The sequence below is a fragment of the Homo sapiens genome, chromosome 14 (assembly GCF_000001405.40).
Source record: "Homo sapiens chromosome 14, GRCh38.p14 Primary Assembly".
NCBI lineage: Eukaryota > Metazoa > Chordata > Mammalia > Primates > Hominidae > Homo > Homo sapiens.
The window spans coordinates 87,272,663-87,849,378 of record NC_000014.9 but is presented as its reverse complement, the minus strand read 5'-3'; the positions used below and the strand labels follow the sequence as shown (position 1 = coordinate 87,849,378).

Genomic DNA, 576,716 nt, shown 5'->3' with positions numbered 1-576,716 from the left:
TTTAAGTGTATGGAGGAAAATAGCCCGGAACATCTAAGAAGTAATGGAATCATCAGTGAATAAGCCGCTTGGTGTTGCCACGAATAAATCATCCAGGAGCAACCTGAAAGCTATTTAAAATTCATAGTGAAAGGGAACAAAGTCCCTGCAATACATCTTGATTTTGGTAATGCATTTGATACCACATCACAAAATTTTACTTATGAAATTAACTGACACTGGCTTGGATGTGAACAATGTCATAGGGATTGATAATTTTCAGGGGGTCTGTAAACAAGGCATGGTGATGAATAGCATGACATCCAGCAAGGGGTAGTTGATTAGTAGGGGTGCCAAAGAGATTGGTGTTAAGCCTGATCATATGCAACAATGTTATTAATGGTTTCCAGGACAAAGCAAAGAGAATGTTAATGAAATTTGCAAATTATACAAACTGGGGTGGTGCTGGAATAAATCCAATAAGAATGATGGATAGAATTTATTCCAAGAGATATAGACAGGCTCAATATATGGGTAATAAACAGCAAAATGAGATTCATTTTCAAAAAAAATGCAAACTGGGAGAGATCAGGTGACAAAATAAAAGAAAAAAATGATTCCTATAAGGGCACTAACAACTCACTTAATTTGCAAGATGCTCCAGGGTCCTTTTTAGTTGGTACCAGTGTAGCTCTTTATCTCTTTTTTTCCATCATCCTTTCCTCTTTGTTGCCATACACCTCACATCCTTTTCTGTAACCTCCTTTACTGGTCCATGCCCTTTCTCAACTCTATGCTTTTGCAAATACCGTTCCTTTTCCTTTCATTTCCATGTGTAAAACCTGGTGCATTCTCTAATACCCTGCACATTGTTCATCTTCCTTGATATATGGTTCTCTCCTCCCCTAGAAAGCCACTTTCTCCACTGTAAGGCTATCTTGCTTGGTAAATGCTTTTATTGGGGCTCTGTAATTGCGTTATGACCTTGGAGAGGAAGTAAGGGCAGTGGCTATGTACATGGTCTTCAGGGTCAAACAGAGTCAGGAACCAGGATAAGTCTCACATCAACCACTTACAGGTTGCTTGACCTTAGGTGACTTTTTAGATGCTGCCAAGACTCAGTCGTTCCGACTATAATATGGGTACTGTTTCAGGGATTCAATGACATACTGTAAAAAGCTTGGCCAGTTGATGAGCCAATTTTCACTGCCAATCATTGTTCTCAGTAGTAGCCTTTGCTTAAGACTTTTTGTTTTTGTAATCCATTAACTCTTCAAGGGCAGGGAATTTGGTGGTTTTAAAAAATATTCCTCCTAGTCCCAGGCACAGTGTCTGATGCATAGTAGGCTTTTCAGGGAGCTCGTGAGTAGTACATTAGCATGGTTTTTTTTCTGAAGCTATTAGAGCCATTTCTTTGGCTATATGGATTTTGGGCTCAGTGGAAACATGGAGAAGCTAGATAATTTACATGTATTTTCAATTTCTTTTACAGGTGTTTCCAAGGGAAAGCATGTGGCATTTCACCTGAGTTATGTATTGTTTCAAACATCCAGTGGAGGGTTTCTGGTATCTCTCTTGAACTCTGGTGAGCTCATGTCTGAAGCAGTTTGGTGAAGTGTGAGCCAGATGTAGCCAGATGGGTTGGGAGCTACAGAGGGGGCAGGCAAAAGTGATGTGAAGAATGCTCAAAGGGCCAGCCCGTCTGATTTATAAAGAGAAGCATTGAGGGTGTAAAGGCATGTATACAAATAACTGCAGTTATCCAACACATGGGGACCCTGAGGAGGAAGCAGGATCTTGGCAGTTTATAACACTTGGAATTAACAATTTGGACAACAACTAAAAAGAAAAACATGAATCCAATATTTCTGATGCCAGTAAAATCTCCTTGGCTCTGGAATAGTCATTTTCCGTGAAGTGCAGCCCTCTCACATGCACAAACTTGCTGAAAACAAAACGATGAAGCACCAGGAAGCTGACAGCCAGTCATTTTCTGACACAATGGTATGTGTTGTCTGATATGCTGGAAATCACTCCAGCCTGCCTGTATTTGTTCACCAGCCCCAGCCTCTGTCTCCCACACATCTGCCAGAAACTTAGTATTAGTCAGTTTTTGCTGAGAAACAAACATCTCAGCTGATGCTGTGTGACAAACATGGGCCAGCAGGTCAGCCGCAGTTTGGCTGATCTAGGCTGAATATGGCAGGGCCAAGCTGGACTCCAGTTGGGTTCAGGTTGACTCGTGCATCCTTGGGACATGCTGTCCTCATGGGAGATCATAGGACTGTAGGCCATCAAGCCAAATCACACAAACCCATTTGAAGCCTCTGCTTGTATCACATCTGCTAATAGTCCACTGGCCAAAGCAAATCACATGGCCAAGCTCAACAACAAAGAGGCAGGGAGGTATAGGCAGCCTACATTATATTTATTGGGAAATAATGTAAATGGCAATGCTTAAGATACCCCTCATTCTCTCCAATATGGTGACTTCAAGGAAAGGTGATTTTCAAGCTTTATCTTGAAAATATCAAGCATGGCAGTGCTTAAAATACTCCTCTCCAATATGTCAATACCTGGCAATGCTTAAGACACCTGGCAATGCTTAAGATAACCCTCCTTCTCTCCAATATACTGATTTCAAGGAACTGTGATAGTCAAGCTTTATCTTGGCATTAGCACTGGGTGTAGGCTGCAGAAGAATCAGTATCTCAGACAAATGGAATGGTATATGGAAACACACAGAAGTTTCAGGAGGTTTCCTAGGTTTTAACTTACATTAAATCCATGTGTTTAGCCTATACTAGTCGAGGGGAGGGGTCGAAAAACAGGGGCCAGCACTCAGTTGGTGGGAAGAAAAATGTCCCTGTTTGATTTAGGACCTGGGTAGATCAATGGCCCCTGAGAACACCTCGAAACTCATTTTGCTCTTCCACAGCCTCATCCACTGTGTTCCTGCCCTGCTGACCTCCTTTCTGTCTCTTGTCACACTGAACTCTTTCTTTCCTCAGGACCTTTGCACGTGCAGTCACCACTGTCTCAAATGCCCTTCCCTGACTTCTCTCGGTTGGCTCCTTCCCCAGTGTTTGTCCTTCACTTACAGATCTGCCTCCCAGAAAAACCTTTCTTGATTGCCTGTGTTGGATATTTTCTAAATGCACTTGAAATCCACTTTTCACCCTGTCCTGTGTTCAGAGAGGCATTGACAGTTCTTCATGACTCCAGTTTCTTCTTGGGGGCAGAAGGTCAGAGGCTGGAGAGAAGTCAGGGGGTTTATCCCCTGGACTCCCTCTCTGAAGAGTCATGTTGGTGGCCTCTGTACCTCTACTGAAAGCTTCTGTCAAGAGGATGCTCTCTGCCACCTCAGCTTCCTCCTCTCATCCTTTGAGGTTGGAAAAGACTCTCAGCAATTGCTAGCTTTTCTTTTGCTTCCCTCCAAGGACCCTCGCTATTTCTTGCTGGTTTCCCTCAATCCTCTACACACTTTTTCACTGAACAGTCTTTCTCTAAGTTACAACATTTGAGATTGCCATCTCTTCCTGCCAGGGCCCTAATTAACACACGACCCTATCTAAATATGTCTCTCCATTACTCTCCTTCACTGACCCTTATTTTTTTCTCCATGCACATAGAGTTATATAATTGCAAACTTTATTTATTTACTTGTTTCCTGCATGTATACCTTGGTGACTGTGAGTTCCATGAAGATAGGGACAAGGCTTGTTTTATTTACTGCTACGTGCTCTTCATATGGTACTTGTATGTGGCTCAAAAATATTTGTTATATGAGCATAAAAACAAATGAATGGATAACAAGATACCAATCAGGTTCCCAGATAAGAAATTTCTTTAGTTGAGCAATTGCTATTTTTCCAGGTATTATGTCCATGCATTACTTCATTTACAATACCCTAGAGGTAGATGTAATTAATGTCTCTGTCATATAAACAGACTTTGAGGAGACTGAAACTTTGAGAGCTTAAATAGCTTTCTAGAAGACATACAGCTAGCAGGTAGTTGCTCAAGGATTTAAACCAAGTTCTGTCTGACTCCAGTTGCCCTGCGTTTAATCACTGCACTGACCTAAATGGCTGGGCATTGGAAGGTAATATAGGGCCTGGTAGCCGTTTCCAATCTCTCATTTAGCTGCAATGGAGAATGTAACTAATAGTTGGATCAAGACTCCTGGTCCCTCCAGGACTACCAGGTGGATGGATCAATCAGATTCAGACTGTGCGGCTAATAGAATACCCCCATCATTTATTTTTCTGTTATTAATGAATGATGGAACTTAAGACTGAGGCAGGGTAGTTCTCACCTAGTGGATTCTGCCTCTTTGTTGTCTGTGTGTACTAAGGATATATTTAATAATTTGCTCTTATGTATGTATACGATGTAAAAAGAGGTTAATTCCATACCAAGCAGAACATCTGTCAAAAAATTAGGGCCTTAGTTTTACAAATCCCCAGCCTCCTTTGATTATTGCTGTAACTCATGCAGACAGAAGATAATCTTTAAATTATACAGAACTTCGTGATTAAAATATTTTGCCCCTTTTTATAGTTTGGGAAGAAAGAAGATGTGGCTTTAGAGGCTTGGTGTCAAATTAAGCGATAACAAAGTCATAGAGGAACATAATAAATATGCATAAAGGGGCTAAAAAAAGCATTTCTAATAGGTCCATACCATAGGAATTTGCTATGTGTGAAATTGAAAGACTTCCTAGGGAAAAACCTTGGCCCATTTGCTTTTAAATTCACTTTTTATGCTCTTTTACTTAAAAAAAAATATTTTAAGCTCCATTATCCCCTTGCAAAGGAATCTGATCAAAGGAATAATCTCAGAGCTCTGGAGCTCCCAAAATGCTTGCCTGGAGAATGCCTTTACTGAGGACAGGTGCCTTCTGAAACCCCTGCCAGCCCAGGGTTAGGGAGGGAAGCAGCCTTGTTCTGATATTTTTCTCCAAAGACCAAGGCTATAGCTGCCCCTAGACATAATCAATCAATGAAAAGAACTCAGAAATATTTATTAAGACTATCTAGGCTAGGCTTAGCAGGTGAGAGAATGAAAGCAACAGGTCTGAGAAAGCTTATGATTCGGCTGGAGAGACTGGGCACACCTGTGTTGTAATGGGCAGTACTGCAGATTTGTTCAAAGTGTAAAATCTGGGGAGTTCTGAACACAAAAGTAGATTGCACAATGGGGGTGACTTTTAGGGTACATGGGGATTACATCCAGTTGTAATCTGTGATCCAGAGTGGCAGAAAGGAAGTCAAAGGCTCTTCAAGTGGAAGAATGTCACTAGCAAAGGTTTGGAATTTGGTCTGCAGCGACTAAAACTTCTAGCTGGAGTGAAGGCAGTAGAGAGGCTAGAAAGTGTTCTCAGAGTAGATATAAATTCTGCTGCTGTCTTTGCTGCTTATAAGACTCATGTCCTTGGTTTTTCCTTCAACTCTCAATTTTCATCTTCCCAAAATACTAAGAGGAGGAAGGAATGCTTAGAAGAAACAATAGAGAATGAAAAACAAACCTTTTATTTTTCAGAACAGTCTGTCTAAATCTGTGCAAGAAAGCTTGCAAATTTGCGTATGGTTCAACCTGTTTGCCCAAGATTTATAAGAATAGTGGAACTACTCCCTTGGAGAAGCAAAGCTTCCAGAATTTTTCTGCATATTATATAGGTATTTTGGTAACTTTGTGTCATTTCGTTAGCTTTAAAAACTTAGGAGGTGTTGTGGATTTATTTAATGTTTCTTCCATCTTAATCCAAACATTAAAGTTTTGGGAAAGTGCTTTAGTTTATTCAGATAGCTCCAAAAAGTACATATAGACACTAAGAAGGGAACAAAAGACACTGGAGCCTACTTGAGGGGAGAAGGAGGGAGGAAGGGGAGGACAGGAAAACTACCCATCAGATACTATGCTTATTACCTGGGTAGTGAAATAATCTTACACCAAAACCCTATGAGACGCTATTTACCTATGAAACAAACCTTCACTTGTTCACCTGAACCTAAAATAAAAGTTAAGAAAATTTTCAAAAAGACATTTAAAGGGTCATCTGAGTTTTGCTGAAGTCTGAGAATCTGAGTGATGTAAAGGACAACTCAGTAAACAGACTTGACTCTCAAGATAAATACCTCTTCATTTTGTTTGAGATCTTTCATGAAACAGGTTGATTTTTGACTCTTGTGAATCAGATCACATTTATATAGCAACAAAGAAAACAAATGAGCTCATATAACCCCTATATTTTTCATCTCACAGACCATGAGCTGAATTTTTACCGCTAATATGTTGCTGAAGTTTGCCTATTTTATTTTTTTCTAGAGGCAAGGGAGTGAGAAAATAATGATTTATTGAGCTCCCTCTCCATGCTCTGTACTCGGGGCTTTGCAAGTGTTTTCTCATTTAGTTCTCAGTATGACAATCAAGGCAGACATCACTTTTATCATCTATAAAATGGGATAATAATAATGCCTCTGTCTCTGAGATGCTATTAGGATACAACAAGATAATGTGTATATAGTACTTAATGTCTTTCTCATAGCTATAACCATTATCATTATTATGACCATTTTAATTCTATTTACCTCACTAAGGTTATTCAATCAGTAGAAGCTAGGATTAAAGCATTCTTATAAAAAGGCCCCAAATGACCCATGTCTGTAAATAAGATGGGAAATTAGTTGGCCTATTTATTACCACTTATGTGTAAGAAGTAAGCATATATTCAAACACTCCTTAAAAATTTGGTTGGATTTGGATAAATTGGAATTTATTTGGAGAATACCTAGTGCCTAAATCTTGGTTTCTAGTACTATTCTCCAATAAAAGGAACCAAGGCTCTCTGGATAAATGGCTTATTCTAGGACTGGAGAGGAGACACAGAGAATGAGCATGGGTCACCTTGTAGCATTAGAAAGCCAGGGAGTGATTAGAAAACAAAGCAAAAGAAAAAAACCCACACCATTATGATGAGAATGTGTCAAAGGGACACAGCCAACTGAAAGAACTCCCAATGGCCAAAGCTGGAACAATATGAAAAAAAAATAACTAAAGTACTATTGGATCATAATGCAAAGCTTAAAATAAATATTTATGGGCCCATACTGACATATATAAATGATTGATTAAATAAATGGGGAAGAAGAGACAAATTGCCCACAGAGAAGAATTCAAAAAATTTATATAGATTCTCTGTCCTGAAGGAGGTAGGTGGAATATATAGCTTCTCATTCCCTAAGTGTGGGCCATGCACGGTGACTTCCTTCCAAAGACAACAGTATGGAAATGTGGGGAAAAGGAGGATTTTACAGTGGAGAAACTTGACAAACATTACTCCAGCCAGGTGATCAGGGCCAACATCAACAGTGATAAGTCATGCTAAGAGCAACGATGTGAGATAAATGGCACTTGACTTTTGTGGTCTTCCTTCAAAAACCTGTAACACCACCCTAACCATCAGCCAAACATCGAACAAATCCCAGTTGAGTGACATTCTATAAAATACCTGACCAGGACTACACAGAATCATTAAGGTCATAAAAAACAAGGGGAGTCTGAAAATTTATCACAGCCAAGAGGAACCTAAGGAGACATGGTCCAGTGTGGTGTCCCGGATGGGATCCCAGAACAGAAAAAGCACATAAGATAAGAACTAAGGGAATCTGAATAAAGTATGGGCCTTAGTTAGTCATAGTTTACCAATATTGTCCCTTAATTTTAACAAATGCACCATATAAGATGTTAGTTTTCGAGGAAACTGCATGTGGAGTATAGGGAAACTCCATATCATTTTCATAATTTTTCTGTAAATCTAAAACTGTTCTAAAAATATGAATTATTTACACATAAACTCTCTTCAGTCCATTGTGAGTTTTTCTGAATTCTGCTTTGAAGGTGAAGCAGCAAGAGAAAAATGTGGCATGGAAGCAATAGTAATTATTTTTCTTTTTAGGTCATGCTTTGTAAATAAAGAGTATCATATATAGTTAAAGCTAAGTAACTTGTAAAAGAAAAGTTTTTATTCCCCACATATTGTTGATGGGGGCTATGCTGAGAAGAACAAGAGCCTTTGTGAGGCCTGGGTTTGAGGCCCTGCTTGAATCCCTTATTCTCTCAGGGCTGTTATTTGAGTAAATGGAGTCATGGCTGTGAGAGTGATTTGCAGTCTGCCCCTCGCTTAACACAAGTCATAGCATTCCCGTATGCAAGAAAGGAGTTTAGGAATTCCAGAGAGGAGCTGGGCCAGATTGTTATAGCTATCAGCTCCCTGAGTAAGAACCCTGAACTTTGTTTCATGGACAGATGGAATTTGTGGTTGAGCTTTTTGAGCAGGTGGATGTCATGGTCAAGATATGCTTAAGTACAAGTTTGCTTGGGAATGTGAAGAGGGCAGAGGCAGTGGAGGAAGGGGAGCTCTGGGCCAGTGATATAGTTTGGGTATTTGTCCCCTCCAAATCTCATGTAAAAATGCAATCCCATGTTGGAGGTGGGATCTGATGGGAGGTATTTTGGTCATGGGGATGGATCATTCAGGAACAGCTTGGTGCCATCTCCACACTAATGAGTGAGTTCTCTATTAGTTACTGTGAGGTCTGATTGTTACAAACAGCCTGGCACCTCCTCTTCTCTCTCTTGCTCCCTCTGATACCATAAGACATGCCTGCTCCCATTTTGCCTTCTGCCATGAGTAGATGCTGGTGCCATGCTTCTTGTACAGCCTGTAGAACTGTGAGACAAATAAACCTCTTTTCTTTATGAATGACCCAGCTGCAGGTATTCCTTTATAGTAATGCGAAATGGACTAATACAGCCAGTGTGCTAACCTTGAAGAGAAAGAAAGGAAGGATACCTGTGCGGGAAACCTCACTAAAGAAAAGTCATAAGGGGTTATCTGGGGACCATAGATAAAAGAGGAGGAAAAATCATAGATAACCTTAAGGAGGATAAATGGAAACACATTAAAAAGAGAGGAGAGTGTATTGTGGGAGAGGGTGAGTTCAGTTGTAGGCAAGTTGAAAATTAAGGTGCTGTTGGGACATTCAAGTAGGAAAGTCCTGTGGACATTTGGCTGCAGGGCTGTAACTGCAGAGGGAGACTGGAAATGTTGCTAAGGGGTGGTGATACAGAGAGATGCACAGAAGTAATGACTCTGGTTGTATAAACAGGGAGTGCTCTCAGAAAGAGAGAGAGGACAGCAAAAGTCAAGGCAGTACCCACTGAGGGAGCCTCACACTGGGAAGACAGAGGAAGTGGAGCTTCATGAAACAGTTTGTTTCATGGCTCTATAGTTCTCTCCACGTCAGAAACCTAGCAGGGTCACCACATATTTCTTGCCACTGCCTTACTGAGACTGGTTAAATCTGGCCCATGAATAGCTGGAAAGTGTAGCCATCCAGGGGGTCTTGTCCAAAGTGAGCCCCCAATTCCCATCAGGATGGTCATTGTTTTGCTTCGGAGCCTAATTTCCATAAGGGTTCCATTAGAGGGTGACAAATCATAGGGCCACCATATATTTTATCCAAACCAGGACGCCTTGAGAGGGAAATGCAACTCTATCTTATCCAAATCAGGAAACCTTGAGAGTAAAATGCAGCTCTATTAAGAATTATAAAGGGAGCAAGCGAGTAAACCAGGGCTGTCCAGACAACCCAGTATGCAGACGCCATCTACATATCAAGACCTTCATAGCGCCAAGGAAAGTTTTGCCCAAACCATCTCATTTCTTTCAGGATCTTTTGGATGAGCTAATGGCCTGTTTAACCATACTTTCTCTTTTTGTATACTTTGATCCCTGCCTATATTTGCCTGACAATTATTTTTAATAATCTTTCATTTACCCAGGTATCTCAGAGTTGAATATACTTGTGTAGAATCTGAAAACAAAATGAGCATCTCTAACAATTGATTATTTTTCTGTTTCATAAAGAAGTTTCAAAGTGTAAATACTTGGAGGATGGAGAAAGTAGTTTAATGTGTGGGGATGGAAGACATACATCTAGAATATTTAACGGGAAGAAGGTAATGAGTGCAGGAAAGGATGTTGGTTTTCTCTTTTCCCATTTTGTCAAAGTCTCAGACACTTTCAACTTGTAAAGCACGGGTATAATTATTTTCTGATAATTCACAAAGTTCCCACCCAAAGCTTCCTTTATGCAGCCCCATATGTTACACTCAGCCATGTTTCATGGACTACAGTTGGTATAGCCATTACCATAACACATGCCAACCCTGAAGGGAGCTGACTGCCAAAAATACATGGAATAAGCAGAGCTGACAGTGTGCTGACAAACCACAGGGACATGTGGAATGGATAACAGCTTTGCGGATTGCCCTTTTCTGCAGTGAGGCATACCTCCAGTTGCTGAATGATGACTTTAATGTAGAATCTCCTTTCATTCCTCATAAATTGCACTATATTAGAGGAAAGAGAGTGAAGCAGGACCTTAAAAAGTGAAGTGCCTCCAAGCACTGCCCTTGCATGAGAGCTCGCCCCACAGGTTGGGTACCTTTGATGCGTCCCGATGGGGTCAGAATCAGAAATTTACAGTTACTGGCAGGCAGGACGGTTGCACTTGGAACTTTGTGTAATTTGGTAGCATAATCTATGGATCTTTCCGGGGTCAGAGGTGACTCTATTTCCTATGCCGCGTTTAATACACATGTAGACAGCCTGGATGGGACTTGGTTTCAATAATTTGGGCTATTAGGTGGTTAATAGCTCTCATTTTGTAAGATGGTATGATGGTCAATTTTATGCATCAACTTGACTGAGCCACAGGGTGTCCAGACATTTGGTCAAATGTTATTCCAGTGTGTCTGTGAAGGTGCATCTGAATGAGATAGCATTTGAATATATGGTAAAGCAGATTACCCTCCCTAATGTGGGTGGGCCTCACTCGATCAGATGAAGGCCTGCACAGAACCCATAGGGTAAGAGGAAGCCCCTCTTGCCTGTCTTTCCGCTGGGACATGGGGTTTGTTTCTGCCTTCAGACTCTAAGTGAAACATCAACTCTTCCTCTGGGTCTTAAACTTGCTGACTACAGCTCATCTTATTATTTCAGTTTTTCTGGAGAACCTTGACTAATGCAGATGGTTTTAGTTTGCTAGGCCTGCCAGAAAAAAGCTTAAATGACAGGAACTTATCTTTTTTTTGCAGTTCTGGCGGCTAGAAGTTCAAGATCAAGATGTTGGCAGGACTGGTTCTTCCAGGCTTCTCTCCTTTGCTTATAGATGACCACTGTCTTCTTGCATCCCCACATCATCTTCAATTCTGTATATGTCTATGCCCTAATTTTCTCTTCTTATAAGGATACCAGTCACACTGGATTAGGGCCCACCCCAGTGACCTATTTTAACTTAATTATACCTCTTTAAAGACCCTAGCTCCACATATAGTCACATTCTGAGGTACTGAGGGTTGACTTCAACATAGGAATTTAAAGGTAGGGGTAGGGACACAATTCAGCTCGTAGCTAAGACACTTTGCATGGAGTCCGGAGTCTTTCAAAATCAGGCCTTGATAGTTCAAAAGTAAATGCTGGAAATGACCTACATAGGAAAAAAAAAAGATTTTAATCAGGGTGATTATGAGGTCAAACACCCTTTTCTTTAAAAGTTATCTGCTATTTCCCCTGATGGAAACAGTTGAGAGGATGAGGGTGGTTGAATGACTCTAGGGATACATAGAATGTGAGGAGGGGATATAAAAAGATTGCCTTTAGATTCCTAAATTGTAAGAGGGAAATGGCAGCAGATTGCTCAAGGGCATCTCAACTGTAAAGTAAAGGCTTTTAACTATGTAGTTTTTCTGTGAACTTCCTGTCATAAGATTCTTCTTAAATGGGACACATACATTAACCTCTTGTAATAGGACTCCTTGATCAAAGGTGACAGAAAGCAAAATCTTTCCACTTAAGGACAAAGTGGGAATTTATAGGCAGGAATCTGGGTGTTTTGTGGCAGACATAAATGGTCAAGTGACAGGAAAGAGAGGGAGGCAGCTAGGCTCAGAAATGAGAAGCAGCAGGAATTCGAAGGTCACCAGGGCTTTCTCTTCATCTCCAGTCTTTGCTTCTTGCTGCCTTTGGCTTCATTCATTACTGTTTCCCTCTCCTTTTCTCTCCTTCCTCTCTCTGTCTTCCTCCATTAGGTCAGAACACAACCACCAACAATTCCAAAGCTTTATACCTTAGAGCTTTCACTTACCCAGAGAATCAAGGACTCTCTTTGAGACTCAATCAGTAAATTTTTGGGCAGGACTTTAGTTTGCTCTGATTGGCCCAGGCTGTGTCAAGCATCTGCCTCTAGACCAATCAGTTATGGCCATTGGACAGGCCTTCATTTAACAAAAGGGCTGCTTTCACAGTGGGAATAAGGGGCAGGAGATTGTTATAAAAGAGGGAAGAGGCAGACAAACCTATTGGTGTCCTCTAAACCTTGTGTTAGCAGTTTCTGTATCTTTTAGAAAAATGACTAAATTATCTATGGCTAGAGATACGACTAGATTGTCTATCTAGCTTCATTTGGGGCTGATAGACCTTTAGATAAAGAGTTCAAACAATAAACAATTTGATTTCCACAAATTAGGGAATGTTCTGGGATAGTTTTGATGGGCAATCAGGACACCTGGAAAGTTCCACATTGGAAAAAAGAAAACGAACTAAAAGAACCCAAATCAGCTGCAGTAGAGGTACGATGGGCATGTAACTTTATCACCTAGTACTCGCCATTGAGATGGACAGATGCAGATGGAGAATGAGTTGCCCTTCACACCATACAGACGGCAAAGGTCCTTTTAGTAACAAAGACTGAGGGGTTTTGTACTTTCTTCTCTAAGTCTAAGTGTCCAGAATCACAAGTATAATTCAACGTGTGTTCAGAAAGCAAAACTGCATTAAATGTTTTCAGAAATATACATCTGATGTCTGTTAGGGTGACCTACCACTAGGGTGACCATATGTTTTATTACCCAATCCAGGATAGGTTTTGAAGTGAAAGGGGATGGTATTAACTATTTATGGAGATCAGTTGACCATGTATAGTCACACTGCATTTCAAGACATTCACAGGGCCAAGAGAAAGTTTTTGCCCAAACCATTCCATTTCATTCAGCTTTCAGTCAGGAACGATTCTGCAATAGGACTTTAGGGGTTACCCCAGTATGAAGACCCCAGTTTGAGCATCCAAGGCAACTAGGAGGCCTGGCATAACATGGAGAAAACACACCGGTCTCATTTGGAGAATCACAGGACATTTTATTGTTGCTTGCCATATCATAGAAGCAACTATATGGATGTCTCTAGGCTTGATTGCAGGGCATATACATACAATAAGGCTCCCGATCCCCTTCATTGCAGTTTTCCAAGTTTAGTCCCTTGTTCCCCAATCACCCTAATAGCTTATGGTTCCTGATAAACTTGACACTGGCAAGAGGTGATGGAGGAATGACCTCCTTCTCCCAAATTTGGCCTCGTAAGTCCCATTGTATCATCTTTCTATGAGCCCTAATCAACTTGTGTTCTACCCATAAACACTGAAATGTGCAGGCTATATTTGCTATCATGAGACGGCTTTTGACTTTCCCACGTCCAACATCAAGTCAGACAAATATCAAAATTATGTGTTTTACATCTGGGGAAAGATGATGATGAATGAAAAAAAAGGCCACAGAGAAGTAGTCTATTACACCATTTAATAAACTGGTGCAGAATCATAAAGACTTGTATTAGTCTTGAATGCCAGAGAATAAAAGACTATGACTATCAGCCAGTCTGGCCTTGGTTTCATATCACTATCACTAAAGTACTTGCAGCCTTTCTGTTCTGTTCTTGCTCCTTCCATTGGATTGACCTCATCAGGTTCACTCCACATTGTCTGCAAGTCCCTCACTGCTTTTGGTGAACTGTCTTCCAGGACAGCCAGCTGGGTCAGACACTACCTGGAACTGACATACGGGAATCTACGTGTACATGGGGGGTGCATTTTTTTTAATGTAAAAAGTTGAAAGAAAAAATATCTTCATAAGAATTAATACTAATTATCTAGATTGGATTCCACCATCTAAACATTCTCTACTCATTAACACTTCAAAATACCTTAAACAATATTGAAATAATATTGTATAAGCCATAAAGAAATAATGATGGACTTGTGGAATCATGCTCCCTTTAAAAATGTCAAGTCTAGGCTTTGTAGGAAAATTAAGGGGACATAATAGGGCCAAAAGTCAATGGCCTTAATGGGGAGGGAGTTGGGCATAGGGTTGGCTGTGTATAAAGGTGTCATGGGCATCTAACTCCACCACCTGGTACCCAGCATTGATGTGAACACAAATTGATGGAGGGTGAGGAGTTGCACCTTACATCATATAAAAGGCAAAAGTGAAAAAAGACTAAGGACTTCTCCACTTTCTGCTGTGTCTAAGTGTCCAGAATCATGTGATTGTTTTCTTGGTGCCCACTTTGTAAACTATTGTTTTGTAAACTATTGCTGACATAAGTGGGAGACACAGTTTATAGAAAAGTGCTACCTGTTCAAATTAAGTGGGAAACAGTGTGTAAAGGGTTGGTGAGTCCTATGAAACCCCTGTGTCTGCATTATATGACGTCAGCCACTCACAGAAGCCCCATTGCTGAGTTATGTCAGTGTCACAGCCCCATGACTTTTGAAGAGGTAACTGGGTCTAGGAACTGAGAGCACAGTCTTTGAAGATTGACAGATGCAGTTTCAAATATTCCTTTAGCAATATACTAGACCTGTGGTCTTGGCAACTTAAGAGTTTCTGGCTGTCTCTTTCCTCAGCTACACAATGGAGATATGTGATTTTTATCCATGTAGGGTGTATGGCATGATGCCTGGCACATAGTAAATGCTCAAAAAATGGTAATCATCACTATTATTGTTGCTATTATTATCTTTCCTGTTGCTTATTTTCTTCCACCTTAAGTCTGATATGAGAAATTGCTTTTATTATTATTTTTTAATTTTTGAGACAGGGTCTCACTTTGTCACCCAGGATCATTACAACCTCCGCCTCCCGGGTTCAAGCATTTCTCCTGCCTCAGCCTCCCAAGTAGCTGGGATTACAGGTGCCTGCAACCAAGCCTGGCTAATTTTTGTATTTTTTAGTAGAGATGGGATTTCACCATGTTGGCCAGGCCTCCTGGCCTCCTGACCTCAAGTGATCCACCTGCTTCGACCTCTTAAAGTGCTGAGATTACAGGTGTGAGCCACCACATCAGAAATTGCTTTTAAAACTCAGTTTTACAAAATGCTTTGTCCCCCACTTAGAACTGGTCCACAGAATTATGTAACTGGCCTGGTCTCCTATTTTCCTTGGCATCTAAGAAATTAAGTTAAATTGGAAATTGCGGCCATTAGGCTGATCTACATGCCTCACTTGTTATGCTCTATTGTTCCATGACTTCTACTTTATATTTTCCTGAGTAAAAATTTACTACTTATAGATTATCATTTTTTTATTATATAAAGTTTGAAATCTCACCTTCTATGCTGTCTCCTGTTACCAATGATTTAGGTCTCTTAACACTAAAAGATACAACAAAGCAAGTTGAAGTTCAACAACAACAACATAGGAGGGAAGTGAGTAGCTACTCCTGTATAGTGTTTACTCATGTATCAGAAGGTTCTAGTCCCCCTTTTCTTCTAAAGACTTCCTTGGTAATCTAGTTGGCAAAAAGAGGGTTGCTGTATATTGACCTCTCACAGGTCCACCGCATGGCTTGTTCCTCAGTTCCTCCTAATTCTTAACTGGCTTGTTTTGCTTGGACTTTGATTCTGCTCATTCTGTTGCCATTCACTTCCCAGGACTCTAAGACCATCTGTGTCTCTACAGCCACACTGGTCTTGGAGAAAGGGACAATGTAAGAAACACCACACTCTCCTGTTTGACCTGGACCAAAGCATGGGCATTACCTTGTCATTTCCCAACAAAAAGTTGACACCAGGATGCAATGGTGAAAGTTAAAAGACTGTTTACACAAATAGATTTGCATAAGGCAGAGGAACATTTTGTGAGCCACCTATTTCAACAACCTACTTTTTCATTTATCAATTTAAAAGTGGATAAATAAGGACAACCTAAGATTTAAGAAAAAGAAAGATCCCCCCAAAAGAAGACAGAAATGAACAAACAAAATAGCTGACTCAGAGGAAACAAAGTAATTTAGGAAACAGAAACCAACTTTAAAAATGTTCTAAGATGTTGAATCCATAAAACATGAACAAGCTGTCTAAAAGAGGAACAATCAGAAAATAAAATGATTTGTTGAAAATTAAAATTGTGAGTGCAAAGTATAGAAGATCAGTCTGGAATTCCAACACTCAGTGAATCGAAAGGACTTATAAGAAGGAGCAAATGGAGAAAATGAAGAGGAAGAGATGATGATGATGACAATCATGATGAAAATGATGTTAATAATAGTAGCAGTAGTAATATTAGTAGTAGTAATTGCAGTAGCAGCAATAATAATGAATTAATATTTTCCTGAACTAAAGAAGAATACATGTTTTCAGATTGAATGTTCTCAGCACTGAACAGGGTACATGAACAAATGTCCACTAATACATACATACTGTTAAAATGTTAAAGCTTCAAGAATAATGAGAAAAATGTGAAGTCATCTATAAAGACTTAATACATTACCTACAAAGGAACACAATTTTGATTGACATAAGACTATCTACCTGCACCATTTGTGGCTAGAATAAAATGGAACAACAATTCAATGGGAAAATTATTTTGAATCTAGAATTCTTACAACACCAAACATTTCATTCCATTCTCTTCTTGCTTGCATGGTTTCTTATGAGAAGCCTGCTATTAATTTTTGTCCTTGTTTGTCTATAGTCAGCATGTTTTTTAAATCTGGTTTCTTTCAAGATTTTCCCTTTGTCTTTGGTTTTCTGCAGTTCGAATATGATACGTCTATCTGTAGATTTTGGGGGTTTTTATCTTGATTTATGTCTTCTGAGCTTCCCAGAAATGTGGTTTGATATCTGTTATTAATTTTAGAAAGTGACCAGCTATTATTTCTTCAAATATATCTTCTGCTCTTTTTTTCTCTTCTTCTGCTATTCAAGTTACATATATATTATACTTTTTGGAATTTTCATACAGTTCTTGGATGTTCTGTTCTTTTTTATTCTTTTTTTCTCTCTGTATTTTAATTTGGGAACTTTCTATTGACCTTTCATTAAGCTTACTGGTTCTTTTCTTGACTGTGTACAGTCTACTGATAAGTACGTAAAGGATATTATCCACTTATTTTACAATGTGTAGTGAGTTAAACAGTGTTCCTCCCACAATATATATCCAAGTTTTAACCCCCAGTACCTATTTGGAAATAACAGTTGGCCCTCCATATTATGGTTTCTGCATGCACTGGTGGATTCAACCAACTGTGGGTCAAAAATATTTGGAAAAAAACAATTTCACAAAGCTCCAGAAAGCAAAACTTGTACTGCGCACTGAGTACTCCATTGAATCCACATGAATGAAGTGATGTGTAGGCATTGTGTTAGGTAATAAGTAATCTAGAGATGATTTAAATTACACTGGAGGATGTGCACAGTTTATATGCGAATATTATGACATTTTATAGAAGAGACTTGAGCATCTGTGAATTTTAGTATCCGTGGGGGTCCTGGAACCAATTCCCCATGGATAACCAGGAACATCTATGGCAGATGTCTTTGCAGATGTAATTAAATCTTAAGATAAATGCAGTGACTTGTAGTTTTAGAAGAAGAGAAAATACAAAGAGCCACAGAGGAGAACACCATATTGAAGATGGAGGCAAAAACTGGAGAGACACATCTAAAGCCAAGGATTATTGGCAACTACCAGAAGGAGGTAGGTAAGAAAGAGATTCCCAGAACCTCCAGAAAAACACAAACCTGAAAAGACCTTGATGTCAGACTTCTGGCCTCTGGATTGTGAGGAATAAATTTCTGTTCTTTAATTCCACACAATTTTTGATAATTTGTTATGGTAGCCCTAGAAAATGAGCACACAATGTTTTTGATTTCTAGTATTTAAAAAATTCTTTCTTAGCATTTCCATCTCTTTGCTTACATTACTCGTTTCTTCTTGCGAGTTGTCTATTTTTTCCCATTAGAGCTCTTAATATATTAATTGCAATGATTTAAAAAATACGTGTTTGATAATTCCAACACCCATGTCATGTCTGAGTCTGGTTCTGATGTTTGCTTTATCTCTTCAAACTGTGTTTCTTCTTGCCTTTTGGACTTGTAATTTTTTGTTGAAAACTCTGCATGTTGGATATAGGAAATGAGGTAAATAGGCCTTTCATGGGAAATTTTATGCTAATTTGGCAAGGAGTTGGATTGTGTTTAATATTGGCTGTAGCTGCAGGTGCCAGACTTTGAATTCCTTTAGCGACCTTGTTTTATCTCCTCTGTTGGCTTTGGGCTTACCTAAGTACTCCTCCTCAGGAGGAGTCTGCACTTTGCTGCTCTTTCAGCTGTAATCCATTCTTTGTACAGGAGCCCTTTTGTTCTGTTGGCAAAATGTTGGGGAGGGGAAGCATTTCTAATCTTACGATTAAATCTCTTTCTTTTAATAGAACTGTGTCTCAGGGCTGTGACCTTCATAGGTGTTTCTTAGTTTTTCTAACCTCCTTGACTTAGGTGAGATAGGATAGCTAGAGGGGACTGGAGTGAGAAAAAATGCCCTTGCCCCAAGTGGAATAACACTCTGATAAAATCCTCTGGCCTTTGTTATGAAGAATGCTGACAATGGTTCCTTTTTCCTTTTCCCTGCCAGAGTAACTACAGGATCTTTCTTGCCTTTTCATTATGAAAACTTGGTCAAACCCCAGGAAATAAAACTTAGGAATGTGGCCCTTAGGAGGCTCTCATTCTCCTGCTAGTATACTCAGCACTGAACAATTTGCCAAAATTACCATTTAAGTGTTCCTACGTGTTTATGACTCCAGTGACTTGTCTTCCAAGCAAACAGATCTCTGTTGGGATTTGGATTTATTCATCTCTCCAGGTTTCAAGGTGATAATTTGCCCTGAGATCTCAGTTCTCTGGTGGATCCAAGACAAGTCACTGATTTCAGTTTTTTTTTCAGCCTTTTCTTATTGTAAAGATGGGAGTGATAATTTCCAAGTTCTTTACACGTTAAAGCTGAAACTAGAGGTGATTCCACCCCAAAGTCTTTTTATCCTCACTACAAACTATGTATCTAGTGAGGGCAAAGGTAGAGACCTTTTTTGGACATGCAAGGACTCAGATATTTTACCTCTAAGACCTACTGTCTGAAAATAATATATATACTCCAGAAAAATTAAAAAGAATTTCAGACTTCATTTCTCAGAAGATGGAGTGGCATACTTTTTCCTGTTTCCTCCACCAAGTACAACAAAAAAACCTTGGACATTATATATCAAACAAACATAAGAAGACTCTGGAAGCTGGAGAAAAGAAGGTAGACCAGCTAAGGACCTCAATAATTTTTTTGTCTCATATATCTCAGTCTTGGAATTGAAGAAGCTGGCAACCCAGTAACATAAATGGAACAGACAAAAAAGGCCCTGACCAAAGCCTGCTCTGTCTAGCCAAAGGACTGGAAAGTCAGCCAACTGAGACAGGAAACTTTTAGACAATAACTGCTCTACCTAAGCCAAATACCACAGGAAAAAACAAAAAAACAAAAAAAACTGAGGCTCCACCTCCACCCATGCCAGCAAAGAGCATCATGGGGAGCCCAGATTTTCACCTTTGTCAAGCTGTAATGAGGTAACCCAATACTCTACCAGGATGGGGTCAGAGAAGGGTAAGTAGAGAGCAGGACTTTCACACCATTCTATGGTAATGAGACTACATTTTTCCCCCCACCCTACCCACGTGTTAAGGAAGCCATGTGGTGAACAGCAATAAGGCACTCCTATTCTTCCTGAACAGGACAATATCTGTGGAAACCTAGTGGGGTGAAGGGGTTCCCACTCAGCCCAGCAATAATGAGGAACACCCTTTCTTGGGTGTCACTGGAGGCCACGTAGGAAATTTGGACTTTACCCCGACTTGGCAGTAATAACATTTGGTGCTCCTCCATCCCATGCCAGAGTGATGTTGGAAGAAGCCAATTAAAATGGAATGTCTAAATAAGAACCAGAGTCTTATAATATTATAACCAAAATATCCAAATTTTAAGTGAAAATCATCTATACCAAGAGCCAAGACATTCTCAAACTGAATGAAAAAAGACTACCAATAGATGCCAGCAAAATGACAGATATCAGACTTACCTAAATTTGAAAGGGGCCACTATAAAAGTACTTCAATGAGCATTAACAAACATGCTTAAAACAAATGAAAAGATAAAAAGTCTCAGCAAGGAAATAGAACATGTAAAGAAGAGGCAAATGGATATTTTACAAGTAAAATATATAATAATCAAAATAAAAAGCTCAGTTGGCAGACTCAGTGGCAGAATAGAAGGGACAGGGAAAAATGAATGAAAATATTTCTATCTCCTCTATGAAGTCGGCAATTTCTATTGTTAAGATAGGATGATAGGCTGGGCGTGGTGGCTCACGCCTGTAATCCTAGCACTTTGGGAGGCCAAGGCAGGTGGATCACGAGGCCAGGAGATCGAGACCATCCTGGCTAACATGGTGAAACCCCGTCTCTACTAAAAATACAAAAATTAGCTGGGCATGGTGGTGTGTGCCTGTAACCCCAGCTACTCAGAAAGCTGAGGCAGGAGAATTGCTTGAACCCAGGAGTTGGGGGTTGCAGCGAGCCGAGATCATGCCACTGCACTCCAGCCTGGAGAAAGAGTGAGACTCTGTCTCAAAAAAAAAAAAAAAAAAAAAAAAAAAAAAGGATAGAAATGACCTTGTCTGGAAAACAGACTAAAAATAAAAATGAATAAAACTTTAGGGACCTGTGAGACTCTAACAAAAGATCTAATTTTTGTGTCATTGGATATCTAAAAGGAGAAAAAAAGAGAGCAGGGCAGGGCTGAAAAAGTATTCAAAGAAATAATGGTTGAAATTTTTCCACATTTGGCAGAAGACATAAATCTACAGCTTCAAATAGCTAAGCAAACTCAAATAGAATAAACATAATTAAATCCACATAAAGAAGAATTAACATCACTAATACACAATCTCTTCCAGGAAATACAAGAAGAGTTCACACTTCTCAATTCGTTTTATGAAGTTATTTTTCAATGATACTAAAATCAGACAAAGACAATACAAAAAAAGAAAATTAAAGACCAATATTTGTAATAAATATATATGCAGAAATTCTTAACAAATTATTAGCAAATAAATTCAGCAATACATATAAAAATGACCACATAGGCTAAATTCCAGGGATGCAAGGATAATTCAATATTTAAAAGTCAATCAGTATCATCCATCATTATTAGCAAGCTAATGAAGAAAAAAATCACAGTCTTATCAATTGATACAGAAAAAAGCACTTGATAAAATTCAGCACGTCTTCATGATAAAACTTTCAGAAAAGGCTGGGTGCGGTGGCTCATGCCTGTAATCCCAGCACTTTGGGAGGCTGAGGCGGGTGGATCCTGAGGTCAGGAGATCAAGATCATCCTGGCCAATTTGGTGAAACCCCATCCATCTCTACTAAAAATACAAAAATTAGCTGGGCATGGTGGTGTGCGCCTGTACTCCCAGCTACTCGGGAGGCTGAGGCAGGAGAATCACTTGAACCCGGGAGTCGGAGGTTGCAGTGAGCCGAGATAGTGCCACTGCACTCCAACCTGGCAACAGAGCAAGACTCCCTCTCAAAAAAGAAAAAAGAAAAAAACAAACTCTCAGAAAATATGGATAGAAGGGAACTTAACCTGATAAAGAGCATCTACACAGAACCTACAGCTAATGTTATAAATAATGACACAAGACTGGTACATAGATACCATGAAACACTATTCACCAACAAAAATGATCAAACTGTGGATATATACAATTAATTGGGTAAACCTTAGAGAAGTATGCTGACTGTAAAAAAATCAAACTCCCAAAGGTTACATACTGTATAACTCCATGTGTATAACATGCTTAAAATGACAACATTATAGAAATGGAGAACACATTACTGGTTGCCACTGGTTAAGGTGGGAGAGAAGAGTGTGGCCATAAAAGGGAGACATGAAGGATCTTTGTGATGCTGGGAAATGTTGTGAATCTTAACTGTGTTAATGTCAATATTCTGGTTTTGATACTGCATTCTAGTTTTGTAACATGTTACCGTTGGGTTAAACTTGGTAAAAGGTACCTGGGAATCTCTCTGTATTATTTCTTATAACTACATATACATCTATAATTATCTTGAAACACACCAACATGGCACATGTATACATATGTAACAAGCCTGCCCGTTGTGCACATGTACCCTAGAACTTCAAGTATAATAAAAAAATTAAAATCAAACATTCAATTAAAAAAAGAAATCCAAGAAAATTACAGACATGGATATAAGAAAATGTGGACACAACCTAGGAATATGATAAAAAGAAATACCAGGATGAAAAAAATGCAGCAGGTATGGAAATAAGTTAGTCCACACTAAAACATGGAGTAGAAAGATCCCTGGAAAATATGTCCAAGAAAAAAATGATATCCTTCAACCAACAGAGGGTTGAAGACACTGAGTGATCTTAGTAATACAGTGAAAGTATACGGTTTAATTATTATGTATATATATATATTTAAAATATGCTGCTCTATTTCTACTCCTCCAAAGTTTTGATAATTACTTTCTCCTTTGAGCAGAACATGTTTAGTGATTTAGTATTACAGTGTTTTCTCTGCTGGTCCAATTATATACTTCATGGCTTGCAGTGAGTAGTATATACATAATCGTGTTGTTAAAGCTAGCTTTTGGCTTTCAGTTTAGAATCAACTTATAAGCAAAGCATGAAGCCTTAGTATGCTTTTGTCATTAATATAAATGTTACAAACCTTGACATTGACCATATAAAGTTAATGACATGTTGGAATGAGGGGCAGATGGGAGGCAGGAGTTAGAAGGCTATGAGGAGATATTAAGTCAAATGTATCCTAACTTCCTCATCCTAACATATTGTCTAAAGTTAATGGGTCAAAACCTTGTGTAAAGTCAATGGTTTCGGGACTAAAAATTCATAATTTAGACATGTGAATATAACTCATAGAATTTAAAAAAAAGTGGCTGGCAGAAATATCAAAGAGTATGAGAGGTGGTGTAAATGAATTAATTCCTCATTTTTCAAAGCATGCAGTTAGTACCTAATGCTTCAAGTTATCAAATAAGAAGAATAAAGTATGCAAACATTTTAATATTAAGGAGTAAGTCAGTAAGAGCTACACAAAAGAAGCATTTATGTGTGGTTACTTCTAAATAGTGGGACTCTTGGTTGCAGAGAGGGAAAGAAGACTTATTTTTCATTTTGGGCCATTTAGTACTACTTGAATTTGTGCTACTATATGAATAATTTCTTTTTTACACTTATAATTATTGTTATTAAAATAGAAGTGAAAACATTTCCATAAAGATTTCCAAGATCTTGAAAAAAATTTATGTATAAGGGCCCAAAGTCAAAGTATTTGACATGTAGATTTTTGGAAGAAAGTTTATCATAAATTCATAGTTATTTTAGCCCTCAAACAATGGCAGTAGGATGGATATTCTGACTTCAGAGTTAACCTGAGGATTTGAAAATTCTTCCCTTCCTCACCATGATATACATCAGTATATGGAGAAGCTAATCAGATATTCATGTAGACCTTCAAATAAGTCAATCCTTTGAAGATTCATACCTTAAAGCCGAAAAATCCAAATGAATTTGATGCTAAAAATTGAGACAGGTAGGAGGAAGATCTCTGGCAGGGCTCATTCCTAATTCCAGAGAAAGGAAAGGCCTGTCTTCTCTAGTGTGGTCAGATTTAGAAGGCTAAGGTATTGCATAAGCATCACTGCATGAAGGGGAGAATCTATATACAGTCAAGGTTCCAGCAGGCGCCAGGGAATGAGAGAGATGGAGAGAGACTGCTGAAGACTCTGCCAAGTGGGCGTAAGTGATTGGTCCTAACCTGCCCAAGCAGATAAGTGACTCCTTCTCTATGGGGCAGGCTGGGTGAAAGGATAGTAAAAAGGACAATCACTTTTCTCCCAAGTTCTTTCAAGAGGAAAGACATTTCTGTTTTAAAACCCTAGGCAGGAACCTAGGGAAAGAGATCGGTTCTCTCTCTGTATGCTGTGTCTTAAAGCTCACCTGGGCCATTGTCCATAGTCACTGTACATAAATCAGCTAAATTAATTGGCAGAAAACATTCATTTCTTCCCCCAGAAAAAAAATCTTAATAAAGAAGAGCTGAATATTTTTTAAAAAATGAGAATAGCTAAACTAGAATTGGAATTTAATATGCCATTTTTTTTTATCTCAGGCTTGAATCAACCAAACTTGAGTCAGTTAAAGATACTCCCCCAACCTTTTTATTTTTGAGGTGGCATTGACACCACCACCAAGGAAGAAATCTAGATGTTTATTTTTATATTTTAATCTAGTAAAGGAAATGTAATTAGATAATAGTTATTTACTTAACACCACTAGATTTGGAAGGTCAACTCCCAAAATGCATAATTCAAGACCATTACCTAAATGGAGAGGTGATGAAAAAAAGATTTCTATTGGGTTGTGGATAATATTAAAGCCTTTTATATACTTTTAAATATTAATTACTTGGGTTGATGTGATAAATATAAAATATGTTAACATTTAGGACAGGAAAACATTAATTTTCAAATAGGAATGGTAAATAAGTGTGTCTTACATGTCAACTTCAATCAAGTGTTAGCAGTTTACTGGAACAGTATGTTGAGAAGGATTCTGAAGCCACATCTGGGATTAATTACTTATGCCTACCAAGACTGGGAATGGATAGCATAAATGTCATGTTATTTATCATCTATGCTTTGGGAGAACCACATGACATGATTGCATAAACTGTTTTCTGACATTAGATTCCAGATCAATTTCCTCATTTGTAAGATGAGAGTTAGACTAGATAAGGGGTTTTCAAACTGTGGTATGAGGGGCTTCAGTGTGATGAGGGGGATTGGGGAAGCCCAGGGAGCAGGTTCTTGGCTTCCTATTCCTTCTTCAGCCACAGAAGTTTCACTTTGTATGTTTTACCGACTGGCTTTCATATCAGCTTTTGGTTGAACAAGAGTTTTTTTAGCTAAAAAGAGTTTGTAAAAAGTTGTTCTTTAAGATTCCGTTAATTATTCTGTGGTCTCCTTTATTCACCCCACCCTCCCACAAGGTACTGGCTAAGCAGAAAACATTCTCAGAGGTGTAGCATTTAAGTTGGGCCTTGAAGGATGAGTAGGAGTTCTCTCTGTGTGTGTGTGTGGGGTGTGTGTGTGTGTGTGTGTGTGTGTGTGTGTGTGTGGTTAGCGCTGTGTATCAGTATTTCTAAATGAATTATAAACAAGAGATCAATCAAGATAAATTCAGAGAGACCTGTTACTGGCTGCCCATCCACTGAGGGTGGCCCTCAATGCATCACCACAGTTTGGTGGATTTGCAAACGCCTAGAGTTATTCTTAGAGAAAGGCTGTTCTAACATCAGATGTATAAACCAAAATCCAAGTCTATTCACTTGCAAAGAATATTATACCTACCAATTTCTGGATTATTTAAAACTCTTCCCCAAATCCATGAAGCTAAATTGGTAATCAAAAGACTATTTGGTGAGCATAGAATGGATGCTTTTGATAAAGCATTGGAAGGTCATTGGCAGGTATGTGAATCTTCCTGGACCAGGAGAGCATACACCTCTCTCATCTGCTAGGTACTGTCTCTGCCCTGGCCAGGCCAATTTAAACCTTCACAGCTTATCAGCTTGGACTCTCTTCCTAGATGCACAAAGGCTGTCTACTTTAGTATCATCCTGTTTTTGGCAGTTGCCTAGATTTCAGCTTTCCTTAGGTGCATCTGAGGCCTGAGGAACCTCCCTGTCTCTCTGATTACTTTTGAGTGTTTCCAGAGCCCCTGCAGCTGGATCGTAGGCTTGGGTGGGGCTGCTGCTATCCATCCTGTGCTGACTTCACCCAGTCCCCTCTGAGAAGGTGGCTTTATCTCTGTGTTCAAGAGGCACCTTATTGTTTCTTTATATTTGGCTCTCAATCTTTCATGTTGCCCTCTTCTCCTTTTCCTGTAAAAAATCAAAAGTCCGCTGTGATCAGCCGACACGTTCGCTTTCCTCTTTCAGAAGCCCACACACACTTGGGCCCCACCTTTGGTTCCAGCTGAGCTGAGATTGAATATGACGGTGGCTGGAGGGCACTGCTGCCCTGATTGTTCTTGGAATTCCTGAACACTCTCCTCTCTCCCAGGAATAGAAAACCTACTCTAATTCGAGCAGTTAAGCCCATTTAAAATCAGAGATGCAAACTCTGCCTTATAAATTTTGATGGGGATGCCTTCTCGTGGAGCTTTGTGTGCCATATGTTATAAGGTATAATTATACAATTCTGGAGTTCAGGGTGAAAACATTGACTACAATTTAAAAGGGAATTAGAGACGGCCTGTGTTTGGCAAAAGTTTCCCCTGACTGGGAGACAGCAGATCTGGTTGTCCGCTTTGAATGAGGGCTGCTTCCATTTGGAATCATACTCGGCCTCCAGTTCCTGTGGGATGTTGACACGTGCATCCATTGAACATTAATTTATTAAATATTCATGGTATTTCAGGCACTGGGCTGGTGCTATGGATATACAGATGAACAAGATGGGATTTCTGCCCTCCTGTTGTTCAAAGTCTAATGAAGAAGGTAATTAGAGTAGAATAATAATAACAATTATAATCAGCACATTGAACTAACATACACTGTGGGATGTAATCAGAAAACAACTCTCTTCCTTCCCTCCAACACCCATTTATACCTACTCTGTAGGGCTAGATGAATCCAGGAAACAAATTTTGAATGAAATCCAGGAAAAAAATCTTATGTCTTTTGTGATCATGAAAAGACCTTCTAAGACCTTCCTTGTATCAGTGTGACATGAACATATACCTTGATTAGTGATTCCCTACCTGATTCTCCCTTGATGTGTGTGAATGCGTTTTGGTTCTAACTGGCCACTTACAGCTCCTTCCTCAGCTCTTAGGCATTTCCAACTTATTTTCCTGAAGTCATCATTGACAGTGACATTCGTGGGTCCTCTTGCTGGCTCCTTCTTGCATTTGGCCTAGATGTGGCCAACAGAAAACACTCAGGCCTTTTTTTTAATGCCAGTAAACCCTCAGAACCCAGGCCAATGAGGAGCTGCATCCCCTCTCCACTAGCAGAGGGGAAGAGTCTGTGGTTTTAGTATTTCTCAGGGCTGAATCAGACACCAGGCCCATCCAAGTAGTCCTTATGAAGCCCCTTTCCCCAGCTTGAGGTGAGGTGCACCCTTACCCTTGGGAGGGTAGACCAAAAGCACACCCACAGCCTCTTAAAACGAACTTTTTCCCCCAGGAATGGTGTACTTATGATCCTTTTCTTCCCTCAGGATGAGTGAGGGCTAGGAGTTGCAAAGTGTCCATTTACACCTTCTTGGCCAGTCCTGCTTGGTGGCCTCCATGTTCACTTTGGAATGTGGAGATAGTTGTCCTTTTAATGTTCTAGCACACAATAATAACAAAACAAAAAAATACTGGTTATACTTACAGGATGCTTTATATGACCCAAGCACTGTGGTAAGAACATCATAAGAATTACATTAGTACAGCCTTACAGACAGGTACCAATATGATCTTGCTGCAGTTAGGGAAAAGAAGGTTGACAGAGGTTAAGTAATTTGCCAAAGGCCACGCAGCTAGTAAGTGATGAAGCCTGACCAGTGTGCAGAGAAATCACATTCAAGCTGCTCCCCTCGTGGGCCGGAAATGCTTGTTCTTCCCCCTCACTTCCCCAGCCTTCTCTGTCCTTCAAAGTCTCATCCAAGTACACGCTTTTTAGAAACTTCCCTGGTGACTCTGACCACTGCTGCGTTTTCTCTTCTGAACTTCTGTCTCTGCTTGTCATGGACAGTTTGCTAATTGCTTTATGCGGATTAGTCTGCTTCCTGACTTAGAATCAAAGTGTGAGTAAGAATAGAGTAGTCCCCCCTTAGCCAGGGTTTCATTTTCTGTTGTTTTAGTTACCTGCCATCAACTGCAGTCTGAAAATATTAAATGGAAAATTCCAGAAATAAACAATTCTGGAGTTTTAAATGGCGCATCATTCTGAGTAGGCCAATGAGATATCAAGCTTTCCCAAGGGGAAGTGAATCTTTCCTTTGTCCAGTGTCTCCATGCTGTTTACACTCCCTGCCTGTTAGACACTTAGCCATCTCAGTGATCAGATCAACTGCAGCAGTATAGCAGTGTTTGTGTTCAAATCACCCTGTTTTACTTAATAATAGTTCCAAAATGCAAGAGTAGGAATGGTACCAGCTTGAATGTGCCAATAAGTGCTTCCTTTAAGTGAAGAGGTGAAAGTTCTCGACTTAAGGAAAGAAAAAGTCATATGCTGAAGTTGCTAAGATCTATGCTAAGAATGAATCTTCTATCTGTGAAATTGTAAAGGAGAAAATAGAAATTCATGCATAGTATATATAGGGTTTGGTAGTATCCAGGGTTTCCACCATCCACTGGGGGTCTTGGAATATATCCCCTGTGGATAGGGGGGACCATTGTACAGACATCTCCTGAAGAACAAGTGACAGCTCAGCCCCCATGACATCTGAATCCAACCAGACCAAACCGATGTTTCTCCGCAGCCAAAGCCGCAGACCCAGTGAGGCATTGTTCTGGCTCAAATGCACACAACAGTTTACATCACCAGGCAGAAGAGTTAGCTAGGCCTCTAAAATGTCTGTTCCAATTTGTGTGGCTTTATTGGTTTCTTTAAGTATTTTTATTATTTAAGTTTACAGATAACATTGTATGTTTCTATCACATATATAATATGATCCAGTGTGTGTGTGTGTGTGTGTGTGTGTGTGTTTGTGTATACACACACACATCTTGGAGAATATATAGTACATATATACATAGTATATATACACATTGTGTGCATATATGTACATTGTGATATATACACATTGTGGAATAGTTGAACATAGCTGATTAGCAAATACATTACCTCACATAGTTATTTTGTGGCAAGAGTACATAACATCCTCTCTCTTTACATTTTCCAAGAATAAATTATATATGTATTAACTATAGTCACGTTGCTGTACAATAAATCCCTTGAAATATATTCCTCGTATCTAACTGTAATTATGTATCCTTAGACCAACAAGTCCCCATTTCTCCCTCTACAATGACTTTACAATTTTCCTAAAAAAAGAAAACAAAAAAAAAAAAAAACTCATGGTTTTCTTGGAAGAGAGAAATGGTTTGCCTCAAAGAGGTATTCAAATCTTCAAATCTGCTAAGGCAGACAACTGCCTGGAGACTGGAAATGAACTCCTTTTGCCTGGACCTCTGTTCACACCAAGGGCCTCCTGTGATGCTGGTACAACTCCTTTCATACAAGCCAAGAGCACTTTGGGAAGGAATGAGGCCCAGGGATCTGTGCCACGACTGGGTAATTTATAAAGAAAAAGAGGTTTAATAGACTTACAGTTCCATGTGGCTGAGGAGGCCTCACAATCATGGCAGAAGGCAGAAGGCAAAAGGCAAAAGGCACATCCTTACATGGTGGCAGACAAGAGAGAATGAGAGCCAAGTGAAAGCAGAAAACCCCTTATAAAACTATCAGATCTTGTGAGACTTATTCACTGCTACGAGAACAGTATGGCGGAAACCACCCCCATGATTCAATTATCTTCCACCAGGTCCCTCCCACAACACATGGGAATTATGGGCGCTACAATTCAGGAAGACATTTGAGTGAGGACACAGCCAAACCATATCACCTGGTGTCTGCAGAACTAACTTCTTGCTGAAATCTTTCAGATCCCTTCTTTCACTCTCTGCAAACCGCTGCCCCCTTTTCCTGCTGCCCCCTCACTCTCAGCAGGAAACAAAGCCAGCAGAAGACACCTTCTTCCCATGCAACTCACTGCCTCCATCTCTCCCACCTCTGTTCCTGTTACAACAGAGGAATGTCTCTTCTCTTGCCTTGGGCCGATTCCACCACTTGCAAACTGAATTCCATCCCCTCCTCCCTTCTCTCAGACCTGCTGCCAATGATGATCCCCTTCCCTCTCATCTAATCAAATTGCTCCCTCAAATACATTCTCCCATTGGCTTATGAAAACAACTGTTTTGTTTGTTTGTTTTGGCATTAGAAATAAAAAAACAGTCAAAGCAACAACATAACCAGAAACAAACACACCCAACAATCTCTCCTCAACCCGACATCCTTGCAGCACCGCACTCTATCTTCCCTCCTCACGGAGCCCACTCCAGTCTGGCTCCTGCCCTCATTAACCACTTCCCCTGAGGAGCTTGGCTGCAGCACCTTCAGGCCACTAAACCCAATGATGTCCAGACCCCACCTTCCTTGCCTTCTCAGCTCCGTTCACTGACCACATGCTTCCTGTCAACACACTTCTCCTTTGGACTGTTCTAACCCCACATTCTCATGGTTGTCCTCTCGCTGCTGCTCCTTCTCTCCCTCCTTTGTACTTAGATCCTTCTTTTCCCAGCCAGATGATGCTTCTCTAGGCTTGGTTTGGGGCCCATCTCTTTTCTTCCACTGTCTTCTTTCCCTACATGGTTTCATCCACACCCGAGACTTCAGTTACCATTTATTCAGTCCCAGATTGATGTCTTCATTTCAGAATCCTCTCGTCCATCCTCTCTCTTGACATCTTCATTTGGATGCTTCAAGGTCATTGTGAATTCAGTAAGTCCCAGAAGAGACTGAAACTCATTAACCTTCCCCTGCCAATCCAAACAAATGGGTTTTCTTCCAGAGTTCTCCATCCCAGTTAACATATCACTATTCATTGGTGCAACCCAAATGATCCAGTAGTTTTCTGTGTTAGTCCATTTGGGCTGCTATAACAGAATACCACAGGCTAGGTAGCTTTTAAACAACAGAAATTTGTTTCTCATAGTTCTTGAGGCTGGGAAGTCCAAGATCAGGGTGCTGGCAGGTCTGGTGTTTTGTGAGGCCTGCTTACTGGTTCATAGACAGGTTTCTTCTTGCTGTATTCTCACATGATGGATGGGGCAAGGCAGTTCACTAGGGCCTCTTTTATAAGGGCACCAATCTTATTCCAGAGGGATGCATCCTCATGACCTAATGACCCTCCAAAGATCCCACCCCACATTTTTTTTCTTTTCTTTTCTTTTTTGAGACAGGGTCTCACTCTATTGCCCAGGCTGGAGTACAGTGGCACAATCACGGCTCATGGCAACTTCCATCTTTCGGGCTCAAGTGATCCTTCCACCTTAGCCTCTTGAGTAGCTGGGGCTACAGGCATGCATTATCCCGGCAGGCTAATTTATATATATATATATATTTTGGTAGAGACAGGGTTTTGTCGTGTTGCCCAGGCTGGCCTCAAACTCCCGGGCTCAAAAGATCCACCTGCTTTGGCCTCCCAAAGTGCTGGAATTAACAGGCATGTGCCACCACACTGTGTTGGCCCCACCTCTTAATACCATCATCCTAGGGGTTAGGATTTTAATATATGAATTTGGGGAGACATAATTATTCAGTCCCTAACATTATCCTTGACAACTCTTTCACCATTACTCCCCATGACCAATCCTGCAACAAGTATGAGGATTTTACTCTTGATGTCTCTCCATCTCTGCAATGCTTTTCATTTCTTTCCTACTGCTCCCACCACCCACCACACCACAGTCACCTCTTTCCTGGTCTTCCCCGATAGCCTGCTACTTGCATCTTCTTACACACCCCTGCCTTGCCCCTGCTGATTTCCGTAGTGCGGCCAGAGCATGTCATAAGTAGACATCCTATCATGTCATTACTCTTATCTGTGCTCCCCACCCTGCCCCAACACCCAGACTAACTTGCTGCTGTTCTTATAATAAAGGCTGAACATCTTCACAGGGCTCTTGGGGCCCTGCATGGTTGGTTTGCCTTCCCAGGCTCATTTTATACCAAGATCCTCCTCACTGTCTGTGCAGCAGCTAATTTACCTTCTCTCAGTTCCTTGGACATACGATGTTCTTTCTCTCTCTATCACTTCTATCCTCTCAGCCTGGAACATTCTCTTCTTACTTCTCTCCCCTCTAATTAATTCTCATTCTCTTTAGATCACGACTCCACTATTGCTTCCTCAGAAACCTCTCTGCCTACGTCAGATCTCCCGCATGTCCCATCTTAAACCTATGTAGCTTCATAGTATTTAAATGAGTCATGACATCACATTTAGTGATTATTTTATTAATATATCTGTTCTCCACTGTACTTTGGACTTCTTGAAGGCAAAGACTGTGCCTATATCTAGTGTTGGTGCAGGATAGGTGTTATATTGGTTTGACTAATATATATTGAGCCCCTATTATGTACCCTGTAAATTATTACTGCCATTGGATATACTATGAAAGATGGGGTGGATCCAAGATTTTCAGGCCTGAAACATCTAGAATTTTGGGAGCCTCTTTAAGAAAAATAATAACAGATTATGGATATGAATGCCTGCAGCCCCCTTGAGAGAGTCCCTGCTATTCAGGGCCGTGAAGCTTAAGCTCATTAGCTTTATGACGCATATGCTTCTGCACAGAAATAAACCACTTTTGCAAAAGTAACTCTTGGCTGGGTTGGGCTGGGTTCAGCTGCTGAGAAAAGAGGGTTTGGCTTTAGAGCCAGAAAACGTCTGGAGAAAGCAGAATTGGGACAAAATGCAGATTGGTTATTTCAAAGTTACTTTCCTTTGAAGGAGAAAACAGAGAGGACTTTTAAATTAAACTGACTCAGGTTGACTGGGATCTCCTGGGTTTTTTTTTTTTTTTTTTTTTTTTTTTTTTGGAAAGCTGACCCATTTCAAAGTTCAGTTTAATTATGTGGCACTTAGCACAAGTGACTCCATTCTCCTTGGGTCTGATGCCGGGGGGGCCTCAGGCAGGTGGTTAATCCAAACTAATGACCTCCCATAAAATTTGTTGAACACAGGTGTTTTTACAAGAGGCACACAAAAGAGAGACACAGAGAGAAGATGAGAAGACTGAGGCAGACATTGGAATGACGCAACCAGGAGCCAAGGAATGCCTGGATCCATGGGAAGCAGAAGAGGTAGGGTCCAGATGCCCCCCTAGGGCCTTCAGAAGGAGCTTGGCCCTGCCACACTTTGATTTTGAATATCTCACCTCCAGAATTGCAAGAAAATCAATTTCTGTTGTTTTAAGCTACCAAATTGTGATAATTTGTTACAGCACCCCTAAGAAACAAATACAGAAAGTATTGAAATTGGAGAGTTCCCTGATCTCCCTTGCAGGACATGAGACAGGGGTGTGGCTAACCTGGTTGGTTGCTGCTGCTGCTCAAACCTCTGAGAAGAGGGAGAGCACAAAGATGGGAAGGTACAGGAGCCGGGGTGAGGGCTTTGGGCTCCGGCCCCACAGTAGTGTCTAAGGGTGGATGTCTGCTGCCCCAGTGTTATAATGCTGTTGTAGCTTTGCCATCTGCAGATTGCTCAAGTGTTAACCACCTTAAGGGACCTTCTTCCTTTTTGCAAGTGCAGTGGGTCAGTGTAACAGCTTTCTGTATCCTGAGCTCTTTCCTAGCATCCTGGAAGACACCCAGGGGCCTGAAGGATGAATGTGGAGGTTTTTATTGAGTGGTGGAGGTGACTCTCAGTGGGAGGGATGAAGAGCCGGAAGGGAGGAAAGAGTGGGAAGATGATCTTCCCCTGGAGCCTGGCCGTCCAGTGGCTGAACCCCTCTCCAGCTGCCCCCAGCTGAACTCCTCTTGGTGTTCAGATGTTTCTCTTCCTCTCTTTCTCTGCCGCTTTGTTCCGTTCTGTTCGTCTGTTTTTCTCCTTGTCTTCTCACCTGCTCATCTGCTTCTGCAGCCTGGGGTTTGGAGTTTATATGGGTACAGGATAGGGGGGCGTGGTGGGCCAAAAGGCAACTTTTTGGGTGTGAAAACAGAAATGCCTATTTCCACGTAGGCCCGCGGGTCTCCAGGCTTGAGTGTAGGGCCTTTGCTAGGGAACCGCCCTCTTCTACCCAGTATTTCCCTCTCCTGTCTTTATCAGTGTCTCAAACTCCAACTTATGCATAATATTTTCAACTCCCTTTTTCAGTCGTTATTTTTGCCAGCTTACAGAGTGAATGTGTGTGTCTGAACTCATACAAAGAATATCAACAATATATACTTCATAATTTTCATTTGCCTCCATCTCTACTCACAGAGTTATTTTCTCAGCATTCCTGAATCTGAGGGAGAGACATTACAGTATGCTGAGTAGAAAGCAGACATTCCCAGGAACTGGGAGTTCTGTTTGCTGAATCTCTGTAATAAATATGCTGCTATTCAGGAAACACACTAATACATATTAGTTATTACTATTTGGTAACTATTTGATAAATTTATTTTCATGTAGCGTACCTGGCAATTACTTACATAAACAGTAGTTTAATCATTATCTTGTTGTACCTGAGCGAGTTAGAGAAAACGCCACACTTTGAGACAAATTAAGAGTCCGTTTATTTAGCCGGCGGCCCAGAGACGGCTAACGCTCAAAATTCTCTCGGCCCGGAAGAAGGGGCTAGATTTTCTTTTATAATTTGGTTTAGAAAGGGGAGGGGGCTCTAGTTAAAACAATTTTACAGATATAAAGTAGGCAAAAAGTTAAAAGGATAAATGGTTACAGGAAGGTAAACAGTTCCAGGTGCAGGGGCTTTAAGACTATTACAAGGTCATAGACTGGAGGCTTTGGGTGTTATCAATCAGACGAATTCCTGGGAATTGCGGATATAGCTTGCCACAGTATCTTATCAGTTAATTGCATTCTTGGATGTGCTGGGAGTCAGCTTGCACAAGTTAAGTCCTTGAGGAAGGGGCTGCCAGTGAAAGAGCCAAGATGGATTCTGTCTAGCTCTCTTAGCTAAGGGAGAGTCAATTCAGGTGGCAACAAGTCTACGTGATTAAAGGAAAAGGGAGAGTTAAAAACAGGGTTAGTAAAAACAAGGTTGGGCATTACAATCTGATGCATCTTGGGGAGATTTTGGTTTAGCTGGACCAGGGATTATAGCTCTTACGATGTGAGATTGGAAGATACAAGCTGCTTTTTCTGGGGAATGGGTATCGAAGTCAGGGTGTAAGATGGCAAACCCCTTCCTTTGCCTGTCACCATCCGCATGGAAAGAGTAGTGATAAATCATTGTAATAACAGTGGCAGTGGACTGTCAGCTTGGTGAGGGAATCCAGATGAATTTCCCTTTTCAAGCCATCAGTTTTAAGCAAATCAGAGGCCTAAAGCAAAGAGTAAAAATAACCAAGAGAATGACTCTAGATACAGGAGATATTAACTGACAGAATCTCCTTTTTTCTGCTTGCTCTTCAAGGATGACTGGACACTGTAAAACCTCATTAAATCAAAGGTTTTACATCTGCAATTTCTTTTCAGTTCCAACAAGGGCTACGCTTGAAGCTTCTGATTTACCTCTGCATCCCCAGTGCCTGGCACGTGGTAATAATAACGATAATGACAACCTTCATAAATATTTGTTGCACATTTACCTTTTAGTCTGGCCGTATTCTAAGTGCATTGCATATAATTTATCCTTAGAACAACCTAAGAGGCAGGTGATGTTCTTTCCATTTGCACATTGAAGAAACAGGTGCAGAGAGGTAAAGTCGGTTGCCCAAGCCACACTGTTAACATGAGTGAAGGTGGCATTTGAACCCAGGTGGTCAAGCTCCAGAGCCCTTGACATTTCCAGCTTAAGAAAGATCAGAAATACTCAGTGAATAATAACAATGAACTCACTCTTACTGAGCACTTACAACATGTCTGGCCCTGTTCTGTCTTTTGCATGTGTCTACATATTTAATATCTATAAGTACTTATTTATAGGTACTCTTTTATATCTGATTTACATATAAGAAAACTGAAGCACAGGGCAGTTTAGAAAATTGTCCAGATTTTATATTAATAGCTATTATGTGGCAGTAGCAGGTTTCCAGGCCAGAATATCTCACCTAGTCTCTACGCTCCTAATTACTAAGCACTACCACCTCTCCTGTGAACACATTATGAACTGAATCTTCATCATAGCTGTGGGGGAAAGAGCCCTCCTGAAAATAATAATTGCAGTATTGCAAAGGCACTTTAGAGGCAACTAGAACGTTTTTTAGAAATGCGGAATCTCGGGCCCATTCAAGACTCATTGAGCCAGAATCTGCATTTTAACAAGTTCTCCAGCTGATTTAGTTCAAGCTGAAATCTGAAAAGTGCTTCTCTAGACCAGAGTTCTCCAGTTTTGGTGCATCTCAGAATCATGTGAGGAGTAGAGATGTTAATTTATTTGGCCTGGGGGTGTCACCTGAAAACTGGGATTTTAAAAACCCTCCCAGGTGATGTGAATGCACAGCCAAGGTTGAGAACAACGGGTATAGAAACCACAGCTTTGGAGTCCTTTGTCCCTGTAATTATTCAACAAATAACACCCTTCAATATAGCACTCTTCAATAATACAGGCAGTGCTGTGAGTACTACGACTAGGTAACAGCAACCAGACACAGTCCCTGAACTTGGGGAGGGAGCTGGGCAAGTTACTTATCCTCTCTGAGCCTCAGTTTCCTTATCTGTGAAATGCAACATATAGCTTTCTGCTGCATGATGATGTTTCTGTCACTGATGGGCCACATATGTGAGAGTGGCCCATAAGATCATAGCAGAGCTGAAACATTCCCATCCTCTAGTGATGCAGCCATCATAAAGTCCTAGTGCAACCCATTACTCAAGTGTTTGTAGTGATGCTGGTGTAAACAAACCTACTACACTGCCAGTTGTGTAAAAGCGTAGCACATACAATTATGTACAGTTCATAATACTTGATAATGATAATAAACTGTGTTACTGGTTTATGTATTTACTCAATTTTTAATAGTTATTTTAGAGTATATGCCTTCCACTTATTAAACAAAATGTTAACTGTAAAACAGTCTCAGGCAGGTCCTTCAGGAGGTATTCAGAGGAAGGCATTGTTATCATAGATGACATCTCCATGTGTGTTACTGCCCCTGAAGACCTTCCAGTGGGACCAGATGTGGTGATGGAAGACAGTGATATTGATCCTGACCCCTTGTCAGCCTAGGCTAATGTGTGTGTTTGTGTCTTAGGTTTTCATAAAAATTTTAAAAAGTAAAAAACAAAGCAATAAACAAAAATTCTTAAAAAGAGAAAAAACTTAATAAGGATATAAAGTAAGAAAATATTTTTGTACAGCTCTGCAATGTGTTTGTGTGGCTTTTTTTTTTTTTTTTTTTTGAGATGGAGTTTTGCTCTTGCCACCCAGGCTGGAGTGCAGTGGTGCAATCTTAGCTCACTGCAACCTCTGCCTCCCAGCTTCAAGCGATTCTCCTGCCTCAGCCTTCCCAGTAGCTGGGATTACAGGCATGCACCAACAAGCCCAGCTAATTTTGTATTTTTAGTAGAGATGGGGTTTTGCCATGTTGGCCAGGGTGGTTTTGAACTCTTGACCTCGAGTGATCTGCCCACTTCGGCCTCCCAAAGTGCTGGGATTTCAGGAGTGCGCCACCATGTCCAGCTGTGTTTGTGTTTTAAGTTGTGTTGTGATAAGAGTTGAAAAGCTGTAAAACATTTAAAAGTTTACAAAGTAAAAAAGTTACTGTAAGCTAAGAATTTATTATTGAAGAAAGCACAATGTTTTTAAAATTTTAGTGTAGCCTAAGTGTATGGTGTTTAGTCTACAATAGTGTACAGTAATGTCCCCGGTCTTCACATTCAGTCACTGCTAGTCACTCACTGACTCACCCAGAGCAACTTCCAGTCCTGCAAGCTCTATTCATGGTAACTGCCTTATACAGGTGTACTATTTTTAAATTTTTTATACTGTATTTTACTGTACCTTTTCTATGTTTCAATATATTTGCACAAAAATACCACTGTGTTATAATTGCCTGCAGTATTCACTACAGTAACATGCCATACAGCTTTGTGACTCAGGAGCAATAAGCTATAACATATAGCCTAGGTGTGTTGCAGACGATGCCATCTAGGCTTGTGTAAGTACACTCCATGATGTTTGAAAGATGACAAAATCACCTAATGACACATTGCACAGAATGTATCCCTGTCATTAAATGACCCATAACTGTACTAACCATAGATCGGAGGACTGTCTGTCCACGTCACTTTCGGGATGAATTTCTGCCCACACATCTTGCTAAGCAGGTAGCTGACTTCAGAATGCCACCTTCAGCAAGGCCACAGCTGATTGGATGAGGGGTAGACACCCGACTAAGGCCACAGCTGATTGGATGAAGGGTGGACACGTGACTAAGAAGTAGTCAATCCATGGACTGCATTGCTATCACTTGTGTCATTAGCAAACTAATGATTTGTTGGCTGTGTTCTGCTGATAGGAGCATAGCCCTGGGTGGTGACAGAAGGACGGAAAAATCCAAACAACAGCTAAAATAAGAACTAGGCAAATAAACTACAGGATAACAGAAAACTCAAAATAAGAGAGAAAAACAGCCAAAATACTGGTCAGAGTGACATGTTCATGACTCTTCTAGGCAAACCGAAATAATAAGAGAGATAAGAGAGAAATAAATAAGAGAGAACGTTTGGGTTAGTAACCACGGGTCCCTGAAATGCCCTCCTTTTCCAGAATATCTAATGATTATTTCACCCCCTAATTTAAGAAAACGCCCATAAAATAGGAATGCTGGATGCTTACAGGAGAAGCAGGAAAATATCAAGCAACAATATCACCAGCAGCAAGAAAGGAGGTGTTAAAATTAGCTACAAGGACAAAGATAAGCCTGGGCTGATAAGACCCTTGCTAACAGGATGGGGGCTAAGCTGACTAAAACCAGCTAAGTCCGACGTGACATTGGATTTGACCCACGTCCTACCCCAGACATAATTATACACTCATTACTCTCCTAAGTCACTCACCCACTAGTGCCATGACAGATCCGATCATGCCCATATTTAGTAGAAAAATGGGTGGCACTCCAATTCTAAGAGATCTCCACCTTTTTCCTAGAAGCCCTCATCATTCCATCTTTTAATTAGAAGAGCTCATTAAATTAGAAACCCATACTCCACTGTGTGCAACTCACTCTCCCAAGTTCACTCACACTCCTACTCGAGTACTTTGGAATAAAAGCTTCTTGCCCTTCCCTTTACTCTGACTCATCTCTGAATTCTTTCTTGTGATTATGGCAAGAACCTGGAACACTGGCTGGGGCTGGGGTCTCACTGGCATCTCACCTAAGCCCTCCAGCGATATTGTAACTGGTAAATACTGTTTCCTAGAACTGGGTTTATGACTGAGAGGATACCCATAGTTCATGAGAGCTTGTTTGCTCCCGAGTGAGCTGACCTTTCTGAAGCTGACTTTCCCAGGATGTCTTGCAGGAAGATGTGTGCCTGCAATGTATAGCAACTGGCTGGGCAGGTACCTGGAGGACAGCATTTTGGCTTTAATGGGCAGACAATGCAATATGGCTTACTTGTCTCATTCTTAAGGTTTTCACAGACCAATTCAGCAGCATTTATATCAGAAAGATTATTGACGTTCACTCAAATAATATGGAGGTAAATACGTATTGTCTACTCAGGGTCCCATATGGTATCAGGCGTATTTAAATCCCTGTAACGTTGCAAGGGAAATGGCATTCCCCACAATTCCCTCCAATTCCCCTTGGAATCTGGTACCAAGGAGGCATCTGCCCAAGTTCACAGCATAAATCTATGCCCATCTGATTCCAGAATCTGTGCTCTTTTCACAACCATATGATATCTTCGTATGACTCACACTGTGAATTCAGGTCTGTCTGATTCTGGAATCCATGCTCTTTTCACAACCATATGACACCTTCCATACTTTTCAGTTTGACTTCTTTAATTTATGCTTTTAACAGCTGATTACCATTTTGCTCTGGAGAATTTCCTAAGGATTTTTTTTTTCCTGCTAAGATAAGTTTTCAGAAAAGTGAGAATGTACATCATTGTTATGACCCAGAAAGGTTGTCCTCTTTTTTTCTCAGGGATGTATTTACCTATTACTCTAAAAATTCTCCTAGAAATGGAAATTACCTCAACTTTATGCCAAATTAGGATCAGTTCTGTGCTCTGTAATTTTTTTTCCTCAGGCTTTTTATTTTTACCTTCACAATGATATCATCTGAAGGCATAGGAGGCCGTCTGTGTGATTTGAAGAACGCTAGAGGCATTTGATGGATTGCCATAATCCTGAACATTTTTATCAAGGCATTCTATACCCCTGTTAATACCAATGTATTGCATTGAAGGTGAATCTATTTCATTGTTGGATTAATTCATTGGACAGAGTAACTAGCTAATCATTCAAAAAATGGAAGACTAGATAGAGAAGTAACAATTAAGTAGAGAGGTTCTGTCCAAAATGGTAGTCATGGTTACGTATGGCAACTGAAGACTTGGCATGTGTCATAGTTTGAATTGAGATGTGCTGTACGTGGTTGTAAAACACACGTTGGATTTCTATAACAACAACCCAAAACGTGAAATATTTTATTAAATGTTTTACATTGATTAGATGTTGAAGTGATAAAATTTTGGACATAGTTATATAAACAGTATTTGCATTAGTCTGTTTCCACACTGCTGATAAAGACATACCCTAGACTGGGCAAATTACAAAAGAAAGAGGTTTAATGGACTTACAGTTCCATATGGCTGGGGAGGCCTCACAATCATGGTGGAAGGTGAAAGGCATGTCTCACATGGTGGCAGACAAGAGAAGAGGGCTTGTGCAGGGGAAGTCTCATTTTTAAAACCATCAGACCTCATGAGATCCATTCACTTTCATGAGAACAGCACGGGGAAGACCTGCCCCCTGATTCAATCATCTCCCACTGGGTCCCTCCCACAACATGTGGAAATTATGGGAGCTACAAGATGAGATTTGGGTGGGGACACAGAGCCAAACCATATCAGTGTTCAAATGAATTATATCTGTTGTTTTTAGTTTAATTTGGCTACTAGAAGATCTAAAATTCCATATGCAGCTTGCATTATTTTTCTACTGGACTAGGCTAAACTACAGCATGTAGGCAAAGCCTTCGCTGTCTCTCTCTCTCTCTCGCCACCATGGGAGCAAGCCCTTGTAGAGCTAATGCTATGACAGAGTTGGTGCTAGAGCCCAGAAAGGATGAAGGGAAGCAAAGAAATGGCAAAAAAAAAAAGTGTTAGAAATGTGTCCTATTTCACATTTTTGCTATTGTATAACTTAGTTTGTCCAAAGGGCAAAAGCTCCTGTCATAAATAAAACATAGTATTGAGAAATATACTGGTGTTTTTTTCCATTATTTCTGCTGCAACAGAACTCAGCTATCCCCAGAATTTAACCAACACTCCAGCTGATGGTTTACTGGAGACCCCATGGTTCTCTGTTGGCTGCTATGGTGGGCTGGTGCTGAAATTAAAGACTATTGAGAATGCATTCTCTCCTGAGGCCCTAGGAAGGGCTTCTCAAGTAGGATGGGGTGGCTGTTCTGATGTGATCAATGTGCTCTGACCTGAGTCAAGCCCACTGGACACTGACACTTCCAGGTCAGAGCTGGAGGTCAGGCTCAGCTCTGGGGATGGCCCAATCCTAACAGGCCTGCTTGGAATGGGTCTAAATATTGGCTCCAATTTCTTGCATGTTCTCTAGAAGTCTTCAGAACTTCCTCCTCGGGCTGGTCTGGACTGAATCAGAGAACCCCACAGCAACCCTGGAGATAACCTAGGCTTGACAGTTTGGGATGTGTGGGTGATTTCACACAGGTTGCTAGGAGGCTTTTTGGCTTGGCTTTATATACATCTTCAGAGGTATAAAGTTAGGTTATTAATATAAGGATATACTCTTCCCCAGACATATAATATACTGACATTTGCTCTTATGGTATAAAGAGGAGGGGATGATTATTTGCATTAACCTGTGATGAATCTTTTCATAATTTTAAATGATGATTGCAGTGTCCAACACTTTAGTTTTGAATTAAGCAAGGCCTATCTTACCAGCTGTGATGGTTAATTTTATGTGTCAACTTGACTGGATCACAAGGTGCTGAGATAAAAATTATTTCTGGGCTTTTGAGAATGTTTCTAGAAGAGATTAGCATCTGACTTGGTGGATCCAGTAAAGCAGATTACCTTCCCCAAGGAGGGCTGGTGTCATCCAATCTGTTGAGGCCCTGAATAGAACAAAAGGCAGAGGAAGGAGGAATCTGCCTCCCTCCCTTTTTTTCCCGTTTCACTTCTTGAGCTGGTGCATCTCATCTTATATCCTGCCCTTAGACTTGGGTTTATACAATTGGCTCCCTGGTTCTCAGGCCTGTGGGCACAGATGAATTACACCAACTTTCCTAAGTCTTCAGCTTAGGGAGGGCAGATTGTGGGACTTCTGAGCCTTCATAATCGGTGAGCCAATTCTTTACAATAAATCCTTTCACTATATGTTTGTGTGTGTGTTTGTGTGTGTCCTATTGGTTTTGTTTCTCTGAAGATTCTTGAGTAATACACCAGCATGATGGAAATGATTTGGCTTTATGTCCCCACCCAAATCTCATCTCGAATTATAATCCCCAGGTGTCAAGGGAGGGACCTGGTGGGAGGTGGTTGGATCATGGGGGCGGTTTTCCCCATGCTGTTCTCATGATAGTGAGTTCTCATGAGATCTAATAGTTTTTTACGTGTTTGGCAGTTCCTCCTTCATGCTCTCTCTTGCCACTGTGGGGAGACATGCCTTGCTTACCCATTGCCTTCTGCCATGATTGTAAGTTTCCTGAGGCCTCCCCAGCCATCTGGAACTGTGAGTCAATTAAACCTCTTTCATTCATAAATTACCCAGTCTCAGGTATTCCTTATAGCAGTGTAAAAACAGGCTAATACAATGATATAAACTTACTTGCTACTTGTTTCAGCTATCTATCGCTGTAGAATAATTTACCCCAGAGTATAGCGGCCATAAACAATAGCCATTTTATTTCTCAGGATTCTGTGGACCAGGAATTTCATTAAGCCATATCAAGGAGAGCTTGTTTCTCTCTGCTCTGTGATAGCTAAAGTGTCAGCTGAGATAGCTCAAAAGGGGGTTGCTGGGATGGCTTGACAACAGCCATTTGATTGGCAACTTAGTTTTTGTTTTCAGCTGGGATTCATGGTTTTCTTTGGCATGATTTATCCATATAGCTAGTGTGAGCTTCTTCCTAGCATGGTGGTCTCAAAATAGTTGGACTTTTTACACTGTGGCTGGCTTATCCCAAGTGAAATTGGAGGTTGTCAGTCCTGTTAAAGTTTATGCTCTTACAAAAGAGAAACAATCTTGACATGGAATGCTGGCTGGGTACTATCAGCTAAACGGTGGTGTTACTTGGAGCTGTCCTTGTACTCACTACTAGATCATGTTTTTGTTTGTTTGTTTTTTCTAGTAAACACAAACATTTCTACTGAAGAATGACATCAGACAAAGTTATTCTGTGACCAAGCTGGAACAAAGATCACTCCATAATCATGTCCAAATACAGATAAAAACAAGAACATTATGACTCATATGAATGACTACTGCCTCTTTACCAATTATAATGTGTCTCATTCCATTCTTTCTGCCTTCTAGATAAAAATTAAGATACTCAATCACAGAATTGCTCCCACTGCCTGACAGCATCCATTCCAGAAAAAAGGACACACTTCCTTGAACTCTCCAAATCGCCTACCACAAGCCCAAGCTCTCCACGTAACACCCTCTCACCGAGACACTGCACAGCGCCCCCTGGTGCACATTCCCCCTCACTACAGCTAGTCAATAACCCAATGTTGTCTGACTACAGGTGATGCTCCTGGTAGTCTTTGTCTAGGGGTAGTAGGTACCCAAATTGCCACAGTGTCGCTTCCACTGCATTCTATTGGTCAAGGCAAGTCACAAAGCCACTCAGGTTTAAGGGGAGAGGAAAAAGACTCTACCTTCTGATCCATGACACAGCATGAGCTTACAGGGAGGGAAAGGATTGATGGTGGCTGTCTTTGTAAACAGTGTACCACAGTACTATAGAACAGCCACTTAAATTTTCAGAAAGCAGTTGAATTTTAAGTTAAAAATGTATGTGAAACGCTGGTGCTGGCCACCTAGTTAGGCCATAGTCTGTGGCTATGCTTTATTCAGACAATAAGAGGATTTAGCTTCTCTTTACATCTTCACAATATGACTTCCCTTCTGTGTTTTTCTTTTCAAAAAACGAGAATGTTTTCTCACATCTTTGCCTTCATCCAACATGCTGCACACAGCACCTCTGCTCTTTCCTGACCACTGATCGCTGCTTTCTGCTCTGCCGTGGAGTCTCTTTGCTGGTGAGCTTTTGGAGCTCTGGGAAAAACACCTTTGCTAGTTGTGCTACTGTTACTACCATTGTTCCTTGGAGGAGAATTGGTGGAACCAAAGCTTTTCTCCTTTCATGGCTCTCATCATTCCTCCAAGGCACCACTTACTGTGTAGCAGGACGAGCCGCAGACAAGAACTCCTTAGACACCGAACTGTAGAAGGAAAGGGCTTTATTCAGCTGGGAGCATTGACAGACTCACGTCTCCAAAAACTGAGCTCCCCGAGTGAGCAATTCCTGTCCCTTTTAAGGGCTTACAACTCTAAGGGGGTCCGTGTGAGAGGGTCATGATTGATTGAGCAAGCAGGGGGTACATGACTGGGGGCTGCATGCACCTGCACCGGTAATTAGAATGGAACAGAACAGGACAGGGATTTTTCCATACAATGTCTGTAATCTATAGATAGCATAACCGATTAGGTCAGGGGTTGATCTTTAACTACTAGCCCCAGGGTGTGGCGCCGGGCTGTCTGCCTGTGGGTTTCATTTCTGCCTTTTAGTTTTTACTTCTTTTTTTCTTCGGAGGCAGAAATTGGGCATAAGACAATATCGGGGTGGTCTCCTCCCTTAACTGCAAGGCTGTTATATACAGTAGACTGTAACCATTGTGAGTTGTCACACAGAGACTGCAGTGCAGACAGGAAATCTGCAAAAGCAGAGCCTGATAGCTCAAGTCCTCTACATCCATCCAACCTAGGGAAAGGTACTTGTTCATCTCTTTCTTGACCTTCTCCCCAAATGGGAAAATGGCCACACTTGGATAGTACTCGTTAATGCCCCTTTTATCTTGATATATACAGTACTCCTAAAGACACACATATGCACACATGATTGCTGCCTCACTTCTTGAGCTGGTACATCTCATGTCATCTCCAGCTCTTAGACTTGGATTTACACCACTGGCTCCCCAGTTCTCAGGCGTTTGGGCACAGATGAATTATACCACCAACTTTCCTAGGTCTCCAGCTTGGAGAGGGCAAATCGTGGGACTTCTCAGTCTTCATAATCCTGTGAGCCAGTTCTTTATAATAAATCCCCCTGCTATAGCTATATGTGTGTGTGCATGCATATGTGTGTGTATCCTATTGGTTCAGTTCCTCAGTAGATTCTTGACTAAAACACCAACATAATAGAAACTTGCTTGCTACTTGTTCCAGCTGTCTATTGCTACAGAACAACTTACCCCAAAGCAGAGTGGCCATAAATTTATATATATATGATGTACATAAATCACCCCTAAGGTTAATCATGGATTCCCAACTTGTGTGTAAAATTATTGGTGTTTTTACCTTCTTTTGTCTTATCTGCATTTAGTTTTCTACAGTGAACATGTATTGTTTCTGTAACGTGACAAAAAAAGGTCTAATTTTTATTATGAACAAAAGATGGGGCTTTAAACAGAGTACCCTAATGATTCAGGTCTTTTGAAAGCCTTTTCCCCTGAGTTTTAGATTTCTCATTAGTTTCTCTTTAACCTTGACAGCAAATGTTTAGAATGTAGTATGGAACAAGACAGTGTGGTTTCCAATGTCAACCCCTTATGACTTTTTCAATACTTTTAAGACATGCGATGGAGAGCAGGTCCTAATAAAGACACAGGGTGGTGCCCAAATTAGTAGAATCATCAATTTAGTTATTGAGCAACTTGAGGGAGGAAAGAGCTGAATTTCTTGGCAGGCAGAAAATGCATAGATTATACTCTGGAGCCTCAGAAAACAGCATTGTAGGAGTTGTCTGTGGAAGCAAGATAAAGATGATGTCATCTTATAATAAGATCCTCAAGAGCTCTATAAAGGCCCAACACACACAGAATTCTACTTGAAGCAAGAGATGCCCTGATTCCAATGTCAAATGCATTTTCCTAACACTAAGTTTTTAAACTTTGAGATGACAATAAAATGGGCATCCTGGCTGCATCCTCTCAAACACCTTGTTTTTTAAATTCACTTCATTACTCATTAGCTTTTTCACCTGTATGTTAAAAGGCTGCATGAAGCATGTGAAGGCAAAGGGCAAAGATTTCATAGTTTAGGAAAATACGTAGGCACTATCTACCTCATACTGTACTATGCACCTTCTCACATGTTAGAAAAGACTTATGGTAATGATAATGACATAACCACTGATTGAGTACCCACTGTGTCCCAGATATAGTGTTATATCCATGTGTCAGTCAATCCTTAAAATAATAGGCCAATCCTATTGCCTCTTATTTTACAGATGAAGTAACTGACACTCAGAAATTTTAAGTAATTTGCCTAAGGCCACGTAGCGAATACAAAGCCATTGTAGGATACTGAACACAGTATGAAAGTCTTTTTACCTTCAGTCCTGAGATATTGCCATTGACTTTATTGTGAAACCTCCTTGATGTTTATTATTAAATGTGTCTTTTGCTCTGAGCAAGTGATGTTTGCTGTTTTTCATTTTGATTTTATACTTGAGAACCAATCTTGGTGCAAATGTGGTAAAAAGATTACAGTGGAATCTACCTATAATATTCTTGAGTTTTTCTTCATCTGACATTTATCTATTAAACATCTGGCTTAATGCAAACATACGTAGTGATTTCCACTTATAGTGTTTTACTACTTATTGAATTTTCTCTTCTTGACCTTTGGGGCAAAATTGTAAAAGATCATTCACGACAATCCATTAATAAGAGCAAGGCCACTTGAAGATGTGAAGGATCAAGTGAGCCTTCAGTGTTGACCTGACATTTTTTTCCCTAGAATTGTCTTCCGTGAGTGATGCAATTTGAAATAAATTCCCCCATGGTAAGATACTCAGGGAAGCACAGTGGAAAGCAACAAAATGATGAAATGTTTCAAAAACAAGACCCTTGAGGAAGAGGGAAGTGAATTTCACATGTTCAGTCTTGGGTTAAGAGGACTTAGGGGATAAATAACTCTATAAATATGTGTGTGGATGTAGGGGACAAGGTAAAAGGCAGTTATTCTCATTATAAAGGAAGTGATGAAATAAAATAGGGGTTATAGTAAGGAAAATTTAAAATATGATATTAATACATACAGAGGTACCTTACTAAAAATTCGATTTCTACTCATTATCCCTAAGGCGGCTGCCTGAGCAAAGTATTTACCCAATTTGAATCTCAATTTTCTTATTTTTAAAATGAGTAATAAAACTACCTTATTAACCGATTATAGTTTTAAAAAATGAGATGATTACACAGGAATAGAAAACCAAACACTGCATGTTGTCACTCATAAGTGGGAGTTGAACAATGAGAACAGGTGGACAGCGAGGGGAACATCACACACCGAGGCCTGTCGGGGTGGGGGACTAGGGGAGGGAGAGCAAGAAAAAAATGGATAAAATAAAAAGATACCAAAAAAATGAGATGATAAGTGGATTCCTTCCCAGGAGCCAGACAATGGGAACGCTCTGGCTACATTCTTGTTACCTTTACAAGAATGTTATGAAGCTGGTTGTCTTATCACCTCGTTACAGAGGTGAAAACTGAAGCTCAAAATACTGAAGGGCTTGTCATAGTTGTAATCGATGTGTGTAGTCTTCAATAATTCAGTGTTGGTTCTTATTAATACATAGTCTCCTTCCTACCCCCACCCACTGCTTTGGGGGATCTTCTCCTCCTGCACTCCTTTCCCTTTGTGAGTGATGTCAAATCAGAAAAGCTCTCTGAGCCTCCTATTTTTGTATCTTTAGGTTCAGGACAATGAAGATAATGGCTAAAGCACTTGTTCCAGGGGAGGCAAAAATATAAGTTGTTTGACTCCAACCCTAAGAATAATTTGAGAGGGGTTTGGCTGTTTGTTTGGGATAGTTGGTTATGGGTGTTAGTATTCCTAGAGATGAGTAGGTTATATTGAGAGTAGCTTGATTGTAAGATACCCATTCCTGCCTAGACACCGGTGAACAGAATGGGTGGCCATTCAGACCGAGCATGTAGATTTGTCTGGAGGCCCTACAGATTTCTAAATTAAGGGGAACTAAGAGAAAAGCAAAAGCTAAATAACTTTCTAGGTAATATGAACAATATGAAGTGGTAACATGTGTAGGACAAAAAACATCTTAAAAGGGAGAAAATGGGTTTATTCTTCTCAATGGACTGACTCTAGCAGGTCTCTTTGCAACACACACACACACACACACACACACGATTTCAGAATTTTTACCTATTTGAAAATTGATTGTGTTTCTGGACTAATAACAACAATAGTAATAATAGTTAACATTTATTGAATATTTCTTAGTGCCAGGCATTATGGTAATAAGTGCCTTACATGCATTTGTTCATTTAAGTCTCACAATAAAGAATAATTATTATATTATATTATAATAATTATGAATAATAATTTTAATTAATATTGATTGATAACATTATAAGTTAATTAAAATAATTATAAAACACTATAAATTAATTATAATTATAATTAATTATAAATAATTACAAGTAATAATTATTTATTTTATTTTTAATAAATGATATCCTCCTTAGATCCTATAAGTAGGAATTATTTATTATTATTCATTCTCTCACAGTGAGCTGGGCATCAGTTTCCTCATATGAGAAGTCTGTCTGGATAGCCACAGTGAATCTGGGAATATTACAAATATTTAGCAAATAGAGGCCAGGGATGCTCTATGCCCTGCAATGCATGAGGCAGTTTCCTAAAAGGTAAAGCTGGCCAGCTGGAAATGCCAACAGAATCCCTCCTGATAAATGTTTTAGCTCCAAATAAACTCTTAAGTTTCTGAGAGGCACCTCAGCCACCTCCCATGTGACATATTGTTTCCTATAAGATAGACCATTTGGATCCTTCTGACATGTGTTAGTTGCTATAAATACAAGTGTGTAACAGGATCCTTAACGATGGCAGTAACTAGAATGTAAATTTAATGGAAGGTGATTATTGAAGCTGAGGTGGCCTGGGTTTTATCTATAGAGTCCAGTGGTTCTCAGACCTGACCGATCTTAAGAATCTCCTGGAAAGCTTTGAAAAAACAGATGCACTGGCCCTGGAAATTCTGATTCAATAGGCCTGAGGCAGATATAGATGGCCCAGGAAACTTTGTTGTTATTCTATAAGTAATTCTGATGGTTAGCCAGGGTAGAAACCAATACTCACCACAATCTATTCATTTACAAATGGAGGGCATGAGTGCCAAGATGGTACCATTCTCTTCTTCTGCTTCTTCATTTCCCAACACGACACTCCGGTGCTCATTGCGAAAAGAAAGAGGAAGAGACAGAGAAAGGAAATGAAGAATATCCTGAATTTCTAAGATGAGTTAATGATCTCATGCCATTTTCCCCAGGGACCTTTGCTGGGCATTTGCTGTGCATTTAGAATACAGGCTGTTAGGTTTTATGATGCTAATGCAGGCCCAGGATTGATCATGGCACAGGTGGAGTTTGCAACCACCCAGATAATTAGGAAAGCTCAGTAAATAAAAGCTATAGCTTTAGTACTTGATTTCTAGTTGGGCTTGTGACTGTCCAGGAGTAAAAAGAGTTTATTCTTCTTTAAGAGGATGAGTTGATGTTGGAAAGAAGGAAGAGAGTCAAAGGAACCACTTTTGGCTGGGGAGCCAAACCCGTCTCACTGGGGGAGCCTAGAGGAAGTTGTTTTAATTTTACCCAGCATTTGCGGAGCTCCTGAGTCGCTGAAGAGAAAGCCCTGGTTGAATAGGTGACTGATTCATGTGTATTGTGTGTGTGTGTGCGCATGTGCATGTGTGCGAGTGGAGGCGTGTGACAACTTTAAAAACTTGGAGCTGGGAGAAAGTTTACCACATTTGATAAATAAGAAAACAGATGCACAGCAAGAGGTTAAGTAATTTGTTAGGGTTAAGAGCAGACCAGGGATTTAACCCATAGTTGTCTGACCTCAGAAGGACAGCTCCTTCTGTCCACACAAGGAAGCCTGGGTCAAGCCAGGGTGGCACAAAGAGAGAGCTCATTCAGGGTCAGCAGCCACATGTGAATCTGAAGGTCATCTTTCCAGCCTCAGGCTCAGAACTCCAATATCCTGTTCCCATTTTTCTGGCTTACACGCTGGCCCCAGGGTCTGCGCTATTGGAGTCGGTCTCTGTCTCACCATCTTCCCCATCCCCCTGCCCCCAGCTTAGCATGGGATCTGGAGGCTGCCCCCAGCCTGCAGCGTGGGAAGCATAACCTTATCTGTAGCTTCCAGCCTGGCTTCAGCCTTATTGTCAGAATTGCTAAATAGTCCCCATCCTATATTAACCTCCAGCTTTCCAGTCGTTCTTCAGCTCCACAATTTCTGAAATGCCCCATCTTGTGGGGAAAACAAAATTAGGCCTAAGCCAGAGGAGACTCAGTGGGAGGTTTTTTGGGACCGACTTGTGCCCCCACCAGGGCCGGTTGGAGCTGCTAGGGAGAGTTTCTACACGGATCTCCGTGCAGACTTGCCCTGCATTTTCCCGTACTCTCGCAGGTGCAGGCCACTCCCCTGCAGAGCATCACTCATGGCTCTGAAGAGAGTGGCATGACAGAAGACATAACGAAGTAGCCAAATTTTTGGCTTCTGAGTCTCAAAGACTGTGGGCCTGAGGGAACTCAGCAGCAAAACAGAGATTACCAGCTTCATGGTACCAGAGTGCTGGGCTGAGTGGAAAAGTGGAAGAGAAGGAAAAGACTCACACTGGGGCCTGAGCCTTGCAGTGGTGGAGCAGGTGGGGAGCTTTACATAAACCCCAATTAGGTTTGGAGGATCTGAGAATGGAGAAAAAGCCTGTAGTGTAATGTTTCAATCTTAGGTAAAGACTTGGAAGATTTTAGACCCCTGTAACAGAGATGGTCTCACCAATGTCCAGTAAGTGATCCTGAGACAGCCTCACTCACCCAGCCCACCAAGCCCCTGCAGGACTCAGCACCAATAGTCATTCTTTTGCACCAGAGACTGGGTGTCAGAGTCAGTGGGTCCTAGCCTCATGGTTTCCCCCGCCCCCAGCATGATGTGAGAGCAGTGAGATGTCCCACTACTGGAGAGGAAGGCAGGGAAGATGAGAGACAGCAGGACCTAAAGAGGAGTCTTGCTCTGTTGCCTGGGTTGGGGTGGAGCAGTGGCGTGATCTCGGCTCACTGCAGCCTCTGCCTCCCAGGTTCAAGCGATTCTCCTGCCTCAGCCTCCCGAGTAGCTGGGGCTACAGGCGCATGCCACCACGCTAATTTTTGTATTTTTAGTAGAGTGGGCTTTTGCCATGTTGGCCAGGCTGTTCTCAAACTCTTGACCTCAAGTTATCTGCCTGCCTTGTCCTCCCAAAGTGTTGGGATCACAGGGGTGAGCCACTGAGCCCAGCGAAGCTGATTTTTTTTTTGAAAGTTACTTTATTTTCGCTTTTTGCAAACACAAAATTCCAAATAGAGAAGCCTTGTTCTCTTGCTGTTGCAGGACTTTCTTCACCACAGGTCTTATCCTCATGGACCTTCCTCTGACTTCTGGGCCAGGGAAACAAGACAGGTTCTCCTAGAGCCTGGATCTGCATCCAGCATCCTCCTTTCCTCCCACTTCTCCTCTGAGTGCTTCGGTAGTAGGTGGCTGCCTCTGACATCGCAACATCTTCCTTTTGTGAGCTGCTATGACTTAATCTCTGCAAGATTAGCCTTATTGTTATGGCTCTAGTTTATCTGGTGTGATCACAGCATGCGGCAGTTTGCTGAAAGGTACGGTCTATTAGGAGATGCTTGTTATAACAGTGGGAGGAGAGCAATAACAAGTACAGCTGAGCAGCTTAGCATTTGACTGATAGGTACGTAAACAAGAAAACACCACGGCTGGATTCTCATGCTTCCGAGGAGTCCAGTAACAAAAAATGCTATGCTGTCAGTGTCACAAACTCAGTTAAATTAACTGATATCCATTTAATTAATTAATTTATTGTTCGGGACTTGTGGAGGACTCACGATGTGCCGGATTCTGGATCAGATGCAAGGGATACGGAAATGAACTCGAACATCCGTGCATGCTAGGTGCTCATGTTCTGATGGGAATACAGGCCAATAGGGCCAGAAAAATTTAATTAAAAATGGATTAAAAATTACTGAGAAGTTACTCTGTGCCAGGCTCTGTGATAAGCACACAAGGAGAAAACATATATTTTCTGGACTTAAGAATCTCTCACTTTTTCATTCAAGGTGATAGGTGCTTTACCAGAAGAATTGACAAGGTCCACCTAATTCAGTTTGTTAAAGCAAACTAAATATGGCCTGAGAAGGACTCTGTACTTCTATATTTGAGTCCTTGTGGATGAACTGCAACCTAACTTATTAGGTAGACAAGATTGAAAACCTAACTTAAGAGTATGCACCTGTAACAATAGCTGAGTCTTGGCCAATCCCAGAAGATGTACTTCAACCACTCATACATTGCCAAGTGTTCAAGCAGTGTTCCAATAAGGCAAATGCCAACCTGTAACCAATCCATCCATTCCTGTGTCTCACTTCTGATTTCTGTACATCACTTTACTTTTTTGTCCATAAATTTGTTCTGACCATGAGGCACCCCTGGAGCCTCTCTGACTCTGCTGTGATTCTGGCTGTTCTATTTGCAAATCATTCATTGCTCAATTAAATTCCTTTAAATTTAATTCAGCTGAAGTTTTTATTTTAGCAAATTCAACAATTATTCTAGGACACTATGTCTTGTCTTCTTCTTCTTTTTTTTTTTTTTTTTTGAGACAGAGTCTCATTCTGTCACCCAGGCTGGAGTGCCCCGGTGCAATTATAGCTCATTGCAGCCTCAAACTCCTGGGCTCAATTGATCCTCCCACCTCAGCCACCTGAGAAGCTGGGACTACAGGCATTCACCACCAAGCTTGGCTAATTTTCTGTATTTTTTGTAGAGATGGCGTCTCGCCATGTTGCCCAGGCTGGCCTCGAAATGCAGGGCTGAAGCTATCCACCTGCCTCGGCCTCTCGAAGTACTGGGATTGCAGGCGTGAGCCACTGAGCCTGGTCCTTATCTTGTCTTAATGTGTGTGTGTGTGTGTATTTTATATATATTGCTATTTCTTGGGGTGGGGGGAAAGGAAGGGGAGGGAGGGAGAGAGAGAGAAGAATCCATCAGAAGTTTTCTGAAACGGCTCTCCAGTTTACCTCCATATTATTATTTTTGGATTCTGAGTGTTACCTATTTCTCTGCAATTTAACCATATACATCTGTAATAGAAGATCTAATAATGTTCTTCCCCTGGCAGCTTTCAATTTCTTCTTTAAAGGTATTAATTATTGTTATTGTTTATTAACACTTAATATGTGCCAGACTCTAAATGTGACACTTTCCTTACATTGCTTTATATAAACCTCATGAAAAAATGGATAAAGTAGAAATTATTAATTTAAGAATACAAGAAAATGATTCTTGGAGAGGTTCATTTGCCCGAGTTAACATAGCTGGGAAGTGACAGAGTCAGGATATGAAACGTGAACTACTTTGCTCCATGTATTCAGCTATTTTTAAATTTATTGATTTCTTACTGTGTGTCAGGCCCTATTCCAAGGCATCCCACATTTAGTCCTCATCACAACACTTTGAGTAGTTAACTATTTTGCAGATGTAGAAACTGAGGCTCAGAGACAGTGAGTAACTTGTCCAAGGAGGGCAAAGCAAGTAGCAGAATTTAAACCTTGGTCTTTCTGGTTTCAGAAGTCCTCATGCCATACTTTCTACTGTACATTTAGCTAATTGTACCCAAGTGGGAAGAAAGAAACTAACATTTATTGAATTTCTTCTTAGTATCAGGACCTAATTTTTTTCCCCCAGAAACAGCACTGTAAGTTAGGCATTATTTCTCTTTACTATGAGACCAGGCTCTCTGGGAAGATTACCTTTTTTTTCCCACTGTCATAGAGAAAGTTGAGTGTGAACTTGATATTTTAACTGGTGTATTTCTTCCCATGACTTCCCAAAGAAATACAAATTCATGTACAAAAATTATTTTATGGATTAAATAGTTTTTAATTCCTGGAGCACTAGCAAGGAAAAACACTCATGACCAGTGTGCATTTAACCACTGATTCATTCTTCCCCTTGTGTTTCTAAGCCTGTTTTAATTCACACGCATGAATGAGTTTTCATACTTCTGATCCTCGTTGGGTTTACTTAAAATAAAAAAGTGGTTTTTATGGTGTGAGGGAGGCATGGAGTGATCTCCTGTGTCCAAGACATAGCCAAATGCCCATGACTTGAAAATGTCATATATGAGTTGATCATGTGCCTACACAGAGGGTGAGAGTGACTTTACAACAGGAACATTGTTTTAACCTATCAAGAAAGAAAAAGAAGGGACTGCACCATGTGAGTAAAAAAAAATGTCATAGATAAAAGTGAAAGAGAATTCAGACAATGTGACGAGAAAGGATTAAAAGTGCTGAAAATGTGCGGTGGGACTGATAGCTATAGGAAATAACACAAGTGTTGGCAGCCCCAGAACCCACATGCATGAGTAGGGCCAGCAACTTTCCATGATCCTTCCACAGGAGTCATTCCTCCAACTAAAAAATACTATGCAAATTCCACTAATATAGTATTCAGAGTTACAATGCCTACTTAGAATGTAGGGACCATGAATAAACCCCCGAGATTTTAAGAGACCAGAGAAAGTTAGGAAACTTAACAACTGTTTTCTGAACCTTCCAAGACCTATTAAAAACAATGCCTGTGATTCAGAGAAATCAAAGCCTAATCAAAGTAGGCTGTTTTATTCATTTTCCTTTTTTTGTTGTTTTGAAGGAAAAGCCTGTATTTAGTGACTTTAGTTAAACGTATTCTATTTGTTGCTTCCTTTTATTGGATTCTGGAGCAAACTGATACAACCTGTGTGTGTGTGCGTTGGTGAGGAGACTATGATATTGCTATGATAAATATTACAGTGCAAAACCCTGCCAGACCATTTCCCCTAGTCATAGCTGTTTGAGAGTGTACTGAGGCTTGGTTACTGTGAATTCATGCCTTGTGTATGTTATTGTAAAATGAACATTGTGGTAATCCATTGTCTTAACGGGTCTGGAATTGGCAGTAAGTGAGAGAAGCAGGCTAAGTGAGGGGGGCAGGCACAGTAGTCGTTGAGGGACTAAGAGCTACAGCCAATTTGTCAGGAGGCTGTTTTGAGTCTTCATACTGCTCTTTGCCTGAGCCAAAGGCATCCCTGTCCTGGGTCTCCATGCTTTACAGTGTCCTTTTCTGCAACTTTTCCAGCTGTGTCAGAACCCAGAGGGCAAGGGGAGGTGTTCAGGCACAGTCCATTCCCATTTTTTCTCCAGAACCCTCTAGCAACCTGGTAACCAGACTTCCTTGCCAAAGTAGCCTGATCCCACTTCCAGGGTCTCTTGTTGGAGTCCATTCTTCTGAGGGGAAGTTACTCTGCAGGTGGGAATCCTCAGGCCCCTGAGGCAGCCAAGGGGAGGCTGTTAGTAGAGGTGTGGACAAAGCGTAGATGCCGGATGGAGTGGGCACACGTGAGCCTCCTTATGGTGCAACAGGCACCTGGGGATAGAAATAGAAGTGGGGTGGGCTCTAGGCTGAGGACCCAGCCAACTTCCTCCACACTGCCACCACGTTCCTGCATGAAACGCTGAAGAGTCTGAGACTGGTAAATTTGAACTGGCCTTCCAGATTAGTATGAAGGCATACTTGTCAAGGTAGAAAGATACAACATGTTTTATACAGAATTTGCGAGCTCAGTTGATAACATCAGTATATGGGTCTTCATTTGTATTCATGCCACAGGTCCTGTGAATATTAGATCTAAGACTGACAGGGACTGGCTGCCGTTGGGGAGGGGGGATGTATGAGACTTCCAGAGAGAATTTGGTCTACTCTTAGTTTTGAGACGTTGGATGCCACCAAAGATGACTTACCTGTTCTCTGAGAAGGACAGAATAATAGTTGTCCATGTGGGCAGAAGTGAAACAGAGTCCAGTTCATTTCTGTTTCCCTAAGTATGTGGGCTCTCTGTATTTCTTGGAGATATATTCTGTTTGGGCAGGAACTAGATGTAGTGGAAATGGTATTTGGAGTCAGACCGATAAAGAAACTTTCAGTGGTACCAATTATTAACCTCAATTTCCCTATTTAAAATGGGGATAATAATAGTGGCTCTTGGGATTGTTTTGAGGATAAGATGAATTAATGTAAATGACTTACTTATTCTTAAAGTTCAATAAATTTTCAACCAGGAGCCCCTCTCTCCCCTTTCTGTTTTGATGAAAAAAATACACCTCTGTGTTTTATTTCCTTGGATACTTGCAAAAAGTCTTGTTGACTATTTAATATAATTCTTGCTAATAATATGAACAGTCTCAGAAATCATTTTGAAAAGAAATGACTGGAAACAGTGTGCCTTAAGGCAATGGAACTACTTCGGGGTAGGAGGGTCCCTTCATTGCTATCCACTGAGGGACCAACACCCATACCCAAAGGCTTAACTATCTTGAGATGCCGGTCTCATTGCTCTAGTGTTGCCTTTGACAGGTCAACATTGGCTTCATCTCAGTTATTGGATTTTGATTTAATTCCAGAATTACCTGGACTGAGTTCAATGGCAGAGCAATACTTGGAATGATGGACTATCATATGGAATTCATTTTCTTGAAATGTCACGTGTTCTAATGTCCCAATTTTTCTGAGCAGACAATAGCATGATGTTTAGTTGCATAGGTCAACTTGGTTAGGTTATAGTACTCACTTATTCAATTAAACACTCATATAAGTGTTGCTGTGAATATATTTTGCAAATGTGATTAACACCTACAATCAGGTGACATTCAATAAAGGATAATATCCTTAATAATCTGGGTGGGCCTTATCCACTCAGTTGGAAGGATTTAAGAGCAAAACGGTTTTCTCTGAACCAAAAAAAAGAAGAAATTATGCCTTTGGAGAGAAGCATCAGCTCCTGGCTGATAATTTCTAGCCTGCTGGCCTGCTCTATGGATTTCAGACTTGCCACCCCCTACAACAACAATCATATAACTGGTTTTACTTCTCTAGTAGAACTCTGAGTGACAGAGAATTTGATACCAAGAGTGGTTCTAGAGACACTGAAGAGTATAAATTGGTTCTCCAATCTGATTAGATTTAAAGGCACTAATGACTCTATTTCCAGTGAAAAAGTAGACACTGGTAGTCCATGGCATGGTGTAGCAATAGAAATACATATAATACTGTCATCAGATACTCCTGATCAAATGCAGATAAAAGGCAAAATCCTGGTTGATTGTGTATTTGATATCTTAGAACGTTTTAGTCGAAGTAAGGAGCATGATGAGATTGACTGGTTTGCTGCTAACTGCTGGGGAAAGAGGAAAAACAGGATGAACTAGGAGCTTGAAATTCCTAGTTCCAGCTTGAAATAAATGAGCTAAAAACGTTTATATCTTCCCTAAAAGAAACTGTCTTAATTCATATAGGCTGCTATTACAAAATGCCATAAACTGGTATTTTATAAGCAATAGAAATTTATTTCTCACAGTTATGGAGGCTGAGAAGCCAAGATCAAGGCAACGGTATATTTAGTGTCCAGGGAAGGCTCACTTCCTGGTTCATAGATGGTGATCTTCTCCTGTATCCTTACATGGTGGAAAACGTGAGAGTGGTCTCTGGGGCTTCTTTTATAAGAGCACTAATCTCATTCAGGAGGGCTCTGACCATGACCTGTCACCTCCCAAAGATCCTACCTCCTAATACCTGATACCATCACCTTGAGGGTTCGCATTTAAACATATGCCTTTTGGTGGGGGTTACATAAACATTCATCTACAGCAGAAACTCTTACCTCCTACAGTCCCAGGGCTGAAATTTCTGAAAGCCAAACCCTGAATCTTATCCTGGGAACAGCTTTAATACAAGAACAATTGTATTATCAACCTCACAAAGTTTCTTCTGTTAAAGTGAGAGCATTGACTGGGGAGAAATGGGATTCAGAAAACTATAATGGAGATGTATAGAAAGATCCCAATAAACTTGAGAATACTGAACGCTTGAATTCACTAGGACTTCTTTGCCAGTAAGAAAGTCCTGGTGAATGGAAGCAGCCCTTCCATCCCTGTTGAAGGACGTTAACTCTGCTTTGTCTGAAGAATCTGTAAAGACCTCTCCTAGTGTAGTTGCCTGGCAAGACAACCACTGATTCTCCTTAGGACACACCCTCCACCCACTTTGCTTTTAAAAGTATAACTAGACTCAAGTCTAATGGGTAAAGTACAAAGTATGACCCAGAAGGAAGGGTACTACACAGCAAACAACTACATAATTTTAAAATTTATACAGACAGTAATCTGTGAGGGAATGGATATCAAAAGTGTGGGATAATATTTATTGACATGGGCCCACTAAGCAGAGATTCTAGATTCAATTTTTCAGCTTGAGAATTTAGAAAGGGCTCTTACAGTATGTTGTTAGCTGAAACATGGACTGAAAGGTCTTGCCTAAATTAAATGCAGTCGACATGTCAGAACTGCTGGTTATACTGCAGAGGAAGGTATCTCAAGGCATAGGGAGATTGGAATGTTAGTGTAGACTTATCATGTAAGATCTACCCATCCTCCCTGGGAGAGTCTAGAGGACTCTCCTTCCACCTCCTACCACAACAATGAAAAATAAGTTTGTGAAGACAGTCCCATGCCCTTGAAGAGCTCTGTGGTTACTCTTCTTTGGAGGTCAGTAATTACAGTGGGAACTGCAGCTACCAAAGCAATAATCAGAATACTCTGATTTGTAGTGATCTCTGGTGTTGGCTAGTTGATCATGCTGTCTCTAGAAAAGAAATAGAAGGGCTTTCTACCAAATTCTTACTTGATCTGTAAAAGTGGAGGAGCTCTAGGTCAAGGGAACTGAAATCGACTTTGAATTACCAAAATAGAGTGTTATGGAGCAAATTGTGTTCCCCCCAAAAACTTATATGTTGAAGCCTTATATGACTAGGCTTTGTGTCCCCACCCAAATCTCATCTTAAATTGTAAACCCTAGGTGTTGAGGGAGAGACCTGGTGGGAGGTGACTGGATCATGGGGGAAGATCCCCCCATGCTGTTCTCATGATAGTGAGTCTTCAGGAGCTCTGATAGTTTTATAAGTGTTTAGTAGTTCCTCTCTTACTCACTTTGTCTCTCTCCTGCCACCTTGTGAAGAAGGTGACTGCTTCCCCTCCTGCCATGATTATAAGTTTCCTGAGGCCTCCCAGCCATGTGGCACTGTGAGTCAATTAAATCTCCTTTTTAAATAAACTACCCAGTCTCGGGTAGCATCTTTATAGTAGTGTGAAAATAAATTAATACAAAACCCTAACCACCACCCCCTGCCCCCGCAACGTGACTGTATTTGGAGACAGGCCCCTTAATGAGGTAATTAAAATTAAATGAGCTCTTACACATTGAGGCCTAATCCAATATGACTGGTGTCCTTATAAGAAGAGGAAGCAACACCAGGGATGGGTGAGCACATAAAAAAGGCTGTGCGGAGACACAGGGAAATGGCTATCTACAAACCATGGAAAGACGCCTCAGGAGAAACCAGATGTCTCAACACTTTGATCTTGAACTTCCAGCATTTAGAACTGTGAGAAAATAAATTTATGTTGTTTAAGTAATCAGTCTGTGGTATTTTATTATGGCAGCTCTAGTGAACTAAGACAGAGTCATGGGTCCTCAGTTAATTCCCAGACTTAAACAAGTTTACAAGCCCAGAATCCCTTGAATGAAGGGGCGGGGGGTGGGGGGTCAGGTGCCCTTGAGAAAGGATCATGCTTTACTGCCAAAGATTTATATTGTTAATCTTGATTCCAGCCTTCCTCAAAGGGACCTATGACCTTTTACCAGGGTGACTGTGCACTGAGGAACAAGAAGTAACTTTTTGAGGATTACCGTACACTGGTTTTGGACTTACACTAATTCTAAAAGACCCAAAACATTACTGTGGTCTACAAGTCAGAGCAGGGTGTTATGGAGGTCAGGTGATCAATGGGGTTTCAGCTCAGATTCTTATCACCATGAATACCACTGAACCCATCCTGTAGTTATTTCCTCAGTTCTGGTAGAATAGGCAAACTCAGTAAACGGCAGAATCCATACATTTGTTCCTTGACCTGTGGAGTGAGGGTATTACGGTAGGAAAATTTAAGTAGGAACTGCTAGAACTGCCTGTACCTAGGAAAATAGTGAACCCAAAACAACAATGCATTCTTAGAGGGATTTCAGAGATTAGTGCCACCCTCCAGGACTCGAAAGAGGCAGGGGTGGTGATTCCCTTCATATCCTCATTTACCTCGCTTATTTGGCCATGCAAAAGACAGATGAATCTTGGAGAATGACAATGGACTATTGTAAACTTAACCATGTGGTGACTCCAATTACAGCTGCTGTTCCAGATGTGCTTTCATTGCTTGAGTAAATCAACATATCTCCTGGTACCTGATATGCATCTATTGAACTGGTGAATACTTTTAAAAAATGCTTGTTAGTAAAGACTCTCAGAAGCCTTTTAATTTCAGCTGGTAGGGTCAGCAATACACTTTCACTCTCAAGAGTATATCAAATCTCTGTTCCTAAGTCATAATTTAGTCCACAGAGACCTTGATTGTCTTTCGCTTCCATAAGACTTCACATTGGTCCATTACCTTGATAATATTATGCTGATTAGACAGTACAGATCCCTAGGACTTTGAAGCAAAAAAGCTGCCATCCTTTGTAGATAACCACTCTCCTTTTGATAAACAGCTTTTGGCTTGCTATTGGGCCTTAGTAGAGAAAACTTAACCAAAGGCCACCAATTTCCATGTGACCTGAGCTATGCATCATGAACTTGCTGTTGACTGACCCACCTAGCCAAGCTGATGTGTACACTGTCATTCCATTATGAAATGGAAGTGGTATATGTAATGTTGAACTTGAACAGGCCCTGAACATAAAATAAATTACTTGAGAAAGTGACCAAAATACACATGGTCCCTTCTCTTGCTGTATTATTTTCTCTCTCCAAACCTATACCTCTGGCTTCATGGGGGAGTTTCCTATGACCAGCTGGGCTAAAGAAGAGAAAACTCAGTATTGGTTTACAGATGGCTCTACATGATAAAGTGGACAGTTGCACTGCTACAGTCATTTTCTGGGACACCCCAAAGGACAGTGGTAAAGGAAAATCCTCTCAGTGGTTGCTCCTTTTGCTTGGAAAGAGGAATCGCCAGAGGTGTGAGTCTATACTGATTCATGGGCTGTGGCCAATGGCTTGACTGGATGGTGAGAGGCTTGGAAATAACATCATTGGAAAACTGGTAACAAGGAAGTCTGGGGAAGAGGTATGTGGATGAACTCCAAATGGGCAAAATCATGAAGGTGTTTGTGTCCTATGTGAATGGTCACTAAGAGTAATCACAGCAGAGGGGGATATTAATAATTAAGTGAACAGAACTGTTCTGTGGATACCAGTACATTTCTCCCCCCAGGCACCCCTGTCATTACCCAGTGGGCTCATGAACACAGCGGCCATAGTGGCAGGGATGGAGGTTATGTGTGGGCTCAGCAACATTGACTTTTACTCACCAAGGCTATGGCTACTGCTCAGTACCCAACATGCTAAGAGCTAACACTAAGTTCCGATACAGCACTATTCCAAGTTGATAAGCCACCTACTTGGTGGCAGATTGATTATGCTGGACCACTTTCGTCATGGAAGGGGCAGTGCTTTGTTCTTAGTGGAACAGACATTTATTTCAGTTATGAATTTTCCTTCCCTGCATGCAATGTTTCTGCCAAAACTATCATCTATGGACTTACAGGATGCCTATCTCCCATAAAAATATTCCACATAGCATTTTTTCTGATCAAGGGGCTCACTTCATAATAGATAAGCATGGCAATGGGCCCATGCTCATGGAATTCATAAGCCTTACCATGTTCCCCATCCTCCTGAAGCAGCTGGCTTGATGAAACATGCAATAGCCCTTTGAAGACTCGCTTACAATGCCAGCCAGGGAGTAATAACTTGTAGTGCTGGAGTGAAGTCATTCAGCAGACTGTATGTGCTTTAAATAAGCATTTAATATATGGTTCTGTTTCTTCCATAGCCAGAATTCATAAGCCCAGCAAACAAGGAGTGGAAATGGATGTAATTGTAGGGTAGCAAGTCTGAAACTCTTACAGGCTAGCAGGCTGGAAACTCTCATAACCGGATGTTTCTATATGGAGGTGGAGTTTCTTCTTCTTCCTCAGGGAAAACTCTGTTTTGTTCTTAAATTTTGTTCTTAAATATTCTTTTGTTCTTAAGGCCTTTCAACTGATTGGCTAAACCCACCCAGATTATTAAGGATAATGTCATTTATTTAGAGTCAACTAATTGTAGATGTTGGCCACAATGAAAAATACCCTCTTATATATACAAATACTATGGATGTCTCATATATTATATATATATGTATATCAAATATGCATGTGTGTGTGTATGTGTTTGTGTATTTGCTAGAATGACTCACAGAACTCAGGAAAATGCTATACTTTACTATTGTTAGGTTTAGCCTAAAGCTGCTCCCTTACGTATTTTAAATTTGGCCTAAAGGTTTCTCCATACATAGTGAACTGTAATATAACTGGATGTGTAAACAGACTGTAACCTACTCTTGTGCCAAGCACCAAGTTTCAGCCAGTCAAGAATGGCCAACTGTTCAGTTTTCAAATTAAACACCAAACTGTAACCAATCTGGCTGTTTCTATACCTCACTTTCATTTTCTGTACATCACTTTCCTTTTTCTGTCCATAAATCTTCTTCGACCACACACTAGTGCTGAAGTCTCTCTGAACCTTTTCTAGTTCAAAGCTGCTCAATTCTGCATGAATCGTTCTTTGTTCAGTGAAACTCTGTGAAGTTTCATTTGTGTCAAGTTTCCTTTTTAACACTATTTAGTTTATTATAAAGGATACAAATGGATGGCCAGATGAAGAGGTACATAGGGTGGGGTCTGAAAAGGTTGTAAGCCCAAGAGCCTCTTTCCTTTGGAGTCCGGGTGCGCCATCCTTCTGGCGTGTTTATGTGTTCACCAACTTGAAAGCCCTCCAAGCCTCCCATTCAAGAGTTTTTATAATCCAACCTCCAGCACTCCTCCCTTCCCTAGGGCTGGGGGGTGGGGTGGGACTGAGGGTGCCTGCCTCTAATCTTGTGTTTGGTCTTTCCAAGGACCAGTCCCAATTCTGAAGTCGTCTAGGAACCCCACCAGGAGTCACCTCATCAGCATTAGCATAGACTCAGGTGTGTTCCAAAGTGGTTCATTATGAACAACAGAGACACTCCTATTACTCAGGAAATCCCAAGGGTTTTAGGAACCCTGTGCCAGGAACCTGAGATCAAGACCAAATATATATTTTTATTCTAGCACTGAGAGCTGTTGCTGTGTTTTGTGCTGCTAGCCTTAGGTCCCTTTGTAGCTCCCTGGTTTCCTACTCACTCCCAAGCCTGATTCTTTGCCTCCTCCCTGATTGTTAACAGCAGCACCTTCCCTTCAACATCTTTCCAAAAAAATCCTCCTTTGATTAAATCAGTTGGAGATGGATTTTATTGCTTGCCATTAAGACCCTGGCTGACATGCGTGTCAAGAGCTGATGCGAAAGAATCAGTAGAATGGGGTGCATAGTCTTGTTTGCATATTTCATTAGGTTTGGTGAGTTTGCAATAGTTGATGTGGGTGTAAAATTCCAATTTACTTCTCTAATGAACTCTTCAACAATGAAACTGCTCCATTTAGCTGTACATGATTATAGCTAAATGTTGGTTGTTACAAAAAGACCTTGTTTTGACTCCATATGAAAACAACATTCAAAATCAACCAGAGGAAAGCAGAACATGTGGCCTAAAGTCAGGAAGAAAAATCAGCATGTAGGTTTTGGAGCTGGCTGTGTCCTTGCTATCATTTCTTTTCCACTGCCCTAACATTTCTCATATATTTGGCCACTGTTTAACATGATCAGAAAAATATTATTTTAAAAGGACACATTTTGAGTTAAAAATGACTCTCCTTCTTGGGTGTGTTTTGTGGTTTCTGCAGCTGGAGGTTACAATAGGCTATTTGATTAATGAGCTGTTTTATTGGGATGCAAATAATGCATAATATCATAAGATCCATATGTTGTACATTACAGAGGCATAAAACTTACCTTGGCACAAAATGAAAAATTTAAAGCATCTCTCTTGAAAACATATATCATGCTGAACAAAAAGCATGTGGGTGTTTTGGTATTTATGAAGCTGATGAATGCTGTGCCAGATTTGTTTAGTTTTAATGCTACCTCTGATTGTGTGTGTGTTTGTGTGTGTGCGTGTTCTATGTTCATCAGAAATACCTCTATGCTTCTATTCCTATTCAGTGTGTTCAGAACAGTTGAAAAGAGCCAAACAGCTGGTTCTGATAACACACAGTAGCTATAACCTGGATGATTTAAAACTAAAATGCTGGATACTGGAAAGAAAATGTGCTTATATAAAAACAGTACTGGGAGATTAAAGAGTGGTTGTTCATGTATCACTGGAAAGGAGGGGCATGAGCATGCTATGTAAATACTGTTAATTGGACAAAAATCTCACAGCAACATAGCCCTTTGGGGTATAGAAGACAAACAATGCAGTGGGTGTGAGTTGTGATGGAGCACCAAAGCTTTGGTCAGTGCGGGAGATTTTATATCCAATGAAAACAGTAGTGAGACCAAGCCAGGCTGACCAACCATCTTCCCACAACCTACACACGAGTAACTGCTCAAATACCAGCTCCTGCTCCTATCATTTCTCAAAGAACTCTTCTCTTGTCCCCAATCTCTACCCGCAATGAGGTAATGTGAAAGAGAATAGTCACTATCGTTAACATTACCTCATTGTATTTTCTTCATGGAATTTTTCACCACCTGAAATGATCTTGTTTACCTATTGGTTTGCTTATTTATTTTGTATTTCACATGACAAAACAGGCTTCATATCAGACTTGTTTACAGCTGTACACTCAGATCCGCACCTGGAACACATTAAGAACTTAATAAATATATACTGAATGTTGAATTTGAAAAGTGGGGTTGATAGTAGTCCCTGTATCCTTCAAGGGAGTCTGTAAGGCTTAACTGAGCATCAGACTTGTAAGCTTGACATGAAAGTGGCTGGCACAGAGTTAAGTATTTGGGAGCTCTTAGCTGGTGTTATTTTTTGTTATTCATATTACTTATATTAGTCATGATGATGATGATATTACATTTGCCACAAAGGAAGTGTAATTGACGGCCATAGAAAGTGATTTGAATTGGCTATGTTAATGCATAACTTCATTTAAAAAGTTTTGAAAATATAGTTTCTTGGAGCTAGCTCAAGCATTAATTGCACAGATTGTTAAAATAGTCTGTATGCTATGGAAGTAGTAATATGCACACTGTATGAAAATTATGACTTCATCAAGAACGGGGATGTCATAACCCAGACTTAGCAATAAAATTCTATGGGAAACAACATAGCCTTAGTTGAGCCAGAAAGCTCCTGGGATTATGGGGTGTCTCTTGGTCATCATCAGGCACATTATCTCTGACTTTATGTAAGAGCTTTCTTAGGCATTTCTGGCTCAACAGAATTGTGCATATCCTTGCTCATTTGACAGCATTTTACTCTGCATCTCTAATAAAGCTGGTCTTTAGGAAAAAGATATAACACATTTCTCTTATTTACAAAGCACGTATGTAGGCTTTATTCTTAAGCTTCCTGCAGACAGTGATGAGATATACAGTCCTTCCTGATTTAAGTCCCACTCTCTACACAAAGTTGTGAATTTATAGCTACTTATTTTCTCCTTGATAGGATTGGGATGCAAATAATGCATACTTCTCTGAAAACAATGAACACTTTCCAACCAGGTCTGTCTCATCTACTAAAAGGTTGGAGCATGGGGCAGTCCCAGCTGGTAAGGGGTTATTACTGTTGTGAAACATTCCCTTACTGGTTGACTGCATGCCAGAACTCCCATTCACAGATATTGATTTTTGCACAGTAAAATTCTGATGGCTTCCTTAAAAGGGCCACTTTTTTTCAGATTAACAGCTATTCTGTTCATGTCAAAAGACCTGTGTAGTTTAAAAAGGTCTTCATTTATAGACATCAAAAAGCATGTCTTGGCTGGGCACAGTGGCTCATGTCTGTAATCCCAGCACCTTGGGAGGTCGAGGTGGGTAGATCATGATGTCAGGAGTTTGAGACCAGCCTGGTCAATATGGTGAAACCCCATCTCTACTAAAAATACAAAAATTAGCTGGGCATGGTGCCGCATGCCTGTAGTCCCAGCTATTTGGGAGGCTGAGGCAGGAGAATCGCTTGAACCCAGAAGGCAGAGGTTACAGTGAGCCGAGATCGTGCCATTGCACTCCAGCCTGGATGACAGAGTGAGACTCCATCTCAAAAAAAAAAAAAAAAAAAAAGTCTGAAACAGGCCCCTCAAATTCAAAATAAAATGAGCGTAACAAAAGAAAAATTATATTTTAAATTAACTATCCAGTTTCACTATAACACACTTTAGGTAATAAAACCCCAGGGATATGAAAACAGGTGATGTTCTTGTTATTGATGTAGTATGTTTGTTTTGTGCCATTTTTACATGAGCAGTAAAAATCCAATGTTTAGTGTTCTTATAAGTTTTATTTATTTAATTTTGTTAGTGAACCAAGCTATGATTTTTTTTCCGTTGCGGTAGCAAAGAGACAGGTACTGATCATCATTTGCACATCATTAGGCTGTGTCCAGCAAGAGTCACGATGGAGAATGAATCTGAACAGAGCCAGATATCAGAGCTGGACAGAGACTACCTATTTATCAAAGAACTATTTACTTCTCCTCAAGCAAACAGTGGAGGGGGCTTTTGGGCCTGTGGGCTTCATTAAGCTTATCAATTTCAAGTGAAGACAAGAGGTAAAAACTACCCCAAGCAAGAAGACAAAGGACCCACCTGGATTAGGGAAGAGCTGGACAACATGGGCCACCAACCTGGGCTACCTGTGGTTCTGGGCTGATGGGCTTGTGTGTAATGTGTGATGCAGTGTCGGTCCCCACAAAACTGATTAGACTCCAGCAGTTTCAAGATCCCAAGTGTAATATTTCAGTTCCCAGGTAGCTAGCTACCTGTCGCCTCCCTCTCCAATGGCCTCCCTGTAGCCCATTCTTAATTTCTAAAATTTAATTTTTATCAAAGTAATACAATAGTTTAAGAGTTGAATATTGGACAACCGGTTGGTTCCAAGATGGCCGAATAGACTGGGGGCTCCAGTCTACAGCTCCCAGTGTGAGCGACACAAAAGACAGGTGATTTCTGCATTTCCAACTGAGGTACCGGGTTCATCTCACTGGGGCTTGTCGGACAGTGGGTGCAGCGCAGCAAGCGTGAGCCAAAGCAGGGTGAAGCATCGCCTCACCTGGGAAGCACAAGGGGTCAGGGAATTCCTTCATAGCCAAGCAAAGCTGTGACAGATGGCACCTGGAAAATTGGGTCACTCCCACCGTAATACTGCGCTTTTCCAATGGTCTTAGCAAATGGCACGCCAGGAGATTATATCCCGTGCCTGGCTCAGAGGGTCCCACTCCCATGGAGCCTCACTCATTGCTAGCACAGCAGTCTGAGATCAAACTGCAAGGCGGCAGCGAGGCTGGGGGAGGGGCGCCCGCCAATGCTGAGGCTTGAGTAGGTAAACAAAGCAGCCAGGAAGCACGAACTGGGTGGAGCCCACGGCAGCTCAAGGAGGCCTGCCTGCCTCTGTAGACTCCACCTCTGGGGGCAGGTCATAGCCAAACAAAAGGCAGCAGAAACCTCTGCAGACTTAAATGTCCCTCTCTGACAGCTTTGAAGAGAGTAGTGGTTCTCCCAGCATGGAGTTTCAGATCTGAGAATGGGCAGACTGCCTCCTCAAGTGGGTCCCTGACCCCTGGGTGGCCTATCTGGGAGGCACCCCCCAGTAGGGGCAGACTGACACCTCACAGGGCCGAGTACCCCTCTGAGAAGGAACCTCCAGAGGAACGATCAGGCAGCAACATTTGCTGTTCAGCAATATTCACTGTTCTGCAGCCTCTGCTGCTGATACCCAGGCAAACAGGGTCTGGAGTGGACCTCTGGCAAACTCCAACAGACCTGCAGCTGAGGGTCCTGACTGCTAAAAGGAAAACTAACAAACACAAAGGACATCCACACCAAAACCCCATCTGTATGTCACCATCATCAAAGACCAAAGGTAGATAAAACCACAAAGATGGGGAAAAAACAGAACAGAAAAACTGAAAATTCTAAAAATCAGAGCGCCTCTCCTCCTCCAAAGGAACACAGCTACTCACCAGCAACGGAACAAAGCTGGACGGAGAATGACTTTGACAAGCTGAGAGAAGAAGGCTTCAGACAATCAAACTTCTCCGAGCTAAAGGAAGAAGTTCAAACCCTTCACAAAGAAGTTAAAAACCTTGAAAAAAAATTAGACGAATGGCTAACTAGAATAACGAATGCAGAGAAGTCTTTAAAGGACTGATAGAGTTGAAAACCATGGCACGAGAACTACGTAACGAATGCACAAGCTTCAGTAGCCGATTCAATCAACTGGAAGAAAGGGTATCAGTGATTGAAGATCAAATGAATGAAATGGTGCAAGAAGAGAAGTTCAGAGAAAAAAGAATAAAAAGAAATGAACAAAGCCTCCAAGAAATACGGGACTATGTGAAAAGACCAAATCTATGTCTGATTGGTGTACCTGAAAGTGATGGGGAGAATGGAACCAAGTTGGAAAACACTCTGCAGGATATTATCCAGGAGAACTTCCCCAATCTAGCAAGGCAGGCCAACATTCAAATTCAGGAAATACAGAGAATGCCACAAAGATACTCCTCGAGACGAGCAAATCCAAGACACATAATTGTCAGATTCACCAAAGTTGAAATGAAGGAAAAAATGTTAAGGGCAGCCAGAGAGAAAGGTTGGGTTACCCATAAAGGGAAGCCCATCAGACTAACAGTGGATCTCTTGGCAGAAACTCTACAAGCCAGAAGAGAGTTGGGGCCAATATTCAACATTTTTAAAGAAAAGAATTTTCAACCCAGAATTTCATATCCAGCCAAACTATGCTTCATAAGTGAAGGAGAAATAAAATACTTTACAGACAAGCAAATGCTGAGAGATTTTGTCACACCAGGCCTGCCCTACAAGAGCTCCTGAAGGAAGCACTAAACATGGAAAGGAACAACCGGTACCAGCCACTGCAAAAACATGCCAAATTGTAAAGACTATCAATGCTAGGAAGAAATTGCATCAACTAATGAGCAAAATAACCAGCTAACATCATAATGACAGGATCAAATTCACACATAACAATATTAACCTTAAATGTTAATGGGCTATATACTCCAATTAAAAGACACAGACTGGCACATTGGATAAAGAGTCAATACCCATCAGTATGCTGTATTCAGGAAACCCACATCACATGCAGAGACACACATAGGCTCAAAATAAAGGGATGGAGGAAGATCTACCAAGCAAATGGAAAACAAAAAGAGGCAGGGGTTGCAATTCTAGTCTCTGATAAAACAGACTTTAAACCAACAAAGATCCAAAGAGACAAAGAAGGCCATTACATAATGGTAAAGGGATCAATTCAAAAGAAGAGGTAACTATCCTAAATATATATGCACCCAATACAGGAGCACCCAAATTCATAAAGCAAGTCCTTAGAGATCTACAAAGAGACATAGACTCCCACACAATAATAGTGGGAGACTTTAACACCCCACTGTCAACATTAGACAGACCAATGAGACAGAAAGTTAACAAGGATATCCAGGAATTGAATTCAGCTCTGCACCAAGCAGACCTAATAGACATCTACAGAACTCACCACCCCAAATCAACAGAATATACATTCTTCTCAGCACCACACCACACCTATTCCAAAATTGACCACATAATTGGAAGTAAAGCACTCCTCAGCAAACGTAAAAGAACAGAAATTATAACAAACTGTCTCTCAAACCACAGTGCAATCAAAGTAGAACTCAGGATTAAGAAACTCACTCAAAACCACTCAAATACATGGAAACTGAACAACCTGCTCCTGAATGACTACTGGGTACATAACGAAGGCAGAAATAAAGATGTTCTTTGAAACCAGTGAGAACAAAGACACAACATACCAGAATCTCTGGGACACATTTAAAGCAGTGTGTAGAGGGAAACTTATAGCCCTAAATGCCCACAAGAGAAAGCAGGAAAGATCAAAAATTGACACCCTAACATCACAATTAAAAGAACTAGAGAAGCAAGAGCAAACACATTCAAAAGCTAGCAGAAGGCAAGAAATAACTAAGATCAGGGCAGAACTGCAAGAGATAGAGACACAAAAAACCCTTCCCAAAATCAATGAATCCAGGAGCTGGTTTTTTGAAAAGATCAACAAAATTGATAGACCGCTAGCAAGACTAATAAAGAAGAAAAGAGAGAAGAATCAAATAGATGCAATAAAAAATGATAAAGGGGATATCACCACTGATCCCACAGAAATACAAACTACCATCAGAGAATAGTATAAACACCTCTACGCAAATAAACTAGAAAATCTGGAAGAAATGGATAAATTCCTCGACACATACACCCTCCCAAGACTAAACCAGGAAGAAGTTGAATCTCTGAATAAACCAATAACAGGCTCTGAAATTGAGGCAATAATTAATAGCTTACCAACCAAAAAAAGTCCAGGACCAGGCGGATTCACAGCCGAATTCTACCAGAGGTACAAGGAGGAGCTGGTATCATTCCTTCTGAAACTATTCCAATCAATAGAAAAAGAGGGAGTCCTCCCTAACTCATTTTATGAGGCCAGCATCATTCTGATACCAAAGCCTGGCAGAGACACAACAAAAAAAGAGAATTTTAGACCAATATCCCTGATGAACATCGATGAAAAATCCTCAGTAAAATACTGGCAAACCAAATCCAGCAGCACATCAAAAAGCTTATCCACCATGATCAAGTGGGCTTCATCCCTGGGATGCAAGGCTGTTTCAACACACACAAATCAATAAATGTAATTCAGCATATACACAGAACCAAAGACAAAAACCACATGATTATCTCAATAGATGCAGAAAAGGCCTTTGACAAAATTCAACAGCCTTCATGCTAAAAACTCTCAGTAAATTAGGTATTGATGGGACGTATCTCAAAATAATAAGAGCTATCTATGACAAACCCACAGCCAATATCATACTGAATGGGCAAAAACTGGAAGCATTCCCTTTGAAAACTGGCACAAGACAGGGATGCCCTCTCTCAACACTCCTATTCAACATAGTTTTGGAAACTCTGGCCAGGGCAATCAGGCAGGAGAAAGAAATAAAGGGTATTCAACTAGGAAAAGAGGAAGTCAAATTGTACCTGTTTGCAGATGACATGATTGTTTATCTAGAAAACCCCATCGTCTCAGCCCAAAATCTCCTTCAGCTGATAAGCAACTTCAGCAAAGTCTCAGGATACAAAATCAATGTGCAAAAATCACAAGCATTCTTATACACCAATAACAGACAAACAGAGAGCCAAATCATGACTGAACTCCCATTCACAATTGCTTCCAAGAGAATAAAATACCTAGGAATCCAACTTACAAGGGATGTGAAGGACCTCTTCAAGGAGAACTACAAACCACTGCTCAATGAAATAAAAGAGGATACAAAGAAATGGAAGAACATTCCATGCTCATGGGTAGGAAGAATCAATATTGTGAAAATGGCCATACTGCCCAGGGTAATTTATAGATTCAATACCATCCCCATCAAGTTGCCAATGACTTTCTTCACGGAATTGGAAAAAACTACTTTAAAGTTCATATGGAACCAAAAAAGAGCCTGCATTGCCAAGTCAATCCTAAGTCAAAAGAACAAAGCTGGAGGCATCATGCTATCTGACTTCAAACTATACTACAAGGCTACAGTAAACAAAACAGCATGGTACTGGTACCAAAACAGAGATATAGACCAACGGAACAGAACAGAGCCCTCAGAAATAATACCACACATCTACAGCTATCTGATTTTTGACAAACCTGACAAAAACAAGCAATGCGGAAAGGATTTCCTATTTAACAAATGGTGCTGGGAAAACTGGCTAGCCATACGTAGAAAGCTGAAACTGGATCCCTTCCTTACACCTAATACAAAAATTAATTCAAGATGGATTAAAGACTTAAATGTTAGACCTAAAACCATAAAAACCCTAGAAGAAAACCTAGACAATACCATTCAGGACATAGGCATGGGCAAGGACTTCATGTCTAAAACACCAAAAGCAATGGCAGCAAAAGTCAAAATTGACAAATGGGATCTAATTAAACTAAAGAGCTTCTGTACAGCAAAAGAAACTACCATCAGAGTGAACAGGCAACATACAGAATGGGAGAAAAATTTTGCAATCTACTCATCTGACAAAGGGCTAATATCCAGAATCTACAAAGAACTCAAACAAATTTACAAGAAAAAAACAACCCCATCAAAAAGTGGGCAAAGGATATGAACAGACACTTCTCAAAAGAAGACATTTATGCAGCCAAAAGACACATGAAAAAATGCTCATCATCACTGGCCATCAGAGAAATGCAAATCAAAACCACAATGAGGTATCATCTCATACCAGTTAGAATGGCGATCATTAAAAAGTCAGGAAACAACAGGTGCTGGAGAGGATGTGGAGAAATAGGAACACTTTTACACTGTTGGTGGGATGGTAAACTAGTTCCACCATCGTGGAAGACAGTGTGGCGATTCCTCAGGGATCTAGAACTAGAAATACCATTTGACCCAGCCATCCCATTACTGGGTATATACCCAAAAGAATATGAATCATGCTGCTATAAAGACAGGTGCACACGTATGTTTATTGCAGCACTACTCACAATAGCAAAGACTTGGAACCAAGCCAAATGTCCAACAATGATAGACTGGATTAAGAAAATGTGGCACATATACACCATGGAATACTATGCAGCCATCAAAAAGGATGAGTTCCTGTCCTTTGTAGGGACATGGATGAAGCTGGAAACCATCATTCTCAGCATACTATCGCAAGAACAAAAAAACCAAACACCGCATGTTCTCACTCACAGGTGGAAATTGAACAATGAGAACACTTGGACACAGGAAGGGGAACATCACACACCGGGGCCTGTTGTGGGGTGGGGGGACGGGGGAGGGATAGCATTAGGACATATACCTAATGTAAATGATGAGTTAATGGGTGCAGCACACCAACATGGCACATGTATACATATGTAACAAACCTGCACGTTGTGCACATGTACCCTAGAACTTAAAGTATAATAAAAAGATATATATATATAAATAAAAAATAAAAAGAAATAAAAAATTTAGAAGAAAATTTAAAAAAAGTTGAATATTAAAGGCTTGTAATGAAAAGCAGCTGCGGACACAAATGCAGCTTGAAAACATGGAGGGACTAGGGAAGAAATCCCGATCTCTCTCTTCTCTTACCTTGTGATCTTATACCATTGCCTCCCATTGGCTGATCCCTACCAGAAACAGGGGCCTTTGGATTCCACAGGGCAGCAAATGAATGCTTAGGATAAAGAAAGCTGGGAAATGGAGAAACACCATTTCAGGAGCTAATACCTATTTATAAGGGCTATTGTGAGAATTAAATGAGATAAATGTAAAAAGAACTCAGGCAAAATAATTGGCTTATAAGGGGTCTTCAGAATATGTTTTCTCCCCCTTCTCACCTCTTTCCCCTTCCTCATTTATCAAAATCTGCTCTCCAAAAGTTGTGATTCCTTTATTGCATTAGCTGTAAATATCTAAAACAGAATTTTAGCAAAAGATAAGACTCTTTCAAAGCCTTTTGGATATTTTAGATGTCAGTAACTCAGTGAACGGTGTTTTGGTGGTGGGTGGTTTAAAAACCTTTCACCAATTTATGCTCAGTGGAGCATATCTGAGCAATTAAAAACAAAACAAAGCGAAGAAAACCAAAGCAAAAATAAAACAAAAACAATTCACAAATCAGGTAGCTGTCAGAACCAAAACAGGTTTTGAGAACTCCAGTTAACAGCACGATCTGACAATATTTATAGAAAACCAAAGTGAGGTATAGAGACAACTTAGTTATAGCTTAATTGGTTCATTGGTTACAAAGCCTCCTGAAATCCACTAAATCTCAGCTACTGTGAGTAAGCTCTATACTGGTTTGGTCTGTTGGGCCCAGTGCAAGAGCCCATTCCAAGACATTGGCCTTCTATAAATTGTATTCAACAGTAGGTAGGAAAGGGCCCTTCTCCATTTCTTAGAGTTCATGCCAAGGGGCAGTTGCCAATTTTGATTGCTTTGCTTTTGGGGTAAGGTCCTTCCTGCACTGCTCTGGGGCTCCATTCACTTTGCAGGAGGACTTAGTGTGGCTGTTCCCACAGGAAGGTACTGAGATCAGCAAACACAGTGCATAAATTTCTCTGGAAGCTGGGAAGTCTGTTCGCCCCAAACTGCTGTCCCGCTGGAATGCAAATGGTCCCACTGCAAAGTACAAGCCTTTGCCCTCACCGGTGTGTTTGCAGCAGCCTCATGCCACTCTGTCAGTGCCAAAGACATGACTCCGTTTCAAATGTTCTTGTTTCCCACCACTACTTCCCCTGATGCTGTGGGTTCTGATGGGCCTCCAGGCTCTCTTCCCTTGCTTGTTAACCCTTCAGTGTATAAAAGCAAAGTCCCAGGGATTCTTTGGAGCAATTGCCTGAACCAAGGAGTCATGATGTTTCTCTAGCAGAGGGAGAAGCTTTCCTCTAGTGCAGCACCTGCCTTCATGTCTGGAGGCTGAGGTCAGGGATTTCCACCCCTCTGAGACTTTCCTGGCCTCTCTGAGTGGCTGGCCAGCAGATAGTGCACCTGAGATCCGGGGCTGGGCTTACTATTGGGATCTGGGCCAGAGGGAGAGAAGGTGGGGAGGTGTTTGCAGCCCTCAGACAGCCCCTTGCCACATGAGTTCCACGGAATATAGTTTTCTCTCAGGGGCTCCCCTCCACCCATTCATAATTCACTCCTCTCAGGTTCCTCGTTAAAGTAAAAATCATCAGCATTCTTTTAATGTGGCTTTTTGTGTTTCATTTCCTTTGTTGGTTAAAAAAAAGGTTCCACTGAAACATTTTATAAGATTTCTATACAGTGCATACATTTTAAACATTTTGTTCCTATTAACATAAAATATTATTCTCATTTCCTCTTATGATGGGAAGAAAGCAGGAAAAAAAGCATTATAAAAATTAAAAAATAATTCTTTATTATAAAGGAGGTATGAATGATTTACGAGCATAATAAAAGCAAGTCTCTTTGGTCAACATTATGAATTTAAAAATAAAATTTCCTTTCAGATTTTTGAAATGACTTGGATGACAGTAGGCACTAAAATAACAAAGAAGGCCAGGTTATAATGGGACATTTTTCCCCCTTTATTTTTCTTCCCAAGGAGAGATGGTTTTCACACTTACCCTTGGGAAACAAAGTAGAGTCATCCCAGGTCAGGATCCGGGGAGCTCACAACAAATAGCTTGTTTCAAAATATGTCTGTGGGCCATCCGCACCCCTGACAAAGATGCATTTTAAAATTCCCTTTGTCATTTTGATGCGTCTTTAAAGATCGTATCTCGTTGAATCTTACCAGGGAGAGGAAACAGGAGTTCTCATCCCCACCCCACTCACCCCTACTAGGATCTTCCTCCCAGTGATACAGGAGCCCGGGCTCCTCCTGCACGCCCACTGCTCAGCAGGACTGTGATCCTGCTCTTGGGCTGTGTGTTCTCCTGGTAAATCCCCTCCAACTCCACCAGGTCCTGCCTATTAAATCCTACACTCTGATTTGTTTTTCAGTTCTGGGTCTCGTGGTTCCTATCCCAGGGCTCTAGTTCTACCCACACTAGGTCATATAGTCATCCCTTATCCTCAAGGGATATGTTTCAAGACCCCAGTGGATACCTGAAACCTCGGATAGTACCGAACGCAATTGCCGTCAATAGGAACACATTTCTTTTCATGTCTTGCCCTGACAAACTTTGTGCCTTTTCCATCTGAGCTAAGCAATTATTGTGCATTGTGGCTGTAACTTTTGCAGTTTGAGGTGAAACTGCAAAACTAGTACAGATTTCTTTTTCCTTCTTTACAATTTCACCAATAGAAGATTCGTTCTTTCTGTAGATCTTAGCAACCTCAACACTGATTTTTTTTCTTACTAAGTTGAGAATGTTCACTTTTTACTTAAAGGAAGCATTTCATGGTCTGTCTTTGGTGTATTCGAATGGCCAACATCACTACTTTTGTGTTTTGGGGACATTATAAAGTAAAATAAGGGTGACTTGAACACCAGCACTGCCATACCTCAACAGTTGATCTGATAGCAGAGATGGCTACTGAATGACTAAGGGGCAAGGAAGCATAGACAGTGTAGACACACTGAACAAAGGAAGGACTCACATCCTGGACAGGACAGTGCCAGGTTTCATCATGCTACTCAGAAAGGCATGCAATTCAAAACTGATGAATTGTTTGTTTCTAGAAATTTCCATCTAATATTTTAGGACTACAGTTAACCACAGGTAACTGAAACTGAGGAAGGTGAAACTGCAGATAAGGGGGGCTACTGTGTTATGATTGAGGTTTGCATGAAGGGCATATTAAACTGGGGGTATCACCAGAGGAGGCTGGCAGGCTGCAAGGGGCCTCTGGAATGACATTTCCTAGGTAAATTCACCCTGGTTTGAGGTCAGACATCCACAGCAGTGTAGGTTCAGAAACCTGATTCTGTTAGCATGCTGAGAACAGGCTAGTCAATGTCAATGTCAACCAGCTCCTGAGCCTGAGGCAGACTCTATTGGTCTGATTTTTTTCAATTCACAAGAGAAACACCACCCTCAAAACACTTAGGATGATCGGGTGCGGTGGCTCATGCCTGTAATACCAGCACCTTGGGTGGCTGAGGCAGGAGGATCACTTGAGGCCAGGAGTTCGAGACTGGTCTGGGCAACAAAGTGACACCACTGTTTCTACAAAAAAATAAAATATTAGCCAGGCATGATGCCACATGCCTGTGGTCCTAGCTGCAAGGGAGTCTGAGATGGGATGATTACTTGAGCCCAGGAGTTCGAGGCTGCGGTGAGCTATGATTGTGCCACTGCACTCTATCCTTGGAAAAAAAAGGAGAGCTGTGGGGCAAAAAAGAAACTTGGGTTGTGAGGTAGCTCATTGCTTGCTTGGCTGGTGTATGACACTCACTAGAAGGCTAGCTGACAGAAGTTCAAGTTTGCAACAATTTATAGGCTGTGTCCCCCCAGGGGCCCTGGTCGATTAGTTGTGGGGATCTCCTGGGAGGGCGCGGTGACCCACTGTGCTGTGGGGGCCTCCATCCTTCCCCCCACCCCACCCCTGGGGATCCCAATTCATTCCGGGCTGACACTCTCATTGGCAGACGTCGGGCATCACCTAGCGGCCACTGTTACTCTGAAAACGGAGGCCTCACAGAGGAAGGAAGCACCAGGCCACCTGTGCACAGCCTGGGGCAACTGTGTCTTCTCCACTTGAGCACCTACTTCAGGGCAGGCTCTGTTCTAGGCAATGGGGACACAGCAGTGAACAAAGCAGACAAAAATCCCGGCCCTCAAGAAGCTTATGCTCCATTAACTTTTTGAGCCCAGAGGTTGGGTCTTTCACCCCTGGGTAGAGCCAATGTTTGGCTTTCCATTTTCTCTGCTCAGAGCTCCGGAAAGTTACCCCAGAAGTGAAAGCATACTGCTGTAATTCTTGGAGGAGTAATATAAAGAAAGAGCAACATGGCGATTCAACCCAGATTTTAAGCTCAAAAATCTCATGCATTGGAATAAAGACAGGACTTAGGATCTTATTATGGTTTCTGCTCTTCCTTAATTCTGCTAACTTAGTGAATATAACTGCAGCACTTAGTGGATATAAGATTGAAGGAATACGTGGAGAGGGACAGGCTTCAGAAGTGGAAAAAAAGGGAGGGCACTGGAGAGCAAGAGCCAGGTGGGTGGTGCAGAGAGTGGAAGGTTTGACTTTTGAGATCCATTGTGAGAAGCAAGAGAAGTGAAGACAAGAGGAAGGGTTTGAAAAATGGTTGTGATGGCTTATGAACTGAGTTTCCTTTCATGCTTTTTGAATGGAGTTATTTTTGAATTACTTCTGATTATTAGTCTGCAAAGATTAAGCCATAAAGGACTCTAGGATATATTAAAGTTCATGTCTTTTGGCTTAGGCTTCCACCTCAATATTTTTGAGCTTTCAGTCTTCTCTCCTCATTTTTCTCCGTGTAATTTACAGTTAAATAACATGAGCCCCATTTCCACAGAGCTTCAGGAAGTTCACTACTTGCTCCAATATTTATAAGATTCCAAAGGTGCTTCGGTTCCCAGGTAGCTGCCTATCACCTCTCACTTCAATCTCCTTCTAGCCCAATTCTATGCTTTTTAAATTCAATTTTTAATAAAGTAATGTATGCAGTAGTTTAAAACTCAAATATTAAATAACTTATAATAAAAAACAAATGTCCACTAAGCATCCCCTGTTCTACAGTCCAACTCCCCATAGGCAATGACTTTCAGCTCTTTTAGCCCTTGCTTTCTTGTACCTTCCTCTATATTTCTAAATAAATGGCCACATTGCTATTTGTTAATGTATCAATTTTAGACATTATGTATTGACATTCTGTTATGACAGATGAGGATTTAGCTCTTTCATTCTTCTCCCACCTTCATGCCACTTACCTTCTCTTTCTAAACTCTTGTTAAAATTACACAAAAATGGTTGGTTCAATCAACAGTTAGGATTGACATTACTATGGCTATGAAGTAGAATTTCTAGCCAAGAACTATATCATTATTGTTTTGTCTCTTGTATATCATTTTGCTTTTTTTTCTAGAGTTAATATTTTCCTCATTTTTTTCATTTGCTTACTTTTCTTATGTGCTTATATATATTTTTTCTGTACTAAATTCATCAATACTATTTTCCAAATGGTCAAATACATAATCTATACATTGATTATTTTTTCATGGGTTCTTTTCTCCCTTCTTATGCTTCCTTCTGCACAGTTGTTCTCATCTGTCATCTTATCTGTAAATTTTCTTTTTATGTTCTTGTGTTGGATCCACTGGAAACCTGGTGATGTGGTTTGGCTCTGTGTCCCCACCCAGATCTCACTTTGAATTGTAATAATCCCCACGTGTGAAGGGCAGGACTAAGTGGAGGTAACTGGATTATTAGGGCTGTTTCACCCATGCTGTTCTTGTGATAATGAGTGGAGTCTCACAAGACCTGAATTTTTTTTTTTTTTTTTTTTTTTTACGGAGTCTTGCTCTGTCGCCCAGGCTGGAGTGCAGTGGCGCAATCTCGGCTCACTGCAAGCTCCACCTCCCGGGTTCACGCCATTCTCCTGCCTCAGCCTCCCGAGTAGCTGGGACTACAGGCGCCCGCCACCATGCCCGGCTAATTTTTTGTATTTTTGGTAGAGACAGGGTTTCACCGTGTTAGCCAGGATGGTCTCAATCTCCTGACCTCGTGATCTGCCCACCTCGGCCTCCCAAAGTGCTGGAATTACAGGCTTGAGCCACCGCGCTGGGCCAATCTGATGGTTTTATAAGCAGCTTCCCCCTTCTCTGGGCACTCTTTCTCTCTCCTGCCACCTTGTGAAGAGATGCCTTCCACCATGACTGTAAGTTTCCTGAGGCCTCCCCAGCATGCTGAACTGTGGGTCAATTGAAACTATTTTCTTTATAAATTACCCAGTATTGGGTATTTTTTCATAGCAGTGTGAGAATGGAATAATATACCTGGGAAATTCTTTCTTTAGTCCCTCACTTTGCTGGAGCACATGTTCTTAGAGTCCTAAAAAGTTGTTCATGGTGATAATTGTTTGTTTGAAATCTTACTTTTTGAAAAGTGGCTTTAATCTATCTTTATACTTGTTGGATAATATGGCTCAGTATATAATGCTGGGCTGCAAATCACTTTGCCTCTGAATATTGAAGTTATTTTGCCATTGCTTTCTAACATTCAGGGTTGTTGAGAAGTCTGATTTTATTTCATTTCATATCCTTTGTGAGGGATGTTTCCTCCCACCCCTAAGAAAATGAGAGGATTTTTTAATTTTACTTCCTACTGCTCCAAAGTTTTATAATGAAGACCCCTCACATTTGCCTTTTATCATTCTGGACACAGTGGACTATTCTTTTACTTTGAGGATTCTAATATCCTTTTGGTTGTAGAAATATTCTATTATAAATTTTAAAATTACTTCTTTTCCATTTTTTTTTCTATTCCATTAATCTATTTTGAGGCTTTCTAGTTCAACACCCTAAGTTTTTAACATATATTTTCCTCAAAATTTTATCTTTTTGTTTTATTTCTTCTACTTTCTGAGACGTCTTTTTCATTTTTGTCATCCAACCTGTTTTACAATTTAAATTTTTGACTAATAGGTCGTGCACTGTGGCTCATGCCTATAATCTCAGCACTTTGGGAGGCTGAGGTGGGCAGATCACCTGAGGTCAGGAGTTTGAGACCTGCCTGGCCAACATGGTGAAACCCTATCTCTACTAAAAATATAAAAATTAGCTGGGTGTGGTGGCGGGCACCTGTAATCCCAGCTATGCAGGAGGCTGAGGCAGGAGAATTGCTTGAACCTGGGAGGTGGAGGTTGCAGTGAGCTGAGATTGTGCCACTGCACTCCAGCCTGGGCAACAGAGCAAGACTCCATCTCAAAAATAAATAAATAAAAATAAATAAATAAATAAATGTTGACTAATAATATCCCAGTTTTCTTCTAATTGTTTCTTCTCCAATCTTAGCTATGAAGCATCCTGTCTTTTAAAAATATATATCCACAATGGTTTTTTAAATCTCTCCAGTTTTATTATTCTCTCTTATTCACAAAAGCTTATGGCTTTCTTTTCTTCTTTTTATTTTTTTCAGTTGCTTTATTGTGGTATCTTCCCAAATGTTGAGAGCTTTTGCTGTGTTTTGGGTTCTTCTCATGGTGGAGTGTGATGAGACTCAATGGAAAGCCCCATTTCTCATATCTGGCTGTCCATTAACAGACAGCAGCAAGGGTTACAAAGCTGATGAGAAGCACTGAAGGCGTGGATGGAACACAAGGATAGGTAATATTCAAGCTACTGGGATTCGCAGCTATCTCCATATCTAATATCAGTGTCTGGAGGCCTTTAATTTGGGCTTCTTAGGTTTCTCAAAAGAGGACTTATCTAATCTCCTGGCTGGAAGGGCTATTTCTAGAGATAGAAATTTCACATAAACTCCTGTTTTCAACTTCTGACCTCTCTGTTGATAAATGTCTTGAGCCTTCTTCATATGACTTCTTCTGAGAATACACCACTGGGTCTTGTGTGTGTGTGTGTGTGTGTGTGTGTGTGTGTGTGTGTGTGTGTTTGCATGTAGGCAGGTGGGTGGGGAGGGTTTTTCCTTAGGTTGCTCTCCTTTGGGTGCTCTGTCTCTGCCCTAGAGGAAGTCATTGTTTCCTATTTGCTATTATTGCTATTATTCCTATCTGCTATCCTGTATTCTTTAGAGCAAGGGTCAACAATATTTTTCTATAAAGTGTCACAGAGTAGCTATTTTAGGCTTTGCAGGTCATTCTGCCTCTGTCACAATCATTCAACTGCATACTGCAGTGTAAAAGCAGCCATGGGCAACATACAAACGAATGGGCAAGGCCAGATTCGGCCTGCATGCTGACCCCTGCTTTAACCTGCTCTTTACCTCTTAGTTGGCAATTCCCTGTTGCTAGTTAATAGTTATTTATATTCAGTTTTTCCTGTCCAAATTACCAGTGTGATTTCTGTCTCCTGATTGGACTCTCACTGATAAATGATACACCATACTGACATTCTAGGCAAGGGCTTGGCTTGGATGCCTTGTGCCATTGGAGAGGATCTGGATCTGACAATTCTGGCCAGCAATTATGAGAGAGAGAGGAAGAGGGAAAGAGAGAGAGAGAGGGAGAGAGAGAGAGAGGGAGAGAGGAGAGAGAGAGAGAGGGAGAGAGAAAGAGAAAGAGAAAGAGAGAAAGAGAGAGAGACAATGAGAATGAACAAATTAATGACAGCCCTAAATAATCAAACTAACATTTTAAGCAAGACTTTCTTTTCTGTAGAAAGAAATTGTGACAGCAGTAAAAAAAATTCTTTTTCTTGTCAATTATAAACCAAAAGTTTCACAGAATTTTTCTCTAGTTATCCGCTCTATAATATATTCACATTTATTTTAATTTCCCCAAGACCTTCAGGTAAAATCAAGAAAGATGTGGGGTATTTTTCCTGGGGCTCTCTCTTCTCCTCAGCTCAGAATGGTAATAGCCCTGGGGATCCTGTGTTGAATGCTCCCTGGAATGGCCGTCTCACCCCCTCCCTAAGCTTTCCTTAGGCAGAGTACAATGCAATTGATTAGTTTTCCACTTCCTAAATTGCTGTCAAGTTCCAGACTCATCTCCCTGAGATTATTCCCATCATCTTTATTGGAGGTTTGGGTGTCTGCAAATTCTTCGGTGACACACATACAGGCTGTCTTTTGCTTTATGATCACAGATGGCTAATCACAATCATACTGTATATTTTACTAGTTTAATTCTCAGAGGGTAACCTCTTTTCCAGGATTTTTGTCTCTCCATATATTGCAAATACCAAGAACATGCTCTCTGATTAAAAAAAAAAAAAGTGACAGAGAATGCTTAGCCCAAGGCTATCCCAAAGACATGGCTCTGAGATCTGAAATTCAGAACCTTGCTTGAGATGTTTAGGCAGGCTCCCTATGGCTTTTAATTCATGTGATGAGTTAGGGAGAGACGCGAAAGAAAGAAACATGCTCACAGGCAAGCCTGATGTAAAAGCAATAGCAGTTGGCAAAGCCTTTGCCCTAACTGCCCATCAATTTTTCTCTTCATTATGATACAAGCAGGGAAGGTTGTAAGATCAAGTGTTTTTAAGTGATGAATTAAGACAGAGTGATAAGCAGAAGGTGCCTTATTGCTGGTGTCAGATTTAAACCTCTGAAGAGAAAAAGGGTTTAGGGGGAACATTATTTTTCCCTTGCTTAGTTAAGTTGTGGAGTTGAGAGTTGGAAGCGACCTGGGTCACCAGCTGAGTGCTTTCTACTGCTCCCCCTTCCAGTCTAGACCAACAAATCCTCTTTTGTAGATAGAATGGAGGGACCAAAAAATGCCCCACAAGAATTTGAAATAGGTAAGATTGTTCTCTGAGAGTGACGCTATAAAACTGACTTAGATCAGTGTGAAAAAGTACAAAGTCATCTTAGAAATAAAATGTTTTCTAGTCTAAGACACAAAGATGAATTGACTGTAGATTTTGAAACAGGCAAAGAAAGAAAATACTTACCAGAAAGAAGTTGAAGGGGTGTAATGCCTGGCTAGGTTCCTTTATTCTGTGGGAGGGACCTCCACCTGTGAAGCCCTCCCTCTGTCCCTCTCCCCACCAAAATGGGGCTGCGAGCATCAATCTTTAGCATCTTTGCGTTCATCTTGTACTTTTATTCCATGCTTACCAAGTAAATGTCTTCTCATAACTTTGTTTCCTGTGTGGATTTGCCTACAGAGAGTGGCTTGATTCTCAAACATCCCTATCATATCTGCTTGATGGCTATTTAATCACTGGAAATAAACAAATTAGCAAAGTGGTATTTGTGAACTTGGTTGATTTGTATCTGAAACTGGAGGTGCTAACAAGTCAGTTGTCTGCCTTGTTAGATTAAGGAATCCCCGTGGGGACCAGCTGGGCTCTTATGACACTTTTACATAATCCTTACACATTTCTGAATCTTTTTCAGATTATGGCATACGTTCATTACTTTTATTGCCTAGAAACTTAATTTTAGGGGAAGAAGTTGATTAAACTAGAACCATTAGGAGAAGAAGAATACTATAATAATTAAGAGCTTAAACTTTGTGTTTAGACAACATGGATTGAAGCCCTTGTTCTCTCACCTTTCTTCATAATGCCCAGAGATACCTTCCCTTCCTCTTGCTCCTGCTCTGGCCATGTGATGTGCTTTCTCCTTCACTTTAACCTTCAGCAATGATTGTAAGCTTCCTGAGGACTCCACAGAAGCCACAGGTCTCTTTGTATTCAAGTTGTTTCATCTATAAAGTGAGGATAATGCAAGTATTTATGTAATAGGGTTGTTGTGAGGATTAAATGAGATGTGCTCATACAATACTTATCACAATGGCTGGCACCTGGTAAGGGCTCAAAAAATTTTAGCTGTCTTCATAATACTTACCATTATCAACCAGTTTTTCTCCTTTTTAAACATCATAGGCATGTGTTACTGTCATCAGAGTTTAGATCAGTCCAAGAGAATCAGTGTTAATAACTGAGTTGAAAACACCTCTGACCAAAAACAATAAAATTCTACAAATTTGTATTGAGTACCTACTATATGCCATGCATTGTTCTAGTATGAATTAAAAGTAAACAAAACAGTAAAAAGGAAATAATCTAATTAAAATATAAAATTTAATTTTGAATAGTAAAAAGTGAAATGAAAAGAGGATAATAATTGTGAGATAAAGACTATGGTGGTCAATGTTAAGTAATAGAGTCCCTCTATCAGTTTAGATAGAGCAGTATCAGATAGACGAGAGTGAAATACTTTTAAAGAAAGTGACTTCTGGGCTGAAACCCAAAAGGTAAAGAGTCAGCCATTAAATATCTGGATGAAGGATTCCCATAAGTATAGCCTAGAGGAGATGGTTTAAATGTTTCCCCCAAAGGTCATGTGTTAGAAACCTAATCCCTAATGCCACAGTGTTGAGAGGTAAGATGATTCGTGTCCTTATGAATGAATGCTGATATTAAGGGATGAATTAGTTATCTTGGGAGTGGGTTCCTAACACAAGGATTAGTTTGGTTCCCTTCTTCAATCTCTCTCTCTCTCTTTCTCTCTCAGGCTTTCTCACCATGTGATGCATTCTGCTATGTTATGATACAGCAAGAAGGGCCTCACAAGATGTGACCTCTTGTTCTTGGACTTCTCAGCCTCCAGAATCATGAGGTAATTAAACTGCTATTGTTCATAAATTATCCAGTCTGTGGTATTCTGTTATAGCAACACAAAATGGACTAAGACAGGAGAGAAGGAGCTTGACTTTTTTCTTGGACTAGAAAGAAGGACAGTGAGAATGGAAAACTATAAATAAGTTGGAAGATGATATATATTAGATATGATATACATTGGAAAACCACCCAAGTCTCATGTTGAGTTGCAATCCCCAGTGTTGAAGGTGGGGCCTGGTAAAAGGTGACTGGATCATGTGGGCGGTTTTCTCATGAATGGTTTAGCACCATCCCCTTGGTGCTGTTCTTGTGATAGTGAGTTCTTATGGGATCTGGTTGTTTAAAAGAGTGTGGCACCTCCCCCACCTCTTTCTCCTGCTCTGGTCATGTGATTTGCTTGCTCCTCCTTCAACTTCTGGCATGATTGTAAGCTTCCTGAGGCCTCCACAGAAGCCAAGCAGATGCCAGTATTATGCTTTCTGTGCAGCCTGCAGGACTGTAAGCCAATTAAATTTCTTTTCAAATTATCCAGTCTCAGATTTTTTTTATAGCAGTGCAAGAATGGCCTAGTACAGAAAATTGGTACTGAGGAGTGGGATATTGGTATAAAGATGCCTGAAAATGTGGGAGCAACTTTGGAATTGGGTAATGGCAAAGGTTAGAAGAGTGTGGAGGGCTCAGAAGAAAGCAGGAAGATGAAGGAACATTTGGAATGTTTTAGAGACTGGTTGAATGGTTGTGACCAAAATTGCTGATAGTGATATGGACAATGAAGTCCAGGATGCTGAGGTCTCAGATGGAAATGATGAACTTATTAGGAACTGGAGTAAAGATAACTTTTGTTACACCTTAGCAAAACACTTGGCTACATTATGTCCATGAGCTAGGGGTCTGTGAAAGTTTGAACTTGAAAATGATGACTTAGGTTATCTAGTGGAAGAAGTTTCTAAGCAGCAAAGTGTTCAAGGTGTGGCCTAACTGCTTCTAATAGCCCATGTTCAGATGTGAGAATGAAGGAATGACTTAAAATTGAAACTTAAAAGGGAAGCAGAGCAAAGAGTTTGGAAAATTTGCTGTCTGGCCGTGTGACAGAGAAAGAAAAAGCTTTTTTGGGAGAGGAATCTAAGCAGGAGGCTGCAGAACAACTACTTACTAGAAAGATTTGCATAACTAAAAAGAAGACAACTGCTGATAGCCAAGACAATGGGAAAAAGGACTTGAAGGCATTTCAGAGACCTTTGCAGCAGCCCTTCACATCACAGGTTGGAGGTCTAGGAGAGAATAATGTTTTGTGGGTTTATTAATCCATGCTCACACTGCTATAAAGAACTGCCCAAAACTGGGTAATTTATAAAGAAAAGGTATTTAATTGACTTACAGTTCCACATGGCTGGGGAGGCCTCAGGAAACCTACAATGCCAGAAGGGAAAGCAGGAATGTCTTACATGGCAGCAGGCAAGAGGGAGAGTATGTGACTGTGAAGGAGGAATGGTCAAACACTTATAAAACTATCAGATCTTGTGAGAACTCACTCACTACCACAAGGACAGCATGGGGGAAACTACCCCCATGATCCAATCACCTCCCTCCCTTGACACATGGGGATTACAGGTCCCTCCCTTGACATGTGGACACATGGGGATTACAATTTGAAATGAGATTTGGGTGGGGACCCAGAGCCAAACCGTATCACTCTGCCCCTGGCTTCTCCCAAATCTGTCTTTTCTCAAATCTCTTCACATTTCAAAACTGATACAATTTTACATTTCAAAACCATGCCTTCCCAACGGTCCCCCAAAACCTTAACTCGTTTCAGCATTGACTCAAAAGTCCACAGTTCAAAGTCTTATCTGAGACAAGGCAAGACCCTTCTGCCTATGAGCCTGTAAAATCAAAAGCAAGTTAGTTACTTCCTAGATACAGTGGAGGCATAGGCATGGGTAAATATTTCCACTCCAAATGGGAGAAATTGGCTGAAACAAAGGAGCTACAGGACCCGTGAAAGTCTGTAACCCAGTGGAGCACTCATTAAATCTTAAAGCTTGGAAATTATCTCCTTTGACTCCATGTCTCACATCTGGGTCATGCTGATGCAAAGGGTGGGCTCTGATGGCCTTCAGCAGCTTCTTCATGAGCTGTCCTTGAGTGCCTGTGGATTTTCCAGGTGCATGATGCAAGCTGTTGGTGGATCTGCCATTCTGGGGTCTAGAGGACAGTGACCTTCTTCTCACAGGTCCACTAGCCAGTGCCCCAGTGGGGACACTGTTTGGGGGCTCCAACTCCACATTTCCCTTCTGCATTGCCCTAGCACAGGTTCTCCATGAGGGCTCACCTTGCAGCAGACTTCTGCCTAGACATCCAGGCATTAACAAACATCCTCTGAAATCTAGGTGAAGGTTCTCAAACTTCACTTCTTGATTTCTGTGCACCCACAGGCCCAACACCACATGGAAGTCACCAAGGCTTGTGGCTTGCACCCTTTGAAGTAATGGCCCAAGCTATACTTTGATCCCTTTTAGCCATGGCTGGACCTAGAGTGTCTGGGATGCAGGGCACCAAGTCCCAAGGCTGCACAAGGACTGCATCCTGCAAAGCCACAGGGTGGAGCTGCCTAAGGCTTTGGTAACTTACTCCTTGCACCAGTGTGGTCTGGATGTGGGGCATGGAGTAAAAGGAGATTATATTGGAGCTTTAAGACTTAGTAATGGCCCTGCTGGGTTTTGGACTTGCATCGGGCATGTAGCCCCTTTCATTTGGCAATTTTCTCTCTTTTGGAATAGGATTATTTACTAAATGCTTGTATCTCCATTGTAACATGGAAGTAACTAAATTGTTTTGGATTTTATAGGCTCATAGGTGAAGGGATTTGCCTTGTCTCAAATGAGACATTGGACTTTGGGTTTTTGAGTTAATGCTGGAATGAGTTAAGAATTTGGGGGATTATTGGGAAGACATGATTATATTTTGAAATGTGAGAAGAACATGAGATTTGGGAGGTATCAGGGTTAGAATGATGTAATTTTGATGTGTGTTTCGTCCAAATCTCATATTGGAATATAATTCCCAATGTTGGAGGTGGGGCCTGGTGGGAGGTGATTGAATCATGGGGGCAGATTTCTCACAAATGGTCTAGCACCATCTCCCTTGGTACTGTTCTCATGACAGTGAGTGAGCTCTCATGAGATCTGGTCATTTAAAAGCATGTGGCACCTCTCCCCTCTCTCTTGCTCCTGCCCTGGCCATGATCATAAGTTTCTCGAGGCCTCCACAGAAGCTGAGCAGATGCCAGCATCATGCTTCTTGTGCAGCCTGCAGCACTGTGAGCCAATTAAACTGCTTTTCTTTATAAATTATCCAGTCTCAGGTATTTCCTTATAGCAATTAGAGAATGAGATAATACACAAGGAAATGAAAGGAGGTGGAGTTGGGACAGAATTGTGGGCAGTAAACAAGATTTTAGAAAACAAGACTTTATGCTAAGGGCAAAGGAAACTATTGCAAGGTTTGAGATAATGGAGTCACAGGTTGAGGAGTATGGAGAATGGATTGCCATGGGTTAAACCATTGCTGTGGAAATAGGGAGACTGTGTGGAGGTTAATGAATTAGGCCAGGTGAGAGAGCATAGTGGTTTAGATGGGGTTAGAAACAATGGGAATGGAGAAAAATAGTTGAATCTGGGATGTATTTGGAAGTAAAGCCAATAGGACTTCCTGATGGATTGGAAGTGAAGTATAAGGGTCAGACAGAAACCCAAGATGTGTGCTAAATTTTTGGCTTGAAAAACTACTTGAGTGATCGATCATTCCATTGAATAAGGGTGGGTGGACCGGGATAAAGTAGATTTGGGGGGAAAATTAGGAATTTTATTTGAAATATGCTTAGAATATTTTATGTCAATTGAAAATATTATGGTTTAGGTATTTGGGTAGATTTGCAGGCAAATTGTGTTTTCTATAGAGTTTTAAAAACCAAAAGAATATTTTGAGGAGTTCTACCATTCTGGAATTCTTATGCTGGAAACTGCAACTTTTGTTCAATCCTTTCTTATTTACAAATATGAGCTCCTCAACGAGTTGGTGATGGAACTGGCCCTAGAGCTTGAGCCTATTTACTTGTATCTGAAGAGTTATAATCCTCATTCGACCTTCTGTCCATTCCCAAGATTTTCTCCATAATTAAAAAACTTAGGAAACCTGAAGCCTAAGAATGCCTTTTGGATAACAGGAAGATCATGTTTTCATGCAAATGAAATAAAGAATGCAAAAATGAATGAGGGGTGAAAATGGATAAAGTGCCAAGCTGTGGAAGAATAGATTTTCCTAAATTCCAACAGCTTAAGGGATTGTTTGCCCATCTGTGTTTATTGGGATTGCCAGAGAAAAACAGATCATGTGATCATGTCCAAAGAGCAGACCTTGTCAGATATGAAATAATTATTTAAGCATGTATTATTGAGACCCTGTCTGAATTCATATTTTGCAGCCTGAGGGGTGAGGAGTGACCAGGGAAGCCGTTAGTGATTGCTCAGAAACCAATACTACAAATCCTGAACAAAACTGTTCCATAAAAATCTCATTACTTACCCATGTTTTCTCTGAATCAGCATTCTGGGCACTGCCGTAGATATCCTGTAAATTACACACTTGTAAATTACCCATTTATAACATCTGTCAGTGGCAACTACAGAAGCAGATAATTTTTTTTCCCTTTTGCCTCAGCTCTGTAGCAGCTAGCTTTTAGATTTTGTTTTGATTTTTTCTGAGCACCCTTGAAGACCTAAGACATATTATTGACTGGCTTGAAAGTATCTGGGACTCTGTTGCAATTAATCCAGACTGCCTGTTTGAACCAATTGTGGGAGACATTGGAAAACAACCGTGTGCCAAGAATTGTGCTAGGCTTTGGGAATGGAGAAGTGAAAGAGACAGTCCTTGACAAGGGTGCCAGCAGAGAGCTAGGAACATCAGTGAAGACAGTACGGCAATATAAGAACTAAGGCTATGCAAAGGGTGTTGGTGAGAATGGAGGAAGTACTGAACTCAGCTTGGGTAATATGTAAGGAAGGAGAGGTCAGGAAATGATTTAGGCTGGGCACGGTGGCTCATGTCTGTAATCCCAGCACTTTTGGGAGGCCAAAGCGGGCGGATCACTTGAGGTCAGGAGTTTGAGACCAGCCTGGCCAACATGGCAAGACCCTGTCTCTATTAAAAATATAAAAATCAGCCGGACGTGGTGGCAGGCACCTGTAATCCCAGCTACTTTGGAGGCTGAGGCACAAGAATCTCTTGAACCTGGGACGTGGAGGTTGCAGTGAGCCGAGATTGTGCCACGCATTCCAGCCTGGGAGACAGAGTGAAACCCTGTCTCAAAAAAAAAAAAAAAAAAAAAAAAAAGCTTCAAAGGTGACACCTGAGCACCCTTCTATGCCTCTGGTTGGAACAAAATGATGCAGCCACTTTGGAAAATACTCTGTCAGTTCCCTAAATGATTAAACATAGAGTTACCATATGACCCAGCAATTCCACTCCTTGGTGTATACTGAGAGACATGAAAACATAGGTCCACACAAAAACTTGTATACAAATATTTATAAGAACATGATTCATAGTTGCCCCAAAGTAGAAACAACTCCAATGTCCATCAAGTGATGCATGAATAAATAAAATGTGGTATCCATATAATGAAATATTATTTGAACCTAAAAAGAAATGAAGTACTGATCCATGCTACAATGTAGATTAATTTTGAAAACATTATGCTAAGTGAGAAAAGCCAGACACAATAGGTCACCTATTATATGATTCCATTATTATAAAATGTCTAGAATAGGCAAATCTATAAAGACAGAAAGTAAATTATTGTTTGCCTCGTGCTGAGGAAGTGGGAGGACTGAGGAAATGCAGCTAAGTGTGCAGGGCTTCTTTTTTAGATTGTGTTCTAAAATGGATTGTGCTGATGGATGCACAACTCTGAATATACTAAAAGCTCTTGAATTATACAGTTAACTGGGTGAATTGCACAGTATGTGAATTAAATCTCAATGAAATTTTTTTTTTTTTTAAAACAATTACTTCTTAGAATGAGTAGGAGAGAGGACATTACTACAAGTGACAATAATGAGTGAATTTACCCCATCAGCAAGTCCTTTTGGTTTTATTTCCAAAATGTATCTTGGGGCCAAGTATGGCGGCTTGTGCCCATGGTCCCACCTACTTGGGAGGCTGAGGCAGGAGGATGGTTTGAGCTCATGAGTTCAAGGCTGCAGTGAGCTATGATTGCATGATTGCACCCCAGCTTGGGCGACAGAGCGATACCCTATCTCTAAACAAACAAAAAAACCAAAATGCATCTCACCTCTCTCTAACCCTCACTATTTCCACTGCCACTCTCCTCTTCCAAGCCACCGTTTCTCATCTTGACCACTGTGGTAGCCTCCTAGTTATTGCCACTCCTGTCCCCTGTGCTGGACAGTCTAGTGGCAACACAGGACTGCTTCTCCGTCTCTGAAGGGGCTGAGAGTGTGGGAACCTGATTGTTCAGAATTCATGCTGGGGCGCTCTGGTTGGCTTTGTGGGAGGCTGCAGAGAGGTGGTGTCGAACCTGCTCCTGTGTCCCTGGCAGATGACATCAGGGAGGTTCTACCAGGGGCTGCCCATTGTCCTTCTGTGAATCAAACTTCTAGGTGGCATCCCAGGCCACTGGGACCCCTGGGGATGGTCTTCAGGGTTTCCTGCACTTACTGGTTTCCTGAAAACTGATGACCCTTCTCTGACTTCAAACCCCTAGACCTTCTAACAGTCCTTTCATTTCTCATTTCACTTCCATTTCTGCTTGAGGTACACAGTGTGGTTCCAGTCTTGCTGATTCATGCTGCTACTCTCTATTCTCCGTACAGTAACCAGTGTCATATTTTGAAAATGTCAGTCAAGACATTTTACTCCCTTGCTCAAAACTCTCTAACAGTTCCCGTGACTTAGACTCAAATCCACATTCCATGCAAGACTCTTTGTGATCTGAACTCTGCCTCCTCTTCCTCCTCATCTACTAGCTCATACCTGACCGTATCGGCCCTTATCCTTTACCTCCCGTGTGTCCAGCCCGTCCCCATTTGAGAGGCTTTTCACATGGTGTCCCTTCTGCCTGGATCCCTCTGCTCAGTTTTTTGCAGGGCAGTTCCTTCTGTTACCAGGTCTCAGCTCAGGTGTCTGTCCTCAGAGAACCTTTTCCAGACCACCATGCTCAGTACCACTGCTCTTCTCCATCCCATCCTCTCATGACTCTGAGTTATTTTGTTTATGAATTTCCTTTCTTGTTTATTTCCTGTTCCTTTCCTAGAGTGTAAGCTCTATACAAGGGAGGCCTTTGATTCATCACGGCATGCCAGGTCCAAGCACAGTCCCTAGCACCCAGAAACCGCACACTCTCATGCAGAGACAAGGAAGCATGACAGAAAGGAGAGCATTGAGAGCACATCATATTTCGTGGTTGGAATTCCACAGGGTGGATGTGGTGGTGGTGGCAGAAGGTGAACGGTGAGGTTACAGAAGAAGACAGGTCACATGGGGCCTTGTTATTTCTTAGCTGTGTAATCTTAGAAAAGCCATTTAATCTCTCCAAACCTCCAGTTCTCCATTTTTAAAGTGGAATTTCTAAAACCTAACTTACGGGGTTTATATGGGTGGATTAAATGTACTCATAGACATGAAAACCTTATGAAAACTACAAAGTGACTTATTCATATATTTAGTATTTAATATTACCATGAATCTAGAGTCTAGGTCCAGGAAAGTCAGAGATTAAAAAAGATGTGGTCTCTGCCCTTGAGGAGCCTCCTGTCTGGTAAGAAAGAGAGACCCACAGAAAGTCACAAAACATGTCTTATATGATGATGACCTGAAGTCCTCTCAGCCCTGGGGTGTGACTGCTAGGTGTTTCTTATTACACAGTGGCAGTTTGCTTTGTGTCTTTATCAGTGCTGGAACCTCCTCCAGGAGAGCGAGCGGTCTTCATGTCTTTTCCGCAGGGTCCATGGGGTCTCCTCTGGATCCACATCCCCAGGAGGCCCCTCAGGCTCAACTTCAAAACTGTGGGATTCAAAAACCCTGGGCCTCCAGACCTTGTGACTTGAATTTCTTTCTATAATGGATGGGTTCCTTATTCTCACATCATCTCCCCTGATGCTTACTCAATCAATGGCCATTTGGATATGACTCAGCCTTTTTTTCTGTATTTTTAAAATTGCTATATTATAATTGTAAATATTTGGGGGGTACATGTGATATTCTGATATGTGTATAGAATGTTTGTAAAAACAATACGGGCAGAGCAAAATTTGACAAGTAGAAGAGAGTTTGGAAGAGGAGACATAAATGCATTGGTGAAAGAACATAGAATTAAACCTGTATATAAAAAGTTAACCAATTACCCCGATTTGATGAGTACAAACTACTGTGACCCTCCACGACTGGGGACTCTGTTTTAGACCCCTTTAGGTTTCCAGAGCCTACTCATGTCCACAGATGTCTCCTCTAGAGCCCCTCCAGAATTTTATCCCTACCCTGTAATTGTTTTGGGCCCAGTGTATGGCAGCGTGCCTGTTTCTAAGCTTGTTTTGCCACTGGACCCAGAACTCTTTTAGGGCTTGGACTTTGTCTTGGTCACCTTTTACCCTTTGTCACTGTGCATGTGCCTGGCGCAGAGTGAGAAATCATCGTTTACGGGATGGCTGCTGTGTGGATGGACTGTGGGGATGAGAGTAACATCAGACCCATCCTCTGCACTGCATTGGATTGAAGTAAAAAGGTCAAGCAACCAGGCTCTTTCTCTGTCTCTCTAAAACCAGCCAGGATAATACAGCTGCCTGCAGGACCTATGGGTAAAGAGGAGGAGATGCTATGCTTCACTGTCTGGTTTATAGTTTCACGATTGCTCAATGGCTTTGGTTCTCTCTTTTAATTGGGGGGTTGAGGGTCTAAGCAGGGTTGATTATTTTCCCTGCTTCTGACTCAGCCCAGGATTGGAACAGCAGCTGTGTCTGAATGAGAGAAGCGATGACGCGGGTGGGGATGAAAGGAGAACAAGGGGATGGGTTTTGATTAGAAATAAAGAAAAAAAAATACCAGGGAAGTGTTTTCTTCAAAGATTTATAACATGTTCACTCAATAAGCCTTTATTTACTGCCCAAAGCTGATTTCTTTTGAAAAATTACTTTGGCATATAGTCTATAAGTAAAAGCAACTTAACAGATTGGAAAATTGTAAATAAAGAAGAACTTAGAGAGTAGTTGTCTCTTATCCAGCCTGTGTGATTTTTTTTTTTTTTTTTTTTTTTTTTTTTTTAGTGAGGGTTGGGGTGATGCCTGGGAGAATCAATCCTTTTGAAAGCCAGTAGGAATGTGTTTGTGCTGACTTGGATCTGAGGCTGCTGTTGTAAAATCTTCATCTTTTACCTAATGATGCCTCCTTCTGATTGGCTCTTCTTTGGAAATAATTTTTTACCCCCTTCTAAGTACACATCTGACTGTGCATTTGTCAAAGTGTTGATCAAGGGCTCTTTTTTCTTTTAATAAATGTGTCATATCCATTCCAAAACATTCCTCCTATAATTAATAACAATAAAACCTGGTTACCTGTGGAGAGCTGACACATTAAAAAAGACCCAGGGAAAATACAAGATGGTACCAGCAGGCTAACCACAGGGCTCTCTGCCTTCTCCTCCCCCCGCCCAGACTACACTTGCTACCCAGAGACCCTGTTTGCCTTTGGGGACTGCTTTTCCCCTCAGGGCTCCTCTTGATGATGTATTTAAATAGGAAAAAAAGTTGGATTGCAGTAAGATGATGTGTCTCGTTTAGGAGGGGAAGAAGTCATTTTGTTCGGGTTTTCTATTTTGAACGAAAAATGATTCCCTGTTTGGTGTAGTCAGATTGTTGTTGTTTTCACTATTTGTCCAATATGTTAACAGAGGCCACTCTCCTATGGGTGCTGTGTCCAGAGGCTGGTTCAAAGGGACTCTTCTTTCTAGATGTGAGCTGGAAAGTGCACAGCTCATGGCTGGTACATAATAGGTGTTTAATAAACAGCGAACAAACAGATGAATCCATTCATCTTTGTCTGGACGAGAATTCCTTGTGTGTTCATTGTGATGGGTGTGGAGGAAGTTTTTTTGGCAAATAGTGTCGGTAGAATCATCATTTGAATGTGGCAAGTTAGTCTAGCTTCCTTGATATCTCAAGTCTCCTCCTCTTCCTCCTCCTCCTCCTCCTTCTTCTTCTGTCACTCTGTTCCCCAAGGCTGGAGTGCAATGGCACTATCTTGACTCACTGCAACCTCTGCCTCCCAGATTCAAGGGATTCTCCTTCCTCAGCCTTCCAAGTTGCTGGGATTACACGCACCCACCACCACGCCTGGCTAATTTTTTGTATTTTTTTTTTTTTTTTTTTTTTTTGAGACGGAGTCTCGCTCTGTCGCCCAGGCTGGAGTGCAGTGGCGCGATCTCGGCTCACTGCAAGCTCCGCCTCCCGGGTTCACGCCATTCTCCTGCCTCAGCCTCCCGAGTAGCTGGGACTACAGGCGCCCGCCACCACGCCCGGCTAATTTTTTGTATTTTTAGTGGAGACGGGGTTTCACCGTGTTAGCCAGGATGGTCTCGATCTCCTGACCTCGTGATCCGCCCGCCTCGGCCTCCCAAAGTGCTGGGATTACAGGCGTGAGCCACCGCGCCCGGCCAATTTTTTGTATTTTTTAGTAGAGATGGGGTTCGCCATGTTGGCTAGGCTGCTCATGAACTCCTGACTTCAGGTGATCTGCCCGCCTCGGCCCTCCCAAAGTTCTGGGATTACAGGCATAAGCCACTGCACCCAGCCTCAGGTTTTCTTAAATGTCATATGTGTCATTCATTATGGATTGATGTTTAGAAAGACTCTGATAATTGGTTTATGTTTATGCAGACAAAATGTGTCTGGAAGAATACCTGAGGCATTGGTAACAAATGGTAGTTGTTGCTGGGGAAATAAATTGGGAAATTGTACAGATGGGAAGCAGACCACGTTTCACTGTATAATCATCTTGCATTATTGGGATATTTTTCCATGTGACTATGATGCCTACACTGGAAAAACAAAATACTTAACATAGAGATGTATAAAAGAAAGACTCTAATGGAAATCTCTATACACAGACATTCATATTCATTCTTTCTTTCCCCTCTTCTTTGGACTTTCCTATATTCTTCCCCACATGAAGTAGAAAGTGGTACTCAATGGGTTTACCTGAAAACTTGAGACATGAGGAAGGCTCAGAGAAGGTAGCCCAGGATATGGACTTGCTTTTGGACTGCCCCACAAAATGAGGAAGAAACCTGGAAGTCACAGTCTGCCTGGCTCCAGACAGCCTGAGAGGATAGAGGGTCCAGTATAAAGGCTTATGAAGATTATCAGTAGAACTACACCATCAGCTCTCCCTGTTCTCAGGCTGTCAGACTCCTACTGGAACTACATCATGCACCATTGGTTCTCCTGGTTGTCTAGCCTACTGATTGCAGGTCTTGGGACTTGTCAGTCTTTATAAACATGTGAGCCAATTCTTTAGAATGAATCTGTTTTATATGACCCTCTGTGAGACCAGAACTTGAAGAACAAAGGCTTATTGGTATTGTCTCCAAGAAAATGGGAAACAAATTTGTTCGTTTGTTTGTTGCGTCGTTTGCTTTTTGTCTCAAATAAGAAAAGAAATTGCCTTTTTCTAGAAAGAACCTAGTTTTCAAGAAGCAAGACCCTTAGGCCAAGAAGGGAAAATGGTTTCTTTCACTATCCTTAGAAAAATCCATGAGAGTAGGAAAAATAATCCTACTTGTTCAATGCTTACCCAGACACTCACATGGTTTATCTTTAATTTTCACAATAGCTCTGGAGAAGGGATTAATGTTGCAATCATTTTCTTTTTCAGATGAGGAAACTGAGGCCATAGGGAAGTTAGGTAACTTCCCCAAACTAGGTCCTAGAGTTAGCACCCAGTAAGATTAGGATTTAAACCCAGGCAGGTTGACTCCAAACCCATGGGCTGGACTTCTGGGGATGTTGTTTTGTGTTTTGTGCAAGGTTGGACCACCCAGGAGCTTCTGTGACAGTTTTGGGTGACACATCTGTCTTTGCCACTTTCTAATTGCATCGCTTTTAATGAGTTGTGTAACCTCACCTGGCCCCCTTCCCACTGCCTCCTAAGCGTGCTGGCTTGCTTTCTGCATCTTCTTCTGCTTTCATCTCAGGCCCTTTGCACTTTCTCTTCCTTCTGCGTGAAAAGTCCTTCTTCACCTTCCTTTCATGGCTGGCCTCTCATTATTGAGCACTCTCCTTAAATGTCACCACCTCTGTCCCACAGCATCCTGGCTGAAGTGGTAATAAATCACACTACTTCATCCCCTTCATAGTGCTTATCAGTACTTAAAATCACCTTCTTTATTTGTTTAAATGCTTATTTTTGATTTCTCCTACTAGAATGTCAATTTCTTGTGGTGATGGACTATGTCATTCATATTCACCACTGTTTACTTGGCATATAGAACCATGCCTGGTCCATAACTGTTGCTCAGTAAACATCTATAAACTGCCTGACTTCCTGGCCCTCAATTTATTTACAGTTATAACATTGAGATGATATTACTAACTTCTAACATCATTGTTAGGAATTGTGGGAATCCAGGCATCTAGCTCAAAGCTCTGTACTCGATAAACAGTAGCTGCTCTGCTGGTCACTGGCTGCTTTTGTTCCCACTACCCAAGATCTTGAAAAACTTTTTCACCAAATGCAATCTTAGCAGCAAATGGGGTCCCCAAAGCATTACCTTACCTGTCCTCAGTCTTGGGGAAAATAAATCACATTTTCTGTTTAAGGGTGATGTAACATCACCAGAAAAGAAACTTTATGTGTGTAGACCTATCCATCACTTCTCTCTTCACCCCTTCTTGCATCTCCCTCCCTGGGAAGGTGCTCAGGTTTACCATGTGTGTTATAATCTCCGCTGTATTTCTGTCTGCCATGATGATTGATCTTTGGCTAACAAATCAGCTTGGATGGCAGCACTGCTGCTGTCCTACTCTGCCTTTGATCCAAGGTGTGGCTTCTCTGTAAATCAACACAGGGAGATGATGCAGGCTCAGCGCTGCTTGGGCACAGCTTCAGGAGACTTCTGTTTCCACAAAGCGGTGCTCTGTGGAAGAGGTTGCAGCTGCCCCTCTACCGCTGTCTTCTCCAGGGGAGGTGGCAGCATTTTCCTTTGCCCTAGTATTAGGGCCAGAGTGGATTTGTGCTTTAATGTCTGGTTCCTCTGCCTCCTTGAACTCTTATAAATCAGAACCCAGCACAGCACATAGGTCAGGAAGGGAGGGCTTCCTGGGGTTTCAGTTTGGCCTTACTATGACTAATTATAATAATAAAAGGCTTGAAAAGGGTCTTTGAACTTATTTTTGGTGGTTAAAATAGTGACACTTTGTTATGGACTTCCTCCTTCCTCCCCGCCCACCGTTCATGCCATAATAACGAATCTGTGGGGTCAGGGTCATTTGTATGATCTCTGGTAGCACCATAGATAGAACCAGCCACCTCTCATAATAATGATGATGGTGATGAGCCCTAACAGTTATGAAACCCTACAGGTGCCCTGCACCATTAATCACTTTACATATTGATGTATTTAATCTTCTAGGAATTGTGAGGAAAGGAAATAGGTCAAAGACCCATTTGGTGGGCAAATATGAGACTGTAAAACAGAATTCTGATTTTAAAATTCAGACAGGGCAGGGACCAGCATTTATCTAGTACCTACACAAGATTCAGCATTTTTTTCTAGAAGATATTCTGCCCACCAACCCTGCAACTTAGGACACCTCTTATCTAAATGTTCACAGGTAAAAATGGAATCTCAAGAAGATTTAGTAGCATGTCCAAGGTTTTACACTGTTGCTAAGTGGTAGAGCTGGGATTTAAATCAGGTTTGTCTGACTCTGAACTTCAGTTATGGATAGAAATGGTCTGAACAGGGTCAACCTTGCATTTAGACGATAGGGTAAGAAGTCCACCTACCAGACAATTTTCTCCTCTGAGCCTTAAAGTTTTCTTCTCTTATTAACAAAAAGGCAAACCAATCTCCACACACCCAAGTCTAACAGTAAAATTAGACAAGCTTTGGCAAAGCCCCATGAGGCTGAAAAGATTGAACTATTCAAAGCTTTCACTTTGTCATTATTTCAGCTTCTAAACTTGTCATCTTTATAGTCTATTGAATTAATAAAAGAAGTGAATACTCGTTGACACTGACAGAGCAGTATACTGCATATTATATAAACTGCTATGTGCAACTCCATCTGCTTGCTATAGAGACACAAATTCATACTTTTTTGCCATTCTAACCCATAATCGTAACCTAACATCCATTCAAATTAAAGCACTGTAACTCTTTTTAGGAGTAGGGGGAAAAAAACCCTGCTGCTTTTTACTGGCTGATTTATTGTTACATGACAATATTGGGTATATTAAACGTTAATATTGGTGCTGTCTTTTACACCATAAGTCTTGTGCTGAGGAGCTGAGAAATTATTTCATTTTAAAATGGACATTTATTGCACTCTATAGGCAGGTATGTAATTCCTTCCTCTAAGAGATCTGTGGAATATTTTCCTTCTGAGGTGTGAGAACTTTTGATTTGCACTTGTTGTGTCATTTGGGTGCAAAAGAAGGGTGATTTACTGTTTCCATTGGCATAAATAATATTCTGTTTGTTTCTGCATCATTTTCTAACACCCAGTATTGACAGTGCCTCACAGTTTACTAGGCAGAGAATTCAACCTTTTACTGTAAATGTCAGGGAGAAGGAATGGAAAAAGAACTTTGAATTTCAGCCTAATGTTCAAATGGGTCCCCAGTCACACTGGAAAGAGATAATCCAGCTATGGTCAGATAGTGCTACAATGCAGCTGTTCTTTCTAGCTCATTTCTTGGAACCACTAAAACTCTTTGGAGAAACCTGGCAACCTTCTGATCCTTACAATGGGGTAATTCCCAGGATGATGTATGCTTTCATCAAACACCAGGCATCTTCTGCCATTGCTACTTCCCACCCACCTATTCTTTCCTTTCTTCTCTACTCTGATCTTTGATCATCAATTTTAAAAAGTGTAGTCAGTGTTTGAAAATATAATGTGGAGGTTTAGACACATACTTTCTGGAGAACTCTATGACACAGACATGAAAGAGACTATTGGTTGCTGATCTAATGCTAATTTTATTTTTCTTCTTCCTTAGTTACAAAAGTTGATTTTACTTGGATTGGCAATATGCTTGCCTGAGATATATATTTCCCAGACTCCATTACAACTTGATTTGGCCATTCTGGCTAATGAGATGGTGTAAGGGAAATGGCTGTGCTTTAGTCAGGAGTAGGCCAGGCTGGCCTTCTGGCACAGCTTGATTCAGTGGGTTTGGAGGGCAGGCGCAAAAAACTGCACATTATTTAATCATGTCATGTGAGGTGCATTAGGTGATCACCCACATCAGCTCATGCTTGGCTCAGAGCTACTATTGTCTGTAAAAGGTAGAATTACTCTGCTTACCCTGTACATACAGTTTGCTCATGCCCAGAGAGAGAGTAAAGCATGTTGAAACCATCAACGATTCCTCGAGTGTTTTTCCAGCCGCCTGCCACTCGCCCACCGACTCCCCTCGGACCTCAGTTAGAGCCTGACAGGTGGAAATAGAAATTATTAGATAGAGCCTCTGGAAAACAAAACTGTGAGGCAGACCATTGGTGAGGGCCATATTTGCCTTTCCCTTCTCACTTCTACTTTCTGCCGGATTGTGGACAGATGGCTGGGTCTCTAATAGCCATGTTGAACAAGGAGGCAACCTTTAGATATTTTAATAAGGGTAGTAGAACAGAATTACAGAAGAAATCTGAGTGCCTGATGAGTTAGTGAAGCTACTATTCCAGTCATGAACCACCTACCTTAGGACTTTTATTAAATAAAAGTACACTCTTCTAATTTATCTAAGCAAGTATAGTCATGTGCTATTACTGGCATCTGGGGGAAGCTGGTCACCATGTTCTGAAGACATTCATGTAGCCCTGAATGAGGTCTACATGGTGAGGAAATGCGATTCCTTACTAACAGCTAGCATTGACTCGCCATTTTGGAAGTAAAGTCTATCATCTCAGTTATGACTTCGGTGACTGAAACCCTGTCTGGTAGCTTGTCTACAGCCTCATGAGAGACCCAAGCCAGCTAAGCTGCTCCTGAATTTCTGACCCTTAGAAACTGTGTGAGAGAAGAGGTTTTTATTCTTATTTTAAGCTGCTATAGCAATATATAAACAATATAGACTTGAATATTAGGTTTGCATTCTTATGTATGTATTTAAAAACTGATAAATCACATAATGCAAAAACCTTGACATTCAGAAACCTTATACATGAAAATATTCACCATGGCATTTAAAGTCTCCCCTTTAAAAGGCATCATAGGTGAATATGATTATGGTCTTAACAGCTTTTTAGCTATTCTTACAAATATAGCTGATATTAATCCTCAGGTATTTCACATTCTACTAAATAGGCATTTTTCTTAACTACCATATGGCATTTCAGAATCAGATTATGAAACCCATATTCTCTTCTCTCCATTACTATTATGCACAATTCCCAGCTCTGGAAGGCTGGTGGCTCATTGGACACCAGCTCATAGGGGACTAAAGAGCGTTTCCCTCTCCATAATGACACTTGGTGCTTTGCAGGGAAAACCAGCCTTTGGAAAGGAGCAGGCCTTCCTAATATCAAATTCAATTTAATTTGAGGGAATGAACCTGCCTTCCCAATTTAAAGTGAAGCCTGCGTGGTTAGCCGCCTGAGTTCCTGCAAGGTGCAAACAATCATTACTTCTCCAGACCCCCTAGCCCTTTTCCTGTTTTTTATAAACACTTATTTAAGTTTCCAGACACCTGACTTAGCTTCACGATGGCCAGCAACTTCCTCATAGATCATGAAACTCAACTTCAGCTCACTGCCTTCTGAAGCTTCTGTAATCTTCCATTCATTACATTCCATGTTGACCCCTGTGCATTGTAAAAGTTGCCAGCCCAGCTGGAGAACATGACATGTAGATCTCTAGGTTCCTTGAGTTGCAGCATCTTTTAGTTTGGGTGTTAAGTTTTGAGATCTGGGTTTTATTCGTCATTTGATTGATTAACTGCCTATTGTTTGCCCTACCCACAGTCCGTCTGTCTGATGCATAAAGTGAAGCTGCAGGAAAAGAGCTATTCAGTTTTCACTGAGTTAGGAAAGCCATGCTAGTGGCAGGTGAAGGGGACAGCAGAACATTTCTGGGACAGTCCCACCTTTGTCGTAAGACCTGACACAGGCCAAGACTGTTATATCCACAGGGAGGTTCATTAACACGCATTTAAAACCTGTCTATTTACTCCGAGAATCCAATTCTGACTACATTCAGTTGGTAAATATCAGAGCTTTCAGCAGAGTAATGGCAAATCATCCAGCTGAATTTACTCAAATTCCCCTGATTAATCCATCTGACTGCCCAACCAAAGCTATCATTATCACTTACACAGTGCCTTTTAATTTGGATTTTGTCATCCTCCTCCTTCTCTTTCCATTTGTAAGCACATGCTTGCAGGTTGAAAAGTTGAGGATTCTGACCCAATTCTCGTTTGATTGGATTTGCCTTTTTCTTTCTTCTTCTTTTTTTTTTTTTTTTAATTAAAAAGGGGATGTTTAATTATGCAATATGCAAACTTCTGAAGACAGAGAGGGAATCATCATTAGTTTAACTCTGGGCTAGAAACATTCAGAGGCTGTGTAGATATTCCTGTTCTTACCTCTTTCAAAGCTACCTAGTCATGTGCCTTCATAATAGTACTTAATAGCTATGTTATGGGGCAGACACAGTTGGATGAGAAATTAGGAGTTGGGGTTGAGCAATCAGAGCTCCATCTGCTGGATGGAGGGAGCAGGGCACTTGTGGCCAGGTTTATCGGCTGTCATCCTCAAAGTTAAGCAATCTGGCGGCAAGTCTGATTGGAAAGGCTTTTTTCTTCCCCCTCCCCCCTCTTTTGGGAGTAGGATAGGTGTAGCAGACTAAGGAAAGCCTTGCTTTGTTAAGATGCTGTTCTGCTCTTAGTAAACAGATAACATAAAGAGAATCATGTACAAGCTATTCTGTTCATTGACATTAAAGGACAACTGGTCATTTTTCTTGTATAAACGGGAATCTTATTTTCTGTTCTCATCCTATATCCAAGGTAGCAATCTCAAAGCAAAATGAAGTAAATGAGTGAGCAATTCAGATGCAATTTATTCCCAAACTCAGTTTTTGTACCTGTATCAACTTCACCAAAGCCACTATCAAAATAATATATAAATACACGTATACACACGCTGACACCCACAAATCAACATATAAATGCATTTGTTTTTTTATTCTTCTATCTCATCTCCCCTGCACCTTTCTTTCACTGTTAAGGGAAATGAACTCTAACGCACTGATGGTTTTTGATTGAGATGATGTTGAGTTAAAAAACTGATGGTTTTTGACTGAGATGATGTTGAGTTAGGACTAGTACCTAACTCACAACTCGTGAAAGGTTTAAATCCAATCATTTATCAATTAAATGAAAAAAGAAAGTTACTGATTGGATGCCAAGCTCTTGGCACTGGGAACAGAGAGGTTGATGAAGAAGTTCTGCCACCAATTATGGAGATGACTGACTAGAGTTGGATGGAGATGACATATGAAGGAATCAGACAATAAGTTAATTATAAGAGTATAAGAAGTGCTATGCAGAAAATGAAACTCATGGATATATAGAGAATAATGGGGAGGAAGTGGAGAGGGGGAATGCTATGGAAGGATTCTCCAAGGAGGTGATATTTGAGCTAAAAAATATAAAGTGTGTAGCCCAGTGCCTGGTAGTTGTAAGAGATCCAGTAATCCAGTTATACTTAGAATTATAAATATAATCATCATTTCTTCTACAGTCAGTAGAGTTCACAACCTGAAGGTGATCGTAATTACCCCCCTGGCCACTTTTCTGTGGCCTCCAAGCAAACAGTAAAGCAAAGTGCCCAGAGAAATTGCCTTTGTCATCCTTCACCTACAAATAAGACATTGGTGTTGCTAGAAAGCAGAGAACAGGACAGTCCATGAATTCAGTGTAAACACTAAATTATCCTTGACAGGAGGCTTCAGATGAAGATAATTCCTCCCAAGATCCTGTGATATGCTGAAATTCCCTGGATATTAATAGAGTTGAAATTGACTCATTTTTGGGTAATAGCAAAATGGGTCCTTCATTGTAGCTACAAATGCACTTAAGGTATCATCCCCAGTTGTGAGCAGGGATCATTCTGGAGAGCTCAGAAAAAGAAATGTCCAGGGAGTCATGTAGATTGACTCTGCCTGTGGCCTTGTTTTGGTGAAGGACCCCAACATTTAGATAACAACAGAGCCTGGGACATCTCATTGAGGCCCTCGCTCTACCTCACACCCACAGCTGGGGCAGTCACCAACTCCTACAATTGTTCTTCCTTATCATCTCTCCCATTCTGTTGGCTTTCTCTCCACCCCCTCTGCCATGGCTTCCACTAGTCTTCCATCAGCTCGCTCTCTTTAGTCTTCCCTGACTGCAGTCATTTTAGAAATAAGGTCTGTAAAGGCACAAACCAAAACAAAAGGGAGTATTCGTTTTTGTATACTCTATAGTAATGATTCCTAAATTACAGACTGAGGACTCCTGGAGCAATGGCTAAGGAAATATTGCAAGAGAACCCTGGATCTGTGGTCTGTGGAATAGATAAATAATTTTATTAAGGCATATATATATATTCAAATATATGTAAATGTTGTTTGGATTATAAGATGCAAATTTAAAGTGTTGTTAAACTCATAATTGATTCTTTCAATGTATATTTATTAAATCAATAAATGCTAAAAATAGATCGTGTTTTAATCCCACAGGGATCCATAATATTTCCATGTATAAGTGGGTCTTCAAACTTAAAAAAGGAGCTTGGAACACCATCATGAGGCACAAGAGCCATGATTCCATTAGCACCTGGCACAGACACCACAGGGCTCAATAAATGCACAAGCCAATTGAGACCAGGGCCTTGTTTCCAGATTTTTAGTGGGACCAGCGATTCTGCCCTTACTAAACAGTACTATGATCCTCGAACTAGGTCAAGCAATGTAAAAGCAAGCTACCCGGGCTTCCACTAGCCTCAGGTGCTGAGGGAAAATCTAATCTGTGCCCCATTTAGGTACCGTTTTAGTCTTGGATGTTTGGTGGAGCAAAGTATGCTCAGTTAATGGAACAAACACAAGGGGATTTTAAATGGCAGTTTTACAAATTTGTATTCCTGTGAAAGTTTGTGTCAGAGCTGTTACCATCTCTGCTTGTTCTGTTTATTCAGCATGAATGTCTGGAACATGCAGTTGTTCTGCTGGTTTTTATCAGATACGCCATCCCAAGGTACCACGGGGAATATCTTCATTATTAACATAATAAGAGGGAAGCCGGCTGCTTGCAGAAACTGCATATTTCTAGAACTTATGTTATGTTACATCCTGGCTGCTAATTAGGACCCAGCTTACAGTGGCAGGATATCAAAGAAAGAAATGATCCACATGGACACCGTAGAATGTTCTGACAGCATCCAGGGTGCCTGCTCAGTTCAGAGTTTGCCTGCAGAAGAAAAAAGTTCAGAGGAATGGGACTTAACAAGGGGCCTCCTACCTGTGGATTACAGCAGTTTTTTTTGTAGCCCAATAGCTGAGCAAACATGTGCTCACCTCTGGTGAGAGACCACTCACCTGTGCTTGTCCTTCCTCTTCCATTTCGTCCCAGCATGATACGATCATTTCTTTGCTCACTAATGCACTTAGCTTCTTAGAGGGGCCAGAAAAGGACTGTTGTAAGAGGAAGGGAAGGGATTTTTGCCCCTTCTGGTTTGTCCTTAACATTTTCATTACTGTGATTAAAAAACAATTATATGCAATGTAAAATACAATATTATAAACATTCAAAATAATTCCCAAGTACATAAATACAAAGTGAAAGTTCCCCTTCATGCCCCTGCTTGATCCCACATTCCCCTCCAGAGATAACCACACATCATAGCAGTTTGTGGTACGCCTTGAATCCATTTAGCCACAAATTCTAATGTATAATATTCTTTTTTCAATGTACACAAGTGGAGTGACACTGTTTATATTGCTTTTGTTATTTACAGTATCTTAAAAATTTTTCTCTGCCATGAAATGTATTGTCAATATGCAATACAAACCGTTTGTTATAACTGTCTTAATATTTCAGTTATAGATATATATTATAATTTGTTTGATAATTCCTTTATTTACAACTTAAAAAAAGCCTTAGATGAAGAGCCCTACAAAATTTTTTTGTATTTTCTCAGCCTTTTAATTTTCTAGTTCCTGCTTTTTCTTAATATGCTAGCCTTAAAAATGGGCTCCCAAATATGTCCATGGCCCTAGAACCTGTGAATGTTACCTTACATGGCAGAAAGTACTGTGTAGATGTGATTTAGTTAAGATTCTTGAAATGGGGAGATTATCCTAGGTTATTTGGGTGAGCTCTATGTAATCACAACAGTCATTGTAAAAGGCAGGCAGGAGGAGTCAGAGTGAGAGGTGAAAACACTGTGATGATGAAAGCAGAGACTGGAGTGATGAGGCCCCAAGCCAAGGAATATTGGCTCTCCTGGAGCTTCCAGAAGGCCTCAGCTGTGCAGACACCTTGATTCCAGCCCCATGAGACTCATGTTGGTCTTCTGCTGTGTTAAGCCACTAAGTTTGTGGTGATTTGTTATGGCTGCATAGAACACTAGCACACTTGGCTTAAATGGTTCTATCTTTGAATACATGGTCATACCTTCTTACCAATGCTAAAAGATACTTTTGGAAAAATAATCTTGACTGTCATACAGATGTAGAAATGAACACATACTAGAGATTTGATTCATGAAGGATCAGGCAGAGATAATTACCAGTTCAAATAAAGAAGGCCAAGCAGCACAAATTTACATGGAGTAAGAAATGTTGAAACAAAACTGTTTTTTTTTTTTTTTCTTCACAGAGGGAGTGAGAGAAGTCAAACCTCTACCAGACTAGACAGAATTTGCATGTCTATCTCTTACCTGTAAGTTACAGAGTTATCAAATATCTCAAAAATAATAAAAGTTGAGAATCAGATAATTGCATGGGTTATCTAGACAATAAATGATTTTCCATTGAAACACAATTTTTTCCGTACCATTATCATTTTAAACCAGGGATTGGTAAACTACAGCCTATCGACCTGTGGGCCAAGTCTGGCCTGCTGCTTGTTTTGCACAGCAAATAAGCTAAAAATAGTCCTTATTGATGAACATTTGCAATTGATCTGATCATAAGGAACACAAACTTTGAGTCCCAAGTCAAGTGAAAGGTTATCCCCAAAACAAAGAATCCCGTTTTTCTCATTAGTAGACCTGTATTACAAAAATTTATACTTATCAGTTGTTATTATACTTTGAATTTTGTTAATAAAAATCTAATTAAAATGTGTTCTTTCTTGTTATGTATGTATGTATTTTGGATTTTGCTTCATCACCTGAAGAGCCCAAGCTATTTATTATCTGGTAATTTATAAAAAAAGCTTGCCGACCTCTGTTCTACTTTTTTTTTTTTTTTTTTTTTTTGAGACTGAGTCTTGCTCTGTTGCCAGGCTGGAGTGCAGTGGCGCGATCTCGACTCACTGCAACCTCTGCCTCCCAGGTTCAAGTGTTTCCTCTGCCTCAGCCGCCCAAGTAGCTGGGACTACAGGCACGTGCCATCACACCTGGCTATTTTTTTGTATTTTTTTAGTAGAGACGGGGTTTCACCATGTTGGTCAGGATGGTCTCGATCTCCTGACTTTGTGATCTGCCCACCTCAGCCTCCCAAAGTGCTGGGATTACAGTAGGCGGGAGCCACCGCACCGGGCCTACATCTTTATTTTGTTAGTTTTTCCTATTTATTTTATATTCACATCTCAGTATATTGGTTTGCTGCTTAATTACGAAGCATACTTATTTACCCAAACTGTTGGATAATTTCTATCTATTGTCTCTTGTTGTCCCATGAGTCTCCAACAGGCTGTCTGATGACAGGTGCCATCATCTGGGGTGTGGGGGACGAGGGGACGGTTACAGTGAACCCACAGAACAAAAGGGTCAGATTTTTAGCTTTTCAAATATGAGGAAAACTGAAGGATTTGGAAAAGTACATCATGAAGAATGATTGGTTCTCATCCCCTGGGTTAAAGTTTTGGGCTTGGAGAGGGAGAAGGGTAAAGAGATGATACAGAGAATATGATAAAGATGGGGGGCTGGTGGCTCCTGCGATGAGGGAATGAATCCCATGTGCAGGGACTGTGTGGACAGGAGTAAAGCCCCTGGCCAGGAACCCCCTAGTCTCCCTTCCCAGCCTGTTTCTAGTGCTGGGGAACCCAGGGGAGAAAAGTCACCGCTTGTGGATCACCTGATTTTCACTGTATTTCATTTCTTGCCCCACCAAGTTGAGAACTGCCTCAGTTGATCTTCTAGCCCACCTCCTCATCCTGTCATCAGCACTCACTCATGAGCCATTAACCATTAAATCTGACTATTCTGTGTGGCTATCCCAGCCCCTTTTGTTGTTTTTCCTCACAAAGTCATTCCCCAAAACTAGGACAGGACTCTCCATATTTTCAGGAGGTTGTGGGAAAGAAAATGTCCATCATACCCATGAGCTTATCTGAATCAACTCGAGCTCCTTCCTGACTTCTCAACAGATACAAATCCCATGGGGCTGGCCCTCCACCAAGCCTTTCCTATTTTTACTCTCTCTATTAGTCAGGGCTCTCCAGAGAGACAGTGTCAATGGGATATGGATCGATATAGATAGGTAGATAGATAGATAGATAGATAGATAGATAGATAGATAGATAGATGGATAATAGATAGATAAGAGGCTTACTAGGGGAATTGGCTCATGCAATTATGGAGGCTGAGAAGCCCTACTGTATTCATCTGCTTTTACACTGCTGATAAAGACATACCCGAGACTTGAAAATTTACAAAAGAAAGAGGCTTAATTGGACTCCGAGTTCCATGTGGCTGGAAAGGCCTCACAATCATGGTGGAAGGCAAGGAGGGGCAAGTCCCATCTTATGTGTATGGCAGCAGGCAAAGAGAGAGCTTGTGCAGAGAAACTTCTATTTTTAAAATCATCAGATCTTGTGAGATTCACTCACTATTATGAGAACAGCTCAGGAACCACCCGCCCCCATAATTCAATCACCTCCCACCAGGTTCTTCCCATGACAGGTGAGAATTGTGGGAGTTACAGTTCAAGATGAGATTTGGGTGGGGACACAGCCAAATCATATCACCTATGATAAGCCATTTGCAAGCTGGAGAGTCCGGCATGCCTGCAGCATGGCTCAGTCTAAGTCTGAAAGCCTCAGAACCAGGGAAGCTGATGATGTAACCCTCAGTCTGAGGCTGAAGGCCTGAGAACATGGGGAGGCCCTTGGTGCAAGTTCTACAGGCAAAAGGCCAGAGAGCCTGGAGTTCTGATGTCCAAGGGCAAGAGAAGAAGGATGTTCTAGCTCCAGGAGAGAGAAAGAAGGAACTCACCATTCCTCTGCCTGTTTGTTCTAACTGGGCCCCCAGATGATTGGATGCCTGTCCACACTGAGAGCAGATCTTTCCCACTCAGTCTACCAGCTCACATGCCAATCTCCTCTAGAAACATCCTCACAGGCACACTCAGAAATAATGCTTTGCCAGCTCTCTAGGTTTTGCATAATCCAGTCAAGTTGACACCTAAAATCACACTACCTCTATTCATAAGTCTGAGAGGGATCCATTTTACCTGTGGCCCATTGATTTAAACAGAAGGTGAGGGGCAGCTTAATGGATGCTTGAGTTGTAAAGGCCAAGACTTGCCTTTTAACTCTTGTCTCCAAACTGCCAAACAATTTTCTAGTCATAATTTTCCCAAAGACTCATCTTCGTACTACATGAAGTGAATGCTTGGTGTTTTGGAATTTCTTCTTCTGTTTACTTATATTGAGCATATCTGTCAGGGTATAGTGAGAAGGCAGAAACCACACCAGTAATTTGAACAGGGAAAAGTTAATGTAAAAATTATTAACTACTAACACGTGGTTAACTACTAACACGTGGTTAACTACTAGAAGAGGTAAAGAAAAGGCACTGTGGAATTAGGAATACCAAATTCAGCAAGAGAAGCCACTATTTCTAGAGCTGAGGGAGAGAACACACACAAAAAACTTAGGAGATCCAGTCTCCACCCCCACATATATTCATGAAGTTAAGCTTCAGAACTTGATGAAGAGGTATTTGTTACCACGAGACCATGCAACCTGGTGGCAGTGAAGAAATCTTCCAGAGGGCTCAGGCTAGGGCTAGTTTGTAGGAACAGCTCACTAAAGGGTGGGGTTGTCTGGAGCTAGTCCACAGGGCCAGTATAATGGTAACCAAGAACTTCACAGTAGAGTGCCAGTGGGTCAGAGCTTGTTTCCATGAAGCAGCCTATGGAGTGAGTGGCAGAAAAACTCAGAGAGTGAGCGCTTTTGGCCTCTGGCATACTGGTCCTCTGGAAGCTGTTCTGCTAGGAACAAAAGCACAACAGAATTGGAAATAGAAGCTCCTTCCCTTGCCATGGCCAGGCAGCAGGCATAGGAGAAATGTTTACAGGGTCCAGTTCCAGTATCACAAAGCAGGGCAAAGACAGCTGGATTGGTAGCTAAAAGACAATACGTGATAACTGTTGCATTCACCCAAAACAAATAATGAAAAATGAGGTATCATGATTAATGAGATAAGAAGAATGTGCAGTGGGCTGAAGGCACAGGCAAATGTTTAAGATTTGGAATGCAATTTATTGTTCTACAACTTGCTTTTCTCATTTAAAAATATACCGTGGACATCCTTCATTGTCAGTGCATATAGATCTCTTGCTTTCTTTTAGTAGCTGCAAGGTATTCCACTGTATGGATGTCCTAGAATTTAATTTACTATTTTCTTACTGATGGACATTGAGGTGTTTTTGAAGTTTTCATTAAAATAAAGAAATGCAGCAAACACATTCTTGCTGTTTTACTTAAAACTAATATATATGCATAAAAACATTCTCAAGGGATATACACGTAAACATTTACAGTGGTTGTCTTCGGAGATGGGAGAGCTTAAAGACTGTATCTTTCTACTTTATTCATAGCTGTACTGATTAAATTTTTTATAAGAATATATCACTTTTTGTAATTAGTACATTTAAAAAAGATGTTTCAGTGTTGAAAGGAAGTGCAATTTAATTAAAAGTTGTAAACTGCCACTGACATTCTGTTTAAAGGCTCAGATATTCATATGACAAACATTATTTTGGCTCTTTTGGAAGGAGCAACAGTTGTTAGCTGTTGTTTCAGGGTCTGATCAAAGCAGTACAGATGTGTTTTCAGTGGCTCATTATCAGATATTGTGTCTAGATAGCAGGGAAAATCTTTCCTCTTTTTGAGACATCTTTCCAGGTGTTCAGGATGATGGAATCTGAGGAGAAAGGCTGACTTTCTTCACATTTTCTCAATTGCAATTTCCCTGTTTCTTTTAGAAAAAAAGGCTCAGCACTGTGAAGACTGATTGCCACCTCCCCCTTCCCCAGCAATCTCGTGGAGATCTGGTCAGAGAAGCTGTTCCATCTCCCACAAACCTCGTGGCTCAGAAGCAGAGGTGGAGGCTGCAGACCTCATGTCAGGACTGGGTCGACTAAAATAAAAACAGTCCCCCTAGTCTGGATGCCCTGTGTACCTTGCAACTGAGAAAATGTGAATGAAACCATGAAATACTATGCAGCCATAAAAAGGAATGAAATTATGTCTTTTGTAGGAACATGAATGGAGCTAGAAGCCATTATTCTCAGCAAACTAACACAGGAACAGAAAACCAAACACCACATGTTCTCACTTATAAGTGGGAGCTGAAGAATGAGAACCCATGGACACAGGGAGGGGAAAAACACACAGGGGCCTATCAGGGGGTGTGGTGGGGGGAAGGAGAGCATTGGAAAAATAGCTAATGCATGCTTGGCTTAAGTTCTACGTGATAGGTTGATAGGTGCAGCAAACCACCATGGCACACGTTTACCTATGTAACAAACTTGCACATCCTGCACATGTACCCCAGAACTTAAAAATAAAAATGAAAATAAAAAATATTAGATTTGAAAGGGTTTCATCATCTAACAAGAGCTCTTTGAATCTTACAGATAAACTCCTTTTCCTGACATCTGCCAGTGAAAATTCTGCATCAGGGTATAGTCTGTGTGACTAGCTTTGTCTTGATGAAGGGTTTACTCCCTGCCCCAAAGGGCGATTGGAAGCAAGGCTGGACCTGTGTGTGTGTGTGCATGTGTGTATGTGTGAAGTCCTAAAGGAACCTGGATAAGTGCAAATGGAGACTGCACAGGAGTTGAGGCCTCGTGCTGGGACACTCACCTTTGTTGGGTGTGCACTGAAGCTGCAACACCTTTGGGATTTGGGGATTGCAGATGAGGTCACACTTTATTTCCTCCTTTAACAGACTTCTAGTGACATTCAGGGAAGGGGCAGATGTCCCTCCTCCAGCTGGCAGGGCAACAGACATTAGGAAGGAGGACCACAGTGGGAAGACAATAAATACCACGATGACAGGGTTTTCTTGGGATAAAAAAAATATCAGCTGTAGCTAACACAGGCAAATAATAACCATCATTTTGAGATAGCAAGATTTGGCCTTCAGGCCCTTTGCTTTCTCCTTGGCACTGAAAATAGTCCTTTCTGTGGGGCTTGTCAGATGTTTTCGAGCATCCTGCAGCTACAAATAGCGGGGCAGTCTGCCTGGTGGGATGGACCTTTAGCCTGACCATCACCTTGTTTTGTAAGCATTAAAAAAATAAAGAAAAAGGATGTGAAGCACTTGAAGAGACAACCACTTTCCTTTCTGGCATTTATTTTGCCCAAAGTTTCTTTTCAGTGGAATCATACTAAAAACTTCTTAATGTCAGAAGCATGAGGAAAGCACAACAATGAATACAAATTAAATGTTTATTTGGGAGCAAAACCTTGGGGAGTCAGATGATTTCAGAGATTTTTCTGTCTTTTTTACTCCTCTACCATTCTCAAAAGGGACGCCGTCAATCCTCTTTACAGAAACACTGGGGAATACAGTGTAATTAATGTTTGTGCACTAGCTAGACCTGGCATTTGCAGCAGAACGTAAGGACAGCATTATTCAAGAAGTAGAACTGAGAGGTGACAGCCTGCTGGCAGCCCTCGCTCACTCTCGGTGCCTCCTTGGCCTGGGCGCCCATTCTGGCCACGCTTAAGGAGCCCTTCAGCCCCCCCGCTGCACCGTGGGAGCCCTTCTCTGGGCTGGCCGAGGCCGGAGCCAGCTCCCTCGGCTTGCGGGGAGGTGTGGAGGGAGAGGCACGGGCGGGAACCAGGGCTGCGCGCAGCGCTTGTGGGCCAGCTAGAATTCCGGGTGGGCATGGGCTTGGCAGGCCCCGCACTCGGGGCGGCGGGGCGGCCGGCCGGCCCTGCCGGCCCCGGGTGGTGAGAGTCTTAGCACCCAGGCCAGCAGCTGCGGAGGGTGCGCCGGGTCCCCCAGCAGTGCTGGCCCACTGGCGCTGCGCTCGATTTCTCGCCAGGCCTTACTTAGCTGCCTCCCCGAGGGGCAGGGCTGGGGACCTGCAGCCCGCCATGCCTGAGTCTCCCCCCGTCCCCCCCATCCCCCTGCCATGGGCTCCTGCATGGCGGCCTGAGCCTCCCCTACGAGTGCCGCCCCCTGCTCCACGGCGCCCGGTCCCACTGACCGCCCAAGGGCTGAGAAGTGCGGGGTGCACGGCGCAGGACTGGCAGGCAGCTCCACCTGCGGCCCTGGTGCGAGATCCACTGGGTGAGGCCAGTTGGGCTCCTGAGTCTAGTGGGGACTTGGAGAACCTTTGTGTCTAGCTAAGGGATTGCGAGTGCACCAATTAGCACTCTGTGTCTAGCTCAAGGTTTGTGAACACACCAATCAGCACCCTGTGTCTAGCTCAGGGTTTGTGGATACACCAATCGACACTGTATCTAGCTAATCTAGTGGGGACGTGGAGAACTTTTGTGTCTAGCTCAGGTATTGTAAACGCACCAATCAGCACCCTGTCAAAACGGACCAATCAGCTCTCTGTAAAACAGACCAATCAGCTCTCCGTAAAATGGACCAATCAACAGGATGTGGGTGGGGCCAGATAAGAGAATAAAAGCAGGCTTCCTGAGCCAGCTGTGTGCAACCTGCTCGGGTTCCCTTCCACGCTGTGGAAGGTTTGTTCTTTTTGTTCTTTGCCTTAAATGCTGCTGCTGCTGCTCAGTCTTTGGGTCCACACTGCTTTTATGAGCTGTAACACCACGAAGGTCTGCAGCTTCACTCCTGAAGCCAGTGAGACCACAAACCCACTGGGAGGAACAAACAACTCCAGACGCGCCCGCTTAAGAGCTGTAACATTCACCAGGAAGGTCTGCAGCTTAGAGCGAGACCACAAACCCCCCAGAAGGAAGAAACTCCGAATACATCCGAACATCAGAAGGAACAAACTCCGGACACGCCACCTTTAAGAACTGTAACTCATTGCGAGGGTCCGCGGCTTCATTCTTGAAGTCAGTGAGACCGAGAACCAACCAATTCCGGACACAGAACGAATCAACCAAGGATGGAAAGGTGTGTGAGGCTAATGAAATAGCCATGGATGTTTATTTGGGAGCGAGTGCAGATCAACACTCTCCAACTGTGCCTCTGGCCGCAGGGTCCCCTCCTTGCCAAGCAGGCTGGGTGCTGATATTTAGGCATTTGAAGGAGGCCACAGAGAACTCACCTGTTGGAGCTTGAGAAAACAGGGCTGCTGGGTCAGGGGAAGTACTCAGAATCTCTGCTCTGTTGAATTCCTGTCAGCAGCCTCAGGTTATGGGTGAGCTTCCCACCACGAACAGGTAGACTCCGTAGCCACCTCTCTGGTTCCAAATTCTGGAACCAGAAGTTGAAAAATGACTTCTGCTGTTTTGGCATTTCCCCTGCTTTTTCTGGCTTAATTGGCTTTACTTTTCTGTTCTACCTTGTTGGGTTATGGGCTACACAGCTGCCCAAAGAAATGCTCTAATTGTGTTGAATCACAGCCCCAAATAACAACCACACAGCTTTTGTTTTAAAGTTTAAAGCTCTTTGGTATTTTTTTTTTTTTTTGGGACGGAGTCTTGCTCTGTAGCCCAGGCGGGGGCGCAGTGGCGTGATCTCGGCTCACTGCAACTTCTGTCTCCCAGGTTCAAGTGATTCTCCTGGCTCAGCCTCCCAAGTAGCTGAGATTAGTCTTGAGCCATCATACCTGGCTAATTTTTTGTATTTTTAGTAGAGACAGGGTTTTACCGTGTTAGCCAGGATGGTCTTGATCTCCTGACCTCATGGTCCACCCGCTTCAGCCTCCCAAAGTGCTGGGATTACAGGCGTGAGCCACCGTGCCCGGCTGATACTCGTCTTTTTTTCACAGCCAGTGAGTGTCAAACCAGGAAAGCAAACCTGAGTCTGTCTGATTTCAAGACCACTGTCTTTCTGTGTCATCCAAACAATAATACCACCCTAAATTTCATTTGTACCGAGTTCTTTACAGACCCCTTCATCTTACAGACCTTAGAACAGTGGTCAGTAAGAAAAGGCATTCAGAAAAAAACTGTGATGGTCAAGGTACAGAGCTGGCTGGCACCAGAATCCGAACTCCAACCCACCTCTTCTGGCTAAGCCCAATGCTCCTTCCTTTGTACTCAGCTTCCCATTAAGGAAAGCGAAAGTATCTGCACGTCTGTGTGTGCAATAATTACATTTCCTCGAGTCAAATGTGTGAGTGTCCTAACCCTGAATCCTCCCGTTTGAGTCCGATGTCGTTAGACAAGTGAGGTGTCCTGATTGCAGAAGGGTCAGGATTTTTTGCTGAAGATGATATTCGATGTGATAGTCAGGGTATGCCTCCCCATGCAATTTATGAGTGCCTGAAAGAAGGAAGTGGGTGTTCTGCAAAAAATGCATAAAAGCTGGGAAGAGGGGCCCTTCTGTACGACTTGATAATAATGATAACTAACATTTATGGAGTTATTATGTGACAGGTAGTGGGATATGTGTGTGTGTGTGTGTGTGTGTGTAATTCCTCATTCTATCTTCAGCATGAACCTGTGCAATGGGTACTATAATTATTTCCATTTTATAGGTGAGGACCTGATGATACTGAGGCTCAGGGAAGTTAAGTAACTGCTCAAATACACACAATACTAGAGACAATATTTGACTGCAGGTTTGTCTACCTGTGTGTTTTACTTATTAATACAAAGGCCATTTTTATGTCTTTCTCTAGGCCCGAGGTGAAACTATTCTATGCTTGATGTGATGTATTTGTGGCTGATCATTCTTGACAATGTTCCCTGGTTATCTGACTACAGCCTGTGTTACCCTTATCAGAACTTTCTAACAGCTCCTCTTCTCCGCTCAGGAGATGAGGGGTAGAAAGGACTTAGGCTAAGTGGCAGGTGCACAACTTACACAATCACAGATAATCCTTCAACAACCATGTTGGGTCCAAGATTTGAAACTGTGTCATCCCAATCCTCAAGAAGGTCATTAGCATGACCCAGACTCCTGAATCCAACCATTAGATCAGTGCCTGAAACACACAGTAGGCACTCAATTGATATTTGTCACATGAATACAACAAACTCATTGTAATTTTTGACTTCTAATGAAGGGTTTGGGAGAGTAGGCATGGATGAGGGTCCCAGATATTTCCCACGTCTCTGATCACATCTTCATATGTTCCACCCTCTAGAGACACAGCTAGCCCCACCCCCACCTCCACCCCTTGTCTCTGTGGACAAGTTCTGCCCAGATCCCTGATCGGTGAGGTCTTCCAAGAACAATCTCTCTTCACACACAGACCTATTCCTTCTGTAAGGAAATCTGCAGCAGCTGCAAAGAGGGAGCATGTTTCTTCATATTGTCACCTATCTGTTGGTGTTATCTGCAGTATAGGGGCAGAGTTTCCTGAAATTGAGGAGAGAAGAGGACACCGAACTCAACTTTTCCCGCAGGTTTGCCAGGGAATATTTTCAGAGCAAACAGGAAGGAAGAGTAATGATAAATATTTCAAAGCTGGGATACAAGTTTTACAGTACCACGGCCTTAAAATGTACTAACACTGTTGCAAATCTGCTGCAGGAATGCATTAAGGTGATTCATAAGAATAGAAAGTTCATCCTTGTCAGTCAGGCTTGAGCAGGACAAATGACCAGTGGACACACTATTACACCTGTTCTTAGTACTTTCAAAATTACAGCTGGCATTTATTTCTTAAAAAGTCATGGTGAAATAGATTAGATAGTTTACCTGTGCTATAAGATAGAAAAGTCCTTTGATTTTTTTAAATTACATAATTTTCTGTGGGTTTATAATATAGATAAAGCATCCAGGAAAGGGAATGTTCTATTAAAGGGCATAAGAAGGCATTTGTTCTGGAGAATCAGCGCGATTTACTAACAGGCCATTGCTAGGGAGGCTTTTTCTATTAGGCTGCTTGTAGCTAGTACCCAAGGGATGAAAACAGATAATGCTATTTGCAACTCTCAATGCCAGGACCAATTAATTTCATAGTTTCTAAAATAAGTGAGAGAAGGCTGCTGGTCATGTAACTACCTAATGTTCATGAATGTTTTATGTGTGTGTGTGCATGTGTGTGTATGTGTGTGTGTTTCCTCTTTCCTTCTTGACCTTCCTTCACAGATTTTTTTTTTTTTGAGGGTTTCGCTCTTGTTGCCCAGGCTGGAGTGCAGTGGTGCGATAGCGGCTCACCGCAACCTCCACCTCCTGGGTTCAAGTGATTCTCCTGCTTCAGCCTCCCAAGTAGCTGAGATTACAGGCATGTGCCACCATGCCCTGCTAATTTTGTATTTTTAGTAGAGACAGTGTTTCTCCATGTTGATCAGGCTGGTCTCAAACTCCTGAACTCAGGTGATCCACCTGCTTCGGCCTCCCAAAGTGCTGGGATTACAGGTGTGAGCCACTGCGCCCAGCCGCACAGATTCTTTTTACAATCTGTTCCTTTTTTCTTTTTTTTTGAGACAGAGTCTTGCATTGTCACCCAAGCTGGAGTGCAGTGGCATCATCTCAGCTCACTGCAACCTCTGCCTCCCAGGTTCAAGCGATTCTCATGCCTCAGCCTCTGGAGTAGCTGGGATTACAGGCATGAGCCACCATATCTGGCTAATTTTTGTATTTTTAGTAGAGATGGGGTTTCACCATGTTGGCCAGGCTAGTCTCGAACTCCTGACCTCAAGTGATCCACCTGCCTCGGCCTCCCAAAGTGCTGGGATTACAGGCATGAGCCACCGTGCCCGGCCTCCTTTCTTGAATCTTGTTGGAACTTGGCTCAGAATCATACCTGCCTAGCTGGGTTAATGTATACTGTCCTACACCCTATACTGGCTTGCTAGGAAGGTCAAATGAAAGGAAGGTACAAACCCAAAGATTGATAGTACACAGGGGCAGTGAAGGTGAGGGAAAGAGATCCACTCCTGCCCTGCCAGGGGGATGTCTTTATAGAATGTAGCTGTTTACCTAGTTTATTCTCCAGGTTTACTTGTACATATGGGTAAAGACTGAGGTATAATATTGCTTTTCCTAAAAACTGAGAATAAACTGAATAGCCAACAAGACTTGACTGGTTAAATAATTTATAGTTTATTCATACAATAGAAAGCTGTACAATGTGGCTGGGCATGGTGGCTCATGCCTGTAATTCCCAGCACTTTGGGAGGCCAAGGCAGGTGGATCACTTCAGATCAGGAGTTCGAGACCAGCCTGGCCAACATGGCAAAACCCCATCTCTACTAAAAAAAAAAAATACAAAAATTAGACAGGCATGGTGGTGCACATATGTAATCCCAGCTACTTGGGAGGCTGAGGCAGGAGAATTGCTTGAACCCAGAAGGTGGAGGATGCAGTGAGCCGAGATGACGCCACTGCACTCCAGCCTGGGCAACAGAGCAAGACTCTGTCTGAAAAAAAAACAAAAAAAACAAAAAACTGTACAATGGTCAAACAGAATGACATACATCTGTATATGCTGATTTGAAACAATTTTCAAGATATACTGTAAAGTAAAAATAGCAAGCTGTAGAACACTGTATATTGTTGGTTAACTTTTTGTGTTAGAAAAAAGTAAACATGAATCTCTTTCTCTACCTCTTTCTGTCTCCATCTATCCACCATCTCTGTATATTGAACACAGGTAGAAGAGTTCTTGAAGGAAAGCTGTATTAATTTGCTAGGGGTGCCATTAAGAAAATACCACTGACTGGGTAGTTTAGAAAACAGAAATGTCTTACAGTTCTGGAGACTGGAAGTCCAAGGTCAAGACATCAGCCAGGTTGATTTCATTCTGAGGCCCCTCTCTGTGGCTTGCAGATGTGGCTACTTTCTCTCTGCGTCCCCACGTGTTTTCTCCTGTGGGAGCATGCATCAGATGTCTCTTTATATGTCTTAATCCCCTCTTTTATAAGGATGCCATTCATGTTAGATTAGGGCTCATCTCAATGTCTCCATTTTTACTTAATCATCCCTTTAAAGGCCCTGTCTTCAAATACAGTCATATTCTGAGGAACTGGGGGCTAGGGTATTAGCATATAAATTTTGAGGGGAGCACAATTTAGCTCGCAACAGAGGCTTAAATACCATTTGCAGCAGTTATCTTTGAGGAGGGTGATTGTGAGCCCTAGATAGGAGGGAAATACATTTTTCATTGAGCATCTTTCTTTTTTTTTTTTTTTTTCCTTTTTCTTTTTGGAGATGGAGTCTCGCTCTGTCTCCCAGGCTGGAGTGCAGCAGTGTGATCTTGGCTCACTTCAACCTCCACTTCCCAAGTTCAAGCATTTCTCCTGCCTCAGCCTCCCGAGTAACTGGGATTACAGGCACCCGCTACCACACCTGGCTAATTTTGTATTTTTATTAGAGATGGGGTTTCACCATGTTGGCCTGGCTGGTCTCGAACTCCTGACCTCAAGTGATCGGCTGCCTTGGCTTCCCAAACTGCTGGGGTTACAGGTGTGAGTCACCATGCCTGGCCTCATTGTGCATCTTTTTAAAGGGTCTGACTAGGTCTCATTACTAATTTCACATTAATAATGAGTGATTTCAACACAATATATTTCCAAATAGTTCTCAGATTTCTTTGAACTTACCAATCCTGAGTGAACCCTCTTCATTACCGGGACTGTTGCACTATAATTAGTGGTATCTTCCCATTTTACAGAGGCATATGGCAAGTGATATACTCAGTGCTTAAATTTCTGGCAAATCATATTTGTCCTATTAAGAAAGTGAGTGCCCAAATCATATATGGGCCATTTTTCCCTTCTTAAATTCTTTCTTTTCTTATTACATTTATTTCTATTTATAAAATAGCTATTTCAATACATGCATCTTTGTATATACTTAATAATATTAGTTTAAATTCACTAGCTCCAGGTAGCATTCTCATTGTTACCTGGTGGCAATATACTTGTTTTCAAGTAAAATTGGGATGCTGTCAGAATATAGATGATGTAAGTGCATGAAAAATTACTCCTTTTGTTTTCCTAAAAAATAACATAGAAATGCAAAAATTGTACTACAATCTTCTTGACTCCCACCTGCTGCCTTATAGTTGACAATTTGCTCATTTTATTAGTTTATTATTATTTCAGACACCTTGATCTTTTTTAATTTGGTGTATGGGTTACTGAGTAATACACATTTCATCATCATGACCATTTGCCATAATGTGTATTTATGTGTGTGTGCATGCGTATAATGTGTATTACATGTGCTTCCATAGTTGTCTGGTAGAATTTTATAATGTCAAATAAATAAGGTCAACCGGGGGCAAAAATATCTATATGTGCCAAAAATCTACATGGGTGACCGGTCCACTTTTAGTGGTAGTGTTCATGCCCCTCTTATTCCTTAGCACTCATGCCATGTGCTGAAGCTGGCTGGCTACCAGCCCCTGCCAACCTTCAGCTGTGGGCTTTGATCTGGGCACTGGGGTACACCCAGCCAGCAGGCAGAGGAAGCTGAAAGAATGGCGTCTTCATGCTCTAGAGGCAGTTCTTGAGCAAAGATAGGCAGGAAGTATTCATACCTCGGCTTCTTAGCTCTTCAACTGCAAAAATTCTGAAGTGCACCATGTACACCAGCCCCCAGGGTTTTCTGGTAGGATGAGCTTCAGCTGCTTATGGTGGTAACTTGCTCAGTGACACCCACTTTATTGATTTCCTTTCCTTCCCTGTCTGACTTCGTTACCCCTTCCCTTAACAGTATCCTGGGATCACCTTTCAAATAAACTACAGTTAACCTTTGCTCAATACAGATTTGAACTGCATGGGTCCACTTTTTTATATGCAGATGTTTTTCAATAACAGTTACAATGAATGTGCCTGTCTCTCCTGCCTCTCCTACCTCCTTCTCCTCTTCTGCCTCTGCCACTCTGAGACAGCAAGACCAACCCCTCCTCTTCCTCTTCTTCCTCAGTCTACTCAACATAAGGACCGTGAGGATAAAGATCTTTATGATGATCCACTTCCGCTTAATGACTAGTAAACGTATTTTCTCTTCCTTACGATTTTCTAATAACCTTTTCTCTAGCTTACTTTACTATAAGAATATAGTATATAATACACATAACATAGAAAGTATGTATTCATCAATTGTTTAGCTTATCAGTAAGGCTTCTGGTCAATAGTAAGCTATCAGTAGTTAAGTTTTTGGAGAGTCAGAAGTTATTTGCAGATTTTCCAGTGTGTGGGTGGTTGGTACCCCCACAAGCATCATTCAAAAGTCAACTATATTTCCATTCACATCCTTGTTATAGAATCTTTTTCTGGGGTACAAAAACCAAACCCCTACTATCTGCACTTTAAAATGCACTCCCTACCACCAGCAAACAAATAACAGTGATAACAAATACAGTCCATTCCACTCTCTTGGCTTCTGCTTCATGCAAATCTTCATTTTTTTTTTCCTGAAACAAAAATCTGTCATATCCAAAAAGAAAAATTTTTAAAGAAGTATCCTCAGTGATTTATGCTAGAAACCAAAGCAGGGGCATTTTTCATTCGTAAACCTTAATACCATAGTAGGTCCATGGGCCACCTTGGAAGATACTGAGCCATCTGCTAGGAGTCCCAGCTTGAGTGGTGTCACATGCTGTTGTATTAAGAACTAACCTGGACCTTTGCAGAGAAGATCCTACCCAAAGCCAGGTTCTTATTCCAGCTCTTAGTGGCTTAATCCTTAACTGTAAATTTTTTCTTCTCTTCGAATCTGGCCTCCGAGTTAATGCTTTCTAAATGCAGCTTTTGTGATGTGAACTTTCTTCTATACCTCTGAAGGGATATTCAAGTAAAAGAGAAAAAAGGCCAAATCGGGTTTCCAAGTATATCTTTTCACAGTGATTTATTTCCCTGGGAAAGGCTTAAGCTCAAATGTCATTTCTGGTTCTCATTGCAGCCCCTCTTTGAGCCGAAGGACTAGAGGAACAAAAGACTCAGCCCCAAGGTTATCCGGTGAGTCCAGGTCTTGTGCCAGATTCAACTTCTGTTGCATGCCACATTCTGCAAATGCTAGAGGCTGGTATTTTGTGCAAAAATTAAGCCATGGGACAGGCTAACAAAGGACACTTCCTCAGGGATTGTTGACTTGGGGGAGAGTGGGCAGGGGACAGCACCTGGGTTCCCACAGGATGCTGCCTAGGTGACCTGAGAAAGCTCCTGGCTACCTGACTACCAGCTGTGAGGAAGCAGCTAAAGGCTCCTGTGAGTTTTTAAAATCTCCTTTCAATTATTGGATATTCTCCTTTACTAGTGGATTCAGTGGCCACACATTTGTCTGCCAAGCTTCTTATGTGATTATTAGAGGCACGTTTCTCCAGAGAGCCTCACTCAATGGAGAGGTTTTGTTGGGAAAGACGACATTTAACGTGGAACCGGGGGGGTGGGGTCAGGAGGGGCTCTTTAGATAACATCCTGCCAGGAGCTGGCTAATGTGACTCAGAAGCTTCCTAACCTTGGGACTACACCTGGGGAAGAGTCCTCTTTTCTCTTTGCCTTTATCTTCAGATATTAGAATCTTTATGCCCCAAGGGTTCTTTTTGGCTGAAAATGAACTGGACCTAAAATGCTTGCTGCATTGTAATGGCTGAAACACACACAAATGTAGCTATTGCCTCATGAGGTGGGGGTGTGAGGGTGTGGTGGGTTTTGAGAAAGAATCAGAAATGCTTTGCTGTTTGAGGATTCTAAATCCAGAGGCCTCACCTGCTCCTTCTACCCTGACTCTTGAGAATGTCTAAGTGTGAGTGAGTCTTACTGTGAAAGAAGGAAGGATGGGAGGGGAACTCTCATGCTGGCAAGGATGAATGGCCTCCTTCACCCCTTACGTCCTCTTGGTCTCTCTCCTGTTGTTTAGAAGCGTGGGAAGGAGAGCACGGTGTTCTTCCTCAGGAGTCCTGGGCCTGTTTGTTAATTTGCATCTAAGAGATGAGAGACACGGTCTCACAGGAGACACCTGGGTGGTTTTCCAGGACCCTACAGATTTGTGTCTTCATGGTGGTGGCCTGTACTCTCCCACTTCTGTGTTTTTACACTCTCTGCTGTTCTCTGTTTCTTGCTTTTCTATTTCTTTAATATGTATGTTTTGCTATAAAAATGAACCAGCAGAAGCTGGATGCTATGGTTTGAATGTGTCTCCTAAAGTTCATGCATTCGAAACTTAACCCCCAATGTAACAGTGTTGGAGCCTATTGAGAGGTGATCGATTGGGTTATGAGGCCTCTGCTTTCATGAATGGAATAATGTCATTATTGCAGGAGTGTGTTCGTTATCTTGAAAGTGGGCTTGTTATAAAAGCAAGCTCAGCCTTCTCTTGCTGTCTTGCACAATATCTTGCCCTTCCACCTTCCACCATGGAATGATGTATAAGAAGGCCCTTGACAGATGTGGCCCCTCTACCTTGGATTTATCTGTATAAAGAACTGTAAGAAATAGGTCTCAGTTCTTTATAAATGACCCAGTCTCAGGTATTCTATTGTAGCAACACAAAATGGACTAAGACAGCACATTAGCTCCAGTTTTGCCTGTGCAGATGGGTGGAGACCATACTGGGCTTCCTGTTCCATGAAAATACAGATGCCACAAAGGACAGCATGAACCGTCAGTTAAAAGGACCTGAGTTAGAGAATTAACCTGCAGATAGCACAGGTTTTCTGTTTTGACATTTTACCACGATGACCTTGGCATATTTCATGTTATCCAGGAAAAACAGGAGAGTCTAGTGTCAAGGGCATGGGCCTTGTCAGATTCCTGATGGCTTTGGGCAAATAGTTAACTTCAGTTTTCTTATCAATAAGATAGGGCCAAAAATAATATTTCTCACTGGATTGTTGGGAGGAGTAAATGAGATGGCACAGATAAAGTACTTAGAGCAGTACTTGATACAGCTAACAGTCAATAAGTGTTAGCTAACGTTAGTATCTCTTGATTCAATTAATTCCTTTTTTATTTTTATTTTTTGAAATGGAGTCTTGCTCTGTCGCCCAGGGTGGAGTGCAGCAGCGTGATTTTGGCTCACTGCAACCTCCTTCTCCTGAGTTCAAGCAATTCTCCCTGCCTCACCCTCCTGAGTAGCTAGGACTTACAGGCACCTGACACCATGCCCGGCTAGTTTTTGTATTTTTTAGCAGAGATGGGGTTTCGCCTTGTTGGCCAGGCTGGTCTTGAACTCCTGACCTCAAGTGATCTGCCCGCCTCAGCCTCCCAAAGTACTGGCGTAACAGGCGTGAGCCACCGCACCCAGCCTGACTTAATTAATTCTTATAACAACTACACAAAGGGGATGTTTTGTCTCCTCCACTTCTCCACTGGGATGTCTAATGGGGCACCTCAGATTACCTTTTCCTTATCCTCTCTCTATTCTTCCCTATCTCAGAAAAAATGACTCCATTTTCCCCCATTTTTTCCTTCACTTTTCTCCTTGTGTCCTATTTGGTCTTTGTCTCTCATACTCTCACCCCCAATCCATCAGCAAAATCTTGTTGGCTTTACCTTCAAAATACATCCAGAACCAACCACCTCCACCTCCACTCTCTAGTCCTAGACTGTCAGAATGGCTTCCTGACTGTTCTCCCCACCTCTACCTTGTCACACCCTCTCCCAAGTTTATTCTCAATAAAGTCAGTTAAAACCCTTCCATCCCATTTCAGAGTTAAATGCATAGTTCTTATCATGAGCTAAGAGTCCTGTACATATGCTCCCCACTTCATAAAACATACCCGTGATTTGCCTTTCTGATGTCATGTCCTGCTACTCTGCCTTGCCCACTCTTCTCCAGCCACTGCACTGGCTTCTAGCTCCTCCTCAAACACACCAAGGACTCAGTTGCAATTGTCCCCTTGCCTCCATGACTTACCATGTGATACTCTCTCATCTCTAAGAAGACTTTGCTCTAATGCCTTCTTTCCAGTGAGACCCCCTTTGACCACCTTATTTACAATTTACCCCTTTCTGCTCTTCAGCTCCTTTAGTTCACTTCTCTACATAGCATTTAGCACCATCTGACATACTTTGTCTGTTTATTTCTGTCTCCCCAGCTGGGACAAAAGCTCAAGGAGGTGCTGTGGGGTGGAAAGGGAGCATAGAGAGGGAAGAATTTCTGTGTGTTTTGTTCACTGCTATATCCCCAGCACCTGGAATAGTGCCTGCAAAATAGTAGGTGCTCAGTAAAGAGATATTGAATAAATGACTTAATTGATTTCCCTTTTTATAAGTGAGAAAACTGGATCTCAGTGAACTAATGCAACCTGTACTGCTGAGCATCACTGGACATCACTAGGCAGTATAAGGAATTAAGGCATGGCTGGGCAAGTGAGGGGCATATCTGAAGGCTCCTTTGTTTAACTTTAAATTCTGGTCTTTTCACAGGATTTTATGCCATTTGTCACTGTGAGATGTGTGTGTGTGTGTGTGTGTGTGTGTGTATTTATATATCTTATATGCATATATCTATGTGTGTGTATACTATGTATATATCTTATATACATATGTTTATAATAATGATATATATATATATCAGTATTTTTTCCACTGTATTATGTACATATATATGATCTATATGTGTATATAATACTGATATATATATCTCAGTATTCTTATTTTTTCCACTGCCTCTATAGTGAAAGAAAGGAGTATGAGGGACAGAATTGTATCCCTGCCAAATTCATATGTTGAAGCGATAACCCTCAATGTGATTGTATTTGGAGACAGAGCCTTTAAGGAGGTGATTAAGGTTAAATGAGGTCATAAGTTGGGGCCCCAATCCAATAGGGCTGGTGTCCTTAAGAGGGAGATATACCAGGAAGGTGCTTGCACAGGGGGAAGGTCATGTGGGAACACAAGGAAGAGGCTGCCATCTTCAAGACAAAGAAAGAAGCCCCAGGAGAAACAAATTCTGCAAGTACCTTGATTTTGGACTTCCAGCCTCCAGAACTGTGAGAAAATAATTTTTTGTTGTTTAAGCCACCCAGTCTGTGGTACTTTGTTATGGCAGTCTGGGCTAAGACAGAGAAGCAGTGAATTTGAGTGTCCAGTATGTGCTTAAAAGAAAAGGGTGAACCTGGAAAAAACAGCATTGGAATTCAATGATCAAGGAGAACCACGTGCTAGTAGCTCTAGTCAATAGGAAGAGTGTTGGGCTAATGCATCAAAAATGCATATTTGTGGAATCTATATACAAGTGAGATAGAAAGGGTGGGAAGGTAACCTGCAAGCTGTCACTCCCTAGTTGTCACATATATCTTCTTTAAAGCATGATTTGGGAAATGGGCAACATCTGACGAAAATCCAGTTGGCTTTCTATCATGTCCATGTGTCCTGTATCTGTGATTCATGACCCCTGTCCTTTCAAATGCAAGGTGGCAGACTGTGGGCTCTTTTCCAGGGCACCTATAATGCAGTCAATGTGGTCTTTTCTGAAAGAGAATATTTATTGTTTTAACAGCTGTACTTCTACTTTCTTGGAAAAAAAAAAAAAAAAACAAACCTGCATCCATGAATGACTTGCAGAGATTGGAAAATGTAGCTTTGAAATTCCCAATTTAAAAAAATCCTATAGGTTTTACAAAACTGCCCTCAAACCACAGGATTTTTCCATTATTCTAACTTCCTCTTTTTTTTTCCTGGAAGGATTGAGAAACCAATAGTAGTTTTCAGCAGCCAGAGTGTGGCTGGGATTTTAGTCCAAATTGTGCTTGTTTATGGCAATTCCAGCAAGAACCGGCCTTCTTTGGATACCTGCTTATCTAGAGAGAGCCAGTACCTGTGGGATTCAGGACTCTTTGCAAATTCTCATTTAATTTTCTCTAAGGTATTTGTCTTCAAAGAAAGATTTGCTTTCGACGGGCTGCTGATATTGCGGTGCTAAGCTCCATGGGTTATTTGTTTTTGAGACTGTGCATAAAGTACTAACATTATTATGACACAATTACCAGTAAGTAATCATCCCATTGCCATAAACATGTCCCTTTGAAAATATTAGAAATTAATATTCATGCTTTCCTTGAATCCACCATTCTGAGCTAATGTGTGCCTACATAGTTTATCAAAATGCACATTTTTGTCCAATGAAAGGAAGAACTATTGTTCACATCTCCATCGTGAAGTATGGAAAGTCTCTTTTGACTGTAGCATTCGTTGATTTGAAAGAGAATTTCTCTGTTACGATGTAGCCACCAGCAATGAACTGTGTGATACCAGGTAAAGCATCTCTGTTTTCTTTGAGTAGTTTTGTTCAGAAAGCCATTTAATCATTCCATCTTGGCAGTAGTTGAGAAATCATGCCAACCACTTGATCACATGTAATAGTAATATATAATGGTAATTGTATATATACTTCTATGAGCTGATGGTTTAGTCAATGTTAAGGGGAGATCTTGAAATCTCACTGTGAAAAAGTAACTGCAGACTCCTCTCCCCAAACTTCGTGAATCTACTAAAAGAAAAGTAGCTCCCAACATGCTATGATTCAGAAACTTGAAATTTACAAAAGTGATTGTATAGAGAAATATGGACTAAAAATAATTATGGGATAAATCAATAGATTTTAAAATTGAATGTAAGTGGGTTTAATTGTATTGTGTATAAAGCATCTGATGATGACAACACTGTTTTCTGTTCACCCAACAGGTTATATCAAAGGTGATAAAAATATTTTATATTAAGCCAAACCTCAATTCACTCACATTAAGGAAGTGATTTTGAAGTCCTCAACTGACTTTTATGTAACAAATGCATATCTAAAAATATTTAAACATCACTGGTATTCTGGTAAATGTTTAACAACCCGCTTTTCCAAGACGAACTCATAGAAGCCCTAATTTATAGCTTATTTAAATTTCTGTGGTGTAGATATTCACACCATGGCTGATTTCAAGCTACCAGCTCCCAGCCCTGAATGCAGAGTTGGGAATGAAGTGTACTCAATTGGCTCTTGTGAGCAAGTACTAGGTGCAGAGCACTGGTTATACAACAAAATTTTGGGGAGGGAAATATTTTCAATGGATCGCATGCCTTTAAAATTAATAGAACTAAACTAAAACATAACACAGGTTATTATGATGTTATATTAAGGGCCAGCTAAAAAAGGGAGTTGAAATGAAGTTCTAGTTCAAACACTGTTACTTATTATGTAACCTTGAGGTGCCAACTGATTGTCTTTGGAGGCAGTAAGACTTTGTGAGAACTTTGTGAGAAGTGCATGGTATTTGGCATCACGCAGGTCTGGGTTTGAATCTGAGCTCTGCCACTTAATAGCATGAGTCTGTGGATAAGACATTTAATCCCTCTCAGCTCCAGTTTTTTCATTTGTGAATGGGGATGCTGAAAGTCACTGTCCTGAGGATTAGTTATATGCTTTGTAACTAATCCTCAGTAAAGCATATAGTCTTGGCACATGGTGGTTGTTCAATGTTATAATTATTTGAACCTACTTTTTCATAATTTATTTGGAATGGTTGGATTACATTTTGTCTTATGTTCCTTTTCAATATCTAAATCTCTGAAAGATGTTCATTTCAATTATTTAGATTCAATTAGACAAAATATGCTAAAATCATCTTTTAAGAAGACATTTAAGAAGTGCTTAATCAATGTTTGTCAAGTGAATGGATTCCTGAGATTTATATTATCACTTGTTTTCTTCAAGCTAGAAATCTGTGAAAGATACCTTTTACTCTTTTTATAAAATCATCTTCCGTATCCAATATATTACCAAGTATTGACGATTATCATCTCCTAAGTATATATTTTAAAATCTCTCCCTCCCTCTTTATCTGTCTGTACTCTGTTGGTTTACTCTATCATCAGATCCTAATCAGTTCTCTGCTTCCTGTCTTGAACAGCTCAAAACCATCATCAGCAAAATTGTTAGTCACCACTCCAACATTCTAAGTTTCTTAAGGACAAAGATTTTCTTTTGCTTATTTTCATACTCTTAAAGTTCCATATAACTCCTGGCACAAAATAGATGCTCCATAAATGTTTGTTTTGAATGTATAAATGAATGAACCAACTTTTTGGAAAGTAATTGACATAGTTTTCTGTGTTGGAAATCACTTTCCAAAGTGATATCACCCATATTTCCTTATGTGTTTCCTCACATGCCATCATCCTTGGTGACTTCAAAATCCATGCTGCAGACTGTCCTATGCTGAAGGCCTCCCATTTCAGGGCTACATACCGGTCTAGACATTTCGTGGCACTACTCTTCCTATGTGAGGCAGAGCATGGTATGGCCCAGCCTGTTCTCGCCCTATCTGTTTCTTTCCTGCATTAACTTACCTGAGATGCCCTTTCTCTCCCTTGGGCCTTCTTCCACCAAGGTTAGACTCTTTCCAATCTGAGGTTACCAATAGAGTAATTAGAATTGAGTTCCCTGAGTTACTGGATGTTTGGCTAAGCTTCACAGAATCAAGGTTGAACACACTGAGACTTTATGTGACCCCAACTGTCAGGAGTGGATTTGCATGGGCCTGAATGAAAGCCATCATGCAAAGATAGCATTGAAATAGGTGCTTCCATTGCTTATCCTTAGATGGTACCTTCCAGCATGTTGAAATCATGCTGTAAGAAGGTGAACATCCCAGTAGAATCGGAGTAAGAAATAAGCCTAAGTGAGAAATTGACAGCACATTTAACAATTGTTCATTTCTTCCAAATTCTGACCATCCAGAATTGTTACAATTGAGGTTTTTTTTTTTTTTGGTTGATTTTCTTCACACACAGTCACATACATTAACATTCTTCCTTCAATTTTTAAAATTTCATCTAGTACAAGAATTTGGACATTTTTAATATCAAACTTATCAGGGTGTTGTATCAGACTTACGAACTTGAACTTCAGGGTCAGACACCCATGGTTTGAGTTTGGGCTCTGCCACTTAGTTGAGTCATCTGGAGTAAATCAGGTAACTTCTCTCAGCCTCAGTTACCTTACTTAATGTCTACCTTGTGGATTCTTGAAGGTCTTTCTTGGTGACATAACATGTATATCTTCCATCACAGCCTCTGTATCCAATTGATGCTCAATAAATATTAGCTTGTTCGATCTTCTCAGTGAAATGTGGGCACTCCATTTTTATTGCCTGAGACTTGTCTTCATTTTTCCCCACTTTCAGCCCTCAGTAAAATTTTCCTTCCTGTCATTCTGTAGCCCTTATGTGATTCATAACCTTAAGACTATTATAGGCACCACGGGATATATTTCTTTGTTTTGGACTGTGCATGTGTGTCTGTGTCAGTGTGTTTGTGCTTATATACCTTCTCTTCTCAATCAGACTTTGGAAATCCTGTTTTATTTATTTCAGTATTGCCCTTACAATGATTCATCAAAAAACCCAGTGATTTTCTTATACAAAGTACATGCTAAAGTGATTTTTGATTGACTTTAAACTTCAGAGTGAACTGGGAGGTGAGGGATTAACATTTTAACTCTAGCATATCTTTAAATATAACTATCTACACTAGATCACGCTCACCTGATAGGAAAAAAGGACTAGATCAACTACTCGTAAGAGTCTTTTCCAACTCTTATTCTGTTTCTAGAAATTATACTGTATCAAACTGAGAATATTCTATTTTAATTCTTCATTTCACATCCCTGTGCCAAGCATCATCCAATTATAGTACAAGTTCTATGTGGCAAAAAAATATAAGCACAATGACCAAGGCAAATGGCACACCCCTCATATCTTTTGCCACCCCTTTATACCCTATATATGCCTTTTGTATTTGGAAACAAATTACTGCTACCAGGAAAATAACTAAAAAGACCCACAATAACATGATGCTGTAATCAGCTGATGTACCTATATTTCAGAATAAATATTTGCTAATACAGGACACCATAATCTTCAGGAGCTGTGGAGAAAGATACAGTCACCTTCCTTTCCTTCAATTTGACATTTTCTTGATCAGATCTGACATTGCAGGATCTCAGATCCAACATATTATAGGAAGGGTTTGGCACCCTCAACTAGAATAGGCAGAAGAAGGGAGCTGGCATCTGAAATATCTTTCTATGATTATACAAGGTATGGCAGGATCTGAGCTTCTGTATGCAAGCCAAATGAAATTATTAAGGCTAACCTTCTCACTCAGCACTTAATAGGTAATCAATTTTCACTAACAACAGTGGAGGGTAGAAATCAAGAAGGGAATGATAATGCTCTTCCTTACATTTGCAAAGGGCTTTAGAGTGTGTAAAATGATTTTACATGAAATAATTCGTTTAGTTTTCATAGCAACATAAAATTGGCCAGAACACACATGCATGCATATTATATATCAACCTGTGTGATAAGCACCGGGGGCAGAGTGGTGGAAAAGGCAGAAAAGGTTTTGCTGACTTATTTTTAGCAGTGAGGAAACAGATGCATTAGGAGGTCCTGGGTGATACACAAGGTCACAAGAGAAAATATGAGTTTGGAACCTAGTACAGTGGGCTGAATCATGGTTCATAAGCGTGGATGCCTGGTAAATGGAGATTACTTTCTACTACTACTCAACTTTGAGATGAAGCTTCCATCTCAGTGGGCTGGGAGGAGATACTTAATATCAGGCAGTTTGCTCTGTTTCTCTTTCTGATTCATGCAAAAGTTTTGGAGATCTTAGGTAGTTCCACGGTATTGTGGATGGACCTCTACCTCTGTTCATTTGTCATCTTTTCACAGAGGTTTCTGTGTGGTAATACCACCAGTGCTGTTGTCTGCATAGAGACATCAGGAAGGCAATGTTATTCTGGGACCTCTAGCCTTTATCCTTTGATGTCAGCAACCAGCATGCAAAGTTTTTCATCCCCACTCAACATCCTGCTTTCAGGGAAAGCATTATCTCATGTTTCTTCAACATGCCTTTTCTATGTTTTCACTCATATTTTCACTCTCAGCCTTGAGGATTTGTACACAAAAGTCAGGGTGTCCATGGTGTGCCTTGCTTCATTCTTCTGCTGGGACCAAGAACATAGAGCCAAGCACCTCTCTGAATGAGAGGAAGGGAAAGGAACAAATGATTGGAGAAATAGCCATACGTTATTATATCAAAGTAATTTAATGACACAAGATAGAAAGAGTGGAAATAGATGAGGTGGAAATAGTACCTGGTGGAAATAGATCAACCTGCGATTACCCTATCTGCCTACAATTACGACTACAAATGCAAAGAAGCCTGAAAATGGCCCTGAAAGGCCATTGACCCTCTTCATGCAGTGGCAAAGAGAGAACACCTAAAACTCCAAACTCAGCTCCCCTACAAGACAACTCAATATTAGGAAAAGGTTAGCATTAGAGAAAGAATGCAAAGTGATTAATGGGATGGAAGCCCTGCCTTATGGTTTGAAATTGAAATAATAAAAATGTGCATAGGTTCTCCAACCAATTATTAACTGGGAAAGATGAGAAGTATCAGCAATTCAGAGCAAAGGGTGAAATGAAATAAGTAAAGGGAAAATTTATATGGGAACACAACTGGAAACCTTTCTCACAAGTGAAAACTTCTAGCTTTTGGAATTATTTTCTTTTAGAGGGAAGGAAGGTCAGTTGGGCAAAAGTTTTATTAACAGCGATAATTAACATTATGTGCACATCCCCAGATTTCACCAGCCTGCAGGGACACTTGGGGACATATTAATAGTAATGTACTCATCGTATCATCGTAGTGTCTCTTAACCCCCAGCTCTTCGACTGGAAGGGCTCAGCCTCTTTCTATGACTTTCTCTTAATTGGTTATGAGAATTTATAGGGAGAGAATTTTTATGTAAATTCCTGAAAGGTTGACTATGCACTTGGCTTCAGTTCCTTTTGTTCCATTTTCTCCTTAATCTACTTCACTCAAGAGTTGTCCTGACAACTTGTGGATGGTCACCAACTACATTCACGTGGCTCCATTAAGGGGTTAATTCTCAGAGCTCAAGATTCCTTGGCATGTCAGCAGCACTTGTTACAGTATATCTTCCCTCCCATTGAAAGCTCTTCGTGGGGCCTCCAGGATATGGCACCTCTTGGTTTTCCTCCTATCCCACTGGTTGCTCCTTCTCAGTCTTTGCTGGTTTCTCTTCATCTTGAGCTCCTCACAGGGCAGTGTTTTATCCTTCTGCCCAAAGACCAATTCTCTATTTATTCTCACTCCCATGTCCATTGCATTAAAATCTCATGGCTTTGAATACCATCTGTAAGCTGGTGATTCTCCAGATTTAGAGCTTCGGCTGAGACTTGTCTCTGAACACTCCGGACATGCATATCTGTCTCTTTCAAATCACAACCTGGGTATCTAATAGGCACCAGAAGCTTTACATGTTAAAAAATGAATTTCTGAGCTCTGCACACCATGCCTCCTGCTTGCCTGCGAGACACACACATGCACACACACACAGCCCCATGCTCCTCCTGGGACATTTCCTAACGCCTTAAACAGCTACTCCACCTTTTTAGTTGTTCAGATGAAATTCCATGGAGTCATCCAGTCATCCTTTATTCTTTTTTTTTTTTAATACTCCATATCCAATATGACCAGCAAATCTTCTTGGCTGTACCCTCAAAATACATCTGAAACTTGACCATTACTTGTTCTTTGGGAGTGTCTCAACCACCTTCCTCTCCTGACTGGGATATTGCTACAGCCTCCTCACTGTGTCCTTACTTCAACATTTCTCTGTATATTGTCTACTCTCAACCCAACAACTAAAATGTCTCTTTAAAACGTAAGTCAGAACATCCTTTTGCTTCAGATTTACTAATACTTTCCCATCTCACTCAGCGTCGAAGCCAATGTTCTATAGGACTCAGTGGGATCTGACCCCAACTTCCTCTTCTGATTCTTTCCCCTCACTCTCTCTGTTACCATCATGATGCCTGCTTTATTTTTCCAAGAATCAACAGGCATGCTCCACTTTCCAGGCCTCTGTATCTGCTATTCTCTCTACTTGGATGGCTCTCCCTGAGACATTGGCATGGCTTCCTCCTTCATATCTTTCAGAGTTCTGATCCAACCTCACTATCTCAGTGAATCCTTCCAATAATTACCTGTTTAAATTCCATTCAGCTTCCGCCACTACCCATTTTCCTCCCTTCCTTTATTTTTCTTCACATACATATCATGATATGGCATATGATCTATTTGTGTAGTTGTTTGATGCTTCTGTTAGACTAGAAGCTCTATGAGGGCAAGTGGGATGTGTGTGTGTGTGTGTCTGTGTGTGTGTACATGTGTCCTTTGCTCACTGCTTGGCTCATAGTAGGGTTTCAATGAATATTTGCTAAAGAATGAAATGGTGAATATGTCTTGGAACATGTCTCGTTGTATTCCTCTGCTCCTGACTCCTCATTGACACTGTGCACCCCCAGCTTCCCCATCAAGTTCAGTCGGATAGAGCAGTCTTTCTGACTGTTCACATTGGGATGCTGAGAGAACAACTCTGCTGGCAGCTCTGTGGTAGAATGGGCTAGATTGTGGGGTTGGTGGGGAGAAGTTCTCTGAGACAAACTATTCCACCCATAGCCCTTCTTATCCTCTGTTCTTCAAATGCTTTTGTGAAGAGTTCCTCCAATGGCAGGCTTCAACTTCTTCCTCTTTTCAATGGATTCAAAACCAGCCCAGAGCCAAGTTTATCCCTTTCACCGTTTGGAGCACCTGAGCCCAAAATGCCTTTTTCTCTACCAATAAGAAGAAAGTGAAGCTTTCATGCCTACCGAGTCAAGTTACAAACCTCCTGGAGAGGTTGACATGCCTCAATGGCACAGGGTCTAAATCTGAATTCTGTTGGGTCACTTGTAAGAGTTGTGTCTGGACCAGCCAGATGGAATGGAAAGTGATGGGATGGGATGGCACAGGTGAGGTGGGGGCTGAGCTAGAAATTCATCTCTATTACTTCCAAGGAGGCAGTGCCTCCAGTGCAAGCTTTTCCCTCAGGGCATCTGAGTTTATTGGAGAAAAAGGGGCTTGTGCATCTGCTTTCCTTTCACTCCCTCTGTCTGTTTCTTGCTCCTATCATCAGAAGATGGCAGCAGAGATTGCTCTTACCACCGCTGCTCCTGTCTCCCTATCTGCCCAGCAGGACACAAATGCTCACCAGTGAATGCAGGGCAAAGTCCTTTCCAAAAACATATTGATTTCATTCCAGGAAGATAAATTCATAAACGGTACAACTGTATTCATCAGTTCATTTTGGGGGAATGTGATATAGGAGTTGCGCAAAAATAAAATTGCCAGTAGCGGGCATCATCCATATCTCTTCCATATGCATGGGCTGTGATGCTCACAAGATGGGGAATTGCTACTGAATCTGACAGCTGCCTTCCAAGTATCCTTGCTTAACCCATAACCACTGTATGGAACCAGTCCAGGGCTCTTACTGAGCCTTTTTTTATGTAAACCACGTAGTCTAAGCCTCTGACTGGCCTGAAAAGCCCACATCTCTCAGTTCATTTTTTTTCATTCTGGACCTCAGCCTTGTCATGTATCTTGGTCATGAAGCTGAAGGAACCCATTCTTGCTAGATTCTACCTCGAGACATAAAGGTGAATGTGCATGTCTGTGTGTGTGTATACTTGCGTGTGTGTGTGTGTGTGTGTGTGTGTATTTGGGAATATGAAGTGGTGACCTCCTATTCTTTTTAATCCCTGGAAAAAAAGAAATACTCTGAATTTTTGTCTGTTTCATTTTCCCTCTATCATTCCCATACTTATTATCCAAAAGGCATTCAAATTTTGCAAAGCTGCTACTCATACGTTTACAAAACATCCTCATGACAAGGTAATAGGAGATGTAAAATACTGTTTTTAAACTGGTATAAATTCAAGTGCAACCTGGCTAAATTTACTTAAAATTTGGATGTTATTATGCCATATATAAAGAAGGAAGGCAGTTGTAGGTTTGGTAATGCAGCAGCTTCCTGATATCTGGGCTCTGGCTAGCTTTCTCCTATATACTTTTGTCTTTCCCCTCCTGGCTATAAGATGGCTGCCATAATTCCAAGTATTGCCACTTTACACTCTAATGTCCAAAAAGAAATATAAAGTCTCACAATGTTATTGTGTTTTTCTATTTATCAGGAAATGAGGATCTTTTCTAAACGTCCTAGATTTCCTTCCAGGTCCCATGGCCAGAACTGGGTCATCAGACCATCCCTAAATCAATCACTAGAATATAGGAATAACTTACATGGGTAGAATTATATCAATTATGGTCCTTACACTTGTATTGGATCCCTTGAACATTCTGGTGTTCATATCTAAACAATATTAGGTTTCTTTTTAGCAAGAAAAGAGTATAAAATAGCTGTTGGATAAGCAAATAGCATGATATATGAAACTAGCACTAACTCAAAAGGACATGGCTGCAGCATGGGGGCCCTATTCAACAGAGTCTCTAAAGAATAGTACAAAAAGAAATCCCCTCCATGGGCAGGACTTTGAGCCATGCATGTCTTTTATTCACTTTGCCTCTAAGCAGAGATGACCGATGGTATTATACAATGATAGAGATTCCTGAGCAGTGGGTGATGGTTTGGCTAGAGGTCAAGAACTTGGAAGGAACAAGGTTGGAACTTCAGTAACAAGGAGGTCTGGGGAAGAGATATCTGAATGGACCTCTCAGAATAGGCACAGAGTGTGATTGTTTCTTTACCCAAGTGAATACTAAAGCAAAGGATAATTGTTGAATAGGAGGCTTTCCACAATCACAACATGAGTGCTGAAGCTGCCAGCCGGAGAGACTAACACTGAGCTCCTGATGTGTCTCTGTTTCTTGGAAGACTATCATTGAAGAGGCAGCAATTTATCTGCCTTACAATGCTTCTGCCAGCATGACCATGTGTGGATTCTTGAAATGCCTCATTTAACATAATGATATTCCATATAACATCTCTTCTGACTAGGAACTCACATTAGAATGAAAGAAGTATGGCAATGGGTTCATAGTCATGGAATTCATTAGTTATATACATACTTCATCACTCGAAAGAATTTGACCTAATATAGCGATAGAATGGGCAGTTGAACACTTGCTTATAACGTTGTTGGATAAAAGCACATTTCAGGACTGGGGTAACACCCTCCAAGATGCAGAATATGCTCTGAGCCAATATGTAATACATGATAGCCTTTTTTTTTTTTTTTTTTTTTTTACAGGCAGACTAATGAGTCTGGGAGCCAAAAGGAATATGTGATAGTGACTTTTATCACTGTTCCCCCGCCAACCAGGATCCAATAACAAAGCTTTGCCTTCATTCGTGCAACTTGGGGTCTGCTACTTTGGAGGTCTTAGTTCCCAAAAGAAGATCCCCTTCTCCAGAGATAGAATAATAATTTCATTAAGTTGGAACCGGAGACTGCCTCTTGGCCCTTTGGGCTACTCATACCAGTGAACAAGAGGCAAAGAGGAGATTACTACCCTGCACTTGCTGAAATGACGATCCTGATTATGAGGTGGAATCAGGATTGCCACAATATGATTACTCAGGAATTAGGATTGCCACTGTATGATAGAAACAGGAAGGAGTGTGCCTGAGGATGCTCTGGAGTACATCTTAATGCTCTCATTCCCAGTGTTAAAAGTTAATGGAAAACTGTGGCAACCTAGTGCAGGTATAGATCCTGAGGGAATAGGAGCTCAAGTCACCTTGACAGGTAGAGCAGCATGACTTACTGAGGTGCCGAGTAAGGGCAAAGGGAATATGGAATGGGCGGTGAAAGAAGTGACTTACAAAACCTATCTAAGGCCATGTGACCAACTGCATAAATAAACACTGTGGTAATTGTACTTATTTTCTTAGTAGCTTGATACCTGCTTTGATATATTTGAATTTATTAAATACTTCCTTTTTCCATTGTCATATTGTCAAATATAAAGTGACTTATTTGTAATTAACCCATGATTTGGTATTTAAGTTATAAAACATCAGAAAGGTATTGTGGCTGAAGTAGAAAAGGAATAAATATTATTCAGAGATGGATTAATTGGCTTAAGAATGTAGTGTCTCCTCTTTGGGGAACAGGATGTAAGCATCTTCAGTTTTACCATGAGTAGTTGTAAAGCAGAAGTTATCACTTTTATCCAGATATTAAATATGGATAAAAGTGGTTTGTATGGATGCTGAGAAAACAAAGGGGAGAACTGTGCTTGACTATCTGTTGTCAGCTCAGCCACAACCCGCATCCCAGCTATTCTGTCTCTTCTGTGCCAGAGAAAGGAAGCTTGAAACTAGGTTTCTCTTCAGTGTAGTTCTAGGTCAGAGTTTTCCAATGAGAAAGTCATACAAGCTTTGCTAGGCAGAATGTGAGGAGAGGCCATTACACTTCTGTGACAGTTGCTGTCCATATACATAGCAATTTATAGGAACTTTGCAGCAAGCTCTTGGAAACAACTCTGTTTGTTGCTGTAGACTGAAAAGTTGGTGGGAGCTTCCAGATGATCTTGAGAACCCTAGAGGTTTCTCAGTGAGCACCTTAGAACTTTGGTGCTTCAGGCTGAGTTTGCCTGTGGTGGCTTCCACGACCTTAAGTCCCTAATTCCCTCTATTAAAAGTTTTAGTTTCTGGAATATACAACACAATTGTTTGTTTTCCTGATCTAATTTTAGCTCACTTAAAGGTTTAGAAATCTGTAACTCCTATATCTATGAATATGGCTACCTTGTATTGTGTGTGCATGCAAACATGTGCAAATTGGAGAGAGGGATGCCATACTAAATTATAAAATGAATATATCGTCACTGAAAAATGAACAAGATAGAAATAGAGAAAACAAACTCCCCAGTGACCTCCATCTTTCCCCAAATCTCTTCCCAATTTTAGCTACTGTTAACATTTTATAGTGTTTGTTTTGTAGCCTTCTAGCATTTTTTTCCAGAGACACACTTCCCTCTACACTTTCTTTAAAAACAAAAATGCGATTATACTTTATATTTTGTTCTAAAGTTTGTTTTTCTGGATGCAACAATATTTTATAGCTGTCTTTTTAACTATGAGTGTCCAGATGGAGCTACCTCATTCTTTTTTAGTTTAGTGTTCATTGAATAGTTGGGCCATCATTTACTTAACCTTATTTACCACTAAGAGGTGTTCAAGTTATCTCCAATTTTCCCTTGTTACAAATAATGTCACCATGAATATTCAAATGGGTATATACTTGCATACCTACATGAGTATTTCAGAAGAAAGATACTTAGAGGTAGACTTGTTGGATCCAAGGCTTGCACATATCACATTGTGCGTATATTGCCAAACTGTCTGAAAGAAATCTTAATGTGATTTGCAAAAGTGATTGGACTTTCTACAAATAGCTCTGAAATCATACATCAGTACATATTTCTACTAAAACAGGGAAGATGCTTTTGAATGTGATACCTATTGCTAATTTGCAATAGCAAATTCCCTCTTCAACTGTGAGTATATTTGGAAGGACACTAATTTTAGAGGGGATGGGGGTACATTTCAGAGGGGTGTTCCTAGTTCCCTGAAGGCTGAAGGACCTCCAGGAGGAATAAGAATGAGCTTGGCTGTCACCTAAACTTACCAACATTGGCTCAGTGGTTTCTGCCTTGGGCAACATTGTCAATCATTTTCCAGAAGGTATCATAGATGGTTACCCTGTTAGAATATATTTGCTTCCAGCATCTGTTTTCAGACTTACATTTAACCATTTTTGAGACCTCTGCTCCTCTAAAGGCCATTGGACCTATCAGCTGGTTAATGTGAAAGTGATCTGAATATATAAGCATAGAAACTTAGTAACAAGTGGGCAGAGTTTAGTTCAGATGCTCCTGTAAACCCCATCTGAACTAGCCAGATCTCTTGGGAATGAAAAATATGAGCCAGGAATCTCATTAACCAATTTTTTTTTCTCATTAGGTACTTGTTGGCTCTTAGTAGAGTCTGGCTTGTCCTAAAGAATTAAAGTATAAGATCCAGGTTGGAAATTAAGCAGAGTTTCCATATGAATGAGTGGGAAATGGCAATTACTTAACACTTAGGCTGGGCCAGAGAGTTTATATAGACTGTCTAAATTAATCCTTCCAACAATCCTGTGAGGTAGTTGGCCATATTCCCATTTTTTTTCCAGAGGAGAAACTATAGCAGAGGGTGAATAAGTAAATTTGACAAATGCCATTCAACTAGTCATTGGCCAACTGGGATTCAATGTCAGAGCTGTCTATCGCCAAGACCTGTATGTCCCCCTCACTCACTCTACATCCTTCTGCCCTTTTGTGACTATGATGTGACTCGAAGGGAAGATTATAACTAGATAGAGGAATGACGAAATATGGAACCAACATTTCCAGTTCAGGTTGGCCGCCATCTGTATTGTTTCAGTAAAGCATTATCTTCACAGGGCAGATGATCTTAACCTTTAAAAAGATCTTCTGTATTCAGTTTGGTAGATGCCTGCAACCCATGCACTGATATCTTATTTATTGAAAGCAGGGCTTCTTAAACTCAGCACTGTTGACACTTTGGACTGGATAACCCTTTGCTGTGGTGGGTGGGGGGCATCCTGTGTACTATAAGATGTTTAGTGGCATGCCTGCCCTCTAGTCACTAGGACTAGATGCCATAGCATTTCCCCCACATGTGACAATGAAAAATATCTCCAGACATTGCTCCCATTTGAGTACTACTGATTTAGAGTAGAGATCCGTCAGGAGAGAGAAAAAAAAGAGAGAACCCCCTGTCTCACAAAACAGAAGTAAAATCTATAAAGAATTGTCGTCAGGTTCCTAGTATCCAGTGCATATGTCTAAACAGATTGGGGAGTAAGGGAGCATTTTCAGCATGAAATGCAGAAAAAATAGGCTTACATTGATTTGTTGAGCATAAATAGAAAAGATGTATGTGCAGTTAGTGAAAATGTAAAAGTGTTATCCTTATGGGACCTCTGGGTAGGTGTAATAACTTCAGCTTTTTCAAGCCTGAATCACAATCTCTCAGAGAAGTAAAATTAGGTAAGCAATTTTAATTTCTAATTATTGGGCTATTTCAAATACTCTGACAACGTGGTGGCCCAAACTTAAAGTTTGATGTGTGTTTCTCTCTCCTTGCAATTATGCTACGTGATCCCTTGGCTCAATCACAGGAGTTTTAAATTATTTCATGCCAGGCCTACGGGGGTGGGGAGGCACAGATAAATATGGTCCTTTGTGATTGGTGGCTTTCAGGGAGGTAGCATAGTGGAGTGGAAAGAGCATTGGATTGGAAGTCCAGAGATCTGACTTCTGGCCTGCAGCTGTTCCTACCAAATTCTATGCCCTGGGGCAAGTCACTTAAACTATTTGGGGTCAAATTATGTAGGAAATTAAAAAATAAAAGCAAAAACTGACCATGACCTCTTCTGCCTAAGCTAAGGCATGGTAGATTGATTGAGTTAATGGGCCCAATCTCCTTGCTCCCACCGACACATTTTTCTATGTTATTTTGTAGTCCCCTCTCTCTGATTCTTTGCTCAGAGCTCTGGCTTGCTTTGACTGGTGGAATGTTACCAGTCTTGTTGCAAACAGAGACTTGAGAAAGTGCTTATGTGCTTCTGCTTATACTTGCTCCCTGCCATCACTGTGAAAAGGATATATCTGCTCATCCACATGAGAGATGTGGGGAGCCAAGTGGCCTTGCAGGAGAGGCCACTCTAGAAACTCCCCAGATATGAGAGCAGGTTCAGCTGAGATGGGCAGAGGTGCCTAGCTCGACACCCCAGATGTGTGAGCAATGGACATTTGTTATTTGCCACTAGATTTTGAGCTTGGTTGCTCCGCAGCATCAGAGTGACTGAGGATAACTTTGATGAGGCTTGCAAGATGGTCATCTCAGGAGAAATGGGTCTTTATTTAGAAAAATACCTTGGTGGGCTCTCCTGAGTGTGGAAATTGAGTCTACCTCCATCCCAAGGCAGGGTCTAAAAGGAGCAAGGGAGAGGTTTGAATCCCTTTGCATTAAAGTAAAAATTAAAAATAAAAAACTCTGAGGTTCAGAGGCAAGCCTGAGAGAAAGGAGATGGAAGATAAAGAAGAGGGAGGGGAGGATTTGAGAGAAGGAAAGAAGACAAACAGATTGGAGGCTGACCTGGGGAATGCTTAGCTGGAAATGGGAGTGGTGTGTTCCTCAGGGAGATCAAGGAACTTTTCAACTTTGTGGCATAAGAATCCACTTTCAATAGTTTGTTGTTCCTTGGAGTGATGTCATCATCCTATGAGAAGCCAAACCTCATGTAAAAGTCAGTGACACACACGGTTTTCACTGCACCCCACCCACTCCAATTCATGATCTTCTAAGTCACCAGATGGATCTTAAAAATAAGATCAGCTCAAGTCCTGCCCAGCTTGCAGTCCTTCCTGACCACATCCTCCACCCTCTTTCTCATCATGCTTCAGTCACTTGGGCCATTCTCCAATTCTCACACTCTTCCCATCCCAGTATCCTCCTCCCACATCCCCCAGACACCCTCCCACTCTTCTCCCCCTCCACACACTTTGCTGGGGTGGTTCCTGCTTAGTCTTCACATCTCAACCTAAATGTCAGATCTCCAGGGAGGCTCTCCTTTAGCTACACGGCTTAAGAGAAGTCTCTGGTGTTACACTGTCTTGCCTTTTCTTCCTTAGCTCCCACCATCATTTGTAATGACATGATTGTCTTATTGTGCATGCTTGCTTCATGGCTACCTCCTGCCATTCCACTGTGCTCTTTGTGAGAGTATAGACTATGGCTATGCCGCTTGACCTTGTATCCTCATGCCTAGCACAGAGTCAGGAACCTGCTAGGTAACCTGATTTGTATTCAGCGCACGAATGAATACATGAGCAGTTTTGCGTTAGTGGTTCTTTGGCAATTGGGACAGAAGCCACGATCCACAATGAGCTTGATATAAGGAAGACAAGACATCTTTAGGAGGAGAACCCAAATAAGACTGATTTCTCTGAGGACCGAAACTCAGAGTGAGCATTTCCAGGGAACCAGCAGAATTAATAAGAGGACATAGAGCAGATTGCCTGGTGACATCGGAGCTTGTCATTTTTAACTAAACGTTCCAGGATCAGGTAACCCTAGAAGGCTGGAAGAAGCAGAGTTGGCCTGGAGGCAGACACAAGGATCCCATCAGGGTTTGCATTGGAAAAGCAGAGGCCTTGGGACTTACCAGGGGATTGCCAACATCTCTTCTAAGAAGCCCCAGGTTCTTTGGGGCCACCTAAACAGCAGGTGGGGGAAGGCAGAGGGGTAATCATAGAGGAGAGAGATTTGCATCGATTGAGGGAAAGCACGCAGGGGGAAGAGTGGTGAAATCATTCCTCCATTTCTCGTGATGGCAAACGCTCCCTGGGGCATATGTTTGGTGGCCCCACAAGGATCTGTCCTTCCACAGGGCTCTTCCTCATGGAAGAGGATAAACTGGCTCCTTTATTTGTCTGATGTTTGGTGATTTCTTTTGTAAATTAAAGGAAATTCAATGCATGCTAAATGGTGGGAATGCATTTGTAACTTAAATGATATTTAACTATGATGAATTGCCCAGGCTAATGAAAGGTTGACAAACCTTAGCCGTGCGTCACACGCTCCGAAATGAAATAGGAGTCAATGAAGCAGCTAAATGCCCCCTTAAATGCCAATCCACCCCTTTCAGTCTAAACCCCCTTCTAATTCTTTCATGAAAATAAATGGAAGGATTCTTCATTATATATTCATTTTCTGAATCCATTTTTCTCATTAGGCTGAAATAAGGGGTAGGTAAGGGTTTATTAGGGAGTAAGCATATCTGATAAGCATTAAATTACTTCTGATGGCTTTATGTATTTAATAGTGTTAGCAAATTAGCTTGGTCTTTTATCTAATGGAGCTGATGTTGATGAGGAGTGTGGATTTAACCCTGCATTAAACAGAACACTGACCCAGGTATCAAGGCGGGTGACTGAAGAGTTGATCCCCGCTCTTCACTCCTGTCCTTGGAAACATTTCCCTGGTGCATGTCTTCAACTAACTGCCTCCATCTGGGTGACTCCCAAGTCATTACCTCTAGTCCTGTCCCACTGAATGTCAGTCTGTAGGTTCTGGATTCCTCCTGCACAGTTATACCTCCCCGACGTTATTCACAATCGACTGAACACACATCCCCTTGCTTATTATCTGCTGCCTTCCAGACATCCTAATTTCTATTACCTGTTCCACCATTCTTCTCATGGCTCAGATTCCAAATCTTATTGTTGTTCAATTCAGCAAACATTCTTAAAAATGGCTTTTTCAGGCCGGGCGCGGGGGCTCATGCCTGTAATCCCAGCACTTTGGGAGGCCGAGGCGGGCTGATCACAAGGTCAGAAGATTGAGACCATCCTGGCTAACACGGTGAAACCCCATCTCTACTAAAAATACAAAAACAAAATTAGCCAGGCATGGTGGTGGGTGCCTGTAGTCCCAGCTACTCGGGAGGCTGAGGTGGGAGAATGGCGTGAACCTAGGGGGTTGAGCTTGCAGCGAGCTGAGATTGTGCCACTGTGCTCCAACCTGGGCACAGAGTGAGACTCCGTCTCAAAAAAAAAAAAAAAAAAAAAAAAAAAAAAACTCTTTTAGGGTGGCGGTGGTTTTTTTAGTTAACTTTTCCAACTCACTGTGATACTGCTTCTTCATGTTCCCAGAGAGGAGTGTGTTAGAGTGTGGGTTAGCACTGTGGACAGAGGACTGAAGGGTAGGGTTCCTGCCTGTCAGAATCACATAGAGGCAGGAACTAAATATGTCAATAGATAATTATAATGTAATATGCATAAATTATTTTAAGGCACAGAAAAGGCCACCTAAGGGTGGGAATGGATAGTGAGCAAGGCTTCAGAGATGAGGTGATGTTGGACTTGGCCTGGAAGAATGAGTAAAGCATGCCAGGTGTTAGTGTTGCAGGGAGCAGGATGGCCATAGGCTCGTATTGATTCACTGTGCATACAGGAGTCTTACTTCCATTTCCAGTGATCTCTAAAGTTTCCAGCATTCCTTGAGCATGTTGAATGAATCTCAAGTTTTGTTATCTTCTGGCCTAATGGGGAGGATGGATTCACAAGTCAGTTGCAAGATGTATCAGAGTCAATGTTCTGGCAGAAAATGGACAGTTCTGAAGAGACTTGCTAATAAAGATAATGTTTATAGTGGGGAGGGCAGGGTTTAGGAATCTTCAAGGGATATTGAGGCATCCAGTGCCCAGAAATAGCGGGAAGCTCTCATCACCCCAGGTCTAAAGGGGCATCAGAAGACATGAGGTCTAAGGAAGCTGGCTGCTCACAGAAGCTGATGTCATAGATATAGCTACCACTAGAACCTCACTTGAGTAGGGAAGGTGCGGACAAGCAGTATCTATGTATGACTTCTCTTGTCTGTTGGTCTCCAATCTTCTGCTTATGTATCCCCTTGGTCAAACCCAGTCAGAATCCATTGAACAAAGGCTAGATTATGCAATGCGTGAAAGTCGCTTTTCATGGCATAGAGCAGACAGACAGGTCAAAGAATGAATCTCAGAAGGGAAGTGTGGGGAATGGGGAATGAAGACTCAAAGAAGACTTTTCTCGAAAGTAAATGAGCTCTACCTTCAACTCCAGCTTGTTCACATCCTCTGGGCGGGAGTTTTCACTTGTAATTTGTAAGAGAGAAAAAGAGTATGAAAAGTCAGAAATAGAGTTGTGTGTAACAATGCTAAGTAGAAAGAGGAGTTTCATATTACTCAATTGACTTTAGCTTCTGAGAATAAGTAGAACGAGAACAAAGAAGAAGATAAGAAGTAATCTTCCTTTGAAACTTAGGTGGCAGAGATGGCTGGTTGCCTCTCCCCAGACTATGCTCTATCTTCTGTTAGAATATTCTTTTAATTTTATTTGACAATGTAGTGTGCACATCTCAAGGATAGCATTTCCCAGTATCATTCACTTAAAGGGAGACTATGAATTGTAAGTAGAAGTCATTGTGTGAACTTCAAGTCATTGTGTGGACCTTCAGCTCAATTAGCTAAGAGTGAATCTCTTGTCACTCCTTGCTTTTCCTTTTGTTTCTGCCTGGAATCATGGCTTGCGTTCATCTTGTGTTCTTGATGAGGAAATCCATGCCCAATAGGCAGTGGCACTCAATTTACTCAATTGGTTCTCTTCCTATTAGCCAAAAACAAATTCTAATGGATATGTCATGTTTATGTAAGTTCAATACTCTTATAACCTCTTGGCAGGATATGGGACTTGGCAGCAAACTAACCAAGTAGGATCTTTGGTAGCCATTGCACATAGCAGAGGCTCTTTTTGGGATAGAGTGCATGTTCCAGCAACAATTTCTTCTGTGTCATATCACTTACTGATGGTGTGAAAAATTCACTTTCTGAACTATAAAACGGGATTCTTTTTCTGACAGTCATGAACACAAAGAAAAAAAAGGAAATAATATTGAAAGTTAGGACTGTACCAGAAAAAAATAAAGGAACATCCTAATGCCATTCATAAGCTAATTCCCCAAATTAAAGATTGTATGATATTTGTGCCTTTACAGAACTCTAGTGAATCTCTTGTTCAGCCGTCTACAGACTACTGGCCTAGGGGCCAAATCTGATCTGATATCTATTTTTTATAGATAAGTTTTATGAGGATATGGTTATGCCCAATCATTTTATGGTTTTGTATGCTACTTTCGTGCTACAATGGCAGAGTTGAGTGCTTGCTACTGAGACGGCATGGCCTGAGAGGCCTAAAATATATGCCCTCTGGCTTTTACTCAAAAAATTTGCTGACTCCTGCTCTTGTCTATAATGACTCCTGCTCTTGTCTATTATGATTACATCTTTTGTCTGCAAATTTGTGTTCATTTGAGGTTTGGATATGATTCAGTAATTTAGATTTTAGAAAACAACAGTATGACTATTTGTGGAATTTATTTAGTACTTGGTTTCCTCAACTTCTCCCCCATAAGAGGTGTATTAGAACATTTCAAGTCAATCAATTACAGTGGAAGTCTTAGGGAATTATAGTAGTCATAACTGATAATCATTGATGACTGTATTGAGGGGTTTTTGAGATGTGGATTATTTGTATAAGATTAGAGTTTGTAGGTGCCTTGAGGCAATATATTTAAAGATTATCATTTTGTACAGGGGTGCAGTTTTAGGAAAGATGTACTTGAACTACCGAGGAAGGGTGAATACAGGGGACTCACCAAGGCTAGGAGATTCTTTGCAGTAACTAGCACATAGAAGGCCTCAAAATGCCTAATTACCCTTAATCATTCTAATTTACTACCAGTAGAAATAACTAAGCATAAAATTCTGAAAAAAAAATCCGGATTCTAGTTGGTGGGTTGTAAAGCATTCAAGATCTCTTGATTAATGGGTTAGATCTGAAGCCTGGGCTCATCGCTTAATAGATGTATTACCTTGGGCAAGTTTCTTACCCTCTCTGAGGCTCTTTTTTTTTTTTTTTAATTTGTATATGGGAAAAACAATGGCATCTCACTATTAAGATTATTGGGAGAATCAACTGAGTTGTAAAACATGTGTGTGTATACAGATATATACACACACATACACGTACATACATATATACACACACATATATACATACACACACATATATGTATGAACACACATATATGTATGTGTGTGTGTGTATATATATGTATGAACAGAAATGGGCAGCTTTTAAGTGCTGGTTAACCTATTAACACTTAATAATCCTACTGGTATAGCTTGGCTGTGTTCCCACTCAAATCTCATCTTGAATTGTAGTTTCCTTAATTCCCGCATGTTGTGGGAGGGACCAGGTGGAGATAATCGAATCATGGGGGTGGTTTCTCCCATCCTGTTCTCCTGATAATGAGTTAGTTCTCATGAGGTTGGATGGTTTTATAAGGAGCTATCCCCTTTGCTGGGCACTGATTCTTCTCTCCCCTGCTGCCATGTGAAGAAGGACTTTGCTTCCCCTTCTGCCATGATTGTAAGTTTCATGAGGCCTCCCCAGCCATGCTGAACTGTGAGTGAATTAAACCCCTTCCCTTTATAAATTACCCAGTCTCAGGTATGTCTTTATTAGCTGCGTGAGAACAGACTAATACACCTATTAACACTTAATAAATGTTAACTATTATCATTTGATTCAATTTCTTTTTAATCTCCTCAGATTCCAGTTTTCATGCTAGCTGATAAAGCCAGCCTACTAACAGACAATATAAGATATTTCATTAGGCAATGTGAAATATGTTATTTATTTCATTATTAGAAACTCAAGAAAGAGCATCCTACAAAGCAAAGTTCTGTTTTGGGTAACCCTCCCCATTTTTTTTGTATTATGGCTGTGTGTTTATAAAGTTGCATGTATATCTATTCATTAAATGAATGTGCAGTTTCAGTTAACTTGGGGAATAGAATATTGATTTAAACCATACTTTAGGAGGCTTATCTATCACTCTGAACAAATAAAAACTTCTGTGAGATTGGATTTCATTGCATGAGACAGGAAAAAACATACTCCGCTGAATACAGCTTGTGGTTGTAAGGCCAACTTCTAGAGGTGTCATCAATATATCGGGTTCCTGCTTTCACTTTTTAATGATCTCTGTCAACTCTAATAAAGATACGCTCACTTTCATTGAAGCAGAATTTACCCTGTCTCTCAGGGATTTTTTTTTTAAACATACTGACTATACCTTCAGCCTGTCATTATCCCAGAATTGACATTTCTACCTTCAAGATTTGTTAGCGTTAGAGAATCAATGTGTTGATAAGAAATTTTGTCCTACCTTGACTGTGGATTTTGAGCTTTCTCTTTGTGGAGTTTGACTTATTTCCAAACTGCTTCCATAGAGGAAAAAGACCGTAAATTACAAATACTGAATTTACCAACTCCATCTTGTTCTGCCCTCTTTTCTCAGCTCTCATGCTTATAGCTGGAGAGTTGAATGAAAAGCTTTTTAAAACTTTCTCCAGTCCAGTTTTGGAGTCAATTAATCCTCTGAAGACCACAGATTGTCCCTAGTATTCCTTTTCCCATTTGTTTTTTTGTAATAGAATTCCAGAGTCTATGCTTATCTAGCTGAAGACTCCTTATTTTCTAGAATTCCTCAAACCTGTGGGTGGCTATATGGCTTACTTCTGGCTTAATGGGGTGTGATAGAAGTGAGGCATGCCAACTGCATGTTATACACCCAAATTAAGGTCATGTGCCCTGCATGACCTTCCCCCTTTCTGGTGATTAGAATGCATCAGCAAATAAAGCAGGAACATTACACCACAGTGTGGGAGTGACTCATTGAGGAGGCGCAGCAGCTGGGCAGAAGGAGCCTGGGTGCCTGATTGGCAGAGGGCTGCTATAACAGCCCTAGTCTACGTAAGCCCAGAACGTCCCAGAAAGAGAATTAATGATTTTGTTTAACCCACTATTATTTTAGCTTTTTCTAGAGCAGCTAATAGAGAATTTGGGATTTAGACAGGGGGTGCTACCACACTAAGACATAAAATTGAGCATATTTACCTCACAGTTGACAACGTGGTAGGTGGGCATGGCAGGGCAAAACGTTTAGTAAAACCGTCACCTGCAGCATCTCAGAAGACCACATTATGCCACCAGAGTATGTGACTGTAGCAGAACTGGTTGGAAAAACAGGGTGGTAGTTGGTGTTGGATGATTGTTCCTGTTATTTGCAGGACTACCAAAGAGATGAACTCAAGTGATAAGGAAGTAGCAACAGCAGCAGCTGTTTCAGTGGCCCCAAGCCTTTCTCAGGTACCTTCTTCAGTGCTTCTGGCTAGATAATGGGAGCCATTCCTACTGCAAAATCAGATTATAAACATTGTGCTCCCATCCAGGGCTTTTGTTTCAGATGTCCTCAAAATCACCATAAAGAGGATGGTAGAGGGAGTTGGGTAGAGCATGAAGGCCAATAAATAAAGTACATAAACACAAGAAATTTCATTTACTATGATAGGTCTAAAGGAGAATTTTGGTTGTGGTTGCTTAAACTGGGAAGTGTTTGGAAGCAAATACATCTTTATGTTTTTGAGAAAATAGTTTTTCCAAAGAAATTGCAAGCCCAGCCAGCAAAAGTCTGATTTTTCAACCCCTAAAGTAACCCCAGACGTTCCTATATGCACCACTAGGAAACAGACAGCAAACCTGTGCAACCCTGAAAAAGAAACACTGTTCAGTTTTCATTGTATGTGAGTCCATGAAAGATAACAGACAAGGGCGTTTCTCCTAGAAAATCCAGAGAGCTGCCAGACAGGTTACCCAAAGAATTTGTTTCACTGCCCAGCATGATGTGCAAATGGCCATGGGCAAGGAACTGCCATCCTTTCCATTCACCTGTTTCCTGAACGGGGGTTTTCACTGCAGTTGCCCTGACTCTACTCAACCATGTTGCTCTAGAGCAATGGCTTGTAGATAGCTCAGACTCTGGGCATCCATATCAGACCTAATGGAGAGAACCGTGCAACTCCCAGAGTTACTAAATTTGAGCTGCCTGCAGAAATTGGGCAGAACTTTAAGTTATCTCTCTTGGGGATGATGGGAGGGTATTCCATGCCTAAGAGGAAGGGTATGTATCAATATTTTGTCAGTAAAAATGGGAAGCACATGCTCTAATATCCATTTTTCCTTCTTTTGGTCATATGATTTACCCAACTGTTTGGCTTCCCAGCTAGAGACTACATTTTCTAGCCTCCCATGACACTTGTTTGCTTGACTAAATTCTGCCCAATGGTGTGTGAGTGGGAGGTCTGAGTGCTAATTGTTTGCTGAAGTCTTAAAAGGAAGAAACATGTCCTCCTCTTCAACTTCCCTTCCTCTCCGTTTCTGCTGGCTGGAATATAAACATGATGGAAGGCACTGGAGCAGCCACTATGGACCACAAGTTAGAATCTGCATGCTGGAGGTATCAAAGTACCAGATGGAGATGCCTAGTTTCTTGACACTGTGGGGCAGTCTGCAGTCCTGACTGCTCTGTATGAACTCTTACCTTGGAGAAAAATAAGCTCTCTTATTCAAGTCATTCTTCCCTTAGCTTCTGTTTCAGCAGCTGAAATGGTCCCCTAACTAGTACAACAGAATACTATTTCTTCTGAAATGGAGATCTGAATTGCTGACAGCTCCTTCTTCAGATGGGAACTGTGGGGGCATTAATCATGGTCAGAGATTCTCTTGTCTGCCTCTGAGTGCTATGCAGTGAGGACTGCAGTGACTGTACAGGGACTTGTTCTCGGCCCTGCTGAGGTGACAGGATGCCTAGGGGTGGTTATTCTCTGGCCTTACCATGGAGAAGTTGATAGGAGTGCCTGGTGTGTGTGGCTTCCCTAAGCCTCATGTCTGCAAACAGTCACAGTCTGTCTAAAGTGCAGTGGTACACAGAGCTGGCAGGCCTGGGATAACCTAACTGAAGAGGGCTGTGACATCTGACTCCTCCTCAGGAATCACTGCAGCTGCCACTGTGTACCTGCCCACTGAAGAGATTGTCTGCTCACATGCTCTGCCTGGGAACCATCCCAGTCCTAAGGTTTTCAATACAGCTTGAAAACAAGCCCTCAGCTGTTTTATAGGCACTTTCTATGTCCACTCACTTTGTGAAGAGACAAAATGCCTTTGGTTTCAGAGCCAGGGAAATCGTACTAAATTCTGCAGTCTCAACCCATGGATTTAGAGCATAACATATTTTTCAAGGGGAGGTCTTGGAAAGAACAAAGGATTTGGTATAAAAGATTTACATTCTCATTGTGATTGTGTCAAGCTCTGTAGTTTAATTGTCAAAATTGAGTCTAAAATCAATTCGCTTTAGGTATAATTCCTTACTCTTTTCTGTGTGACCCCAGACAAGTTATTTATGCGCTCTCATTGTAAGCCTGAATTATATCATCTGTAAAATGGGGATTTTTTGTGGTGAGCATTACCTATTTAGCTATTTACACAATGCCTGGTTTAACATAAGCTGTCAGTAAGTTTTGGATATTATGGATATTTTTATAATTATAACCATGCGTTTCACAGGATATGTGACTAATCATGAAAGTCTTTCTGTTATGAAAACTCTGAAAACCCCAGAAACTCTTGATGGGGATCATAATAATGATGGTGTATGATTGACGGTGGGATGGGCGCAATGCAGAGCAGGGAAACAAAAGCATTTGACATAATTACCTTAAGAGAAAAGTGGCAGAAAAGAAGTCTGCATTCAGACAGTGTATACTTATTAAATACCAACTCTGGGCTACGCTTTGCTCTGGACAGGAAAAAACAACAAAGTGCCTATTTAATAGGCATTTTTATTCTGGTGGGGAGAGCCATTCAATAAATAAACAGTTGCTTTTGGGTGACCAACCTCCCCAAACCCACATGGCTCACCCATAGGTGGCACAAATCCCAGATTTGATTGCTAGATGTCTGAGCCCTGAGGATTTATGCTTCACTCTGACCTTTGACTCCTGTCCCTAGGAAACATATTTGAATGGAAAGATAATGGGAATCTCTTTGTTACAGCTCAGACTTGTACTGAGTCTCTTCTTTGCTCCAAGTTCTTTTCTTAAAAACATTTTGTGGTTTCTATATTTAATAGGTTTATATAGTTATGGGGTAGACAGGTATACAATGTGTAATAGTCACACCAGTGTAAATGAAGTGTGCATCACCTCAAAGATGTATCCTTGTGTTGTAAACAATCCAATTATACTCTTAGAATTATTTTTAAATGTTTATTTAAAAATAACATGTTATTTAAAATAATAAATTATTATTCACTATAGGCACCCTGTTTTGCTACCAAGTACTAAGTAGGTCTTATTCATTCTTTCTACCTATTTTTTTTTTTGTACTCATTAACTATCCCTAGCTCCCTCCTACCTCACCACTACCCTTCCCAGACTCTGGTAACCATCATTCTACTATCTCCATGAGTTCAATTATTTTAATTTTTAGCTCCCACAAATAAGTAAGAGCATGCCAAGTTTGTCTTTCTGTGACTGGCTTATTTCACTAAACATAACGACTTCCAGTTTTATCCATGTTGTTGCAAATGAGAGGATCTCATTCATCTTTATGGCTAAATCATACTCCATTGTGTATAAGTACCACATTTTCTTTATCTAGTCATCTGCTGATGAATACCTAGGTTGTTTCCAAATCTTGGCCATTGTGAGAGTGTTGCAATCACTCCAAGTGATTGACAGACATTGTTTCCCTGCTCACTGAACACAGCACAGTCAGAAGACCTTGGCTATCAAGTCATACAGATCCTAGTTTAGTCCCCAGTTCAGACTCTATGAGCTGCTGTGTGACATTGGACAAGCTAATGCAGCCTCTCAAATACCCGTTTTCTCATCAATGCAAAATGGTGGTAATGGTACTGACTTAAAAGGTGTTGGGTGCGTTTTTCTGCTGGCTCCATACGGTAAACAATAGCACAAATGCACTTTAAAAAGTGGGGAAGAATTTGATTCGAAATAGAGGCACTTAGCTAGTGGAGAAGTTCTGCCAGAAAATGTTTGCTGGGCTTTGGAGCAGGGGAAGGGCACGAGTTGTAATGTTTGTGGAGCAAGCAGCATCTGGAGATAGCTAAGAGGCTGAAAGGAGCGAATTCAGAGGAAAGCAGGATAGCATGCAAGTAAAAAGGCTCTTGAAGGGGCTAGGGATTAAAAAGCTATTAAATAGATGGAAGGTTAATAAAAATAGTCTTTTGAAACAAATGGAAGATTATTCAGACAGTGAAGGAGATAATTAGAATAGGATGTGATATAATAGCATGTAGAGTTGGGGAAGAGCAAACTAATGGAAGTACATTCAGATTCCGAGTCTCCACCTGCCCTCAATCTCACCCATGGATAAGCAGGGCTGGGAAAGGAGACCTGATGATTAGAACCAGAGCCTGAGAGTTAGGCCTACACTTTTTTTTTTTTTTTTTGAGACAGAGTCTCGCTGTGTCATTAGGCTGGAGTGCAGTGGTGCAATCTCGGCTCACTGCAGCCTCCACCTTCCAGGTTCAAGCAATTCTCCTGCCCCAGCCTCCCAAGTAGCTGTGACCACAGGCGTGCGCCACCATGCCTAGATAATTTTTGTATTTTCAGTAGAGACGGGGTTTCACCATGTTGGCCAGGATGGTCTTGATCTCCTGACCTCGTGATCTGCCTGCCTTGGCCTCCCAAAGTGCTGGGAATACAGGTGTGAGCCACTGCGCCTGGCCAGGCCTACACATTCTTATCCAGATTTGCAAGTATGTGGTTTGAATCTGCAGCTTAATTTCTCTGGGTTCAGATGTAAGCATCCAAGTGCATTTGGTCATGCTAGCCTGTGAGCTTGAGTGAAGGTTTGCTAAGATCTCTCTTCATCTAACATTGTAGTGTTTTGTTTTGCATTAGGTATGGGCCTGCATGCTATTAAAATTCTACTCCAGTTCTGTAAAATGCCTTGAATGATTGTTCCTTAAGGTACAGAAAGGTAGCAGAAACAGAGAGAGAGGGAATGGATTCAGGGTATGATAGACCTGGATTTAAAGCTTGGCTATGTCACTGAGCAGCTATGTTGCTTTGAGAAAGTCATGCAACCTCTCTGAGTTTCTCTAGCTCATAGGAAACATACTACCTACTTTGTAGGGTTATGTGAGGATTTGAGATTATAAGTAAATGCCTAGCACAGTCCCAGCTTATAATAGGCACTCAATAAATAGCAAGTATCCTTAATTTTAATTGATTATATAATACAAGGCAAAATGAGTAGTATTCTTTTTAGGATCTTTCTATTTTATTCTTTTCAGCTTTAAATACCTCTAATTTAATACATTAAAAATGAAAATATCAGTAGTCATTCTGTGAGTCCAGCTGAGGGCATAATTTGTTCAGTTTCTCCATTACCCCTCCGCTTTTATTTTTAAATGTCAACCTAAATAACTAACAGAGAGGCTCTCTAGAAGAACAAGGTATTTATTTGGGAGTAGAGCATTGCAATGGGAATACATGTGCTGTAGTAAATTATGTTCATATTCAGGGAGATAAAGGAAGACAGAGGTTTTTAAAGGAAAAAATGAGAATTACATAATTGTTTTGCACTAATTATCTGTGGCTGCAAAGATCAATAACAAAGGTGATACCAGTCTGAGTCTGGACAGGCAGTTGCTGGGCAGGTGTCCTTGCGGAAGTATTGTATGTGTAAGGTTGTGATGGCCTTTGTGCAAAGTTGTGATTTTTGCAGACTCTATTGTGATAGTTTTGCTATCTAGCATATAAGTATGAGACCTTTCTCTTGATGGCTTTCTCCATCACTATTTGTCATTTTTTAAATAGTGACCCCGTTTTGATTTTGCCAACATTCACATAAGCAAATATTGATTTCTTAGAAATAAAAAAAATCATAGCCATAAGAAAAAGTGTACAATTAGGCTCAAAAATATTTTTCCATGCAATCTCAGATAAAAAGTTATCTCAACATTTGTGGCAACCTCGAAGCTTTGGTCATCCATAGTATGACCAACTTAAGTCTGCAATAATTTACTCAGCCTTCACTTCCCCATTTGTCCCTTTCACTCTTATCCAAAGATATCATAAAAGCAAGTTTCAGCATCTAAAATATGAGGTTCTCAGAGACAGGAACAAATTGGCACCAAGTGACCCCAATGTTTTAAATGTTTGGTGGTTGGAAATAGTTTCCATAAGCAACTCTAAGGATTGTCATATTCCATCTCTTTCCTCCTCTAATACTTATTACGCCATGTTCTAAGCGCTGGGGTAAGTGCTGACATGTAAAATTCATTTAATCCAAACAGCAATGCTGAATGATCTCAGAGGCTGAAGAGACTCTGAGATTTCCCCAAGGTCACAGAGCTAGTAAGTGGAAGAGCAGGTTTGCCCCTGGACATCCTGGCTTGTAGCCCTGTTGAATAAGGCATTGGGGAGGACACACAAAAATTCAAAGATTCCCCTGTCCACGAGATGACTAAGAACCATGGATTGTCCAGGTGACTGTCCTCCATATTTTAATAGGTTTCGAAAGTATCTTTTCTGGCAATACCCTTGTTCTCCATAGAGCAAGAAGCCATGAGCATCACAATCAAAATGAGGTAATATGGGGAGGAGAGAATAACACAAACTCCCATTCCTATTCTGAACTGTGGAAAAGAGGATGCCTCTTCTTCCCACGGTGCTGATTGCCATGCACACTATCTGTGCAGGATAATGGACCCATCCTGGCTATCCATTTCTGTGACAGCCAGCCAATCATTTCAGGCTAATCACGCCCCGCCGCCCGTCTGTCCACATATCTCGGCCTCCCTTCCCTTCCGCTGTGGGAGAGAGGAGACCAGGAGAGAAAGCCTCTGGCCTTTAAGTGTTTGCACAGGACGCCTGAGTGGAGTGAGGCGGTGAGATAAGGGGTATTTCAGGCTATTTCTTCTGCTTGTGTGAATAGCACATGATTGATTTCAGAAAAAGAAATTTATTTCCCTACAGACATATTTTTATCATTTGCTTGAATTCCTTGATGCCTTGCTCACTATGTGTATAGAGGAGCCCGGTCTCCTTGAGAGGGGGAGGGAAGGGAAAATGGATAACACTTTAAACCTGAAAAAAAAATATATGTGTATATATATAAAAGTCACTGCCAGATAAAATGTTCTGTGACCTATAAGCTTTGGAATGGGTCAGAAGGATTATACTAAGGCTGACATTTAGAAATGAGATCCGTTGGCTGCTGCGTTTGCATGTAGCACGCCAAAATACCTTCCAGAACTCCCCTTCCGGGGGAAGCCTCCACTGAAGCCCAGATTGAATAGCAGGCACTTTAACCCTAGGGGTGAGAGCCGGGCTTAGAGGGTCCCAGCTAGACTTAGAGGGTCACTTTGTGCTGACTTTTACAGGGTGAGATGACTTTATTGAAAGGGACATATTCAATTTAGTTAAGCTTCCAAATTTATGTACTCCTAAAAAAGAAGGCTTAGGGGAGGCTAATATAAATGGAAATTATTTCAGAGGGAAAGATGGGGAGGAGGGAGGTTGGTGATGGTGGTCAGGGTAGGAGGAGTGGGTAGGAAGTAGGAATTTTGAATGCAACGAATTTCTGGGACACAAGCTTTTTGGTTTTCGGGTTTTTTTTTTTTTTTTTTTTTTTTTGTAGCCCAGTGTTTAACATTTAGGTGGGTGTAAAAATACCCAGGCAGGATGGGTTAGTTTTGAGCTTTGAAAATTTGGGCAATTTTCAGGACTGCTTTGTTCCCTGGTGTAATGTTAGCGCTTTGGTAAAACATCCACTGGGATGTAAGCACCTTGGCCTCAGCCCTTTGAACAGAGGAATGAGATAAGGCAGCTTTCAGACGACAGCCGTCTCATAATGATTTGCACACGTGGAGGCTGAGCAGCGGGGCAAAAAATCCAAACATCAAGGCTAGTTTGGGAAGGTGTTTTTGCACTTATGTCTGAATACCAGGGAGTCTGACATTTTGGGAATGCCAGTTACTCAAAGCAAATACTCTAGAGGGGCAGATGTGTCTCTGGAATGGCGGGAGGCTACATCATTTTCCCAGCTGGCTCCTTCCTCTGCACTTGCCTGCTTCTCGGGTCCTGCTGGGAATTAACCATTTAGGACTGATCCCTGGCTCCTCCCCTTTCAGACTGTATCAGGAAGGCAACTAGGAAGTTGTTACAAGAGCTTATCTGCCCATGAGGTAAATAGAGAGAGCTAGGGTAGAAACTGCAACCTAAGCAGATTAATTGAATAATTGAGAAGTCAATGCTCAATAAAGGTGAATGCAATATTATACATCTAAGATTGTGCTTGCAGAGCAAGTTGTGATTTAAAAATCTTTGAAAGTAAAATGTACACAGTCCAGTTCAGCTGTCTGAAGTGCTATTTAACCTGTCCTCTGACTTTTTAAAAATTCCAAAGTAATTAATTTTTGGTCTTTGACTTCATTCAAAATTCATGTCCATATGATTCAGTTCTTTCTTTATTACTTCTACTCCCTCTTTATCTTTTCAATCATTTTAAGCATATTTGCTTTGTTTTGTCTTCAGATTGCTCTGTTTTCTCAAGTTTTAGAGAATCGACTCTTCATTCTCTTCATCTGATGACCTCTCCTCCATTTCTATTTACCTTTTCCCTTTGTGATTTTAGTCTATATTCCTCCACTGTAGTAAACTGTAACTGTAAGTATAACAGCTATACAGAGTTTTGTTTTTATAGCCAGGCATCGACATGATGGTGGTCTTGGGCACCCCTGTTACGTGAGGGTACTCAGTTCTAACTTGACGGTGTACACAGGTCTCCCAGTGGGTGTTACAACCTCAGCATTTAATTGAAGGAGTCAATTATCCCCAGTTCATTTGTTGGCCAGTCTGTTTCTTCCTCATTGACTTGTGATGCTTGTATCTTTGATTCCTATGTATATTGTGATCTCTTTCAAGGACCACTTACTTCTCCAGGGCATTTACAGTGTCATGCTTATGTTGGTTTCGAGGAAGCAAGCAATGAGCCCAGGAATTACTTGGCTTTAGTGCAAATATATTTTATATATATATTTATAATATTTTAAAATATATTCAGCCTGAGGCAGAAACATGCTGTTGCCAGATGCATATGTACCCCTATTGACCTGTTTGTGGGCCCTCTGATTTCTTGCTTTGCAGCTCCTGTGTCTACTTCAGGTTAATCTAAATTTCTTAGAAATTATCCTTTTTGGTCAATGTTTACAATTTTTTTTTGACAACTCTGAGCCTGGCACATAGGAAGCTTCCAGTAGATTCTTGTTTTTTCATTATGTAAAAGTTATTCATCTCTTCAGTCTTTCTTTAAAATTATCTTTTTGTCTTTCTTCATCATGAATATAATTTTCTGATTAATTTTATGGCTCCAAGCTTCAAGGCCCTAGGCTTTGGAAGCCCAAGGGCAGGAACAATGTTCATCTCTGTGTGTACCAGTACCTAGCACAGGATCTGGCATGGAGCTTAGATGGTCACTCAACTCAGATGATGACTGAACGATCTGAAGACATGCTTTAGACCACCCTGCTCCCTGTAGGTTTATCTATAAAAATAGAAGAATATTTAGCTCTTAAAATCTTGCTCCCTCTAAACATTTATAATGAAGAAAGCAGTATTTCGGCATCTTTGAAGTCATATGAAAATAACCTATATCTTTCAGTTCTCTGTTTTACAAATCGAAGGATGTCATAGCCTTACAGCCTGACTGTCCATCTGCATGTTCCTATTCACTATCCCTTTCTGAGCCCTCTCCATTGTTCCCTATTTTATAATAGATGCAACGCTGACATTCAGACACTTCAACAAAGGGCTCACTAGAGTTGAATGTAGCAAGAGTATTATTTTCAGGGTCAGCTCTCTTTTGGAAGCACATGACAAAATCAGCTTTAGACTAACTTAGACAAAACAGATCATTAGAAGATTTGTTAGAAAGATATTAAAGAAATTCATAGAATCAAAGGAAGACTGTGGCAAATTGCTGCTAAGTTTTGCCCACATGAAAAATACTTTTGTTAATGACTCCGGGTCTCCTTGTTTCTAGCTCTAATGAGTTGAGGAGCCTTTCTCATTAGATTTAGTTTAAATAACTTGCAGGAAGAACTCTCATTGGCTGAGCTTGAGTCAAGTGTTCACACTTGAACCAATCACTTTAGCTAAGGATATGGCCAGGGTTGTATCACAGGGTCTTCCATTTGGAAAGTGTCTCTTATCAGAAAAGGAGGGAGAAGAATGTGATAGGTAGTAAGGATAGCTTGTTATTGCATTTGTAACACAGTAGTGGATAATTATATTCCTAATTATTTAGAAGAAGATCATAGTAGATGTTTTTCTTCTTCACAGTGCTATGTTGCTGACTTAGTGATCTGTGTTTCACAATAAATCTCATCTCCTTTTAGGTTATAATTTGTTCTAGCCAGTTCTTCTCTATATTATATTGACCAAGCTTGCTTTGAGTCACTATTGAATTGTGTCCCATTTTATAAATGGGTTTCTTTTAGCCCACTAAGTACTCTTCCAAGAATGAAAAAGAAAAAAAAAATCTAAAATTCCTCCAGGATGAGAATTTGATGGTCATTTAGCATTCTCAAATTCTATGTGTTGGTGGTAAATCCATTCTTACTGCACTCACCCTATTGTCTAAATTGGAGAAACCTGCCTGCCATTTTTCATAAGGACATTTGTGGGCTGGAGACTAGGTTAACACTCCGTTTGCTTATCACATCATTTGATTTATCTAGGGGTAAAGGGAGTGAGGTAGGAGGTTTGACAGGCGGTGATAGCTCAGCCAGGCAGGCTCAAATACCACTGCATGAGGATAAAACCGTTAGCCAAACAGACCTTCTAAATACCACTGAAAAGCAGGAATAAACCATGCAGACAGGAACAAGGCTCCCGTCCAAGCATTACAGAACCTCTGTCACACTTCAGCAAACTCAAAACATGCACACGTATATGCATGTATCCTTTCCCGTTATTACTGGTAACCAGAGAGCTAACGGTGTAAGTTTAGCATCACACAAACTCAAGTGCTGACAAGTTATTTTTATAGGGCAGTCTTGACAAATCTAACAAGGTAAACCAAAGGCAAGGAAAAAAAATCATAAAGGAGGTGACAACACATAATTTAATCCTTGCTATTGACATTCATTGTCTTAAAAGTCAAGTTTTTTTCCCCCCAACAATAAGCTTTTTTGATAAAATGAGAAGTCAAAACAGAGTTGGATATGAGGACTAAAAGGGATACTGCAATCTGTGTATGGAGGGGTGGGGATGGAAGGAAAGATTTCCATTAAAGTATGAGGCTATGATCTCTCGGAGTAGTGGGGAAAGCAGTCCTTCCCTTAAGGTCACCTCTTTTTGATCTGGTCACCTTTTTCCAATGAGGGAAGTAATCAGACTGCATTGCTAGTGTCCTAGAGCATGAACTTCCTGGCTTTCGGTCAAGACCAATTCAGTAAACTGGCTTAGGGTTTTCTTTGCCTACTACAAAAAAAATCCACATTGGGCTCTCATGACAGCTCAGCATTGTGGAAAGTGCACTGAACTTGGAGTCAAAGATCTGAATCAAGTGCTTGTTTTGTTTCTTGTTTGCCACATGATTTAAAATTGGGGGTAGACTTACTCTCTTCCACAGTAAAAGAGGGGAGATAATAGCCTCTTTCATAAGATTACAGTTGACTCTTGAACAATGGTGGGGTTAGAGATGCCAAGCCCAGCTCAGTCAAAAATCTGCTTATAACTTTTAAGTCCCCCAAAACTTAACCACTAATAGCCTACTGTTGACAGGAAACCTTACTGATAACATCAATTAACACATATTTTGTATGTTATGTGTACTACTTACATACATTACCTTATTTTTACGATAAAGTAAGCTAGAGAAAAAATATTATTAAGAACATCATAGGGAAGAGAAAATATATTTACTATTCATTAAGTGAGAGTGGACCATGATAAAGTTCTTCATTCTTGTCATCTTCATGTTGAGTAGGCAAGGGAGGAGGTGTAAGAGGAGGGGTTGGTCTTTCAGTCTTGGGGTGGAAGAGGTGAAAGAAAATCCACGTATCAGTGACGCAGTTCAGACCCGTGTTTTCAAGAGTCAATGATACTAAGATGATTCAAGGCAGCAGTGTAGAAGAAACCACTTTTAAAGATGTCTAATGCTTTGCAAACACAGGTAGGTATTATTATTTATGGCATTTTTGTTATCTCACAGTTTGACCTCTGATGAAAAGTCACTATTAGCAGTAACTTCAACTGAAACTCTGCCAGAATCTCCTACTTTTTCTTTCTCTGTGTTAAATGTTTTTTCTACGTTACATCCAAAATATTCTAGCAACACATGACAGAGCATTTCAGAATGTGAGAATGCACAAACCACCTAAGGGAGGGTGAGGTGGGGAGTGGGTTACTTCCCACACATTGGACAAAAATGTGCTGGTTTATTCCAGTGGTTCTTACCCCAGGATGGTTTTGACCTCTCCAAATCCTAAACATTTGCAATGTGTAGAGGTATTTTTGATGGTCATTACTGAATGGATGCTACTGGCATGTAATGGGTAAAGGCTGGGGATGCTGCCACACATTCTACAATGCATGAGACAGGAACCCACAACAAAGGATTTTCCAGTCCAAAATGTCAGCAGTGCTGAGGCTGAGAAACCTTTGCTTTATTTGGAGGAGATATCTTCCTTCCTAGGGTTCCCAAATGGATTTTGTCCATTGGCAAGCTCTGGAAAGGAGAGGCTAAAAAATTGTCACACTTAAAAATATTTTGGATGACTAGAAAGAAATGACCATTTTAATACACTAACATCTCTTGCATTGTCTTTTAGAATATTTTTTCTAACACACGTCTTTAAATAAAGAAACCTTAAAAGGAAATATGTTGTTTGCCTTTCTTTTTATTTTATGTTATTATAATAATGTATTTGCTTGAGATATTCTAAACCTTTTATATAATTCAGATGGAAATGTGATGCCTGTAGTAAGAATCATGAAGTCTTTCATTGAGTAACCTTATCTCAGAAAAAATATCTCAGAAAAGCCACCATCTTAAATTTAGTACTAACTTCAAAGTTTCAAAAATTTGAAATAGGCTGGGCATGGTGGCTCATGCCTGTAATTCCTGTGCTTTGGGAGGCTAGGGTGGGCAGATCACTGGGGCCCAGGAGTTCCAGATGAGCCTGGGCAACATGTCGAAACCCTGTCTCTACAAAAAATGCAAAAATTAGCCTGGTGTGGTGATGCATGCCTGTGGTCCCAGCTACCTGGGAGGCTGAGGTGGGAGGATCACTTGAGCCTGGAAGTTTGAGGCTGCAGTGAGCCGTGATTGCACCACTGCATTTCAGCCTGAGCAACAGAGTGAGACCCTGTCTCAAATGAGTGAATGAATGAATGAATGAATGAATGATTTGAAATAGTTAAAACTTTATAAAAGGTTTGCAATATTAATCTTATAAAAATGTATTCAGATTGCCTGATTATCATTAACCTTTCATAACACTTGCTTTGTCAATCTCTCTCTCATTTTCTCTAAACACACAACTTCTTTTTTTCTGAACCAGTGGAGAATAAGTTACATGCATGATTCCTCATTAATCCTAAACACTTCCATGCATATTTCCTAAAAATTAAGACACCAATTCCCAGCCATAGTACAGACAACAAATTCCAAAAATTAATACATATACATTACAATCCTCTTATTCAAATTTTACTTATTGTTCTGTTACTATCCTTTATAACAAATTTTACTTTGGATACTTTGGTCTCCTTTAGGCTGGAGTTTCTTAGTCTTATTGTCTTCCTGACCTCTTTTTTTCAGAGTATACACTTGATACTTTGTAGAAAGACCCTCAACTTGGGATTATCTGATATTTCCTCATGCTTAAATTCATGTTGACATTTTTGGCAAAAATACTGTAGAAGTGATACTGTGTTTTTCTCAGAGCACGTAATCAGGTAACACCCAATATTGTTTTGTTCCTTTACTGGTGATGTTAACTATGATTAACGTGGTGAAGGTGGCTTCTGCAAGGTCTCCCCACTGTAATATTCCTGTTTTTCCCTTTATGTTTAATAAGGATTTTGTGGGGCTATTCTTTGAGACAGTGTAGCTATCCTGTGATGGTTAATTTTATGTGTCACCTTGGCTGGGCTAAGGATGCTCTGACAGCTGGTAAAACATTGTTTCTGGGAGGGTCTGTCAAAAAGATATTAGCATTTGAATCAGTAGACTGAGTAAAGAAGATCCACCTTCCCCAATGTGGGCAGGTGTCTTGCAATCCACAGGAGGCTAGAATAGGACAAAAAGGCAAAGGAAGGGTGATTCTTTCTCTTCTTGAGCTGAGACATCCATTCCCTACTGCCCTTGCTCTTGCTTCTTAGGCCTTTGGCACTCTGGGACAGCTTGTAGATGTGTATTGTGGGATTTCTTGGTTTCCATGATCTCGATATATATATCTATATGTATATGTATATCTGCATCCTCTTGGTTCTGCTTCTCTTGATAACCCTGGCTAATACATATTCTTTTTCTTATTAGTTTATTTGCTAGTTTTAACATCTATTGAATGATTCTTGCCTGAATCAATGATTGTTATAATGGCTGTCAAAAGGTGTTTTGTGTCTTTTGTTTATATTTATTAGTTGGCTGTAAGAAAGGGCTTTGTCTTCTACTTATTTATTTACTCATGTGTTTATATCCTTGGGGACTCATGGTGTCCTATTTAATTCAATGAGTGGTATACAGTTACTTCAATGTTTAATTTTTAATCTAAAATGTCTCAGATTAGCAATGGGAGACTTTTCAAGATAACTTCTGTGTTCCTTTGACATTATTTGAGCCCCTCCTTACTTTCTGGTACAGATAGCTACTCCAGGCTCTTCTTGTACTTTCCCAGGTCCAGCCCTGGAATCAGTTATTTCTCTGGGAAGTCCTTAGTCCTTTTAGTGGAGAATGGTATTTAGAGACCATAATCTGGGAACATGGTGTGTTCACTGCCATGAAGAGGTAATTGTTTCTAGATCTAGCAGCAGTCACAGTGGAAAATACATACATACATACATACATACATACATACATACATACATACACACACACACACCAAAATTTTGACATTTATCTATTATATCTGTCTATCTATCTAGAGCCATGAGAGGTTCACATCAATACCTTCAATTTGAAACTAATTCCCAAGATCCTAAATAATTCATTCTGTTTTTCTTCCTTTCCATATTTGTACACCTTTCTCTGACAGTAAAAACCTAGTTCCATTGTTCTCAGTATTTACTAGTCTGTTTAATCCCCCTGAATGTCCTCAGTCTCCCAGCTATCCTAGCTGTTATCTCAGTAGGCTGCCTCATCACTTGGCCACCTCCTCACTCAGTGGAAGAAACAATTAAGAAGCAGAGAGCCCCTGAATTTAAGGGAAGCTATAGATTTTCCCTCACTTTAGAAAAGGAAAGATAGGAGCATGTTGAGAGTGTGAGGTCTTTGGCTACAGCCAGAGATTAGCTGACATCATGTTAGTTAGCCCTAGGGTCTAAGACATGTACCCACTTTAAAGCATTCCCTTTCCAAAGGAGACTAAAAACACATCACAATTAAATGTAATGTTTGAGCTTGCATTGGATTCTGGATTTTAAAAATCTATAAAAGATATTATTAGTACAGCTGGTAAAATTTGAATAAAAACTATGTATTAGATAATGGCATTGTATCAATGTTAAATATTATACTGTAGTTGTGTAAGAGAATGTCTCTGTTCTTGGGAAATAAACACTAAAGTATTTAGGAGAAAACAAGGATGATATATGCATCTTATCTGAAAGGGTTTAATAGCAATAATAATATGCAAGTACAAATGTGAGTTTGAATCTCTATCACTTAGCAGCTCGATGAACACAGACAGATTAATCAACTTTTCTGTTTTCAATTTCTTCATTTGTAAAGTAGAGATGTTAATAATACTTTACTCTGCGTTTATCTTCGGAGTTAATGAAAATGTGTATAAAGGTCAGGCACGGTGGCTCACACGTGTAATCCCAGCACTTTGGGAGGCTGAGGCATGTGGATCACCTGAGGTCAGGAGTTCAAGACCAGCCTGACCAACATGGTGAATCCCTGTCTGTACTAAATACAAAAAAAAATCTGGGTGTGGTGGCATATGCCTGTAATCCCAGCTACTTGGGAGGCTGAGGCGGGAGAATTGCTTGAACCCAGGAGGCAGAGATTGCAGTAAGCCGAGATTGTGCCACTGCGCTCTAGCTTGGGCAACAAGATCAGAACTCCATCTAAAAAAAAAAGAAAATGTGTATAAAATACATGACAGTGCTACAGTGCCAGGCAATGAGTTGGTGCTCAAGGAATATTTGCTAAGTGCATAAATGTGTGAATGCTATTGTTTTATATTCCATGAGCCGTTCTAATAATAATGTCCATTTTTTGTAGCCCTTGATAATAGTGCTGAGAAATGTCCTGACAGCTACAAAACGTGCACTTTTTCTTCTGGTTTGAAAGTCCTGGGGCCAGGCTTGGGTTATATTTTCATCTCTGGTCTAAAGATAATGGCCACTAAGCCTGGTAAAGAGACACAAGAGTGAGAACTTCCACTTTTACATGGAAGGAAATTTGTACATGGAAGGGAGGAGTCATTCTCCAAAAGAAACAAGGAACTGAGCACACAAAACAATAAATGGCAACCGTAATTCTCAGAGCAATCTTTAAGGAAGGTATAATTACTCCCATTGACATGCAAGGAGAGAACATCCTAGAGGGGATAGATAACATGTCCACAGTCAGTCACACACTTACTAAGTAGGCATGCAGAGTGAGGTTCAAATCTTGCTCAGAATTATTTCGCATCTGATGCTCCAATGGCTGTGCTATTCTTAAACTGATTAATATAGTTTTAGCCTTTATTACCTTTTATGGGTAGGAAATACTGTCAGTTTACTACATGCTCAACTAATTGCCTCTCTTGTGCTTCTAGAAGAATCCCTCATCCTAGAGTCCTTATCCTGTGGTTGAGGTATATCCATTTGTTTTCAGTTCAACACAATTGTATTAATTACTTTCTACATGCGGAATTAAATGTTACTGGGCATCACGTAAAATATAAGGACAGAGTGTATCCACTTTTAATGGTATCCACTAGCTTGTGATTTTGTAGATTAAAATGATATCTGGGCTGCAGACAAACTGCACGGGATTATGCAGCCAAAGTTAAGCATGCATGCTCCCTCCCTCTTACCCACTTTTGCCTACCCCCTTCTCTAGTATTTAAATGGATCTCCTGGACAACTTTCTTGATGTTTAATTAAAATAAAATATTTATTAGGTATCAGTTTGTGTTTAGGTGCCAAAGATTAATGCCATACGGTATCTACTCTGATGAAAACACAGTCTAATTAGACTATCGTCACCCTGTGTCATCACAGTTAGACTTGGCTTTTGGTTCCCTGAGCATGTCTCTTTCTCCCACTGCGTTTTACTTCTTTCTTGGAAAGAAGTAGTAATGACACTAGTTTTTCTTATCATCTAGCAAGGAGTGTCTGATGATGTCCTAACTTCACTTTCAGTTGATTTAGGTATATATGTCTCCCAGCCTTCTAAATTATTTGCTTATTCATTTATTCTTCAGTACATTTACTTTCTATTTATTGAGAATTTACAAAATGTCTTGCATTACCATTTACATTGAAAGCTAGAAGAGGGACTGAGTAATATATATTTCACTCTATAGTAATATAGATTAGTGGCTCTCAACTGGGTACAATTTTGTCCCTAGGGGACATCTGGATATGTCTGGAGACATTTGATGGTCATGACCAAGGAGGGGCACCAGGCCAGTGAGTATAGGACAGGGTTGATGCTGAAAATCTTACAATGCACAGGAAATCCCCTTCCTCCAACAAAGAATTATCCAGCCTAAAATGTCAATAGTGGTGAGATAGAGAAACCCTAATATGGATTCTTATAACTCATAGATTTGCACCAAGTTCCACACTTTAATCTCAAAAATCATCTCAACTCCCTAGAAACTGATAATATAGAATCAGGGATTCTCCACACCTGGAATCTGTGAAGCTTTGATTATTTTAGTTTCTCCTCACAATACCTCTGAGAGACAGAGGACATTCCTGTTTTACTGATGAGGCAACTCTGTCTTGAAGAGGTTAAGTAACTGTCAGAAAAAGTGTTCACTTTTCCTCTTTCATAAAGTATAGAAAAGAGGTTATTGAGTTTTTACTGAAAGGCTTACTCTGGGCAGCTGGATGTCAGCGCTAGCGTTTTTGGAGGAAATTCAAGTCTTCTCTCTATAGAGCTGTCAAGTCATGACTCGTCCTTAAAGGTGGGCCAGAAGTTCCCCTATAGTTTTTCAATTATGTGAGAACAACAGTTAAGGAGTTATTGATCTCCAGGGTGACTGCTGGCACAAGGATGTAAGCATTAGCCAAGAAACAAGACAACTGTGGTCATTGGTAATTTTTCCCACTTCCATGAGGCTTTGTACAAATCTGGCTGCTTCTAAATCTCTCCTGCATGTGGCTTTTTCAGACTGTCTTTTATAGGCTCCAAGCTCTCCTCCCTTCCTGGTCTTCTGGGCACTTTGATAACTTGTTCATCCCTTGTGATTTAAGCTTATTTCTATATTGCTTTATAAGAGTTTTTGCAGTTCTATTTGTGCATATTTCATATTTACAAACTGATTGTAAGCTTCTTTCTGAGTCGAAGACTGCTAAATGCTATCGACCAACAAATATTCTATCACAAAAGAGACATCCTCCACTCCATTATTTTACTTATCCTAATCCAAAGTTATTTATAAAGTAGCATATACCAGATAAAAAAGAAAATATAAATAAGACTATTAAACACTAAAAAGCAAAAGATACCAAAATAATTTGTGTGGATTAAAACAAATAATGCAAATAAATCACATGGCACAGTTGTTGGCACCCAGAAGCATGTGCTCAGTAAATACTAGAGGTTATCATTACAATTCCTCCCAACACATAGAAGTGTGCTACGAAAGTAGAAGTTGTTTTATACAAGTTTGTTGTGTGATTGAAGGAGTCTATCCTGAGATGCTGAATGTGCAGTAAGATGCCGACAAGTGTATTTGTGGCCCTCAGCAAAGGGTTTGGGTGGGCAAACATTTATCCGGATGCATCATCTACCAGCTGAGTTGTTTCTGGGTTTATCTGACAGGGAATGACGTTTTTACAAGTGAAGTAAACCACTAGGTTGACTTGTTGAGGAGGAGTCAGCCTCAAACATACTTCTCAGCTCACAGTATAAATGGCATTTGATTTTGTTGGGAGTCTGTCAGTTGCTCTTTAGCAGGCTGAGATTCCATTGCAGGAATCTGGAGAGCAAGATGTACATTGTATTTTATCAGAGAATGCCCTTGTAATAGTAATAGCTCTAGACATATAGAGAAGGGCCAGGGAAGCCCAGTAAACAAGTCTAAAATGTCAAAACCTGTAGTACAAGCAATAAATGGTTAAATTTGGAAGAAAAAGTGGTTTTACGTGTACATCCATTTGAAATATGTTTACTTCTGGCCTTATCAACGTGGAGGGTAAAAGGAGGATAAAACATGACATTCTAGCTCTCCCTGATGGGAGGATCCCTGTAGGAACATCACCCCGTGCTGAACAATGTGGATCCTGCCTTTGCAAGAAGCAGGTCAATTGCCAAGATGGCACATTGCCATGAAAGGTTTGCATGCCCTGAAAAATGGAGATAACAAGTTACAGCCTAATCCAAATTACTGAATGTATGTTGAAGTCAAACGATATACTCTGTGAAAATTATTTGACTCTTGAATTCACATTGTTTTATTTAAGCTATTTTCCCAGTTTTAGACTCATATTCCCAGTCTTGACTCAACCCGATATGTCAAATGTGTTTCAAAACAAGATCTTCCATTCCAAGCTTTGCTTCCCTTTACTTTTACATTCTCAGTTAAAGGCTTGTGTGAGTCTCACTTGCCGGAAGCCTGGATTCTTTTCTCCATCACCCAGCACATTCAACATTGGTTTCTATTCTGTTCCTTGGTCAACCTAGAGTAGCTAGCACTTAAAAGGTTCTCATCTATGATTGTTGGGTAAAAGAACAGATGTGTCCAATTTGTTAGCAGCTACTGCCAATTCTACCTTGACAAGGTCTGCTGACTTCATTGCTTCTTTCAAATCCACAGGCTTGTTTCATCCATTGAAAACATTATCACATTCCACTTTGGTTGTTGCAATAATCTCCTAACCGGTCTTCCTGTCACTACTAGTGTCTCATCTCTACCCGTCGTTCCCCTTCTTATTAATTATCCATCTAATGCCCATGTATTTATGTCCCTCCTTTGCTCAAAGACTCCAGGGGCCATTCATTGCCTGCAGGATGATGACAGGACTCTTACTGTGTGAGACTCTCATCTAGTTTGTGTATGTAAAATAAGACTGACTGGGGCTCAAACCCTTGTTCGCTATAGTTCTTCCTCCCTACACCAATCTCTGTAACTCAGCCTTGTCGGCCTTCTTTCTTCCCATGTGCATCTCCATTTCAGGCTAATTTGCAACTCTCAGCCTCTGTAAATGTTCCTGTCTCTATTTAAAATGTTCTTTCTCTTCATTTCCATTTAGCAAACCCTACTCATTCCTATTCCAAGACCTGGCTGGAATGTTATGTCTCTCCTAAATCAGCTAATATATTAGTAACCCTTTACTTTGGTTTAACTACAAAATTTCGTTGCATCTCTATGAAAGAACTTACTATTCATTCAATTTTTTTGCACTACATTAAATCTTTAATATATATGGTTCTATAATTTACCAAACTGTTTGACCTTTGACAAATTACCTGCCAAACTCTTTGTCCCTCAGTTTCCTCATCTGTAGAATGAGGCTAATAGTAATAAATATATCTTAGGATATCATGAGATTTATATGCATTAAAGGTATGTATCATGCATAGAAAAGTGCCTAGTAAACACTCAATAAATGTTAGTTATTTTTGTTATTTTATTAAATCCTCATGACAATTCTATAAAGTAAGTATTGTAGTATTGTTATCCTTATTTCACAGTGCAGATGCTGAGGTCCAAAAAGTTTAAAAGACTTGATCAAAGATCCAGAACGGGTAAGTGGAAGAGCAGAGGTTTGAAGCTGAGTCACGAGGCTCTGGAAACCTAAGCTCCCACCAGCATATGGTGTTGCTACTGCAGTTTGATTTGTTTGCATATCTGCCTTCCCTGGACACTTAGGGAGCACTTGCTTGTGTAACATCAGTATCTAGCAGAGCATCCAGCACACAGGAGGTAGATAATGAGTGAATATGTGAATAAACATGATTAGTATGTATTTTAGCATTGGGATTGGCCATCAAAAGTTGGTTCTGAAAGCACATTCCCAGCAGGAGTGCAGTTAAGTTTTTCAGCTCTGCCATGCACATCCTAAGAGGTGGGTCACAGGGGAGCAATACAGGAGGGTGGAGCTATGAATGAGTCTTGACTCCTCTTCCCCTTCTGTTTCCCTGGAAGCTGCCTCCAGTGTGAGTGATGAGTAATTACATAAGTCACCTATGTGATTTTTAGTCTATATCTCTAGAGTCCAAGAAATGTCACATTGTCTTATTTCTCTAAATCAGTTTTATTCTGCTTTTGGTCCTTTATTACCTGGCTGGTGAGAAATTCAATCTCATTCATTATTGGGATTTTCTTTCCTTCTCTGTGCGGTCTAAAATAATCTCTGGAATACCAGATGTTGAGAATGGGGAAGCTCAGATCCTTTGTCTAGGTTGTTCATCTTTGCTATTGCTCCTTATATTTCTGGCTATTATTGTTGAGAGTTAAGCCTATTCAGAGACACCCTGCTTTAGTGGCCAACTCTTGTCTACACACTTGCATGAGGAGACATCTAATTTTACCCATCTGGAACAGCCTCTGCAAGCGTTTCAATACGTCTTCCATGAGAAAAGGTAATGTCATGGAAATCCTCATTCCCATCCCTACTGTTAAATCCTTAAACCTTCTCTCTGGTCTGGAAACTTCTTCCCTTTTTTCCTTGCCTTCTATCAGAGCACCTCCTTTATCCATCCCCTCCTATCTGGTCCAAGATCACTCAGCACAACCCCCCGCTGATGGATTTTAAAAACTCACTAGTAGACTCTCTTTTCTTTGGAATATGGTGGCAGAAAGAGATGTTAATTCTTGTTAGTATTTACTTTATACCACACCTACTTATATAGATGCATGTGTTGCAATGGGCAGAGCAGGTAGTATACAATAGTAGAAATAGGGGTGGAAATGTGGGGAAGGAAACAATCCTAAAATATCTCTTTGTATCTTCCTGTCTCTCTATGTCTTCACTGCCTTCTCAGTTTATCCATTCTTACATGATTATTTTTCTCATTTTGCAGACCTAAAGTGGGAGTTTTCATAGATTGTGTAACAAAGCAGGACTGAATCCTATTTTCTCATCTCCAAGAGGCTTATTGAAAAGAATAAATCATTTTTGGTCTACATGTTACCTTTGAGTTTTCTTTTGAAACCCCATGTGTAAATTTGCAGACTTCACCTGAGCAAAGGAAGCCTCTGGCATTTCTTATTTGGCAGCCTTCTTGCAGTTACTTCTGTGTTGAAGTACAGCAAATAATTTAATTTTATCTCTTCCTGTATGTTGCATTTAAGTTTTCTGCTAAAGGCACATGCCGCTTTAGGTGAATTAAAATTCAACAGCCCTGTTCATTTTTCATTTTATTTACCTTAGAGACTAGGTGGTATATACACACTCGTTAATATTTGGTACTTAACTAATGAGGCTGTGGTTGCACCTATGAAGCCTCAGTCTTCTAATTTTATCCCTTATAAAGGTGATGGATGATATTAATGAGGAGGTTTGCTCTAGATCAGTGGAAACACCTTCACTATTCAACAAAATTTTCACGGTGGGAGGAAGGTTTCTGTCTCATAGTATTTCTGGATGTTGAGCATCTAATACAAAACATTTTCTTCAAAAAGCCTCAAGGAAAATGTCCTTTAAAAATAAAAGTCTTGAAGAAGATGAAGAAGCCACCTAACTGAGTCTAGCCTACTTCTCAGACATTCTATTGCCAAATGCTTGTGGGCTCCGGGATGAGCTTGCGGTCAAACATAAAATCCTTATTAAGGACCAAGGCTTCAAGGTTACGAAGGTTAGTTGCTCTGGTACTTGGAGGATGCTGACTACACTAGTAATGACATCTAACCTAATGAAACTGTCAATGAGAGGGCAGAACCTCTGAGTACAGGTTTAATAATCAGAAAGAGTGAGGGACCTGGATTTCTATATTCTCTGTCATTTACAGTTTGCCATTGGGAATGAGCCACCAGTGAGCATACCCCTATGTACTAGGTCAGAAATTACCTGGATGAAATTCTGGGTCACCCCTGATGAAAAATTACATTTTTTGAACATGTGTAAACTGTCAGACACTGTGTTCGGCACTTTATAGACACTGAATCTTTCATATGAGTGAATATTGTTAAGTACTTAGAATAGTGCCTGGCACATCATAAGTACACATGGAATGGAGTTATTATTATTGCTGATTATTGTTTTTGTTATTCTTCATGACAATATTATAAGATTAGCTTTACTGTTTCTCTTCTGCTGATGAGAAACCTGAGATCCAGAGAGGTTAAAACCTTGCAGCACTCAAAACAAAAGGTGGGAGCATGTCAAAGGGAGGCAGGGACCAACCTGAAAGAACTCCCAGTGGCCAAAGCTGGGACGATTTGAGTAATAAAACACGTGATACAGTATTGAATTTAATCCAAAGTGCAAAATAAATATCCATGAGTCCATGCCGATATAAATAAATGACCAAATAAGTAAATAAATGGGGGAAAGGAAACAAATCTTCTGTACCAAAGAATTCCAAATAATTTATGAGCTGCTGTTCCCTGTATGGAGTGCAGCTCAATCTTTCCTCTACCACCTGAAGCAGACTGTGTTTAATGACTAGCTCCCAAAGATAAGTCACGTTGATAGCATGCACTGTTGATATGATATGATATGAATAAAATTTAACTTCTGTGGTCTTATACCTAAAGACCTATAACTCTAGTATAACCATGATAAAAACATCAAACAAACTCGAATGAAGAGGCATTCTGCAAAATACTTCACTGGTACTCCTCAAAACTGCTCAAGTTGTCAAAAACAAGGAAAGTTAGGAAGTGATTAATACACAAAAGATTTTTAGGGTAGGAAAAGACTCTCTGTGATACGATAATGGTGGATACATGTCATTATACATTTGTCTAAACCCATAGAAGTTACAACATTAAGAGTAGACCCTGATGTAAACTACGGGCTTTGGGTGATGATGATGTGTCAGTGTAGGTTCATCAATTACAACAAAAGTAGGACTCTTGTGGGGGATGTTGACACAGTGGGTGGTTGTGAGTGTGGGACCAGGGGGCACATGGGAACTCTTTGCATCTTCCTCTGAATTTTGCTGTGAACATAAAACTGCTTTTTAAAAAAAGTCTTAAAAAAAAAAAACCAGCCAACAATCCAACCAACCAACCAACCAACAAACAACAAAACCAAGGAAATTATGAGAAAGTGTCATAGACCAGTTGAGCCTAAGGAGACATAAGAATAAATCGAATATAGTGTCCTGAATGGGATCCTGGTACAGAAAAAGGCCAACACACACACACACACACACACACACACACACACACACACACACACACACACCCAAAAAGCAAAAACAAAAAACTAGTGACATTTAAATAAAGTGTGGAGTTCTGTTTATGGTAATGTACCAGTGTTGGTTCTCAAGTTGTAACAAATGCTCTGTGGTTATATAAGGAACTAACTACAGGAGGAAATTGAGTGTGGAATATATGAGAAATCTCTGGACTATCTTTGCCACTTTTCTATAAATCTAAAACTCTTCTAAAATAAAAAGGATTAAAAAAATAAAAGTTCTGCAGATTACCAGGATTCAAGTCTAAGTCTTCATATTTATAGCCCAGATTCTTTCTATAGTTTACAGACTTATATTTAATGAAATTCAACTTTTTAAATGTATTAGGTTTGAAATACAATTTTCAAAAAGACAAAAGCATGTCTCTCATACAAATACAAAATGAACATGTGCCAAAAATTTTATTCTTCATTTTGTTAATGAGAGAAACAAGTAACATTTGTGAAGCTAGGCATATATAAGTATCTTTTTTAAAAAAGATAAGATTACTGGGTTAGAGAGAAAACTAATTAATATCTCACACAGCAATAAACAGAACCATTGAAGTTTTTGTTTCACTGACCAGAAATTATTTGCATCTTTTTCTGAAAAAATCTACAAATTAATCTCTGCCCCTAAAAAGATGTAAAATAACCCAGTCAATAGGAAGTTAAGCCCAGGATTGCACAGAAATAAAACTCAGTAATCCCTTTTGTTTATTTTTACAGTTTAGGGTATTTTTTGTCATAAGTCTCTTTCCCATTGCCAGTGATTATGATCTTCAAATATTTTTCTTGTTTTCTTTTTAATGTAGACTTTAAAAAATTATTAATTTTTTTTTTTTTTGAGACGGAGTCTCGCTCTGTCACCCAGGCTGGAATGCAGTGGCACGATCTTGGCTCACTGCAAGCTCTGCCTCCTGGGTTCTTGCCATTCTTCTGCCTCAGCCTCCCGAGCAGCCGGGACTACAGGTGCCTGCCACTATGCCTGGCTAATTTTTTGTATTTTTAGTAGAGACAGGGTTTCACCATGTTAGCAGGATGGTCTCGATCTCCTGACCTCGTGGTCCGCCTGCCTTGGCCTCTCAAAGTGCTGGGACTACAGGCATAAGCCACCGTGCCTGGCCAAAATTATTAATTTTTAATTTTTGTGGAGACATAGTAGGTGTATATATTTATGGGGTACATGAGTCATTTTGATATGGGCATGCAATGCATAATAATCACATCGTGGAAGGTAGGGTATCCATTCCTTCAAGCATTTATCCTTTGTGTTACAAACAATCCAGTTACGCTCTTATAGTTAATTTAAAATGTAGAATTGAATTATTGACTACAGTCACCCTATTGTGCTACCAAATACTACATCTTATTCATTCATTCTATTTTTTGTACCCATTAACCACCCCCACCTCCCCCTCACCCACCCCCTCCACTACCAGTACCCTTCCTAGTGCCTGGTGACTATCCTTCTACTCTATCTCCATAGGTTCAATTGTCTTGATTTTTAGCTGCCACAAATACGTGAGAACATACGAAGTTTGTCTCTCTGTGCCTCACTTATTTCACTTAACATAATGACCTTCAGTTTCATCCATGTTGTTGCAAATGACTGGAACTTGTTCTTTTTTATTGCTGACTAGTACTCCATTGTGTGTACATACCAAATTTTCTTTATCCATTCATCTGTTGATGGACACTTAAGTTGCTTCTAAATCTTGGCTATTGTGAACAGAGCTGGAACTACCATGTGAGTGAAGTTATGTCTTTGATATACTGATTTCCTTTCTTTTGTGTATATTCCCAGTAGTGGAATTGCTGGATCCTATGGTAGCTCTCCTTTTAGAATTTTGAGGAACTTCCAAACTGTTTTCCATAGTGGTTGTACTAATTTTCATTCCTACCAACAGTGTTTGAGAGTCCTATTTTCTCCACATCCTTGTAAGCATTTCTTACTATCTAACTTTTGGATAACAGCTATTTTAACTGGGTGAGAAGACATAGTTTTGATTTGCATTTCTCTGATGATCAATGATGTTGAGCAACTTTTCATATGTCAAAGATTTTTCCTGGTCACACACAGAGTCTTGTTTCCTTATGTTTGGCCTGATTATTTGCAAAGGCACAGCAAGAGTGTTAATTAACCATACAGTCCTCCTTCAATTGGCTTTGCAGATCCAGAGTTATCCAGAGCATTGACATCTACTAATGCCTGAGAATTAGCTCTGAATGAAAATTTTCATAAGGAATCTTACATTGGACTTTCAAAGATCCATGCTATTTAGTCTTGTTTCTAAAGGCTAGAAAATCAAGGCTAAGATACTCCATCATATTTGATCCATGGTTACTGTAAAGTTGGATACATTTTTCTCTTTGAGGCCTTTCAAGTTTGCTAAGGTTCCTGGTTTGCCTGGGAATGACCTTCCTCTCCGCCTTTGGGGTTGGGCCTCTCTAAGCAGGTTCTGAGCCAGTGTTTTTGGAGGGACTGTATAGGCATTGGCTCCACATGTGAAGTCAATCCTTATTTTTAATAGAAATTTATTATATGTGATTTTTTTCCTCTTTTTGTTTAATGTTTATTTCAGGTTCAGGTGGTACATGCGCAGATAATTGAGGCACAGAAATGAATAAATTGAATGTTGCTGGGGTTTGGTATACAGATGATTTCATCATCCAGGTAGGGGGTGTAGTATCCAGTAGGTAGTTTTTTGACTCTCACCTTCCTCCCATCCTTTTCCCTCAAATAGGCTCTGGTTTCCGTCATTCCCTTCTTTATGTCCATGTGTATTAAACATTCAGCTCCCTCTTATAAGTGAGAATATGCAGTATTTGGTTTTCTGTCCCTGCATTAATTCGCCTAAGATAATGACCTCCAGCCACATTCATGTTTTTGCAAAGGACATAATTTTATCTTTTTAATGGCTGCATAGTATTCCATGTAGTATATGTAACACAGTTTCTTTATCCAGTCCGCCGTTGATGGACATTAAGGTTGATTCCATGTCTTTGCTATTGTGAATAGAACTGCAATGAACCTGAAGATGCATGTGTCTTTTTGGTAGAACAATTTCTATTCCTTTGAGTATAGAATGAAGTGAAGATATATACCCAGTAATGGAATTGTTGGGTTAAATGGTAGTTCTGTTTTAAGTTCTTTGAGAAATCTCCAAATTACTTTCCACAGTGGTTGATCTAATTTACATTCCCACCAGCAGGGTATAAGTGTTCTTTTTTCTCTTCAACCTACCAACATCTGTTATTTTTTGACTTTTTAATAATAGCCATTCAGACTGGTGTGAGATGGAATCTCATTGTGGTTTTCGTTGGCAATTCTCTAATGATTACTGATGTTGAACATTTTTTATATGCTTGTTGGCCATGTGTATGACTGCTTTTGAGAAATGTCTGTTCATGTTCTTTGCCCCTCCTTTTTTTATGAGGTCATTTGTTTTTTGCTTATTTAAGTTCCTTATATAATCTGGATATTAGACCTTTATCAGATGTATAGTTTGTGAATATTTTCTCCTATTCTCTAGGTTGTCTGTTTTTAATTTTTAAATATGACACTCTAGGTAAGGCCTAGTTACACAACTGCCTTGTCCAATTATATTCTGGTAAGAATGAGATGGATTCTTATTCAACTTGTTTAAATAATTATATTTCTACAAAAAGCCTGGAGACTTGGCAAAGGTCTTGCTTTTTGAATTTTGAGGGGCCAATATGAATAAACCACTGCTTTAAAATTTTTCCTTTTAGTTCACAAAAGTAGAGTCTGTTAAATTGAAGGTCAGAGATAGTTTCAGAAAAAAGAGAAAGAGCTTACTCAATATGTCTACAGAAATCCAAACTAGGCAAAATAAGGCTAACCAGCACTGCTATATTGTCACTTGGGTTTTCCAAAAGCCCTTTGATGTCCAGTGGTAGCTCCCTGCCACACCACTCTAGGGACATCATTCACACAGATGCCACCTGGAGCTGTGCTCTGTGACAGCCAATGCTAAACAGATTCACAAATTAACAAGAGTTCTTTGGGACCTTTGCAGAAAAATTAGAGAAATGGGGAGAGGGAGAGATAAAGCACATTTCTCAAAACTATTAAGTATGTTGCAGGATATAGAGCATGGGGCATTATATACTTCATATTTGTGCCTGTGTCATAAAGAGATAGACAATAAGAAATTTGTGCCTGTGTGATAAAGAGACAATAAGAAGCGTTCCTCTTTTTTTTTTGGTTTTTCTCTAATAACTTCATGTCCTGCTGTTGGCAAGGCTGTTATAGAATCTTATGGAAAATTAGCCCAGAAAAATCCACTCCGCTTACTCCAAATGACTCAGTGTCAACGTTGAATCCCCTGTTAACTCTGAGGTTCGAGTCTGTATGAAATTGTTAGAGACCAAGTCATGTTTTTGTATTTGTCTGCATTGAAAGGATTTCTCCTCCCTCAGAGTACATGGGAAAACAATGATGGCAGATGGAAGGCTGAGTGCTGGAGGACAACAGTGTACTGCTAAGAGGTCAGCGGTAACCTTCAGGGACAGCAACCCAATGTGCTCCAGAACTGTGCAAAAATAATGTTACTAATAATACAGAACACTGAAAGAGACAATGATCACATACCTAACGGAAGAAGGATATTTGTGTCCTTTCATTTCATTTCCATGGAATTTCCAGGAATCAAAATTCACACCAGATTTATTTCCAAAGTTATTTAAATACTCTTCTCATTCTAAAACACATTTAGATTTTATCTAAATTCAAAAGGGCATTCGGAGAAAACAAATAAGGACACGCTAGGGGAAAATCAGGTGACAAGTGGAATTTACTACACCGGAGGACAGTATTGATGGCATATTCTCAGGTGGCAAAGTGTGGTCACCTCAATGTCACATCCACAACTGGCATTTTGTGAGTACTGTGGCTGCCTGTGCAGGAATTCACTCAAATTTACTGGGTTTTGCGATTTCCTTTGTAACTGTGTGTGTGTGTGTGTGTGTGTGTGTGTGTGTGTGTGTGTGCGCGCGCGCGTGATCTATTTACGTTTGCTGCATTTACTATATGGAATTAGTTCAACCTACTTTCTATCGTAGGCTGCTTTTTAGTTCATGGTATTCACTGAAATACAGGGCTGACATTAGGTTTTACAGAACCACTATACAGTCTAGGGCTTCATTTATTAATACATTTGTTGTTTTTGTGGCCTATTCCATATCGGCGATCACAAATACCAATGTATTTCTTTTTAGCTATGTAATTTTATACCTTTTATTTTAAAGTAGGTAAGAAATCCTTTTGGATTCTAACGCTTGGTATTCTTCATTTAAATAAACAAAACTCTGTGTGCCCATAAAAAACCACATTGCCATCACTTTCAATACAACTGCAATGAAAAGTTCAGTGCTTCTATTCCCCCCGCCCCCGAAAAGAGTCTTATAAACTTGGAATAAATCTGATATACCTGTGTCTTATACAATGTTGATATATAAAATATTTAAAGATTAGGTTTCCTACTTGTTTGCCACCACAAAAGAAAGCAAAAGAAACACTAATTACTCTTACCCTGTCTTAAGTGCCTCTTGGCATGGTGAATAGCAAGAACAGACTTCTCTGAACCATAGTCTACTCCTGGTGAAAATATGTCTCCATCCCCAAAGCTGTACCATTAGCCTTTCCTTGGAAACCTCTCTGTACACGGTTTTCACCTCTTGCATCTGAGAAGGACAGATGATAAAGCCTTCCACCCCACTGCCAAGCTGGCGAGGCATTCAATTTCTCTCCTGGTTCCACTCTAATTAAATGTGGATTTTATGTAAACCGCAACCCAGACTTTTTATGAATTCAGAATATGCAGGCTTCATTATTCTTGTCAGGCAGCAAAACTAGACCATGACAGATGAGTTTCTGAGCATTTGCTGATCATTCATCTACAAAACATAATAGTTTGATTCTTTCACTTAGGGCTATTTACAGAAACAGAAGTTGATTAATTGAAGCGCCGGCACTGGGTAAATTCTCATTCTCTTTCTTTTGAATCCACTCTTGATGTATCTCAAGGAAATCATCATTAATAATACATTACCAAAGGAGGAATACCATGACTCATTTCCTCTAGAGAAATTATATGATTTCATTAGCCTGAAATAAATATGTATTTCTTTAACTCTATTTTATCTTTGTTAAACATATACTTTCATATTATTAGAGTTCCAAATATATGGATATGTCCATACTTAAAAGTATCATAAAACATGGTAGCAATATTAATAATAATGCTCAACATTTATTTAAGACTGAGTATAGAATAGGTCCTTTATATTTGTGATTTCAAATCCTAAACAATAACTTTGATAAATGAGCCATTTACTACCCATTTCACAGAAGAGAAAATAGAGACACAGAGATTAAGTAATTTGTCCATGGCAAAAGCAGTAGTAAGGACCAGAATCAGGATTTAAAACTAAGTATAATTGACCCTGAAGCTTGTGCCTTTTAATCACGATGCTATATTATACTGTGGATGAATAAAATTAAATGTCAAATGTATGGCCTGATTAACTGATGGTGCATAGGTAGACCTATTACGTTAAATGTGTTCAGATTCCTTACTATTTTCAAAGATATTTTTCGGAGTCAACCTAATTCCCCATGACAACATTTATAGGAAATGAAAAATGTCGCCATTCTTGAGCCACATTCACTTCACCCCGGTGAGCTCCAGGTTCCAGAATATGAAAGTGCCAACTTGGGAGTCATAAGCATGGGAACTTCAGCCACTGTCCCAGATTGCTGCTCTGTAAAATGAGAGAGGGGACTTTCCTCATTCTCGCTTATTCTTCTACCTGTGATCATTGGCTCTTATTAACCAATGTAAACTCCTAATTCAGCACAGGTTGTTTAGGGGGGCCTACCAGTGGCCCCTGTGGCTCACAAAACACCACATTTACGTAGAGCCAGGCCTTCAGTAAAATCCTCTGAAAAGTTCTACTTATGGCAATACAGTCCTCCAGACTTTTAAAAGGTTACTCACAGGACTGGGGACCATAAGGTGGCTGCAGATTTTCTTTTCCGTTCTTAATTCATTAACAATACATGGCAAGGGGTAGTGGCCCCTTCAGAGCAAGGCAGAAATAAAACAAGAGAGTTCTTTAGGAATTTATTGTTCAAGGTTCAATATTTCTTTCTATGGGGCTGCTAGGGTCTACTGCAGACCTTGTCCTGACATCTCTTCCGGGGGGACAACATGATAGGAAAGAAAACACCAGAGTAAGGCAGAAAATCAGATGCTGCCTCTTACTAGCCTTGTGACCTTGGGTTCATCACCTTAGCCTCTGAGCTTCACTTTCCTCATTTACCAAGTGGGGTTTCTACCTCATCACCCAGCTGTGGCCCACTTACGTCATGTGTGATATGTGTTCTGCTGTGTGATAATGGTGGTGTTCTGCTGTGTGATGATGGTAGTATTCTGCTAGTGGCCAGCCCATAGCCAGAGGTCTTTTACTTAGGAAACTGTAAAGTTACCTGGCATGTTTTTCAGAACTTTTGACATTTCAAACTCTGAGCTTTCTCATATTTATGTATAAGTTCTATGAACCCTCCATTGCAGCATCTGCCTGTTCTGCCTATCTTCTGGTGAAGAGATCGGGCCAAATTTTTATCCTCTGCAGCTCACTGTTGTATTTAACAATGAGAGAAGTGTGGCTTTATCAAGCTTTCAGGAACAAAGCAATGCAAACCATTTAATTTAGCATTTAATTACAATATCCTGGCTCACTGACAAGTTGCTGGGCTCTGGCTAAGTAACCTGAGTGGAAATGTCTGTTCCTATTTTGCTTTGAGTTTCAAAGTTTATGTCCTTCTGAGTTGTTCCATTTGGCTTCGGTGTCACCACTTGAGTTTGGAGGGGGATGCAGTATGAGAAATAGCGGCGTGGTGAGATAATACAGGTCTTGATATGCACAAAAGTCAACTCCTGGGCCTCATGCTTCCCTGGCTAAAATCTATGCCACTGACTCTTCTGCTGAGCCAACCCCTTAGGTTTCCACCTGTATTAGTTTCCTATTACTGCTGTAACAAACTTATAAACTTAGTAGCTTAAAACATCACAAATGTATTCTCTCATGGTTCTGGAGGTTAGACATTTAAAATGAATCTTCTGAGGCGAAAATCAAGGTATCAGCCAGGTTCCACTCCCTCTGGTGACTTCAGAGGAGAATTTTCTTGTGTCTTTCAGCTTCATGAAGCCACCTGTATTCCTAGACTCATGCCCCCTTTCTCCATCTTCAAGGAGCGTCGCTGCAATTTCTGCTTCTTACGTCACGTCTCCTCTGCCTCTGTCCCACCTGGCTCCCTCTTATAAAAACCCTTGTGATTACATTGTGTCCACTCAGATAATCCAGGATAATCTCTCTGCATCTAGTTTCTTAGTTTAATCACATCTACAATGTCCCTTTTGCTATTAAGGTAACATATTTACAGGTTCTGAAAATTAGGTTGTGGATATCTTGCCAGGGTTAGGGGGAACGTGATTCTGTCTACCACATCATCTTCCCAGGGGCACTAAGATGCATTTAGGACTCACTGCTGTGTCTCTCTAGTTAACCACTCTCATTTGGGATTGCCTGACCTCTGCCTTCCAGCAGACCCTTATCTCTCTGCAACTCTGTCCCCCACCTTAACAACGTGCCTATTTTCTTCTTTGACTTGTTTATCTTGGAAATTCAGTTTATCTTGGCAGAGGAAAGAGTAGTTGCCACGTCATTTGCCATGACAACCCATATGATCCAGCAATCCCACTCCTGGGTATATACCCAAAAGAAAGAAAATCAGGGCCGGGCGCGCGGTGGTTTATGCCTGTAATCCCAGCACTTTGGGAGGCCGAGGGCCGACGGATCACGAGGTCAGGAGATGGAGACCATCCTGGCTAATTCGGTGAAACCCCGCCTCTACTAAAAAATACAAAAAATTAGCCAGGCGTGGTGGTGGGCGCCTGTAGTCCCAGCTACTCGGGAGACTGAGGCAGGAGAATGGCGTGAACCTGGGAGGCGGAGCTTGCAGTGAGCCGAGATCACGCCACCGCACTCCAGCCTGGGCGACAGAGCGAGACTCTGTCTCAAAAAAAAAAAAAAAAAGAAAAAGAAAATCAATACATTGAAAGGATATGTGCACTTCCATGTTTGTTGCAACACAATTCTAAATAGCCAAGATTTGGAAGCAACCTAATGAGGTTATATGATAAAAGCTACACACAAAGACATATACGTGTATATGATGAAAGTTATATACAAAGATGCTTACTCAGAACCTGACAGCTGGTAGGTGGTAGAACTAGCATTTGAAGACGAGTGTGTTTAAGTGCTGAGCGTACTGCTTCTCAATCAAGTAGACTTACTTTCTTCCATCTCAAAAAATTTTGTAGCCACTGTTCAGAATAAGAGCTATCCCAACTCTTTCCAACATTAACCCTGATAGCTGGATTTCATCTCTTTCTACCTCCTCTGGAAGATTGGACCATTAATTGTTTCTTCTTCCTTCTTGATCTCTCCATCATCTTACTTTTTAAATTTTTTTAATTGTTGTGGGTACCTAGTATGTATATATATTTATGGGGTACATGAGATATTTTGATACAGGCATGCAATGTCTAATTGCTCCAGCTAGGACTTCCAGTAGTGTGTTGAATGACAGTGGTGAAAGTGGGTATCCTTATTGTGTTCCAGATCTTAGAGGAAAGGCTTTCAGTTTTTCCCCATCCAGTATGATACTAGTTGTGGGCCTGTCATATACGGCTTTTACTATGTTGAGGTATGTTCTTATACCTGGTTTCTTTGAGGGTTTTTATCTTGAAGGGATGTTGAATTTTATCAAACGTTTTTTCAGCATCAATCGAAATGATCATATGGCTTTTGTTCTTCATTCTGTTGATATGATGTATCAGATTGATTGATTTATGAATGCTGAAACATCCTGCATCCCTGGATTAAATCCCACTTGGTCATGATAAATGATCTTTCTAATGTATTGTTGGATTTGGTTTGCTGGTATTTTATTGAGGGTTTTTGCATCAATATTCTTCAGATATATTGACCTGTAGTTTTCTTTTTTTTGATGTGTCTTTGGCTGGTTTTGGTATCAGGATAATACTGGCCTTGTAGAATAAGTTTGGAAGTAGTCCCCTGTCCTCTATTTTTCAGAATAGTTTTAGTAGGATTGGTATTAGTTCTTCTTTGTATTTGTGGTAGAATTTGGCAGTGAAGATGTTGGGTTCTATGCTTTTCTTTACTGGAAGACTTTTGATTATGGCTTTAATCCCATTACATTTTATTGGTCTGTTCAGATTTTGAGTTTCTTTATGATATAATCTTTTTATGTTGTATGTGTCTAGGAATTTATCCATCTTCTCCCAATTTTCCAGCTTTGGGCATATAGTTGCTCATAGTAGCCACAATGATCCTTTGAATTTCTGTGGTATCAGAGGTAATGTCTCCTTTTTCATCTCTGATTTTATTTGGGTCTTCTCTTTTTTTTCTTAGTCTGGCTAAAGTTTGTCAATTTTATTTACCTTTTCAAGAAACCAAATTTTCATTTCATTGGTCTTTTGTATTGTTTTCCTCATTTCAATTTCCTTTATTTCTACTCTGATTTTTATTACTTATTTTCTTTTACTAATTTTGGGTTTGGTTTGCACTTGCTTTTCTAGTTCTTTAAGATATATCACTAGGTTATTTACTTGAAATTTTTCTTTTCTTTTTTTGATATAGGCACTTATACCTCTATATTTTCTTCTTAGTACTAGTTTCACTGTATCTCATAAGTTTTGATATATTGTGCTTCCATTATCGTTTGTTTCAAGAAATCTTTCAATTTCCTTCTTAATTTCTTCATTTAACCACTGATCTTTCAGGCATATATCATTTAGTTTCCATGTGTTTGTAAAGTTTCCAAAATTCCTCATCATTAATTTCTAGTTTTATTCCCTTGCAGTCAGAGGGATGCTTGATATTATTTTTTGAATGTTTTAAGACTTGTTTTATGACCTTGCATGGTTTATCTTTGAGAATTAACCAGGTCCTGAGGAGGAAAAAAATGTGTATTCTGCAGCTGTTGGATGAAATGTTCTGTAAATATCTGTTAGGTCCATTTGGTCTGTAGTGCAGAATAAGTCCTATTTTTTTTTTGTTGATTTTCAGTGTTGAAGATCTGTCCAGTGCCAAAAGTGGGTTGTTGAAGTCTGAAGCTATTATTTTATTAGGATATATCTCTCTATAGCTCTAATAACATTTGCTTTGTATATCTGGGTGCTTTCATATTGGGTACAAATGTATTTATAATTGTTATGTCCTCTTGGTGACTTGACCCCTTTATTATTATATAATGACCTTCTTTGTCTCTTTTCATAGTTTTTGTCTTGAAATCTGTTTTGTCTGATACAAGTATAGCTACTCCTGCTTTTATTTGTTTCCACTGGCATAAAATGTCTTTTTCCATACCTTAATTTTCAGTCTATATGCATCTTCACAGGTGAAGTGTGTTTCTTGTGGGCAACAGATCATTGGGTCTTTTTAAAAAAATCCATTCAGGCACTCTGTCTTTCAACTGGAGAATTTAGTTCATTTACATTCAATGTTGTTATTAATAGGTAAGGACTTAACTCCTGCCATTTTTAAATTTGTTTCCTGGTTATTTTGTAGTCTTCCCTTCTTTTTTTCTTTCTTGTCTTCATTTAGTGAAGGTCATTTTCTCTGGTGATACAATTTAATTTCTTGCTTTTTATTTTTTCTGTATGCATTGTATTTTTTTTATTTGAAGTTACCATGAGGCTTGCAAATGCTATCTTACAACCAAATCTTTTAAACTAATGACAACTTAACACTGATTTCAAAAACACAAAACCAAGGAAAAAGAATACTAATAAAAACTCTACCCTTTAACTTAATCCCCCTGCTTTTTAACTTTTTGTTATTTCTTTTTATGTCTTATTATATTGCCTTGGTCTTGAAAAGTTATTGTAGTTACTGGGAATGTACAAGACTTACTGATAAGTACAAAACTCAGATAAGTTCTTCTTGCTTATTGACATCCTTTTCTTTCAGATTGAGAAACTCCCTTTAGAATTTTTATTTTTTTTTTTTAGGACAGTTCTGGTGTTGATGAAATCCCTCAGCTTTTGTTTGTCTGGGGAAGTTTTTATTTCTACTTCATGCTTGAAGGATATGTTCACTGGATATTTTGTTCTAAGGTAAAAGATTTTTTTCCTTTAGCACTTTAAATATGTCATGCTATTCTCTCCTGGGCTGTAAGGTTTCCACTGAAAAATCTGCTGCCAGACATATTGGAGCTCCAGTGTACATTATTTTCTTTTCTATTTGTTTTAGGATTCTTTCCTTATCCTTGACCTTTGGGAATTTGATTATTAAATGTCTTCAGGTAGTCTTCTTTGGGTAAAATCTGCTTGATATTCTATAACCTTCTTGTACTTGAATGTTGATATCTTTCTATAGGTTTGGGAAATTCTCTGATATTATCCCTTTGAATAAACTTTCTACCACAGTCTCTTTCTCTGTCTCTCTTTAAGACAAATAACTCTTAGATTCGCCCATTTTAGGCTATTTTCTAGATTTTGTAGGTGTGCTTCATTTTTAAAAAATTCTTTTTCCTTTTGTCTCCTCTCACTGTGTATTTGCAAATAGCTTATCGTCAAGTCACTAATTCTTTGTTTTGCTTGATCAATTCTGCTATTAAGAGACTCTGATGCATTCTTCAGTATGTCAGTTGCATTCTTCAACTCCAGAATTTCTGCTTGACTCTTTTTAATTTTTTAAATCTCTTTGCTAACTTACCTGGTAGAATTCTGAATTCCTTATCTGTGTTATATTGAATTTCTATGAGTTTCTTTAAAACAGCTATTTTGAATTCTCTGTTTGAAAAGTCACATATCTTTGTTTCTCCAGGATTGGTCCCTGTTGCATTACTTATTTCATTTGGTGAGGTAATGTTTTCCTGCATGGTCTTGATGCTTATGGTTGTTCATTGATGTCTGGGCATTGAAGAGTTAGGTATTTGTTGTAATCTTCTCAGTCTGGGCTTTTTTTTGTACCCATCTTTCTTGGGAAGGCTTTCTAGGTATTTGAAGGGACTTGATCCATAAGCCCATTAATGCTGTGGTTCTTGCAAACTCGTAGAGGTACCACCTTGGCAGTCTTGGATAAGATTTGGAAGAATTCTCCAGATTATCAGGCAGAGACTCTTTTTCTCTTCCCTTACTTTCTCATAAACAAACAGTCTCTCTCTCTCTCTGTGCTGAGCCACCTGGAGCAACAAGTAGGATGATGTCAGCACTTCTGTGGCCACCACCACTGGGACTGCATTGGGTCAGAACTGAAGCCAGCAGAGCACTGGGTCTCATCAAGGGACCTCTGTAACCACTACCTGGCTATTGCCTATGTTCACTCTAGGGCTTTTGACTGTACAATCAACAAGTGGGAAAGCCAGCCAGGTCTGTGTCCTTCCCTTAAAGGCAGTGAGTTCCCCTCGGGCCTGGGTGGGTCCAGAGATGCTGTCTGGGAGTCAGGGACTGGCCGTTCTGTTCTTCTGTGGCTAAGCTGGTCCTCAAACCCCAGGACAAAGTCCTTCCTGCTCTGCTTTCCCCTTTCCACAGGCAGAGAGCAGTTGTCCCTTGTGACCACCACCACCACAGGCCCATGGGGAGTACTGCCAGGCCACCACTGATGTTCACTTAAAGCCCAGGGGCTCTTCAGTCAGCTTATGGTGAATGCTGCCAGGCCTGGGACTCACCCTTCAAGGCAGTGGGCTCCCTCTGGCCCAGGGCAGGTCCAGAAATGCTGTCCAAGATCCTAGGCCTGGACTCAGGGACCCCAGTAGTCTGCTTGGTACTGTATCCCCACTGGCCTAGCTGGTAGCTAGGGTGCAAAACTTTTCCTTCTGCTTTTCTCAATCAGGAGTCTCTCACTGTAGCCCCCACAGCTGGGAATCTCACTTGAAGCCAGCACGTCTCAGAGTCTCACCCAAGGCTTATGGTGTACTACCTAGATATCACTGTGGGTTATCCGGGGCCCAAGGGCTCTTTCGTCAGTAGGCAGTGAATCCTGCCAGGACTGGGTCCTTCCCTTCAAGGCAGTGGGTTCCCTTCTAGCCCAGGGTCAGTCTAGAAATGTCCAGGAGCTGGTGCCTGGAAAGATGGCCTCACCACTCTGCCCAGTTCCCTGTCTTATTATGGCAGAACTGGTATCCTAGATGCATGACAAAGTCCTCCTTACTGTTCACTGTCCTTGCTTCAAGCAGAAGGAAGGAGACACTCTTGTTGCTGTGAGCTGTACTAACTGGGGCTGGGGAAGGGGTAATGCAAGCACATCCTTATTCGCCTTGTCTGGTACCTCATGACATCATATGCTGCACTAGTCCACTGGTTTTAAGCCCAGCCCAGCACTAGGAGTTGCCTAGGGGTGACCCTTGTGTCCTAGACTGCCTTTCAAGTTTACCTTGGAATCCAGAGCTTTTTAGCCTATGGTGGTGAGGCTTGCCAAGAAACTCAATTCTGACAACTGGGATTGGTGATTCTTCTTTGGCTAAGGCTGGTCTAAATGCTCCCTCCATGGGCAGCCATTGGCTGAACCCAACAGTGTTTTGCTCTTTGTGGTGACAAGGTAGCATTGAGTTTAATGCCAAGTCCCTCCAGTGACCGTGCTCTCCCTCCCTCAAGCACACACTTTCCCTCTCCACATCATATGGCTACTGCCAGGAGATGAAGGAGAGGTGGTGATGGCAATTCAAGACTATCTTTCCTACCCTCTTCAGTGTTTCTTTCAGCAATATGAAGTTAAAGCCAGGTACTGTGGTTGCTCACCTGATTTTTAGTTCTTATGATGGTGCTTTTAATGTGTAGTTAGTTGTTAAAATTTGGTGTTCCTGCAAGGGGGACAATTGATGGAGACTTCCATTCAGCCATCTTGCCTCTTCGTCATCTTTATCTCATCCTCTTCAATTTACCAATGTGTGTGTCTAAAAGTTATCCAAAATTGTCCCTACTTTTTCATTGTTTCACCTAATATCTATCCTTCACTTTACCACATTCTTTGAAAGAATAGTGCACTACCACCATTTCTCTATTTTGTTTCTCGGGTCCCTATAGTCTTACTTAGTGTAAAAAAAAAGTTTCTACCTTAACCAACCTGTTTGCAAAATGTCACCGTGTCAGCCACACATTTCATCTTCAAAGCTCTTCCTCCTTGTCTTTCCAAAACACTTCAATCTTTTGATTCTTTTTCTTCTGGTTAGTTGATTTTGTGGTTGTCTTCCTCTCCTCTAATGGATCTTTTCTATCTTCCTTCATAATTGCACCATCCCCCATGAGTACACCTCAATATTCAACTACTCAAACTAAATTTCTAGTCCCATATTTGAGTTCTGCATACCACCTGCTGATTGCACATTTTCCCCTGAATTTCTGCCAACTCTTCAAATGTAGTGGGCAAATGTGAGCTCATTTATTCAGTAGGATTGCTTATATGTTTACCATGCACCAAGTTCTTTGCTGTGAATGAGATGCAGCCTTCAGGGATTCTAATAGGAGAGAGAGATGTTGCTATATCATTGTAATGCAGTTCAGAGGATCTATGGTAGAGAGATGTGCTTAGGGGTACAATGAAAGCATAGAGGAAGGTCCTCACGCAACCTGAACAGAGCATTAGAACAGAGGTATTATTAACAGGACAACAAAGGAGAATGGGTGATGGAGGAGCAGGAAAGAATGGCCCATTCAGAGGGGATTGTATAGAGCAGAGCATACAACTGAGTGAAGGAAAGATCTGGTTTCTATCCAGTGATAAGGTCTTCATAATTTCCCACTTTGGGTCAGTGAGACCTCCTTCTTCTTCAAGCAGTGGCTTAATGCATGTGAAAACATTTGGAGTAGTTCCTGGCTTAACTGAACTGTCTAATGAGTATTTGTTGAAGAGCAGGAGGGGTAAAATTTAGATGTTACCATTTCACAGATCATGTTTGCCACTCAGGTCATAGACTGAGGGTTTCTTGTCTGTGTTAGCTGAGGTCTCTACATGGTTCTCTGGCAGGGGTACCTCTCCTGAAGCCCCTTCCTCCTGGCTTTAGATGGTTGTGACCTCATCTACGTGCCTTGTGCTTATGTCTGGCTTCATTTCGTACCTAGAACCCTCTTTGCTAACGTCTTTACTATTCAAACAGTCTCCAAGAAAGGATCTGAGCATATTTGTTGGCACTGTGTATCCTCACCTACTGGCTTTGACCCCTAAAAGTCTCCTGGCAATATTCAATGGAAACATTATGACTTACTAGAAGGATTTCAGACTTTTGAAGGTGAAGAAAGTGGTATTTTTTTTTAAAGAGGCAGTGGCCCTTCACCCCTTCATGAAGTCAGACCTGCCTATCTTAGGGCTTACTCAGACTGCCCAGATGCCATCTGCCTTTTCTCAAATTCCTGGATTTAGAGAAAGACTGCAGGGGATGCTGAGTGTTTTGGTAAACTGGAACTTGCACACATTGTCTAAAGTGTGCTCTTTCTAAGGCTCTGGCTGGTGAAAGCATGTGAGAATGCTTTAATGCAAACCCAGTATCGCCAAATCCACTAGTGATTCCAGAAATCAGATATCTACATGAAATATTCCCAATTTAAAAACATTGGAATCTAAGTTACATTTTTTTTTAGATGGAATCTCACTGTGTCACCCAGGCTGGAGTGCAGTGGCATGATCTCGGCTCATTGCAACCTCTGCCTCCTGGGTTCAAGCGATTCTCCTGCCTCAGCCTCCTGAGTAGCTGGGACTACGGGCGTGCGCCACCACGCCCCTCTAATTTTTGTATTTTTAGTAGAGATGGGGTTTCACCATATTGGTCAGGCTGGTTTTGAACTCCTGACATTGTGATCCAACCGCCTCAGCCTCCCCAAGTGCCGGGATCACAGGTGTGAACCACTGCGTCCGGCCTCTAAGTTAATTTTTAAGAAAACATTGCATAGAACAAGTGAAGCACCTCTCTAGACTACCTCCTACCTGCAGGCCTCCAGCTAATAATCCCTGACATTTAGCAAATGAGAGTGAGTGCAAAGGCTAGTAGCCCCACTAGAAGAGAAATGTGCTAAAAATCTCTTACATTAAAAGCACCAAGAAATGACTCAGTAGAGCTAAATATGGGACAACAACATGAACACAGCTCTTGAGAAATCTCTTTACTCAGATATGAAAATCAGCCAATGTGCCTTTGCTATCATCCAAGTCCTGTAAGACTCACCCGTGTGTGCTTCTAGAATCCAGATGATCATTTTTTGCTGGGTTTTCCACCCACTGAACTGGAGATCCAGAGAAAGATGTTGGTCAGCACCAGATTGTGGAGCAGAGAAAGAAAGAAATAACCTAGAACTTTGGACTTTGTCTGAAAGCAGCATTATTTTCAGAGAGGTCTGAGGAGTGCTAAAATAGGGCAGAGAGCCCAGTCAATGTGCTCCTCTACACAGAGTGGGGCTATAGATGGCAAATTGAGCATGAGATAAAATAAAACAAAACATCACTGGGGTTCACCAGGGCTGCTGACATAATACGGTGGCTGAGTCTCCCCTCGTTCTGGAAAACTTTCTTCTTGTTAAGCCACTGCCCCTTTATACTCCAGGTTACCATTACCATTCTGGGAGAATTTACATTAAAATATTATATATATAGATATAATATATATATCGATATATAGAATATATATCTATATATATTCTATATATCGATATATATAGATATATATATCTATATATATCTGATTTGAGGCTTTTTTTTTTGGTTAGACCATGAAAGTCCCTCTGGTAAAGAATGTCGCTAAGCATAAATTATGCAAAAACCTTGATTTGGATAAAATGATTTGCCTTTCAGACATTCTGTCCTATTTGTGCATGTCAAAGCAACTTACACCTTTTAGCATAATCAATGCAATTGATTTGTTCAGTGAGATGCATGAGTGATTGAGGTACTGTAGAACTCATCGTCTTAAGGTAAAGAATCGTCCATGACCTATAGAACTGACTTTGTTCAAATGGCAGTTCTGAATCAAAGTAAGTGGGTCATAATATGTTTATTTAAAGAATCTTCCTAGCTAGATGCCATTCTCTCCATCCTCTCTCCCTTTTTCTTTCTCCCTACTTACCTCCCACTTCTCCTGTATTAGCTTTGGGATTTTTAAAAATTCCTAACAAAGAACTTAATCCTGGCTAACTTAAGCAGAAGGGTGTTTATTGGAAGGTTTTCGAGCGCTCGAAATTAAGAAAATAGAGAAGGTGAGTTAGGAATGAGACAGGAATCAGTCCTGATTTAAAGTCTCTGTTGGGGCAGCTCCATCAAGAACACTCAAAGTGGTAAGATTCCGGCTAGGAAGTCATAGAACTATCACTCATTTTCATGCCTGCATTATTTGGTCAACAGAAACCGGTAGCAAATGCAGCAATAGGTTTAGTGAGGATGGATGACTGCCAACTTCTTTCCATTTTCTTACTGGACATTCAATCAGATTATGCCCCAGTCTCCCATGCAAATAGATGCAACCATGTAACAGAGTTGTGGCCAACGGAATGGGCAGAAGTAACATGGGCCCTGCCAGGTGGGTAATAGAAAACCTTCTCATGGGCAGCTTACCGTTCTCTTTCTCCAATCTGCCAGTGACATCATGAGGATTCTGAGGATATAGAATGTAGCTTTTTCTAGCTGTCAATCTTTTATTTGTGTTTTCTTAAATTTCCAATCCACTAGGAAGCCACATGTGCTGGGTGAGTTTGACCACAACCAAAATGGTCTATACTCTGTTGAGTGAGAAAAATCCACTCACCATGAACTTTGAATATTGTAGCAATGGCCAGTTTCTAAAGTTTCCATATGCTCTCCCTCAATTTCCGTATTTCCCTCATTGAGACCATTCATAAGCGGCTCCTGGGCTAATCCAAGCCATGGACTGGCACTGGCCTGTGAATGAAAGTTTGCATGGCACTAATCTGGAGAAGAAGTGGTGCCATGTTGGAAGGAACCTTGTCCTTGAGCCACCCCTTGGAGTGGAGCTGCTCAGGAAAACCAACAAACCAGAGACACCTGAGTTGTCACTTTCATAAACAACAACAACAAAAAATCTATATTTTATTTAACTTCTGGAATTAGGGGGTCAGTTGACAGAACCTAATAATGCAGATTACAGGTACAGTGCTTACCCTCTTCTTGCCAGAAAGCAGTCAGTCTCCTGCGTGGGCATTAACGGGAAGCAGGAACACACTGGATAAAAATAAGAGGAAAACCCCAAATCAGAGCTTGAAAATAGAGGTAAAAATGACATACTATTTTTTCATAGCACATTTTTTTCCTAATTACCAAAATGATGTACATAGTCACCCTCACTTTTGGCAATGTCTCTAATGCCTCCAGAATGGATGGCTTAAGATGTAAAGTGGCCTTTGACTCTAGTGATGCCTCTGTGTCGTACATTATAGTCAATTGCACATCTCTCTCTCTCTCTCACACACACACACACACATACACACACACACACACACAGGTAGAAAACTATTTGAGGGTAGGAATAAAAAGGTGCTTTTGTCTTCTCTCCAGTGCGAAGGGCACGAGCATACAGCTGAAGCTCCAGATGGTTTTACTGAATCACTTGATAAATATGAACATCCTTATTTTGGTAGCCATGCGGCTACATTATCTCAATTTTGCCATCCCTTTAGCCCCCACCTGCACAGCTGCAGGACCTCAAGGACCCCCTCCTCAGCTTCCCTCTTCCACCCACCCACCAGCTGCCAAAATTCCCAGGAGTTCCTTGTCACGCAGTTCTCTGGATGGCCTTGGACTGGTCCTGTTCCCTCTTCAATCTTGCTTGTAGTTCTCAGGAATAACTATAGATTGTGCTGAGAATGCAACAGCCTGAGATAGGCAGGAACTAACCAGAACAGCTCAGGGTCTGCTCCATTTCTCCCTAGAAATAGGATGCTCTTTGGTGCTTTAGCCCAGCCTGTCATGTTGTCCCTGGGATGTATAACCCAGTGCAGGCTACATTCTGAGGTCCTTCAGCTGCAGTGTAAGTGAAGTACATGCAGATGAGGAGATTCCCTTCACCCCAGGCCAATTTCCTGAGCCTTGGGGGGCCAACTTGCAATGAGTTCTAGGCTTCTGTTGTCCTTTGTCTATTGTTCCCATATGTAAATCATATATCCATTTCATGTAACTTGTGCTTAAGTGGGGCCTGTCTCAGCAGACTGACACAAGCTGGTAACCAGTGCACAGTGAACCTGCTTCACACTTCTCATCTATGCTCAGGAAATATTCACTTAATCTTTTCATCCCTAATCTGATTTTGAGGTTTACATGGGCATTTGAGCCAGCCATGTCTCTCATATAATCCTACTCCCTGGGATGCCAGCATATCGCCACTGTCCAGAAGGTATTGCATTTACCCTCTGGTCACCAGCCTGGGCATCAGGGAGGCTCCACTGGAAGATAATGGCCTTCTCTCCACCACTTTGTGACAAACCCATAGGCATTGGAGTCAAGCACAATTAGGTCCAAAACTCAAATCTGCCACTTTGTGATTTTGGATAAGTCACCATATCTCTAAACCTATATTTAACCAGCTATTAAAAAAATGGGTGAATGGGAGCCCTGAAGTGATAGTATATGTTTCAGAATTCAATGAGAAAATATACATAAAGCCTCCAGAAGGATAATTAGTCCATTTAGTAAGCATTCAATAAATATTAGCCACCAGAATTATTATCAGAACAACTATTGATGTCAGTGGAGTTATTGTAAACAATTATTGATGTCATCCCAGATGACTATTTCCTCTTCTGTTCTATACTACTGAGTTCTCAGTCCTAGACCCAGGTTTCTCTTAATCCTGTGATAGCAAGATTTTAAATAAGCACTTCAGTCCCTTTCTATAGTCACTGACTCTTTATGGTGGCATTTGTACCACTTGCACATGGGACTCTGTGTTGACTGAGGTATGGGCGTAGAAGAGGAAACTTGTTACTCCTTTTTTTTGTATATTTATTTGTCTGACTACCTAAACACTGGCATTTATTTTGTTTTTTTTATGTAAAGGTACAAACCATGCTCCTGCTACTACTTAAGACATGTGCATGAAGAAAATATTTATTTTTTCTGAACATCTAAGCCAGCCAAACACGCTTTCTGGTGATAAATTGTGCCCCAGTGGCTTTTTCTGATGAAAAGGCTCATGGCTTATAGTGAAAGGCTGTAGCTGCCCATATTGCAGTTATTACCATATAAATGCTTATCTCTGTCATGGATGTGCATAATCATGAAATATGCTACCTTCCAAGTAGAAATGTGCAACAGATTGTTTTGCAGAACGTTATAGCATCTTATAGTATTGCAATATTTATGGTTGAATTTTCTTTTTCAGTATAAGCAGGTATAATAATTTCCTCCTAATATGTCAGTATGAACTTTCTTAGACTTGACTAAAGACCAGAAATAGATGATTTTGCTGGCACATGTGGACAACCTTAGCAATCCCCCCAGTATTGATATAATTTATGTATTACACTTTAAATATCCTATCTATTCTGAGACATAAAATAGTTTGAATATTTTTGACTGAATTAACTAATCAACTGATTAACAATTTGAGGACTTACTTTTGAAATCCAGATTTTTGAAATCTAAAGAGGTACTAACATGCATCTTGCTTTCAAATTCAATAACCTAAATGGCATCAGCCTGGAAATTGTGGGTGGCGTGGTGTCTCATCTCTGATATAGGCAACATTATCGTGGGTCTTTATTGTTTACCATTGTATCTTCAGGGCCTGCGACTTATCGATTAATCATTTATTGAAAGGATTCACAGCTTAGTAAACATTTGTGAATTGCACTCTATTTATATTTGGAGACTCTCCTTTCCCCTTTGTGATCACCAACATGAGCCTGTGAGCTTGAATGTCCTTGCCAAGGACCACTGTGCCTTTTCCCCCATCTTTTACTCATCTATTCCCACCTACTTGTTTGTAGCAAGCACACTCACAGTAGTACCTGTGCCATGGATATTTGCAATTAACAAGGAGCAGAAACCTTAAAATGAAAGGATAGCAATCTGACTGGTAAACTTTCAGGCAGAATGATGATTTTGGACATCTGCTTCTTCCCTTAGAGCCCCGGTACCACACTCATTTGTGGTCACCAAGTCTCATCTGCCTAATATTGCTCTGTTGTACTTAAAAAAGAGCTGGACTCAATTGTGCAAATGCACTACTGTTTTTAAATAACTATTTCCAGTTACAAACAAAATAGGGTGTTTTAATATTTTGAATACAAGGGCCAACTTGTGTACCTTCATGTACAACTTCTTTTACATATTTGACTCTTGATTGCTTCTTAATGTGGTATCTCATTTCCACCAGCAGTATTAGTCAGTGTTAATATTTGGACCAGCATGCTGCATAATCTAGTTCTCTGAAAGATGCTGCTAATAGTTGAACCCAAACAAACAAACCACATCATTTTATTTAATACTTACATTAATTTATTTCAAATATAGGTATATATTTTTAAGTAAAATATACCGGATTTAGATTCTGCCAAGAGTAACACAGATTCCAAGAACAATGGCTTAAACAGAAATTTGTTTCTCTATTACATAAAAGAAGCCTATAGGTGGAATTCCAGTGCTGCTATAGTAACTCTATGAAATCACCTATGATCCAGCTTACTTTTCCACCTAGCATGGAGATTCAATACTCATGGTCCCAGATGGCCGCTGAATATCCAGCCATCAAAATCTTATTTCATACTGCAGAATGAAGGGAAGAAGAAGGGTATTGTATTAGTCCATTTTCACACTGCTGTAAAGAACTACCGGAGAATGGGTAATTTATAAAGAAAAGAGATTTAATTGACTCACAGTTATGCATGGCTGGAGAGGCCTCAGGAAATTTACAATCACAGCAGAAGGCAAAGGGGAAGCAAGGCACGTCTTACATGGTGGCAGGAGAGAGAGAGGGGGGAGAAGTGCCACACTTTTAAATCATCACATCTCGTGAGAACTCACTCACTATCGTGAGAACAGCAAGAGGGAAGTCTGCCCCCATGGTCTAATCACCTCCCATCAGGTCCCTCCCCTGACAGATGAGGATTACAATCCCACATGAGATTTGGGTGGAGACACGGATCCAAACCATATCATTTCACCCCCGGTCTCTCCCAAAACTCATGGTCTTCCCACTTTTCAAAACTTGATCATACCTTCCCAACAGTCCCCCAAAGTCTTAACTCATTCCAGCATTAACCCCAAAGTCCAAGTGCAAAGTCGCATCTGAGACAAGGCAGATCCCTACCACCCATGAGCCTGTAAAATCAAAAGCAAGTAAATTACTTTCAAGATACAATGGGGCTACAGGCATTGGGTAAATGCTTCCATTCCAAATGGGAGAAATTGGACGAAACGAAGGGGATATAGGCCCCATGCAAGTCAGAAAGCCAGCAGGGCAGTTATTAAATCTTAAGACTCCAAAATAATCTCCTTTGACTTCATGTCTCAAATCCAGGACACGCTGAAGCAAGAGTTAGGCTCCCAAGGCCTTGGAAATCTCCACTCCTGTGGCTCTGCAGGGTTCAGGCCCTGTGGCTGCTTTCACAGTCTGGAGTTGAACGACTGTGGCTTTTGCAGGCACACAATGCAATCTGTCAGCAGATCTATCATTCTGGGGTCTGGAGGACAATGGCTGTCTTCTCACAGCTCCAATAGGCAGTGCCCCAGTGTGAACTCTGTGCGGCAGCTCCAACCCCACATTTCCCCTCTACACTGACTTCGTAGAGGTTCTCCATGAGGGCTCCGCTCATGCAACAGACTTCTGCCTGGACATCCAGGTGTTCCCGTACATCCTCTGAAATCTAGGCAAAGGCTCCAAACTCTTGCCTTCTGTGCACCTGCAGGCCTAACACCACGTAGAAGCCACAAAGGCTTGGGGCTTGTACCCTTTGAAGCAGTGGCCTGAACTGTACCTTGGCCCCTTTTAGCCAGAGCAGGAACTGGAGCTTCTGGGACACAGGGCACCACTTCAGGAGGCTGTACAGAGCAGAGGGCCCTGGGCCTGGCCCAGGAAACCAATTTTTCCCTCCTAGGCCTCTGGGCCTGTTACAAGAGGGGCTGGTGCCAAGTTCTCTGACGTGCCCTAGAGACATTTTTCCATTGTTACATCTGTTAACATTTGGCTCCTCTTTACTTGTGCAAATTTATGCAGCCTTGAATTTCTCCCCAGAAAATGGATTTTTCTTTTCTACCACATGTTCAGGCTGTAAATTTTCCAAACTTTTATGCTCTGCTACCCTTTTAAACATAAGTTCTAATTTTGGACCATCTCTTTGTGAACTTACATGACTGTACACTTTTGGAAACAGCCAGGTCACATCTTCAATGCTTTGCTGCTTAGAAATTTCTTCTGCTAGATACCCTAAATCATCTCTTTCATGTTCAAAGCTCCACAGATCTCTAGGGCAGGGGCAAAATGGCACTAGTCTCTTTGCTAAAGCATAGCAAGAGTGACTTGCTATTGGAACTATTCCCATTAAGTTCCTCATCTCTATCTGAGACCACCTCAGCCTGGACTTCATTGTCCACATGACTATCAGCATTCTGGTTACAACCATTCAACAGGTCTCTAAGAAGTTCTAAACATTCCCTCATCTTCCTCTCTTATTCTGAGGCCTCTAAACTGTTCCAACCTCTGCCCATTACCCAGTTCCAAATTTGCTTCCACATTTTCAGGTATAGCAGTTCCCCACTCTCCTGGTACCAATTTTATGTATTAGTTCATTTTCACATCGCTATAAATAACTACATGAGACTGGGTAATTTATAAAAAAGAGGTTTAATGGATTTACAGTTCTTCAGGGCTGGGAAAGCCTTAGGAAACTTACAATCATGGCAGAAGGCAATGGGGAAACAAGGCATGTCTTACAGGGTAGCAGGAGAGAGAGAAGGGGGAAGTGCCACATTTTAAACCATTGAATCTCGTGAGAACTCACTCACTGTCATGAGAACAGGACGGGGGAAATCTCCCTGTGATCCAGTCACCTCCCACCAGGTTGCTCCCCTGACACATGGGGATTAAAATTCCACATGAGATTTAGATGGGGAGACAGAGCCAAACCATATCAAGTATATACTCTCACTAAAAAGTGCTTCTAGAATATCTCAACATTATTTACACTTAAGTTTCACTGGTCAGAACTTAGTCACATAGCCACATTTCACTTCAGATAAGTCTGGTAAAAGCAGTTTTTAGCTGTGCAGCAATGTTCTCAACTACAAATACAGATTGCACCACAAAAAGGGAATCACTATCCGATAATGTGTTCATTTTCTCTTGCTCTACAACATATCATCACCAACTTAGTGGCCTAAACCAATTATCCATTTATTATCTCATGGCTTCTATGAGTCAGAAGTCTGGGAATACTTGAGTTCGGTTTTCTGCCCAGTTTCTCACAAGGCTGAAATGAAGGTGTCAACTGGGTTTCAAACTCATCTGAAGTCTCAACTAGGAAAGGACCTACTTCCAAGATCTTTCAGGTTGCTGGCAAAATGTATTTGCCTGGGGTTATAGAGTTCATAACCTCTTGCTTCTTCAAGCTAGCGACAGAGAAAGTGTCTGTCTCTGCTACTTTGAATCTTTAACTTCAGGGAAGGTGTGGACCCGCTTTTAAAGGGATCACCTAATTATGTCAGGCCCATTCAGAATAATCTCCTTTTTTATTAACTCAAAATTGACTGATTGTGCACCTAATGGCTTCTTCAAAGTCCCTTCACTCTTGTCAGATTGGTTAGAAGCAAGTCACAGGTTCCATCAACACTCAAGGGCATGGGATTATACATAGAGTGACTCATTGGGGACCACCCTGGGGTGTTTACTTTAGGGATATGATTGGCAATATTTACCCCACACAATATATGATAGTTCTTTTTAAGCTACAATCATCCATTAAAGAATGATGTGTCAGATCCAAAAAAAGAGTTGCCTGAGAAATTATCTGATGGATTTATGCAAGATATTTAAGCTACTCAATGCTGCCTAAGCAAAATTTAGCTGCTACTGGTTAAGCTGATGGATGCCATCTATTCAAGGTAGTTGTTTGTCTTATAATTTCAACATATGCTTGTGATATGGCTTGGCTATGTCCCCACCCAAATCTCATCTTGAATTGTAGCTCCCATAATTCCCACGTCATGGGAGGGACCCGGTGCGAGGTAATTGAATCATGGGGGCAGATTTTTCCTGTGCTGTTCTCATGATAATGAGTAAGTCTCATGAACTTTGATGGATTTATAAAGGCGAGTTCCCCTACACATACTCTTCTGCCTGCTGCCACATAAGACATGACTTTGCTTCTCCTTTGCTTTCTTCCATGATTGTGAGGCCTCCTCAGCCATGTGGAACTGTGAGTCAATTAAACCTCTTTCCTAATCCCAGCACTTTGGGAGGCCGAGGCAGACAGATGATGAGGTCAGCAGTTTGAGACCAGCCTGGCCAACATGGTGAAACCCTGTCTCTACTAAAATACAAAAATTAGCCGGGCAAGGTGGTGCATGCCTATGATCCCAGTTACTCAGGAGGCTGAGGCAGGAGAATCACTTGAACCTAGGAGGCAGAGGTTGCAGTGAGCCGAGATTGCACCACTGCACTCCAACCTGGGCAATAGAGTGAGACTCCATCTCAAAACAAAACAAAACAAAACAAAACAAAACATCTTTCCTTTATAAATTACCCAGTTTTGGGTATGTCTTTATTAGCAGTGTGAGAACAGAATAATACAGTTTGTATTATCTTATAAAGTAATTTAATTTCTATTTTTAAATTTCACACTATCAGAAATTAAAAATAATTTCTGCTATTCACTGTAAGTGCACATTGTACTTGATAAGCACCAGTTCATCATTGTGTCAAAAATTGTAACTAAAAATTCTCAATGTCAAAAGAATTTGAGAAATGCTAACCTTGAAAAATACCAATGGGTTTTTTGAATAGCGGTGAGAGTGGCTAGGAGTTTAACTCTTTGCATCAAATGCAGTATCTCAATAGCGCTTTCACTTGAAGATGATTATTTAATAAGATTGCCAAGTCTGCAGCAATAAGACTGTCATCAAAAGGAAGCAGTGATATACTGCAGAAAATACTTAACACTTAGGTATCCACAGGTCTCCTGGCTCGTGTCTATATCCAATAAGAAGAGTAATAAGAAGAAAAAAGTACCTGGTCTGTGAACAGATATTAAAAAGTTCGGATATTAACGTTCATGCATTTACTTGATTTAGGGACTGTCTTGGAAGCCTTCCCATTTGCTTTGTAATTCTATTAGTCTTAGTTATCTGGCTCCTTAGTCTTTATATGAGAAGAGAAATAAATGAACAAGCAGAGATTGAGACCCCAGGAGTGCCAAGAAGTGGCCTTCTTAGGGAAAGACAGAACAAACACAAAACAGAACTAGTTCAAAATTTTGTGTGTGGAATGGTGAGACCATTTATTTCAGGGGCATGACACCATGTGTCACTACATCATCTTTATAAACTGAACCATTCACAGGTAATCATAATCATAAGCTCAGGTTATAAAGTGTATTGAATGCCTTTTACAAAGTTTCCAAAGATGAATGATTCTTATTTAAAAAAATTTTTTTTCTCACAACATTACAATGAACTGATGGCTCTAAATGTATGAAAAAGGAGCTGAAATGTAGTAAGTCCTCAGTGATGTTAGTTGTTATTATCTATAACTGTTTATCACCTATAATTAGTTATTATTTGTAACTATAACACATGTTGTGATTGTCATTTGTCTTAGTCTGTTTTGTGCGGTTATCACAGAATACCATAGCCTGGGTCATTTATAAAAGAACAGAAATTTATTTCTCACAGCTCTGGAGGCTGGAAAGTCCAAGATCAAGGCACTGTCATCTGGAGTCCTCACTTCTGGGTATATGTGCACAAAAAATAACATAAACATTTTGAAGAGATATCTGCACCCTCATCTTCCTTGCAGTATTATTCACAGTAGTGAAGATACAGAAACAAACTGTTCATTGACAGATGAGTGGACTAAAAAATGTGGTATATGTATGTGTGTGTGTAAAGATATATATATGAATATTATTCTTATAAGAAGAAGGAGATCTTACCATTTGTGACAACATGGATGAGCCTGCAGGACATTATACAAGTGAAATAAGCTAGACACAGAGAGAAAAATACAGTATGATATCACTTATATGTGGAATCTAAAAACGTCAAACTTTAGAAGCAGAGAGGAGAGTGGTGTCTGCCAGGGACTGGGATGTGGGGAAAAATAGGGAGATACTGGAAGATAAATAAGTTCTGGGTATCTAAAGTACATCATGATGACTCTAGTTGATAATACTGCATTGTTTACTTGAAATTCTATAGCAGATTTTAAGTGTCCTCACTATACACACATACACACATACAGAGTATACCTATGGATGGTGGTGGATATTAATTAATTTGACTGTGATAATCAGGATACAATGCATATGTAATCAAATCATCACATTGTTCACCTGGGATATGTTCGATTTTATTTGTTAATTAAACTTTTTTAAAAAAAGAAATACATTAAAAATGTCTTATAGATGTCTGTACATGGTATAAAACCACTCTAACTTTAAGAGCCTTATGCGATCTGATCACTAAAGTTGCTTGGTGACTGAACACTTACTTTTCTAGTTATGGCACAGTTCCATGCGCCAACAAACAATTCAACAAATAAATGTGCAAGGACAATAGGTTGCCATGGAACCAGTATTACAATGCCCAAAGTCATCTAGCTCTATGACAGTGATGCATTAATGAGATGTTTCAGCAGTTAGTGTGCTCTGGAAAAGTGTGTGCCTGCAAGGCTATGTATGTTCCCCTCTTAACACTTAACATAAGAATCTCATTTTGAGGTAGTTAGTTTGTACATCATCATGCGAGATAAAATATAGATGGATATTTTCATAAAGCATCTTTTTTTTAAAAAAAAAGCAGATACTGCAAATGCATCACTTTATTGTTCTTGTTATATATCCTGTGGGTGTAAGAATAATGGTTCCATTAGAATTTTATGTATCTCCTGAACCAGGGAATGGTCAATTATTGGCAACAATCACATTCCCCACACCTCCCTAATGGCTAGTGGCCCACACTGTAAATTAAGTACAAGACATAGAGCAAGCAGAAAACATGGACCCCTGCTTTGGCTAATTTAAAAGGTGTTTCATAACATTAACCCTGCATGAAGAAATTTCTGTCAGTTGCCACGGTACCATAGGAATATGTGTAGAGTATGGATGTCAGATTTGGGTGCTGCATTTTGAGACTGTCATTAACTATCTGGATGGTTACCAGGATAATGAAGGATGTGGAAACCACACTTGAATGGTTGAGTGATTGGTTGGAGGATATGGGATGATTTCGCTCAGGTAAAGGAAAATTTGGGGAAGACATCACAGCTGCCTTCATATATTTGAAAGCCTGTGAAGGAAAGCTGACAAATTCTGCTTTAAGTGGTCATAATTTGAACCACAGTTAGAAATTACAGGTTAGAAATCAGGCTCCATATAAGAAGGAGCTTTAAAATAATTAGAGCTATCCACCAAAGCAATGGTCTACTCTGTGAAGAAGTAAATGTGTACTCTTTAACGTTATCATTTCTTTGGAAATGTTCAAACAAACCCTGATGAATGTGATTGTGGATAGGTTTATTATATAGCAGGGGGAGTTAGACTAGATGATATTTTGGGTTCCTTTTATCTTACGATTTACCTGACTTTCCCTCTTTCCCTCATGCCTCTGCTGTTTTGCTTTTGCACGTTATCCTCAAATAGAAAGAATCTTCAGCAAAGAAGCAGAGAGACTGACAATAATATTTCATTCGTTCCACAGCCATACCTGTGTACCTTACATGTGCAAGCCACCCCTATGTGGGAGAAATTCATGGAGACTGTGGGTGCTTGTTTTTATAGGTTGGTTCTTCACCATTATCCTGTAATATCAATGAAAGAATAAATTAAGATCATACTAAATGGTCTCTTGGAGTTGATCAGACCAAGGAGGCTTTTGCTTCCTGTCATGTACTTCAGACCGACTGCTAGATGTGGCCTCATGCCACCTGTTCTGTCTTTTGACCCTCACTTAGCTTCAGCTCAGTGCACCTGGTCGATAGCATAGTCTACACAATCTTAAAAAAAATTGCTGTTGCAAAGCATTTCAGAATGCATCCTTTTAGTTCGGTAGCCTAGTTTCAAACTTTTTGGAGTTTTAAGTTAAGATATATTTCCCCTAGAAAAGTTGATTGCAGAGTGCTGGTGAGCTCCCATAATTGAAAGTGTCAGGGGTCACTTGTGAAAGGAGGTAGAGCCGGCAGCTCTGCTCTGACAACTGAGTAGATTTGCTGTTTAGTAACTGCATCTTCACATTTGGTGAAATCTCCATCTCTGGCCTTGGGCCAAGTACTCTGTGAGTACTCACTGAATGTGAGTTGGCAGAAATGATTTGTTCAGAGGCTATCTCCACGTAGCCCGTTCAGATTCACTCACACTTAATTGGCTTGGCAATTTTTCTATTTAGGCTTAATAGAGGCTTTCTCCAGGACGGCATGGCAATGAGGGGTTGGGATTGTACTATGTCAAACTGTGTGTTCCAGCTTTTGACTAGCTATTGGAAATTGCAAGAATTTCTGGGAACATCATAAATGTGTTCTACAAAGTTTCTTAAATTCATTTCAACTTTGAAAAGACAATGTAAGTTACGTAGAACATTTTTGGAGTTTCAGGAACTACAAAATATTAGGAGAATTAGACAATATCTGCTTAGGTTTGGGGAAAAATGGATATTTGAGAAGTTATGAAGACTAACATATTAGACAAAATAATGCTTTGATAAAAACAGTAGTAGTGCCATACTTTCACTACTCCTTTTGAATTGAAGGAAAAAAATAGAAGAAACAGGCTGATGTATCCTGTGTTTGGTGATTCTGCTGGCAGAAGTAGTGAGGAAAAAGACTGAATTTGCTTTTAACCAACTACATATCCCAGGAATGTGTAGTTATGGCATAGAGATAACATGCTGAAAGTGTTCTTAATATTTGTCAAAAAGAAGGGAGTGTGGAAGAGGAAAAGCTCTCCAGCCCTGGGTTATTGGGACTTAGGTTGCATTTCTGACCCCAGTAGGGTGTTCTTTGTCCCTTAGACCTGCCAGACTCTGTCTTTGTGGGTTGACTACAGGCAGCACTTTGCTCTTGTTCTCCAAACCAAAGTCAGCTATGTCAATCTCATTTCATTTTCAGCTTTGTGTGAAGCCATTCTCTTCAATATTTTTGACACACAGTCTTAGATCAGATCCATATGCTTATTAATTCCAAGAGAAATCCAGTGGAAATCCGACCTGGGCAATTTATGACTCCTCAAACCCTGGAAAGATTATGAAAATCTTTTAATAATAAAATACAATATGCAGTTATTCCAGAAATTTTTGCTCACTTATCTTCATAACCATAAATTATTTCATACCTAATTACAAACAGGCAGACTGAATAATTGTCTTCATTGAGGGATGTTTGACACTGAGAAAATATAGCCTTATTTTGTAAACCTTTTAATGTTCAGACTATAAATATGTCACAGCTAAGGAGTACTGCATCTTTAAGTGTATTAAAGCCACTCTTGTGTAACCAAATATAATGGGATTTTTAAATGAATTATAACTAAAGTGCTTAACAAACAACTTTTTAAACTTTCAACATGTGTAAAGCTATTTGAAACTGTCCATTTTGTATTAAATGTCCAAAGTATATTCTTAGCCATTTGGCAAAAAGTTTGTATTGGTGGAGGCTTTGTCAAGATATAGATTTAATAGAAATTAAATTATTTGATGGAAAATTTAATAGTTGTTCTCCCCTCATATGCATAAGCTATCACATCAGTGAGGTGTCAGAGCTCTGTTTGTGTTTGTGTTTGGGAGAGTTTTGGAACAAAAGCCATGCATATGCATTTAATGTAATAAGAGGATTGTCCATCTGTATTCTGGTGCCTTGGAATGAAGTAATGAAGTTGTTAAAAACACAAGCCCTTTCCTTTTCAATTCACACCACAGAATGGCTGTCTGGACCTTGGAAAGTAAGAGTCTGAATCTTTATCTAGTCAGTCAGTCATTCATTGCCCTGTGTATGTTATTTCAGAATTCTTATGACAGATTGTAATAGCCAGTTTATATAAATCTTCAGTTGACATCAAGATTGGTTCTTAAACTCTAGAAGAGCAAGGACTCTGTTTTGATCACCACTGTATTCTGGAAAATAGTAATTAAATGAACATGTTTTGAATGAATGAATGAATGAATGAATGCATACACATTTATTGAAGTGTTGCTTGTTGGAATTTGGAAATATAAGGACAAGCAAAAAGCCCCTGCCGTCAAGGACCCTACTCTTCAAAATAGAGAATGATTCCATCAGCTTGTGAATCTGGAGAGCTTCAAAGAGAAATGTAGTGAATCCAAGCACCATCTGCTGTTTTGCTTTGGTGTTTAACCGGCAGCGACTTTGTGCAAGATGTACTGCCAGAGCATCTGGATACAGCATTCTAGGCCTGACGGTTATAAAGGTGTGTTGACCTGCCTTGGGCCCAATTTAATCATGGGCAGAAGGACCCTACACTCCTAAATTTATGAGAAACTGCTGCATTGTAAAGTCCTTTTGATAGCAGAAAAAGGGGTGCCACCTTCATCTGAAAGAGATGTGTTGGCCATGTCCATCAAAACCCATTGAGGTGACACAGTCTGTGCAGTGGCATGAGGAATAATGTGAATGACCCTACTAGGGAATCACTTTGCAGTATTTGAGCCCTGCTCTCAGAATAGAATGTTTTCTATTGAATTCATTGCAACACCAGTAGCCCAAAGTCCAAGGTGTGTATATTCAAGGCCTAGACTGGGGCCTTTGTTACAATCTCCATGGATTCTGGGTCAGGGAGGAACAAGTTATTGAGCTTGGGCAGTGCACAAATCTCAGCTGTGATTCCAGTGAGCTAAGAAAAAGTCAAGCCTAAAATAAATTATTGAATCTTATATCCTTAAGCACAATTCTATTCCAACAATAAGAAATAACCTACTACATGAAGCAAAACCTTCTTTACCACTAGGAACTGATTACAACAATTTGAAAAGACAAAAAAATCTTCCTTTCTTTCTGCACCTTCTCTGATGATATATTCTAAATTCAGAGTATAAGCGTGGGGACCTAGTTAATATTTTTATTTGATAAATAACAAACATCTCAGGCAATGGGGGAAATTCTAGCCAAAGGAAGAGCAAAGGATTTAAGTGGTCTTCCCTTGTTCCCCCACTGCTTGTTGTTAAAAAAAAAAAAAAAAGAAAAAAAGATCTTTCTCCTTGTCCAATGGTGTTTTCTTCTTATCAGAACATCAGGAAATATAAAACTGAGGTTGACTGGGGTTCATGCTTTTCACTTCATCTTTCTGGTATCACTTCTATGAATGTAGTTATTCTGGGAATAAAATTCATCCTTTGGCCTAGATGATGGTGAGAGAGAATGCCCCCCTCCAGCTATTTGAGATTGTGGGTTGTTATCATGGATTAAAGAAAGATTACAAAACAGAACAGAGCAAAACAAGCAGGGCAGGTGGTACTGGATGGGATGGTCATCTGCTGGGTTATTTCAAAGGAGGGCTCCATAGGGATATTTCATAATACAGGGGAGTTTTGCTTAAAAATATGTACTCTCCTTTTTCTCCCATCATCTTTGCCCTCTTGTCTCATCAACTCATTTCCAATAAAGTTGATCGTCTGATACTGCTATGCTTCAAAAAAGAGACCTCTGTGGACTTCTCTTTTTGCTTTATTTATGATAGCAAGAGCCAAAGCACACAGGGCCTGTTGAGTGTATCAATGAGAGAAGTCAAAGAGAGTTTGTTTTATGCCAGGAAGAATCTGAAAGTCTTTATTGATTTTACTTTTTAAATTTAAGAACTAAATATTTTCCTCTTTCTAAAACTCAATGGATAAAGAGTGATGTGACTAAAGTCCCATGGGTCATCAAAGGAGGTCACACCTAAAGAATGTTTCACATCAGCTGTTATCATTTCTGTATGCGTGTACACACATACCACTCAGAGGATGGGGCACACATATCATAATAGCAAAAGTCCCATAATAATTCTGAAGCCTTGGGGAGGCCACAGAAAGTTCCTATTGGGTTGCATATTGGACTTGATCTCTCATAATTTAATGTCTGGCCTGGCAAGGTTAGGTGGAGATGACCTTGTGGAGCTGAACTCCTCAGATGGCCTCCATTGCTCTCTCAGAGCCCTGGGACGAAAGTCCCTTTTCTATGTGTGTGGTGTGGACGGCAAGTTACATGATCTTCTCTTTAAAATCCTCATCCCTATGAAATGGGAATCTCCTGCTTCTGTCTCTGGACCATAGAGCTGAACACTGAGTCAGCCAAGCAAACTTCCTTGATGTTACACAGGATAGTATAGGGTTTAGAGCATGGAGTCTAGATCCAGAGTGCTAGCTGCAAATACTGGCTTTGCCATTGACCAGCATCCAGCTGGGAGTAAGTTCTACTAACCTAGGAGCAGGGAAGGTTCTTCACCTGTAAGATGGGGGGATAATGGCAGGCTGTGCCTGAAACAAAGTAGTGCTGCAGGACTTATTGTTATTATTGACACTATTATTATTCACTCATTCATCCATTTCTGAATCCAGTACATATTCACTCAGTGCCAACTCTATACAAGACACTGTGTGCTAGGATCTAGGCTGTAGTGGTAAAAATCAATAAGCTTTTCCTTTCTTAGAGATTCTAATTTGGCATGCAGAGACAACGTGTAAAAAACATAGATATGTTATTAAGATAATTTTAGATTTAATAAGTGCTAGCGATAAGTGTGATAAGGAGATAAAGCAGGGTAACTAGAGAATACATGGTGGGGACTTCTTTGGATCAAGGTACTCAAAGATGCCCCCTCCCAGGATCAGAAGCAATTTTACCACAAAGAGAATGAACCATGGGCTTCAGGGACCTTCTTGTGCCCGCGCCCCTTCCAAGGCTGCAGATGTGTTTTTATGTGTAGCTGTGTGCTCTTTTTCATAAAAGATTCCCAAAGGTGCATAAGTTTCAGACCCCATAAAACCTGGACATGCCTCTGCTGATGCAGTAATAAGTGAGGAACCACTTAATGGTAAGTGGGGGCAGCACGTCCCAGAGGAAGTGCCTTCCAGGTAGCGGCAGCCAAGAGCTTCAAGCTGGAGGAATGTCAAGAGGCCAGTGTGGTGAGGGCCAAGTGAGCTTAGAGAGACAGACAGGTAGGGCCTTGCTAACTGAGTAAGCGAGCTCTTCAGGTTTGCTCTAGGTTGATGTTGTGGGTTGCATGTGTCTCCCCTCAAAAAGATGTGTTGAAGTCCTGAGGCTCAGAATCAGAATGTAATCTTATTTGGAAATAGCATCTTTATTGATATAATAGAGTTAAAATGACATCATTAGGGCGGGCCTAATAAAAAGGCGTGGTGTCCTTATGAAAAGGGGAGATTTGGCCACAGAGACAGACAACCATAGATAGAAGATGAACGAAGACACAGACACAATGCCATTTGAAGCTAGAGAAGTAGAAAGATTCCTCTATGAGCCGAGGAATGCCAAAAATTGCTAGCACACCACAGAAGCTAGAGGAGGCAGAGAGGGATTGCCCTGTGGGTTTCAGAGGGGCTGTGGCCCTGCCAACACCTTGATTCCAGACTTCTAGCCTCCAGAATTGTAAGACAATAAATTTTTGTCCTTTAAAACCACCCAGTTTGTGGAACTTTATGATAGTCCCTAGAAAACAAATACAGATGAAAAAGACATTGGAGGATTTTAAGTCTATGAGTGACAGGATTTACATTTACATAAGATGACATCTGCTTTGTAAAGAGTACATTGAAAGGAAGTGGAAGAAAATAAACCAGTCTAGGACTTGCAGGGATCCAGGTCTTAGGTGGTGATGGCAGGGACTCTGTGGTCATGGCTGTGGAAACAGAAAAAAGTAGATGGGCCTTATAAAGGTAGGGGTGAGAAAAAAAAGAAAAAGAAAAATGTCGATGATTCCCAGATGAATTTTTGACAATTGACTTGATGAGATTTGCCAGTGGGTTGGACATGGGAATAAGGATGACTGAATCCTTGAGATTTTCCATCCATCTTACCTAGTATGTGGTCTGTCTTCTAGCTGAGAAACATTCAAAGTGCCTCTGAAATCCTTACTCACCAATTTCATGGCACCATTTCACTTAATAATCTCTCTTGTTTATTAACTTTAATGGCATTGTATCATTTAGTTCCCATGCTACGAGGAAATCTGTTATGCCAGATGGTTCCACAAATAATGATCGTCATACTTACATGAGTTGTACATGAGTGCACTATTTATTTTTGCTGATTACTGGTGCAGTTTTGAACCCATTAAAGCCCTAAAGCTCTGCCAATAGACACCTAAATAAGGCCCTATAATCTTGAAGAAGAATTTAGTATGTGGTTGTTGAGCTACTAAACTCTCCCCAGCTACACTGCTGTTTCAGTCATTGAGAGTTTAACAGAGGAGAAAATCAGAATGTATTGATTTTCTCTTCTGCCCCTTGGAAGAGGCAATCCAAGTTGTTTTTATGATGTTTTGAAGCACACGTGACAGTGCCTTTTAAGGATTAGAGAAAATCCGAATCTGCTACATGAACGTAGAGCCAGCTTTCACTTGGGGTTTGGCTTGGAGCTAATGTAAAGCCATGTGTCAGGAACATGAGGCAGAGGGAAATTGGGACAGACTTTCTCTCTTTAGAAGCACGTGTGTGTGTGTGTGTGTGTGTGTGTGTGTGTGTGTTTTCATGTGCCAAGCATTCTGACCACAGGTCAGATTCAAGCACTGAATTTTCCATGCTGATTTCAAGGATTGTACTTCAGCTCTGTGAAACTTTTGGACATTTGCTCACAGCTCCTTTTTACAATTTTGTATGTAAAAAATATCACTAGAAATAACCCCTTATAGTTTTAAATTCCCCTAAAGCTACTGCCAGACATCTCTTCCTTTGTCCCTTTCCTTTTTTCCACTACCTTTTTTTTCTCTCTCTTCCTATTAATTTAGATCAGGAGGTCATATATTTTTGGGGTCATGGATATGAAAGATTACAGAAACTTGCCCAAGCAAAAATGTTTTAATGACGAACATATGTCAAGGGGCCATAAGGCACATTTAGTAAGAGTTTGTGGGCACAGACACGTTGTTGAAATAGAGCACTGGGGTGGGAGTGGCTGAATCTGGGATTTATTTCTGACTTTTACTACCTCTCTGACCCTCAGATTTTTTTATCTATGAAAGATGTGGATAATGATCATTGTAGTGAAGGTCTGATGAAACAATATATGTGAAAGGGCTTAACTGTTAAGTGCTAGATGCAAGTGAGGTATTGCTACTAGGGATGTCTAAAATAAAATACTATGCTGACTTGGGACAAATCTCAGGATTTATTGTGAAGTAAAACTAAGCAAAACAAAAAGCAATGTGTATGGTGTGATTTGCATTTATGTGAATTTTTATTTAAAAGAAAACCAGAAGTAACATGTGCATTTGTGTCCAGTGTATAGAAAAATGATGGGAAGAGCCAGGCACTGTGGCTCACACCTGTAATCCCAGTACTTTGAGAGGCTGAGGTGGGTGGATCACCTGAGGTCAGGAGTTCCACACTAGCCTGGCCAACATGGCGAAACCTTGTCTACTAAAAATACAAAAACTAGCTGGGTGTGGTGGCATGTGCCTGTAATTCCAGCTACTCGGGGGGCTGAGGCAGGAGAATCACTTGAACCAAGGAGGAGGAGGTTGCAATGAGCTGAGATTGAGCCACTGCACTCCAGCCTGGGTGACAGTGTGACTCTATCTCAAAAAGAAGAAAAAGGGATGGATGTGCTGCACAGATCTGTGGTGAGATCTCAGACAGGAGACACTGGTTATCTCTGTGGAAGGAACAAGCTGGAGCCAGCTAAGGGGATACTTTGCATATTGAACTCCCATATTGCATGACAGGGACGTTTTATGTCTTGTTGACCCTTGAACAGCATGGATTTGAACTGCATGGTTTCACTTATGTGTGGATTTTCTTCAGCTGCTGCTGCCCCCGAGACAGTAAGACCGACTCCTCCTCTTTCTCCTCCTCTTCATCCTACTCTATGTGAAGACAAGAATGAAGATCTTTGTGACGATCCACTTCCAGTGAATGATTAGTAAATATATTTTCTCTTTCTGATGATATTCTTAATAATATTTTCTTTTCTCTAGCTTACTTCATTGTAAGAATCAGTTTATCATACATATAATACACAAATATGTGTTAATTGACTGTTTATGTTATCACTGAGGCGCCTGGTCAACAGTAGGCTTTTAGTAAAGTTTTTGGGGATTGAAAAGTTATAATTGGATTTTCAACTGTGCAGGGGTTTGGCATCCTTAACTCCCGTGTTGTTCAAGCGTCAGCTGTATTACTGAATAAAATACAGATAAAATAAAACCAAATTAAGCCTTTTAAATTAAGAATGTAATCACTAAGAGACTGTGGTCAACAATGGAGGTCATGACAATAAAATTCTGCTTTTGTTATTTATCCAAGTTACATTTTTTCATTCATCTCCTCAGTCAGCAACAAATACTTCTTCAGTACTTTGTGTCAGTTCTGCAGTCTACTAGGCACTGATCCTCTCCCAAAAATACAATGGAATGGTTTCTTTGTAGCTGGCATCCTTTACAATGTTTAAATTCTTGGGACATCCTGGACTGTAAGGGAAACAAATATTTCCAATAGGATGAAGATAAAACTATATTTAAAGATAAAGAATTGTGGCATGTTTGGTTACCTACTCAATATTCATTTCACCTTCTTTCCTATAAAGAGGATCTTGATTGTGTTCAGACAGTAACACACCCAGAACCTCAGGTCATGATCATGAGATCCTGTTGTCTCTTTTGTTATTTCCCTTGTAGCTAAGAGTATCCACGTGACCTGGACCTGGGTGAGTGGGTCCTAGAAAAATTTTTGCTTTCTTGCTACTCTTCCTTCTTCTCACTGGAATGTAAATGTAAAGGGTGGAGCTGCAGCAGCCATCTTGCTATCACAAAAGAAAGACTGAGAGAACAGCAGAAGAGTTGACCTTAATGTTGTTGAACCACTGAATCAACGCTGTAAACAATCTATCTCCAAAATTCTTGGTATGTGAGAAACTAAACTACTGTTTATTTAAGTTGGGTTGTCTGTTAAGTGCAGCTGAATGTCTTCCTAATTGATACAGAAATGCATTTAAAAAATAGCATGCACACTTTTTAGTATGAGCTAAGAAAATGAGTAAGAACACAGCACATTGAACCCAATTTTGCATTTGCAATCCCCAAAGAACCCTGGTACACTTTTGTAGAATATTAATGTGAAACCTAAGTTTGGGGAATGTCTCTGATGAGAAGTTGGGAAACAGAAATAGATGAGACCTATCTATGGTGCAAAGATAAATTTTGGTTAGAAAGAAAAGAGCAAGAACATGCACAAAAATGTGTGGCAGAACCAGGCTGTGGGCAGGAACCAGAGGAGCTGTCTACTATGGTTGTATTTAATATGACTGCTGAGGACAAAGCTCTGATTTTTTTATCTGGCCCAAATTCCTATCTAAGGTGTCTGGAGAGTCATGCCTTACAAACCATACATTCTCATCAGATGGGTTTTATTTAACCCCATATATTGTGACTTTCCAATCTGACTCTGGCATAATATTATGTGACAAAAAAGAAAGTCAAAATATTTTACTCCAAAACATCTTTCTTTGTCTTATTTTGAAATGGCCCTGCAAATGTGTCCTTTGTGGGGGGAAATTTATACCTGTAAAGAATCTCTATTAACATAGCTATATCTTTTTCTTCCTGGCCCTCCCAATCCTAAAGAGATTGAGTAAGAGTCTAGCACCTTTTAAAGGTCTGAATAGGAAACATTTGTCATCTATTCCCCCGAAGAACAGCCACTGTAAGACTTCAAAAGAACTGTGGTCTGCACAATCTTTTATCTTAACCTGAACATTTCTTTTCTATGGAACCCAGGTCTTTAGACAAACTCAACCAATTGTCAACCAGAAAATGTTTAAATGTTTCTATAGCCTGGAAGCCGCCTCCTCCCCACCACCATCCCATTCCACTTTGAGTTGTCTGGTTTTTCTAGACCAAACCAATGTATTTCTTAAATGTATTTGTTTGATGTCTCATGCCTCCCTAAAATGTACAAAACCAAGCTGTGTCCAACCACCTTGGGCACATGTCCTCAGGACCTTCTGAGGGCTGTGTCACCAGATGTGGTCATTCATATTTGGCTCAGAATAAATCTCTTCAAATATTTTACAGAGTTTGACTCTTTTTTTTTGACACATAACTGCCCAAGGGGTTCGTTCACCTTGCCTGCTGCCCAGACAGAGCCGATGCATCAAGATGGGGGAATTGTAATAGAGAAAGAGTAGTTCATGCAAAGCCGGCTGTGCAGGAGACTGGAGTTTTTTTTATTACTCAAATCAGTCTCCCTGAGCATTCAGGGAGCAGAGTTTTAAGGATAACTTGGTGGGTGGGAGAAGCCAGTGAGCGAGGAATGCTGACTGGTCAGGGATGAAATCAGAGGGTGTCGAAACAGTCTTCTTGTCCTGAGTCAGTTCCTGAGTGGGGACCACAAGATCAGATGGGGCAGTTAATTGATCTGGGTGGTGCCAACTGATCCATCAAGTGCAGGGTCTACAAAATATCTCAAGCACTGATCTTAGGAGCAGTTTATGGAGGGTCAGAATCTTGTAACCTCCAGCTGCATGACTCCTAAACCATAATTTCTAATATTGTAGCTAATGTTAGTCTAATCCCCAGGCAAGAAGGAAGTCTGCTTTGGGAAAGGGCTGTTACTGTCTTTGTTTAAACTGTAAACTACAAACTAAGTTTCTCCTTAAGTTAGTTCAGCTTACACCCAGGAATGAACAAGGACAGCTTGGAGGATGGAAGCAAGATGGAGTCCGTGAAATGAGATGTCTTCCACTGTCTCCGTCATATTTTGCAGAAGCAATTTCAGACACGGCCAAATATTTCCCATTTTCCTTCTTAACAGATAGGGTTGCCAGATTTAAAAATACAGATGCCCAGTTAAATCTGAATTTTAGATAAACAATGAATGACTTTTGAGTATAAAGCATGTCCCATGTAATATCTAGGATTATTGAACTCAAAAGTTATTTGTCATTTTATCTGAAATTCAAATTTAACTGGACATCCTGTATTTAATCTGGCAACCCAATTTTTAGGCCTGTGCTAGAACTCTATTTCTTGATCTCCTTCTAGTTCAGATATTAACTAACTAATGGCTTCCTCAGTGTCCAGTCTTACAGAAGAGTTCTTGTTAACCTTGTACCCTGGACTGGAGGAGCTCAGGTTCCATCTGCTACTCTCTTTCATCCAACGATGAGACTGGAAGTTGCACTGTTTTATGCCTTAGGTTTTCTCACCTGGGTTTAGGCTAGTTACTTCTTGACATCATAATTAGATCCTAAAATTGAATTGTTCAATAATAGATAAATGCAAAATCTGGAGTCCAGCAGTGAAACAAAATGTAAAACAATTGACAGGGCCTGACATTTGGCTTTGAAGCAAATGTTAGGAAATGGTCTCCCCCTGAGTGTTCAAGAAATGGGAGTGGATTCACCTTTCAGAAGATACCAGTTCAGTAATCGGAAGTGTTCTAGAAACAGCAGGGTATTGTTATGACAGAGGCACATAAATTGGTGAAATTAAGTGAGCAAATGCGCTTAACACAGAACAAAGGTTCCAAAAGTAGGTTATCACTGCTTGTCAATGAGTTTTGTGAAAAGAGTTCCTTCCCTTTTCTCAGTGTGTGTGCTGTTGATTTCTTTTTATTGTCTGTGCTTTCTCCATATATATTTAGAGATTTAAAAAAAGTGAGTCATGGCATGTTAGGTTGACTTAGACCCACTGCGGATTCTCTGGTGTGGTTTCTTTCATCCTTTCTGTGAATTTGGGTGGAGGCTGGAATCAGAGGAAAGGTACAGTGGGAGGGGCAGGCAGAGATGAGGCTGGCTTGGGCCATGGTACTTCAAATCAGACCCCTGGCCGAGTGTCACAATCTGCTGCAGGGCACCACGTCGGGCAGCACGCATTCAAAGTTGAATGCCACTGGCATTATCAGATGAGCTGCCCATCAGCACTATGCCCATGCCTGATGCAGTTTGGCTCTGCAGACCTTCTCACGTACATTTTCATCTAAATTAGAAGGAGAAGAGATATTCAGCTTCAGATTTCTGCCAGGCTTTAATTAATCCTCTAGACACAGGCAGGATATGTCTCACTTGTTCCTTTTCTTTGCCAGCAAAATGACACTTAAGGAAGAAGTTACCTCTGAACACGCTGCTACATCCCTGACAAACTTTCATAAATATGCCCAGCTGTTTCCCCAATCTCCACTCTGTGTCGCCTGCAAATCACTGATTAATTTGCACACAGCTGCTACAGATTCTAGAAAGACAAGCTCCTGAGAAACATTCAGTGTTGCTGGTATTAAGCCTCTAATTTCCCTAAGTGAAAAGTTTCTAAAGCTGTTTAAATTGTCTGAGGAAGCTGCAAAGGCTGGGCGTCTGGGCTTCCTCTCTGCTTGTCTGACAGATTCACTGTCTTACTGAAAAATCCACTCAACCATCCTGTGTCTGTTCTCTGAAATCTAGGAGCTATCAAGCCACCGTTTGGCACTTTTTCTTGAAGCCTGTTTTGAAAACCTATTTGTGAAAGGCACAAAAAAGGAGACAGTGTATTGTCATGGATAGGACCTTGAATTGTAGTCAAAGAGACTGAAGTTACAATCCCTTCTTTTCTGCCTAGCTTGGCCTCAGGCCCTGTACTTACTGTAATAATTGAGTCTACCTCAAAAGGCTCTTGGGTTGTTTAATGAGTTAGTATATTCAACAGGAAAATCTTAAAGTGTTTTCATTGCCTTTTCCTCATTCACTGCCTAAGGGAAATTTGGGATCCTCTTGCCTGCTCCCGTTGTGCAAATCAGGATAAGGGGATGAGAAGGCAGTTTGGAAAAATCGGAAGACCATCTGGAATTCCCTTGGGAAGGGCAGAGCTCTACTTCTGGAAGAGAATTGTAACTGCAGAGAGATGAGAGGATGAGGGAGGATAGGAGAATGGACTGAATATTTGAGAAAGCACTTGGGAACCTGTGAAAAGAGGAAGGGGGTGAGGGATCACATCTCCTGTGCTCTGCCACTTGGGACAGAGCAAAAAGAGGCAAGATAAAGGAAGGAATACATGTGGCTGTGAGTTATTAATAAACTTACTGGAGTTTTTCAATTCTTTTTGGATGTTGGAGCCACTGAAGCATTTTGGACATGGAAATGATGTGGCCATAGTTTGTTTTATGGTGATTACAAGGCAGGATGCAATATTCCCTGGGGAAGGAGAGCCTAGGAGAAGATAGACCATCATAAAAATAGACTAGAGAGGAGATAAAGACTTAGTGACTGGGTATTCGGTGGCACAGTCGGCAATCACTGAGATGAGCAGATGGCGTTAGAATTGGGTCCTTCTTCTAATGATTCTACTAATTACAGATACTTTTCCCATTCCTCCCTGCTGACTACATTCTTCTCATTCCTGAAAGTCCAATTCAGATTCTTCCCCTCCTTGAAGTCTCTCCACCATTCTGAACAGCATCATTTCTGAAATTCAGATTTCTGAATCAAAGCCTGTTCCTCTATCTTCATATCCATCCACCATTATTGAATTATTTCCTGGCCCAGATCCATTTTTCAGTTAGATTGCAAACTCCTCGAAGACGGTTAATCTATAGCTCTGTCTCTCTTTTATCCTTGGTGCCAAGCACACTGCTAAAAACAAACAAATAACTATTAGATTGAACTGAGTTGAGTTTCAGGGTGCACCTTGCAGGATGACTGGTAAAAAAACTACTAGGGAAGGATAAGAAGGAAAGAAGTATTAGAAACATGGGCGATTGATATAGATGATCCTTGAATATTCCATGACAATGAAACTTGCCTTGTAGTATCTTTGAAGAATCTAGAAAAATCAGCTTAATATAACATAAATATATACAGTGAATCACAGTCTCTGCTAAACTAAGAACTGACCATTCCTGGAAGCATATAAAGAAATGAACGAGTCACTGTTTTGATACACCCATGTGTGAGTTGCTCCTTCTTTAATGGAAGCCTGTCCAAAGAGACTTTAATTTATTAATACAGATGGTTTAGGTGGTTATACATTTATTGAATTTCTCTAATCTCGTTTCTTCGAAAATCCTGAAATGATTCCTTGAGAAGCCATTATCTTAGTTTAAATAAGATATTTTGTTGTTGCTTAATTTCATGAATTGAATCAAGGAAACAGAGTCCCTAAATACAGAAATCAAAACCTCTCCACCTTCTGAGAGCACAAAAGGTGAAGTCTATGCTTGACAGTGATCAGGGAGAAATGTAGGGGAGGGGAAATGTGTACGAGAAAATAAAGAGCAAGTTTGGCAACTTTCAGGGTATTTGGTTTGTGTGTATTTTTACAGAGAACTTTAAGAAGCAGAGAAGTTGAAAGGTGAGGTCGGTGGCTGGAAAATCTTAATTTTCCGTTTCACATGAATAAACTGAGATCCAGGAAGATGACATCATTTGAAAATAACCAGTTAAATAATGCTGGTTTGGTCATTGGGGGAATCTGGCTTTAAAATATTTATCATATAAAATCTTATAAGATCTATGCATGAAGGAGTGTCTACTCCTATAAAAAAGGAATTATTTACTTAACAGAAGTTAAGTTTCTTTCCCAAAGTTTCTTTATAAACCATGCCAGCCAGTGCACTGAAATTCAGATTTGATTTTTAAATATTTGATTTACCCATTATTTTTTTCAAGAATTCTTCAATCGTATAAAAACATATTGAAACTCAGGCAAAGGTAGGCCAGTTCAGTTTCAACTTGAATTAGAAATGACCAAAGTGTCTAAAAAGGCACTATTTCCTCCAGATCAGCTTGTATTTAACTTCGTTTCTTTACAGAGTGGAACTTTTTTTTTTTTTTCACTTTGTGTGACTTTCCAGTAAAGATAGATATTTTTAGGTGTGATTCAGCTTTAGCTTCTATTTTCTTATCTGCCTAAGATGCAGTTGTTCAAAACCAATTTACTTGGCTAATTCTTTCCTCTGTCATCATTGTAATTATTTCCCACAGGCTTTGGCCAAACAATTCTTTCTCCATCATGTGGTTTCAGCTCAGCTGAAAGTTTGTGTCCACAAAGTCAGTTGCCATGGTAACAGCTGGGCTGTTACCAGCTCTATATTAAGTCTTTGCTGCAAGGAAAGGAAAAGGGAAATGAGTGGGGATGGAGGGAAATAAGTGGCCATTTCTACATATCTGTTTTTAAGTAAGTTATCTCATCCCTGTTGTAGTTAATTCTTTTGCATGATTCTCTTTTAGGGACCTTGAGTTCCACTATATTCATCATCTTATGCACATTTATAATTTAATTGATATTTATTGAGAAGGAACCATAAGGTGTGGTCTAGCAGAAGCTCACTAATTCTTTCATTTGTATGTGCACTTTATAAATACAGATTGAGCACCTGCCCTGTGCTAGGCCAGGTTTTAGGATCTGGACTCAGCAGTGAGAAAGTCAGATGAGTTGGTGGCTCTCCCAGAGCATACATTCTAATGGAAGAGTCAGGCAGTGAAAAGTGAATGCATCAATAAGATGGATTCAGATAATGACATGTTGTATAAAGAAGATAAAGTAGGGCGCTATGTTAGAGCAAAGGGAAGTGTTTGAAAGAGCACTTGGGGAAAGCTTGAAGAGTGGACATTGGATCTGCTTCCTCACGATGAGAAGCAGAGGAGCATGTGAACACCACAGGGACAGGTTTTCCAGGTGGAGGGAACAGCACGTGTGAAGGAGCTGAGGCATGAAATTGCTTGAAAATATTTAACAACTAAAAATGGCCGAGTCTGGAGAGTAGGAAGCAGGGGAACGAAGAGCCAGAGAGGAGGTCTCAGATGCAAGCAGGAGTCCAATGATTGGTGGCAACAACCAGAGCCAACTTCATATGTGTATGACCTGTGAAGTCACACAGGGCCTCCAAATCAGAAGGGTACTGCCTCTGGTTTAATACTCTGCTGTGGCTGTCTTGAAATTCTTAATAATTTTATTTTTGAACTTGTGTTTTGCCAAATGATATCTGATGGGACAACGGAGCATGCATGTGGGCAGAGGAGATACGTACAGTGTGTCTGTCTGTTGTTGTCACCCCATTCGTATATAGAGCTCTTGATGCCTCATCAATGCAGATTTCTGGTGGCCCAGAAATCTGGAGTTTAGCAAGACTTAAAGAAGTACGAAGTAATTGTGCTATATTAATGACTCTATAATCAGAGGCACTGTTGCCCTAGATTCTCCATGCACTTCTTTGGAACCAGAACTTGTCTTGAATAGAGAAAAAAGGCAGTGGCATTCTAGAAAACACTAACGACAAAGGCACTCTATCATATTCTTTCTCACTCATGTTTCTTCCCTCTATTAGTCAACCACTTGTTATGAAAGTGATGACATCAAATGAAAGGAATAACTTCTAGTTCATTTTCCTTTCAGTCCTTCCTTATTTGTCAGTAAGCCAAAGGTAGAGAGTGTGGCATCTACAAGTGAAATAAAAATAGTTAAGTTGTGCACTTATTCTGTTTAAATGAAATGTATATACATGTATGAATTCTCAAATACAGAGATCTTGTGATTTCACATAGAAATTAAATGTACTTATATTTGCATTTAAAGCTGGCATTGTATAATATAAAGATACATGGTAAAATTCATGTTAATAATTTAAATTTTTAATTTTTCTTTAATGAGAATAACATTAAGTAGCAAGTAAAAATGACCATAAAATATAGAGGGAGAGAGGGTGGAAGAAAAGAAAAGGCATTATATTTTAGTGTACTTAAGAATACTGTTTCCTGTTTTGTTTGAACAAAGTGCTCTGAATTTTAATTTTTCAGTGGATTTCACAAATTTTGTGGCCATCCCTGGTAATAAGTCACAGGACAACAGATATTTCATAAAAGAACAGGGTAAGTTACTTGGCATTTCTGAGCCTTGATTTCCTCAGGGAGAGAAGAATACTTGATGAGTAAGGTTGTAATGAAGATCATTTCACAAGATATGGTACATTCCTCACTGAACAGAGTCCTTTATGTTTAAAGGCAGATATTCAATAAATAGTAGATGTGGTACTTGCAAATGCACCCTACAAAACAGGAGGTTCTGTGTGGACATAATTTATCTTGAGGTTATAGAGATGGGAAAGGCTCTTCAGGTGTAACAATCTTTATATCTGTATAGAGAAACTCTTGCTTTAAACAACTTGAAAAATAGCATGCAACAATAAATCTGTAATGGCTAATTTTATATGTCAACTTGTTTTATGTGTCAACTTGATTGGGCTAAAGGACGCCAAGATAGCTGGTAAAACATTATTTCTGGGTGAGTTTGTGAGAGTGTTTCCAGAAGAGATTAGCATTTGAATTGGTAGATTGAGTAAAAAGATCACCCTCTCCAATGTGGATGGGTATCATCCAAACTACTGAGGAACCCAATAGAGCAAAGCAAACAAACAAGCAAAACAAATGAGGAAGGGAAAATTTGCTCTTTGTTCTTGAGCTGGGACATCCATCTTCTCCTGCCCTCAGACACTGGGGCTCCTGGTTCTTGGGTGGTTGGACTCTGAGACTTATACTGGTAAGCACTCCTCTCACTGTGTCACCTCCACCCTGATTTTCAGGTCTTTGGACTCCATAATACATCTCTCTTCCCCTCTCTCTCTCGCTATATATTACACACACACACACACACACACACATATGTATATAGATGATACATATATCTATATGCGTATAGATGATAGCTAGATAGATATAAACAGAACCAATGGTGTGTGTGTGTGTGTGTGTGTGTGTGTGTGTGTGTGTGTTTATGTATATATAGTGGAAGGGCCTTTCCCATCTCTGTAACCTTAAGATAAGTTATGTTGGGCCAGGTATGGTGGCTCACGCCTGTAATCCCAGCACTTTGGGAGGCCTAGGTAGGCAGATCACGAGGTCAGGAGATGGAGACCATCCTGGCTAACACGGTGAAACCCCGTCTCTACTAAAAATACAAAAAATTAGCCAGGCGTGGTGGCAGGCACCTGTAGTCCCAGCTACTTGGGAGGCTGAGGCAGGAGAATGGCATGAACCAAGGAGGCAGGGCTTGCAGTGAGCCGAGATTGCGCCACTGCACCCCAGCCTGGGTGACAGAGTGATACTCTGTCTCAAAATAAATAAATAAATAAAAAGAAGATAAATTATATATACACATAACCTCCTGTTTTGTAGGGTACATTTACAAGTGCCACATCCACTATACACACACACACACCATTGGTTCTGTTTCTCTGGTGAACCCTGATTAATATAGTATCCTATCATACCTTAACTTCAGGAAGTGTTTGATAAATTATCTCATGCTCGTTTGTGGAAAAGGGAGAAAGCAGGCTAATTCTGCTTTCAGTAATTCTGAAAGATTTGTGTTAGTTTACTGACTTTACTAGGAGAGTTTGATGTATGGATTATGGTAGCTTGGAGAGTGAGTTCTAGTGACACAACAAAGAACTCTGTGGTTGACTCTGGCTTATATAATATTTTAATTCAGCAGCTTCCTTCAACATATGTCAGGCATTATTACCAAATATGTGACTGAAGCAATGTTAGATGGAAGAGCTAAAAGTTTAGGAATGGATGATTAAAGTTATTTTGATAGGCTAGAATAATGAAACAAATCTGTTGAGCTGAAATTTAATGTGGTTAAAAGTTAGTTAAAAGTAAAATCATAGGATGGCATCATAAGATTATAAGAGGTTCTTATGTCAAAGAACTAAGGGTCAGAATTGGCTATAAGCCATTCATTCAGCATGGTTTCCTTAACATATAAGTGCCAGTCACCAAGGCTGGTTGCTATCTGGAATATGGAAGTGCTAGAAACTGGAAATAAAGTGTGTACATGGCAGAGACAACATGGCCCAGCCATGTGAAGTGTTGATGTCAGCCCAGCGTGTGAACTTTGTTCATGGAATATTTTGTTTGAATCCAGAGATTACAGACTTACACATAGTCCTATTGAATAGTGTGATTTATGTCTAGTTCTAGGAAATACTATCACAACATCCATCCAGAGGAGAGTGATATGGATAAAACATTAAAAATTCTGCCACGTGAGGAATGAATGGACTAATTGAGCATTTCTCATTGTTATTGCTATTATAATTGATAAAAGATTATTATATAAAAACCAAGCAAAAAAGAATCTCTGAGTCAGCCAATTTTCTCTGTTTAGCCTGGAAAAAGCACTTGGGAAATACTCAGTTGCTATCTTTAAATATTTAAGAGACTTTTATGTGAAATACAAAATTAGGCTTTCTTTTTGTTGAATCTTATTTAGAATTAAATGAGCAGATGTTAGAGAAAAAAGGGTTTTAGGTCAATGTACAAAAAGTCTTTCTGCTAAGAGTTGATCTTCCCATCAGTGGAATTGTCCTTTTTGGGCCTGGATGACCACTTTCCAGGTGTGATACCAAATTAAAATTGAACCATACAGCTTCTACGGTTCTTTCTTACACTAAGAATGTTATGGAATTTAATTCAACAATCATGATGGCCCCTTGGCCAATATGTGTGACAGCCACATTGCAATGCAAGTCAGAATTTATGCAAGCACTCAGAAAATATTTTGCTTTCAATGAACATATGTTTTACATTACTGACCAAAAATATTTAACCAAGAAAAGTTATCCCAAAGACATTCAGTTTGAGTTAAATGTTGAATGAGGCAAGGACTTTAGTTCCAGAAATATATGAAGAAAATGATAGAACAGAAAAATGTTGTATATGAGATTCTTACAAAAATCAGCAGAAATTTAACTTTACTAGTATCTTGGAGGTATATCCTTAGTTGTCTGCTGCAAAGTGAGCTTTAGGTAAAGTTAAAATAGAAGCCCATTTTAAGCAGTTGTTTCCATATACCGTGTTGGGTATATTGAGACACAGAAAGGTCAGGAGTTGTGGAAATGGCTTTGTGGAACTTGTCCTCCAGAGCAACCATGTGTTTACCTCATGCCCACCCCTTTCTGAGTGGTTCTTTATATATGGGTCACACTTCTTGGCACCATATGAACCTGGCATCTGTGCCATAGCTAATCAGAATGAGGACAAGTACACTGGGTGACCAGAGTAGGCAAGGGTCACATTTTTGCAAGTGTGAATATGAAACATGGAAAGGAATCAGCCAACAGTAGGACATGGTAGAAGCCAAGACACACAGAGGGATGGCAGACAACAGAATACATGAGGTAGCAGAGTAATGGCATGCAAATAGTGAGAGTAAAGAGAAAACCAACAGAGCAAAGCAGGCACAGCTGAGGCAGAGAAGGACAGTAAGTAGGTCATGACCACAATATCAAAGTTTCAGACACTGAAGCAATTGGATGCTAGGGAGACAAGATAACAACATAGGCATTGAAGGTCCACCCAAGTGTCAACTTTTCTGCTAAACAGTGAAACTCTTGTAAAAAATAAGAGCGGGACAAGATCACATGGGCTTGGCAGGGAGAGAGGGCTCCCTGGAAAAGGTAATATGGTTTGGCTCTGTGTCCCTACCCAAATCTGATGTTGAATTGTAATCCCCAAAGTTGGGGGAGGGATCTGGCAGGAGGTAATTAGATTATGGGGGCAGATATCCCCCTTGCTGTTCTCATGATAGTGAGTGAGTTCTCATGAGATCTGGTTACTTAAAAGTGTGTATCATTTCTCCCTTCACTCTCTCCCTGTCTCCAGCTGCCATGTGAAGCTGTGCTTGCTTTCCCTTTGCCCTTTTGCCATGATTTTAAGTTTCCTGAGGCTTCCTCAGCCTGCCTCCTGTACAGCCTGTGGAACCATGTCAATTACATTTCTTTTATTTATGCATTACCCAGTCTCAGCCAGTCCTTTATAGTAGTGTGAAAACAGACTAATACAGACAATTGGTACCATCAGAGTAGGGCACTGCTATGAAGATAACCTGAAAATGTGGACGTGACTTTGGAACTGGATAACAGGTACAAGTTGGAAAAGTTTGGAGAACTTAGAAGAAGACAGGAAGATATGGGAAAGTTTGGAACTTCCTAGAGACTTGTTGAATGATTTTGACCAAAATGCTGATAGTGATATGGACAATAAAGTCCAGGCTGTGGTCATCTTAGATGGAGATGAGAAACTTATTGGGAACTGAAGTAAAAGTCACTCTTGTTATGCCTTAGCAAAGAGACTGGTGAGATTTTGCCCCTGGCCTGGGGATCTGTGGAACTTTGAACTTGAGAGAAATGATTTGGGATATCTGGTGGAAGAAATTTATAAGCAGCAAAACATTCAAGAAATGACATGACTGATTTTGAAGATGTTCAGTCATACGCATTCACAAAGAGATTATATGAAACTGGGACTTTTATTTAAAAGGGGAGCAGAACATAAAAGTTTGGAAAATTTACAGCTTGACCATGTGATATAAAAGAAAACCGTATTTTCTAGGGAGGAATTCAGGCTGGCTGCAGACATTTGCATAAGTAATGAGGACCTGAATATTAGCAGCCAAGACAATGGGGAACATGTCTCAGGGTATGTCAGAGATCTTCATGGTAGCCCCTCTCATCAGAGTCCTGGAGGCCTGGGAGAAAAAAATTGTTTCCTGGGCCAGGCTCGGGGTCCTGGTACTCTGTGCAGCCCCAGGACATGGTGCCCTGCATCCCAGCCACTCTAGCTCCTGCCGTGGCTGAAAGGGGCCAAGATACAGCTCAGGCCATTGCTTCAGAGGGTGAAAGTCCCAAGCCTTAGAGGCTTCCATGTGATGTTGGCCCTGTGGGTGCACAGAATAGAAGAGTTGAGCTTTGGGAGCCTCCACATATATTTCAGAGGATGTACAGAAATGCCCAGATGTCCAGGCAGAAGTCTGCGGCAGGGTGGGGCCCTCATAGAGAATCTCTGCTAGGCCAGTGCAAAAGGAAAATGTGGGATTGGAGCCCCCACACAGGGTCTCCACCAGGGCACTGCCTAGTGGAGCTGTGAGAAGAGGGCCATTGCCCTCCAGATGCCAGAATGTTATATCCACTGACAGCTTGAATCATGTGCTTGGAAAAGCTACAGCTCATGAAAGCAGCTGTGGGAGCTGTACCCTGCAGAGTCACAGTGATGGAGCTGTGTGGGAGCCCATTCCTTGCATCACTGTACCCTGCATTTGAGATATGGAGTCAAAGGAGATTTTGGAGCTTTAAGATTTAATAACTGCCTGGCTAGGTTTTGGACTTGCATGCAGCCTGTATCCCCTTCGTTTTGGCCAATTTCTCCCATTCAGAATGGGAAAATTTACCCAATGCCTGTATCTCTATTGTATCTAGGAAGTAACTAACTTGCTTTTGATTTTACACGCTCATAGGCAGGAGGGACTTGCCTTGTCTCAGGTGAGACTTTGGACTTGGACTTTTGAGTTAATGCTGGAATGAGTTAAGACTTCAGGGGACTGTTGGGGAGACATAATTCTGTTTTGAAATGTGAGAAGGACCAGAGATTTCAAGGTGCCAGGAGCAGAATAATATAGTTTGGTTCTGTGTCTTCACTGAAATCTAATGTTGAATTGTAATCTCCAATGTTGGGTGAGCGACCTGCTGGGAGGTTATTGGATCACAGGGGTGGATTTCCCTCTTGTTCTCATGGTAGTGAGTTCTCACAAGATCTGGTTGTTTAAAAGTTTGTAGCACTTCCCCCTTTGCTCTCTCTCTCTTTCTGTCATGTGAAGATGTTCTTGCTTCCCTTTCACCATTTTAACGTAATTGTAAGTTTCCTGAGGCTCCCCCAGCCATGTCTCCTGTATTGCCTGTGTAACTGTATGCCAATTAAGTATCTTTTCTTTATAAATTACACAGTCTCAGGAAGTTCTTTATAGCAGTATGAAAATGGGCTAATACAAGAGGCAAAGTTTAAGGCGATATGGATAGAATTTGAATTGCCAAGGATGCTGTCAGTGGAAAATGAGAATGGGAAGGCTTATTTGTGGGGACACAAAGACCAACGTTTTTAAGAGATTATACTTGGGAAGAATGGAAGTGTTTCCTGCCAAGCGAGGGCAGAGAAGACTCATTTCGCAGAACCCATTGCTTGCTTTAAAAATGTCAAAATGTCCTTCTTGGGACACTTTCTTGTATAACAGCTTATTCTACAGAAGATAAAGTTCCTGCTGGAGAGGGAGCATCAATGTTGAACCCCTCTTGCTTGCTCTCTCATCCTCAAGATCTTTTCCACAGACACACTGAACTCCAAGCTTTTACATTCACCTTTACTGTGACAGGGTATTGGGCTTGTTCTGATGGTTTAATAATCTCTGCCGACGAAATGTAAATTGTGGGAGTGATTTGGGGACTGTGGACAACTGACCATAGGAGCAGGGTAGAGGGCTTCTAATACTTTTCTTTTCTTTTTTTTTTTTATTTTGAGATGGAGTCTTGCTCTGTCAACCAGGCTAGAGGGCAGTGGCACAATCTTGGTTCACTGCAACCTCCGTCTCCCAGGTTCAGGCAATTCTCCTGCCTCAGCCTTCCGAGTAGCTGGGTGCACACCACCATGCCCAGCTAATTTTTGTATTTTTAGTAGAGATGGGCTTTCACCATGTTGGCCAGGCTGGTCTTGAACTCCTGACCTTGTGATCCGCCCACCTCAGCCTCCCAAAGTGCTGGGATTACAGACATGAGCCACCGTGCCCGGCCTCTAATCATTTCCTATAAATAATTGAACTTTTTTTTTCAGCTGGTAGTGATTTTCTGTCTTGCTTCGCAAAGCCTGAACTTGAACCAAGAAGCAAATTGTTCTTTGTCCACAGGTTGTCTGACTAAAAACAATGGGGTAAATAATGGACACAGGTGGTTAAAGGAAGAAAGCATGGTTTTTCTTTTGCCACTGATGAGTTTTAAATAAATCTGTTTTCTAGGGCTTAAATTAAGAATCCATCACCGTACAGTGAGAGGCATAAACAGAGCTCCTTCTCTACTTCCTGCTGAGGGTCAGAGAAAGCTGTTTCTGTGTTTGTTCTGAATAGAAAAATTTAGCTGAGGGTCAAAATGATAGGGCAAAACTTCAGCAAATGCACGTAACACAAAGCAAGGCCTAGTCTATTAAGATCCTATTAACTGGCTCGCAAATTTTCACAAAAATACTGCCAAATTTGCCTGTTGGTTTATTACTTATACACCAAGAGAAGTCTCTTGGAGGAGATCAGGAAGACAATTTTGACCAGCCAATCTGACTGAGGGTTTCTGATGAAATGACAAACACAATAGAATTCAGAAGGGTTAAGAAATGAGGTAGAATATGAAAGCTAAGTTGTATTACTGTGATTTGCCTTGTGTGAAGCAGCTGGAGAGATAAGTGGGTTAAAATTTTTTTTTTTTTTTTGAGACGGAGTCTCACTCTGTTGCCCAGGCTGGAGTACAGTGACATGATCTCTGCTCACTGCAACCTCCGCCTTCTAGGTTCAAGCAATTCTACTGCCTCAGCCTCCCGAGTGGCTGGGACTACAGGTGCCTGCCACCACACCCGGCTAATTTTTTGTATTTTTAGTAGAGATGGAGTTTCACCATGTTAGCGAGGATGGTCTTGAAATCTTCTGACCTCGTGATCCGCCTACCTCAGCCTCCCAAAATGTTGGGATTACAGGCGTGAGCCACTACACCTGGCCTAAAGAATTTGAAAATCTGCATACATCCACTAATAATAGAACCTGGGATCCCTGTCCCTCTGCTTCATGAGCAGAGGACAAGCCTGGTTGCACAAGCTAGGAGAGTAACCTATGAGAGCTACCACCACTTTGCTATATCTATAGGATATTGGCACCGTGCCCTAGGAGAAGAGCCTAGTCTCCAGAGTTGCCTGTTTTTGCAGTGAATCTTCTGTAACACTTAAGACTTACCGCTACATAATGGGTGAATCTGCATTCGTACTAAAATTACTCTGAGTTCTAGGACATTGGGCCCAGGGAAGAATTATGTTGGAGGAGTGGTCACAGAAGATAAAGCGGCTGTCAGTGACTGCAAACGACAAGTTCCTTGAAAATACTTTCTCTGTGTTACGAGATCAATGGGCATTCATTGGGATTTATTGATAGGCCAGGGTGATCTACTAAGAAGGTCTGGGTTTTAATGTACTGTTTAGAGAACTGGAAGAGGATTTGATGACCTGCCCTGGAAGCCTATGTGACTTTGGTTAGAAAATCCACCTTTGTGCCTTGATACTTCAGCTGATAGAATGGCAACAATGACAATTGCAGGCCATTAATCGAGGACTGGTACCAGGGCTCCTATTACCTTCTGCTGCAAGGAGGAGGATACTAAACTGATGGTTGAGCCTAGTAGATGCTCCCTTTAGGAGAAGACACTTATCACCTCATCTACTGAGAGTGTTAACTATTGACAGGTCATCGCTGTGTTCCTTTCAGGACAGGGCTACATTGCTCAAGGTCATGCCCTTCCCCTGGTATAACCTTTATCCAGTGACTTTTCATGACAGGATACAAAGGCCCAGCCTTCATGCCTCAACTCAAGACAACTTGAAGTGCCATCTCAGATCCAGAGCTTCATGTATGATTGACTGAGGCCTTTGTCACACCTGCGTCACAGTTCATCTTCTCTTTCTGCCCAGCCTTGCTCTTCTGCTCCCCGCTTCCCTACCAAACCCAAAGGTTGATCCTGAGATGTCCTTCAATAACCTTTCTGCATGTGAATCTTTGCTTTACAGTCTGGTTTCTAGGAAGACCAGTCTCCAAGAAAGAGAGTCTAAGATACTGATTATGACTTAGATATTCTAGAACCAGGATTTTAGCTAAGTTCTTTAGTTTGAGTTTTTAAATACCATTGAAGAAGGGCTTAAGAGATGTTTATCATAAAGGGTCACAAGTTACAAAAGGCTTAGCCATGCTATCATATACTTTCAGGGACCTGCAAGTAGCCAGGAGATGGATTTTGTGTGGACCTGGGAACATTCTAGAACATTAAATATAAAACCTGTCATCTAGGTGTCAGGTTTCTTGGATGGGTACATCTGCTTGCTTAGTGTTATATTGTGTTTACAATGCAGTTTTTATTCAGCCAGCTTGGCTGTTAAAGGGCAACAATCCTCTCGTTCACACCCTGAACGTTGGCGGATTCTAATCCTCCCTCTCTGTTCTGCTGCACTTCCTCTCACTGCAGATAATTTGGGGAAGTTCATTTCCTTTGTTGTCTTTCTCTTGTTCTACACTGAGGCAACATTGTTGTTTCCAGGGAGACAGTGAAAAGAAAAAGTTAATTCAAAGAGCTCTAAAGAGAAATATTAATAAAGTACACGAGAGGCCAGTAATTCAGAGGAAAGCAGAAACATCTTTGAGGAGTCTGCAGATAAACAGAGAGCTTTTCACAAGGACATATGAATATTCAAAGGTCTTCATAAAAGCTGAAATATATTTAGTGATTATAGCAATGGATTAATATTTACCATTAGGGAGCCTATTACTCAATAGTTGGAAAAGCCACAAAACATCTAGGTGCAAAAAGTAAATTATAGATGATACATTTTCTTAACATCTGTCGTTGAATAAGGTTGAGAGCAACCTATCTTTTTCAGTACCCATCCATCAACATAATACCTCTTGTCATTTTCTGTAGTTCACTGTTCTATTCTCCCTAGTACCTTTTATTTCCTTTCATGTTATAGAATTTTGGGACTTTTTGGAAGCGGTCAAAGATAGTCATTATTATCAACCACTGCTGTGCTTCTTTTTATTTAAATCAGAATAGGGAGGTTATGTGGTACTACTGGACAAAGTCTATTACCACTATTAAAAAAGCAACTTGAGAAATCTTAGGTGTGCAAATTAGTGTGGGAGTGGTCAAAGAGAGACAGAGAGTGAAGTGATAGGCCAAGGTGAAATTTGAAGTCTACACCAACGGGCAGTGAAGACGGCAGAGCAAGAGGTATTTAGTCATCTGGATGTGTCATCTTAAGTCGAATGGGGAAGAGGCAAATTCAGCTTTTCAAATAACTGCTTTTTCTAAAACAACAAAACTATCAAAAAATGACTTAATAGTGAGAAGGTAGGCAGAATAAATGATCTGTGGCCTTTTATGTATTGGTCTGTGCTTACCTAAGTAATAGCTGTTTTGATGTAGTCAATGGCCCCTGGCCATGCACTGGGGGCTTTCTTCAATCCAAGAAAAAGTGTGGCCACTGGCCACTAGAGAGCAGCAGAGAGCTAAGAACAGATCTGAGGCTCCTGATGGAGGGACTTCGACACGCCAAGGTTACCACCTCCATCAACCCGCTACCTGAGATAGATGTTCTCCCCACCCCAACCCACTTTGTTGTTGTTGTAGTTTTTGTTTGTTTGGGGAAGATATTCCAATCAAGACGCTGCTTCTGAGGTTGAATGATGCCGGGTTATCATTCAGGAAGTTGTAGCTGTAAAACCTCTCTGTGCCTCAAGGTTGTCATCAGTAAAATGGGGCTACTAATAGCACATAACACACGGAGCTTCTGTGAGCACTAAGCACAAAGACACGGGCATTCAGTGGCTACTCAGTGAACAGTGCCATCGTAAACATCATAATCATTCTGTGGGACTGGGCTTGTTCAGAGCGTTTGGGGTTAAGGTTTCTTTAGACTACTTGGTGCAGGACAGATTTCCTAATTAATTATAGTAGTGTTTCCTTCTGAGCTCAGAAGTGGTTTACAGTCTGCGTCCCCACATGCTGCAGCTGCAATCACTCTCAAATAGCCTCTCACAGATGAGGAGACCTGGCTCACTAAAGATGATAGAACTGACGGGAGATGGAATTAAAGTCTTAAAGAATCCCCTGCCTAGATACCACTCAGGACATAGGCAGTGGCAAAGATTTTATGATGAACATGGGAAAAGTAATTGAAACAAAAACAAAAATTGACAAACGGGGTCCAGTTAAACTACAGAGATTCTGTACAGCAAACAAACAAAAAACCACCCCCCTCCAAAAAAAAAAGCTGTCAACAGAGTAAACAGACAGAATGGCAGACAATTTTTGCAAACTATGCGTTCAGCAAAGGTCTAATATCCATCATCTATGAGAAACTTAAAAAAAATTTACAAGAAAAAAACCACAACCCCATAAGGAAGTGAGCAAAAAAATAGACACTTTACAAAAGAAGATATGCATGCAGCCAACAATCATATGAAAAAAGCCGAACATCACTGATCATTAGAGAAATGCAAATTAAAACCACAATGAGATAGCATCTAACACTAGTCAGATGGCTATTATTACAAAGTCAAAAAATAACAGATGCTGGTGAGGTTGTGGTGAGAAAAGGATGCTTATTAGTTCAGCCATTGTGGAAGACAGTGTGGCGATTCCTAAAAAACCTAAAGAAGACAGAAATACCATTAACCCAGCAATCCCATTACTGGATATATACCCAGAGGAATATAAATCATTCTGTTATAAAGACACATGCATGCGTATGTTCATTGCCAAACTATTCACAATAGCAAAGACATGGAATCTATCTAAATGCCTGCCAATGACAGACCAGATAAAGAAAATGTGGACCATGGAATATTATGCAGCCGTAAGAAATGAATGAGATCGTGTCCTTTGTGGGTACATGGGTGGAGCTGGTAGCCATTATCCTTAGGAAATTAACACAGAACAGAAAACCAAATACCGCATGTTCTCATAAGTGGGAGCTAACTGATGAGAACACATAGACACAAAGACGGGAACAACAGACATTGGGGCCTTTCAGAGGGTGAAGGGTGAGAGGAGGGACAAGATCAGGAAAAGTAACTACTGGGTACTAGGCTTGATACCTGGGTGATGAAATAATCTTTACAACAAACCCCCATGACACAAGCTTACCTATGTAACAAACCTGCATTTGTACCCCTGAACTTAAAATAAAAGTTGAAAGGAAGAACCCCCCTGCCTAAAAGTGATGTTCCTTCTGAAAGTAGGAGAGGCTGGTTTGGAACAATGAAATTAGAAAATATGGTTTCATTACCTTTCAGCCAAAGGTCACTTTAATTGGGCAACTTTATTTTAATTAGAAGTTTTTAGGGTCTTGCTGTTCCCAAAATGTTGGTCTTCAAGAAGGTTAATATTTCTGTAATATAGGTAAATTCCAAACTGGCCCTTGGTTGGATATTCCAGTAAAATAAGAGCTTACTGAGCCCCTGCTCTGGACACAGTATTGTGCTGGATTCTATGGGAGATCCAGGCAGTGTGGAAGAAATGGTCTACAATTCAGGATCATAACAGCCGACACAGTAGGGGGCTGGATGAATCCAAGATGCTTTCCTGTATTTATTACTTCCTGAGGGATTTTTCTGCACAGAAAGGTAACTGGAAGATGTAACTCACTAGTTTTCCAAATAATGACTCATAGGGTTAAGACTGGAGTCACAATGCCAGAACCATATTTCTTTTGTTCACACTCTGAGGGGTGTCGTAAATATCACAAACTATTGACTTTTCACTACCTGTTTTCTCTTTTTTCTGGTTAATGATGCATCCAAGTTGGCTTAATGGACAAAGTTACTCACTAATCACCAGGATAGACAAGTAAACAAAAAAGATCTACAGTAAAAGTATAGTGTGGGGAAAATAAATTGGGGCTTTGGTTGAAGTACGCTAAATATAAGTCAATGGTGGGATGTGGCAGGCAAAAGAGATAACGCAATCTGGAATTACTAATGCCCACTGTCTGAAGGAGGGAAGTGTTAGACCAGTGGCTCTCAATATCTTTAGTCACTGATGTATTTGAAAATATGTAAGCTACGAAACTCTCCTAAGAAATAGTCATATACATATACAAATTTGAACAGACTCTTACAGATTAAATGTTCTTACCTCACCACAATGTCCTGTCAATATTGAATTAATTTCATATTAATCATGTCCTATATATAGATGTACAGGCACTGTCCATGCCTATGAAAAAATAACCAGTCTCCTGTTCTCTCCACCCACCTTAGAGTATGTAGGTGAGTGGGTTCTTGCATCATAGTGATTCTAAATGACTAGAAGTGAAGGGTCTGTCTGGCACAGCAGTTGGGGACCAGTACTGAGATTTCAGGACTTCCGATATGACCGTCTTTGTGGATCAGGCTGCCTTTACATTCAAGGTCGGAAGCAGAGGTGAGGATAAAATTCAATAGCTGCTAACTGCATTGCAGTCAATAGACCCATAAAGTAGGGGGGTTATGTTGGAATTTACTAGATAATGAGATGCATCCTAGAATGTTTAGGGGAAAGTATATGGATGTATAGAGTTAACTTTGAAATGCATCAGAAATAAGATGGATGGATGTATAGACAGTAGAGTAAATGGTTAGATAATTGATAAGCTAAAAATGTTAATGGTGAAATCTAAGTCATGTACACTGTAAAATTCTTTCATTTTTCTGTTCCATATTAAAAGTATAGAGAAATATAATTTGGAATTCACTCAGCCAAGTCAATCCCAATGGCAGTAACTAATTCAATGGAAATATTCCATCACTGTGATTATTTCCAGGAAATGAAACTTAACTCACAATAATTAATGCTGATTGTGCTTGTCATTAATCTTTTTGGAATCTGTCTCACTCCATTTTCTCAGTTTCGTATGACAGCCATTCATAGAGAATTGGGTTTTATAGAGCAACACTTTCTCCTCATGCTTGAAGAAGGTGGCTGTAGTGGTGGGAAATGTTCTGTGTGGAGGGCATTTGCTGTTCTAATTTTCTCAAGGGGCAAAATGTAATGGAAACATAATAGAGTAAATGCTCATGGATGTAAAGCGTTTTTAAAAAGTTGCAGTTTTATGTGTTTCTATCTTTCTTGTATTTTTTTTAAGATGGAGTCTTGCTCTGTTGTCTAGGCTGGAATGCAGTGGCCCATTCTCGGCTCACTGCAACCTCCGCCTCCCATGTTCAAGGGATTCTCCTGCTTCAGTCTCCCAAGTAGCTGGGATTACAGGAGCGTGCCACCACACCTGGATAATTTTTGCATTTTTAGTAGCGACGGGGTTTCACCATGTTGGCCAGGCTGGTCTCGAACTCCTAACCTCAGGTGATCCACCTATCTCAGCCTTCCAACGTGCTGGGATTACAGGCGTGAGCCACTGTGCCTGGCCAGCATTTTTTGGTGTTTATTTATAGCATAATTCATTTGCTTTAGATCAAGATAAATAATACCAGCCATTTCTATATGTAAGTCATTCTGTCTCTTCTGGACCCAAAGTATATTAGTTATACCGTCCCTGTGCTTAGGCTTACTCAGTGCTTAGGTCAACAACCTGTTGGCTGTTTTATTGCTTTGTGTTTCTTAGCAGAAGTGTGTGTGTGTGTGTGTGTGTGTGTGTGTGTGAGAGAGAGAGAGAGAGAGATTCTGTCCTCCTTGCCCTGGAGCCCATCACCTGTACATTTAATTTTCATTGCATGTAATGATAAAAGACAGTCCTTTGTTATTTAATTGAAAATAAACCTACTTTTGCTTTATTCCATGACACAATTTTTAGAATTCCGTATGACCTTTTTTTTTTGGAGTGGGGGATAAATTTATACTTAGAGGAAAGTCACAAAAATAGTACAGAGTTCCCAAACATGCTTCACCTGCCTTCTCTAATGCTGACAAATGACATAACCATTGTATAATCACTAGCATCAGGATATTGATGTGGTTACAATAGTGTTAATGAATCCATGGACTTTATTTGTATTTCACTGATCTCCCCACAAATATGGTTCCCTTTTTCTGGTCTGCGATTTAGCCTAGTATCTCACGTTACATTTCGCTGTTGGGTCTTTTCTATACAGTAGTGTCTCTCGTTTCACTTTGCGCTATTTCAGCTACCTGCGGTCAACCATGGTCCAGAAATATTAAATGGAAAATTCCAGAAACACACAATTCATAAGTTTTAAACTCAGTGCCCTTCCGAGAAGCATGATGAAGTCTTGCATCGTCCGACTCCATCCTGCCCAGGATGTGAATCCCCCCTTTGTCTGCCATCTCCACATGGCTTATTCCACCACCTGTGAGTCACACAGTAGCTGTCTCAGTGATCAGATCAACTGTCGCTGTACTGTAGTGCTTCTGTTCAAATCACTTTTTTTTTTTTTTTTGAGATGGAGTCTCACTCTGTCGCCCAGGCTGGAGCGCAGTGGTGTGCTCTCAGCTCACTGCAACATCCGCTTCCCGGGTTCAAGTGATTCCCCTGCCTCAGCCTCCCCAGTGTGTGCCACCACACCCAGCTAATTTTTTGTATTTTAGTAGAGACGGGGTTTCACCATGTTGGCCAGGATGATCTCGATCTCCTGACCTCGTGATCTACCTGCCTCGGCCTCCCAAAGTGCTGGGATTACAGGCATGAGCCACTGCGTCCGGCCTCAAGTCACCTTTATATTTAATAAGGGGCCTCAAAGTGCAAGACGAGTGATGTCGGTAATTCAGAATTGCCAAAGAGAAGCCAGGAAGTGCTTCCATCAAGAGAAAGGATGAAAGTTTGCAACTTTATAAGAAAATTTTAAAAATCATATGCTGAGGTTGCTAAAATCTTCACTAAGAACAAGTGTTTCTTTTGTGAAATTATGAAGGGTATTCTGTTACAATTATTCTATTTTGTTATTAGTTATTGCTGTTAATCTCTTACAGTGCCTAATTTATAAATTAAACTTTATCATACATATGTGTTTTCAGGTAAAAACATAATATCGATAGGGTTTGTACTATCCATGGTTTCAGGCATCCAAAGGCAGTGTTGGAATATATTCCCTGTGTATAATGGGGTCTACTGTAAATTCCTAGAAGTGAAATTGCTGAGTTAAAATGTAATTCTATGTAGTTTTATTAGACAATGCCAGAAGTCTCCCGGAGGTTTATACCAGTTTGCATTCCCACCAGCAATGTATGAGTGTGCCTATTTCCTAAAAACATAACCAACAGAATGTGTTCTCATACATTTTGTTCTGTCAGTCTAATAGGTGAGAAATGGTATCTCACTGTTTATTAAAATTGTCATTTCTCTAATTATGAGTGAGCTTTAACATTATTTATTATTTGAGGGCTATTTTTATTTAATTTTTGTGAATGGTCTGTTGATACCTTTTCTCCACTTTTCTATTGGGATTTTGGTTCTTTACTTTTCAATTTTTAAGAGTTTTTTTTTTTTTTTTTTAAGTTTCTCTTTGGTATTTTTTCCATATACTTTCTTCCAGGGAGTCAATTATCTTTTTACTTTGATTTGACATTTTTTCCTCTATAAAAAGATTTTTAAAAGTTTATGCAATCACATTTATCAATCTTTTATTGCTATACTAAGTTAGAAAGCTTACTGTATACTGAGGTTAAAAGGGAATTCTCTTGTGTTTTTCTCTGAGACCTGTATGCTTCCTTCTCTTCTTCCTTCTTTGCATTTAGATTCCTGATCCATCTGGAGTTCATTCTAGTGTATGGTGTGAGGTATTGATCTTTTCCTAAGTGACTTTATAGTTGTCCCAGAACTCTTTATTTGAAAAGTTTATCATTGTTCCAATGATTTAAGATAACATTTTTATCTTATATTAAGCTTTCACTGGTATTTGGCTTGACTTCTAGACTTTGTATTTTGTTCTACTGATCTGTTTGTATATTCGTGTACCAGTATCACCTTGTCTGAAATACAGAGGCAGTGTAATATGTCCTAACTTCTAGAAGGCCTGGTTGCCCTTGTTTTCTTGCTCACAGGACTGACAAAGGCTTCAACATTTTTTCCCTCTTGTTCATTTTAAAAATCATATTTTTCTTTGTCTCGTTTAGTGTTCCTTATATTTAATTCAATTTTGTTAGATGTGACCACTACAATACTTTCTTTTACAAGTTTGAATTTATCTGCATATTTTCATTTTTCCCCTTTAAGGAAGAAAAAATCCAAGTAATATATTCACAAAAACAAATTGTGCTAAAAAGCTTATTTTAAAAAAGGAAAAAACAACAATAAAAATCGGTTTCCTGGTCTCTCTGCACCCTACCTGCATTGTTACTTATCACATGCAACCAACTCCTTATACTCCTTTTCATGTTTTTAGTATTTACTTCTATATCATTAATATTATGCTTATATTATTATTGCTTTATTTGTTACTTAAAACATAGTTTTCTGACTTTCAAGGTAGTGGAGATGTTGCTTTCCACTCTCCCCTCCTTGAACCCCAATCATCTTTAACCAGGAAAATCCCAAGACAACACCACACATTTTCTTCCTTAATGATTGTATTATTTTTAACATTGAACTTGATTTTATTTTTTAGTAGTTTATTTCCCTCCAGTAATTTGGAATACATAGTCAAATTTTTTGTTCTTCTTGTAATTGATTTGAGTATTTAGCTAAAATGCATAATATTTATCAGTTTTTGAAATTAAAACTGATTTGGTGAGTATTGATTACTCCCATGAGAGATGAGGAAACTAGTTCACTTTCTGTGACTCACAGAATACCTACAACCCCTTTCTACTTTCTGTCTTGTATTGGTAGACTCAAGAGATTTCATTACACTTCATTATAATTAAAATAATAAATAGTTACATGAAGTATAATGAAACTATTATAAACTATAATACTATAATAAAATGAAATACTATAATAAACTATAACATAATACTGTAAGACTGTAATAAAATTTTTTTTGTTCAAGAATTAAAATATTCACATTCAGTTTTATAAACATAGCCAAAATAGCCACCTAGACTAAATTATCTACTGAGATAGTTCTAAGGTCTTCCTAATTCCTTCATAGAAAGATTCGCCTTTTGTGATTTATTTTGATTTTTACCTTGATTAGCAGGGTTATGTCCTTGTGATATTTTAAAGAATAGTAGATATTAATATGCTTCCTGAATCCCTGCATATTTGAGAATTTCTCTGTGTTTTTGTCATAAAGAGTGAAAACTAAGTTGGGGAAAATTCTTGGATTATACATGCCAGCACAATAATCATGCTTCCTGTACAGCCTGTGGAAGCATAAGCCAATAAAACCTCTTTTCTCTATTAAAAAAAAGAATTTAGTAGACTTTCTCCATTGTTTTTTGGCATCTACATTTGTTTGAAGAACTCTGGGGCTGGTTTTCAAATTCAATAACTTATTCAAGAATAAACATACAATCCTCAATGTTTATAGATGTTAAGTGGTGAATGTTGATTCTTTTAAATCTGCATCCCAAATGTATTTCAATTCAGGAACTTAGTTAAATTTGTGCTGCTGTAACAGAATACCTAAGACTAGGTATTTATAATGAACAGAATGTATCTCTCACAGTTCTGAGGCTGGCAAGTCCAAGATCAAGGTGCCAGCAAATTCAGTTGTCTTGTGAGGGCTGCACTCTGCTTCCAAGATGGTGCCTGGTTGCTGCATCCCCTGGAGTGGAGGAACGTTGTGTCCTCCCATGGAATGACAGGGCCAAAAGCTGCATGAAGCCTTTTTAATAAGGGCCTAATCCCATTCTTAAAGGAGGACCCTTCATGGTCTACTCATTTCATAAAGGCCTTGCCTGTCAATCCTATCACATTGGCCACTAAGTTTCAACACCTGACATTTTTCCAATTTTTTATTATAGATAATGTTTTACAAATCCAGTATCATTTTTTTTCTGCAGTGCTTATTCAGCATTTTGCTGCTGCAATTGTTTTAATTCCATTTCCCTTTATAATGAAAACTGTTTTGTTATTTCCTCTTTAATATGAAATATGGGATATACATGTTATCTGCAATTTCCTTGAGAATATGAAACATTGTTGAAATATTACTTTTCTTTCCTGAGATAATTTTTAACACAATTGTCTTCTTTATTTATAGGCTGTTTTTCTTTCTTTCTATTTGGTGTTGTCATTGCAGACTACTTTTGCATATGTCTCCTCTCTCCCATTTAAAAACTATTATCAATCTCTTGAGTGTTGACAATTCTATCCAAGTCTTCGTTTTGATCCTTCAGTCTGCACAAAGATTCATCTGGTTCCCTTCTTTGTTTTCATGGTGATAGGGTTTGGCTGTGGCCCCACTCAAATCTCATCTTGAATTCCCATGTGTTGTGGGAGGGACCTGGTGGGAGATAACTGAATCATGGGAACAGGTCTTTCCCGTGCTGTTCTCATGATAGTGAATAAGTCTCATGAGACCTGATGGCTTTATAAGGCAGAGTTTCGCTGCACAACCTTTCTCTTTGCCTGCTGCCATCCATGTAAGACGTGACTTGCTCCTCCTTGCCTTCCACCATGATTGTGAGGCTTCCCCAGCTATATGGAACTGTAAGTCTATTAAACTTCTTTCTTTTGTAAATTGCCTAGTCTCAAGTATCTTTATCAGCAGTGAGAAAAGGGACTAATACAGTAAATTGGTACCAGTAGAGTGGGACACTGATGAAAAGATACCTGAAAATGTGGAAGCAACTTTGGAACTGGGCAACAGGTAGAGGTTGGAACAGTTTGGATTGCTCAAAAGAAGACAGGAAAGTGTGGGAAAATTTGGAACTCCCTAGAGACTTGTTGAATGGCTTTGACCAAAATGCTGATAGTGATATGGACAATAAGGTCCAGGCTGAGGTGGTCTCATGGAGATGAGGAACTTTTTGGGAACTGGAGCAAAAGTGACTCTTGTTATGTTTTAGCAAAGAAACTGGCAACATTTTGCCCCTGCTGTAGAGATTTGTGGAACTTTGAACTTGAGAGAGATGATTTAGAGTATCTGGCGGAAGAAATTTCTAAGCAGCAAAGCATTGAAGAGGTGACTTGGGTGCTGTTAAAGGCATTCAGTTTTAAATGGGAAACAGCATAAAAGTTTGGAAAATTTGCAGCCTGACAATGTGATAGAAAATAAAATTCCATTTTCTGAGGAGAAATTCAGGCCGGCTGCAGAAATTTGCGTAAGTCATGAGGAGCTGAATGTTAATCACCCAGACAATAGGGAAAATGTCTCCAGGGTATGTCAGAGACATTTGCGGCAGCCCCTTCTAACACAAACATGGAGATTTAGGAGGAAAAAATGGTTTTGTGGGCTGAGCCCAGAGTCCCTTTGTTGTGTGCAGTCTAGGAATTTGGTGCCCTGCATGTCACCTGCTCCAGCCGTGACTAAAAGGGTCCAGGGTACAGCTCAGTCTGTTGCTTTAGAGGGTACAAGCCTCAAGCCTTGGCAGGTTCCATGTGGTGTTGAGCCTGCCAGTAAGCAGAAGTCAAGAATTGGGGTTTGGGCACCTCCACCTAGATTTCACAGGATGTATGGAAAAGCCTAGATGTCCAGGCAGAAGTTTGCTGCAGGGGTGGGGCCCTCATAGAGAACCTCTGCTAGGGCAGTACCTAAGAGAAATGTGGGGTCAGAGCCCCCACACAGAGTCCCTACTGGGGCACTGCCTAGTGGAGCTGTGAGAAGACAGCCACCAACTTCCAGACCCCAGAATGATAGATACACTGACAGCCTGCACTGTGCACCTGGAAAAGCCACAGACACTCAACACCAGCCCATAAAATCAGCTGGGAGGAAGCAGTACCCTGCAGAGTCATAAGGATGGAGCTACTCAAGACCATGGAATCCACTTCTTGCATCAGTGTGACCTGTATGTGAGACATGGAGTTAAAGGAGATAATTTTGGAGCTTTAAGATTTGCCGTCCCCACTGGATTTTGGAGTTGCATGGGGCCAGCCTGTAGCACCTTTCTTTTGGCCAATGTCTCTAATTTGGAATGGCTGTATTTACCCAATGTCTGTACCCCCATTGTATCTAGGAAGTAACTAACTTGCTTTTGATTTTACAGGCTCATAGGCAGAAGGGACATGCCTTGTCACAAGTGAGGCTTTGGACTGTGGACTTTTGAGTTAATGCTAAAATGAGTTAAGACTTTGGAAGGCTGTTGGGAAGGCGTGATTGGTTTTGAAATGTGAAGACATGAGATTTGGAAGGGGCCAGAAGTGTAATGATATGGTTTTGCTGTGTCCCTACTCAAATCTCATCTTGAATTCCCATGTATTGTGGAAGGGACCTGGCTGGAAGTGACTGAATCATGGGGGCAGGTCTTTCCGATGCTGTTCTTGTGATAGTGAATAAGTCTCACAAGATCTGATGGCTTTATAATGTGGAGTTTCACTGAACAACCTCTTTCTTTGCCTGCTGCCATCCATATAAGATGTGACTTGCTCCTCCTTGCCTTCTGCCATGATTGTAAGGCTTCTCCAGCCACGTGGAACTGTAAGTCCATTAAACTTCTTTCTCTTATAAATTGCCCAGTCTTGGATATGTCTTTATCAGAAGCATGAAGATGGACTAATACACATGGGTAGCATTCTAAGATTTCCTTGGGGAACAAGCACAGAGGTGGGGAGCAATATTTGATAAGTTTCTCCCCAGTTCTCTTATTTGACTCCCTGTTGCTGACATGAGGAAAAGCTGGGAGTAGAGACTGGCCATACATGGCCAGAAAAATCTTACTATTTTCTTACCCTTTTTAATGAATTATTTATTCTGCTTTTTGGAGGAAAATTTACAAACCTCCACTTATGAGACTGTCTTTTTTATCCAGGGTTTTTTTCTGTCTGCCTCTCTGTCAGTTTGAAATGTTATTTACCTTCTGTTTTTCAACATACATGCATATGTGTGTGTGTGTGTGTATACATGCATGTGCATATGTAGTATTTGTGTGTGTTTAGAGACAGAGAGAGAGAGAAAAAGAGATAGAGAAGAGAAAGGAGCGAGAAAAATCAAAGAGAAGAGAAGATAGTAAGAGATAATCCAGCTAGATAATGATATACTATAGGTTGAAAGCTCTCTTAACCCTTTTCATATAATCCATGTGCCCAACTCAGTGCCTTTCTTAAAATAAATTTGCATCCCAAATTTATTTCAGTCCAGGGACTTTGTTTTGTGCTGCTGTAACAGAATACCTGAGACTCAGTATTTATAAAGAAGAAAATTTGTTTTTCACAGTTCTGAGACTGGGAAGTCCAAGATTAATGTGCCAGCAAGTTAAATTATCTGGTGAGGGCTTCTCTCTGCTTCCAAATGGTGCCTGGTTTCAAGTGGCAGTAACAGTATTTGTGTGTGGACCACTGACTCAGCCAGGCATGCTACTAAGCACTTTCACATAAAATATTTTATTTCACATACTCAACAGTATTAATGTGATATTTACCTTATTGTTCCATTTTATATAATAAATTTATCAGAGGCTACATTGTCAGTAAATGGAGAAGCCATGACTCCAACCCTGGACTGTCTGACTCCAAGGCAAATCCTCTTGACCAGCACATGTCCCTCTTAAACAACTTCTAATATTCTCCTTTAGCTGTGGGCCTGACTGCCTCAGATCTCAGGGGGCCGGGACCATGAACACCTGAGCAGTATCTACTGTTGTTTTGTGTTTGTTTGTTTTTATACAGAGTGACCAGATTTCAATCCCCCTCATGAAAAAGTTGAAGATACCTCATAATTTCTTAGAATTTAACATGACATTATAAATCCAAACTTTAGTGGCTGAGAGCCAGCCATGGGAGCTGCCTTAGGAGGAGTTGGTACTTTCCGTTGATGGCACATACTCATGAACTATAGGCTGCAGCATTATCCTAGGACAATTGGAGGGAGCTCTTTCAGTCCTTCCTGGTAGTTTGGCATATTAAACTTTGTCTGGTCTGTGTCATCCTAAATAACAAACAGAGAGAGGTTCTGTAAAAGAAAACATGCTTATTTGACAATAGAGTGCTGTAATGGTTACATAGTTATATGTAAACTATGTAATGACATAGCTTACATGTCAGTAAACTATGTGTTTTCCGGGAGGTAAAAGATAAGTGTTTGGATGGAAAAATAAGGAGGATTATATAACTGTTTTGAAATAATGATCTTGGCTACAGAGAGCAATAATAAAGGTCACTCTAGTCTGAGACTGCACAGGCAGTTGCTGGGCAGATGTTCTCATAGGAGTATTGTTGTGTACGGCTGCAATGACCTTTGCATAAGGTTATACTTTTCATAGGGTAGGGTCTTCTGTTGTTATAATGTATAACAACAAAACCCTTTCTTCATGAGGGCCCTCTCTTCAGGGTCTTCCCTGGCTGTGTTTGTCAGGGCTTTTTTGTGCTTTTTACATTAGCGACTCTATTTTCACTTTGACAACTTTCATGCCTGATTGGATCCTGCCTTCCTCAGCCTTTTGTGGATCTCAGGCAATTGATCTTAGGAACTTGGAATATGCCTGTACTCTTGATTTGGTGGCATCTCACTGACCACATAAGCCACGTTCTCAAACCTTGGCTTTCTTGCTTTGACCTTCATTGCATTGGATTTCAACATGACCTGTAAGGACAGTGGTGCCCTGGTTCCTTCTAAGCATTAGATCTTGCCCAGGATGTTGACACTGAAAGGGTAGACAGGACAGTTCCTATGTGTGGATGACATTTTAAATGAATTGAAGCATTGAAGAAATGGGAAGTCATTTCACCTAAATCTATTAAGAAGAAGAGAAATAAAAGAAGAAAAGGGAAGAAGGGAGAGAGAGAGAGAGACTAAGACTTTATTTGTCTCAAACTTTCTTTAGGCACTTCACAAGCTTAGGGATGAAAGCTCTGTTTGGGGCAGCACAGAACAGCTATATTGATAATTGAGGGCAGATAATAACAAATAATTGCTAACACTTTTACAGCACTTACTAGTGGCCACATTTAATATTTAATCCTCACAGCAAGCCTATATGGTAGGTATTATCATTATATTTCTGCTTTAGAGATGAAGAAATTCCAGCTCATAAAGAGGGAGAGTGGCACTTCCCATGTTCTGAGTGGGTGAGCATGACCCAGCCCTTCCTTGTTGTAGACTGAAATGGAGAGAAGATTTTCACTGGAACTAACTGAATAGTCTTCAAGCCTTGAGCTTTTATATTTTCAGGACTGAGTGCCCTGCTGTCTGCTGCCAATATGGCCTGAGATTCCAGCCACAGTGGGCTTGATGGCACCGTGTCACTCAGAAATGGGGGACAAAATGCCTGTCACATGCCAGGAAACTCTGAATGTTGCCCTGAAGTAACAATTGCACTTAACAATCAATAATCAATTTTTACCAATTCACAGATATTTCTTTTCCCCTTTCTGCCCTTTCAGATTCTTTGCTCCATTCCTTGTTTTCTTTTTCCAAAAATAATTCACATATTCTTATCCAAGAAACCTTAATTCTCTTGAATTTTTTTTTCAGAATTCAATGTCTGAAGATCATGCTTTGATTTCAAAATGGCCACTTACTCCATTACTAGATAGATTCTGAAGTGGGCTGAACTGGACACTGGAGGTGGTGGATAATTAAGGTTTCTTGGATAAAGGATATGTTATTTCTGCCCTTGTGGACACTTCCTTGAGTGTGTAGAGAGAGGTGGAGGGAGGTAGGACTGTGGTTAGTTTCAGTCTCCTTTTATTGGAGGTCCTAATATTGCAAGATATTGAATACTTGGAAACCAATTCAAGTGAGGTGTCCTCTATAAAGTGATTATAGCATCATTACCTCATAAGCCCTCAAGGAATCAAGATACTCATGGAAAGGATATGTGATTAATTGCCTTTTCTAGTTTACAGAAATTTATGCGGGAAACTGTTTCTTTCAATTAATGTTGAGACCCTTTTTAAAAACAAGGGCATTATAGGAAGCACAAATGAATCCTTTCTTTTTGTCCTGGAAAATTTATAGTACCTGAGGACTGTCATTCTGAACTTCATTTTCATTATGTAGTAATATAGTTGTAGAAGGTATACGTAAACAGCAGAATGTGTACAAATCCCAGGTTATCCCTGAGAACACAGATTACAAATAATTCTTGACACAAACCTGTTTTGTTGCCATTTTTTTTTCTTTAGGGTAATAAGGTGTAATGGAATGAGAATGGAACAAGCACAGGATCTGGAGACACAAGCCAGGTCTCCAGTCACTGCTTAGCCGGAGATGAATGGCTGGAGACCTTGGACACAATGCTGCCTTGGGTCTCAGGAGGAGTTGCACCAGAAGATTTGTAAGGAATATTCCAGCAGTAATATTTGATGATTTATGAGTTTGGGGAGGGAAAGAAAAAAAAATAAAAGAAGGAAGGAAGGGAGAGGGAAGGAGACAAGGAGGGAGGGAAGACATTGAAAGAAATCAGGACTGGTTCAAATTAGTTGGGTTTCTCATCTGCTTGTAACAAGGACAACACTAGTGATGCATAAATATTCAAACCTCCCATCCCTCTGCTTTTTAACAGAGATGGGGTGGGGTTGTGGGGGAAATGAGTTACTTGGTGTCCAGCCAATTGTCTGGCCATGGTTCTTTTTGGATGATCAGAGTAGATGTCTAAAGCTGCAGAATTGGGAGTAGCTGAGAAAGACTAGATTTATCCACATTTAAAAAGGCAGACAAACCAAATCTGGAAAAGTAAGTTTCTGGGGTAGAGATTGTTGAGCAGCTGCTGGGAAGATTTGGGGGAAATAGATGAGCAGAGAGGATATTTAGGAAATTTTGCTATGTGTGTCATGAAAATGTAAACTATGCTTTCCACTCTTCAAGACTTCAGTCAATGCTTAAATTGTTTCTTAATGCTCTTTATTTGTTTGACTTGTGTCTTCCTTGAGTATCACACCATGCCAAGAATGGCCCCATTTTATCAGTGTTAGAAGGGATTTTGTTCGATTGAGAATGGGGAAATGTAGGCAGATTCAAACTCTCATGGAGCATCCAGACAATACTTGTGTTAGGCTTTTTTCGAAGTGGACTTCAAAGACTATAGAGCTGAAGGAAAATGGAGAATCACAAAGGCAGGATGAAACTTTGACAATAATATGCAGGTCTTTGGTTGGTAGTAGAACAATAAAGTTTGTTGTTGCTTTGTTCTTAAATGAGAAATGTTCTTTGGATTGCCCATCTGCCTTTTTTGATTCTGAAAAGTCTTTCTCCAGCAGTCACATGCCCTCTTGGGAGTGGTCAGCAGGGAACTGATGACAGAATGGGGCAGAGTCTCAGTGAAGGCAGAGCTGATGCAAGAGCCTTGTGGTTGAAACGGTCCCTGAACAGTGCTCAGTGAAGCTCCTGAGTGTGGCTGCTATGGGCACTGCAGGAGGAGCCCCCTCTGACAGCAGCTTCTGCTCCAGGCAGCTGCTTCTCCCCACAATATGTTGGAGATCAGCAGGGGAGGAATGCATGGCAGGGATTTTTCTAACTTGCCCTTTATTTTGGGTTCTCTGGTGATTTGAGGGTCCTCTCCAGCTTGTGAGGATGTCTAACCTGGCTAAAAGCTAACAGATTGCTGTGAATGCATGATAATTAGAATTAGATAAAATCATTTATAAACATTATTCTAAATATGAAGGCTCCAGCTGCTGATGGCTTTTTTGAAGGCATTCTGTTTGCAGTTTAGAGTGTAGGGATTTATTGCTCTGCATCAAGTATTCTCTTGGCTATCTCATTTTTTTTGGGGGGGGATTTCCTTTGGGCATTTTCACTTCTAAAAATCTGCTCCTGGAAGGATTATTTGAGTTGGGAGATGGTCTGAGGAATGGAAATCAGTTGGCTAAAATTCATTCTAATATAGAAATTATTGGGGAGAAAGCAAAAATCTTCCTCACACATGTTCTTGGACCAGGGAAGGCCATCGATATGTCTATTTGGTGATGGGGTCTCTCTGCCAAAATATGTCTTTGAGGTTAAAAACAAGAACAATACTTTCTGAGTTTGTATGTGTTGAAGAAAGTGGTTTCTTTTAATGCTGCTAAATATTTCATTTTTTTCTTTAGGTTGTAATTTAAAACACAAATACAAAGGCAAGACCATGTCTTTAAAATAGAAATAAAACTAGACCATCAGTACTCATGTGAAAATGCAAAATAAAAATGTATGTTAGTAACCATATACTCCATTAAAACAAATTTTAGAAAGCTTGAAATAGCATTTTTAACTCACCTTAGTGGCACAGGAGATACAAATAAGTTTCTCAAGTTTTTTTAAAAAATAATTTATTCTTTTTACTGTCTATTGACTGCAAGGTAACTCTACACTGTGGGAAAATCTCCTAGGATAGATGATATATGAAATTTCCTGTTTTCTTCCCTGGCATTGGGACTTTTGCTCTTCAGTTAGTTCTGCTACATATTATAACCTCTGCTTTGTAACTAAATTGAATGTGCTCTCTACAGAGAGTTTACCAGATAGAATTTTGCAATTTAATATAGTAGGTAAAAGAGAATCCCCGTTGTTCATCTTTAGGTAAATGCTGAGAAGATGTGTGGGAAAGCAAACTCACTTTGTACATATAAATGTGCTCTCCAGTGCTTTACCAAACCCTGAGACAGGGCCTCTTCACTATTTGGGCTGCTGGAACCTGAGAGAGAGAAGGCCTTTTTGGGGTTGGAGTGCCCGTAGGGGGCTGCTTGCTCCACAGCAGGTTCTGGAGACTGGGCACACCAGCAGGCACGTTGACCTAGGCCAATAAAGACAGCAAGGCCAGAAAAGTCAGAATAAAGACCTGGAGAAGTTCTATACTAGCACCTCAGGGGTGAAATGCAGCAATAAATGCAGAATGAAATATAAGGGAGAGAAGCACGTAGGGGTAGAGAGGCATTAAATGGGCTTACAGAAGGTGTCCAAGGTGAGCAAAGTGGGTGATATGGGTTGATTTGTGTCCCCATCCAAATCTCATGTCAAATTGTAATCCCCAGTGTTGGAGGAGGGGCCTGGTGGGAGGTGATTGGATCATGGGGGCAGATTTCCTCCTTGCTGTTCTTGTGATAATGAGTGAGTTCTCATGAGATCTGGTTGTTTAAAAGTGTGTAGCACCTCTTCCTGCTCTCTTTTCCTCCTTCTCTGGCCATGTAAGATGTGCCTGCTTCCCCTTCACCTTCCTCCATGATTGTAAGTTTCCTGAGACCTCCACGGCCATGCCTCCTGTGCAGGCTGTGGAACTGTGAGTCAATTAAACCTCTTTTCTTTATAAATTACGCAGGCTCAGGTAGTTCTTTACAGCAGTGTGAGAAAGGACTAGTACAATGGAGATTTTGTGTTTCAAATTATATTTTTTTTTTATAAAAATGAAAACTGTTTACTGCAGAAAAATTGGAAATGGAAGAAAACTTTTTAAAAGAAAAAAAAAATTATGTGTGCTTTCTATATTTTCCTTCATTATAGCTAACCATTTACAATGTTTTACTGAGTGTCCTTACTTTAGTTCATTTTCCCAAGCCTAAATACCTAATTAAGATTACATTATCAATTTTGTATGTGACTAGAGTTCTACATTCCTTTTATGTCACTGTAAAGGAATACCTGAGGCTGGGTAATTTATGAAGAAGAGAGGTTTATTTTGGCTCATGGTTCTGTAGGCTGTACAGGAAGCATGGCACTGGTATCTGCTCCTGGTGAGGCCTCAGGAAGCTCTTACTCATGGCAGGAGGTGAAGGGGAGCCAACATATCACATGGAGAGAGAGAGGAAGCCAGAGAGAAAGGAGGAGGAGATAGTCTTTTTTAAACAACCACTTCTCCTGTGAACTCATTGCTACAGGAAGGGCATCAAGCCATTCATGAGGGATCTATTGCCCTGGCCCAAACACTTCCCACCAGGCCCCACCTCCAACATTGGAAATAACATTTCAACATGAGATTTGCATGGGATACACATCCAAGCCATGCCAATAATTATATGTCATTCTTTTTTTCTCTTAATGCTAGTCATTTATTCAACATTGAAGAAGCATTTGCTTTATGCTTGCTTTTGGTCTTGGGGTTTAATAATGAGCAATACAGAGGTTCGTCTCTCACACTGCTTCTGTTTTTGGGAGAATAAAGTATACCATCAGGCAGTGACAATGCGGCATTATTTACTTGATGCCTTTGTGAAGAGAATCCTCCAGAGGAATGCATGGTGAAGACTACTTTGGAAACATATGCAACTCCATGGTCAATAAGCATGCCCTTAGTACCAGACTGGGAGCCTTAGGAAAGCTTTTCTGCAGTGGAAGCTGTGCTCAGGGAAGGACCTATCCGGGGTGATGAAGAACATTCTAGGTAGAGGTCATAATGCACGTAAAGGTTGGAAAATTAGAGAACATACGACCCTAAAATGACTCCCCTGGGGATATGGAACAGGAGGCAGGTCTCAGGTCTTTAAGGAAGCATGTTGGAGTTTTCAGCTGTAAATAGGCTAACATTAGCCCTTATGAAGGCTGTGTTAGGTTCTGGTTGAAGATAAGTAGGGTAAAGGAGAAGTGTGCAAATTAGAACTACCTCCTCTTGTGAAGCTTATACATAGTTGGCTGGTCAAGTTGTAAACACTTGAAAATAAAGATGATGAGGCAAGACTACTGCTATGGCTTTAAGTGTCCCCAGAAATTTAAGTGTTAAAAACTTAATTGCTGTTACAACAGCATTAAGAGGTGGTACCTTTAAGAGGTGATTAGGCTATGAGGGATCTTCTCTCATGAAGGGATTAGTGCCCTTATTGTTACAGTGAGTTAGCTACCCTGAAAATGGGCTCCTGATTAACAAAAAAGTTTGGCCCCATTGCTCTCTCTGTTTCACATGCTTACTTGCCCTCCTGCTATGGAACTGTGCAGCAACAAGGCCCTCACCAGAGGTCAATGCCATGCTCTTAGAATTCCCAGCCTCTGGAACTGTAAGACAAATGCACTTCTGTTCCTTATAAATATCTCATTCTTTGGCATTGTGTTACAGCAGCAGAAAACGGACTAAGACAACTGTTGTCATATTCCCACCACCCAATTTATCAACCTTACCTCCACAGATACTTAAATGCATTCTCCTGTTACAGGGAGTTTGACACTGCTTCTAAGACCAATCTGTTATCTGTGTTCAGGATCCTGTCTTCTATCATCTCCTCAACGGCTTTGCTTTTTCTCTTTTCCTATTGTCTACTCCTATTTCCTGTGCATCACCATATACACACACTCTCAAGTCCTCCATATTAAGAAAATATATATTGACTTCATATTCTTCTCCAGGGATGAACTTATTTCTCTACCTCTTTCACAGAGTAATGTCTTCAAGGTGATTCAACTGTTGTCTCCCCTTTCTTCTCATTTCCCCTTTTCTTCCCCAAACTCCAGTAAGACTTCTGTCATGTCTACTCTTCTGCCATCAATTACATCCAGGTTGCCAAATCTGTGGTGATTTATCTGTGCTCTTCTTATTAGTACTCACTGGAACTTTTAACATAGTTGAACACTCCTGTTATGAAGCACTTTATATCCAAAACATCCATGGCAGGACACTCACCTGCTATTCACCCTAACCTTTGGCTCTGTCTCTTCTGTTCAATCTATTAAGGTTGTAGTGCCATGGGGCTCAGTCCTGGACCATCCTGTTTTTTGTTTTGTTTTTCTCTAGCCTACTTCTAATTTCCTCTTCCTCATTTGGTAACTAACGTCTCCATTACCCCAGTGTCTTCACCAAAATAGCCTATTCCTCTCACTGGTGATATCTAATTTATGAGCAAGTTGCTTTTAGCTCTAAAATATGACCACCTTTCTCCAATTTTAATTCTATCTTGAAGTCAAATAGCAGCCTCTCATCTGGACTGCTGTAAAGGCTTCCTAACTGGTTTCTCAGCTTCCACTTACCTCAATTCCGCTATGCCTTCCTAAAACATAAAGGGTTGTTGAGCTAAAAACAATTAAGAAGAAACAGATGCAGAAAAGCTCTCTTCTTTCTCCCTATTTTCCTAAATGTAGTGCATAAATTTGAAAGGTATTCCTCTCCCCTCTCTACCAGGAAGGACAGAAGTCAATTACTGGAGACAATTCTTATCAGTTCACATATGACACCAGAGGAATCTGCAAACAAGCCTGACTCCATTAATTTTCTCCCATATATTTACCTTTCCACAGTTTCCTGCCTCTGGAAGCCTAGAACTCCTTTCCTTTGTCTTACTACTTCTCTAAAATTTATTGTTTGTTATTAGAGATCATATATAAGCCAGAGTTCTAAGCCACTGCTTTGAGTTACCTTTCATTGAGATGCACACTGCACACATTAATAAACTAACTTGTTTTATTCTTGTTAATCTATCTTTCATGACAGGAGTCTGTCCCAGCTGCTAACTTATGATGTCTGGTAATTCCCTCGCTTAAAGCACTTTAGTAAGAAGCTCTTGCCCTTAGAATAAAATCCAAACCCTACCCTATGGTTTGCAGTGTGTTTTCTTCTTCCCCTCTGACACCATGTTTAACATTCTGCTAATTTACTACCCATTGGTACTTTGTTTATTTCCTGTTCCAGATCAGTTAAGTCAATATGGCTTCTTCCTCGGGGAATTCACACTTCTGTCATCCTTCACATGGAGTGTCTGCGTGATTTCACATTGACTTTCTTTTTCATTTAAGTGGTTTTATTTTTTTGATATTATGTTTGGGTCTTGTCATCATGGTTTTTCCACGCAAGTGTAATTTATGTGATCTGCTAGGCACTAATCTAACTCCTTTATCTAAATAGGCTCATGTAATCCTTATTACAATCTCATGAGGTAGGTTATAATATTGATACAGATGAGGACACTGAGAATGAGAGAAACTAAGCAATTTCCTCAAGTCAAACATCTATTAAATTAAGTTGAGATATTTCAGTCTGGCAGGTTGAACTTAGAGTCTACATTCTCATGTTTCAGAATGATGTGGTTAGTATGGTGCCATTTATGTTAAGAAAAAAACCCTTAAAACAACACCAATATGATGTCTGAGTAGGTGTATGTGACGTAGCTATTCAAGTGCTGAAAAAGGGGTCTACAATCATGGACACTGAGCTTAAGAGTGGTGCCTGTAGAAGGGTTGGGAGGAAGGTCAAGATGGAGGATGGGTTTCAAAAGATTTAGCCTTATCTCTAAGGTTTAAACATTTGTTTTTCAAGATGACTATATCTATCTTTATTATATGATAAAAAGTTAAAGATATTTTTATTTTCCACTTTATTGTGAATGCAGGAGAGATCATTCTTTCACCATTCATGGGTGACCACCTGTCTTAGTCCATTTTCAGTGCTATAAAGAAATGCCAGAGGCTAGGAAATTTATAAATAAAAGAGGTTTGTTTGGCTCATGATTCTGCTCGCTGTACAAAGAAGCATGGAACCAGCATCTGCTTCTGGTGAGGGCTTCCAGTTGCTTCCACTTATGGTAAAAGGGGATGGGGAACTGGTATTGACAGAGATCACATAGCAAGAAAGACGGTAAGTGAGAGGGGAGGATGGTTCCAGGCTCCTCTTAGTTCCAGGCTCCTCTTAGTTCCAGGCTCCTCTGTTAGTTCTTGAAGGTACTAACAGAGTGAGAATTCATTCATTATCATGAGGACAGCACCAAGACAGTCATTAGAGATCTGCCCCCATGACCCAAACACCTTCCACTGGGTCCCACCTCCAACGTTGAGGCTCAAATTTCAACATGAGCTTTGGAGGGTCAAATATCCAAACTATAGCAGCACCTGATGGCTGGCTGTTTCTGGCCTTCATTCAGCTTTTATATTCTCTAGAATACTTCTGTTTTCTCTCATTCACTCTATAAATCTTGTAAGTCGTAAGGAACATACAAGATTCATTAGCAATTGTAAAGAAATGTTTCTTCACATTTCTGTGCATGTATTTTTATTTATGATATTTAATATCTGATGGGCAAGATTTCAGTTAATGAAACAAGTAGCACAATCTTTTTCTCTCCCCAGAGCTGAATGAAGCAGTATGATAACATTTTGTGAACTGTTGGAGCACTGGTGATGCACTCGTAATGGTGTTAGCATGGAATAGAAGCTCTCGCCTCCCTGTCTTGAGGAGCATTACACCAGAATATTTTACAAACTGGATAGCAACTCGAATGAGTGGTTACCAGGAGTAACCATTTAATATGCATTTGCATTTAATATGCATTTTCATTTTGTGCACTTTCACAGCATGATATCCTCTGAGGCTCAAGACTCTATAAAGGAAGAAGGGCATGACGTATATTGAATCCATTCTCCAGATGATAAAACTGAGATTAAGAAAAGTGATGTGACCTCCCCATTGTTGCAGCCACTAAGAAGCTGAGATTCAAAGCCAGATTGTCTAAATTCAAATGCTCCAGCATTTTCACTGCACTGTGTTGCCTCCTAAATTCTTTCAGGGTTGACCAGATGCTTTTTTACATTTACAGACACTGTAAATTACATTTTAGACATTTTATAATTTTCAGTAAGACTGAAGAGTAACTGGGACACCTAATTTAAAAGGAGAAAAAGCTAGTCTCCAGTGAATCAACTGTGTGGCACGTTAGTGTTTTCTGGCACTTTCAGTTAAAGAAATCTTTATTACCATTTGACTTCTGGTGTTTACATTAGATGTGAAACTTAAAGACAAATACCACTTTGGGTAAACATTAAAATGGCACAAGTGAGTTTCACTTTATTTAACTAACTGGCACCATTCTTGAAATCTTATAAAAGTATTCTGTTTGCCTTTTAGAAATGCTTGAATGTTTTCTCTTTCTTCATGGTATATGACAGGTGGGGCTCCACAAAGCATCTTAGGCTTGTCTCACGCATTAAAAAAACTCTAATCTTTCCATATCAATATTGGAAGAAACCACCAGAGATGAACTTTCTTCAACTTCCTTTTTTATTTTTAAAATTATTGTTCTTATTATTCATAGAGTCAGGGTCTTGCTTTGTTGCCCAGGCTGATCCCAAACGCTTGGGTTCAAGCAGCCCTCCTGCCTTGGACTTCCAAAGTTCTGGGATTACAGACATGAACCAACATGGCTGATTACTTTCTTCAATTTCTTGAAGGAAGAAATTGAAGAGGACGTTACGTCCTCCTTTAACCCCCTCAACTAGATATCAACTGTCCTTGAATGTGTAACATAGTCCTTCAAAAAATAGCTCCCTTATTTGGGGGAAAAGCTAACTATTAGTTCATACATATATATATATGTATATACATATATATATGTGTATATATATATGTATATACATATATATATGTGTATATATATATGTATATACATATATATATGTGTATATATATATGTATATATATATGTATATACATATATATATGTGTATATATATATGTATATACATATATATATGTGTATATATATGTATATACATATATATATGTATATATATATGTATATACATATATATATGTATATACATATATATATGTAGGAACTAATATATAGCTTTTATATAGCATATATATATATATATAGCTCTCTCATTCAGCTTTTGTATTCTCTAGAATACTTCTCTTTTCTCTCATTCACTCTACAAATCTTGCAAGTTGTAAGGAGCATAAAAAATTGCATTCACTAGCAAAAGGGGATTCATTAGCAAAAGATCCATCAATCTATCTATCTGTAATCTGCAACCTTATAACTTTCACCTTCTCATCCTAATTCTGTCCTTCTGAGTCACATAGTGGAGAGAATATTCTGTGAACTACAAAGCACCACTCATGTGAGCTCTTAGAGTAACACATGGTCATTCTATTTCTCCTTCCACTTAGGAAAGCAGTAAAATAATTGGGAGACATTAAGGTGTAGCTTGGAGAAGGGCTGTAGTTTTCTCATGATTACCATCAAAACACTCCATATCTCAAATAAACGTGCATTCTTGGTTTAAATGTAAGTGTTTATGCTGTGCGAAAGTGGTTTCGAGGTATCCCATATGATCACAGTCTCTGTGAGAACAGTGAGTTTGCACACTCTAGTTCTAGAGAAATTTCCTTCATTAGACCACAGGCCCTTAACCCCACATCTGTAAAAATTCTAAAGCATCCATTGCTGCAAATATTTGTAGCTATTCATTCTACTTCCAATAGCCTTTGATTTCTTCCATAACAATTTACCACAGACAGTGGTTTAAACCACACACATTTATTACCTTATGGTTCTATGGATCAGAAATCCAATCTGAGACTTCCTGGGATAAAATCCCTTCTGCAAGCAGCAGGGCTACATTCTTTTTTGAAGGTTCTAGGGAAGAATCTATGTCTTTGTCTCTCATAGCTTCTAGAGGCCACTCATATTTCTTGGCTCATGGTGCCATTTCATCATCTTTAAAGCCAGCAATGAAGCAAGTGTCTGATCCTGTTTCTATTATTATTTCTTTCTCTGCCTCTGTCCTTCTGCCTCTCTCCTACATTCAAGGGCCTTTGTGATAACACTGAGCCAACTCTGATAATCTAGTATAATCTCCTTACCTTAAACTCAGCTGATTAGTCAACTTAATTCTATCTGCAACCTTAATTCCTCTTTGCCATGTAACCTAACATATTTACAGATTGTGAAGATTAGGACACAGACATTTATTTGTGTCAGCGTGTGTGTGTGTGTGGTGGGGCTTATTCTGCCTACCATGCTGATCTTTTTAAGTCTTTCTGTTTCCTGTTTACCCATCCTCATTTTCCTTCCTCATATGGTATCCTGTTGAATACATCACTTTCTAGTTTCTTTTCCCTGGGATTTTGTTTACTCGTAATACATTGCGAACTACTACGAAGTCGATGCTGTGTTAGATGCTGGGGAGCTCACATCTAGTAACAGATGATTGTTCCAAAAAATTACAAGGATGTGATAGAGATGTGTAAGAGGTACTGTTCCAGGCTCAGTTTGCCAGAAGACTAATTCTGAGATAGGAATTAGAGTGCAAGAGGTTTAGGGAGGGATTTGGGGATCAATGCCTGTGCAAGGGAAGGGATGGGAGTAGGAGTAGGCAGAGAGGGAAGACAAGTTGTGATAGACTCTCACTGAAAACCTCAAGTAAGCCGATGGCATGGTCCAATGACAAGATAACCCTGCAGAGCTGTTTTAAGTTGGGGCAAGTGTGCAGGGCCTTTGTACACCCACAGTCACCAGTCATTTGATGACAGTCTCCTCAGGAAATGGCCATGACTTTGGGTGAGGCTGTCTTAGCTGAGGCAATCCTTGAATGGGGCCAACAGCTGAGGGCTGGCAGCACCCGAAGCACCTGTGGTTATGCCTTTGATCCCACTTATATCTGAAGGGGGATATAAGTGTAGATCACAGTTTACATTTCAGGTGCTATGAAAGCTTCTAGCAAAGGCATCTTTCCCAGTCTGGCATCAAATGCCAAGGAAATAGCCTGGCACTGTCAGTGGGGTCCTGGTGTTGATAACAGCTGACTTGGCAGCTTGGTCCTGATTTCATTCAATAGAAAAAAATCAGTATATTTTGTTGGTCTGAGGAACATCAACATCAGACATGCCCCTATAACTGTGATAGACAGATTTTTAAAAGGCCACTCTGTAATCATGAATGTCTACGGCTAGAGAAAAATAAGAATATTATCCAAACTATAAAATGACCAAATACCACTGTAACTTGGATAGTGTGAGTGACTGCTTTTTTTGCGGGGGGTGGACAGGGTCTCACTCTGTTGCCCAGACTGGAGTGCAGTGGCATGATCTTGGCTCACTGCAACCTCTGCCTCCCGGATTCAAGCGATTCTCCTGCCTCAGCCTCCCAAGTAGCTGGGACTACAGGTACATGCCACCATGCCCAGCTAATTTTCATATTTTTAGTAGATATGGGGTTTCACCATGTTGGCCAGGCTGGTCGTGAACTTCTGGCCTCAAATGATCCATCCGCCTTGGCCAAGTGACTGCCTTTTTTTTTTTTTATTGATACCAAGTACCAGCTCCAGCTGTGATTTGTTCCTCCTGTTTTATAGATAAGAATGATTAAAATATCAAATATAAGATTATCCCCACTTTCTGACAACATACAACCCAGAGCAAAACCCCACTTCCTTGAACTCTCCCCCTAAAACACAAGCCCAAATCCAATGACAAGTTTCCCCCAGCTCTACTTAACTGAACACCGTGGTTTCCCATAAATATGCTTTTTCTTGTTGTAACAAGTAGGTAAACCCAATTTTTGATTATCTTCCTGGTGGTCTTTGGCTGAGGGCATTGGCAGATTTAAGTTCTTTTGGTGCAGAGACTGTGCCTGGCACATAGTACTACAACACATATTTGCTAATAGAAGATCTTATTTGGCTTTGAATCCCCAGCACTTTGAATATTCAGTAATGAGTAATTTATCGGGTATTAAGATGTTTAATATATGTTTGTAGAATATATTTATTGATTGATGAATGAGAAAATAGGTCTATTCTCAAAAAGTTAAAGACATTTTTAAAAAGGGGTATAGTAGGAGACATGAGGGAATAGAGCCAGTTTAGGAAAATCAAAGTATTTCAGTATTGCCACAGTACAGGACACCAGAGAATGGGAAGAAGAGTCGTATGTGCCATGGTAAGTAATTTTTGTCTAAGAATGTTGATTTTTCTAAAAACAGAGGAGCCATTTAAAAGTATTTTAGGTGGTGGGTAGCAAAAAAATCTTCCAGGTAAGGTGTAATTGGGTAATAGAATGGTTTAATAACTACTAACTTCTGTGTTATGCTGTGCTTTGGATTACAGGATTATTTTAGTAACCAAACAGTGATTAGAATTGAGCATAGTTCACCTTTGGGTGTAATCTAGGGAATTTAGGTAACCTGCGTTGTCCCTGGCTTGACTCATTGGGATGTCAAAACTTCGGAGAGCACAGAGCTCTCTATTACTGTGGCTGAACCTAGTGAATAGTCACTGACTTTTCTCTTTGGTAGTTCCCCCCCGGGGAGAGTTTTTCTTTGAAAGACTAAAATGAGAAGAAGCATGCCAGGTGCTCCTGGTGGCCACAGCTAATAGCAGGAACATCTGGGAAATCACAAGGGAACACACCTTAGTCTATTTTCTGTTGCTTATAACAGAAAACCTAAAATTGGGTAATTTATAAAGAAAAGGAATTTGTTTCTTACAGTTGTGGAGACTGAGAAATCCAAGTTGAGGGGCCACATCTGGCAAGGGCCTTCTTGCTGGTGAGGACTCTCTCCAGCGGTCTGAGGTAGCTCAGGGCATCACCTGGAGAGTTGAAGAGAGAGATGAGCACACTAGCTCAGGTCTTTTCCTCTTGTTACAAAATCACCAGTCCCACTTCCATAATAACCCATTCATAAGGACAAAGCCTTCATAACCCAATCATCTCTTAAAGACCTCACCTCTCAATGCTGTCACATTGGGGATTAAGCTTCAACATGAGTTTCAGAGGGGAAAAACATCTGTACCATAGCAGAACATGAGAGTGCTTTTGGGTCACAGTCATGAGGACATTTATGAGCTATGTGGATACAGAGATACAGCAATAGAGAACCTCCACCTTATCTGCCTGTGTTGCCACCTTGGAAATGAGGTGCCATCATTCTCAGGGATTCCTGAAGCTGATTGTACAGTTTTAAGGTTATGCTGTCCATGGTGACCTTGTGAGAAATGACAGGTTTACCAAGTCCATGTCTCCCTACTTCCTCCTCATCATTCCTACCTTTAGGATATAGATCCCATGAGGGAAGACCTAGATGAAATTGAGCTGTGGGTCCCATAGCCTCAGATATTCCCTCTTCTGTTGCTTTGTGCCTCCTCTCTTCTGCATCCATGTTCCAGAATTTCAGTGTTCACATAACTTTTGCTTGACCAATGCCAGCTCTGAAAAATGATCCATTAAACTCACTGATATGGTGGAAATTACTCTTTGGGACAAATTTCCAAAGGAGGCTCATAATTCCTGAGAAAGTCAGGAGTAAAGATGTGCAGAGTTTAGGCATTCCAAGTAGGATATGGAAATGTGCAGAGATTTTTAAAGTCTCAGTCTTTTCTTTGCCTTCAAAATGATAACGTACTTTGAGGGGCAAAAGCCCCTTTTTGAACAGATAATTTCAGGGAAAAAAGCCATACTTAATCTGTGCTTATGTAGATGAGAATGACAAGAACATTCTTTCTCATTTTCATGAATCAGAACTCATAAGAACTCAAGACTGAAAAGTCTAGAATCTACTCTGTACAAATTGACTCTGCTATTTTAACCCACTTCCTGGGGTCATTTTAATTATATCTGAAAAATGAGTTATGAGAAGAAAATGAATTAAATTTCTCTTTATACGTAATTACAATGCAAATTTAAAACTGCTGTACCCAGTTCCTAGAAATGACTTGGGTGGAGATTTTCTTGCTCTCTCTTTTCATTTTTACCTTTTTCTCCTACTCATTTAGGAAAAGATGTAATGATTAAGTAGAAATGGAAAAGCAATAATAAAAAGTTAAGTGTAAAAGGCAACTTAATTTCCTTGTTACTCTGAATGTTAATAGTCGTGTGTGGGTCTCACCCAGTCTTTCGTCAAAGTAGCTTTATAATATAAAACACTCCAAAGCCTACTTAAACTTTATTTCCTTTAAGATGAACTAATTTCACAAGTTTTGCTTTCCTTTAGGTATCTATATTTAGATACGTATTATTTTGTTACAGTGCTGCAGAATTGAAGCTCCTTAAATGTTCTGTTAGTATAAACAAAAAGAAAAGTGGCAATTATTTCTGATCATGAGTGTTATCATTTAATATTTAATTTAATTTAATTATTTTAGAGACAGGGTCTCACTCTGTCACCCAGGGTAAAGCGCAGTGGTGCAATCATAGCTCCTAAGTAGCTAGGACTATAGGTGTGTGCCACAACTCCCAGCTAATTTTTATTTTTATTTTTATTTTTTAGAGATGGGGTCTTGCTATGTTGCCCAGGCTGGTCTTGAACTCCTGGCCTCAAGTGATTCTCCTGCCTCTACCTCCCACAGTGCTGGTATTACAGATGTGAGCCTCTGTGGACCAGAAGCATCTACATCCCCTGCCCCTGGAAGCTTGGTAGTACAGAACCTCTGTCTTACCCCAAACCCGCTAAATCGGAACCTGCATTTTACAAAACTCTATGCATATTCACATGCAAGACTATGATTACTCATAGTTTTGAGACTATGAGAAAACAAGTATTGAGCATTCTAGGCTTCTGTTATTGCTCTGTTTTTATTTTTGCCCTACTTCACAAAATATATTATTCAAGGTAGGCATCTTCACAAAAAACAACCCTATGTCTCAGGGGCTTCATGAAATAAGCTATTTCTCATGTCAGTCTATGGTGGACTGAGCTGGCTGGGCTGGGAGGGGGCAATCTTTCCCATTCAGTCATTTTGCAGTCAGAGGTATTCCATCTAGTGGCTTTCTCATCCCCAGGGGCCACATAATTCTTCACCAGACCCCTGATTCTGAGCTTCCAATGAAGAAAAAGCCAAGACATGGAGTAATGGGTAGCATCTTTTATGACCAGGCATGGATCGGGGCACATCACTTCTACCTGCGTAATATTTATCTCAGCTCAGTCACACGACAACATCTAGCTGCAAGAAAGGCTGAGAAATGCCATCTTTTTGCATAGGAAGAGGAGAAAATAGTTAGAGCAAATGTTCAGTCGGTCTCTGCCTCACTTATCCACCCTCCAGAATCCAGCTAAATCCCTACCTTCTTCAGGCTGGGAGATGTCTTCTTCTAAGTTCCCATAGTGCATATTATTCAGTTTTTTAAAATCTACATGTTCCATTAATAATATTTTAATTTTAAACTATTATCTATTGAGATGTGTGTGACTTACTTTCCACTAGAATTTTTAAAATTTCTTCTTCTTTTTTTTCCACTAGAATTTATAAGCACTTGTAAAGTAGTGGTCATGCCATATTTTTTTTTGTAAACTGCAGAGACAAGATTAATTTTATGTGTGTAATAAGCATCTTACTAACATTTATTGATCAAGTTAATGAATACATACGGCAGTATAATGCTTCTTTTTAAATCAGCACTTAGTAGAGTATCTTGTGGATCCTTTCAATATCTGGATTCCATGATTAACCCTGCTAGGGTCAGAATGTTTGTGTCCCACCAAAATTCACATTGAAATTTTAACTTCCAAGATGATAGGTCAGGAGGTGGCTCCTTTGGGAGGTGCTTAGGTCATGAGGCAGAGCCTTCATAAATGGGATTTGTGCCCTTATAAAAAAAAGGCCCCAGAGAGATCTCTCACCACTAGCTTGCTGTAAGAATATCACAAGAAGTTGTGACCTGTGAACCAGAGCAATGAGAAGATGTCTGTCTGTGAACCAGCAAGCAGGTCCTCAACAGGCACTGAATCTGCTGGAACCCTAATCTTAGACTTCCCACCCTCCAGAGCTGTGAGAAATAAATGTCTGTTGTGTGTAAGCCACCTAGTCTATGATACTGTGTTACAGCAGCCTAAACAGACTGAGAATACCCTCCAAGTTTAATTAGAAAATAGCCTTCTAATCCCTTGTCACTTTCTTGGATCTGTTAGCAGTTTTGTTCTCTTAATGCATCCTAATAGAAGTGCATTGCTAGTGGCATCACATGGACCACTGGACACAATCATAATGCCCACATCATAGTGGAGGAAATCAAAGTCCCCAGACAAAAAGTAATTTGCTAGAAGTCACGTAACTGGTAGGCAGAGAAGGCACGTTTGGACTTGTTGGTAGTCTTTTGACTCCAAATCCAGGATTTTGTAAAGTGCCCCATACCATTTCTTCTATAGACAGCTGCATTATTTTTGTTGTTGTTGCTGTTGTTGTGTTTGTTTGTTTGTTTTAGAGTCTTGCTCTGTCGCCCAGACTGGAGTGCAATGGTGCGATCTCAGCTAACTGCAACCTCTGCCTCCGGGCTTCAAGCGATTCTCCTGCCTCAACCTCCCAAGTACTGAAATTACAGGCATGTGCCACCACACCTGGCTAATTTTTGTGTTTTTGGTAGAGGTGAAGTTTTCCCATGTTGGCCAGGCTGGTCTCAAACTCCTGAACTCCGGTGATCTGCCCTCCTTGGCCTCCCAAAATGCTGGGATTACAAGTGTGAGCCATTGCGCCCAGCCCACCTGCATTGTCTTTGGAGACTTCAAAACTACCTATTGGGTGCTATGCTTATTATCTGGGTGACAAAATCATTTGTACACCAAACCCCTGTAGCACACAGTTTACCTACGTAACAAACCTGCACAAGTACCCCTGAACCTAAAAGTTGATAAATAAATGAAATACAAAATAAAACCCCACGTAATTGACTAATGACAAAATTTTGAAGAGGGATAAATATAATTTCTAGATGGCTCTTTTCATTTTTCAGCCCCTGCTTTGCCAGTGTCATCACAGGGAATGTAAGCTTGCTTTAGAACTTTTCATTTTTCAAAGAGCTTGGAATTTTTGCACAAAATAAATTTGCTGACTGAATCTCATCTATGAAAGCTATCTAGTAAACTCAAATATAAGGCCATTTAGTGTTACTGCAGTTTTGGTGTCAAAACAAGTTTCATTTTGTGTGTGTGTGTGAGTAATTGTTTTCTTTCAGTTTTTTTTCTTCTTCTTTGTATCTGTCTTCTTGACTGCTTATAAAATATTTTCTTTTTCTTAGAAACTAGGAAATTAACACATATACCTACTTGTGCATGTTTTATTTTGTTTTGCTTAGTTGTCAGTGGACCCTGTGAGTCTGAAATTTTCTTCCTCCTAAGCAATGTTCTTATATGATCTATTGCTTATTCTCTCTCTGCTTTGTTCCCTTCTTTCCAGAAGATTACCTGTTTTAGATCTCATGAATCAATCCTTCATCATACTCTTAGCTTCTTTTCAGTAGTACTTTTTTGTATGTCTTTATGTTCTGGGAAGATTTCTTGAGTTAATATTTTAAGTAATACATTTTGTTTTCTGCCTCATAGAGTCTACTGTTCATTGCACCAAAAACATTTTAAATTCTGCTATTCATGTCTTTCAAGATTTAAATTTTGTTATGCTTCATATATGTAAACCTCTCTTGAAATCGATTTATGGAATTGATCAGAAATTTTTCTCTGATAATTTTTTTTTCTTGGAAGAAATATTTCTCAAAAGGAAACATTTGCCTTGAAAACTCAGAATAGTTACCTTCTGTGGTCTGTTTATTCTTTCACTATTACTTGTGATTTTCTCCCCTTTTCTGTAAAGCCAAGGGGGCCACAACTTTATTCCAAGGAAAAGGGTGAATTTTACATTTAATAATTTTCTTGTTAGCTTAGGCATGAACAGAAATAGAAGTACTGGAAAATGGCTTCATGTCAGGAACATTCTCTGATTAACTCAGTGGTGTTTGCCCTTCAGTGTTTCTTCATTGTGCAGCTTTTCACCTCTTAATTAGCTGTGTGCTTTCCTGCCACATTGTTGAAGCCACTGAAAATATGAAGAGTCTTGACTATTGGTGTTGCATCCTCCAGAATCAGTAAAACCCAGGGCCGTTCTTTGATGATTCAAGCGAGGTGTCTGGCTGTCAATCTGTTTCTTCTGACCAGCAAGGCGGGACAGTCTCATCGAAGCCGACATTGCCCTGTGCTCAGTATTTTCCTGCCTCTGTATGTGTGCCTAAGTGCAGGGAGAAGGGAACTTTCATGGGTCTCTGAAGAAGACTGGAGCTGTTATCTTAATCTGGACTTTAAAAAATATTAATAGACTATCTTATCAGAGAAGTTTTAGATTAACAGAAAAATGAGCAGAAAGTACAGAGAGTTCCTATACACTTCCTGCTCCTTTTCTTCCCTCTCCCATTATTAACATTTTGGATTACTGCGGTTGTATTTCTTACTATGGGTCAGCCAATTGTAATACATTATTACAAACTAAAATCCATAGTTGACATTAGGGTTTACTCATTGTGTTGTATATGCTCTGGATTTTGACAACTGCATAATGTCATGTAGCCACCATTACAGTATTATACAGAACATTGTTTTCAAATAATTAAGTTCAGCATATTGTGTAAAACCAGTCACCAGTTAGCTTGGAAATAGCACCAGCTACATTTCTGAGTGGCCGGGATCTTTGTGGCACTGAATTGTGTGCACTTCAAAAACCGTGACATTGATTTTGTTGGGAAAAAATCCTAGGCAGCATGGTAGCAGTAGTTTGTGTTGGCTCTACCTAGATTCAACACAACTGGAAGGAAATTTTACCTTTATCAACGCTTGAATAAGAGTTTCAACATCATTTATGGAGTAGCTATTTCTTTTCTATTAAAAAGTTCATGGTAAAAAAGTTAAATCCAAACACTCTGTCGATGAAGAAAGTCAAACTGTGTAAAATATTTGAAGAGATTTATTCTGAGCCAAATATGAGTGACCAGGGCCCATGACACAGCCCTCAGGAGGTCCTGAGAACATGTGCCCAAGGTGGTCGGGGTACAGCTTGATTTTATACATTTTAGAGAGGCGTGAGACATCAATCAAATATACATTTAGGAAATACATTGATTTGGTTCAGAAAGGTGGGACAACTCAGGACGTGGGGAGTGGGTGCTTCCTGGGTATAGGTAAATTAAAATATTTTCTTTCTTTCCTTTTTTTTTGAGATGGACTCTTGCTCTGTTGCCCTGGCTGGAGTGCAGTGTTGCAATCTCGGCTCACTGCAAGCTCTACCTCCTAGGTTCATGCCATTCTCCTGCCTCAGCCTCCCGAGTAGCTGGGACTACAGGTGCCCGCCACCATGCCTGGCTAATTTTTTTTTTTTTGTATTTTTAGTAAAGACGGGGTTTCACTGTGTTAGCCAGGATGGTCTCGATCTCCTGACCTCGTGATCTGCCCACCTCGGCCTCCCAAAGTGCTGAGATTACAGGTGTGAGCCACTGTGCCTGGCCTTAAAACATTTTCTGATTGACAATTGGTTGAGTTTGTCTAAAGACCTTGGATTGATTAGAAAGGAAATGTTCAGGTTAAGATAAAATATTGTGGAGACCAAGGTTCTTTTGAAGTCTTATAGTGGCTGCCCTTAGAGATAATAGATGACAAATGTTTCCTATTCAGACCTTTAAAAGGTGCTAAACTCTTACTTAATCTTTTCAGGATTGGGAGGGCCTGGAAGAAAAAGATCTGGCTACGTTAATAGAGATTCTTTACAAATGCACCTGTCCCTCCACCAAGGACAGCTTTGCAGGACCATTTCAAAATATGGCAAAGAAACATGTTTTGGGGTAAAATAATTTCAACTTTCTTCTTTGTCACGTGATGTTATGCTAGAGTCAGACTGGAAAGTAAGTCACAATATAAAGGGTTAAATAAAGCCCATCTGATGAGAATTTATGGTTTGTAAGGCATGACTCCCTAGACCCCTTAGATAGGAATTTGGGCAAGTTAAAAAATCAGAGCTCAGTTCTCAACTGAGGTTTCCTTTTCAACCTGGCCTTATTCTTTTGAGTGTGGGAACACCTTTCTTACAACAGAGACTCTATTGAGTATTGGAAATAGGAAGGAAGCCACACGTGGATGTGCAAGTGGATTATTCTTGCCTATTGATTGCGGTAGAAAGAAATGAGCAGGGACACTGCTCCTTGGCTAACACGCATGCCCTTCCTTATTGCTACTCCCAGCTTGCCACAGCAACATCCCCTATGGCTCAAAAAACTTTCTTTTTCCTTAGATGATTTTTTTGGGAAACTTCTCCATTTACTTCTTAACCTTGTTTCTTCTTTGTCTGCATTGATTGGCCATGCCTTAGTTTTCTGTTTCTCTGTAAAGCATTGCCACAAGCATAGCAGCATAAAACTACACCTGTTTATTATCTTACTGTTCTGTAAATCAGAAATCTGGATGGGCTTGCCTGGGTTCTCTGCTAATGGTCACACACCTGAAGTCTTGCCTGAGCTGAACTTCTATCTGGTGGCTCCAGGGAGGGATCTTCTTACAGGCTCATTCAGGCTGTTAGTAGAATCCAGTTCCCTCTGGCTGTGGATCTGAAGCCCTTGTTTCCATGCTGGCTGTCATCTGGGGCTGTCTTCAACTCCTCAAGACCACTAGCTTTCCTTCTCATGCATCCTTTCCATCTTCAAAGGAGCAATGGCACATCGGGTCCTTCTCACACTTTAAATGCCTCTAACTTCCTTCCCAGTCTGAGTATGTTCTCAGCTTTTAAGGGCTTATGTGATTAGATAAGCTACACCTGAATAATGAGCAGAAGCTGGTGAAGGTCAACTGTTCATATAAGGTAACAGTCATGGAAGCAACATCTCATTATATTCACATGTTCTGAGGATTGAGGCGTGAGGCATTGGGTGGAGGCATCGGTGCATGTTTAGAATGATACCTACCTCCCATCCTCCCGATGTCCATCCTTTGTGCTACTGTTGCCATATACTTTCCTTTTACATAAACAGCCAGAATATTGTTACCATTTTTGCCTTAAACTATTTTCTTTTTAAAACAAAACCTTGGTGCCTGTTTTTTTCCCTGCAGTTCAAGTCTCTCCTTAGATATCACCTTGTCTATATTTACTACCATCTAAACGTTTCTGATGGGCTTAAGAGGAGTTGGTAATTTGCAGCTTTTCTAGTGTTTAAGTTTGGATGCTCTTTCTAGCTCCGCATGTGTCCAAGCTGAAACTGGTATGTTGTGTTTTTGTTTGTTTGTTTTGTGAGACAGAGTCTCACTTTATCACCCAGGCTGGAGTGCAGTGGTGTGATCTTGGCTCACCACAACCTCTGCCTCCCAAGTTCAAGCAATTATCCTGCCTCAGCCTCCTGAGAAGCTGGGATTACAGGTGCCTGCCACCACGCCCAGCTAATTTTTGTATATTTTAGTACAGACAGGGTTTCACCCTGTTGGCCAGGCTGGTCTCGAACTCCTGACCTCAGGTGATCTGGCCCCCCCTCCCCCCTTGGCCTCCCAAAGTGCTGGGATGACAGGCATGAGCCACCACGCCTGGCTTACTGTTTTTTTTTTTTAATTAACTCATTATTAGGGAAATATTTAGCAGCATCTAAAAAGCATATCCGATGTGGCAGCAGCACAGCCTACACACAACAATCAGACTATGCCGCCCTTCATTGAATGTAGATCTCTAATTGTTTGGCATCATGTAGTCAAAAATCCCCTCTGTTTTATTTGAAGGTGGTCATTTTAATTTGGCTTACAAATTTTGCAAAGAAGGAGAAGTAAGCTATAGACATTGGTGTTTCCTATAGTGTCTTTTTGGACCTTGTATTATTTCTGCAGCACAGTGTTTGTCTGTTTATAACCCCTCCAAACAGAGTCTTTAAGGGCAGGCATAATGTCTCATCTACTTTTGTTTGTCTAATGCTGAGCATATGACAGCATAATATGTGGTACAGAAAACCACATTTAATGTTGTTAAACGCTTGTTTAATGTTGCTGAATGTTTCTGGGTCATTCAGTGAGATGTTGCATTTTCCTGAAAATTCCTTGAACTCCCAGAGAGATACACATCAAGAGGTGACCAAAGTCTTCTTCCAAGAAGATTTTTATTGGTTTGTATTATACAACAAAAAGTGGACAATTCAGACGTGCTCTGAGAAAGGCTGGGGCATGTGCCAAAGTGATGTGTGTGTTCTCTGTGGAGCTTGATTTCTTTAGCTGGGGAACCAGAAGCCACTCAATGATCTCCAGATTAAACTACTATTTCTCATAGTATGAGAGTATTTTTAATGCTTAATAACAAATAGCATTTTAGTTTGAACTCTATAAGGCAAGAGGCTTACATGAAATGAACAAGTACAAGCAGACATGAAGGAGAAGAGTGACTACCTGCATTATGTGTGTGCAGTTCAGCAGAAATGATGCTCTGAGTGAATCTTAAATAGTCTAACAAAGTGAAATCCCCTCGGCTCATCAGTGAAGCCTGTGAATATGATAATCTATGTGTGACAGAAGCCTTCACAGCTACTCCTTTGCAGTGCAATCTGACTTGGGGATTTTTTGTTGTTGTTGCTATAGGGCTCACCGGACTCTCCATAAGGCATGAAAGAGAAAAGTTTGAAACTGATTTGCCACAAATAACTCTTTAGATGCTGGTTTCTGTTGCATTTAGGTCTTGATGTAGGTATAAGGAGTGGGCAGTGGGTTTTCATTTGGAGAACAAACTTGATTTTAAGCTCATCCTATGGGCCATTCCTGTCTCATGCACAATACTGTACACTCACACCAAACTGAAGATTCTGATGTGAACATCTTTGCAAAAGATTTCAGGCCACTGATTTGACAGGTCCGATCACATGTGGCTTGTGGTTGGCCCTGACTGCAGTTGTGCAAGACAGGTGGAATGGTATTGTGGAAGGAGCAGAAAGACCATGGGCTTTGGAAGTCACCAGAGTGGGCTCAAATCCTGGCTCTGCCACTTTCTAGGACTTTGACCTAGGTCAGGTGATATAATCTTTCTGACCCCTGGTAGAATTCTTGTGAAGATAAAATGATCCTCATACGATGAGGATTAAAATCGTGCATAAAAAGAGTCTGGCTCGAAAACAGAGGAGAGTCAATAGATGGCAGCTTCTATTACTATTATTCAATTTTGACTTCATGAATTGTTTTCACCTGTTTTCTGTGGCCCTAACACTGTAGATGCAATCACATGTCTGGCCCCTTCACACACTGGAATCATTGACATGACAAGATGCTCAGCACCTTAGCTTTTATGTGTCTGGGGTCTTTCCTCTAGGCTGGATCACGTAATAGGCTTTTGTTCTTCACTCATGTTAGAACCCCCCTCTGTCGAAGGATTATACAGCCCTACCTTGTTTAATGCGTGTATGGCCATGTGACTTACTTTGGCCTGTGCAACAGAAGCAAAAGTGGTGTGTCATAGCTAGGCAGAGCCTCTAACATGTTGGGTACCATTTTCTCTCTGCTTCTGCAACCACAGAGCTATGGCAGGATGGATCTTCCCAAGACCTGAGTCCCTGAGTGACTGTGATGAACAGAGATTTATTGTCTACTACAATAGACATAGTGTGAGTGAGAGGTAAACCTTACCATTGTAAGCCAAGAGATTTTTGAGTTATTTGTCATGACAGTATAACCGAGCTCTTCCTGATTGCTACAGGGCTTCTCTCTCAATTCCAGCTCTGAGTTAGAGTTCTCTTCGTCTGCCAACAACTCCATCAACCCGTGTGGACCTTCACTTCCTGTGAAGTGGCTCTGTCTATCCAGTGGGTCATCAGATGCATACAGGATGACCACAAGCTGGTGCTTATGTCAGATCCAAGCTTACTCCGTCTGTTCTCTCCTGCCACTTAATGCTCTTGGACTCTAAGCTGCTCAAACTTGTACCTGGAATTATAATACATAGACATAAAATAAAGCCCACGCTGGGAAAGGTGGTTCTGAGATACTTCAGTTCTCTACTTACCCTTCCTTTCCTCCCTCTCGTTCTGTTTCACTTGCTGCTCAAACTCATCATGCACACATAGCTCCACAGGGAGGGAATTGGGCTGAAGCAAACAAGGACTTGGGCTATGTCCATCCCTGTCTGCCTCTAGAGCTGTCTGTCTGTCTTCCTGATGCTCTCAGGATCACTTCCTCTCCACATGTAGCTTCAGCGCTGCTCCCCAGTGGCAGGACTTAGGTCTGGGAGATCTGAGCAGCTGCTGCCTTATGTTTTGGATTTGGCATTGTCTGCCTGCCTCTCCTAGAGCCGCTGTGGGCTTCTGTTCTGTTCCTCAGCTCCCTTCTGGCTTGGAACCAGTATCCTGGACCCTTCTGGGATGGAGCCTGCTTTACTCTCGCAGCCCCAAAGATTATAACCAATATCCAGAGCTGAGCTTACTTACCTGAACTCTGTCACTTCCTCACGTTGCTTAATTAGTAAAAAAAAAAAAACAGAAGCCATCTTGAGCCAAAAAGGACTTACTGGTGTCTTAGCCCATGTGAGCTGTTACAAAAATGTACCACAGACTGGATGACTTATAAACAACAGAAATCTATTTCTCATGGTTCTGGAGGCTGGGAAGTCTGAGCTCAGGCTGCCAGCATGGTTGGGTTCTGGTGAGGGCCCTCTTCCAGGTTGCAGATGGTCAAATTCTTGTTGTTCCCTCACATGATGGAAAGAGAAAAATAAATCTTATCTCTCAGCTTTTTTTTTTTTTTTTAGATGGAGTCTTGCTCAGTCACCCGGGCTGGAGTGTAGTAGCGTGATCTCAGTTCACTGCAATCTCTGCTTCCCAGGTTCAAGTGATTCTCCTGCCTCTGCCTCCCAAGTAGCTGGGATTTATAGGCGTCTGCCACCATGCCTAGCAAATTTTCATATTTCAGTATTTCATATTTCAAATTTCATATTTCAGTAGAGACAGGGTTTCACCATGTTGGCCATGTCTGGTCTCGAACTCCTGACTTCAAGTAATCCTCCTGTCTCAGCCTCCCAAAGTACTGGGATTACAGATGTGAACCAAGTGCGCCTGGCCTCCTCCTGTTTTTATAATTTAAGGGCACTAAATCCACCATGAGGGCTCCATCTTGAGAACTTAATCTAGCTCTAATTACCATCTAAAGGCCCAACCTCCAAATATCATCGTACTGATGATTGGGGTTTTAACATACAAATTTTTGGGGCATACACACATTTTGTCCTCACAGTGTGAGACTAAAATCCTGGAAATAGAAAAGGAAGGTCTTTAGAATATGAGCAAGAGAGGCAGCTTCTAGGACCAGTGGCTCTCTCTGTATCAGCCTCAGGCCCCTTACAGTTTCTCTCATAGGATCTCTGTGTTTCAGCTACCTGTTGTTCTATAACTAACTACCCCAAAAAATATTGGTTTCAAGAAACACAAATGTTTGATTTCTCATGATTCTTAACCAGGCACTTCCTCCATCTCATGTAGTGTCAGTTGATGCCCTAGGATGGCTGGGAAATTCAAAATGTCCTCCACTGGATGAATGGCTGCCAGCCTGGTGCTCCGATGGGTCTGTTGGCAGTGGCTTTGGTTCTTGTCTGTGTGCCATTCCTTTTCCTCTTTACTGGTTATCCATAGACTGTTTCATGGGGATGCCTTTACAGTTGGCACTCGAGTTAGGGAGGCTTCTAGGGTTCTAGTTGCATCCGCCACTATACAAGCGCTCTGAGAGGGGAAAGGAGCCATGATTCCTGTTTTCGATAGCGCCTGTTTTGTCATGATTGCATGATTGCCTTCACTGTGAGCAGACAGGTGCCGTTTCCCATTTTGCCTCTGCTGGGTCAATTACAGTGATTTCAAAGGACACTAATGGATCTGACAAGTCTCATTGGAAAGAAAATTCCTCCAGATTAACAATAAATTGATCTGATTACCTAATTCTAGTATCATTCAGAAGAAAAATGCAAGGCTGAGGTGAAGTGGCAATCTTTATTCATATCAATCTGGGATAAAATGGAGAGTGTGGGGGAAGCTGGAGGCAAGGAATGAAAAACCTCCGCACTCTGAAAGCCAAAAAAAACCCCCCAAAACTGTATTTCAAGATGTTTCCATTTAGAGATGGGCAGGACAGGTATTTAAGGAATATTAAGCATATTCCAGGCTTATTGATTTACCTTTTTGTAACATGCAAAGGTCATAAGACCTTACTGTTTGGAACACAGGTAGGCTGTGACTTTGCTTTCCTGTTGTTAAAATTATTTTAGAGCAAGAGATACGTTCAAATTTTGTAAGCCTAGTGAAGATCAACAGAAGAATAGTAAATTCTTGCTGTGACTTTGCAGTACACTTGACATGTGTGTTAATAATGCCACCTGGCAATAATAGTGGAAGGATAATAGATTCATTTAGCAACAGATACCACTCTGGATAACTGTTGGTTTTGGTGCATTACCTCCACCATAAAGACTTCCCTGACCCAGACAGACAGTTACTGCTTTCTTCCCTTTTTCTCTTATAGTGCCCTGGATATACTTCTATTTAGAGAATTCTGAAATCTGTTTAATCTAATATTTACTTAATCTTTATTGGATGTTGCATTATGTGCTGAAGTGCACTGGCAGTGAATTAATTCATTGTCACCATCCTACTGCTTTACTTTAAGATCTTACCACTCTTTCTTGAACTATTGTACTCACAACCATAATCTTTATTCCCAAGAAATTTATAGTCTGGTAAGAGATTGTCACAGAAACTGTTGGTTAAATTCCATGCAGGCGTTACTTTACTTCTCTGCTGGAAGATGCCAATTTTGTTCTGATGGCTCCTCCTTTATCGCATGACTTAGACGAGCCTAAACTCGTACTGGTAAATGAGTGATTGGTTTGCTGAGGTTTTGTGATTCAGTGCCAGCCAAGGAAATATTGGTCAAGTTGGCTGCAGAGGCTTCTGGGAAATGTTTTCTCATTGAGCTAAAGAAACCCACAGAAATGCAAGATATTTTTATTTTTGAATTGTGTGCCTGGAAATGCAATATTCACTTGCTCTCCAGAGGAGAGCTTGCCTTCAGATAAGCCAACAGGGTAGCAAAAATGTGGAAATAATCTGGGTTCTTGATGCTACCTTTAAGTTGTTCAAATGATCCAGACTGGAGGTACCCTACCATGGAATATCTGTTATGGTGCATGATAAATATCCTGATATTCAAGCCAGCTATTGATTGATTGCTTTCTTACTAATGCAGAGGCATACAGATAAAAAGTACATTTACCGCAACAGTAAGGCAGAGTATGGGAAGCAAAAAAAAGGGAGGTATAAAGTACTATGAGAATTCAGGAGAGGGAGGGAATACGGTCTACTGGGGTGAGGAGAGGTAATCAGAAAATCAGACTGACAGCATAAGCCACACACAGACAACACATTTAGACCATAGGAACTTTTTGGTATGTGTATGGATTACAGAATGTTTAAAATTTAAGCCAGGTATCAAAAACTCATGATCCTTCCTGTAAAAGTTAATATTTATTTTTTCATGCTTTATTTCAGTGCTCACCTAGCAACACTGGCTGTGGCTGAGGAGTGGTGTTCCTCTACACAGAGCCTGGGCTTTCCTCCAGACTTGCTGCCCTCTTGCAAGCCCCCTGCCTGATGTCACCTGCCTGATGCTGGTGCTTTTCGACTGCTGTATCTATGAAGGGAGAAGCATTTGCTGCTGAAACACTTGAGAGTAAAGTTTAGCAGAGTAAGAGAGACATAAATCTAGAGGTTTGGGATAGTTTTTTTTTTAAAGGATGTATCATTCGTTTATTTTAAAAAGTCTAAGAAGAAAAGAGGAGAGCAGTGGGTACATTCGAGAGCATTTGAGGGTTAGAAAAGATTTACATCTTAGGAATGAGGATCCTTGAGCTTGTTTCCAAGTTCATGGTGTTTTGAGTGTGGCAAGACTTTTTAATAATATGAATGATGCCCATGGAATCTTCTGTAACATTCAATCGACGGGAATCCCGAAGTACTATATATCCCAGATCTTTATTTTCCCAAACACATTGGAGTATGAAGGACATGTTGTGAATGACAGAATTCTGTCATTATATTTAATTTACTATCAAATTTACCTACTAAAGTGGAGGACTGATTAAGATAAATACAGACAATGATCTCATCCTGGAAGGAATTACTATGGAAAAATAATTTGACAAGAAGATCCACTTTTTATCTGAACAATAAAACATATCAATTTCTCAAAACCTCTTATGTTTGGCCAGTTCATCTGGTGAGAGAATGGAAAAAGGGAGACATTCATCAATTTTACAACCTGCAGTCCATCCTCAGACCAAATCAGGAAGAAGAGTGCATGGAGAAAACATTTGGGAAGAAAAGGTATTTTCAAAACATCTGGAGCAAGAGACAAATCCCATCAGCTCAGTTCCAACAATATATGCAGGTAAGATTTTGTTCTTGAAAAATCTTCAATTGCCCCCATTACCTCTAAACCTTTTACCTCTGGCCAGCAGTAGCAAATTAGAATTAATAATGTGGCTTTTGAAAAAGCAACAGTGATGTAATTATTGTATCAGCATAAGGTTAATGATTTTTAAAATGGAAAGGCTAGTGATGTGCTTAGAATTTTTTAAAAATCGAAGAAATTATCTCAATTGAATTTGCCTCCTTCTGCTTGTTCTTCAGGTAATAAGGTTGAGTGAAGAGTTAACATTGCTGCAAGTAGGATTATCTGCAAAAACATTAAGCCAGTCTTGACTTGCTTAACAGATAAAATTCAGCCAGAAAATGAAAATAGGGGGTGAATGTTTGTGTGGGAAACACAGGAGCCTAGTTTAGCACTCTACCCAAATGCGTTGAAGATGCTGCTGAATGTTTCATTTGGGATACCAATCTAGCTACAAGTATCTGGAAGAATCAAAAAATGTTTTCCAAAGTTAATACATAGGCGTGAAAACCAAAGAGCAGACCCAATGCACAACTCAGTCCCGCTAAAGGCCTGTGAGACCTCTCATGGTTGAATACTCAGAAATTTTTAAGTAACTGGTATTCTCCATAAACAAAAATAAAGATGGTAATATAATACACCATTTTTCTAACAAGATTCTACTGGTTAGAAAAATGGTGTAAATGTATAGGCTAGTCTAGGCATTGATGGACTGCAGCAGGTATTCAGAACACTGGTGATGTTTGAGAGGCATATTGGGGAACATGGCAGCAGATTTCTGGACATGTCTCCCATTTTTATCTCTTATTAAATGTATGACCATGAGTACTTTACTTAACGTTTTGGTGGCTCAGTGTTCTCATTGGTAAAATATGGCTATAAATAGTACTTTGTGGGTTATTTGGAGGGACAAAGGTGATAACATATTTAAAATGCTTAGTCCTGTGCATCACCCGTTCATATATTCAGCAGACAATATGCTGAAAGTGCTCATTAAATATTAGATATTGGCTGGGCGCGATGGCTCACACCTGTAATCCCAGTGCTTTGGGAGGCCAAGGCGAGTAGATCACGTGAAGTCAGGAGTTCGAAACCAGCCTGGCAAACATGGTGAAACCCCTGTCTCTACTAAAAAAAAAAAAAGAAATGCAAAAATTAGCCGGGCATGGTGGCATGTGCCTGTACTCCCAGCTACTCAGGAGGCTGAGGCACGAGAATCACTTGAAACCAGGAGGTGGAGGTTGCAGTGAGCTGAGATCGCACCACTGCACTCCAGCCTGGGTGACAGAGCGAGACTCTGTCTCAAAAAAAAAAAAAAAAAAAAAAGAAAAAAATAGATATTACTGTAAAGATATTTTGTATTTGCATGTTTTACTGACATGTACTTTGAGACTATCAAAAAATCTACAAAATTAGGGGGAAGAGGAAATTCAAAATTTACAAAAATATCTATTTCTTAAAGAAAATTTTGCATAGGAGAGGATTAATAATTTTCTGTTAAAGAAATATATAAATATATTAATTAGTGAATCTCAGTTATCTGGCTCTGTGTATAGGTAAGGAAAAATAGATAAATTGATCTGACAGTTATTTGAATATAATAATGCCATGTTAATGTAAAAATAAAACAGCGTTTAAATGCTATTTTACAACCAGGAGTATCATTAAATATCTTTATATTTTATGCATCACAATGCAATCTATGCACATTTGAGAAATATTAGTATCTTTATGCACAAGGCATTTTTTTACTCAGTGAGGGATATTTATTAAGAGTGTGTGCTCAAGTGTCAGGTGGCTGGTTGGTGACACAAGACAAGTTTCTACCTCTGAGAATTTCCTCATCTGTAAAATAGGTAATAAGACCCACCACCTAGGTTTGTGCTTAGGGTTAAACGAAATAATCAAGGCACACCATTAATACACTTCTAGATACATAGCAAGAGTGTGATACCTATGATTAATATTGCCATTGTCAATATTATTATAGACAATGCATGGTGTACATGTGTATTACAGAGCTGTGCACATGAATTCTGCCACCTTTTAAGAGCTCTCAGTCCCCCAGGTTGGGACTGAAATGTTTTGGGTTTGAATTCTGGGTCTTTTTACACTTGTCAGCAACAAGACCTCACTTGCCAGGGGGGTTGACCAGTAAGCAGTTTTTGAATAACAAACTATCCCAACATTTAGTGTCTTAATGGGACAAACATTTATCATTCCTTATGCTTCTATGGGTTGCTTATTGGTTCTTCTGGTTTGGACAAGCTTGGCTGGGGCTCAGTAGTCTAGGATCACCTCACTTGTATGTCTGCACCCTCAGATGGAACAACTGGACACCTGGAATGGCCATTAATTCTCTTGACATGGTTTTCCAGCTACCTCTAGGAGGACAGCCCATGCTTGTTCACCTCGTTGTGGAAGGGGTCCCACAGCAAGAAAGAAACAGGCCCAATGTTCAAGAGCTTTTAAAGCTAATTGCTTTACGTTTGCTAATGTCCCAGGGCTAAGGCAAATCACACGGCCATACCCAGATTTTAGAGGTGGAAAAAAAGGCTCAATTTTTCTGATTGGAGGAGCTGCAAAGTCATATTGCAAAGGAGCATGCAAATAAGGGTGGGATAATTTTGTGGCCACTTTGCAATTTACTACAGAAAGTAATTTAATATTTTGAGTCAGAATTTTCCAAGCTTATTCTCTTCCATTCAAACAAAACTTCAGATATTTCGTATGATTATTATTTGTTGGTTTTAAGAATATTTGGGATCTCTTATGAAAACAAGTATTAAATTCAATTTCAATTTAAGACCACTAAATTCCTTGTTATATTCCCCATTTTTTTAATATGAACATGGTGAAATGTTTTTCCATATATGTGCAAGACAGAGCAGATACATTTTAGATATAAGCAAAAGAACAGGCAATATGATAATACTTTTTTAGTTTATACTTCCTAGTACATCAGTACTTTCACCCTCTATTATACAAGTCACATTTGTTGTCTCATATTTATTAGTTATCTCTGCAACTGGACCAGCATCCCTGGTAGAATGCATTATGACTCCAGATCCTCACCTCTCTCTGCATCCATGTTCTTGACATGTTCTTATGGGTGTCATTATGAGCAGAGTATATTTCTCTGCCCTTTGATTTTGGACTTGGCCATGTGACAATATTTGGCCAAAGGCATGTGGTTGGAAGTGACAGTACTTCAGTCTAAGATTTGACTTTAAGAGGTATATAGGCTTGTTCTCTTGAGTCTCTGTCATTATGATAAGAACACGTCTGGCAGCTAGCTGGTCCTAGATTAAGGATATGTGTGGAGCAAAGCCACCTCAGCTAACTCACAGACCTGTAAGGAGAAGTAGAGCCTCACCAGCCCCCAAAACTACCTTCCCTTGAGCAGTCTAATCCCAGCTCACTAAGACATTTGACCCAAAATAAATGAGTGATATTTTCAGCCACTGTGTTTTGGGGTGTTTTTTATGGAACAAGTGGAAATGGACACTAGCCTTTTGAGGTAGATTACTGCCCATAATAATAGATGGATACAGAGTAGGGTCTCAAGATGTATTTATTTGGTCCTTAAGTTTTGACATTCCATTAGCTTTCTGTTACTAACATGACAAAAAAATCTCAAATTTAGTGGCTTAAAACAACATAAATTGATTTTCTAATAGTTCTGTAGGTTAGAAATTTGACATGGTTTTCACTGGGTTAAAACTAAGGCATCATCAGAGCTGCTTTCCCTTCTGGAGGCTCTAGGGAAAAATCCATTTCCTTGCCTTCTCCAGCTTCTTCGGGCCACCTACATTCCTTGGCTCATGACACTCTTCTTTCATCTATGTTATGTGCTGAACATGTTCCCCAAAATTCATGTTGAAGTCACTAATCTCAGGACCTAAAAATGAAACCATATTTGGAGATAAAGTCTTTAAGAAGGTAGTTAATGAGGCTGTTAATGGTGGGGTCTTAAACCAGTGTGACTGGTGTCCTTATAAGAAGAGAAAGAGACGCTAGGGATGCATGTGCTCAGAGGAAAGGCCATGTGAAGACACAGCAAGAAGGTGGCCATCTGCAGGCCAAGGAGAGAGGCCTCAGGAGAAATCAAACCCACCAACATCTTGATCTTGGACATCTATCCTCTAGAACTGTGAAAAAATAAATCTCTGTTGTTTAAGACAGATATATTGTCATGGCAGCCCTAGCGAACTAAAACAATCCTCAAAGACTGCAATGGCATTTCTCTGGTTATTCTTATCTTAGCACCTCTCTTCAGCTGGGAAAGATTCACTGCTTTTAAAGTCTCCTATGATTATACTGGGCCCACCCAAATAATCCAGGATATCTTTGCATCTCAAAATATTTACCTCTAATGACATCCTCAAAGTCCCTTTGCCATGTAAAGCAACGTATTCATAGGTTCTTGTGATTAGGAGATAGGACACGGACATCTTTGGAGATGAGGGACATTATTCTACTGACCAGAGACATAGAAGGTAACATTGAGATTATATAATTCATAGTTCAATCGATAAAATTTTTAAAGAAATGAAGTAGTAATTTAGTTATTTTGAGAAAAAGAATATTGCAGTGAGAACAATTATTCAGTAAAGACAGTTTTTTTCCTTTCATTTTCTTATTTCCTAATTCTGAAGCCCAGGTTTAGTTAAAACTTGCCTTGCTCCTTATACACATTTTTTTTTGCCATTAAAGAGCTTTCCATACCAGCCCACTTTTTAGCATCTTGCCTGCTTTTGCAAGATTCCCTCTAGCTGTTTCTATCTGGTGACCCTGCCTCTCTACTGAGGAAAGTTATTAACAAAAGCTGTCAGCTGCACGAGGCTTTCATCCAATCTGTAAGTGAACACCACAGAAAAACCTCTGTGAATCTTTTTTTTTTTTTTTTTTTTTTTTGGAAAGCCTCACACTGCCAATGGAAAGTTAGAGAATGAATGGCATGGCATGCTTACTTTTTCATGATCTGGGTCTCAGAAGCTCTATTAAAAGTCTATTAAGTATTTTATCAGCTTCTGTTGGAGCCACAAATGATAACTTTGTGTGGGAATTCATTTTCTATACATGCCAATTATAATATCAGAAGTGTGCTGAGCTGAAGTCATATTTGCATTTGATGGCTAGGGCCAGCTGGAAAGCATTTTCCACTGTGAGTTAAGTGCCATGCGCATCTTTAAATTTAGATATTAAAACACACACCAAACACCCAGTGCTGGAAAGATGCAAACAAATAGCAAGCAAGAGACCCATTTTTGGCCAACTCACAATTGAACATCCAGTCACCAATTAAACAACTCTATTCGTGGTGAGGCACGAGGGCTGTCTTAGTTGGTCACAGCTTCTTTGTGCTCTGGTCAGAAAATCACTTGCCTATTCATATGACAACCTCTCACAGTTCAACACCTTAACATTCAGTTTTCGTATTCTGGAACAATTCCCCAAACACAAAGTGACAGTTGTTGTCCAGGTTATAAACACAGCCCCGAATCCATTATGACCTATTTTGCTGTTTCTTCTATGACTTCAGCTGATGTGCTGCCGAAAAGCCAGTGAAAGTTCTTCCACTTCTCAAGAATGTAATACTTCATGGCTCATTTGAAATTGAGTCAGCACAAAGTGAAGTTTTATGGCAGGATCCTAATGCAGTATCCTGGGTGGCATCTGGCAGTTTTCAAACTAAGCCAAATAAGTCAGGAACCGATGTTCCCCAGGGGCTTTTCCTAGTAGAGCTCAGTTTAAGCAGAAGGAGAGAAATGAGGACTTAAAAGTGTCATGAGTTTCATGCTAGAAGAATTTGGATTTACATTCTGTTATTTCAGCTGTCAAGTTCCTAACATAGATAAAGATCTTTTCAGTCACTCCATGAGACTTCTCTACGTGGGATAGGAATTTTTGCAAATTTAGAGAAAGCAACATTGACAGAATTTCCAGCAAATATTTCTAACACCCCAAATGGATGTAAACAATGAGTAAGAGGTGGGGGAGGTGTCTCTGAATACAAGTTTTGTCTGTTTCCAAATGCCCTGTTGTGTGATGTTCTGCAGAATTCATGGGTAAGCAAGAAAGGGAACAAATTCCTTTCTCTCCCAATGTTGTGCATTAAGAGAATACGTATTTTTACCCATAAACACATGAGGACTTATCAGCTGTGTTGGATCAGGAAATATGTCTTGAGAACTGGATATTGAAACAGAAATTTAAACGTGTTGTTCACCCCAGATTATCATTATACTTCTTTTGGCTACTGCTAAGGACTTCCACATCTAAGGGGAGTACTGGGATATGTGGCAGATTGCAGCTGTGCCTCCTTTATCTGTCTCTGTATCCACTCCTCTTGCTATGTGATTTTGAAGTTCCCCTCCTGAGAGAGGTGGAATCTAATTCCCTACCCCATATGTATTAAGCGGTTCTTGCATTGCTATAAAGAAATACCTGAGGCTGGGTAATTTATAAAGAAAAGAGGTTTAACTGGCTCATGACCCTGTGGGCTGTACAGGAAGCTGGCTCATGACTCTGTGGGCTGTACAGGAAGCAGAGCAGCATCTATTTCTGAGGAGGCGTCAGGAAGCTCCCAATCATAGCAGAAGGCAAAAAAGGAGCAGGCATATCATGTGATGAGAATGGGAGCAAAAGAGAGTGCAGGGAGGTGCCACACACTTTTGAAAGAACAGATATCATTTGAACTCAGAGCAGGGGCTCACTTACCACCAAGTGCTTGGCCCAAGCCCTTCACGAGGGATCCGCCCCACGATCAAAATACCTCTTACTAGTCCCCACCTCCAACACTGAGGATTTCAATTCAACATGAGATTTGGGTGGGGACAAATATCCCAATTATATCACCATGTGACTTGCTTCTGCCAATAAAATAAGGCATAGTCATGGCATGCTAGTTCTGAGCACAGGCCTCAGAAAGTCTTTGCATAATGTTGCTTTCCATTTTGTACTTTCGCTGTAGTCATGAGCCTTTGATTTACCTATACATGTGGGAGTGAGCTAACCAGCTCACAAACAGGATCAAGACAACTGAGGGCTGCTGAGCCCAGCCTAGATGAGTAGATCCCTCAGTGACCTCCAGACACATGAGCTATAATAGTAAAATATTATGTTTTAAACCACTCTGTTTTGTGCATTTTATTGAGCAGCACTTTTGTGGCAATAGCTCAATGATACTAAAATTTAACACTTATCATTCAATAGACATTCACTAAATGAATGGATGAATAAACATATATCCTGAATATTTTTGTATGTGTATGTACACAAATTTGTATAGACATAAACAAGTAAAATACATAGAACACACACACACAGATAAATACAAATGCATCTTTCCACTTGCATACAGAGGTAGACATTTTCCTGTTTAAATTTTAACATTTCCCTTTGAAAATTGGTTTGGGATTAATTGATTAGTTACAAAGTTCTCAGAGAATGAGAGACAAATCTACCTTGATCCAGGGCCCTACAGTTTGGTTGTGCAGCTGAATATGACTTCAGAAACCATGTAATTAATTTTCAAGTATTTTGTTGTTGACTGGCTCTCCACGTTATTAGTAGAATAAATAAAGTTTGCAAACAAGAAGACAGCAATATTAACCCGCCCCATGCAAAAAAGGAACACACAAAGTCTTCTAATTTCCTAGGTACTACTGTGACTTTAAAAAATAGAATGTCTATTGTAGGCAATTTGAAAACTGTGCTGTGAAAATGTTCAGAAAAAAATTTCTTCCGCATTAGTGCTATAATTGCACTTGAGGAGAATATAGAAGGATTAATTACTTTTGCTGTTCAATAGGAGTTTGATTCTGGTTTTCTAAGCTAACATTGGAAGTGAAACCTTGACTTGATAATGGTATTTAAGTTTTCTAATCAATTCCTGTCCCTAAACATATTCAGCATGGTGGTTCCTCAGATTGAAGAGAAGACACATCTTCCAGAAATTAAAAGAAATGATGATAAATAACTGATCAGATATCTTATTCATTAAGTATTTTTGAGTTTTAAAAATTTTCTTCTAGACTGCTGAATATTTAAAAAATATATATAGGTATACGAACATAGGATCTTTTTGTGTACCATATTTTGATCATCAGACACAATATAACTCTAACGTGGTACAAGGTACAATTTCTAGTGGGTGTTTAGAAAGCCACAGGGCTATGATTTTGAGATTAGCTGTGAAGGGACCTAGCAAACTAGCCAAAGCCTTGACCCCCCATCCTTAAGACGATAGATGTATTCATTTGTTTTCACACTGCTGATAAAGACATACCCGAGACTGGGAAGAAAAAGAGGTTTAATTGGACTTACAGTTTCACATGGCTGGGGAGGCCTCAGAAATATGGCAGGAGGTGAAAGGCACTTCTTACATGGTGGCGGCAAGAGAAAATGAGAGAGAAGCAAAAGCAGAAACCCCTGAGAAACCCATCAGATTTCCTGAGACTTATTCACTATCATGAGAGTAGCACAGGAAAGACCAGTCCCCATGATTCAATTACCTCTCCAAGGGTCCCTCCCACATCACGTGGGGATTCTGGAAGATACAATTCAAGTTGAGATTTGGGTGGGGACACAGCCAAACCATATCATTCTGCCTCTGGCCCCTCCAAATCTCATGTCCTCACATTTCAAAACCAATCATGCCTTCCCAGCAGTCCCCTAAAGTCTTAATTCATTTCAGCACTAACCCAAAAGTCCACAGTCCAAAGTCTCATCTGAGACAAGGCAAGTTCCTTTTGCCTATAAGCCTGTAAAATCAAAAGCAAGCTATTACTTCCTAGAGATAATGGGGATACAGGTATTGGGTAAATACAGCAGTTCCAAATGTGAGAAATTGGCCAAAATGAAGGGGATACAAGGCTCATGCAAGTTTTAAATCCAGTGGTTCAGTCACATTTTAAAGTTCCAAAATGATCTCCTTTGACTCTAGGTCTCATGTCCAGGTCATGCCAATACAAGAGGTGGGTTCCCATGGTCTTGGAGCAGCTCCATCTCTGTGCCTTTGCAGGGTACAACCTCCCTCCTGGTTGCTTTCATGGGCTGGTGTTGAGTTCCTGTGGCTTTTTCAGGTGCATGGTGCAAGCTTTCTGTGGATCTACCATTCTGGGGTCTGGAGGATAGTGGCCCTTTTCTCACAGCTCCACTAGACTGTGCCCCATTAGAGACTCTGTTGTGGGGGCTCTGACCCCACATTTCCCTTTCATGCTGCCCTAGCAGAGGTTCTCCATGAGGGCCCCACACCTGCTGCAAACTTTTGCCTGGGCATCCAGACATTTGCATACATCTTCTGAAATCTAGGTGGAGGTTCCCAAAGCTCAATTCTTGACTTCTGTGCACCTGCAGGCTCAATACCACGTGGAAGCTGCCAAGTCTTGGGGATTCCACCCTCTGAAGCCACAGCCCGAGCTGTATGTTGCCCCTTTTCAGCCATGGCTGGAGTGGCTGGGACACAGGGCATCAAGTCCCTAGGCTGTACAAAGCACTGGGACTCTGGGCCCGGCCCATGAAACCACTTTTTCATCCTTGGCTTCTGGGCCTATGATGGGAGGGGCTACCGTGAAAGTCTCTGACATGGCCTGGAGACATTTTCCCCATGGTCTTGGGGATTAACATTGGGCTCCTTGCTACTTATGTAAATTTGTGCAGCCAGATTAAATTTTTCCCCAGAAAATGGGTTTTTCTTTTCTATTTCATAGTCAGGCTGCAAATTTTCCAGGCTGTTATGCTCTGCTTCCCTTATAAAACTGAATGCCTTTAACATTACCCAAGTCATCTTGTGAATGCCTTGCTGCTTAGAAATTTCTTTCACCAGATACCCTAAATCATCTTTCTCAAGTTTAAAGTTGCACAAATCTCTAGGGCAGGGGCAAAATGTCACCAGTCTCTCTTTGCTAAAACATAACAAGACTCACCTTTACTCCAGTTCCCAACAAGTTCCTAATCTCCATCCGAGACCACCTCAGCTTGGACCTTATTGTCCATATCGCTATCAGCATTTTGGGCAAGGCCATTCAGCAAGTCTCTAGGAAGTTCCAAACTTTCCCACATTTTCCTGTCTTCTGAGCCCTCCAGACTTTTCCAGCCTCTGCCTGTTACCCAGTTCCAAAGTTGCTTCCATATTTGGGTAATTTTTCTGCAGTGCCCCACTCTACTGGTACTAATTTATAGTATTAGTTTGTTTTCATACTGCCAATAAAGACATACCCAAGACCAGGAAGGAAAAGAGGTTTAATTGGACTTACAGTTCCACATGGCTGGGGAGGTCTCAGAATCATGGTGGGGGTGAGAGGCACTTCTTACATGGTGGTGGCAAGAAAAAATGAGAGAGAAGCAAAAGCAGAAACCTCTGATAAACCCATCAGATCTCCTGAGACTTATTCACTATCATGAGAATAGCATGGGAAAGACCAGTCCCCATGATTCAATTACCTTCCCCTGGATCCCTCACACTACACATGGGAATTCTGGGAGATACAATTTAAGTTGAGATTTGGGTGGGGACACAGCCAAACTATATCAGTATACCATTAGTACTTTTCTTCATATGCATATTTTTAATAGAAGGAGAAGGTGTCACGTGAGCTAGAATTTGAGGAGACTATGCCATTGAATAATTGGCTATTGTGAGCTTCTAGGATTTGTCAAAAAAAAGTTGGATTATTGTTCATTTCAATAAGGTATCAAACTTCCCCCCCTGAGTTCTTATAAGATTCTAGGTTCCTCATTTTATGAGATTAAAAATAATTTGAATTTTCTATTAATGGCATATTTATTTTTTATTTTACCTATTTTATATATAAAATAATATCAGAAAAGTATGGGGCTATATGTTAGAGGAACATCAGGAATAGGAAAACATTCTCTATATTTTGATCTTATATCTGTACTACAATTGCTTTGTTCAACTGGATGATTGGAGGGTGAGAAATATTTAGGTCAATTATTGATGGGATGACCCAATAGATTGTATAACTGATTTGACTAATAACAGCATGATTTGAACAACAAAAAAGTCTGTTAATCATTTTATTTTTAGGGAAGTTTTGAATGCTAGGAATTATTCTGAAGACTGACTATGAGTGTAGGTTGCTTACTTGGTGAATTCAGAACTATTTCACCAAATCACAAATTTGATAGTGGTAGTGCACATTTTGGAGGATTTAAAAATGAATTTCCTTATATGATTATTTATGTTATCTTTCCCTTTATAGGATTTTTTTGTGTACATATGTATGTGTGCATGTACATGTGCTGAGAGATACATGTAGGAGTTTAATACACAGAATTTTCAGAAAGCATTGAAGAGACAGTCATCTAAAGTTTTAGATTCCAAACATAAACACATTTTATAGACAATGTATTGCTTTCAAGAAGTAGAATGGATATTCTTCTCTTGGGATTGCTTATTGATTTTCTTTAGTCTATAACAATATACAGTACCTTATTGCTTACTTTTAAGCAAATGCCAAATCAATAGTAGGTTATAGAAGTATACATTGAATGTGTGTATAAAGGTATAATCCAGAATACATGACATGGTCATAATGGGAACTTGTAGAAATGCTCAATTTAGATGATGTTTTTAATGGGTAAGAGCAAAGACATGAACAGAATGATCTTACGTTTCATCCTCAATGCCCAATACTTAAGTCATTTCTGTAATTTAACTTTCAAATAGAGAAGACTGGAGGCAATTGTGTTTTTTCAAGTTTTGTTATGGATAGTGGCCATGGTCAAATTTTGAGAGAGGAAGTTATTAATATTAATCACTAGTCCTGACCTTGATATCGACTTGTTTCTTTATGAAGGTTATTTAATCTTTCTAACTTTTAAGATGTAAAATAGAAAGGTATATATTTCTACCCACTTAATGACATATAATCTAAATCAAATAAGACAAATGCTTGGAAAATGTAAGATGTATAGGAACAAAAATATTTATTATCTTTTTCAGTGTTTTAACTTATTTGGAGAGGAAAACAACAGTTCCTAATGAAGAGAAATATTTAACCTTATTTATTGGCTTTGTGTGTGTGTATGTGTGTGTGTGTGTGTGTGTGTTTATGTGCATTTCATTTCTTTGAAAATCCCAAGTGGTTCTGATCCTCATTTTCCTGTATGACTTTTACACACTGTAAAGTATATTCTTTGTGAAGTGTGAAATTAATGGCTTATTTGTATAATGAGTGGCAATAAATGACTGTTATATAGACTTAATGTTGGTTTATTTTTTAAATGATGAAATATTGATTATAGCTACATAGTGGTACCTCTCTTTGTACATTTCACATTTATTATCTTATGTAATACAGCAACCACAAAAGTTGCATACAATAAGTATAATATTTTTTCAATAAAAGAAGAAACAAGCTCAGTGATGGCAAGCTGAAGTTGTATGATTACTAGGTATCTCGTAAGGATTAAAGATGAAACTAGGATTCCTAATTCTGTCTTCTACTGTCACACATTTATTTGGCATATGATGAGTCTGTGTCAGGACTGATCAATCATACAAAAGTGAATAAGCGGAGGCAGTGATACACTGATGGAGGAAGCAGGCATGAGAAAGATTTTAAAGAGTACAAACATTGCAATAGCTTTCTGAAGCCCATGTTAATAAAGTCCAGAAGATCTTTACTGAGAGAGTGATGCCTGAGGGGGTTCTTGAAGAATTCCAGGAATAAGAGGACAAACTTTGATTCTTCCTCCCTCACCCACACATCCAGTCCTGTCAACAAGTCCAATCAAGTCTGCTCCCCAAATATGTATGAGATCTAGGCACTTCTTGCCACCTCTACCCCATTGTTCTAGTCCAGGCCACTGTACATTCTGCCCTGGAGACTTTCCAACTGCTCTTTCAGACGCACTTTTATCATCCTCCATAGATGAGTCTTAACAACTATAGTGACGACAAAATGCATCAGGTCTTCACCCTCCATGTGATCCTTCAGTGGCTTTCTATCTGTCACTCGTAGAGTGTGGCTCTCATCTCTGTTATGCCTACAAAGCCCTGCACAATCTTATCCCTGCTGTCTGTACATCCTCAGGCAGATCTGTGTTCCTTCTTGCTCATTTCCCAACCAAGTTGTTTTCTTTCTATCCTTCCAAAATGCAAGACTAAATGTGATGGTTAATTTTTCTGTCAACTTGGATGGGCCACAGTGCTCAGATGTTTGATGAAGCATTATGCTGGCTGTTTCTGTCAAGGTGTTTTTTTGTATGAGATTAACATTTAAATTAGTAGAATTAGAGTAAAGCAGATTGCTCTCCATAATGTGGGAGAGCATCATCCAATCAGTGGAAGGCCTGAGTAGAGTGAAGGCTGACCTCTCCTGAGCAAGAAGCAATAGTGCCTGTAGACTGACTTTGGACTCGACGTGCAACTCTTCCCTGGGTCTCCAGCCTGTTGACCGACTCTGCAGATTGTAGACTTACTAAGTCTGCAATCATATGAACCAATTCCTTAAATAAATCTCTCTCTATGCACATCCTATTGGTTCTGTTTCTCTTGACAACCTTGACTTGACCCACAAGGCCTTTCACACCTGCTGTTCCCACTCTAGGAATCTCTTCTAGCTAACTCCTTCTCACCTCTAAGATTTCAGCTGGAACATCAGTTTTCAGAAACACTTTTTCTGACCTTCCAAATACAATGAGATTTCTTTCGTTTAAATTCCTTTTTATATCACTCTCTATTTTGCTTCACAGTACATGTGACAGTTTAAAGTCAAAGTCAAATATTTATGTCTGCAATTATTTAAATGTATGTCTCATGTTACAGCAGTTCCTTCTCCTCTGAACACTCAGAGCCTAACTTGATTCTGCAACACAGTGTCTCAACAAATACGCATTGATTGAATTAAATCGATGCAGGCTGAGGTGGGAGAATTACTTGAACCCAGGAGGGGGAGATTGCAGTGAGCCAAGATAACACCACTGCACTCCAAACCTGGTTGACAGAGCGAGACTCCTCTCCACAAAAAAAAAAAAAAAAAAAAAAAAAAAATTCAGTGCAAAAGTAGGCATGGCTGCCTAGGAAACAGCATTCTGGAGACAGCGTGATGAAATGCAGATTCTGGATTTATTACTTATTTTCATTGTGATCTCAGAGAAACCTCTTAAGCCTCATTTCCTCATATTTAAAGTGGTAATAATAGCAGTTCCTAAATCACAGTGTGTTATTATGACTAAAGAGGATATTATATGTAAAGGGCTTAGTAGAATGCCTAACATAGTGAGTGCTAAATAATATGCAAAGAAAAAGATCTGCCTTTTGCTAGGTGGTATGTGTGGGTTGGGCGTCAGGTAGCGGATATCACTCAAAAGTGAGTAACAGGAAGGACATTACAATCCACACCATTTCCACAATATTTCCCTTGATCTGGAGTTGTCAAGCATATAGTTCCTCAATTGATAGCACTGAATAAATACCTGGATTTCCCAAAATGAGATGATTAGGACCCATAGCTCTTCTAAATATTCCTAATTATCTTGGGAAGCCATCAATGCGCTGGGGGAATAAAAGAGCAGACCAGTAAGATGTGGGAGGAATGCTGATCACTAAATGGTCCCTGGCAACTCGTTCAATGTAACTCTCATTCTTCTGTAAAATAGTGATGATCATAGTATCTTCCTTCCTGATTTATTTCAAGGTTTCAATAAGAAGAAAATTAAAGTCTCTTTGCAAAAGTAAAATATGTTTGCTTTTGTGTTACCAAGATTACCCAATATCTGTTTGCTTAATATGTGCCTGCATTGTTCTAAATTGATGTCGGACATTCAGTTTAATGAATCCTCACCACAACCCAGTAAAGTAGGTTTATTATTGTACTTTGCATTCAAGAAAACTGAGACTGAGCCATATTTAGTGACTTGATCAAAATCACACAGCCAGCAAAGAACAGAACAAAGATTTTTTTTCTGGGGATAGGGGTGTGAGAGTCTGATGTCAGGGCTCACTTTGAAAACCACTGCTCTTGGCTGTGACTCTAGCTAACAGTTATTGGAATCTCACCATGATTTGGGCATTTTGCTAACTGCTTTACATTCATTTTTAAATTTAACCCACACAGCAATTTTATGATGTATTCTCACTAATTTCTAATTAAAAATTTATACCCCCGCATAGTGATATTTAGGAATATGATGATTAATTTTATGTGTCCATTTGACTGAACCACAGGTTGCCCAGATATTTGGAAAAATATTACTCTGGTGTGTCTGTGAGGATGTATGTGGATTAGAGGAACATTTGGATTGGTAGACTGAGTAAAAAAGATTGCCCTCCCTAATGCGGGCATACAGTCAGCTGAAGGTCTGAATAGAACAAGACTGACTCTTCCATATGTAAGACGGAATCCTTCCTGCCTGACTGCCTTCAAGCTGGACACCAACTTTTTTCTGCCTTTGTATTTGAACTAAACCATCAGGTCTCCTGTATCTCCAGCTTGCCTACTCACTCACCCTGCAGGTCGTGGGACTTAGCCTCCATAACCATCCAAGCTAATATTTTATAATAATTCTATTTCTACATATGTGGACATCCTAGTGGTTCTGTCTCCCTGGAGAACCCTGACTAATACCAGGAGTTTAAAAATCAAATAAGATGAGAAAGAGGACAATAATCTTGACTCTTTGAAAGATATATATAAATATATTTTACTTTAGAAAATACTCCAAATAATTTGGGCCATGTTTCTAGTATAATGTATATATTGATATAGATATATAAATATACATACATATGTACATATATAGCGACATACTTATATAAACATTATATATAAATATGTGTCTATATAGAACCATATAAGTAGAAACATATTCATTTATTTATATATAAATTGTGTCTAATAAAACTTCAGTGTTCTTCAAAATTTCTATGCCCCGTTCATATACATTAAAGTGAAAAATTTATACTTGGAAATCAAAGATGGCAAGTCCAGTTATGTGGTATTTATGTTTTATTTCATGTCATTTTCTATAAGGAGAAAGTCTAGTTGTTAATGCCAGTTTTCTTTTACTTTTATTTTTATACTTTTAAAAATTCTTTTTTTTTTTTTTGAAACAGTCTTGCTCTGTTGCCCAGAATAAAGTGCAGTGGCATGATGTCGGATCACTGCAACCTCCGCCTCCCAGGTTTAAGTGATTCTCATGCCTCAGCCACCTGGGTAGCTGGGATTACAGATGTGCACCACCACATCTGGCTAATTGTTGTATCTTTAGTATAGACGGTGTTTCCCCATGTGGGCCAGGCTGGTCTCGAACTCCTAGCTTCAAATGATTTGCCTGCCTTAGCCTCCCAAAGTGCTGGGATTACAGGTGTGAGCCTCTATGCCTGGCCAATGCCAATTTTTAATGTATAGTGTCAGTCATTATTATTTATTTAAATAATTGTAGAAGTCTTTAATTATTTTATTTTTAAATGTGTAAATATATTTATGGGGTAGAATGTGATGTGTGAATACCTGTATGCATTGTGGAAAGATCAAATTAGGGTACTTAGCATAGCCATCACCTCAAATACTTGCCATTTCTTTGTGGCAACGATGTTTAAAACCCTCTTTTCAGCAATTTGAAATATATGATATATTATTATTAACTATAATCATCTTACTGTGCAATAGAACACAGAAATTATTTCTCCGAAGTATAAATTTGTGCCACATCTCCCTTTTCCCTCTCCACTCCCTCAACCCCCTACCTCTGGTAACCATCATTCTATTCTCTACTTCCATGAGTTCCACATTTTTAGATCCCACATATAAGTGAGATTATACCGTATTTGTCTCTCTGTGCCTGCCTTATTTCACCTAATATACAATGCCCTCTAGGTTTACCCATGTTGCTGAAAATTACAGAATTTTCTGTTTGTTTTTTTTAAGGCTGAATAATATTCCACTGCAAGTATATGCCACATTTTTAAAATCCATTCATTCATTGATGTACATAGATTGTTTTTATACATTGGCTGTCATAAATAATGCTGCAATGAAAATGAGAATGCAGGCATTTCTTCATCATACTGATTTCAATTCCTTTTGGTATATTACCAGGAGTGGGATTGCTGATCAGATGGTAATTCTGTTTTTGTCTTTTTGTGCGGAACCTCCATACTGTTTTGCAAAATGGCTATAGTAATTTACAATACTGCCAAAAGTGTATAAGGCTTTCTTTTTCTTCACCTCCTTGCCAATACCTGTTATCTTTCATCTTTTTGATAATAGCAAATCTAACAAGTATGAGGTGATATCTTATTATGGTTTTAATTGCATTTCTCTGATAACTAGAAACATTGAGCATTTTAAAAATAAGTCTGTTCGCTATTTATATTTCTTTTGAGAAATGGCTTTTCAAATTCTTTGCTTTTTTTAATAGGTTTTTTTTCTTGTTACCGAGTAGTTTGTGTTCTTGTATATTTTGGATGGTATTCCCCTATCTGATATATGATTTGTAAATATTTTCTCCCACTCCATGAGTTGTCACTTCACTCTGTTAATTGTTTCCTTTGCTGTGCAGAAGCTTTTTAGTTTGCCGCAATCCAATTTGTCTTTGTTTCTATTGCCTGTGCTTTGAGGGTCATACCCAAGAAACCTCTGCCCAGGCTAATGTTGTGGAGATTTTCCCCTACGTTTTCTTCCAGTAGTTTTACAATTTTAGGTTTTATGTTTATGTTGTTATGCATTTTGAGTTGATTCTTGTGTAGAGGGGGTGAGAAAACGGTCAATTTTTTTTTCTTTCTTTCTTTTTTTTTTTTTTGAGACGGAGTCTGACTCTCGCCCAGGCTGGAGTGCAGTGGCGCTCTCTCGGTTTACTGCAAGCTCCGCCTCCCGGGTTTACGCCATTCTCCTGCCTCAGCCTCCGGAGTAGCTGGGACTACAGGCTCCCGCCACCATGCCCGGCTAATTTTTTGTATTTTAGTAGAGATGGGGTTACACCATGTTAGCCAGGATGGTCTCTATCTCCTGACCTCGTGATCCGCCCGCCTCGGCCTCCCAAAGTGCTGGGATTACAGGTGTGAGCCACCACGCCTGGCCAGAAAAGGGTCAATTTTTATTGTTTTTTTATCTGGATATCCAGTTTTTGCAACGCCAAAAGACTATCTTCCCATTGTGTGTTGTTGGCACCTGTATTAGTCAGGGTTCTCTAGAGAGACAGAACTAATAGGATATATGTATATATGAAAAGCAGTTTACTAAGTAGAATCGGCTCACATGATCACAAGGTGAATTCCCTCTATAGGCCATCTGCAAGCTGAGGAAGAAGGCAGTGGTGGCTTATACTGAGTCCAAAAGCCTCAAATGAAGGGAAGTTGACAGTGTAGCCTTTAGTTGTGGCTGAATGCTCGAGAGCCCCTGTCAAATCATTGGTGTAAGTCCAAGAGTCCAAAAATTGAAGAACCTGGAGTCTGATGTCCAAGAGCAAGAGGAACGGATGGAAGCATCCAGCATGGGAGAAAGATGAAAGCCGAAGACTCAAAACAAGCCAGCTTATCCTACCTTCTTCCACCTGCTTTGTAATAGCCACGCTGGCAGCAGATTGGATGTGTCCACCCACGTTGAGGGTGGGTCTTCCTCTCTCAGTCCACTGAGTCAAATGTTAATCTCCTCTGGAAACACCCTCACAGATACACCCAGAAACAATACTTTACCAACCATCTAGGCATCCTTCAATCCAGTCAAGTTGATACCTAATATTAACCATCACAGAACTTTTGTCAAAAATTAATTGATTGATTTTCTTTCTTTTGGATATGTGCCCAGCAGTGAAATTCTGAATCAGATGGTAGTTCTACTTTTAGTTTTCTGAGGAACCTCCATATTGTTTTCCATAGTGGCTGTACTAATTTACATTCCCACCAACAGCGTAGGAGAGTTCCCCGTTCTCCACGTCCTTGCAAGTATCTGTTATTACCTATCATTTTCATAAAAGCCACTTCAACTGGGGCAAAATGATATCTCATGGTAGTTTTGATTTGTATTTCTCTGATAATTAGTGATGCTGAACATTTTTGCAAATACCTGATATATGTACTCCCATATTTATTGCAGCACCATTCACAAAGCTAAGACATGGAATCAACCTAAGTGTCCATCAACAGATAAATAAACACATGTGGTGTATATACACAATGGAATATTATACAGCCATATAAAGAATAAAATTTTGTGATTTTCAACAGAATGAATGGAACTGGAGGACATTGTGTTAAGTGAAATAAGCTAGGCACAGAAAGACAAATATTGCGTGTTCTCACTCCTATGTAGAAGCTACATGAGATTATGCCTGTAATCCCAGCACTTTGGGAGGCTGAGGTGGGTGGATCACCTGAGGTCAGGAGTTTGAGACCAGCCTGGCCAATATGATAAAACCCTGTCTCTACTAAAAATACAAAAATTTGCTGGACGTGGTGGCACATGCCTGTAATCCCAGCTACTTGGGATGCTGAGGCAGGAGAATCGCTTGAACCTGGGAGACAGAGTTTGCAGTGAGCTGAGATCGTGCCATTGCACTCCAGCCTGAGCAACAAGAGTGAAACTCCATCTCAAAAAAAAAAAAAAAGGTTCTATAGAAAAAATAAGATCAGTAGCACAATAAGGTGATTATGGTTGCAATAATGTATTGTTCATTTCAAAATATCTAAGAGTAGAATTGAAATGTTCCTAATACAAATAAATGATAAATGCTTGAGGTGGCAGCATTCCCAATTACCCTCATCTGATCATTACACATTGTATTCTTATATCAAAAAAATGTACCCCAGAAATATGTATAACTAATATTTGTTGCCATAATAACAACAACAAAACAAAACAAAAAATCAATTGACTGTAGATGCATGGGTTCATTTCTGGGTTTTCTAATCTGTTCCATTGGTCTGTGTGTCTATTTTATGCCATCATGCTGCTTTGTTAACTATAGCTTTGTAATATATTTTGAAATCTGGTGGTGTGACGCTGGCAGCTTTGTTCTTTTTATTCAATATTGCTTTGGCTATTTGGGGTATTTTGTAGTTCCACACAGATTTTGGGATTTTTTTTTTCTATTTCTGTGAAAAAATAAATAGGAATTTTGGTCAGGATTGTGTTGAATCTGTAGATCACTTTGGGTAATATGGACATCTTAACAATATTAATTCTTCCAATCCATGAACAAATGGTATATTTCCATTTATTTATGCCAATCTCAATTTCTCTCATCAATGTTTTATTGTTTTTAGTATATATAGATCTTCCACGTCCTTGGTTACATTTACTATTATGTGTTTTATTTTAATTTTTTTGATGCTTGAGATATTTTCAGACAGTTCATTTGTATTACATGGAAATGTTACTCATTTTTTAGGCTGAATTTGTATCCTGCAAATTTACTAAATGTTTACATCAGTTCTAACAGTTTTTTGATGGAGTCTTCAAAATTTTCTGTATGTAAGATTATGCCACCAGTAATCAGAGACAATTTCAGTTCATCCTTTCCTAGTCAAATATCTTTTGTTTCTTTTTCTTGTCTAATTGCTCTGGCTAGAACTGTCAGTATGGCTAGAACTGTCAGTACTGTTGTAAAAAGAAATGGTGAGAGTGGCTTTCTTGTCTTATTTCTGACCTTAGAGGAAAAGCCTTCAAGTTTTCATTGTTGAATATGATGTTAGCTGTGGGCTTGCTACATATGGCCTTTATTATGTTGAGGAACATTCTTTTTATAGTCTATTTATTGAGAGTTTTTAATATGAAAGGATGTTTAATTTTGACAAATATTTTTCTGTATCTATTGTGATGATCATATAGTTTTTCTTTTTTATTCTGTTAATATAGTGAATCACATGTACTAATTTATGTATGTTAAACCAACCTTGCATCCCAGAGATAACTCCCACATGATCATGGTGAATAATCTTTTTAATATACTGTTGAATATTATTTGCTAATTTTTGTTGAGGATTTTATATCTCTATTCACCTGTGGTATTTGCCTATACTTCCGTTATGGTGTCTTTGTCTGGCTTTGGTTTCAGGATGATGCTGGCCTTATAAAATGAGTTTGGAAGGATTCCCTCCACTTCAGTTTTTTTGGAAGAATTTGAGAAGCACTGGTATTAGTTTTTTTAAGTGTATGATAGAATTTAGCTGTGAAGCCATTTCGTCCTGGGTTTTTTGAAATGGAATATTTTAAATTACTTATTCAATATCTTTACCTTATATTGGTCTGTCCTTTTATTGGTCTGTTCATATTTTTCATTTCTTTGTGATTTAGGCTTGGTAGCTTGTACATTTCTAAAAATTTATACCTTTCTTCTAGAAAATTGTCCAATTTGCGATAAACTTCCTTCTTAGCACTGCTTTTGCTTCATCCCATAGGTTTTGATATGTTGTGTCTCCATTTTCATTTGTCTAGGAATATTTTTAATTTTCCCTTTAATTTCTTCTTTGACTCAATAGTTGCTCAGGAGCTTTAATTTTCATATATTTGTAATCCTCTTTGATTTCTTCTGTTATTAATTTATAGTTGTATACTATTGTAGATGGAAAATACATTGATATAATTTTGAGCTTAAATTTGCCAAGACTTGTTTTGTGATATATTATCTATCCTGGAGAATGTTCTGTGTGCTTGAGAAGAATGTGTGTTCCATTGCTGCTGGGTAGAATTTTCTGTATATGTTGTTAGGTCCATTTGGTCTAAAAGTGTAGTTCAAATTCACTATTTTCTTATTGATTTTCGGTCTGGATAATCTGCCTAATATTAAGAGTGGGGTATTGACGTACCATGCTATTATTGTGTTGGAGTCTGTCTCCTTTCAGATCTCTTAAGGTTGGCCTTATATATTTATGTTATTTGATGTTGGGTGCATATATATTTACAATTCTTATATCTTCTTGATGTATTGACCCCTTTATCACTATATGACTTTTTTTTTTTTTTTTACAGTTTTTGACCCAGTCTGTTTTCTCTAAAATAATTATAAGTACCCTTGGTCTTTTATAATTTTCATTTGTATGGAATTTTATTAACCCTTCACTTTTGATCTATGAATATCCTTTAATGTGAAATGAATCTCTTGTAGACAGCATATAGTTGGGTCTTATTTTTTTATATCCATTCAGCTACCCTGCCTTTTGGTTGGAGAATTTAATACATTTATATTTAAAGTAATTATTGATAGGTAATAACTTTTCAGTGACATTTTGTTCATTGTTTTATAGTTGTTTCATAGATTCTTTGTTCCTTTATTCACTTGCTTTCTTCCTTTGCAGTTTAATTGCATTCTGTAGTAGTATGCTTTAGATTTTTTGTTTGTATCTTTTGTGTATCTATTATAGGCTTTTTGCTTTATGGTTACCCTGTGACTTTCATAAAACATCTTGCAATTATAACAGGCTATTTTAAATTGATAACAACTTAGTTTTCATTGCATATACAAACTGTATAGTTTTACTCCTCTTCCTCCCACATTTTGTTTTTGATCTCAGGTTAATCACATATTTCCCCTTCCCTTTGGTCAGTTTCTGGAGATTGATCTTTTTTTTGTTTTTCTTTATGGGATATAATCCCTGTTTCTTCATTTTTCTTGACTCTCTTTGTTGGTTTCTGTGCATTAGATAATACAACTACCTCTCTTAGTCTTGTCATACCTGCCTCATATCTCACGAATCTATTAGGCCAGAGATTTTTAGGTGCTTCTCAACTTTTTGTGTCTGTCAAGATTGTTGCCTCTGTTTTTGGTAGCCAGCTGGACCTTAGGATGTGCCACATCTGGTCAGTACCCCAAGACTGGTAAGGTAGGAACGAGACTCTCTAGATGTAGCTTGAAAGGTTGGGGTTTGAATGTGCATTCTAATTTCTTCTATCTTCTTAATAAAGTTAATAGGGGCAGCAAACCACCATGGCACTTGTATACCTATGTAACAAAACTGCACGTTCTGCACATGTATCCCAGAACTTAAAGTAAAATTTAAAAACAAAGAAATAAATAAAGCTGGCCGGGCATGGTGGCTCACGCCTGTAATCCCAGCATTTTAGGAGGTCGTGGCGGGCAGATCATGAGGTCAGGAGATCGAGACCATCCTGGCTAATGCGGTGAAACCCCGTCTCTACTAAAAGTACAAAAAATTAGCCGGGCATGGTGGCGGGCGCCTGTGGTCCCAGCTGCTCGGGAGACTGAGGCAGGAGAATGGCATGAACCTAGGAGGCGGAGCTTGCAGTGAGCCGAGATAGCGCCACTGCACTCCAACGTGGGCGACAGAGTGAGACACCGTCTCAAAAAAATGAATAAATAAATAAATAAAACAAATAAAGTTGTGTGTGTACATTCTTCTCCCACTCTCTTTGCACTGAGCTGGGGAGATGGTCCGTAGCAAATGCTTGCACTCATGTTCAGGCTATATCCTCTGATCCTTGGGAAATTATTGCTGCGAGTGGGCCCACTGTATGCATACTCTTTGTTTTCTGGAATCTAGACTACTCAGGAATGTAAAGTCCCATCGACTCCCAGAGCTATGTTGCTAAGGAGACAATCCTTTTGGTGGGAGCTATAGAAGATATGGTGGCACTTGATGCATGGCCAGATTGCTTCCAGGAAGCATGAATAGGTCACTGGGGTGAGCTGAAGGGAAGGCTTGTAAAGTACCAAGCTCTAATCTGGCTGCCAGAGGGCTATGGCTTGTTTTCCTCATTAGCTGTCTGTTGCAGGTTCGTTAGAAGCCAGGCCATCAAGTAGCCACTGGAAGTGTACGCCATAAGCCCCTTTCAGAGCAAAAAGTGTAGCTGTACATTTCTACCTTTTTTCTGCACTGCTCCAGGGTGTATACCTGTTTGCTTGCCTGTTTAAGGATGCCTTTGTGTTCTGTGGTCTAGGGAGACTCATGTATACTTAGTTCCTTATGTTTCCAGATCTTAGTTTTTGGATGGAGTCCTTGGAGGTAGCTGTAAAAGTTGGGACACTCAGTGCATGGCATATATCCCTTCACTGAATATGGGCATTTTTAAAGCCCCTTCTTTGTATTGCTCCTGGGAGATGAAGCCCCTGGAAGTGCTTATGTGCCCATATAAAACTGCCATTTTTTTCTGTAGTCTAAAGAGACTCACGTATACTTAGTCCCCTCTGCTCTGAGAGCTAGGAGGGTTAGGATGCAGTCCCTCAGGTTGAAGCTGTAAAAGTTTGGGTGCTTTTGATGTATGAACAAACTCCTCTGGTAGGGATTAAGAGACCTGGAGTTATTGCTGGGGGGAACTGTGGAGAAAGCTTCAGAAGTACAGATCTTCTTCTTAGACTGCCAGAGGACTAACACTTATCTGCCACTTTAACTTCGTTTTATTTATTTATTCTTTTTATTTATTTATTTATTTTTGAGACAGAGTCTTCCTCTCTCGCCAGGCTGGAGTGCAATGGTGCGATCTCAGCTCATTACAACTTCTGCCTCCTGGGTTCAAGTGATTCTCCTGCCTCAGCCTCCCGAGTAGTTGGCATTACAGGCACCTGCCACCATGCCCGGCTAATTTTTGTGTTTTTAGTAGAGACGAGCTTTCACCATGTTGGTCAGGCTGGTCTCGAACTCCTGACCTCGTGATTTGCCTGCCTCAGCCTCCCAAAGTGCTGGGATTACAGGCGTGAGCCACCGCACCTGGCCGCCTTTAACTTCTTGACGCAAGTTCGTTAGAAGCCAGTCCGCCAAGTAGCACTGGAATACTGTGCATTAAACTTCTTTCAGGAAGACACAAGGGCCTGCATTTTTAAAGCCCCTTCTCTGCATCACTCCTGGGGAATGAAGCCCCTGGCAGTGCCTGCATGCCCATATAAAAGAGCCCACTTTTTCCTGTGGTCTAGAGAGACTCGCATGTGTCTAATTCTCCTCACTCCAAAAGTTAGTGAATTAAGAGTCAAACCATGGGGAACCTTAGAGGCGCTATATTCTCTCCCTAAGGGGAAACTGCCCAGATTCTCTCCCTAAGGCGAAGCTGAGTACTGGGGATTTTTTTCCTAATGTTAGGGTGTAGCGCCTAGGCTGGGGTCTAAGCCTGAATGGGCGTCAGCTTTCCCAACCTGTTCAATGTGGTTGTTTTCTCAGTGGCCTAGTGGGTAGAAATCTCCCTACTGGTCTCTGACACTCTCTCAGAGGGAACTGATCCATAAATAGATGTTTATTTGGTGCATTCGTGGGTGGCGGAAGAGTCAGGAGCTTTCTAGTTAGCCATGTTGCTGACGTCACTCCACTTGTCAGTCACTTTTAAAGAATGTTCTTGGGGTGAGCTCATCCTTTCAAAAAAGTGGGGAAAAAAACCCCACAATGAAACAAGCTTGATATTAATAACAGAGAGATAGTGCTCTTTCCATGCATTACTTTATATGCAGAAGCTCTAGAAATAGATGTGATCTGCCAAAAAAGCAAAACAGCAAAGGGAAAAAACGGTTTGCCCTCAAACTGACAAGCTCAAATCAGTGATGCCATATTATGGAATAACTAGCCCTTAAATGTATTGTCAGAAAGATGCTTTAAATTGTTAATACTGCCAACTTCCCTTACAAAGGTCACCTTTCTTAACATTTAAATAAAGTAGAAGGTCATTTACTTACTTCCATAGTTTCTCCAACTATTTTTAACTAACAAAATTTTATGTTCCCACATAATAATTCAAAGTAGAGTGGCTTTCAGGATTTCAATGGTGAACACTTGCAAAAGTAAACAATAATAATATAATAATACTTTCTCTTTTCCTTTTTTTCTTTGCCTCCTTTTCCTATCCTTCTCCTTCTCTTTCTTTTTTTCTTTTTCTTCTTCTTCCTCCTATTTTTCTGTGACATCTGTTTCTCCTGTCTTTTTCCTCCCCACGTTCCTCCTTTTCCTTATTTTTTTTGACTTGATGTTTTTCTAAGAATGCGATTTCTATTGGGGGTATGAGAGATTGAGATTGATATGACAGCGTCCCTTAAAATGAGTTGTTAATAGTCTAGTTTTTATTTATGTGACAAATTTGGTTTTACTCCATCTCATAATAGACTTGTAGTTTTCATGACTGTGCTCAATGTATTCAGGATTAAGTACCCTATTATAAATAATTTATATTTCCAACAATCATGGTAAAGATCTGAGAAAGTTTTCTTTGTAGTTTCTACTCAGAAATTGTTGTATGAACAAAGATGAAATGTTATTAAGAGATGGTTGTTTCCTTGCACACTAATGATGCCTCAGATCCCCCGAAAGTTGTTATGGTTGGGCTCTTAGATAGTAATGTTTTATGTAAAATCTAATAGGAAATGGAACGATGAATGGAGAGAAAAGAATCAATTCCCAAGGTGTAAAGTGGCACATTGGCATGAAGTTGGTGCAAGTAATGAATGCAGGCAAAGAAGCTGGGGTCTTCTTCAGCAGGCACAGCCAAATCACAGGTTTCCTCCCACCCCATGGGGCAAGATGTGGGGTTTCTCTACCTCTCTGGCTAACCTAGCACCTGCTCCTCTTTGAATGTAGTCCCCTTAATACAAAAGAACTTTTATAAAAACGATAAATACTGGTTTATGTTTTGTGTTATACATTTTTGCTCTACCTTACTGTTGTCTTTTAAAAAATATAGCACTGGCCTTCAATATCTCCACTAACCACCAATTTGTCAACTTCTGGAGTTGGGATAAGAGGTAACAGGTTCTTCCAAGACAACCAGGGAATTCCTGAGTCCTACCCTTACCATTTTCACTATCTCATTCTGAGAGAGACTCTCACGTTATTCTCTTCTTCCACCAGCACTGGAATTAAAGATTCAGGTTTGAATTGAAAATATCAGGTTCTTAAAATGAATGTGGTCACCTACAGACAATTGTACTGAGTTTAATATTATATACTAAGGTATGTATGTATTGTGTGTTTGTACACATACATACACACATTTATTATGTGTTCAGTTGAGGACTCTATGTAACAGTCACTGTACCATTAGCTTGGTACTTACTCAATAAATTTCAAAAGGGGATTAAATGGATTAATACCTGAAAAGCGCTTAGTATGGTGCCTAGCCATAGTTGTGCTTATTATTGTTATTATAGAAGAGGAAGCAGAAACCCAGAGAGGTTAAATAACTGGCCACAGCTAGTGGCTGCGTCATACAGACATTAACTGCTAGAGCTGATTTTTGAATCCAGACGTTCTGACTCAAGACATTTTCTACTCAGCCACTGTTTCATAGTAAAATATTTGTAATACTTAGAGAGGAAAAACCCTATGTACACTCTGGTAAGCAAAGGCCAATAGCGGGTACATGGGCTCTATTATGTATTCTTGGATATAATATTTTATGTATTATTATACTGATATATTTATACTAAACCTCCATTTGCACATTTTTAGTGCAATTATTGGATGCCTTGTATCTCAGGTTTAGAAGGAGTGGGATGATTCTCCCCAGTGGATCTCTCAATGGCAGGTGATGTGGTCATTGCAAAATGAGACATGAGATTTTAGTAATTTGAACAGAAGCTTGATGCCAAGATGAGGTAATACCCAGGGTGAAGAACAAACTGGAAAGAGAACAACATGCTGAGGTTAAGAGTATGTGTGGGCCATGTCGAATCAGTCTGTTTGAATTCAAACTCTACCTCTGGCATTTTCTAGCACTGCAATTTTTGTCATCTTACTTAACTGTTCTGTGCTTTGATTTCCTTACTGGTAACATGAAGGATAGTATTTATTTCATAGATTTATTGGGATGATTAAAGGAGTTAATAGACATAACACACTTAAGTTACCTGGTCCATAGTAAACACTCAATTTAATAATAATCATAAAATATTCTGTCATGTTTCCATTACATGTCTTTACATAGTTTTGGATTACATGTAGGAAACATAGATGGAAAAAGTTTGGCATCAAATCACCGTGTAAAGTGTGTATGATGGTAAAGTAGCTTGTGAGTTTAAGAGGATACCATAAATTGGACTGGACAATGAAAGTGAAGAGGCCAGCTGAATGTGAAACATCATTGACTACTATATATCCAGGAAGCGGGTGTCTAGGAGTGGTCATGAACTCCAGGAGCTGCTCAAGGTGAAAAACTGCAACTAAACAGGTCTTGTCCAAGGCACAAGAGCTGTGCATTACCACAGGGCTTGGCAAGGAAGGAAATCATACTTGCTAACATTCTGCCTCCTAAAATAGTCTTACCAGGAGCATTATTGCTTATGTGGGGAGGATCACATATCCAGAGGCTACTCTCAAGACTCCTGTTGATCTCTTGGTAGTTAGAGATGAAATCTTGCATTATAGTTCCCGTCTTTAACAATCTCCATGATAAATAAGGTAAATTTCATTAAAAATCTTTTAAACCAAGCTTTTATTAAATTGGATGGCTTTTCCTGTCATTATTTTTATTAATAAAGTAGAGCTCAACTGTGTTGCTTATGTGAGAATCACAATGATGTGTACATAACATCCCTTGTGAAACCTTTTAGAAATGCATTTTTTCTGGTCTGGCCAAAGCCTAATGAATTCAAATTTCCAGAAGGGGAGGTCTGGAATTGAGTATTCTGAAAAAGTTCTGTGGATGATTTGAAGCCACACCATTGCCATGGCTATAAATGCTTTACCTTGCCTTGACATTTCATTCCTTATAGAAAGAACCGGGTGAAGACAATCTGGTAAGTCTCAATTGAGTTTGAGCACTTTCTTCAATGTTTTAGTGCCAGAAGATAGAATCTTCTTGAGTTGGCTGGAAGCAGGACGATTTATGAGTGAGCCTGATCCTATTGTTTTGATTTATGGCACCTTTATGGAGACTTGGTCATTTCAGTTGATTGTCCAACCTCCAGTGACTGCTAAGGGCCTTGGAAAGTGGGTAAGCATTTCCAGGGATCTGTTGGAATGCTGAGTCAGAAGCCAACATTTGCCCTTCTCAGGCAGCTCCTCCATTCCAAGCAGGGTGACACTGGCAAGATGCTTATCTTCTTTAAGTTTCAGCTTTAACATTTCTATATTGGGACCATGCCTGCCTCAGAAGGGTTGTTGTGAGAATTAAATGAGAGAAAATATAGGATACACACAGCTTGACATATAGTAGGTGGTAAACAATATTAGTTTCCTTTCTTCTTCTTTATCTACTTTGTATCTCTCTTATGCTCTCTCTTTATTATTAAACATATTGTCTAGGAGTCACTAACTTCCCTAATTAACCAATTAACAGTAGTTCCCAAGTGCCAAAGTACCTGAATTCATTATCATTGTATATCTGGGATTTTCTTTGTCATGCAACCCACAGTTCACTTGGGTATTTTTTTATCCCTCAAAGGTCTAGAAACACTTGGTTAAAAACTACACAGATGTTGTAAGGACTTCCCATGAATTAGTTCAAATTTCTGAGTTCATTTCTTCATGGTTCTCTTGTATTCTGGAGGGTTGTTTGGGTTCTGTCAGCTCCACCCATCAGGCCCTTGCTGGCTTTCATGAGCAATCACCGAGACAGCAGTATCTTAATTTTACAGCTTTAAGAAGACTTGTGTGGTAAAGAGAGAAATGAGAGGTTGCACTGTGACTGCCCTCCATGTGACCATCCTCCTTCAGAGTGTTTCCCCCACAGCCTTCTCCTTTTAAATTTCTTCTTTTAAAATTCTTTTTAAAATTACTTTTAAAATTCTTCTTACTTCACTGAATTTAGGAGTAATCTGACTTGTTCATTACTGTATTCAAAGCACCTAAGCAGTAGTTGGAACATAACAGATGCAAAACGCTGGTTGAATGAATGAGTGAGTGGTGAATGAGCAGCAACTAGGTCAGGGGATTGCTAGCTCAGTGGGTTGATGGCAGGCTGTGACAGGAAGATGCTACATCCTACTGGGTGGCATGGAAGAGCTGCCATGGACCGTGTTGCCTAGTGGAGTGATGGTGGCCACTGTCAGGAAAGGTGGGCCAGATAAGTAGCAGGTGAGGCAATAATGCCATGATTGTATCCAATGGGGAAGTGATAGAACATTAAATCTACTGGTAGATGGGTTCATGAATACGTGTAAAATATCCACTAAGATACATAGGCATACCTGGGTGGGTAGAGAGAGAATGCTTTACATTGGTAGGGACAACAGTCCAGTGAAATTTGAATTATTGTTGCTTTTCAGGGGTCATCTGTGCCCACAGGCTGGTAGTAAGTGAACATTTGGGATATAACCTTCATAATCTACAACTTCAAAGATAAAGTCAGCTTTGCTCCTAATTGTCTTGCTCAGTGCTGAATCCTTAAAGTGGCTATTTTCTTTTGTACCTGGCTCCTGCTTTCCTCCAAACCCTTCATGGGAGTGCCGCTTCCTCACAAATCTTGGAGGTGGGTCAGAGGTTCATTAAAATTGTCTACTGTATTTGCCTCCTGTTTGTCCCATTCATTAATCACAGAGCTCAGCCTTTTTGTTGGATGTGCCCTTTGCCTTTGTGCTATCTGATTCACATGGTTTGCAGAGATAATTTACGGTTAATATATGTTTTGTCTGACTCTGCTTCGAGTGTCTGAAGTGACCCACAGGGCAGTGGTGTGTATACAATGTGTGTGGGAGGGAAGCAGAGATAAAATGCTCTTCGAGGAATTATAAAGTATAATAAATTATTTTGTGCTCCACCTGACTTCTCCTTCCCAGCCGCTATATCATCATGTGAAGGGAGGGGGGTGAGGAGAAGGGAGGAGGGTGTCGGCATTTATGAATAATATTACCTAGTTCACTTTAAATAATGCACAGGAACTGCTGCCAACTCTAGAAATGAGAAAAAGAGATACAAAAGGCAGCTATGGCCACATTGCATTGAAAATTTGAAAATTTAGAATAAGTTGCTGACAAAAGGGTCAGGGGATAGAATCTGCCATTGGATAGAAATATCCATAGAAAAATGGTTTACTGTAAAAGTATGTAGAAAATTAGGGAAAAAATTACTTGAAAGGGAGATTTGTTTTATTGTTCAATATTATTAGCTCACAGATTTTTTACCCATTCCTCTTTCCTAAAGATAAGAGAAAGATACTGCTCCTGAAAACCCTTGAAGTGTATGGCATTGATTTTTTGGATGCCAGTGTGTGTTTGGGATTTTCCATCTTCAATAAATCTGCCTGGAAGTAAGTCATTGCACTCCTGGATTTTCTCTAGTGAAAAATGTTTTATGATTTTTTGGCGAAGGAAAGAGAGGTACGGTGTTTTTGAAAGAAACAAAGCTAATATGACTCTTAAATCCCAATTGCTCTATGCATTTGCAAAGGCTCATGGATTTGTCTGGTGCTAGGAGGAGTATCAGAGATCACACAAATCAATCCATTTGTTTTTTAGGTGAAGAATCCAAAGAGGTCAAATGACTTAACATGATCATTCAGCTCTCTGTTAGACTCCAAGGTTAGGGTGAGGCCTTGGCTTTTGACCTATAGTATGATATTTCTTTAGTGTTGAACTGAGTTTAACCACAGTCACTCCTACCTACCAAAGCCCTGCCTAATCTTATAAATCACAATTTCCACTCAAATATCTGACAAGAACAGTGCAAAGAGAAAGTAAATATTGGATTCATGGAAAACCTCCTCATATAGCTATATATCTCTATGTATGTATGTATTATCTATCTATCTATCTATCTATCTATCTACCCATCCATCCATCCATCTATCCATCTATCTATATCTTTGCTGTGTAACAACCAACCACCAAAAAAAGGTTACAGGGAAATAGTCCAAGGAAACTTGATTGGAAATCCTTGGATGTTTAATGTTTATAGGCAATTCATTTTAGTGTTATGAATTTTTTTCCCTTGACATGTCAAGAATGTATGAAACTCCACTTACTTTTTGAGGTCAAATGTGCAGCTTTTCATGATTTCCAGACAGTGAGCTCTTTAAAATGCTTATCCTTATAAGCAATATTTTTCTGTCTTCTGTAGACTCTGAAGTACATGATTTTCACAGATGTAACACATTTAAATATCTTGGCCTTGCATTTTTATGAATTTGTTTTCTAACAAATCAATTGTGTATCAGTTTTTGTGCATTCTGATCAACATGAAATCACCATAGTTGTTAAGTTCTTTTCATCTAATGTATAGGAAAGTGAAAAGGAAAAAGGTTTTCAACAAAACCTTCTAAAATGAGCTTTCATTGGTACATTCTTTCAGCAAATTTTTCCAGTTCCTATGCCAAGAGTGGAGGATACCTGAGTGAATTGTGGCTCCTCCTTTATTGAGCCTATAAAACTTTGTGTGGATGACAGGTATTGAAAAAGCCAAGAAAAATCAGTGTGATGAGAAGGAAAAAAAGAAGTGCTGAGAATTAAAGCAATACAATTATGCATTTTATAGATGAGGAAGGTGAGGCTCAGTAAGGCTAAGAAACATATAGCTTTAAACACAGCTCTGTCTGAATTCAAAACGTCCTCTCCCCTCCCGGCATTTCCACTATGCCATGATGGCACTGTCCTAGGTGCTGAGCATGCAAAAGATTTGAAGCTATAGTCCACAGGTTTTGTTGGAGAAATGGAATATATACATCAGAAGAAAAATGCCAATATAGACTAATATTCTGAGGCAGTACTTTGTGAGTTACAATATGAGTGAAGCTGTGGGATGAGATGGTTGAGAAAAAGCTCTGTTGAGAAAGATGTTGACATGATTTGGCTGTGCCCCCAGCCAAATCTCATCTTGAATTGTAGCTCCCATAATTCCCAAGTGTTGTGGGAGGAACCCAGGGGGAGATAATTGAATCATGGAGGTGGTTCCCCCCATACTGTTCTCCTGGTAGTGAATAAGTCTCACGAGATCTGATGGTTTTATAAATGGAAACCCCTTTCACTGAGTTCTCATTCTCTCTTTGCCTGCTGCCATGTAAGAAGCCCCTTTGCTCTTCCTTCATCTTCCACCATTATTGTGAGGCCTCCCCAGCCATGTGGAACTGTGAGTCCATTAACCCACTCTTTTTCTTTATAAATTACCCAGTCTTGGGTATGTCTTTATCAGCAGCGTGAAAACAGACTAATACAGATGTATAAGTGGATCCGTGGAGGAACTGCAGATTGTTTATAAATAGATGGGATGGAATATGCTAAGGGAGTGCATTTCACGTAGAAGGCCTAGGGTTATATGTGCCTAGTTCAATAATTTGACCAAATTGTTAATTCTTTTGGGAGACTGATGGGAGAGAAGATTGAAAAGCTTCTTGGAATCCTTGAATTATTAAGATTAGGATTTGGATTTATTCTGCGGTTCAGGGATTAGAAGATCTTCTCTTTAAATTAAAGTATTTTAGGATTTGAGGACCTTACAATCTCTGCTGCAATCATTCAACTCTGTTGTTATAGTAAAAAGGCAACCATAGACATTAGGGATACAAATAGGTACGACTGTGTTCTAATAAAACTGTGCTGACTTCTGTTGTAGTTAGTGGTAATAAATTAAAAGCTTTTAAGCTATACATTTACAAACTGGTGTTGGGGAAGTGTGATATAGTAGTGTTGTGTTAGTAAGGAGAAAGAGAGGCATAAGCAAATTTAAGAAAATTAACTAGAAGATTTTTCCATTGACAAGTTTCAGAGAATTACAGAAGAAAATATGGGTGGCAAGAGAGGAATAGGTTCTAAAAAAAAAAAAAAAACGACAAATGAAAAATCTCTTATGAAGTAATGTTGATAATGCTCGACAGCTGACCAAATGTGGAGGTTGAGGGAGGCAACAATGTCTCCAAGAAGGTAAGTGTAAGAAGGGAAAAAATGGTAGAAACAACTTATAAGAGGAGAAGGTAGTAAATGAACACCACAGGGCTAAGGACAGAGGAGGATCACTTCTGCAGTCAGGAACAAATGACTGTCTTGGATTCAAGGGCGGGTGAAGAAGCTGAATCTAACACAGTCAGATTAAACTAGGACCATGGGGGAAGCCAACATGGCCCAGGGCAAAGAATGCTATCTGGTTCTCGGTAGAAGAAAACACCAAAGAGATTGTAAAACAAGCTCACTTGTCAAGAACAAGGATAAAATATAGGAATTTTTAGATTTAAAAAGTAAACCTGAGAAAGCTTACAGCCATATACCTTCACTACAGAACTTTAAAGGATATCCAATAAGCCGGTCTTTAGATGGAATTGGCTTGTGCTTGAATCACAGGTTGACTCCTTACTTACTGTATGATTTTTGTGTTTCTCCCTCTTACTCTCAGTTTTCTTATTTCTAAAATGAGTATAGCATTGACTTCATATAAAGTGACTAGAATGGTTCCTGGCATAGACTAGGAGTCCATGTGTTTGATAGACAGTGAGATATAGAGCCTTGGAACCATGGAAGGGAGATGGCTTATGCAGAACTCCCTGTTAGTTTCACCTTTTTCTCATGTTGTGAGTGGCTTCTTACAATCAAGTAAATCTGTGACTATCATTGTATTGGGTTCCATGTCCATTTAGTATCATGTTGAATTGGTAGGGTTTTTTAAATTTTAGGTTCATAGACTTTTGCAGAAATTTGAGATATTGAAGGGTGTTTACGCCTGTAGATCAAAGTATACAGGATAAACATGGAGGTGCAGATATATAGAAGTGCTTGCGCATGGTCTTGCAGATTAATAATAGAATTATTAATATTATTTTATAATTCTAATATTATTAAAATTTGTGTGCTCATTTTTTCTCTGGAAAATTGTATAGTAAAAAATTAATAACAAATTAGCTTGTCATTCAATGTCCCCTCTAATCTGATATCATTGTACCTATTCAACTTTACTGCCCTCTACCCACTATATAAATTATCTCCCTCTGTTTTGCTTTCTCAAATATACTGATTTCACTCAACATAAAAGCTTTTCTCAGTTATTTTCTTTTCTTACCTGGACTGTCCATTTTATTTTCTGCAAGATTAACCCATCTTTCCATTTTAGACTCAAAAGTAACTTTTTTTATGCTCTCACCAACAACCCCTTTTTACTTTTAATTCCTTTTTTCACTGATGACAGCTTTTGCCTTTTTACACAGTTTGTATATCCTCATTTATTCACAATAATTATTTATCTCCCAAACATGGTATAGAGTACACAGGCTTTTCCCTGTTGGTAATGATGCTGGGTATATAATAGGAACTCAATGAATGAAAGAGTATGTGCATAAAAGTCTCAGTTTAAAATAAATTCTTCAGGATGAAGAGTGTTTACATCTAAAGTGTCATTCATTTGAGGTTGGTGGGACACACCATTTGTTACTGGCCTGTAAGTCATCTTATGAGGTCTCATTAGTCTACTGATTTGTCACCATACTTTAAAAGTTGCTTGGTTTAAAAATCACTAAACTTTTTAGTGGAAGCATAACCTGTCCTCTATCTCTTTAGTGAAGGTTTAATAACCATTTCTTTCACTTCATGTATAAATAATTGCACAATGTATTTCAGGGGAAAAAGAATTGTGTACTAATATAGGCTCCTGTAATTACCACAAACTCTTTATTATTTTTATTGATAGCTTACCCCTCAGCCGTAGAAATAATCTCACCAATTAGATAACTATGCAAGGCTGTTGAACAATAGCCAATCTTTGAAAAATGAAATATCACCATTACTCTCTTGTTTTTCTAATTTTAAAGACACAGTGAGACACTGATTAGAATATATCCATCAGTTGACAGCTACATAATGGTGGAGATTTGAAGCTTGTTTCTAAATACAAATTGATGTGGGAATTTTTACTCTCCTCCCTCAGTAGTTTGTCTCTACTATCAAGGCATTTAATAAGTAGACTCTTCCATTCAGAGACACTAGGATTGATATTATGTAAGAATTATCTCTTCCATTGGTGAGACAAAATCCTAGACTTTTAACACTTGATTAATTATAGACATATGATCTATAATGTCAAATACGAATTTAAAATACTTGCTGAGCATTCGAATGGCTTCACATTTAGCTGAAACAATCTGCCAAGTCTCTTATTAGATAGCTGGAGGCAGATTCAAAAGATTTTGATCTGACCCTTTAGTCTATTTCACTGTAACTGAATCATTTAATCAGATTTTATAAAACTCTGGGCTATAGTGCAGTGAAATGTTAAGCACATGTTACTCATTAGAAACAAATGAAAAACTCATCAGCCTTGAGACTCAGCCATTTATATTAAATATCTATATAAAATGCTACCATAGACATTGGGTCTGGATGGGTCTAATCTGCACTATATCCTATTTAAGAGATTTTAAAAATATATAGTCTATTTCATACTACTAATATTTCCATGACACAGACGAATAAAAAAACCAATAAAAAGAAATTCAAAAAGCATATTTTATTTTTTACCAGCTATTTAAGTGTCTCATTTTATTTTTTAATTTGGAATTTTTTGGAGCAATTCTCCAAAGACACCCAAATGTGAAGCAGAATAAAAAGAGTACTCATAACCTTGTGTTTGGTTTGTCAAAACAACCGTTTGAGATTTAGCACACAATACCAGATGTTCAGAATATACTACAAATCACCCACCATACAACTCATTACTGATAATTAAGCTCCAATTAGAATTTTTTAAAAAATATATACTTTGGAAAATAAAATAAACCTGTGAGTAAGGACATGCTTCTTTTACTTTTCTATGAACTCCAATCTCTGTGACGCATGGAGCACTATATTCCCAGCACCCATGGTACTGAGAGACTCATAATAGCTGCTCACTAAAAAGTTTATGGATGACTGCATGGGAGTTAGTTATACTGTGACAATTTCAAAGCATTTACTGGTTGGAATAAAGCTTGCGGTCAACAAAATTTTCCTTACAAAAACATTCTTATCAGACATCAGTATTCATCAGGCACATTAAATAATTCTTGCCTGGCCAGGACCATGTTTTGTAATAGGAACGTAGCCATTCCTGTATGTACCATCTACCCCCATTTCAGCACAGTGCCATGTGGTTTGGAAGGAAGACATTCCTGAGCTCCAAAGGAGGGAATTGAGGCACATTTGTTTGGTTATTTATGCCTTCATTCATTCAGTCAAAAGAGAAAAATGACTTTAGTCCTTGATCTCAATGAATCACAGACTTCAGAGAGAGATAGGCATGGACACATTCACAATAGAAGACAATTGCATCCATGGAGTGCTTTACAGGGAGCAGGGGTTGCTTAGAGGAGAGAAGGATTAATTTATCAGGGATTGAGAAGGACAGATCCATAAAAGTTCAACAGAGGAGGTCAAGCTTGAGTGGGGTATGGAAGATCCAATGAGCAGATGAGGAATATTATGGTTTTCAGGTATAAGAAACATATACCTAAAGCACAGAGGTGTGAAAAATGTCAGCACTCTCAGTCCAAGGAATAGGAATAGTTTAATATAAATAGGATGTAGAATATGTGTGCAGGGGTGAGTGGGGTGCTGGTATGGGAGCTGGGGAGTGAGAGGTAGAGCAAACTGTGAAAGGTGATGAATACCATTCTCCCATGTCTTGTCAAGGAGGTTGGACTTCACTTGCAGGAGATATGAGGCTTGTGAAGACTTTTAAGGGAGGGTGGCTTGGCTAGCTTAGCACTTAAAAAATAATCTTTTATTCCTTTTTAGTTCCATACAATTTTTGACTCACTACATGTTTCAAAATAACATAAAAACCCTGAATCCCTATCCTATCCCACTTGCTTTTACCCCTATAATTTTGGATGATTTGTGATGTAATTTTAAGTAAAAGTATTTATTTTTGTTCAGTATGTAAGTATTGTATTATACAACTAATCTTTAAAAGTCTTTATAAAATACAGATTATCAGATATTAAATTATGTATCATTAAATTATATGAACTTGAATAAATTTAGCTATGTAACAAGTAACATAGAGTTTATGATAGTTTACAATACGTTTTTGAACAAATCAATTTTAAAATAATATTCATGTTGTTTTGTGTTGGAAAATAATGTCTGCTAAAATATTTATTGATGTAAAGCTATATATGTTGCAGCAACAAAAGGCCTAGATTGCTTCTATAAACGGATCTTCTAAATGATGAATTTTTATGCTAAAATCAAGTACAGAATAGATTACTTTTATGTTTTTCTTCTAAATAAAAAGGGCTTTTTGCAAGCATTCTTGCCCAATTAACACATTTTAAGTGTAGATAATAAAGACTTATAATAAATTAAAAGTCATATCAGGTTTAATAATTGTCAGATCTTCTCTTGTTAACATTGTGCTTTACAGCTGGAGAGGTTTTTAAGGTGCTACCTAAGTACTTGATTTGATACTGTAACTTACATATTTGATATTATTAATCTTGGGAATGATTTTACCTTCCTCTTAAATTTACATCTGACCTTTTCTCTTTAACTAATAAGGGTATACATTAACAAATATGGCACAAAAAATGAAAATCTAATAGAACTACCATATAATCCAGCAATCTCATGATTGGCAATTTATCCAAAGGAAAGGAAAGGAAATCATTATATCAAAAAAAGAGCTGCAACCTCTTATTTATTGCAGCAGTATTCATGATAGTCAAGATACGAAATCAATCTAGGTGTCCAACAATAGATGAATGGATAAAGAAAATGTGGTATATATACACAATGGAATACTATTCATTCATAAAAAGAATGAAATCCTGTCATTTATGGCGACATGGTTGGCACTGGAGGACATTATGTTAAGTAAAATAAGCCAGACACAAAAAGTTAAATATTGCATATTCTCACTCATATGTGGGAAGCTAAACACAGTTGATCACATAGAAGTAAAAAGCAGAAAAGAAAATATTAGAGTTTGGAAAAGATAGTGATAAAGGAAGGATAGGGAGAGAATTGTTAAAGTACACAAAATTGCAGCTCAATAGCAGGGATAAGTTCTAGTACTGTGTACCAGCAGTCCCCAACCTTTTTGGCATCAGGGACCGGATTCATGGAAGACAATTTTTCCATGGACCTGGGGGTGGGGTGGAGGAATGGTTTCAGGATGATTCAAGTGCTCTACATTTATTGTGCACTTTACTTCTGTTATTATTACATTGTAATATATAATAAAATATTTATACATCTCACCATAATGTAGAATCAGTGGGAGCCCTGAGCTTGTTTTCCTGCAACTAGACATTCCCATCTGGGGGTGATGGGAGACAGCGACAGATCATCAGGCATGAGATTCTCATAAGGAGTGCACAACTCAGATCCCTCACATGCTCAGTTCACATCAAATGCCATGGCTGATCTGACAGGAGGTGCAGCTCAGGCAGTAATGCAAGCAATGGGGAGTGACTGTAAATACAGATGAAGCTTCATTCGCTTGCCTGCTGCTCACCTCCTGCTATGCGGCCCTGTGTGAGTCAGTGGCCCCGGGAATGGAGACCCGTGTTCTATACCACTGTAGGATAACTATAGTTAACATTAATATAGTTTCAAATGGTTAGAAGGAGGATATTGAACATTCCCAACACAAAGCAATGGCAAATCTTTGAAGATGGATATATATCCTGACCTGATCACTGAACATATATATGGAAACACCATTATGTACTTCATGAATATGTACAATTATTATTTGTCAATTAAGCAAATAAAATTAAAAAAAGAAAATCTATCACAAACCATATTAGTAGCTACTATAGCTCCCATGCCCTATTCCTATTTATGTCCTTAGCCCCCTTTTAAACAGTGACGAACCCTATAAAGGGAGAACAACATTTGGAGCCTCAAAACTTAATAGAATCTAGAAGTAATTACAACATGTCAAGATAACTTTTAGAAGCATTTCATGTAGTTTGAATCATGAAAAATCCTTTTGTATTATATTTATATAGAGCTTATGCTTTGTGTAGCTATAAGTTACAATAACATGTTGTCTTTTCCTCAAAATGCCTCAATAGAAATTTAATTTGCTCTGTATCAAATTAGACTTTATCATTGAGTTTTTGAACCACAAAAACCTTTTATGTACTCTAAAGATGTTTTATCATAGAAGTGCAATTTCAGGAAGAGTCATATGCTTTGATTCTGAGGGAGCATTCTGCCAGCTGTCTTCATGGAGTAAGCAAAGGACCTAAGGTAGATATTTATATTGTGTAATATAAAACTTGCCTATTTTCTGCTCCTGAAAAGAACCTCTCATGCTCCAGGAAGCTTTGTGAGGTTTTGAAATTAGCAATTTTTCAAATCTTCACCAAAAATCCTAGAGTGACAAACCCACCTTGTTCTTTCCCTACCCTGAGCTCTCTGTAGGAGGTGGGTCCCAGGCAATTTGTGCTTTTGGGAAAGAGGTTGTGACGTGTCCACTGTGAGGTGGGGAATTCCACTGTACTGCTCCTAAGGCACTCAGCATCCTCTTATTCCTGGACCCCCACTGTGATTTCAAGCCTGCTGAATACACCTTTGGCATTGCCCTTGCTACTCCATATCACATTTATAATGATCTATTTCTGAGTTTGTCATGGCCACTAGGCTTTGAGTTCCTTGGCAGCAGTGCCTGGGTCTAATATTTTCCTGGGAGTTGACACCATTCCTGGAGATGAACACACCCCTCTTTAACACTGGTGTAGTGCAACATTCCTGTGTTTAACCTTACTGAGTAAACCTGAGAGCCAGTACAGAGCACATATCCCAGCATTAGTCCACCCAAGGTTGAGGGAGGTGTACTGTTTACAAACCAACTTCCATTGGCTGGGAATTACTTCCCCATATTTCCATTTTGTAGTGTATATAGGTAGAGCTGGTTGTGGTGGCCAGAGAGAACCCTCAGGTGAACCCAGGCAAGTGCGGGGGGCAGGTAGAAGTCAGATACTGTGAACTGTATTGTAAGGGTGCAGGACTACAGGTAAGTTACTGATCTCAATTGCTGTATCTACCCTACACTGGCCACCCCAGCCAAACCCTAATTTTCATGCCTTAAAATGTGTTGAAACCCTGAACCCTTCTTAAATCTTGCTTCCTATAAGGTCTCCTCTGACTCAGGCCTGGGTACTTTCTGTGTGCTGATGGCCACAGCAGCAACGTCTGTAGCAGGGAGATGAGTGGTTGGTTATTCATGCCATGCCTGTGTGGTTCCACACAGGAGATGCAAGGATGAGTTTATTCATTCACACGCTGTGCCAGGCCTGAGCTACAGGCTATGAAGGATTGCTGGCATTTGGCCTATCAGAACTCAAGCTCTGAAGGGGAAGACAGATACTTCCTAAAGAATCATAGCCCTAAACACAACAACTGTGTGTCAACTGTGAGCTACTTACGAAGGTAAATGAATGGTGTCATGCAAGAATATAAGAGGGATGAGAAGGATAATTTAGAGAAAGAGGTTTGGAGAAATTGTTCTGAGGTAGTAGGGAATGGTGAGCATTTCCCAGAAGTCATTCACAAAAGCCAAAAGGTAGAAAGAGCTTAGTACACTAGTGGAATTGAAAATATTTCTTGCTTATTAGTGTGTTTATTTGGCAGGAAATAAAACCAGATATAGAAAAGCATAAAGAAGAAAATACACATCCAATGAAATGGGAGAGTTTCCTCACCCCCCCAGCAGGACGTGCAACAGAGGTGTGGCTTGTCTTGTTTGGCCGCCATGTGCGCTCAAACCCCTTATGTGACAGGGAGTATGCAGACGGGCAGGTGCAGGAGCTGGGGCAATATCCAGGGGTGGGTGTCTGCAACTTCCAAAGCCTAAATGGGTGTATGTTACAATGTGCTCTTTTAGCCTTGCCATCCATGGATGTCTTAAGTGTTAGACAGTTCAGTGGACCCTCTGCCTTTTCACAAGGGCAGAGGGCCAGTATGACAGCTTTCTGTATTCTGAGCTCTTGTCCAGCGTCCAGGAAAAATCAGGTCACACATGGACTTGAAGGATGAATGTGGGGGTTTTATTCAGTGGCGGAGGTGGCTCTTAGTGGGATGGATGAGGAGCTGAAAAGGGGATGGAGTGAGAAGATGATCTTCCCCTGGAGTCTGACCTCCAACAGCCAATCTTCTCTCGGACCTTGCCCAGCTGAACTCCTCTTGGTGTTCAGACGCTCCTTCTCTTCCCTCTGCCATGTTGTTCTGCTGTTTTCTTTTGTTTGTCTCTTCCTCATCTGCTTCTGGAGCCTGGGGTCTGGAGTTTATATGGGTGCAGGATAGGGGGGTGTGGTGGGCCAAATGGCAATTTTTGGGTGTAAAAACAGAAATTCCTGTTCCCATTTAGGGCCATGGGTTTCCAGGCTTGAGGGCGGGGCCTTTGCCAGGGAACCACCCTCTTGTACTTAGTATTTCCCTGTCTCCTGTCCATATCACCACCAGGGGTGGAGGGAAAGAGATGTCCACTGACTTTTCTCTCTCCTTGTTCTTGCAACACCCACACATACACACTCATGTACATATGTGCGCACACACACACACACACACACACACATAGCAATGTTAGTACAAATTCCCAGGCTTTCCCTTTGGAGGTGTCCAGCACTGAGAAAGATGTGAAATTGGCTACTGCTTCAGAGGGATAAGAGCACCATTTTTTAGTAAAAAGGAATTCATTCTTCCAACTTTCCAAGATAGATTTCTTTTTTTTTTTTCCTAAGGCCTCCATGGGTTTATTTTCTCAAGTCAGACTGAACAGCTTTGACTGTGGCAGCTTTAACTTAATTCATTTTACTGAAGGTTTTTTAAAAAGAGTGGTTCAGAGCATGGAGTCATTATGGTGACTAGGGATTACATGTTGGCCTGTGTCCTGCAGGAGCCAGCCATCTCCAGGCATCCACGAATCAGTTATTTTGCCTTCAAGTCTGATTCTTGAGGGGCAAATGCTGTCAACCTCTCTGTGGATTGAAGCAGGGAAATACAGTGTTAGTCTCAGCAATTGCCTGCCGTCCACTGGAATTGAAATAGAAAAGAGGAAGCTGAATTTCCTATAGCTGAGTCAGTTTTAGACTTGATCCAGTGGACTGGCTAATTAATTAATGTCAACTCAGTAGACATTTATTGGGCACCTATTATGTACATTATAAAACACTGAGTATATAAAACCAAAAAAAAATTTACCAGCAATAATAGAAGCAATACTAATAGCTAATATCATTCCATCAAGGGAAAGATAAATCACTTACTTTCTAAATTCCAGGGATGTAAGTTCTTTACAATGTATTTTCATAACTCATGGGGCAGGCACTATTTCTGCACCATTGTGCAGCTGAGGAAATTGAGGCTGTGAAAGGTTAAGCAACTTGTCCGCTGTCATGTAGCTGGTAAGTTCCAGAGCAAATGTTACAACCACGTGGTCTGAGGCCTCTCCTAATGCTCAAATTACAGATGTCAAAAAGCCTGGGCTTTCGTGAGGAAGATAACCAAAAAAGAAATGCCTAATAAAAATGAATGATATTTATTGAGTACTTCCTATATGCCAAGCACCAATCTGAGTATTTTATGTGTTTGACTTTTCTCAATCCTCACAATCACTCTTTGAAGAGGGGACTGTTATCATTATTTCAATTTACAGATGGGAAAATTGAGGCACCAAGCAGTTATTCACACAGCTGGTGGAGGACAGAGTCAATATTTCACAGTCTAGCCCCATAGCCCGTACTCTTGACTTTTTCTCTCTGTCTTTGTCTCTGTCTCTGTCTCATTCCTGATATTTGGAAGTATAAAGAGAAAGGGCTGTGATCACAAAGGAAATTTGTCAGAAATAGCTTAGGTAAGGGGTGGGCAGGGAGGAGTCGGGGAAAGTAAGAGAGGAAGCTCCAGGTGTACCCTGCAGGTCTGGCAGTAGGGGGCCAGGTGATACGTTAGCAATGGGAGGGGCCTACGAGAGGACTTGCAGACAAGAGGGAGCCTGGTTTGTTTGGTGGAAGTGCAAGTGATTCAGATTTGCTCTAGTATAAGGAAGAACTGGGGAGTAAAAAAAAATGAGGTGGGAAGTCTGGGCCAGGGTGTGAAGGTCCTTGTAGTCCATATGAGGGAGTTTGGATCTTGCATTGATAATGAGGAGCTCTTGAAGGATTTTAAGCAGAGCAATAACAGCGTCAGATCTATGTTTGAAAAAGACCACTCTGTCTTGTGGGATAAGACTGAAGTTCACGGGTGTGGAGTAGGCTAGTGCAGCTGCAAAGAAGAGAGTAATTTACAGACTAGGGAGGGGACAAGGATGTTTAAAAATAAGTGAAGGGATCTAGGAATATTTGGAGCTAACTCAAAAGGAAATGTAATTAGAGGTGTATGGGGGTGACAGAAAAAAAGGGGTGAAGGAATGAAGGAAGACCCCAAGCTTTTGGCTTGAGCAAGGGGGTAGAAGTCGGGATGTTTACTGAAGGAGGGACTGAAGCAGGTTTAAGGCTTTATAAGGACATGTTCTGTTGAGGTCCAGTGGAGTGTTTGTGGCTGTGGGAAAACCTCATGGGCGTCTAATGGATGAGTCTGGTACTCAGGAGAATTCTCCAGACTGGTATAAGAATTGGGGATGAGTGAGCTTCTGGGTGATTATTCAGACTTTGAAGTACATGAAGTGTCAGTGCTTGGGTTATGGGATCACATTAAAATTGCTGAGCTCATATCTGAATCTCAGAAATAAGTTCACCAAATATTATAGTTCATTTTCTTTGGAAAAAATTCAACAATATTCTACATCAGCCTAACCCTTTGCAGTTTTCCAAGGCTTTCATATTCTTTACCTCGTTAGAACAATGTCTAGTTGGGAACAAAGATGATGAGGACTTATCTCTAAAAATAAGAATAGTAACTTAAAGGTCTATAGAACTTGCCAAATTCCTAGTTAGCCAGGGGCAAGGCTGGAATGGGTGCAGTGCTGTTCAAATATTATTTTCTTTGGACTCATATAGGGGTCTGTCTGGCAGGTTCTGATTTACTGCTGCTGGTGGTGGTGAGATTCTCCATTTCTAATATACCCCCGCTGATGTCACTACTGTTGATCAGGACAGACTTTCAGTATCAACAACCCAGAGAATATAATTTTCCTCTCTTTGCTCAGCATTCATTTGACTAATCCACATTGAATCTTAATCTAAAACTAACAGTGGGCAAGACAAGGTGAGGCATTTAATGTCAGGACCTCAAGTGACAGAATTTTTCAGATCTTAGAATTTTAGAACCTTGGGATCCAACTTCTTTTACAGAAATGGAGCTGCTATGGTCTGAAAGTTTGTGCCCCCTGAAATTCATATGTTGAAATCCTAACCCTGGATAGGATGATATTAGGAGATGGAGGTCTTTGGAGACCAGTTAGGTCATGAGAGAGAAGCCCTTATGAATGGGATGTTACTTTGAGAAAGAGGTCCCAGAGTGAACCCTGGCCCCTTCCGCCTTATGAGGTTATAATGAGAAGATGGTGGTCCATGACCCAAGAAGCCGGTTCTTACCAGACACTGAATCTTCAGGGACCTTGATCTTGAATTTCCCAGACTCCAGAACTGTGAAAAATAAATTTCTGTTGTTTATAAATCACCCAGTCTGTGGTATTATGGTATATTAGGTTGGTGAAAAAGTAATTGCGGTTTTGCCATTACTTTCAATGGCAACAACCTAATAGCTACCAAAGGATCTAAGACAGGAACTGACATACCCAAAGCCTAAGATAGGACTCCTGATCCCCTGGCTCATAATCTGGTGCTTTCTACACTAAATATTTTCTGCTTTGCTAATTTAGATACATATGGAGTTGAACAGGATTCAACAGACTTGGGTGTTTAAATGCCAATTCTTAATCCTGAAGCTTGTCCAGCTAAATACAATCTGGGATTCAATTGCCCCTGGGTCAGCTTTGAGCAAGAAGGCAAAGTTTGCATCAAGTGTAATTAATAAACTAAAACAGGAAAGAACAGAGACGAGAAGAATTACTTTTGGTGTTAAAACCAAACAGACATTAAACCAAGTCCTGGTCCCTGGTTCTGACAGAAAGGCTGCAATCCCTGCTGGCCACTGATTTTGTTATCTGCATCCCACCGCCTTTGAGTTATAGAGTTACACTTTTAAAGCCCAATTACGCTGGCTGGGATGTGCCTTTTGTGGCCAGCTAAGGTATCATTTTTCATGCGATCATCTTTACTTTCATATTTAAATCCAGTTTTCTTTAATTTAAATTTTGCTGAAAACAGCCATATTGCTGCGAGTGTAAATGAAGGTAGATGGACATTAATGGTGTCAGTTCACAGCTGTTCTTAAGTTAAATAATTACTGCTCATTCTTGGATCTCTGTTTGAAATGCCTGCAATATTCAATTAGGAGCACAAAGCACTTTTCTTCATCCTTGTTATAAGGATCAGGCTCAGGCTGAATAACTTGCATGTGGTATGAGGCATCCAAACAGGACTGAGACTTGGTTGTTGAAACAGAGCCAGTTAATGTTTGAGAGGAGTCCGGAAGCTCTGTTCCTTTTTCAAATTTATTACATTTCTTTAAAAGCATCTGAATTAACGCTACACTAAGTACTGGTGGGTATGCACCCTGCAGCATGTGTTGCTATTAATTGTATCCATTATCACAAAATAACCATCTCTTTATAAAAACAAATGATGTTTCATTTTAATATGTGGCTTGAAACACCCTCCTTCACAGCTGCTGCTGCTTCTGTTTTGGTACCTGGCGTACAAAGAGCCACCTGTTACAATAGACATTTTATTTGCTATTGTTTGGAAAAAAAAAAAAAAAGGAAAAGAGAAGCCTTAGAAAACAGAACCCCACCTCCTTAAAACATAATAATCATGAAAAATGAAGCCCCAGAGGAAATTTGCCTTTTTTCCATCAGAAGCTCTCAACAGAAGGGTGACCATTACACCTTCACTCTTAGCTCTGCTTCCTTCATCTGTATTTGTTCACCTGAGTTTTCAATCTTGAAGGATTTCATTCTAATCTAAACTTCATGTCACCAGTGAAAACACTGAGAGGAGGTGGTGTTGGCTCAGGGAGAACTGATGTCCCCTGATTCTTTAATGGATTCTATGTGTTCCATAGCATTTGGCTTTTTGAGTATATGAACCTATGGGTTTCACTGACAAGTTGCTTGACCTTGGGCAAATTACTCAATGGCGTCGACTCTCAATTTTCCTTCACTGCTTAAAGGAGTGAAAAATTAATTCCTTAAGTTTGATGTGAAGATTGAGTTAAAACCAGTATATTGCTTAGAATAGTGCCTGGAATTTTGTAGTCCTCAAAACTGTTGACTATTATAATAATAATGGCTGTTGTTATCCTTACTATCAGAGGAAGCAATGGAGGGAGAATCCATATTCAATTCCAAAAGTGTTCACTAACACTGTAAATTACTTCTCACCACTAGCATGGATCCTCCTTCAGGGACCTGGCAGTGCCCTTTTGACACACAGTCCTCAGTTTTATGGCATTTAGTGTACATGAACAAAGAAATACAATCACAAATTAAACTATTTTAGTTTAAATAGCAAAGGGGGCACCATATATAGCAGTAACTAAGTCACAGAGATCGAAACTTCCAGATATTATTAGGAAGACTTTATCACTGTCCATTTTTCTGCCTCTTTAAATAAAAAGAAAGAAAAAATTACCTTAGCATTTTTAGTCTGGTCACAAATGACTAGGGACTCAATTCTGAATCATATTTAACCACGATGCCATTCATTCATTCATTCATTCATTCACTTTGGAAGTCCTGTGTCAGGCGAGCACTTTGCAATGTCTGATAGAGTGGGTGGTAGTTGCACAATCAATGTTAGATGTGTGAAATAAAAGAAGACAGGATTATAGTCCTTCATCTTGGAAAACTTGAGATTTGGCTAAAGTCCAAAGGTCTACTGCTGAATACAAACTGAGTGCTCAGGTAGCCATGGGCTGGAGAGTCAGAAAGAACATCCCTAATGCAGCTTGTTTCAAAGAGGCTTTCTAGAGGGGTGCTCCTTCTGCAAGCCTGCCTTGGTCTCTGCCAGGAAAAGGCAGCACCACTGAATTAGTGTTGCACCTTTGTCAGGCCGTATATGCACAGATTTGTCATTTTGCTTGCTCACCATTCCCCTGGTTTCATAGTTTCTGTGAGATGTTTATGATCACTCATGAAAATGAAATGTTTGTGAAATGCTCACTTACACGTCCTCCTGGAGATATACAATGCATTTTGCTGATTAAACTTTGACATATACATCCTCCTGGAGAAATACAACACATTTTTTCTATTAAAGGTTATTAAATACAATTAATAAATACATTGTTCTAATTTTGTCTAATTATTTTGATATGGAGCTCTTTTTAAAAAAAATTTTAAGTTCTGGGATACATGTGAAGGAGGTGCAGGTTTGGTACATAGGTATACGTGTGCTATGGTGGTTTGCTGCACCTATCAACCCATCACCTAGGTATTAAGCCCTGCATGCATTAGCTATTTATCCTGATGCTTTCCCTCCTCCTGCCCCCTCGACAGGCCCCTGTGTGTGTTGTTTCCCTCCTTGTCTCCAAGTGTTCTCATTGTTCAGCTGATCTGGAGCTTTTTTCAGTGATGCACCTCAACATCTCCCAGGACCTAGTGGTCTGCACTGAGCCAGCTTGAAGCTTGATGGTCATCATCTTCCTCTAGAATAATCATAAAAGGGTAAAAAGTAGGAGGAGAATCTCCCCTTTCTCATCACATCTCTGTGACCAGGATTCCTCCCTGCCCCCTTTATTCAACATTCTTAATTCATTAAGGATCATAACTCAGATTTTCATCTGACTCTGCCACTTAAAAGTTAGGTGACCTTGGGTAAGTTATTTATCCTTTCTGAGCCTAAGTTTTCTCATCTATGAAAATGAAGATAAACATACTCATCTTCTAGATAGTCTGTGGGTCTTAGAATCCAAGTAAGACGAAGAATGTGAAAGCATTTTGGTTGTGAGGAACAATGCAGATGTATAAGAACTACTCATTGCGGTTGAACCTTGTGTCTATTTATATTCTTATCAGGTGCTTCCTTGTGAAACTAATACTATTTAAAAAAATCACTTCTACGATGTAAAGGATATTTCCATTTAGTTGTCCTAAAACTCTTCTCAAATTCCGAGCAGTTCCTCTGAGGATTATAAAGCTGGAGTCCATGATTTCAGCCTGCAGCAGAGCCCACGTCTCCTCCCAGCATTGTGCTGTTTGGTACCTGGGGGATCCTGGATGTGTCTCAGACTCACTCACTCACTTGCATTAGGGAGCTCCCAGGGCATGCTTTGTTTTGTTTCTCTTCCAGACCCAAGGCTAGTCTCTTTTCATCCCAGCCTCCATCTTATCCTGGGATGTAGGGCTGTTGGTAATAGTAGATTTACTAGCCACACATTGGTTAATGACATCTCCTCCAAGATTTACTATTAATCACACATTGGATGCAAACACTTCATCCTCCCCTTTTCTTATAAGGAAACAAGAAATTGACACAAATATTTTAAAAGGAAAAAAACTTAGCAAACAATGCCAAAAAGAAGATGTAAACAGTGATATCGATTGAGGCGTTAAGCGTATTTATTATTCAAATTACTCACTCTGAGTGCACTAAATGGTTACGATGTTAAGCACTGTGCTAAGTAAAGATACAGAATGGACTAGAAATGGATTATTTCTCTTAGGTGGCATTCTGTGTTCCTGACTGCCTTACCCTAGACATACTTAAGTTCTAGCAACCTTATAAGTACTGCTACTGGCATCAATAAAGGCGATCAGAATATGCCACCCCAAATATGCCACTCTGGTATATGGATTATTGTGAGATGAAGGCAATTTACAATAAATAGATATAAGAAAAACTCTCTGCCCTGCCCCTACTTGCCTAAAATCAGGAAATAAATTTGTAAATGTGTTGCTTCTCTACCAAGAAAGAAAGAAGTTAGTCACTGGGGACAATTGTACAACCTCATCAGCCCAGAGATGGCACCAGAGGAATCTACAGAACAAACTTGACTAACTAGCTTTATTTTCTATTCATTCTTCCATGTACTTACCTTCCTATTATTTGTTGCTCTAAAAACTCAGTTTTCTTCCTTTGTGTTGTCACTTCTCTAAATATTTATTTTCTTTTGTTAAGGTGATATATAACCACCAGTTCTAACCACCACTTCTAGTTTCTTATCTCTGAGTGTTTTCATGTGTAAGTGCAATGCACTTGTTATTAATAATAAACTTCTGTTTGTTTTTCTCTTGCTAATCTGTCTGATATGTTTGGATGTGTGTTCCTTCTAAATCTCAGGTTGAAATGTGATCCCTAAGGTTGGGGGTGGGGCCTGGTGGGAGGTGTTTGTGTCACGTGGGCAAATCCTTCATGCATGGGCTTGTGCCCTCCCTGAGGTAATGAGTTGAGCTCTCACTCTGTCAGTTCATGTGAGAGCTGGTTGTTAAAAAGAGCCTGACATCTCTCTTGCTCCCTCTATTGCCCTGTGACACACCTGCTCCCACTTCACCTTCTGCCATGAGTAAAATCCTTCTGGGCCTCACCAGAAACCACAGCTCTGCTTGCACAGCCTGCAGAACTGTGATCCAAAGAAACCTCTTTCCTTTATCAGTTACCCAGCCTCAGGTATTTCCTTGATAGCGGTGCAGACTAACACATTGTCTTTTGTCAATCTAATTTGCAGGGCCCTAGCCAATGAAACAAAGATGAGTGAAAGGAAAATATATATATATTTTTTCTCCCCCGCACTGTTTAGAGAGCTGTGGGGAACATTCTATACCTGAATGAGGTTTTCACTAGATGGTATCCATGGTTTCCAACGTGGAGGTCTTCAAGAGCAGTCTTTATTTAATATATCTCCAAAATTCTTAGGCCAACAATGCAAATATGTATTGCATGGTCATAAAGGGTATGTTTAAATATATTCTATATTTTTATAGACAAAACGTTTAAAAATTATGAGATCTATGTGGAACATTTTAATCATAAAGAGTTCTAGGTGGTTAAAAAGAAGCTACTGTTTCAAGTTCTCAGTGCTAAAACTACATGGATGTTTCTGAAAATTAAGAATAGAAGACTTCTGAATATTTTTAAAGAGCTTAAAATTTAATTCTGGGCTACAGTTTTCCTACCTTAAAGAAATTAAAAATTTTCACAGGAATGCCTAAATGATATTAAGGATTCTTAATCAGCTTGATCTTCATAGACTTGCGTATCTCTTGAGCCAAAACTTTCACCCACCCCAATAACATCTGAAGCTCCCTAAACACCCCCAGCTGTTCCTTGCTTCCGTACACATGTATATGCTGTCTTCTCTGCCTGAAATACCCTCTCAATCTGACTCAAACTCTTAATTTTTCTTAGAATTGCAGCTCAGACTTTACTTCTACTTTTTGTGAAGCAAATTAATCAGGGAGACTTTTGATGTTTTGTTGATATGGCTGCTTACCATAATACAGTGTGAATTTTGCAGGGCAGAATCTCCAGCCCCCAGAGCAATGCCTGGCCAAGAGTAGGTGCCCCAAAGTGTTTATTGAATTAAGCTGTAATAAATCATCCAGTGCCCTTGTAGAGATTTTAAAATAGAAGGAAAGGAGCAAATATTGATTTTTAGTCCCGAGGTTAGTCATATCTTTAATGTCTGTTATTTCTGTTATACAAAGAAAATGTCAAAACAAAGAATAATCACATTGTGATGACTAAATTGTGGGGGAATCATATTGTACTTGGGGGATTTAGAAGTTAGGAACAAAGTGGGTTGTGTAGTGATGGGGAAACGACTTCAAGCATTTTTTCTTTATGTCTCTCAAGGTAATGGTGAAAGACTCCCTCAGTAAGACACTTAAAATGACATGAAGAGTTGAGAAGATTCTCAAAATTGGATGTGCATCTAAATCACCTGGGGTGATCTTGTCAAAGTGCATATTTTAGTAGGTCTGGGGTGGGGCTTGAAAATTTGCATTTCTAACATGCTCCCAGGTGATGTCTATCCTGCTGAATCAAGGAGCATTCTAAAGATAATAAAAATCCTGCATGGATTAAAGCATTGGCTCAACTCAATAGCAAAGCTATACTAATTTTACTCCCAACTAGTCACTGAGTTCTATATGTAGCAATCACACACGTTTAATCTTAGGCTTTTTGCCTTTCTACTTTGTGATTCAGATATCACCATTAATTTTTCCCCTCTATAAGTGATCTTGTACAGGATTAAATATAAATTGGTTGCTAGGAGCAACAGTAAATGAGACTGTACAGTGGGAATAGCTAGAGTATTTAGCTGTTAGGTAGTCAACTGAGAGGAATAGAAAGGTGAATTATTAGCTAGCTTTATTCCTATTTATCATATGACTTTTAAGAATAACAGGATATCAATTAAGTGCTAGATATCATCTTCCTTCACATTAAATGTGTTAATTGACACTGCATTGCTTAATCAATCTTGTTATACACTAATTAAATAGCTGCAGATTTCTTTTAGGTGAAAGAAGAATTGGTTCCCAGCTGATAGCAATGAATGTGAGCTCTAAAATTTCCTACTCTGGGTAATAAACTTCTGTTTCATGTCCTATCCTGTGGGACCAGGAGGCTATAAAAGACAAAACACAGACATAAGAGAATGTTGCACATTTGGTTACTAGTTCCAGGACCAAAATGATTGAATATAAAGTAGATCTTACTATCTGGAAAATAGCAACAACAATAATAGTGGAAAATGTAAAATTTAAAATTACAGTGGATCAAACCTATAGATAGATATATCAGTGAGGAAACGCAAGGTCGTAGATTTCACTAGCATCTAAAATTCATATGTGGCTTTTCCATATCCATTTATGTAGGAGGAATTTAAGGGAGACAATTTGGGTAGAAATTCAAGTGACTTATCTTCAAAATGCATTAACTGGCAAGAACGTGTGTGTGTGTGTGTGTGTGTGTGTGTGTGAGAGAGAGAGAGAGAGAGCTCACATATGAGTGTGTTTTATTTTTAATAGAATGGCTATTTGGAAAGGCAAAGATGAAGTTGCTGATGAAGTTCATTGTGAGGCCAACACCCCTTGCTCTCACTCCAATCTTCAAAGTCACCTCTTGGTACTGCCATTAGCAGGAAATGTACAAAGGGATGTCATTTCCCAATATACATATATAAATGTGCTATGGTCTATAAAGCACCACCCAAATTACAGTTTGCATTTTTTATATTAGAATTGGAAGAAAAGAAAGCATAAATGAAAGTGAATGCAGTCAGAATCTGTGCTGAATCCATTTTTATACAATTGCAAGAGAAGTTTTAAGCATCCATAAGAATGTAATTATGCTTCCATTGCTTAATGTATGGACTCAAATTCTGACTTAATTATTCTGCAACTAAATTTATGTCATTTATGTAGTAAATCTTGGCAATTGCTCTCACAACCATCATTGGAAATGTAATTAACTTGGGTTAGATAAGTTTTTACAGTGAGAACTAAATGCAGTGTAATACCAAGGCATTATTTAAAAGGCAAAGGCCAAATATATCTTCTTTCTAAACTTTCTTGTTTGTTTGCAGTTTCTTTTCCTCAGTCTAAATGCCGATTTCTTTTTCCAGCTTCACATTTCTGTCTGTTAATTGGAAGCTTCTCTATTTCTTTCTTTTCTTTTTTTTTTTTTTTTTTGGATACAGAGTCTCACTCTGTCAACAGGCTGGAGTGCAGTGGCGCAGTCTCGGCTCACTGCAATCTCTGCCTCCCGGGTTTAAGCAATTCTCCTGCCTCCGCCTCCCGAGTAGCTGGGACTACAGGCACCCGCCACCAAGCCCAGCTAATTTTTTATATTTTTAGTGGAGATGGTGTTTCACCATGTTTTTCTTTTTAAGGGAAAGAGTTCTACTCTTTGTATTAAATCTTTTACTAAGAATACAGCTTACTTTTTAGCGAGGCTTTTCTGTATACAATAAAGCTGATTGTTTTCAGAGCCAACTTTTCTTTGTTTTACCCTAGTTAAGAATTGTATTGCTTTCTTTTTTTAAATTTGTAACTAAGGCTTCCCTAGAAAAAAAATTCTACTGAACCTAGAAACGACATTTTTATCAGTTGTTAAGAAATGATATTATTTCTGTAATGACTACTTAAATAATAATTAAGGAAAAGAGATAAAATAAAAAACATTTCTAGACGCTATGCCCACAGTATCAGTTCTTTTTCACACTGCTATAAAGAACTGCCTGAGACTGTGTAATTTATAAAGAAAAGAGATTTAATTGACTCACAGTTCCACATGGCTGGGGAGGCCTCAGGAAACTTAATCATGGCAGAAGGGGAAGTGGGCATATATAACATGGTGGCAGATGAGAGAGAAGTGCACCAAGGGGAAGAGCCCCACACTTATCAGACAACTAGGTCTCATGAAAATTCACTATCATGAGGATAGCATGGGGGAAACCACCCCCATGATCCAATCACCTCCCATCAGGTCCCTCCTCTTCACACCTAGGGATTACAATTCAGATAACAATTCAAGATGAGATTTGGGTGGGGACACAGAGCCAAACCATATCACCCACTGTTTATTTTAAGTTTATTGATAATATATTTATCAATAAATATCTTAGTCTGCTTGGGCTCTTATAACAATAAAACATAGACTGGGTGGCTTAACAACAGATTTATTGCTTACAGTGCTGAAAGCTGGAAGACCAAGGTCAAGGGGACAGCAGGGTATGTTTCATTCTGTGGTGTGTTCTCATGACTTGTAGGTAACCACCATCTCACTTTGTGCTCACATGACCTCTTCCTTGTGCACACACTGAGAGAGACAGAAATCTCTCCCCCTCCCACTTTTAATAAGGACACTAATTCCATCACAAAGGCCCCACCTTTATGATCTTATCTAAACCTAATTAAATCCTAAAGGCCTTATCTCCAAATATTATAAACATATAAATTTTTTGGGGGGTGATACAATTTCATCTTGAGTGGAAAGTAATTTTCTTCCCACAGGTTTGAAATTTGGATAAATCATAATATCACAGTGTGAAAGTCATCAGAATCAATATGGAGTCACTTGTGTCAAACACTAATAAAAAAACTAAAAAAGCTGGAAGGCTTAAAATGGAGAATCCTTAGGTACACATGCGTATGATAAGTATTACAAAGACTCACTAACAGGCTTCTACATAGATACACCTGTGACAAGAACTTTTGTCAAGAACTTTTCAAACTGAAGCTATGTGAATCCCAAGGACAACCAGCTGGTGTACAATAATATTTGCCTGGCATATTGTCCCCACTGATGAACTGGCTTCGACTCCTGTGATAAACTCCTGTAACCAATGTTGTTTTTGTTTCAAAACAAAGTATGTGTATTTTTCTTTTTTCCCTTTAAAAGCTTCCCCTTTCCTCAGCCTCTTTGGATATGCATGATATTATTTGGCTGTGTCCCCACCCAGATTTCACCTTGAATTGTAACTCCCACAATTCCCATGTGTCGTGGGAGGAGCCTGGTGGGAGGTGATTGAATTAGGGAGGTGGGTCTTTCTTGCACTGTTCTCATGATAGTGAATGATTCTCATGAGATTTGATGGTTTTAAAGGGGAGTTTCCCTGCACAATCTGTCTTCTCTTGTCTGCCGTCATGTGAGACAAGGCTTTCACCTTCCGCCATGACTGTGAGGCCTCCCCAGCCACATGGAACCATAAGTCCAATAAACCTCTTTCTTTTTTTTAAATCGACCAGTCTCAGATGTGTCTTTATCAGCAGCATGAAAATGGACTAAAACAGTAAATTGGTACTGGGAGTGGGACGTTGCTGAAAATTTACCTGAACATGTGGAAGAGACTTTGGAACTGGGTAACAGGCAGAGGTTGAAAAGTTTTTTAAATTGCCTAGTCTCAGGTGTTTCTTTATCAGCATCATGAAAATGGACTAATACAATGCCGAAGGACTAATAAATAGCCTGCATATCCTGGGTTTGCAAAAGCCTTGCACATCCCCAAATAAACTTAAGATGGTTGGAGCATCTCTCCTTGTTTGTTACTTAGGTTGACAACAGCAAAATTATATAATGTAATATTTGGTTGTCATAAGTTAATTTTTCTTTTTCTTTTTCAGTTAGAGAGTGATATTTCACCATTTAAAGATGATAAAATTTCATATGACTAATTTTTTGGAAGTTTGGGGTTTATCTCCTGTTTGTTCCACTCACTTTTCATATACTTAGGATTATACTAACATAAATTTCTTACATTAACCTCCCATTTAGTTATTATTTATTTGTTGTGTTAGGGTTTCTGCCATATAATATCTCATATGTTTACATGAAGACAAATAAAAGGAAACCATATACATAAAAATAAATTCTGGGTGGATTGTAGACAAAACATGGCATATAAAACAATAAGGTTTTTAGAAAATAACACAGGCAAATATGTTATGACCCTGGAGTACATATACATTTGTCAGAATTTCAGCAAATCAACTAAAAAGCCATAAGCTGCAAAAAGAAATATTCAAATGGCTAATAAACATAAAAATGCTCTCAAAATCATTTTTCATAGAAGAAATCAAAATCAAAATCACAATTAGATATATCACTGTACAGCAAATAATATGGCTAAATTGAAAGGCCTGATAATGCTAAGTGTTGGCAGATGTATAGAACAACTGAAATTCTCATACATGACTGGTATGAGTGTAAATTGGTCCTGATAACTTTGGGCAACTTTTTGCTGGTATATGCTGAAGCTTTGTATTTTTTTTCCATTTGTATTTTTATTTTCACAACTATATTGTATATATGCCTTATGATCCAGAAATTTCACATATAAAACTATGCATATAGAAATGCATAATATTTTCACAAAAAGTTAGATCATGATTGCTCATAATAACACTCTTTGCAATAACTAAAAACTGCAAAAAAGCCTTAAATGTTTATCTCTTTTAGGATGTATAAATTGTGGTACATTCAAGCAGTAGAGAAGCCTGCGTAGCAATAACTAGAATACTTCTATAAACTATTGAGAAAAACAACATAGATGACTATTTCAAACATAAGGTTGAGGGAAAGAAGCCATATATACCTTTGAATTTCATTCACAAAGAGTTCAAATGCGTATAGTCAAAGCCCCATTATGGTGTTAAAATCAACAGTGTTACCTTCACGGTGGTGGATAGGAATAGTGAGCACATGAGAAGGGACTTTGAGGTCTTCTGGATTATTGTCAATATTAAACAAAAGACTTCTAAAGATGATAGATGGATAGATAAACAACCAACATACACAACAATTAAATTTATATGACATTTCTCAATTTACATATTAGTTCTATAGGTATTAAGTAACTGAATACACAGCACAGTATTTGATCTGCCAACACACGTGATAGTTAAGAGGGATGACACACATGTTAAATCTGCATTCAAATTTTAAGGTGTTTCCTAACTAGTCATTAATCAATAAATGTTTAGTTATCACTGTAATTAAACTTTGTAAAGGACCATGGTTATATAATGATGAGAAAGGGAGATATGGCTCTACACTAGGAAAGCTGATATTCTAAATAGAGAAGGAAGACAAAACAAGTTTATAATACCATTAAATAAGGGCTACACTATAAATGCCAGAACACTCCCTCATTACCCATGTGATTTTTGATAAATTACTTAGAGTTCCTAATCTTCAATCTTTTCATCTGTAAAATAGGACTATTAATACTTACCTTATATTATAGATTATAGGTGTTAATCAAAAACGTGTGAAAATTTCCATGCTCTAGCTAATCCTAATGGAGTTCCATTTCCTTTTTTTTTCCAAATACAAAGAATCTCTCATCTATGTGTTTCTCATGTTTCATGCTAGCCTGAAAGATTCTTGCAGACAAAGGTTAATTTAACTTTTATTGAAAATTGACTGCACATCTCTTGGACTGGAACTTTCTTATATCAGGTGTTCAACTTTCTCCTCCGAATGGGAATGTGACATATTTCTTGAGAATCCAAGGTTGACAAGGACCAACTGCCAACCTTTGCTATTTCTTTTGGCTGATGGATAGTCTTTTCCTTTTGTACTTGCATCTCTTAAGAAAAATTACCTTTTGTGAGTTTCATGTAACTGAAAAGAGGCAAAACAACTGGAATTTACAAATACACCTCTGTAATAGATGATAAAGTACATGGTACTCTCCAGTGTTAAGGTGATATTTCTGTGTCAATTTAGAAGTACTCAATAATCTAAAGTTAAATAAACATAATCAAGTTAAAATTAATTTTTCTTCCAATGAGTCAGAGACTATGGCTGTTAACAGGATGCTTTTAAAATATTTTTGCATTGTACTCTGATTTTCACAGCTATGTTAGATCTCCATTACTAACATCCCAAACAGCTTTGAGAATGGGCAAATGAAGTGCAGCTTTATGAGTAATCTACTTTATAAATGATTCTTTATTTTTGCCTCAAAACAGAATTGCATTCTTGATTGAATATCTGAAAAAAAATTAAAAGAAAAAATCTTTAATATGATATTTTTATGAAGTCATTGTATGCTTTTCTTCTTGTTATCACAGAAGTACTGGCTGTAGAAAATGTAAAGACTGATTTGCCTGATCCATGAAATGGAAAAAGTAGACACACATGCAAATTTCTTGTCAGTGCTGACCTTCCTAATTACTTATTTTAGGTGTGTGAACAGTAAAGAGGTGAAAACAAATTATCTGACCAAACCCGAAGCCTTTTAAAGTAGGGTGTGATTGGGGGTGCAGATTGGAGACTTTGAGCACATGGACACTTAGAAATGTCTTTATTTTGATTTCCCTCTTTACTGTGGCTTGAATGGATTTAACATTCAAAATTAAATTCCTTTAGGAATTTAAAGACAACATCATCTTGTTTTCTACTCACTGGTTACTGCTGATGAGAAAGCAGATGCAGATATTAACCCACTTCTTGCTCTTGTATAAATAACTTGTCCTCTCCTAACTTTGGAAATCTTAAGGATGTTTTCCTCTATGGTAGTCTATACTTTTATCAATGTTCTGTAACTTATAGTTCTTTTTGAAAATGCATCTTCCTCAGCACCTGAGGACCTTTTCAACATGTAAATGTGTTTCTTCAACTATGAAAAAATGGTCTTCTATATTTATTTATTTATTTAGAGATAGGGTCAAACTCTGTCACCCAGACTGGAAGAATGCAGTGTCAGGATCATAGCTCACTATAGCCTCAAATTCTTGGGCTCCAGTGATCCTCCAGACTCAGCCTTCTGAGTAGCTGAAAATACAGGTGTGCACCACCACACCTGCCTAATTTTTGTATTTTTTTGTAAAGACAGGGTCTTGCTCTGTTGCCCAGGCTGGTCTTAAACCCCTGGCTTCAAGCGATCCTCTTACCTCAAGCTCCCAATGTGCTGGGATTACAGGTGTGAGACGTGGTGCCCAGTAATCTTCCATTATTTCTTTGATTATGTATCTCCCCTCCATTTCCTCTGTTTTCTCTTCTTAAAATTATATTGAATGGAAATTGGTCTTCTGTATCCCGGGCTTTTCTGTCATGTTATCTTTCTCTTTGTCCTTTTTCTCTATGTCCTGATTTTTTCTTGCCTCTTCATTTTTAATTTTACCAGTGAAAGATTTTTATCCCTGTTTGCTCCTTTTTCATACCAACCTGTTCCATGGATGTAGCATCTTCAAAAATCTCTCTTGGAATATGAATAAAACATAGGCAAACTTTTTATTTCCACTGAGGCAAGCCATTCAGTTTGTATTTTTTTAAACAAATTCATCCTTTCTATTTGGGATGTTGTGTTTTAGAAATTCAACTGTCTGTTAATACTTAGTTAACTATTTGTATTTATCATTGAAGACCTAAGTTGATTTCATAGAGAAGAGTTCTCTCTGCTACATCATGAGGCAAGCCTTTAGGTTTCTTGAGTGGAGAGTATGAAGGCAGCCTTCCCATCAAATTAAGACAAGGATAGACCTAAGTAAACCTACTCTGCAACTGTGACCTTATCCCCACTAGACAGATAGCTCAATTTTTAAAAATATATATTGCTATGTTTTGAATATATCCCCCCAAAAGCACATGTCGAACACTTAATTCCCAATGCAGCGGTACTGAGGGGTGGGTCCTGCTCTCATGAATGGACTAATGTCCTTATCATAGGAGTGAGTGCCTAATAAGGTGAATTCATCACCCGCTTCTCCTCTCTCACATGCTGTTGCCCTTCTGTCTTCTGCCATGGGATGATACAGCAAGAAGACCCTTGCCACATGCAGGCCCCTTGGCCTTGGACTTCTTAGTCTTCAGAGCTGTAGGAAATAAACTTCTGTTCTTTATAAATTACCCAGTTTTAGGTATTCTGTGATAGTAACAAAATCAGACTAAGACATATATCAAATATATTTTTCTTGGGGTGAGACTTTTAGCCATGGTAATATAAAGAGTCCAGTGAATCCTTTCTGCAAAACATAAGTATGAAAATGAATAAAATTATGAAAAATAACCATTTCAGTGCTCTGAAGATTGCCTTGGGCAAACAACAAATTCAAAGTTGTTTATTCATGAAATGCTGCTAGAACTTAGAATAAAAACCAGGGGAATCTATAGCCTAAGTTTTGCTGCCATTGGTTCAGTTTTTACTTGGAGCAGAAAATAAAAACTCATGCTCACTGGCATTGTTCAAAAAAGCAGCAAGCTCAGTAGAAAAAAATAGGGACAATGCATAGCTCTGTTAACCTGAGGTCCGAGACCTTCTTAAGGTGAGAAGCAAATCAGACAGAAATTTAAGAGTGATTCAGGAGCTGAGAAATATAGAAGGGGCTAGGTAAGCTCTCCACACACTCCTGGTTGATGGGAAACTGCAGGCATAATCAGGGAAGACCTGAAGATTCACATTACCTGGTGTGCAGACCTATTATAAAACCACTCTAATACTGTGGTATTGGAGAAAGCATAGATACATAGACCAATGAAACACAATAGGGAACCCAGAGATTGACCCACACATACATAGTGCATTGATTTTCAACAAAGGTGCAAATAAATTTTAATAAATAAATGATAGTATTTTCAACAAATGGTGCTGCAACAACTGGATGTCCATATGCAAAATCACAAACATTTTCTTGCAAATCACACCCTATGAAATTAACGCAAAATGAAATATGAATCTAAATATGAGATCTACCACTATAGAATGTGTAGAAGAAAACATAGGAGAAATGTTTTTGACCTTTGATTAGGCAATAATTTGTAGGACACAAAAAGCACAATTCCTGAAATAAAATTTGGTAGGTATGACTTCTTCACTGTGATGCTAATGTTAGTTGTCAACCTGTCTGAATTAAGGAATACCTAGAGAGTTGGCAAAGCATTATTTCTTGTTGTGTCTCTGAGTGTGCTTCCAGAAGAGACTGGTCTGTGAATGGTGGATTGAGAGGGAAAGATCTGCCCTCAAAATAAGCAGGTACCATCCAATCAGCTGGCATCCTGGATAGAATAAAAAGGCAGAGGAAAGGTGAATTCATTCTTTCTCCTGCACATGGGATAACCTTCTCTTGCACTTGGACGTATATGCTCCAAGCTCTTTGGCCTTTGGACTCTGTGACTCATACTAGTAACCTTCTGGATTCTCAGGCCTTCAGCCTTGCAATGAGAGTGTCACCATCAGCTTCTTTGGTTCTGAGGCTTTTGGACTTCAACTGAGCCACACTACTGACATTCCCAGGTCTCCAGCTTGCAGGCAGTTATCAAGGGACTTCTCAGCCTCCATAATCATGTGAATCAATTCCCTTAACAAATGTTTATCTATCTATCTATCTATCTATCTATCTATCTATCTATCTATCTATCTATCGATATGGTTTCGCTCTGTGTCCCCACCCAAATCTCACCTCCAATTGTAATCCCCATGTGTTGTGGAAGAGACCTGGTGGGAGGTGATTGCATCATGGAAGCAGGTTTCCCTTTTTCTGTTCTTGTGATAGTGAGTGAGTTCTCATGAGATCTGGTTGTTTGATAAGTGTCTGATGCTTCCCTCTTCTTGCTCACTCTCTCCTTCCACCATATACGGCGTGCCAGGCTTCCCCTTGGCCTTCCACCGTAATTGTAAGTTTCCTGAGGTCTCCCCAGCCATGCAGAACTGTGAGTTAAAATTACCCAGTCTCAGGTAGTATTTTTATAGCAGTGTGAAAATGGATTACTAAACTAATCTTATTAGTTCTGACTCTCTGGAGAACTCTGACTAATAAGTCACCAAAATTAAAACATTTTATCTTCAAAAGATTCTATTAAGAAAAATAAAAGATAAGCTACAGATGGGAGAAAATATTTGACCATTATATATCTGAAAATAGTTTGTATTTGGAATATGTAAGGAACTCTTACAACTCAGTAATAGGAAGACAAATGACTCAATTAAAAATTGGGTAATATATGTGAACATACACTCCACAAAAGATTGTGTAAAGCTTAGATATATGAATTGCTAATAAGCACATAAAAAGATGCTCATTATTAGTGATTGGAGAAATGCAAATTAAAACTAATATGTGAATCATCAGTATCCTCTCTGCAGTGGATATGAAGATGTCTTTTGAAAGACTGTAAACATCATGTTTTGGTATCTATTTGAAAAAATCGAAACTCTTATACATTGCTGCTGGGAACGTAAGATGTACAATCAGTTTGGATAACATCTTGGCAGTTTTTAGAAAAGTTAAATATGTATTTACCATAAAATGCAACCAATCAACTTGTAGATAACTACCTAGAAAAAAATGAAAACATGTTCTCACAAAGACTGGTACACAAGTGTTCCTAGCAGTATTATTAATAATAGGTTTAAACTGGAAACAATCTGAGTGTCTGTCAATGAATTAACAAAATGTGGTATATTTATACAATGGAATACTGTTCAGCAATTAAAGGAAATTAAATACTGATGCATGCTATATTATGAATGAATTTTAAAATGTTATGCTAATGAAAGAAGCCTAACATTATGGAGCGCATATTCTATGATTTAAGTTATGAAAAACAGCTAGAAAAAGTAGACCTATAAAGACAGTAGGCATTGTCAGTGATTTCCTGGAGTTGAGAGAATAAGTAGAAGTTGAAACCAGGACCAAGGAAATTTTAGGGGATGATGGCAACATTTTAAGACTGGATTTTGCTGATGGTTGCACAACTGTGTACATTTATTAAAAAGCTCCTTAAATTGGGTGAAATTTGTGTCATGTAAACTACACACTAACAAAGCTCTTATAAGAAGCAAAAAATTATTTTTCTGCTCCAACCTGGAGCAAAGGCTTTTATTACTTAATTTTTTTTAAATGTAGGGCTAGGTTATGGGGGAGTAACATTGAGGAAACTTTGCTGGAAACCATTTCCGACAGAGTATCAATAAATTGATTTGAAAACATGCTAGTCAATTTATTAATACACCAAGTATTCACTCAGTGGAACACCACCAAAATGTCAGCTTTTTCACCTGATGATAGCAAATTCTAACAGTAGAAAAATAATGGAAGAAAATGGCCCTAAATGATATGTCATTGAAAGACATATATGTATATGAGGAGGAAGGAGCACATAGTTTGGCAAAAGAGGATGTTGATGTTGCTGATTTCTGGTTCATGTCACTAAGCCAGCATTGGATCATAATAGTGAGATGTGCTTGTGGATACCTAGTCTTAAATCTTAAATGATTTCCTGCAAGAACAACAAATTATCTTTTATTAGAATTTTTTTGACCAATTCTATTTGGTTGAATTATCATTACAGTAACATCTGCTTTCACACTCTTCTAGAACAAAATGAAGTCTTCTAGACTCCTGAAATGGTACATGACTGCATAAACTGCCTGTTTGTCTCCCCAATTTGGCCCAATTGTTCTTGTGCTTAAGACACATTTTAGAACTTATTTCTGATTTCTCTTTTCATGAACTCTTCTTATCACTGTTGTAGTCTTACATGCAACAGCTTCAGGGATAATTATATAATATTTTATTTGCAGAATAGTAGCTCTTCCAAAATTACACTTATACAGCAATACAGCTTGTGCCGCCACTAAATCCTATACTATAGAAATTCTATAATTGTGCCTGTAACATAGATGGTGATTATCAGCAGGTAAGTTATTCATTATTTATCTATATTCACATTTTGAAGAATAGAGATGTCAATTCCATTGGAAGAAAGACTCCTTTGATTTTGAAACAGGAAAATCTCTCTCCTCAGGATCCTTTTGATTAATTTATTTCTTACATTCACTGCCTATGGGTTGCTGACCATGTTTCCTTCACATAAATAAACTATGTGTTAAGGTCTCTTTGTTATAAGAGATAAAATTGATTATTTCATTATTACCCTGCTTTGCTGGTTTAAAATATTATAGCCTAGTGAATTGCTGTTATGTTATTAATTATGAATTAATTTAATTTGTGGAGGTTGAAAGCATTCTCTGGTTTTCTTTAATTAATTGTTTTTAGATGTGTTGCTAGAGGAATCTTTTATAATAATGATGTGGGCTAATGACACAGCCTTTCATTTTTGGATACTAAGCCCTATATCAGGTGAGGGCCATAAATAATGTGAATCACATCTTGATTTATTTGCCACTCATATGTCCTGATAGTCAGCTAGTTGACTCATCACAGAGAAAAAGTTGAAGGGAGTTTCTGGAGATCTGCCTATGGGAGGGTTATGCGAAATGCTCTGTGTCTTTGGTAGACTCTGACCTCTAAGTTAGTCCTGTTAGTCTGACTTACTGCACACTCTTTTGTGATGATATCCTGGCTCCATCTTGTACTAAGTGCTTATAATCTGTATGATCTTAGACAACTTCAACTTTGAGCTTCAGTTTGTTCATCCCTAAATTAGGGAAACTAATTACAATTATTTAAAAGAGTTGGTGTGTTCATCTGTTTGTGCTGCTATAAAAAATATTAGAGACTGGATAATTTATGAATTAAAATTTATTCTTTACAGTTAGGCAGGCTAGGAAGTACAAGATCAAGGCTCAGGCAGGTTCAATGTCTCATGAGGGATTGATCTCTGCTTCCAAGATTTCACCTGGAATGCTGTGTCCTCTGGAGGGGACAAATGCTGTATCCCCCCATGGCAGAGGGGATGGAAAGGCAAAAAGGGGCTAGCCAGTTCCTTCTAGCCCTTTTATTGGGTTGCTAATCCATATTAAAGGAGCCCTCATGACTGAATCCATTGGCAATTAAGTTTCAGCATATGAAATGTTGGGGGCATTCAGATCATAGCAGTGGGCGATGGGATTGAATAAAACTACAAAGTGAATAAAGCAGTAACTGAATCATAGTTAAATGCTCACAAGAGGTTAGTTGTGTTATTATTGTTCTTGTTTTTATGGTTACCTATCAACCATTTTAGAACCCCCTTTCACACCCTTCACTTCCCCCCTCTTTCTGTGTTTCATTTTTCTGTGAGCCTGAGATTCTTGAATATTCTTCTCCCTGGATCTAAAAACACTAAAGATGAATTCATAATTTAATTGTTACAAGACAGCATTTTACATTTATGATGTTTACATGGGCTTTTTAAAATGCAAAAGGTAATTTTTTCACTTCCTTGACTATTGCATGATCCAGATTCCATGCCAACATGCCTAAAAATTGATAGGTTGGTAAAATTTTTTATTCATGCATTAAGCAATTTTGTTTTTTGAGGAGGAGTCTCGCTCTGTCACCCAGGCTGGAGTGCAGTGGCGCGATCTCAGCTCACTGCAAACTCTGCCTCTCTGGTTCAAGCGATTCTCCTGTCTCAGCTTCCTGAGTAGCTGGGATTACAGGCATACACCATCACGCCTGGCTAATTTTTGTATTTTTTTAGTAGAGATGGGGTTTCAGCATGTTGGCCAGGTTGGTCTCGAACTCCTGACCTCAGATGATCCATTGCCTCGGCCTCCCAAAGTGCTGGAATTACAGGCATGAGCCACCATGCCCCGTGCATTAAGCATTTTTGAAAATACGTTTTGCAAATATTATCCTTACTTTTTTACGCTGTGTATATGTAGTCCTGTGTTGTATAATTTCAAAAGGCCTTCTTGACTATATGTTACCTCCATTCATGTATCCATGTACCTAACGAATAATTCTAGAGCACCTGCCCTGTGTTGAGCATTCTTCTAATTACTGATGTATAGCTTAAAATTGACTACTGATTTAAAATAAAGGCCACTGGTAATCTTGATAGTTGATAGCCTGAATATATTTAAGAATATAATTAAGAGGGAAAAGGAGTAGAAAAATTGAAATCAAGTATAGATATTTCTTTTCAGGAGTTTTTCCGAGAAGAAGAATAAAATAAATTGGGAAGTAAATGAAAGAAACTTTAGTTAGAGGAGGGTATTATTATTTTTTAGATGGGAAAATGATGGTTTGCATATATGCTAATGAAAATAGTCTGCTAAGGTAGGGAAAAGTTGTGCTATAGGAAAGAGAGGGAGCAGTTGCTGGAGCAGGATCCTGAGTAAGTAGAGGAGACAGAGCCTGTGCCCAAAAGGAAGGCTGGCCTGTGATAGGTTTTTGCTAGGAGGAGAAAGTCATTCTTAATGAGAAAGAGAACAAGTCAAATACTGGTTACCAGTGCTCGTTATTGGCTAAATTGTGCTTAGTCCAACTTCCCTCTAACAAATGGGGCTGTCACGAAACTGCTTTCCACATAATAAATACTTAATATCTGCTCTAATTTATAGTTTCTTCTCCCTTTACAAGGTCCCACTTTCTCTTACCCAGGACTCACCTCTATCTCTGCATTTAGCACAAAGTCTTACAATTATGTTTGTATATCTATCTCTGCCATTAGATTGTCAGCATCTTTGGGCTTATAGTGCCTGTCATCTGCAAGATCAAGAGTAGAATTCACAATACAACATTTTTCTCCAGCTAGTGAGAAGCTGTTTCCAATTTCTTCAGTGAAATCAGTGGTTGGTTTACCATTTTCTGCTTTCAGTTAATCCTAATTATTCCCTTTTTTTGTAAAGTTAACCTACAAAATACAGGTAGCATCTTCAGGATATGTATATGTGTATGTTTGTGAATTCATGTATGTTTGTGGGTATGTAAGTTTTTTTGACTAGAAATGCTTTTGAAGGAGTGTAAGTAGGCTAATTTGTGGGAAACTGCATGTAGACCGGCATTCAACATTTCACTTTCGAGCGCAGGCATTGAGTTGGATTCCTGTGCACATCTGACTTATCCAGGGAGGAGGTACTGATCCTTCTGTAGGTTTTGGTGGAAGAATGTCTCAAGGACAGGCACACACTAAGAGAGAAGGCTGCTCTTTCCCCTTTAGTTATGGTAAAAGAGAAGTTTTAATTGCTTTAATTAATGCCTTGGGTTTCTTTGAAATTCCCTTGCTCCTCTGCACAGTCATGATAACATCTCAGCCTCTCTGTGAATCAGTTCCAGGAGCATTGAGGGACATTTACTTTATTCACATGAAATAGCCTTTGATTTCTCCTTACGTAAAAGCTGCTTATCATGGTTACCACCTTGGCTTTGCCAGTTGCTCTGAACTAATTTCTCATTCCTCTTATCAGAGAGATGTTTTCTTAAATAAAACTTCTGAAGAACTTTTTTGTTTTGGGGTAGGGTAAAGAGTAGAATTATAGGGCGAAATGCACAAAATAACTCTCACTCACTGTAGGCTTTTGGTGAGCTGTGAGATTTCTCATTTCCTAGATGATCCTAGATTGGATCTGAAATGAGAAACAGCAGGGTAAAAGATGAATTTGAAATAAAAAGTCTATGGATAATACTATGGCATTAACGTTAATTTCCTGATGTTGAAAATTATACTCTGGTTATGTTGTTAACATTTGGAGAAATCTGGAGAAAAACACAATGCAATGCTTTACACTACTTGTGCAACTGTTTTGTAAGTCTGAAATTTTTCTAAAATAAATTGTTTTTTAAAAATTTTCTTACTAGAGCTATTTAAATTTGTCCAGGCTGGGCACAGTGGCTTACGCTTGTAATCTCAGCACTTTGGGAGGCTGAGGTGGGCTGATCATTTGAGGTCAGGAGTTTGAGACCAGCCCGTCCAACATGGTGAAAACTCATCTCTACTGAAAATACACAAATTAGCTGGGCCTGGTGAAGTACGCCTGTAGTCCCAGCTACTCAGGAGGCTGAGGCAGGAGAATTGCTTGAACTAGGGAGGCAGAGGTTGCAGTGAGCCAAGATTGTGCCACTACACTCCAACCTGGGCGACAGAGTGAGACTCCATCTAAAAAAAAAAAAAATTCATCCAACTCTGAAAGATGAGAGCCTCAAGAAAGCTAAGACTAATCCTACATATTCTTGGTGACAATACAAAAAAATAAAAGAGGCTACATTTTGAGGGAAATGGGAAGTCTATTAGAAATGGTAGGTTTAAGAGCAAAGTAATTGGAATCTCTAGGAATAGTGACCTTAAGGAAGTCCTTGAAAATACTCAGAGAAATTGCCAAAGTAATAATCATGGTCACATTTGACATGCTGTCATGTGACAGAGAGATTTGATTTTTCTCTATAAACTTAATGGGTTAATTAGGGTGAATGGTTAGAAAATGTAAAAGATAAGTCTTGGGGTTATGTAGAAGAAATTTCTGACAATTAGACTCATCCAAAAATGAAATGGACCTTATAACACAGGTTTATTGCTATTGTTTGAGAGTAAAACCAGAGACCAAGTGACCTTTGGGTTTTAACGTTGCAGAAAGGGGATCCTGAATTGGGTAGGAAGCAACAAAGAAATAAGCTTTTTCAACTCTGATTGTCTGTGATTTTGTTTCTTGATAAATGAGTGATGCTCCAAACTGTTTAATTTACTGTATTAATACTATCACTAGCACTAATATTGTGTATTAATACTACTAACACTAATTAATACTGCAAATTAATATCAACTCTACTAGCACTAATATCATGTGTGTGTATATTTGTGTGTGTGTGTGTGTGTGTGTGTTTGTTTTCTCCCTAAGGTATAGGGTGTTTGAAAAGTTTGCCATAAGATGATAATTTTTATAGATTATATATGTGGATAATGCTAGATGCTGCACAGTACCTATTAAATGTGATTTATTTGTCTGTAGAACAGTAGCCTGGGACTGCTCCGAATATATCTACAGGGTGCAGGTTTGAAATTAATGTGCTAGAGTACTTTAATGTAGGGAGCATGCTGGCTGGGTTCGCTGATGTTTGGTGCAGCCAAAGGCTCTTACCTTGACGGATGGTTGTTTCCTTCTTGATCAGTGCATGAATCATCTCCACTAGGTCAACAAAGAGAGAAAACAGTAGGTGGTCCTGCCTACTGCTGGATTAAGTTCAAAGCCTGGAGAGAACTTTGCATTTGTAGGGCAGATACAAGAAAGTGTGTTTATTTGAATCCTTGGCACATTACCTTTATTCAAGTTCATATTGCTCATGCTGGATGAAAAAGGACCAGCATTCTCTGTTTCTTTCCTCATTGGAGTGGCTTCGATGAGATCATGAAAAACATCCTTAGACATATGTCTGGTTTTCTGCAAGAAATAACATTTGATTTCTAAAAGAATCATATTATCAGGTTGTAACTATTAGATCAAAGCAAACTCTTGAAAACATCTCCATGTAGTTGATTATCAATTTTCTTTAGGAAATCAAATAATATCCAAGTTTCTAATGCAATACTGCAAATGGCCAGTCTTGTTTTAATCTCTAGGATGAAGGAAGCAAATTTTCTATTCCATGGAAGAGGCACAAATGCTATCCTAACTGCCCCTATATATGGGTGGACCATGAAAAGACAGTTTGAGAGATAATTAAGTGTGGTTACTAAAAGGCTTTATGGATTCAGATACTAGTTTTAAGACATTGTTAGAAATATCTGGATGAAGTAAAAACAAAAAGAAATCTTACAGTATAAATTGTTACTGACTAAAAGTCAGGAAACCAAAATATAGGTAACAGAATGAAGAAAAGAGGCCTATTCATAGAAGCAACTGGTCATACTTAAAACAAAATGAGACTTGGAATCAGGTAGACTTTGTTGGAATTCAGACTCTTTTGCTTATCAGTTTTGTAATCTTGGGAAATGGCTTGTTTTTCCTGAGTCATAGTTTTTTTGTTAATTTGCAAAGCACATCAGTATTATCTATCTCAGTGGGCTGTTATGAGAAATACAATAGATAATCTTGAGTACCTAGCATACTATATAGTACAAAATAGGGACTCATTAAAGTTTTTATTAAAAACAAATTGTATCTGCCAAACACAAGTCTCAATTAAGACAAGAGCTATGTATATACCTATTGCTCTTGATAGTTCATGAATCTAGCACTGTGTCTTGGCTGTAGTAACTAATCATTAAGTATTTATGTACTTAATTATTTCAATAATTTTTGTTCCTATTTTCTTGGGAGTATGAGTGAAGCTTGATAGTTGCTGGATTATTGAAAGAGTTGAAGGAGAGGCAAGGTGTGATCCTGCTATGCCTTGGGTTTGGCTGCTTGATCTTTTCTGTTACTTCAAAGACCCTTTTCTTCTAAGAAAGGAATACATATCACATTGGAAATGGAAATGTAATCTTCCTTTTAGAACTGGAAAAATTCAACCTGTTCTACATTTATAGCAAAACTCTGAAGTTTTGCTGGAAGAGGAAGGCTGGGGCATTGGTGGTCAGAAGGTATCAGGAAGGATGAAATAGACAGACTTATAAAAGTTACAACATTCTAGTTTCTTTCCTAAGTACAGTAATATCGATTGCCTTGAAAATCCTTTGCAAGTTGATGGTAGAATCAAGTCCTTCTGGATCTATCTCCCTTAAACGTCAGATGAAGGCAGCTGTTTCTGGCATGATTGAAACTTCTTATTCCTTCAAGATTTAGAAATTGTCTCCATCTTTCACATTAATTAGAGAAGAGATGACATTACCTTTACCCAGATGATTTTTAGTCCTTTCCTAGAAGCCTCTCAACCCTTCCATAAATAGCAACGTGTGTGTGTGTGTGTTCTGCAAACAAATGAGTTGCTTGAGCTTATTTTGTTTCCTTAGCAATCATATGAATTTTATCTTATGCATTAAAAAAAATCTTGAGAAGGATTCCATAAGCTTTCTCAAGTTGCCAAAGGGGTCTGTGGCCCAAGAACAATTAGAAGGCACTGCCTTTCTCACTAGAGGAAGCATGGAAGGACCTTTGGGTCTACTATAATGTACATTAGCAGACTATGATAGATGGTGAATTAATGCTCAGCCTTCACTCATGCCTCCTCCTAATTTGCCTTTTATATGACAAAAGGCTGGAATGCCATGAACATATATTGCCCAGACTTCCAGGAGAACACTTGGAAGTCTTGAGTGTCATGTTATGCAGACCAATTAGCTAAGAAAGAAAAACATTATTTTTAAAATTTCTGCCCTCAGGTCTCTGTAGTTAAATTTCCCTGAAGACAACTTTTAATTAAAAAAAAATTTTTTTGTACTAAACATTTTTTTTGCTTCCCTGCCATTTTTCCCCATTCTTTTATTTTTTTCCTTCACAATCCACCTGAGATCCTTGAATCACTTCTGATCTTTTATTTCTTTGTGTAATGAAAAAAACAAATTTTATTTCACATTTAATAGGGTGATTCTGTATCGGTGCCTCCAAACCCTTCTCTGAACACTCCCTAAATGCAGCTGACTGCTCTTTAATGTTAATGGCCATACAAAAATGTATGGACAGACCATACCATTTAGAAGAAATGTTTCTCCAACCATGGTTGGCAACTCACTTCCAAGATGAAATACAAAAAAAAAAGAAAGAAAGAAAGAAAGAAAGGTTGCTATTGGTGAACATCTTGGAAACAGGGAACGAACAGGGGCCTAGTGTCTCATGTTAATTCTATAGGTCTGTGGAGACTTAATTATCAGTGTGGCTACTTGGAAAGTCACACCTTATATAAAATGCTAATGAAACTACACAGTGGATGTAGTGGCAGGAGAATTCATTGAGATCATGCTGTACATCAGAAGCCATGAAATTCGAAGTCAGAAAAACTTGGCTTGAATTCCTAACTGTGTAACCTGTTAGGTGATATCTATGCTCTCTTCTAGAAAACAGGAGTGCTTATATATAAAACTACCACCTCAGGCAGTAGTCCCAATGGGCAAACCGAAAGATAAACGTAAACTCTCATAGTGCCATGGGTGTGCCTCTTACTTGCCATAATTTGGAAAACAAGATCTGTCTTCGAAACTTACCTTCATCACTGGTTATCTGTATAAGTTAGGGAGAATCACTTAACCTTTGAGTTGTTAGTTTTTATTTTTTGTTTTGTTTTGTGGAGGGAGGTATTAAGATGCAGAGGACTGGATGAATCATCTTCCTCAGCTCATTGGACACTATTGTCATCGATGCATGTAAGGTTCTTCTTGTTATGTTTACTGATTTCATTTTTATTTCCATTGTTTAGCCCCATTACTCTAGTTTTAAAAAGGTTTTTTTTGCGTATTATTTTACTTTTATCTGTTCTTGTAAAACATTATTGCTTTGTTTGCATGTAACTTTAATTTACATGAATTATATTGTGCAGTATATCTCACTTTTTAAAATATTTTCCACTCAATATTATGTTTTAAAAGATCTACCTGTGTTGTGCGTGTAGAAATCTACTTTTTATTCTGTTGTAATGCCACCACTATACTTCATGTCTCCATTCCTCCAGTGATGAATCTCCGGATTCCCTCAAATTCCTTCACTGGACTTGCAGAAGTTAGAAAACTGGACATTTCCAAATGATAGGGATTTAGAATTCTGCTGGTGGGAGAATAGAGGAGCACACTCTGAAAAGTAGTGTGTGTGCATGCACCTGTGCACACATGCATCAGCAGAGAGATGTAAGTGTAGATTATAGGGGGTCTAGAGATATACACATATGCATGCACACACACATATCTTATGAACTAGCAGGTATTCTACTGGAAGTCTGGTTGATTTAGGTTCATAGTATTCCAGCCTTTGCAGGATAGAAAGGCAAATTATGAGGGGGTGTGAATTAATGCTGATTATCAATTCACCATCTACCATAGTCTGGAACTATGTATTATAATAGACCCAAAGATCCTTCTATGTTTATTTTGGTGAGAAAGGCAGGGTTTTCTAATTGTTCTTGGACCATTGACCCCTTTGGCAACTTGAGAAACCTATGGAACCCTTCTAAAGATTTTTTGAATGCATAAGATGTGGTTAATAAGAAAACCAATTATATTGAAATTGTTATAAAAATATTAAAACGGGCCGGGCGCAGTGGCTCACGCCTGTAATCCCAGCACTTTGGGAGGCCGAGGCATGTGGATCAGCAGAGATCAGGAGTTTGAGACCAGCCTGACCAACATGACGAAACCCCGTCTCTACTAAAAATACAAAAATTAGCCAGGCATGGTGGCATGCACCCGTAATCCCAGCTACTCAGGAGGCTGAGATAAGAGAATCACTTGAACCCAGGAGGCAGAGGTTGCAGTGAGCCAAGATCGCGCCACTGCATTCCAGCCTGGGTGACAGAGAGAGACTTCATCTCAAAAAAAAAAAAAAAAATTAAAACACATTGTTAAAATTATTGATATTTTTATTGATGCATTAAATAAAATCCAGTAGCATTCCCGATAATTAATTGCTGTAATTTTGAAGGAGTTATATGAGCAAAGGCTATTTCAGGATATTTTCAACAACTGCAATGTGATAAGAAAATATCTGTGATTCAATTGGTGACAGTCACAGGTATTGCTAATATCACTGTAATTTTCCACATTCATAACTGAAGAGAATGCTCTGAATTCCAGTTTTAAGCAAAGTAAATGGTCTGAGCTATGGTCTTCTTGGGCCACTCTTGACAACACTCATTTGCTCTCAGTCCACTGAGTGAGGGTCTCTTCCAGTTAGGAATTCACATTTAAGTTCAAAAAAGATTCTGCATTCAAAAGTGCTAAGATGCCTTCTTCTAACCCTAGAAGTTTGGATGTGGGGAAACACAAGACTGAGAGTAGCTGGCCACCAAGATCTGATTCATCAATCAACACGTCATCCCAGTGGGGTGTTTGTCCTGTGCCACCGTTTCTCTGCGGGCTGTGGTGGCTGTCAATTCCTGAGGTGATGCTGTCACCAATGACTGTTTTTCTCCTGAGCATGTGTAGGGGGTGCAGGTTTGGCGAAAAGGTAACAGCAGAGCTGAATATTCTTTAAACCCTCCTTCCTCTCTGCCTCTGTCCATCTCTGCTCCAGACTACATCATAGCCCCTACTGTCTTTGCACACATCTTCCAGAACACAAAAGCTTTCAGACTCTGCTAGAGTTTCTGATAGGTATGTTGTTCATTGTTTAGATCCTTGCTCTCTCTTGCTTCAGGAGTTTCTCCAGTATTTATTAGGAGGAGAAGCAGCCAACAGTTTTTTTTTTTTTAATATACTTACTATTACAGTTTGTTATAATAAGTGTGCATTCTCTATAATGATGAACAACTACATAAAGAGGTGCAGAGGACAAGATCTGGAAGCTTCTCAAGCCCAGGAACCTCTGTCTTCATGGAGTCAGGGTGGCCCCCTCCCAAACCCCAGCTCAAAGTTGTGCTTGCCACCCTGGAAGCTCCCCAGCTTGGTTGTTTCTGAGTTTTTGTATCAAGCCTCATTGTGTAGACATGAGTGGTTACTAGTTTGTCATCTTGGCAAAAGTTAGCAATTATAATAAATAGCATCTTTATAGCATTATTTTAAGAATAAAATGAGATACTGCAATATAAGCTGCTGGCCCATAGTAGGTACACATACTAAATTCTCTACATTTTAAAAACATGTAACAAGTCTAATATGTGTCAGTGTCCATCATTGACAAAAGGCACATGGCAGAGCTCCTTGCTGTGGGGCAGTGGCTCTCAACCTTGGCCGCATATTAGAATCACCCAAAAAGCTTGTAAAAGTTCAGATGCTCAGGCCTCACTCTAGTCCAGTTAAATCAGAATCTCTTAGAGACCCAAGTATTTGCATTTTTAAAAGTTTCTGAGATGATTCCAAGGTGTGGTCAAAATTTAAGAGTCTCTGAATGGACTCTTTGACCTGAAAATTGTTCATTTTCCATTATAGCCCTGTAACTCCAGGTGGTCATTGAGAATAATATTCAAGTTTCCATATGAAGTCATTGAGCTTAACATTTTATAAGCACCCACTTATATGTAAACATGTATTTGTGATAAACAAATATTTAAAGTGTTCAAAGGTGAAATGATCTTGAGGAGGAAGAGGAGAGAATATGACTATTTGAGACAGCAGATAATTTTTCAGTGGTCAGAGAACATATTCACTCTCTGTGTAAATCCCTAAAATTAGTGAACTGAGCCCTTTGGAAAGGAATTTGTTGACTTGAACTTGATAGAGAGAACCCAGTAATCTTCCCGGAGATGATCATGGCATTCATTATTATAAAGTCTGTGTCTATAGTTGAGTCTGCAGGAGATTTTATGTGGCGAAATTTGGGTTTCTGGCTTACATGACTCAGTAGTTCTTTTGGCTTTAAATGATTTGAAATAAATCAGATTTGGAAGGCATTATCCAGAGTTATTATAAACTCTAGTGTTTAAAAGTTGCCTGCCAGCTCGAAGTTATATCTGTACATTCTTTCCATGGAGTGAGATGTGTGAAAGGGAGAAGGAATTGGCACAAAGGACTCTTCCTCAGGAAGAGAGAGAGTGCAGATGGTCCTGCCAGTGGGGGTGAGGAATTGGAAGCTAGGAAAGAGATCGTAGCTGAAGACTGATTATGAACTTCCCCTAGAAAATGTTTTCTGAAAAGAGTTAACGGAAGTTTATGTAGCTACATTGAATGAAAAGAAAGACAAAGATGAATACACACAAGATGTCACATCCAGCTTCTTAAGGCAATATTTTCAAACCCTTGAAAATATCATAGGCGAGCCAACGGAGATCTGGGATTTGGCAACCTAGTGCTGGTGTGATTCTTATGTTTTCTTTAAGTTTGAATGGTGCCTTCCAATTGTCACTTGCCGTAACACCGAGCCAGCAAATAAGAGCAGATTGTCAGCACGCAAATACTAAAAAGAAGAGAGCAAGAAAGGATAAAAACGACCCTGATGACCGCCCTGAAGAAAAACTATGAAGAAGATAAAGCGTGGCTGCAGTATCCTTCTCTCTTAAATAACATCAATATTGAAAGCATTGCACTAACCCATCTGCCAGTGTCTCTGAATCAGTGCACAATTTGGAACAGACCCATTTTTTTCTTCCCTATTCCCAATCAAATTTATCTCTTTGTCCTATTCTCTCTGACTGTACTCTGTTAAGTGACAGTTAATTTGACAAATGACTCCTTACTAATAGACCGACTGTTAATGCATTCATTAAAAAATAATAACAAGCATTTATTGGATGCCTTTTATATGTCAAGAAGTGTATTAAAAGTGTTCACGTATATTATCTCCAACCAAGTTAACATTTTCATTTTGAAAGGTATCTAATGATTGAATTCAAGAAAATGGCCAAAATGGCAGATCTTTGCACTCCTGTCAGGGGAGAGAAGATGCATTTATTGGCTGGAAAATATGATAGAGCTCCTCAAGTCACAGCTGGTGATCTATCATTATTTTACCTGCAACAAGATATTTATTAGAAGACCTACAAAATATGAGTCAGATGCCCTAGATTATAGTATCTTTTATAAACTATAATCTTCAGCCATCAATTAAATTCTGAGCTTTAGTTTCCTCATCAATAAAAGAAATATCATCAGTAGACCCTTATGGATAGTTGTAGAGATTAGATCTGATGACCTATTTGTAATTTGAAATGATCCATATATATCTTAGTTATGCTGGTGCTTGTTACTAACGAGGCTCAAGCCAGGTTTTAGAACCATAATCCCCAAGGCCAATTTTCTGGTTTCTATTCAGGATATCTATTCAGGACATTGTTTTGGAAGTCTTTAATCCATCAAGAACTTCATCCTAATTTAAGACAGTCATAATAAATTATTTGTCATGCTTATGCATTACGATATATTTGATGAATGGATAATAACACCTTGAGGAAGATTATTTTTAATGAAGTACTATAATATTTTGTGGACTACTTTCATTTCTTGCTCAGTATGTGTATATTTCTGGGCCATGTGAGTTTCTGATAAATCTTAGTAAACATTTAAATATGTGGACATAATAATTTCCACTTAAGCTTGAAACCATATCAGTCAGTATCTCCTAAATTATAAATTGTGTTTGTGTTACCTAAGCACTTAAAAAGTGATAGGTAAAATTATTAATATGTTCTATGATGCCAGAACTTATACATTTATTCTGGTTTGGAAAATCATAGAGAGCAATAGTTTGGTGGAATATGACTCATTTGGGAAATGAATAAAAATAGAATAATAATTTTTTCTGGCCGGGCGCAGTGGCGCATGCCTGTAATCCCAGCATTTTGGGAGGCTGAGGCGGGTGGATGGTTTGAGCTCAGGAGTTTGAGACCACCCTGGGCAAAAATGGAGAAACCCCTTTGCTAGAAAATAATACAAAAATTATCTAGGCGTGGTGGCTCATGCCTGTAGTTTCAGCTATTCAGGAGGCTGAGATGGTGAGAGGATGGCTTGAGCCCAATGATGATAATTTTTTTTCCTTTAATTTCAGGATATTTTACTCCTCTGGTTTGGAAATTTTGCTTATTAATTTGATAGGTCCATGCTATAGGAAGCAAATTCTGCTCTTGAGATATATATATATATATATATATATATATATATATATATATATATATATGTATCTCAAATATATATATATATATATATATATTTTTTTTGAGATGGAGTCTCACTCCAGTCTTGCTCCTCTGCCCAGGCTGTGGTGCAATGGTGCGATCTCTGCTCAGTACAACCTCCACCTCCTGGGTTCAAGTGATTCTCCTGCCTCAGCCTCCCAAGTAGCTGGGGTCACAGGCATCTACCACCACTCCTGGCAAATTTTTGTATTTTTAGTAGAGGTGGGGTTTCACTGTGTTGGCCAGGCTGGTTTTGAACTCCTGACCTCAAGTGATCTGCCCAGCTCGATAATTTTTTATGGTCACATATGGGTAGTAAGATAATTAGTTGATATTACCCAATTGTTTGTTAGTAATGACAGTAAGAGATGTCTAAATTCTTTTCTATTGTCTATCAATTCCTTATACTGGCATTGAAGGTATTCTAAATATGGCAAAATCCATATTCTAGCCTTAGTTTTGATAACTTCTTCCTACTCTCTATCTCCCACGCCATGTGTCCTGCATCAGATTAGGCAAATTGCTATGCTTCTTTTAGCCGAATGAGATTTCTGAGGGTCGTGTCTGTGTGTTACTTGTCTTTCCATCTACAGTGTCTGCTCATAACCTGCATCAGAACATTCATAATGATCTATAACTCTGACATTACAATCCCTACATCTTTACTGTCTCCATCTTTACCTGTCAAAATGCTACCCAAACTTCAGGATTCTTCTTAAAATTCACCTTTTTTTTTTTGAGCCAGCGGTGATCTTTCCAAATGTGATCTCAATAAATATATTTTTTATTTCCATGGTAGTTATTGAAATGATTAACACTTAATACATTTTAAATTCTTTGAGAATTTAAATAATAGTATCCATTGGCATGGCCCCCAAACTATATACTGTTGCACTCCCAGGTATCACAGTGAATTTACATAGATGCTGCTGGTTACTTTAAATTTTCAAGGGAAAGAATGACAGTTGGGATTTGTCAGTCACTGCATTAACTACAAGCTGGTTGAGGTGTGTTTAAAAACTTTTCTTAGGCAGATTTAATTTAGCAAAGTTTATTTCAGCAAAGAAGCAATTCATGAATCCAGCAGTACCTGAACTAGGAAAGCTACAGAGAGCTCCACCCAGCAACATGGGCAGGCAGTATTTACAGACAGAAAAAGGAAGTGATGTACAGAAATAGCCTGATTGGTCACAGCTGCAAGTTTGTCTTATTGTCAGAGCAGTTTGCAGCATGTGATTGGCTGAAACCTTGGCTGCTTGGATGAGACCTGGTTACTTGCTGCAAGAATATACCCTCAAGTTAGAATGCAATTTGTTTACATATTCAGTTAGGTTACAATTCACTGTGTATGGAGGGAGCTTTGGGCCAAATTTTATTTATCAGATAGTTCACAGTTTTAATATTAGATCATGATATATCTCTGTTTATAATATCACCTTTTTCCCAAACTCCTTTTTTGGTGATGGTCATGATAATAAACAAGTACTGTGTAAAAGTAATACGGGCAAAAAATGAGGGTAGCAGTGTCCAATTTGATCTCAATGTTTGAGAATTTGTGCTGTGTTCAACTGGCATATACATTTTATTAATAAATATGAATAAAATAAAAATGTTATATTTTCTTTCATTTAATTATTTTTCAAATGGCTAAGTTGTTATGATATAAATATGGTATTTAATAAGCGTGTTGGAACTAATTATTTAATAAATGAAACTGGTACTTTTTTCTTTTCATTGAAGAAAAAAACCTAATGCGAGACTAAGGGTGCTATAAACCAAGAAAGTCTGGGAATCTCTTGTATGTTGTATGGTATTTGTATATGCAATATGAGGAGTGCAATTTTATGGTAGATATTCAATTGATACATTTTTACTTGAAATAACTTATGCCCATGGTATAGTAGTGAGTTTCCCTTATCATAATTTTGCTTTCCCTTGAAATAAATAAAATATATGGTAGACTTTTAATGGGAAAACAATCAGCATGAAACACCCACACATGCGTGGGGCTATATGAAGTGCCCTGGTTGTGTTATGCACTGAAAATTTCCCCTCACATAGTTACTAAGAGATACGTCATTTTAAATTACCTTTTCAAGTCATTTCTCTTAATGAAAAGGGCTTTCCATGTGTCTGGACTCTTCAGTGTCTGAGAAGATGAAAGAAAAAAATGATATTTGATCTGATATCATATCATGGCATAATAAAGACTTCATTAATGAAGATGAAGGCCAGAGTTAGTCTGAACATCAACAGGCAGTTGTCTAAGTTAATAAGGGCCAACCCCAATAAGACCGTGCTTATTGTAGAAGAATCTCGAAGCAAACTTCCTCCAAAAATTCACATTATTGATTACTTTTTACCAACAGGGTAAGTGTGTTTAATGGGCACACACACACGCAATACTCCCCCCCATCCCCATGCTATTATATTAGATGAGGAGAGAACTGACTTATCAGCACCAACCAGTTTTTTATATTTAGCAGAAATTATTTATAGAAGGATTTGTCCATGTACAATGAATTAGATATACACAGGCATAGGAATTTCTTATTCCCTCAGATGGGAAACTTCTCATGTCTCAGACATCTGCTAGAAAAAGCAGCCCGGAGCAGGATATCACCAGAGAGTAGATTGAATAGCCAAGATCAGTGAATATTGACATGGACAGATGGGCCGAGGAAAGTGGAGGATCCAGGAAGAGGGCTAGAGAACATGGAAATCACACTTCACAGATTTTATAGTTTTGCCTTAGGCCAGCCCTGGAGCTACCAGACAGTTTGTCACTTAAAACCTAAATTTCTAGTTTATTTAAGAGGATGTGAATCTTAAAATATTCTGATCTTCCTTATCTTCAGTTGCAAAGGTTTCTATGGGCAGATGGAGCAGATGAGAGTTTTCTTGTACACAAATGTTTGAGGATAACCCATTACTAATAACTTTGTAGAAATTTACTAATTTCTATTGCTGTTCAAAAACTTGTTTCATGTATGTCATTTTGGTTTTAATGGAATATAAAATTATAATCAAGACAGGGAAGTGAGGAGAAAGAAGAAGTTGCTGCATCCCTTAGACAAATTATTTAAATAATAAATGTGATATTTTGACTATTGTTGCATCTGTTAATCTCAAAGTTGAAAACAGCGATGTATGCAGTTAATTTGTTTTAATAACCCAAATAAGGCTGTTAATCAGTACCCATATTTAAGTGCTATAGTCAAACAACAATGGGCTTACTATTGTTAGGAAAAATATATCAAAACCTTGGAAATAAAGCAAAAAGGCTGAGTCCATGTCCTTTCAATATCATATCGGAATGCTGTTTTACCGGTTTTACAGATCTTCATGAATGGCTTGGTTGTCATTCTCAAGGGAGTGAGTCAGTTCTCACTCTTAATTCTCAAGAGAGCTGCTTGTTGCAAAAAGTCTGGCACCTTATTCTCTCACTCTTCCTCCCTCTCTCACCATGTGATCTGCCCACTCTGACTCTTTTTCCCCCTCCACCCTGAGTGAAAGCTTCCTAAAGCCATCATGAGAAGCAGCTGCTGGCACCATACTTCTTGTACAGCCTGAACAACCATAAGTCAAATAAACCTCTTTTATTTATAAATTACTGAGCCTCAGGTATTCTTTTCTAGCAACACAAATGGACTAAGAGAGGATCGCACAGGTTTAATTACCTTGGAGAATGGACATTTCTTTGAACTTGCAGTTTACTATTTGTTTAGAGTACAGATACTAACTAAAATGTTACATATTAACCTGTGGATGTTTCTCCAGAAAAAGAGATAATACTAAAGGTTTTAGTTTCATTGCTCTATAAGGCATTACTCAATTTTGTATCTAAATTAATTTCAAAATTCTGTTGACTATCTAATCTACATCATGATTCCTAAAATGCTTTGAACGACCTTCATCATCTTACTGGTTCCCTCTTTAATTAATGATTTGAATTAATTATTAGGCATACAGTTACTCTATGATTGTATGAGTCATGCTTTTATATTTTTGAAATTTATACTGGGATACAAATTGGTTAGGTCATCTTTGCACATTTGCCGATCCACTTATTTAAATCAATCAGATCTCACGCTATTAACTGTTTGCAATTCCAGACATGCTTAAACCATAACTTAAATGAGGATGAATTACTCCTTAGAAAAACTGCCTATGCAATTCAAGTTATTCATGTGTATTGGCCATATGTTTTTTGGCCAGAAACAATGCTTTTTAACTGGAATATATGTTGTATCCCTAAAGCAGCCATCACATTATCTTGGCAACTAAATGAAGCATAGCTGGGGGATCCTGATAATTGCAAATCCCTACCACATGCTAAGCAGTTTTTATTCATGTTCTAATTTAGCTTTTAAAGTTACCCTATATGGTAAGGTTATTAGCACCACTGTAAAGATGAGAAAACAAAACTCAAAGAGGTAGACTTACTTGGCTAAACTGCATTACATGGGTTAAATCCGAATTTGTCAGACTTCAAAATCATGTTCTTTCTACTACTGTAGCAATGTTCCTGGGGATTATTTCTATGACATTAACTAGAAACTATTGAATTAAGAATATTAAATAATACACCAAAATCATGACATTTTTTTCTTTTGTTAAGGATCAAACATTTGGCCAAAAGTTCATAATGACATTTCCAGCATTGTGTCACCAATAAGTCACAGTTTATAGTGCATAGAGCTAGAATGAATGAACAGATGAAGTGAAGGACAAAAATTTTATAGAATAATTTTCAGGTAACTTTTTAATAATGATATGTCTTACAGTAGATTTCATCTTTCTAATGCCAGTTACTGTGTTTCACCTGAGTATGGTGGCTCATGCCATAATCCCAGAGCTTTGTGAGGCCAAGGCAGGAGGATTACGTAAGGCCAGGAATTTGAGCCCAGCATGGGCAATACAGTGAGATCCCCTGCTCTACCAAAAAATATTTAGCTGAGCTTGGTGGTGTGTGTAGACCCAGCTTCTTGGGAGGCTGAAGCCGGAGGATCCTGGAGGCCAGGAGCTATGATTATGGGACGGAACTCCAGCCTGAGAGTTAGAGTGAGTACTCTCTTTCTCAAAAGCAATCAAACAAACAAACAAAAACAAATACCCTCCTCCTTGGCTTCCAATTTGGGGCATTCCTCATCACATTTATTTTTGGTAGGTATTAGTGGTGCATCCCACTGTTAAATTTGAAGAGGATATGTCCTCTTTCATCCTGTCTCATGGTTGGGCACTGATATAATTTGGCTCTGTGTCCCCACCAAAATCTCACCTTGACTTGTAATCCCCACGTGTCCAGGAAGGGACCTGCTGGGAGGTGATTGGATCATGGGGGTGGTTTCCCCCATGCTGTTCTTGTGACAGTGAGTGAATTCTCATGAGATCTGATGGTTTTATAAACAGCAGTTTTCCCTGTGCTGCCTCTCACCTGCCGCCATGTAAGAATTGCTTGCTCCCCCTTTACCTTCTGCCATGATTGTAAGTTTCCTGAGGCTTCCCTAGCCATGCAGAACTGTGAGTCAATTAAACCTTTGTTGTTTATAATTACCCAGTCTCAGGTAGTATTCTTTATAGCAGTGTGAAAACAGACTAATACAGGCACTCATTGATTTTGGCCAGGTCAGTAAGTCACTCTTTCTTGAAATTCCAAAACTTCAGTGGATGATGCATATCCACAGGGACATTAAGAGGTCAGTCTCATTGTAGTGGCCAAGGAGAAACTCAGACCAGATTATTTCTACATAGTAATGTTTGCTTTGGTTTCTGCTCAGCCAAACATTTGGAGTTCCCTTGTTGTGACTGAGCTCTTATCTATTTCTGGTTAAGATTAAGCTGGGTACATGGCTAAAGATAAACAGACTTAAATTTTTATCTTTCCCTGCATCTTGGTGCAGCCAAATGACTAAATTTCAAACAATTGCATATGCACAGAATAGATGGAGCAACCACTCAGTCCTTTTCTTGCCCCGATTGTCCTTTCTTCCTCCTTTTCTACAGGTATATATGAGGTCATTGTAACAATAGAGCTTTGACCTTGTGAAAAAGGATAACATATTAGAGGGTGACAGAACAACAAAAGGGGAGAAACCTGGATTTCTGATTGACTTTGTGGAAAGGGCCGACCCAACTGTGTGGTTTAGCCTGACTCTTCTGGGAGAATAAAATAGAGTCTGTCAAGTCTAACCTTCAACATTGGGGCATCTCTTTATGATAGCAGACTGGTGTATACTCTACTTAATTCATGTATTTAGATTCTTCCCATTTTTTATGCCTGACCCTTCAGACTTCATCTGTGTGGTGCACTCTTGATGTCTCTCTAGTCAGGTCTCTTTTTGATTTAAGATAGTCAACTTTGATTTCTGTTGATTTCCACCAAGAAATCTGACTGGTTTCCATCATATTATGACTTAGAGTGTTTTCGTTTCTCCTGACGTCTTAGCTGCAATATTTTCTGCTGATTATGTTCAGCATATCATTACCAGACACCACTTTCTCTCAAAGGACCTGAATTTACTAAATATGAGTTTAATAAACATGTGGACAGCTGTCATCATCATGCTTCATCTCTCTTAAGAAGATTGTTAAGAAGGTGGCATAAGCCACTAAGGATACTCTGAGTTGAACTGCAGGAAAACATTAGCTATGAAATATGCCTAGTTTATCAGATCCTCAGGGACTAGTCCTGAGACTGTAGCTTCCAGTGCCTTATGTCATGCCTGATACCTAGTTGATGTCTAAGGAATGCTTATTAAATTGTGTATTGAATCCATCATTGCATTATCATAAACAGAAGGAAATAAGCCTTACCAAACTCCTAATTGGGCAGCTTCCTATAAATTAATTTTAAAAACCCACATTTAAACCTAGATGAGGATATAAAAGCAGAACATAATGCTATTCTCTCTGTGCCTTTGTTTTCCTCACTTGTTGAGCAGAGCTATGCTTCAAGCTGGATATATTTCATGTGCTCTTTGAGAAATATTCCCCACATTTTTCTAGGCTGTTTTCTGCCCATGAGAGCTGACCTGTATTGCAGCAATAAGGTTCCTGTGTGCCCAGCTTCCTGTTTGATTCCTGTTCTCCAGTGGGGAGCCCTGGAGGCCGAGAGGAGTGAGGGAGAAGAGTGAGGTCACGGTGTTGACTTTCTCTGTGAGGTTGGCTTGGACAGAGAGGCCCCTTGACTGAAAGATACTAATCCTCTCAAGCATTCTAACTCGTCATAACCATTTCTCCCTCAAGTTTGAGGAACTGCTCCCCTAATTCAACTTTTAAGAGCTGGGGGTGCTAACAGCTCAGATACTGCTAGTTCTGGGGTGCTGCACTACTCCTTTGGTTTACCTACAACCACACCCTTATAATAATCACTTTGTAAGCACATCTTCCTTGAGTTATTCTACTTTGTGTGGGTGTCATTTGTTTCCTATTGTCCCCCTGACTGTTTATTTATTTAGAATTTGGAACTGGAGTGTTATATTAACTAGTATATAAACTAAAAAGAAAACCTCATACAGAGTGGCTTATAAAGGACTGAAATTTATTTCTTCTTCATATGGCAATCAGAGAAGTAGACAGTGTGGGGTTGTTAGACAGCTCTGCCATCCCTCACACATGGCTTCCACTAAGTAGGGAATTGGACTTGGCTGCTCCTGCTCTCCCCATCTCCCAGCAGCAATAGTGAGAGAAACAAACAGGGGAGCTCACCTCCAATCCCTTCAATAACAAGACACCAGAATGGCATAATCACTTCTGCTCACATTGCATGGGCATTACTTTAGTCTCATGGCGGTAGTTAGGTGGAAGAAGAGCTGGGGAATTCACTCTTTCTTTGGGCAGTAACGTGTCCTGCTGACATTCTGTTACTATGCAGGAAGAAGAAAATTATGATTAGGGGCCAATTAATATAAGGCCAGAGGCTGATTTTAGTTCAAGAGAAGCCAGTCAGACACAGACTTTGTCCCAGGGATACAAAACTGAATAAGCCGCTTCCAGCCATCTATGAACTGGTGGCCTACTTACAGACGGGCACCACGACAGATACTTTCAATTCGATATATGGGAGTTGATAAGTGTCTGGCACAGATGCTACAGGAACATAGGAGAGGGACAGTTTAGCCAAGGTTTACAACTCCATGAAATAATAGAAAAGTAGGTACTAAAGCTTTGGTTTGGTGTGATGATTACAAACTATTGCTGTGTCACCAAGTTAATCACCGGAAAACTGCCCATCCTAATATGGACAGGAATTCATGACAATCTGAATGCCAAGCTCCTGCTCTCTGATGAAAACTGACCCAAGTGGGTCTTTTTGCATGAGGTTATTACAGGTTTTGCCACACAGCACAAGGATAACTGAGTCACTTAATCCTGAGTTTTACCGATTTACTCTGAGGTCGTTGCCTGAGTCAGTGTAAACCAGAATGGCCTGGAGTAGAAAAAGAACCATCTCCTTCAGGTTTGGCAGATTTTGTGCAGCAAGAGATTGACACAGTATCAGAACAGCTGAACCCCTTCAAATACTCTCTTTTAAAAACTAAGCGGCCCTTGGGCCCAATCTGCACACAAACATCATGGAGCTGCTATTCCGATTTGTCCTGATGCCCTCTGTGCTTTCAATATTAGAACATCTGAGCTTCAGAGTTACTACGTACTTTACAAGGGTGGCTTTTATCCATTCAAATATAGTTTTCAAGTGTCTGCTATACACCAGGAACCATGCTAGAATCCAAAGCTTTTATCCGAATCTCTTATATCTTTATAATAAATCTTTATTTGGGTAAGGAAAACTGACCATATCTCTTCTTTGCCCTTAAATAATAAATGCTTAAATCCTCTGTTCATGACATGAGAAAAACAGAACCATTAGAGGGAGATATTCAAACTGGGTTCTTCTCACCCTGGGGTTCAAATAGTTTCCTATGGGATGTTCAGAGAAGGAAGAGGGAGATTGAGTGGGTGCAGCTCCAGATTACCCCAAACCCATTCTACTGGAAGTACTCTACCCATAGCCATAACCAAACCCTGTACTTAATCTTCTCTGTTTGAAATACCTGTAGTGATTTCTATTTTCCTATTTGGATCCTGACGTATCCAAAGATGATGTGGGTGAGTGCTAGTTGTTTAAACAAATGCAAAATAAAAACAATTGGAAATAAGTACTATAGAACAATGGTTCTCAACCAGATAGACATATTGTTTTGAACAGTGTTGGATTTTAATCTGTTACAAGAAATGAATAAAGGCATAGCTGGATATCTGAGCACTGGGCTGATAGAAAACCTATATTTTAGAGGTAGCTTCTTCTCCTTTAATGGTTCATAGTCCCTCGGAGGGATCCATGTAGTTAAGCATACATATCTGCAACCTTAGCAGATCCACACTAGGCAGGGAGAAATAATTTTGTTGGTACAACTGATACTCTAGACACCACTGGCATATCATATAAACAGTTTCAAAAATGGGTTTCCCTAATTGGCCAACAGATTATTTACTATGGAAATAGAGGGAAAGATAGAGGGGCATTCTATGTGCTCAGGAAACTGTGGTGGGTTTGTCCCTTTTGAGGACAGATACATGCCCATCACAATGACTTCACTTGGGGCTTGCCCAAGGTAGAATGAGCTCCCTTGCCTCCTGCCCCATCACAGAATTCTGCTTAAGGCTTGAACATCTATTGATAATTTTCTCCTGCTCTAGCACAAATGTTCAGGTTCTTATGGGCACATTTACCAAAATTAAAGCATTTTGTAGCTATCACTCAGAAATCCAATTAAACTAAATTAGAAGCAGGTGAGATAACCACAAACTCAGTCAAAGGCAAAATTTGTACGAAGGAGACAAGAGATGTGAAGTATGACCATTTAAAATCTGACACTGAAAGCTGACGGAATTGAAGTGCAATTGATCACAAAATAATGGAGTTTAACAGCCTAAGAATGGAGAGGGGACGGGCCAGCCTTGAAAGCATAAAATGACCATGAAAAGCAGGGTGAGACCAAGACAAGGGATCAGTGAACAGCTCTAACTAACTCTGAAATGAGGGCTAACTGGAGTTCAGCTTCCCTGAAGCTTTGAAGGGTATATTAATTCACAACCAAGATGAAAGAGAAACCCATAATCTCAAAGTGTAGAGAAAATAATGAAATATCAATATGTGTGTGGCAGGTGAATGTAAGAGTCTGAAAATGGAACAGCCATCAAGATACAATGGGAAAAATTGCAAGGGCTCAAATCGCATGTCAGGAGCAGGTGAACAGTGAGGGGGCTATGTTCGAGGGTTTTGTAAAGAAGGTGAAAAGTAAGCTGTGGTAAATGGGAGACAAGACCTAGAAAAGCATAGTTTCTTTTCCTTTCTTGCAGGTTATATTTCCAATCACTGTGAGATAGGAGGCTGACCTTCTGACATTCTTCAAGGGGCCACTGCCCTGACTTGGTGAATGGGTAGTGGTGACCATGTAATTTATTGCCCAAATAGGGACTCTTTTGAGAGTAAAAAGGGGTGCAAGAAGGAAAATGTGGTGATGCTCAATTTCTTCAGAAAGTCTGATAGTGGTTGATAGAATGGTCCTGATTATGATCTGCCGAGGACAAAATGGTGGATTCCATTTAGCAGTGGTGACTTTGATCTCTCCAGTTTAAAAGTTTCTATACCCTCTCACCTCTGAACATTCCCTTCAGTTACATGGATGCTGCCTTCCCATTTCTCGGGACATCTCTGGCCCTCCCTTGTTACTTAGTTACCTATGCTTTATTCCTGTGTATTCAGTTCTTTATGCTCTGGTAGTGTACCCTACTTATCTCCCCTTGCCTGTATTTACAGAATGCTTGCTTCTGCTAGGAGCCAAGCAGTACTGTCTGAGAAGATATTGGTATACAGTGGCAGTGCTCAAAAAGGGTGTCCTAAAATGCCTGTCCACTGATTATTCAAGCAAATATTAATTTAATGTTATAAACGGGCTTTGAAGATAGAATTAATGTTTCTGATCACTAATAAATTGACTTTAAAATAGAGGGACTATCTGGGATTATCTGAGTTGGTCCAGTGTAACAGCAAGGAAGAAGAAGACAACAATCTAAGAAATGCGGCTGAAGATGGAGACTGAGGAAAGAAGAAAGGAGAGATTCAAAGCAAGAGAAGCAATTGCCCCGCTGTGATTGACTTTAAAGATGGAGGAAGAGACCATGAGTCGGAGTGTGTGGGCACCTCTGGCAGCTGAAGGAAATCTCCAATCACAGCCAGTAAGGAAATGTGGATCTCACGTTTACATCGCATGGAACTGGATTCTGCCACCAATATGAACGTGCCTGGAAGCAGATTCTTCCCAGAGCCTCTTGATAAGAGCCCAGCCGGCTGACACCTTGAGAACCTTGGAGCTTGGGAACCAGCCAAGCCTACCGAACCTCTGACCTACAGAACTGTAAAATAACACATTTGTGTTGTTTTAAGCTGCTAAATAAAGGTAATTTGTACAGCAATAATAGCAAACTAATTCAGAGAGATAGGCAGTAGAGCCTCCTGAGTGGGGGAAGCTCAGTTCCCTATGAATCATGATGACTTATACCTGGTATGCTTTCCAGCACACAGGAAATCCACAGATGTTTAGGACTGAATACATACTCTCATACCAGAGACAGAGAGTAGGGGTTAGAATCTGAAGCCTGTCTGCCTAGGATTGTATTCCTGCTCTGCCATTTATTAGCTGTGTGACCTTACAACTTCCTTAACCTCTCTGCCTCAGTTTGTTAATTCATGAAATAGAGATAATAATAGTGCTTTAATTATGCGGTTGTTGTAAAGATTGAATTACATACGCATAAATATGACTGAGTGGGTGTGCTTGTATGCATAATGAGCCTAAAATGTAACAATCAAAATATGTGTTAGCTATTGTTTCAATACTACTGTTGAAATAATTATCATATTCATATGTTTTGTTTGTGTCATGACCCCTGTTTAGCTATGCATCTATTCTATTGGAGGGTAGGGCTGGTGTGTCTTTGTTTGTCACTGCATCACAAGCACCTAGCCAAGCACAAGTAATATGTTCTCAGTAATTACTTTTTTCATGACTAAATGAATGGATAAATAAATAACATCATTTACAAACTTCACAGACAGGCAAAATAAGCACAGACTGTTAAATGGTAAAGGTCTAGAAATTGGCCTGAATGTGTTTTCCTAGAGCTATTTTTTTAAAGAAAAAATTCTGATGGGACTTGTTTTTTCATCATTTTTCTGTTCTGGTAACTGTGAGCATATTAAAAATATTGACTTTAAGTCAAGTTGGTGAAGTAGGTTTTACAATTTGATGTGCTCTTCTGCTCTAAACACAGAGAACCAATAGGAAAATACAGAGATCCGAAAAACTCACAGGGAGACTTGAAAATGTGTTAAACAGCTCTGTGGCTCAGACACAAAGCAGGAGTATAAATGGTGGAAATCCTGGGAAGCTGGTTCCTGGGGCTGGAAGCAGGTAATCATGACAGATAATCCGCTGCTGTGTTTTCAAAAGAATTTAAAATTTTCCTCTTAAGATAGGACCAGATTTCCATTTACCTCTTGAACCTGAAAGATGGTATGGGATGATTTCCCCCTCTGATATTAAAGAACCCCAAGAAAAGGAACTGCTGATGGCTTGTGGTTTCTAGATATTGCTCTCTAGGAAGCTCTAGCCTAAAACATTGGGATGGCGAAGACACAAGCACAGCTAGGTCCTGAATCAACCTACTCCTGGCTTACCTATTGCATCTTTGATATCTGTGTATTTCCGAGAGGCAGTAGCTTTACCACGTCCTCATAAAATCTAGGTCCAGACATGGAAGAGATTCAAAGCAGAGAAAGGAGAGAAAAAAAGTAAATAAAAGGCATAATAAAAATCCAATGCAAAGCACAAAAGCCAAGAACAGCAAAAACAGAAATAAAATTTTAATAAAAACAATTAGAATTTGAACTCACTGCTTATGAGAGTAACATTATATAGCAATCTGACAAACACTGTTCAGGACGTTCAAGAAAATAAATGCGGGAATGACTTTTACAATATAATAATAAAATTAATTTCAGTAAATATAAAACTAGAAAAATAGTTGTGAAAAACAAAATATAAATCTTGGAAATATATAGTCATTTAAATTTTTTAAAAACTTAATACTAGCATAAACTCTTATCTTCACATACTTTCAATTCACTATGTAAATTGGAAGTTATTGCTAAAGAATTCATCCAGAGTATAGGCAAGATATAAATAAAATACATTAAGAGTAGAAAGGAACAAAACTCTTAGACTGGGAATCTCTAAATTATAGCTAATTGGATTTCTAGAAGAATAATGGTGGACTCAATAGCCAAGAATCAATACTTCACAATACAAAAACTATGTATTTTCAGATTTGAAGGCCAATTTAAATATTCTGAGTTCTAGGCAAGATAAATAATAAATCACCTACTAACACATTATAGTGACCTCTCTGGACTCAAGTCTTGAGTATCTAACATCGACCGTGGCATGTGTATTCTCAAAGACAACCATTTCATACCATTCATCACCCTAAGACTACAATTTGAGACTCCTTTCCTCACCTGCAATTAATTGATAAGTTTGCTTCTTAGTTTGCTAAGAAAATATAATTCATCAGAAAAGAAGTTAACCTATATCCATCACAAAATCTATCACCTTATCTTGATCTGTACTCAAATATTCTGACTTATTTCGTTTTACAGAGAAGGAACCATCAGTACTCCAGAGTTAACCTCTCAATTTGTACATCAGATTGTATCTCCTCTTCCCCAGGACAACTCTCTGGTAGGGGCCTTCTTTGTATCATCAAAATTTCCTCTTCTACTGAACTATTTCAATCAGAATTCAACATGCTGCACTACTTCCTTCTTAAAAAATTCCTCCACTAAAACCAAATTAAACACACAATGAGATACTACTATATACTCATAAAAGTAGATAAAAGACATACAATTTCTGATACGGTTTGGCTTTGTGTCCCCACCCAAATCTCATCTCAAATTGTAATTCCCATGCATTGAGGGAGGGACTTGCAATTCCCATGAGTCAAGGGAGGAAAGTGATTGAATCATGGGGGCAGTTTCCCCCATGCTGTTCTTGTGATAGTGAGTGAGTTCTCAGGAGGTCTAATGGTTTTATAAGTGTTTGGAAGTTCCTCTTTCATTCTTCTCTCTCCTGTCACAATATGAGGAAGGTCCTTGCTTCCCTGCTTCCCCTTCACCATCCATCATGATTGTAAGTTTCCTGAGGCCTACTCAGCAATGTGGAACTGTGAGTCAATTAAGCCTCTTTTCTTTATAAATTACCCAGTCTTGAGCAGTTCTGTATAGCAGTGTGAAACTAGACTAATACAATGTGAAAAGAAATTTCCACCCCAGTACCTTTGCACTTGCTGTTCCCTTTGCCCCGAACACTCTTTCTTCAGACATCTGTGTAGCTGACACCTCAGCTTCATCAAGTCTCAACCAGGTCTTATCTTTTAGGCCTTTCCTAACCACAGGACAGAAAAGACGATTCCATCAATCTTTATCCCTTTTTTTGTTGCTATTTATTTATTTATTTAATTTTTTATTTTTTTGAGACGGAGTCTTGCTCTGTGGCCCAGGCTGGAGTGCAGTGGCGTGATCTTGGCTCACTGCATGCTCCGCCTCCTGGGTTCACGCCATTCTCCTGCCTCAGCCTCCCAAGTAGCTGGGACTACAGGTGCCCGCCACCAGGCCCGGCAAATTTGTTGTATTTTTAGTAGAGACGGGGTTTCACCGTGTTAGCCAGGATGGTCTCCATCTCCTGACCTTGTGATCCGCCCACCTCAGCCTCCCAAAATGCTGGGATTACAGGCATGAGCCACCATGCCCGGCTTTTGTTGCTTTTTCTTGGCACTTAAATTACTTCAAATTGTATCTACTTATTTGTTTATAGTTTATTTCCCTACACTAAATTCCAAGCACCATAAGAGCAGGGCTTTAATGTGTTTTGCTCACTGCTACAGCCTCAAAACTTAGAAAGTGTAAGACATATGGAAGGTACTCAGTAAATATTTGTTGAATAAATAAATAAATAAATAGTGAAATTATGTAATGTTGAGTAATTATACATGCATAAAGACAGTGGGGTAAAATCTTCAAAATACTGACAAAAATAGCCTAGTAACCTAGAAATAATTTTATACACAGTCAAGTGCTGATTTAAGAGAGCATGAAATACAGACAATTTTAGAGGTACAGAACTAAGAGGGGATATCACTCACTTACCTTACTAAAAGCTAATGAAAAATGTCCATCAGCAAAACCCAGCCCAGAGGAAAGCCTTAGGATATCAAAAAATTAAGTGCAGTGTTTCTTTAAAAAGTTGGTAAATATATTTAATAATTTAAAACATTGCAATAAATTCTTTTACCAAAAAAACAAAACCAACCAACCTAACAAACCGAAAGACAGAGCTAAAGCACCAAAAACCAAACCAAAACAGAACCAGTGCTAGTGGAAAAGTGGGACTGTATGAGTAATTAAATCATCCCGATGTCCATGTCATATTTGGGAGGAAGATAAAAATAGTGAATACGTTGGGATGTTTTGGGTGAATATTTAATATATAAATATGTTTTAAAGAATATTATTGGCAGCACCAAAGAAAGGGAATGTATTTTATAGCTTCCCAACCAGGAAATGAAAAAAAAAAACAATGGTTGGAGGGATAGAGAACTGTATTAAAAGAAATGTTATCTTAAAAGAAGAAAAGGGTAAGCAAACAAAGAAGGTGCTAGATTTAAGTGAAACATACCCAAAAGCACCATAAATAGAAACATATCTACTTATCGATATGGTTTGGCTCCCATATCAAATCTTTATCCCCACCCAAATCTCATCTTGAATTCCCATGTGTTGTGGGAGGGACCCGGTGGGAGGTAATTGAATCATGGGGGCAACTTTTTCCCATGCTGTTCTCCTGATATTGAATAAGTCTCATGAGATCTGATGGTTTTAAAAAGAGGAGTTCCCTGCACAAGCTCTCTCTTTGTCTGCTGCTATCCATGTAAGACAGGACTTGCTCTTCCTTGCCTTCCACCATGATAGTGAAGCTTCCCCAGCCACGTGGAACTGTAAGTCCAATTAATCCTCTTTCTTTTGTAAATCAGGTATGTCTTTATCAGCAGTGTGAAAACCGACTAATACACTTATAAATTAAAAGAAAATAACCCTCAGATTGGTGTCAAAAAAGAAGTAGAAGATGCAGCTGAAGTCTTCTTACAGGAGACGGAGGCTGAGGAAATAAAGATGTGTGGGAGATGCTGTACTTTCTGGGAGATGTACGGAATTATATAAATGTCCATTTAGGATCAGAGGAGGTGGTTTTTTTCTGGGGAGTGGGACAGAAGAGAGAGTATTGGAGATGAATCACATAGCAACTCCAATTGTATCTATGATGTTTTACTCATAAAAAATAAATATGAAGCAAAAGTGGCAAAACATTAAGATCTATGTTCACAGGGTTATGAATTCTCTGGTATCCACATTATTCTCTATTTTTGTCTGTATGTTTGAGATAATTTATAATTCAAAATAACCAAAAGTCAAACTAACTTTTTAGTTTGCTAAATAAAATGCTTCTGATAATTTAGATATTCTGAAAGTTGATTCGTTAATTTTTCATTAGTGAGGATTTGAAGAATGGTTGGAGCAAAAAAGAAGTGTGTGTCATTTGAAAAAATTAAACTCTCTTGGTTGTACATTCTTTTAAGTGTTCTGAATTTCACAACCCATCAATGTGTCCTTAACAATTATATTAGCTTCTCTGAGCCTTAGTTTCCACTTTGGTGAAGCTTCTAGTTTTATCAAGATCAACCCGACATCCATGCTCTGATTCTGGCCCATTCTATGATAGTGTTTACACTATGGCATTAAACAAATGCTACTGTAAAAAGACTCAGATGGGAAAATATGTTTATTCCAATTCTGATTTCCTTACTGCCTTGTCAAATGGCCTTTGTTGAAAAATTTGCTTCTGGCTTCCAAGTTTCTCTTCTAATAATCCATGCTTATTTATTTGTTTATTTACCTTTTTTACCTTATAACCTGTGCCAGAAACTGTGCTAGATACCTAATATATATTATCTCATTTAATGCACATAACAATTTTTCAAGGCCTGTATTATTATGCTGAGATAAGGAGACTAACCAGAGGGCATAATCAGCTCTCAAGCATCACATACAGAAGATGGCACCCTGTATCCCACAGTGGCAATATTCAGCCTTGGAGGTTCTAGAATGTGGCCAGTTCCTGAGCTTTAGTCTCTTCTTAGAATGGTTAGGCCTCTCTGACATAATTTCAAAGTGGTTTAAGTGTTGGTTGGTACTTGCATGGAGAAGTATATTAGTGCCGTGTTCTGGCATCCTCTTGAATAGCATCCATCAAAAATGGCATCCATATCTCCCGTATAAACAAACCCCCGGGCTTGAATATTGATATAATTTGTGTCTGTGTACCTACCCAAATCTCAAGCCAAATTGTAATCCCCAGTGTTGGAGAAGGGCCCTGGTGTGGGAGGTGATTGGATCATGGGGGCAGGTTTTCCATGAATGGTTTAGTACCATCCCTTTGGTGCTGTTCTCGTGACAGTGGGGGAGTTCTCCCGAGATCTGGTTGTTTAGTAGTGTGTGAGTCCAGCTCGGTGGCTTACGCCTGTAATCCCAGCACTTTGGGAGGACGAGGCGGGCGGATCACGGGGTCAGGAGATCAAGACCATCCTGGCCAACATAATGAAACCCCGTCTCTCCTAAAAATACAAAAATTAGCGGGGCATGGTGGCGCGTGCTTGTAGTCCCAGCTACTCGGGAGGCTGAGGCAGGAGAATCACTTGAACCCGGGAGCCGGAGGTTGCAGTTAGCCCAGACACTCCAGCCTGGGAGACAGAGCAAAACTCCGTCTCAAAAAAAAAAAAAAAAGATGTGTGGCACTTTCCCCTCCTCTCTCTGCTTCCTGCTTTTGCCATGTAAGACAGGGGTCCCCAACCCCCAGGCCACAAACCAGTATCGAGGTGAGCGGCCGGCAAGTAAGTGAAGTTTTATTTATATTTACAGCAGCTTCCTATTTCTCACATTACCACCTGAGCTCTGCCTCCCGTCAGATCAGCGAGGGCATTAGATTCTCATAGGAGTGCAAACACTGTTGTGAACTGCGCATGTGAGCGGTCCGGGTTGTGCACTCTTTATGAGACTCTAACGCCTGATGATATGTCACTGTTTTCCACCTCCCCCAGACGGAACTGTCTAGTTGCAGGAAAACAAGCTCAGGGCTCCCACTGATTCTACATTATGGTGAATTGTATAATTATTTCATTATATATTATAATGCAGTAATAATAGAAATAAAGTGCACAATGAATGTAATGCGCTCGAATCATCCCGAAACCATTCCCCTACTCCGGTCTATGGAAAAATTGTCTTCCGTAAAACAAGACCCTGGTGCCAGAAAGGTTGGAGACCGCTGATGTAAGACATACCTGTTTCCCTTTTGTCTTCCGCCATGACTGAAAGTTTCCTGAGGCCTCCATAGAAGCCACTGTGCTTCCTGTACAGCCTGCAGGACCATGAGCCAATTACACTTCTTTTCTTTACAAATCACACAGTCTCAGGTATTTCTTTATAGGAGTGCAAGAATGGACTAATGCAAATATACAGATCTTCATTTGGAGGCAATAGAAATTATAATAAATAAGTGGAATATATTCCAACAATAGGGCTTTCCATTTAAAAACATCGTAAAGAAATGTTACACAGATCTTTATTTGCTTCCTGTTCTGAAATATTTAAAACTTGGAATATGCAAAGTTCAGGCCTTTCTCTCTAATGATTGATCAAGTATAACGCACTGCAAAGAATGGGTGATTTTTTTTTTTTTTTTTCAAGACAGGGCCTTGCTCTGTTGGCCAGGCTGGAGTGCAGTGGCACAATCTCGGCTCAGTGCAACCTCCGCCTCCTGGGCTCAAGCAATTCTCCTGCCTCAGTCTCCTGAGTAGCTGGGATTACAGGTGTGTGCCACCACGCCCGGCTAATGTTTGTATTTTTCCTTTTTAAATACCCAGTTTTAAGTCATGAAATTAGAAAGAGGGGCCTCAGTTTTATAGGGCCTCTAACCAATTCATTTCAGATGTGACTAGTTTTTTATCCTAAGAACTGATATGCTAAATTGTCACCATTTTTTTCTTTGAAAAATTAAATACTAGAAACACTTTGCTTTGCTGGATAAGAATTATAGCCATTTGAATACAGGCATGATAAAGATCATCTTGAAGCACCTATGCTAAATGATTTTTCCTTTAAATAGTTTTCATTAACTTGTTTTTCCACATTGGTGTTCCTCATACTTCTTGTTTTTCACCAAGTGTCCATAAATGAAACAAACACAATGACTTCGAATGAAAACAATTTAATATTATGTTAAGAGTTAGAGCCACCTTCCCAGCTGGTTGCCTAAGCTAGTCCCAGCCGCACAGGTGGGACTTAGAAAGCTTTCAGGCAGGCTCTTTGAAGCATGGGGCCCTCTGAGGCGTGAGAGCAGGGGCAGGGCCTTTGCCCAGATGGGTAATATTTATGATAAGTGCACTAATGAATGAAAAACACTCGGAAGTAATATCACAATTTAATATTAAATTATAAAATAATGTCAGCCAATTAATTAATGTATTCATTAGATATAAGTGACTATGATGTGCCAGATAGTGTTCTTGGAAATTTTTTGAAAGTTACTAGCTTATTCTCTGCTCCTCTATTACACATTTAATACATGCAATTGTTATGTCTGGGAGGATATGGTGAGATATATAAATTACTAGAGTCGTAAAAGACCCTGTATTGAAGATAGGTTCAATTTGAAGCACGATCTAGTTGACTTTGGGTAAAAACTTGAGCTGATTCTAGTTTTCTCATTTGTAAAATGGGCATACAAATCTTGCAAGATTTTCTAAGAATTGTTCACTATGTATACAGTGTTTATCATAATTGGCATGAAGTAGATGCTCTAAAATAAAAATGACAGTTGATGTCTTGCTCCTATGACATCTGCTGGTGCTAATATCACAAATCCAAAATCTCTTCTCATTCATAATTCCCACATCCACCAATCTTTGTAATATAATTTATTTTCTTAACTTTGGAGCAATATTGGGGCAAAATTGACAACAGATGTGAAGCTATTTACAGGCTTATTTGTCTTACCTAGTGTAAATATTCACATATAAAACTTGGAGAAACAGTATTTACTCATGAGATTTCCCTGTGGTCTCTGTTGTGTTATATAATATGTTACATAGGTAACAACTATGTTTTTAAATTCCAAAATAACAACAACAACAATAAACAAAACACTGAATCCTGAAACACAACTGCCTCCAAGGGTTCTTGAAAATGATCTAAGGTCTAGCACTGCATCACTTGGTGTTATACAAAGGCTGATGCCTATGTCTTCTATCACTCAGTATTAAACTCTCCAACCAAGATGTATTATCCCTCACCGAAGGTAACATTTCTTATAAACAGATGTGCTCAGTTGCCTATGCAATGGAGAGCAATGATGTCTCCAGAAGTGTATTTCTTGAGTAAAAGCTCATTCTGCATAGATTTCATTTGCAATTTTGCATGCTATCGTTGCTGAGTAAACATGAAAAAATAATGAATCTTAGCAAGTTGTTATATTCTGCTCATGTTTTGTTTACTGTGACACATTTTTCGTGCTCCAAAGTGTTTGGGGAGATAGACTGCCGTTTCCTTTGTAGTCAGTACACTAACACCAGCAGAAACATAGCAGAGAGAGGTGCTGAAGCAAGCCAAAAAAGGCACAGAGAGAAACATTTCAAAGATGAATGTTTCTGAAGTTCATACTTAGGCTGAAATAGGAGAAATATATGGTGGCTCAGTTTGTGCAGCTTCAGGCTATCTCGTTTCTGTCTTGGAGGAAAAAAAAAATCTACCTACACTAGATTGCGTAAGCCTACCTCATCTAGAAATGGCTACAACTTCCATGAGTTATAGGTGAGGGTCATAAACCAAGAAAGAATATGAACCAGGGCCCCAGTTTTTAAGCGGCAAGAGCTTCTTCTTTAATACCTATCCCTTACAGACTCTTATTTAGTGATAGAAGCAAGGACTGAATTAATGGTTATAGCTCCTTGGTTCATTATAAATGAAATGGAGTATGCCCTGTTGCTTAGATTATCTTTTAAAACAGAATTTCAGGGAAGCTATAGGCTGCTTAGGGTGAGAAGACCCAGTGCTTGATGAGAGGCTCAACGTAGAATCAGGTGTAGGAGCCAAGTTCTCATATTTACGGGGAAGTTGATGTGTGTAGGTCATCACAGAATCTAAGCAAAATTAGCAGATGACAATCACAGGAAGGTCCTTGGGAAAGGCCAATATTATTACTGGACTATAAGGAACTCTAGTGCAGAAAGCCATGCAAAAATATGACAGGATTATGTCACATAATAATAATTTTTCACACCCAGTGCTCTGCACTGAGCTACTGCATTTGAAAATTAGCACTACATACTTGGCCAAATGGTGAAGCGTTATTGAACGTTTCTCTGCTTGTTTCATAGAGTTCAAATGATTTCAGAAAAAAATTAAAAATTTAGAAATTTAATTTATATCCCTCCTGAGAAATTATATATGTGTGAATTTAGATCCTTGTCTAACACTTGTAAAGAGTGTTTGTTTTTATATAACCTGTTTATTATAATTGTTTCCCATGTTGAATTTTTCCAACAGATGTGTGAAACTCATATATTAGTTGCAAAGACCATCTAATTAAATTTCCTGTAAGCTGAACGTCAAAATAGAATTTTACCCAAATACAAGCAATAGAAATTGAATTTCGCTTGAATCTTTTCTCTAAAATTCAAATTTGTTTTAGCAATGCTGCTAAGAAAATCCACAAAGAAGGCAATGAACCCTGGGAACATTAGAGTAAATTGGAAGATAACTTAGGAAATAAAAGTTGTTTGGGATGACCTTCTTATGTTATTCCCTTTAAAATGTAGCAATAATATTATTTGCTTTTGGAAATTGACATCTCATTTCCCTGTCCATGGAGTCATGTCATCCAGCCCAAGAAGAGCATGTGCTTGAATGTGTAACTTGCATTTGTTCGTGTTTGTTTGCTATCTAGTGATGTAAAATGAGGCAACAGCTTCACAGAAAGTTAGAGTATTGAAAACATTTAGGTCCTATTTCTTTTTCTTACTGATAGTCACTGTGAATTCAGTTTTCAGACAGCACAGAAAGATGGCTCCAATGTACAACATAATTTAAAAACTAATTCCTAACTGTTGCTTCCAAAACATCTATAGTTATCTAAAGAAGTGGTTCCCAGTCAGAGACCTGCAGACCCCCTAAAGTCAATAAAGATTGATTTAGGACAGGGGTGGGAAGAGTGGGGAGTTGGGAGGCTGATGTTGTTGTTAACTTTTTTCTTTCCACTACACTATGAAGTCTTTTAAAATACTTTTTATTTTCTGTGTTTTGCTTTTTCTTGCATTAGAAAGACTGACCTCAGCATTATTGATTGGCTAATAGAAAACCCAATTAATTATGTTATCATCTTTCTTAAAATAAAATCTTCAAGATCTTGAGCTTTGTGGCATTGGAGTTATGCAGAGTAAAAGGTGAAACAGTGGGGAATTCCTATTCGAAAATAAGACGTTGTTAATTATTCTATTTTTGAAACTTGGGCTCAATTCCTCACCAATAGCTCTGACCACTAGTCCTAAGGCGATCCATGTTTGCCCTCTCATTTCTGTTTTCTAATTTCCTCAGAAAATTATTTGATTTCTTTTCTTTCCTGGCCAGTAAAATTGTAAGGGTCTGTACACAGCTGAAATAATTCATGGTATATCTTGCCAATTTGTGAAATCAGGATCTGCCTGGTTTCTGTTAGGAAACAGATGGCACTCTTGAGAAGTGATTGAGGAAAGGTTAATCAAAGAACTATTTACAAAGTTATGTAGTAGGGTAGAATAAGCAATGAGGATAGTAAAGTACCCAGGAATCATCCCATGCCTGGAAGGGCGTGGAGAAGAAGTCATGACCACCCAACTGGGACTGTAGCACTTGGAGATGGGCCATCCAATGGAAACCTTCAGTGGACATAGGAAGCCCCTGCCAACCCATGGCCCAGCAGAGAGGGAGCCTGGGGAATCTCTACACTGCCCAGCGTGTGTTCCTGCCCTCCTATTTACTGCACATGCCTCCCACTGACCAAACCAAACTGGAAGCAAGTGTAAGGCTTCCCAGATGATACACCTTGTAGGGCCCAGCTCCAGAAGCACAAGGTGGGTCATGAAATTGTGACGCTGGCAGGGTAAATAGAATATAAGGTACCATTCTCAGCCTTAGTAAGCCATAGTGGAAAAGAAAAGACAATGCATGGACCACTGCACCAAACAAATGTATGTTCAAGCATAGGGCTCATCAATGATTGACAATGTGACTGGAAAAGAAAGGACAATGCATGGACCATTGAATAGGGCTCATCAATGATTGACAGTGTGACTCTGGCAAGCTATTTAACCTCTCTGAACTTCCTTATTTTCTGGTATATAAAATTCCATTGAATTGCTTACTTTGTATGCATATTGTAGTTATTAAATGAGATAGGTCTGCATTGGTATTAATAGCAATGACAGTTTTTCATGAAGCCTAAGATGTACTGTATAAGGTTGAATAGTGCCATAGTCCCTTCACTCTCCCCACAAAGTTTAGATATTCCTGGAACCTCAGAAGGTGACCTTATGTGGAAATAGGTTCTTTGCAGATACAATTAGTTAAGATGAGCTCAAACTGGATTAGTATGGACCGTAAATCTAAAGAGTGGCATACTTATAAGAAGGCCATGCAAGACACAGTGAGACATTAGGGAGAATTCCAGGTGATAACACAAATAGAGACTGGGGTGTGTGTCCACCAGTCAAAGGACACCAAGGATTGAAGGCAATCCCAAGCAGCCAGGAGAGAGGAGTTCAAGGCCAGCCTGGGCAACATGGTGAAACCCCATCTAAAAATACAAAAATTAGCCGGGCATGGTGGTGCCCGCCTGCAACTCCAGCTCTTGAGAGGCTGAGGCACAAGAATTGCTTGAACCCAGGAGACAGAGGTTGCAGTGAGCCAATATCATGCCATTGCACTCCAGCCTGGGCGATAGAGGAAAAAAAAAAAAAGAAAAGAAAAAGAAAAGCTAGGAGAGAGGAAAAGGAGCATTCTTCCCAAAAGCCTTCAGAGGGAGCATGGCTCTGCTGACACCTTTATGGCAGCCTTCTATCCTCCAGAACTGTGGCACTTTGTTATGGCAGTCCTAGGAAATGAATACATGTACTTTTATTATACATTAAAACAAAAAAAATCAGAAATCAAGAAATGTCTAAAGTAGATAACATCTTCCAATGGCTATCAGCTAGGCAAACTGACAGCTCCCAGAAGTACCTGTGCTAAACCTTACAGAATGTGTCAGCAGTGTTGACAAGACACATATGGGCCAGTTTTTTTAATTCCAAGGAAAAATGTTGGGGGAAGGGAAGAGAGGAGGTAAGTTTGACAAGTCCAAAACATCCTCAACTCGCAAGCTGGAACCAAAATTAGGCGTCAACATAACTGAATGCTCCCTTGGGAGCTCAATATGAAAGATATTTTTTTTTCTTAAAAGAGAAATTCTGTTACCAATGTTCTTTTTAATTTTAATTTTAGATTCAGGGGGTGCATGTGCAGATTTGTTACAAGGATATATTGAGAGATGCTGACGTTTGGGCATCTATTGATCCCGTCATCCAGATAATAGTAGTACAAGATGGGCAGTTTTCCAGCCCTTTCCTTCCTCCTCCCATCTTCCCGTCTTCTGGAGTCCCCAGTGTCTATTGTTCCCATCTTTAAGTCCTTGTGTACTCAAGGTTATCTCCCACTTATAAGTGAGAACATGTGATATTTGCTTTTCTGTTTCTGCAGTATTTCATTCAGGATAGTAGCCTCCAGCTGCTTCCATGTTGCTGCAAAGGACATGATTTTGTTCTTTTAAATGGCTGCATAGTATTCCATGATGTATGTGTACCACATTTCCTTTATCCAATCCACCATTTTTGGAGGACACTGAGGACCACCTTCAATGGCAAAACGCAAAGCACCATGACTAAGTCTATAAGAGATTTGAAGATGTGAGTCTTGAATATGAAAAAGTTTAGGAAAACTTGTAAGAATTTATTGTACTTGCATTTTCATTTTTAGTGCATAGTCATGCTGCATAATCAGTTTATTTTAAATAAGTCTTAAAGAGCTATCTCATTATGTATGAAATAAAAACTTCAAATAATGAATGCATTATTTCACAGTTTAACTAGCAGCAGGTTTACTTTTGCAGTACATATGGTGATTTATCTTACAGTTAATAGTGTCTCAGGTTTGATATTATAGTATTAGCTATTAGTACTTTAGCTCAAATGATTCGACATCTTTTGCTTATTTTCTGATACTAATGTTTTTCCCACAAAAATTTACTCTTATAGCTAAATTTTAAAAAGTAACGTTCCAGACGCAGTGGCACGTGCCTGTAATGCAAGCACTTTGGAAGGCTGAGGTGGGAGGATTGCTTGAGTCTAGGAGTTTGAGATCACCTGGGCAACAGAGTGAGACCCCCCCATCTCTACAAAAAATTTTAAAAAATTAGTCAGGTGTGGCAGCACACACCTGCATTCCCAGCTACTCAGGAGGCTGAGATGGGAGGATTGCTTGAACCCCAGAGATTGAGGCTACAGTGAGCCGTGATTGCTCTACTGCACTCCAGCCTGGGTACAGAGTGAGACCCTGTGGGGAAAAAAAGAGTAAAATGTTAAAAGTTCAAGATTCAAACTTCTTTTAAAATAGAAGTAAAATTTTCCTTAAAAAATGGTATTGGCTGGAAGACAGTTTTAAAGGACAAGTTTGTATCTGAGGCTGGTACCATCCAAGAGTATTGTTTGCATGAGCATTCTCCAACATTGCCATTTCAGTAAGAAAAATATCAGATTTTGAATAATATTTTCTGAATTCACCCTATTAGATTGTAACACCTCTCTCTAGCAGAAGGCAAAAGTGTTATTTGCAAACGTATTGGCAGCATCTTTCTTTCTGTATATAAAGAAATGGTTGTAAGAAAGTTTCTATTAGGTAAGTAAAATAGAGATATACATATTAATCTATTTTATCACTTTAAGCATAAAATCTCACAAAAATTCTTGTGCATATTTTCTGCATTTTAGACTCATAAGTTAGTCTCTTAATGTGGACTAAGGCAATATAAATTGTTTATGACATAGTAAATTGAAGATGGTACATATTTAAGAAAACATGTTTTAATAATGTTTAAGACTTATCCCATTACATAAAAACTCCCTTCTCACCTTGCATAAAGTGGTAGAATTTTAAAGCTGGAGGGAGCCTTAGATCATCAAGTACATGCTGTATTTTATCATCTAATCTAACATCTTGTATCTCAAGCTGATTGTCTTTATTTGTAGCATTTTAAAGAAATGATTACTTCTATGTTACCTATCTTTGTTGTCATAATATGTGGTATCCATATCAGTGATCTTTGAGCCAGGGATCTCAATCTCAAATATCTAAATCAGTCAGCCAGGAGAGTGCATGAGTCAGACTGGCCTGGTGATGTCTGAAGACCATGGGAGAATGCGAGTCTTTCTACAGAGAGTGACAGACAGCATTCAGGACCAGATGACAGAGGGAATGCCAAATCCAGTCCCCATATTGCTAAAACTTCCTACTCCAGAGAAAACAGAAATCCAGATTTTTAATGTGCAGTTTCTCTATTGAAATTCACAATTGATTAAATGTTTTTGAAAACTATGTGAGATAAACAAAATATATCTTTAGGCCACTGATTTTCAGATTCGGATCTTGGTATTTATATCATGAAATGTATAGTTTATCCTGAAATAGTCAATTCCTCCACACAGACTGACTGCAGGCAGAGGGGTTTGTGCCCAGGTGAATTTGACGATGGTAAGCTTTCTCCGATGCTTTGGAGACCCAGAAATGTGAATGGAAATGAAAGCACAACAGCTTCTATTTACCAGCCTAACTGACAAGCCTATCAAATATTTTTTCTTGCTTTGCTGCTTATGTATGGGTTCTATTTTCTAGACTGTCCAACAGTCTTTAAAAATAAGCAATTTTCATTTTGCATCTTTTTAATATGAAAATATGTGGCTGGGCATGGTGGCTCACACCTGTAATTCCAACACTTTGGGAGGCTGAGGTGGGTGGATCACCTGAGGTCAGGAGTTTGCGACCACCTTGACCAACTTGGAGAAACCCAGTCTCTACTAAAAATACAAAAAAAAAAGGGAAAGAAAAAGAAAATATGCCACATATTAAGCTAGGTAGTTTCAGTTTAACAAGCAGTTATTCTATATCTTCTCTGCAAAATATACCACTCTATATTCTATACAGTTATGAGTAAGACATGTTTCCTCTGTTCAAAATTTTCTGTGTGACAGATACATCCCCTCAGCCATTCTTTTCTTTGACATATTTCTTCATTACTCCTTAATTGCATACTGTCTGGTGCTTACAATCAAAATGACAGCAACTTATATTTTTCTGTAGACACTGTCTTGAGCATTGTGCATTAGTATTGCTGGCATTCCTCACAACACTGAGAAGTAGAACCTACTTTATCATTCTGAAACCTGCCATTCCTATTTCACAGATGAAGAAACTGTAACATGAATATACTGTAAATAAATTACCCTGTGGACACACCAATTTCTGCAAAGGATCGTCTGATCTCATTGTCTATGTGCGTCTTTATTTCCGTGTAGACTGTCTCCCAACAGGAAAAGACTGGTATGCCAGTTTGCTTTGTCAGTCTCTTATTTTTCTGGAATTAGCATCACACTTGGAAGTAATACACACTTTACACTAAAGCAAATGGAATAAATCATGATTTTCTTTATGCCTATATTTATAAACTAGAAAAACCACTTGTGTAGAATCTACAAAAAGAATTACCTTGTTGATAGTATATGATAAGATGTTTACAAACTATGTGTCTCATAGAAGTAATTACCATGAGGAGTAGAATTATAATGAATACTAATGAAAATTTGTCAAGTCTTGACTGACAGCTGACCAGAAAATCTACATTATCACTGACTCTTATTCTTTGAGTTCTCCAGAGTAAGGCTTTGAAGTTGATGGATTAACAAGTCACCAGATCCTTCAGTGACATTTTTCAAAACATAATTTTGTTTGATGTTTGGAATATTATTGTACAGGTGGACAGAAGACTCATCATAGTGGTTCCCGGTTCAATAAATAGTACCATCATATTCCAAGCCCACATATCAGATGCCTAAAAACACCTTCCTGTTTTTAGCCAGCCATTTTCAATCCATCAGTAAGTCTGTCGAACCTGTCTTTGAAAAAAATCTCTTAAAGCCTCTCATTTCTCTCCCTACTACAAAGTAAGTGTTCAATAAATGTTTGCTCTAATTATTACTATTGTTGCTATTTTTCACAGTCACCAGATTAGAGCAACTTACTATCATGGTTTGCTTGAACTACTGTAATAACCTCCTAGTTTGTATTTTATATCCAAATTCACCCTTAGCGCCCCCACCCCCAATTTTTTTTTTCATGCTCTAGCTAGATGACCTCTTTAAAAAGCTAGTCTTGCCTCACTTCCCTTGGAAACCCTCTCTGGAGATCCTGCAATGACTGAATTCCTGTCTATTTTCCCATACCCTCTCTTAGCATCGTTTACCTTCCTTTTGAAATACTAACCATAATTGTAATTTTACACACATTTATGTAAACCATTGATTAATGCCTCTCTCTTTCTAGACCATAAGGCCTATGAGAGTTGGAGACTATTCAATACATATCCGTTGAATTCATGAATGCTGTGTTATTAGATTCACTAGCTAATAAAAAAGCGTTTAGCATAATGTAATAATAGAAACAGCACATTTCCTTTCATCTGAATGTTTATGGTTGTCAGGCTCTGTGCTTTGCAGGTACTGTTCTAATGTCCAGATATACTCCCATGGAGTTAGGTTTTTCTATTTAGGGCCTCCAGGAGAAATGAGCCTTAACTGTGAGACATCCATAGGCCAAACTAACAGTGTCTATAGTGTCTGCTGTTTGGTTCCTCTTAATCCCTGAAAGAAAATAGACTAAGATTGTTCCATTCATAAAAGGGTGACTTGTGACTTACATATCCCTAGACAAACGAATGCATTATTCATGTGTTCACAAGTTCATGTAAAGCAAAGAAAGCCTAATGAAGATTTATATCAGGATCTACTTTCTGACTGTAAAATGTATTATTCCTTGGGCTTATCGTGCAAAGAAGTGGTGGAAACCTCATTCTCTGAGCTATTAAGACTCCGTGAACAACAGATTACTCTAGGGACCCATCCTTATGGATTAGGTGGGGAGATGGTCATGGATTTGATGATATAATCAGTCATCTATCTTCTCAAGTTTTGCAAGAGGGCAGAAGTAAAAAGTGTGGCCAGTGGAAAAGCTTTAATCATTATTGAATATTCGTGTTAAATAGTTGTATGATATAGAATGGAATTAGCATCCTATGTTAACCTTAATCTTTTGTGTAAATGGACATAAAACCTCCGACTCCCCCAGGCAGATGCCTCTCTACCATGAATTTATAAGCCTAATGTGTATTCCTCTGCTGGAGCCCTTGGCTATGTGGTCTTCTGTGCTCTCACCCAGTCCTGTAATCACCTCTTAATATTTCTATATCTTCAGGGACAGCAGGATACCTGTCACAAAGATGGAATTGGTCATTCGTTGGTGGCATGAGTAAATGGATTGATGAATGATGGTACCCATATTCCTGGGAATTATATTAAGCAATTATTGACTTTGAGAAAAAAGAACCCCAAACATTGCTACTATGGTAAATTATTTTCACTTTCTATTTTGCACTTCTTTTTTTCTGATCCTGATTTGCTATTGTATCTGTTTCTCTTGTTTCTTTTCTCCTTTCATGCTCTCTCTCTCGAAAGAAGTTTCCCATCCTGCTGAATTAAAGGCTAATATCAGTGCCCTTTATGACATCAAAACTTGATTCTGACTGACAAAATCCAGCTGGCTTTTGCATTCTGCTTTTTTAAAACCTTTGACATAGATTGTGTTACTAAGTATTGCTATGTATGTTTTCCAGTTTGGAAATCAGTAGAAAGGAGATAACCTTTAATTATCTTTGAACTGGCCAGCTTAACAGTTAAACCTAGGACTCAGACAGAAAATCCATTTTTGGTTTGTTTTTGAAAAGCCAGCCATCCATTCTCTCAGCCAGTGTAAAACCTTTTTCATCTGAAATCTCCTTTCAACTTGAGTAGTGTATGAAGGCTGGGCTCTCCAGAGATGGACCACAAACTGAAGTTTAGGGCATTGAAGACATTCGTTTGAATATTTGTGATAACATATTGCAACAGTTATCTGTAACAGCAGCATAATTTGTTCTTTCTGAACATGGTAATATTTTTACTTTTTAATGAAGTAATTATTCTCAGATTGTTTCTTTAATATAGCATGTAGAGTATATTTTAAATGTCTACTTAATAATTAATCATTAAAATTAGAATATTTAGGTTACATAATTTAGTAGTAACCATGTACCTATGACATAGGCATTATTTTTCCCTTTCCGCAGATGAAAAAACGGAAGTTCATTGAGGCTATTAGATTTATCCAAGGTCACATATTGAGTTGAAGGACTCAGGTCTTTGTAACTTTAAAGCCATGTTTTATGCCAATGCCTGTTCTTAACAATTTTAAAGATGATATTACAATTTGACATTTACATTTTGAAAAATAATTTTTATTACCAGATGCTACATGGGTTAGCTGAGACATTTCAGGGAATTTAAAATGATCTTGAGAGTTTAAGTTATACTTAATAACATCATGTTCTCTGAGTGGTGAAACTTCTTTGACATCCATTATATATGCTACGTTCATTTCACAGGAATGGTTGCCTGGTGAACGACTACAGCTTTGCTGGTAGTACAGTATATTAGTCTGTTCTCATGCTGCTAATAAAGACATAACAGAGACTGGGTAATCTATAAAGAAAAAGAGGTTTAATGGACTTACAGTTCCACGTGGCTGAGGAGGCCTCACAATTATGGCAAAGTCAGGTCTTACATGGCAGCAGGCAAGAGAGAGGCGGGGACTCTCTTTGTGCAGGGGGACTCCCCTTTATGAACCCATCGGATCTCATGAGACTTACTCACTATCACGAGAATAGCATGGGAAGGGCCCGCCCTCATGATTCAATTACCTCCCACTGATTCCTTCCCATAGGAATTATGGGAGCTACCATGTGAAATTTGGGTGGGAACACAGCCAAACCATATTAGAAAGATTTCATTATGCACCATCAATGAGTGGTCAGAACTAACAGATGGGATGTAGATCCCACCAATCCACAAAAGCAGATGCACCCCTGAAATGTTCACTTGGGGCATAGTCCGCGTGGCATCTCAGAAGAGGGAGCTGTATTGATCTTTGCCTTGGCAGTGTACTGTTTCGAGGCTTTTCTTCTCAAGGTGAGTCAAAGAAGAGTGAAAGTGGTTCCTATAATTTATTTCCACAGATACTGTCCATTTGTCTTTATCCTTTTCTTTTTAAATAGCTCTTTGTGTGTTAAGCCCTTGCCCTTTCATCCTTATGTTTTCCTCTGAAGTAGAAACAAAGGGTTTACACAATAATGCTGAGGCATGAACTCTATTGAGTTATCATCTAAAGTCCTTCACTGATTAAGTGAAGTGCTCTTACATCAACTTCAAATTTGGACCTCATCAAAATAAGCACATTATTATGAGCCATGTCATCATAGTCATTTGGGATAATTAGTAAATAGATGAAACAACAAATTTTAAATTCGTGGTTGTCAAATATTTACCACTTTAGCCTGTACTGTGCACAGGTATTATGAGATGGGATTACGTGGGTACAGAGAAGAGTAAAATATATATTTCCCCTTAACACCAATAATATAGTTTAACATATATGTGAGTAGAATGTTCTACCAAAATAATAATTCCAGGTAGCAATGCAGTAGAAGACTTCATGGGTGGGAAGAAAAAAATAAAAAGAATTTCCATGGAGCCATGGAGGATAGAAATGGGGTTAGGAATTCATCCAATATGGCATAGCCAAGAAAACAAAATAAGAGGTTTGAATGCCCTTCAGACTCTTGAGCAAGTTTTGCTCCAAGCCCTCTCCTTCTGCGTCAACTCAGTAAGTCCCTTCTCTCTTTCTGAACCCACAATGCCTCCAGAAGTTCCCTCAGAGTCTACTTGAACTGTCTGCTTCATCCATCCACCCATGTAGCAATGAATCCATGTATTCTCAAGCAATCGTACTACAAAATATATATTCCCATTGGAAGACTGGTGTTATTTTATCCTGAGATTCCCCTTCTTGTCTTTCCTTAATATATTTAAGATGGTTTAGGACTCCTATTTACCTTGTAATAAATTATACCTCCATAAGTATCTGTAGTTAATCTCAAATCATGGTGATTTATTTTGAAGGGAGGTGTTCAGTAAGTTATCTATAGTAAAATAGTAGTACAGATTTAAATGGTAATTGACACATGATTAATACATGTTTATGTTGAATTATTTTGGTCCTATTCTTTTAGCTTTAAAAGGACTACATTTTACAAAGCCTTACATAGTAACAATATGTACACTCTTACATTTCAATTAGGAAAAAAATTAAAAGTTGTTAACTGAACATAAAATGATTCTATATTTAATTTTGTATATAATCCACAACAAGAAAATATAAAACAGGCACAGCTTTTATTAAAACTTGTCAGTACAATTTTATTAAAGGAGGAAAAGAATATTGACCTCTTTTAAGTCAGGTTGTGGCTTTGAAAAATTAAAAATATAATCACAATATGATATTAAGATACCACATCCATTTAAAACGCAAGATACACTTAAAAGGAATTGTTAACACTTTGATTTCAATAACTCTTGTGTTTTCTCAGTGATTTTACCATTTTGGTTTTGGGTGAAACAGAGGGTGCAGTTTACGGAAAGGAGGGATAGGAGGAAGAACCATTTTAAGCATGTGAGGTACTTGCATTAGAGGTACACCAGCTGACCCATAGCCACGCCTCCTATGCATGTGGCACTCAGTTTCCTTTCCCAAGAAGGCTTAGGCATTTTTGCACCACCCAGTTCTAGAGAGAGCGGAGGTAAATGAGACAACGCTGAAGATCCCAAGGGGATGATTTCCTCCACAAAACTGTAACAGAGAAAAAGTGATGTACTCATGTTGTGGAAAGGAGTTCATTCCTTCTCCTACCTGTGTTTATTTTCTGTTGATTGGCTGTGGTTAGGAGGGTGGTAGCTCTTCACTGTAATTCACACTCTGCCTGAGTCCAGATTGTTCTTGGCCCCAGCTGGAAGCGTACTTATTGTGTCAGCAAGAATCCAGTGGGCTCTGGAGTGTGACCTGCTACTGGGTAAGTGTAGCTTAGCCGGCTCTTGTGGAGCTAGGATCAGCGTGGCATAAAGCTGTTCTCAGCATGACAGTCCATTTATAGAGAATTACGGGTTATTTGTGGCCGGTCTATTTAAGTTCCAGCTGAAAACATTTTCTCCTTACATTCTGATTCTGTAATTAGAAAGCAAAATTCAGCTAGATTTTTACAAATCAACTTACCTGTGCTGATTTATTATTTAAAATTTTCTAATTTATTTATCTTTTGCTTATCAGCTAATATGGGGAAATTGAAATTTTATGTATTTTAAATTATATATTTGAAACATTTTATTTTTAAAGAAGAACAGTCATTTAGGAATCTACAAAGTTATGCAACAATATCTTGAATAGGTTCTAGTTTTTTGAACTGTCTTAGTAGCATATAATATATGCCACCATTTCAATAGAAGAAAAGTTTTCAGTGAATACTAGTAAAAATTGGTTTTGCCTAAATTCCTCTCCTTGTTTACTTATAACAGAAGTAAAATCTCATATAAAAACCATATTGACATTTCAAAGATTCTTCACCCATATTATTTACACTCTTTGGTTTACTGAGTTTTATTAAAACTAATCTTTTGATTTTTTTGTTTAGCATTTTAAAGTTATTGGGCTGAAAAATATGTAACCTTCACATTCCATAATTAACTGTTACAAGATTTTGATACCCTGCGGAGTGGTGTGTACCTGTGGAACAGAGATTTATTAAAGTTTAATAAATGATTTATATCTGCACATCCTATTGAAAAATGAAAGTTTTACGGCCCCCAAGCTAGAGAATATCATCTTTCTTGCTGAGCTAAGGTGATGATGGCATTTGTAAGGCAATAGATAAGTTGTAATAAAAATACTGGCAGTTTTTGGAATGTTTTTCATCTATGAATCTTGAAGTTATTTACAAATATCAGGTATAATTTCAGTGAATCATTAATTGTCAGTGTTTTATTTCCAGTCATACCAAGTCATGTCATCCAAAGCAATAAGGTAGAACTAAACTACTTATTTTCTGAATTAATGGAGAAATTATATGAATAATATAAAAAATGAACAATAATTAAAAATCAGTCTGGGCATGGTGGCTCATGCCCATAATCCCAGCACTTTGGGAGGCTGAGGCAGGTGGTCACCTGAGGTCAGGAGCTCAAGACCAGCCTGGCCAACATGGCGAAACCCTGTCTCAACTAATAATACAAAAAATTAGGCGGCTGTGGTGATGCATGCCTGTAATACCAGCTACTCGGAAGGCTGAGGCAAGAAAATCCCTTGAACCGAGAAGGCAGAGGCTGCAGTGAGCTGAGGTTGCACCACTGCACTCCACCCTAGGCAACACAATGAGACTTTGTCAAAAAAAAAACAAAAACCATATATATATATATATATATATAAAGCCATATATAAACATATATATATAAACCCATATATAAACATATATATATATATAAACCCATATGTATATATAAACCCATAGGTGTATATATATATATAATTTATAGTTTGCCTGAATTCACTCTGTTTCTTTAGAGAAAGCAATATATTTGCCATAGTGATGCAATCAGGTATGGCATGTGCCTCTGACTATCATTTCACCAAATGTGTAAACATACTTTGTTATCTATGTGGCTAGTAGGGTTGCCAGATTGAGCAAGTAAAATTATAGGACACCCAGTTAATTTTGGATTTTAGAAAAATAACAAATCAATGTTTAGTATAGCATATTTCTATTATTGCATGTAACATACTTATGCAAAAAAGTTATGTGTTGTTTATTTCAATCTATATGTAGCTATGCATCCGTATTTAACCTCAAAAATTTAGAAATAAATGTTTAGTGTGCCTCCATCTAACTGGTCCCCACCAATCTTCCAGAAGATTTTTAGGAGACGTAGAATACTGAGAAAATAAGGTGAGTAGCATTCAAGAATTAAGGTAAGGATCTTCATGAAAACTTGCTGGATCCGAAGAGAAACTCTCTGACCTCTTCAGGGCAAAGATCTCTATAGCACCGGGCAAAAGCCAGAAATAACTTCTCCTCTTTCAGAAAACTCATCAACGATGATAGCAAGTAGCACAAAAATAAAACAAAACAAAAAATCTTGCTTTTCAGGGGTCTCCTCTGTCTCTGTGTGGTGGAATCCTCAGAGAACTGACTGAAATTCTACCATAAAATTCATTTAAACACTGACAGAGACTGAATTAACCAGGAAGATTCAGTTTAAGCAGCAATAACCATTTCCAATCATAAGATTAAGAGCGAAGCTTTTGATAGATGCTAGGGGAAGTTACATTCTTTGGACTTAAATGGTTTCATCCTAATTTTAGTTTCTAGCTGCTAGTTACGGAATCTTTACAAGATTTAGGCACCTCAGCTCATTATAGTGCTGTACATCCACTGTTTCTCCGTGTATTGTAAATGTTGCATTAATCAGAGGTGGAAAAGAAAGAAAGGATATCAGTTCTGAGAAAGAGCAACGTAGTATAGGTCAGTGTTAAACTTAACAACTGAATTTATTGGTGACTATTTTTAAAGCACTTACTTAACTCTATTTGCTCTTTAAATTTTAATGTACAGATGTGTTGTCACTTATATACCTTTTTTTTTCCTCTCTACAAATGTAGCATGGGTTCCCCCTGCCTTATCTGTTTGATGTTCATATTTGGCTAGTTGTATTAATGAATAGGGCTCTGAATGCAACAGTTGCCAACCTCATCTTATTCCATCTCTTCTCTTGTAAAAGTTATGAAAACAGAAAAGTACTTCAAAATTGTTTTGTTTTTCCGTGTCTGTGAAGTTTATTTTTTCCTTCTGCTATTAATGCAATTATTTTTCAAGCCTTGTAAGACCTCTTCACATCAATTTTTCTGAATATAGAAATTCCTTGATCTTTATTATGATTTGTAGAGTTCTTTGAATATGAATTCGGTAGTCACCATAGACCAACTATAAGCAAATAGAAATCTCATGCTATTTCTCATTATTATTTTCTAGATTAAATACATAGCTTATTATTAGTAGTAAGGATCAATATGTATAATAATTTATGATGAATTTTTATTCTTATATTTTTGATCATAGAACTATTTGTCCAAATAAAATGTTACAATGAAACCTAAGGAAATAATAGCTGTAAAAGTGAGTCTCTTCTAATATATTTGTCACTTACTCCTATCTAACCTGAGTTGGGAATGCTGGGAAGGTTTTAGGAACCCCCTGGAACTCCTCAAATCACACTTTGAAGAGCAATGCCCTTTACAAATGTGACAGGACACAGAACATTATTAAAGCCAAAAATAACTGAAGAAAGCAAAAGAAATAGGGGATTATTAATAAGCTTTCTCTGTTTTCTAAGTCTTCTCTCCTATTTAACATTTAAACTGATATTAAATGGCTACAGACCCAGTGGAATATTCCTATATTGATCCACCTCACTCCAGGTTTATCTGTCTCTCTTCAGTTGATGATATCATTTTATTTCAATTGTTTGCATGTCTACATCTCCTTAGACTGTGCACTGGGGGTAATGTCTTTCTTAACTGCATATTGACAGGACCTGCAAGACCACTTGGCACACAGTAAGACCTTGATAAGTATTTTTTAATTAACATATGAATAGATAAATGAAAAAAAAAGAAGAAGCCCAGCTAGCACAGATGTTTATTGTGGAGCATCTTATCTGTCCCCCAAATGCCCTAACACAGCTTCAGCTGCTGATTGGCATAGAAGACCCTAAAACTGTTGAGTGGGATACCCAACGTTTCGAGTACCCACTCCTCTACCTTCAATTGAGTTGGGAATGTATCCCTGATGTACAAATTCTGCAACTGCACCGGGCTTCTCTGGAGCCTTCCCTCTCCAACTGAAACCACACATTGAGAGTCAGAGGAAAGGACATGGTGGCTGTCCAGACTCTAGCTCTAATAGCCGTTTTAGCCAAATAGAAAGTGAAAGCATTTTCTTTTACGATGAAGTTCTGAATTGTTCTCTAAACTACATTGTTTTTTCTATTGCCGTCAATTTCTCAATTTCTTTGGTAGTGTGTCTTCCTCACTCCTACCAAAACAAACCAACAATGTGAGGGGTAACTCTGCTTCTCTTCTAGGATTTTTTTTTTAAGTTAATTACCTCCATAAGTCATCTAAACTGATGTGTATGCATCATTTTCTGCAACTTTGTTTTCAATAAGTATTGAATTTTGGTCAATTATACTTTTAATGATATAAACTTTAAATTTGATTATATATTATGTTTGTTCATAAATTTAGGACTATAGATTTCTTTTATTTAAAACTATCTGATTTAATTTTTGATAACACAGGAGGATGTCTTTCATGCAGTTAACACACATGGAAACTTTAAATGCTACCTTCAGAATATTTTCCTCACCCGTATGTCACTCCTTCATCTCAGCACTTCCATCTGATTTGGCCCCTCAGGTATGTTCACACACAGCATCCACTGCTTCCCTACTAAACTGTAAGCCCCTGGAAGTCAGGGCGAATCTGACATTTTATCCTCAGTATTTAGCATAGGGCCTAACACATAGTAGGTACCAAAAAATTTTTAAAAATGAAAGAGGGAATATGTATTGAACATCGATTATATAGCTTTAATAGATAACGCAAAGATAAAGGTTGGTCTTTGTCCTAAGGGAGTTCACATAATGAGAAGACAGGCATATAAGTATATCAACATGATTTTAAAGACACAAAACAAACTTATTGGATTCATGAGTATCCAAACCTTAGAGTAGGGAAAGTGTATTAGGGAGCAAGGGGTAGGGTACATTGCAGGCACTTGGGACAACACTATATTTTGTCAAATCTAAGACAACTATTGTAAGCGACACAATTAAAACTAAAGTGTGATTTTTAAAAAATGTGTGTTAAGAAAGACAGTGTACGCTTGATTTTTTAAATAATGTTGACTGAATTTGGCCTAATATGCTATCTCCAAATTAAATTGTGTTATTTAGACTTATTTTGAGTTGAAATCAGTTGCAAGTTTGTGTTCATGATGAAAAATTCAAAAATATTTAAGGGTTACCTAATTACAGATTTAACTTGTATTTTTAAGTGATATTAACCATATTTTATCAATTTTTTTGTTGTTGTTGTTGATACAAGTTCTCGTTCTGTCACCTAGGCTGGAGTGCAGTGGCGTGATCATGGCTCACTGCAGCCTCAATCTCCAGGGCTCGTGTGATCCTACCACCTGAACCTCCTGAGGAGCTGGGATCCTACTACCTGAACCTCCTGAGGCGCAATATGCATTGCGCCACCATGCCCAGCTAAGTTTTTATTTTTCTTGTTGTTGCTGAGCTAGGGTCTTGCTTGGTTGTCCAGGTTGGTTTCACTCCTGAGCACAAGTAATTCTCCCAACTTGGCCTCCCAAAGTGCTGCAATTACAAGTGTGAGCCACCATGCCCAGCTGTGTACTTTAGCAATTCTAAAAACATTTTTTTTCATATTCTAAGTGACACACTTATTGCTGAAATTGGAATGTGTCATTTGACCAACAACGTATCATAGTTTAACTGGCAACATTTTTCTTTTCAGACGTGTGTAAAGTGTTGTTACTTCTTATAACCAACACTATTTTAGATTCAAAAATATAGTAAGTTATTTTGTAATTATTAGTTGAGGCAACATAGTGAAAAACAAACTAAAACATATTAAAATATAAAAACTAAAATATTTGGCCAGGTGTGGTGGCTCACGCCTGTAATCCCAGCACTTTGGGAAGCTGAAGCAGATGGATCACGAGGTCAGGAGTTCGAGACCAGTCTGGCCAACATAGTGAAACCCCGTTTCTACTAAAAAAATACAAAAATTAGCAGGGCATGGTGGCGCACACCTGTAGTCCCAGCTACTTGGGAGGCTGAGGCAGAAGAATCACTTGAACCTGGGAGGCTGAGGCTGTGGTGAGCCAAGATCATGCCACTGCACTCCAGCCTGAGCAACAGAATGAGCAGAATGAGACTCCGTCTCAAAAAAAAAAAAAAAAAAAAACCTAAAATATTTAAAAGTGCTTTATTTTAAAAGTTTCCAAATGGAACACAAAATTATTTGAAGTGTCCTTTAAAGTTATTGCTAAAATCAGCTAAACCTACAAGTAGAATTGAACTTACAAGTTAAACTCAAAAACTTAATGATAAAGTAAGAATTTGAATTGGTAACTTAAAGAAACCCAACATTAATTTTGGAAATAAAAGAGAATATCTAAAAAGTATTTTGTGTCTATGAAAGTCACCCTTCTAGTCAGCTGAAATTGCTCAATTGGGAGAGCATTAGACTAAAATGTCACCCTTAAGTTCAACAAAAAGATAAAATACAATTCAGAAGGCAAAAGTAGTAAGAATAAAGGCAAAGAGTTACAAAATAGCCTGACATCTTCAAAAAACTGGGGTGTAGAATGCATGTGGGGAGAAATAGTAAATCAGTTAGAGAAGGTGGTGGAAGGTAGACAAGAAAGAAATCTTATGCTAAGCGCTTTCGAAATTCCTCACAATCAATAGGACGTCTGATTCAATGTTGATAGAAATATTGGGTGAGCATCGTTGTGTTGTTCTTCAAGGGGGAAACATGCTGTCTTTCACTGGTAAGTGTAATGGTTGGTAGTTGAAATTTTTCATCAATGCCCTTTTTCAGGTTGATAAGTTTCTATTTCTACTGAGATTTTTATCATGAATGAATGTAGAATATAGTAGAATTTTTTGAGCGTATCGAGAAGATCAATAACTTTTTTCTTTTTCATCTGTCGATATAGTCTATTACACTGATTGATTTTCAAATGTGGAACCAATCTTGTATTCTGAGGATAAAACCCACATGGCTCTGGTGTATAATTCCTTTTATGTTTTGCTGAATTCAATTTACTAATATTTTGCTAAGAGTTTATCTGCCTATGTTCATGAGAGAAATATTGTTTTCAGTTTTCTTATAATGCCTTGGTACAGCTTTTATATTAGGACAATGCTGGCCTCATGAAATAAGTTGGGAAGTATACATATATCTTCTATTTTCTGGAAGAGTTCGAATAAAATAAGTATTAATTCTTCTTTAAATGATGGGAAGAATTCATCGAGGGAATCACCTAGACTTGGAATTCTCTGATATTTTTACCCATAAATTTAATTTATTCAACAGACAAAATGTTATTCTGCTCCTCTATTTTTCTTTCTTGAGTGAGCACTGGCAGTTTGTGTTTTTAAGAGATTTATTCATTTCATCAATACTTCCAAATGTGTTGGCATAACGTTGGTGGTAGTCTTTCCTCATCCTGTTGTAGCACTTACTGTGATGTCCCCTTTCTCTCTTCTGACATTGGTCATTTTTAATTTCTTTTTTTTCTGTTTTCTTTGAAAGAGCCATCTTGGATTTTAGTGGTTTGTCTGTATTTATTTTTCTGTTTTAATTATTTTTCCATGTTTTTTTTTTCTTCCAATTGCTTTGTGTTTAATTTGCCCTTATTCTGTTTTCCTAGGGTGGAAGCTTAGTTCATTGACTTCAAAATTTATTGTTTTTTTCAACTATAAGTATTTAATGCTAAGAATTTCTCTCTAAATACTAAATACTGCTTTACCTGTACCCCACAAATATTGGTATGGTATGTTTTTATTTCCATTTAATTCAAAATAATTTCTAATTACTTGGTGCTATGGTCACTGGAGGTTGGTAAGAATTTTTGTTCTCTGCCCCAGCCTCAGTACTAGAAAGATTCCATGTCTCTGGGCCTTAAAAGTAGGGCTTTCTCAGCATTTCTGCTGCCACTTTATTAGAGGTTGAATTGTGTCCCGCTCAGAATTGGTACTGGTAACCCCTAGCATCGCAGAATGAAACCTTAATTGGAAATAAGGTCATTGCAGATGTAATTAGTTGAGAAGAGGCTATTAGGGTGGGCCCTAATTCAATGTAACTGATACTCTTATCCTCCTATCAGAAGTATTTGTTTTTTGCCTGGGTCCCTGTGGCTTGAGTGTTTCCTGTACTCTCCCAAAAACCAACAGTTTGAGAAGGGTGCCTTGTATGACAGAAGAGGCCTGGGCAGTGGGCGAGGCTTTATGCCCCACCCCAGCAGCAGCTGATTTCCACCCGCTCACCTGCACCACTGAGGGGGAACTCTCTTCAGTCTCCTGCCCTGCCTGCAATCCCTTCATCTTTCATAGGAGCTTTATTTTTTAGGTGGGGCTTGTGAAAAAGAGCTTGCCAGTGCCTATAAACTTCTTCATGTGAGAGTTTCCAGTCTTTCTTAACTGATATGATAACCCACATTCAGCCTTTAAGAATTATTTTAACATTTGAGCAGATTTCTTTCTTATCTGAGTCTATGGCACCAGCCACTTCCTCCCATGTTCCATCAAAGGTAAGGAGTTTGTTTGTCCGTCTTCGCTCCTCAGAGGAGCTGACCCTTTGGAATTCTGCCCATTTTGTTGCTTTCAAATCTCAGGTCCCGGTGGGCTCAAGAAAAGCAATCATTTTGTGCATGATCTGGCTTCTATCTTATTGTTGAGGTGGAAACAATGGTAATATGGGTGTGTGTATTTCTACCTTCTAGGTAGAAATTGAACAAAAGCATTCTTTGCTATTATACCTGGGTTGTTCTTCACTGTTCCCTGGGAATCTGTTACGGAAATTATGCTGAGCTAATAATTCTGATGGGATGATCTTCACTCATGCAGACTGTGGCGTCATGTAGAAGGAAGGCTAATATGGATGTGAGGTTCAAGATCAAGGTAAATTCTTCATCTTACTGGTGCTTATAAGAAGATGGTATGTTTCTTTCTCTTTTAAACTAAAAAGAAGGTCTACCAACGTGTGAAGTCGCAAAATATGGCATGCCTATTGTTAATTTTAATTGAGATGCAGAAGACTGTCACTACTGGGATATTCCCATTTAACTACTTAGAATAAAGCTCCTCCCAAATTTTGGAGCCAGAAGGATGTTGTTACATTTGCATTTCAGATTAAGTCAGTGAAGTGGGTGGTGGGTTGGACTGGTCCCAGCTTAGGGACTTGAATAAAGTTCTAGAATAATTTGACTAAATGTACATAGATATCCAAAGTTGCCGCTACACCTGAGAGTACTATCAAGGGTTTTTACAGCAGCATGGTGACGGTTTTCCCACAACTAAGGCATTGTAAAGTACAATGTAGGTTTGTTTAGAAACATTTTCAAGTTTCCACAACATATATGCAATGATCATATGCCATGAAGCACCATTAAACATTAACATTTTTGGAAAATTTACTGTAAGAGAGGTATTAAATTAATGGACTATACATATTTCACAAAGATTAATAATTATTATATTATTAGTGGTCATATTAAACTAATATAACTAATAACATAAGCTAATAATATAGCTGATAAAAATATTAGCTATAAAAGTAATAGCTAATAATTTTGTGCTAGGTGTCATGTTAATTGCTTTATAGTTTGTCCGATTCTTATTAACAATGATAATAACAATATTGATGATAGCTAATATTTAATCAGTGCTTATTACATGCCCACTATTTTGCTAAGCCCTCTGCCTACTTTATGTCATTTAATCCTCACAAAAGCTCTGTCACATATGTACTATCATTCTTGGTATTTTATGAGTGAAAAAAACTGTTCCACAGAAACACAGTTTACCTTCAGAGGTAAAGCTATTTTCCAGTGAGACCATGCTCTTATGCTGTTTGTATTGAGCCTACACTGGATGGGGTGGAAGGAAAATAAACTGTCCCGTGAAGTGACCTTCCTTCCAATAGTGTCTCTGATACTTATAAATTGCATTGCATGGGCTAATTACATAACTTTCTTGAGCCTTGATTTTCTAATTGGTAACATGTATGTGCATAATACCATCTATATTTTGAAATATTACAGGTAATGCATGGGCCGGGTGTGGTGGCTCATGCCTGTAATCCCAGCACTTTGGGAGGCCAAGGTGGGTGGATCACCTGAGGTCAGGAGTTCGAGACCAGCCTGGCCAACATGGTGAAACCTCATCTTTACTAAATATACAAAGCCAGGTGTCGTGGCTGGCACCTGTAATCCCAGCTACTTGAGAGGCTGAGGGAGGCAGAATTGCTTGAACCCGGGAGGCGGAGGTTGCAGTGAGCCGAGATCACGCCATTGCACTCCAGCCTGGGCGAAAGAGTGAGATTCTGTCTCATAAATAAATAAATAAATAAACAAATAAATAAATAAATAAAGGTAATGCATGTAGAGAAACTATGTACATGTATTTCACACCTTTCCAGTCTCTGGACCTAAGACAGCCTTCTGGCTCACAACCCATTGACAGAAGGAGAGGTCAGTATCCATGAGAAAAAATCCTGCAATATAATGGCAAGTGTTACAGTAATGATTTCCCATAATAATGTTTCTGACCCAAGGACAACTATGAATGCCTATATTGGTATACTTGGGAAAAGGGAGCACCCAGTCACTCTATTATTGTTGCATATGGGTCTTAGTTGGCTTTGATATTTGGGGACCCAAGGTGTCATCATGGCACCCCTGTTAGAGTGGAGCTAGATATATGTTAAAAGGTGTCATCATGGCACCCCTGTTAGAGTGGAGCTAGATATATGTTAATCAAGTGAAGTATGAAGTTCTGCTGCAAGACTGGCTCACAGTAGGTTTATTGAGATGGTAGAGGTTAGGCTGATCAATATTGAGAGGAAGGAAAGACTTTCCAGAAGACTTGAAGAGGAAGATCATGCTTGGCTCCAGAAGCAACATATAGTTCTGAATGAAAAGATAGTTGACATAAAGTGGAAGAGTGGCCAGGATGGATGAGTGGATGGAGAGTTAAACATGGAACTCCCGTCATGAAGGCCTTGTGTTCTGATTTGATTTTGCAGGCAATGGAATCATAAAATAATTTGAAACAAGAGAGGGATGTGAACATATTTTATACCTAAAAGATCACTCTGGTAGTGTTATGAGAGACGGATCCTGAGAACCAAGGCTGGTGACAAGGAAAGCATTTAGATGACTAATACACAAATACTGGTGATAAAGAGAGGACCTAAAGTAAGGGACACAGACAGAAGTGAAGAGATTCAGGAGATGGTAAGAAGGTAGATGCAATGGTATTTAGTGACTGATTGAACATTCAGGAGAGGAGAAGTAAGGGATGATTCCTAGGACTCTGTCTGGGAAACTGGGTAAAAGAGATGCCGTTAACTAAAAATTGAAACAGAGAGAAGAAAGCCTGGCACAGAATAAAGGAGATAGGTGTGGACATGTTGAAGACGAGAGGCTACACAGACACTCAGATGATGCTGTTCAGTAGGGAGCTTTTGAATTCAGTGCAGAAATCAAACTGTATGAGCAGATTTGGGTGTCACCAGGAAGCAGATGCAGTAACGGTATAATAGTAGATGAGCTCACCTGGGTAATGTACATAGTGTAAGAGAAAGAGGGTGAGACTGGAAGTTTGAGTTATGCAACTTTTAACAGGAGAGGAGAAGGTGTGGTCACAACTCCACCTACAGCACCAGGAAAGATCATTGTCAAGGAAGACCAATGAAAAAGGCAGTGAGTTGTCCACAACATTTGGTATGGTGGAGAAGTGAGCTGAAACAAAAGCGGAGGTAGGTGCAGAGAGAGGCCTTGGGGAGAGTAGAGGTCTCATCTGAAACTTTCTTGGATGTCTCCCTTGCTTTTGTTTAATAAAAACTAAACACAGTAGTCCTATTCCTGGACATTCCAGTTTGCCAATCGCCCTTCTGCCTCGGGGCCTCTGTATCTTGAGTTTCTCTCTACCTAGAAGGCTCTCACCCAGCCCTCTTTTTGCCTACCTCCATATCATCTCTTGGTTCTTAGATCAATTCTCAGTGCCTTTGGATCTTGCGTGAGCTTGTACCCTGAGTCGAGTCTCTCTGCCATATACCCTCAAGATACATTGCATTTATTTGTATGGCAGTTTTCACAAGAGTTATGAAATAATAATTGTGAAATTTTACTTTACATGTACATTTTTCTCCCTACTCAACTGTGGGTTTAAAGGAATAGTGGCTTAGTCTCTTGTGCTCAATGTTGTGTTTCCAATACCTGGCAGAGTGCCTGCAACGTAATAAGCATTGAATAAATATAATTGAGCTGATTTATTTTATTCATTACTAAAATTCAGGTGTTGCTTACTTTGTGTCAAGGATTGTTTTAAGCCCTTTATAAATAGCTCACTTAATTTTTGAGTGTAAAATACAGCAAACACGGAGCCGATTGTAAAATTATGGACCAACTTCCAAACACTTCTTTATGACGACGCTTTTCAGGAGGTTGAGGACAAGTAGGATTTTCGTGACAATACAGATCAGAGGAGAGTGACAGTCCTGGGAGCCAGAATGCCTGGGATCCAGTGCCACCTCCCCCCTCTTAATAATTATGTTGTTTGGGTAATCACTTAATCTTTCTGATCACTCAATAGTCTCCTTTTTATTAATCTGTAATATAAGGATAGTAGAATAGTACTACCTCATGGTTTGTTATGGGTACTCAATGATTTGACATGGAGTAGTCCTAAGTGTTACTATTACATTTTTGATTGATAGTCTACCACTCCTTCTCCCTCCTCCCACCACTTCCCTTCTTGTCCATACCTGTCTGTCTTGGAAATAGGCCATTGACTCTTAGCCATCAGAAACAGCCTAAAAATTAATTTTACCTCTGGGCATGTCTCCAGTCACATGTCTCATTTATCTTCTGGTGACCTGAGTGGATTTCAAACCCCCAGGTTTATATGAGTCCATTTGGTACTATTCTAATTGAAATTATACTGCTATTCCTTATAAGCAGAATGTAATTACTTTAGCTGGCATTTGGACATGACTCTCGGCTACCCCCATTAAAAATTACATGACCCTTTCAATGACTATAGCCACTTTTTTTTTAACATCAGCAATGAAGAGCAGATGAGGGGAAGTCTCCTCAATGCATACAGAAAGATGGCACCATCTCTTTGGCCTCGATTATAGGGCGAAATCTACCATTTATTTTCATTGATGTGCCACTGTAACATTCAAGCTAATGCTATATGATGATATGGGAAGTCCAGAAAAGTGGAACTGTAATAAAATTTAATTGTTTAAATAATTTATAATAGAACTTCCAGAAAATATAGAAGATCATATAAGCTTTTGGATCTTTCTGAGTATAATACAAATAATAAAATTTGAGTAAAAGAGATTGATATATCTAGCCAAATAAAAATTCAAAAAAATACAATAAAATAAAAACAAAGAAGATGAATGACAAAATATATTTTAGTTGCATGGAAAAATGTTATTCTAAATATTGAGTGAGTTCAGAAAAATCAAGGAAAAGAATAACAATAAAAATCATTACCTATAAAGACATGTAATTAATATACTCACAAAAGAAGGCGGATGACGGCCGGGCGCGGTGGCTCACGCCTGTAATCCCAGCACTTTGGGAGGCCGAGGCGGGTGGATCATGAGGTCAGGAGATCGAGACCATCCTGGCTAACAAGGTGAAACCCCGTCTCTACTAAAAATACAAAAAATTAGCCGGGCGCGGTGGCGGGCGCCTGTAGTCCCAGCTACTCGGGAGGCTGAGGCAGGAGAATGGCGTGAACCCGGGAAGCGGAGCTTGCAGTGAGCCGAGATTGCGCCACTGCAGTCCGCAGTCCGGCCTGGGCGACAGAGCGAGACTCCGTCTCAAAAAAAAAAAAAAAAAAAAAGAAGGCGGATGACAAAGATGAATATATTCTACTGCCAAATGAAGTAAATTAATCATACCCCTCCTTTTTTGTATACCATATTATAAAACTTTTAAAAATAATGATTTCTAGAAGCATCTTGAATGCTCAAAAATAAGAAAATGTTAAATTATGTGCCAGTTTTGCTATTTTTAGCAGGCAGCTCTTATCATGAAACGCTTTGTAGCATAAAAAATTTATATACTATGCAACAGTAAAAAGTCATTAAAAAGAATGAAATAGATATATATGCTGACATTGACATAGAAAGATAGGCAACACGTACTATTAAGTGAAAAAATTCAAATAGGAGATGTCATGTTTATTTCTTAGTAAATAGAATGCAGGCACACATACGTAATAGTATATGCTATTGTGAGTACATACACAAATATATGGATAGATTTGCATGGAAAATTACTAAAGAAATACTCAAAATTTCTGACAGCCATTCCAGACATGAAATGGGTGGAAGCCTCATTAAATTTATATCTTTTAAATCAACTAATCATTATGTTCATTGAAATGATTTTTAGGAAATGTTTTTTTTTTAATGCAGAGGATCCGGCATTCTCTTGTTTTCATGTTGCTCACTGAAAGCTTTCTGTTAAGTGATGTGGTAATATATATCGGAGGTCTTAAAATGTGTTGATTCTTTAACCTAGCAAAACCTCTTCTGGACACTTACTTTAAGAAAATACCAGCCAGAAAAACAAATCTATAAGAAGACTCACTTTAATGTTATTTATGATGGTGGAAACCTGGAAGCAATACAAATATCCAACCCTAAAGTATCAATATTACTTAAAGATTTATGAAATGATATGATGAAATACTATGCATTCAGTAAAAATTATGTTGTAAAAAAACACTCTAGGGCATTGTTCAAGGTATAATGTTTACAAACTAGGTATCATCTAGCATACAGTGTAATTTCAATTATGTTAAAAATATATTTAGAAAGCCTGGAGGGATGTGTATGAAATGTTATGGTGTTTATGTCTGGGTAATTATATTATGGCTTTTTATTTTCTTATATGTGTTTTTCAAAATACTCCTAATATTCTCTAAAAACATGCCATATTTTACCATTAAAATAATCGTATTTTATTATATAACAAGATATACTTACTGTAGAAATATTTTAAAATACAGAAAATCAGCTAGAGGGAAATATTATTTAATAGTTCTACATATGTTATTATAGATATCTTTATTACTTTATATTTGGTAGGGATAAGGTTATGCTATATACTCTGTGTGTGTGTGTGTCTGTGTGTGTGTGGCCTTGTTTTTGTCTTATGTTTCATGAGCATATACCCTTGTAAATATATATTCATTTAAAACATAATATGCATTGAAGTTTTATTTCATTATGCAGATTATCTTAGGTTTTTTTTTATAGCCGTGATACAATGTTGGCTACTTCAGTTATTTACAGGTATTTATTATTAAAATGCTACCAGAAAACATCTGTAGCTAAATCCAATCACAAATCATTCATTATTTCCCAAAGAGAAAATTCTCTAAACAAAATTGATATCTCAAAGAAAGTGTACAATGTAGAGACCTTTGATTGACATTGGCAGATTGAATCCGGCAGTTTAAGGCAATTGACACGTCCATGTGCCAGTTTTGCTTTTTTAGTAAACAGGTTTTATTTGTGTAATCAAGTAACACATAATATTGTATTTTCCAATGGTTAACAAGTTGTCAATTCAGCTCCCAAGAGAATTATTGCTCTATAGTAATCCAAATTCTCTAAGGCTTATTAGTAAAACACATGGTGTACTCTAAACTTGGAGCTGGAGTTTCACAAATGACTAAGGTAACATCTCCTCTCCTCAAAATGGTTACACTATAATGGGCATACAGATACAAAATAATGTTCATTTTTGATGACATACAATGGCATAATGTAGTAAAGTTGTCTTATGTTTTTTAGAAACATAATGGTACCTAATAGGGCAAGTAAATTCCTGATTCCAACTTATTTGACAAAAGAGTCAGGGAACAAACCAATAAATATACTGACCTATAGATCCATTTATTAAAATAAAATAGTAATATGTTAAACACAGTGACATACATCTATACAATATATGCATGTGTAGGTTTCATATAAAATCTAGGAATGCCACAACCATTGTTTTTTCTCATTTTTATTCTGTCAAATCTGTTGATTATGCCTGTCATTATTTTGTAAGCTATGTTTGTTTAAAATCACTATCCACTTAACAAATAGTTATTGACTAACTTCTATTAACAAAGCACTGAGAATATAAAGGAAAATGAAATGTGGTACCTGTCCTCAAGGACCCTCATTACGGCCTAGTGAAGGAGACAATGGTCAAAAACTCATATGGATCTCAAGACAGTTCCTGCATTAATATAGAAACTGATCAGCACATGATAATTTTAAACATGAATTTAGTTATTATCCATGCAACATATATTTATTGAGCTCTTATTAGGTACTAGGCTCTGTGCTTAATGCAGTAGTAAATAAGAAGACCCCAGACCTGCCATCCTGGAGAAAGAGATAAGGATATCAATTTAAACAGCTGCATGCATTCTCCTGAATAATGTAGGCTTGAAAGAATTCTCAGTGGGTTCAGGGAATACATTTTAAACTATTTACTTGTTTTCAAGTATGGGCACTCAATTTATGCTTTGTTATGTGAATATTTCAAATTGGAATATGGAAATGCATATAAATCAATGAGTTTTTAAATGCTATTATAAGTAAAATTGCAGAAATAGAGTTAGCAGGGTCATTTCTACTTTTGTTTAGTTTGGTGGCAAAGAGCAAATTAATGTTCTTTCTCTAAGTGTAAGATTGCAAAGAAAAACAAATGCAAATGTATTGAAATTATATAATTGCTTTTAAGTTCTTTACAATATACAACACAATTCGGCTACATATTAAAATTTCCAGGTTAGAGGAGAGACAGAGATAAATATATGAAAAGAATGTGCTCACAATGTGAGACATTGTTTTGGTAATAATTCAAGATACATTATTCTTAGTGTGACTTTTTTTCCTTCCCCATAAAAGTGTCTACAAGTTGATACTAGGTGTCAAAAGGACAGCTTAGTAAGCATGTTTAATGGTATTATGTTATAATACATATCTAGCATAGACTTTTTTGTATTACTTATAATGTGCAAAAACTACAATTATGTATTTTTTGAGTATTATATCACTCAGTCTTATGTATATAGTTCCATATAAAGCAGTTATTTTAAAACATAATACTCTGAAAATCTTTACTTTCCCTGAAAAATATTTCTGCAACTTATTAAATTCTCATTGATTATAAATTTTTTTATCATATGTATTGTTTATAAATTGCCCCAATGCTTTGTGGAGTTGGTGTGAATTTATTAAGTAGATTTCACATGCTGCAATTTAAAAAAAATTTAACTTAAATTTATGAATGCATTTTTCACACTCCACTTACGTAGGTTAATGGATGAGACAAGTTAGTAATGGGATTAGAAAAAATATCAAACAATCATTAGATCAAAAGGAAAAAAAAAATCTTTGATAATCAACTGGTCTATGGCCTTAATTAAACAGTACACATCACTGTAATATTATAAAGCATTAATTTAGGAATTTTAGTTGGTTCTTTCTTAGTGCACTGTATTTTAGTAATGGCATTAAAAAATATTAAAAACAATTTAGTTTATTTTTCATTTGAGGGAGACTTGATGATGTTGAGAAGTACGTAGTGTTAAGAAATTATAAAAGATATGCTTTCTTCTTTAATGGAGTCATTAAAGACTATTTTGGTTTTGGTGCTTATTTTACAAAAAGTCCTAAAACCAAGAAACTCGAACATTATTTATAAACCATTATATCCTGTTCATAATAATTACAACTGCACAAGAAGTGGAAGAGGAGGAGGAGGAGAAGGAAATGACATAGGTTGATGAGCTTATTAAAATGTTTAAAAATCTTTTAGGAATATGATTTGAATGGTATCACTTTTCCAGTCTGCTTCAGCTTTTCATGTCCTTGGAGGTAAGCCTGGAAAAAAGAGACTTCATTAAAAGAGCTTAGAACATGGTAGGTGACTCAGTTGGAAGGGGATACAGATCATGGCTCTAGGGAGAGGGTTTTGTCAATGACTAGGCAGGACCTGACTCAAGAAGGCCAAGGATTTTGTAACTGTTACATTTCCAGGAAGAAAACCTAAGTCCTGACCAAAATCAACATTGAAGTATCCTTGAATGCTCTGGGGAAATGAGAGTAGGAAACTGAGATGGGATGGACATATTCAATGGCTTGCTCCTGGTTTTCCAGCTCCAAGACCATCCTCAGGTCCCATCCTGGAAAAGCTAGACACTAAATCTGAACATAGGTGATGAATATGCTTCTTACACCTGTGATATCTAAAACAGAGTTCATGATTCTTTGCTCCAGACTCTGACCTAACCCTTTCCATATATCCCATGTAGAAAAGCTGCACCTTGTTGCTCAAGCCAAGAACCCAGAAGTCTTTCGTCTTTCTCTTTCTTTTTACTTTTCTTTCTTTCAACCCAGAAGTCTTCCCTCCTTCCTTCCTTCCTCTTTCTTTCTCTCTCCCCCCTCCCTCCCTTCCTCCCTCTCTTTCCTTCCTTCCTTTCTCTCTCTCTCTCCCCCCTTCCTCCCTCTTTCTCTCTCTCCCCCTTCCTCCCTCTTTCTTTCCTTTTTCTTTCTTCTTTCTCTTTCTTTCTCCCCCCTCCCTCCCTTCCTCCCACTCACTGTTTCTCTTTCTTTCTCTCTCTTTTTCTTTCTCTCCGTTTCTCTCTTTTTCTCTCACTTTCTCTTTCTTACTTTTCTTTCTTCCTTTCCTTTTTTCTTTCCCTCCCTCCCTTTCTTCCTTTCTCTTTTTCTTTCTTTTCTTATTTCTTTCACTCTCTCTCTTTTTCTCTTTTTCTTTTTCTTTCTCTCCTTCTTTCTTCTTTCTTTTTTTTCACTTTCTTTCTTTCCTTTTCTTCCTTTCTCTTTCTTTTCCTTTCATTATAACTCATTCTGCATTTCTGACTGCTCAAGCTTCAAAATGTATTTTGTATCTCTCCAGTTCCCTCTAGCTCGTCTGCCACCACTCTAGTCCAAGCCAGTTTGGAAAAAGTGGCTGGAATATAATAGGTCCTTCATAAAATATTTGTTGAATGAATAAATGTTATGGTATTTGGACTTGCCCCTACCCCTCTTTTTTCTTATCTATACTTCACACTTCTGAAAAGACAAATCAGATAATGTTACTTCTCTGCTACAAATATTTAATGGCTTCCACCTCTTGGAAATCTATTTTGCTCATTACTGTGACCTACAAACTCTGCACACTCTAGTTCTTGCTCACCTCTCCATTATCTTGTTCCATGCCTTAGAATTCTTGCTTTCTACTCTACAAATACACAGGTTTCTTTTCTTCCTTAAGCATATCTATCTCTTATTGCTACAATGTTTTTGGATGTTCAGCTTCCTCTGCCTGAAATACATATATTTTTCTATTTTTGAATGGTTGGTTTAGTCTTATTTTTGAAATCATTGTCCCAATGTCATTTCTCCAGAAAGACCGTCCTTAACCTCCTCAAAAGTTTTTTCTCCAGTTACTTTACATTACATTACATTTCTTAACTTACAACTCTAGAGGTCACAAATCTGAACTATCTTGATTTGTTCTGGCTTGTACAAGAAGAAAATCAAGGCATTTGTTCTCTGGGCTCTTATTGAGAGAGAGAGACTCTGGGAAGAATCCATTTTGCAACTCAAATTGTTGGCAGAATCCATTTCTTTGCAGTTTGTTTGTTTTAGATGGAGTCTCACTCTGTCACCCAGGCTGGAGTGCAATGGTGCGATCTTGGCTTACTGCAACCTCTGCCTTACAGGTTCAAGCAATTCTCCTGCCTCAGCCTCCCTGAGTAGCTGGCATTACAGGCACCCACCACCAGGCCCGGCTAATTTTTGTATTTTTAGTAGAGACAGGGTTTCCCCATGTTGGCCAGGCTGGTCTCAAACTCCTGACCTCAAGTGATCCACCTGCCTTGGCCTCCCAAAGTGCTGGGATTACAGGCGTGAGCCACTGTGCCTGGCAGACAGTTCTTCCTTTCCTTGTTATCTGTCAACCAAGGGATGCTCTCTGATTAATGACCTAAATCACAGGGTTTGATTGAATAACCAGTAGACTGGAATCTTTGGGGGACATATTTAAAATTCTACCTCTCACAGGGAAGGTGATAAAACTTCTTAGAAGTATATGCATTTAAGCAACTGTTTTTCTTCAAAGTTTTATGATAGGAAAAATAAAGGAACTGTTGAACAAAGTAGGACCAATAGAAATGTAGAAATGTCATTTGGTTTGTTAAGAGACACACTAGAAGATAATATTATCTTAAAGTTAGAGAAAGAGTGGTGAATCTTGTCAAAATGCTACAGAGAAGAAACTATGGCATTTGAAAATTAAGATGTCAATCATGACTTCTGAAAAAGCAATTTCAAAAGGGTGGTATGGCCTGATTTTAGTAGTTTAGGGATGATTTGCATGTTATGAAATTGAGCAGGAATGTTTACAGTACTATTTTCAGCGCACTGATAAGAAAATAAAAGAAAAATGGTGAAGTGGCAATGCTCTTTGGTGGGGATAATTGTTGGAACAATATATTTTTCTTCAAACCAGAAGCTTGCTCCTCTGAAGATGCAGTTCATAAAATAAAACTGGGCCTAGAGGTCTTGCTATATTATTTCTTTAGTGATTCAGAAATATCTAGAGCCACATTTAGAAATGTATTATGTAAACTATATCAATACACAAACTTTGGAGGACAGCTTTTATAAAACAAATGAGAGCTCTGTATTAATATGCAAAGATATTAAAACAAAAATTCTTAGTGTATACTAAAAGCCACACACAATAGAAAAGGAAAGCAACAGTGATCTTGGGATTAAAACCAACTTGATTTAAACTCTTATCAAAGTGAGATTTCAAGTCTTTATAAAGTTCTCATGATGTTATTTCCTACCAGTCATTTTCCCGTGAAGCTAAGTCCCACACAATTTTTCTACATTTTTGAACTTTTTTTTTCAGATGGGCAACTGATGGTCAGACTCCAGTGGTTCTTCAAAACTTTCTAGGAGGTAAACAAGATGAAAGGGAAAGCACACAAATTTGCTGGTATGTATTTGCAAGAAGTAAATGGGTGCCATCTGTTAGAAGATTTCATTTGCTGCCTAATTAATTCTCCCATGTTCCCTGGTACACCCATGCAAAGCTCATAGATACAATTGGAAAAGGGAACAGATGGTGTCTTTCAGTTATCTATTGATTACTGTGATCTTCTTGCTAATTAATCTAAATAAAGCACCCATTACTTAATCTTAAACAAAAATTCAACCAGATAAGATTTTGGGGTATATCATTAAAAAACCATTTTCTTTCGTTTGCATTTGCAAAAAGCATCCTGGTATTGACCTCAAGTTGCAAGGATTCAAAGAAGTTACAGAAGCATCCACATCAGTCAGAATGTTTTGTCCTCAAATCCATCACAAGTGGATCTTCAAACCTTTAGTATTAGAACTCTGATCAGATGACAACTGCCAGAGATTGTCTGAATTTTTAAAATTTCAGATTTACTTTCATTAAAAATCCAAGCAATATTTTGTTAGTGAAATCTAACATTGTGTACTCCAAGGTTGGGTATTTGAGACATATATTCCTAATTTGCTTTACTAGTGTTAATAAATGTTTGCTTCTCCTTTAAAATTACTGAATATTTGGGTTTTTAAAAATATCTTTAACTGATTTTGACCTTTACATTTAAACTACATTTATGTTCCTCACTATCCTTCTTTTTAGGAATTTGGAAAACACGAACCCTGGAATTTGGAGGAGTCACTTCCACTGGAAAATACTTTTATATTATTTATAGTAAGTAGAGAATGCTTAAAAATCATTAGTATCATTTCATATGGCTGGATAAATAATAATTATGAATTATTACAGAAAACAAACTCAAAAATATATTTCAATAGTTTTTGGGGAAAAGGTGGCTTTTGGTTACATGGGGATAATTTCTTTAGTGGTGATTTCTGAGATTTTGGTGAACCCATCACCCAAGCAGTGTACCCCATATCCAATGTGTAGTCTTTCATCCCTCACTGCCCCCCCGACCTTTTCCCCATGAGTCCCTGAAGTCCATTGTATCATTCTTACGCCTTTGTGTCCTCATAGCTTAGCTCCCACTTACAAGTGACAGCATATGATGTTTGGTTTTCCACTCCTGAGTTACTTCACTCAAAAATAATGGTCTCCAATTTATCCAGGTTGTTGAGAATGCCATTATTTCATTCCTTTTTATTTTATGGCTGAGTAGTATTCTATGGTATATATATACCACATTTTCTTTAACCACTCATTGGTTAACAGACATTTAGGTTGGTTCCATATCTTTGCTTTTGCGAATTGTGCTGATATAAACATGTGTGCGTGTGTCTTTTTCATATAATGACTTATTTTCCTTGGGGTAGATACCCAGTAGTGGGATTGCTGGATAGAATGGTAGCTCTACTTTAGTTATTTAAGGAATCTCTACACTGCTTAGAAAACAAACTCAATTTAGCTTCAATAGGGTATGATTTTGTTATCTTAAAAGAAGTAATTACCCTAACGATAAGGTGATTCTATTTCAAAAATACATAAAAGCATTTTAACAGCAAACAATTTAGGTTCTTTCCAACAATGTAAGATTATTTTATATTCTCCGGCCCCTAGAACTTCAGTAAGTCAGGCAGTTTAATTATCTATTTAGTGTAACATTTTTCTTGGGAAATAGCAATTTGGTGAATAATTGATTCCTTAGAAGTTCCATTTTTCTCTATAGTTCAGTTATAACACTCATCATACTGTATTGCTATTCATCTTTTATTTTACATGACTAACTTTTTCATAAGTAAGTCTTAGAGGTTGGTTCCGGAAATCAGAGACCAAATCTAATTTATCTTTTTATCCCCAGCATCTAGAGATGTGCTTGGCACATTGTTGGGGGCCTATGAATGTTGTCCAAATGAATGAATGATCAAATTTTACCTGAAAGGGTGATGATAGGATGTAAGACAACCTTAGAATACATTTTATTCAGGAAAAGAAAAATGAAGCTGATTATTTGGTGAACATGAGGAAACTCAAAATATTTTTTTTAAAAAAAGATTCATTCATTTCCATGTTAAAATGTTTCACTTCTGTTGTTTCACTATGGTTTATGCTTCAGAGATGTAATACACCCTAAAGCAGCTCTCTGTAAAGTTCTTAGCTTGGCATGCCTTTTGATTGCTTCCTGCAGTGAAGTGCAGTAGAGAGGAAGCATAGTATTAGCTTCCTCTATCTTGAGCCATTCTGACCATGGCCTGGGACTGCCATCACCCTTATCTGCCACTTGCATCCCAACTTGAACAAATGACAAGTCCCTGCCTCCAACCTAAAATATTTTTTTCTTCTCCTCTCTGACCACAAATTAATACATGTCTGAGATCCAGATCTTGTTCTTACCAGATTCTCCACCTACCAGGTTTCTATATGTGGAAATCACTAACTTAAACAACAACAAACTGTCTGAGTAAGAAGGTGCCTTAGCTAGAGCTGTTGCCTAATTATTCTGTCAAATTCACCTGCAGCACTTCTGATGAATAATATCACAGGCTCTTCTTGGTCTGTTCATTAGGAGGGACTTCGTCGTCTTAAAAAATTCATTCTAGTGCAATTCAGCACTTTATGACATTCTTTCTAATACTAAGCCAAAATATATTACTTTCTAACATGTTTGTGAGATATTCTCTAGAAGATCATATTACAAATCTAAACATAGGCCATCCACATCTGAATAGGACTTTCTGATAATTCAAGTTACCTGACATTTATAATTCTTCAGGAGTATCCTTCATGCAGAGAGGAAATAAGAAGCACTTAATGAATAATGAGAATTGGCAGGAGAAAGAATCCAAAAAAATCATTGTCTTTAATCACATCCAAGTTAAGGAACATCAATTAGACTAGTATTGCATTTAAGACACATAAATGTATAAGACATTATGATTTCTTTGTATGCAAACAAAATTGCGATGCAAACCTTGCCTAAAAATGTGATAATGATAAAAACTAAGTATTAGACTACAATCGGCAAGGAAAAATTATATAGAATTTTTAAAAATCAAAGTAAATTTAAAATTTGTATGGGAAGAAAAAGCCACATACTATGACAATATTTGAATGGATAAGCGAATGCATAAATAAGTTAATTTATGTAGGAATTAATGGTTAGGGGAAATAATGGAGAGAGGAATAGATGTAGAAGCAGGGGAATTTCAGGCAATGTCAAAATTCAAAGGCAGGTGAACTACGTATAAAATGTCTAATTATAATGCAGTAGACTAATACTTTTGAATATAATTTTTGAGGAATTGTATTTAATTACCAATTGAAATTTTAATTCCGGTGCTGTCATTATTTATTTATCTATCGAGATATTTTTGTGACAATTTAATCCTGCAATCAGCTAAAGAAAATCATTCTTCTATTGGTTGAGCTGTCCTTAGTTTAAGCTACTTTTGGCTAGTAACTTACTGACATGGAGATTTAGTAGAAAGAGATTCCTTAGATTAATTAAAACTCAACATTAAGAATAGCCATCACATTTATTGATCCTGTGCTATATGTCAGGCATCGTGTTAAACAGTTTGCATTGCATCATCTTACCTAATCCTCACAACGACTGTATCAAAAAGGAATTGTTGTGCAATTTCCTAAATATTAAAACCTGAGATATAAGGAGGTTGAGTAAATTGCCTAAGGTCACAGTTCATGAGCAGTAGAGCTGGGGTGCAAACTTCAGTACCCTGATTCTGGAGCAATAATTTCAAAGTGCAATATCATGGCAGTTTCACATCTTTGCTAGGAAATCAGGGCATACAGACAAATGACTTTGAGATATCTATATTTCTACTTTCTAGTCCATTTTTCTCATAACATTTGAAGGCACGTGCAGCAAGGCTAAGGGAATGTAGACAACCACAAGGCAGGGGTGGAGGGGAGAAAGGAACAAAGGGAGGTAAATACTCAAACATTTAATCATAAATGCAGATATTTCAGATTATCATATGTAGGTTTCAGGGCTGCTGGTTGCCCGCTATTCGAGGCAGTACAAGATGCTGTGAAGCCCAGGGCTCAGGGAGATGGGTGAGCAGTCCACTTGCCCTTACCAGGCAGAGACCTTCTGCCTTCATTTGTCATGCTTCAGTAGTGACTGGCTCTGTGTCCTGTAATTTTCCCTGCCCATGCTACTGTGGCTTCCGAGTGAGTGCTTTCAGGTTGGACAGTCACGAATCAAGCGTCAAGGAAATCTATCACTGAATGGGTTTGCTCTGCTCTATTCTAAAGAATGTTCTTTTTTAGAGAAGAAACTAGTCCCTGAGAAGTGATTTTTCACTTTGCATAAAAACAAAAGAAACAAGCAACAAAAAACCCTAAGCCTTCGAATTTAATTGAATAAAATAAAATTCTCAATCAAGAACAAATCTGGCACAGTGCCTGGCAGGTGGAAAAGCCTCAATAAATATAACTTTTATTGGACTGTAAAGGACAGATATCTCAATTCGGTCCTGAGATTGTAGAGTGATAGCCGAAAGAATTTTTATACTTATCCTTCCTTCCCCAATTTAAGATATTATCAGTCAGAAGAAACAATTGATGCATTAACATATTTGGGGAGGAAAAACTTATGATAATTACATGTAGATAATTCAGTTTAAGCAATGTTAAAATATGAAAATACGTGCATCTTAGCATTGATTAAAGAGGGGAACACATTTCTGAGCATTCGGTTACAGTCCCCAACTTTGGTGAAGGCATCATGGTTGGACCAGTGAAGAATTAAAAAAAAAAAAAAAACATGCTTCCACTCCTTAATATTATAAATCCTTGAGTAACTGAAAATGCATCTATGAACCATAGTGACTGTTCCACCTGGTTATTTAAAAACATTGATTTGTAAGGAAAGTAAGAATTTTGTCCATCTGAAGCTCAATTAAAATGACGGCTCTCTAGTTTCAGTGCAGAAGAGGTACAAAAGAGATTTATAAACATACTGTTATTCCAAAATTGTAAAATCCATCTCCCATTTAGGTACACAGCTTATTAAACTTTTGGATGATTAAGCCAAGAAAGAATTAAAAACAGCAGTTTTCTTTTGTTTCTGTAGCAAATCCCTAATATCATTTTTATAGCCTGTCTGAGGCAAGGGATTAAATCTTAGTTTATTTCAACATTCTAGTTTCCCTGTTTGTCCATTTATATATTCTAGTAAATATCTATCTTCATCACTACTGAAGATAAAACTACTTGTATTCCTATCTTATTCTTCATGAGAAATTCCAGATATTGCTACAAATAAAAGAGAAAAAGGAGAGGAGTCAAGTATGATGATGGTGTTTTAGATACTGTACAGTATATTTCTAGACCATTAACAAGCAAATAGAATATAAACAAATCAATAGCAGAACCTATAAAAGCACAAAAAGGCAGGACATTAGAGTTTAAAGAATGTTCTTGTCATTGTATTACTGGAATCTGCTACAAATACATGCCCAGGGGAGTAGTCAATTTATTTTTATTCTTGTTGTTATGAGTTGACTATTCTGGGTGCAGTATTCAGAAGAGCCTGAAAAAGGGAGCCATTTGGAGTCTCCGGTCATTTGGTGAGGATTTTTAGAGTGAGATGCGAAATCACAGCAGGTTCCATATAAGATGTCACGACATTCTCGGAAACCCAAGAATACTCAGAAATGTTTGGCTGTCTATGCATAAAGTTTTCTTCATCTGAAAACTTCTAAGCATTTCTCAAGGATTTATACTGCACATCTCAACCCTTGATGCAATGGAAGTACAATCTGTGGTTAAATAACATTACATAATGAGATCACATTAAAACAAGATGAGTTTTGGAGAAGACTTACCTGACCAAGTAATATAACAAGCAAGGATAGAACATAGGCTATCATTCTTATTCTTGCAGCCAATTAATGATGTCCTTTATCTTCCACCTATTTTTTCTTCTCTTATTTTGATGGGTAATGCACTGATTGTGAATCTTGCTTAGTAAGAAAGCCCTTACGTTTCTTTTTAAGTGGTTCCTGGTAGATCTGTCTGTCAGGATAATGGCAATCTTTGTTAGGTTTTGTCTAAGTGATTATTATAACAAGAGTTCATGCTGAGTTCTATTCATACTCCTCCTCCTCTATTTCATAGCAGTAACACTATCTGCCTTTGATCCTCAGGGTACATTAATCTGCATAGGCTGCCATAACAGAATACCAAGGCATGGGTGGTTTAAACAACAAAAATATTTTTTTCTGGTGGCTGTAAGATCAGTGCTCCCACTGTTGGCTTTTGGCTTCTCTATTCCTGGCTTTCAGACAGCCACCTTCTCCCTGTGTTCTCAAATGGCTTTTTGTCTGTGCCCAGGCAGAAAGACAGAGTTCTCTGGTGTCTTTTCTCTTTTATAAGGACACCAGTCTTAACAGATTAGGATCCCATCTTTCGGACCTCAGTCAACCTTAATTATTTTCCTAAAGGCCCTATCTCCAAACACAGTTGAACTGGGGGTTAGGGCTTCAACATATGAATTTGACAGGGAGACACAACTCAGTCCATAACACAAGATCTATCGCCTCAGTCAATTTTTATGAAATACTGTTTTCTTAAGCCTAGTTTTGAGGATTGAGGACACTTGTGTCAACATGTCTTAACTGTTTTACCAGGAAATTCTTGCCAAGAAAGATAAAGCTGTATACTAACAAATAAAAATAAAGCTGTATGCTAACAAATAACCCCACTGCTTCAGGAAATTCTTGCAAACCAAATTACCTGAGCAAATAGCTTACTCATCTGGTCAAACAGCTTCCTTATCAGACAACAGTTTCCTTATCAAGAATTGTCTCCAATTCCTCACCTCATTGTGCTTATGAATTTTAAACTATTAGGTCATGAATTTTGCCCAATTTCAACCAGTTTCCCTCTTTGAAAGATCTGCCTTAAACCACTTTGGCCCAAAACAAAAATCATATATATATTCTTCCCTAAATTCTTCTTTCTGTCTCTATAGAGAATCTGTCAAGGTGACTTTATCCTTTGCTGCTGTGAGTTTAAAACTTTGGTTTCCTTGAGTCACAGGTTTCTTTGGTAGTCTTTTGTGGGGAGTTGAGAGTCAACATTTCATAGTGGTCAGAATAACCAGTTTCCAAGTTAGTGGAATCTTTATCATGCCACACAGGTAAAAGCATTCTTCTGGTATGTACTAGCAACTTCTAAATGAGATCACAGTATGACAATGGAAAATAAAACTTTAGAGGCCGGGCAAGGTGGCTCACGCCTGTAATCCCAGCCCTTTGGGAGGCCAAGGCGGGTAGATCATGAGGTCAGGAGATCGAGACCATCCTGGCTAACATGGTGAAACCCCGTCAGTACTAAAAATGCAAAAAATTAGCTGGGCGTGGTGGCGGGTACCTGTAGTCCCAGCTACTCAGGAGGCTGAGGCAGGAGAATGGCGTGAACCCGGGAGGCGGAGCTTGCAATGAGCTGAGATCGCGCGACTGCACTCCAGCCTGGGTGACAGAGCAAGACTCTGTCTCCAAAAAAAAAAAAAAAAAAACCCTTTAGAAAGCAGTTTGTTAGGTATAACCAGGAGAGGTTCCACTCTTATTTTCATCCTTTCAGTTCCTTCACCTTCACCTGTATATTATGACTATGAGAAAAATGACTGCCCCAGTTCCATTAACCTTCAGTCTGTGACTATTTTCATTTGTAAATTCAGAAGAGAAAAAATCCAATTGCCATATTTTGAGTCCATGTCAATCAGCTATGATTCTAGTTGCAGGGTCATCTACAGGGACCTCTGGTACTGCCCAGTGGATTGAGGCTGTTTCTATAAAATTGTGACAGAAAAGGTGAGGAACAGTGACAGTTGATGTTCACTGTTGGTTTCATAGAGTTAAAGAATTGCCGTCTGAGCATATATGTTTACTATACTTGTAAAGGCCGTACGATGCTTCTCATTGACTAAAACTCAACTTAATGTCTGTAGTGTGGGTTCCCAAACTGTGTATCAAGGCATGCTGGTATGCCAGTGAACTCATAGGGTTGTTGCTGGCATAGTTTAAATATTTGAGGAAAATAGTGGTACTTGACATTTGTCGGACACTATGTCAAGTACCACTATGTCAAGTAAAACACTAGCTCAAGGTAATCCATAGTTTCCACATTAGCATACGTTAAATTCTTTCAATGACATCGTTTCTTTTGAAGCTGTGTTTTTGGTGATTGCAGCCACTAAAAAGCAAATGCCATGTGAAAACTAACATGTAACAGGAAGAGTGATGGCATCCAAACTGATTCCAAGGTTGAAAGATTGTATAATGTCCCCAGGTACATAAATACCATTAGGCAGTAATTGTGAATAAGAAGGAAACATTTTTTGTGACTACTTTATCAAACTGCTACTAAGCTCTTAAGATATTAAATTCTTATTAGGTTGTTTGTATCTACTTAATAAGTGAAACCCTTAGATGTTTCTTGTGGTCATTAAAAATTTTCTGGGACACTAAACTGAAGAAATGTGGTAACCTCTGTCTTGTAGTGTTTCTCTTCTTATTCCATTTTTTAAAGTCAGAGGTACTCTGTGTTAATAATTTTTTTAAATTTTCAAGTATAAAAAGAATCCCCTGGGGATATTGTTAGAATATAGATTTCTGGGTTCAATTCCCATAGATACAGATACATATTTCTGGGATGGGACCCAGCAATTTGTATGTTAACAAAAAAGCGATTCGATTGTCAGTCTGTTCAGGCTGCCATAACAAAATACTCAAAACTGGGTGGCTTAAACAACAGACATTTATTTCTCACAATTCTGGAGGCTGGGAAGTTGAAGATAAACTGCACGTCTATTCCATTTCCCTGTGAGGGATTTCTTCGTGGCCTGCAGATGACTGCCTTTTTGCTGTGTCCTCACATGGCTTTTTCTCTATGTGCAAGTGGAAAGAAAACTATCTCTAGCTCACGTAAGGACACCAGACCTATTGGATTACGGCCCTGCCCTGAAGACTTCACTCAAACCTAATTATCTCCTACAGGCTTCACTTATCTAGTGACATTGGGGGTTAGGGTTTCAATGTATGAATTTGGGGAAGACACAATTCATTTCATAGCACTCCACCCCAGCCTCCCAAAATTCATGTTCTTATATATAAATATATTTATTCTATCCCAATAACAAAAAAAGTCTAAAGCATTTTGTTATAGCAGCCAGAGCAGACTAATACAAATTTTGATACAGAGAAACAGGATTCTGCTAAATATGTAAAAATGTGGAGACAGCTCTGAACCTGGGCAACAGGTAGCATCCTGAAGAGTGTTAAAGAACGTGCTAGAAATATGAATGGAAGTGGTGATTCTGGTGAGGGCACAGGAAGAAAAGAAGGGAGCTGGAGGAAACGTTTGCTGGGTTCCGGACCTGACACCCATCATCTCTCCTTCCTTGCTCATTTCTCTTTTTTGGAGTGGGCATCTGTCTCCTATGCCTGTTCCAGTCTTGTATTTTGGAAGCAAAAATCTCCTCTGGTTTCACAGTTTTGCAGCTAGAGAGGAATTTTACTCAGGATGAATCGCAACTTAAGTCTTACCCATGGGTAATGTTTACCTAAATATGTGGGCACCCTGTGGCTCAGTTAAGATGATACATAAAAGTTAACCGTCCCACGGATGCAGTTGGCCCATGTGCCACACTCTGAGGAACAGGTTTTTGTTTTAGAATTTCAAAACTTTTTTAAAGCAGCTCTGTATTTTAGATGTACTTTCTTCTATCCTATTTTTTTCCTATTTCCCATTTAATGCAGGAAGCACCTAACCCTGTTGATTCCAACACACTGCATAAAAGTTTTGCAATGTGTCATGCTTTCAAGCCATGGCAATGAAAAAAATCACTTGTATTGTTTCTATTGCCCAACATATAAACCCAGATCCCTACTATTGACCCATAACCCCTGCCTGAGACAACATGGCTAGCAGATTACAAGAGGGCTATCACTGTGTGCTCAGCATATTAGTCACTTCCTGTATATATTAGTCAGGGATCTCTAGAAGGTCAGAACTAATAGGACAGATGTGTATATAACAGGGAGTTTATTAAGGAGTATTGACTCACAGGATCACAAGGTGAGGTCTCAAAATAGACTGTCTGCAAGCTGATGAGCAAGGAAGCCAGTCTGAGTCCCAAAGCTGAAGAACTTGGAGTCTGATGTTTGAGGCCAGGAAGCATCCAGCACAGGAAAAAGATGGAGGCCAGAAGACTAAACCAGTCGAGTCTTTCCACGTTCTTCTGCCTGCTTTTATTCTGGCCGCACTGGCAGCTGATTAGATGGTGCCCACCCAGACTGAGGGTGGGTCTGCCTTTCCCAGTCCACTGCATCAAATGTTAATCTCCTTTGGCGGTACCCTCACAGACACACTCAGGATCAATACTTTGCATCCTTCAATACAATCGAGTTGACACTCAGTATTAATCATCACACTGTAACACACAATATGGTCTTCCTATCCTCTCCCCTTAAGCTAAACAACTTGATAAAATTAGAAAGGCATGCAGAGAGTGACGAGAGGAGTGTGATGATCAAGCTGCCTGTTCTGCAGAGCTGACGAGTTGGTGGCTCTGGATTCTTTAGAGCCGTCTTTTTAAAAAATTTGACAGCCGTCTGGCTATATGGCACAATATTTATCTTGCAATATTGCTCCTGTTTGTGTCAAAACAAACAATGAGAGAAAATCCAGCACAGAAGAAAATGACGGGAACAGATCCTGCTCAGAGTCAACACAGGACACTGCATTCCTGATGATATTTTTCACCCAGGTGTGTGTGGTCTCACGCTTTTTGTTCTGCTCCTTGATTCTTTTGCACACTCTCCAGCTGCAATCAAGTTCACTGTTTTCTTTATTATCATTTTTCTATGCAAAGCTAGTGTCAGGAAATTTTTATAATAATATAATTTAGTCATATAGTTATCCTTGTATTATTTTGAGTGCCTTTTTTGTGTCAGGCACTGTGTTCAAGGGTGACAAACAAAAGTGAGTCAAATAGAAAATATATTTTTTCTGGCCGGATGTGGTGGCTCATGTTCGTAATCTCAGCACTTTGGGAGGTGGAGGCGGGCGGATCAGGAGGTCAGCAGATCGAGACCATCCTGACTAACATGGTGAAACCCCGTGTCTACTAAAAATACAAAAAAATTAGCCGGGCGTGGCGGCGGGAGCCTGTAGTCTCAGCTACTCGGGAGGCTGAGGCAGGAGAATGGCATGAACCTGGGAGGCGGAGCTTGCAGTGAGCCTAGATCGCGCCACTGTACTCCAGCCTGGGCAACAGAGTGAGACTCTGTCTGAAAAAAAGAAAGAAAGAAAAAGAAAAGAAAAAAATAAAATGTATTTTTTCCAATATGAAATTAATTGGGCACATACTATGTAGCAGGCACTCTGTTCAGTGCTTTAAATATATTTTCTCAAAGTTATAAAGTTTTCAACAAGCTAAAATGCAGGTTCTAATATTGCCTCTATTTTTCAGTTGAGAAAACCGAGGCTTAGCATGATTGCAGGACTTGATCACAGTCACATAGCCAGGTGGGAGATCTAGATCGAAATCAAAGTAATTTAAAAATATATGACAAGTTATTAATAAGTAGATTCTGAAGAATCAGTTATTAACAAAAGCTAAATTGCTTTTATTTATTTATTATTATTATACTTTAAGTTTTAGGGTACATGTGCACAATGTGCAGGTTAGTTACATATGTATACATGTGCCATGCTGGTGCACTGCACCCACTAACTCACCATCTAGCAACAGGTATATCTCCCAATGCTATCCCTCCCCCTTCCCCCCACAACAGTCACCAGAGTGTGATGTTCCCCTTCCTGTGTCCATGTGTTCTCATTGTTCAATTCCCACCTATGAGTGAGAATATGCAGTGTATGGTTTTTTGTTCTTGCGATAGTTTACTGAGAATGATGATTTCCAATTTCATCCATGTCCCTACAAAGGACATGAACTCATCATTTTTTATGGCTGCATAGTATTCCATGGTGTATATGTGCCACATTTTCTTAAAACAGTCTATCATTGTTGGACATTTGGGTTGGTTCCAAGTCTTTGCTATTGTGAATAATGCCGCAATAAACATACGTGTGCATGTGTCTTTATAGCAGCATGATTTATAGTCCTTTGGGTATATACCCAGTAATGGGATGGCTGGGTCAAATGGTATTTCTAGTTCTACATCCCTGAGGAGTCGCCACAATGACTTCCACAATGGTTGAACTAGTTTACAGTCCCACCAACAGTGTAAAAGTGTTCCTATTTCTCCACATCCTCTCCAGCACCTGTTGTTTCCTGACTTTTTAATGGTTGCCATTCTAACTGGTGTAAGATGGTATCTCATTGTGGCTTTGATTTGCATATCTCTGATGGCCAGTGATGGTGAGCATTTTTTCATGTGTTTTTTGGCTGCATAAATGTCTTCTTTTGAGAAGTGTCTGTTTATGTCCTTTGCCCACTTTTTGATGGGGTTGTTTGTTTTTTTCTTGTAAATTTGTTTGAGTTCATTGTAGATTCTGGATATTAGCCCTTTGTCAGATGAGTAGGTTGCAAAAATTTTCTCCCATTCTGTAGGTTGCCTGTTCACTCTGATGGTGGTTTTTTTTTTTTTTTTTTTTTTTTTTTTTGCTGTGCAGAAGCTCTTTAGTTTAATTAGATCCCATTTGTCAATTTTGGCTTCTGTTGGCATTGCTTTTGGTGTTTTAGACATGAAGTCCTTGCCCATGCCTATGTCCTGAATGGTAATGCCTAGGTTTTCTTCTAGGGTTTTTATGGTTTTAGGTCTAAGGTTTAAGTCTTTAATCCATCTTGAATTGATTTTTTTTATAAGGTGTAAGGAAGGGATCCAGTTTCAGCTTTCTACATATGGCTAGCCAGTTATCCCAGCACCATTTATTAAATAGGGAATCCTTTCCCCATTGCTTGTTTTTTTCAGGTTTGTCAAAGATCAGATAGTTGTAGATATGCAGCATTATTTCTGAGGGCTCTGTTCTGTTCCATTGATCTATATCTCTGTTTTGGTACCAGTACCATGCTGTTTTGGTTACTGTAGCCTTGTAGTATAGTTTGAAGTCAGGTAGCGTGATGCCTCCAACTTTGTTCTTTTGGCTTAGGATTGATTTGGCGATGCGGGCTCTTTTTTCGTTCCATATGAACTTTAAAGTAGTTTTTTCCAATTCTGTGAAGAAAGTCATTGGTAGCTTGATGGGGATGGCATTGAATCTATAAATTACCTTGGGCAGTATGGCCATTTCCACGATATTGATTCTTCCTACCCATGAGCATGGAATGTTCTTCCATGTGTTTGTATCCTCTTTTATTTCATTGAGCAGTGGTTTGTAGTTCTCCTTGAAGAGGTCCTTCACATCCCTTGTAAGTTGGATTCCTAGGTATTTTATTCTCTTTGAAGCAATTGTGAATGGGAGTTCACTCATGATTTGGCTCTCTGTTTGTCTGTTGTTGGTGTGTAAGAATGCTTGTGATTTTTGTACATTGATTTTGTATCCTGAGACTTTGCTGAAGTTGTTTATCAGCTTAAGGAGATTTTGGGCTGAGACAATGGGGTTTTCTAGATATACAATCATGTCATCTGCAAACAGGGACAATTTGACTTCCTCTTTTCCTAATTGAATACCCTTTATTTCCTCCTGCCTAATTGCCCTGGCCAGAACTTCCAACACTATGTTGAATAGGAGTGGTGAGAGAGGGCATCCCTGTCTTGTGCCAGTTTTCAAAGGGAATGCTTCCAGTTTTTTCCCATTCAGTATGATATTGGCTGTGGGTTTGTCATAGATAGCTCTTATTATTTTGAGATACATCCCATCAATACCTAGTTTATTGAGAGTTTTTAGCGTGAAGGGTTGTTGAATTTTGTCAAAGGCCTTTTCTGCATCTATTGAGAAAATCATATGGTTTTTGTCTTTGGTTCTGTTTATATGCTGGATTACATTTATTGAACCAGCCTTGCATCCCAGGGATGAAGCCCACTTGATCATGGTGGATAAGCTTTTTGATGTGCTGCTGGATTCGGTTTGCCAGTATTTTATTGAGGATTTTTGCATCAATGTTCATCAAGGATATTGGTCTAAAATTCTCTTTTTTGGTTTTGTCTCTGCCTGGCTTTGGTAAGAAGATGATGCTGGCCTCATAAAATGAGTTAGGGAGGATTCCCTCTTTTTCTATTGATTGGAATAGTTTCAGAAGGAATGGTACCAGTTCCTCTTTGTACCTCTGGTAGAATTCGGCTGTGAATCCATCTGGTCCTGGACTCTTTTTGGTTGGTAAGCTATTGATTATTGCCACAATTTCAGCTCCTGTTATTGGTCTATTCAGAGATTCAGCTTCTTCCTGGTTTAGTCTTGGGAGAGTGTATGTGTTGAGGAATTTATCCATTTCTTCTAGATTTCCTAGTTTATTTGCATAGAGGTGTTTGTAGTATTCTCTGATGGTAGTTTGTATTTCTGTGGGATCAGTGGTGATATCCCCTTTATCATTTTTTATTGTGTCTATTTGATTCTTCTCTCTTTTTTTCTTTATTAGTCTTGTGGTCTATCAATTTTGTTGATGCTTTCAAAAAACTAGCTCCTGGATTCATTAATTTTTTGAAGGGTTTTTTGTGTCTCTATTTCCTTCAGTTCTGCTCAGATTTTAGTTATTTCTTGCCTTCTGGTAGCTTTTGAATGTGTTTGCTCTTGCTTTTCTAGTTCTTTTAATTGTGATGTTAGGGTGTCAATTTTGGATCTTTCCTGCTTTCTCTTGTAGGCATTTAGTGCTATAAATTCCCTTCTACAAACTGCTTTGAATGCATCCCAGAGATTCTGGTATGTTGTGTCTTTGTTCTCATTGGTTTCAAAGAACATCTTTATTTCTGCCTTCATTTCGTTATTTACCCAGTAGTCATTCAGGAGGAGTTGTTCAGTTTCCATGTAGTTAAGTGGTTTTGAGTGAGATTCTTAATCCTGAGTTCTAGTTTGATTGCACTGTGGTCTGAGAGACAGTTTGTTATAATTTCTGTTCTTTTACATTTGCTGAGGAGAGCTTTAATTCCAAGTATGTGATCAATTTTGGAATAGGTGTGATGTAGTGCTGAAAAAAATGTATATTCTGTTAATTTGGGGTGGAGAGTTCTGTAGATGTCTATTAGGTCTGCTTGGTGCAGAGCTGAGCTCAATTCCTGGGTATCCTTGCTGACTTTCTGTCTCAGTGATCTGTCTAATGTTGACATTGGGGTGTTAAAGTTTCCCATTATTATTGTGTGGGAGTCTAAGTCTCTTTGTAGGTCTCTAAGGACTTGCTTTATGAATCTGGGTGCCTCTGTATTGGGTGCATATATATTTAGGATAGTTAGCTCTTCTTGTTGAATTGATCCCTTTACCATTATGTAATGGCCTTCTTTGTCTCTTTTGATCTTTGTTGGTTTAAAGTCTGTTTTATCAGAGACTAGGATTGCAACCCCTGCCTTTTTTTGTTTTCCATTTGCTTGGTAGATCTTCCTCCATCCTTTTATTTTGAGCCTATGTGTGTCTCTGCCCGTGAGATGGGTTTCCTGAATACAGCACACTGATGGGTCTTGACTCTTTGTCCGATTTGCCAGTCTGTGTCTTTTAATTGTAGCATTTAGATTTACATTTAAAGTTAATATTGTTATGTGTGAATTTGATCCTGTCATTATGATGTTAGCTGGTTATTTTGCTTGTTAGTTGATGCAGTTTATTCCTAGTCTCGATGATCTTTACATTTTGGCATGATTTTCCAGCGGCTGTTACCGGTTATTCCTTTCCATGTTTAGCGCTTCCTTCAGGAGCTCTTTTAGGGCAGGCCTCGTGGTGACATAATCTCTCAGCATTTCCTTGTCTGTGAAGTATTTTATTTCTCCTTCACTTATGAAGCTTAGTTTGGCTGGATATGAAATTCTGGGTTGAAAATTCTTTAAGAGTGTTGAATATTGGCCCCCTCTCTCTTCTGGCTTGTAGAGTTTTTGCAGAGAGATCTGCTGTTAGTCTGATGGGCTTCCCTTTGAGGGTAACCCGACCTTTCTCTCTGGCTGCCCTTAACATTTTTTCCTTCATTTCAACTTTGGTGAATCTGACAATTATGTGTCTTGGAGTTGCTCTTCTCGAGGAGTATCTTTGTGGCATTCTCTGTATTTTCTGAATCCGAATGTTGGCCTGCCTTGCTAGATTGGGGAAGTTCTCCTGGATAATATCCTGCAGAGTGTTTTCCAACTTGGTTCCATTCTCCCCGTCACTTTCAGGTACACCAATGAGACGTAGATTTGGTCTTTTCACATAGTCCCATATTTCTTGGAGGCTTTGTTCGTTTCTTTTTATTCTTTTTTCTCTAAACTTCCCTTCTCGCTTCATTTCATTCATTTCATCTTCCATTGCTGATACCCTTTCTTCCAGTTGATCGCATCGGCTCCTGAGGCTTCTGCATTCTTCGCGTAGTTCTCGAGCCTTGGTTTTCAGCTCCTTTAAGCACTTCTCTGTATTGGTTATTCTAGTTATACATTCTTCTAAATTTTTTTCAAAGTTTTCAACTTCTTTGCCTTTGAATTTCCTCCCATAGCTTGGAGTAATTTGATCGTCTGAAGCCTTCTTCTCTCAGCTCGTCATTCTCTGTCCAGCTTTGTTCCATTGCTGGTGAGAAACTATGTTCCTTTGGAGGAGGAGAGGCGCTCTGCTTTTTAGAGTTTCCAGTTTTTCTGCTCTGTTTTTTCCCCATCTTTGTGGTTTTATCTACTTTTGGTCTTTGATGATGGTGATGTACAGATGGGTTTTTGGTGTGGATGTCCTTTCTGTTTGTTAGTTTTCCTTCTAACGGACAGGACCCTCAGCTGCAGGTCTGTTGGAGTACCCAGCCGTGTGAGGTGTCAGTCTGCCCCTGCTGGGGGGTGCCTCCCAGTTAGGCTGCTTGGGGGTCAGGGACCCACTTGAGGAGGCAGTCTGCCCGTTCTCAGATCTCCAGCTGCGTGCTGGGAGAACCACTGCTCTCTTCAAAGCTGTCAGACAGGGACATTTAAGTCTGCAGAGGTTACTGCTGTCTTTTTGTTTGTCTGTGCCCTGCCCCCAGAGGTGGAGCCTACAGAGGCAGGCAGGCCTCCTTGAGCTGTGGTGGGCTCCACCCAGTTCGAGCTTCCTGGCTGCTTTGTTTATCTAAGCAAGCCTGGGCAATGGTGGGCGCCCCTCCCCCAGCCTCGCTGCTGCCTTGCAGTTTGATCTCAGACTGTTGTGCTAGCAATCAGTGGGACTCCGTGGGCGTAAGACCCTCCGAGCCAGGTGCGGGATATAATCTCCTGGTGGGCCCTTTTTTAAGCCTGTCAGAAAAGGGCAGTATTCTGGTGGGAGTGACCGGATTTTCCAGGTGCTGTCTGTCACCACTTTCTTTGACTAGGAAAGGGAACTCCCTGACCCCTTGAGCTTCTCCAGTGAGGCAATGCCTTGCCCTGCTTCAGCTCGCGCACACTGCATGCACCCACTGACCTGTGCCCACTCTCTGGCACTCCCTAGTGAGATGAATCCAGTACCTCAGATGGAAATGCAGAAATCACCCGTCTTCTGCGTTGCTCACGCTGGGAGCTGTAGACCGGAGCTGTTCCTATTCGGCCATCTTGGCTCCTCCCTAAATTGCTCCTTTTTAATGAATTTATTTATTCTTGTAAAAACAAATCTTAAGCAAAAGAAATGGGCTGCAAGTGGTTAATTATAGACATCAGCATCCTAAAAAAATGGATTTGGGGCAGAATGTTATGGGGAGTGAGGGATGAGGAGTACATACCTGCACTTCCAAAAAGATAATACATAAGCCCAGTGTGCTTGTATTTCAGTCCTACAAAGCTCTCACAGGAGGTACCACCCATGGTACCTGCCAGGTTCCACTATTTCTACAGGAACTGGGATGATGACAAGTCATGTGGCTACAAGTAACTTCAGTACTTTGAAGTACATGTTGCTGTGGGTAGAGCAATATGGAGGCAGTTTTGGTGGTCCAGAAAAAAAGATGGTCGTATCTTAGAACATGTGGTGGGAGTTAGAAAGAAAAGAAGTAAATTAATTTAAGAAATATTGAGGAGGCAAAATCAACAGAACCAAAAGATAGATTGGATATGAGGTGGAAGGAGAGAAAGGCACCAATAATGACTTCTGTTCATGCCACTCCCCAACTAAGGAAAACATACGGGGCAACAGGTCTGGTGGGGATGAAAACTGTGTTGGGAACCATATCAAGTAAGCATCTGGGACTATGAGGTAGATCTCAGAGGAAAGTTCTAGAAGGGAGATAAGCACATGTAAGACTTCTACAAGTAGGTGATAAATAAAACCCTGTGATGTACTTGGTTTTGTGTTGGGTTCAGGGAACACAGACATCAGAGAGTCAGGGAATATTTCTGTATCTTCTTCACTCCACTCTGACAGGCTGTCAACGAAATGTAAAAGCATTCTCTTAAAATGCTTTCTAAATTACACACACAGTTAAAATGCTTTCTAAACTCCACAAATGTTAATTTTAATTATTAATAAGAAATAAATGACAATAAGAAATTTTTACATTACCTGATTATGTGAGAGAGTTTAATGGAAGGAATATGGAAAGATTATGTGGGTGACATAGGAGAAATTTTTTCCCAGATGACCATTGTGCACAAGGAGAGTGCAGGCTAGGCCTGGTCCCAGGAAGGGAAAGTGTTCCTGGGTCATTCTAGAAAGTAAGATATGGACCTTGGGCTGCAATGCTCTCTGTCCCAACTATGATTTATACAGAAGAAGAATTATTTTATCAACAAAAGATTAATGATACTCACAGATTCTGGAGAGACAAAACTCTTGTCCAATCCACCAAATTTCTATTTGTGTTCTGTGAACACTAGTATCCTGTATAAGGTTAACTAACTGTGTTATGGGGAAAAATGTTAACAAAATTTTTCTTTTTCCAAGTATGCAAATGTACGTCAGAACAATGACATGTATTCTTCTAATGGTTTCTTATTAATATCTCGTGTAGTAATTGGCCTTTTAGAAATGATACATATCAAAGAGAATTGCAGGACATTACATAAAATACATTCTCTGAGAAGGATCTTTTGATGGTTAATTTCATATATGAACTTGATTTGGCTAAGGGACACCCTGATAGCTGGTAAAACATTATTTCTGGGAGTCTGTAAGGACGTTTCCAGAAGAGATTAACATTTGAATCAGTAGACTGAGTAAATAAGATCTGTACTTACCAATGTGGCTAGGCACCATGCAATCCCTTGAGGACCCAAATAGAATAAAACTGTGGATTAAGGTACATTTGCTCTCTCTGCTTGAGCTGGGACACCCATCTCCTCATGCCCTCAGACACTGGTGTCCCCAATTCTTAGACTTTGGGTCTCAGACTAAGTCTCTCTCTCTCTCTCTCATTCTTTGCTCTTGACAAAATACATGCTTTTTCCTTAAGATTTACGTTTTATTATGATTAAAAGAGCAAGGTATTGTGAAGTTCTTTTGGCAGTCTAGGTGCTTAAAATCTATACTATCTAATTTTATTTCTCTATTTCCATTATTTTAATCAACATAAAAATTTAAGTTACTACCTACGAAACAGAATGGAAACTTGAATATGGAACTGGAAAATTTCCATGAAGCTGAAATATACTGAAGCACATGACTTGCAACAAAGCACTTTTATTTGAAAGTTGCCTCTGAATGTCTTTAGACAGGATATTCACTTTCCAGAATAATGCAGTTCTCATGATTCTTATTGCCTTACACTCAGACCACTTACAGGACTCTCCTGGCCCTCAAAGGCATTTGCAGTTCTTGAGGTTGGGAGAAAAAGAGGAAAAGAAATCAGAGCATCCTGGTAATTGGCATATTCATCACCTCAAACATGTATCATTTCTTTTTATTAGGAACATTCCAGTTCCACTCTTATGGTTATTTTGATACATACAACAAATTATTGTTATCTATAGTCACCCCACTGTGGATGGGGTGGAACACTAGAACTTATTCCTTCTATATATAACTACTTTTGTAGTCATTAACCAACTTCTGTTTATCCTTCCCCTCACTGCTACCCTTCCCAGTCTTTGGTAACCATTGTTTTACCCCCATGAACATTTATCAAAATGTCACATATAGCCCAGAAATATGGACAATCAATCATTATATATTTAAAAAAAGAAATCAAAGCATCTTTATAATCTATTCACTGCTGTAATTTAGTGCGTGTTTTATGTCCTCACATACATAGTGCATGTTTTATGTCCTCATATTAACTGGGGCTAATATATTAGTCTTATTTCCATGAGACCTTAGTAAGAATCTTAAAGAATAATCAACTTTAATTATTTCAAAAAATGCTTCATAAACTTAAAAATCTTATAAGCATATATATCAAGATTGGTTTGTTCCTTTGTGCAAACAAAAATAATTACAGGAGAAAAGGCGGGTGAAATTATTGCCATACTAAGATGTGCCTCATATGCTCTGCTAGTAATTCCTTTTTCTCAAGAGACTAAAGCTGTCATGAATTTCACAGAGAGTGTAGTTTACTGTTTTATTCATTTGCTTGTTTAGGAAATATTTATTTATTACTGATTACATACCAATTATTTTGTTACTCACTTGTTATGATCTAGGTATAGGCCCTTCTCTCAGAAGCTTATAATCTAGTGTTGAAGAAATGCTCTACATTAGGCAGGGCAGAGAGGGATGCTCTCCTGAGGGAGGGGGAAGGAGTATTTAGTATGAGAAGGAATGAGCCATCTGAAAGTATGGGAGTGGCACATTCCAGATAGCAAAGGAGAATATTAAATGTAAACATCCTTGGGGAGATAAGGTGTGGGTAATTCTGGGAATTCAGAAGGCAATTCCCAGAATGAAGAAACAAGTGACATCCCATCACAAGGAGCCTGTGGCAGAAGATGAAGTAGAGAGGTAGGCAAGAGCCAGGTGGTGCAGGGCTCTGCAGACAATTTGGATTTCGCATCAGTTTCCTATAGTTGTATAATAGATTAGCGGCAATTGAGCAGCTTAATACAATACCTGTTCATTATCTAACACCCATGCATTATCTAACATTTTCAATGGGTCAGATACTTAGACACGGCGCAGGTCAGCTTGATCCTCTGCTCTGGATTTACAAAGCCAAAGTCAATGAGTTGACTTGCTGGGATTTTATGGTAGGCCCTGAGGAATAATCTCCATCTAAACTCATTCAGGTTGTTGTAAGAATTCAGTTAAGAAAATGGCCGAATAGGAACAGCTCCGGTCTACGGCTCCCAGCATGAGCAATGCAGAAGACGGGTGATTTCTGCATTTCAAACTGAGGTACTGGGTTCATCTCACTGGGGAGTGCCAGACAGTAGGTGCAGGACAGTAGGTGAAGTGTACCGTGCGTGAGCCGAAGCAGGGCAAGACATCACCTCACCCGGGAAGCTCAAGGGGTCAGGGAATTCCCTTTCCTAGTCAAAGAAAGCGGTGACAGACGGCACCTGGAAAATCGGGTCACTCCCACACTAATACTGTGCTTTTCCAACGGGCTTAAAAAACGGCACACCAGGAGATTATATCCCGCACCTGGCTTGGAGGGTCCTTTGCCCACGGAGTCTCGCTCATTGCTAGCACAGCAGTCTGAGATCAAACTACAAGGCGGCAGCGAGGCTGGGGGAGGGGCACCCACCATTGCTGAGTTAGTTGTTTGATTAGGTAAACAAAGTGGCTGGGAAGCTCTAACTTGGTGGAGCCCACCACAGCTCAAGGAGGCCTGCCTGCCTGCCTCTGTAGGATCCACCTCTGGGAGCAGGGCACAGACAAACAAAAAGACGGCAGTAACCTCTGCAGACTTAGATGTCCCTCTCTGACAGCCTTGAAGGGAGCAGCGGTTCTCCGAGCACACAGCTTGAGATCTGAGAACAGGCAGACTGCCTTCTCAAGTGGGTCCCTGACCTCCGAGTAGCCTAACTGGGAGGAACCTCCCAGTAGGGGCGGACTGACACCTCACACGGATGGGTACTCCTCTGAGACAAAACTTCCAGAGGAAGGATCAGGCAGCAGCATTTGCAGTTCACCAATATCTGCTGTTCTGCAGCCACTGCTGCTGATACCCAGGCAAACAGAGTCTGGAGTGGACCTCAAGTAAACTCCAACAGACCTGCAGCTGAGGGTCCTGACTGTTAGAAGGAAAACTAACAAACAGAAAGGACATCCACACCAAAAACCCATCTGTACATCACCATCATCAAAGACCAAAAGTAGATAAAACCACAAAGATGGGAAAAAAAACAGAGCAGAAAAACTGAAAACTCTAAAAATCAGAGTGCCTCTCCTCCTCCAAAGGAACGCAGCTCCTCACCAGCAACTGAACAAAGCTGGATGGGGAATGACTTTGATGAGTTGAGAGAAGGCTTCAGATGATCAAACTACTCTGAGCTACAGGAGGAAATTTGAACCAATGGCAAAGAAGTTAAAGGCTTTGAAAAAAAATCAGATGAATGGATAACTAGAATAACCAATGCAGAGAAGTCCTTAAAGGACCTGATGGAGCTGAAAACCAAGGCATGAGAGCTACTTGACGAATGCAGAAGCTTCAGTAGCTGATGCAATCAACTGGAAGAAAGGGTATCAGTGATGGAAGACGAAATGAATGAAATGAAGCGAGAAGGGAAGTTTAGAGAAAAAAGAATAAAAAGAAACGAACAAAGCCTCCAAGAAATATGGGACTATGTGAAAAGACCAAATCTACGTCTCATTGGTGTACCTGAAAGTGACGGGGAGAATGGAACCAAGTTGGAAAACACTCTGCAGGATATTATCCAGGAGAACTTACCCAATCTAGCAAGGCAGGCCAACATTCAAATTCAGGAAATACAGAGAATGCCACAAAGATACTCCTTGAGAAGAGCAACTCCAAGACACATAATTGTCAGATTCACCAAAGTTGAAATGAAGGAAAAAATGTTAAGGGCAGCCAGAGAGAAAGGTCGGGTTACCCACAAAGGGAAGCCCATCAGACTAACAGCTGATCTCTCAACAGAAACTCTACAAGCCAGAAGAGAGTGAGGACCAATGTTCAACATTCTTAAAGAAAAGAATTTTCAACCCAGAATCTCATATCCAGCCAAACTAAGCTTCATAAGTGAAGGAGAGATAAAATACTTTACAGACAAGCAAATGCTGAGAGATTTTGTCACCACCAGGCCTGCCCTAGAAGAGCTCCTGAAGGAAGCACTAAACCTGGAAAGGAACAACCAGTACCAGCCACTGCAAAAACATGCCAAATTGTAAAGACCATCAAGGCTAGGAATAAACTGCATCAACTAACAAGCAAAATAACCAGCTAACATCATAATGACAGTATCAAATTCATATACAACAATATTAACTTTAAATGTAAATGGGCTAAATGCTCCAATTGAAAGGCACAGACTGGCAAATTGGATAAAGAGTCAAGACCCATCAGTGTCCTGTATTCAGGAAACCCATCTCATGTGCAGAGACACACATAGGCTCAAAATATAGTGATGGAGGAAGATCTACCAAGCAAATGGAAAACAAAAAAGAAGACAGGGGTTGCAATCCTAGTCTCTGATGAAACAGACATTAAACCAACAAAGATCCAAACAGACAAAGAAGGCCATTACATAATGGTAAAGGGATCAATTCAGCAAGAAGAGCTAACTATCCTAAATATATATGCACCCAATACAGGTGCATATTTACAGATTCATAAAGCAAGTCCTGAGTGACCTACAAAGAGACTTAGACTCCCACACAATAATAATGGGAGACTTTAACACCCCACTGTCAACATTAGACAGATCAACGAGACAGAAAGTTAACAAGGATACCCAGGAATTGAACTCAGCTCTGCACCAAGCGGACCTAATAGACATCTACAGAACTCTCCACCCAAAATCAACAGAATATACATTCTTTTCAGCACCACACCACACCTACTCAAAAATTGACCACATAGTTGGAAGTAAAGCACTCTTCAGCATATGTAAAAGAGCAGAAATTATAATAAACTGTCTCTCAGACCACAGTGCAATCAAACTAGAACTCAGGATTAAGAAACTCACTCAAAACCGCTCAACCACATGGAAACTGAACAACCTGCTCCTGAATGACTACTGGGTAAATAACGAAATGAAGGCAGAAATAAAGATGTTCTTTGAAACCAATGAGAACAAAGACAAAACATACCAGAATCTCTGGGACACATTCAAAGCAGTGTGTAGAGGGAAATTTATAGCACTAAATGCCCACAAGAGAAGGCAGGAAATATCCAAAATTGACACCCTAACATCACAATTAGAAAACTAGAAAAGCAAGAGCAAACACATTCAACAGCTAGCAGAAGGCAAGAAATAACTAAGGTCAGAGCAGAACTGAAGGAAATAGAGACACAAGAAACCCTTCAAAAAATTAACGAATCCAGGAGCTGGTTTTTTGAAAAGATCAACAAAATTGATAGACTGCTAGCAAGACTAATAAAGAAGAAAATAGAGAAGAATCAAATAGACACAATAAAAAATGATTGATAAAGGGGATATCACCACCAATACCACAGAAATTCAAACTACCATCAGAGAATACTATAAACACCTCTACACAAATAAACTAGAAAATCTAGAAGAAATGGATCAATTCCTTGACACATACATCCTCCCAAGACTAAACCAGGAAGAAGTTGAATCTCTGAATAGACCAATAACAGGCTCTGAAATTGAGTCAATAATCAATAGCTTACCAACCAAAAAGAGTCCAGGACCAGATGGATTCACAGCCGAATTCTACCAGAGGTAGAAGGAGGAGCTGGTACCATTCCTTCTGAAACAATTCCAGTCAATAGAAAAAGAGGGAATCCTCCCTAACTCATTTTATGAGGCCAGCATCATCCTCATACCAAAGCCTGGCAGAGACAAAACCAAAAAAGAGAATTTTAGACCAATATCCTTGATGAACATTGATGCAAAATTCCTCAATAAAATACTGGCAAACTGAATCCAGCAGCACATCAAAAAGCTTATTCACCATGATTAAGTGGGCTTCATCCCTGTGATGCAAGCCTGGTTCAACATACGCAAATTAATAAATGTAATCCGACATATAAATAGAACCAAAGACAAAAACCACGTGATTATCTCAATAGATGCAGAAAAGGCCTTTGACAAAATTCAACAACCCTTCATGCTAAAAACTCTCAATAAATTAGGTATTGATGGGATGTATCTCAAAATAATAAGAGCTATCTATGACAAACCCACAGCCAATATCATACTGAATGGGCAAAAACTGGAAGCATTCCCTTTGAAAACTGGCACAAGACAGGGATGCCCTCTCTCACCACTCCTATTCAACATAGTGTTGGAAGTTCTGGCCAGGGCAATTAGGCAGGAGAAGGAAATAAAGGGTATTCAATTAGGAAAAGAGGAAGTCAAATTGTCCCTGTTTGCAGATGACATGATTGTATATCTAGAAAACCCCATTGTCTCAGCCCAAAATCTCCTTAAGCTGATAAGCAACTTCAGCAAAGTCTCAGGACACAAAATCAATGTACAAAAATCACAAGCATTTTTATACACCAAAAACAGACAGAGAGCCAAATCATGAGTGAACTCCCATTCACAATTGCTTCAAAGAGAATAAAATACCTAGGAATCCAACTTACAAGGGATGTGAAGGACCTCTTCAAGGAGAACTACAAACCACTGCTCAAGGAAATAAAAGAGGATACAAACAAATGGAAGAACATTCCATGCCCATGGGTAGGAAGAATCAATATCGTGAAAATGGCCATACTGCCCAAGGTAATTTATAGATTAAATGCCATCCCCATCAAGATACCAATGACTTTCTTCACAGAATTGGAAAAAACTACTTTAAAGTTCATATGGGACCAAAAAAGAGCCTGCATCGCCAAGTCAATCCTAAGCCAAAAGAACAAAGCTGGAGGCATCACGCTACCTGACTTCAAACTATGCTACCAGGCTATAGTAATCAAAACAGCATGGTACTGCTACCAAAGCAGAGATATAGACCAATGGAACAGAACAGAGCCCTCAGAAATAATGCTGCATATCTACAACTATCTGATCTTTGACAAGCCTGACAAAAACAAGAAATGGGGAAAGGATTCCCTATTTAATAAATGGTGCTGGGAAAACTGGCTAGCCATATGTAGAAAGCTGAAACTGGATCCCTTCCTTATACCTTATACAAAAATTAATTCAATATGGATTAAAGACTTAAATGTTAGACCTAAAACCATAAAAATCCTAGAAGAAAACCTAGGCATTACCATTCAGGACATAGGCATGGGCAAGGACTTCATGTCTAAAACACCAAAAGCAATGGCAACAAAAGCCAAAATTGACAAATGGGATCTAATTAAACTAAAGAGCTTCTGCACAGCAAAAGAAACTACCATCAGAGTGAAGAGGCAACCTACAGAATGGGAGAAAATTTTTGCAACCTACTCATCTGACAAAGGGCTAATATCCAGAATCTACAATGAACTCAAACAAATTTACAAGAAAAAAACAACCCCATCAAAAAGTGGGCAAAGGATATGAACAGACACATCTCAAAAGAAGACATTTATGCCTCCAAAAAACACATGAAAAAATGCTCATCATCACTGGCCATCAGAGAAATGCAAATCAAAACCACAATGAGATACCATCTCACACCAGTTAGAATGGTGATCATTAAAAAGTCAGGAAACAACAGGTGCTGGAGAGGATGTGGAGAAATAGGAACACTTTTATACTGTTGGTGGGACTGTAAACTAGTTCAACCATTGTGGAAGTCATTGTGGCGATTCCTCAGGGATCTAGAACTAGAAATACCATTTGACCCAGCCATCCCATTACTGGGTATATACCCAAAGATTATAAATCATGCTGCTATAAAGACACATGCACATGTATGTTTATAGTGGCACTATTCACAATAGCAAAGACTTGGAACCAACCTATATGTCCAACAACGATAGACTGGATTAAGAAAATGTGGCACATATACACCACGGAATAGTATGCAGCCATAAAAAATGATGAGTTCATGTCGTTTGTAGGGACATGGATGAAACTGGAAACCATCATTCTCAGCAAACTATTGCAAGGACAAAAAACCAAACACCGTATGTTCTCACTCATAGGTAGGAATTGAACAATGAGAACACATGGACACAAGAAGTGGTACATCACACACTTGGGACTGTTGTGGGGTGGGGGTAGGGGGGAGGTATAGCATTAGGAGGTATACCTAATGCTCAATGACGAGTTAATGGGTGCAGCACACCAACATGTCACATGTATACATATGTAACAAACCTGTACGTTGTGCACATGTACCCTAAAACTTAAAGTATAATAATAAGAAAATGAAAAAAAAAATTCAGTTTCATTCAGTTGTAGGGTCAAACTCCCCTTTTCTTGGTGGCTATTAGCTAGGTGAAGCCCTTTATACTTGGAGGCCTCTGTCTGGTCTTTGTACTTGTGTTCGTATATCTCAGAAACAGCCATGACCCATACATCCCACTCACAGTTGTAATCTCTGAGTTCTCCTGCTGCATCTCTTTCTGCTTCTGGCTGAAAAAATGTCTCTGCTTTTAAGGGCTCCTGTGATTAGATTGGTTCAACTCAGACAACCCGGAATAATCTCCCTATTTTAAACTTTATGACTTAATCAAATCGGCAAGATCTCTGACATAGATTCACAGGTTCCAGGGATTAGGTTATGGGAAGCCATTATTTTGCCTGCTTCAGATTTAATTCAAAGAGAAAAAGAGCATTGAATGCACTTACACAGGGTAGTGACAGAATCTCATACATGTTTTAAATTTATGTAGAAGACAATTCTTTCTTTACTGTGAATTAAACAGAATTTGATGCATGACTGGTTTAGGATTATATCCATCATACTGTGACTCTGGGAGTAAGGATTCAGCAAAAGAGCCTAAAGTGAAGGGGTGGGTGGTCATGCCATCTTTCTGGTCATTGTGGATCCTCCCAGACTAGGAATTAATGGACGCAGACATCATAGGGTCCTTTTCTCTAGAGAAGGGCTAATGAGGCCAACAGTAGATAGTGAAGAATCCATCTCACCATGTAACCAGGACTCTCAATTGATGATCTTCCTAATACCCCTTAAAGGAATTAGAAAATTGACGTACCTTCTCTCATATATATGAGTTGACCTCTCCAATTTTTCATTATGATATTAAATGTGCAAATACTACATGGTTTCTGTCATCTCTAATATTTTAAAATAAAGTTGCTATATTAATTCTTAAAATATGTCAAATGGAACCTGACCATAATTACCATATACCCACAATAATGTATTTAAATAAATGAACAAACTCTGTTTTTAACATTTCTTCATTTTACCCTTAATGATTTCAACTTAAATTCATATTTCCATTACCATCTCCTTTGGACTTTCTTTCCAAATTATGTACTTTTATGGAAAAGTTTTCTTAGACCAATAAACATGTATAGCTCATATTTTAGAAGGTACTTTTAAAAATCTTTTGACCACAAGGCACTACATGTTAAAAAAAAAAGTATTCTGTCTTAGGGGTCATTACAATTGTTATTAATAAACATTTGATCCAAACACCATAGATTAAATAGTAAAAAACTGTTGGCCAAGTATGATTTCATACACAAATGAGAATTTTCAAGAATGTATTTTCTGTATTCAGTGATGCATGTGATTGACTGATAGATTTCAAAAAATAATGTGGAATCCTATTTGATATCTTTATAGATGAAATCACTAGTGATCTTGTCCCCATAAGTAAGTAGAGGGAAGAAAAAAGGTTTTGCTGTAGTAATTTCATTCAAATCTTTGAACTTCTTTCACATCATAAATCTATAGCCAAATAGTGCTCTATTATATAAGTATTTCTGGAGATTGACTCAACCTAATTGAGCTATTGACTCAATTAGGTTCTCTGTCATTGAAAGAAAAAGTTAGGAGCTTTCTGACTTATAAAAGGATTTGTTATTCTATACCGAAAAGACTTTCCTAAGATTTACCAAATGACTATTAATCATTTCTGTGTGTCTTTCACAAGAGGTACCTTGTTTCATCAAACGTGCCCATAATCAATTGGGAAAATGGAATTTTATTGTTCATATTTTTGCTAACATCTTTGCAAAAACTTGTTTTCTATTTGATAAAATGCATTTATTTTGCCATGTGCTTTTTGTGATGGACATAGAGATTCACAATTTCTTTAAGGAAGGACTTGCTGCCCAGCCTTGGGAAGTGTGATCAGCACAGCCCCTCCAGCTCCCAGCCCCATCAGGATCTGCCTTAGCTGCAGCGAGCCACCTGCCTGAAGGACACATCCTTCCCAGGGCAGCCCACATCTGGTCCTGAGCCAGGGAAGGGGGTTAAGACCTCTCAACTTTGGCAGACACTTCTTGCTCCAAAACGGCCTTAGGCAATGTTGGACTTTCATCACAGTTCAGCTTCTTCCCGGGCCCAGTCTTGTTTCCACCACCTCTTTTCCACTTTTATTGATTAAAAGTAAAACATTTTGCATCCTAGATTTTACCTGCTTCTGGAGAATCCCAATTGTGGAAACTTTGAAAATAACTTTGTCAAAACCTTGGGCTTTGAATTTAGCTCTTTCTATTTATGGAAAATATCTAAGCTATTTAACTTAGCTTATAGCGAAGTTAGTAAGAAAATTATTTACTTTCTGTCTGAAAAATCTTCCTTCATTTTATATTTCAAGTAAGCACATTAAAATGTTTTTTGAGAAAGATTATGTTTAAAAGTACAGAAAGAAATTATTTAACAAGTCTTATGTAATGGTGTATTTAAAATGGTTTAGATAAAATTCTAAAAATTTAATAAAATTTAAGTCTTCTTTTTATGTTACAAATCAAAATAAACTATGTTACTTATTACTTAAATGATAAAAATGCAATATAATGCATAAATAAATGAGATTATTTGGGAAGCAACAAGTATTAAAAAAGGTATATTTTTGGTTACTCTGCATGCTTATTTATTGAACTTTTGTGTTTATCTCCTGGGAATGATTGAATATAAACAAAATTTAAAAATAGGAATATATATGTCTTAAGAACACCATGATAAATATTTTACTATGCATTTAATGAAAGTTATATGATACTAGAAATTAATTGTTCTGAAAATTTGCATACAATTATACTTTCTGTTACTAGACGGTAAATATTATTAAACAGTATATAAGATGACACAAAATAAAGATCGACTGTATTTGGAACAAATATTTTATGATACATTTTGCTAAAATAGTTTTTATCTTTAGTACTGCATAGCAAGTATGAATGAAATAATGTTTTACCCACTGATTTTATATATAGAATATTTGGAACTATTTTGCAGTCCTAGAAAATATTCTGATTATATTTAAAGATTCAGCTTTATTAACTTCCACTGCTCTGGCTGTTTGAAGGAGCTTGTCTTTGCAGCTAGTGACAAGTTCTAATGATGAGGCTTGAAGTAGTTGTAAAAAACTGCTTATGTTTAAGGCAGATCCAAGCTTTGTGGATCCTAAAGTTTTTATAAACTTTGGTGGGTGGTGTTTGAAAGACAAATGATGTAACAAAAATAAAATATAATTATGTGTGAACATGAGTATTTAGAATGAGAAAAAAATTATAACATTACAAATTTTAAAAAGCTGATAAAATCACAAACATCACAAAATCCACTTGTGTCATGATACTTTTCTTAATTAACTGACTGCATGTTACACTTCTATAGTGTTTTTTTTTCTAAATTTTTTTTCTGTAAACTCCTTGAGGGCTTTGCCATATAATAAAAATTTTGTAATATAATTTTCTCTATAGAGGAAATAGATAAATCAGTCATTATGTTGGTCATTTTGTTTTTCAAATAGTTGGGCTGTGTAAGGCATATAAATTGACTTATAGACATACTTGCTCATGTTAGTACTATTTCATGGTTGAGCTTAATAAGTATGAGCTTCGTGATCAATTTCATTTCCCAGCTTGCCAACAAAAAAGAAAAAATATTTTTTGATTGTTTTTATACTGAGTTTTCTTAAGAGAATTTATATGTTGATCATATGTGAATATTTGAATGAGAATTGAGTGCTTGTTTTATCACTTCTCAAGTCTGATGATTGGAAGAATTTTCAGTAGACTAACTCTGGCACTGTATAGTTCAAACCTCATTCCTCCTTCACTACCCACATATTTCCAGGTTCTTTAGGGAAACTTTAACATCATGACCTGACATTGCAGACAGGATGATAGGTGAGTCAGCATAGAGCATGGGAAAAGCTTTCCTAGAAGCAATCTCTCCACCAGACAAGCTGTTTAAATATTTAACAATATGCTAATGTGACTACAAACCACATGAATACATTCCCAATGACAAACTGAATGTAACTCCAGCTCAACTTTTTCTTGGGTGCATCCTGAAAATGCTCACAGCCAATGAATGCCAATATACATATCAAGATGCATGACTGAAGGAGTTAGTATGGAAATGAATGGTGATTTTAAGAGGTTACAGTTCAACTAGCTCCTTCTATAATTTTTACAAATGCATATGACGATGTAAACACACTGCTAGTGCCCCTCTCAGGGTCTTGGAAGAATCCCATTCCAATAGAGGGTCCTTGAAGCTTAAGCCTTAGTAGCTTCAAGGTAAATCTACATTAATATTAAGCAGATAAAATTATTTTAGTGTTCAATGTTTCTTAATGATGGTTTGTACTTTATTCTCAAGGGGCTTTCCCTAAAGAGAAATGCATTCATACATGATAGTGCATTTGGTAGTGGTGGTGGTGGTGAGGAGTAGCTAGATAGAAGGATTAGATCTGGGAAATAAACGTCATTACTCTCACAATCTCACTCTACCAAACATTCATCTCAATTCATTATATTCCAAGTTTCAATGCCTGTTTGAAAAGTTTTTTGCCTCTAACAGCAATACTACAAGGCAGGAAAATACTGGAAGCCATTTTGTGAAGTATTGATTAGTCATTAAGCTTTCACCTTGTTTGCTCCCTTCAGGGAAGGGTGAAGCTTTCATCCCTTTACTCTCCTTCTCCCCCCTCTTCCTCTCATCTGTCAAAGAAAACCAGACCTCTACAGTAGTTAAAGCAGTGAAAGTCAAATTTTATTCAGGACCATTGCAATAAGGGAAATGAGATCTCAGTATAGTACTGGGCTCAACTCTGAATACGGCATGGGCGAGTGGGAATTTATTGCCAAAGAGAAGGGTGAGGGTAAGTGGATGAAAAATTTACTAAAAATAAACATCTGGGATAGAGGGGATTCTGGCTAAAGTGACCTAGCAGGATATTTGATGAAGAGATGCTGGAATGATTCATCATCACCTGGGGGATGGTGGAGGATAAGGAACCTGATTAAATATCCAAGGGTGATCAGATATGGAGGATAAGGGGTTTTTGTTAAACTGACAGCAGGGGTCCAAGAAAGTACACAGGCGGAAGTAAGAGAAGTTTTGAGAGCCTGACTAAAGTTTGGTGAAACAAAGAATCTTTGGCACTCCCTTCCTCCCTCCCACCTCTTCTCTCCCTCCCTCTCTCCCCTCTCCTCCTTCCTCTCCTTCCTTCCATTCTAGCTGGCCGAGGGCTGATGTGACCTCTGAGGCTTTCTCAAGATGGCCTTTTGGAAAGTTCTCAAGAATCTGGAAGTCAATTTTCTGAATACATACAGGGTGCTTGCACAATTTGCAGAGTCCTATGTACCCCATTTTAAAATGTGCCATAGCCAGAAATTGACCAACTCTTTCTATAAAGGATCAGACAGATAGTGAATATTTTAGGCTGTGGGCCACAGGTCTCTGTAGCAGTTACTAAACTCGATACTTGTAATATGAGATCAGCCATAGACAATACATCAATGAATGGATTAACTGTGTTTTATAAAACTTTCTTTATAAGGAAAAAAAAAAAGCGGTAGTTTGGATTTGGCCTAGAGCCCTAGTTTTTTGACTGACCCCAGCCTTAGACTACTAACAGGTCTGATGACAAGTGGCATTATGTACCAGCATTTCCAGAGAAATCACTGGAAGTTCCTCAAAATTTAAAACTAGCACTAATTTCTGTTATATGCACAGCCTACAGACAATTCGTCAGTGATTCCCAAAATAAACATTTCCAATAAAACAAGTCTGCAATGTCCACCTGGGGATAGCAAGTCTGTGATATTATCAGGTTAGAAAACATACTATATTTTTATTTTTTCAAAAAGCTTCATGTCAGAACCTAAGACGGTCCAATTAGAAAAAGAATGTGTTTAAACTGATTTTGGCAAAATTTGTAAATGTTGCACAAGGTCCAAGTCAGACTGAAAGTACTACAAATCAGTGTTGTTCAATCAGCACTTTTTGGTGAGGTCAGACTTGGACCCTCTCAGCATCCACTTTGACTCACATGTGGTTTTATCTCTGCCACCCAGGACGCCTACTTGATATCAAGTGACAGCAGAGGTCATTTATAAGAAAGTCCTGGAGAATTTCCCATCCACCAACCAGAGCTATGTTTATTGTAACAAAAATTCACCAACTAGGATAGGATCACAGCTCCATAAAAAGCCTTCTGTGTGTTGGAAGCTAAAATGGGGTCTTTGAAAGCACAAGAGAAGAGACATTCTGGTAAAAATAATTAATAGAACCATGACAAAGATGACTATAGCCCAAGAGGATCTTTCAATATTGATTGAATTTGTGCCCGATGTCCCAGCATGACTGTGCATGGGGAAAGCCATCTGTATTTCATGGATCAGGCTGGCAGGCCACTCAAATCAGGCTTTAATCCAACTTCAAACCAAGAGAGCTGGGAGGAAAACAGCTTCAGACACTTGAGGTGATGGCCAGAAATGCTCCAGATGCTTGGCATGAGAAGGATTATCAATTTAACATGGACTTTTAGCCACACACCTGACCTGCAATCAAAATCTGTTGTTAAAATACTTCCATCATGTTCTGGGGTCTTTAATGTTCTGAAGAAGTGATTTATTCTCTCTGAGATATCTGTCCACACTAGTGCTTTGGTAGTATTTCATGATCTGAAAATCAGATATCTATTTGTGTGACTTAATAAGAAAGAGAAGAAAAGGAGAGGATACATACCATGTTTTCTGTTGTGCAAGTTTATTTGTACAAATATAAGCATTTAAAGAAAACAAACATAAGGGTTAATGAATCTTGTTAACCACATTAAAGAATATACAGAATTATGCCTGATTTTAAAAATATAAACTCCTCATTCAATTGGAAGCTTTGTTTTCTCAATCCAAACTATTAATAATCACTGCTGAAACAAATCCCAAGGCTCTGTCCAGATTTGGGAACTAATTAACATTCAGTTAGCACTTGCCATATGCCTGTCACCATTGTAAGCATGTAGTAACTGATTTAATGTTCATATCATCTTTCTAGGTGGCTACCATTACCGTGCTCACTTTACAGGTGAGGTTCAGAGATTTATGTAACATGCCAAAGGTCACACAGCTGGACACAGCAGAACCAAGATTCAAATCTGCACAGGTAAGCTCCACAGCCTTCTGTCTTATCTAGGACTTTCCTAACCACCTTGAATATTTCATTTTAAAATTGATACCTTATTGGCTTATAATCTCTGCCAACATTTTGCTAAAACCCTTTCCTACACTATACAACCATTCCATTTGTTTAGAAATTCATCAGAGGAGAAATATTAAGTGGCTTTCTTTGTGACACCATCAGAAATACAGCTTCCCAAATCTTTCAACTGAAGAAGTAACCAAAAAGATATCTGAAGGACAGAGAGATGGAGAAAAGGAGAGGAGATAGAAAAAGGAAGAGAGAGAGAAAGCTCAAAATAAATTAGTATATATGCTAGCAAGATTCCTCCCAGTAGTTGTCTTTTTCCAATTAGAAGTGACTTGCACAGTTGCAGTACCACCTCTGTTAACCCCGGCTCACTGCCCTTCCAAACCATGTCTTCTGTTACTCTCAATCTATGTCGAATAGTCCCTCAGCTCTCATAACGGGACCAAATTCATGGCTGCTTCCTGATACAGCTGTGTCCTGTTACAAGGCTTGAAGTTACATAATGTAAGTTTACTCCATTGTAAGTTTTACCAATGCATTTAACTTAACAAGGTTCTAAAACTGTCATAAAGTTATTTACAACAGTTACTGAAAAAGATCATCTCTGAAAACAAGGAAAAGCTGTTCTTTCTCCCACACCCACACACAACCTGAGGTTCACCAATGAATGCATGCTCAGCTTCTGTCCTCCCAAGCATTTCATAAGATAGGGTTTTTGGATTTTTCACCTTTATGCACGTGCAATTAGCTTAAAAATGTCCACAAAACTGTGTAACTTTTAAGCCTTTTTTTTCTCCTTTACTGAACTATGTATTGAAATGTGGAATATGGAAGGTTACAGGGTTCAGAATCAACAAACCTAGAGATAAGAATAGCTATCAACACCAGACAAGATAGAGGACTATGACAGAATTAGAAAAAGGGGAATGATAATATGTGTGTGTGTGTGCGTGTGTGTGTGTTTTGCAGTTGAATATTGCATTACTATCCCAGGGCTACTGCAACAAATTACTACAAACTGGGTGGCTTAAAACAACAGAAAAATTATTCTCTCAAAGTTCTGGGGACCAGAAGTCCGAAATCAAGGAACTGGCAGGGCGGTACTCCTCCTGAAGGCTCAAAAGGACAATCCTTTCCTGCCTCTGCCAGCTGCTAGTGGCTCCGGGAGTCCCTGGTTTGTGGCTGCATTACTCTGGTCTCTGCCTTGTCTTCTCGTGGCCTTCTTCCCAGTGTCTTCCCATTTCTGTTTCCTATTAGGACCCTATCATTGGATTTAGGGCCCTCACACTAATCTACAGTGATCTCATCTCAAGATCCTTACCTATATTATATCTGTAAAGACTCTTATGTCAAATAAGGTCCCCTTCTGAGATTCTGGGTGTTAAGACTTGGACATATATCTTTGAGACCCAATTCAATTCACTGCAAATGTGTTCTTGTTTATAAGTTACATTTTTCTCTGAATAGTACCATTCCTTATGGTTATGGAGTTAAAACACCCTTTCTTTTATGAAAGGATAGTAATTTTGTTTGTATATTGTATTAGCCTGTTCTGACATTGCTATAAACATTGCTATAAAAAAACTACCAAGACTGGGTAACTTAAAAGAAAAAGGGTTTAATTGGCTTATGGTTGTGAAAGCTATACAGGAAGCATGGCTCCGGGAGGCCTCAGGAAACTTACAGTCATGGCAGAAGGGGAGGGTGGAGCCAGCATGTCCTACGTGGCTGGAGCAAGAGGAAGAGAGAGCAAAGGAGGATGTTTGAACAACCAGATCTTGTGAGAATTTAATCACTAGAATGCACTAGGCGGATGGTGAAAAACCATTAGAAACCAGCCCCACAATCCAATCACCTCCCACCAGGCCCACCTCCAACATTGGGAATTACAATTTAACATGAGATTTGGGTGGGGGCAGAGCTGTATTATATATGTATATAATATGTATTGTTATATAATACATATTGTTATATAAATATATAATAATGATTTAATGTTCATATCATCCATATTATATATGTATGTGTATATGTGTGCATGATTACCATATTATATATGTATATGTGTGTGTATGATTATATGATTATATATGTATGTGTTATATATGTATTATATATGTATGCGTATATGACTATATGTGTATCATAGTACTTTTTTGACAAAATTAAAAATCGACAATTCAATATCAGTTGTCACATTAAAACAAAAATGCTCCAGGAAATCCCAGTCCAGATGTGATTACAAACCAACCCCACCTTTCTGAGCCTATTTCGTTATCTTCAAATGAGATAATGTCTGATTTTTATATATTTGACTTTCAAATAATTTGCGCTTTGTACATAATACATGGGGACCTCTGAACACGTTTTCTGAAACACATATCTGACTTTCTTACACCAGAAGACCAATAAATATTTGAAGCTATTCTCCAGTGACACTGCCTGCGATTCAGGTCTTCAATTGGGGCATTTCACCATCTTTTTTTTACAGTAGGTGCTGTGGACTGAATGTTTGTGTCCCCTGAAAAATTCATACGTTAAATCCCTAATCTGCAAGATGATGGTATTTGGAGGTGGGGCCTTTGGGAGGTGATTAATCATGAGAGTGGAGCTTTCAAGACAGAATGTGTGCCCTTATAAGATGAGATACAAAAAATCTTACCTTTCTTTCTTCTTGTGAGGACATCTTGAAAAGACTATCATCTGTAAACCAGGAAGAGGGCCCTTTTCAGACACTGAATCTTCTGGCACCTTGCTTTTGGACATTCCAGCCTCCAGAACTGTGAGAAATAAATGTCTGTGGTTTAAGCCACCTGGTCTATGGTATTTGTTATGGCAACCCAAGCTGACTAAGACAGTAGGGTTTGTAAAATTATGTGAATTTTTTGTTTGGCATTTAACGATATGTTTTGAAATAAGAAAATGATAACATGAAAATAAGACTCAGTCTCAAACCTAATGGAACTAGACACAAGGAAGAGAAGTAGGTAGGCTGAAAGGGTGACATTTAGTCTCAATTGGACACACAAAGTGTGCAGATGTGAGTCTAATTTGAAGTAAAATGACAGAATTAATAACTATATATAAGTGGTGGATAAATAGCTTCAATGATTACATCAACAAAGTGCATCATGTTGCAGGTCCATCGTATATGTGCATCTTGAATAAATTTATTTCCTTCGTATAACTGTCATTTCCATTGTCTGACATATTTAGGGATTTTAACGTGGTATGAAAATAGGGCACTTTCTGTGGTTATAGTCATAATCATAGCAATGGATTAGTAGTAGCAGAAGTTCCAGTATTAGTAGAAATAGTGAAAAACAGTACAACAGCAGTAAAGTAAAATAACGCTATTGTATTACATTAAATGTGATAATGCACACAACGTTCTATAACCTATTAAGCTTGAGACAAATGTTAATTATTTTCTGCATTGTTGTATGGTCTCCATTTTGCAATAAATGCTCAATTATGCATTGATTAATTAGGGATGTCTTATTGACCTGCTTGGTAACTTAGTTCTTACTCGTACTTTACTAATCAGAAAATTAAGCTCTTCAATCCAAGGTCAGGCCTCAGGAAGGGGTGGATGAGAGCCAAATTTAACCTGCCGCTGGTTAATGATTTTATGTTTGAATATAAAACCTGCAGGCTTGACATGCAGTCACCTTCCTTTTGCCTTGTAGCTGAGTGTTCTACATGTTTATGTCGTATGGCCCCTGAAAGAATTCGTATTTGAAGCTCTGGGTAAGTGGTTAGGAAAGGACCAGCTGCAGGCAACAATGCGAGTGTGCCTTATTTCCTCAACTGTAAGAAATTCCAGCATGTCTAGAGGTTAGCCATGACCTCTCTTTGGTCAGGATTCTGCTGTGATGAGACAGATGATTGCCAATTCACGAAGGCCACTTTACTAAATCTGGGATGTCTGATTTAGTGTCTGCAGGAATCCGTTGCCCAACTATCACACATAGTCTACTCTCCCTGGAGTCCTTCTTTATCTACTGTTGCTTTTATTCTTTTCAAATGTATGATTAAAGGAGTTGATATGAGAGTTACTTGAAACTAGAAATATAAAGGTAAATATATAAAAATTTTAGATCCATCGCTGAGTCTATATCAAGTATTAACATCTGGTTCTAGGTCAAGCAAGGTTTTCTTTCAATCATATTTATTCATGAATACGTTCAGAAACCATTATGAAGCCAAATGTATGCTAGCCAAGCCAGTCCGCTCCATGATGCCTCCTGTTGTTTTTGCTGAATAGTAGTGGAATAAAATGGACTTGTGCTTTGTTCTTTCTTTGCTTGTTGTTAGAAAATGCTTTCTTTCAAATCTGAACTGGATTAAAATAGTCCTTCTGACATACATCAACCTGAGTTCCTTTCTTATAAATGTGTGAGTTGGACACGAGGGAAAATAAATTGTGGGTCAGGAAAGTCCCCAAAACGTAAGCTAAATGAAAGATTTATCTCACTTAGGCCATTGAAGTCATCATCACTCCTTCTAGGGGAGATGGAAACTTGACATTTTATCTTTGTAAGAGTTTTGGACTGAGTAATAAACTTTATTGAATAAATCCCAGTACCCATTAAAAACTCTTGAATCAGCTCTCTTGTAATAATTACATTGATATAACATCTAAGACAATGTTTTGCACTCATTTCTTTATCCTATTCCTATTCCATTTTTACACAGAATAAAGAAGTATGTGAATATTTTAGTGAATTAAAGGACATAATCAGGACATTGGAGATAAACTATGTTTTTAAATCATCTTAAAGGAGTTATTTGTAGTGCTACTAAATTTTTTAAGATAATCTAGAACCAAAAAGCTTGTATATATCTTCAAGAGATAAGAAGTTTAGATGAATTATTCTGAGAAATGAGGCTTACTTAAGCTTTTTTTTTTTTCTCCAGTAACAATTGGCAGATGATATCAAAGTATTATAAAGTAAAAAAGCATGGCCCACATATACATAGAATGGTTCTCATAAAAAATTATTCTCATGAAATCCATATAGAATGAACATATATCAAAATCTAACTCATTAATGATAGAACCGGAAGAATGGCGGATCCAATAAGCTTTTGAGGACCAAAGGTTTATAAACACGCTCAGGTAAAGCATACTGAAATAGTTGACTAAGTTAAGGACAAAACTGGTTAAGTCTTATAGTGTTTAGTGTTTGGAGTTTTCTTCTCTATAGCACAGATATTACTTGTATCTCTGTAGGAAGAAAACTATGAGTTAACATGTAACCTCCTGGACTCTAGGCTCTAATCAATGGTGAAAAGCAAACTAGATAAAGGTAAGTCCCCTAGAGAATTAAGCATTGCTTGGAAGTGCCAGTGTTAAAATTTGACACTAAAAGAACATGTTGTCATTCTTTTGCCTTTTTTTCAAGTTGGGCATAAGTTTCTTAAATAGTTCTTCCAGGGATCATAAATAACCTTGAAAGTTTATTTTTATTGACAAAAAATGCTGCTCTTATTCTGGTTTTGATGAATTAAGTTATAGATGTGCAGCAAGAGGTGTTAACTAACCATATTAACCTCCTTGCTAATGGTCAGCAAATCCAGAGGCTCACAGGGTGGAGCAAGAACAGAGTCCAGAGAATTAAGTTGGACTGGAAAATTCATAAGGAATCTCAGATTGCATTTTCAATAACATCTATTGTCCTTGAGGATTTTTAAAAAATATTGCTTCTATTGGATTTTCTATTCCAAGGTTGGGAAACCAAATGCAAACCTGAAACATTCATATCTATGGGTTGCACCTGCATTTCCTATAAATTTGAGAGAATTCCTTTCTCCTCAGAGTTTGCCAAATCAGATTAGGTTCGGCTTGTCCATAAAAGCTGAGACCTTTTAAGACAGAGTAGATATTGTTCCAGTTTCTGGGGAAGGTTTTGTGAGCATCAGTTCCACATATGAAATACAATCCATATTCCTTAATGATGTGTTTGTCATATCTAATTACCATGAGATTTATTCTCCAATATGTTACTTCAAGTATAGCCTCAATTGCAGCATCAATTTGTCCAATTATATCCTGGTTAAAAGGAGATCAAATTCTTGCAAATAAGTACATTTCCAAGAAAATACACAGACTCGGAATACATACATATGAATTTACATATATATGTAATATGTATATAAATTAATATATATGAATATATAAATAATATGTATTTATGAATAAATTTAAAACATATATATAAATATATAAATTCACGGTCTGAGTGAATAAGATACCATTCACAAAATAAGGATTAGAGAGATATTCGAGTGAGAAGAAACAACTTTTTCTTTTAAATATGACAGTTGAACACAGAGCTAATACCGTGAACATTCTAAAAAAAAATAAGCACAATTAGATTTCTCTCATCCATTCCATTCTTGACTATGTAAGTTAAATTTTGATCTTTTGGGTTTGAGGTTAGCAGTAAGCTTCCATGAGGTCGTCTGCTTCTGAATGAAAATGGGTCCTGGAAATCTTGACTCCATCCCTTTGGACTATCTCAGAGTTACCTAAATGATTCTAGCTCAAGCTTGAAAGACTGTTCCCATGAGATTATTTGTCAAAATATCAATAGTCAAAAGCACCTTATAGAGTTCTTTTAACTGAAGCATGTAGACTATTCTTCTTTGTTAAAAGCTTGATTTCTAGCCTGTGGCTTATAACAAAACCTTCAATCATCAAGCCCAAATGGATGTGGTTAGTTTATTATGGTAATCAACAATATGAGAACAGAGGAGAGCGAAATTCTCTACTGGGTTATAAGATTCAGATCAATGTTTCCTCTGAGGGTAAAAACATGCCAAGGCCAGCAAGGGCATGACAAATCTATGACATTTATAATCTCTAAAATATTTGTACTTGCTGTATTTTACCTACACAGAATTAGTTTGGAGTAGGCTGAGCTTTTCCTTTGATTTGATAAACTCTTAGCATGCAGCTCCTATACTTGTTGGAACAGCTAAGAAACAGGGGACATATTAATTAAGCAAACCAAGTTAGTTCTAACATCTCTCTTGATATAATGTAAAAGAAGAATTTTTTTGAGTACCTACTGAAATATAGTTTTACATGTAAAAGATACTTAACACACATACACATTTCATAAATATGGAGTTTGATCTTGATAAGGCAAAATCAAAAGATTTATCAAAAGGTATTTGGTCTCTTGATGAAGATAGAGGCATAGGTCTGGAGACTATTAGCTAGATTACCAACTCATCAAAGTAACACTGCAATATTTGAAATAAACTTAGAATGTAAAACAATTAGAAGGAAACTTAGCTCTTTCAGAAGTGAAGAAATTATGTCCTTCTCTTTTTTTCATCTTTTAAATCGTGGACATAAAATTCTGCACATAGCACATCTCACAGCAATCTAGTGAGATAGAGAATTTGCTATCTGCGTGGGCGATACAGAATGTAAACACTAATCTTTTACTATCTCTTAGAGATTACTAAATACTTCCAGACCATTTGTCATTTTAACATAGAGAAAAAATTCTAATTTGCATTAATAAAATATTTGGCAGTAAAGGAATGATAAACTATAAAAAACTAATCAAAATGAGTCAAATTTGCAACATTTTGACATATTTTATATTTCTTATGATAATTTCCAATTGTTAGAAACAAACACAAATAAGATTCACTGTTTTCAAAACTTTTATAACTTGATATAAAAACTCATTTTGTTCTTTATAATAATTTCATATTGGAACAATCTGATCCTTAATATATGATGAAACTACTCTCTTTATCTCTTGAAAAGCAAAAATACAACCCATGAATTATATACACTGTTGTATTACTCTGTCTTATTTAGAAGCTCTCCAGATCTCTCTTTCAGTATTCTATCTCACTTAAAAAGTTATTCAGATGTCCAAAGACTATTTACCAACTCAATTTCACATTATATATAAAGGGTTCAAGTTAACTAAGGTTTTTTTGCAAATAATATTTAATTAGATACAGTTTAGAACACGTGATGTTGATGTAAAAATGTCAGGACGATAATTAAACATCATTTTACATTTTGTTAATTTAAATATTTTACAGAAAGACTATCAGCTTATCTGAGAACTCAATAAGTATAAGAACTTTAAGACATTTATAATTATAGTCTTTTCATGGAAAAATTACACAATCATAATGTTACAACATTTTCCAAAAAATTATTAAGAAATGAAATGTATACTCGCATTATGTGCCACATTTTTAGCTATTTTTAAACCAATATTAAAAACCAGTTTAAAGAGTCAGCTTGATTAGATGGACTAAATTCTTATGGAAACGCTTCTGAGCTTTTATTTTCTATGAAAAAAAGATTATTTCAAGTCTGGCAAATTTAAGGTATTATAACTTCAGTTTTCTTATTTTCTTGGGATTCTGGAAATATTAATGCTAACACTGAAATCAGAACAGATATCCTTTATTTGGAGAGAATTTATAATTAAATTTATTAGTGCTCTTCAGAGGTAAGGAAATATTTCACATTTACACAAGAGGGGGTATGGTGTTAGTTCTGTGACAGACAGTCAGATGCACAGAAAGGGAGGAGCTTCCACCGTGCAACTTCAGCAGGAGGTCACGTTAATTATAGAGAACAAAACCCATCGGTTCAGTTGCAAAGAAAAGTTTCACTTTCTAGTGGTTATGAAATTATTCTTTAAATTTGCTTTCAGTTCACAGATAGACAGGTAAACAAATGAAAATGAGTAACAAACTCATGTACGTCTGTATGGACAGACTAACAGACCTTACCAAAAGCCAAAACAAAATTAAACTAAACAAACTAACAAAGAAAACCCCACAGAATTAGAAGGAGGAAGGGGGAGGCAACAGCAAAATTAAGAATCAGTAAAGGGTAAAGCCCTAGCATTGCTTGGGATTTACTCCTAGGACCCAAAGAAGACCTCCCTAGGTTTAAACAGCCCATAGGTGCATTTCTCAGAAAATCAGCTTTGATTGGCCCTGGCAGTTGAATCTATTGGTGGGCATGTCATTGGGAAATCCTCCAAAAATGTCCATGTATAATTTCTAAAAAGTGAAAAATAGGAATCTTATATAAATATTCAATACATATATGCAAAAATTTAACTTATTGAGTGAAACAGCAGTATGAGGAAAGCTGATTCAAAAAACCCTTGAGAAGCAAAGTATATATAGCCCATCAGGAAAAACATACTGAAAGTGTTTGCTAAAATAAAGGCAAAATTGGTTAATGTCCTACCAGGCAATGAAACAATACCATTTGGGATTATCTTCTCTACCTGCCTAAATTATTTGCATCTCTGCAGACAAAAATCTCTAAATTAACATGAAATGTGACAGATTCTAGACTGTCTAATCTATAGTAGAAAGCAAATTAGAAAACAAAGCCTCTAAATAATTATTTGAATGTGCTATTAAAGAATATTCCTGTATGATATTAAAAGACCTGCAGCCATCCTTTCACCTATTTCCAAATTTTGAATAATTTTTCTTAATATTGAACAACTAGCAGGAAATCTAGTAAGTATCCAAAGTTTCTTGGGAAGACTAATATCTTTTGATTGTTGAGAAAAGGAATTTTAGGCCACCAAAGACTTAACATTATGCTGATTCTAGGTAGTCCATATTCATCAAGAAAGTGGACATTTCTGTTGTAAATGATGTAAAGATTGAATGAAGATCTGGGAGTGGAAATGCTTTCATCTTCAACCATGCCTTATTTTTTTTTTTTATAACAAGAACTCTGGAGAGCTATTAGAAACTGGCCAAGGCAAATACCTTGGCTTCAGTCTTCCTTTTGCCATTGTAGCTGTTTCTAATTAATGCCTTCTGAAAATTTTGTGCCCACTTAACTTTTATACTGAAATGCTCATTATGTTTATGTCATAAATCTTGCCCAAGTGCATTTAGTTGCAGAATATAAAGCCACTGCCATAAACACAGATACCTTTAAGGCCAATGATAATGGAATGATATATATTTTTTCAAAACAACTTTTAAACAATGTTATTGGAAACATTGTTAGACATCACACCCTCTCACACACCAACACGCATGCACATCCACCCAGATAAATCAACTAAAATTCTTTCAAAATTATGATGGTTATTTTTATTTTTTTGTGTATATCTCCCCACCCCCAGATTTTCTAATGAACATTTGTCATTTGTTTAATTGAATGCAATATTAGCCAACTGCTAAGAGTTTACTCTCTGTTTCATTTTGATCTCCTTCAACCCACGGCCTGGTTTGACATGCTGTGCTGAAATGTCAAAAATGTTCAAGTAAAGTCCCTAAAACACCTGCAAGCTGCTTGAGCTTGATTGCAGGCAGCTGATGTTAATTGCAACAGGAGCACTGGCTTTTTTTTCCCAGACTTTCTAACTAACTTGTAGAAATAGGAGTTAAGGAAGACCAATTGGATCACTCTTCCACTGTCTCATTATTGTTCCAATGAATATAATTTCCAGGGCATTCAGTTCAAAGGATAAAACTTCAACATTTTGTGGGATAGTTTCTATCTTATTCAAAGGCATTGTGAGAAATACTTCCTCAGGTTAATAAAATCTTTCTATTACTGAATTTCTTCTATTTCTTCTCGTTAGATTCCTCACAATGTTCAGTAATTTATTTTCACTGCAGACATTTGAGGGGCGTACCGTCATAAGGAATTCTTATGATGCTCTTTATTCAAAGAGGTAAAAAACTTGATTTCAGAACTCAACCCATGGTTGTATATCTAACCCGAAAGTATTTCCCAACAAAGGAGATTCTCTTTAATTACATGATCCCATGCCTTAGAAATGTGTTCCAGCTTCTGAAATTATTTTGTAGCTCACAGAAAGGTTGCAATAAGCATGAGTGAGGATAATAAGTGTCATTATGAAGCCTCTTAATAATTAAAGAGTGAAAATCTTTGGGTGGAGAGTTCCAAGCCCAAATGACTTTAATTTTTCATGTTTCTTTCTAGGAGGAACCTACCTTCTGTGGTTCAATGACACGGCTAATGTGGGCTGTATTATTCTTCTCACAGACTCCTATCTCCCATGATATTACTCATTTTTCTGTTTGACTTTTACATTGATTTTCCACTGATACTTTTCTGATTAATGAGACCCCTGTTATGAATTATGAAGCATTGTGAGAATGCTTTCACTTATCTGTGAATTATATCTGTGGCTTAATTTTTATCTCGTCTAGAGCAATCAGGGACTCTGGCTTCTCAAGAGACTCTCAGCATGGAAGCCTTCCTGAAAGCCCTGTGTGGAGGTGGTAAGCCTCCCTGAAATAGACTTCTTAGAGAAGGAAGCAGAACAGAATGTTCACATAAAAGTGCTAGGTTGGATAATAATCATATTTAGCACTTACATAGCAGTTTTCATTTCCCAAACACTTTATAAACAGCAACTAAATAAACCTTTCAACATCTCCATTAAATAGATAAATAAGCATTATTATATTAGCATTCTGTTTGGTGGAAAAAAAAATCTGTACTCGTTTATAACCGCAGGAGATTATTTCAGAATAATGATTCCAACTCCAGTGTCTGTAAGCCAGTCTCAAGCTATACCTGTTCCAATTTTCTTTTCAAGCCAACTGATTAATTGGTGCTCATGTTGGTCATTGTGAAACTGCAATCAAAGCCATTTCTCTGCAGCGTTCTAAGTTCAAAGAGTTACTCAGAGATGAGTGCCTGGGAAGTTTCCATTATAGGCCTGACTCGATAAAGGAAAAGGTAAATAAGTACCTGAAATATTAGGAGGATGTGAACTGCCCAAGCTTGTCTGTTTCTGAGATCTCCCTCAGTTAACATTAATGATGCTTCCCAGCTAGATAATGAATCCCTCACCAAGGCCTGGTGGAAGATGGCATACTGCTTGCATTTGGTGAGCCTCCAAGGTTGTGACTCTTTAAACAGAAGCATATTGATTTCCTTTCTTAATATTTTCTCAGAGTCACAAAGTGTCACTACCTACTTTTTCCAGGCTCACTGAAAATTTTTTAACATGTTTTCTGCTTGCTCTACTTTCTGCTCTTCCTTTTCACTGAAAAAAAAAAATTTAATAGCCTCTTTTGATTCAAAGAAGTCATGTGGATGTACTTTTCTGCACTGAAGTACAATTTGTTTACAAATGTTGGCATGGCACAAACAAACCATTATATGACTTCCTTCACTATTTGATGGCTTTGTTCTTAAAAATGTTAAAGTACCAAATCTGTTCTCATTTATATTCTCCCTTTTAAGCTAAAGCCTTCTTAATATGGACAGAGTGGTGGTTGAGGGTGCCGGCTCTGGCATCAAACCACTTTGCCAAGTTGTTTAAATCTCTTATTCTTAGTTTCTCAAGAGTAAGGTGGGACCATTGACAATACTGATCTGAGCAGGTTGTTATGGGGATTAATGAAATTATATGTTTGAAGTGGGAGCACAGAGGTGGGGCTATGGAAAGGCTCAACAGGCACTAGGGGTCATCTTTACCACCACCATCACCACCATTATCATCATCATAAACCTCATCATCATCTGGCAATGCTACAATGTAAGAACAGAAAAAAAAATTGTCCTAAGAAAGACTGTAATCATAAACCTGAGGTTAATTGAAATCTGCAAAATTCATCTTAGTTTTCCTTGATCCCTCAAGAATTGGTTTAGCCATCATCACAATGGAATCATGGATTGCTAGGATTTAGAAGGATAATGTTATGATGCTAGGGTAAGTGAGGCTTTAACTAGAAAACTCAAAAGGAGCTCAGGTTTATTTTATCTTAACAACTGGGTACAAGAAGAGAATGAATTTCCTGAGTGTCTGGAAAGCTCTAGGGTCCAGAAGTAGGTAGAGAGGAACCTCCAGCAGTGGCAGATGAGAAACAAATGCCTCACACCCTTAAGAGCTTTAGAAGGTCAAGTCAAGTACATCCTGGAAATCTAGAGGAAGGTGGCAGAGCCAAGGGCACAGGCAGCCTATGGGCAGGGCAGAAATCAGCTGTTTGAAGTTGTCAGCCTCCATGTGGCTGGTAGCTCAGGAGAGGCAGAGGCACTGTTGAGGAGCCACCAGGCTGTGGCTGCTCGGCAGGGCCTGGACAGCACAGGAGGTCACTGTGCTAGGCACTTTCTACCCCTTGTGTTCTCCCAAACAGCCACAACTATGGGAAGTGGGACAAACTCAATGAGAATAAATGAGACTTCACCAAAGATACACAAAGTGAAGAAGCCTGGAGCGATAGAGGTGGTCAAAGTCCTATTCTGTCTCTTAGAGAATCCAAGAAATTTTGGGGGCTGAGCTTGTGGATGAACTTTGTAAGAATTTGGATATTTGAGTAAGCTAGTAGGCACTTGGTGTTACTGATATTTACAATTCACTTCTTAATTCCTTTATTTATATGTTCACTTCAAAAATATTTATTGAATGAAACAAATAAGAGTATGCCTGAGACATTTGGATTATGGTTCTACATACGGCCAGTTATACATTTTGTATTGTGTACTCAGAAACTAAAATAAATCAAAGTGCACAAAAAGAAATCATGGAATTAAAAATATTGTATCTCTTTTTCTGTCCTTGTCATATTCCAGAAAGGTGAAATACTTATTGTAAAAATATTAGGATTTTATCACATATATAATATAGGGATACTCTCTCATTATACCTGATTCAAAATATAGAGAAGTGATTTGAACAAAACATAAAAATCTTTTTTTATCTGCTCACATTTTTCCTATCCTTGAAGCAACCACTGTCAATGATTCTGTGTGCTACTAATCATCTAGTACGCATGTGTGTGTACATAATTATATACAGCATAAATAAGATTACATTGTACATATTAAGAGACTTGCTTTGGTAACTTAATAGTCTTGAAGATCTTTTCACGTCAATATATTCATACCTCCAACATATTCAATAAAATGTTTTCACTTGTTTACCAGTGAATATGTATTGTCCATTACCTTTTTCTAATTCAATAAATGATACAAAGAACACTTTTATATATACATCTTTGGGTACCTGTAAAGTAGAATTACTAGGTCATAAGCAAAACACAGTTGTAATTTTGATATATACTGCCAAATTAGCTTCTAAAAGAGTTAACCAATCTATAATTCTACTAACAGTGTTTAAGACCAGGGAGAGAGTGAATATTACTGAAATTTAATGACTTTTTTTCAGTACATTTACAAGACTGGTTTAGGATTTGCATTGCTGTTAATCAAAGGAGTCTTTGTAGAATCAATGCTGTGATATTTTCTTCTGTCACTTTTACAATCAGCTTTACGATTTTTTTTTTTTTTTTTTTTATTTTTTTATTTTTTTTTTTTTGAGACGGAGTCTCGCTCTGTCGCTCAGGCTGGAGTGCAGTGGCGGGATCTCGGCTCACTGCAAGCTCCGCCTCCCGGGTTCACGCCATTCTCCTGCCTCAGCCTCCCAAGTAGCTGGGACTACAGGCGCCCGCCACTACGCCCGGCTAATTTTTTGTATTTTTAGTAGAGACGGGGTTTCACCGTTTTAGCCGGGATGGTCTCGATCTCCTGACCTCGTGATCCGCCCGCCTCGGCCTCCCAAAGTGCTGGGATTACAGGCGTGAGCCACCGCGCCCGGCCACGATTTTATAAATATAACTATTGTGCGATATCTTTTCCTTTTCATTTTTTTCATCTTTTACAAAGGGGAAACCAAGATCCAGAGGGAGTAGTTGAAAAGTGCCCAAGTTTTTATGAAAGCCAGAAGTGATCCCACCAAATTCTATTAAGTGTCTGGCAATTAGGGCTAATTGAGTAAGTATTGAGTGAGTATACATATATTTTAACATTTTTATGAATCTATACAAAATATCCTATGTAGATATAACAACGGAAGCAATGAGTGAAAGGGACTATGAGATCTAGACAAGGCCATTGAAATGTAGCAAATAGACAAATTGGGAAATAACATAATAGTTGAATAATAAGTTTCAAGATGTATGAAATGGACTGAGGAAAGTGAAGTTAAACGGAAATCCTTCAATAATCGGAATGCAATCTACAGGCATCACGTGGCATGATTCATCTTGATGGCTTTAAACCAGTGGTGAATAGGAGGGATAACACTGGGCTCAGTGTAGTCTCATGATTCTTTGCACACCAGGGACAATTCTCGTGCTTTTACCAAGAAATTTAGAGGACTGATGGAAACTGAGAAAATAGATCACATGTAAAATCCTTATAAATAATAAGGAATTAATCATTCTTATAGTAAGATGTATTACCGACATATTTTCATTATTTGTATCATGGTAACTCTGTGATGTGAGTAAGGGTGACAGTAACACATTCCACTGATAGGGGAGAAAGCTGAGATACAGAAGAGGTACTTGCTTATACCAATTATATTATTAATCAGCAGAAGACACAACCACCTAAATTTAGGCTTTCTGATTCCTTATGCTGTGTTCTTCCTACTATTAATACCCTGCCTGCTAGACCAAAGCAAAGCTTTATGAGTCAATCAGTTTAAATATCCCAAAACTTCATAGCATGACCCTATTATTACTTATAGAATTGAGTTTAATATAACATGGGGCATCTTTGCACCTCATAAAGAGGTCTAGTTATTGAAGTTCAAAAAGGTCCTTGTTACAGAGTAGTGTGCCTGGAAGATATCTAACGCATAGGTCAAGAGAGAGTTAGTATCATAGAGGAAGGACTTCAGGAAAGAGAAAGTACTTCATACCAGATAAAAGCAGAGGGTATGTCTGTTAATACCTCAGCTGGATTGTCCCTCAGATTTTCTAAATTGTCTGATCGTACATTCTACTCTTGAGCTTGCTTGAATATTTCTTTTCTAGGAGCAATAATATATGTGCTTTTCTTCTGGCAGAAGGTGGGTATTATATGAGTTTAATTATGTTTTCTGGAGATTTTTTAAATCAGGTTTGTGGAAATTCATGATGTATAATCTCTGACCACTTATCTTTTGTTTTCTGAGATGGATGAGTCCATACAATCCTAATCAAAAGGAAAAGTAGACACAAGTTGATGCCTTAGTATCACGGCCTCATCTTTGCAAATTTTAATTCCACTATGCTTACTGAGAGATATTAAAATGACCTAAAAATCTCATAGTATGTCAACAGAAAACTAAATTATTAAGTTTCCTCTTATATTAAACTGAGATTTGAGTGGGTGCTCAGTAAGGTTTTTAGGAGTCCTTTTGTTCCATGTCTCCTTTTTAATCATAGTACCCAGCATTGTGCGTGGCAAAGAGAAGAGCTCATTAACTCATGACAAATAATTCTTTGTTTGAATAAAATATTTACAATGCTTTAAAATGCCTTCCTTCCTTCTTTCCTTCTTTCCTTCCCTCCCTCCCTCCCTTTCTTCTTTCCTTCCTCTTTGCTCTGCGTATTCAATCATTCATACTTTGTACATTCAATACATCTTTATCGAACATCACTACTGGACCTTTATCCTTCCTTTTTCTGGAAGTCCAGAAGCTACTGAAATATCCTAGTAGATAGCTGTAATAACCACTACACAAAGTTTATAGCTTACAAAACTGAGACTTCAATCTCAATCTTGTATTTAATGGGGGAGATTTAGACTTTGTTAATTTCATCTGACAAATGGAAAAGGCAAAAATTAAGTAATATACTCAAGGCCACTGGAGAGTCAACAGCAAAGCCAAGACTTGAACAAAATTGGTCTAATTTGAAATCCTTGTTTCCTTCCTCTGTGCTACATGGTCTCTCCAAAAACTAAGCGGCATGAGCTATGATCAAACCAATGTTGCCTCTGGTTTTCTGGAGAAGACTACATAGGCCATGGCCTTATCAGGAAATGCATGTTGTTTTCCCTCCTTTAGAGTTTTATTATAAGGACGATTGCATATTATTCTGGTGTGTAGAAGAGTGCAGTCATTTCAAAATAAAGATGGTTTTGACTTTCCTTGCTAGCAGATGCCAGTTTTCCTTTCCTTCCTTGAGCCCCACACTTATGTTCTTCATTCTACTACTAGACCCAAATTGACACTCATAGCTCAGATTTTCCCTCTTAGTGTCTTAGTTTTTAATAACTTTCCTACCCCATTATCCCATAATTGTCACTATAAATCAAGTTTTTCTTTCTATACATGCTGTTCCTTTAAATTATAATTAATCCTGGGAAAGGACAAAACAGTGTTGCTGGCTTTGTACTGTCCCCACTATGAAGCAAATCTGTCAAGGCCAAGGCTCTGCAGGGGTTGGGGCAACCTACACAATCTCCTTTTGTGAAAAGATGAAATACTGTTGGTACTAGTTAGTTCTACATCAGCAGACATGTAAAGTTTAATTTTACCCTCTTTTTTTATTCCCTGATTATTCTAATCACAGCTTTAAAAAAAAGTCTTGTTTTTTCTTTAAAAATCAAATACAGCATTTTAAAATGTAAGCCATATTTGTTGGAATGGTATAACTGGTATAATTCTATGAATTCCCATTAAAATTCAGGTTTAGCTTCTTATCATTAGAATATACACTGCATGGCCTAAAATTTTAAAGAAACTTTAGTTGGTTTTCAAATCCAGCCACAGTTAGAATCACTAAAGAAGATTTTTTAGTTTTTTGTTTTTTGTTTTTTTTTTAAGAAAACCAATGCCCATTTGTTCTTGCCAGGGGCTCAAATTTAAATGGTCTTGAGAGAGGCCCAGACATTATTGTATTTGAAAAATCCCACAGGTGGTTCTGATGGGAAGCTGGAATGGAAGATTATGAGAAATACAGAGCTCATGAACCACAGGCCTTCCGCCCCTTGTATGGACCCAAGAGTTTCTGTGAGAAATAGCCAGAGCATGAGTTCCAATTTAGATATACCTTCCAGTGTTTCTCAAAGAGGAGACCAAAGGCACTCTCTTTCAGCAACTCATTTGATTGTTACTGAATCAGAATATCTGCACTTAGGGCCTGAAGCTTTAGGCTTTTAAAGGATCCTTTATGCCTTTAATGGCTCATGTCCCTTTTTAACCTAGAACATCTTTTTATAAATGCCGATAACCTATTGAAATGATCAGACTGGTTGCTTTATAATATGTTACACCTTTTGAATTTGTCTAATTGTTTCTTTGTGGTGTCATTGACATTGTACCCCTGGATTTCCTGCAAACTGGAAGTCAAGTCTCTAAGCTTACTTGAATTCTGGTTGAACATTTTGAGCAAGAACATCTCAGAAGTATGTTTTATATTAATATAGCATATTCCTTCCTGTAAGATTCTTCCCGGGGCCTGAAAGCTTAAGGGGATGAGTAACTTCTCTCTTCTCAGGCCCAGCCCCAAGGCGCAAGGCCACTTGGTGTCAGCAGCTTGCGCCAGCAAAATAGCAGAAGCAGGAAAAGAGCTGGCCAGAAGACACGTACTCCTGAAGATCAAGAAAGAGGCCATCTGGGTACAACGTAGCAGCTACATCAGACTAGGACACTTCTTGTTTACAGGAGACTATAAAACCTTTGTCCTGTCCTCACTTGGTGCTGACGCCATTTTAGGCCTCAGCCTGCCTGCACCCAGGCACTCATTAAAACAGCATGTTTTTCCATACCCCCTCGTGTTGTCTGTTGGCGCACTCTCAGGGTTCAAACCGATATAAAAACCTTACACTTCCTATCAGTGGGCACCTCACGTCTCACTTTCCCACTGTTAGCTGTGCTGTTTTCACTCCCAGGGTTAAACTGATGGTGGCCAGGTTCACCCACTGTAAAACTGAATTAGCCCCAACTTGATCAAGAAGTAATGAGGCTTTGACATCACACACTTATCCAATTTCCCATCAGCCTTTCACCTAGGAGTTTTGAAATTATGAATCAATTATTTTTATTAGGGGCTATAAAGTGGTGATATTCTATTATTTCTTCTACATTATCTCTCTTCCTCTAGAGAAAGAAGAGTGATCTTTTCAGAGGTGAATTAGATTATGTCACGCTTCTGTTCCACCCCACCCTGGTGACTTTTTTCTCTATTAGAGGCCTCCAAACACCCCTCCCCAGCAACCAGTGTCCTCACTGATTTCGTCTCCCATTACTCTCTTCCTTACCGTCGCCACTCCAGCCTCCTTGCTGGAAGGCACCACACATCTTCTGATGCATCACTGTTCCCTCCACCTTCAGTGCTTTCCCCTGGCTTCCTTCCCCTATTATTTCAGGTTCCTTCTCTAATATTACCTTGTCAATGAGCCCTTCTCTTACTCCCTTATTTTAAAATAGCAATCCTTCCAATGCATTCTTGCCTCTTTCTCATTAAATTTTCTCTAAAGCGCTTATCTTCTATTGGCATGTTATATATTTACTTATTTGTTTCCCTCTTTGCAATCTCAATGAGATGAATGAATGATTAAAGTGAATGGTGATGTTCAGAAGAGCTAAATAGCAGGACCAATATCACTCATCAAATTAGTAATAAGAAAAAAAAGCATAGTCTTAAGAACTGTCAGCTGGGAACTGGCCTGGAACAAACAGTTAGACCTTAATGTTCTCCTGTTGAATATAAACAATTTTATTGCATACACATCAGAGAAGGTCATTCTGAGACCATGATGGAGTGAGACAAAAAACATACCCCTCATAATTATGTCTGAGCACAGACAAAACATGAACAGTATGCAGAACTATGCAGAACACAAAGATGTTCAAACATCCCCTCCCCCAGCTAACACTTGTCACTTCTGCTTCCTTCCCAAGGACAGCTTTAGTTCTGCTTCCTTCCTCTTTCCTCCTAGATAAATAAATTTTCAAGATACTTGCACTAGTTTCCTATGGCTGCTGTAAGAAATTACCACAAGCTGGTGGCTTCAAACAACATAAATTTATTCGCTCACACTTCTCAAGGTCAGAGGTCTGAAATCAAGGGATCAGCAAAGTTGCCTCCAAAGGCTCTAGGGAAGAATTCTTTCTTGTCTCTTACGACTTCTGCTGGCTCTGGCCATTCTTCTTGTGGCTGCCAATCTCTGCCTCTGTATTCAATCACACCAATCTCTGCTTTTGTATTCACATGGCTTTCTTTTTTTTTTTTTTTTGGTCTGAGTCTCACTCTTGTTGCCCAGGCTGGAGTGCAGTGGCATGATCTCGGCTCACTACAACCTCTGCTCTTCTTGGGTTCAAGGGATTCTACTGCCTCAGCCTCCCAAGCAGCTGGGACTACAGTCGTGAGCCACCATGCCCGGATAATTTTTTGGTATTTTTATTAGAGACGGGGTTTCACCATGTTGGCCAGGCTGGTTTCAAACTTCTGACCTCAAGTAATCCGCCTGCCTCAGCCTCCTAAAGTGGGGGGATTACAGGCATCAGCCACCGCACATGGCCGGCCTTCTCGTTTTATGTCTGCAGTCAAATCTGCCTCCACCCCCATGATACTCATGATCACATTAAGGCCTCACCTGGATAATTCAGGATAATCTCTCCATCTCAAGATCCTTAATCACATCTGCAAAGACCTCGTTTTAGAAAAATACAGTAACATCCACAGGAACAAGGGAATAATACCTAGATATCTTTGGGGAGGGGAAATTATTCAGCCTAACACATATCCTATTATACATCTAGGTATGACCCAATCCACAGCAAAGCACTTCTTTCTTGAACCATCATGCCTGACCCTGCCAAAACCATCTACCCAAAGCTAAATGTTTATAACCAATCCCTACTAGCATCTTTTTAAGAACATAGCATCATGGTTCCGCATGTTATACGGTCTCTCTTATTACAAGCAATAAGACCAGTTTTGTACAATACAAGTGGAATTCTGGTAGTCTCTAGCTTGTGGGTATGGATACCAACATATGTGTCTTGCATTTACCCATCGCATATTTAGACCTCAGAATTTCAATTGCTTGGCTTTTTTCCCCTTAAAATATCTTATAATCAGTGAGAGATCTAAGTCAGTGGTTTCTGTGGGGCATGGATCGTTGGCATTAAAAGAATCTTTGCAACTTATGTACAATTATAATACATTTGAAAGCATTTTATTCTTTTAAAGAATTGTCCTGGTTTTCTGCTATTAGATATAATTTAAGTGTTCCTACATACTTGAATCAGAAGTATAAAATATTAAGCTTTTTAAAAACTTATTCTGGAAGTTCAAACTTACCTTTTTTAATGTATTGCCTTGGATAAAGGGCAGAGGCCATCATTCTAAATGACATTTTGTATGAAGTAATACATTATTTCTAGTACCTGTGGTTTTTTCTTAAAACTTTTATCACCTGAAATGACCTCTCAGTAAAGGCTTTTGAAAACTATAAATCTCTGATGTGTGTGTTTTAAATTCAATTATAGAAAAGTATTTTAAGAAAAGACACTGGTGCAGATGTTTAAAAACACTGCATTAATATAAAAGCAGAGATAAAGATACTTGAAAAAGACAGCCTTGACAAAAATTATGTTCAACCAACTGTGCAGCACTCTAGTTTATGAAAGATACAGAAGCAACAGATTTTGATAGGGACTAAGCATTGAAGTACCCATTTTTTAATCATTACACATGAAGAAAAAACAATTATTCAATTATCTTAGGGAACCTCTTTGTTTTTCTCCAAGATGGGGGAGTGGTGTTTCTCATCATTTTAATCTGAATCTTGTTATATCACTTGGGTAGTCATTTACTTTAAAAATACTGGAGAGTAAACAGTGTAGTGAATACATATGTTATAAAGTTTAAACTGTGTCTTAAGCCCATTCGTGTTTGAGAACCCAAAGCACACTAAAAGAAAAACATGCTAGGGAGGTCAATTAAACTCTTTAAATATTGTTATCAAGCTCCACACCGAGGGGTTTGTTTATCAGTATGGGAGTCATTATAGAAATAAGGTGTGTTTGTTTTGGTGCTTGGCTAGAAACATTGCTGTGCTCCTAGCAGAGATATGTCCTAGTCAGCAGCAGACTTACCATCTACAGAGCTCTGCAATTATGAATTTCCTCCATCCAGACTTATGGCTAAAAACATTGTGGGACTTTAAAACATAGTAATGGTTAGGCATCCTCCAGACTATTTAAATTTGAGTCTTTGGGGAGAAGGACTGCACATTGAGCCTCACAGAGGCCCTGTGGTCTTGTCACCATATCTCTGTCTAAATTCATGTGTTACATAAAGGAAAAATGATTATTAAATGGATATTAAAAAACGATTCTGTCATACTCAATGGTAGACAAGTTAAAAGAAAAGTGGCAAGTAGCAAGTTGTTCTGACATTTAGGGGATATTGATTACCTTGGCTGCTGAAGGTACATCTTTGTTTAAAATGTGAGACAAAAGGATAGAAAAAGAGTAGAACTGGGTTTTCAAATATAGAAAGGGGGAAAATAGTTAAGAATAGAAAATAACTCTCTAAATACCCAGGTGATAAGAAGCTAGAAGGATGATATCCTTTTAAGCCCCAACCAGTTGATTCATTACCTAAGGATTTTAACAGTGTCAACCATCCAAAAAAATGCTGCCTATGGAAAATACAGAAATTAATCAGGACATGCCACATGATACAGAGAGGTGAAACTGCCGAGTGAGGGAGAAAAGTCTTGCACCAGACTACAGGTACAAACCACATGGAAAGAATACAGTTAGGAACAAAAAGAAAAGAAAAGAATAAAAGCAAAGAAAGGAAGAGAAAAGGAAAAGAAAGAGAAGAGCTCATTTCTCAGAATATAGATAAAAAATGATAATAAATTTTAACATCAATTAGACTCATCAAGAATGAGAAAATGTACTTATAGAGCTTACCAAAGAAGGAGATGCCTCCACTACTGAAGTATATACTTGCTTGCAGGCCAAAAAGACTTACCCATAGCTAGAACCACTGTGTAATGGCAAAGGGTTGGAAAAAATATTGTAGAAGTCAAATAAAGGTTAAAAGAAGAAAGCCAGGATGGGAGGGACTTATCAAGAGGCAGAAAACTTTCTTAAAACTTGAGTAGTGGCAGAATCCCTGGGAAATCATTTCTGATGAAGGAAATTATGCTTACAATGGTTCCAGAAGCATTTCACATAGAGATGAGAGTTAACATATTAGGCAGTACAGAAACCACCTACATTGTAATAGAAGCCATGCCGTTAGAATTCTTGGGAAGATTTGATTACCCTTAGCCATTCAACAAGAACAACAACAACAACAACAACAATAACAAAAATAAGGCAATACATTGACAGAGTTGAGAAGAATTAGCAGAAAATGAGGTCCTGAAAAATAATAGGAAATTATTATGTGAAATAATATTATTGTGATATAGTGAAAGTTATCCTAGATTTCAGGAGAAAATTGCTCAAACAGGATGCCTCAGCAGATAGCAGTTATTACATAAACTTACTAACCCCTACCAGCCATACTAAGTCAGAGAAACAGAGCCAACATTGGCACAGGGTACCACAGGGCACAATGGAGGCTCCCAGAACCTAGCGATTCAATGAATTTTACACAGAGAACTGGAGTGCTCCAAACTAGTCATGCATAATCCAGAAAATCACCCATACAATAGCGTAAAGATTCACTGACATTCAAATTGTCAATAGTCAAAAATAGCATTAAGTGGTACTGAGACCCATGGGATGACTTTTCTGGTAAATGTAGAGTTCTTTAAAGTTGTTTAAAAGAGTAGAAAAAGTAGAATCTGATATTTTGGTAAAACAGTAGTATTTATATAGTAAAAACTAAAGTTAAACTGGAAAAAGATAGGAAGCCAATTAGAGTATTTGAAATGGTATAACCATAACTTTGAACGTGTAACTGGAATGAATAGCTTGGGGGCAAAAACCTACCTTTTGAATTAGGAGAAAAATAAATTGATTACCCAGATGATTGTGCAGGAGACTAAAGGGAAAGTGGTGGAAATGTTTCTTCAAACATGTGACTAACACCTTGTGGCTTATAAATAGGAATAAAAACCTCTTAAAACATAAAAAGGAATAGATACTTATGGATAAGTTTAACAAATTATATGCAAAACATGTACACTGCAAACTACAAAACTTTGCTGTGAGACATTAAAGAAGATTTAAATGAAAATATTTACCATATGTATGAATTGGAAGACTAAATATGGTTGTCAATTTTTCTCAATTAACTAAAAATCAATCAAAATCCTAATAGGCTTTTTTTGGTAGAAATTAACAAACTATTTCTAAATTTTATGTGGAAATACAAAGAACCTAGATTAGCGAAAACAATTTTTGAAAGACCTACAAAATTGAAAGACTTTGCCTGATTTGAAGATTTACCTTAAAGCAACTTTAAATTCTTTCAAGCATGTTAAAAATGAGCAAAATGTATGAGTAAACTCTTAATAGAATGACATGTAAGATTCTTCAACAAGCACATGAGATTTTTTACGTCATTATTCATCAGAGAAATATAAGTTTAAGCCGCTGTAAAGTACTATTACACACAAATTTGCATGGCCAAAATTAAAAAGACTAGCAGTACCAAATATTGGTAGGGATATGGAACAATTGGAACTATCATTGCTGGTGGGCACATAAAATAATGCAATTTCTTTGCATGTACTACCATGCCCAGCTAATTTTTTTTTTTGTAGAGATGAGGTCTACTCTATGTTGTCCAGGCTGGTCTCAAACTCCTGGACTCAAGCGATCTTCCCACCTTGGCCTCTCAAAGTGCTGGGATTTACAGTCTGAGCCACTGCACCCAGCTGGATCATGCTTTTAACCATAAGATTGAAAAGACCTAAGTAAGGAAAGGACTGGGCCAAACAGTACAATGTAAATGTTTTATATAATTATAAAATAAATAAAACTCAAATAGAAGAAAACATCTTTTTCTAAAACTTAAATGCAATGTAAAAAATGAACCTAATTGTGTCAAGAGTAGGTTGTTCAATCAGAAATAGAGGATTCTTTCCATGAACAGATACAGTTTATTGTAATTTTTGAAATATCACAAATTGATTTGGGCATCATTTAGAATCTTGCTGTTTTAGCACTTGGAAAATTTTTGAAGGTTTTTGAGAGTCATGAGGTTGTATTTAACTGCTGTGGCTTACTCAGTCAAGGAAGGTAAATTTAATACATATTTATTATTGTATCTTTCAAGAATTAACTAGTTTTCTGGGATTGAGACTGCTGAAAATGTCAGCACCTGGCATTATTTGAACTAAGCAGACGTATTTTCCATATAAGATACTTGGACTTTTAAAGTGATTCTTTCTGAAATAATATTAATGGGAAACTGATCACACACAAATCTCATCTTGTAATAGAAGCCCCATATGATTCCCTTGATTGTGTTTTATATGAGACTATATGTCATACAAACCATGGCCAATTCTATTTCCCTCAATATTTGTTAACCCAGAGTTTTGTCTTTTTATTTGCAAAGAGTTCTCTGCTGAATGACTGAATTGTTTCTGCAGATTTTCTAGAAAACTTAACAACTGCAAGTCCATTCAGAGTGTTTTTGAAGAATTGTCTTCATAAGTCTCATACTAGGAGTGGCAGAGAGAGAGACTATTGTGAGTGACTTTATGGAAAGATTGCATATACAAAGTAGGACATATTCTAAGGAAAAAAGAGCCAAAAAGAAAGCTTAAAATATCTTTAGTAATCATAGTGGAAGTAAAAATAATATTGTTACTTCAAAAATATTATATATACAGAAGCATGATACAAATTAGGAACTTAAATATTTACATAAAAAGAAATATAAAGCTCATAATTAAAACACTACTATCTCTTTTGCTAGTATTTCTGCATATATATTCTGCTCACTTTGTCTTGTGTTTGCATTTCCTTGTATGTCCAGTTATTTTTGATTGAATGCACTTAATATAAAACATTATAGATATAATCTGAGACTTGATATATATGTGTACTTACATATACCTATATTACATATTTATATTTTTTAATTTTATTTTTATTTATTTCTAGATTTTCTACTTAATCTCAGTAAAAAGTTTGGCCAAATTAAATAATCTGCTGTTCCCAGAAGCTGAATTCTAGCTCTATTATGTTTTTCACCAGAACACTGATAAGAGATAATTTTCTTTCACTTTGCAGAAAAACACAATGTACCTTTTCCTGGATAATCAAGGTTACAGCAACAATCAAATTGTGTAGATAAGTTGTAGGGCTCATTATGATCTTCCAGGACATTTATGTAGCCCTATTGATGACGTTCTGTAACTGAGGCCTAATAGAACATGTACCTACGATCATATAAATAGAACTTCCAACAGCAATATAGGGTTGTTCACACTCTGGATTGTTTAAAGAGGTTGTTCAGTTTGTCTCAATCAATTAAAATAGAATTGGTACCTTCATGAAGGGGCCAAATCATGCAAATGTGTACATTATACTAAGATACTGCTAGTGAACTGCTGGGCCTTCTGTTATTTAAAAAGTGTACTTTACACCAGTAAAATAAAACTTTAAGAAAAACTTCTTGTTAATTTAGAGATTTACATAGAGAACACAAAAACTATGGCTACAGAAGCTGTGTCCTTACAACAGTAAGGAGGTTAATGGCAAAGCCTGTGCTTTTAACCCTAATACTGGACAGTTCTAAGTAAAGCAAGAACTAGGCCGATTAGTACAGTATCTTGAATTTCAGGAAATCTGGATGGCTGTATTAAGCACAGGGATCCGATTTCTCAGAAGCTCATACTTTTCCAGGTTTTAGATAATGACTGTCTATATGTTCAATAATTGGAAATAGTTTCTAAGTAATAGAAAAACAGTTTTGGAGAAAGAACTAAAGAAAGCACTAAGTGATTCATCAATACCAATTTGGGTGTATGATCTGTCAAAACAGTAAAAGAGAGACTTCCAAAAGAACAAATGCAGAGAGTGCATTTCTGGAGGCCTAAAATCTAATTAAAATTGCCTGGGACAACTGGAGATAGTGCTATCCTAAGACCCTTTCACAGGCATGTCAAGAAGAGAACAAAGAGATATCTGGTCTTTCCGGCATAAAATATGCACCATCTCCAATTGTCAAGAAAAGGACTTCCATTTGTGAATGTGAAATTTTTTTTAAATGAAGTAGTGAAGAGTCCCATGTGATAATTTACTGAGATTTTTAAATAAAACTGAAGGCCAAATTCCCAGAGGACTGATTTCAGGGAACCATTGGATTATACAGTACCTTTAAAAGCAGCAAAATCTGTTTTCTCATTGTGAGGGAGTTACAGTAAGAGAGGGAAACTGCATATTTTCCTCAGCTGTGACTGGCCAGAGTAAAATCAAGAGTGTGAAAAACTGTGTGCAAGATATGGAACCTCTGACACTGGAATTCAGAGATGAAAACTCAAGGCAGGGCAAAAATTATGCCGAATGGGCAAGTAGCATGGATAGTCAATGAGTCATTCACAGTTACATGAAGTAGCCCTCATAGTGGAAAAGTTGAATGGCCTATTAAGGAAAATTAAGAAAACACTTGGCTCCTGAATTTCACAGGAAATGGGCAACATGTTTCAACCCTGTATTAGGGACCTAAATGAGAGGCCATCAAAGGAATGCCACTATTCTGCCACGAGTAGTTATGTCCATAGCAGCCGCCAAAGAACACTAACGAGACATGTCCAGAAACAAAATTCTTTATGGTCACAAAGGCTGATGGAGTTGCCAACAAATTTCAAAGGTGATTTTGTCTCCAGCTGATATGACTCAATTGAATTTTTCCAAGCCATAGGTGAGACATGTTGAGGAATTCATCTTTTAATTATAAAATTAGGCTGGGCATGGTAGCTCACACTTGTAATCCCAGGAGTTTGGGAGGCTGAAGCAGGTGGATCGCCTGAGGTCAGGAGTTAGAGACCAGCCTGATCAACATAGTGAAACCCCGTCTCTACTAAAAATACAAAAATTAGCCAGGTATGGTGGTGCACACCTGTAGTTCTAGCTACTCAAGAGACTGAGGCAGGAGAATCTCTTGAACCTAGGAGGCGGAGGTTGCAGTGACCTGAGATCACGCCACTGCACTCCAGACTGGATGACAGAGCAAGACTCTGTCTCTAATAATAATAATAATAATAATAATAATAATAATAATAATAAAATTAGCTGGCCCAACAAAGTAGGAGGACTATTTAAGGTATTAATGTATCTTAAATGCCATCCATTAGAGAAAGACCAGAGGCATTCGACTTTCTAACCTAATGAAGTGCTAATATGCAAACTCCCTCTGTCTCTCTCTTACACACACAAATCACCAAGGAAATTGAGATGGTGGTGGAGGCAGAAGCAGAAATAATACATTGAACTAAAACCAGACAACTTTCACATGGTGAAGATTAACAAACCAAGGATAAACGAATCTTAATATGAAATAGATAAAATTGGCATTGACTTTTTGGAATGATTTGGACACTTTGAGAAAGGTTGTGGTATCAGTAGCACTTATTGACACACTTTGCGACCCATTGGGAAATTCTCCTTAATTTGTGATGAATGGGTCTAAGCAAAAAATTATTGTGTCAGCTCCATTCCAGTGTTGGTGGATATTCAGGCTGGTTGCTTTTACTGTGGCTGTTTATGTAACAAGTGTTAAAGTTGTATGCATAAACACCTCCCATGTGATATGATGACCCAGATGCACAATGTTAATGACACCACTACCTTAATTTCTTCCCTCTTCATCTAAAACCAACCACAAACAACAACAATAACACAGGTGCATACACAAGCACAACAGCTAGTTTTGTTTGTGCATAGTGGACAAAATCCTGTGTTACAGAAAGGGCAAAGACCATGTGCATGAGGAGCTGTCAGAGACACCCTATCAATTAGTTCCTTATAAGAACAGGTCTCATCTCATGAATCAGTGTAACAGTTTAGTGTTTTTCAGTCTGGGGAGAAATTATCATTTTGCTTCTAATATTAATTTGGCAACCATATTTTATACATCTTGTTATTGTCGGGTTTGTTCTGTTCTGAATGCTAGCCCTGCACCGAGACATAAAATAGCAAGAAGGGGGATATTGAATGTTCTCAATACAAAGAAATTATAAATGTTTGAGATGATGAATATACTAATTACTCTGATTTAATCACTATACATTATATGTGTCAAGACATTAATACATACCCCATGAATATGTACAATTATTATTTGTCAATTTAGGAATTAAAGTAAATTTTTTAAAAGACATTGAACACTCAAGAGGGAGCTTTTGTGTTATTAAAGAAATGGCCAGTATTGTTTAACAACTCAAAAGTACAAATTACCTAATGATTTAAAAGAAATGCTAAAGGAAACTTGGCAACTCTGAGGACAGTTTTGAAACTGCCTTATTTCACAAATGTAAAATAAAATTAAAAATATCGTGTGTTGACAGTAAGGGATTTCAGAGGCATATGTGTTAAAATTCTACCCCATCTTGATAATAATATAAAATTATATACTCATGTGTATCTATCTGATTATTAGTTTATGTATCTCAAAAATACTATTGCTTGGTTAACTCTGTGCCCAGCAGTTTTGGAGGCATGAGAACAAAGCAGGGAACAAAAGAAGACAAAAATCCTTGCCCTCATGGAGATTCTACTCTAGTAAGTAGGAGAGAGATAATACACATACAACCATGTGAATTCCATGGTACATCAGCTGGTGTTCAGTGCTAGAAAGTGACAGGTGAGGGATGCAAATTTGAGAAAGACTGGTCCAGAAAGGACTCCTTAAAGGATAAAATTGAACTGGGATATGAAAAAAGTAACATTTATGTTTGTTAGTTTTAAATATCAGAATCAGATGAAGAAATGTTTTAGCTAGACACACCTAATTAATAGTATCTGGATCACTGGAATTTAATCTGTGCACATGTAACACAAATAAATGGCAACTTCCTCTATTGATCATGTTGAAGATGAAGCCTGTGATGTTAGTTTGGCTAACTAATTAACTAGTAGGATCACTGAAAGATAATTGTTCCCCATCCCACACTCCCCACTTTGATAACACCACTTGTAATGAGAAAATATTAAGACAAGTGCAAAACACGACCATTTTAGTAGCACTCAACTGGATATGAAAGTCATTCTGGAATGCATGAGTATGAAACCGTAAGTGTACCCATTTATTCATCCAACAAAAACTTTGCTGGAGTAATTCAGGAAATAAACAAACTTGAGGACTTGCGAGACATAGAGGCCAGATTCTGCACTAAAATATCTACGTAGATAGGATGCCACAGCTAAGATTCACAGTGTTATATAATTTTAGTGGAAGTACAAAGCATTAGCACTTTTATTTCATTTACAGGTCTCTGTGTTTCCTAACTATCAGACTTACTCTAATATCTAACCCATATTTTATAAGTGACATTTAACAATACCCATAATATGTGGCCCAGCAGAATTGGCACTTGAGGTGCTCAGGCTCCCTGAAAATTCAAGTCTCTTATCAAGTTCCATTCTTGTTTTCCATGACACCTATTTATAAACAGCCACCATCTTGTGGAAAATCCATAATAATTTCCTTATGCACCGATCCTGCCTGTCATACCACAGTCTGTTTCAAGTGTTATGTTGGTGTAAAGAGAGCACATCATATTACTTAGAATTTCAGCAAAACATCACAAAACAAAATGATAAGGGCTCATAATTACAAACACACAAATTGTCCATTTTAGGACCATTTTATAAGAGATCATCCTGAGGTTTTATGCAGATGATTTCTTGGCAGAGATGCTATAGCCCTGGTGTTCATACTTTAATGAGTATTAGTTGTCTGAATTATTACTGAGGCCATAGAGAAGAGCATGAGCTGGCCAGTCCAGATGTACAGGGATGGCACCAGGGGTGATAGAGCAAGTTGGAAATGAACACTAGGATGAGATTATTATAAGCTTGTGGGAATCAATCCAGTATCCAATAAAGGATGTAATTGAAATGTTTAAGACAGAGTTTGGAAATACCCTGGCAGAAGGGTAGCATTAAATGTGCTGAGTACATTCTTGCATTGGGGTTTATGGGATTTAGTAAGAAAAGTTACCAGGAATACAGATATTCAGGGAAATTTCAATAACAACATGAGGTAAATAAGGGATGTGATAAAACATAATTATTTTTCCCAGAGAGTTATTACAAAGAGACCCAGTGAGAATTTTAAATGGGACAGAGTTGATTGGAGGTGTGGAGTTACACTTCAATAACCTATGAGTACTGAAAACTAAGTTTAGAGGTAATTAATGGAAATGAATTGAACAGCCTTCCTGCCTCTCCAATAGATGCTGTTTTTCAAGATAATTCTGTCAAGAGAGAAGTGTCTACTTTACAGAAGTCCAGATAGTACTGTAGAATGAATAATAGAATTGGAAAACAAAAATATACTTTGCAATCACTGACATATAATGTTAAAACAATTTTGTGGTTGGACAGTTATGTGATACCAAAATAATACCCACCAATCACATTCTGGTTGAATGGGGAGAAGAATAATTTTACCATGGAGGAATCGAGTGGCCATTACCTTTATTCAGGGATCAATTTTAGGTTTGGTAATAATCGGATGATTATGTATTTTTGGTGTTATACAATGCAATGTACAAAATGTTGCCTCTCATGTCCTTCTACTAAAGATATTTACCATCAATTTAAGCACATTTCTATATTTAACTTTCATTTTGAAGAAATTATAGGGGATGTAGAAGGAAGTTCCCTGTATTCATACTCTTGTTTTTTTATTGCCTTCCATTAAGTGTGAGCCTGAATTAGTGACTTGCTCCCAATTAATAGAATTCAACAAGGTGATGGGCTGTCACTCCTTTTTTTTTTTTTTTTTTTTTTTTTTTTTGAGACAGAGTCTTGCTCTGTCACCCAGGCTGGAGTGCAGTGGCGCGATCTCGGCTCACTGCAACCTCTGCCTGCCGGTTCAAGTGATTCTCCTATCTCAGCCTCCTGAGGAGCTGGGGTTACAAGTGTGTGCCATCATTCCCAGCTAATTTTTGTATTTTTAGTAGAGATGGAGTTTCTCCATGTTGGCCAGGCTGGTCTCAAACTCCTGACCTCAGATGATCCACCCACCTCGGACTCCCAAAGTGCTGGGATTACAGGCATGAGCCACCGTGCCCAGCTCATTTCTAAAACTGCATTACAAAAAGACTCTAGCTTCCATCTTGCTTGTCATCTGTTGCATGTTCCGTCTCTTTCACACTCTGATGAAAGCCACCTGCCATATCGGGAGCTGACCTATGAAAAAGCTATGTGGCAAGCAACTAAAAGAGATCTCCTACCCACAGTCACCAATGACCTCAGCCCCTCAGCCTAACAACCCATAAGGAACTAAATCCTTCCAACAATCATGTGAATGAACTTGGAAGAGGACCTTCCCCAGCTAAGCTGTGTCTAGATTCCAGTAGCAAAGACATTGTGAGATGATAAATGTTTGTTGTTTTAAGATGGCAAGTTTTGGGTTACACAGCAATAGATAAAATATGCAAGCCAAATAACACCACAGGGAAATTTGGAAGGTGGAACACTGTAAATGTTCTATACAACAATCAACATGCATTCTTTTCAAGGCAGAGTGTCATCGCCACTTGGAATAAACAAGAGATGCAATCTAGAGATTTGCTTTGTATCTTGATTTGCACAGAATAGAGACAAAAGACATTCTTAGGACAGTTGGAAAAATTAAATATGGATTGGGTATTTAAGTATATTAAGGAATTACTAATTATGTTAGGATATTGTTACGTTGGCTCTAAAAGAAGATGTTTTCTTATGTATATATAAATATTTAAAGGTGACATATTATATTTTCTATTAAATATAGTACTTTATATTTCAATATAGTCAGATAATGTAGGGGTGTTTCAGTGAACTGCACTTCTTGGAGGTGGTAAGTTAGCATTTTTTTTTTTTTTTTTTTGATACAGAGTCTCGCTCTGTTGCCCAGGCTGGAGTGCAATGGTGCAATCTCCGCTCACTGCAAGCTCTGCCTCCCGGGTTCACGCCATTCTCCTGCCTCAGCCTCCCGAGTTGCTGGGACTACAGGCGCCTGCCACCATGCCTGGATAATTTTTTGTATTTTTAGTAGAGACAGGGTTTCACCGTGTTAGCCAGGATGGTCTCAATCTCCTGACCTTGCCTCGGCCTCCCAAAGTGAAGTTAGCATTTTAAGTACCCTAATCATGAATCTCATTCTAAGTGTGACCACAAATATCATTATAGAAATCTATAGAAGAAAGTTTATTTTTAGCCATTGGGCTCTTAAAAAATAATTTTTACTGGAGAAACATAAGGAAGGGGAAAGACATGTCTTTGACTAGGATGATATGTGTTTCACCATCCTTGCATGAAAATGAAGTTTAAGGATTCAGGTAGAACAGCTGCCAAATACCTTCAGAGCAGTACGTGTGGTATAGATCTTCATGGTTCCAGTGGTCTCCCTTAATAGCCTGCTCTAGCAATAGAGTTGACTGTTTCTCAAGTGGACACACTGTAGCACCTGTACTAGAGTGAGATTTTTATTCCAGGCACTTGCTTGTCAGAGTATCTGAAGCCAGATAATGGAAATTTCTCAAATTTATAAGGAAAAGTCCTGTGATAGTTTGTGGCCTGCTTGCTAATAAATGGCAGGATTTGGTTGAAAACTTGCTTTTGTTGTATTAAGCCACCTGGTAGCAAGGTTCTGGAGAAGGAGACATATGGTTCCTACCTCACTTTAATTGCCAGGGGACACCTGTGTTACTCAGGGTTCTCGAGAGAAAGAACAATAAGACAGATGGATGGAGATGGATAGATAGATAGATAAAGGATTTATAATGGGACTTGGCTGCTGTGATTATGGAGGCTGAGAAGTCCCATGATATGCCATCTACAAGCTCAAGAACCAGGGAAGCTGATGGCATAGCTCAGTTCAAGTCTAAAGGCCTGAGAACTTGGAAGCCAATCAGGTAAATCTCAGTCTGAGACAGAAGGCCTGAGAAATGAGAGTGCCAGTGGTGTAAGTTCTGGAGCCTGAAAGCTAAAGAACCTAGAGTTCTGATGTCCAAGGTCAGGGAAAGATATGTATCCCAGCTCCAGAAGAGAGATGAATTTGTCTTTCTTCCTACTTTTTTGTTTCATCCAGGCTCTCAACCAATTGGATGGCACCTGCCCACCTTCCCTAAGAGTCGTTCTTCCTTACTTAGTACACTGATTCAAATGCCATCTCTCCTGGAAACATCCTGACAGACATGCCCAGAAATAATGTTTTACTGGCTATCTAGATATCCCTCAACCCAGTCAAGTTGACACCTAAAATGAACCATCACAATACCAATTGTGAAAACTGTGTTACTATTTGTCAAAGATTTGGCTTTCCCATCTGGTGAGAAAATTATACTTGCCCAACCTGTTGAAATCAGGCAGGGCAATGACTGACTTAACTATGGCTAACAAAATATAAACAGAAGTGATATGTGTCACTTTTAGGCAGAAGTTTTCAGAGTCGCTGCTTGATGATAAGACATGTTCTTTTTCACTAGTCTTCAAATATGGAAGCATGTGAAAAGTCTGGGCACCTCACGGACCACAAGGAGCAGAGGTCCCTGGATAACACATGATGGATGTGTGACAAGAATGAGAAATAAACAGTGTTGGTTTAAGCCTCTGAGATTTTGATTCCACTGCATAGCCTAGCCTCTCCAGAATGGCCAAGCAAACCTTCCCAAACAGACCTGATGACGAGTCAGCGGCTGAAATCAGCCTTCAAAACTAGCTCCCAGTGAATGGACAATGAAACTTAGAAATGAATAAACTGAAAGCACGTGAAAGGACTGGAAAAATAGTAAAAGGAGTAATCAGTAACAACTTCTGACTTCCTCTAGCCATCCTTCCACTTAACTAAGAAAATTTGAAGCAACAAAAACAATGTATGCAAGCCTACATCACGACATTTATCTGCCTTCAAGACTCCACTCACACAGTTTGTCTTTCCTGTTGCAATTAGAGTGAACTGGTAGTGATCTTATCTGAGACCAATTTATATGTGTGTTCTAAACCTCATCTCTTCCAGCCTCCTCAGGAACAACAATTCTCCTGCCTTTCTTCTATGCCATTAATTTCTTCCCTTCTACCACTGCATTCTCATCAGCATTTAACATGGGTCTTGCATCATATCCCAATACTCCTGTTAACAGCCAGCCACATGGGACTACTTGTCAATCACCTAAGCCTACAATGCATTGTCATTATGTTATGCTTTAGGTGAACTGGTGATCTTCTGCTTGAAATGTTACTTACCCCCTGCAACCATACAAACATAGTTTGTCTCTCAAACCCTCCAAATATTCCCTCTGTGAAACATTTTCTGATTTTCCTCAATGAGAATTATTTCACTTTTGTTTTCTCAACAGTTTTTTTTCATTCACTTATTTGAAGTGCTTACTATATTGCCAATCAGTGAACAAGATGTTTTAAAGGAAATGTGGGCACATTTGGGCATATGCACAAACAACACAAGGCAATTATCCTAATTATGTTTTGAATCAAATTCTAAATGTAATCATTTGTGGTTAAACATATGGAACTAATAGTTGAGCACTTTTAACTTTTATTTTGATTATCTCTTTATTTATCCACCTTTCCTTGTAGTATACTAGTGTTGGATGAAAGCTTTCTTTGGTCACTGGGGTTCATTGGTTATTGGTCAAGACCATGAGGCTCAGAGTAATGCAGATGTGACTGTAAGTTCTGCTCTTCTGATTATCTGTGTCTCAGCTTCATTAAAACCTGGATTTCTTAGTTATGCAGATGCACGATTTTGTAGGATCAAATGTGTGATGCTTATAACACAATTAGCACACTGTCTAGCACAGAGTTGGTCCCTCATAAACACTGGACATTACTGATTCTGTAAATATTGTTTTATTTTTATCATCATATTTATTTTCACAATAGTATTGCAGTATCTGGCATATAGTAGTGCTTATTAAACATGTGATGGATTAATAAATGAATGCTGCATGAACTTAGCTGATTTCAAATATTTTTCTCACCAGCAAGTTATATTTTATTTTACTCTATAAGAGAGAATGGTTAATAATTTAAAACAGAATAAAATAATATGGTGTCTTCTAGGAAAATAAAGAAAGCGTAGTCAGCCTTAGTGACCAGCTCTAGTACTTTCTAGAAAAGAAAACAATGAAGGTAATAATTGTAAGCAGTCTCATATGATTGTGAGTTGGCCATAACAAATGTGAAATGTCACCACTTTCTTTTATGTATCCTGGAAAATAGTTTCTGGAAGTAATAGTTTTAGTTTGTAGCCATCTTGGAGTTTCTGTTCATGGCCTATTCATTGTTCTATAACCTCTGGTAGGAAGACGTATCCCAATCTTTGTCCCTACACTGTTAGTGTGAGTTTCATGAAGCCCACTAGACAGTCTGGAATAAACCCAGCGGTTAACTGACTACCTGTGAAGCGGCACCCCCTTACAGTCAGAGAGAGAACAGATGATCCCACCCACCCTTAGCAGAAATGGAAACATTTACTTCTGCCTGGTAGACTACTGTGAGTCCACACAGTAGAATCTGACCACCTTCTACTTCTTGTCTTTGACCAGCAGTAAATGAAACCAGCCCAGCTGCGTGCTCACCTGAAACTTATTTTCTCCTTCACGTTCCAAACTCATGACTTGCTTGTGGCAGAAAAAAAGGTAATTATTATTCAGTAAGTTTATGCTCCTTTACAGGGTAGAGTTGTTGCCTAAACAGACACTATATTTCCCAAGCTCTACTCAGTCAAGGTGGGGCCATATGGCTGGTCCATGCCAGTGGAATATGAGTGAAAGTGATGTGTGTCACTTCTGGGCTGAGAAGAATATGTGTCAGTTGATGAAATACAGACACCAGGATAAGCTAGGAAGCCATGTGTTTCAAATGACAGTATCCTTCAGCCTGGATCCTTGAACAACTCCTCAACTCCAATTTGCCGATCACAGGAGAAATAAACTATTGGGTTAACAAACTGGGATTGTGGGTTTGTCTGTTCTGGAAACTGTTTCCTTAACTTTAATATAGCCCATCCAATTATTTATGTACCAGCATAAAATAGTCTCAAGGAGTCCTTCATATTCAGAACCAATCAATCACTATTCAATTGCTCGTAAAGCCACCGTTGAGTTATCTAGTGGACAAAATATTTTGTTGGAGTCATTTGGACCAGTTTTTGAATATGATTTATATGAATTCTTTACCCTGAAGCTGTCAAAGTTGGCATAGGTAACACTATGTACTGCAATAAACAACTGCAAATTTCAGTAATTTCACTCCAAAAATGAAGGAAGAGGAATTTCCTCAGAAAGGAAGAATAAGTTTAATCTAAACTGTTAATTGTGTTTTTCCCAGATCTATAAATAAAAATGCAAATAATTAAGAGCATTAAAACATAATATTATTAGTAATATAAACTTTACAATATAATGACGTCAGAAAGCATCTTAAGGTCTTATTCTGACAGTTTGTTTTTGCTTAGAACGTTTTGGTGAAGGGTGTTTGGAGTTAATATCATCTTGGAAATCTGAAATACAATTTTTTTTTTGTCTTCTGTGAGTTGTAGAAAGGGCATTTTGAAACCCCTTTTCCCAATGTGAAAAAAGGAAATGGAGAGGGAGATAGAATTTGCCTAGACCTTTCTGAAGATTTGCTTACTTACTTTTGAGACACACAAGACATAGATACGGAAGATGGGCAGGACTTTCATCAATACTGCCCAAATAAGAAGAACACAAAAGCAGGTACCTAAAAATTAGACTAGTTGTTTAAGCATATTTTACCCCTGGGCCACATGAAGAGGAAAAGATTAACAGCAGTCATCGTAAATTATGTTTGATACTCATTTTACATATTTCCTTATTTAATTTTTCTAAGAACTACTTCGGGGTCCGCAACCCCTGGCAGTGGACCGGTACCAGCCCATGGCCAGTTAGGATCTGGGTAACACAGCAGCAGGTGAGTGGTGGGTGGGCAAGCATTGCCACCGAGCTCTGCCTCCTGTCAGGTCAGCAGTGGCATTACATTCTCATAGGAGCACAAACCCTATTGTGAACTGCGCATGCGAGGGATCTAGGTTGTGTGCGTCTGATGAGAATCTAATGCCCTAATGCCTGATCATGTGAGGTGGAACGGTTTCATCCCGAAACCATTACCCACTCTCACCCGCCTGTCCAGGGAATCTTTCCTCCACAGCTCATGCACCTGATTGCCACTATTGATGAAAATCAGCTTACCTGGGAAATAATAATTAGAAATGATGTCTTTCAACCACTGTGCAATCCACAGGTCCATCCTTGGTGCCATGCCTCAGTTAAACTAGGAGAAGGAAACCTTCGCACCTCAAACATCCCCTCAACCCTAGTTAAGACTGACAATAGAGAATGAGTTGTAATCCCTGTTTAATCTCAGAAGTTCTGCCTTTAAACGGTGTAGCATAAAAATGAATAAGTAACTTTTGTTCTTACTTGGAAGATTTTGGATAAAGTGTGAGTCTATGAAGTCCCTAAAGCTGAGCTCATCAGCTCTTGAAGTGATGGTGACTTTTGCAGGTGCTGATATTTTAAGGGTTTTTTTTTTTGTTATAGTTATAAAATTCATGACCATTGAAAAGGCAGAGTGGAAACACAATAGAGCCATAATTCTTCCACCGGCACTACTGCAAAAAAAAAATAAAATAAAATAAAATAAAAAGAAAAACATAAAAATTTCTATTTTAATCTTGCATTTTGAAAATACTGATTATGAAAATTAGACTAAGACACTAATCTAACACTTGGTGCTAGAGAGTAGGTAATTTCACAAATTTCAATGTGCTGTACATATGTTATTTATTTTATATTCCAATAACTAGGCTATTCTTCATTCATTTTTAACGTCATAAAAATCAGCTGAGCCCTGTTTAAAGTCACATTTTACTCCTTTGTTATCTTATTTAAAAAATTTAAGCATTATGCTATGGAAATAAAACATTGTTCTTAAAAGGGCAGATTTTCATGGACTTATAACTTTTAATCCATTTTAAAGGCTATCATGATAAATATCATTATGTAGTTTAAGAAAGTGAACAAAACCCCCTTTTATGATTAAATAACACTTAATAACTTGTGACATAAACTAGGAACATATGAAATTTTTCAAAGAAATAAGTGGGAATGGATAATTTTTTTATTCTACAAAAAATATTAAATTGGTTCCTGCTATGGTGGAAATGTTTATATCCTCTTAAAATTCATATGTTGAAACCTAATCCCCAAGGTGATAATGTTGGTAGGTGAGTGGGATTTGTATTCTTGTAAGAGACCCCAGAGAGCTGGTTTGCCCCCTTCTACCTTGTGAGGACACAGTGAGAAGGCATCATTCTATGAGCCAGGAAATGGGTCCTTACCAGACAATCTGCCAATGCCTTGATGGACTCTCCAGCTTCCAGAATTGAGAGAAAAAAAATATGTTGTTTATAGCTTATTTGTTTTTTAATTTTTATTTCTTGAAGAAGTCTCGCTCTGTCACCCAGGCTGGAGTGCAGTGGCACCATCTTGGGATCTTGGCTCATTGCAACCTCCACCTCCCAGGTTCAAGTAATTCTCCTGCCTCAGCCTCCTGAGTAGTTGGGATTACAGGCACATGCAACAACGCCTGGCCTTTTTTTTTTTTTTTTTTTTTTTTTTTGATTTTTAGAGAGACAAGGTTTCACCATGTTGGCCAGGCTGGTCTTGAACTCCTGACCTCAAGTGATCCACCCTCCTCCTCGGCCTTCCAAAGTGCTGGGATTACAGGTGTGAGCCACCGCGCCCAGCCACTTATTTCTTTTGTATTCTTATTTCGTTATCACAACCTAAATGGACTAAGATAGAAAATTAGTACCAATGAGTGGGGGTTCTCCTGTGACAAAGACCTAAAAATGTAAAAGTGTCTCTGAAACTGGGCCGTAGGTAGAGGCTGGAAGAGTTTTGAGACAAAATACTAGAAAAAAGGCTCCTTTGTCGTGAACAGGCTGTTAAGGGTGATTCTGGTAAGGCCTCAGAAGAAAAGCCTTAATATTCTTAGAGAATACCTAAGAGGTTATGAACAGAATATTGATAAAAAAAAGTGGATGGCAGGAGGCTACTCTGCTGAGGTCTCAGATGGAAAGGAGGAATATGTTATTGGACAATGGGAGAAACATCATCCTTATTACAAAGTAGCAAAGAAACTGCCTGAATTGTGGTTGTGTCATAGTGTTTTGTGGAAGGTAGAATTTAGAACAATAAATTAGGATATTTGTCTGAAAAAAATTTCCAAGCAAAATGTTAAAAGCGCACCTTGGCTTCTCTTGAGTACTTATAGTAAAGTGTGAAAAGAGAGACAGTTTAAAGTTGGGATTTTTAATCAAAAGAATAGAACCTTAAAAAAAGGGAAAATTTTCAGTTATCTATATTGAAAGAAAAGAGAAAGCTTGTTTGGGAGAGAACAAGGTTGTCCCTGAGGGACCTTTTGATAGAGATTAGTTTGATCTGCCATCTAAACAGAAACCAGGACTTTTTCTCCAAGACAATGGAAGAATATTTCCAAATAAATTTCAGAGATCACTGGGGCTGCCCCTCTTAGCATGAGCCAGACTACAAGATCCTGGAGCATGCATAGACTTCAAAGCTGCACTCTCCAAATTCTGGTATAGTACTCATTGGCCACCTCAGATGTGACTCCAGTGGGACCAGATGCAGTTTGGGCTGGGGTGACCACGACACCAGAGGGCACAAACTGTAAACCTCAAGGTGCCATCTCTGCTATCACCACAAAAGTGCCTGAGCAATGGGCTATGGCCACCTTCACCTGGAATTTGAAGGATGGAACTCCTGAGCCTTGGACACAGAACCCAGGCAAAGGGCTGCTATAATAGTGGGGCCACTGCAAAGAGTCGCAATTAGGGCAATGCCTAATGGAGTTGTGGGAATGGGGCTTCTCCAAGACCCCAGAATGATAAAAATATCAGCTTGCACTTCCAGCCTAGGAGAGCCACAGGCATCTGAGTCCATCCCATGAGAAATGTGGTGTGGGCTATGCCCAGCAAACACACAGGGGAGCTTTGGAGGACAGAACCCACCCCAGTGTGTCTGGAAGGCAGGACATTGAGACAAAGATTATGCTCAAGATTTAATATCTTTTGCGGTATTAGGTTTTAGGCTTATTATTGCTTTCTTCTATTCCCTTTTGGAATGGGAATATATATTCTATATCTGCCCTACCATTGTGTTCTGGAAGCACAAAATATATTTGATTTCACAGGTTTATAGATAGAAAGCATTTGCCTCAGGATAAATCATATCTTGAGTCTCACTCATACCTGACTTACATGATATTTAGATGAGATTTTTGGACTTAAACTTTAAAGTTAATGCTGGAATGAGTTAACAGTTTTGGGAGCTAATAGAATGAAATTAATGCATTTTGCATGTGAGAAAAACATGTATTTTGAGGAACCATGGATAGAATACTATAGTCCAAATGTTTGTTTCCCCCTCAAACTTATGTGTTGAAACCTACTAACCCATGTTATAGTATTTGGAGGTAGGGCCTTTGACAGGTATTAGGTCATGAGGGCTCTATTCTCATAAATGGGATTAGTGCACCAACCTATTAAAAGAGGCCTAACGGAGCTCCCTTGCCCCTTTTACTATGTGAGGACATGGTAAGAAGGCTCCCTCTATAAACCAGGAAACAGGTCCTCACCAAACACCAAATCTGCTGATGCCTTGATCTTAGACTTCTCAGCCTCTAGAACTGTGAGAAATACATTTCTGTTGTTTGTAATCTGCCCAGTTTATGGCATTTTGTAATAGCAGTCAAATGGACTAAGACAATTCCTTAAGTTTGTTAGACATGTGGAGACTCTTCTGATGTGAGAGCCTCTAGAAACAATTGAAAATTCCTTAAAAATATATAATTTTTTTCAAAGAAAGAAAGCATAGAAAGTACCATAAACAAAATACACGTGTTATTGCTGTGCTTGAAGAGCAAGTCAAGAATTAAAATGAGGGATAACTTAGTGAAAATTATCCCTGGAGTACCCAAAGCCTAGGATAATAAAGACACAGTCTAGAGCTATTGTAAGGTTTTCTTTTTAAGCTAATTCCAGCACATGAAGAAAACCATGTTAGTTCAGGATATCAAGTATATGGCAGATATATATGAGCAACCTTCCAACCAAGCCTCCTCTAGTCTACTACCATATAGATATATATATATATAGAGAGAGAGAGAGAGACAGAGTCTCGCTCTGTTGCCAAGGCTGGAGTGCAATGGTGTGATCTTGGCTGACTGCAACCTCTGCCTCCCAGATACAAGCAATTCTCTCCTGCCTCAGCCTCCCAAGTAGCTGGGATTACAGGCGTGTGCCACCACGCCTGGATAATTTTTTGTATTTTTAGTAGAGACGGGGTTTCGCCATGTTGGCCAGCCTGGGTTTCAAACTCCTGACCTCAGGTGATCCACCTGCCTCGGCCCCCCAAAGTGCTGGGATTATAGGCATGAGCCACCACATCCAGGCTTGCTACCATATATTAATAGTAGCTTAGAGATTTTACTCATTTTTGCTATTCTGAAATCCCTACTGCCATGAATTTCTTACCATTAAGCTAACTGTAAAAACTGGTAAGGAATGAGTATGGATTGCTAATGACAAAGACCTAATTCAAGTTAGCTTAAAACAATAAAGAATTTTCCATTTCAAGTACCTAGGAAGTTCAAGGTATGAAATGGGATTCCATTAAAACTGGCTTACTGTTTTTCTCAGAGCAGTCTCTATTCTCTGCTTCATTCTTCCATGAGTGGGTTGGAATGCTTGCCCATAATGTAGGAAAGTAGCCTCTGGAAACTTCAGGTTTGTTGGCCTTTGGCACTCAGGACCAAGATGAGAAAGAGAGTCTCTACACTGATCATTCAAACAATCAACCTGGGAAATAGACTGACTGGCTAATCTTGGTTCAAACATTCACCCTTGCAGCCAGAGGAGTGAAGTCATTTCTAGTTGACCCACAGCGTTACTGATGAGGCAGTGTGCCCCCAAAGGAAGAGAGGTTGTGTTACTAGAAAGGGGAATGGGTACAATGCAACCAGTCAACAACTTTTAAACACTTACTAGAGTCAGACTCTGTGATAGGCATGTCATATGTTTTCTTTTACCATGGTCCTTAAAAATCTCACACGATTGAATTATTATTATTCCTATTATTATCCTCATCTACAATGTACTAACCTGTCACTGGTGGGATGAAGGAACTTGCCCAAACTACTTATAAGCAGAAAAATTGAAATCTGACTTCATGTTTCCTTTGTTCCTGAGCCCAGACTTTGAAACATTCTTCTATACAGAATGGCTTAATCTTGCAGGTTCAAAAGTGTATGTGAAAATTGTACTTTCTTCTGTGTGATGAGTACTTCTAAGGACCTTTCATCTTCTTCCTGCTATTTGCTCCTTCCTATGCTTCCAAAATATTTTTTAAAGAGAACTAGAGACCAAAGCATAATTTGCATTTTATCACTATGAAATCTCTTTTCAGTTTGCTCAGTTTGATTTCTGGGGTTTCGTGGTGTTGGACTCATTTTTATTTTCTTTCAGGCAAGGAAAACCAAGTCAGCAACTACTAGTTTGTATTAATGTAAGGACGTGTCCCAAACGGTTAACATTTCCTTTATCAAGTTTTTTCTCACTTTACTCAGAAAAGTATATGAAAAATCAAAATCTATACATTTGTTCTCTACTTTTTCCCCATGAATCTCTGTCATTAAGTGGCTATCTTAGCATCTGCACCATACAGCATTAGCTGTACCTCAAAAATAGTTATAAAAGATATGGAGAAAAACTTTAAAAGTACATTGAACATAATTCCTTGGGATATGAAATTATAATTATAAATAAATGGAACTAAACATTAAAATATATTTTTCCCCAAAGAAAGAGACCTACCAAATGGGAGTTTTACATATCAGTAGGTTTTGTTAGAAAATTTAAATTGCTGGAATGACATTCAGCTCCCCCACTTCAAATATGCAATGAAAACTGATATGTTGAAATTTCTCTATTACTCTAGCCATTGACCTGTTAAAAATATTATGGGATGGTTTACCTCAGAAATTGGCATTAATAGGGAAATGACAAGAAACTTGCTGCCCAAATGCAACTATTTCCAAAATTGTAAAAATTGCATAGGCGTTCATTTCAATTTCTCATTTAGAGTGGCAGGGAAGAGTGAAGTGAAATCAAATGCATCCTCCGATTCTTAAATGGAAATTCACTCAGGCTCGTTGGTTCTGAGAGAGATGTGTGCATAGAAGCTTGCCTATTCTGAGCCTAAATTATTTTCTTCCCTTAATTCTTGCTTTTGCTTCAGGTTTGATTTGAGACATACTCTTAGTAAGGGAATAAGAGAGTAATCTTCAGACTTCTTCAAATAACAGTCACTATAAGGCTTATGACTGCACAATTATTACATCTTCTCATTTCCTAACTTTTTAGCAGCCACTTAATAATAAAGGTCATTAGAAAATTCAAAAGCAACATTTTTTTCTAGGTAGTATTTTGGCGAAATAAATATTTAAAAAGGAGGTAAGAAAGAAAGGAGATAATTTCCAGTTTACAAAAAAGAAAGCATTTTCCAGTTTAGGAAGAACTTGTGTATTTCATCACATTTCTCACATTCATCCTCCCAGCGTCTTCATGGGGTCAATGATAACATTCACATCTAGGAGCTTTTTTGTCAACTAAAATAAAATGTGAAATACATTGATTTTTCAGTGAGTTTTAATTAGTAATAGAAATGTGACGATTTTGTAGAAGGGAGAATGGGTCCTCAGAAAAAAATAAATTACATATAATGACATGCACTGAATGAGTGAAGAAGGAGCAAAGATAGGGCTCTGTTGAAGGCCTTCTAATTCCTAATGTCCTAGCAGACAAGAAGCTCTTTCTGTGTCAGATTTGAATCTTACCCCACTGTGTATAAAGTGCTCTTGTGGGTATTGCCATATTTGAGCCTAATACCAACTTCCTGATTTTCCCATGTTAAGTTTGTCCTAATATGTTGTACTTTTGTCCTCAGTTCCAAATGTCCATGCAACTTGCAGTCTGTACTACACAGGTGATGTATTATTATCCTATTTATTGTGTTCATCCTTGTTCAGCCTAGTTCACTAGACTTTTTCACCCCTGCTTTCTGTTAGACCGTGTGCTTGTGGTATCCATAAGTCTGTGTTACTACTTTTGTATTCTCCCACAGTGCCAAGGAAACTGTTATCAGTATAAGATAGGTATAGAAATACATGTACTTTGTTCTGCATTGTAACAATGCATTTTAGTTTTACTGAAATATAGTTACTGTAAACCTAGAATATAACTTTAATGTATTTTCAAAGAAAGAAAACATTTAAAAGTTTACGCATTATTATTTCAAATGTACTAGTATTGTTCACAACACCAGTCCTAATTATTTTAAAAACAACCGAAAATACCTACTAAAATGTGGTACAGGCTAATAAAAATGCAACGTGAATGTCTAATAGAAATATTGTTTTGGGTGGAGCCAAGATGGCCGAATAGGAACAGCTCCAGTCTACAGCTCCCAGCATGAGCGACGCAGAAGACGGGTCCAACTGAGGTACTGGGTTCATCTCAATGGGGAGTGCCAGACAGTGGGTGCAGGACAGTGGGTGCAGCACACCGTGTGTGATCTGAAGCAGGGCAAGGCATCGCCTCACCCGGGAAGCGCAAGGGGTCAGGGAATTCCCTTTCCTAGTCAAAGAAAGGGGTGACAGACGGCACCTGGAAAATTGGGTCACTCACACCCTAATACTGTGCTTTTCCAACGGGCTTATCAAATGGCACACCAGGAGTTGATATCCCACACCTGGCTCGGAGGGTCCTCCGCCCATGGAGTCTCACTCATTGCTAGCACAGCAGTCTGAGATCAAACTGCAAGGTGGCAGTGAGGCTGAGGGAGGGGCGCCCGCCATTGCTCAGGCTTGAGTAGGTAAACAAAGCCGCCAGGAAGCTCGAACTGGGTGGAGCCCAACACAGGTCAAGGAGGACTGCCTCACTTTGTAGGCTCCACCTCTGGGGGAGGGCACAGACAAACAAAAGGCAGCAATAACCTCTGCAGACTTAAATGTCCCTGTCTGACAGTTTTGAAGAGAGTAGTGGTTCTCCAAGCTCACAGCTTGAGATCTGAGAACGGGCAGACTGCCTCCTCAAGTGGGTCCCTGACCCCCAAGTAGCCTAACTGGGAGGAACCTCCCAGTAGGGGTGGACTGACACCTCACACGGATGGGTACTCCTCTGAGACAAAACTTCCAGAGGAAGGATCAGGCAGCAGCATTTGCAGTTCACCAATATCTGCTGTTCTGCAGCCACTGCTGCTGATACCCAGGCAAACAGAGTCTGGAGTGGACCTCAAGTAAACTCCAACAGACCTGCAGCTGAGGGTCCTGACTGTTAGAAGGAAAACTAACAAACAGAAAGGACATCCACACCAAAAACCCATCTGTACATCACCATCATCAAAGACCAAAGGTAGATAAAACCACAAAGATGGGGGAAAAACCGAGCAGAAAAACCGGAAACTCTAAAAATCAGAGTGCCTCTCCTCCTCCAAGGAATGCAGCTCCTCACCAGCAATGGAACAAAGCTGGACGGAGAATGACTTTGACCAGGTGAGAGGAAGGCTTCAGAAGATGAAACTACTCCGAGCTAAAGGAGGAAGTTCGAACCAATGGAAAAGAAGTTAAAAACTTTGAAAAAAAAATTAGACGAATGGATAACTAGAATAACCAATGCAGAGAAGTCCTAAAAGGACCTGATGGAGCTGAAAACCAAGGCACGAGAACTACGTGACGAATGCACAAGCCTCAGTAAGTGATGCGATCAACTGGAAGAAAGGGTATCAGTGATGGAAGACAAAATGAATAAAATGAAGCATGAAAAGAAGTTTAGAGAAAAAAGAATAAAAAGAAACGAACAAAGCCTCCAAGAAATATGGGACTATGTGAAAAGACCAAATCTACGTCTGATTGGTGTACCTGAAACTGACGGGGAGAATGGAACCAAGTTGGAAAACATTCTGCAGGATATTATCCAGGAGAACTTCCCCAATCTAGCAAGGCAAGCTAACATTCAAATTCAGGAAATACAGAGAATGCCACAAAGATAACCAAGACACATAATTGTCATATTCACCAAAGTTGAAATGAAGGAAAAAATGTTAAGGGCAGCCAGAGAGAAAGGTCAGGTTACCCACAAAGGGAAGCCCATCAGACTAACAGCTGATCTCTCAGCAGCAACTCTACAAGCCAGAAGAGAGTGGGGGCCAATATTCAACATTCTCAAAGAAAAGAATTTTCAACCCAAAATTTCATATCCAGCCAAACTAAGCTTCATAAGTGAAGGAGAAATAAAATACTTTACAGACAAGCAAATGCTGAGAGATTTTGTCACCACCAGGCCTGCCCTAAAAGAGCTCCTGAAGGAAGCACTAAACATGGAAAGGAACAACCGGTACCAGCCACTGCAAAAACATGCCAAATTTTAAAGACCATCAAGGCTAGGAATAAACTGCATCAACTAACAAGCAAAATAACCAGCTAACATCATAATGACAGGATCAAATTCACACATAAAAATACTAACCTTAAATGTAAATGGGCTAAATGCTCCAATTAAAAGGCACAGACTTGCAAATTGGATAAAGAGTCAAGACCCACCAGTGTGCTGTATTCAGGAAACCCATTTCATGTGCAGAGACACACATAGGCTCAAAATAAAGGGATGGAGGAAGATCTACCAAGCAAATGGAAAACAAAAAAAGGCAGGGGTTGCAATCCTAGTCTCTGATAAAACAGACTTTAAACCAACAAAGATCCAAAGAGACAAAGAAGGCCATTACATAATAGTAAAGGGATCAGTTCAACAAGAAGAACTAACTATCCTAAATATATATTCACCCAATACAGGAGCACCCAGATTCATAAAGCAAGTCCTTAGTGACCTACAAAGAGACTTAGACTCCCACACAATAATAATGGGAGACTTTAACACCCCACTGTCAACATTAGACAGATCAACGAGACAGAAAGTTAACAACGATATCCAGGAATTGAACTCAGCTCTGCACCAAGCGGACGTAATAGACATCTACAGAACTCTCCACCCCAAATCAACAGAATATACATTCTTTTCAGCACCACACCACACCTACTCAAAAACTGACCACATAGTTGGAAGTAAAGCACTCTTCAGCATACGTAAAAGAACAGAAATTATAACAAACTGTCTCTCCAACCACAGTGCAATCCAACTAGAACTCAGGATTAAGAAACTCACTCGAAACCGCTCAACTACATGGAAACTGAACAACCTGCTCCTGAGTGACTACTGGGGTACATAATGAAATGAAGGCAGAAATAAAGATGTTCTTTGAAACCAACGAGAACAAAGACAAAACATACCAGAATCTCTGGGACACATTCAAAGCAGTGTGTAGAGGGAAATTTATAGCACTAAATGCCCACAAGAAAAAGTAGGAAAGATCTAAAATTGACACCCTAACATCACAATTAAAAGAACTGGAGAAGCAAGAACAAACACATTCAAAAGCTAGCAGAAGGCAAGAAATAACTAAGATCAGAGCAGGACTGAAGGAAATAGAGACACAAAAAACCCTTCAAAAAATCAATGAATCCAGGAGCTGGTTTTTTGAAAAGATCAACAAAATTGATAGACCGCTAGCAAGACTAATAAAGAAGAAAAGAGAGAAGAATCAAATAGACGCAATAAAAAATGACAAAGGGGATATCACCACTGATCCCACAGAAATACAAACTACCATCAGAGAATACTATAAACACCTCTATGCAAATAAACTAGAAAATCTAGAAGAAATGGATAAATTCCTGGACACATACACTCTCCCAAGACTAAACCAGGAAGAAGTTGAATCTCTGAATAGACCAATAACAGGCTCTGAAGTTGAGGCAATAATTAATAGCTTACCAAACAAAAAAAGTCCAGGACCAGATGGATTCACAGCCGAATTCTACCAGAGGTACAAGGAGGAGCTGGTACCATTCCTTCTAAACTATTACAATCAATAGAAAAAGAGGCAATCCTCCCTAACTCATTTTATGAGGCCAGCATCATCCTGATACCAAAGCCTGGCAGAGACACAACAAAAAATGAGTATTTTAGACCAATATCCTTGATGAACATTGATGCAAAAATCCTCAATAAAATACTGGCAAACCGAATCCAGCAACACATCAAAAAGCTTATCCACCAGGATCAAGTGGGCTTCATCCCTGGGATGCAAGGCTGGATCAACATATGAAAATCAGTAAACGTAATCCAGCATATAAACAGAACCAAAGACAAAAACCACATGATTATCTCAATAGATGCAGAAAAGGCCTTTGACAAAATTCAACAACGCTTCATGCTAAAAATTCTCAATAGATTAGGTATTGATGGGATGCATCTCAAAATAAGAGCTATCTATGACAAACCCACAGCCAATATCATACTGAATGGGCAAAAACTGGAAGCATTCCCTTTGAAAACTGGCACAAGACAGGGATGCCCTCTCTCACCACTCCTATTCAACATAGTGTTGGAAGTTCTGGCCAGGGCTATCAGGCAGGAGAAGGGAATAAACGGCATTCAATTAGGAAAAGAGGAAGTCAAATTGTCCCTGTTTGCAGATGACATGATTGTATATCTAGAAAACCCCATTGTCTCAGCCCAAAATCTCCTTAAGCTGATAAGCAACTTCAGCAAAGTCTCAGGATACAAAATCAATGTGCAAAAATCACAAGCATTCTTATACACCAGTAATAGACAAACAGAGAGCCAAATCATGAGTGAACTCCCATTCACAATTGCTTCAAAGAGAATAAAATACCTAGGAATCCAACTTACAAGGGATGTGAAGGACCTCTTCAAGGAGAACTACAAACCACTGCTCAATGAGATAAAAGAGGATACAAAGAAATGGAAGAACATTCCATGCTCATGGGTAGGAAGAATCAATATCATGAAAATGGCCATACTGCCCAAGGTAATTTATAGATTCAATGCCATTCCCATCAAGCTACCAATGACTTTCTTCACAGAACTGGAAAAAACTACTTTAATGTTCATATGGAACCAAAAAAGAGCCTGCATCGCCAAGTCAATCCTAAGCCAAAATAACGAAGTTGGAGGCATCACACTACCTGACTTCAAACTATACTACCAGGCTACAGTAATCAAAACAGCATGGTACTGCTACCAAAACAGAGATATAGTCCAATGGAACAGAACAGAGCCCTCAGAAATAATGCTGCATATCTACAACCATCTGATCTTTGACAAGCCTGACAAAAAGAAGAAATGGGGAAAGGATTCCCTATTTAATAAATGGTGCTGGGAAAACTGGCTAGCCATATGTAGAAAGCTGAAACTGGATCCCTTCCTTACACCCTATACAAAAGTTAATTCAATATGGATTAAAGACTTACATGTTAGACCTAAAACCATAAAAACCCTAGAAGAAAACCTAGGCAATAGCATTCAGGACATAGGCATGGGCAAGGACTTCATGTCTAGAACACCAGAAGCAATGGCAACAAAAGCCAAAATTCACAAATGGGATCTAATTAAACTAAAGAGCTTCTGCACAGCAGGAAAAAACCACCATCAGAGTGAACAGGCAACCTACAGAATGGGAAAAAATTTTTGCAACCTACTCATCTGACAAAGGGCTAATATCCAGAATCTACAATGAACTCAAACAAATTTACAAGAAAAAAACAAACAACCCCATCAAAAAGTGGGCGAAGGATGTGAACAGACACTTCTCAAAAGAAGACATTTATGCAGCCAAAAAACACATGAAAAAATGCTCATCATCACTGGCCATCAGAGAAATGCAAATTAAAACCACAATGAGATACCGACTCACACCAGTTAGAATGGCAATCATTAAAAAGTCAGGAAACAACAGGTGCTGGAGAGGATGTGGAGAAATAGGAACACTTTTATACTGTTGGTGGGACTGTAAACTGGTTCAACCATTGTGGAAGTCAGTGTGGCGCTTCCTCAGGGATCTAGAACTAGAAATACCATTTGACCCAGCCATCCCATTACTGGGTATATACCCAAAGGATTATAAATCATGCTGCTATAAAGACACATGCACACGTATGTTTATTGTGGCACTATTCACAATAGCAAAGTCTTGGAACCAACCCAAATGTCCAACAATGATAGACTGGATTAAGAAAATGTGGCACATATACAACATGGAATACTATGCAACCATAAAAAATGATGAGTTCATGTCCTTTGTAGGGACATGGATGAAGCTGGAAACCATCATTCTCAGCAAACTATTGCAAGGACAAAAAACCAAACACCGCATGTTCTCACTCATAGGTGGGAATTGAACAATGAGAACACACGGAAACAGGAAGGGGAACATCACACACCGGGGAGTGTTGGCGGGGTGGAAGGGGGAGGGATAGCATCAGGAGATATACCTAATGCTAAATGACGAGTTAATGGGTGCAGCCCACCAACATGGCACATGTATACATATGTAACAAACCTGCAAGTTGTGCACATGTACCCTAAAACTTAAAGTATAATAGTAATTAAAACAAACAAAAAGAAGTGAAATGAAAAAAAAAGAAATATTGTTTTAAAATGCAAATGATTGATTTCAAGTCCAATTTAATCAGAAGAATGAAAATTATATTAGTGTTTTCAGTGATAAACTTGATTTTATCTTTGAATGCCCCAGCTTAACATCTAGTCAAAGCATATGCCTACTTACATTTTTAAATATAGCATCTTGTGTGGATTTCTTTAATCTGGTCTACTGTGTTCAAATTCCAGAGCACCAGCCATCTTTGGCATGTATGTAGGCCCTACTTATCAGACAGGTCCGGCTCAAGTTCTACTACCTTTCTGAGACCTCCCTTCTGTGTTTCCCTTTTACTTGACTTTAAGGTTCTTCTTTTTTATGATATTAAGAGTGCCTTAATCCATGAAGGTAGCTCTGGCAAAATAACATAAACTGTGTAGCTTGTAAACAAGAGAAATTTATTACTCATGGTTCTGGAGCAGGGAAGTCCAAGTCAAGGTACAGCAGTGTCAATGTCTGGTGGAGACCCACTTTTCAGTTCAAGTTGACACCTTTATTGTGTGTTCTCACATGGTGGAACAAGGCAAGGCATCTCTCTGGGGCTTATTTTATAAGGACAGTCATCCCATTCATGAGGGCTCTACCCTATGACCAAATTAATTCCCAAAGGTATTACCTCCCAATACAATTACATTGGTGATTAGGTTTTGATAGGATTTGGCTCTGTGTCCCCACCCAAATCTCACCTTGAATTGTAATAATCCCCAAGTGTCGTGGGAGAGCCCTGGTGGGAGATAATTGAGTCACCAGGGCAGGTTTTCCCTGTGCTGTTCTCCTGATAGTGAATAAGCCTCAGGAGATCTGATGGTTTTATGAAGGCCAGTTCCCCTACACAAACTCTCTTTGCCTGCTGCCATGTCAGATGTCCCTTTGCTCTTCGTCTTCCGCCATGATTGTGAGGCCTCTCCAGCCATGTGGAACTGTGAGTCCAGTAAACCTCTTTTCTTTATAAATTACCCAGTCCCAAGTATGTCTTTACTAGCAGTATATGAACAGACTAATACAGGTTTCAACATATAAATTTGGGGGTACACAAATATTCAGATATAGCAAAGGATAAGATCTTGGAGCATAATACTCCCTCATTTCTCACTTCCTCCTCATACTGCCTCTGCCTTTTGAAACACTACTTCCAGTCATGCCTTTACCAACGACTCTTTCCAGTACCTTCCCAGCCCATAGCTATTTCATGGGCACACAAAGAAGCTAAGTGTTTATATTTCTTTATGAGCAATGAAAATTCAAAGAGTAAATTGGAAGATACATACACTCAGATCCAACTCTGGGCTGCTGAGCAATTTCAAAGACTCCCAGTTAAAGATGGTCATGATTCCTATTAAATGGATCAGTGTGTTAACCAAATATGAAAGCATCAAACAACTAGAAAAACACAGATAAACACTTTATCTGATTAGGAATCAGAAGAATCCCAAGTAATGGATGAAATCACACATGGGCTATTTGTTGATATAATTATTTTCAGTACATAAAAGATATTGTGAACAAATATTAAGTGGCAAATTTGGACAGTTATCTGAGATAAAACATATCTTTCAAATGAATAACTGGACACATCTTCATATGAAGGGCCATTTCAGTCCAAGGAGGAATGGGACGCATAGGTGACCACCAAATAGTGAAGAATATGAAAATCCATGGTCATCCCAGAAAAGGTAATGAATTTGACTTCTGAAATCAAATACAGAATAATTCATATGAACCCTTATCTGTTTTTAAGGCAGTTTACAATCTTCCTATTATTTTTATTTTGCAGATGAGAAAAACTGAGGCTCAGAGATGCAAAGTAGTTTTTCTAAGTATTGGACTCAAAAGTCTTCATTCTTTCTGCCACAAAATGCTGCCTTATAGCTGTCACAGCTATGGGTATACCACAGGTAATTTTATTTGTAAAACATTTAACCCTTCTCCAGTACACATTCCATTGATTTTAAACAATTTTGTCTCAAAGAGCTCTTTAAATTATTTTTGTGGGTACACATATGGGTAGGATAGGTCCCAAATCGTACTTTCTGCCAACATTTTGGTTCCCTGAGTAAACAAAGAAGCCAAATAAACTAGCTGACAGAATGGAGTCCTCAGCTGTCTGTGAGTGCGGGTGGTGTAGATGCACATATTAATTCATCTTTAAAAGTCCCAATTTGGGAGCAGTAAAATGGGTTATTAAAAATGTCTTCTCTTGGCCGGGCATGGTGGTTTACTCCTATATCCTAGTGCTTTCGGAGGCCAAGGCAAGAGGATCACGAGTTCAGGAGTTTGAGACCAGCCTGGGCAACGTGGTGACACCTCGTCTCTATAAAAATTTTTAAAAAGTTACCCGGGCATGGTGGTACACACCTGTAGTCCCAGCTACTTGAGAAGCTGAGGTGAAAGGATCACTTAAGCCGAGCAGGCCGAGGTTGCAGTGAGCTGGGATCACGCCACTGTACTCCAGCCTGGGCAACAGAGGGAGGCCTTCTCTCAAAAAAATAAAAACTAATTTAAAAAAAAGCCTTTTCTATGTCTCTTCCCCTCATAACTATCTCATTCCTCAGAACCCACACTCAAGGCAAACTCCAGTCCTGCTGCTTTTTCCAGGAAATGTGTTCCCAAGTTGACACCAGCCCCTTGCCTTAGAGATTAAACATTTGAGGTTCCATATGGTTAGAAGACCCTCATTTTACAGATGTGGAACTGAGGTCATAATTGGGAAAAAGCAACAGGAGCTAGATTCATTTCAAAGCAGCAACAAGCTATGCAGCAACTCTGTGAAGGTGTCAAACTTCAGTGATTTCTAAACACTCATCTGGCTGCATCAGAATCTCTTGGGGAGCTTCACAAAATGCAGATTTCTAGGAAATAACTCCCAGAAAGTTTGTATGAGTGGATGTGGAGTAGATTCTTGGGAACTCTTTTGAAAATAAACTAATAAAAAAATCCAGAACAACTCTCTCCAGGTAATGGTAATAGTACCTGATCTGCTTATTGTTATGAGGTTTACACTCATTAATTTTCATTAATTGCCTGCATCACACATCAGCACATAGTAAGCACTACAGTAATATTTGTTCAGTAAAATGATTTCAGATATTTTATTTTAAGCCTCAAGCATTATAAGAGTTTTCTTTCTACCCATTCTACTTTTTAAAACATTTCTCTGTATCTGACACCAAGAATTTATACTAGCTAAAAGCATTCACTTTTGTTAAAAGAAGTAGAAATTTTTCCTTCAACTTCTCTATGTGGATTTTGGTCGAGATAGGTTGGTGGTCTGGGTTTTCTCATCTTCATGAAACAGATGGAGCACAGAGGCACATGCAATTCTTGCCTTATCCTATAGCACTGTGAAATGGGAGATTCCCTGATCCCCCTGGCGGGATGTGTGACAGGAGTATGGCTCGCCTGTTCAGTTGCTGACACTGCTCAAAGCCCTGATGGGAGGCGGGGCATGCAGATGGATAGATACAGGAGCTCAGGTGAGTATGTGTTAGTGTGCCTTTCAGCACTGCCATCCGTGGACAGTTTGAGTGTTAACCAGCTCAGTGGACATCTGCCTTTCTGCAAGGCAGTGTGTGACAACTTTCTGTATCCTGAGCTCTTGTCCAGCGTCCCACAAGATTTGGGTCACACATGGACCTGAAGGAGGTATGCGGGGTGGCGGAGAGGGGGTTATTGAGTGGTGGAGGTGGCTCTCAGCGGGATGGATGGGGATCCCCTGGGGGGGAAGGGGTCGGAAGATGACATTCCCCTGGAGCCTGGCTGTCCAGTAGCCGAACTCCTCTCTGCGTTCAGACATTCCTCCTCCTCTCTCTTTCTCTGCTGCATCTTTCCACCATTCCTCGGCTTGTCTCCTTGTCTCCTCATCTGCTTGTCTGCCTGTCTGCTTCTAGAGCCTGGGGTTTGGGGTTTATATGGGTACACGATAGTGGGCATGGCAGGTCAAAAGGCAACTTTTTGGGCACAAAAACAGGAATGCCTGTCCCCATTTAGGGCCACGGGTCTCCAGCCTTGAGGGTGGGGCCTTCGCTGGAGAACCACCAGCTTCAACCCAGTGTTTCCCTGTCTCCTGTCCATATCAATTGTAGGTTGCATCAGAGAAGCACAGGGCCACACTAGAGCCCTGAAATCCCCAGTTGCCAGTTGGAGATACTGTGCTGTCTCATTAATACCATCTCCATGACATTCAGGGAAGCTAAATCAACCAAATGCAAGCACATCAGTAGTTTTATTGGAGCCTTAGGTTTTGAACACAGGAGGTCGATAATTCCCTTGTCCCAATTTAATAAGACACTAATGCCTAGAGAGGATTTGGCTGCGTTTTTAGGAGCCTCAAATGGTTTATCATCTCCATCAGTGATACACACAAAGCCTTCAGAATGTGAGCAGGTAGGCTAAGCCCGTCCCGTGGAGCAATGACCATGTGTATTGCGCCCTGCTTCACTGCACTGTGAGGGTTGTTTAAATGCAGTTCACTCATTCAGATTCAATGAGAAGAAATTAAAACTCAAAAATAAAATCAATACTTATCTCTTTGTGCCTACTCAGTGACTGTGGATGCTGGCTTTCATGGGTAATAGATTCAAGCACCACTGCTACTGAATGCTGAAATTTATGGACTTCTCCATAGTCATTAATTAATAGTGTGCACACACAGAAAAATAACCAGGTGGAACACTTAGAAATAAAATTATTGCTGAAGCACTGACTACATAGTTTTTAAGTGGTCAGTCAGCTGAATAAAATGAATAATTGAATATGCTTTACAAGCAGGCAGTGTGGACAAGCATCCCAACAGGTTTTTAATTCTCTCTAAAGAACACATATCTTACAGAGGGATGTGAATTGATTTTATTCTTATCTACTTGCCAAGGCCTTTTGTGGTTGTATTTTCTCCGTGAGGGTTTAGAAGAGCCCTTGCATCATAGTGTGAAATCTCATAAAGGATGCTTTGGGGAGTCCTTTTCAGTAAGTAGCTGAGGACTTAATTTCAGGCTAGGAACCTGCAGAGAAGTTAAAAAAAAAATATGGGTTTAGGCATGATGGAAATTATGCTATATCCTGGCCTTCTTTATACTTGTTGGAAGATAATTTCCATGGGGAACTTTTCTTCGAAAATGCATGTCTTGCTGGGAATATCTATTATCAATTGGGGCTATGTTGATTTCTGAGTATAATTCTTGAGAGAATTCTGCTCCATGTCTGCAAATATGGAAAAAATGATCCTGGCCAGAGGAATGGGAACTGAAATTATATTGCGTTTTGAAACCAGGTTTATCTTGGGCTTCCTTTTATGCTTGTCCTTTCCTCTGTCAACAAAATTTTTCTATAAAGATTAGATAGTAAATATTTTAGTTTTTGCAGACTATACAGTGTCTGTTTCAACTACTGAACTCTGCCATTGCTGTATGAAAGCAGACATAGACAGTACATTAACAAATGAGTGTAGCTTGCTCCAACAGAACTTCATTTACCAAAAAAAAAAAAAAAAAAAAAAAAAAAACAGGTGGGAGCTGCATTTGGCCCATGGGCTATGATTTTCTGACCCCTGATCTACCTGCTTTACAGCTAGCAAAGCCTCGGAATGGTTGACATCCCAAGGAGAGCAGAAGCAAAGGTATGATGAGGAAGATAAAAAGTGAACAGCCTTCTCCAGCTCTTTTTTTTCTTCATTGACAGGATTGTTTTCTTCCATCTGTGCAAAGTTCTACTTCCATAGGGCAGGCCTTGTGCTGACCCATGGAGGGCATTGGAGAGGAATCTTACTTGGTTTTTCTTGTAAATTGGTAAGTCTTCTCCCTATTCCTATTCAAGGTCTATAAGAGTAACTCTCAGAGGAGAGACTTGCAGTCAGACCTCCTATTCCCCAATGTTTTGATGGTGGTGGTTCTCTGTTGCTTCTCTTAAAGGTCAAAATCATTAGCCTGAAGGTCTTACATTTGGGGCAAGAAAGACTAAACCACCTGACTTATTTTTGTCACAACTCAAAGGAAAGATGGGAATATGGGTGAGAAGGACTGATATTCCCCAGGCAGAACTTTACAAGAACAGAAGGAAATGTTTTCTTCAGATGATAATCCAAGGATGTGGTGAGCCCAGACATGAGGGTAGTTGAGAAAGCATGCCAGAGACTGTGCTGAATGCATTTGGATTGCACAGGTTTGCCAGATCCCAAAGCTAATTAGGACTAGGCAGAAAGAGGCTCAGCACTCCACAGCCTGGCTAGTTCCCTTAAGGTAATGCTTTTTTGAAGTCTGAGAATATCCCATTGTTTATTTAAGCTTTAGCCCTCAGCCTTTTCCAAAAGGATTTGAAGGGGCTTAAACATTAATCAAAATGCAAACTAAGATTATTAGTAATAAGCCAAAATCAAGTCTATCCAAATAAATAAATAAAAGAATAAATGTTGCCAGAGGTGGAAGATAAGCTGATTGTTTCTCTGGGTAATGGGTTTGGCACCAGTGTGAGAATATTACCTGGGATATCCCTGAGGGAAGACAGAACCCAGGCACATATCTAACAAAAGACACTGTCAAATCTCAAGGTTGGCCAAATTACAGGGTTGAGCAACATCTGCCCTCCCACCCACCAATTCTGAGATTATTTTTATTTTATGTGGAATTTTGTTTAAATAAGCATCACTTTCAGGGGTTGGTGGTGGTGGTAAAATCAGACATGATTCCTGATGGTGTATGAGGATGGTGAGAGGCACTCTTAACTCGAATTAGTTGAATTTGAGAGGGAAGTATCTGGATGAGCCTCAGCTTTTCCCTTTTCACCCAGAAGCAACAAAAAGAGCAAAGCATTACTCTTCTCTCCTGGGGGACTGGCTGCCTCTGTGACTGCTCTAAGAGCCACAGTATCAATTCTACTCCCTCCCTACCTTGCCCGTCTTTCATGTGGAAGGCATTCAACATTCTCCACCCCCATTTCAGGGAAAGGTAAGCAGATCCTGGAGCAGTGTTATTTAAGACACAAGAAAAATTGTACTAAAGTGTGTGCCTGTGTGTGTGTGTGTGTTTGTGTGTGGTGTGTGCTGAATGTCAGTGAACTCAGGAACAATAGAAGCCTACAGATATTTCTAGACCTTAGGGCAAGGTTTGGGCAATTTCTCAAATAATCTTTCTTTCTGTTGCAGCCATCAGCAGAAATTTGATGGGTCATTGGCCAATGCATTCATGAGTTTGGAGGGAGACAACTAAAACTTTACTGAGCTAGGCCAGACCACAAAGGTCTGGACCAGGTTTTCAGATTGCTAAAAATAACAATTCTGACTTATTAATTACTGAGGCAGAACAGGAATGATATACATGAAGGACTAGGCTCTGAAATGCCTCAGGGAGGCTGTAGAAGTCAGTCAATGCCACAGTACCGCTGTGCAGCCATCCCCACCCCCACTCCTCAGCTCGGTGGCTGAAAAACACAGAATTAATTTGTGCTCACACATCTTTGGGCCAGCTAGAGTTTCATTAAACTGATCTGGGTTCCACTAAACTTAAACTTTGGGCCACGGATTGAGGTCAGAGTCTCTTGTTCTGTAACGAGTAGGCAACTCAGGAACTTTCTATCATGGCTATGGGAAAAGTGCAAGAAGACAAGTCCAATCCTGCATGCACATTTCAAATCACATTTCAATTGTACTAACATCCCACTATCTAAAACAAGTTCCATGGCCAAATCAAAGGTCAGCAGCCAGGGAAACATTTTCTGTCTATTCTGAGCCCATGGCAAGAACTTGGATGGATGATACTACAAGGGAGTGAAAAATTGGGAACAATAATTCTATGCCAAAGAATAATGCCAAATAATACCACTAATGCCAAAGAGGCATTCCTGAATTGGTAGGTTATGCAGCCTATGTGGAGAAAGCAAATTCTCTGGTTAGGAAAGCCCCAAACCAGAGACCTAGGGCTTTCTGTAATGTTTTAGGCCAGTGAAAAGCGTAAGGTCGGAAATCAGGTCCCCACTCAAGGATGTCATATAAAGATGTTGTCATTATAGCACACTTACATCCTCCCATATTCTATTTTTAACTGAGTCTTCAGGAGTACCTGAGGTTTCAACATAACAGGGTAAGGTAAAGCCTTCCACGTGTTTTTTAAATCTTTGTTTCTCTCTAGCATGTTTTGTTCCACAAAGCTAAGGGCCAGGAAACCGTTTCTTTTTATTAATGAAACAAATCTGTTCCTTGCTATAGACAATTTTTACTTTGTAGAGATCTTATTCCCTTCTTTGTGAGAACTTTCAGGATGCTCATGGATAGCTCTGGCCATGACAGTTTTAATAGAGCTTCTTTTTCCTCTTTTATTTATGATTTCTCTGTTTCACTACATGGTTTTCAGTTTTACTGCCACTGAACATTCATTGCAGGCTGCCTTGATTCAGTTTTGAAAGCAGACAAGCAAAGAAAGAAGGAGGGAGGGAGTGGAAAAGGAAGAAATAAAAGAGAAAAAAGATTGAACTTGGTATCATGTCTTGTCCTTATGTTAAATAATATTACAATCAGGCATATTTTTTGGTCCTTAATATTAAACAACACTGAGAACAAGCAACAGTAACTTAGTTCCTGGAAGATCCTTGCTCTTGGAAGATAATACCAACAGCCAACTAAAATAGCTTACTTGTCAAGACTAATAGTTTGCTCATCAGAACTTCCTTCTGGATCCCCATAGTCCTATTCTCATCAACCCAAAGCTACTATTGTATAAACTCTGTCTTGCAAGACCCACCTTAAAAAATGACCCAATCTGGGCCCTTCCATAAATATTCTCTCTCATTATTTCCCCTTGACCTTATCGAGATTGTGTTATCCAGTACTGCAACAAATCTAATAAACTTAGATTTGAATAATCAATAGATTTGTGGTCTTTAGGGAAATCATTATTCAGCAGAAAAAAGCAAGTTTTTTATTTGTAAAAATCAGCCATTGTCTTGTATATTTATATACCTGTGTAAGCTACAGAACATACTCTGGCAATAACCTAAAATGCTACCAATTTCAACCTTGTCAAATACATTAGTCATCTCTGACTTTTGATAGGAAAAGACACATATAACAACTGAAAAAATTCATTAAAATGTGTGGTGGTTATTAAGAAAGATGAAGTTATATTTATAAAACTAGCAAGTCAGTTTGAAATATTTTGACTTAAAAAGATGAATTGGGAAATCTTTTTTTCTTTATTTTAGGGTCAAGAGGTACATGTGCAGATTTGTTACATGGGTAACTTGCATGTCACGGAGGAGGTTTAGTGTACATTTGTTTTTGTCACCCAGGTAATCAGCATAATACACAATAGGTAGTTTAAGTGAAGTTTTCTTCAACGCTTTTAGTCAAAGAGCATGGAAACCAACTGTACGTGTGACTGACTTTCTTCCTCCCTCCAGGGGAGCCATCTGTGAGCCACACTCTTGTCTCATTCCTGTGGGCATCTCTCTGCCTCTGTGCATGGCGTTCAGGCAACAGAGCCTGTGGCAGACTGTAGGGCTAATCACCTAAACTGGTGACCCTGTTTGGGTTGGAAAGATTACCAATGTGTTGATGTCTGTGCACCCATTGTTGTGTGTGGAAAGATGGTGGATTCAGGTAAGACAACTATCAGAGATCCAATTAACAGGTAACCAGAACATCCAGAAACTCGCAACCTTTTTTGCTTCTACTTTACATTTCAGAGGCGTGAAGTGGTTGATTCTATCCTTGGTTTCAGTTTTAAAATGGCCCTACATGCTATTTCGTAAATTATTTTTCCACATTTATCATTTCAACAAGATGTGCTGTGGGAAGATCCTTCCTGCATATGCTGTCTATTCATGCTGATTTTTGTGTTGCAGTTCTGACCTTCTCATTTATCTAATGTGCAGCTGTCAAGGGCCTATCATGACTTAAAATGTGTAACCCTATGTTGGCTTTTGGAGCCAACAGATTTGAAGTAAAGTTATCCCTAAAGAAAATTTGGCTTCCCCAATTTTAAATTGGTGAAATAATGAAACTTAGTGACCAAAATATGTAAATTTAAGCATTAAAGGGGAAGAAATAAAGAGATGAACAGAAAAAAGAAAGAAAGAGAGAAAGAAAGAAAGGAAGGAAGGAAGGAAAGAAAAGAAAGAAAAAAGAAAAGGAAAGAAAGAAAGAGAGAGGAGAGAAGAGGAAAGGAAAGGAGAGGAAAGGAAAGGAAAAGAAGAGAAGAAAGAAAATATACTGAATATAATGTTTGGATATTGTGAGTCCCTTAGAAAAGGTGTTAATAATCAGTAAAGGAGAGAAGAGTTCCAGGGAGAAAGGTACAGACACCTTTTCATAGCAAAGGTCAATTATTCAATAAGGAAACATTTAGGATGATGTCTATGTGCCAAGCACTGCGAGAGTTATCAGAATGTCTCATTTCCTCAAAGTTTCTACTATTATTCCAATAGAAAAACAACAGTACAAGATACAGGATGGAGAAGGTGAGTTGAACGGTTTTTTAATTCAACACAGGAATTTTTGGTCCACTGTCCAACTAAATGTAAGGAATTAGATTAGCTTTATGTCGTTCTAATTTTTCTTGAGAGCTCGTATCAACAAACACTTGCTGGATGGTTTCTATGAGGCAGGAACTCTGCTATGTTCTGGAATGAGCATATGGAGTTATACAAATATGTACAAGACATATTTCTTGCCATTAAAGTATATATAAGCTAATAGAGAATAAGCATTGATCTGTGAAATAAAGAATAGTCAGATTTGGAAAGTTTCACCAATTTTCAACAGTATAGAATGCAGCATTAGGCAAAGGTCCAAAAATGATATCATCCAAATGGAATGGGGAAATTGGAAAGTTGAGGAAAATGTCAAGGATTGAGACAATTAATGAATCACTAAAGAAGTATTATATATGTTCATAGGTGTGTTTATGATTTCATTTTACTTGACGTCACACGCTGGAACACCCAAATATTTTACTCGTGATTATATTTTTGTGCTTCAGTTACTGGCACCTTTATTTTCTTCCATTAGTGCCCTACATCCATCAATGCCTGTGTGTAGAATATTTTGACCTCAGTAAATTCATAACAGTATTAACAACAGAGTCGCAGGTGTTCTAGGAAGGAAAATAAGGCACAGGTGGACTATAAGAGATGCAAAATTCCAAGCCAAGGGGCTGAGGGTGTCATCAAAGGAGTAATCTCAGGCCCAGTAGCCAGCTGTCTCCTAATACTGATGTTCTTTTCTGCATATCACTGTCAGACAAATCTTCAACATATTTCTGAATCAAAGCCTGCACAAATGATAACGTTCAATGTGCAATATTTCCTTTTATTTTAATTATTTTTCAGACAAGGTCTCACTCTGTCACCCAGGCTGAAGTGCAATGGCATGATCGCGACTCACTGCAATCTCCACTTCCCAGGTTCAAGTGATTCTCCATGCCTCAGCCTCCTGAGAAGCTGGGACTACAGGCGCGCACCACCACGCCTGGCTACTTTTTGTATTTTTAGTAGAGAAAGGGTTTCACCAAGTTGACGAGGCTGGTCTCAAACTCCTGACCTCAAGTGATCTGCCCACCTCAGCCTCCCAAAGTGTTGAGATTACAGGCATTAGCCACCACACCCGGCCCCATTTTCCTAATATAGTGTAGGTGTGTTCAATTTTCTCAATAAATTTAAGTTGAAGTTTCATTAGCTCTTTTTTGGAATTCTAAATGGAACTTATTTTTACTGGTTTTGTACAACAACAAGCAGAGCTCACGAGAAGTCACTTAAAATGAAGAGGAATAAAGCAGGGTGCTGGTTTCTTCTGTGACCAATGTCAATTAACTGACATATATTAAATAAAACTTGTCAGTGTATGTGTGCATGTGTGTGTGTGTATAAGCATGCACACACTTGACCATGACAAGTAAGGGCTGTTGATACAGAGTTCAGCCTACAGTGTAAATCGGGGGTATAAGAAAACCAGGAGACGCTTGCTCCATTAGTTTCCTAGGGCTTCCACATCAAAGCACCAAAAAATAGGTGACTTGAAACAGCAGCACTTTATTTCCTCACAATGCTGAAAGCTAGAATTCCAAAATAAAGGTGTTAGCAGACCCCCCACTCTCTCTGGGATAAGCCTTTCTGTGTCTTCTAGCTTCTGGTGTTTTCTGGTAGTCCCTGGTGTTGCTTGGCTGTGTATGTGTCACTCCCTCACAGGGCCATCTTCCCCCTATGTCTAACTGGCTCTATGTCAAAATGTCCCCTTCCTATAACAACACCAGCCACATCAGAATAGGACCCACACCAATTACCTCATATTATTTTTAATTTTTTTTAATTGTTAATATTTGTAGGAACAGAGTAGGTGAATATATCGATGGGGTACATGAGATGTTTTGATACAGACATGCAATGCACAATAATCACATCATGGAGAATATGGTATCCATCCCCTCAAGCATTTCTCCTTTGAGTTACCAACCATCCAATCATATTCTTTTAGTTATTTTTAAATGTACAATTAAGTTATGATTTACTAAGTCACTTTATGGTGCTGTCAACGAGTAGGTCTTATTTATTCTTTGTAACTATTTTTGTACCCATTAACCATCCCCACCTCCCCCTACACCTCCACCTACTCCCCAACTATCCTTCCTAGCCTCTGGTAACTATCCTTCTACTCTCTATGCCAATCACCTTATTTTAGATTGATTACATCTAGAAGAGCCACTTTTCCAAATAAGGTCACATGCTGATTTACTTGGGATCAGGACTTCAGCATATTTTTTTGGTGTGATACAATTCAGCCCAGAACACTTGCACATTGACCCTTTAAAAAGAAGTCTAGCCTAGAGAATGACTTCCAGCTTTACTGATTTCACTGCTCACTGTTGTTTCTTTGGTACCAAGTATTCTCTATTCTCATTCTTTCTGATTTATTTCTCAGATGGTTGGCTATATCAAATAGTATTTTGGGAAGGGTAATGTGTCAGTGGGATTATTGCCAAATTCTTTTCTTGAGTTTTATCATTTTTCCACAATAAGACAGATTATTTTGAGGAATAAATTAAGGTGTCAGTATAATTTCTGCCAAAATCATGGCAGCAGAACTTTTTACTTCAGTATAGAAAAAGGCCCTAGGGAAAGGTGATTTTCTTTCATTTCATGAAAGGACTTACGCTCCTCAAGGTTAAGTGACTAGATCAAGGTCACACAGTTAGAGTCAGAGCCAGAAAAAAAAATCCAAATGGTCAATGTAGATCACGGAAATGTCCTTGTTTGCAGTCTCTTATTCAGTTCAATGCTAGGATTCATGCCCACTTTTAGAATCTTGTTGGAACTTGACTCAAAAGGACTGAGTTCAGAAGCCAGGCACTCCTCCAACTTCGCTCACATATTGATCAAAGACATTTCCCTTCCACTATTCTTTGCAAATATGACATGCTTTCCACATCAAAACAAAACAGTGGCCTTATCAGAATCAAGAAATGAAAATATCAAAACAGTTTGAGATTATTCCCATTTTAATGTAAAGAATATTGCCTGGCAAATTTTTGGTTTGGGTTTTCACTAAAATTGGTAGTATCGAGTGAATTGGTGCAAATCAAATGATGTTTGTGTGGAGTATGGAAAGTTATTAGAACCATAGCGAATACTCCTGCATACTTGTGTAATTTTGGAAATGCCACTAAGTGCCAGTTTCCTTGTAAGTAAAATCAGGGGAAAAATCATCATCCTCACTTAACTCATAATATTGGCTTTCTGACTGTAACTTGGCATCCAATAAGCAGCCAATAAACATTTATGTGTTCATTTACATTTTTGGAAATACTCCAAGAAATAATTATTTCATCTTGATGCTTCCCTGTGCAGATGACATTCAGACAGACCCATGTTAAATTCCAGATCTTCCTGTTAATAGCTGTGTGACCTTGGGCATGTTTCCCTAATTTCTTGGTCCCTTCCTGCCTGAAATAAAAATGGAAATCATGATAATGACTACATTGTAGAGATATTGTGAGGGTTACGTGCAATCATCCATATAAAGTGCTTGGTGTGGAATCTTAGCACTTAGTGAGTGTTTCATTTGTGAAAGTTACTGATGTCATTATTTTTATTTTTCAGTACCATATTTAGGGCTTGTCTACTTTTGTGACTTCTAATTAGTAAGAGAAAATCTACATGTTGAAAGACTATTGGTTTGTCTCTCATATCTTACTTAACTTTTCTTATCAGGTATTAAGCATAACTGAATAGGGAATAGATTTTCTAATTAGTACACAATGAGGAAGTTTTTGTGTCATGCATATTATTCTTCTTGACCTGAGGTATCCCGTTTTGGATTCCTATCCCTAGAACCCTCAGAGCCTGCTACAAATGGAATGTGTGTGTCCCCTGCAAAATTGTATATTCCAACTCTAATCCCCAATGTGATGGTATTTGGAAATGGGGCCTTTGGAAGGTAATTTGATCATGAGGTTGGAGACTTCTTGATGGGATTAGTGTCCTTATAAAAAGAGATAGGAGAAAGCTTGTTTCCTCTCTCTATGCTGTCTGCCTTATATGGATACAGGAAGATGGGCAATCTGCAAACCAGAAAGAGGCTGCTCATCGGACACCTAGTCTGCCAACATTTTGATCTCAGACTTTCCAGCCTCCAGAACTGTGAGAAGTAAATTTCTATTAAGCCACCCAGTCTACGTAAATTGTTATAGCATTTGAACTAAGGGCCTCTGTTTTTTTTCATTTAAAAAATAATAATAGTAACAACTATTTTTACCTTATAGAATAATTAGTAATTATATTTCTAATAATCAAAATGCTTACAAGTTGTAAAAATGGTAACACCTAGTTGGCTATAAACAAACAGATACCTCATTGAGTAGAAGTATACCACAATTATCATAAAAAGGAGAAGTAAAAGGAAGAAGATAAGAATGAAAGATATATATCTATACAGGGCCTTTTATGTCTTAGACACAGTGCTTACATAGTGCTTTCAAATATACATTTATTTATTCTTCATAACAAATGTGGGTGCCATAATATGAACATCCAGCACGTGTGAAAAGTGAAGCCTAGGGTAAGGAAACTCACTTAAGGTTACATGGCTGGTCCATAGGGACTTTGGTTCTATCTACCTCTTTTAAGATGGCAGACTAAGCACCAAAGTACTTCCCTCTCCATTTTTCCAAAATCTCAAATGCAAATTAAAGGTACAATAAGATACTTCTAAAACTATTTGATCCAACAGCCTTTTAGAATATCAATTTTTAAAAAAGTTTAAAGCAATATTTATGAGCATATATTATTTTTATTACACAAATTTAAGTCTGTCTGACTCAATTATCTCTATTCTTTCTTCTAAACCATGTTATCTCATTATCTCTTTGATTATGGTCTCCCCTGTGTCTCTCTATAATTCTTACAAATGAACCAGTTGAGCTTAACAGTAAACCAATTATAGTATGACTTTCTCCATTTTAATCAAAGAAGGGAAACCTGCCTGATTATTCGGGGATTTTGATAACTTAAGTATTCCTTCAGGTCTTTGTGTATACTTGAGGCAATAATGTAGTTTTCTCCTAAGTTAACTGCACTGTCTTTGAACTCTTGGACTCATGTATGCTTAAATTAGGGTTGTCAGATTTAGAAAATTAAAATTCTGAATTCCAAGTTAAATTTGAATTTCAGATTAACAATGATTTTTTTTAGTATAAATATGCTTCATGTAATGTTTGGGACATAGTTATACTGAAAAAATGTTATTTATCTGAAATCTTAATTTAATTGAATATTCTGTATTTTATCTTGCAACTCTCTCAAATACGTGTCACAATTGACAATCGTTGTAATGACTGCTTCATCTAGAAACATCAGTAAAAAGCAAACTCAGGTATATCAGTCTTTGAAATTTCCCATCTAATTTACATAGCAACTAAAATGTCATATCGTGTTTTAGTTCTCTGAAGAGATCACAAACTATAGAAGCTGTCTGACGTACCCATGAGATTTTGGGAAATAAATTATATCCTTTTTATAGGTGGAGTGAGAAGTATTAGCATAGGGTGGCTAGCTAATTGTTATATATTCGATAACAATTAGGCTGAAAATCTGACTCTAACCTTGGTCTTTTGCCTTCTTTACCAAAATTCTACTTTCGTGAAGGAAATTTAAATTACTGTGGCATGAGCACACTCGAAACTCATAACTAAAGGTGTACTAAGGTTCTTAGTTGCAAGCAACAACCAACTCTAACTTAGGCATAAGAAGATTTGTGGAGAGATTATTGAGAGCAAATTGACAGATATGACTGTGTAGCTGAAAGCACTCCATGATTCTTCAAAATGTGAAGTGGGAATCAGAAAACAACATCTTGTAGCTGAAGCAATCTGATCTAGTGCCATGTCACTCAAACCTCCGCTTGCTCTATATTCTGCTTCGCATCAGAAACTCAGTATTCAAATGTCCCAGAAAGCTTGACTGCTTGGCCAAGATTAGGCCACATTCCCATTCCCTCCCTGTACTGGAAAGAGGGTTCTGAACTTATCTCATGAAGTTGGAATTGTCTTCTTCCATGTCTCTCTATAATGGAGAAGAGAGAATTCTGCTGTAAAAATCCAGGCAGGAAAATGGATGGTTGGTGGCAAAAAATCAGTAATTATCCATTAAGCATTTAAGTACAAAAGGCCCTTTTATATCCTTCTCTACGTTGATCCCCAATTTTCCTATCAACAAGAGGAACATGGATGAAACTGGAGGTCATTATATAAAGTGAAATAAGCCAGGCACAGAAGGACAAACTTCACATGTTCTCATTTGTGGAATCTTAAACTTAAACCAATTGAACTCATGGAGATAGAGAGTAGAAGGATGGTTACCATCACTGGGAAATGGAGGGTGGGGGTATTCTGGGGAAGTGGAGAGGGTTAATGGATACAAAAACAATAGTTAGAAAGAATGAATAAGACCTAGTATTTGTTAGCACAACAGAGTGACTGTAGTCAAAATAATTTGATTGTATATTTTTTAAAAACTAAAAGGGTATAATTGGATTATTTGTAACACAAAGGATACATGCTTGAGATGATGGATATTCCATTTACTGTGATGTGATTATTATGCATGCCTGTTTAAAAATATCTCATGTAACCCATAAATATATACATCTACTATGTGCCCCAAAAATTAAAAATTAAAATTAATAAAAAGAAAAAAAGAGGTAACCTTCTGTAGAATAAGGAAGCAATAGCAGCAATGGAAACTGAAGCATGGTAGCTGCCTTGAGAAGTAATCCTTAATATTAGAAGTCACTTTTTTTTGTGTGAGGATCCTTCCATGTAGTAGCTTTATTCTTTGCCTTTGGGAACTTAGCCTTCTTTTGGTCTCCCTCCTGAAAGCTCTATCAACTGCAAGGCTAACTGGATTCAAGGATGGTGCATACTATCTCAGTCTGAGTTTTTCTGGGTAACAGCTCTCTGCCTTTCTTGATACAAATTTATAATCGTTATCATCGAGATGAGGAATTTGTAACTTGGAATACATGGGTGGGTTTTAAAGAGTTAGAAAAATCCCTGTAACTTATTATAATTTTTGAGTAAGATTTTATGTGCATATTCCTATAAAAAGAATCCACAGTTCTAAAAGTGTATATTCTCAAAGGTATCTATTAAGGAAAACAGGGTTCAATGACATAAATGAAACCAGGAATATTAAATGTCTTTGCCAATTTCAAATAACTTTTTAGTAGCACAATCAAGACATCAAGTTCCCAATATAGTTTGAGAAATTATTTGAGTTTTGTGCCAATTATGCATGTATTTCTAAAGGCAAAATACAGAAGCCTTTTCTTCTTACTAAATATGCCCTTCATTCTGGGAATGCCACGATGGCATTATCAGCTTCACCTCACTCCCCATGTCTGGTGATCCTGGCAGAGAACCATCTAGCCAAGAAGATGACTGAGGCCAACCCTTCCTCAATTATTTCTTTTTTTGTAGAAATGCCATTAGTAGCTAGTACAATACCTTTTGCAAAAATATATTGTTTTTATGGCTTCTTGATATTTCCACTTGATGTATTTACATATAGGTAAGTTTATTCTCATATCTTGATTGCCTGAATGGTCTCATAGCAGGATTTGAATAACTAGAGAAAACCTTAATTGTATTTGAGGTGGCTTTTATCTTTTGAAAAAGCTTCTAGATTTAAAACATTACTAGTCTTCGTTTCTTCAGGCTATCATAACAAAATACCATAGACTGGGAGGATCATGAACAACAGAAATTTATTTCTCATGGTACTGGAGTCCAGGAAGTTTAAGATCAAGGCACCAGCTGATTCAGTGTCTGGTGAGAGTACACTCTCAGGGCAAGGCTGGAAGAGTCACCCAGGCAGAGAAATGGCTGAGCAAGTGCAGGAGGTGGCCAGGGCTGAGGGAGTCCTAGCAGGTGAATATGGTGTGTGTTTGACACAAGTAGTATTTGAAGGCTTGCTTCCATCCTGAACTGTTGTTTGTGGAATGTTGGGAAGGGCATTTATTCTCTATGGGTCTCAGAATCACCTATAAAATGGGGTAATTAAGAGACCTTTAAAGTCTAAAATTCTACAATTGCATATACTAGCAGTGAAACATTTTGAATTTGGGATTTATGTCCTCCACCCCCAAATAAATTTTCTGGGGAGGATCTAGGGGCATTAACTCATTCAAATCTTTGCAGGATTCAACATTTATCTTTAATGTAACCCTGAATAGCAGCCAGCTGATTTATAATGGTACATTTTTACATCTTCAATACATAGTAAGGAAGAAACATGAACTGAAACCTTTAGAACAGTTGTAAACAGCATGGAATCATATAGATGTTTTTCCTCTGGAAAAATCAATCAAATATTAGTTCATAAGAATATTTTGATTCAACTAATTAATCAATTATTAATACTTAGAAGTAAATTGTAACTATACATTGTTGGTTGGATTTTGATGTATAAACATAAATTGAGTCTCCTTGTGACTCTATAATACATGCAATGTATTATATGTATGAGATGGCTAACCTTTACAAACATGATTGTTTTTACTCTTGGTATTATTAGACATATTTCCAGGGAAATGCAAACCACAGAAGTAACTTACAGAAAGGGATTTCTATGTAATATTATCTATGCTCCCTTTAGTGGAGGAAGGAGTTTAGCATGGGAAGTAGATCCAAGAGAGCATCTGCTTTCAACAGAATCTTGCACATAAACTCTGATTCCCATGGGTTTAGGGAACATGCTCAGCATGTGGAGCAATGTTTTCTGTTACTTTCATTTTCAAATTTCCTATTGCAAGCCTCTTCTTCAGAGATGTGTTTCTGTTTTAATTGGGCTTTGTCTGTTGCTCTATACCTGTCAGGTCTCAAATGTTGTTCCATAATTCTTAGATACGATTAAATGGTAACCAATTCATCATTATCTCAGAGGCAATTTAAAGCCTTATGAGTTGGATTTTTGTTCACATACACATGGCGAAAAAGAGAGGTTGTCTATGATGAAAGGTGACTGTTTCCCTCAGGGAGGCAGTATAATGCTGTGGTAAAGGGCACAGGTTCTGGAATTCAAATTTCAACTCAGAGGAATTCCAATTCATTCATTCATTTAACAAATTTTTATTGAATTGTTACTATGTCCTAGACACTGTTGTAGGTGCTAGAGTGTAACAGAGAAAAAAAAAACTGCCCTTGTTTATCTTCCATTTTAATGAAGGAATTAAAAACAAACAAGATAAATGAAAACAATATATACCTAAATATATTAGATCATGATAAGCGTAGGGAGAAAAGGAAATTAAAAGAGGGATTAGAAGGTTAAAATTTTAGTTTAGCCCAGGGAGGTCTTACTGAGAAGATATTTTGCCAGGAGCAAATGCATATTGTCTTAGTCCATTTTCTGAGGCTGAGTAATGTATTTTAAAAATAATAATGATAAAAGAGGTTACTTAGCTCATGGTTCTGGTGGCTGGGGAGTTCAAGGTCAGGCAGCTGCATCTGGCCAGAAACCTCATGCCGCATTATGATAGCCGATGGCACCACAAGATAAGAGTGTGTGAAAAAGAGGCAAAACATGAGGGATAATTTTATGGTATAACAACCCACTTTTGTGGAAACTAATCCAGTCCCTGGAGAGTGAGAACTCACTTCCATGAGATAGTATTAATCCCTTCATGAGGGTGGATCCCTCCAAACCCAAATACTTCCCAAAGGTCCCACCACCTCTCAACACCATCACGTTGGGGTCCAAGCCTCCACTTGAGTTTTAGGGAGGACAAACCATATTCCAACCATAGCACATGTGTTGTGTTACCTAGAATTTATGTAATACTTTTCTGCAAAGTTTACAATAGTGTGTCTCTGTCAGAACTCTTTGCTGGGCTTCTGCCAGCATTTGGAAGGGCCTTGTGAAAGTGGGGGATCTTAAGCTTCATTTGCTTCACGTTAAGCACACACCTAAATCTGACACTTATTAATAATCAGGGTGACTTTGGCCAAGTAACTTAACCTCTCTAAAAAGTTCCCAGCTGTGAAATGGAGATAATAAAAGTATTAGTTCACTTTATTGGATATATTATAAGGCTCAGACAAGATGATGTATAAAAAAAATTCGTCATTGTGTTAAGCACAAAATAGATACTAAATTCCTAAATTCTTAAATGCATTCTTATGTGTCCTGTCAGTTTTGCCTACTTGCTTCTTACTTTTTCTTTATTTATTTAACTACCCAGGCTATTTATGTGTTCACCGTCATGTTTTTAAAGCAAAATGTTAGTTAAATTAAAAATCCTGATTTAGCTGAGCTTTTTTAAGGTGCCCAAGTCTGGGAAGAAGGTAAAATGACATAAATGAAGCATCTACCTTTTATATATATTTATTTATTTAAACTTCTATCACACTAGGAGCACTTGCAGTATTATTAAACTCATCTTTTAGATGGAGACAGAGAGGCTGAGAAATATTAAGTAAATTGTCTAGTCACTCAGCTCAAAGAGCTATAACTGGGATTCAGTCACAGATATGTGTACTTAAAAGTTTATACTGTTTCCATAAAGTCTGAATGAATAAAATCTTCCACAGAAATGAATTATTCATAAAATGAAGGTGCTATTATCAGTCTTGACCTTACAAAAATTAATTACCTAAATAAGGCATGGTATTTACATATTTGTACCTGGTCCATTAAGGACTCAGAAGCAGAGGAAATTGGCAAAGATAAGAGGAGAACTGAATTTGATTTTCAGCCTGAATTATTGTTAGTATGTTTAATACGTGTAAATAGGCTAAGAGCATTTGCTGAAGAACACTTAGGAAATAAAGCCATATAATGCTACCCAGGTCTCTTTACAAAATGGCTATTCTCTCAAAAAGTCTACACTTCAGTCTGGCAGGCTCTCCCAGGGGTTGGTGCCTGAGAGCCTGGAGATGAGATCCTGCTCATAGGATCAGCCTACACATTGCATAAAGGCCTCCCCTCCTCTAGCAGCTGGTCCAGTTCTCCTGATTCCCACTGGGGATCCATCTGTTCTTGAATCTCAATGCCAGCCTTGTCCTGTGGGAGCCACTGAAGCTGGTGATGCCCTTGTGGAGTATGCCTGCCCCTGCTCTTACTAATGTAAGATTAGTGATTAGGCCCGACATGGAAGATTGCTCTTCCGGAGTTGAGCTAAAGGACACAAGAACAAAATAAGCATTTCTGATATGGACACTATGACCGCACACTTGCCTGGCAAAGACATCAGCTTATTTCACTTCACTTGAATTGGGGCCAAAAAGGGAGAATATTGGCTGATATTTTTTTGGGAGAGGATGGGGTGGCTGCAAATTACTAACACTAAGATTTAGTTGTTGTTTTAAATTAATAAAATGACTTCATTAAAGATTATAAAAAAGAAAAAGTGTTAGGTGTCTTAACTCTTCTCATAATTCACTTTTATTACTTGACTCCCCATCTATCAAATCCTGAGTCCTAACGTGGAACCTGATATAAATGAATTAAAACAAATTTAACAGTGGGCAAAGTAATTATTGGAAAGACCACGAACTCTGTCAACAAATGTCCATGTACTTAGCCAGATGGAAGAGGTCATTTATAAAGACATGCTTTTTAATAAAGAGACAAATTAGAATTATCAAATACACTGCCAGCAGAGAGAAGTGAAAATTGTGATTTCTCTGGTCAAAAGGTAAGCTAAAGAGTTTGAAAAGCAGACCTACATATCTCAAGATCCTCAAGAATTATCATCATATTAAAACATAAAATATATTTTATGTCAATAACAATCATTCTAAATCATGAGTAAGAACTTAGACTATAGGCTTAGGCTTATGAAAATGAGAAAATTATATTTTATTTTAAAAAACCATTTCATTAAAAACAAAAACAAGGAATACCACTCCCTCTTTAAGACAATGAGCAATGAGCTGCAGAATCCATTTCTTTTTTCTCTCCAGCATCAGTAATGAGCATGAATCATGGAGTCAGTGACTTAGGCTTGAATCCAAGCTCACATACCTATGGAATAGTTAGCAGTAGTGGCCAAGATTATTATTGTTATTACGTTTGAGAGTGACGTGTACTTATATCAATAGAAAACATCTGTTTATAAAAGTGGAGGCTAGAGAAGCTTACTTAGCAAATTGAATTGTCTTGCTTAGGAAAAAAGGGCAAATCATACATGCTATATTTTTATCAATTATAAAATGGGGACAAAAGTGCCCTTACAACAGTATTGTTGTTATAATTAAACAGATAATATTTAATGTACAGCGAAGGCATGGCCTGTTAATTCCTTTCTTCTTCCCATTTCCTTTCGTCCTCTGCCTGTTCGGATTATTTAGTCCAAATCTTGACTCTTACACAGATGGATGTCTTTGCCTGTCAGTCTAGCGATTATACCCCAGCATACTCTGGCCTGATGTTTTTGTGATTCGGCCAGAGCAGCTTTGTTGGCTGTCATTTGTTTGTTTGCTTGTTTTCCTGCAACATTTCACCACCTGTGTTGTTCCACAGCAGTCAGGTAATCAGTTCTGGATCCTACTCTTTTGCTCTGATGCACATTCTGGGTAAATGACATGCTTAGAACATTAATAACAGACATGTAAGTATTTACATTGGCAAAAAACAGGACTGGCATCTACCATTTAAAGAGAAACTGACCTGGCAATAGATTGTGGTGGGGGATACTGGCCAGTTAACTAAAATTTAATTCAGGAAATAATCAATTTATAAAGTGTCCAATTAACCAAATTAGAGATGTTCTTCAATGTTTCACTGTGAAAAGGTTTTACTGATGCCAAGACACTTACCAGACCAGCATAGTTGACTTTTGCAATACTCATCATTTTATTGGGGAATGGGTGGGCTGTTTCTTAAAGGCTATGTATCTCTTGGAGATTTACACTCTGCCTGAATGCTGTGTCTGTACTAGCTCTAACTGTATACCTCCTTTGTTTGAGAGTTTTTGGCAAATTGATTATATGTTAATATTTGCCAAAATGGCTTTCAGTGAATTACATTAATGAAGACCCAAGAGTCGGAGTCTGACATTGACTTCTGGGGTCTTTTCTCCAGGTTCACCACTTGCCAGCTGGATAACCTTGACAATTAAACCTCTCTAACCTTCAACATCCTCATCCATAAAACAGGAAAGATGAGAATATCATTACCCAAAGTTGTGTGGATCTATGAGGTATCCCATGCAATGCACTGAACACGGAGAACTACAAAATAAGGGCTCAAGCACTGTGACTTATCATTGTCTTGTAAGACTCAGATCACCATGATTGTCTCTGTGCTTCTATTATTGGAAAAAGACATAGGTAGGGGTTAAATTTCCCCTTTTTTGCCAGACACTGTGTTAGAAGTTTATTTCACTTGACTCTTACAAGAATCCTTAACATGATACATCAACAACAATGGGATATTTCAGTGGAGAAATCTACAAAATTGTTCAAGCTTGAACAGATTCACAGGTTCACAGATTTGAACCTGTGTCTAATTCTAAAAGCCCATTAATACGCCATGCTCTGACTACTAGATATCAGTTCTTATTTGTGTATTTTTAGTCATAAATCTGCCCCTGGCCTCCTACCAATTCCTTTTGATTTTTTGAAAATACTGACTTTTACTTAATCATATCATGATTTCTTAAATCAGAAGGGGCTTAAGAAATGTGAACATTTAATGCTCTTATTGCTTCTTTCTTTATTACTTTGGGAAATTTGTTATTAATAAGATGATGCTTTACATTTAAGGATGTGTACATTTTGGAAAAAGTATTATCCATAGATTCATATTTGCATGTTGAAAGGAAAATGGGTTGACAGGAAACACATACTATAATAGAGACAACCAGAAAAATGAGAATAATAATGAGGATGGCATCACCCCGTATTTTGTAGAGTATAGTCACTGGCAATCAACTCTTTGTGGGTGCTTTCACATACGCTTACCTAATTTAATCCTTGGAGGATGAAAGAGGAAAAATTGTTAAGCTTGTTTTACTGATGAGAAAACCACATCTCAGAGAGGTTAAGTGATTTAACCAGTCATATATTTAGTACATAGTAGAGCTGAGAACAGAGCTTGAGTTTTCCCAGAAAAATTTTTTAACATTGGAAGAAAATGTGATAAGTGCTAAGGATAAAAATGACTAGTGTAACAGAGGCTCCTGGATGTTTCTCAATGTCCATTTTTCTCATTTCTCTTAGAAATAACCTCTATTGCCAAAGAACATCACCTTCCAGAATAGTGACAATATCTCTCGGCCTCCCCTCAGCAGTGGTCAGTTAGCTTCTGAGGACCTTCCTTATAAGATTACTGACATATGACCCTCACCTCTTTTCTTCCTGTCTCTATTCAACCTACCTGCACTAGAACATGATGTCTCTAGTTCCATCTTGGGCCATGTTCTTGCAGGCCACACACTGGGGATGGTGGAGAGGAAAACTAAAATTTCTCTGAATCCCACACAACTGGGGAGACACTATATGAGACCCAAATTACTCTTTTCAGTGTAATATTCACAGATATTGTTCTTTGTGGGAGAAAAAATGGACTTTGATCATATTTATGTTGCTGTTCTTTTGGGTCTCTACTGTAACCAAATCCAATCCTAGGTAATCTGGCACCTATCTGGAAGTTTTGTTCCTGAAGCCACAGGCAATACATGAATTTGAAGACCAGAGAGGCTGGCTAAGAAGAATCAAGACCAGAAGACTGAATTGACTGCCTTTAAGGAAGAAGCTTATTAAGAAAAGTTACTAGATCCTGGGGGTGCCTGAAAGCTGTCAAAACTGCCTGAGTGAAGGAGCTGTGATTAAATGACAGGGAAAGAGTAGGTTTCCCATGTCGAGGAGAAACTTAGAGATTCATAAAGACACCCTCACATTGACCACTGGGCCCTTTCACTTAGGGTTTTGTGACTCTACCGTTGATGACAAAGAGAGCTGCTGAGGAAGTTAGATTTGGGGAAAGATGGTGTTCCCTGCTGGTTTCTCTTTCTTCCTCCTCAGTTGCTCATCTTACTTAACAAGAGATTTCACATAAGAGACACTTGACTTGCAGACACCACAGTGACCACTGTTCTTAGGCCTACATTCCATGGCCTTTCCCCACAAATTTACTGAACTAACTTAATCACAGAAGATGTCTTCTCTGCCAGAAATATCACCTGTCACCTACTTGTATGAGTCACAAACACACATAGGAAATGTCTTTTTCTTGCACTTTGTAGTGTGCAAAACCCTATCATACATAGTGTCTCACTCAGTCATTCCATATCTTTAATATTCATCTTTTCTATTTTTATAAACTTTTCTATTTTAGAATAGTTTTAGTGCTATAGAAAAGTTGTGAAGGTAGTTCCCACACACCCATATTCATAATAGTTTCTTTTATTATTATCATCCTAAAAATGGTTCGTTTGCCATAATTAGTGAACAAATATTGACTATTATTAACTAAAGTTTATATTTTACTTATATGTCTCTAGTTTTGCCTGCTGTCCTTTTTTTCTCACAGAATCCCATCCAGAATAACAGTATATTTAGTTATCAAGCCTCTTTAGGCTCCTTGTGGCTACGACAGTTTCTCAGACTTTCTATTGTGATGCCCTGGACAGTTTTGAAGGGTATTGGTCAGGTATTTAGCCAAATTTCCCTCTATTGGGATTTGTTTGATATTGTTCTCATTATTACATGGGAGTTATGGGTTTGGGGGAGGAAGATCACACAGGTAAAGTACCATTCTCATTACATTTTATCAACGTAACATAGTATCAACATGATTGATTACTGATATGTTACCTTGATCACCTGGCTGAGGTAACCTTCATCAAGCTTCCCCACTGTAGAGTTACTCAAACATTAATTATTTAATGATGAATTTTATACCCTTCTTAATTCCTAAAATAAACTGAGTTACACTTATATAAATACATGCAATACGATATGACAAAAATAGGCAAGGCAAGTAGGTGGAATGGGAAAATGAGGACAGGGAAGTAAGAAGAAGAGAGGCAAAGTAAGTACACAGACATGCCCACCAGAACACGCTGTACCAACACCAAAGACAAATTGCAAATTTAGCTCCAAACTTCTTAAAAGCCAAGTCACAGAAATGGAAATATGATGCATTAGGAGACTCATGTTTGTCCATACATTTTGTGTTACTGCATGGGCCTGCTGAAATTTCTCATATCTGTCCTTCTCAGAAGGATAGTGGGATATAATGGCCAACATTGTAGCACATTTTTATCTATCTATCTATCTATCTATCTATCTATCTATCTATCTTCCATCATCTTCTATCATCTATATATCTAGTAATATATCTACAGTAATTCTTTGATCCCTTAATCCTTTGATGTAAGCTAAAGGCATGAAAATTAAGCCAGAGTTCAATATATGATATTCATTAAGGGGGGGTCTATTAAGTCCACTCATGTTGTTATTTAAATTTGGCTGATCCAAGGATAAAAGGTATGCTGCTTTTAGTAATAAATAGACTGCTTATGTTTCAGACAATACACATCAATACCGTTCCTCATAAGTGAGCATTTGATAATGTTTAGGTCTCCAGAAATTTAGGTTATATTTTCTAACAAAGAAACAAAAACAAGAAAACAGGAGTAAAGATATGTGTGTGCTATCGTGTAATCTCAAAAAGAAGACAGTGTTTATACCATCTTATGAAAAACAGCGGCTCTAACTAAGATCACGGGGCCACAGGAGTATTTTTTAGAGAGAGATACACTTTTAGAAAGGTGCATTGATGTACCCAATGTTTTGTAGTCAATAAGAGGCAAGGTCAGGATTCAAAAATTGATTCTCTGTCTCAAGAATTCTCTTTGGGGGATATTTGTATACCAAAGATTTTATTCTGCTAATTATTTTAGTGGCAGATGCCTTGGCCAGAGCAGCTGTACATCCTCATCTTAATTTCGCTTCTCAATGCAGCATAGCCTCAGGGCCAGCGTGTTGAGCCAGTCAGACCTGGGTTTGAATATGGGAACATTACTGTCCATTATTCTCTTTACCTACCTAGTACGGTGGCTGGCACTTAAGGAGCACTCAATACATTTATGTTTATCATAGTCATTATCATTTTTATTTCTGTTGCATGTGCCCAAAACAGTTATTAACTGTATCAATGAATAAATGAATGAGTAAATTCAGACTTTACCATTTTTCTTTTTTTTCTGGAGATGGAGTCTTACTCTGTCACCCAGGCTGGAATGCAGTGGCGCAACCTCAGCTCACTGCAACCTCCGCCTCCTGGGTTCAAGCAATTCTCCTACCTCAGCCTCCCGAGTAGCTGGGACTGCAAGCGGATACCACCATGGCCGGCTAATTTTTTGTATTTTAGTAGAGACGGGGTTTCACTGTCTTGCCCAGGCTGATCTGGAACTCCTGAGCTCAGGCAATTCATCTGCCTCGGCCTCCCAAAGTGTTGGGATTACAGGTATGAGCCACCATTGCCTGGCCAGACTTTACCATTTCTTAGCTCTATCAAGTAAGGATAATATGCATCCCTTTGTGGGGAAGACTACATAAGATCAGAAATGTTGAAGCACCTGATCTTGTGACATATGATAAGGTATGTATGAGGACAAGAACAAACTTACCAGCTCATAGCATAAGCTCCATATAGCTGAGGCACTGTATTTATTCATCTCCAAGTTTTAATCCATTTTTTAACAGACATCAGTCTTTTAACCATGTCTTTTCAAGGGGGTAGAAAAGAAAACTATAAGAGGCATTTCTATTTCAGAAATGTTAAAACATGGGGGAGAAAAAGAATGCTCTGAGATACAAGCAAATATGGCATTTTATTTATGAATTGTTAAGTTGAACATGTAAGGCTTATATGAGTTTAAATGCTACAAAGCAATTTTCTCAGGGACAGATCACCCTTGAATAAATAGACCTTGAGGCTTCAGCTGCAAGAGGTGAACAACTTAATTTCTGCTCTCCAGAAAAGTAGCAGTGCCCTTAAGACCTTGCCCTGTAATCAGCCCATCCCTGGTTAAAACATCAGGCACAAGAGGCACAGATGCAAATAGCTCCCAAAGCTTCTCCTAAGAGTTGTTCCCAATGGCATACATGCACAACATGGTCTATTTGTGCTAAACGCATGCAAAAGTTGGTGCCAAATAAGCAGTTTGCTTAATGATGGAATAAAGACCACTTAAATTAATGGATATTTGAAACCCATCCTTCCAATGTAATTATTGGAGCAAGAGATGTTAATTATTCCCATTACTTCCCTCCCCACCTCCCAACAGCTGCTCTTTTGACTGGTGAATGCAACTATCTGCTTTGTTCCTAGTGAACTTAATTCATCAGGTGGGTCTGTTTCCAAGCTCTTAGTGCCTCACATATAACACTTCAATTAAATTGAGAAGAGTAATTACTTAAAGTGACAAACCGAAGAATGCTAATTAACTAAAAAGTTCATTTCAGGGCACTTAAACTAGAGTAGTGCAAAGTAAAGAGGTCATGATTTAATGTATTTGCCTGACTTGCTTTTGTAAAACACTGTTCTTCATTATAATAATGCCAAAAGAGCAGAAGTATGTTGCATTAACGAAGAATTAATGACTTTTGGTTACTCAGGAGATTTGCTTTCTGTGTTTTTTATTCACCAAGTTATAAGATTCATGATAGAGAATAAAGTTAATGATCTTGGATTTTTAATCTTGTTATAAATTTTTCAAGCTTATCTTAATGTTGCTAATGTCCTGGCTAGAAAATCAAGCCTACTATATTTTTTAAACCCCTGAATCCTAATTGACTAAAATGCAATTATATAAATATTTAGATAATTTTTATTACTGTTATGTTTAATATCACATATACCCATCCTTGGTATTCATATATAAATATTCTGTGAGCTTATTAAAAATATTTAACATTTGGTTTTTGTAATAGGGGATTTGAACTCGGTAAGTGACTCAAATAATGACAGAAGCCACCAATAAAACAAAAATACTGTTGCTAAATAAACGGAAAGAGTCAAAAGAAATATAGTCTACTATTTTGCTAAAACTTACTAATCATTAAATATGCCTTATTTTTAATTTAACTCAACATTTTAATAACAACGTATAGGCATCAGGATGAATGTAGATGAGACTAGAACAACAAAGAAAAGGAGAGATTGCATCAGTTAAAGCCAACAAGTTTAGCTTATTGACATACACTTGATATTAAAAAATAAATTGAGATTCCATTTGCATGAAATGTTTGGTACCTGGCACCACAGTAGGTGCTTGACAAGTATTAGTTGACTGAATTTGGGAATAATTACTATATAATCAGAGGATGGGATGCAAAGGGCTTTCAAAGGTGTTATGGAATGGAAATAACCCCCAGCTATACATTTCAAGTCTAAGAGGGAGTATATTCTACTGGAAATGAGAGGAGGTCTAGGTGGATGTTTTTGTTGTTATATTTTTCAGCCACCAACTATTGTGTCAACTTCAAATAGCTAAACCTTTGGGGACAATACGTTTTTCTTTTCCCACAACCCCACCCCAGCACTCTCTTTCATCGGTATTATTGGCTGAATTGTGTCTTCCAAAAAATCATGCTGAAGACCTAACACTCGGTACTTCCAAATGCAACTGTTTTTGGAGATAGGGTCTTTAGAAAAATAATTAAGTTGTAATGAGACCATGAGGGTCGGCCCTAATCCAATTTGACTATTGTCCTTAAAAAAGAGAAAATTTTTACACACACAGAGGCATCACGGATGCACACATACAGAAAAGGCCACATGAGGACACAGTAAGAAGGTGGCCATCTCCAAGCCAGGGAGAGAGATCTTAAAAGAAATCAAACATTCAGACATCTTGATCTTGGACCTCCAATGTCAAGAGCCGAAAATAAACAATAAAACATAAAACAGTGTTGTCCCAGGAAACTGATGCAATCAGTTACCTTACCATCATTTTGTACTATTCTTTCTCCCTGTCCATTTACTTTTTTCCTCCAGCCTAGACATTCATTCTTTTCTTTTACTTTAAAAACAAAAGAGCCGTATATGTGTGTGTAGACACACACAAGACAAAGCTATCTCCACTTTGGACCTTTCTCTAGCTATCATGCTACCTTTCTCTTTGCCTTCTTAATCGAACATTTGTCTGATGGTTTACAGTCAGTGTCTCCATTACTCACATCCTGACAAGACTTGGGAATCAGGCTCCTGGATGTACCACCTCATGGAAACCATGCAAAGTCAACTAGCGACTCTCTAAACAGCAAATTCAACAGGCAGTTTTCCCATCTCGTCTTGTATGACTCCTACATGGATTTTAAATCTGTCTTACTGCTCCCTAAATCTTGAATCCCTCTCTCCCTTGGTTTCCACAATGCTATTCTATTCTGGTTCACTTCTTACCTCTTGCCACCATTTCCTGATTTCTTTCTTCTGATAGTCTTCATCAGCCAGACTTTAAATGTTGGTATTATTCAAGATTTTATATTGAGCCCACTTCCCTTTAGCCCCTACCTTGAATATCTGAGTGATCTTGCGTCTTTAATGAAGCAATGAAAAATCATTTATATCTCTAGACCAAGAATGCCCCTGAATCTCAGAACTTTATTTCTCATTGTTTTCTCTCTCTCTGGCTGTTTAAAAATCTCTATGCAAAGCAGAGTTTCTCTCTCCCTACCTACCATTTTTCTTAAACCTTCTCATACTAATAAAAGCCTATGGCCCAGTCTGGGAATCTGACCTATTTCTTTTTCTTTAGATAAATGTAGATAATCTTTTATAATTGTGAGTCACAAAAGGTGAAAGATTTATATGATCTGAAGAGAAACTGGAGTGTGAGTCACAAAACGTAACAATTCGAATGGCCTTCCATTTAAATAAAGGAACACAAAAGATTTCTTGACAAAAAATACCATGTTTGGACCTGAGTCAGGTAGTGGCAACTCAGTGGTTTAACCAATTCTCTGAGCCTAACAAATAATAATTTTTCTGTTAATGCCTGCAGAGTGCTCTTTTGTGTTGTTGAGAGCACACCTTAGGAACGGAATCAGAGGTTAGAGCCTTGCTGATCAAATAGTGTGAATAGAATTCCCATCTGATGACGCCCAAAGCAAAAAGTATCGACCAGCCTATTTTTATAGTTTTTGTAGAATTTGTAGCTCTTATTCAAAATGACTGGCCCATTTGGACAGGGGTGAGGATGGGTGTGCTGTGGTTGATTATTCAGGTACCATGGAAGGGAAGAAGTCTGCAAAATCAGTTAAGGGATAGACTTCAGGCTATCCTAGGAAATGTGTAAAAATCTAAGATTAATTGCTGGAACAAAGTGAGAAAATTTAAAACACACACCTATATTCATATACATAAAAGATGCAGGCATGGCAACCAATCAGGACCTCCAATTTTCTGAGATCATACAGCTATGTGGTGTGTTGGAAATGAAATAGTATGTTAAGGAGAAGAGAGTTAATTGAGAGAAACCATCTATTCAGGTTCTCTGTCTTTCCAATTGACAGTTTCTCATCACAAGGGACTCAATTCAAGGTCAAATCATTTAGTATCTGCCCAAATCAAGACAAAATATGTATGTATAAGGGTTAGGTCCCTCCCTTCTGGAGTCTTCACTACTACACTTTCAAAGAAAACACAGATGGATCTAACTCATTATCTTGACCCCAATCTTCTTCTTCCAAATGGATTTCCTTCCTATGGAAATCCACTTCTCTATTACCATCCACCAGTTGCCCAAGCTGGAAGCCTAGGATTCAAACTCAACATACTTCTTTATCCCCACATGCCGGAGCCTAACTTCCAAATATCCTTTGCATTCATATCATTTTCTTCATCCTCATTACCTGAGTTATGGTCCTTACGCTGTCAAATGGACTATCTTCCTCCAGATCTACCTCTCCAATCATCCCTCTAAGATCCACCAGAATAATAACTCAAGTATTTTAATATTATAATGGAGCTTTTTATTTTATTTAAAAGAACAACTTTCACTGCTAAAACAAAAAAAAAGACACAAACAATAAGATATTAGGCTGGATAACTTCAAGTATTCCTTCTGGCTCCTCCATTCCAGGACTCTAAAATCCACATTCATGTCAAAAACAAGGAAAACACTATCACTGTATACAGTGTAGTTATGGTTCTCTACAGTGCCTGACTTCAGCAGGTACAGCTGCAAAATTCCCCTTTCCTTTTTGGTATTCTCATGTCTAATGAGAAACTTTGTGGCCTTAAATTAGAATTCCATGCCCTCATCATCAAACCATCAAAGAAGAATCCCTAACTCAATATATAGGCAGTATTGTGCTGGAAGCTTTTGGGCATATATGCCTGTATCCAAAATGGCACCTGGTCAAAGGAGCTATGTTCTGGTACAACTTGAGTCATCCTTTTTCCTTACTGGTAATAGTAACAATGTTCTTTATGATGATTCAAGAAAGTATCATAAACTCATGCATTAACAGTGCCTACCCTGTTCTTAGAATATATCCATAATGCATTCCTCCTACAAGAAAGTGGGAGGCTTTGAAGTGCTTATTATGTAACTGAAGGGATTATGCAAGTTTTTGTTGTTAAATGGACTATTTTTTAAAACTCAATTCAAATACGTTAAAAATCCCAGAGTCAGTATCTAATGGTCACAGAACAAGTAAATATAATACTTCACAATACCTCATATCTAGCATATAGCATATCTAAAATCTACATTCAGTTAATAAATATTACACTTAAATCTCTGAGGTCATTATCTCTTTTTAGATCTCTAAATATATTTTGAGTGCCTACTTTAAAGTCTACAATTCTTCAGACTAATTAAACTGAGAAAATTGCATTTGCAATGGATGATATTCATTTCTATTAAGAAAACCAAAAAGTATACACACAAATATATATTTTGGAAATATGTATACATACATATTTATATATGTACATGTGTATATACATATACATATATACATATATATTCATCTTTCCTTTAGGAGAAATTCTGTATCTTTTAGGTATAATCTTTCATTTGCTCTGGATGGAATGAATCTGTTGGTGAGCATCTTCTGGAAAAACATTATTCAGTGTGGCTGCATTTTCTGCTTTTTCTAGGAAGATCATTTCTATGAATTTCATATAGGCAAGTTGATAGCAAGGTAGGTTTTTATGTGTAATTTATTTTAAAACACTGTAGTATGAAGAGTGTGATACACACATATGTCCAAGTTTCTATCTACACCCTAGGGTCAGCCAATTGTCCCTATCAAGAACCCAGGCCAGGCACAGTAGCTCATGCCTGTAAGCCTGGGCAATGTAGCAAGATTCCATCTCTAAGAAAAGACAAAAAAAAGAAAGAAAAATATTAGCCACATCTACACCTGGTGCTACCTGTAGTCCCAGCTACTCAGGAGGCTAAGGTGGGAAGACCTCTTGAGCCCAAGAGTTCAAGGCTGCAGTGAGCTGTGATGCTGTGATCGAGCCACTGTACTCTAGCTTGGGTGAAAGAGTGAGGCTCCATCTCTAAGAAATAAAATAAAATTCTATTCTACTAACCACCCTCCCCTAATCAGAATGACCACACACTTCAAAGCAGCTACTTTAAATAAACTATTTGGAATTCCTTTATCTCAGATCATCCCTGTAGTATTTTTTTTAATCAGCACAATGAATGCTAGAGGCGGAATACCTGAAATTAGTGGTATTCAAAATATGTGAATTGTCAAACATATCTTAAGGAAGCCCCTTGCCTTTGCATGAATACAGAGGATATAGAATCTAGCAGACCCTTTATGTTTTGCCCTTGGGAATGGTCCCCTACCTTTGATCCCTGAATGATCTTGTGTTCTGCTGTGATTATGGTAGGGTTTTATTTGCCTGACACTGAGAGAGGTTTAGCTTAATCCTGTGTTTGACTCAAGTGACTCTTTCGTGCAATGAATTTTGAGACGTGCCAAGATGGCAGAGATCTGGGACTTCACTGAGCTGACAAAAGAGATTGCATGACTGTTTATTCCTACTTACTAGAAAATGTTTAGATGTTTTATTGACTATGGTCTGAGGATTTCTTTCATTAAAATCTGGTAACAGGTCTTGTCGAGGAGTAGCTAATTATCACCTAACCTGTAGTTACTAGTGGCTAAGATCCACCAAATAGGACCTAATAGATGGATGTGATCAAACTGGCTTAATCTAGTTCATGATAAGTTCTTTTCAGCATCAGTCATGTGACATTCTTTCAACAATATATTTGACCTAATTAGGTATTTATTAAGTACCTAATAAAATTAACTGAGTAATAGTTTAAACTAAATTAAAATAAACCATATACAAATATGCAGAAAGACTCAGTAATTGAAATAGCATGGTGTTAGTTCATTTTCAATTCAGAAAATCAGATGCATTTTCTCTGTTGTTTTGGTACAACCAGATGGAAATCATCACTTTGGTGGACATTTGTGAAGTTGGTATTCAAAAGCAGTTATGTGATTTAGTAAAAGGGGAAAAAAATTGGATTTTGAGTTCATAGCTCTCAAACTCTTGTTTAATAGAGGTTTTTATCTTTGAAAAACTGAATGCCATTGGCACTTGCTTGCTTTTAATTTATTACTTTGTAAACGAAAGAGTAAAACTGGTCTTATTGATTGATTGATTGGTTCACTTATTTCCTCATTCTTTCAATAAATGAAAAACAGGTTCAGCATTCCTAATCAGAAAATTTGAAATTCAAAGCTTCATGATATGAATGCTGAGATAATGGCCAAAGGAAATTCTCATTAGTGCATTTTGGATTTCAAAATTTCAGTTAGGAATGCTCAACCAGGTATAATGATAATGCAAATATTCCAAAATTTAAAAGAATCCAAAATCTAAATCACATCCGGTCCTAAGCATTTTGGTTAAGGGATACTCAAACTGTTACAATTGCAAACACTATTTATTATGTGTTAAACACATCATGCTCTTTGACATATGAAATTTTAAAAGCAATCTTGTAAAGTCAATACTTTTATTATCCCCATGTTAGAGATGAAGATGCTGAGGCACACAGACTGTACATGGATTTTCCGAAGCCTTGAGTTGTGTCCCCTCAAAGTTCACATATTGAAGTTCTGAACCCTAATGCTTCAGAATGTGAATGCATTTGGAGATAGGACCTTTAAAGGAGTGGTTAAGTTAAAATGAGATCATTAGGCTGTGCGCGGTGGCTCACTCCTGTAATCCCAGCACTTTGGGAGGCCGAGACGGGCGGATCACGAGGTCAGCAGATAGAGACCATGGTGGCTAACACGGTAAAAACCCGTCTCTACTAAAAATACAAAAAATTAGCCGGGCGTGTTGGCGGGCACCTGTAGTCCCAGTTACTCAGGAGGCTGAGGCAGGAGAATGGCGTGAACCCGGGAGGCGGAGCTTGCAGTGAGCCGAGATCGTGCCACTGCACTCCAGCCTGGGGGACAGAGCGAGACTCTGTCTCAAAAAAAAAAAAAAAAAAAAAATGAGGTCATTAGGATGGCTCCTAATCAAATACAACTGGTATCCCCATAAGAAGAGGAAATGTGGACACAGACATCTATAGAAGGAAGACCACGTGAAGACACAGGGAGAAGATAGCTGTTTACAGGTAAAGAAGAGAGACCTCAGAAGAAACTAACCCTGCTGACACCTTGACATTAGACTTCTAGCTTTCAGAATTAAGAGAAAATAAATTTCTATTGTTTAATTCACCCATTCAGTGGCACTCTGTTATAGTTAACACATAAATCTGAGATGATATTTTGATTCATGTATGTCACATATTAACTCAACATTTTTTCATATTCACTAAAAAACATCAATTATATGATCTGCTCTTTTGGCTCAAGGATGTTTAACTCTTTTTTTTTTTTAACATGCTCCAACTGTTACTTTGCAGGATTTCCGGGAGAAAATTCTAAGACAGCACAGGAAGTATTCTGTCACACATACGGCCCCAAACTCCAGAGTTTATGGATAGATACCAGATGATTGAAGGATTTAGCCTGATTTATTATCTCTAACTGTGTATGTTTTACTGGGGTTTTTATATTCTGATCATCAAGAGTGGGAAGTCTTCCTAAATTATTTTAGGCAATCCAACTATCTTGAAGGCTTTCAATTTCACCAATGAGAGATAATTTTTAACATTTATCATGTTGATTTATAAGTCATTATTTTTCCATAGTTAAAATGCCATAATTTGACATCCAGTATAGTTGTTAGCAAAGAAATAACTAATATTGAATAAAAGGAATGATTCTAGCAGCCACCAAGGCTATGCCCTTTCGGAAAGAAAGCTAGCTGATTTCTGAACTGTGCATTCATGATCATGTGGTGGCTGGTCATTTCTCAAATGCACTTCCTTGGATAGCACCTGGACATCAGTTTAGACTAAGTAACACACATACATAGTATTCCACTGTACAAGCTGAAGTATTTTAAAGTAAATGGCAAGTATCATGACTCTAGGTGTCTCTAGCCAGCAAGCAACAGCATCTGGATTTGAACCCAAGAAGTCATATTAGAGAGATTGTGCCCCTAAGTCATTGGTATGTGAAGCACTTACTGGATGATAATTCACAACAGGTATAGCAAGTTAAAATCCTGAAAATTATTTGATTTAACCCCACAACAAAATTGAGAGGGAGTTCATATAGATAGAGGCTCAGGGAGTATTTTTTTTTTTTCTCAAGGGTAGACAGTAAGTATTGAAAGTGAAGAGGCAAGGCAATTTTGGGTTTGTGGCTAGTGCAGTTGCACAGAACTTCATGTGCAGATGTGCAGAAGAGAGTCATGCTTGGGTTTAAATGCTCTACAGTTGCCATCTTGGGATTCTAAGTAGTTTTATATTTTACACTGTGTTTTGTGAGTGAAATGTGAGGGGAAAATGGATTATTACAGCAAGCTTGGAGCCTCTGTACAGGGGCAACTTCCTTCCCTTTCCATGTCTCCAGGATTGATTCTTAGTTTCCTGCTTCCCTGTTCTCACTCAAGGGCTGAGGCAACCCTCGGCCCTGGGAAGAATAACTGGCAGTAGGTGCTGGGGAAGGTCAGGATTGAGTGTATGCCACCAGCTCTAAATTTTCGAAAGGGATCCTGGATAACTGTGAGATGCTGTATTCACTCTGAGAGTGTGTCTCCATACCCCAGACGGTACAGCATTAAATAGAGCTAAACCTATCAGATTTATTAACAAATGAAAGATACCTTGGCACCCCAAGAGAGAGACCACAGGAGAAAGGAAATTTTTTTTTCTCTGTGTTTTGATCAAGGGACTCGACATTTTCATTTTGCACTGGGTCCTGAAAATTATGTGGCTAGTCCTGTGAAGAGGAGAAAAGTCAGGTCTTCTAAGAGCATGGTCAGTATTACTTGGAATCCACTTGTGGTAAAATTGCTCCACAAAAAGTGATACTACCATGTGGTGCATTCTGAGGCGGGACCAGAGCAGGTTGCAAGGTTAATGCCGAAGCAGAAAAACTAGGCAGAAGGTTGGCTAAAGGGCAGAAGGGTAGTGCTTGCTTGGTACTAACAGATTTAATATACTCTGGTATGTTTAAACATGCTATAGAAACATAAAAATATCATGAAAGTAGGGCCAATATAAGCTTTTGTTTAAAAAATTAACTAAATTAAATTGAGAAAGAAAAAGGGCCAACAAACCACTGCTCAATGAAATAAAAGAGGATACAAAGAAATGGAAGAACATTTCCATGCTCATGGGTAGGAAGAATCAATATCATGAAAATGGCCATACTGCCCAAGGTAATTTATAGATTCAATGCCATCCCCATCAAGCTACCAATGACTTTCTTCACAGAATTGGAAAAAACTACTTTAAAGGTCATACAGAACCAAAAAAGAGCCCGCATCGCCAAGTCAATCCTAAGCCAAAAGAACAAAGCTGGAGACATCATGCTACCTGACTTACAAGGCTACAGTAACCAAAACAGCATGGTACTGGTACCGAAACAGAGATATAGACCAATGGAACAGAAGAAAGCCCTCAGAAATAATGCCGCATATCTACAACTATCTGATCTTTGACAACCCTAAGAAAAACAAGCAATGGGGAAAGAATTCCCTATTTAATAAATGGTGCTGGGAAAACTGGCTAGCCATATGTAGAAAGCTGAAACTGGATCCCTTCCTTACACTTTATACAAAAATTAAGTCAAGATGGATTAAAGACTTAAATGTTAGACCTAAAACCATAAAAGCCCTAGAAGAAAACCTAGGCAATATCATTCAGGACATAGGCATGGGCAAGGACTTCATGTCTAAAACACCAAAAGCAATGGCAACAAAAGCCAAAATTCACAAATGGGATCTAATTAAACTAAAGAGCTTCTGCACAGCAAAAGAAACTACCAACAGAGTGAACAGGGCAACCTACGGAATGGGAGACAATTTTTGCAACCTACTCATCTGACAAAGGGCTAATATCCAGAATCTACAATGAACTCAAACAAATTTACAAGAAAAAAACAACCCCATCAAAAAGTGGGCGAAGGATATGAACAGACACTTCTCAAAAGAAGACATTTATGCAGCCAAAAAAAGCATGAAAAAATGCTCATCATCACTGGCCATCAGAGAAATGCAAATCAAAACCACAATGAGATACCATCTCACACCAGTTAGAATGGCAATCATTCAAAAGTCAGGAAACAACAGGTGCTGGAGAGGATGTGGAGAAATAGGAACACTTTTACACTGTTGGTGGGACTGTAAACTAGTTACACCATTGTGGAAGTTGGTGTGGCGATTCCTCAGGGATCTAGAACTAGAAATACCATTTGACCCAGCCATCCCATTACTGGGTATATACCCAAAGGATTATAAATCATGCTGCTATAAAGACACATGCACACGTATGTTTATTGTGGCACTATTCACAATAGCAAAGACTTGGAACCAACCTAAATGTCCAATAATGATAGACTGGATTAAGAAAATGTGGCACATATACACCATGGAATACTATGCAGCCATAAAAAATGATGAGTTCATGTCCTTTGTAGGGACATGGATGAAACTGGAAACCATCATTCTTAGCAAACTATTGCAAGGACAAAAAACCAAACACCGCATGTTCTCACTCATAGGTGGGAATTGAACAATGAGAACACATGGACACAGGAAGGGGAACATCACACTCTGGGGACTGTTGTGGGGTGAGAGGAGCGGGGCGGGATAGCATTAGGAGACATACCTAATGCTAAATGACGAGTTAATGAGTGCAGCACACCAACATGGCACATGTATACATATGTAACAAACCTGCACGTTGTGCACATGTACCCTAAAACTTAAAGTATAATAATAAAATTTAAAAAAAAAGGGCCAACAGTTTATAGCCATTTTTGTTCATTAATTTAATATGCATTTATGAAAAATCTATAATCTGAGCTTATAAAAAGAGACTCACTTGAGCCTTCCTTGGACTTTGAGAGACTCAATAAGGAAAGATCAAGAGAATACAAGTGAAGTGAAATTAAGCAAACATTGTATCCATAGTACTTCTTCCCTATGGCAGGCAGCAGAAACCAATGGTGTGCCCCAGGTCCATTCATTCAACAAACACGCACTATTTCTTTCTTTGGCACCAGTTCTCTTCTACCCAATGGCACTGCCCAAAGAGAAAAAGACAAGCATTTTGCTTTGTGCCTTTGGGTGGAGAGCAATCTAGAAGTAAAGAATTAAAATTCAACTGCTGTGTCAGAGACATACTGCTGGCTGGAGAAATGGAGGAGGAAATAGCTAACACTGCTTGAGAATGATGTGTTGCCAGGTTAAGAAGCCACCAGAGCTTCAGGCAGCCGGAAGCTGCACTTGTCTAAGTGGAGGAGCAGAGGCTGGAGAAACAGCTGAGAGCCTTGCTAGGGTTGTTTGGTGCTGGTGATTGGTTCCTGAATCTTGGGCATGTCATTTACTCTGAGTTGATGGAACTTTCATGTTGGCTCTTACTGTAATTCTAAGCTAAGTAGTACGACTTGGCAATAGGGAATCTTCAGAAGTATTTTAAGAAAGGGAATAACACGATCAAAAATGCCACTGGGTGAAGCTTGGAAGGACTTGAAGTGTTGGAAGACTGGAGAGAGGGAATCCAGGGGGACAACTGCAAGAAGCGGTAGTAAAAAGAATGATGAAGTCTAACACTGCCAGTGGCCATCTGCTCAAGGAAGAAGAATTGCATTTGCGAGAGATTTAGTCATCAATAACAACTTTATTCCTCAGTAAAATATCAATATCCACTTCATCGATAACAACTTTATTATATAATTATATATCACATTATACTTTCTTAACTTATTTCTATATTATTCCATTTGATCCCTATAAACCCTTAGGATAAGTGGTAGATGGTATACTATCATTATTGCCATTGCATCCAAAAGATGAGGCTGAAGTCACACAGTCAGTCTGTTGAAGCATCAGAATCTCAGACCTCTTGATTGTCACAGGCCTTCCTGTCTACATTTTACATTTTCTGTACTAACAATCTATACTTCATGCACTTTTCCACATTCTGTATACTTTTAAAAGTCTCAGTGTCATGCTCCTGTACCCACCTCTCTGAATTCTCCAAAGACACACAGCTAAGTATTTTGCAATTCCAGCTTCTAGTTTCACTAGTAAAAGTTCAGAGATATGAAAATGCATTCAAAAGGCTATGCGGTGGACAGCCAATGAAGACCAGACTTTAAATCAAAGTTTGAATATGTTCTTATTGTAACTATGTAAGTTCATAGGTTAAAACTTTGTTTCGTTTTCCTTTTGGCTGAATAGACAGTTTCTCAAGATCCAACTTTAATCAGTATTTTATGAACTCCCAGTATATTAACACAGAAACCGTACATGTCTCCAAAGTTAAAAAATAATGTTGCCCTAGGTAGTTATGTTGGTGAGCAAAAATCATAGCAGTGTGAACAGAGAATTGAGACTGAACCACAAACACCTGTTCAGAATCCAAATTGTCTTCCCTCAAACAGCAGCTGAAATGCATTTGGACAAGTTAAATGGTTCTCTATTTTTCCTTCCTTAAGGAAGTACTTTTCTTTATGTTAGTTATCAGAAGGCAGTACACACTGAATTATGGTGCTACTCGCTATTCAGCCAATTGCTGGTGGGTATAATGATGCACCTGTTAGTTGAGAAACCCTGGGATACAAAACTGTTCAGCAAGCAGACATCCTCAGACAGACGGAGGGCCTGCTGAATATTCCCGCTGAATTATGCAAGATTTTCTGGTTTATGGTCATTAAAGGCAGTGATAAAGCAGCTGTCACTGAGTAGGATGTTGTCAAATATCAATGTGAAGAATAAAGATGATTACCCCGGTACCACTCATCACATTACTGTGAGCTTTGTGTTAGTATTTAAAGATAAGGGATTGCCTGACTAAATATTTGCCCCAGGCATTACCTTGACGCTAAAGGTCTAAAACAAGATACATGTGCAATATGTGTCTGTGCACTCTAGGCTTTTCATGGCGTCTCAGAAGAAAAAGGCTTGAAAGAAAGGCTGAAATCATGGGGTTGATTTTACAATTAAAATGAAAATGGAACTGAGCTACTTGTTGACAGTCTGTTCCTTTTGTATTTAGTCTATCCACCAAACTGAACTGGCTTGAACGGGTTCACAATTGAACAGGGAGAAGCTGAAAAAGGAAGAATATTGAAAAGATGTACATCTTTTTTATTTCATTAACATCGCCAGCCTGGGATTTCAGAGATTGTTTATGTTGTCTGACATGTGAGTGTTGGGAGAGGGAAACAGTGTGAATGCCTTTAGAGTCACATTGCCCAGCCATGAGGCATGTCTGGCACTTGGAAACACCATGGGGACAGAGCCGTGTACTCAATAAATAACAAGTGAGGGCAAAGATGATGGAGCAAATATTTGGACACCTCTGTGACCACAAACAGAGGTAAATGTTTATTGATACAAAACAAAAAAATCAAATACAAAGAACAGGTTTAGGCAACACATAAAACTGAGTGGAGAACTAAAGACTGAAGACTGTATCTTCACGATATTGGCATCATTTCTAATAGATACCAAGTAATGGGGTTGGCTGATTTTTTTAGAGTTAATTTGATGTGTTTCTTTGGCTTTTATTAAAAGCATTCATAAACGATGTCATATCATAAGATAATAAGAAAATATCCCTATAGAGATATTTGACTATGAGTAAGTCCAAATGACAAAGAAAAAATCTAGTCTTTTAGAGATTACAAAAACATAAAGCATCCCAGTTTCAGTAGAATTTAACTTCACATTTATGTATCAAATGCACTTAGGGTCTCATGCCAATTGAGAAGTTTAGGCAAGTAATTTAATAGGTAATAGTTTTTATTTATTAAAACATAGAAACTTAGAGACATCTTAAAAAGAAACTGCTTGAGGATTTATGGCATTTAAAAAGAAGGAATTGTCTGCAGCTTTGTGACAATTATTTAGTGCCTATTTATGAGTAAGAACATCTTGTTTTTCAAATGGCTTAGTCTAGTATATAATGGGGAAAATGAGGCATATAAAATGCCTACCTATTTCTAGCAGCACACCTATATGTTTTATATGTTTCTGCCTTCTAGATGGTAAGTCATGTCTTACTAAATTATGTTCCTCATTAGGTTAGTATTTTATCTTGTATATTGTAGGTTCTCAATAAATATGTATCTAGGGAGTAGATGAAGGAGATGAGTAAAGAAAAGCAGAAGTTCCTGGGGTTGGGGGTTAGTAGTGTATGCAAACACAGAGGCATGACCCTGCCCTTGAGCATCATGGGTAACAGGAAGGAAGCAAAGAAGGAAGGAGGGAAGGAAGGAAGGAAGGTAGGTAGGTAAGGAGGGAGGGAGAGTGGGAGGGAGAGTGGGAGGGAGGGAGGAAGGAAGGGTGGGAGGAAGGAAGGGCGGGAGGCATGGAGGGAGGAAGGAAGGAAGGACGGCCGGAAGGAAGGAAGGACGGATAGACTGACGGAAGGACGGGAGGGAGGGAGGGAGAAAGACCCTGAGAGGGAAAGTAATTTCCTTTGATACTGGGCATGTTGCAGTGGAGGGGCTTGTGTCCTGGTGGTCATTGGAAATTCAGTTCCACAGTTCAGTTTTTCCAATTCAGAAAAGCAGAGAGTCTGAAAACAAAATTTTATTGCAAACATATGGTAAGCTTGTTTAGTGGTAAAACCTGATCTGATTCCACTAAGTCTCTTTAGATTTTTTTTAATATATTCCACCTCATAAACATTTTCATAAGTTTTTCAGTAGAAATGTTACTGTGTTTGATTACTAGGCACTGTTCCAGTCCCCAGCTGGGGGTGTTATTTAATGTATACTGTATGTGTACCTTATTACATTTCTAAATTATGACCAACTTTGAATTACTAAACACATCCCATTGCCAAGGGTTTCAGATAAAGGACTGTGGATCTATGGGAGTTCACAAGGGAACATGACATTAAGTCCACTTGCAGAGTTGGTTAAATCACTTGCTCAGGTGAAGCAACTCTCCAGTTGTATACTGGGGTTTGAATACAAGTGTTTCTAACCTTAAAGTTGTGATTCTTCCCTCTCTTCAAAGAATTATAGTAGCAAAAGTGAAAGAAGTCAACAAATATATGGTTATAGGTTTAATATTTGCTAGGCATTGCTCTAATTGAATTTATACATAATCTTTATGTAGTCTTGATGTAGGTATTATTTTTATCATAATTTTACAGATGAGAAAAAATCCAGGGAAATTAAGCAACTCATGCGAGACCACAAAGTTTATTAGTGTCAGAGGTGAAATTATGAACCTAGATAGTCATTCTCTATACCCAATCGACATACAGTACTTTTAAGACAGGATATGTCTAGGACATTGACTGTAAAACGAGGGAATATGAAACCTCTTTGAAAAAAAATACATGAAAAGGAGGAGACGGAGAACAAAACAAAGAAGGCAATAAGGATGAAAAATGGGCAGAAATTCTTATTTTAAACACAAGGATGGTGGTATCTGAAGAGTACACCTAAGAAGGGGAGGCTTAGTGGTTAAAACCCAGGAGAGCTGCATGGATTATACCCATGTAACTTTGAGAAGCTTGAATTTATCTGTTTTGCATAATTGGTTTATACTTTATCATGGGCATGAATTAGTTATTCTCATTGACTTTCTTTCTAAAACCTCTTATTAAAAGTTTCAATGAAATATTATTCTAAAAGTACTTTGGTAAACATGCTGTATAGATATAAATAATTGAAATAAGATATTCATGGAAATGTCTGGATTTCCCATAAAGCAGAGCCTGAAGCAGCACTGTGTGCTATTGCTTGGCTGGCCAGCCCTGGAGGGCAGGAGTGATGGACAAGGGGAGTGAGGCAGAGAAAGTGAAACAGGCAACTAAGAATGCAGCTGATTTCTGGGTCTGGAGAACGTCCTCCAAAAAGGCACTTTGTCTCAGAGTTCAGTGAGGTGGATGAGGGAAGAAGTAATCTACTGTTCTCATCTCCCACTGGTCAAAGTTTCGCCCTGCTGGGCATCCATCAAGTTCCTAGCACTTCCAGGTTGAAGTTGTACAAGCTGCAATAGGGTCTTGCTTGTTGATGTTCACTTCTTCACATCAACAGAAATACTAGGGAGGTGGAGGATTATGTAGCCTAGGCAGGAGGTGAAGTGGGGGCAGGTGGCACTTCCCTGCAATTGGTGGGAGCCCATGTGCAGCAAGGCAGCAGTAGCAGCTGGAACCAGAGACAGGCAAGAGAGACAGGATCTGAAGTCATTGGTGATATGTGGTCTAATGGGTCACTGGTGCATTTTAAATGATACTTTCCAGACTATGACCTTCTGTACACAATGTAACAATGTAAATAGGGAGCTATGCGTCAGTGCAGTTGGGCAATAGTTAGGGTTCTCCAGAGAGAGACAGCAACAGTAGAATGGATGGATGGATGGATAGATAGATAGATAGATAGATAGATAGATAGATAGATAGATGAGGGGATTAGTTAGGGGAATTGGCTCATGTAATTATGAAGGTTGAGAAGTCCCACAACAGGCTGTGTACAAGCTGGAGACACAGGGATTCAGCAATATGGCTGGCTCAGTACAAATTTGAAAGCCTCAGAATCACAGAAGCTGATGGTGTAACTCTTAGTCTGGAGCTGAAGGCCTGAAAACTTGGGAGGTGGGGTTGGTAGACTACTAGTGGAAGTCCTGGAGTCCAGAGGCTGGAGAATCTCAAGTATGGGTGTCTAAGGGCAAGAGAAGAAAGATATTCTAGCTCCATGAGAGAGAAAGAAAAATTTGCCTTTCCTCTGCTTTTGTTCTATCCAGGCCCTCAGCTGATTGGATGGTGTCTGCCCATCTTGAGGGCAGATCTTCCCCATTCAGGCCATTGACTCGCATGCCAATCTCCTCCAGAAACACCCTCACTGATACATCCAGAAATAATGCTTTGCCAGCTGAGACAGTAGAATCCTTACCTGCACTCTTTCATAGGAGTAGCTGCAAATTCTATATGACTATGAAGTTTAGGTAAAATTATCTTTTCTCCTAAAGGAACACGATCCAATAAAATTTTGTTTCATAAACTCTATAAGTAAATTAAATTTTCAGAAATGGGTTCTTATTAGATAATCTGTCTTTCATTCTTTCTGTCCTTTGTTTTTTCTTGCAATTTGTAAGAAATTTCCTTGACATTTATGAAGTGACTGTAATAAACAAAAGGGAAAATGTATTTTGAAAAGCTAAAACACATGAGTGGCTACTAATTGGAACCTTTGCATTTTAGCTTTCTGGCATACCCGAGGACATTTTCTAGCAGGGATTATTTATTTCCCCTGGATTTTAATTTCTTTTATGATGATTTGGCTATTTGTTACCCTACCGAAGGCACTGGAATTAAAGAATGAGGGTCATTTAAGTGACTGAAAATAAATCTTTAAGATATACTCCCCCCACCCCCACCATAGAAATATCATGAGGCCTAGGGTGTCACTTAGAATCGTTACCATGTTGGGAAGACTTCATTGGCTCCCACTGCTTGGCTTTCTCCAGCAATCTTGGTAAACAGCACCTATTCATCTGGATGGAATGGACAGAAGCTCATATAGGAAACTGGGTTATCCTTGCAAAGGCCTAAATGAGATGATTGCCACTGGAAAGCACCAATTAAATTGAATGTTATAAGGGTGACAAGGCCAGGAACTGTGCTGTGACCTAACAGATGCCCTCAGTGTGTGTTGTGAATTATGCCACAAGATTCCTAGCTGTGAGGTTTTCTCTTACCCGTGGACTATGGGTTATACGATGCCGCACACTGGAGGCAGGATCCATAATATGGAAGTGAAAAGCCTGGGATTTTGTGTAGGTTGAGCTTGGTTTGAATAGCAGTTTTTCCTGTTTAAAATTAATCCCCAACAACCTCTGTTATCAAATTGTTATTCCTATCCTTTACCTACCTTGCAGAGTTGCAGAGAGGATGAATGTGGTAATACAGTTAAAATTCTTGAGAGCCCTCAACAAGTGGTTGTTGTCATAAAGTTATTAAAAACCCAAATTTACTTAGATACTTCAAGAGCAAACAACCAAACTCATGCCTTTAGCAGTTTTTAAGGTTTTGATTCAATTCCTCCCTTTGTACAAAAAAATAAAGAGAAAAACAACATTGCTGCCAAACAGGCAATAATCAGCTTCACAACCTTGAAAGATGCTTTTTAATTTATCATTTTCCACTTGCACTGAGAATACATTCACAAGATGAAAGAGCAGATAAAACATTTCCTTTGCTATTGAGATAATAGCAGCCACAATGATGTCCTATAGCCCAGCCTCAACTCTCTTGACAAACTTTAAAACATACTACAGACTCCATTGTTAAAGAACATGTATGCAAAATCAAGGAACCCAACACGTTTCAAAGTAAACCTTTGCCCTACCACTTGCTGTCAATTCTTTTTTTCTTGCTCAATGAATCCCAGAGCTAGCTCTGGAATTACATGATAATATCAAATCCCCATTTTGCAACACAACCTTTCCTTCTGCCCCTGAAAACCACTCAATGGATTCCCTTTGCACTTAGGATAAAATTTGAGCTCCTTTACATGAATTCCAAGGCTGTCCACAGTTGTGCCCTTCCCACATCATCAAACTCTAGTTCATAGCAGAAGCTTGATACCTAAGAGATGTTCAGTAAATAGTTGATGTCTGACTAATGATCTTTCTCTAGTTAATTCACCCCATGCTGTGTACTCTAGTCATATTATACTCCTTTATGACACTCATCCTCCCAAACACACCCATAAGTCTAGGTCACAGCACATGCTGTGAACTCTGCCCCTCTCCTTCTAGACACACTCCATCCCCCTTTTGCCTTCTATACTCCTTAAGACTTGGTTTAGATGTTATTTCAAGGAAGTATTCTCTGATTGCTGGTCTAGAATATGTCCTTCCTCTATAAATGCCTTATAGAATTTCTCACCATTTCCACTATTTCAGTTTATGGTAATCAAAGGTTTATTATGTGACTTTCTGCTATGCAACAAACTCCTGGTACATAGCTGTATGAATCATGGCTTTTTATTTTATGTATTTTGATGCTTTGACATCTGGGACAGTGTTATCACTGGAGGCGTGGCCCCTTTAGGGTTACCTAATTCCTAGAAATAAACTACTCCCAGCTCCTCTAATATGCAAGCCAACCAATCCAGAGGCAGCACCTTAGATCACCTTCTCTAGCAGGCTCTCACACTCAGGATCATTTCTAATCACTCAAAGCCAGGTACCATACAATGAGGGACAGCTCTTCTGCCCAGAGCCTGCTGAACTTATTGAAACCTGAACTTTCTGCCCCGTGCTTCTCCTAACAAAAACCACATTAAAGACTCTTGCTACATTTTCACCAGCCCCCTCTGCCTCCTGTCAGACCCCAGTGCTTCCCTGTGGCCCCATGAGGTGGCCTGTCCCCTCCTCATGGGATATGTGAGTATAGCAAGCTATCTTTTCAACAGCAGTTGTCTTCATGCTTAAAAAATAATGAAACTTACATTTTAAGGCAGCAGAGATTTAACTTTTTTTCACGTTGAATTTCCAGTCCCTACTATAGTACCTGTAAAAGTAATAAATGCCAAATAAATAAATAAATGAACACACACACATATACGTATATACACAAACACATTTCAAGTATTATTTATGTAATCAACTATGATAAACAAAATGTATAATATTTATATATAAATATAAGATGTTCACATTTCATTCACTAAATATGTAAAATGTGAATGTTTTGATAGCAATCGGAACTTACTTCTCTTTGCCTAATTTCTATTATTTATAGTTTTTACATTTTCTTTTAAATTGTGTACTTCGAACATTGTAGTTTGCTTGTAACAGAACTACCCTTATTCCCAAGTTAGAAACTTAATTCTTAATTCTGAGTTTGACTGCTCTTAGACCTTCATCCTTTGACAAAACGTTTGGTTGAGAATAAAATGTATTTTGTACTGACATATAAATACTGTTCATTATGATTATAGTTAAATAAAATTAAATATAACTGCAACTGTCTTGTGATCTGACATAGTTGTGGGTGATTTACATGTAGAAATATTTTAGGAGATGAATAAAAGCAAGGACAGTCTATTTTGGACGTTCGGGTTGGCAACATTCACATCTCTGCTGGTCACACCTGCCATATGTTGGCTTCTCTTTTCCTCCAACTGTTTTCTTTCCTAAGAGTGACTTCGAGGCAGGAGACATCACTTCCCACTTCTGGATCTGAGAAATGCTCATGTTTGCATATCAAGCAGTTTGCCATTTTCCTGAAGTATCTCAATTCTGTGTTTTAGTCTCAGTATTCTTTCTTGTGATAGCTGAAATATTCATCAACTGAGCCACTTCCTCCAAGTGCCAAAAAGCAAATGTTTTTGTTCCTTCAAATTTCTGTATCATGGGAATTTCTAGCTCCTGAGGAAGGCTGGCATGAGTGGATGGCCCACCTTCTTTAGTGTTCACGCTCAGGGCCACTATCTACCATTTCCAATCCCTCAAAGCCAGGTACCAGACAACTATAGATGTCCCTCTGCTGAACTTATTCAAACTAATCCTATTCAAACTAAGCCAATCCTAAACCTGCTACCCTGGATTTGAGTTGTTTGAGAAGGCAAAATGAAACTCTTAAGACCACACCACAGGCAAAAGGAAAACTCTATTGCCTGTACCCAATAAAATGAACTTTATATCTGTAAGACCAGACCCAAAATAGAGTTATGTGCTGGGTAAGGCTGTTAGAAGTACAAACAGGAGCATGCTATTGGAGCTTCTTTCCTCTCTAATTTTTTGAACCCAAACATTGTCGATAACCTAATATCCCCCAAAGGTAAAGATTAATATTTCAGTTACCAACCAAAACATTATTTCCTAGGTTTCTCAGAATGATTTTCCTTGCTCCTTTCCATTTTCTATCTAACTCTCATTTTTCCAGTCTTCTTTCTTCCCTTTTGATGCTGTCTGCTTGATACCTATCAATATGTATAAAGTAATTCCTTTAAAGTTTTAGCTACTTTAAATAATTAAAACAAAATCTCTTGGGGCAAGAAGGAGTAATAAAAATGCAAGTCATGATTTTCACTTTTAATGTAATTATAAATAAAACTAATATGAATAAGAGCCACTAAACCCACTGGGATGTTTTGTCTCCTACCAAAGGGTTTTATTAGGAGTACTGCATTTTTAACATTGCCCCATTTGTGCCTCAGAACAGTGTCTCTAGGTATTATACATTCATCAGCTTAGGTAACTATATATAACTACACATGCTGGGATTAATTAACATAGAACTTAACAAAATTGCCTAGGGGAGTCAAGACAGAACCAACATATCACAACATCCAAACAATTCATCATCTGAAAACACAGAAGTAAAACTAGGTAAGAAAAGAAGTCCAAGACAGGAAAGGGGTGTGCTAAAAGTATGGAATACCCTGAGATAATTGAATCTTAAATGCAGAAATTTTTGACAAAGTGACTGTAGCCTCAATCACGGTCCCGTAGGATGTCATTTGGGACATGCATCTATCCCTTACCAAGATTTTTATTGATAGTGATGGGAAGTGGGAGGAGAATTAAATCCACAAAATTAAATGTAAGCTATATACCAGAAGCTTTGAAAGCAACCAAATTGAAAAGATATGTGATTAAGAATTCACCCTGCATCTAAGACAGGCTTGCTACTCTGGACTGCCCTGCTTCCTCCTCACTTCATCCAATCCACTTCACTGAGACCACAGTTTCTAGACTTTGCCCTGCTGGCTAAAAAGTACTTTTTCAGCCCTGGCCTGTAACAGACAGAGATTGCTAAGTACTAATAGTATTCATTTCCTTCTGTTTTATTTATTTATTTAATTTATTTATTTTTGCCCTTGTAGAAGAACCTCAGATTTCTCTGAAGAGACAGTGAGCCAATCTAAATTCTTAAACACCTTAAAACAGGTTTGGCCATGTGACTGGCCAATAAGATCTAAATGAAAGCCTCTTAGTCCTTTTTGAAAGGTTATGGAAGCTGAGACTGCCTGTGTGGGAGATGTAATGGCTGGAATCCCTGCAGCTATTGCAGACTAAGAGGTACATGGATAATGGAAAACATTTGTGTAGAAGAGAAAACTGTAAGAAGCTTAGGCCCTGGTGGTACTATGCAGAGCCATCAAACAGCTTTAAACTGCTGTTTCCAGAATGCTATTATATAGGAGAATGAAATCTTAGTTGTTTAAAGCAGTATAATAATCCTTTTTCAGCTATTGGTAGCAGCTGAAAGCAATTTCTAACTAATATCAACCCTGGTTTCGAAATTCTTTGTCTTTGTAGCCGAAAAGCCTACATTCATTTCAAAAACAGCCTTAAAGTGTTCACTTCCTATTTCCCACCTTTCCCAACCTTATCTATTTCCTCTGTAACCAGCTCTATGATTTCTTTTTTTCTGTGTTTGTGACTCTTCTGGGTAGACATGACTTTCTCTCTCTCTCTTTTTTTTTTTTTTGAAACAAGGTCTCGCTGTGTTTTCCAGGCTGGAATGCAGTGATGTTCTCTCTAAGTGCACAGTTTTTGCAGTCAGAAAGATGTGGGGTCAAATTTCTTGCTAATCATGTTATCTGGGACAATTCATTTTGTGTCTTTGTGTCTCTGTTTCCTCATCTGGTAAGTATGGCTGCCAATAGGGAGGGTTGGATGAGAGCATACATGCAAAGAACTTAGAACTCAATAAATTAGTGCTCAATAAATTAAGCTATTATTTGAAATATTTTGACAAGGTTAGCACTCTCACTGTAAAATTTTATGGAGAATCATGAGTCCAGTCAGAGCTGTTTTACTTAATCAAGCAGGGCCCTGTCTATCCTAAATCTCTTCCCTGAGGTGATACCAGTAGGCTGTGTACTTGACAGCCAGTGCTTAAAGACATATGTCATGCCTTTCTTGAAGCTTTGTGTTTTTCCTCTGTGTGACTAAGGGGTCCCTATTTTTTTCAGACTTTTTTTCACATAACTTGCTTTAACAATGCTTAACACTCTGAGTTGATGATACTAAATGAGGGAAAGGAGTGAAAGAATTTTGAGTAAGAAATATTAGAAATAATTAATAGTGCAGGTCTTAAAGTCACTGGCTTTGGACTCAGGGGGACTTAATTGTGATTTTGAGTTTTCCTTTCATTAGCTGTGAGAGAATTATGCCACATAATTAATCTTTCCAAGCCTCAGCTTTTTTTTTCACCTTTGAAGTGTAGATAATAATAGTTGTGCATAGATGGTAGTGATGAAGCTCAATTGAAATAATGCACGCAGACTACCTGGTGTGTGCCTGGAACCTCTCATATGCTCAATGAATCAGAACTATGAGCTCTGCTATGAGTAAAAGTGATAATGCCAATAAACAAAATCAATAATCACACATTATGGGAGACTGATAGTTTATCAATCCACTTAAGATCTTCCAGAAATGACAATTTATTTTTAAATATTTATTTCATTAGTTTACGGGGTGTAGCTGGTATCTGGTTACATGGATAAGTTATTTAGCGGTGATTTCTGTGATTTTAGTGTGCCTGTCACCCGAGCAGTGTACGCTGTACCCAGTAAGTATCCTTTTATCCCTCACACTCCTCCCAACCTTCATTCCGGAGTCCCCAAAGTTCTTTATGTCTTCTTAGGCCTTTGCATCCTCATAGCTTAGCTCCCACTTTAACTGAGAATATACAATCTTTGGTTTTCCATTCCTGAGTTGCTTTACTTAGAATAATAGCCTCCACCCAGCTCCAAGTTGCTACAAAATGCATTATTTTGTTCCTTCTTATGGCTGTGTAGTGTTCTGTGGTGTATATATGCCACATTTTCTTAATCCACTTATTGGTTGATGGGTCACTTAGGTTGGTTCCATATCTTTGCAGTTGTAAATTGTGCTGTTATAAACGTGCATGCGCATGTGTCTTTTTCATATAATGACTTCTTTTCCTTTGGGTAGATACCCAGCAGTGGGATGGCTGGATTTAATGGTACTTCTACTTTTAGTTCTTCAAGGAATTGCCATACTGTTTTCTATAGTGGTTGTACTAATTTACACTCACACGAGCAGTGCAAAACTGTTCCTTTTTCACCGCATCCACACCAACACCTATTGTTTTATGACTTTTTAATTATGGCCATTCTTGCAGGAGTAAGATGGTATCTCATTGCAGTTTTAATGTGCAAGCAAGGACAATTGATACAATGGTATAAAAAGTGTTAAGAAATGGAGCAATAAGAAAGATGAGCATGTTCATAACTGCAAAACTTTTGGAAAGCTAGAGAAACGGAAATTCATGCCTGAGTTAGCACTTGCATCAGGATCATTTCTTCATTTTGTTTTCCCTACATTCACCTGTTTTAGATTGATTTATATGAGGTTTGAGGAGAAAATGTTTTGGAAAATCTTTTGAAGAGCAGCAAATAGAAAGATCAATAGACCTAGAGAGATAGAGGATGATAAAAATGTAGTTGAAATGATATAAACCTGAATTATTAAGGAGAAAAGAGAACATTATGGTTTTGTTTGACTTATTAGAATGAAACTAGGCTGGAGGAAGGGGCTCAGCTGCACTATATACTAGCACAACCTCTAGGGCATATAGAGAGCAAAAATTTTGACTATGTAAAAGATAAATACATATCAGTGTTCTCTGATGGCTTTCAAGTTGCATAGTCAACATTCCAAAGGAAAGGTAGAGAAAGGACTTCCCAAAACCTCTTTAAAATACCTGCTAAAGATACCTTTGAACAAGAAAACCTTAAGTTTCGTATCTCAAGAGAAACTTTCAGAAAGGAACCCTTTGCTTCTTGGAAAACTGAAGGAGATTTTGGATTCCCTTATGCTACAGCAGACTGACAGGGCAGCCCCCAGAGGGATGGAACTGGTGATTCCTGGAGAAGAATCTCAGTATGAACTCCTGGGCTGGTGGGATCGAAGAGTTACAGGACGGGAAAATGGGACCTCAGTTCAAACCATTCCAGCTCCTCTCACACTGGCAGCAGTTCCAGCAAAGTAAAATGTTTAATGTTACCATTAAACATTCTGGGCAGAGCTTGAAGAGCAGAGAGATACTAAATAGAAACAATGACAAAGAGAATCCGTATAGGAATTTGCTTATTCCTCTGAACAAGAAGGTTGCTCTTCCCTAATCTGTATAATCAACAATAATGAATGATCAGGGAAAGCCAGAAGAGGATTTTATTAGTCTATTTTCTTACTATTATGAAGAAATACCCAAGACTGGGTAATTTATAAAGAAAAAGAGGTTTATAATCTGTATATCAACAATAATGAAAAATCAAGGAAAGCCAGAAGAGGATTGTATTAGTCTATTTTCTTACTGGTATGAAGAAATACCCAAGACTGGGTAATTTATAAAGAAAAAGAGGTTTAATGGACTCACAATCCCACAAGGCTGGGGAGGCTTCACAATCATGGTGGAAAGGGAAGGGGGAGCAAATGCACATCTTACATTACGGCAGGCAAGAGAGCATGTGCAAAGGAACTGTCCTTTATAGAACCATCGGATCTCATAAGACTGACTTACTATCATGAGAATAGCACAGGAAAACCTGTCCCCACGATTCAGTTACCTCCCACGGGGTCCCTCTCACAACAAATGGGGATTATGGGAACTACAATTCAAGATGAGATTCGGGTGGGGACACAGCCAAACCATCTCAAGCGTGAAATTGGCATGTAGCAAATTTTTATTCTAACCTTATGATGGTACAATTTGAAGCTGTTTACTATGAAAATCTTTATACCTTCACAATAATATGGAGTACAATGAGTCTCAAATACCTGTATCACAGCATCAAAAACCACTCACATGTTGCCACCCTTGATTCATCTATTTCCTACTATCTTTTATTTTGCCTATTGGGGCATTTTAAAGTACATCCAAAGCATCATACAAATTTATGCTAAACATTTCATCATGAATATTTTATATCTATTTATTTAGCTATCTACTGTCACATGTAACAAATTTTAAAATAATTACTTAATATTATCTAACACGAATATTCACACTTTTCCAACTGTCTTAAAAAAATCATTTTATCTTTCTTATTTTATTTTTTATTTATTTATTTATTTTTTTTTTGAGACAAAGTCTCGCTTTGTTGCCCAGGCTGAAGTGCAGTGGCACAATCTCAGCTCACTGCAACCTCTGCCTCCCGGGTTCAAGCAATTATCCTGCCTCAGCCTCTCAAGTAACTGGGATCATAGGCGTGTGCCACCAGGCCTGACTAAATTTGTATTTTTAGTAGAGACAGGGTTTCGTCATGTTGGCCAGGCTGGTCTCGAACTCCTCATCTCAGGTGATCCACCCGCCTCAGCCTCCCAAAGTGCTGGGATTATATGCATGAGCCACTGCAACTGGGCAAAAAATCATTTTGTAATTGGGTTGTTTAAATACGAATCCAACAACATTTACTCCTTTTATTTAGTTGTTACTTTTTTTATACTCCTTTCACGCATTTATTGTTGAAGAAATTAGATTAATTGTCATCTAGATTTTTTTCCATCTGTTATTGTTTAACTTGTTCCTTGCTCACCTGCATTTCTTGTAGCCTAGAGATTTCATTTAAAGCTTGCTTTTTCAAAAAATAAATAATACTTTAATTGTGATGCTGTGACATTATATTTATATGAAACCTCCTTCAAAGGCAAATAACGTCTGACATTTCTATTTTGATGGGTCCAGGTGGGTAACAGCCTGATCCCTTCATTATCGAGTTCCCCATTACTTTTATCTAATAGTTTACTATTGACTTATGGAGACTGAATGAACTGGTTATTTCGTTCTTTTTTCCTATTTCTAAAATTTTCTTTTTTCCTATTTCTAAAATTTCTTTGCATTGTCAGTTGGATTTCTATACAGAAGAATTTCCCTTATCTATCAGATGACTTGGCTACCTTGAAACACAGTTCACACCAGACAGTAATGAAAAGTTAGCATTTTATATTCTTTCCCTTTAATTCATCAACTTAAAGAGTAGTGAGTGGGTGACCTAGCAGACTCTGATAATGTTCACAGAGTTTTGTTTTTCTCTTGCTATTTTTAAAGTATTATCGATTTACGATTTTAACAAATTGCTTGACATTTAAATTGGTCACAATCATTATTAATGATAATCAATCATAAACAATTTAATCATAAAAAATTTAAGGTTGGGCGCGGTGGTTCACACCTGTAACCCCAGTACTTTGAGAGGCCAAGGTGCATGGATCACCAGAGATCAGGAGTTCAAGACCAGCCTGACCATCATAGTGAAACCTCACCTCTACTAAAAATACAAAATTAGCTGGGCATGGTGGTGCATGCCTGTAATACCAGTTGCTTGGGAGGCTGAGGCAGGAGAATCGCTTGAAGGTGGGAGGCAGAGGTTGCAGTGAGCTGAGATCACACCATTGCACTCCAGCCTGGGCAACAAGAGCGAAACTCTGTCTAGGAAACCAAAAAACAAAACAAAACAAAAGAATTCAAACACTTGAAAAATGAAAACATGCAACAATGAATGCCCATGATCCCAGAATCAAGCTTCAACAATTTCAGACTCATAGCTGAACTTATGCCATCTATATATCCTCACTGGTCCTCCAACCATTTGTTGAAGCAATTCCAAGGCATCATAGGAAATGTTTCTAAATGATAAGGCTTTCATCAAAAATATGTAATCATGATATCACTACCACACTCAAAAATCTAATTATTCTTTGATAACCTCAAATAATAAAGTTACCATCAAATTTTCTAAATTATCTCTTAATCTCTTTTTTTTAATAATTTACTTTTTCGAATAATGATATAAATAAGTCCCAAATAGGTCAATGGTTGATGTATATCTTTTACTTCTTTTTTAATGTACAAGTTCATAAGCTTCCCTTTTCTTCTTTTTTTCCCCTTGCAACTTACTTGTTCAAAGAACTGAGTCATTTGTCCTGAAGAATTCCCTAATACCTGGATTTTGTGGTCTATATCCATATTAAGTTTTTTTTCTTTTAATCACCTGTCAATATTTCAGTATGTAACTCTACAAGAATATTTTTATTGAGAGTTAAATTTTAGTGACACTATCACTCCTAAGATAATTTATAATAATTCTAAAATATCAAATATTTACATTGCTTATATATTCTCAATTGCTTACAATTTCTCACCTTTTTAAAGCAGAATCCAAACGTATTATATACATTGGGATGCATTGATATATCTCTGTGTCTCTTTATTGCACTTATTCCCCTCTGGCACTTACTTGTTGGATATTCAAGGTTACTATTCTGTGGAGTTTCCCACAGTCTCTATATGGATCATGTCATGTCTGTGGTGTTAACATACATTATCTCCTGTATTTCCTGTCAATTGGTGGCTAGATTTATAGGTTTAAGCAGAGTCAGATTAGATTTATTTTTTCTATTGGGTAAGAATGTTTCATTGGTAGCATTGTGTAGTTCCATTTAAAGGCACTTGGTATCTGGTTGTTTCTCTTCATGTTAAGAATTATTCATGCTCAGTGTATTCCCTAATTGTACACTGAGCATCAATGGATCAATAGATCCATTAGTCCATTAGAAGATAAAAAATTGCAATATTCTAATTTTTAAAATTTCTTTTCTTTTTATTACTTGGAACATTTCTACTGAAAGACACTCCCCTCATCAACTGCGGGGTACACTGTGGTACTTTTCAAACAGGAAAGGGAGGATAAATGCTTGGTACTTTCTACTTGTTAACTGCTTTACTAAATAAGGAGGTTTCTTCTAGCATTATCAAATCTTTTGCTCATTTTTTTTCTATTAGCTTATTGGTCTTTACCTTCTTTACTTTTAGGAACTCTTTGTATATTAGGAATATTATTTATTTAATGTAATTTAAATATACTTTTTTCTTTGTCAATTATCTTTTATACTATTCACTATGCATTTGTTAAAATATTAGTAAAAAGTATCTACATTTTCCTTTATTTTCTCTGGCATTTGAGTCATAGTTCTAAAAGTTTTCCTATTCCTAGGTTATAATGGAATTCACTCATATTTTTTTCTTAGTGTTTCTATGGCCCCTTTTTATTAAAAATATTAATTCCTTGAGTCATTTGGAATTGATTTGGCTACACTATGTGAGGTGTATATCAAATTTTTACCTTTTCAAATAACAGTGGCTCAAACTTCATCTATTTTAAAAGTCCACGTGATGGTGTTTTATAAAGTCTCAGTAATATCTCACTGAGTATATGAACTGATGAATTGAGTCATTAATACATTCCTGCCTTAAATCTTTGTTTAATTCTGACTAAATGGAATACATAACATATAACATATAACATAAATTAGACCATTCATAACATATATATAACATAAATTAGACAATTCATTTGGAAAAATATTATCCCAAACCTTCAATTAAACTGGCTTTTCTTAAAAATATTTTCAGGATCTTTTTTTTAATGCAAGAGAATTTTATAAACACTTTCTTATTTCTTCTTCATATGAACTCTCTAATTGTTACTAATTGCCTCACTTTACACTTATGAAGAAACTGACTTTTACTGAAACTTGTCGTATGTCACATTGCTCTCAAGTTAGGCCACTTGAACTTTAGCAGTGATATCTTGCAAGTAGTTGGGGAAGCATTTATTTATTTATCTATCTGTCACTTTTTGATCTAACATCGGAAAGAAACATTGCTCTGAGGTCTCTATCTACATTGTGTTTGCCATTATCATGAGTAAGAAAATAAAGAAGAGGTGAAGATAAGTTCAACATTGGGCATTTTGATTTGCAGTGCTTGTGGAACATCCATGTGAAGGAAACCCAGCGGGGGCCTGCACATGGCTCGGAACATACGATTTCCATGGCTTACTCCTGCGCATGGCCATAGTGCTAGATTTATAATTGTCAATTTGTTTTAGATATTGAACATTATACGAATAGCAGTATCTAAATGTATACAATACACCAAAAAAGCAATTTTTTGGATTGTCTGTAACATCTACTTCTAGATTCTTCATTTCCACTCACTGGCAAAGGTTGTTAGATGTTGAGGGGAAGGGTTGAGTGAGTTGCCAATTAAGTACAACAGTAACCTTCCGGTTTGAGTTTCTTCTGAGCTAACAGGATATGATTGAATATGCAGTAAGTTCAAAGATCGCTTTCTTTGTTAGGGTTTCCTTAGACTGAAATTGGTGTGCAGAAGCAGCTTTTCATTCCTCATTATGTAGACAAGAGAGAGGAATCTTTAACTTTATAGGCATTGCTTGGGGCTCTTTTTAGTCACTAGTGTCATGGAATTGGTCAGGCCTGAGCCCTGGTTGTTTTGTACTCAATCTACTCAGGTGCTATTGGGGTCCTATTGTCCCTTGGGGTGTCCCACTGGCCGCTGATAAATTCCCTGGTCCCTACCGTATTTTTTCACTTTGGGAGGTCTCCGGATATTGCAGCATCTGTAGCCTGACTCTATGTGTATTCAGACTATCAGTTGTCTTTGGATCTATGTGGAGCCTGGGAAATCTTGGCTGCTTTTTGTGAACCACTAGAGTGTCCACGACTTTGAGAGGAGTCCCTCTGTGCCACTCATATGGTCACCTTCCTCAATCAGTTTGCTCTCCCACAAAAATATTTGATAAACACCCCTCATCTTTTGGGTTTCCTCTCAATTTATCTGAGGTTTCTACCTTGCTGGAAATCCCCTCTTCCCCATGTCTGTCAACTACATCCAGTCCAAAGAAGCAAGGCTCAAAGAGGTGAGGGAACTGGAACCCTGGAAATCCTTTGTTTCTTCTTCACCCGCTATCTGTCCTCTGGACCCGGGCCTCCACCCCAACCAGAAAAGCTTCTACTTCCCCTTTCCAAAGAGTGAGAACAACTATATTGCACTTCCTTCCTTCCTTTACCAATTGACTTTGTTCTGGATGATGCATCCCTTTCCTTCTTTAGATTACTACACTTATTACTAAATTCATGGTTTGGTAATAATGACACTAGTCCCTGCAGGAAAATAAAACAAAGGTAAAAGAAAGAAAAAAAACCCATAAGTACATAGACCACTGATAGAAAAAATAGATTGCCAAGGATTTTAAAAATATTTTATTATATAAAGTAGAAGTCTATAATTGCTTAGGATTCAACCTAGAAAAATATCAGAAAACAAATCTAAAGGTCAGCAAAAGGGCAGGAGGAAAAAGAGAGAGAAATAAAATAGTCAGAAAATTTGTGACTAGAGAAATGGGAGAGAAACGAGAAGGCAACAGCATTCTAGAATATAAGGGAATGGAGTTCTTGGAGAAAAGGAGAATAGCAAATACTTTTAAATGCTGCAGAGAGGTCAGTCAGTTGAGATATTCTTTTTGCACAGGGAAATAATGTGGCTTAAATGTGGTCTGGTTACGGAAACATTTGGGTTTAGAAGCCTAATTGAGTTATGTATAGTAATACCATGAAAATAATTCCTCCTGAAATGAGCAAGTGACTTAGGTTTCAGTTCAAACTTTTTAAACAACTAGCTGTGTAGTCTTGAAAAAGTTCATTAGCCTCTCTGGGCCTCCTTTTATAAAGACAGAATTAATCAGATGATGTCTCAACTTTTTTTAGCTTTGAAAGTCTGTGAATCTAGGAAGGAACATTTCTCCAGGCAAATGGAGAAAAATAAAAAGATCATATTGCCAGTACTAAATTATCTGCTCATACATTTCTTCCCTTTTTCTTAAATTAAGGACACACATATTAATAGTAAAACTGACATGACAACATCATTGATAAAATGCTAACCATGTGCTTAGAAGTATGTTAATTGTTTCATGGAGTTAAACCCATTCTGTAGACTTGAGTCCTGATATTTTAAAGTACAGAACATAAAAGAATTTAAATCTTAAAAAAGATTTAAGAACAAGAATTTTAATTCGAAAACTCATTATTACAAAGTTCATTGTATGCATACTGAGGTGTAACTGAGATCCAGTCATAACCCATAGCATTGCTAAACCTTTTATCACTTTTATTCTTCCTTTTAATGTTTTTTTTTCTTATTTTTCTTATTTATTTATTTATTTATTTATTTATTTTTGAGTTGGAGTTTCACTCTTGTTGCCCAGGCTGGAGTGCAAAGGCACAATCTCGGCTCACTGCAACCTCCGCCTCCCAGGTTCAAGCGATTCTCCTGCTTCAGCCTTCCGTGTAGCTGGGATTACAGGCTCGTGCCACCACACCCAGCTAAGTTTTTGTATTTTTAGTAGAGATGGGGTTTCACCATGTTGGCCAGGCTGGTCTTCAACTCCTGACTTCAGGTGATCCACCCACCTCGGCCTCCCAAAGTGCTGGGATTCCAGGCATGAGCCATCACGCCCGGCCAATGCTTTTTTTCTTGTTGTTGTATCACCATCAATGTTATGATTATTTGCCTTTTTTCCTTTAATCTGATTTTTTACTTAAATATTTATTTGGAAGGGAAATCTTTCTTCACTATAATATAAACCAATGCTACTTTCCATAAAATGTAATACACAAAAACTATATATTTACATAGTAGAAATATTATAAAAACAAAACAATGTAATTACATCTTAACTAGATTATATTTACCTGCCCTCTCTTTGTTTAAAAAAAAAAGATGTATTGCAGAGCCCAGTTGTTTTTTTTTTGTTGTTGTTGTTGTTTTTGTTTTTGAGATGGAGTCTCATTCTGTTGCCCTGGCTGGAGTGAAGTGGTGTGATTTTGGCTCACTGCAACCTCTGCCTCCTGGATTCAAGCTATTCTCCTGCCTCAGCCTCCCGAGTAGCTGGGACTACAGGCACATGCCACCATGCCCGGCTAATTATTTTTATTTTAGTAAAGACAGGGTTTCATCATGTTGCCCAGGAGTGAGCCACCATGCCTGGCCCAGAGCCCAGTTTTAACAAGAATCTAGCTAAGACATTTTAGAAAGAATCTATCCAAGCTTGATAGCCATTCAAGACATGCTCTTACCTTGATATCCAACCAAGATCCTCCTAGTAATTTTCTATCCACTCCCTCACCCTGCTATTTGCTATAAATCACCACCTCTCTTTGTTGTATTTTAATTTGAATTCAATCTCTCTCCCCTATTACAATAGTCTCTCTCCCCTGTTGCAATAGTCTCAAATAAAGTTTTCCTTCCCTGACTTCAAAAAAAAAAAATTAAAAAGATAAGTAAGTGCTGGATAAATGTTTTAGAATAGCTCCAGCTGATACTTTTTTTTTGAGGGAAAAATGTACTATGTTTATTGTTAGCTAATGCCTTGTCCCTATACCACAAGATGTCACATTTTTAAATGTGTGGTACATATTCCACATGTTCAGGACCCAATTTATGCACCTCTATAGATCCACTCAATCTCTTCTTTCCTGTGGTAGTAAATTCCCAGATCCTCCTGTCTCATCCTCAGATACCAGCAATTGCAGAAACCTACTCAGAGGGTAAAGGCTAGGCTAACTGAGCCCTAATAGCTGCATTTCCCCAGTGGCTGCCACAAGGGACTTGGAAACACTACTCAGAATCATGAGAAAGTTACACCCTATGGGGCAAGCTTTGATTACTGAGAGCTAGCTGACACAAAGGAAGAAAGGAAGGAGGGAAGGAAGGAAGGAAGGAAGGAAGAGAGAGAGAGAATGAAAGAAAGATAAAGAAAGAAAGGGAGAGAGAAAAGAAGGAAGGAAGGGAGAGACAGAGAGAAAGAAAGAAAGAGAAAGAAAAGAAGGAAAGGAAGGAAGGAAGGAAGAGAAAGATACTAGACACATAGTAGTTCTGGGAGATCTCTCTGGAGTAATCTCACAGAACCAAACAACCAGTTGTGTTTGTTTTTATTGAAAGCCTGTGTCCAGCTTGATAACGTATCACCTGTGCTTGTTTTCCTGATCTTACCTCATTTCTCCTTTTCCCTCACTCTGGCTACCTTGAGTTTTCACATCTCAGTGAAGTATTTATTCGTAGGCTTTGCCTAAGTCTTTCTTCTTCTAGGCCATTTCCCATACTTAGGGGCCCAAAGAAATAACACATAGTTACGGGGAAATGCATGTAAAATGTGTGTGTTACAGGGGATTCCCAGTCAATTGTAGTTGGTTAGTACAGTGAAGATAAAAACACAATTTCTACTACTAAAGATTTTTTTTAACAACAGTTATCTTTTCCCAATTCTTTACACTCCACAGTGAGTAGTATAGGAAAAACAAATGTGTCTTCACACCCATATCCCTAAAGATTGATGCAATACCAAAAATATTTTGAAAACACTACACAGCCATTGAAAAGAACAAAATCATGTTCTCTGTAGCAACATGGATGCAGCTGGAGGCCATTATCCTAAGTGAATTAATGCAGAAACAGAAAACCAAATACTGCATGTTCTCACTTATAAGTGGGAGCTAAACATTGGGTACCCATGGACGTAAAGATGGGAACAGTAGACCCTGGGAACTACTAGAGTGGGGAGGGAGGGAGAGATGGAGGTGACACGGGTTGAAAAACTATTGCGTGCTATGCTCACTACCTGGGTGATGGGATTTTATTCGTCCATTCTCACACTGCTATAAAGAAATACCTGAAACTCGGTAATTTATAAAAAAAAAAAAAGAGGTTTGATTGATTCACAGTTCTACAGGCTGTACAGGAAGCATGGCTGAGAAGCCTCAGGAAACTTACAATTATGGCAGAAGACAAAGGGGAAGCAAGCATGTCTTACCATGGCAGAGCAGAAGAGAGAGAGATAGGGAGAGAAGGGGGAAGTGCCACACACTTTTCAAACAATCAGATCTTGTGAGAACTCTATCTCAAGAACAGCAAGGAGGAAGTCTGCCCCCATGATCCAATCACTTCCTACCAGACCCCTCCTCCAACACTGGGAACCACAACTCAACATGAGATTTGGGTGGGGATACAGAGCCAAACCATATCAGAGATCATTTGTATTCCAAACCTCAGCATCATGCCATACACCCATGTAACAAATCCATATATGTACCCCTTGAATCTAAAATGGAATTTAAAATTATTTTTAAAAATATTTTGAGTACAAAAATAGCTGTTGAATGAATAAATTTTCAGAGGACTGTCTACCTGCAGAGGCAGAATGCTTCACTCCCCTCTTACTGAGGTTTCCCCTTTACCGTGTTGCTGCCATCTTTAGGCACACAACCCTGTACCACCAGGATGGCTCATCCACATTTCCCTTTACAGCAGGCCTGGTCCTGCTCTTCTCTTCATTAATCAGTGGAGTAATTCTTGGATATTGTAGTAAGGTCAAAGAGATCTACCCATCTGTACCTCCCTCTGAGACATTAGTCTTTCCTCCCTAATCCTAATACTGATCAATTACCTCTTCTTAATATTCAGTTAAAGAATTATGTTTTCCTTTCTTATCATCCCTGGAACATTAGTGTAGAACACCAGCCTTATATGACATGTTCACAGTATTTAAATGCAAATCCAACTTTTTACAGGATTTATATGTTTGCTTAACAGGGTAAGAGGTTTTCAAATGCTTAGATAATTTTAATGTTTTAGCAATTTATGGAAATCATGTGGCAAGAAGGTATATTTTTGTATACAAATAAAAATTGGAGGCATTATAAACCATTGAGAAGCTCTGCTGAATTATCTTTTTCTAAAAGTATTGAGTAGTTCACAGCATGGTCTCAAATAATTTGCCTCTTTTTAAGAATAATAAAGAATAATATTTATTTCAAAACTGTATTATGAAGACCTTTCAATTTGCAGGGCATTTTGTTAGAAGCAAGGAATACAAAGATAAATGAGTCTATCCCTGCCTTCACATAGCTTTTATTTTAGTAAGAAAAATAGACTGGAAAGGATATCTTCAATATAGTGAAGCAAGGTTTTTTTCTTTTTGAGACGAAGTCTCACTCTGTCTTCCAGGCTGGAGTGTAGTGGTATGATCTTGGCTCACTGCAGTCTCTGCCTCCCGGGTTCAAATGATTCACCTGCCTCAGCCTCCTGAATAGTTGGGATTACAAGTGTGTACTACCACACCCTGCTAATTTTTTTTGTATTCTTTTGTATTTTTAGTAGACACAGAGTTTCACCATGTTGGCCAGGCTGGTCTCAAAGTCCTGACCTCAAGTGATCTGCCCACCTCAGCCACACAAGGTAAGCAAGTTTTATATCATGAATTTGAACTTGGTGTTGTGGGACTGCAGGAAGGAAGAAGTAAATCAAACAATCAGGAGAGGATGAGAGAAGCTGTCTGGAGGTTAGCAGAATTATGAGTTAGCCTGGTGACGTAAGGAGTGAGCTGGAAACTCCAGCAAAGGAAAAATGTGAACAAAGTCCCAGAAGAATAAAATAGCATGGTGAAAGGAAAAGTGGCAAGGGTCTGTTACGGGTGAAGTGCAAAGACCAAGGAATGAAGGGTATTGGAAGGGCCTAAAGAGAAATGGAGGGGACAGTTATCACAGAAGACCTCACGTTTGAGGATAAGCAGTGCAAGGCATTATCTTGGAAGATACGGCTGGAGTTCTATACATGTTGGGAGCCATAGAGGATATAGTTAGAAAGAAAAGCAAAGACCATACCATTGGCCATCTTTTTTATGTTAAAAATTTTCAGCTTTAACCTATAGGAAGTATTCAGCCACTGAAAGTTTCATAGTGAAAAAACAATGAACATTATATTTTAGAAATCTCTTCCGTAAATTATTTGGACCTAATCAAATTTATGTAAATTATATTTTACAAACTGATGTACACAGCATCATGCCTATCACTTGCTAATACTTAGGTATCAATGCCATTTGTTAAGGAAAATTACTGTGTATCTGTCACAGCATTTTCTGAGAAAATCACTTGCAATTATATTAAGCCATAAAAGGGTGTTCCTTAAAATAGCCTATTGACCTACTTTGAGTAAAGGTCTGTAAAAATATAACAAAATATTTTTCAGTAAGATATATATGTTCATGGTTGAAACCATGGAGCTTTTATAAACAACCTAAATCGCTAAACAATAGATTTTCTCAAAACTTTCCAAAGTAGAGTCACTGCAATAATGACTAGAAAAAAACTGTAAAACTTCTGTCTTTTAAAGTTGTCCTTCATTTTTAATTATGTTGCAATTGCCAGTATTTCTGACAGGAACACCTCCAACTATCCCAAAAGATGGTATACATTTTTATCACAGCAAGGAAAACAGGAACCAATCACGGAAAATGAAAGGAAATATATTATCTAGATGAACAGATACACAAGTATATATATTAAGGGAAGAAAAATATAATCTGTTGTTTAGATGTGCCTTGTTCCTAAAGGGAATTCCTTATGTCAAAAGGAGTTGTAAAAAAAATTCTCAAGGGAAATCTCTTGCATTAAGTTACAAATTAATTTCTATAATGTTTAATTCAGAATGTCTGCTCATTCAGCCAGTGTGGCTGACAAGCAAGGAATGAGCCTCTTGGCTTAAACATGAGATTAATGCCTCTTTTGACTTGGGATTCTCATTCCACAGTAAGGGGTACTGGTTATGACATTCTACTTCTGGTGGGAATATCCTTACCCTATGCTAGTTCAGGCAGAAAACCTCATGGAATAGATGTCATATCAAGGGTACTTTTACAGATCCTGACAAAGTCATTCTTATTTGGGGAAGACCACTCCAAATCATAGATAACAAGTAGTATCAAATGAAAACATAAAGGAATAAATAAGTATTTTCTATAGTTACACGTAGGAAAACCATTGTTTTAACATTTTTCTCAGATATGCAACATATTAAATAAGATTAAAATTCTTAGATTGGCATATTCCTACAAATTTGTAATTCCATACCTACTTTATGAACTAAGAAAGTTCTAGAACATTTCTGAAAGTTATCATTGTTCTCTCCACCATTACTGCTCTAAAATCAGCATTTTCTGACTCTCATTTCTACACTATGTTTATTCATAAATCATAGGAAAAGAAGTTTACCAAGACAGATGCCAAGTCCTTCCCAAGATTTCTCATGGTTAGGGCCATGAGTAGAAAAAAATGTGAAGCTTATTGTTAGCAATTGTTACTGATTGGTAACTTGTTATTATTAGTAACTTGTTACTGATAACATTATTAATAACTTGTTACTGACAATACTTATAACGCCAAATTTGCATGGTTAGTGAATAATACCTTTAATTTAACTATCCAGCTTTTCAGTAATGAAAAGAATGGGAATTGCATACTCCCAGGGAAGGTGGGTCAGGGAGCGATGATGAAACAGAAGTCAAGGGCCAGGCACAGTGGCTCAAGCCTGTAATCTGTAATCCCAGCATTTTGAGTTTTGGGAGGCTGAGGTGGGAGGGTTGTTTGAGGCCAGGAGTTCAAGGCACTAGTGAGCTATGATTGTACCGCTGCACTCCAGCCTGGGTGACACAGCGAGATGCTGTCTCAAAAAAAAAGAAAGGAAAAAAAAAGAGAGAGAGAAAGAAAGAAAGGTAAAGAATGAAAAAAAAATGGAAGTCATAAATCTATCATGAATCTATCTTTTTTTAAAGACATGAAAACTCACAACTTTTTCAAGATAGGAAATGAGGTCCCACCATGATTGTCTCCAGCTCACTGATGCTCCACCTCTACCCACAACCATGTGAACCTGATTTGAGTGCTACTGTGATTAAGACTTACTTTTAAATCTGCCAATAATTTGAATACCTTATATATGATTAGATACTGTGTGAGATGAATAAGCACCTTGAAAGGGCACTGTCACTGCCTTTAAGAAAAAGAAAAGACTAATAAACCCAATAAACGTTGGAGAAAGTAACACACTATAAGTGCAAAGTATGTAGTATTGATGTTATATGCAAAAAGCAATCAAAAGACTGGAGGGATTACTGTAGGCCTAAGGAATTGGAAGAACTGGAATTATGCCTTTATTTAGATTTTAAAAAGTAAGATCTGGTAGGTGGAGAGCAAGTAGAAGACTTCATGGGAAAGAGGTATACGTAGCTTTCACAAAAGCAGAGAGGATGCAATAACATTGAAAATTTGGGAAATAGCAAGGGAACCGATTACCTAAAGCAGTGGCTTTTTGTGGAAAATGAGCCTCGAAACCAATGCAGCTTATTTACAAATAGGTAGTTATTTTGGAAAATATTCTCTCCCTCCCTCTCTCTTTCTGATCTATCATCTATCTATCTATATATCATCTATCAAGTTTACTAATTCCAAGTTGAATCACAGAAAGGAAAAAAGATAAAGAAGAGAATACTGTATAAAGGTAACAGCCTCTGTGATGTCCTGGAGGCAAATATTTGTGATTTTTTCACTTTTAAGTGAAGGATTACTCATCCTTGATATCTATTCTGCACCTGGGACTGACTTCCAGCCATGGATACAAAAACCCAGGAGGAAGTTGGATAAAAGCACAAGCCTCCATGACATACATGAGCACACATGACAGCCACATAGTAAAACCAACAGAAAGGAAGCCAAAATTCTAATTCCATTAGCTAAAACCGTCTCCTTAATAGGTAGCCAGGCTCTGTTCTAAGAAAATATATCTCATGGGAACACTCTGGGTGAAATCATATTCCATGATATAATCAGCAGACATGAAAATTCCTACTGGTTAGTTTGGAAAATTATTGCAATAGTTGAAGTTGGTGTATATGCCAAATTAGAAGCAAATTATTAATGAGAAATTGCATACATATATTTAAAAATTCTCATTTTACCATTAACAAGGACAGGAAATTCAGTTTGAGAGCTTTCAATTAAACGTCAGTTAGGAAGGATTTCATGTGTTATAGGAAATTGAATTTTAATGCCTCTTAATTTATTCCACCAAGTTCTGGGACAATATGGATTATGTAGCCCTCATGAGCAAAAGGAGTCATTGCAGTGAGGTTGAGTTCTGGAGCAGTGCTTTCTGGCAGGCCTTTTGGCACACTGAAATGGGAACTTGATGGCCCATGAGAGCAACGGCCAGGTTTCTCCTTCAGTGAATCGGAGAAATGAGCTCCTTGGCTTAAACATCAGGAGTAAGACATTTACCTAGAATATTTCACCTTTTCATGGAATTCCAGCTTGTCAGCAACTGTGACTGATCAGGACTGGGAGGAGGAAGAATTTCACTTTATATTTAGATGAGCCAGGAAACAAGTTCAGCTCCTTCTGAATTTGACATTGATCAGAGAGGTAGGTTAACCTTCACCACCACCTGTGTTTCTTTCCTTTTTCCATTCTTTTTGGTTGGGAATAAAAAAGATGTAAAACCTTGAATGTAATGACCTGATATAATAAATCTCCACTCCAAATCTCTACCTATCAATCTATCCATCCATCCATACATATATAAATAATATATTTCATATCCATTTTTAAATAGATATTTCATATATATATCAGATATTTCTCATATATATATATATATATATATGCTAAAAACCACCCAAAAATTCACCATATTGAGATTTTTTTCCTTTAAGATTTGCCTGGGCATTTTCCACTAGAGACTAATGGAGCTACACAAATTCAACCTGTGACGTTCCTTTGCACTTAAAATGTATCTATAAAACGGTGTCTGTGGGCTCTCTGCTCAGAATCATTTATTTTTTGATGGGCCCAAATGATGAATAAACCATTATGAGCTTTCTCTTGTGTGAATTCTGGGTGTGACTGTCAATTTCATATGTCAGCTTGGCAAGGCATGCTACCCAGATATTTGGTCAATCACCAATCTAGATGTCTCTGCAAAGGTATTATTTAGATGAGATTAGCACTTGAATCAATAGACTTTGAGCAAAGTAGATTACCCTCTACAATGTTGGGTGAGCCTCATCCAATTAATTGAAGGCCTTAAATGAAAAAGACTGAGGTTCTCCAACAAAGAGAGAATTCTCTCTCCAGACTGCCTTTGGACTTGAAATGCAACATCAACTCTTTTCTGGCTCTCCAACCTGCTGGCCTGCCCTATAGATTTTGGAGTTACCAGCTCTCACAATTGTGTGAGCCAGTTCTTTAAAATCTCTCTCTCTCTCTCTCTCTCTCTCTCTCTCTCTATGTGTGTGTGTGTGTGTATGTATATGTATATATGTATATATATATGTATATGTATATATGTGTATATATATTTTTTTCCTTTTCATATATATAGAAAAAAATCCATTTTGAGAGCTTTCAACTAAAGGTCAGTTAAGGATTTCATGTCTCTCTTTCACACACACACACACACACACACACACACACACACAGATTCATTGTTCTGTTTCTCCATAGAAGAACCATGAGGACAGACATTAGTATATGTGTGTGAGTGTGTATGTCTTGTGGCCTGAGGTTTAATTCTTGTCTCCAGATAGTCTGGGTAAAGGGATTTTCAGACTGTAGTGATCATCCCCATCACAGGGAATCAGGACACAAAGTGATTTTCTGGGCCCCACAATCAAAAATTCTGCATTGGTTTGTCTGGGATGAGGTTCAGGAAACCTGCTTTTTCTACCTAGTACCCTGAGATTTTCCCAATGTAATTGTTCTATACAATTTAGTTAGAAGCAATGCCCTCGGGAGCGTCACTTTATCAAGATGTTGTAGGAGATTATACGTTATTGGTAACAAGGCTTTCAGAACAATAAAATATTCCCTCAAGTTTGAGTGTGGTGCTAGGGAAATACAATGGACCTCTGTTGTTGTTTTCTCCTAGATTCTGATTCAAACTTTTTAGGGAAATAAAAAGTAACTTCAGAATCAGGTAAATAAGATTCTAAACTCCATGGCACTTGTAGAACCAAGTTAAAAATCATTGAATTTGTGTGACCCATTGACATCATCCTCCACAGGACAATTTCTCTGTTGATTTGGAATAATCAGAAGAGATTCTAAGTTATTCATGACAGGCAGCCAGCCACCCACCTTCAGCCTGAGCACTTCTAATAGAAACAGAGCAGCTAATATGCAGTGTGTAATATTTCATGCTGTTAGTTCTTCTATAATCATTAACTCACTAACTTGCCAAACATCTATAAAGCATGGACTATATCTCCAGTACTGGGGAAGACATGAGAACGTAAGAATAAAACAGTTCTTATTCATATGCAGTTCATCACTACTTAAACATATAAGGCACTTTACACAAACACAAAGAAATCACAATGGAGGCCGGGCGCGGTGGCTCACGCCTGTAATCCCAGCACTTTGGGAGGCCGAGGCGGGCGGATCACGAGGTCAGGAGATCGAGACCATCCCGGCTAAAACGGTGAAACCCCGTCTCTACTAAAAATACAAAAAATTAGCCGGGCGTAGTGGCGGGCGCCTGTAGTCCCAGCTACTTGGGAGGCTGAGGCAGGAGAATGGCGTGAACCCGGGAGGCGGAGCTTGCAGTGAGCCGAGATCCCGCCACTGCACTCCAGCCTGGGCGACAGAGCGAGACTCCGTCTCAAAAAAAAAAAAAAGAAAAAAGAAAAAAAGAAATCACAATGGAATGCTTCTAATCAAAGCTTTAAATGTACCGATCTTTTCCAAGTGATGAACATACTGAATTAAATAGTAAAATATGTATAGCATGGATTTTCAAATAAGACAGATCTGATTTTCTAGATGTGACCGTAGTTGAGTGACTTAATTTTCTAAATTGGAAAATGGAGATAATCATAGTCTCTACCTCATAGGGTAAGTATGAGGGTTAACCAAGATAATGCCTATAAAATACTCCTACAGTGTCTGAAATATAATGAGTGCCTCATAAATAACTATTAAAAATGTATAAGCAAACTGTAATTTTCAAGTGTTATGGAAAGGTAAGAAATTATTTATTGATAGTTTACTACATTGCATGCATTCTGTACAAGGTATTTTACATACATACTACAATCAAAAAAGAGGTACAATTTACGCTGCCCTCTAAGAGACTAGAAATAATCAGACCGTTGTTTTCTTTTTTTTTTTTTCTAAATTGTGAATGGAGTAAAATGCATTAGGCTTCCTGAGAGATTTTAATAAACATACTGAAACATACTGAAGGTGTTTTAACCTACCACAATGATTTTGTCATACAGAGTGAAATGGTGGTGCCCACAAATTCATTTTTACAGCATTGATTTTCTACATGTTAGCGTAACAACCAGCAAGCAACTGTCCCCAGGCTGTGATGAAGCGCTGTGAGATGTCTTTCCCAGAAACAGTGTAACTTTGCCCTAAACCATCTGCCTCTTCAGTTACTACTTGTTGCCAAGCTATCACGATGTCATGTGTGCCGTGTAAGTAGAGTATGGAGCTATGGAACAGACTGTTGCTAACTGGGCTAAAAAATTCCGACCTACACTTTCAACATTAAAGAAGCCATCTGCTTGCTAATTAAAATTCCCAGCCAGAGACTCTACTCCCTACCTAATAAATATTAATTAGAGCCTGCAAATTCAAAGCAAGAATTATCTTCATGTTTGCATTTCAGTTATTTGATTCATAGCCCAAAGTAAATCCCCTGATTCTATGCATTATTATATCACTCACAAGTTTACATTCAACCATCTAATCATCTAATCATTCTAATATCTATGCAACAAATAATACCAATCACTTATATATCTAAAGCAGTGTTTTGTGTGATACTGAAATGTGGAGACCCTCTTTAGGTAGCAGCAATCACTGTGTTACATAAATTAAAAAAATGCACACAAAACTTCTGATACTCATTTCCATGTGTAATGAGATTCTGTTTCCTTGAAAAGAAGAAAAAAGCTAGATTAAGTAATTCAGACAAAAATCAGATCTCTAAGGTCCTTTTGGGTCTACCTTTCCTTCTGTGCATGAGATCTACTAACATCTGTTTAATGGCCAGTGACTCAGAAGAAAATTGCAACTCTTCATTCATTTGTATATTCAACAAGTAATTATTGAGTGCTTTTCATAGGCCAGACACTGCTAGACACTACATATGCAGAAATAAATAAGAGAGACGTGATCACTGGATTCCGAGTTAACAACCTAGAAGCACAGGCACAAAGTAATCAAGAAGATAAGTAAATAAATATAAGTATTCGATAAGTATTCTGAGGGAAATAACCAAGATGCTGTGATAGAGCTAACTTACATGAGCTAGACAGGTCCCAGAAGGTGACATTTAAACTTTCTATTTAAAACTGGAAATAAGCCAATATTGTGAGGGTCACTGAGAGGGTCATATAAGCAAAGGGATGAAAGGTGTGTATGCATGCACATGCGTGTGCATGGAAAGGACAGAAAGTAGATATAAGGTACGATAAGAGTGTGTATGTGAAGGCTGAATGGGAAATTAATAACCTCTGAGATGTATTATAATTTATCGTTCTCTCGACATACCCACATCTGCTTGTCATTGTGTGAATCGTCAACAAAGAACTACCAAGAAGTAAGGATATTTCTGTTAAATAAGTCAAAAAGGAATGAAGCCTTCCTCACCTTGATGATAATGGGGCTTCAATACTAATGTTAGTGTCATTGGCCCAGCTAGAGATTTTCTCTTCCAGGTGACCAGCTGGTATAAGCAGGACTGAAGGACGCATCACTAGGATGCAGGCTTGTTGTAGGATTTGCTTTATAATTCTTCAATGAAGCATGATTCTTGGCTTCACTTCAGAAGGGAGCATGATTCTTTTTGCTGCAAGGCCACTGACTATGTTCTCATAAGGTCAAAGCCAGTGTAAATGGAACTCTATCCTGAAGCCACAAAACACAGTTTGAGTTTGTTTATATTTCAGACCTCTCACAACTGACTTTCGCCCAAATCTCTCCTTGCTGTTTATTAGCCAGCATCTTGCTGGCTGGGTCGATAACCTGCTTGAGAGCACATTGTAGCTGGAGGCACTATGCTTGGTTCTCCTTTGCTCCATGCTTATTTGCTAATCACTGCAGAGCTGGTATTCAGTCTGTGCCCTTCCCTCCAAAAAATAAATTCCTTTAAACTGAAAGAGCTGGCAGTTACTCTCTGACTCCCCAAAACCTTGACCATTAATCTGATGATTAGATTTTGGTTTATAGTTAAAAATCCAGTGACTATAATGACCAATTATTTTATTCCCTTTATGGTGTCGTGCACTTAATCCAGAAAGTTCTTCTGCATTACAGTCTAATACAGCAATCCCCAGACTTTTTGGAACCAGAGACTGGTTTTGTGGAAAAGGATTTTTCCATGGACAGGGGTGGGGGATGATTTTGGGATGAAACTGTTCCACCTCAGATCATCAGGCATTAGTTAGATTCTCATAAGGAGAATCTAAATAAGATCAACCTAGACCCCTCACATGTGCAGTTCACAATAGAGTTCATGCTCCTAAGACAATCTAATGCTGCTGCCTGTCTGACGGGAGGTGGAGCTAAGGGGGTAATGCTTGCTGGTAATGCTCACTGGGAACCCCTGGTCTAATAGATTTTTGTCTACATGTTCTTTTGCATAAACAAATCCTCCTTTGCCTAAAACACTGTCCCCTGTAGATCTAAATCCCAAGTACCCCTCCTGTAAGGTTTCCTGTAAGAGAAAGTGAAGCCAAGAATAAGTGAAACGAGTTCCCTATCATAGTAATCTCTTTATTTTAAATGTTCTGTCTCTTATTAGCACTGACACTCATTAGGTAGTGATAACACCATCCATCAGCAGGCTTTTTTCTTATGTGGCCCCTAATTAAGCTGTAAACTCTAAGGATGTAAGACTATATCTCCCACTTTGTTTTGCTCAGCATTCTGTTCCAAAGGATAAGTGCTCAATGGCAGGCCTATCCTTACTACTTTCCTGTAAAAATTATACACATTCTTTAAGTTTTTCTGTAGTATTTATCAACACTGATGACTCAGTGAAAAAAAGATCATGGGGTTTTAATTCAGATAGACCAAAGCCTGAAAAACAACAGCTCTGCTCATTAGCTAAGTCACCTTGGAAATTAGATCCAGTGGCATGCCCATGAGTATCTAAAATTCTTTCTAGATTGGGAAGAATATCCATTTCTGGAAGTCCATGTGGGAAGTAGGAAACTGTTTTCAATTGGAGAGCTGAAGGGGAACAAAAGTCTCTCCTTTCTCACACCTATTCACAGTCAGGCATGGATGAGACAGAGGCTCCCATCTAGGACTCTGAATCTTCAGTCAGTGTCACCAAGATGAAGGAGCGGTTAATAGTGAATTCATTGCATAGTGTCCAGTGGTGGCTGGGGTGTTGTCTAGAGCTATGAAGAACAAGTGGTGAGCAGAGGGGTCCTGCTATGCCATTCCTATGGTGTAGCCTTTGCTATGGTTCCTGCTTTTAGACTCCCTTGATTTCTGTCCATTTTCCAGGGTAACTTCTCCAGCCTTTGTGCTGTTTTCCTTTGCTGGTTAAGTTAAGCAGAGTTGTTTTCCCAGGTTGGCAACTAAAAATCATGACGATAGGCTTGTTTAAAAAACTGAGATGATAATATCTGCCCCCTTTTTATCGAAATAAAATATTATTTATAGGCCGGGTGCGGTGGCTCATGCCTATAATCCCAACACTTTGGGAGGCTGAGGCAGGCAGATCACCTGAGGTTGGGAGATCCAGACCAGCCTGACCAACATGGAGAAACCCCATCTCTACTAAAAAAAATACAAAATTAGTGGGGCGTGCTGGCAAATGCCTGTAATTCCAGCTATTTGGGAGGCTGAGGCAGGAGAATCACTTGAACCCAGGAGGTGGAGGTTGTGGTGAGCCTAGATTGGGCCATTCCACTCCAGCGTGGGCAACAAGAGCGAAATTCCATCTCAAAAATGAAAAATTATTTATAAAATGTATAACAGGGAGCCTGCAACATGGGAATAAATCAATAGTTAATAGTTATTTTTAAACAACAATTAAATCGTGTTCACTTTGTTATTTGCCATTTTCTATGCCTTTACTCCAAATAATGAATCTGTAAGCATCAACCTGCTCTTTGGGGAGTCTGCAGATAAATTGTACTTTTTGTTGTTTAATTCTTTTATTAAAGTGCTTTGGTCAACTCTGCTCACATTTGGCTTAAGCCAGCTCTTCTTAAAAGAGATGCTTGGCTGCATTTGCTGCTAGCCCATCTCCATACATCTTCCCAGCCCAGAGAGGCCAGGGAGCTTCACTTACATGACATCATTGCTGCTATTCTGTTGGTGAATGTTCATCACAGTCTGGAAGTGATTATGACGAAACCGTTAAACCTGGGCTATGTGATTGCAGTAGGAAATCCATATACAAGCATTCCTGATGTCTTCCCAACCCCCTTATCTGACAGTTATCCATCTTTCCTCTAGATGCCCTCAGCACTAACTCTGTGCCATTCAGTGATAATATACCAGCTGCTACTTTGAATTTTAGTTATTTGAGGTGCATTTCTTATCCTTTTTGGACAGAATTGTAAGATTCTTTAAGGTTGGATCTATGACTGCATTATGTAATACATACAATGCCTGATATATAGATGGTAGCTGAAAAAAAATAATAATTACTTAAAAGTTAATGTAATTAGAAACTACAGAGGATTACGCTGAAGTATTGCTAGGATGTTCAGCATATTGTCCAGCTTTTTTTCTAATTTGAATAAATTAGAAAATTTAAATAAAATTGTTAAATTCCTGGACAAATATAGCACATGGAGTTTAAATCAAGAAGAAACATAATTTAGGGGTTGGGCATGGTGGCTCATGCCTGTAATCCCAGCACTTTGGGAGGCCCAGGCAGGTGGATCACCTGAGGTCAGGAGTTCAAGACCAGCCTGGAGAAATGGAGAAACCCTGTCTCTACTAAAAATACAAAAATTAGCCAGGGGTGGTGGTGGGCCCCTGTAGTCCCAGCTACTCAGGAGGCTGAGGCAGGAGAATCACTTGAACCCAGGAGGCAGACATTGGGTTGAGCCGAGATTTTGCCACTGTATTCCATCCTGGGTGACAGAGTGAGACTCCGTCTCAAAAAAAGAAAAGAAACGTAACTTATGAATATTTCCATCACTATCAAAAGTCTTCATCAATGTTTCCATGAAGAGAACACTATGCTCAGCTGAGTTTTGCCAGTGAAATTTGCTGCGATTATTTATAGATAATAAATTGACCACATATAAAAATACACTATAAAGCTGATAAATAATAATCAATTTAGAATGATGGCTGACTATTAAGTCAATATACAAAAATCATATGCATTTCTAGAGAAATGCAAATTAACACCACAATAAGATACTATTTCACAGCAGTCAGAATGGCTATTAATGAAAAGTTCAAAATAACAGATGCTGGTGAGGTTGCAGAGAACAGGGAATGCTTCTACACTGCTAGTGGGAGTGTAAATTAGTTTAACCACTATGGAAAGAAGTGTGGTGATTACTCAAAGAACTAAAAACAGAATTACCATTTAACCCAACAATCCCACTGCTCGGTGTATACCCAAAGGAATAGAAATTGTTCTGTGATAAAGGCATATGCACACACATGTTTATTGCATCACAATTCACAATAGCAATGACATGGAATCAACCTAAATGCCCATCAATGGTAGACTGGATAAAGAAAATGTGATACATATACACCATGGAATGCTATGCAGCCATGAAAAAGAATGAGGTTATGTACTTTGCAGGAACATGGATGGAAATGGAAGCTATTATCTTTAACAAACTAATGCAGGAATAGAGAACCGAATACGGCATGTTCCTACTTATAAGTGCGAGCTGAATAATGAGAACACATGGATAGAAAGAGGAGAGCAACAGACACTGGGGCCTACTTGAGGGAGAAGGGTGGGAGGAGAACAAGGTTCAGAAAAAAAGAAAACTATTGGGTAATATTCTTAGTACTCAGGTAATGAAATAATCTGTACACCAAAGCCCTGAGTCACAAGTTTACCTACATAACAAACCTGCGCATGTACCACTGAACCTAAAAGTTAAAATATTTAAAAAATGGTATATCATGCAATAACCTAGCATAATTATTTGAATGTACTGATAGTAGTGAGCGATAACAGTAACAAATGAAATAATCACTATAAGGAATAAACTAAATACAACATAAAAAATATATGATTTATGAAGAACAGACTATACAGTAAGAAAAGCAATTAAAGGGCCCAAAAATCATTAAAAAATTACTTTGCAGCAAATTTAAAAAGAAGACCTAAAGAAATGGTGATAAATACCATGATCATGACTAGAGATTAATTTATAAGGTTGTAATTGTCATTTCTCCCTATACGGCTCCATAAATTTTATGTAATTTCAATAAAAAACAATCATAAGGTTTGAAAGCAAGTTACTGGCAAAAGTAATATACAAAAGCAAAATCCAAAAATAGTCAGGATAATAAAGAAGAATAAGATTACCCAGTGCTTAGCCTGAGTTCCCTAGAAAATTTGATGTGCTAATGCTTCATGAATGGATATAATCCCAGATATATATGTGTGAGGGAAAAACAGAAGTGTGGCAAGGAGGAAGAATTTATTTATAGCCCAAAATAAAATAATAATTAAAAAATGTCTAAAATTTGGTAAGGGGAATGAATCTAAAGAGGCTGCATGAATGCAATGAATTGACTAAAAACACTGATTTTCCAGAATAATCCTTAGGGTTGAGGAAAAAATGTTTTTCTTCAGGTTCCTTCTCCTCTTCTGTCTCTCACTGGTCAGATTGGTCCGTGTAGCTTTAACTTCCTGCAAATACTCCCTGGCTCTTCTGGGCACTTCCTAGGGACTCCAGATGCCGCAACAGTAGCAGAAACTACAGCATGAACCATACTTTGGGGTGAGCAAGCCAGTGGACATGAGCCAGCAATCATCCCAATCTGCAGGATCTAACTGCAACCACCCAGGCTTAACGAGGCAAGCCAGTGTTTGCACATAGATGCAAGAAAATCTCAAAGTATCAAGACCTGGCAAGGAGGGAAACTCTTATTCTGTGTTGGTGGGATTGGTATAACTACTATGGAGATTGTAACTACTGTGAAAAACAATTTTTCATCATTTTGTTAAGTTGAACATTTGTATATGTCTTGACCCTGTTTGCAAATGTAAAATTACTTGTTTTTAAACAGCCAGAACAATGACAAAGATTGCTCATAAGAGAAGTTTTCACAACAGCAAAATAACGGAAACAATTCATGATGAGTGGATAAAAAAATGTGGCGATTCCTCAAGGATCTCGAACTAGAAATACCATTTGACCCAGCCATCCCATTACTGGGTATATACCCAAAGGATTATAAGTCATGCTGCTATAAAGACACATGCACACGTATGTTTATTGTGGCACTACTCACAATAGCAAAGACTTGGAACCAACCCAAATGTCCATCAATGATAGACTGGATTAAGAAAATGTGGCACATATACACCATGGAATACTATGCAGCCATAAAAAAGGATGAGTTCATGTCCTTTGCAGGGACATGGATGAAGCTGGAAACCATCATTCTCAGCAAACTATCACAAGGACAGAAAACCAAACACCGCATGTTCTCACTCATAAGTGGGAATTGAACAATGAGAACGTATGGACACAGGAAGGGGAACATCACACACTGGGGCCTGTCGTGGGGAGGGGGGAGGGGGGAGGGATAGCATTAGGAGATATACCTAACATAAATGACGAGTTAATGGGTACAGCACACCAACATGGCACATGGATACATATGTAACAAACCTGCACATTGTACACATGTACCCTAGAACTTAAAGTATAATAATAAAAAATGGCTTGTTATATTAACACAATAGAATAATGCAGCATTGAGAAAATGAATGAATTATATCTACACACAAATTCATAGATAAATATAAGAATTATAATAAAGGAAACAAGCATTCTTTAGAAGATGGCATACAGTATACCAATTTTATAAGTATCAGAAAACAAGCTTGTCATGATATATATGGAAACACCATGACTGTATGTAAGTGAATGACAGATTCAACTTAGTCTTCACCTCTTGGGAAGACACAAATAAATGGAATACGGAAATAGTGCTCAAGTAGCTACACATTAAGGTAATTAGTCACATTCCAGTTCTACAGAGGAGTGTTGCCATTATGGTGTTCATTTTGTCACCTTCGCTGGAAGACATTACTGCAGTAGCCATCTTGTGAGTCCTTCAGTGGCCTCTTGGTTTTGTCTCCCCATTGTTTGCTCCCCTCCCAGCATACACGGTAGAGTACTAAGACAATTCTATGAACCTGGACATCACACTTTTAAAAGACTAGCTTGATGTTAACTTTCGCATGACATGAATAGAAAAGTTAGAAAATCTATATAATAATTCCATGACTCCTCCTGTGTTCTCTACCTTAAGGATTAGTACAAACGTCTTCCAAATTGCATGAGTGAGAAGCATGGATAACATACATGACTCTTGCCCCACCCACTCCCATCTCACCTCTACTAAATTGCCAACTTTTCTCACTTAAAGCCACACAGTATCTTTTGAAACTGTCTACTTTTCTCCATTTTTTTTCTGCTACTACTCTAGACAAGACAACCATGTTACAAAGCCCTCTAGATTATTGCAATGTAATTGTTTCCCCACTTCCTCCTTCCATGTCCCCCCAATATTTTCTTTATGCCATGTAGCAAGTTCCTTTTTCCCTAGACACAAATTGAATTGCTCTCTAACTTAGAAGATTCCCCATGGGCCTCAGGATAAAATGCAACTTTCCCAACATCTGCTGTATATCCCTGCTAGTTTATCTGGCCCTTGTGCCCCCTCAGGTTTCATCTGTCGATATTATTCTTTTGATTACTGCCCAGCTATTCTAAGCTTCTGACTATTCCCATGTTTCTCTTGGTTGCCCATGTTTCACATGCCTAGAATGACCTTCTACAAATCCCTGACTGACTACTTCCTGCTCCTTAGAATAACATAGCTTATGCACACCTCATAATGTTGGTCTCTGTAGAGTGATTACCCATATCTCCTACATATTCCCACACAACTTAGACTTATTCTTATCACATACTTATTGCCAGATTCAGATCTTAGAAGCCACAAGCACTGAGAAGTCAACAGTTTTCTTCCTAGCCTGCCATGTGTAATTCAAAATAAAAATGATACTGAACCATAAAGTAAGTACACAGAAATCTAACAAAGTGCTGATTTTTCCCAGTATGACTATGTGCTTTTTGTGTTGAAAAATCAACTCTGCAATTAAAAAAAGTGATGTCCCTATATTGCTTTGACCCTAATGAAAACTGGCTTTTTCACTGAATAATTTACTATTGCATGCATTTACTGTGATGTTTTAAAATCGTCTGTCTTCTTATATCTTTCTACCTCAAGGGTATAGATTATGCCTTGTTAACTACTTGATCTCAGTGTCTGTCCCAGAATAGCTGCTCCATACACATTGTCAATGGAAGGAAGAAATAAATGAATAAATGGCCATAGATTGTCACATTTTTGCCTTGCAGCTAATTATAAAAATGACCTCTTAGTTTCCCAATTCACTTGTACCCTTCTCAGAAATAAATTTCATGTATGAGAACCAAGCCACCAAACTAAATGAGTAGACAATTATTCCATGACTGCATTTTAAATATTCCTGAAATAGTATTCTTCCAAATGGTGTATGCTTCAGCCAAAATAGTTCAAAAGTGACTTCTACTTTTTCAAAATTAACAAAAAGCCATTAGAGATGGAAAACATTAGAAGACAAATAAACCTCACCTTTTCAAGTATTTTATTTTCCAAATAGACAATCTGGAGGCATCATTTTTCAATTTACGGTAGACCTCATTATCTACATGTGCATTAAAAAATGCTCCAAATGTAGCAGCTTAAAACCGCAAACATTTAATTTTAATTTTAATTATTTATCTCACAGTTTCTGTGAGTCAGGAATGGGGGCAGCTTAGTTAGGTAGTTCTGCTCAGAGTCTTTATGAGGCTCCTATCAAGATGTTGGCCAAGGATGCAGTCATCTCTGACTTGACTGGGTCTCACATGAATATTTACAGGCGGCTTTGTCTTCTTGCACATGGGTCTCTCCATAGGACTGCTGTTCATGCCATGGTTTCCCCCCGAAAGAGTAATGTGAGAGTGAAAAAGTGAGTGTGGGGTATGTGTGTGTGTGTGAAAG

At 39.0% G+C, this 576,716-nt stretch overlaps 2 long non-coding RNA genes across 3 annotated transcripts, besides 5 other annotated features; both read left to right on the top strand.

Annotated features, from left to right (window-relative positions):
* Nucleotides 18,498-19,042: an enhancer, noted in NCBI's record as "OCT4-NANOG hESC enhancer chr14:88296681-88297225 (GRCh37/hg19 assembly coordinates)". NCBI's record gives its function as "activates a minimal SCP1, AML or CMV promoter by ChIP-STARR-seq in naive H9 embryonic stem cells {active_cell/tissue: H9 hESC(naive)}" and the evidence as "EXISTENCE:reporter gene assay evidence [ECO:0000049][PMID:30033119]".
* Nucleotides 51,888-52,579: an enhancer, noted in NCBI's record as "OCT4-NANOG hESC enhancer chr14:88263144-88263835 (GRCh37/hg19 assembly coordinates)". NCBI's record gives its function as "activates a minimal SCP1, AML or CMV promoter by ChIP-STARR-seq in naive H9 embryonic stem cells {active_cell/tissue: H9 hESC(naive)}" and the evidence as "EXISTENCE:reporter gene assay evidence [ECO:0000049][PMID:30033119]".
* Nucleotides 86,613-87,154: an enhancer, noted in NCBI's record as "NANOG hESC enhancer chr14:88228569-88229110 (GRCh37/hg19 assembly coordinates)". NCBI's record gives its function as "activates a minimal SCP1, AML or CMV promoter by ChIP-STARR-seq in primed H9 embryonic stem cells {active_cell/tissue: H9 hESC(primed)}" and the evidence as "EXISTENCE:reporter gene assay evidence [ECO:0000049][PMID:30033119]".
* Nucleotides 194,085-215,000, top strand: LINC02330 (long intergenic non-protein coding RNA 2330). The gene is made up of 3 exons (NR_146551.1): nt 194,085-194,248; nt 213,856-213,973; nt 214,728-215,000. It is a non-coding gene; the product is annotated as a long intergenic non-protein coding RNA 2330 (long non-coding RNA).
* A 20,915-nt stretch (nt 215,001-235,915) lies between these two features.
* Nucleotides 235,916-504,733, top strand: LINC02296 (long intergenic non-protein coding RNA 2296). 2 transcript variants are annotated; one of them, XR_007064294.1, is made up of 16 exons: nt 235,916-236,064; nt 247,760-247,911; nt 275,521-276,418; nt 391,869-391,986; nt 392,696-392,844; nt 396,231-396,284; nt 408,350-408,436; nt 409,118-409,189; nt 442,892-442,999; nt 479,547-479,639; nt 480,853-480,933; nt 496,269-496,354; nt 496,456-496,576; nt 498,019-498,154; nt 500,355-500,461; nt 500,585-504,733. It is a non-coding gene; the product is annotated as a long intergenic non-protein coding RNA 2296 (long non-coding RNA). The 2 variants fall into 2 exon arrangements; XR_007064293.1 differs by lacking the exons at nt 235,916-236,064; nt 247,760-247,911; nt 275,521-276,418; ... (7 more) ...; nt 500,355-500,461; nt 500,585-504,733 and adding an exon at nt 445,726-447,414 and having other exon boundaries at nt 393,550-396,284.
* Nucleotides 418,046-419,245: an enhancer, noted in NCBI's record as "CDK7 strongly-dependent group 2 enhancer chr14:87896478-87897677 (GRCh37/hg19 assembly coordinates)". NCBI's record gives its function as "activates an origin of replication core promoter dependent on BRD2, BRD4, P300/CBP, MED14 and CDK7 cofactors, with strong dependence on CDK7, by STARR-seq in HCT116 cells {active_cell/tissue: HCT116}" and the evidence as "EXISTENCE:reporter gene assay evidence [ECO:0000049][PMID:35650434]".
* Nucleotides 505,139-506,338: an enhancer, noted in NCBI's record as "P300/CBP strongly-dependent group 1 enhancer chr14:87809385-87810584 (GRCh37/hg19 assembly coordinates)". NCBI's record gives its function as "activates an origin of replication core promoter dependent on BRD2, BRD4, P300/CBP, MED14 and CDK7 cofactors, with strong dependence on P300/CBP, by STARR-seq in HCT116 cells {active_cell/tissue: HCT116}" and the evidence as "EXISTENCE:reporter gene assay evidence [ECO:0000049][PMID:35650434]".